This window comes from Emydura macquarii, unplaced genomic scaffold (genome assembly GCF_026122565.2).
Source record: "Emydura macquarii macquarii isolate MOO-44397 ecotype Brisbane River unplaced genomic scaffold, CSIRO-AGI_Emac_v2 contig_2422, whole genome shotgun sequence".
Lineage (NCBI taxonomy): Eukaryota > Metazoa > Chordata > Testudines > Chelidae > Emydura > Emydura macquarii.
Genome location: NW_027132559.1, coordinates 35,884,053 through 36,416,391, shown reverse-complemented (window position 1 = coordinate 36,416,391; position 532,339 = coordinate 35,884,053). Strand labels below are relative to the sequence as shown.

At 41.0% G+C, this 532,339-nt stretch overlaps 8 protein-coding genes and 1 long non-coding RNA gene across 24 annotated transcripts; 6 read left to right on the top strand and 3 right to left on the bottom strand.

Moving 5' to 3' along the window:
* The first annotated feature begins 67,762 nt into the window (after positions 1-67,762).
* LOC137162149 (uncharacterized) lies at positions 67,763-85,810 on the top strand. 2 transcript variants are annotated; one of them, XR_010922301.1, is made up of 3 exons: positions 67,763-67,925; positions 69,053-69,176; positions 85,541-85,810. It is a non-coding gene; the product is annotated as an uncharacterized lncRNA (long non-coding RNA). The 2 variants fall into 2 exon arrangements; XR_010922302.1 differs by lacking the exon at positions 67,763-67,925 and adding an exon at positions 67,974-68,123.
* Positions 85,811-88,320: 2,510 nt separating this feature from the next.
* FAM171A1 (family with sequence similarity 171 member A1) lies at positions 88,321-205,926 on the top strand. Of its 2 annotated transcripts, XM_067562283.1 has the most exons (8): positions 88,321-88,618; positions 151,476-151,703; positions 157,952-158,044; positions 165,503-165,661; positions 172,641-172,817; positions 199,949-200,065; positions 202,304-202,418; positions 203,064-205,926. In XM_067562283.1, the coding sequence occupies exons 1-8, from the start codon at positions 88,522-88,524 to the stop codon at positions 204,775-204,777; spliced, it is 2,700 nt and encodes an 899-aa protein (XP_067418384.1). In that variant the 5' UTR covers positions 88,321-88,521; the 3' UTR covers positions 204,778-205,926. The 2 variants fall into 2 exon arrangements, with proteins under 2 accessions (XP_067418384.1, XP_067418385.1); XM_067562284.1 differs by lacking the exons at positions 88,321-88,618; positions 151,476-151,703; positions 157,952-158,044 and adding an exon at positions 169,957-170,017 and having other exon boundaries at positions 165,509-165,661.
* Positions 205,927-226,966: 21,040 nt separating this feature from the next.
* Positions 226,967-282,818, top strand: NMT2 (N-myristoyltransferase 2). Of its 3 annotated transcripts, none has more exons than XM_067562276.1 (12): positions 226,967-227,132; positions 239,467-239,602; positions 251,184-251,328; positions 260,739-260,857; positions 260,950-261,041; positions 261,148-261,264; positions 262,099-262,269; positions 266,833-266,941; positions 270,141-270,341; positions 273,152-273,319; positions 280,837-280,974; positions 281,160-282,818. In XM_067562276.1, the coding sequence occupies exons 1-12, from the start codon at positions 227,023-227,025 to the stop codon at positions 281,178-281,180; spliced, it is 1,527 nt and encodes a 508-aa protein (XP_067418377.1). In that variant the 5' UTR covers positions 226,967-227,022; the 3' UTR covers positions 281,181-282,818. The 3 variants fall into 3 exon arrangements, with proteins under 3 accessions (XP_067418377.1, XP_067418379.1, XP_067418378.1); XM_067562277.1 differs by having other exon boundaries at positions 226,969-227,132; positions 270,141-270,311; XM_067562278.1 differs by lacking the exon at positions 262,099-262,269.
* A 1,500-nt stretch (positions 282,819-284,318) lies between these two features.
* Positions 284,319-291,660, bottom strand: RPP38 (ribonuclease P/MRP subunit p38). Of its 4 annotated transcripts, XM_067562280.1 has the most exons (6): positions 291,501-291,660; positions 290,684-290,754; positions 289,800-289,876; positions 289,339-289,401; positions 287,911-288,071; positions 284,319-285,393 (listed from the first exon to the last, which is right to left on the bottom strand). In XM_067562280.1, exons 5-6 carry the CDS (start codon positions 287,953-287,955, stop codon positions 284,512-284,514), a joined length of 927 nt encoding a protein of 308 aa, XP_067418381.1. In that variant the 5' UTR covers positions 287,956-288,071; positions 289,339-289,401; positions 289,800-289,876; positions 290,684-290,754; positions 291,501-291,660; the 3' UTR covers positions 284,319-284,511. The 4 variants fall into 4 exon arrangements, with proteins under 4 accessions (XP_067418381.1, XP_067418382.1, XP_067418383.1 ...); XM_067562281.1 differs by lacking the exon at positions 289,339-289,401; XM_067562282.1 differs by lacking the exons at positions 287,911-288,071; positions 289,339-289,401 and having other exon boundaries at positions 291,501-291,658.
* A 4,528-nt stretch (positions 291,661-296,188) lies between these two features.
* On the top strand, positions 296,189-310,138 carry ACBD7 (acyl-CoA binding domain containing 7). The gene is made up of 4 exons (XM_067562274.1): positions 296,189-296,321; positions 309,442-309,559; positions 309,697-309,759; positions 309,843-310,138. Exons 1-4 carry the CDS (start codon positions 296,310-296,312, stop codon positions 309,914-309,916), a joined length of 267 nt encoding a protein of 88 aa, XP_067418375.1. The 5' UTR covers positions 296,189-296,309; the 3' UTR covers positions 309,917-310,138.
* Positions 310,132-352,536, bottom strand: OLAH (oleoyl-ACP hydrolase). 3 transcript variants are annotated; one of them, XM_067562272.1, is made up of 7 exons: positions 352,349-352,536; positions 317,923-318,053; positions 316,065-316,203; positions 313,030-313,129; positions 311,735-311,904; positions 311,274-311,356; positions 310,132-311,027 (listed from the first exon to the last, which is right to left on the bottom strand). In XM_067562272.1, the coding sequence occupies exons 2-7, from the start codon at positions 318,050-318,052 to the stop codon at positions 310,894-310,896; spliced, it is 756 nt and encodes a 251-aa protein (XP_067418373.1). In that variant the 5' UTR covers position 318,053; positions 352,349-352,536; the 3' UTR covers positions 310,132-310,893. The 3 variants fall into 3 exon arrangements, with proteins under 3 accessions (XP_067418373.1, XP_067418372.1, XP_067418374.1); XM_067562271.1 differs by lacking the exon at positions 352,349-352,536 and adding an exon at positions 318,173-318,276; XM_067562273.1 differs by lacking the exons at positions 311,274-311,356; positions 352,349-352,536 and adding an exon at positions 318,173-318,276.
* A 608-nt stretch (positions 352,537-353,144) lies between these two features.
* On the top strand, positions 353,145-388,292 carry CROT (carnitine O-octanoyltransferase). 5 transcript variants are annotated; one of them, XM_067562266.1, is made up of 17 exons: positions 353,149-353,556; positions 355,360-355,483; positions 366,646-366,770; positions 369,732-369,913; positions 370,123-370,247; positions 372,680-372,788; positions 375,568-375,661; positions 375,752-375,877; positions 376,519-376,620; positions 377,271-377,354; positions 377,443-377,550; positions 377,826-377,956; positions 379,516-379,639; positions 384,785-384,863; positions 386,192-386,285; positions 386,456-386,575; positions 387,052-388,292. In XM_067562266.1, exons 2-17 carry the CDS (start codon positions 355,369-355,371, stop codon positions 387,170-387,172), a joined length of 1,839 nt encoding a protein of 612 aa, XP_067418367.1. In that variant the 5' UTR covers positions 353,149-353,556; positions 355,360-355,368; the 3' UTR covers positions 387,173-388,292. The 5 variants fall into 5 exon arrangements, with proteins under 5 accessions (XP_067418369.1, XP_067418370.1, XP_067418371.1 ...); XM_067562267.1 differs by having other exon boundaries at positions 353,149-353,788; XM_067562268.1 differs by lacking the exons at positions 384,785-384,863; positions 386,192-386,285; positions 386,456-386,575; positions 387,052-388,292 and adding an exon at positions 380,223-380,431 and having other exon boundaries at positions 353,145-353,556.
* Positions 388,293-393,267: 4,975 nt separating this feature from the next.
* Positions 393,268-394,544, top strand: LOC137162251 (uncharacterized protein F54H12.2-like). The gene is made up of 2 exons (XM_067561854.1): positions 393,268-393,966; positions 394,086-394,544. Exons 1-2 carry the CDS (start codon positions 393,268-393,270, stop codon positions 394,542-394,544), a joined length of 1,158 nt encoding a protein of 385 aa, XP_067417955.1.
* Positions 394,545-405,740: 11,196 nt separating this feature from the next.
* Positions 405,741-520,943, bottom strand: LOC137162440 (phosphatidylcholine translocator ABCB4-like). Of its 3 annotated transcripts, none has more exons than XM_067562263.1 (28): positions 520,915-520,943; positions 491,844-491,941; positions 488,942-488,996; positions 486,530-486,677; positions 481,758-481,806; positions 475,706-475,897; positions 474,563-474,734; positions 473,296-473,420; positions 470,674-470,845; positions 463,339-463,452; positions 459,087-459,197; positions 455,327-455,452; positions 454,934-455,137; positions 454,308-454,478; positions 452,320-452,481; positions 451,157-451,321; positions 449,838-449,984; positions 447,074-447,178; positions 444,701-444,778; positions 440,657-440,740; positions 439,515-439,718; positions 435,822-435,922; positions 434,738-434,878; positions 427,171-427,327; positions 425,934-426,131; positions 414,491-414,697; positions 411,891-412,037; positions 405,741-409,089 (listed from the first exon to the last, which is right to left on the bottom strand). In XM_067562263.1, the coding sequence occupies exons 2-28, from the start codon at positions 491,933-491,935 to the stop codon at positions 408,889-408,891; spliced, it is 3,828 nt and encodes a 1,275-aa protein (XP_067418364.1). In that variant the 5' UTR covers positions 491,936-491,941; positions 520,915-520,943; the 3' UTR covers positions 405,741-408,888. The 3 variants fall into 3 exon arrangements, with proteins under 3 accessions (XP_067418364.1, XP_067418365.1, XP_067418366.1); XM_067562264.1 differs by lacking the exon at positions 520,915-520,943 and adding an exon at positions 492,494-492,586; XM_067562265.1 differs by lacking the exons at positions 405,741-409,089; positions 411,891-412,037; positions 414,491-414,697; ... (4 more) ...; positions 439,515-439,718; positions 440,657-440,740 and adding an exon at positions 443,433-443,597.
* Positions 520,944-532,339: the final 11,396 nt, after the last annotated feature.

Sequence of the window (532,339 nt, the reverse complement as noted above, 5' to 3'; positions counted from 1 at the left end):
AAACTAGAATGTATCAGGTAGTATTGTTTTTCCAGAAGCAATCTTAAGATGACACCAGCAGAGAAGAATTCACAACACTATGGGGATTCACTGCAGCAATTTGAGGTTGGCTTCTTTCTTGCTATTTTTCAACAAATTCAGTTAGAGTGAAATTACTAAATCACCTTTGAATCCCAAATCTCTTCTTTTCAAGTGGGCATATGGTCTTCTTTACCCCATCTTCTATTCGAGGGTCTAAAAATGAATTAAGCCTCACCTCACCACTGTGCATTAGGCATATAGTAAGCATTCATATTTTACAAATGTGAAAAAGAAGCAAAATGACTTGCCTCCAGCTATCATAGTAAGCCTGTGGCAGAACACCAAGTAGAATTCAGATGTCCTGTCTCGCTCCTGTGCATTAAATATGAGACCAATCTTCCTCAGTGTTTCCAATCTGTAATAACAGATGAGCCAGGCCAGAGGAAATTCACAGACAGTTCATGAATTTTGCAGAGATTCATTTTTACATTTCTGAAGCATGTTACAATAGCCAGTGATAATTATGTGCACAGATCAAATGAACCTGATGTTACTCTTTCTTTAAAATTGGATTTGAGCAAAAATTAGCTCAGCAAATCAATAGGTTGGGACCATTGGCTATCAAAACTGGGCAGCAAGGTCTTATAGGAGAGACAAGCTTAGATCTGGACTCAGCCTTTGATTCCCTAGGCCTGTAAGAGGCTAGACATCTGCTGAGTCTCCACAGAGGGTGTGGCTTTGTCATAACCCCACAACACCTCTATCATGCAGCATGGTAGATTTCTAAAAAGAATCATTAAGCCATCTTTCACTGCCATTTAGTCCTACGTATTAGAAAAGACTGGAACATGGAGCAGTGAGCACCTCTCTCCATGCTAGATAGTGTGCCAGGAAAGTCACACTTTGACTGCAGGGCTGGCCCTAGATCAAATGGCACCTCAGGCGTGGAGCGTCTTCAGCACTCTTCTCTCCCTTTCCCGTCCCCCCCCCACCACACCCCCCATTTGTTAAACTTTTGAAAACCTTATTCTTATTGCATTTGTAGCCCATTTCACAACTTTGATGCATGCTTTGCATGCATGTTTTATCCCTGTCTCATAAGACGATAAATTTGTACAGTAGGATTTGTAAATCTGTATTTATTCATGCCATGTATAAGCAAATAAAAAAAATAATTTCCTCTAAGCTTATAGAAACTATTTGCATTTTAAGAATAACTGAAATGTACTAACATCAAGAAATTGAACTGTGCACCAACATTGTCACTAACAACAAAAACAGCATCCCGAGCCCGGCACCCCGAAAGCCTGGCACCCCAAGCAGTTGCCTGGGTTGCCTGCCCCTAAATCTGGTCCTGCTTGATTGAATACAGGAAGGAAAGAATCCATCCAACCGGGGAGGGTTAGGATTGAAAATTCAGATTGCCTAAAAGCAAGGACACTCCCCTGTCAACATCTGTTCTTCCAGAAGGGAAAGATGGCAGCCAAAGCCATTACTAGGCCACATCCCGTGGTACAAGTCTGGAGCCATGATTTTTGACTCCTCAGAGCTCCACTTCAATGAACTTGGATTTAATTCTTAAACATTCAAACAGGTTGCAGGGTGTTATGGTAACTATAAAAACAACAGCTGAGGCTTTTACAAAGAGAATAGAGAGGATAGTGCTCAGAGCCTCCGGGGCGGAAGCCAGAGACTCAGCGCATACAGATGTTATCACAGGATTGATCAGGGACAACAAAAGACTGAATGGGAAGATGGATGAATTGGAAATAAGGCCCGGATACAGCATCTGAGATTAAGCAGGGGTCCCAGAAGACAATGAGACTAATGATCTACTACAGTGTTTTTGACAGTGGCTGATTGATTTATTGCACTTACAAGGGTTGATGGAGGGCTCTTCTCTGGTAACAAGATACCCAAAAGGAAAAAATCTCTGCAGCTGCAATAGCCCCACGGAATGTTTATCTGTGAATCCCTATCATTCTGAAGTGAAAAGCCATCTTCACTTCTGGCTAACCTCCTTGGGTGAAGATATTAGGATGGAATTTGTGCCAGTTTGTGTTAAAAGCTGCTAGAGCAATGGGCCAATTTCTCTTTCAGAATGATCATAGCAGCATTTAACCAGACTGTTTACCAGCTTTTACTGAAGTAGCAGAGACTTTGGGCCTGCCAGGAAGCTGTTCAGAGATAACAGAAAGAATGTGTTGGCCCTGGCACCATTAATGAGGGAGATGAAAAGCTTCTTTCATTTCATTTTTATGTTGGCCATAAGATTTGTACATGCTACAGTCAGGAGAAGATATTATTTGGTACATGGTTAATTGCTTCCTGATCTACCTGCAGTGATTTTTTTTCCAAATCAATAGGTAATGCAGCAGCAGAAGTGTGGTCCACTGTGGAGACTGGATGGGGTTTTCAGATGTGCCTTAGAGTATGTCTACACTGCACTTAGACACCTGCAGCTGGCCCATACCAGCTGCCTTGGGCATGCAGGGCTCAAGCTAAGGGGCTGTTTAAATGTGGTGTAGATGTTCAGGGTCAAGCTTTGAGACCCTCCCACCTCGCAGAGTCCTAGAGCCAGGGCTCCAGTCCGAGCCTGAACATCTAGACAGCCCTTTGGCCTGATCCCCACAAGCTCGAGGCAGCTGGCACAGGCCAGCCATGGGTTTTTAATTGCAATGTAGCCATACCCTTCATGACATAGAAGCACAAGATCCATTGAAAATCAAGTGGATCAGAAAAATAACCATATAAATCAGGCAGCAAATCAAAACCAGTCAACATATGAGGCGTGATTCTCATTTACATGTGAGATAGAGGCCCTTTATACCACTCTGATGGTGTAAAGAGAACCTTAAGCAGATGGCTTTAATACACCCACTTTGCACATGCACATCTACCTTTAGGCCTCTTTACACTGACAGAGTGAGCAGCATGGCAAAGGGGCCTTTGTGTAACTGAGAATAGGCTCGCTAATTCTAATACATTGTTTTCAAATAAGTAAAAGACCACTTTCATGGTAATCATTATGTCCTTTCCTAACCCCTTCTGGGAGTCCCAATGAGCATCTACGCTTATCTTTTATTTTTAGAATTTATAATGTGTAACCACCATAGGTTCACTGAATAATGTGGGTAGCTTTCTTTAGGAATGTTTTAGTTGTGTTTACCTTTTACTAAGATTGTCTGTATGAAGAAAGACGGCAATACTGTTTTAGTTTTGAGATTCAGCAAACACAATTTTTAAATAGTCAGACTGGAGGGTTTCAGTACTCGGGAATTTTTTTTAACAGTGGAATTTAAAAGCTCTGTAGATGCAAAAATAGCAAAGGCAAGAGTGTCATTTTTTAAAATTATCTTTTCCCCCTTCCCGCCTATGGCATAGCTGTGGGTGAATGCAAAGCTTCAGGTGCTTTTCTAAACCTACAGAGGCTTCAGCATAACCAAACCCATTCTCCTCTGAGTTCTTGTCAAGGCCTCTCCAACCCACATCAAACTCTTTTTTTGCAAGATCTTCAGCAGGTAGCTGTCAGGAGCCAGGGCCTGCAGCAGAGCCAGTCATCAGGCAACCTAACGCGTGCAGCTGGCCTGAAGAGTTTTCCATTGGAAAAAGCAGTTTTGCTGAAATCAAATCATTTTGTGGGAATGTGTTGATTTCAGAGAATTTGATAGAAATGTGACAAAATAAATTATTTTGACGTTCTCATTTTGTTTTGATAATGTCTAAATGTGTTCTATTTTGGTAATATCAAAATGCTTTGTTTTAATTTTATCATTTCATGTCAACTGTGTTTATATTTATATTTTATAGAGCTATGTATATAAAATGTTTTGGCAATACTGAAAAAAAAACACTTCAATGTTTCTCAATCTAATTTTTTCAGAATTTTCATTTTGAGAAAAATTTCAACTTTATCCAATTTGGAACAAAAACAAATTCAGAAATGTCAACTTTTCCCACAGGATGGAAATTCTGTTTTCCACCAGCTCTGTGCTTTAACTGCATCCGAACAATTCCTCTGAACCTCTGCCATGAAATTCACAGCAGTTCTGAAGTTCCAGGCTGAACAGGATTTAAATGATGCTCCGACATTTTCCCTTCTTTCTTATGATATGAGAGACTATGGAAGTTACAACAGTCTGCCTTCTCCTCCTCTGAGATACAGGCTTATTTTGGAAGGGAAAGATGTATGTAATGAGCTCCAGAATTTAGACGTGCCGGGAGCATGAATCGCAGAGATCAGATTATAACTGAAGAGCGTGAAAATACTCTCCTGACTTTTTAAATTAGAAAAAGCCCTGCTCCCTTTTCTCTGCTGTTAATCATGTCACTACTCCTTTTCTATAATATATGTAATTGTGTCTATCATGAAAATGTGTTTGTTTAGCGATTTGGGAACACCTCTTGGAGGATCTGTGGGGAAATAATGGACACATATATCTATGGAGCAAATTCAGCTCTGATGTACGTAGTGGTATGGACAGCTACTCATGCCGGAGCTGAATTTGACCATGTGACTCATCTTTGACCTAGTAACTCACTGAACCTTGTCAAGTCATTTGATGAAATACCAGAAAGAACTCTAGAGGATGCAGTGTTGAATGGGACCCCAATGGCAGGGCAGTGGTAACAGAGAGATGGCTTGTTGTGCCCTGCAGTGCTCTTCATTTTAGCATATTCTGATGAACAAGTAATTCTTAAATCTGAAACTATAATACCGAGACATGCACCTCCCTGAATGGCTCTCATGCTGCTATGTCTCCCCATCTGACATGCCTCTGTCTATTGCTAGAACCTACCCTATGGTCTGCACCCTCTTCTGACCTTGTTTCTCCCTTGGTATCATCACTTCTTGCTACTCACATCTGTATTCCTCTTACATCATGCCCCTATGTCCAGAACTAGCACTCTGTATCTGTGAGCAGCTTGCAAATCCCTCTTCATTAATTAATATGTTAGGATTGTTGTATTCTTTGTCCCCTCCATTCTCTGGAGGGATTCCTTTGTCAGCTGTCATTGTGTTGTATGTTAATCGAAGACACCAGGAAAGGAAGACAGCCCTTGTGTTTATGGCTCTGTAGCAGGGTGCTGTGGTCTTCCTTGTGGCCTAGGCCCGAGGAAGGGTTGCAACACCCCTGCCGGGCAGAACAAGGCCTTACAGGTATTACCGCCCGGAAGCAGAGGGGCAGAGCCAAGGCAGGAAAGGGAACTATAAAAGGCCGGCCTAGCAGCTCAGTAGGAAGGAAGCTGCTGCCAAACGCAGATGTGTCTTCCCAGAGGCAGCAGTCTAGGCCTGACCCAGACCTTGCAGCTGTTTGGATCAACCACCCCGGCCGACCGGAGCCTCCAAGGACTGCCTAGGCTGCAGGGCCCTGGTGACTGGAGAGGGTCGCTGAGCCCTCGTAGCTGGGAAGAGCCACCCGAGACTACTGGGTGGGAAAAACCCCCTGAGGCTGGCCCTGACCTGGAAGATCTGCCCGACGTCGGGGACCCGCTGGAGCTGCCTGAGCTGGGGGTACCGGAGGAACCCCTGGGCTCCTGTGACCTGGAGGAGCTGCCCTCTGCTAACGACCCAGAGGAGTTTTCAGACCTGCCACCAGTCGACGGTGAGGGACTTGTGGGACTGCCACGCGCCATCACCCAAGCGATCCAGAGCGGGACTACTACCTACAGGTACCTGGAGACAGGGTGGGAGGGAGTGACCGAGGGACAGGGGCTAAACCCATCAGCGTGGTGCGGCTGGATCCCCGCTGATTCAGTGGCAAACTGCTTTGCCACTGATAGGGCCCTGGGCTGGGATGCAGTGGAGTCGGGGGGGTCTGTGTCCCCCTCTCCTTCCCTAACCACCCCGGGAGGGCTTGACATCCTCTGAGCTTGGCTAGCAGAGGATACCAAGCTCTACTGGCCCCACCTGCCTTCAAGGCCGGGGGGCTCCAGACTATTTTGCTGGCCCCGCCCACTGGAGGGCCAGGGGCTATTGACTGCCTCATCAGCCCTGCCCGGCTTGCGGGCCAGGGACTGTAAACTGCTTTGTCTGCCCTGCCCTGCCTGGCCGGGGGCACCAGACTGCTTTGCTAGCCCCACCTGTAGGAAGGCTGGGAGCATTAGGGTGCTATGGGAGGGCCAGAGGGCTACAGACTATGGAGAAAGCCCGCCCCGCCGGAAGCCAGGCCTAAAGACTGGTAACTGGCACTGCTTATTCCCCTAGATCAAGGTGCTGTGGCCTTCCTCAGAGCCTGGGCCCAAGGAAGGGTCACAACGCCCCCACTGGGCCATGCGGCCAGCCTACAGGCCCCTAGACTGAGGCCTTGTCTACACTCGCAGTTATGCTGGCAAAATTTTGTAACTCTGGTGTGTGAAAAAAAACCACATCTGAGCAATATAAGTTTTGCCATCATAAATGTGAGTATTGACAGTGTTATGTCAGCAGGAGACGCTCTCCACTGACATAGCAACCGCCACATGTTTAGGTGATTTTATTATGTTGGTGGGAGAGCTGGCTCCTGCTAACACAACGTGGCTATGCTCACGTTTATGCCGGCAATACATATATTGCTTGGGGAGTGTTTTTTTCACACCCCTGAACGACAAAGTTTTGCTGGCATTACCACAAGTGTAGACAATGCCTAAGACTCAGGAAAACTCGGTTCAATTCATGGTTCAGCCACAGACTTCCTGGATATCCCTGGGTAAAACACTTAATCTTTCAATTCTGCACCTAAAATCGGGGCCATATGAGATTAGATAAATAAATGGATGGATGGATAGATAGATAGATATTGTGTAGGTTACAAGTTCTTCAGAAACCATTTCTCTCATTTCTATAAAGTGCCAGCCAAGTTTATGGTGATGAATCAATACAATCTCTGAATGGACTATTATTGTATAATTTGTGTACCTGTAATACCAAGTAATCAAACTGCACCACTTTTTACCCTTCAGTCCAGAGTGCAATAAAACCTTATGGGGATGCTTTTTCAGCAACTTATTTTTGCTTCACTAATGGGGAACAGTTATTACTGATGGAAGGAATAAAGTAAAACTGCGCTAATGAAGAATTTAGCTCTGGGTATTGTGATTTAAGCTATTTCTTTTTTTTCGGCCTGCTGGAAAGGTCTGCTTATACCATTAGCTGCAATCTGCATCCCACTAAAGGCATATAATTCAAACTTTAAGAAACTGAAATGCCTTAAAAATAATAGTTTCCCAAGCTGTTGTGTATTGCAGTCCAAGTGGGATGGAGACATTGATATTTAATAACCCTCCTTTCAACTTCAGATCCATGGATCCCAAAGGGATCTGTCCATTTTTCTACTAAACATAGTTTATTGAGGAATTAGATATAATTTATGGAGTTTTTCAACAACACTGTTTTTGGGGAGGGGAGAGAATGTATCAGATTAGAAGTTGTATGGTCTTGCTTTTGCTGTATACCAAACCCTTCTCTTATGCTGGGGTGACTCTTTCTCCCTGTAACTCAAGGATGCACAAGCTAGAAAAGGAATGGAGTCAAGCAAAATACATACTTGAATCAGAGAATCAAAGAGAATTTTGATCAAGACACAAAGTAACATTTTAATATCAAGGCTATGGTATAAGCTGAACTAAGCCAGTCAATTCAATAGTTAAGAGCAAAAATTTTCAACATGACTCTGGACTTTGTTTGCCTCAATGTTTTTAAGAGGGTAAGTGCTCAGAGCCCTCTGAAAATCAGAAACATTTAGGTATCTCAAGTCGGGAACCCAAAATCACTAGTCACATCTGAAAATCTTGGACAAGACACATTCAGGCCTCATCTTATTTAGTTAAACCTATGCAGCACTGCTGAGATACTTCATAACATCATCTAAAATCTCTTCAGTACACACATTTAGTAGGATAAGTTTGAAATGGAGAGTGGATGTTAACACTAAATTTCCTTGTTTTGGCTGACTTATGTCACAGCTTTAAAGTTAAGCTGCAAAGCTTTTGTGAAAATTGTTTTCTCTCTCAGAACATGAACATCTTGATTTCATGCTCCTATGTTTCCCCTGCATGCACAAGCAACCAAAATACTCCAAAATATTAACACTTGTCTCAACTCCCTGTTCTAAGTGTTTGTCATCTGTCCTTCCCACTCCTATTGGGTTCCGGTTGTGCCCACCCACTGCTAAAGGCCCCTCCCCCAGCCTAAGGGGAGGAGTCACTGGGCCCAGGATTCAACTAATTGCAGTGGACAACTAGTGAGAAAACAGGAATGGGTGTGACGGTCAAAGGGTCAAACGGAGGGAACCGGAAGGGGACACCGAGCAGAGAACCCTGGACAGTGCCCATTTCTCCCCAGTGGTGTCTAGGGAGCGGATGCTGCCCAGAGGAACTCTGCCCGGATGCATGAGTGGTTGGAGGAGCAAAAATAGGCCCCACAGTCGCAGAGCACCTCTCAGCCAACCTCCTCTTCCTGGTGTTGCAGATGGCCACTTTGACCAGCACTAGGAGAAGGTTGACAAGAAGGTCCCGCGACTTTGTGGGCCACAGATGGGGTATGCATAAAGGAGCAGGTGAGGGGAAAAGTGCAGCCAGAACCTCAGCAGGAGGTTCTGGAAGAGCTGGAGCAGGGGCTGCAGCCTGGTGCACTCTAAATAGACATGCTCCTGGGTCACCCTCATGCTGCAGAAGGGGCAGGTGTTAGGATGATGGGTGAACCAAGCCAAGTACATGCCCGTGCTCACAGCTCTATGAAGGAGCTGCCAACTGATGTACCCAGCGGGGACATGGGGAATAGATGCTGGCCATCAGGGTTCCTCACCCTCCATAGGTGGTATAAGGTCACACCACTTGGTGTCAGGGCGGGCATGAGGGCGAGGAAATAGAGGGCGTGGAGCACAAGCGTGTATAGATGGGCCCGGGGTGCAGTTTGGAAACAAACCCGCTGCAAGTCTTGCAGATGGCTTGGTCTATGCAGAGGGGGCAGCCAAGGGAGCTCACGGGAATGTCATCAGTCCTTACTGGGGAAACATGGGATCCTGATCTCAGGTCTTGGCAATGAAGTATTATTATTATTTTATTTATATTGTGGTAATGCTGAGGGGCCCCCGTCAGGGGTCAAGGCCCCATTTGCTAGGTGCTGTACAAACACATAGCAAAACTAACTCTCTAAGTATAGATGAGCAACTACAGCTTAAGTACAACAAACAGGCAGGGGAAACACAAGGACATAATGCAATTATTATGAGAAGCATGCTGAGCAGTGCTCAGAGCACACCAGATTAATGGCACACTTGCCATTAATAAAGGGAGAACTGACTTTCAACTGTTTTCTTTAAAGATTACTCTAACAGCATGGCTTGTCCTTTAAGGGCTGGAGTTACCTAACCCTGAGTCACACATAGGAGAGCTCAGGGTGACTGCCGATAAAGAGCAACAGGAGGCTGCAAACGGGCTGGGCAGGACAGCCCTGACCCTGAAATCAAGAGAGTTGTGACGAGGAGCCCAGGGACCAGGAGAGCAGTGGATGGAAGTGGGGGTTCAGAGGCTAGTGCCAGAAGGCTAAGCTCCAGCTAGGAAGAGCTGGGAGAACAGATTGGGATAGAGGAAAAGCGCTGGCTGTGAAAGAAGACACCAAAGCTAAGTATGGACTGCTGGGTGGAAATGGGCTTTATTTTGGGCCCCTGAGAATTAAGAGCTGTTTCTGTTATTAAACCAGCCCTGGACAGGGTGGTGTTATCCCTGTGAAAGCCTGTGTGCATTTTAAGGGGCCTGCAAGAGGGAACTAAAAGGGGGGGCTGCATGCCTGCAAAGTGATCCCTGACCACAAAGGGGTGCTCAGTAAATCAGCCACCCTGCTACAATTACTATCTTGTAAAATCTCCATGTGATCAGTATTCTGTTATTCATTTCGGATCTTAGCTTTATAAAGATGTTTTCCTTTAGTATTTCTAGTTTGTTGTACATAGGTTAAAGTTTTCAGACTTCACTGCCTAAAGGTATGCCTCTCAATCCATATTAGCACACTTCAGTCGGTATCCTGCTTCAGAGATGCTGAGCGTTGCAATTCTGAAAATCAGCCACTTACTTAGGCACCTAACTATGCATGTAGGGGGCCTAACTTTAGGCAGTAAAATATAAAAATGTTTATGATGCTTTCAGATGGTTTTAATAATAGGCTGCCCAGAAAACAGACAAAAGCAAAAAAGAAAACAGTTCTGGCTTTGGTGTCTGCATGCTGACATGAGACATGGACCAGTCGCTGCTTACAGCATATGGACGTGCAGATTGTTCTTTTAAATGTGAATTATTCACTCAATAGTTTATAATGTCCTTTTAAAGTGAACTGCTGTACCCCACAGCTACGTGCACTGAATATTCCAAGTAGAGACTGTTTCACTTGCTAAGGTAATCCAGCTACACATCAACACTTCCTAAAATTGTAGTCCCAGACAGTGTTGGTCAAGTCAGGTAACTAGCCTCATTCCTCTAACTTTGTGCCTGGGACTTTCCAGCAGTGGCCTTCTATTTAGCTGATGAGTCATGAGCCTCATAGATCTCCTATTCTTCTTCCTGTCTTCTTCACAGTGACTAGCTGTGCGAGAGAAATGAGGCCTAATGAGGACATTTCTTCCAAAGCCACCTCACAGACTCTATTCTACCCGCAGGGTGAAACTAACCAGTTAACAAAGGGGTAATGAAGCAGTAGAACCAGAGGAGACGTGCAGCACCAGTGGCTGGTGTCTGCACAGCAGACATACGGGGACTCTGGGCATGACACAGCTGGGCTCCATGCTGGGCTCACATACTGTAGCACAGCCTAGAAGAGGTTTATGGGTCTCCAAAGAAGACATAGAGGCACAATCGCTTAGTCCATGATTATATGCATATTGAGTGGCTGAGAACTCCTCAAAGAGCATGTGCAGAGATTTCAGCCTTTATTCCAGCCCAGACAATGAAGCTGTGACTATGGAAAGGCTATGAAGCTATGCTGTGACCAGCCCAGAAGTTGACAATAGATTTCATTTCATCCCCACTTGTTCCCCACATAAAACACATTTAATTGCGGGGGGAGGGGGCGACAAATTTCACCCAGTGAGAAGGACTCTGTAGGAGTTTTGCACCTCTAAATATTTGAGCCTATGACGTGGATCATGACAGTCCAATAGTGTACACTGCCTTTTTCATTCTTTACATTCAGTACTTCTCACTTTGGTCTATACCCACCAAAAATCTTTTCCACCGTTTTATTCCTTGAAAGGAAAATAAACTTATAAAAAGAAAAACATGAAGGGTTACATCTGGATGGAGTTAAGCCTATGGCCCAAATAATATCTGGAATATATGTAATGCAGTAGTTTCTTTTATGCAGCCGTTTTGTTTTTTTCAGATAATTCAGTAATGTGCTGCTTATTTTCTGTAAATAGCAGCCCCATGCAAATTCCAGGGGTGAGTTTGCAACAATAATGCAGAAAAAATGCACTTTGTTTATTCCTGAGCCTACCTTTTCAGTTCTCCTAAACTTCACCTATGTGCTATTATGAGTATTTCCATCATCAGGAACATTGCACGGCTCAAAGCTAATTATAAGTAGCAGTAACAAAAGGAGTAAATGCTATAATTGCAGTTACTCAAATTATGCTATCTCTATATTCTATTGACTCCATTTTCAAAAGTGCTGAGCACCCACAAATCCCACTGAAGTCAATGGGAGCCACAGGTACTCAGCCCCTTTGAAAATCAGGCCCTGTGTAGCTAACCGAGGCTGTTCCTAAGGCACCTGTAATCATAATATCAAAGCACCATTAAAACCTTCTGTTTTCATTTGCCTGTAACTTCTGAAACAAAATCTCCTTTTAGTGGGGGCATTTTCTATGGTTGGAGTCAGCCCAGCTGTGATTTTTGGGGAAGGGAAGATACACTTTTGCATCTTAAAAAAGTGACAATATTTTTAAGGGCCAACTCTCCAATTCTATCCAATGCTGAGTAGCACTTTTGTGAGTAATCTCACTGTCGTCATAGTTTTTTCAATGGGAGTATATACATGAGTAAAAAGTAAATACTACTCTTTGTGTTACAGAATCAGGCTCTATGGCTTTTTTGCTCACCACTAACTCCAAAACATTTAGGGGAAATAACCTCTTCAGATTTGATCCACGGTCCTCCTCAGGCAACTGTCTTTTGCTAATTTTTGTTTCCGGGGGAGAGACTGTATATCTTCATTTTTATTTTTAGCTTCCCTTTTAAAAAAAAACTCTTCTTTGGTTTATATATTGATTAAGTTAGAGGATAAAACTTTTTCCCAAATACATCAACAGTCCCTCCTTTCTGGAAATAATGGGACAAAATTGAAGCCATTGACATTTACTTTAAACATGATAGTTCCTTATATATTACATATCCAGGTTACACCAGAAAATACATTCTCTTGCAACTCTGAATATATTAAACACTTGCAAATGTTTATGAATCGACTCCACTATAAATGTGCAAGCACTGGCTTATAATTACTTGTATGGAACAGGAAAGCATGGCCAGGAAAGAGGAAAAATAATCAGAGACAATAAAACCTGATGAGAATCTTCCATAGATAATATCTAGTGTATTTTTAATGTATAACATCCATCTTATTGTCTCCCTCCCACACTTCACTCCAAACTCAGTACAGAGTTCTGTGAAGAAGTCTCTTCTTGTTTTCTCTGAATCATTGGATAAAAGATTTCTCCTCTCTTTATCATGCACTGTCTCCTTCTTAGCTTCTGATTGAGGGGCATCATGCTTGTGTAAGGGGTCTATTAGACCCTTACTGAAACTTAGTGGGTCTTTTTGGTTGGCATCTCTTGAGGAAGCAGGACCCTGAAACAGACACAGCCCCCAGGGCCAGTGGAGAAAGGCCAACTCAGGTCAGCCTGATTGACAGGGAGGGCAGGCCAATGAGGGAGCCAGGAGGGGGTCCTCCAGGTGAGCTGCAGCTGCCTGCCTGGGCAAAGAGCGGGGCTGAGCTAAGGACAAGGCAGCCAGCGGCTAGGAGATGAGAGAAGAAGCCCAGGCCAGGGAGCTGAGCTGAGCAGATCTGAGCAGGGCCACAGCAGCAGAACCAGAGGAGCAGCCAGAGAGCTGAGCCAAACCGAACGGGGCCGGGGCTGGGAGCCGGGGCCGTCTGGAGCTGGGTACAGAGGCTAGAGAAGAAGCTCAGTGAGCCAAGCTGAGCTGACCCACAACAGTAGAACCAGAGGGGCCTGAGGAGCATCCCAGAGAGCTGAGCAGAGCTGAGCCGCACTGATGCAGAGTGGGACTGGAGCTGGGGCTGGAGCTGTCCGGAGCCAGGTGCGGTGAGCATCTGGGGAGAGCAATGCAGACCCTGGGCAGGGCCTGGCTGCAGGGAGATGTCACCAACCAAGAGGCCTTGGAGGAGATTGTGACCCAGACACAGGGGGGGCAGACACTGGGGAGAAGGGCCATGTGCCCTAGAGCCTGGGGGCGTGTGGCCACTGCTGGAGTATGTGTCTGACTCTCTGCATCCCTGCAGCGCAGCCAGGCAGGAGGCCTGTGACATGTGAGACACAGACTCTGAACGTCCCTCACACCCCAGAGACGCTGTGTGTGGTGCCGCGGGCCAGGGGGCAACCTTAAGTGTTTTCCTTTAACATTTCTCTTCTTTTATTTTTTTAATTGATTATTGTTTAGTAATTGTATCTGCTTTGAACTGTATGCATCGATCAGTGGGTCAGGGAAGCGTCCAGTGCAGAGAGCCTCCCGGAGTGGGGACACCTAAGCCCCTGTCCTAAGTGACCAAGACAAGATTGGGGGTCGAGTCTCCCAGGAATCCTGGACCCAGCCTTGTCGGGGTTACAGGGACCCCGCCCCACACAAGAGAGTGGAAGGGGAGCCCTCGAGGTCAGGCAGGCTTCTAGGTAAAGGAAGTGGGGACAAGGACTCAGATCCCTTTGCTAGTCAACTCCACCGGGGTAGTGTATGAGCCAGGAAAGTTCCCCACAATAGTGGGACCATTCCCTCACTTAAACTTGTAAAGAGTCTCTGAATGTCTAACTGCTATTTGCAGTGATCCTATAAGATTTACTTCATTCCTACATGGCAGGAAACTACTTTAAAGCAAACATATTGATTAAATACTGGAATTCTCTAGCCACTTCACCGCTGCTGTGTTCTGCTTATGTTTTGAAAGCAGTTTTCAGCAGAGCAGCTACTGGTATTCAAAATGCACAACATCTGCTGTGCATCTAGAGGCAGGTTTTCAAGAGTTCACATGCATTCATGTGTGTATGGTTTGTGTACACTCCAGCTCTGGCACACATACACAGTCCCTGACTCTCATGCCCATGAATGTATGTGTAGGCAAAATGGGGGGGTGCACAATACCACAGTGCAGTGCACCTTAGAAAAATCTACAATAAAGGCACATAGGACAGTGCTTGCTCACTTCCGAAAATCAGCTGCCCCCAAATGTACAGCTGTAGAAGAATTTGCATGATAATGCTGTAGGAGAGAAATAGTATGAGGTCATTAAACTAAAGACTGTATGGTATTTGTGATGTTTTGAAGATCCATTTAATAAGTGGTCCTGTCACCTCCTGCTTTGTAACTTTAAGTGCCTTAATGCTATGCTGCTGTGGTTCAGAGGCCTGACACCAGTAGCCCGCCTGCAAGCATACAGATCTCAACCCTGCCTTCCACCAATCTGGTTACTCCTCGCAGAGTGACCTCAACTGCACCATTTCGTCCCAAGTCTCCCCAAATTCAACTCCCCATGTTCTTAACTCTCAGACAGATGGACTTTTCCCCTCTGGTTCATCACCCCTAAATGAGTGAACCCTTCCCCCAGTTATCAATCACTTTTGCACACACGCTTTCCACACAGTTTGCACACCAGAGACCTGCTTGGGGTAAAAATAAACAAAGTTTATTTAACAGAAAAACCACAGATTCAAAGATGAACGAGTAAGGAGAAGCAAACACATACAAGTGATACAGAAAATAAACAATCTCTGGCTTTACACTTCTGTATTAGCTAAATTCCCTTTTCTAATACAAGTTACCTCTTGCGTCTAAACAGTTTCCCAGTGTGCCCTCTGTCCCAGAGAAGGTCCAGTGTTCCATGGACAGCACCCTACTTAGATGCTGGCCCTCAGTTTCTGAATGGCCTTCTCACTTCAAACTCTCTTCCCTTTTAACAGGGCTTTTGGGAGGTGGGGCTTGTTTCTTTTTCTTTCTCTCAGGCTATGGTAATTCATGGTTACACAGAGCAGGGGGGAGGGAGACTCCTTCCTTAGTTTTCCAAGACTGGGATTTTCTTTTCACTTGCAATGTCTTTCATTCACTGTAAAAGTCCACCATTAGAAAGGCAAGATGGGTGAGGTAATATCTTGTATTGGACTAACTTCTGTTGGTGAGAGAGAGAAGCTTTTGAGCTACACAGAGCTCTTCCACATTTCAAACAAGTGTAGAATGCATCATGAGGAAGAACATTCAGAGGAGTGAAAGAGAAAGGATAAATGTGGTGTGCTATGCAAATCAGGAAAGGCATATGAACATCCATAATTTTTGGACTTGTTAGTCAATCATGGAGGAAGGCACTAATTGTAATGGTAATTCTCATCCATCAAAGGCTCAGCAGCACTTAACCCCAGTTCAGTTCCCTTACTGTCCCTTACTCAGAGCTCCCGTCAGATTCTCTACCCTTCTCCACAACTGGAAGGTCTTGTGGGTTGAGGGGAAATTGCTTCTTTATTAATTTCTTAGCCAGAGAGAACATCATCTGCAGGTTCTTTAGTTCTCGTTTGCTCTAGAAGAACTCTTGGTCTTTTCCTAGTTTCTTCTTCAATGAACAAGGAACGCGAAATTGAAGGTTGGAAGTTGACGAGTGGTTTCTTCCAGTTCAAAATATACAAAATATTGCAGGTGACATCATGCTTCTGCAGGATGTCCATGTGTAAATGAGTTATACACATGCTACGTGTTATTACTATGTGTACAGAAGGATTTTATGGTATGGTTGAGACAGCTCAGCTTTTTCTGAAGGTGAGAATGGTCATGGAATTATTTGCCATGTCCAGAAGAAAACATATCACATGAGCAACACTGGTTTTGGGGGAGGGAGAAAAGGACTTTTGACAACGCCAGTCCCAAATGATCTTTTTTTTTTTTTCCCCCTATTTGATTTCATTGATTCTACTTTTGAAAATTTTGTTCTGATCAAAATAGCAGTTTGGGGGCACTCTCTTCTCTTCCTTTTTCTGTGTCTTAAGTACTCAAAGTCCCCAAAGCACTTAAGAGAACTTTCATCTCTTCCTTGCTCAACATTACAGATGAATTTTCAAAATGAAAACATAACTTGGAGCATTTCTTGCTCTTCCTCAGGCTGGAGGAAACTTCTTTGTAAACAAACACTTTTAAAAGTAATGTTTTGAGCTCTCCTGGTGCACTGGAGTCTGAAAAATATACTGCAGAGGTCAAAGTGTCATGAGTCCTCCTCATCCAGATGCCCTGCAAATTTTCTGCCTTGTGGAAGAGAGCCAGTTTGGCATTGCAAACCAGGAAAAGCTCATCATTCCAGCTGAGTTGAATCCAAGAGTTGCTACAGGTCTTTCACTCAGATCTGATTTGTGACACAAATGCAGCCTGGCGAGCCTGTGCACATGCTAATGTTTAGTGCGTGGCCTGGTGCTGATAACCCAGCAGATACACAGCAATAAATTAATATAGGGTAGAATTCACAGCACACTCTCCCCCTCAAAGACCTTCCTTCTTAAAGGAATGGAATAACATTGCAGGGCAGCTTTCGGTTGTGCTCATGGGTACCAGTGGCATAGCCCTGTTACATTACATACACTGCAGGACAACTAGCATGTTGCAGTCTCACTCTTTCTAATAAATGTCACTCTAGACATTAATTATCAATGGTAAATGTGTTGGGCGAATGGGGTTAGACAAGAAATAAAAAACAGGGAGAAGGCAAAAGAGAAATATACTCCCTGTACTGGCTTGTCATTAGTGGAACATCTGCATTATGTCTGTGTGTCCTAATGATCTCTGTCTAACCCCAGTGTGAGCCAATTAAGGTTGATAAATCATAAGGCTTTTTTGGTTTTAAAGATCCCAGATGCACTGCAAAAATGAGAATGGATGCTTTATCTCACCTTAGATCTGTTGAGTGCTGACACAAAAGCATAATCTTGAAAAGATACCAGAGTACCATAAAACACAAATAGGGCAGGTTTTTCCGCTTTTGTCTGGATTCCAATTCATATTCAAAACATTTTTCTTTTTTTTTTTAAATAAGGAGCCCCATTTTTAAGGGTTGTGTATATATATTCTTGACTGATGAACTCTTTTATGCATACAAGCTTGTTCATCCAATAAGTCTTTTCTTAAAAAAAAATAAAATCAAACTATAAATTACAAGATGATTTCATGGCAAAGGCTTAGGATGGTCAAAATCGTTCGTTAATGTTTATTCTTTTCTCCTCTAGAACATAGTCAAATAAAAGAATATGTATAAAGGCCTGCTCCAGTTACGTTTGTAATCTCGCATACAGACACACAATGGATGCAAACTACAGGTAAGATGCGCTGTGTATTGTTTATAAAGCTACAGATGACCGAATTATTCATAATGGACAGTCTGTCTGATAAGTCTGGGCCCCTGTCCTGTTCACAAACAGCCTGCCAGCTGACCATGATTTTCCTGGATTTGTTCATTATCTGGACTTATTCAAATCATTTGTCCAAACTAATAAAAGCCTGTGGATTTTCTGAGAACTGAGCATTATGAGCTAGATGCTGACCTGGACACGGCTTGGAGGAGCCACAAGGGAGGAACCAATTGACTGAGTCATGAATAGGGCTAAATTGAATCACAAGTCGGATTTTACTAATGTGTCACTAATGTTTACCCAACCCGCTCTATTTAAAACATATTGTTTTTTAGGGTTAGTTGGTGCTATTTAGAATCAGGCTTGAGTTGGAAGTAGTGCAGAGCCACCCCTCACTAGGGGGAGCAGCAGAGCTCAGAAAATGCCTCCAGACCCTTCCCAAGGTGCAGAGAGAATATGCGGATTGCTATGCCCCTTTCCGCTCTGTTGTTGAGGCATGATGGGGGCAAGCCCATGGCCCGGAGCATAGGGACTGCAATTCTACCCAGCCCTTACCTCAGTCACTCAGTGGTTAGACAGAAGTTCTTTACTATCTCTTTTCTTACCCCATGTAAAGGCTAGACAGCATCCAACCCTGAGTGAGTTGTTGACCATCAGTGGTCACTGCTTATATTCCCTAGCCTCACCACAGCCCAGGAAGAATTCTACGATGCCAGATCACCTGAGAATGATCTTGACAGTAGTATGTCTCCATGAGCAGAATGTGCTGCAGATGGCTTTGGTATTTACATACTATATTATTGACAGTTTTTACACAGGGAATTGCTACTGTGCAACTTCATTTTATCGAGAGTTACATAAACTAAACGAAATCACATCATCATAAAATAAAGACTGAAGCAGGTTGAGGCAGTTCACCACCCCTACAGGCCAACTTTTTGCCCCATTTGCCACCCCAAGTGCAACGCAATCCTAGGAAAACCACTGCTAGTGTATTTAAATGATCATTGGCTATTCTTAGGTGCTGTAAATCAGTCATAGACTCCTAGAAATGTAGGGCTAGAAGGGACATTAAAAGGCCATCTAGTCCTCCCCCTTTGCTGAGGCAGGATTAAGTACTATAGCTTTATGGCAGTTCCAGTGGAGCTCCAATGTAGTTCTACTGAAGCCATCAGTGGAACTATATCACCAGCTGAGGACCTGGCCCCTTACAGACTCTCTAAGCTCATTTTATTAGCAGAGGACCAATAAAATAATAAAGGTCTTTCTTGCTCTCTTGTGTGTTAAAATGTCCTCAAGGGAGTTGTTTTAAAAATCCCTCCCTCCCCATATTAGAAATATATGGCCCCAATTTGTCCTTTTGGGTGAAGAACTTTGGCAAAATCTTTGTGGGACTAGGAATGTGACATCAAAAGAACTGCAGTTCTTCTAAGAGTACTGCCAGCATTTTAAAAAAATCTGATTTGATGCAGTTTAGAGCTTCATTTGAGCAACTGCATTATTACAAAAGCAAGGAGAGAAGTTGAGGTAAAGCAGAGTCCTGACAATCAGTAGCTCTCGTATTTTCAGATGCATCTAACATTTCCTTCTCCTGTTGAACAGTCCTATTGAAGTCTTCCAGAAAGCCAAGTGCTGTCATGATATTCCAATATCTGACATTCAGATCCCATGGTCACCATGGTGCTGACCTATCCTCTTGCAAATCTGAGATGGAAAAGACCTGTTAGGTCATCTAGTCCATCTGCCTGCCAGTGTTTGCTATTTTTTTTTCTGATTTCCCATGTCTTAATTAAACTTGTCCTTGTTTCCTTCCTCCTTATCAGCCATATGTATCTCTTCAAACTGTTCCAAATCACTGCTCTCCTCCGCGGCATCATATCAGATAATAAAGTACATACTTCATCTCTTTCTCCTCTAGGACCTGAAATAAATCTCTCCCCCATCAGGATCTGAAATGCAGTAAATCATCATTGTCCCCCATCTGTTCCATTTTCTGTTGTGTGTGCTGTGCTTCCGTAAATGTTTTTGCTAACTAACTCTAGTAGTTGCCTTTCCCTCTCCTGTTCATGTGTTAAATTTCTACTGTTCCTATTTACAGGACTTTTTTCCCCCTCTCTTTAACAATCAGTAGCTATTAGGATCCCTATCTGGTTTCATTTCTGTGGAAGGCAGCAGCTATGGACTCTTTTGGCCTATATAAGTGTATGTTTTCTTTTTTTCCTAATCCTGCTCTTCCTTTTCTTTTTTTTCTTTGCTGCTTCTTTAGCCTTCCTTTTTATAATTGGCTTAATGCCTTTCTTCTTCCTCCTTGTTCTCCCTGTTAAATACTCTATCCATTTGTAATATCTTTATTATTCCCTGTAATACTTGTATTATTGCTCCTGATTTTCCTTTGTTTTCAACAAGCGTGCTCAAGAGGTATGTGCTGAATGAAGCTAATGAAGTAACAGCTCTCAGGAATCGTTGCTAGTGAGGATGGAACACTATTCCAAACAGGCAAGTCAAAAGATGAACCAAAGCACCTCCAGGTGCAAGGGCCTTGGGTCCCAGCATTATGTGGCACATCTAGTGAGTTTTCAGCTTCCTAAAGACATAAGCTTAGATCTCATTCAACGGATCTTAGGCCACTTATTGTGGCTTAGCCACAATATTTTTTAATATGCAATTTTCTTCGTGATTTGGATAATGGAGATGGGTCAGGTCTTAATTCATGTATATAATCAGAGATATATTATTATATCAGAGGTTGTGTCCTTAGTTTTAAGCAGCTAAAACTAACTTTTCCTAGTCACACCTTACACTTTAGAGCAAACATGGATTCCTGCGTATCTAATCCTCTCAGACACTGAGGGCTTTCGTTCTGCAACATTCAGACTTTGCTTGCCCAAGAATGCTGCAATGACTCTCAAAAATTATTGAGCTGCTCTTCGCTGTGCAAATATAGGGCTCCCTCAACCAGACTGCTTGTCCTGCCCATGCTTGTTTAGAATATAATCTGAGACTTTTGGGCCACAGCAAAGTCAGACTCTATTCAGAATCTTCTTAAGGAATAATCTTTTGTCAGAAAATGCTGATTCAACAAAGTCTTCATAGGATGAAGCACTTAGAAAACAATTAAATTGAAATGAAGTTATCAAAACAAAAGCCCTTTGACCTTATCAAAACAAAATGTTTCAATATTTACAAAGCAAGCCCATTTGGAATTTTCTCCTCCATGGGAAATTCAAAATTTTGACTTTTTTCGTTTTGATTCAGAATGAAAGGAAATTTTTGAAATGTTGGAAATTCCCAAGGAATGGAAGTTCCCACTTTCGACCAGCTCTAGTCACTGCAGATTCGCATCTCCAGTCCGGACTTCCTGTCATCTCCATAGACCTTGTCTATGTTTGAGGCTAAAGCTTACTGCTTTTCCCCCTGCTTACTACTACAGAAAGAAATAGCCACTAGTCCTTAGTTACCAAGGATCATACTTTTAAAACAAATCATTTTCTTGTGTCCTTTATTTTTATTTCCCTGAGGGAATATAGAAGAAGCAAATATTATCTACATGGACATTTTTGGTTTTCAGAGGCCACATGCACAAAGCTTCCCCCTGGGATTGTAACCTCTTCCCCTGTAAGCTCTCTGTAATATCTTGCATATCCTCCCTCTTGTTTTACTGTGGATCTTCCAAAACAAACACATCTGCAGAGCCATGAGATAGCCTTAGACTGTGAAGTCTAGGATCAGAAACCTTATTGCTTTTAGGCAAGAGGCAATGCTGCTGCACATGGGGCATTTGAGCTAATCTCTCTCAGGTGCTGCTCTTTTCTTCTCTACTCCCTCATAAACACTAAAACAATACTCACAACTACCCTCTTCATGGCTGGCTGTTTGTTTTCATGATCAAAGAACTTTCCCATGTATTAAAACGCCAGGAGGATGTAAGGTTTGTTGTGGAAAACTTTGTCCAAGAAATATGGCTTTGCATCTTGAAAGAAGTTGAATGTCTTGCAGAAGTTGTGGGAGGGTTGGTGATGTAAACAGCAGCAGCAACAAATCTTATGTCATTAAGACTCACTTGCATTTCTCTCTGAGCAACTGGAATTCCATTTCAGGAGTAGCTTCTGCTTAAATTAATATGTGGTTCTGAACTTTACAGCACAGAAAAATGTAGAAGTTTAAACCCATATGTATGACTGGGCATTTTGCATGAAAGAAACAACTCACTTTTTAGTGTCAAGGACAGTGATTCTTGATACATTTCACATGTGATGTTACTGTTCTTCTGTTCTGAAGCAATCTCTTCAAATCACCTTAAGTCTCATTTACTTAGCCCCTAGAGGATGCACATTTCAAGTGAAATAGGGCATACTATCATTGAGACAATTTGTTTAGAAAGCTTTGCTCTGATGAATTTGCTTTGAGAGATTTATTTTTTAAAAGATGAGTAAACAGGAACCACTGACACAGGGAAATCAATACCATTTGCACAAATGAGAGCTAGGAAGAGTATGGAAATCTATATATTTCAGCTAATAATGCCCTTTTTTTTTCTCTCTCTGTGCAGGGAAAGTTTAAGATAGGCCCTGATAGGCCCTGTGTCACATCAAACTATCCTCCAGCCAAATGCAAAGGTTGATACAGCTTCTTCTAGACTATCAAACCCTAAATGAGTGAGTGTCAATCATACAAAACGTGCTTTTTATTTAGCATCTATTCAGCACCAAACTATAATTCCCCATGTATCAAATTTTAATCTCCCATGAGTTGCTCTTAGATTACCCAGGGCCTGCCAATTACATAATTCTAGTAGGTCTAGGTTGCAACTACTCCAATTAAAGTTTGGATGCCTTATAAAATTCTGCATGGTTGGTTAATTCATTTTTTAAAAAGGAAAGAGTTTAGAAAACATAATTTGCTATTTTCAGATTCAGAAAATAATCACAGAATATTGGATAAAAGCCACATGGAGTATAATGTGTCCAGGTAGGGGCTGTTAAATGTATATGATTTGTGTCTTATTAAAAGTGACCTTTTTTGTATCTTTACTATATATAAGGAAGATCTTAAAGTAATTTTATTCCACTTTTTAATATTAGTTATATTAGGAATGTCAAGTCTTGTTCTCCCTGTCTTGCTGGATGTCTCACTTGGAGGCACCAGAGATGTGGATTGGGAGCTCTCTCAATCGTTAGTTGTGATGGGGAGAGGTTTGTTATTGAATTTTGAACAAAAGATCCCTTCTGTGATGGGTGTTCACCCCACACCAGCCCTGAAAGGGTTAAGGAAGCTGAGACAGGACCAGTTAGTGTCATAGGCCCCACATGAAAAGCTTAGACTGGAGAAGCAGCCCTGGACTGGAAGATGAAGCTCAGCTGAGCAGATGTGGACTGGGCTAGTATAAAGCCAGCAAGCTGGCAACAGAAGGGCTGCAATGAGGAAATCTGTAGTTCTTCTCCATGCATTAGAGGGAGATGGAAATACCTCAGGAAAAGAGAAGGATCCTGGGAGCCTGGCCCTGGTAGAAAGGCATACCTAGAAGAAAGAATGGTAGAGAAGTTAACCTGTGGAATGTACAGTAGGAAGCAGCCCATGGAGAGATCAGCAAGGTTGGAGGCTCACCGGACCTTGGCTGTGTGTTGTAGGGTCCTTGGGCTGGAATCTGGAGTAGTAGATAGGCCAAGGTTCCCCTACCAACCACTGACAGAGTAGCATTGCCTGGACAGCAGGTCCAGTGAGATTCTGAAGGGGAAGCCCCATATTGACCTAGCCAGATGGCCAAGTCATAAAAAGGAAGATGCAGCTAGTGGAGCAAGGGAGGGACTGTGGACAGAGAGAGAGGACAACCAGGGGAGAGATGCCAACAGGATGCACCAGACATGGAAGAGAGCTATTCCCCAGAGCAACCAGGAGGGGATACCACTTGTGGTGAGTGAATACCCTGTGCCATCTTCCTCTAACTAGTTATGTCTGTGTTAAAAAGAGGTCTGCAAAAACAAAGTTTTAAACATCCTGAATAAAAATCCTCTTGCTCTGTTATTCAGATTTCATTAGATTGGTATCTGATGTCAGTCCTACTAGTTCTCCAGTCATCCACAGAGTCTTCCAATAAAACAGAATAGACAAAATCTAATTTTCTAATGTAAAATTACAAATGGGGTGGGAGGAAATCGTGAGTGGGGAAACTTTCTGGCTTTCTTCAGAGGTCATAGAGAATTCAAAAAGGCAACAGTTATTTATCTTAGTATATTTTTGCAGGACAACTTTATGTATTCTTTGTTGGTGGGACTGTGGGTGGAAAAATGGAAAAGTTCTTGACCTGGAGATTCTAGTAGTTTTAAAATTATATACTTCTTGGTTTAATATGTCCCCATTTGTCTCTTCTATAACACTGAATGGGAAGTGATAAATGCCATTTTAACTAGAGACAGATGAATAACATAAGGGAAGATATCTTATTTCAAAAGCACAATAGTAATCACAATTGTATAAAGTTTATAGACTCACTTTAGGTCACACTGTTTTAAAAGCAGGGCCAGCACAGCTTATTTCTCAGATTATTTACAGCTCTCCATGTGTCACAACTTGCGCTTCAATTTACACACACACACACTCCTCAACACAGCTGAAAACAATCAGCAAAGCTGCCTGGAAAAATAAAAATGCTAAACCGTTTTATAGTAATCTGTTTTTACTAATCTCAATTTTACTGTAATCTTGCAAAGGTTCTGGAAAAAAGCATGAACTATAAAGTGTTTAAATATATATATTTATTTTAAAAATGCAAAACTAAACAGCAGCACTGGATGAAATTCACCCCATGTGAGGGGTCATCTTATGAGTTATCTACCACCACCAACATAAGGGAGTGTATCCCTGGAACTAGCCCAAATCGCGCTGAATTTCACACTCCGAAGTAAAATAATTATTTTTACACACGTGTACACATACCTGCTGCATTCGTAATGACAATACAGAGAAACTGTGAATGTGTGTGCAATTTTTTTCTGCCATAAATGCAGTAATGGCAGATAAACAAGAGCCTTTGCAAAAGTAAGATTCATAAAAAGTTTACCTCTTTTAGTTCTACATCGGAACAAACATGGTATGAAATTCTGCTCTCAGGTGCTAATTTGCATTTACAGTGCCTATGATCCAAGGATCTAGAAGCACTTCCCAGACACTGGACTAAATTAATCCTGCTGGCATGAAGTCTGCCCAGGTTTGGATGTGGTAACACACAGATCCCCAACTTCCCTTCCACCTTGAGTGCTCTGGTTTAAACTACACTGGGGACTGGACCTAAATACAAATAGCCTCATGATGGGGGAGCTGCACATGACCCTTTTGGGCCCACCGACAGGAATTCTGGGTCCCAGGGCAGAACCATCCTGCCCTGCCACTTACACCTCATCCACATTCTGCCCCAGGCCCCACCCCCTTCCCATTCACTGCTGCATCCCTCCCCCTACATAGCTCGATCTCCCTCCTCTCTTCCACACCTCCCCCAGGTGGCAAACGAGGGCTGGGAGGGGTGAGTGGGAGGAAGGAAGTGGGGAGCTGGTGAGCAGCGGCGGGGGAGGAGAGGAGGGATGCATGTGGTGAGTGATTGAGGATGGGGTTGAGCGGAGTGGGAGGATGCAGCTGCGAAAAGGCCAAACCGGGAAAGGGGGTGTGGAAGAGAGGATGGGAGCTGAGCGGGGAGGTGGGCTGGTGGGGAGGGACCCGGCAGTGAGTGGACCGAGCAGGGGTGGTCTGTGGGCAGGGGGCCATGAGTGAAAGAGGTGGAATGGGGGCAATTGCCCCCTTCACACACCTCCCCTGTCAGCGGGCCTGGCACCTTTGAACCACTGAGAAGCCCCAAACACATAGTGGGGAGAGCTGAAAGATTAGAATGGGGCCCATAGTGTATGTCTACACTGCAGTAAAAACCTGTAACACTGAGTCTCAGAGCCTGGGTCAATTGACTTGGCCTCATGGGGCTCAGGCTGTGGGACTGAAAATTGCAGTATAGCCATTCAGGATCCGGCTGCAGTTTTTAGCTCTGAGAGCCCATGTCAGCTAACCAAGCCAGCCACAGCCAAGCTGTGGAGTTTTTTTTACATTAAGGCCTGCTCAGAGCATGGCAAGGGGCAAGTATTTTTAATAAGCAAATGGCAAAGATAAATTTTAAAAATACGCCTAGAAGAGGTATATGGTTAAATACAAAAAAAGCAAGAGTTTAAAGTAAATTTTAACAACAAAGGGTAGAAATAAAAATAGACTGGTTAGATGCAAAAATATACAGGGGGGAAGAGGCAAAAGTTAAAATGACTTTTAAAATGTATTAGGCAAGTGTTAAATACCTTTTATTTCAATGAAAATAACAAGATGGGTGCCTGACCTCATTCTGACTGCTTTGCATCTAAGTTGTATCTTATTTTCCCCTTCCCTTGTATTTTATCTTTGGATTGTACTCTCTTAGAGGCCGATAGAAACACACAGGATGACCTATGTGTTTGTATAATAGCTAGCACACAGTGGGACCCAGTTCTGATTGGGACTACTAGGCGCTAATGCAACATAAATAATTCTGTAGTCATGACAGATAAGAAAGCAGACATAATGGTTTGGGTGCATTGTATAAAGACACTGTTCAAACCTGCTTGTCAAGAAAGAGATCTGAGTCACAGAGAGTTCTTATGTCTTGAATTACAAGGGGAAAGGGTAGTTGTTCAAAGCTGTTGCCCCTGAGGACAGGAAAACAAAGAAGAAGGTACCTGATGGACCCAGTGGCTGTAATCAGTTGGTGGTTTTTGGACAGCATCCACTTCCCAGAAATCTAAACTACAGTCCAAAAGCTGTGCACTTCCTGACACAAGAAGCTTATAAAGAGCTTGTGGGGGAAGGACAGGATAAGAGTGAGAGTCATGAGAATGTTACAAAAACAGAATGGAAATTCGGTGGAACAAGGCTCTCTTCTAGGGTGGTTAGAAATTGAAACAGAAGCTTTTAAGGGAAAAGTGCTGTTTGACTCCAGATTAATAAAATAGTGATATTTGTAGCCTTTTAAGGGAGGCACAAGTAGTGTTCTCTACTACAGCTTTATAAATTCTTTCTTGATATTAATGAGACAAAGTGAATGAGGTAATATCTTTTATTAGACCAACTTCCGTTGGTGGGAGAGACAAGGGTTCAAGCTTACACAGAGCTCTTTCTCAGGTCCTGATATGTCAGGGAGGGTGACTAGATGTACTGATTTTACAGGGAGAGTACTGATATTCATTGCTTTTTTATATATAAGTGCTATTGCCCCCCAATCTCCGTCCTGATTTTTCACACTTGGTAACTGGTCACCTTAATGTCAGGACTGTGAAGACAAACTGAGTAACCTTGCCTCTAAGTACTGTACTATAGCTCCCTCTACTGCTCAGCCAATGGGAAGAAAGACAGTCTCTTATTTACAGGAAAAGGACAACAATTCAAATCTTAGGTGCCCAAATGAAGTCAGTGGATGTCTTGAGTAGAGCAAGGCAAATTGGGGGACAGGTTGTTTACCAAAAAAAATTTCTGCAAAAAAATGCTGATTCAGTGACATTTTGTGAATCTATCAATTTTGCTAAATGATTTTGGCCAAGAAAACCTCTTTTGATTTTTTTTTCCAGATTTTTTTTAATGTTTTGTCATTTTCAAAATGAAAAGTTGTTTCAAATTGAAAGATAACTCTTCATTTTGAGGAATCCTTTAATTTTATTTTTAAATTAAAGTTAAAACTTGAAATTAAAATGAATTGTTTTGTTTGATTCAAATTGAAGTTTTTTAACTTCTCAGTTCACCAAAAATCTTTAAAAATCTTGGGGGGGTTTAATATTATTTTGGAATTGCCAGGGTACCCAAAAAATCCATTACTCACTGTTGGGTGCTTCACACCTTTCCAAATCAGGCCACTTGTTTAAGTGCTGAAATGTGGATTTATGCACCTAACTTTAACCAGATGGAAAACTTGAGCTATTTATTAAGCAACTAAACTATTTCATGTTGGTACAGCAAAAATGAACACAACCTTTAGAGAGCAATAAAGTGTGTTTATCTCTCTCAATTTTCCATATCAAGAATGAGGGAATACAGATTTCCTTCCTCTGTGCTCAGTCACCATGCTAAGGACAGAGAGAGCTGTATACTGTTATGATCATTCACTGGGTAACAGATATGCTACTCTTGATAGTGCCAGCACGTTTCACTGTCAACTGTCACTTGATTAATAGCCAGTTTGTACTCCACTTTCTTTCTCTGGTGAAGAATCAGGTTCAAAGTTATGAAAGATAATGGGCAATTTTTATTATTTTCCAACTATTACAAATACACTGTCAACTTAAATTTTTGGTTAAGCGTGGGTTTTTTTAAAGGTTTTTAAATGGAAAGTTACATTAATGAATACATTTTCCAACATAAAATTGTTCTTTGGAAAAACCATTGTGTAGATAAATAGGATAAAGTAGATAAATTGTGAAAATAGGCCTATTCATTCATAAAAGCACAACTTGATATTTAGGATAGGCTGATTTTCTGAAATTATCAGAAGTTAGTATTTCTGCCAGAACTATTCATTACAAGTCACAAAGAAATACAAGGGAAAAATAACGCCCCCCTGTGTGGGAGGAGGAGAGAGGGAGGGATAGCATGAGGCCTATGCACCGATTAAATTCCCCATAGCCTTATTTTGTGTACTCTCTGGCTGTATAAGTCTTGCTCTGGCCTTCTGCACAGAGTAAAGTTCACAGTGAAAAGTCAGACATTTAAGTTTGCCAGGTGTCTGTTTTTTTTGCCAGAAAGTCCGGTTGAAAAAGGGGCATGGCAGAGTCACTAAAAGTCTGGTTGCCTGCAGTAACCAGCCTCTGCCACTGGGGGGTGGGAAGAACAGCCCCTACTTCTGGACCTGGATGAGCACTCAGGAATGGCTCCGGTGGAGAGAGGTACCAGTGGCTCCCCTGTTCTGCCCTAGTCACCCCTCCATCCTGGTAGCACAGCTCCCCCACCCCCATCATGCCCCAGTCACTCACCCCCGGAGCATGGCTTTCCCTCAAACATCCTGCCAGTCACCCCGCAACCCTAGAGCCCTGCTTAGCTGCTAGGGGGAGGGAGATGGAGAAAGCAGTGAGCAATTTGGGGGGGGGGAAGAGATGATGTGAGGGCAGGGCCTCAAGGGAAGAGGCGGAGAAGGGGCTGGGGGGGCTCCGGCTCTCAGTGTCCATTTTTCACAAATTAGAAAGTTGGGCCACGCTACATTAGTTAGCATTTTGAAAAAACAAAAGTCTCTCCTTTGTCACCACTTTCATGAATCTGACCCAATATGGTGACAGTGGAAAATATAGACGACGTATAGAAAACCCTACATGTGATAAGCAACAAGATGCATGAGCGCACCAAGTGTGATTATCCAGATATTCGTCATCCTTCCACCAGGCACACACATCTTCCAGAAATAAATCTTTTCCTCTGGCTTTATAGCCTGTCTAAAGAAAAGAATTAGTCCCCTCAGAAAATAGCTAAATGTCTTGGGTATTTGGAACAATCAATATATTAAATCTGAACTTCACTGTAACCAACATTCACAGATCATCAAGTTCTGCCAAAGGCGGGGGATACATAGAAACATGGCATAGGAGTTGTCCACATGACAGTTCCTATCCAATATCCATATAGTAAAGTGCTTCTAAGTAAGGGTATCAGAAAGCACCTCAAACTCATTGGGAGGAAGAGTGCTCACGGCTCCCATTGACTTCAAAGAGTGTTTTGGCACTCAGCACCACACAGGATAGTTACCTATACCATTCTGACCTGCTGCATCCTGACTATCTTACAGAACAAATCTGCTTTGACTGGGCAGAGACTTTCTCTTGCTCTGTGTCTATACCACACTTAGCATAATGTAATATAGGGGTCTCAATATTGATTACGGCCTCTGAGCACCTATTTTGTGCTATAGTTAATGAGAGCTCAGTTTATCCATGAAAGTAATATTAAATATACTTACTTAATATTAAATGTTTACTATTAAAAACAGCAATTGATATGAATAAGCTGGTTTCTGACAGGCTGAAATTTTAAAATGAAGTTTGCCAGTAAATATCACCCTCATTGTCTGATGCAGATTTATTAGGTTTATGGTAGAAAAGACATTAACTTAATATGATAACCACATTAGCCACTGTTTTACGATGGAAACTATTGTTGCCATGGGTTACCTAAAGTGAACATAAAAGTTGACAAATCTGAGTCAGTCCATAAGGGCCAAATTGCAAGAAACTTGGGACAACTTCTTATATAGTGTTACTTCTTTTTTTACTGAGAATAAAGAAAATTGGCATAAGTAATAAGTTAGTTAATAAACTGGTGACTTTTCTAAATGAGAGCCAATGGCTTTCAGCTATTGCTCTCACCCCAAAAATCATATTTCCCTTGTGCAGATTTGTTTCATTAGTAATTATAAATAAGGATACAAAAATTAGCTTTGTGATTTAATTTAAATGCTGCTGTTCTCTTGCTAGTTCCCTCTAATGTTTATTGAATGTATTTACTGTAATTTTAGGCACATCTTAAAAATTAGTCAAGACAAAATTTTAGAAAGCTTTAAGAATGTGAACCACTGAGTAACAATATGGATAGCTTAAATATCAATATCCTCCCACTGGTCCTCCAAACTATGAACATTGACAAGTCATCTTTTTGCACTCCACAGCCAAAGTATAGAGAGCAGATCAACAGTAGAAGCTACAATCCAATACTTCTTTAGAAACCAGAAGTATTATTCAGAATTAAGGCTAAGATTTAGTCATGGGTATTTTTAGTAGAAGTCATGGACAGGACAAGGGGAATAAAAAATTCACATCCCATGACCAGTGTATAACTTTTACTGTAAATACCCCCTGATTAAATCTTAGCTGCTGCCAGGGGGCTGCTGCTCTGGGGAGCCCAGGGCCCAAGGGCTGGCCCCTGCTCCAGTGGTGGGGGCTGACTGCCCCTGGCCGCCCACTGCTTGGAGGCCCCTAGGGACCACTCTCCAACGGCCCTGACACTGCTGCCTCAGTAGCTGCTCAGGCCACCCCCAGGACCACTGCTGCCCTGGGGCTCCACGGAGTCAGCCGCTCCAGTGGCAGCCTGTGCAACTGACGCCGGGGGCTGCTCCAGCAGCAGCTGGTGTGGCCCTGAGGTCAGCCGCACTGGCCACTGATTCAGTGGAGGTCCCAGAAAGTCACGTAATTCGTGACTTCCGCAACCTCCATGACAGACTCGCAGCTTTATTCAGAATTAATGCAATGGGCACACCTGGGTAGCTGATGATGAAGTAGAGCATATGCTAAAGACAAACACCCAGACTGGAGAATTTCAGGAAGCTATCAAAAAATTGAAGTACTTCATGCTTTTGTTAATGGAGAGCATTCTAGTGCTACAGCTGTCATTAACAGAGCAGTTAGGGCATGAGTAATGCCTGCTTCTGTCATTGCACTGCCAATGTGCCAGCTATTACCTGCAGAAATGACATACAGGGATGAGAGTGGAGTCATAAATGGAAGTTTCTCAAATCAGAGGTGGCATTTCAGAGTACAGTCACCCACGGGTAACTTTTAACTCATTTGTTTTGTTTTTCACAGGGGAATTGAAGACAGACTGTTCAGCAGACATCATCAAGAAATCTTATCTACACACCTCTCTTAACATGCCTATTGTGGCACTTAGGTGCTATGGGGATACTAAAGGTACCTTGATTCTTATGCTCAATATCCAGGCCCATTTAATCCATGTCCACTCTGATGAGATGTGCAACGAAAAAGATACTAATACCAACTGATTTCACTTAAGCTTGTAAGCTGCTCTGCATTGCTAATGTTTTGTTAGTCATTCAAACCAGTGACCTAGGTTCCAGAACCTATTATAAATCTCTACACCATCCAGTTCCTGAAGTTATATATGTTTAATGCAATGAATGTTATGTGGTCCAAACATATCCTGGACAAAGGATAATCATAGGGTCACTAAAAATGATAGCAGAAAGCAGGTGTTGAGTGATGGGAAATAACATATTTGTTAAACAGTTAATTTGTATTTGTCTCTACAAAGGAAGAGGAGGGTGGTGGGTCTGCCCACATCAAGGATCACTTGTCCAGAGATGACAGTGCAGATAACAATATTAGTTCTAAAAATGTTAGATGCACTTAAAGTAGACAAAGCATCAGGTCCAGCTATTATACGTCCATTAAGCCATATGGCTTAAACTGCAGCAAGGGAGGTTTAGGTTGGACATTAGGAAAAACTTCCTAACTGTCAGGGTGGTTAATCACTGGAATAAATTGCCTAAGGAGGTTGTGGAACCTCCATCATTGGAGATTTTTAAGAGCAGATTAGACAAACACCTGTCAGGGATGGTCTTGATATTAGTTAGTCCTGCCATGAGTGCAGGGGACTGGACTAGATGACCTCTCGAGGTCTCTTCCAGCCCTATGATTCTATAATTAATCTTTAAAGGAATGAGACATCAGTGAACCCTTCACTGACATTAAGTTCACAAGATTCAGGGGAGATTCCTGAACATTAGAAAGAAGCAAACTTGACTGCAATACTTTTGAGTGTTGGGAGATAGAAACTATAAACTAGCAAATGCAATATTGTTTGCACAGAAACATGGACACTATTAAGTGATTTGATTGGAGAACACCTGATTAAAGTTAGTCAGAATAAGTTGCTGGAGTCCTTTAAAGATAGCACTACCATTGTGGATCAGGTACATACAACGGATGTACTATGCTGGGACCTTGATCCTGCAAGGTACACAGCAAGGAGTGCAAGATCGTTGTGCTCCAGCTCAAATGTCAATGGAGGTACAAGTAAGGGTAAGTGCTAGACCCAGTCATCTGCATTGGGTGGTAGTAAGCAGGTTGGTTCAAGAAAAATCGCTCTCCAATGAAAAACACAAAATTTGACATTTTCATTAAAAGTACGTTTTCATCTAAGTTTGTGGGGATCATAAAAAATGTCAAATAAAAACTTCATTTTCTTTTTCTTTGAAATTTTTCACAGCAAAATAAATATTTCCCAATCAACTCTAATACTAAGTCTCAAGCCTCTTTTGCATCTGGGTGAAAGTTACTCCTGTCTAGAGGCCAGCGCAAGATCTACACACCACTTTCATCCCACTTAAACCCTATCTGGAAAGTTTAAGTAAGCATTTAATGGTGCATATGCCCTCTGCACCCTCTCTGCGCAAGGAATTTCAGTCTCACTCTCAAGAGTGCTAGGTAAAATGTGGCTGCAGGTAGGTGGAGAATGGTTGTCTCTGAAGGGGGGTTAAGTGCGATCCTTAGCTCTAAGCTCCCTGCTTTGGCCTTATTGCTGCTACAAGGCAGGATTAACTTGCTCGCTGTGCACCTTATAATGCAGCTTTGTATTTCTTCTCCAGCTCATCCCTTTATACTCCGCATGTGCAGGATCCCTCATCTATTCCAAAAGACATTAAAGTTTCACATCAGAGATTAATGCCTCAAGTAAAGGGTCACAGTGGAATAGGAGAAAATACCATATCCTGGCATCACTAACATAATCCAAGCATAGCTGGTTTATGAGTAACATAAAACAATAATCTACAGACTGTAAACTAGGAGTCTGAAACAAAAGACTGCTATCAAGTGAAACAACTCCTTTGACTTTTATCCACCTTCCTGTGGTGTTCATGAGTTCCCTGCAATAAAACTCATCCTCTGTGCTGCAGTCTTCCTGTTGCAGTCCATGATCTCAGCTCTCTAGGCTATCTAGCCTTTTACACTTTTCCTGTGCTCTTAGTTTCCACTGCTGTTCCCTAATGTGCCCATTTCCATTTCCTCTTCAAATTCTAGCCTATCCCTACTCTGCTGAATATCCCACTCTTCTTTTCTAACAGCATGCCAACTTTGTTTTCTACCCTGATCCTAGCACCAGCAGGAGGTTGCTGGATGCCATCATTGCAGTGCAGCATGATCAAAGGACCGTCACTCCTCCAGTACTTTAGAGCAGCTGACTATGTTATCTACAGCAATAAAAGATGCTATATTTGAGGATCAAAGGGCAAGTTGCTTTTCTGGACACTTTCCACCTTTGTGCAGTCTGACTAAACTGGACCGGCTGCCAGCAAAGGAGGAGAACAATTTCCTGATGGAAATGTATTACTAATGTGTATTGAAAACTACTGGAAAATTACTTACTGCAGTATTACTAAAACATCACTTGCACTGGCATTAATTCTGCAATAGCTTTTCATAAGGTTTCCATTTTTACAGGCTAAGGCCAGATTCATCCCAGGTGTAACTCCAGTGGTGTCAGTGAAGTTATATGAGGGATACATTTGCCCCTAGGATTTCAGACTGTTAGTGTGTGGCCACTTCTATAGTCCATGTCACAATATGCCTGAAATCATGATGAGGAGAAGCACTTCATCAACATAGGGACTCTCAATTTATTTAAGACCAAAAACTCAAGCTCAGCCAGCCAGGAATTCAACAGCCAGGGAGTGTCCATCAAGAATGACATTCTTGAGCCAGCAAGTTTACCTTTGCTTGTGTCAGCCTCATTGTCCATCATGATGTAGTGTCCACAGAGAGAGGTGAATCCAGGCATAGGTAGGCCATAGCCCACTGAGGACTTCAAACATATGTGAAAGGACTTTGAAACAGATATAAAACTGGAAGGGAGGGCAGTGCAGAGCATGGACCATCAAAGTTACATGGAATTAATCTTCCTGCTATGTGGTTATAGCCGAAATATATTTCTGGTATTATATAAAGTGAAGAAAGTACAGTTTATGGATCCAATCTAGCTTGGTTAACTTTTAAAACCATGGTGCTGCTTCTAACACTACACTACCTCTTGAAATAACCTGAGGCTAGTTTAGAAGTTAACTCAGTTATTTGTCAATGAAAAAAGAACATTATTCACTTTTCATTAAGAGCTAAATTTCTGGAGCAGCATCATTAACAGTGCTGAAGTGAGTGAAATGTTAACTCTCTGCACTAGTTTCTAATGGGTTTTCGAAGGACATTTGTAATACTGTTCATCATTGATCCAACTTCTGTCTCCAGCCTAGTCTTCTACTTACATAGCTCATTGCATTTTATTCCATTATTGATGCTGATAGTTTTATATCTTTTGTGTAGGCAATGTTCAGACTGAGAAGTATGGACACAAAATACTTTTTTCTGTTTCAACTCTCAGGGAGCTAAATTCTTTCCATACAGACCATTTGACTTCAATTTTACCCTCGTATTAATGACATTTATTTACTTCATTAGAATTTTATGGGTCTAATTGAATGCAGAGTTTCAATCCAGAGTTTCAGAGGCTCTGGAATTAATTTTCTTTGGAAATAAGAGATATCTTACTTCCTTTGTATTTAAGCCAAACCTAAAGAATTTGTTCATTGGCAGTTTTTAGTAGTTAACTAAGACTAATACATTGGGTTTGTCTACAGTGTAAAGTGCAGAATTTCACTCCACTTCTGCATTATTGCTCTGGTTTGTGCCTGTGCTTAAATGATTGAAGTTAGGCATGAACTTAAGTATTTTGCTAAATGGGAACCCCAATGAAAGGTCAGAAAGCTACTGAAGAGAAATATGATGATTCTCTTTTGCAAAAAGTGAATAGAGAAAAGTGATAGACACTGGCACTGAGACAATCCAATATAGCCACAAGCTTGGAGGCATGTCCGCTACTGTAGTGGTCTATGGCTAGCTTGAAAGAAGCAGCATGGAATTTTCTAAAAGGGCAACACAATTTTTTTCTGTTCCCCATTTTAAGTGTCACTTTCCTCCTCTCTTGGGAAGAGGTTTTTTTGGTAAAGAAATCACTCCTGAGTCTGTGGTTGCATAGTCTTCATAGTCATCAGCAATACAATGTATTCTTCTCAACCAGTAAGAGATCTTAGTTATTAGGACTTTAAACATCATCTAGTCTTGGATCCCTAACATCTGCTTTCTGTCATGACACATGCAGGCTCTGATCATCCCCCTACTATGTCTGCATACAGATGGGTCATGGTTCCCTCTGTATGTGGATCTCTCCCATCCTGCTTGCAAGAGGAGGGTTAGCCACCTCTACAGCAACATTTCCCTCCCTCCTCCCCAGCAAATTCTCCACAGGTTGAGGATCTGTGCAGAGAAACGACAGACCCAGGTCAGGCTGGAGGAGATAGGTGAGTGGGACATCATCCTCACTCAGGGTGTACTATCTTTTCTATGGAGCCCACGCCCCCAAGGTCCTGGGGCTGCCTCATCCAGGGAAAATGTCTGGTAGCACAGTGCAATTGCAGCCACGCTGCTGGGGACCACAAGGTTTGCCCCAGGTCCAGCAGGTGGATGGGCCCATAGCTTATTTTGCAAAAGACTTTTTCCCCTCTTGCCACTCCATCCTGTTCCCCTTCCCAATCGGGGTGGCACTTCATAAGGAAATCAAAAGGTTTCCTGTCCTGGAAGAGACAAATATTGGCTAAGTTTGATCTCGGACCCTGGCCACGCTGTCTCAGTACAGCCGGAGAGACTTGGAGGCAAGCTGCTGGTTGTACGCAAGTTCATTTTCAAAGGTATTCCTAGTATGCCCACTGTTGGCTCCATATTTGGTATTGCTTCTCTCCCATCCCTTGTATATGCTCTCGGGTGGTTTCCTTTATCTGAATTTTACAAGGATGATGTATTATTGCTGTTTATGTTTTAATCATGTTCTCGTTATGTTGCAAAGCACCTTAAGTGTCTTGGCAAAGGGAGGGATTGTGTTTATAAATAAAGCTATTACAATCATTCCAATTTAAATTTTCTGTTGTATTTTTTATGTGACTTGAGCAAGACAATCGGAAAAGCATTCAAGGCCACACTTAATAAGAATCTTTTTAACTATAGTATCAACAAGGAATTGGTTGTTTACAGGCTGACTTTTATATTTAACTAAAGAATCTTTCAAGATTGCAGTTTTTTGCTTTTTGTTTTGTTTTTGTTTGTTTTCCCTGTGACTGGTTCTCAGATATCCTGGATTTCATTAAGCGTGTAGTAAATACATTTTAGAAGGGAGAGAAAATTATTTTAATTACAAGTAGGTTTTACTGAGCAGAAAATCTCTCATTTTCAGGTCCAGATTGCTAACCACATGTTTACCTGCCAATTGCTTCCAAAACTTTATACAAAATATTGTGCTGGTCCTGTATTCACTGAAGTCAATGGCAGAAAGAGTGATTAGGCCTGTTAAGTATGAAGTGCAGATGTTACAATCACACAACATTCCTCTGAGACCTTATGCTCTTGTTTGCTTCTGTTAATACATGAAATCACATAATAAGCAAGTGTTCTGATACTGTGGTGAGCATTACACCAGCTGTGGTTTATTTCACTGCTCCCAGCCCTCAGGACAGAAAAATAATTTTCTGAAGGTGAAATGAAGAAAAGTAGTACAAAAGTAGGAAAGATAGCATTCAGGTGAAGGCAGCCTATTCTTAGATTCATTCTTTTAATATTCTCTACAAAGACCATTGTAATTTCTACCCACCAGGATTATGTTCACAAAAGTCCAGTGAAACATTATATGTGAGAACTACTTTTCCATAGTGTCTAAACATACCACACATTCACAGACAGGCACAAAACTTCTCTGTACTGGCTTTTTTCTCTTGTACAACTCAGTGGCCTTCCTGGACACACACACTCTGGCAGTGATGGGCTCAAGAAGAAATAGAGAGGAAAATCAGCATGTTCTTTTTAGATTCTTTTTGTGTCCTATAGTGTGACTTAAAATCCCCACAAGGAACCATAACATCATCATGCATCATCTAACACGTCAGCCCTCTCCAACTTAATCCATCACCAGTGCCTTCCTTCTGAACAATTCTTCCCCCTATCTCTCATTTATCTGTCTGTTATAGGCTAATAGATTTTTTCTTTCCTCTGGTATTTTGTCAGCTAGGTGTTTCATGGTTCCCAGTACACATTAAGTCATTGCCTTAGTTGTTGGATGATACCTTACTGCTTCCTGCTTTGTGGGGTTCAGAGTTGTTCCTCAATACAGTGTGTCTCTGCCTTTTCCAGAAGGAAAGACTCATTTACTCACTGCTTTTTTTAGGGTTTCTTCTGCAGACATGACTTTCTTAGCTGGCTATATTACCAGTATTCGCAAAACAAATTTGCTTGGTGCAAAAGAAATGTTTCAAGAAAGTGTGTAACAATGTCAGAGATATAGGGCCTCTCACTGAAAGTTTTAATATATAATGCCATCTACGGAAGAGAAGACGGCACTATTTGCTAATTTGACTACACATAGCACCAGAGTCGCTGTAATTTTTTGGTGGGAAAGAGTTGTTTAAAATTTTGTGGGCAGGCTATTTTTGTTTGGTTGAGCCTGGTCTATATATTTGAGGAGTTTCCATCGCCTAGCCTATTTACCCTAACTTGTAGATTTTTTCCTGCTCACTGGACAACCGATTTTCCCCAAATCAGCCAGAAGATACTCACAACACAATTATCTCATGTGCACTCATTATTATAGGTCTCCCTCAGCTGCAACATATGTTCCCAAGGCAAAACATACATGTTTGGGGATGAATAGCTCAGTGGTGAGGTTCTTTGTGAACATGAAAGAAGTCATTTGCCTCAATAGTCTGGACAGCCATTCATGAGGCAACTGAATTGTTACGTTAAAACTTAGGACAGGTCCACCTATGTTGTAGTAATACAACACATTCTCATGTTCAGGATCCATGGCGGAGTCTAAAGATGGCCGGAATGTTTCTGACAGAACACTTTTTCCGTGAGAAACATTGATTCAGCCCCTATATCAATGTTCCATGGGAACATGCAGATTTCATCAAAATTTTCAATGGAACCTTAACATGCAGCCAACATTTTTATTAAAAATATGTATTTCACACTGTTATCCATGTCTTTATATGAAAAATGTTCCATAATTAAGTGATTAGTCATAACACTCTAAGGCACTGCATAAATAAGATGAGGGAGAAACTGCTGGTCTTTATTTATAAACAATGTCAAATATCTGTTTCCCTTGTAAATAAGCTTTAAAAATAAAAGCTATACATTCCTTTAAAAATCTTCATATTTTGGGTTTTATCTCCTAAACATGACTATGTCTGGTTAATATAAGCTTGCAGTCATAGTGTAGGGTAGATATAAATACAGACCAGAAAGCTCAGGAACTGGTGGATGAGCAACAGTGAGCAATAAAGAATTCAGTTACTGAAACATGACATTGTTTTGGAAATGTATGTAATAATTAGAGGACTGAACTGTACTAGATAAGCAGTAAGGTTGCAGGAAGAATTTTAACTACATAGGAAATTGCAGTTTTTCTTTTACAGTCTCTCTACGTTGGGGCTCCTTGCTTTGTTCCACAAAGCAATAAAAGATTTAAACAGGATTTTAATTAATATTTTTATTTAAATATGAAACATAAACCTAAAGAGCTTGAGTTTTACAGAGATGTATTGTAGCTGGAAGATGTGGAATCTAACCCACACAAACCACCTTCCTTTAAAAATTAAATTTCATCTTACAACTTCCTCCTTTTTGTTGACAAAACTGCAACCTGAGGACCGCAAACTGTGTTAAGATCCCAGCTGCGAGACTGGGTGGCCAAAGAGCACACTTTAGGAGAAGGTGCATTTGACACCTCTGAGATGATTTCCAGCTTCCTTATAAACCATTAGGGGATTGACACTGAAATGACTCTGAATCTCCAAAAGTGAAATTCACTTCACCTGCATGAAGTCATAGTCATTGAGCTTTATACAGCTAAAATGCAGTGGTGGGAGGTTTGAGGAGGCCAAATCCACCCTACAACTGTGGGATCAGGACAGGAGTTTCTGCGCAGTCCTCTTCCCTTCCTGCAGCTGCTACTTCTCCAAGTTATTTATTGGAATAGCAGCAGCAGCAGCAGCTCCTCTACACCACTTGCATGAAAAGCTAGGGCCTCTGTAAGCTCTTCCTGTCACCAGCCTACACCCAATTCAGCCCTCCCTGCTGGCCTGTGCAGGGCTGACACAAGGCCTTCCCCAGCACAGCTGTTTCTGGAGGCCTTTTCACTAAGCCTCACTGCCCCCCCTCAAACACACCCCAAGATGAACTGAATCATTTAAGCTCTAATCCCGCACCATGAAAGTCACTGAGAGCTTTGTCTTTGAGTTCAAAAGGTGTGAGATCAGGGCCTTAATTCCTAGGTCATGTCAATGACTGCCCTGTAATGGTAGCAAGAAAAACAGAGAGCCTGTGTAACATGCTTACATAGAGCCATAATCATGCTAACCAACATTTCCTGCAGTTTGGCAGTAGGAATCACCCACACAAAGACCTGAGATTTTAACAGAATTTATATTTTAGTGGTGCATATTTTTTCCATTATCAGGGGAATGTTATCAAATGCCAATGTTTTCAAAATACCAATGGCTAAATTTTAGGCCTCTCTACCTCAATGGGTTTTATAAATGTTGGATCAAGATTTTATTTTTAAAGGGTACATCTCTTTTTTAAAATGTCATATTCCATTTGTAAATTTTAAACATTTAAGTCTTAGTGAAGTCAGTGGCAAAAATCCCTCTGCCAGGGTTTTGCCCTTATTCAGGATGAGCAACTACATGCAAGAATAGGCCTATGCTGGTCCATTACATAATCTGACATTTTGGGATGTTTTGGGAATCTTCAACATTTTTGTAAGCAGAGACAATAATTGTAACAATTAAATGGTGCAAACTTAATGTGACATTAAAGCTGCATAAATTTTAAAAATCAGGAAATATTAAACCTAAGTTTCCAAGAGATACATTAACTCAGATACATAAACTCAGCTACATTGCACATAACTCATTATCTAGTCCTTTTTTCCTTGTTAAAGTCTGCTGGCTGTACTATTTTTAATGGTAAATAGAAGCTGTTTAAAATCCCAAATAATTCATCATAATAAATTTTAGGCTTAAAAATTAGACAGGTAAAGAGTTATAAAAATTTTCTTTTTTACTTACTAGATATGATCTAAATTCAAGATTTTCTGTTTTTTTTACCCAGCTACACCTGATGTGAGAAACATCTAAATCAATTTTAAGAGTACTGTCTCCTGTGCCAAACGTTAGTGACACCATCAGTTATTGCCAGAGAAATGATTAATCCTCAACTCTGGACTGGGCACTTAAAATATATCTCAGTCCTACTGTAACAGCTCTGTGATATTCTGGGTTTTCCTGGAACTCTTCATCACTAGGCCATTCACGTGCAGTTTAATAGAACACAAAAATCAGCTACCAAATTCAATATTATGAGGAATGTAGTGGACTTTTGCGCTCAGAAGAGCACTTCCTGCTTTGCTTCCCAAATACAATGTATGTCTCAAAGACAATTTATGTTCACTTTCTAGCTGGATTCTTGACATTTAAACCTTGCCATGACAGCCTCCAGAGAAAGCTGAAGCCGTTGACATTCAGCTCATTCATGAGTCCCTGGAATCTTTACAGAGAAAGCCAGGATTTTTTTCTTATGTATTAGATTTCAGTCTCAGGGCCTTGATTTCCTCTCATTTGGCCTAGTTTTCTACTTAGTTTTACTGCACAGATTTCTGTTAACTAGGAGTTTTCATAAAACGTTGGCCCCAAAATGTGGAAATTTGACGGCTTAATTCTTCAAACATCAGCACAAGAGTGCAATGTAGGCGAGCACACACATGCTTGCTATCACCCCAATAGCTAGCATCCATAGCCAGTGTTTTTTCCATTACAAACCCTATATTTGAAGGTTTAGAAGTGGTAACCTAAAAATTCACTTAGGTCCTGATCCAAACCTTTGGATGAGGCCTTTAGTACTGAACATTGGCACACAAATACAGTGTGCAACAGCAAACTTTTTTATATATATTAAATACTGAAATAAATCTTCGTGGTTTCTTTTAAAGAGAGAGAGCAAAAATAATCTCAGGTAACTTTTTAAAAAAGTTTTTAAATGCACATCTCTACTACATATTGCTGCCATTTGTAAAATGAGATTTTTGAAAGATAATTATTAGCCACTAATAACTGATGTTTGTCTTCAAGCCCAAAAATGTAAAAGGGACATAGTCCAGACTATGAATGATGGGAATATGTCAAAACTGATTAGCCCAAAATTTGAGCTGTGTATATCACTTGACTGCCCTGATTCTGAGAGGAAAGATGGTTCAGAGGATAGGCCCCATTTAGGCAGCCTGGGTTCAAGTCCCTGGTGTTTTTGTGTGCCTTTAACCAAGTCATTTACTGTCCGTCCCTCAATGGTACTTTCTATCTTAACGTTTTATGCTGCCACTCATAACCACAGTATCTAAGTGCCCTCCACATAAAATTAGTAGCAACTTTCCTACCTCACAGGGATGTTGTGAAGATAAATATACCAAAAATTGTGAGGCACTATGGTACTAGGGACTGAAAAGTCACTAAGATTGATGTATCTTCACACAGAACCCTTCCCAACTGTTGATGGGTGTGCAGTGTTTAGATCCAGGGTCCTAAATTTACTGTAATTACACTGTGTTCCAGTGCTCTTCACACAATGGGTAATAATTGTGCACCAATTTTATAGACATTTCTCTAGTACATATTACAAGAATATCAGTGCTGTAATGTGTTACTAGGCACAGTAGGATTATTTAAGAATGGAATTTTACCTTTACATCTGAATTTCTTGCCAGACCACTAATGGGGTTTATAGCTTAATTTTAAATATAAGTTAACACAGCAAAAGAATGGAAGGACAGATTTTCAGCATGTTGTGAATAGGTACCACATTGCAGAAATCTCAAATGAATTCATGATGAGATGTACCACAAGGGCTGAAATGCTTACAAACCATGGAGTGAGTTATAGGATCACTGTGAAGTAGTTTAGTCCCAATACTTAGTTTTTGTAAAGAAAAAATGTACAAGTCTAGTGTTTAGAAACGTTTTCCTTTCTTTTTTCTTTCTGAATTTCCATATCACTTAGTACTGTAGGTTGAACACCCATACTGTTCTTTCTAGGCATTTATAACATGCTCACCATAGTTGTACATGAACATGTTATGCATGAAAATGTAATGGTGTGGTAAAACTTTTTTCTTTTAAACTTCAATTTTAAAAAGTAGATAATACTTTAGGATGAAATTTTAAAGAGCATTTAGTAATTTAGGAACATACGTCCCATTGAAAGTGCATGAAACTTCAGCTCCTAAACCACATAGGAGCTTCTGCAAAATCACACCTATAATCCATAGATCACTAGCCACTTAAGGCCTCATCCTGCAGAAGTGGGCTAAACTCAGTGGCACTACACACACATGCAAGAATTCACCCAACTTGATTGATTCCATCAGGGCCTAAATCATCAGTCTGTTAAGATAATAAGGGATTGTTCATGTTAAAAAAATTAAAATAAAATAAAATGCAGGGAAACCTAGAGGGGTCCAAAATCACATGGCTGCCTTAAGCCTGAGCTCTGAGGTTATAGCAAAGAAATCTGTCTCCATTGACCTCACTAAACTTACAGAACTCGCCTCAAAAAAGCACAGAATTGCAGAGGATGTATTCTCCAAAAATAAAAAAAATCCAAAAATTTAACAAGATTTATAGGTTCCCAGAAAGGACCATTTTGATCATCTAATCTGACCTCCTGTACACCACAGAATATGGCACTCGCCAAAAATAATTCTTAGAGCATATCTTTTAGAAAAAATATATAATCTGGATTTAGAAATTGTCATTGATGGAGAATCCACCATGACTCTTAGTAAGATGTTCCAATGGTTAATTACACTCACAAAAACATATGTCTTATTTTGAGTCTGAATTTGTTTAGCTTCAGCTTCCAGCCATTGGATAGATTATCCTTTCTCTGAAAGATTGAAGAGCCAATTATTAAATATTTGTTTCCAGTGTTGGTACTTAGACTGTAACCAAGTCACCCCTTAACTTTCTCTTTGAGCTCCTTGAGTCTACGTAGCTTAACAATTTATCACTATAAGGCATGTTTTCATTTTCTTTAATCGTTCTCATGGCTCTTCTCTGAACTCTCTCCAGTTTATCAACATCCTTCTTGAACTGTGGGCACCCAACTGGATATAATAATCCAGCAGCACTCGCACCTGGGCCAAATAGAGAGGTAAAATAACCTCTTTACTTCTACTCAAAATTCCTGTGTTTATGCATCCAAGGATTGCATTTGCTATTTTGGCCACAACATCACACTAGAAGTTCATATTGAGCTGATAATCCCCACAACTCCCAAATTTTTTTCGAAGTCATTGCTTCCCAGGATAGAGCCCCCATCTTGTAAGTATGGTCTACATTCTTTGTTCCTAGAGGTATGCATTTAGCCATATTAAAATGTATAGTGTTTGCTTGTACCCAACTTACCAAGTGATCCAGATCACTCTTCATCAATGACCTGTCCTCTTCATTATTTACCACTTCCCCAATTTTTGTGTCATCTGCTAACTTTCAGTAATGATTTTGTTTTCTTCCAGGTCATTAATAAAAATATTAAATAGCATAGGGCAAGAAGCAATTCATGGATGATCTCACTAGGAACACACCCATTCAACAGATGAGTCCCCATTTACAATTATACTGTGAGACCTGTTAGCCATCTTTAATCCATATAATGTGTACCTGTGACAGGGTGTATAAACCCTGCACTGGTGATAAAGTGGTTAAACAGCAGCCATGGGCAAGGCTGGCCCTGCCCCTCCAGCGCTATCAGTCATGCTGGGGTGAAGTAAGGGCTTAAAAGCAGGAAGTTCTAGCCGTTGCCAAGATGCTCTGGGAGAGAACAGGCTGTGGCTCTACAGCTCTCAAGACAGACTCCTGGAAGCCCTCGGAAGAACTGCCCTCAGGAAGGCCAGTAACCTATCCTTTCTGTGCTTACAAGGAGATGACAAACTCTGCTATACCAGCCGGGTCAGATAGGTTTGGCAAACTGTTAGACGATTGGTACCGCTACCCTCTATCCCTTTTGGGATTAGGGAATCTGAGACTATACTAAAGGGACTAGGGGAGTGGGAGCGAGGAACCTTATCCCCTTCAACACAGTCGGACTATTTGATTCAATTTTGTATCACAGAGATGGCTGCTTAGGATGCCCCCGTCTGCCTAAGAATTGTTCAGTGTCCAGACAGTAGGGGGCACCTTTCAGCAGCCTGAGAACTGTAACAGTGCCATGTTTATTTTATATCTTTCTAGTTTTTAAATCAAAATATCATGAGGCACCAAGTCACATACCTTACAGGAGTCTATGTACATCAACCAAACTTGTACCTGTGAGGATCTGTGGATCCTGAACCTGGGCCTGTAGGCCACTGCCACATCCACAACACCACCTGACAGCTTCACTAGTGATTGAAGAATTGGGAGGCCTGGGGCCTTACGCTCCACTAAAAGTGGAGCCCACAGGGCCCTGAATGGTGGAGCTCTGGAGTCCCTGATTGAGCTGGGTATACTATTTAAACCAGAAAGACACAGGATACTGCTTCGATGCCAACCCTAGGTTCTGTGTCTTCCAACACAGCGCTGACCCTCAGCTTCGGCTCCTGTTTCCTGTCAGATCCTTGTTCCAACTTTTGGCTCTGGCATCTGGCTCCTGACTTCAGAACTATCCATTCATGTTCTGGTTCCTGAACATTGTGCTGACCACCAGGCCAGACTGTCCATGTCCAGGTGGCTGGTACCAGTCTTCACCAGCCCCTGACAGTAATCCCATCCGAAAAAGACAGTTAGTTTGAGAGAATCTGTGTTCGATAAACCCTTTCTGACTGGCATTAACCATATTACTTTCCTCTCATTCTTTATTAATCAAGTCCCATATCAGCCACTCCATTAGCTTGCTGGGGATCAATATCAGACTGACAGGCCTATAATCACCCAGAGTCATTACCTTTTAACCTTTTTAAAATATAGGACAACATTAACTTTCTTCCATTGTACAGGCACCTCCCTGGTGCTCCAAGACTTATTGAAAATCAACATTAATGTTCCAGCAAGCTCTGCAGCCAGCTTCTAAAATTCTTGGATGCAAGTTATTTGGACTTGCTGATTTTAAAATGTCCAACTTTAGTAGCTGCTGTTTAGCTCCTCCTGACACACTAATGGAATGGATAGTGTTAGCATATGATATGACTACATAAACTGCTTTTCCCAAATACAGAACAGAAATATTTATGAACATTTCTCCCTTTACTGCATTATTATGAATAATTCTACCATTTCCATCTAGTAATGGAGGGATTCGGTTTGTTAGGATTCTTTTTGTTCCTAATATGCTTAAACTCTTTCTTGTTGTCCTTAACTATGCTGGCCATAGATTTCTCCTTGTCTCCCTTTACTTCCCTTATTAATTTTCTACAATTTCTTGCTTTTAACTATTCATTTCTATCAACTTCCCCTTTTTTGCATTTGTTATATTTTTTATTTTTATAGCTGCCTTCATTTCCACTTTAAACCATGTTGTTTTTTTTAACCAGTATGGCCTTCTTCCTCAATTGTGGAATTGTGGCTTTTAGGAGATCTCATAAAGTTTTCTCACACATTTTCCTGATTTACATCCTTCCTCCTAGCTGATTTGGCTCATAAATTCTCAGCTTTGTGAAACTGGCCCTTTTAAAGGACCTAGTATATATATTACTGGTCTGGACTTTATTCTGCTTGCACTTTATAAATGCAATTAAGTCATGATCACTTGTATCTAAGTTACCATTAATTCTTACCTCTCCAATCAGTTTCTCTTTATCTGCAAAGATAAGTTCTAATACAGAATTCCTCCATCCTGAATGCAACACTTCTTGAGTTAGGAAATTGTCATTTATAAATGTTTAAAAATTCCTAGGATGTTTTAGTACTGGCATCATGAGACCTCTAGCATATGTCACTCAAATTGAAGTCCCCCGTGGTCATGCAACTTTTTTCCTACACATTATAGATAGGAGCCAAAGGAGGCAGTCAGCCTGTTCCCTAATGGGATTTGGTGGTCTGTAGTAGACTCCAACTATTACCGCATCTTGTGCTTTATCTATTAGGATGTTGATCCATAAGCATTCCAAGTCATTTTCTTTCGAGTTATCATTGATTCGGAAACTGGTAATGCCATTTTTGACAGAGTGCCACTCCCCTCTCTTCTTTTGCCCACTCAATCCTTCCTAAATAGGTTATAACCATTGACGCCAACATTCCCATCATAGAAATCATTTCACCAAGTTTCAGTAATACTAGCTAAATCAAATTTATCCTCAAATGAACAATTCCAGTTCCTCTTGTTTGTTACGAGGTGCCTAGCATTGGTGTACAGGCAATTCAATAATTTCTTCTCTTCATGTCCTTTGGTTCCTTGATTAATTTTGTTCTCAACATCTTGATTTTGTGCCAACTGAATGCTCCTAGCTTCCCTCTTTTTACCCTCCCTTTTTGTTATTAGTTTAATGCCCTCCTAACTATTCTAGTCAGCCTCACCCTGAGAAGACCGGGTGGCCTCCACCTCAGAAAAAGGGGAACCAAAATATACAGCTCCCTCTCCTTCTAGAAGATGGGCCAATGTCCTAAAAAACCAAAACCCTGCACCCTACCATTTATCTAGCCCACGATTCACTTCCAGAATCTTCTGCCTTGTATCTTTCTTCATTTAAGGGACAGGAAGGATCTCAAAGAAGATTGCATGGACATTCTTATTCCTCTTCAGCACTCTTCCAAGTTCCCTGAAATCATTTCCTATATGAGAGATCCCATAATGCAGTGTCTCTAATGCCAATATGATCGCTAATGGATCCTTTCCCATAGACTTCAAAAGCCTATCTAATTTAGAGTTACATCTTGTGTCTTGGCTCCAGAAAGGATGCACACCGTCCTGTTGTCCACTTGTCCCTTGCAGAATGTTCTTCTGATTCTTCCGAGTATTAAATCTCCAACAAGGATTGTCCTTGGATAGTTGGAGAACTCTTTGTATACAAGTTTGCTTTTCTTACAAGTTGGGATGAGCTGCCATCCACAGGTGTGTTCCATACATCTCTCTTTTCCCTTGGGCCAGCTGGATCTTGAGAGCTATTTTCCACAGTTTCCATGTTGAAGATCTGGTGTCAATTGGAAACTCCTAGCTGTCTGAATTCTGCCCTGTTCTCTCTCTGTTGGCCCCAGCCTGCCAATCCTTATCTATCTGCAGCCATGTAGAATGCTGCCATGAGGTCTTGCCTCTTGGTGGTTTCAAATACCATATCTCCCATCTGACTTCCTCTCTCTGACTCAGTGGTGGCCAGCTCCTTTCTTCTTTGAACCTGGAATACTGATGTTTCCTGAGCCTTGCTATCAAGGAACGACTCAGTTTCTGATTCTCAGTAGTATCTTTACTTGACCTTCTAATCCAAGAATCTTCCATTCCAGCACAGCCACCAACTTGTACTTTATACTCTGGAAGTCCCTTGTGGCTGCAGGCAGGAAAGAAAGCATGGAATATCCACTGTAGGTCACCATCACTGTTCCATCACTGGCCATCTTGAAATTGCACATAGAGCTGAACCGGGAAAGAAAGCTCTCACACTCCCTCTGAAACTCTCCTGTTATCTGCCTCAGTTTTCAGCTCTCAAGTTCACCTAGCAAGTGACTTTATACCAAGTCTTCTTGTATTGCAGAGCTGATCAAAGCTCCAAGAGGGAGCCTCACTAACATGAGGATTTTTTTCCAGCTCGCTGCAGGGAGAGACCTCTCAGACTCTAGGGGATGTTTACATTGCAATTAGACACCTATGGCTGGCACACGCCAGCTGACTCAGGCTTGCAGGGCTCAGGTTGCAGGGCTGTTTAACTGTGATGTAGATGTTCTGGTTGTGCTGCAGCCCAAGTTGTGGGACCTTCCCACCTCCTAGGGTTCTAGAACCTGGGCTCCAGCCTGACCAAGGAAGTCTACACTGCAGTTAAGTAGACCCACAGCTAGAGTCAGCTGGCATGAGCCAGCTGCACGTGTTAACTGTAGTGTAGACATACCCTAAGTGAACACATGGCAGCCAAATCAGGCAGAAATGCCAGTGCAGAAGAAAATCAACTGGCTACTGAAGTGGACATTTTGACGTTGATCTGAGTTTCAGGCCATGAGAGAAGATCTGACAACCAAGCTTCTAGTAGTTAAGAAGTTACTGACTTGGAAGAATGAGTCACTGGGCTAGAGACTGGTCTAGTAGAAGAGAGATGGAGCTGCAGAGCCACCAAGGCCACGCAACGGTTCATGCCATCAAACAGCTAAAAAATCTCAATTTCAAGTTTTTCAATAAACTAAATAGTTATTCTCAATGGCTCTTCCATTTAAAGTAACATCTTTGAATGTCAAAGGGCTGAAAATGTCATTAAAAGGAGAAAAGTCATGGCTGAGCTCTAAAAACCCACTCAGATTCTTCTACTTCAAGAAATGCAATCTTAGGAGGGACAATTTATGGGCATGAAAAGTAATTTGTTTCAGCAGACTTTTTTTGTTTCAACCAAAGAAAAGAAGAGGAGTGGAATAACATTTGCTAAATATGTATCTTTGCAGATTAAAGATCAATTTAATTATCAGGAGTGATGGTTTATTTTATTGAAGAGCACAATTGCTGGGTTATTAATAAGTGTGCTCAGTGTATGCTCCCAACCAAAAGCAAAAAAAAAAAAAAAACTTTTAAAAGTACTTCTGGAAAATACTGCCTGACTTTGCGGAAGGGGAAATTATACTTGGACGGCACTCCACTTGCACATTCATTCCTTAGGGGGACAGCTCTGACAAAGATAAGGTGTAGCAGTGACTTCTCTATGCCAACAAATCAGTCTTTCAGACTGGCAGAGAGAATTGCACCAGGAGATTGGGATTACACATTTTACACTCTCATCAATTATATACTAGAACAGATTTAATGTTAATCTCTAAATCCTTAATGAAGAAGACAAGATCTGCAAAAATTGACACCATTACATGGTGAGATCATGCCCCAGTGTAGGTAACATTTGATAGCTGCGTGGTGAGTCCCAAAGATCACTTTATTCAAAAGTTAACTGCTTGCTTCTCCAAGACAAAGATCAGGTTGCAGCAATTGAGGACATTGTTCAATGCTTTCAAATAAATGATTAAGACAATATAAAAAAAGACTTTTTCTGGAAGGCAGGTAAAGTATTATTTAGGAGCCAGTTGAGAAGTAGAGCTTCTTAGCTGAAAAAAAAGAGCTCAAGAAATAAATATAACTAGAACAGGAGCTACAAAGCAGAGATTGTATGACAAAAGAAATAAATGTGGTAAACTCTTAGTCTGAAAGCTTAAAGGGAGTCAAGAGCAATGTATTATTCCACTAGTTAAAAACAATCAGCAAAGGATAGTCACACACCCTAATGAAATATGTGCTGCTTGTTATAAAAATGCCTATGCCTCAGATAGTCCAAGCTCTGAAGTTATTCAAAAATATCTGGAAGTAACAGTCTTGCCAAAGATGAACAAAATTTATCAATAAACTTCAGGTAAAGAAGTTACAAAAGAAGACATGTTGGAGGCAATAGCTAGTATGAAAAAATGGTAAAACTCCAGAACGTGGTGGCTTTCCAGCTGAATTTTACAAAATATTTAAGGAGGTATATTAGGGGGTCCTTCAATGACATTCTGTTAGGGGAGGAAATTCCACAACTTAAGAAAAAAGCTACTTGTTGTTTTCCCTAAAGTTGGAAAAGACTTTAATTTATACAGCTCTCATAGGTTCATAGCACTGCTGAATTATGACAGATTTTAGCAAAAATACTAGCTAGCCAGTTGCAGTCCATGAGCTCAGTCCATATAAACCCAGATCAAACTTGATTCATTAAGGATAGACATTTGTCAGACAATATTCAAAGAGTACGTGGAAGCACCCATAATGCCAGATTTTTTTTTTTTAAATCAATGTCTTTTGTTATCTCTAGGTGCAGAGAAAGCTTGATAGAACACAATGGCACTTTGTTTCATGTCCTGTCCCATATGGAGATTGGCCTCCAATTCCTTAAATGAATAATTGCTCTTTACCCTACCCAAAAGCTGGTATGAGTTAATGGTGTTAAATTTCCCCTATTTGAATTACAGAGAGACTAGTCAGGGATGGCCTTTGGCTCCTTTTGCATTGGGCATGGAACATTTTGCACAGAGAATAAAGAATGATGACTCTATCACAGGAATAAAACTTGCAAGCCCACATCAGAAAATAGATTTATATGCGGAAAATGCAATATTATTTTTATCTAAACCAATTATTTCCCAAAAATTAGTATCTAAAGAAATCCATGACTGTGGGAAAGCATCTGGATTTAAAGAAAACTATGCCAAATCTTAAATGCTAGCTATAAATTTGCCAGACTCTGAGAAGTCATTCCTCCAGAAAACATTTGGGTATATATGGCCAGCCAATTCCCTAATATATCTGGGAATTCAAATCTCAAACAACCTAGAAGAGCTCTATGTTTTAAATGTCAAACAACTACTTCAGGAAATGGGAGAAAAAGATCTGGAGCACTGGGAGAAGTATGCAATTTCTTGGTTGGGAAGAATAGCAGCGGTCACAATGAACATTTTGCCAAGGATATCTTTCTTGTTTTAAAAATCTTCCTGTAATCATCCCAAATAAAACCCTAGCAGGAATACAGAGGATGTTAGAATTTATATGGAATAAGAAGAGACCAAGAGTGACTGCAGATACTTTGTAATTAAACAGGATGGATTAGCTGTTCCAAATATTCTGTGGTATTACAAATCAGACATCTTAAATCAGTAGTGGATTGGGGACTCTCTAACTCAACCAAACACTGGGTCTTTACTGAACAAAAAGAACTGTGGAAGTGTGAACATTGATGGGCTACTATGGATTAATAAATAATAATCATACCCTGCAGAAATTTATACACATCTTTTAACAAAAGTTTGGGATAGAACTGGAAATAAAATAAATTCTTGTCCCTCACCAATGACTCCCATTGCAAACAATCCAGATCATAACCCAAATCACAAAGCTTTAGAGATATGGGAAATTCATTGAATACAAATAATTGGCCAGTTATTCAGCAAACAAAGTTTTCTAACTTATTTAGAGATCAAAACTAACTTTAATTGGCCCATTCGCCCATGGTACTAGTACTTTTAAATTAGGCATTATGTCTGTCAACTTTCTAGAAAAGCTGTTTTATACAGAAAGCTAATTTTAGTAGAACTGATGTGTCTTGTCAGTTAGCAAACAAAACAATAACTAATTTCCATCAGTTTTTGCAGACAACTTTCTTAACAAAAAAGTTTATGTATGATGTGCTGGGCAAAGGACTTGGATAGGAAGATTCATAGAATTGTAGGACTAGAAGGGACCTTTCAAGGTCATCTAGTCTAGTCCCCTGCACTTATAGCAGGACCAAGCGTTATCTAGACCATCCCTGACTGGTGTTTGTCTAACCTGCTCTTAAAAATCTCCGATGATGGAGATTCCACAACCTCCTTAGGCAATTTATTCCAGTGCTTAACTATCCCAACAGGCAGTTTTTCCTAATGTCCAATCTAAACTGCCCTTGCTGCAATTTAAACCCATTGCTTCTTGTCCTATCCTCAGAGATTAAGGAGCATAATTTTTCTCCCTCCTCCTTGTAACAACCTTTTACATACTTGCAAACTGTTATCATGTCATCCCCCACCATCTTCTCTTCTCCAGCCTAAATAAACTCAGTTTTTTCAATCTTTCCTCATAGGTCATGTTTTCTAGACCTTGAATCATTTTTGTTGCTCTTCTCTGTACTCTCTCCAATTTGTCCACATCTTTCCAGAAATGTGGTGCCCAGAATTGGACACAATACTCTAATTGAAGCCTAATCAGTGCAGAGTAGAGCGGAATTACTTTTCATGTCTTGTTACAATACTCCTGCTAATTCATCCCAGAAAGATGTTTGGTTTTTTTGCAACAGGGTTACACTGTTAACTCATATTTAGCTTGTGATCCACTATGATCCCCAGATCCCTTTCTGCAGTACTCTTTCCTAGGGAGTCACTTACCATTTTGTATGTGTGCAACTGATTGTTCCTTCCTAAGTGTCCATATTGAATTTCATCCTATTTACTTCAGACCATTTCTTCAGTTTGTCCAGATCATTTTGAATTTTAATCTTATTCTCCAAAGCCGCAAACTTTGTAAGTGTACTCTCTATGCCATAATCTAAATAATTGATGAAGATATTGAACAGAACTGGACGCAGCACTGATCCCTGCAGGACCCCACTCAATATGCCCTTCCAACTTGAATGTGAACCAGTGATAACTACTCTCTTGGAACAATTTTCCAAACAGTTATGCACCCACTTTATAGTAGCTCCACCTAGGTTGTATTTCCCTAGTTTGTTTATGAGAAGGTCATGGGAGACAGTAGCAAAAGCCTTACTAAAGTCAAGATATACCACATCTACTGCTTCCCCCCATCTACAAAGCTTGTTACCCTGTCAAAGAAAGGTATCAGGTTGGTTTGACATGATTTGTTCTTGACAAATCCATGCTGACTGTTATTTATTACCTTATTATCTTCTAGGTGTTTGTAAATTGATTGCTTATTTGTTTGCACCATTATCTTTCCAGGTATTGAAGTTAAGTTAACTGGTCTGTAATTCCCCTGGTTGTCCTTATTTCCCTTTTAATAGATTGGCACTATATTTACTCTTTTCCAGTCCTCTGAAATCTCTTACATCTTACTAATCACTAATGGCTCAGATATCTCCTCAGTCAGCTCCTTGATTATTATTCCAGGATATCTTTCATTAAGCCCTAGTGGCTTGAAAACATCTAATTTGTCTAATTTTTAACTTATTCTTTCCCTATTCTAGCCTCATATCCTACCACATTTTCACTGGTATTCACTATGTTAGACGTCCAATCACTACAAACCTTTTCGGTGAAAACTGAAACAAAAATGTAATTTAGTACTTCTGCCATTTCCACATTTTCTGTTATTGTTTTTCCCCCTCATTGAGTAATCGGCCTACCCTGTCCTTTGTCTTCCTCTTGATTCTAATGTATTTGTAAAATGTTTTCTTATTACCCTTTATGTTTCTAGCTAGTTTAATCACATTTTGTGCCTTGGCCTTTCTAATTTTGTCCCTATATACTTAAGTTATTTGTTTATATTCATTCTTTGTAATTTGACCTACTTTCCACTTTTTGTAGGACTCATTTTTGTGTTTTGATTATCCCAGAAGAATGGGGTTTGATCTGAAAAAGCAGAACAGCAATCTCAGTCTCTAGCACAATTAAAGAAATTTTCTTTAAGATACTGTTTCAAAGGGACCTCACATCAGTCACATTAAGTACAGAGAGAATTTGGGCCAAAGATCTGGTGCGATGCTGTGATGCTGGTGTGATGGACTCAGTTAACCCCTGGAAGTGGTAAGAATAAAAATGTCCTGACCAATACAGTCATGTCAGCTGGTGGGGGGGGTGATTTTTTTTTTAATTGATGATGTTTTTATACTAGCAAAAGCCCTAGTGTAGACTCAGTTATAAAGATGCTTCTGCTGGTATAACTTATTTTGTTTGGTATAGTGGGTACAAGTTATACTGGAAGGAACCCTCTTAGGAAGGTTTGACGGTATAGTCATACCAGAAAACCTTTTCTAGCATAGACAAGCCCTAACAATTTCTTCACAGCAGAATGATCATGCATTTCTCTAATCTCAAAAGCACTTTATTGAAGTTTTAAAGTCCTATTAGATACTTCTTGGGAACAGAGCGATGAAGGCAGCCCAAAAGGCAGATGTTCCCAACTCTCTGAAGCACATTATTCTACTCCCAAAAGTAGAACTTCAAAAAACTGGCCCACACTGAATGTGCTTGAACTTAAACTGCAAATTCCAGTATCTCTTTTCTGAATCATCTACCCCTATCTTCTCTTTGTAAATAGGTGGTATATTTGTAGCCAGCAGAGAAGGAGATGTAGACACAGAGAAACTCATTTAAGCACAGCTAGCTACAGCAGAAATCTTTATTGTTCTGGCAGCAAAACTGAAAACAACACAAAGGTGAGGCTTTGCATTGGAGAGGGAGGAGTGCTCAAACAATTAAAGGCACGGGACATCACAATAGAATTAGTGGTAAAATAAAGATTTTAAAGGGGTGGGGGAGGCAGGGAATCAGATACATTTTCCTGTGTCCAGGTCCATAAACATCACACCGAAGTTTATTCCAAAAATAAAATCTAAAAATTGAAATTAGTTTTGGCGTGAAATTGAAGCCAAAGTAATGTCCAATATAATGTCCAATATAAAGAAGAACATTTATATTGTCTTCAAAATATTCCCAGTAGGACAGTATCCCATATAAATGAAACCATTAATTTCAGTAGAATGTCAAAGCACATCCAAAGACCAAAATAGGTGCTCCCTATCTTGGCAAGAAATAGGTATTGATAAAACCCTGAATGAAATAGAATAAAACAGATTTCCTTCTGCAAAGATCAGCCAGTGGTGATGTAAGACGTTCACAAAAGGGAGTGCTCTGATCTCACATTGATAACTAAAGTTTTCAAAATGGTTGAAATATTGGAACCCCTCCTATTCCCCCATCTCTCAGTTTTCACCAGAGATTTTAATTTCTAGATGCTCCCTACCCTTGCTGGCTCGGGTTATTGTGGTATAGAGGCAGACAATTTCGTTTGAGCCCCATTTCATACAGATCACTGAGTCTCAATCTGCACTGCATTACAGATGTCTGCCATAAGTTTATGCTTTGAAGAGTTCTAAAACATTTATTGCCTAAATATAAAATGGTTCAAAGTACTAGGAATATGTGGTTACAAAAAATAAGTTGCAGTTTGTTGTTTTACTCTGGGTCAGGCCAGCCCTTTAATACTGTATAGGTGAAGGAGCAGAAAAGATTAAATCATGTGGCTTACTATTAGGATATTGAATCAAGTTGTCTTGCCATTTTAGACAGTGTTTGAGACATTTTAGGTTATGTTCTGTTTCATACAAACCCCTGACTCTCTCTCTCTGCTTTGCATTATGGGTGTTTGTACTATCTGAAGTAATAAAGAATCCTATGCCATCAGCTAACAGAATCAGTGTTTGAAGTGTCACAGTAACTGTAGGTCTGGCATCATGCACTGAGTCAATAACACTTGGAATTCTAGGACACAATTGAGGTTTTAAATTTTTTCCCCTCTCTAGTCACAAACAATGGGCATTCTTCCATGATTGTTGGGAGCAATTTTATTTTATTAAGCATCAGAGAACCTGCTTGTGGATTATCTCCAATTCCTTTCCCTCAAAACCAAACCAAACACACATGCACAGAGGCCAGGCAGAGTAATAGGTAACGTGTAAGCCAGCTGGATGGGGAGCATAAAAGGAAAACCAGAAAATGTTTCTATGCTAAATTAAGGTATGTTTTTTAAATAACAATTTTTCCCCTTCATTTAGAAATCCTCTTAGACCAAATTATGCTGACTTTGGAAAAAAAATAGCACGACTTTCTATTTGTGTAAATACTTAAGCAGAAAAGATGCTTCACAGGGGAAAAAAGATTGCCATAGAAATCATAAATCTTTTAGAAACTTCTATATTATACAGTGGTTAGAATATTTTAATACCACCTGAGAATCTATAGGGCTCACTCTTCCTCCCTCCTGTTTCTCAAGCAAATTTCCCACCACTGTCAAAGTAAGGAATTTTTCATTCTTCATAATATTGCCGTCACTGAGCCACACTGTAGCAGTCCTATCTGTCCATGCAACCACAAAACTTTATATTAAGTAGTACTTGACAACTAAAGGATGCACATACGTCCCTCGAGTCCCACATCCTACTGACCAAGTGTATTACTCCCAGACATAATTAATTAATCATAATTAATCATACATCATTAATCCATATGGGAATCCCTCAATGCTAAAATCAGTCTATTCCCTGCAACAGACCCCTGGGGCAGGTTGCAGTGCAGTTTTCTCCAGAACCTTTATTCCTTCAACATTTTGCAGAGGGTGCCATCAGTGACACAGAAGTTTCAGCTCTGGGGAAACTCAGTGCCATCATTGGATCGATGAAATCCTCTTCCCAGCTGGAGCTGAAATCCGTTCTGTGAAACAGTGATTCCATCTCATTGAGCTGCTGCTCATCCTAGATCACTTGACACTCAGAATGGCTCAAGTCATCCTTCCACAGAAGGCAGCCAGGGCAGATTTTTCACAGGCAATATGGTTGTTATGTACTTCCTGAATAGATAGCAGGGAATGGATCCTGCCTGTTCTGAACATGGCAGTCACCAAATAATATCATAGCAAACAGTGAGGCAGAAAGAGTCAGATCACCATTAGTGGCCATTTTCAAATAATGCTTTAAAAGATTTTGTAGCCATGCAGCTAGGCACAAAACTCCTATGGTGTGGCTCTGAAACAGCAATATGTTCAGAAAACAAGAATTACCCTAACTTCCTCAGCAGGACAGCAGCCCATTCAAAAGAAACTGCTAATTTTAGGAGAATGTCAAAGTGCAGCTACTGAGTCTGATAAGCATTGTCCAGCTGCACAAAAGATAGGTCTTGATGAAATCCCTGTCTTGCCATCAGTGGGAGTAGGGACTACAGGCTCAGGCCTTATTATATGGTAGGTCTATAGCATGGGGGTTTCAATGTTTTTTAACTGTGAGAACAAAACCAGCCACTTTTTTCCCTTCTCTGACACCGTATCCCTTTGTGCCACTTCAGCCACACCCGCAAATGCCATCATACATAATACTGTGTTAATTTAGTTAACGTTTAGTGTGACATTTGTTGCCAAAATAAACTTTTGGATAAACTGCATGCATGTGATAATTTTATATTTTAAAATACATCAGTGTTTACATTATAGATTCTTATATATTCTTATTGAAATGTTCATGATTGCACTTTCCCCAATGCTATGCACTGCATGTCCCCACAGGTATTTACATTTAGAAGGTTTCCTTCACTTTCAGCTGGGCTAGAAATTATTTTTTCATAGGAATTGTTGTGATCCCATGAAAAAGCCAGTTTGCCTAAGGCTCAAGGCACCAAGATTGAGTCCCACTGAGCTATATGAATAATATACTTTTATTAAGGAAGAGCTGTCACAAACTATGGTTAAATTGCTTTTTTAATTATATTGGGTGATGAAACAACAATACTAAAGAACTTAACTACTCACCCAATTTTACTGGACAAAGTGCAATTAAGGAGATTAATTTTTGCCTTTAAAATTTGAATTTTATTCAGCCAGAGAAATACTTTCCCATTGACACTTTCATAGAATCAAATGAATCCCTTCTGGCCAGTCAGAGGTTAACTGTTGAATTCCTGTGTTTTAACAATATCCAGGTTTTTGATATTTGAAAATATTTAACTAAATTGATTTGGTTTTCTTTGTTCTTTTTACTAATTTATTTGTTTCTTTACAAAGCTGCACAAACTTTTGTAAGACAATACACAGGAACTCTGCTCAGACTGTTTTTATGGCTCTACATTTTCTCTATTCAGTCACATGAAGAAAGTGATATTAGTGCACCAGTTTGTTTTTTCTAATGACACAAGAGGGACAATATCAGGATGGATTTACATAGCCATTGCCCTAAAAAATGTCAAATTCTCAAGTTAAGCTTACTGACCAGTAAATTATTACCTTTCAAAGCCAAAATGAACAGCATGGGAATTCATCCTTATATTACATCTTTAAACAAACATTTCCTGTATTTTCTGTGGGGCAGAAAAAATTAGAGTGGAGAAAAAAATTGTGTTTTAAGTTACAGTAAGTGAACATTTATAAAAGTCTTACATGGGCATCTCTGGGCCACTAGCCTTGGGAAACTTTTCTTCTCAGTTCCAGTATCCAGTTCTAGCCGACACCATTGAGGGGCAGAAACCATCTAGAAACAGAATTGAGACACATGAAGATGATCCAAAAAATATCTGAAACATATGGAGTACATCTGCACTAGCAACTGTACTCATGTCCATGCTTATGTTTGTGCCATAACCCCCTTATTCTCCACACCTAAATTCCAGAAGCACATGTCTGAAGGCAAGTGGAGGGTGAGTAAACTAGTATGCCTAAGAGGTGTCAGTAAGTACACACCTTAGGCCAGGAGTGTCAAACTCGATGATGGTGATGGGCCAACTTCACATAAAGTCCAATTCGCAGGGGCCATGCAATGTCCTCCGACCAAAAAATTTGGGCCACTTTCCTCTTTTCAGCAGCAGGCTTCTCTTAAAGACTCTCTTAAAGTGGCAATGCCATCCGCACAGAAATCTCTTAAAATGGCCCTATGTTTGACACCCCTGCCTTAGGCAATGGCATGGCCCGGTACCCGACCCAGTTTGCGTTGTGGACAGAAGTCAGGGGCATGTACCAGGTTTTGAGTTTCAAGAGTCCTCCACTTCCATTATCCCAGTCCAATGAACCCTTTTCTTTCTGACCCTTACCCAGTCTATAAAGATCCCTGTCCCTGACGGTATTCACTGATAGCAGTGACCACATTAGAACAGCTTTCTGTTGCCCTCTTGTAATCAATACAGGTGAATACAGATCCTGCTCTGAGACAGCCACCTGGCCTACCAGCCACACTTGGAGTACACTGTTCTCAACAACTTCTCCTGGAGCATTAGGCAGATACATCTGTACCATGAAATTTCAGAGGCTGAAGAAGGCAGGCAGTTAGCAGACTCCAGCCCTGTGCCAGGAATGCATAAAGCACCTGATGCTTCTGTACCAGAGGGCAAAAGATTTCAGCGGTCACTCCACGAGGGTTTGTACATGCCCCTTCTACAAGGACCCTCACTGGGTGCTGTCAGGGGCTCCCAGTACAGAGGCTGAAGTGGCTCATGACCCTCTCCTCAACCCCACCTCATTGTCCGATGGGATGCTGATGACGGCTAGGGTGAGGAGGCAGCAGGGACCATAGAGGATGCCCCAGAGGACGAGGAGCATGTGATTCTTCACTTCTACATGGAGGAACTGGTTGAGGAAGCCCCCCTGACAAACATGAGGAGGACCCTGAACTGTGGCAGGAACCAGAACAAGATGCTGGTAAGTTATAATGGACCCTCTACCCTACCCTCCAATATCCCCTCATTCCTGATTTTAAGATCCAGGGCATTTGAAGTACTGTGCACTGACTTTTCCTCCATGAGTAATACGCCAGGCATTGTTCTGTCTGTATTTGAACTGCATTGCTAAAGCTCCAGCACTGTCATCCCCAAGCAAGCTATTGCTATAAATCTGTAATTTTATTGATTTCTGATGAACCCCTATTATGCATTCAGTAAAAGCTAGGTCTTAAAAACAGATTATTAATGAAAAATCATTGTGCCCCTATGTCTGTGCGTTTCTCGGACAACAGTAAGGCAGTAACATTCCCAGGGCCGTGCGGACCAGGGGAAGAGGAAGATTGGGTTAGAAAGGTCCTGTTTGGGGATGGGACAGTTGTAGAATACTTATAGTTGGTTGTCTAAAATTAGTAACAGCTGCCTTTTGTCCTTTGGAAGATTATACATTTTTCAGTGTGTTTCTCCCACCTCCCTGTTCTTACTGTCCTTTTACAAACAGGAGCCCCTCAGAATAGAAGGAGGGTTTGGGTGAAGGGGGGATTAGGTCTGGGAGGGGAATACCTTGGTTGTCTGAGGAAAAGTTAGTCACAGCAGTCCTCCTCCTTTGGAAGATTACAAAATTTTTACTCTGTCCCTGGTGTATGGCCTCTCCTGCCCCAAGCTAATCTGTACATGTTGGGGCAAACAGGAGTGTGAGAAGGATCCAGTTTGGTGGTGCAATGTCCCTTGGGAGTGGAGAGGCGAGGGCCTAGTGGTGCTGATCTGAAACTTCAGGAACCAAATAAAGTTGTGGTGTGTCTCTTTCTTTTCCTTTCCATTTCACTGTTGTTAGACGGGCAGAGGCAGGATGTTCTGATGATGCCAAGGAGTGTGGGGGGGAGGAGGTTGTGTTTGCATCTTCCTTTGCACAGAAAGTCTCTATGCTAGCTGACCATTATAGTCAATTTCCAGTCAGATTGTCTCCCAGTCCTGTAAGCATATTTCAGCAAATTTCTAGTATAGCAGAACTCCAGCCGGAGCTTGAGGTTCAACAGCAGGGCAAACTGCTTGGTTCACCTTCATAGCTCACCAAACACCTCCATTCAGCAATTTGTGGATAGATGACCTTTAGCAGAGACATCTCTTTGGCATGGATTTTGCCAGATCTCCTCCACAGTACTGGAATGGCACTTCTCTTTTCCATTCTACTACCTTGAAAACCACTATTTTCTCCAAATATTGACCAACCTTTAAAGAAGACATTGCAAATTGGTAACATAACTCCTGGAAAAAACTGCCTCCTCCCCCTCCACCTTGAGACACTATGAACATTTAAAATTTTTGAAAACATGAGAATTTGGGGGTTTTGTATTTGCATTTGTAACCATTAGTAGCCTCTGCTACTTCCTCATGGCTGCAAAAGTCTGAGAATCAAGGATAGTCTAACAGTTGCATTTCTGGAATGCTGAAAAGTATCAAAATTGTGGCCTTCTACCACAACATTACATTATGTGGGGAGATTCTGAGCTTCTTCGGAAGGAAAAAATATATATAATGCTACTCTTTTCTTGAAATTGGCAAGATCTTCGGCTCCCAAGAGGAAAAGAATTCTGCCAGGAAGGCAGAAGCAGTACCCTAGAGACAGGAGAGGCAGGTGGAGAAGGACCCTGGAAGAGCTGTTCATAGGGATGGGCAGGAGAAACCAGAAGTGGTTTGAGGATTGGGCTCTTCAGCAAGAAAAGACATTGATGAACTGGTTCATGGAGCAGGAGGCATGCCTTAGGGAATTGGGAGCAATCCCTAATGTGAGAGGCACATTGAACAGGTGACTGAATGAGTTTGGAGTCTGTACATGAAACACCATGACCTCCCTACTCCTCCTCCTCCTGCTGCTGCCAAGGGTGCTGCTAAGCCAGAAGAGCCTCTTTCAAGGAACCCACAAATGACTGGGAGGAGAACAGGGAGCCTGCAGGACTCCCACAACCTCACCCTTGACCAGCATCTGAAACCCCTCGCACAGGGACCCGCCTGAGCATCCAAGAGAAAAACAAAGAACCTGCGGGAGTCCCAGACCCCCACAAAGAGCCTGCCTCCCATACCACCCATAGGAGAAGTCCCCAGTTTTCCCCCAAGAGTGATTTTCCCCCCATCATTTCCTCCCTTGTCAGGAGGAAGGCAAAGAAACGGGTGCACAGACAGTAGCATTTGGCTGGTGTTCATGGTTGCATTCCCTTAATGTTTCAAAGATTTTTGGTTAACCTTTCATTTTAAAGGTATTTTAATTACACATTCCATCTAGTACTTTTCATAAATGTTATCGTTTCCTTGACCTGTGTCTGGCTCCTTCATCCTAAATACAATGAACTGAAGATGTTTTCACATTCAGGATTGAGCCCCATGATGCAGGGCACATGAAATTGAATGGTGTATAACTGTCTGGTGCCATGATACTATAAACACTTCTCTGTCTGTCCCTGTCCCACCATCCCCCAGGTTCAGAAATATCTGAAATCACAAGGCTACAGGGGAGGGATGGGGAAAGTGCCATTAGTGTTGCATGCTAACTGAAAGCACTTAGTTTTCAATGCAACAGCACTCTACAGCACAGGAAAGAGGTACATTATCATCTTTACGGCTTAATTCACATGCAGAAAATTGAAACACTATAGGCAATGACAGCATCTGCCACTATCCTGTGTGTAAATGGTCCTTTCTTCCCCTGTCCCCCCACCTTCCCTTTGAATGCCTTGAATAATGAACACAAAACCATGGCACAATGACCATATTACAACTCAGCCACCGCGCTCCACAGCACTAAGTTGAGAACCCAGTAGAGGTGCCCTGTTATAACTGTCTTTAATGTATGCATTGTCGCAGGAACAAACAGCCAATGACCTTTGGGGAGCAAAACCTTTCCAAATCTATGTAGCCCCACAAGTATGTGCCAATGTTCCTTTATGTGCATTGTCAGCAGCTGCACAGGGTGTGGTGTCCCTTGCACAAATTGAGTCATCCTCTTCCTCCCCACCCTGTCAAGACATGTGCTGATAGGGCATCCCTGATTTCCTTTGTCTGCTGGGAACCAGGCCCAATGTGCACATGGGTGGATCAAGCATGCACTCCACAATAATTCTGCAGCTACTGATCTTGTAATTTAATTCCCCTTTTCCAGAGTCATTGCTCTCAGAGTACAGTTTCATGAGATAAGTCAGGAATGGGTATGCAGGGTCCCCCAAAATTAATGTTGGAACAGACACCCCATACAGAACAATGTAGTTTCTGGGGAATAATGTCCCTTCTTCCTCTTTCAGGTACAATTCGGATCTTCTTAGCACTGTTAGAACTTGCAGGGCTGGAACCTGGGACTAAGGGGTCCTGGGCTTCTGATGCTGCTGCATCACCACAACAGGCTTAGGATGAGCCTCCATGGAAGGATCCTATGAGGCTGGGCATGGCAGAAAGTACCGTCCAGCAGGACTTGAGTGGCAGCACCTCACAGCCCACTGATTAGCTGGTACCAGTACTGAAACCCAGAAGCCATGAAGATGAGGAGCTGTTTGACCACCAACACTGATTGACTCCCTCCCTCACTCTACTCCAGCACCTGCTTGCAATAGACCATGGGTGGCCAAACTGCGGCTCATGAGCCGCATGCAGATTTTTTACAGTTAAAGTGCAGCTCGCAGAGCCCCTTTCTCCCACAACCCATTCTCCACTTACCGGGGTGGGAGGGCTTAGGGCTTCTGCCCTGCAACAGGGTGGTGGGGCTACGACCTTCTGCCCAGTGGGGAGGGGGGTCTCAGGGCTTCAGTCCAACGGGATGCTCCTGCTGGGGATCCGGGCTTCAATAGGATGCCCTATTGCAGGCATGGCCCACAGGCCTGAAGCCCTTTGACCCTCCCCACACCCCATAGGGCAGAATCCCCTAGCCCTGCCACAGGGCTGAAGCCCCGAGCTCCAGCAGGCGCGCCTCAGCTCTTGAACTTCTAAAGGTTGTCATATGCGGCTTGGAGGGTCAGTAAGCTTGGCCACCCCTGCACTCTGGTTTCCAACCCTGATTTGTCCTTGACTTTGGTGTTTGATTGCTGTCTGTAACATTGTGTCTGACCCTGATCTCCTGGTAACCTGACCCTGCCTACCACCCAGTTCACCCTCTGGCCTGTCTTGAACTCTGACTTTCCAATAACCTGACCCTGCCTGCCTCCTGATGCCTCATTCTCACTCTGCCCACTGACCCGTGTCAGACTCTGAATTCTTGGTATAAGACCCAGCCTAACTCCTGTTCTGTCCACTAGGTCTGACTGCCCACATCTCATTCATGACAAGCACCCTAGTGTGATGAACCTTTTCAGTGTTTCACGTTTGTACTCATAAATCTGCCTTGGTGGCCTTTGCAAATAGTAACCTTTCTGGTTCACACATTCGCTTGCCACTTGTGGTGGGCAATGTATTGGGATATAGGTGCTATTGATGGCCTCTGTAATTTGGAAACCCCATCCTTTCACATCCGCTGTTATTTCTGGAAATGTTTTTATGGCAACCACTCCTAGGTTGATCACAGTGTCAATTAACTCACAAACCTGCACAACCACAACCTCGACAGTGGACTTTTTAACTCCAAAGTGGATTGCAATAGGCCTATAGCTGTCTGGTGTTGGCATCTTCTACAGAGCACTAGCAACTCATATCTGGCCTAGCATGGCTTCCTGGAATTAAGTGTTCTGGCACCAGCGGTGGGGTGCAAGCACCTCACACAGCCCCATGAAGATATATTTCCTCATGTGGCAGTTCTGAAGCCAGTGCTAGTCATCCCAAGTTTCCAAAACTATGTGTTCCCACCACACCATGTTGGTTATCCTGAAGCGATGATCCACCCTAAGGCATCCCATGACAATAATGGCATTTACCATAGTTGTACCACGTGAGTTGAATGAATTGTCAGTTATTTTCAAGATCAGCCATTTTTGACATGTCAGAAAGTTCTGCCCAAATTCCACCCAGTATCTTGCTGCTCACCTACTCCACTGCATAACAATAAGGAGCAGGAGCAGAACAGTTCATCACCCCATTGCTCCATGCCCTCCACACAGTTTGGCAGGAAATAACAGTGAGGGGTGACATGATCAGGAACTGCCATCAGCAAATGAGGGATGTTCAGAACCCAAGGGTACTGCCCCTGAAATGATAGTGTTAACGTCACATAACCACAGCAGCAGCAGCATGGACATGGGTATATGCATGTACACAGCTTTATGCCTGTGTCCAGTACAGCACGTGGACACTCACCACAGCTATGTTCATGTACACAGACCAGTACTCAGGTATGTGCATCAATGTAGATATCACCAGTGGTGTAGACCATACATACATAAAGAGAGGGCATTATAATAGGCACAATGTGGGAGAGAGAGGAACTGCAACAAAAATACCTGAATATGAATGAAGACAATAATACAGAACAACCAATATATTAGTTCATACAGAAAGATACTGTCTGATGAGTACACTGGTGCTCCTAATGTAGGTCTCTTCCTCAGACGCCAATTTCTTAGCATCACAAGCTGAAACTAGGATGTAGTAGAAGATTCTTGCTCTCAGGTTCCCATACCCATTCTCAACTAAATGACTGATCCAAAAAGTTGATTTATGCTTTTTTTGGCCTCATTGATAGCCAGCTTTCATGTATGAGCCCAACTGGGATGACTGTCTTGGTTTTGTTTGTGTACATGCATACAATCCATATCGAGTATGGTTAATCGCTCTATATACCCATTACGTTCCTACACATCCAGCCAACTGAGTGGCATAGCTGAATCTTTTTCTTATCTCTCAGAAGTTGTGTAATTTATTCCATAATCAGAGATGGAAAGATATTCAATTGAAAAGCTGCCTGGAGGAAACTGTGATGGAGAGAAGTGAGTATCCTGGAACACACCCATACTGGAAACTTGTTATTCCTAAATCAAAACACCTGGTATCCAGAATTTGCATGCTGTTTTGTGAACAGAATGCTACTAAAGACCTGAAAATAGTACAGGAACATGATGATATTGTGGAAAGAATTCCCCAGCAACAATGAAATTCCATTCTTTGTAACATGCCCAATAGGACTCTGAAAAAAGGGTACACGCTAGGACAACCAAATGTCATGAAAACAAAGGCATGTCAAAGGCGTTCTCTGAGAATGCCCTAAAGTCCAACCATTATGAGATAAGAGGTAACCACTAGAACTGGTTTAACTTTACACAAAGATTCAGGTTCTTTCCATGGAGAAGTCCATCAATGGGAGCAGAAACTGTGGCACAATCCACACTTCACCAGGGGCTATGCACTGGCAGATGCAGCCTGTGGCAAGGCTGGCTGGGGAAGAAGCTGGAGAAGGATGGGTAGGCAATTGACCAGATTAGGCTCTCTACCAGCCGGTTTCCTCTAGCGTTAAAGTTTCAACAAATGTTTGTTTAATACATTAAAATATCTTAGACATCTAAAACTTTGGACATATTTATTGTTGTAACACCATTCTTAACTCAGCTCTCTATGCCCCAATCGTTCTTCATAGCTTAGAACTTTTAAGTACAAGCCATAGAACTCCACTATCCCAGAAAAAACTCTTCATACTGGTCTGTGAACAGCTAACATACCCGCTAACTGGAGATCAGCTCTGTCCTTGCTGTATGAACTAGATATCACAATATTTCATGTATTACCCTCACCAGATGGGCCACCGGAGACCCTTCTATTTCCTTCAACCCTCTACCCTATTCCCTTGTCCAGTGCTGGTCAGAGACCATTACACTTCAACATAGGCCGCAAAGAGCAACATTGTCCATAGTTGTTATGAATATATCAGGCACAGACCCCTAATATCATACAAACCTGTGGGAGATAATTCTAAAGTTTGGATATAGGCAGACAGGGGTGTAAATTTCCCTCATGCTCATGCATGAATCAGGGCTTGCAATACGGAGGGGTGAGCAGCCTCTGCATGGCTGCTGTTCTCTCTCTCACATAGATGGGGAGGTGTGGGTGAAGCCTTAGCTCCACTCCCACCCCCACCCCAAGGTGCCAACCAGTGCAGCTGAATCAGAGAAGAGGTGGAAATAAGCTGGAAAGTAACCAGGTTATAGTCATGTCTGTAGTTTGTCATCTGTAATTTGTTTCTAAACTGTTCACTTTCTGAATTAGTCGCTATTTGACACTGTCATTTCACTTTGTACGCTGAAAACAGCAAAAGTAAAAAGGTTTATTTTATTTTTCATGATTTAGAAAAAAGTGGGAGAAAAAAGGGAAGAACAAATAACGTTTCCTGATGCTCTAGAAAAGCCAAAGGAAATAATAGACAATTTTGCAGTTATCCAAAAGAAGTAGATATGAAGCATTTCTGACTTAATTTACTGGGTTTTTAAACACCAGAAATCTCCATGATGACTATTCACCATCAGTAAAAATAAAATAGAGACAGAAATCAAATGCTGATAAATATCTTGCCTCATTTAATTGAATCCTCTGAAAGTACACCACCACCATCTACTGATCAGTTAGCTGAACTACTAGTAGAGGCCCAAATTCAGGAAAGTGCTTACTTAGCGCTTGACTTCAGTGAAACTACTCACAGTCTTAAAGTTATGCAAATGTTTAAGTACCATCCTGCACTGGGCCAGATTTTGTCACGTTCAATGTGTTTAAAAAGAGTGGTTCAGGGTAGCTATAGAGAATAGCAATATGGTGTTTTTATGACTATGAAACTAGAAAACTTCACTGTTTAGTTTCAACAGATGAAGTTGAGCTATCCCAGGAAATTAATAGGTACAGGTTATTCAAATAACATTTCACATACACTTTCCAAGTTATTCAAAACTTGTGATAATAGCTTCTTTAAGAAAGAAAACCTGGTTAATATTATATCTAGAAGATTTTTAAAAATGGGGTTTCAATTATTAAGTAATACAAACCTGATCCAAAAAATTTTATGTGTAAAAACACTGAAAGAATTTAGCTGTTTGCGGTGAAGTGTGCCAACCCAGACTGAGTCAGTAGGGGTTAATGAGAGCCTGGGGGCTTAGTCAGCCTTGTCCTGCTACCTCTGCAGTATATTTCAAGCCTGGAGGAAGGAATTAAAAGAGCTGAATCAGGCTCAGCTGGGAGCTGATCAGAAGACAGTAGTTTGCTGACTGTCTGTGAGAGAAACAGGGCTGGAGCCAGGAAGCTGAGTTGGGCTACTGGCAGCTTCGGAGCGTCTCTGAAGGAAGATAGGGCTGCACCAGGAGCCCAAGGCAGTTTGAAGGAACGCTGGAGGAAGTAAGTCTGCCCAGTATTTTCTAGGCTGGTGGAGGGGCCTCCAAGGAGTAGCAAAGTGTCTGCTGAGTCAGGGACTGTCCTGCAGCAGAACCAGCGAGGTGACAGAAAGTGCTGAGAAGTCTGGCAGTGTCTTGGTAGAAGTGCTGATACACTGTGAGCCTGGGCAGCAGCTGTGGCAAAGACCCAAGATGTAGCAAGGTAGGAAGGGGTCCAGGGATGCAGTAAGGGGTCTGTGTAGTTGGGTGTTGGCTGCTTATTAAGGGGTCCCTGCACCAGAACCATGGGCTCCCCCTATCTGCCCCTTGAGGAAGGTGGAGCAGAAATCCCCTGACATGGGGTAAGGCCTTTGGAAACCCCTGATAGCAGAGGTAAGGATTAGTGAGTTTGGAGTTGGACTGAAGGCCAAGGTGAGGCCAACAGACTGTTCTTTGTTGGACTATTGGCTCACCCCAGAAAGGGAGGGCATACAAGTAGGCTTGGCAGGATTTGGTTTTAATGGATGACATGTTGGTAAATGCCGATTTCAGCTGACACACTGAAATTGATTGATTTTTTTTTTTTTTAAATCAGTTGGAAGCCATTGGCGTGCCTGCAGGACAGGTGTGGCCAGCCCTGAGGCAGTGTAGGATGTCCTCTGCACCTGTGCTGCCATGGGAAGGAGGGAGCGAGTGCTCATGTTCATGACAGCACACCTGCAGAGGGCTCCCCTCAGGGCCAGTGGGCACCTGATTCCCCGCAGACAGAGCCTGCATAGGGAGGCGGTGGTTGTTCTGGCGGGGCAGAGCAGAGACACCCGACCAGCACTGTGAGGAGGGAGATGGGACCTCTGGCTGCAGGAGAGTCCACCGCCTGCTGAATGGCTCTGTTGTCACGCAGGAACGGTTCAGCGGTGGGGTGGCCTCCTTGTGGCCAAAAGTTTGTCATCTTCCCTATGGTTCTGGCTGGGGTTCTCTGCTCCACCAGGCCAGGATGACGGCAGCCTCCCCCATGCCTTTTGCCCTGAATACCTGCTGTCAGCACTGCCCTTACCTTAACCTCATTGCTACTGCCCCCCCCCCCCCACTGTAAAAACATAAATAGTCCATTTTTATTAAGATTTTTTTCTCCTATTTTTGATTTCTGCCAAGCCTATCTACATGTGACAGCCCCCAGCTGGGGCACAGGAAGCAGGGCCAGAGTAGCTGTCAGCAGGGGTGCAAAAGGAGGAGGCCCTGTAATGTCATGTCCAGCCCCAAGAGGGTGTACCAGCTGGTGAGTCCCATATTTAACTTAATCATTTAAGTGTGTATAAGTAGGGCCCTACCAAATTCATGGTCCATTTTGGTAAATTTTATGGTCCTAGGATTTTAAAGATCTTAAATTTCATGGATTCAGATATTTAAATTGGAAATCCCATGGCGTTGTAACCATGGGAGGCCTAACCCAAAAGAGGGCTATTGTATGGGGGTCGCAATATTGCCACCCTTACTACTGCGCTGCTGCTGGCGGCAGTGCTGCCTTCAGAGCTGGGTGGCTGGAGAGCGGCAGCTGCTGGCCGGGAGACACTCTGAAGGCAGTGCCACTGCCTGCAATAACACAGAAGTAAGGGTGGCAATGCCATATCATGCCACCCTCACTTCTGCATTGCCACTGGTGGCAGCACTGCCTTCAGAGATGGGTTTCCAGCCAGCGGCCACAGAGCTTCCTGCAGCCGGGGGAGGTTCTTGGAGGTGGGTCTGACCCAACCTCATGAGCAGCCTGTGCAGTGGCAGAAGTAGTCCCGTCCCTCCTCAGCCTGGCTGGGACTAGCAGCTGGACCCTGGCACATGATAGGAGCCCCCAGCTGGGGTGCCCCCAGGCCAGGTGCTCCCCAGCTCTGGGCCCACCGTTCAGGGGCTAAAGGAGCCTTGGGCTAGCTGTTTGTGTGAGGGAATGACCATGTTCCCCCCTGACCACAGCACCCTGGGCGGTTGCCCACCTTTAAAGCCAGCCCTATCCCCCCAAAAAGTGACACCCCCCCATACCAGGACACCCTCACTTCTGCGCTGCTGCTGGCAGAGGCTCTGCCTTCAAAGTTGGGCACACGGCCAGGAGCCTCTGCTCTCCAGTTGCCCCATTCTAAAGACAGCACAGAAGTAAGGGTGGCAATACTGTGACAACCCCAACCCCCCATGATTGCCAGATTTCGTGGAGGAGACCTGATTTCAAGGTCCATGACACATTTTTCACAGCCGTGAATTTGGTAGGGCCCTGTGTATAAGACACAAGTATATGTAACTTAGTTCTATTTTCCTGTATGTGGGTAGGTGTTAGGAGGAGGGCTGAGCTGGCAGTTAGTGCTAATTACATTTTGTTGAGCTTAACTCTATTAATAGTAATTTTTCCTAGAAAGGCCATTTTCATAGATATAAGCGGCTAAGTGTATGCATGATGTAACTGTGTTTATTTAAATGGATTATTTTGGCCAGTAATCTTTATATAGTGGAATTGTTCAGGGTTTTTTACTTACATGTGAAATATTTAGATTAGATATTTTGGCTTTATATTTAGTGGAGAATTAATCTATCTATGCTTGCATTCATGGAAAATTATTGCGAGGAATGTTACAGATATTAAAATCTTAGCACTGCTCTGCTGACTCTTCCTATTTCTTGGAACCCTTTAAGGTCTTATTCTGCTCTCACTTGCACTGGAGCAACTCAGGATAACTCCAGTGAAGTTACACTAGTTTAAAACTGGTATTTTTACTGGAGAGATTAAAATTTTATTGGAGAGATTAAAATCAAGCCTGCTGGGTCTGATTTTGATTCTGTGTTGCTCTGTAGCCTGTACTGTCACTTTACACCAGAGTTACTCTGGATGTAAAAAGCTACTGAATCAAAATGGTAGCATTTTACACACACACTTTATACTAGTGTAAATGACTATCCAAGGTGCAACACAACAGGAATCAGGCCTGCAATCATCCTCTCCTATTCAGGTCTCCCCAGCCTCTTTTCATGCTGCCTTTTATGCATGTAATAGCTTCTCTGATCCCTGTATCTTTTCTCTATCTGTGCATGTATGTATTTTATAATATGCTAAGAAAAATATCGATTGGAACTGCATACTAGATTTCAAACCTCAACAATATATATGGACTAATCCTCCACTAGTATAAATTGACACAGTTCCATTGACGCTAATGAAGCTGTGCCATTTTATATCAGCACATCATTTTGGCTCTATTCACATGACTTGGTTAATTCATTTCTCTCCCCCAACTGTTCCTGTGCATTGTCTAACTTAGATTGTGAGCAGCTGGGGCCAGGGATTTAGTCATCTTTTATTTGCCTTTGAGTACCATGCACACCACTGGCACTGCTGATACAATAAATAATAACTTACTACCTTTTGAACAAAGAAGCGGACACATGACTGAGTGGGTTGTCTTGCCTTTGTATACAACCAGGAGAATTTACAAGTATTTCTCACAGGAGGGCTCTCTTATTGTGCCCTAAATTCAATAATGAAATCAAACTGAATAAAGACCACATACAGCAGTTTAAATCAACCTTGACCACTCCCTAGATTGTACCGAAAACATATGCAACATTTCACGAAAAAATAAGAACGGCCATATTGTATCAGACGAATGGTCCATCTAGCCCACTGTCTTCTGATAGTGAAGTGTCAGATGCTTGAACAGAATGAAAAGAAGACTGCAAGTTTTAGAGATCAATCCCCTGTTGTCCAGTCCCAGCTTTTGACAGCTGAAGGCTTAGGGACACTTGGAGCATGGGATTGTGTCCTTGATCATCTTGGCCAATAGCCATTGATGGACCTGTCCTCCATGAACCCAGTTATACTTTCAGCCTTCACAACATCCCCTGGCAATGAGTTCCACGGGTTGACTGTGTCATGTAAAGAAGTACTTCCATTTGTTTGTTTTAAATCTGGTGCCTATTAATTTCATTGGATGACCCTAATTCTTGTGTTACGTGCAAGAGTAAATAACACTTCCATATTCACTTTCAACACAACATTGATAATTTTAGAGATCTGTCATTTCCATCCTTAGTTGTCTTTTTTCTAAGATGAATAGTTCTACTCCTTTTAATCTCTTCTATAAAATCCATTTCATACCGCTAATTTTAATTGCCATTCTCTGTAGCTTTTCCAATTTTAATATATCTTTTTTGAGATGGAGTGAGCAAAACTCATATAGTATTCCAAGTGTGGGTATACCAAGGACTTACATAGTGGCATTATGGCACTTTCTGTTTTTATTATCCATCCCTTTCCTGATGGTTCCTAACATTGTTAAGCTTTTTTGACTGCTGCTGCACATTGAGTGGATGTTTTCAAAGACCTATCCACAATGACTCCAAGATCTCTTTCTTGAATGGCAACAGCTAATTTAGACCCCATCATTTTGTATGTATAGTTGGGATTATGTTTTTCAATGTGCATTACTTTGCATTTATCAACATTGAATTTCATCTGCCATTTGGCTGTGCAGTCACCCAGTTTGGTGATATCCCTTTGTAACTCTTCATAGTCAGCTTTGGACTTAACTATCTTGAGCAATTTTGTATCATCTGCAAATGTTGCCATCTCACTGTTCCTCCCCTTTTCTAGATCATTTATCAATATGTTGAACAGCACAGGTCCCAGAAGAGATCCTTGGGGGACACCACAATTTACCTCTCTCCATTGTTTAAAATGGACCCTTTATTCCTACCCCTTTTCTCCTTTATTTTAACCAGTTACCAATGCATGAGAGGATCTTCCCTCTTATCCCATGACAGCTTAGTTTGATTAATTTTATGAGGGACCTTGTTAAAGACTTTCTGAATGTCCAAGTACGGTATATGGACTGGATCACCATCGTCCATGTGTTTGCTGACAATCTCAAAGAATTCTGATAGATTGATGAGGCATGATTTCCCTTTACAAAAGTAGTGTTGGCTTCCCCCTCTCCCCCCCTCCCCCCCAACATATTGTGTTCATCTATGTGTCTGATGATTCTGTTTGTTTTTTTTTTTTTTATCATTTTAACCAATTTGCCTGATACTCAAGTTAGGCAATCCTAGCAATTACAGGCCAATAAGCCCTGGAGCCTTGTTTAAAAATTGGCATTACATTAACTACCTCCTCCAGTCATCTGGTATAGAGGCTGATTTTAAGTGATAGGTTACATACCACAGTTAGTAGTTCTGCAATTTCATATTGGAGTTCCTTCAAAACTCTTGGGGGGGATACCATCTAGTCCTAGTGACTTATTACTGATTGATTTATCAATTTGTTCCAAAACCACCTCTACAGACATCTCAACCTGGGACAGTTCCTCAGATTTGTCACCTAAAAAGTATGGCTGTCGTGTGGAGATCTCCCCCATATCCTTTAAAGTGAACACAATGCAAATAATTCATTTAGCTTCACCACCAGGGCTTTGTCTTCCATGAGTGCTCCTTTAGTGCCTTGATCGTCCAGTGGCCCCACTGACTGTTTGGCAGACTTCCTGCTTGTGATGTACTTACAAAAACTAACTTTTTTTATCTGTCTTCACTCTTTCTTGGCCTGCCTTATACTTGACTTAGCAGAGTTTCTATTCCTTTCTATTTTCTTCACTAGGATTTGACTTCCTATTGTTAAAGGATACCTTTTTGTCTCTAACTGTCTCTTTATTCTGGTGTTTTAGCAATGGTGGCATTTTTTTTGGTCCTCTGACTGTTTTATTAACTTTATTCTGTGTTCTTTCTTAGGTTCATATACATATATATAATCAAATACTTTGTTCAAGGCCAGAAGGGACCATGAGATCATCTGTCCTGTATAACACAGGAAATAGAATTTTACCCAGTTACCCGTTTTGTTTAAATACTTTCTCTGAATGAAGAGTTGTGGTAACTGGTTAATTCCTTACACAGAGCAAGTTTCTGAAGCATTCTACTAACTAATAATAGTATTCAATTATCTCTCTCTCTGTATATATTTTTTTTTTCTTAATTTAAATATTTTCCAGTTTCCTGGAGAAAATTTTTGTTTTATTCGTTTTGTACACTTAAATTTTTGTATACCCAACATGCGATACTTTGTGCCTGATTTTTTTTTCAGAGGTGCTGAAATTGTGCAACTTGAAGCTACAGCTCCTCAGCACCACTGAAAATCAGACAGTGTCTCAATCCATCCAGAGAAAAAACTAATGCACACAAAATTAGTGCAAACCCTGAAAATGTGGCTGTAGTTCCTTTGGGAGCTGACTGAGCCAGTATCATACTGACATAAGGTCCCTAGTAACCTCACTTTTACTAGCACCTCAGACTCCCCAGAGAAGTTTGACCAAGTTGCTTCAATTCATAAATACCTCTTGTCTGGTCCTGCTCCTCTCACAGTAGACAGCGTAACATTATAGTGCACACAAAATGAGTTCAAATCCTGCACAGGCTTCTAAAAAGCCATTAAAAATTAACCATGCTCAATTTGCTGTGGCATTCCTTATTGCCTTTTGTAAAACACATTGCGGTAAATTTATTTTTAGCTGGTAGATATGGTGAAAAACATAGTGTATTTGTCGAAAGCATGAAATTATCTGTATTTCAGCAGTTGTATCATAGCGGCACTGTAATCAGTTTGACAATGGCAAGTATTTTTGGCAAGGAGTCCATACTGGTTGCCACTCTTTCAAATAAACCAAAGAAAAATGGAAAAAGCTGATTCTCAAGTATGATCTGAAACAACTATATATATCCATGTCTTTTTAATTTCACATAAAGCAAAATTTCATTTCCTTTGGCATGTCTGAAACAAGCAGTGCAGATGTCAGGACTAGTTAGCAGTCAGTTACAGGTCCTGTTTTCATGCTTTGGTATAATAACTGTTCATGAATCATAATGCAATCTTACAATGAGAAGTCTCACAATACAAGAGAAACTCTGGCCATATCTGGATGTCTTATGCAAATGCAAGAATGAAACAGAGGAAAAAAGAAACAGGAGCAGAGGGCTGTGTCTGGATTTCTGATTAATTTAAAAGGGAATGTAATAGGAGCTATGCAAAACCTGACCTAATATGTTCCCAATGGCAAATACCTAAATATGTTTGCTAGGATGGTAATCAGCTTGTTGGTTGAATCTAGCATCACGGCAAGACTTTAGCCTCACTGTGCTCAGGAAAAATCAGCAACTGACAGTGAAGTACAGTGTTTATTGTCTAGAGAAAAGCAGTGTTGCCACCCATTCAGAAATTGTGACTCTGGGCAAAAAAAAATTTAAAAATGCATTTTGAGAAGTTTTCCTTCTGATTTCTTTGAATCTATAAGGGAAGCCTCTGCCTCCAGTTTGAGTGTGGTCATTCCAATATGAAAATCCAATCTTAAATGTACATGCAGACATCTCCCTAGTGCTAGCAGGAGAACTCAACTTACTCACTCCTGAACCCAGAGTAGAGAAGACTTCATTCTTTCCTTCTTCCATCATCCTCCTTCCCCATATTTTCAGCCTCTCTATGCCCAGTCTACTGCTCCCTTCGTATTTTTCCTTAATCTCTCCCTCATCTTTCTATTTTTCCCAGGTTTCCCTCTCTGCTTCCCCCACCTTTCCTTTTCTCTTCCCAGTCCCCATCAACACTTCAACCACATACACATTCCCATTTCCCTAATGTCTTCTCTGTGCTATATATGGAGAACAGGGGGCTGCCATCTTCACTGAGGGTACCCTTGCTTCTGAAAACAATGAGAGACAATGGCCATCTTTATATCCAGAACCTTTACTTCCACTTGAAAAGGCTGAAAAGCTACAATTATCTTAAGGGCAGGGGAGTAGCCTGGCTTTGGTCACATTAAAAGTAATTATAGAGGGCGGTGATTGTGAATAAGGACAGGCGTATATGAGAGAGAAACAGGCGATCATGAGCCACTTTTTTAAAAAACATCTTCACAAGGGTCACAGTGATAGCAAGAGAATTGACAATTCAGCAGAAGTATATATAAGCATGTGTGAGAGAATATAGCAGTTCCTTATTTGCAGCATCAATACATGGAAACTGCTCAGAAGCGGATTTTCTTGTATTATGTCATGTAGCAAGCTCTGGATGAACTTAGAACAACAAAAAAATCCCTTGAAAAATGCATCCACTTAATTGTGGTGGGAGTGGTACTGTTCAACGTTAGCTGATTTGAAAAACTGGACTCTAGAGAATGGAGAAATTTGTTGCACTGTAGTTGTCTAAGATATTACTCAACCATGACGGGACGTGTGAAGTAATCAGAGATTGAGCAGTCATGGGAGAGGAATGATATCAATAATTGCCTAACGACTTATTTCAAATAGTTATAAAATAAGAGACTCCAGAAAACTAATTCCAGAAGGAACAGATACTGTAACTGCTAATGGCTATATAACATGGTAAAACTAGCAGAAGAAATGTTTAACAAGTTCAGTTACAATACACCTTGTCAGAGACTCAGGTTGAAAGGTTTTATCTTCTGGCAGTGTCCTCTTCACAATGTGATTACATGGCCTTGTAAATTACCACATAATTGTAGATTGTTTAAGGTGCTGTGTTATTGTGCTTCAGAATCTAAGGTTTCATTTTTAAAAGATAAAGTCTGTAGACAAAAGGTGAACCAAGTGTAAACTGATGTAGTAAATCAGCAGACAGCTTGACAAAAGGCAAGGGAGAAGGATATAGGGTCATCTTCCTTTTCTACTGATGGAATCATCTGCCTTATGGCTAGACTGCTGCACCTAATAGAGGAAAGAAGCTGAGACAGGAAGGCAGAGGAGAGGAGGCTGCAGCATCAAAATGAAGTGACCAACTTGAGAGGCATGGACTAGGATTTTAGCAATTGACATCTCAAGGAATGGAAGGATTTTTAGTGCTATTATGAAGGATGAAGTAACAGGACTCAGACACCTACTTTCTGAATGTAGGTGTCTGAATAATGGGGAGCTATTAATGATGGAGGGAGGAATAGGAGAGGGTTCTGAAGGAAAGATCAGAAGTTCAGATTTCAACATTGTTGAGTTTGAGATGGGAGTGGGCCATTCAGGAAGAGCTGTCATAGGAACACTCAGAGATGGAAGGCGGAACAGAGGAAAGGAGAGGAAGGGCAGAGAGGTAGATATGGGAATGATTTGCATAAAGTGGTAGCTGAAATTGTGGGATCTGATGACGTGTCCCAGAACAGAGAAAAAGAGAACACAGAAGAATGCAGAAAGGTGAGCCGTGAAAGATGACCTGGTTAAAAATTTTCACGTTTTGAAATTTCAAAGACAATTTATTGGTGAAACTTCTTAGAAATTTCCCATGAACAATTTTTGCTAGCTTTTGTCCAGCTTATAATCCTTAAACTATTTTCAGAAATGCAAAATTTTACAAAGCTTTTTCATTAAACGTGTGATTTTTTTTCCTGCCTTTTTTGTTTTTCTGATCAGCTCTAATGATGAGGGAGTCATTAGTAGGAGAAACAGGAAAACGGAGTTGCAGATGTTCAGGAAGAATTAGATGGTGCAATCAATAGGGCTGGTAGCAGTTGACAGATCAAGCAGAATAGAAACCCTTAGACATAGTCAAGAGGACGTCACTAGTGACTTTAGGGAAGAAAGTTTCAGTAGAACAAAGAGGAAAGAACCCAGAGAGGATTGAAAAGACTTGGAGGACAGCAAGCAAAGTAGCAGTCATTGGGGTGAACTATAAAAGGGGGGTGAGATGATAAATGGTAGATTGCTGGGATGGTTCAAAGTAGTGTTTCTTTAAGGTAGGGATACAAGAGCTTGCTTGTATTCTGAGGGGGCAAGTCCTTTGTTTTGCAATCAAGTTATGGTTCATACTAAAATTTAGTTTTGAAAACCGACCAAGCTATTGGTTCCCAGTTGCCATCACTTATCAGGGTACAAGGTGAATTTGGTATCTTGTAGTCTTCCTTTGTAGCACTTTTAATCATGTAAAAAGTGCAAAAGCCTCATGGCAGCTCAGCCAACCACATGGGCCCACCATGGGTGATATCCAGCAGAGTTTGAATCTAATATTGTCTCTATGACATGTCATACCATTGCTCCTAGTCATCCCTCCCCACACTACTGCAATGGTCTCTGCTGTAAGGTTTTTAATATTGGATGTGATGTAAACAAGTAATGTGAAAGGAAAAAGAAATGCTGTTGGGCAACAGAGTGCAGTTTTTATGGTTATTTTCCTTGATGTTTCTGTAGTTTGCAATGGTCCATAATATTGATATGCACTATAAAAATAGGGTAAGACTCAAGATAAGACACCAGGTGACGCCACTATTTTGTTTTTCTTAAATCCCCAGCTCCTGGAGTCACATGACTAGATAAGACTCTCAGCTGTCATTTTAAAAAAAAAGTTTCTGCCCTCATGGTTACAGAAAAAAAACTTGAAAGCATGAACCCTAAAGGATCAAAAGCAAGAAGTGCAAACCACTTCCCCACCCTGAAATTTATAATTGAAAAAACCTATTGTTTTAGGGGCCTGATTTATGATTTTTGAATGTTTAGGTTGACAATGTGAAATTTTCAAGTATACAAAGACAGACTTTAAAAGTAGGACATGCTGAGTGTCTCATCTACAGCATAAAAGTACTCCAATTGGATGACTTGATTACAGTAAGAACTAGACTGGGAGTCAGCTGATTCTAAAATGACTCAAATGCAACACTGATACATGGAAATGATATTACCTGAAAAGGCCCATATAGGTGGAGGTGGGCAAAAATAAATAGGAATGAATAAGAATTAATTTAATTTATTAAAATAAAATTTTTGAATGCCACTACCTGAAAACTATGTTGAAACCATTTATGTTCAAAATAGGAATGTTTGTGATAGACCTAAACTAAAAGTGTTCATTTTAGACATCAAAGCATGTTTTGAATTTGCATCCACAAAACTCTTCAACAGAGAAGTAAATTTCATTCTTTTTCCAACTGTAGCAGTAGGCTGTTCTGGCATTTTTTTGGATAAGGCAGTTTTCACCTTTGTTTCACTGAAGAGGAAATCTCTCTAGGGCTCAGCCTGAATAACTAGAATGGACTCTGGGATACTCCATGTGGGGAGTATAAAGTCCTGCCAAGGTGGAAAGGGAGAGGAACTATTCCACAGCCACCTCTTCACACTAAGGTCCTAGCACCCCTTCTGAAGCGTGGACATGACAGAGATTCCACATAGTTGCAGAGAATTTTGCTTCACCTCCAGAACCCCCTGCAAGAGAGTGCCCAAGGAGTGCACACCTTTGTGAGGCTCCCCTAAAACCTTCCTCCTACCCCTTTTTGAGAAGTAGAAACACCCCTGTTCTACTGTATGTGAAACTCCACTATTGTGTAAGTGGGGGAAAGATTTTCTCTTGAATAAACTACAGCAGTGATTTTCAAACTGTTTTCCATGGACCTGTGGGGGTCTGCAGACTGCCTAAGATTTCCAAAAGAGTCTGCACCTCCATTTGAAATTTTGTAGAGGGTCTACAAATGAAAAAAAAAAGTTGAAAACCACTGAACTACAGAATGTGAGGGGCGTGGATGGGGGGTGGGTAGTGGTACCTCTCTAAAGATACCGCCTTCTCAGTAACTCAGCTTTTTTTTTTTTTTTTTTTTTAACTTATGTTTCTAGCTGTTATAGTTGCAAAGGAAAGCTTGAAAACATGAACTTGCTAACTGATGCAGCAATGATTACCTGAGCTGGAAGATAGGTAAAAACAATAGATGTGAGGGGTATGAACTGCCCCATTCCAGTATTAACTCTGAGGCCAATCATACCTAAATGTCAATGTTGTTGGCTATTTCTCCGCTCATCACAGCATGTAAGAAAGGAGAGGAATAATCGTATGATGAAGAGCTACACAGTCAATTGAGTGACTGCTCAGTTTGATGCCAGAGATGACTAGATTTATAATAATACCATTGCATTTTTTGACTCAGTCAAGAAGAAACTCCATTTGCCTACCACAGTCTGTGCATGTAAAAAAATTAGGAAGCTAGTTAAACAGAAATTAAAAGGTACAGTCATAAAAGTGAAATGCCTGCAAGCTGCATGGAAACTTTTCTAAAAACACCACAGTAGAGACTCAAATTAAATGTATATCACAAACTAAAAACCATGGTAAGAGGACCAAAAGAGTGCCACCATGGCTAAACAACAAAATAAAAGAAGCAGTTGGAGGCAACAAGGCATCCTTTAAAAATTGGAAGTTAAATTCTACTGAGGAAAATAGAAAGGAGAATAAATTCTGGAAGTCAAGTGTAAAAGTATAATTAAGCAGGCAAAAAAACAATTTGAAGAATAGCTTGCCAAAGACTCAAAAAGTAACAGCAAAAAAAATTGTAAGTACATCCGAAGCAGAAGCCAAACAATCACTGGGGCTGCTGGATGATCGAGGTGCTAAAGGAGCACTCAAGGAAGGCAAGGCCATTGCAGAGAAGCTAAATGAATTCTTTGCATCAGTCTTCACTGCAGCAGATGAAGGAGATCCCCACACCTGAGCCATTCTTTTTAGGTGACAAATCTGATGAACTGTTCCAGACTGAGATGTCAATAGAGGAGGTTTGGGAACAAATGTATAAATTAAACCATAATAAATCACCAGGCCCAGATGCTATTCCCCCCAAGAGTTCTGAAGGAACTCAAATATGAAATTGCAGAACTAACAACTCTGGTATGTAACCTATCACTTAAATCAGCTTCTGTACCAGATGACTGGAGGGTAACTAATGTGACACCAATTTTTAAAAGGTTCCTGAGGTGATCCTGGCATTTACAGGCTGGTAAGCCTAACATCGGTACCAGGCAAATTAGATGAGAATATAGTAAAGAACAGTAGTAAAGAACTATAGTAAAGTACAGACCAGAGATGAACACAATATGTTGAGGAAGAGTCAAAATGACTTTAAAGGGAAAATCATGCCGCACCAATCCATTAGAATTCTTTTGCGGGGTCAACGAATGTGAACCAGGGTGATTCAGTGGATATGGTGTACTTGGACTTTCATAAAGCTTTTAACAAGGTCTCTCACCAAACGCTCAGAAGCAAAGTAAGTAGTCGTGAGGTAAGAGAGGAGGTCTTTTCATGGATCCATAACTGGTTAAAAGACAAGAAACAGCATAGTGTAGCAAGGCGCTGTGGTCTTCCTTGCAGCCTGGGCCCGAGAAAGGGTCGCGACACCCCTGCTGGGCAGAACAGGACCCTACAGGCCAAATTGCCCGGCAAGAGAGAGGGGGAGCCAAGGCAGGAAAGAGAACTATAAAAGACCAGCCTAGCAGCTCAGTAGGGGGGGAAACTGCCGCCAGAGGCAGATGTGTCTTCCCAGAGGCTGCGGCCTAGGCCTGATCCAGACCCAGCAGCTGTTTGGAACAACCGCCCCACCAAGCGGAGCATGCAAAACCTGCCCGGATTGCCAGGCCCTAGCGACTGGACAGGGCCGCCGAGCCCTAGCAATTAGACAGGGCCGCCAAGCCCTAGTAGCTGGAACAAGCCACCTGAAATTCCTGGGTGGGAAATACCCCCTGAGATCGGCACTGACCTGGAGGAGCTGCCTGACACCGGGGAACCATGGGCACTGACTGAACCCTGTGGACTGGAGGAACCCCTGGGACTCTGTGTGACCTGGAGGAGCTGCCCTCCACTGATGACGCAGAGGGGTTCCCAGACCTGCCGCCGGTTGACGGTGAGGGACTTGTAGGACTGCCGCTTGCTTTCTACCCCAGTGACCCGGAGGGAGACTACATCCTGCAGGTACCCGGGGACAGTGTGCGAGGAAATGGCCCAGGGACAGCCAACTAGCAAGTGACTGAGTGAGGGGCTAAACACCATCAGCGTGTTGCAGCTGGAGCCCCGCTGACTCAGTGACAAACTGCCTTGCCACTGATAGGGCCCTGGGCTGGGACGCAGTGGAGTTAAGTGGGCCTGCGTCCTCCCTTCCCCCGCTTCCCTAACCACCCCGAGAGGGCTTGACATCCTCTGCGTATGGCTGGCAGAGGATACTGAGCTCTACTGGCCCCCCGCCTGCCTGCAAGGCTGGGGGCTCCAGACTATTTTACTAGCCCTGACTGTGGGAAGGCCGGAGGCTATAAGCTGCTTTGCCTGCCCCGCCCTGCCTGAGGGCCGGGGGCACCAGACAGCTTGCTAGCCCGCCCCGCTGGGGGCTGGGGCTAAAAACTTGTAAATGGGCACTGTTTATTCCCCTAAAGGAAGGTGCTGTGGCCTTCCTCGGAGCCTGGGCCTGAGGAAGGGTTGAGAAGCCCCGGCTGGACTGTGCCACCGGCTTACACATAGGAATAAATGGCCAACGTTCACATTGGAGAGACGTAAATATTGGTGTCCCCCAAGGTTCTGTAGTGGGACAGATGCTGTTCAACATACTCAGAAATGATCAGGAAAATGGGGTAAACAGTGAGGTGGCAAAATTTGCAGATGATACCCGATTACTCAAGATAATTTAAGTCCAAAACTGACTGTGAAGTGTTACATAAGGAACTCACCAAACTGGGTGACTGACCAACAAAATGGCAGATGAATTTCAGTATTGATAAATGCAAAGTAATACACACTGGAAAACATAATCCCAACTATACATACAAAATGATGGTCTAAATTAGCTATTACCACTCAATGATCTTGGAGTCATTGTGGCTAGTTCTCTGAAAGCATCCACTCAGTGTGCACTGCCAGTCCAAAAAGCTAACAATGTTAGGAAAGAGATAGATAATAAGACAGAAAATATAATAATGCCAATATATAAACTCATGAACCTTGAATACTGCATGCAGTTCTGGTCATCCCATCTCAAAAAGGATATATTGAAATTGGAAAAGATGTGAAAAAGGGCAACAAAGATGATTAAGGGAATGGAACAGTTTCAATATGAGGACAGAGTAAAAAGATGGGGACTTTTCATCTTGGAAAAGAGACAATTAAGAGGAGATATGATAAAAGTCTAGAAAACTATCTATGATGTGGAAAGAGTGAATAAGAAAGTGTTGTTTACTCCTTTACATAACATAAGAAACAGGGATTACCCAACAAAATTAATAGGCAGCAGCTTTAAACACCAAAGGGAATAATACTTCACACGATGCACGGTCAACCTGTGGAACTCATTGCTAGGAGATATTTTCAAGGCCAAAACTATAATGGGGTTCAAAAAAGAATTGGATAAGTTCAGGGAGGATAGGTTCATCAATGACTATTAGTCAAAATGGTCAGGGATGCAACCCCATGGTCTGGGTGGCCCTAGCTTCTGACTGCCAGAAGCTGGGAGTGGATGACAAGGGATAGATCACTCGATTATTGCCTGTTCTGTTCATTCCCTCTGAAGCACCTGGCAGTGGCCAATGAAGATCGAATACTGGGCTAGATGGACCATTGGCCATACTGTCAGGCCATTCTTAGGTTCTAACCCTAGTGAGGGGTACCTGAGGGCAGGAGAACCTAGACAGCATGTTCTTTGAAAATCTACTCAGAATTGCATTTCATTTCAGTGGGCTCACTGAAGATGTGGGCAGATCTTATTTTGTAGGTGGAGCTTAAAAGAATATCAACACAGACTTTTCCAGTTTGGTCTCCTGATGATGATATAAAGAAATACAATAAACCAAACAGTTTAAAAACAATAGCCAGAAAACAGACATTTACAGATTCCCTTTGTTTTTAATTATTTCATGAAGTTATGGTAAATGATGACAGCATTTCTGGGAAGATGCATTGCATATTTGCAGGGCTTTTCTTGGTAGATGAACAGGATTGTGTTTCTTGGGCTAAAAGCAAATGAAAAGCCATGATTTTCCCATCCCTTCATCAACACATTTGAATCTCCTTACTGCCATATCATCAATGCAAAATATTTTTTTCTTAACTCCAGTTAACTAACTTGAAGTAAAATTCTAGTGCAGACAAGGGAGGAGCTTCGTTTTTAATAGGATATACTAACTCATGTGAAAACTACACACCACATTGTTTTCATGCAGATTTTATCTCAAGCTAACTCAAGTTTGTTGATTCAAATTAAGAATATCTCTTGTCAGAGTGAAAACTGAGCTTTATAGTTAAGTTAGAGAGAGCACTGAAGGTTGCTATTTATACAGGGCAAACTTGATGGGAAAATCTAATTTTGTACAGACCTATTCACTTTATTAAAATTACTGTTATGTGAAAATGTCCTATTCAAAGAATTTTTTGTTTGTTTGAAAAAAAAAAAAGTACAGCAAGTCAGACTTTCATAAAGTTTTATGTCTGTAGGTTTTAGTAGGAAGTACCAGAAGTACCCTTGTTTGAACTATATAACTTATTCGTAACAGATTAGCAAATGAAATACAGCCAGAAGTTAGGTCTTGAAAGAGCTGTTTTATTTACAATTAATGAAGCAGAACAGTCTCCAACATAAGTTTGTTTTTTTTTGTTTTCACTGAAATATAATCTAAAGAAGAGCCCATATGATGGAACTTCCTATGCTTTTTATAGTATAAGTGCTGGACCATAACCAACGCAACATCATATGCTTTTCCAGGCTTATCTGTTATGTGGCTCCAAACATCTGATGGCAATAGTGCTAGTTGAAGATAATTAGCTGTCAATTCTCACTGTTTCTGTCTCATTAGGTTTCTCTCTACATGTTTTTATTTCTACAAGGACCAAAAAGAAAGCATGACTTTTGCCCAGTATTTTAAGTTGTGCTTGTGGGATTTTGCCTTATTCTTATTTATTAATAAAGGTGGCTACAAAAGTGTTCTTGATGTAATGCAGAAATAGGAAATTTGATTTCTTAGTTGTTACAGATAGCCAAACGTGCTAGACCAGAAGTGAAGTAGCACAGCTATATCATGACTTTTTTATTCATTGCTTAGATTTATAGCTGTAAATCACTGAAAATGGTGGTAGTTTCTTGGATGCATGAATTTAGCACCCTCTTTGATTACATTAAAATACTCTGTTATGGAAAGGATCTTTTACACAGCATTATTGGTGTTCTGAGAGCATTAAAGTGTCAGAATAATGCTATTGTGTATAGAAATATATAAAATCAATAATCTAACCATTGGACGTAGTTAGGAAAATATATTTTATTTTGCTCTAGCTTTCCTCACTGACAAAAGTATCTGCTGTATTAGTTTACCTCCATTGTCATCAGCTGAAAATTACTCCTGATTCTCATAGATGTAAAGGAGGGGAGAATCAAGCCCTCAAAATATATTATAAAGTAGTACTGTGTCACTGTCTCTTGACCATTATCTCTTCTCAAGAGCAAAACCCTTGAATGCAGGGGAACAGATAGTAAAACACTGTGTACCAAGTTTAGCATGATCTTTAGCATAATTCCATTGACTCTTGAAGATTCCTACTCAAGCTTTGTGCTCTATCTTAACTAGAAGTTGATGCAGGGATTACTGAGTGAAATTTGTTTTGTGTTACACCTGAGGTTAGAGTAGATTATCCTAACAATCTCTTTTTGCCTCAATCTATGAACTGGATTGTCTCCATGTATCTACTGCTACAGGGTTCCTTTTTTTTTTTTTAAACAGATCTATATTCCAGACTTTCAGGAGGGTGTGTATATGGGTTGGTGGGGAGAAGACTAGAGTCCTAATGCTGCTTAAATACTTAATATGCAACCTGTTTGTTTTTGTTAATCAAGTTTTCTTTATTACTAGGCTACACACGGATTGCACTGCAGAGAGCTGAATAATTTCAAGCAATTAACTTTTACCAATTTAGCACCAAACTCAAAATTGATTTTAATTAATTGAAGAAAAGACTCTTGAAGGGAAATTAGAAGTAATTGCATTGGAAAACTACTGTGAAAAGTTTCTGGAAGATAAGGTCTTCAGAAACATTCCAAAGAAGAACAGTCCCCAGTCTGTCTTACAAGGACAAGTAGTAACTGAACTGAAAAATTAAATACTGCTTTCTAAAAGTTATAATGTAATATATTGCATTTTATAGCACCTTTTTGTCTAAGCATAGTGTAAACAAGAAATTGAGCCTTACCACACCTCTGTGGGGTATTACAGATGTATAATCTTGCATATAGGTAAAACTGAACCAACTACTGTTAAAAGACTATCTCATGAGGCTGATGGTCCTCACTCAGGGGTTGGTTGGTCAGGTAGTGTGCTGTAGTGATCACAGGGCTATGACCCATGATCAGCTGGGGGATTGTTGGTAGGGGAGCCTGAGTTGTCCTCCCACCCCAACCAGGCTCTGACCCAGGGCCTTTTGAGGGCTATCAGTGCTCTGACAGTCAAGGCTGCTCTCTCTGGACTATTTCCTATTTCCCCATCCCCCTGCAATTGTCCCAAAGTCACTATTCAGGTAAAGGTAGTGTGAAGGGTGCCTGCTCACCACAAGGCACCTTCTAGTGGCAGCATTGTAGCCCTTTTCCTCAGACATCAACTCCTTCTCCCTGCATGGTATGCCCCCTGCTGGGCCAACTCAGTCCAAGGGCTTTCCCCTGCTGGGGTAGTCCAAACCAAAAAATAAAGGGGATTACCACTCTCTAGATGATATAAGAGGCAGATGCTTCCCTCTCCCGCTACCTCTGTGGCAAGTCCACCCTTCTTGCAGGGAGGAACCTTTGGGCAGTTGTCTGAGGGAGTGCTTTCTGCCCTTCCTCTACAGGAGTTGCAGGTCTGCTCTATTTCCTGGTCTGCCACCAAATGTAGGGTGACTATATTTTCCCAAAGGGAAAACAGGACACTGTGTGGTGCTGGCCTGAGCTACCCAGCTTTGCTGCCTGCCTGCACAGGGCTGGGCCAGCCCAAGCTGCCCAGCCTTGCACGTTTCTCCATGCTCCACTAGAGGTCGCACCCCACTTTTTTTGCAAAACTGGGCTTTTGTCTTGTTTTGCTTCTAACAACTGAACATCAGTTGGCAAAAGCAAATGGGACAAATGCCCAGTTTTGTGCAAAAAAAAAAAAAAAAAAAAAAAAAAAAAGTTGGAATGACCAGGACACAGTTTAATGAGGGGACTGTCCTGCCCAAAGCGGGATGTATGGTCACCATAACCAAATGAGCGGTTCCCCTGCCTTTTAACTCTTCCAGTTAGAGCATCTGCTATAGGTGTGGCAGGGTGTGGCCCTGAGTAGTTCCATAAACCTTTGTTGCCCAGTTTGGGATCTATACACCCCATCACAGAGACCTATATGTGGATGTGGTAGAAGCTCTCCTTCCCTAGCCAGGCTGTGCAAAGACCTCTTCTTGTAGTAGTCTGTCAACAGCAGGGAAGCAGGGCGCCAAAAAGGAGGTAGGTACAAGGAGATGTTAAGGTCAAGGTCTTTTACCCTCTCCACAGTGGCTCAGGGAGAAGGGCTGACACATAAGGGAAGCTCTTAACAATGGAGCAGATTGTGCACCCACTATCTGGAAGAAGCCTCAGGAGCGACTATGCCTGCCTGAGTTATAATTGCCTCAATGCTCCTCTTGCAGCTTCCTACACACGACAGTGATGAAATGCCACCAGCTAGCCCTTAAGTGACTTATCTGGGTCATAAAGCGAGTTTGTGGCAGAAGTGGGTACAGAATCAAGGCCTCCTGTCTCCAAGGCCTGTGCTTTAACCATTAGACGCTTCCTTTCATTAACAGTTGTAGGGTGATGTTTTTAGACAATTTCACACAAAGTTAAACCGAACAGATCTCGCCCGTCTGCCCCACAAACATAACAACACAAGTAAATGTGTCACACAGAAGTAGCAGGAGCAAAGTTGACTCCCACTGAGCCTTAAGGACACCCCCTTACTGGTGACGTGGATTACAAGAAGCCATTTAATGGCATTTTGTGTGACTCAACATACTTGACGCCTGCCCTTAGGTCATCACATTCTTGTTTTCCTGGTGGATTGCAGACGGGACTGAGGAAAGACCTACTGCATTGGCTCAGAGAGTTGCCAAGAGATAAGCATGATGAAGGATGCATTTTATATCTGGGTCCAAATCCAGTGAGTGAGCAGAGAGTGGGTGGCAGGTAAGCTCTGTTGCTCCGGGGGGTTGAGGGTGGGTGACAGGAGCAATGCACTGACTCCCAAGCAGTAATATGTCTCGGAGGAAGAACAGGGGCACCTAGGCAAATCTGGATTTCCTACCTGACGGACGCTTCTCCCCTGCCGCACAGGTTGCCCTAGGCTGCCTATCTCTAGCAGCGCCCAGCTCTGCGTTAGGCATCTCCCGCTTTTTGCGGGCTGGGGCGCTGCGGGGCTGGCTGCAGCGGGCCGGCCGGCAGGTGGAGCCCCCTCCCGGCTCCGCGAGGCTGCTGCTGAAGCGGGGCAGAAAGGGTTAAATAGCCCGGCTGCCTCAGCCTTTAGGGAGCCCTCGCGGCCACAAGAAATAAATAAAGAAAGAAGCAGCGCGCGCCTTCTCTCCCCCCACCCCCCGCCGCTTTGCGCGAGGCGCCGGCCAAGGGGACACAGCGGCTGGTCGCGGAAGCCGGGGCGCAGCAGCAGCGGCGGCGGGGCCGGGATGCGGCAGCGGCGAGCAGGGGGGGCAGCCCTCGCCGCAGCGAGAGGCAACATGGAGGGAGGCGCGGAGCGGGCCAGCCCCTGATGCGGCGGGGCGCTTTCTCCGCCTCCTCCGTCCGGGCAGCGGCGAGTCCCTTCCTCCTCCCCGGCGGCGGCGGCTGCAGCAACGGCGGCGGGTGGAAATGAGCAGGTCGGCGGCGGCGCTTCTCCTCTGCCTGCTGGGCTGCAACGTGTGGAAGGCGGTGACCAAAACCCTGGGGGCGCCCGGTGCCGCTCGAGGTGGGTGCGGGCCGGGCGGGCTTTGTGTCGCCGGGGGCCGCGTCGTGCTGGCGGCGGCGGCCAAGTTGGGGGGCGCTGCCCGGGCAGGCGCGGCCGGAGCCCCGCTCCCCCATCCGCGCTGGGGGCGTTGCCGCAGCGGCACCGCTCCTGGGGCTTTTGTTAGCTGCAGGGGAAGGGGTTGCTGGCCGACGTGCGCCTCCTGCCCCGGCTTGCGGGGCCCACTTGCTCCCTTTGCAGCGGGCCCCCCTGCGGGGGTCCTGCCTGGTGCTGGTTGCTGAGCACCCCCGCTTCCCTCCCCTCCCACCCCCACACACAGCGGTGATGGGCGGCCTCGTAAAACCTCGCTCGCCTGGTGCTGGCTGCCTTGCGCTCACCCGCTCCCTTGGCGAGTCCCGCTTGGGGCTGGTTGCGTTGTACCGCCCTCCCCCCACGCTGTTGCAGATACCGCTTGGCGCTGGTTACCGTGCACCCTCCCTCCTTTCTGCAGGTCCCGCTTGGTGTCTTCCTTTCTCCCTGTCCCTGCAGTGCATGCACGTCTGGCCGGGTGCTCCTTGCACCCCCTGGCAAGTCCCACGTGGGGCCGGTTGCGTTGACCTGGGCTTATGGATCCTGCTTGGTGGCCCACGCTGGAGGCCCTGGAGCAGCCCCCAAAAGTTTCCTGTCTCGTTCTGGCTGTATTCCGCGGGGGGAGCGTACTGCTGGCCTGTTGTTGCTGACTATCCTGTCCCTCCATCTGCGCCTTTTGTTTGGAGAGGTGGCCCAGTCCAGCTCCCCATCCTTACTGCTTGCCATAAAAGCAGCGTGCTCCTTGCAAGCAATGTGGCACTTCTGTTTGGGGATCTATTTTAAATCAGGAAAAATCAGCTTTAAGTGACTGGCACATCTTTCCCCCCAGCTGGTATCACAGCAATCTAATCCTAGACCTTAGAACCAATACCAACCCCTTCAAAGGAAAGCGGAGATCAGTGGGCAACTATTTCAGCATCTAAATCAACTTCTTGGTCCTTTTTATTTGATCTGAGCCCTTTCTAGCTGAGTGAGTAGGATTGCTCTGCAGTAATCCTGTAGTTACTTCCCTCATGTGATGTCCTTTCATCAGCAAAATGTGCCTGTACTGTACATGTGACACTGCTAAGGAGATACTGTAGGTGGGAGATACTCAATTGCAGATCAGTCATGTTTCCACACTGCATTTTTACCTTTTTTTTTTTTTTTTTGCAGTGGTGTTCTATTTCTCTTTATTCTGCATAGCTCAGAAAGGGATCCTGCAAATACATCTAGGTTGTCAGGAGCTCATAGATATGTTAAACAGCAGAAAATTTAGTTTGCTGATAAGAAATAGTTTCCTACAAGAGAATATATTGCAAACTGGTTAGTATTAGCCTGTTAGCTAACCTTGTAAAGAGGCTAAATATTAATGTCATTTCGTATGGGAGAGAGGTTTTATTTTTCCCTGTTGGGAGGGCAGGTTAATCATATCCTTCCATAATAACCAGGGTGGGAATGCAATACCTCAGGGATACAAATGTACCTCATTTCCTCCCACCTTCTCTGCCACCTTTTGTATGTCTTTTAAGGGTCAGTAGCCTGTAAGTGGCCTTTTTATATACAAACAAGAAAAATGACATTTAGATTCTTAAAAGTCATTCTGTTTGAATAATTTTTTTTGTTTTTTGTTTCCCAGTCATTTCTATAACATCCAATAAAATGCAAACCGTGGTTCTGTGGTCTTACACCAAGTGATCAACATTTTGGAATCTTGTGACAAAACCTACTGTGCTATAGAAGACCTTTTTCAAAAAGATTAGAAAAGGGGTAGAGGATTTGACTTTCAAGACTTTGAGATTTCTTAGTCCATATTAATTATCAACTATTCTTCTAAACTTTGCATTTGAGGCACTTGCAAAACATAGGACTTACTAAATTAGTTCACAAATATGTCAGCAAGAATATCATACATATCCTTTGAAGGTAACATTTGATAACATAATTTGATTTTATCTTGGTATATAATCAGTGTAGTGATATGGAGAATATTTACTGTATGTATGTCAACTCTGATATGTTGGTGAAATTACAGTGCAGTTTGACTATCTCTTCCTCACACATATTCCCTCCCCCCCCCCCCCCCTTCATTGTCAGCTCTTTGGAGAGTCAGCTCTTTCTAACTAATAGCAACTGGAAAAACTAATGTCTGTAGCAACAATAAGATGACTTGATTTTCTAAAATTTATTTTTATGTAAATCCTGGGGGGAATTTTAAAGACAGGGAGTTGGCCATTATATAGTATCTACCCTGACGACTGTCTTTAAATTTGATAGTTTGACCTTTTTACTGCTTGCAGCTATGTCATTTTTGAGTGAGCAGAGGACACTGATGTATGGTGAATAAAATGGTCAAATTTTGTCTTCAGTATTTGTAGGTTTACAAATTGTATTTATTGTAGGTATCAGTAGGTTTACTGATGTTCGGTAGACCGCTTTCTGGGCTTTCATTACTGTTTTTCAGTTTTTCCCTCTATCTAAGATATATATAAGAATGCTTTGGAAGATAGACATGTGGAGGTTCATTTTAATATTAAAAACCATTCAGTTTATCCCAGGTTAGTAGTGACCACAAGCCTTTTTGGAAGCTTATGAATTTGTGGTCATAGTCAAGTCTAGTTGACAGGTAGCTACATCCTGAAAATCACCATTGCAGTTGATACTAGTTGGAGACCTTTGTTAGTAGACTCAGAATTAAAGGCCAGTGTTTGAATGGTTATGAAGACTGAAGTTACCCCCCCCACCCCACTTCAGCACTTGTGTTGGTACTTCCAGGTCAAGGTTGAGGGATACTGATGTTGTCTTTGTGATTGTCCATTTTGATCTATTGTGTAGATGAGGTATGAGATCTAGGTAAAGGGAAGAGAATGGATTTGGAAAGGATTTGAGAGGACCAAAAATTGGATCGGGTTGGTGAAGAGAATGTAAAGTCTAGGAGGGGAAGCAAGAAAAACTTGGACAGTAAGCAACACTAGACAGTGGAATAATTTTTTAAAGGAAAATGGTGGACATCCCATCACCTGCAGTATTTAAATTGTGACTGGACAAAACACTAGATAATCTGACGAGAATAGCCCTTACTGACAAGGGTTGTACTAGAGGAGACTTGATTAGGTTCTTCCATATCCCTATAACCATAATGACTGAGTAGAATTTGAACTTTGTGCCATATGAATGTGGGTTATGGTTGGTGCCTCCGTTAAGGCGAGATTACAGCTCCAACAAATCTCATGATTTGATATTTTTCTTTCTTCCCGTCACCAGCTCTAACCCCAAATTTGAATGGCACCAAGTTCAAATTCTGGTCAGCCAAGTTGATTCCACAATTCTGTGAATATGAAAGGTATTGGTACTTCATTATTTTAACACCTCATTAAAAAGATTGGGTGACAATTGGCACTTGTTTGAGTTGCTTCAGTATGTCTGGCTCAGTATGTGTGAATGGATGGATGCAATGTTGCCTCTGAAGATGTGCTACTGAACCATAAGGATTAGAAAATATTTTAAGAAAAATAAATCCTCTGATTTCTGGAGTATACAGCAAAATCCGCACAGACCTCAGTTTTGTTTATTTTGTGAATCTTGAGGCTTGGTGTCCCTGGGATGAGGTCATTGTGAGCTCATGTAGATAAATTTAAGAATTAGTTGGATTATAAGTTTCCACCCTCTCTAAACTCTACTGCTTAAAATGGAATCTGTATTTCAAATGAGGACTTAGTTTCAGGTTGTAAATAAAACTATAAACATCAGCTAGTCCTATATTTGAACTTACCTTGAAAGAATACTAAACATCAGCCAGTGTCAAAAAGATCAACCAAACTACTTTGGCTGTGTTTGCATTGGAAATTATGTTGAAGAATCTAAATAAAACACAGGGCAAGTTCCTATCATGTGAACCAATGTCTTTTAAGTTTGGGAGGGTTGCCAGCTTTCTCAGTAATAATTCATTTAAGCATTGTAGGAAGGACAATGCAAATCTCTGGAGACTTTTAGCAAAATCTGTTTAATTTCTGCAAGAATTTTTATAATTAGTGTATCCTATTTTAACATGATGTGGGGTCATTCTGAAATACTAGGGTTTTGGTTTTTTTTAAGCTGAGATGCCATGGCTACTCTAGGATTATATTTTAGAGAAATCCTACACAATCTGTCATTGCACTGCAGGAGTCCAGCATGTTTTTATGTGACACTATAGATGCCTTTTTTAATTTTTAGGGTAGTAGCAAATGTCTCATTTATTCAGAATATTTCACTATGGTACTTGTTCAAAATCTGCAGCCTCATTGAAATGGCTTGTTGCAGTTAATGGAGGGAGCCTCAGGATGATTATTAGTTAGATGTTTCTAGTATGACAGTAAGGAAAGGTAGACAGACAAGGTGGGTGAGGTAATATATCGGACCTTCTTCTGTTGGTGAGAGAGAAGATTTTGAGCTACACAGAGCATACAGTAAGGAAAGGGTTAAAAGTGGGTGTTTAAGTGGCCTTAATTAGCCTTCACAATATCACCTCATTTGGATAAATGGACATGGGGGCTGGGGGGGGGGATTGACACTTTTGGTGCTATTCTTTGTTTTTGACTGGCTGCAGGCTTAGGCCTTGTTTTGCCAGCATCAGTGCTAGTGTAGCCTTTTGTTGCTCAAGGGTGTGAAAAACTACACCCCTGAGCAACCTAAGTTTTGCAGACATACGCGTTTGGGTGAACAGCGCCATGTTGGTGGGAGAGCTCTCTTCCACCAATAAAATGCAACTACACAAACACTCTTACAGCAAGATAGCTGTACCAATACCGCTGTGCTGCTGTAAATTTTAAATATAATGATGTCTAAAGGCTAGTCTACATTTGTTTACACATAAGGGCTAGGTATTTCATAAAGGCAACTACTTCATGAATGTAGTAAAGGCAGTTGAGAGAACCTGAATTCTTGGTTTTTTTGTGTGCCGTTTTCCCAAGCTGTCAATTTTAACCTAGACAATAGGTAATGTTAGTGTGAGAAGTGCAACTAAGGAGAGGAAACCTTTTTTGCAATGCAAATTTTGGCCTCCACATTTTCACCCTATGTACTCAATGAGCTACTAATTACTAAGATCCTTCAAACCCAAAGGTTTACCTTTGTGAGACTATTAGTGTAAGTAAGGGTACTCACATGTTATCCAGATAGAGTCCTGAATTACTCCCAGACCAAAATGTGTAACTTTTTTTTTTTTTTTAAACTAGTGTTAGCTAACCGATAAATTCCTAGTGCGGACAAGGCAGTTGCAGTTTTCACACAGGCTAAGGTAAATCTTAGGCTCGCCCTCGGAGTGTATTTCAACCTGCTAACATGTGAAAACTACAAACTTCATTGTCCATATTAAGATTTAATCAGTGGTAACTGCCACTAACAAGTGGCTTAAACCTCCCTCCCCCATACACCTTTTTTTTTCTACTAAGTGGTGAGACTAAAACAGTGATTCTCAACCAGGGGTACATGTACCTCTTGGGGTACGCAGAGGTCTTCCAGGGGGGTACATCAACTAATTTAGATATTCACCTAGTTTTACATCAGGCTACATGAAAAGCATTAGTGAAGTCAGTACAAACTAAAATTTTACACAGGCATTGACTTGTTTATACCCCTCTATATACAATACTTTGAAATGTAAGTACAATATTTATATTCCAATTGATTTATTTTATAATTATATGGTAAAAATGAGAAAGAAAGCAATTCTTTAGTAATAGTGTGCTGTGACACTTTTGTATTTTTGTCTGATTTTTGTAAGCAAGTAGTTTTTAAGTGAGGTGAAACTTGAGGTACACAAGCCACAGACTCCTGAAAGGGGTACAGTAGTCTGGAAAGGTTGAGAACCACTGGACTAGAACATGGTTCTTAGAATTTGTGGGACAAAGGACTGCTTTCTGTGCCAATTGCTGGCTAAGTGGATAGCTTTGAACGCCATCTAATTTACTAGAAAACACTTTGTTTATTTAATATGTTCCCAGTACAAGCAACTGTAGCATGTGTATGTCACCTTCCCTTGATCCCCAATACAAGGGTGTGTGTGTGTGTGTGTGTGTGTGTGTGTGTGTGTGTGTGTGTGTGTGTGTGTGTGTGTGTGTGTGTGTGTGTGTGTTGGAGAGAGCTTTGTGCTCATCATGTTTGTTGCAAAACTGACACATGCAGGACTTTTTGTGAAATTTCAAGGAGCCCTAAAAAACAATTACTCAGTTATACTGATGGTACTCTGGGAGAGTAGAATTAATCTAAATCCGTATGTACAGCTGAGAGCAATAGGCACTGTAAGCCAGTTTAACATAGTGTGTGGCCCAGAGGTTCAAGAACCAACATCACAAGCTTGCATTATGTGCATTAATTTCCATGGGTGTAGCTTTATGAAAATACCTCCTAGTGGTTGTTTAAAGGCACAACCAAACCTGTTGACAAAACCATCAGGAAACTCAACAGAAATTTACAGTAATAACTAATTAGACATTAAAGCAAAGGTAAAATTAGGAAAAATACACTACCTTCTCTAAATATTGCCCTTGAGCAACATCTCTCTCCCCCAAACCACCCTAAAAGAACAGTCTTGCAGTGTGTATATATCTTTCTAAAGTGATGCATATGGCCTCTGCAATTTCATATCTGTGTAGTAAGAAATCACAAATCCCACAAAATTTAGCTCTTTCGTGGTACTGTTTAATAAGACTCTGAACAGTCAGTACTGAGGTTTTGTCTTTCATGTAAAACAATTTGAAAGTGAGAAAACAAAGCACCCAAAATTTTACCAAAGTATTCTAGTCTATATAGATCATTGTATGAATTGAACATGTTTAACTTGAGGTTCAGATTATTACTTTTTAAAAGAAAATTGCATTAACTTCTTAAGTCTAACCTTTCCATTGTGAACTAAATGATCTTTTAAAATCCAAATCTTAAATAACTGAGAAATACTACTTGCATTTTCAGTATTTCTATCATTGTGGCTGATTTTTACATCATAAATGTTGCCATTTGTGGAGGATTAATTTCCCGTAGTCCTGATGTATGTCACTTCCTGACTTCAGGTACTAGGAAAAGCCAGTCTCTTTGAAAGCACAACCTCAGTACTCCTATTTGTTGGTACTTGCCATCCAGGTAACATCTGGTTTAACCATACATCTGTCGGACAACAGAAACCATTAGTGTTCTACATTAGTCTTGATTTAAAGTCTTTTACAAAAAAGCCAGCTTTTATAAGTGCAACCAAATCTAAACATACATTAAAACTGGTCTGAAAACAGTAAATTTCATGCTTTTCCTAGTCACTGAGTGTACAGAGTGAATTTCCTTCTATTTTGCTTGCTTTGATTTCTTAAAATCCTTCTGTCTCACTTCTCAAAAATGGGTCCCAGCAGATTCTTAATAAATTTTGTTGTTAGACAAAATTTAATTTTTTTATCAACCATACCTGACAAAAGTAAATGATTTTTGAATTTATGAAAAAATAGCATTTGATTAGACTTAGTTATGTAATATATGGCTTGATGTCAGTAGTTGAATTGCATGTACCACTTTTAGGAGAACCATCTTTAGTCTTATTGAAACCAAAGCATAAATATATAGGTACTTTTTTCATACAAAGTTGTAAGAATTTGAATGTTTTCTGATAACATACTTTGCTTTTAAAAGAGGACTGAAATCTTTGGTTTAAAAATATAAAACCTGATTTATATTTGACATGTCATGTCTAAGACTTAAAAAATACTGCCAAAATATATATACTATATTCCAACACAAGACTGCATTGTTCAATCCATATAAAATATCAATGTGGCATCTGGTTCAAACATGTCCATTTCAGTTCTTTAGCTAACTTGAAGAATCATTTTTTAAAAATCAGAAGAAAAGTTTCCTCTTCATTCTTTTACAATATGGTTCATAAAGTTGGCTGCCTTATTTAATTGCATGGGGCTTTTGGTGTATTTAAGCAGAACCTGCCTCTTTTATGTAGGTTGAGCATAAAGAACCTTTTAATCTGTATTTATTTTAACTACTCTATCTCCTTATTTTAAACATCACGTCAGCTGTGGTTGTCAGTACCATCTTATGAAGCCAGACCAGATGATGGGATCTTCTTATCTTGCATGAGAGCTTCCATGAACAACACTTACTCATGGTTCTCAGGCATCAGTGAGAGTAGGCACCTATGCATCAAGGAGAGCAAGAGGTTTTACTATTGCCAGGTCCGTGCTAGGAAATTAGGTCAGTATAACTTCGTTGCTCAGGGTGTGAAAAATCCACACCCCCTGAGCAATGCAATTAAATTGACACCCCTCCCTCCCCCCGAGTAGACCGCGCTAGATCAACAGAATAATTATTCCATCAACATAGCTACCGCCTCTTGGGTAGGTGGAATATGTATGCCAACAAGAAACGCCGTCCCATCAGTGTAGGTAGCATCTTCATTGAAGCGCTACAGTGGCACAGCTGCAGCATTTTAAGTGTAGACCTTCCTATAATAATGAGGCTGACATTAGTAATGTACTGATATGAATAATAATTAGCTGTGCGTACCATTATTTGTTCTATTCTTACTTAAATCATACAAAGCAGTCCACCCTCTTTATAACCAGGCTACATCTGTGCTGAACAATTAATGGGTCAGTCTAGCTTGGGGTGAGAGTTCCCACAGACAAGCCCTGTCCACATCATTGGGTCCTCACTGTTTCTGCAGTCACCAGTGTGTGTCTGGGATCTTAGCCCATGGTTCTTTGTGTGAGAAATGCTCTAGGATTCTTTCCCAAAGCACCTTTACACCCAGGTCAGAAGCTTGTAAGAGCCCAGGTTAACTGTGCAGAATAGACACATACCCAGATGTTAAAGTAAGGTGTGGTTTGGAGCACAAATTGTCCTCTGCTAACCGCAAAAGGAAACTCTCCCTGAGTTAGGTAAACAGTGAGGGCTCCCTCTTGTTTCAATTTACTTTACTCATAGTCAACAAGTAATAGAACCAGAACCTCTTTTATTTCAGATTTAATAGGTAAATGTGTATATTGAAATTGCATCAAGTATTTCTCAAATGATGATATGAATACTTTCTTGGCAATACAGAAACCATTGTGAATATAGCTAACTTTTGTATATTTAACTTCCTTGAAAAGAACTCATTGCATCAAGTTTACCCACCCTTTCCAATTTACACCTATATCCGAGATACCAGAACTAAGAACTGTTGAATGTTGGGCAAAATAACTTGTTAATCAGGATGCCGGACTTGTAACAATTTGTATATTTGTTTTGTGCCAAGTAGTTTTTGTTATGCAGCTGTAGTCAGTCAGGTTTTGCTAACATGATATTGCCGTCTGGCACTGTCTTTGTGAAGCTGGATATTCTGCCTAAAATACACTAAATACTAAAATATGAAGGGTCAAAGATGAGAAGGCTTTCTACAGCTCAGACTTGCAATTCACTAAGTTAAGTTACCCTACCTTGCCAAAGAGCCTTAACCAGGAGTATAATTTTTTTCTATGGCACTGTTTGCATGTCTAGTGGTTCCTTGTTTATTTATTGTTGGAACATTTCCCTCCCAAAGTACATAAATGTGAAGAAAGGCTTGGTGGAAACAAGGCAGGGATTTGTGGAGTTATTTGGGCTTCTCTAAATGGTTTGCATTCCTAGTTAACGAAATTGGTAGTTACACTGGATTTACTCCTTTGTACTGGTAAAACTACATCCATGCCAGGAGATTGCATCAATTTAACTAAATAAGTTCTCTGACAATTTAATTAAGTCATTGTGTGAACAGTTTCTTAGTAGTCTTCTCTATGTCCAAAAATCTCCCGAAATGTTTAAAGGAAACAATGCGTGTTGTAGAAGAAATGGAGAAGGAATCAGGAGGGCAATACTGAGCAGCATAGTATTAATCACTGCACCAGAATATAGTACTTTAACGCTCTGTGAATGAGGGACCAGGATTAATAAACTCATGCCTCTTGATGGTGCATGCCCATCCCTCCCTTTTAGTATTGTCTGCTCACCCAGATTATTTAATCTTCCTCCTTCCAGTCAGTTGCCTCAGGTACTGCACCTCAAAGTTGAGATCTCCTAAATTACTCTGTGATAAGAGGTGAGGGGGTCTCTTGGCTGTTTGCAGTGGCCCTGATATTCCTCAAAAAAGCTCTGAGTGCTACTGCTGTTGACTGACATGAGCAACACTTTGTACGGTGCACCAGTGTTGCTTGAGGTGGGTAGGAAAATAAAGGGTTCAGGAACTCTAGAGACACCAATGGTGCTGTAGGCTGTGAGGCAGATGATGGAAAGTAAACATAGCCACGCAGTAGAAAAAAAATGCTTTTATTCTTCACACTGTGTTCAGGGAAAAGGGGTGCCCAAACTCAAGATTGGTGTGGCAGTTCTCTTTGCTCTATTGCAAATTATTCCCCTGGCAAGTTATGAAACTACTGAGTGGAGTGGCACACTGTCCTGGACAAATCCTACACTGGTTTTAAAAGTTACTTGTAGTAATACTGATGACAGCCACTGTGAAGTAATGTGGCATACTTGCAGCTACCACTTCACTGTTAATGCCCAGCTGTTTTCATACCAGAACTTTTGTTTTGGTTTGAGTGAGTATCTGGGTTCAGTGCCTTCTATTCTCTGTGATTTGTAGGATCCCAAAGTAGGTTTAATGGGACCCAGAACATGGATATTTGAATCAAAAGACCTGTGGGTTTTTCCAGCAATTATAATTTTAAATTGCGGGAGGAGGGAAAAGGATTTAAGCCTTAAGGGGTGAGAAAAAGAGCTGCTGGAACAAAAATTGTATTAAGCAGTATGAACTATTGCAAAACTCAGTGCTTCAAATTGAGGGAGGTCTTTCAAAAGTATGTGGAAATTGGGTACCTAATTGCCATTCACAAAGTCAGTGGGTGCCTGACTGCCATTTGTACCTTTGAAATCTCCTTCCATCATGCTACACTAATTTCCATTAAAAGTTAGCTTTCACACAATGGTGTGCAAGAGTATGTGGTTTTTCCTTTCTTTAGGATACCACTCTGGAAAACATTGACTCATTAGTGGCAGTTACTGTGGTTGACTTATTCCAAGTAAATACTATTGTTAGGGATAAAGATAAAAAGAACAAAATAAAGTTGCTTTAAACTGGCTAGCTTTAGGCACTAAAGCTTCTAATGGAATAAATCCCAACTTCTACTTTTTGCTCCAAGCTATTAGTTTAGCCATAATTGGAACAGATTTAAGATATTATTTTTTTTAAAAGTAACAAATCAGACACTGAGCAAAGAGGATTTGAAATATTAAAGAGCCCTTCGAAAGCGACTACTAACTTTTCTAGATTATTGACTAGATAAGGACCTCCTCCAAGTCCCATCTGAAAACCCACCTGCTCCCTGCAGTTTACTCTCAGCAACATCCATGTGCAACTCTTTCTTAAATTTTTGTTAGATTGTGATTTCTCTGGGGTAAGGATATTGGTTTTGTCAAGAAATGTCACTTGTTAGATCTGATGTGTAATTAGTCTGTAAGAAAACAGTTTTGCATTATAACACTACTCAATGGTATGAATATTCTACGGCTTGCTTTGAGAAAGAAGGCATGGGCCATAGCATTTCTTCTGATATTTCTCATCCAAGGGACATTAGGAGTAGAAAACTTGCTTTTTTGAGGCCAAAATCCATTAGTAGAGAGGGGGTGGAGGCAATGTGACATCACCCACTTGCCCTTCTGCACAGTAAGGTTTCTGAGTTTTCAGAGGTTCCTACTTCGTGTCAGCATCTCTTGGGAAGCTTGAGAGTATTTTCATGAGTAAATTAATGCACACACTGAAGTGAGTGAACTACTGTGCACCTTCGGAAACTCCTCTGTGTGAGAAGGAGCAGGTGGTGTGAGCCAAGCAAAGGTGGGTCAGGTCATGGCAGCATATGTTTTTCAGGCTTTAGGGAGAGGAACGGGGAGCCTTTGCTGTACCATGGGTGGTGTGGTTCTGAGATAAATGAGGAAATCCTATGTCAACCGCTGCCCACTCTAAATGGGCAAACGCAACACCAGTCTTAGTGTGGTGGAAACTGCCAAGCCTCGAGTCCTTAGGTTGTTCTCTCCAACTAGATGTTTTTCTGCAGGACATGCAGTGCATGCCTAAAAGGTTTGTGAGAGGAGGGGAGTTTGAGACAAAATATGCTTTACAAGGTTGTAATGAAGCAGAGAAACTGCCAGCCAGCAGAGCAAGGGTTAAAGAGAGCCTTAGGGCCCAGCTACTCCCATCTCCCCCTCCCCCGCCCCCCCTCCCACTTCCCCCACCCGAATATCTGCAGCCAATGCTGGAAGCAGAAGAAAAAGAGAGCTTGGCTTAGTTTGGGGCTGACTGGAGAAGGACCAGGAGCTAACCGCCTCTTTAACTGAGGGGAAGGACTTGCCCTCCAAGGCAGATACCTGGGAGGAAGCACGATCTCCCCAGCCACAGAAAACTGTGGAGGAGATCTAGGAGCCTTCGGCACCGGAAGTGACTGAATGGGCATGGGGCTCGGCCTCACCAACTTGCAGTTGCCCTGCCCGCAAGAGCCTGGGACTGTGACAAGACGCTGCTCAAGACCCATGAGAGGACCCTATGGGAAAGCTGACCAGCCAACTAAATGGACTGTAGGGGTCATGATCCAAGCTGAACAGACACTCGTAGGAAGTAGCCCAGGGTAGCAGACTTAGATCCCAGCCAGGAGGGCAACCCTTGTTCAGGGATTGACAAACACAGGCCCTGGGCTGGGTCCCAATGGAAAGGGAGGTCCCAGGTTCCTCTGCCTTCCCCCAGCCTTAAAGACTGAGGCCTTGTAATCAAGCAGGGGGCCAAAAACCACATGTTCTAACTAGTAGGTCCACTGGTCCTCCAGGCCACATGTTACAAAGAAATATGCTCGCCCTGGGCACTAAGATGCCTAGTTATGGCTCTGCCCCAGAGCCTCCACCCCCAAACTATTTACTGGGTCACGACAGACCATAAACATTTACAAATGGGTTCTGAACCCTAAAAGGTTGAATACCACTGGACTAGATGGCCTCTCAAGGTCCCTTATAGCCCTACGCTTCTGATTTCATGTTGTTTCAGGGTTGAATTATTAATTTTATTCTATAAACAGCTAGAATCCCTAGGCAAGAACAAGGCCCTGTTGTGTTTTGCACATCAGTGATCACGTAGTATGAAACAGTCCCTCCCCTGAAGAGCTTGTTCTTTAATTAGACAAGATGGCCAAAACATGGGAGAAAGTACTATTATTTCCCTTTTATACATGAGAAATTAAGGCATGGAGATAGTGACATGTCAAGGTAAGATGTACAATATGTGGCAGACCTGGGAGTTGAACCCGATCACCTGATTCAATCCTGTGCGTTAACCACAAGCCCATCCTTCCTCTCTGCCATTCTTCATTTAATAACCAAGAGCCTTTTTAGTGGCATTGCCTAGATGCAGCCATCCCAATTACTTCCAAGGATGTTCTTGAGTACTACTATGCAGTTATGTTTATGGCTAATGAACACTCTTTGCCTCTTACCATTATTCTTAGTTTTATATACTGCATGTTTGGATGGGTAGATGGGCAAAGAGTGGAAGACAGAGCTGAAACCAGAATGTTCAGCTAGTAGGGGATAGAAGGCTGTACTTCTAGCTTTCCAGACAGGTTGAAAACAGGCAACTATCACCTTAATGATATGCCTATGCTCTATCAAGCCTGGAGTCTGAAAGTGTCAAACTGTCTCTGAACATTAGTGTTTCTGTTTACAAAAAAAAGTATTTACAATTGTTTTGACACTAATATAAAAAGTATGGTTTATGAATTTGTATATGTAGCTTTAAAAAAAATAGCTGGCAGATTGATAAAAGGCTGCCCGTATTTCTATGTAGGAAATTAAATTTTGGGTAGGTTCCAAGCTAAGAAGCTTTTTTTTCTTTTATTAGAGCAGGCATATCATTTTGACTTTATCTAGGTTTGTGGGGAGAGAAACAAATTTTCAAAAAAAATTTGTGTACACAATAGATATTTGAAATCTGTAGGTTCCTACAAACATTAGGATCTGTTTTCATGTTTTAAGCAGCATTGAGGGTAAAATCACTTGTTCAAGTCATGTTATATTGGTTGACCTTAGTGCGTCAATCCTTGCCAACAGTTACAAGCACAGAAATACCGTAGGCAATAACTGCTGTGTTTCACTTGTAGCAGTGTGAGGTAATAGTGGGTAAATGTTGACTTTAAATAGCCATCACTGTAGCTAACTGAACTCATGAATAATTTTGCTCCTTAGGTACCGATTACTAACATTATGCTTTTAGGGTTTTTTTAGTCCAGGGTCCTGGACTAAAAAAGGGTGCTGGAATAACTTTTATAATGGGGGGGTGAGAGACACTGAGCCAAACAGTAAACCCTGCATATGATGAAAACCGGGTCAAGCCAGGGGGTGCAGCAGCACGCCTAGTTTCAGCACCTGTGCATGGTCACATGTATAACTGTAAAGAACAGTTGGATTTCATAAGTTGCGTTTCTGTACCAAAGGGAGATACAATGTTATCTGAGGCCATACAACATGTAAAAGGGAAAAAAAATTAGAACAGTACAAATTGAAATACCTTAGGCTCGTGTTTGAAATAATAATTTTTTAAAAAATCTGCCATCTGTATGTCTTATCTTTTCACACTATATGTTCACATATAGGGTGAGTTTAGAAAGGCCTAGTAGAAAGGAGAAAAATAAAAACCAGGGCATCTTCTTGCAGTACACTCACAATTTAATAATTGACTTCAGTTTGGCAGGCTTCTGAGACAAAGCAGTGAGCCACTAGGATTAACTTTCTTGAATAGCACTGAAGAAATACAAGAATTTGCTTTCACCCAAACCCACCCTTCAATTCTCCACTTCCAATAAGAAACTGATAAGACCTAGATGTGAGAGTGTGTTTAAAAAAAAAAAAAAACCGGCAAAAAATATACATACAAATCATAAGCTTGCATGGCTTGTAGAAGCATTTTGGATGTGCCTAGCTGGTATCTCAGTTTTGCACCTGTGATGTATTATTGTCCACCATTTTTGCCTTAATTTTTTATGATGCTTCTATAGTATGCTTTTCTGAACTATGTACAATTTATACTAATGTATGTATTTTGATGAGGATCATGACCATTATTACAGTAATTTCATTTCTTATACTTGATACTTTAAATAGATATCTTAGGTCAAAATCTGTCCTCATACTCATCCAGCTATTCTAGTAACACCAAGATTTGACCTCTTTATGTTTTGCTGATCAGTTGCCATGTCAAAGAAGCGTTTGCTTGGAAACGTTCTATTTTTTTTTTCTTTCCTACGTATGGAAATATATTGAAATAAATCCTTGCTCCTATATACAAGCCATGTGAATGAACTGCACGAGAGTATGTAGGCTCTTTTTTAAGTAGTCTGTTATGGCCTTTTGTTAAGATTAAGTATACTGGTTTATATTTTTACAGTTTGTATGGTATATGAAGACTATTAGGATTCTTTATAAATTTGCAACTTTCTCAAACTTTGGTTTAAGTCTTGTACAGAAACATGCATCATTGTGGAGCTGCGTTTTTTTTTTTTTTTTTTTTTTGTTCTATTGCTTTATCCACATACAGTAACTGATTGCAGTTGACACTTGCACAAACATCGTTTATATTTGTTTTAAATTTGCCAATGAAGAGAAGCTGGCATTCAATGCATTCTTACATCTGCGTTAAAATCAGTACGATTCAGGAGCTAATAAAGTGACCCTAAAAATGAACATGATTTTAAAGCAAATACATGATCATAGAAATAAATGGAAGTCAGTTTTGCTTTCTACTAGATATCATGTGATCCAGTGCATATGCATTGTGAGCAAAAAAGGAAATTCAAGTTTCCAAGATTGTTACATATACACTGTTATTGTTGCATAGATGTAAGATGAGTTCATTAAAGCCACAATGTCTTGTAATAAGAGAATGCTTCTTTAACACCATATTCTGTTACCTCTATCCACATTGAATAATACCTCACTCTGCAAGTAATGCTACTGGAAATCAGTAGGCCTATTTGCACACTAAGATTCTGTTCATGGTCAGTAAGGGTGACAGAATGGGTCCTTTGTGTGTGTTGTACTGAAGATGCAGATCAGCTTAATCTGGAGCTAATGGGCTGCTGTTCACCTTGTCTTTGTCAGGTAGCACAAACCTCCAGTTTCTAATACGTGCTGTTTGGTGCGCTTTGGTAGTGTTCCACTGACCTCCCAGATCTCGTTTTGTTTGTCTTGCAGAAAGGCGCAGAAACCCCAAGTCAGAAATCTTTTTAAATATTCCTATTATGGCTGAATCTTCTGCGTCACTGACATTTAGACAGAAAATATTCCTCTTCCAGGCTATTGCAATAACCTGGATCTATAAACTGGGTTAACATTGCCATTCAACTCTGGTCTTGGCAGAACAGAGGGGTCTTAAGCAACGGCCTCACCTAGTCATGCAGATAAAAAGCTGGTTTTGGCCCCTGGAGGTGGTTCTGAGCATACTCTTCCCCAGGATATCCATGTAGCCCACTTAAACACAGAGCATGGTCAAGCCAGCCAATGCCCACTTACAGGTGGTAAGGGAGAGACTGGTGAGTGAGGTAATATCTTTTATTGGACTGACTTCCAGGAGACTCGGGATTCTGCTAAGGCTGGTTTTGGTTGGTTGGTTAACCCTGCTCCTTGTTTTAGTAGGGACACTTCTGGAGGCATTTATGCAGCATCGTACTCTTCAGCTTGCCTCCAACTAGCAGTGTAAGCTCTGGGCTATTTGCTACCCCAGATAAGATAAGGGAATACAAGCCTCTTCCCAGCCCACAGTAGCTCTTGCAGTAAACACTTAGCTGCTTTAGGCATTTGCTTCATTTACCAGTGTGGTAGTTGGCCCTGACAACTGCTAGTTCTGTCTCTCGTGCAGCCCCTATGGCTGTTATAGCTCCTGCTGCGTCACCGGCTCTGGTCACTTTATCCAACTATGCTTTGTCTTAACCATTCTTTTTCTTCCTTACTCTCAACCCCTAGCTGAAATGTAAAGGGTTAGAAGGACTTGAATGATGGCTACTTTCCTGAGGGAGACACTGACAATTAAGAACTATAAGTGGGATAAGACCGCTAGACTGCCTTCTTTAGTGCATAGAGAAGTATATCAGAATATGGGACAGTAGCTATTGTATTTACACAACTAGAAGGAATAGAAAACTTTTTATGGAAACTTGGTTTCTGTAGAAAACTTGTCTTGGTGACCTCCTATCATTAAGAACCACTGTTGTGTTGGTTTTGAGATGCTGTGTTCACGGGAAGTCCGTTTTAGACATCATGAGATCTAGTTGCTGTTTGTCATAAAGATGATGAATGACAACTCATCAATCCTGGATTGGTCTGTTGAGGTTCAGAAAACCAAATAACAGGTTCTGTTTCTTTTCTGTTCACATTTGTCACAACCTCTGTTTTTTTTTTAAAGTGACTTTAGGGCCTACATTTATTTCCGGTATCATCCAGATCCATATAAACAAGAAATAAGAATTCGGGTCTTTGCTGTCTTTGTAGAAAATTTAAAAACAAACATACAAAACTCAATTGTTTCACACTGGCTAAGTGCTCTAAGAACAAATGCATGATGTTGTGCTCTCAGTGCTTGAGGTAGGCAGGTGTTGGACTATACAGTGTACCAGCTGTTATTGTTCTGCTTTATTATTAATTATTGTATTGCAGAAGGGCCTAGAAGTCCAATCACAGACCATGGTTTCAGTGTGCTAGACGTTGGCTGGTTGCTCTGCTCTTTGTTAAGAGAAAGTAACAAAGTTCCTTAGCTGTGTAGCGCTTCAGAGATCAAGAATCTTGGAAATTTCACTTTGCTTTATGCACTGGGAAGCAGCAGGAGTGCAATGTTAAGGAGAAGCAACAAACGCAGAAAGTTCTGAGGTAGGAAAAATCAAGTAGAATGGTTGATTAAGTGGAACAACAAAAGGAAGGGAAAGGAGGGGGATGAGATCCCATGGAAATACAAGTAGTAGGAAAAGCTAAAGTGAATGGGAGGGAAGGAAGGACAAAGAGAGACATGGATGTTTTCCTGCTACTGAATGTTTATTCCAATCATGAAAGAAAAGGAGGGGAATAAATACACTGCTCACAATCCGCTCATTCACAATTGCTAATATATATAAGAGTAACTTGTTCAGGCCTGGTCAGTGTTCTGTACTACCAAGCAGGAGACCTAGGCTAGATTTCTCTTCATGGACTTTTGCAGCAGGACTGGGAGTGGGAGTGATGGACTTTTAGAGATAGAGTATTAAGTTTGTGGACATGGTAAGAGAGGACATTATTGTAACTTTTGAGGTAAGCAAGAGCACTCTTGGATTCTAAAGTGGGTCCCATCCACTTTATTGGGAGGGTGGATATAGTGACATTGATGCGGGGACTCTTCAGCCTCTAGAAGGCATGAGGAAGATCTCTGAGAAAGAATAGCTTTCTCCGGGACAGTAACTGAGTGCAGAATATCACATTAATCCTTACTAGATTCCTCTTGCTTATTAACTATGATATAGTTATGTTTTTTTTTAATCTTGTTTTTTTTTTTTTTCAGCAAGCTTTCGGAGAAAACTTTCTCATCACCACTCCCAAAGCAATCTTTCTTTTATTTAAAAAATAGATTTATAGTGACCTCAGCACAAAGTCTGTCCTTCACTTATTCTAATGCTGACTTCCTTGCCTCTGATTTTAGTGTGGCTGGCTTTCAGTATATCAATCACTCCTTGAGCTCCTCTAACAAGAAACTGGTGTCTCAAGCACTTGAGTCTCATCTCTCTAGCTGTTTCTTTTTTCCATCATTGTATGCAGAATTGTTGTAGCTGGTTTATGTTCCTTTTGTCCCTTTCACTGTGCCTCTAGGTTCTGTCCTTGACACTCTCTTCCACATATTTTCTCCCTCTGGGAAATCTCATTTCTATGTTCAGCTTTATGCATCACTTCCTTATAGGTCATGCTCAACTCCACATATTCTTTTAACTCTGATTTCTCTGCCAGTTGGGTTTCTGTCAGCTCCAGATATACCATAATTTTCTGCTATTGGAATGGTTCAAAGAATGAAGTTCTCCTTTGTCCTAACTATTATACTTATGCAGTGTGATCATGCTGCGGCATTCTTCTGCTTGGGAGTTTTTAAAAAGTGCAAGGGTGTAGATCTCCTGCATACACCACAAAATGACAAAAGCAAAGGAGTTCAAAGTAACATCTGCTATAGTGGCTTTAACTTGCAGCCTTGTGCCTTATTTCATGTTATGGGTGAAGAACAGTGTTGGCTCTAATTTTAAATATTTTAGACTACACCATGAAATGATAAAAAGGCCAAATGAAGTTGGACTTTTTTTTATTTGTTGCTTGATTGAAGTGTTAAGAATGATTGAAATGGTGAAAATCTAGCTGCTATTGTTGGTCTTTGTCTTGTGCCAAACTTGAACAGATGTGGATGTTTTTAATAAAAAGCCAGATATTTAATTTGAAGAACTATACAGGACATATGCAAAAGGATTTGCAGTTTGTGACTTTCGGTTGGTTTGTAGAATTATTTCCTTGAGGGTCTGTTATAGTCCTTGGAACACTTTATAACTTTCAGTAGAAGTCTCAAGTGTTGTGTATTAGCAAAAGAAATCTAAAGTTTATGTAATAATGTGCATTTATTTGACATTCTGAAAGTTATTGTAGGCACTAGCAGTAGCCTGCACTTGAAATCTTGAATTAGTTTTTTCCACTTCGTGGCTTAATGGTACAGGCTGCTTCTTTTTCTTTTCCTTGGAACCGGAGCAAGATGATTGTTAACTGTAGAATTTGGAAAGCAAATATTTACAAGCTAGATATGAAAAAGGGGCTTACTTTAATTTTCATTTTCTTTGTGTATAACTGTGGTCACTCACACTTAATTTTCTGAGTGAAATGGCAGGTACATATGTCTGCAGTCAGAATCTGTGGACAGAAGAAACAAAAACAAAACAAAAAAGAAATACGGTAGGTGAAATTTTTTGGCCTGTGTTATACAGGAGGTCAGACTAGATGATCATAATGGTCCATTCTGGCCTTAAAAAGTATGAATGTGTAACTGCAGAAATGATGGGAGAGACCTATAAAACATGCTTTTTAGAAACTTACTCTGTGTGTAGAGCCAAGTATGGTAAACTTAGTTGTGTAGCAGTCGGTAAGATGTTTATCACTTTGTTCAATCTACGCATGTGTTAAGGGCCCATTGCTGCAGCCCATACTCACATAAGTTTGAATTTGGGTCCTGAGAATAGCCCAGTAAAATTAAGCAGAATGTCTGTGTCTTTTGACCCTGGCTGATCAAGCCCTTCCTGTTCTATTACATGTACCTGTGTACATTAGGAAATGGAAAAGCCCCGGTCTCATAGCCATTCCTGGAGCTTTGCCTCCTACCTTCCCCTCTATCTGCTCCAGCTTTGCAAGCAGAGTCAATAGGGCAAAGTTAGAGGAAAAGCTGAGATACAGAATACCCTGAGGAGCTGATACGCTTTTTGCTGGCCCAGCAGCAGCTGGGAAGTGCATCCACTAGAAGTGAAGACTTTAAATAGGAATTATTTCTGGTAGTTGGCCAGAAAACTGGAGATGTGGCAGGGAGGGTTGGCAGCTGAGAAGAAGAGCCAAAGCCAGGCAGGCTTGTGCTGTATGTATGTGCAATCCCCTACAACAGTGGTTCTTAAGTTGTGTCAGACTGGACAGAGAGGCCCTTCTACAGATGTCATTAGGTCCTCTCTACAGGTCCTTCAATGCCTGATGTGCTTCATGGGGGGGCTACAGCGTCCCTTGAGGTGCTCTAGTTTGGTCTGGGTCTCTGTGACCAACTGACATGTACCTGGAAACTAGCGAGAGCACTGTCTGCAGCAAGGAGGTCTACAGAGGTCTTTTTTCTGGGGCTTCTCACAGAAATATGAACACCAAACATAAACAATTAAAAATACAAAACAAAAAAAGTCCACACTACCAGCCTGCAGCACTGACACATGCCAATGTCAAATAGGGTGTGTAGTTCATCAGCAAGAGTTTACTGAGAAGAGGCATCAGACTGTTATCCCATGCTTCCATGTTCAGTATGGGACAGTTCATTGCCATTTGCTGCCCCAGAGCTCTGAGTAAGAGAGGAGGTGCTTCCACAAAGAGGTAAGCTTGTTCCCCAATGTGAGAGCCAGCCAGGGTGTTTCTAATAGAGGACTTTGACTTTCCTAGAGAATTCATGTCCAAAGTCCTAGGTCTGTTCCCAGGGGGACTCTCATGAGCACAAACATCTCTAGGAAAAAGCTCTTCAAGTCTTAGGAGAAAATTTTCTGTTTCCCATTCTACAAGCCTGCTACTCTCCCTGCTGTCTCCAAGGCAATTCTGTCTGCTTCCTAAATACTGCTGTGACGCTTTGGAATCCTTTTCATGCACCATTGTGGCAATTACTTTGTTGCTATAAAAAGCCCACCTTTTACCGTGGGGGTGTTTGCCCTCAAGTATGTTTGACAGAAAATTTTAGACTAATTTTTGGAAGACGTGAGCTAGGCCCCAACTTCATTTCAGATGGTTCTATAATGGCTCTGTGTCCTGGAGGATTGGTGGCCTTTGCCAGGTACCACCTTCTGGGGATTTTCTTTCTGTTACTTTCTTGGCTGTGGACACTCCTTGGCTTCCTTTTCTCCTTGTTAGTCACCTTGGTGGCAGAAGAGCCCTATAGGTTTTGGCCCTGGAATGAGGAGTTTCATGTATACAGAAGCTCATCGCTACCCCTTTTAACAATGAGAAGCTGACCAGTGAATCTTCTGATTGGAATCTGCATGAGGAGAACTGCCCTGATGGAGCCAAAGAAATTCTGCTCCCTTCTCCTCCTCCTCCTTGGCAGAACTGTTCTGGTCCCTGCCAGTTTCTTTCAGACCCCAGGACAAGCCTCCATTCCAAAGATGTTGTTAAGTCAGGGCCCTCAGAAAAAGAGTCAAGAGTGTGAAGTCTTCCTTGCTGACTAAGGAATGCTTCCAGTACCAATGGGGGAGGTCTGAGGTTGTTGGATACTCTGTGAGCTCAGTGGGATATCTCGAGATCCTCCCATAGGAATGCAGACCTCTCTATCCCAGAAAAGAGGGAGCCTGTGTAAGGCCTGAAATACAATCTCTTGAACATCAGTGCACAATGAGTGGGGATAATTAATTATCTTAATTTTAATTATTGTTCCCTTAATTTTTCTTAGACTCCAACTTCATGCCTCTAATCTTGTATCCCAACACTAACTGAAAAGGTTTCATCCTCTCTCCAAAAAAAGGATTTCCCAAGTATCATTAATAAACACTATTGAAAAAGTCTCTCCAGTTTTGTTTTACTATTTTATCACAGACCCCTATTCAAACAGCAGCTCCAGAGTATTGCTTAGTTTTTATTCCTTGATGTACTGTCACGTCTCCCAGTCCATTGATGTCAAGCTAATTCCCTTCTCTTCAAAACCTTCTCAACCTGTGACTTCGTCATACTCTTCTGCATGCCTGGCTGCCCTCGCCAGAGTACTCATCCTAGGCCTTTATTTAAAAAAAAACAAAACAAAACAAAACAAAAACTAACAAGGTACCACAGTGGCAAATAAAAAAAAATGATCTGATTGAATTTCATTGTCATGGCTGTCTGTGCTCCCAGCAATGGAATCTTCACTGTGACAGATGTAAAATGAATTTAACAAGTTTAAAATTAACAGGATAAGTGCATCCAGTCACATCTGTCCCATTCACTTAATGTGTACATTAATGTTCTTGAAAGAAATGATTTCATGATGTAGTAAACTACTAATGTGGAAGAGCCACCATATACTGGTCAGGATTGCTGAACCGAGTTTTATTTCATGGGTTTAAAAATCCTTGTGAGCATTTTGTGTGCGTGCGCACGCGCTGTTTTCATAGACACTACTCCCTCTCCCATTTGCCTAATAAATGCCTTTACATATATTCAGATAGTACTTGTGTTTTGGCTTTAAGAACTGAACGGGAATTTAGGTGAGGGAGAATGTTAAACCTTTTTAACCCTTTCTCCTTTCCCCTCTGGGGCAGAGGGAAGATACAGAAGGTAGTTATGATGGGGATTACTTTTCTAGTTGCAATTTTTATTTTTACAATAGTTGGCTTTGGCAAAAGTGATTTGGGCCTTTCTATATGGCATATTAATATGGACCCCTCTCCCAAGAATTTCCTTAACTGATGCCTGCTGTTTACTGGTTGACAAGAAATTCAAGGCATTACATACTGTTTAAAAAAAAAAAAAAAGCCTGTTGTATAAAATGGCTAATGTGCAGTCTTTCACTAAGTAAAGCTTAAAATGACCAAGATGCTGACTTACTGTGCTGGTACTAGCAGTTTTTGACTATACTTGCATAAGGATCTTGATACACATTTGGCATCACAAAGACATTCCTGTATAAGCCATCACAGTGTAGCCTCTAAATGCATGTTAAATGTATTACCATTGGATTTTTTGACTAAATCCTTTATTCACAAAACTCATAAAGAAATTATCAGTGGACCTGGCTAAATATCATTTGAAAAATTATAGGTTCCCTGTTACACAAAGCAATTAAAATAGTGCTACGAGAAATAAACTAATGGAAATTAAACCGCAGAGAATCTAAATGCATATACTATTAATGTTCTGTCTAAACTGCTCTGTAGTTTAATTTCCTGTAGCTTTTTTTTAAGTAGTAGTTTTTTTGATTACCTTATACATACCATATGGACCAAAACATTACATAAGATAACCCAATATTTAAAACTAAACAAACAAACATCCTATAGAAGGAAGGGAATTGGAGGAGGGGAGCGGGATTTGGGGGGTCATGATATTGTTTCATTTGTAAAAAATAGTTTGTTTGCTTTTTTGGGTTCACATTTATATGCATTAAGGATTAACCTGTTAATGTTTCTTGATGGTTTTTTTTAGTTTAATTTTTATTCTCCTTTAATGTAAAGTGGTTTAACAAAATAATTATTCGTTCCTTGACTTTTTGCACTGAAATGAAATTAGTCACTGTATCTAAAACCTCAGTACACACGGAAAGCACATTATTATTGAGAGGAAGTAGACAGGGACCTATATTAAGAAGAGAATATTTTATATCCAGATTTTTACACTACTACTAAAGACATTGGCTATATTAGTCTAAATTAAAAAAAACAGGATGAATAATTTTTCATTTTCTTCAGTACTGGAAACACTTTATTCTGGAGGTTTACTTTAGTTTGTCATAGCTTACATATTTATTTATACTATTAAAGTTCTGAATGACAAATATAAACAAACAAAATTTAAACGTGAAATAGGTGACCCAGATATTCCAAGCTTCTTTATTGTTCTTATAGGACTGCGTGCAGTAAGAACAGAGGTGATTGTGCAGTATTTAGCTATGGACTGATAGCTCCACCAGTAGCTGGTGTAAATTTTAGAAATACTAGGTATCTTGTGTATTGGGTAAATATTACTTATTGAGTATATACATTAAATTCTTTATGGTAACAAAAGTGATCTGACCTGTCAGCAAAGCTCTTCTCCGGGATCTACTCCTTGATACCCTCAGTTCAAAAGAAGAAAGGCGGAGGACAGCTAGTACTGGATTTGAAGTCCTACAGTTCTGTGATTCATTTCCTGTGTTAAGTTACAGGTATTGCAGATGGTGTTTGCTCAGTATTGGTTGCATTCAGAGTAGAGCTATCAGATTAACTAGCCTCTATAGATTTAGGTTCTAGCCTATCACTCTCTCTCAAAGATTACTCAGATTTATTCTAGGACATCATTATTTTCTTTATGCTGCTTTGCTCTTTGACCTCATCTCTGCAATTCAAGATTTTATCTTGGGGTATGTCTGTACTGCAGCTGGTGGCATGCTTCTCAGCTTGGATAGACAGATGCACGCTAGCTTTGCTTGAATGAGCGCACTAAAAATAGCAGTGTAGCTTGGATTAGCATGGGCGGCAGCTCAGGTTTAGCTGCCTGACCACAAACCTGCCCAGGCCCCCTGGGTAAGTACTCAGGTGGCTAGGAGTCGCCACCCGGGCTATTTCTCGCTGCACTGTTTAGCATGCTAGCTTGAGCAGAACTATTGTGTGTCTGTGTCTGTCTTCCGAAGCTCAGAAGCACACTCCCAGCTCCAGTGTAAATGTAGCCTTAGATCAGGCTGTTCTAATATGACGTAGTGGGACTGGCCTTTGGAGAGCTGCAGAATGATCCTGTGAGCTCTGGCATCTGGCCCACCATTTTTAAGTTCACCTCTTATATTGTAAATAAAACTAATTTAACAAAATACCTTCTCCAGGCAGTTTATAAAGGATGTCCTAATACCCGGAGCTGGAGAACTCATCTGGCTTTTTGGACCCAATTCCTTTGGAATTGCTTTACCAGTTTCACTTGGATGGAACAACCACTTTTGTCAAACCAAATCTCAGAGAAAACAGTAGAGCAATTCCAGTAGAATGGAGTCCCAAGACCTGATGAGTTCTCCAGTTTCTAGATCTTAGGATATCCTTTTTAAAACTTGGCCTGTGTGCAAAGAAACTCTTGTCTCCTTCTATGGGTGTTACATTCAACTTTAGCCCAGTATGAATTTCCTACAAGGAGGCCTATCATTGGGCGTCTCAGTCAGACAATTTCCTCTTAGACTGCAGAGAACTTTGAAAAGAGGAGTGGGAGTCTCGCTGGATGGTGATCCTCTCTGATGTCATTTGACAGGGATGGATGGAATGGAAGGAGATGTCCTGTTTAGCAGCTCAGCTCTGTTTTTCTGCCTTGTTCAACTGTATTCTCTCTCACTAAGCAATGAAATTTTGTTCTGTTTTCCTTCTAGAACTTAGTTCAGTGATGATTATAATTGGTCCTCATCGAAATATACAACAGCCCCCCTGGCACTTGTCTGCCTTGCCTGTAGACATACAGCATAGCAAGCCCTGTGGAGGGGAGCTTTAATCCTAATGAAATGGGCAGTCATCTGTTGACTATCAAGATGATGCGCCTGACAGTTTTCAGTCAGCAGTTGAGTTGTCACAACCTGTGGAATAGACAGGTAAAGCTAAAACAATAGATGGAGTATGATGAAAGGGTGGATTTAAAAATAGACCATTCCTATCTAGCCAAGTGTATTCCAAATACTTCAACTTTATTTTTCAGGTTATGTGACATCTGAAATCATTCATGTCATCAGGCCCTCATCTGAATTCCATCAAAATATGATACATAAATTGTACAAGAATAAAGAATATGCAGAAATTTGTTTTTTGTGTGGCATATAAGGTTCATCTTTAGGAGCGATTTCCAAGAGAACATTTCTTTTATCCAGTGGAGAATTTTCCTAACAATCCTATTTATAAAATTCCTTTATCAAATGTGAGTTGTTGACAGAATGGTTCTCCATCTGTCACACCACAACATAAACGAGATGACAGATCTTTATCTGTTGCATTTCTAAATGCTTTTTACTTTGAGTATTTAAGATATTGTTTTGTATTTGTTCTTTGGTTGACATGCACAGCTACAACCCTTAATGTCTAAAGATGAACTGTAGAATCAGGCTTCAGGGTATAACCTCATTTGTTTTAAGGTTTAGGTAAGAATTACTGTGTTCTTGTCCCTCTCCCCTTTTAACCTTCCTGCATGTGTGATGTGCAAGTGGTTCTGTTTGTTTAATCACTTTTTTATCCCTTTCCCTTGAAACCTCAGGTTCAAGCCACTGCCAAAGGCAGGATACTGTACTAGATTAACTAATGGTCTGATCTGGTTTGGCAAATTCTAATTTACCATTCTTGCCTGGATGCTTTTTAAAAATGCAAGCCAAACCACTGTGAAATATTGCCGAGTCTCCTTTTCTACTAATTTGTACATTTTTGACTCAACCATAAATTAAATTAGGTCTGAAACAAAAGAATACAGCCCTAAGGAATGTTAATACAATGTTTTAAGTAGTCAGGTGAATAGCTTTAATTAAGTACAGTAGGTACAAACTAGGAGAATGCACTATGGTGAGAGCTCCACAAAAGATAATACAATGTATGGGATCATTGCTTCACATTCACTCCATATACATAGTTCAACAGTCCTGAACTGTGAAGTAATATGTGCTGCTATCATAAAAGAAACTGCCAGAAGGCACATCCTAATGGTTCAACATCATTTCCTGACTTTGATGTTTCCAGTCAAGACAGTGACTGAATTCTGTCACAGGGGTTCTATCAGGTGGACTGTGCCTACCCCTCTGGCTCTGTATAACCCTAAATTTGTATGCTTAAAATCCATTTCAAACACATGGGCAGAAACTAATGAATTAGTCAATTCTTTGCCATGCTTGCTGTTTGTTAAAGGGCACTGTACTTTGCTTTGTAGTAAACCTACAGTTAGCAAACTTATGTTGTCTTGAGAATTGCACATTCCCAATTAAAAAAAAAATTTATTCAACACCTCATGTGATCTATTTCTAATTATCCTTCCCTTCCACTATTTTACATTCATTTTTTGTCTTAATAGATTTACAAACACTGTGCTTCTCAGTCAGTTAAAAAGATGAACAGTTTAGGATAATCAGGGTATTATGGGAATAATTCATAGTCCATTTAGAGGTTTTTTTTCCCCTTAAAACATAACTCCAGTCATAAATTATCTCATGGGTAGTGATGTAAACTAAACATGGCTTCACACAGTAGCTTGAGAACAGCTCAAAGGAAGTTATGTTTTATCCATAATTATCAGAGCTAGAGCAGGGTATGGTTTAGTGGTCAAAGAATCAGGTTTGGAATAACAGTATTCTGGAACCACAAGCAGAGTGGAGATTCAGGCAGACCATATCTTCCTTTCATAAGCAAAGTTACTGCTGAAAAAGGGTTAATTTCACTACCTCTGACTTTAGTGCGTTGAACTGCCTTTCTCATTGTGAGGGCACGTTAGCTTGTAGGGTTTTTGCATCATTCCTAATGGTTATCAGTGATTAATCTGATAAGGATATGTCTTTTCATCGTGTTGCTCTTATTAACCTACCACTGAAAAGAATTTAGGATGTTGTCTGGTGTTTTGAGAAGCAAAAGTCCAGGTAGCTCATGTGGTAAAGAATCACCTGTTGGAATGGAATAGAGAGAAACCTGGTTGAAGGACACTAGGTATATGCAGGACACATTGAGGTCTAGCAGACTTTTCATGCAATGGACCGTTTTCAACTCTGATACAGCTAGCGTCATGGAGGTTAGTTTTATCACTTACATGTCTAGCCATACTGTTTCCATGTATCTACCTGAGTGCCTCTGTAAATGAGCAGCATTATAAGGAAACCCTTTTCCTATTGGTAACTGCACAGAATCTCTAACCCACAAATTACTGCAGTCTTGGTTTAGCTTTATGAACTTCACACAAATACTCCTGTGTTTTGGGCACAGGAGAGATATATATTGTAGATGTTACAATAGTTTTTAATCTTTCTCTTGAGTCTTTGGTTGCCTACATTTGTACTTGAGGTATAAAACTCTCTGGACCTTCGTGTGTGGTTTTAGGATCTAAAAAGTAGTTTGAGTTAAAGCTAGGAGGAATGCGTGGGATTCTCCTCTTCTCCCTGACCAAATAGGTTTGTTTTTTTGTAGTTAAACAGTAAGCAGTACACTTGGGTCTTGTTTGGACCTAAGAAGAGTGATGAAATTACAAGTTTTGAACAGAGAAGAAATGGATTTTTGTTAAACCTGAGATGAGAACAATGTTTAGATCTGTGTCAGTATCTCAACACGAACCTCTAGAGGGTTTGTCACTGTACATTTACATACATTAGGAGCAACTTTTTTCTAACTTTTCCCAACAGTCCAGAGCCTGGAAAAAGCAATAATCAGCATTCCAGAATCTGAGTTACAAAACTTTCTTGGTAACGTTACTTCCTGTAAGATTCGAGAGTAGATTAATAGAATCAAGAGTTACATCAGTTAGAAAAGCCAATGCCTAAGGAGTTTTAATAGTCCTGTGTAGTTTAACTGAAAGATTTTTTGATACCTATCCAAACATTAGTAGCTCTGGCTACATACGTCACATGGATAGAGATATGGAGTTGCTACAGGGATGCTAGATTGACTGTCTGAGCATCCCCTTTCTATTTTCTTACCCAGAGATTCATCAGGGAACAACATCTAAGACAATGTTTTTGCTTGACAGTAATCTTTGTAATTCGTACAGCACCTAGCACAGTGTGGCCCTGAATGAGATGCTACTACAATATCTATGTTAAATAATAACAATTCTGGTAGGATTGAGTGCAGGATCCTGTCCGTTACTAGATAGTGAGCTTAAAATGTTAATTGGGTTTTTATTAATTCGTTACAAACACCAGAAGGAGGGAAAAAATGATAAATTACATATTGATAAAACAAATTGGGATATACAAGAAATATACCCCCCCAAAACACAGAATAAGCCTGTATGTTTCAGTTACATGAATTAATTTAATCTGTATAGTTTTCCATTTGTACATGCCAAAGGAGGTTTCTGTTCACTGGAAAAGGAAGCACTGTACATTTCCCTTCCCTTCTCCCCACTTCTCTGTGGTGAGGGAGAGAGGATCATGGGAGTTACAGCAAGTGTGTGGAGAATCTTACTAAAAAAGAAACTATTTAGCCAAATGCAGACACCCCAAGCAAAGTCTGAAGGTAATTAGTGAAGAATATATTTTGCCAATTTTCTTTCAAAAAAATAAATAGCCTAACAGTCGCATGAAATTTATGACTTAAAGACAGAGCAATGCAGTTGGTAAGCTGTACTGAGTTTAAAGCAAACGTCTAATGCAAGGTCTGTATCCAAAAATTTCCATAAATATTTACAATAATTATGAAAGCACTAGTCATTAATAGCATGACTCTTAATCAGCTAACAGTCTTTTTTTTTTTTTTTTTTAAGCAGCAGTGAACTAAGCCAATTTAAGTTGGCTAAATTTGAAAGATTATGTGAAGTATTCAGAAAAATATGAACAGTTAAGTAATGAGAGTTTGGTTTATGTTGTTCCTGGCAATTAACTGGTGTTTATCACTTGAACATATTGCTTATGTAGTTATTGTATTGCACTGACTTGAGAGCAAATCTTAAGCTTTTCTTGAAAGTGAAGGTTGCACTGCTATTTAAGCTCTATTTGGACAATACTCATTTGTAACAAGCACACATTTAACTGAAACAGATTGAAAACAGGAGGACTCTTAGAGTAGAAGAATTTGTATTTTGAAAACTTGCCCACTACTATCCTTTGTTTCTGAAGTTATAGTAAACTAATGTAATCTTACAGCTCTAGCTAGCTTCTGCTGTTTTGTAGATAATAGATGTGATTTAAGGGAATATATTCCTTCTACTTGGTCCAAAGGTGTAAAAACTCAAGGTAAAAAGCATTTACCCTGAATAAACAAAATTTATATTGTGTTAAACTCAGTTGTAATTAGGGTGTGAAGTCAACAAATTTGCTGGAAAATAGTCTCATTGGAGAGGCATTGGTAATGACAGCACTTTAAAGAGAGATTGAAGCCAGTTTCCAATTTAGTGGCTTACTCATAAATTATATTAATATTGTCTACTAAGCATATAAGAAAAACAGATAGTTTTAAGCAAGTTTTCATCTTGCTTTAATGTTTCTTCAAGCCTTTTCTATGAGGCCCTCTTACTGGTGCTTTCTCTGAGACTTTTTCAGCAGGATTGGCATTTTCAAAACTAGGATCAGAAAAAAAATCTTGAATTACTTTATAATTTGAGGGTCAAGAATACTTTACTGCATGAATTTTTAGATGGTAAGTGGAACAGGTGGCACCTCTCCTAAGAAAAAAGGCTGATTACATCTTTAAAGATTGGCAGAGGCATGTGGATACAAGATAAGATCTTGCAGATTAAAATTTTAACACCGTATGCCTTTCAGGGTATAACTAAAAAGAGAAAGGAACATATAATGGAGAAGATTCCATATTTCATAGACAAACTTGTTTAGATCAGCCCATCTGTAGGTTGCCCTAATGAAGATTCCAAGCAAAGGTCAGCTCAAGGCAAGGTAGAATTGCAGAATCTCAAAGTTACATGCTGCAGGGAGCATTGCTTTACTTATTCTTACATTCAGGAATGTAACTGCATTTTATTGATTACCTGAAGAGATTTTTATACGGAATTGTTTCATAGTGTGTTTTTACTTATAACTATAGAAAGTATATCATTTCACCAATGTGCAACTTACCTGCGGAACCAAGATTGATAAAAGGCTTATTTATTGCATTGTTTAAGAACTCTACAATGCTCAGAGAAGTGGTGAGAAAAATACCAACGTGGGTTTAAAGACTGCTTTGTGAAATTGTTCTAAGCTGGCAAATAATGCTTTGCTTTCTTTGACATCTGTTAAATAACTGAATATAGCTAAATTCAGATCAGCCACAAGGGAATTCTGTTCTGTTCATCAGTTTCCCTTTTCTAAGCAAGCACTTTTGGAGGGGACTCTTTTTATAGAAGAACTCTTTTAAAGGATTACCACATTACTTATTTTGCAGCAGTTGCCTTTATGTGGATATATTGTGTCTTCAGTGGCCTAAAATGTAGGATTTTTATAATCTTAGACATGTATCTGAGTATTTTGTAAGACTAATTTTGTTTATAAAACGTAAAGAAGTCAGTTTAAGAATGGTGGGCTAGCTGCCGGGGACTGCCTACACCGCTGCTACTCTCTAAAAGCCAGTCCCCTGGAGTCTTATTAGAAGACCCTCTGAGGGGCTGTTGCAATTTGTGCAAAGCTGTACCAGCCCCAACAAACCTAAAATGTAGCCAAGGATCAGTATGGAGTAATCATTCTGCTCATGCCCCCTTTCCTGCAGCTGTGCCCTTTCATTCCTGCTGTAGGAGCAGCAAGTAGGGGGAGTGGTGTAAAAACACTGACTGGCTCTGTCGTTGGAAGGTTATTTGAGGTGGGAGGTGATCCTCCATGGACCAGTTAAACTAGTTCTAAGGTCAGCTTGCACTGATAGTGTGGCACAAAAGAGCCACACTACACTGGAGGACATATCCTACCTAAAGTGTGGTTTTTTGTATGTGCCATTTTCAACTACAAAAAAAATCAAGTGTTAATTTATACTAAACAAATATGCTTCACTCAAACTATAACTTTGAGAACCTTCTGAAATCCCAAATTATTTGGCAAACAAACCTATCCAAATTATGAGACCAAATGAGATAATAGTTTTGAACTCAAATAGCTTAAAATCATTATATATGCCTTCCTACTGAAGTTTAGAGCCCTGCACTAGCTCCATATGGTGAAGGGCTGGGACAAAAACTAAATGAACTGGAAATCATGATTTCTTGGCATAACTGCAAATAGTACAGTTCTCCCACATGCCTTCCCTTATTGTCTCTGAGTCAAATACTTCTGTCTAAGATCCCCTTGTTAGCCCACAGAACTACTCAGTGCCCCCTTTAACTCTCTTCTGTTTTAGAAAAGAACACTTATTTTAAAAAATCTTTCCTTCTTCTGAACTGTTTTCTCTGGCAATATTAATACATAAAAAATATTTTAAAAATGATAAACTCCCTTGCTCCAATTTGTCTCTCAAATGGCAATAAACCATGTATTGGTGTACATTACCAGGCTATCAGTAAATTCCTATGGTGGTTGAATGTACTCTGCCTTTAGCCTACTGCCTCACAAAGCACTTGGTGTGCAACAACGGACTATTAGTGCACATCCTGCTGTGGTTTACTGCTTAATTCTTCTCAGTGTAACCAAAGAGATACAGCCATAGCCACTCAAGAGTGAAACTGCCATTTCTAAAAGGCCACCCACTGCTTGAATGTGATACGTGACAGAATTCTACCAGCCTATTATCTATTTCACTGACTGCCAAGTTATTGACTGTAAAAGTTTTTAATGCAAAAGTGAAAACTATCAGTAATCTTGTAGACATGTCAGAAGCCACAAATCTGCTACTGATGATAAAGTAAACCGCAACTCAATGTATCAGTAATTCAGGCAATACCTTTTTCCATTTTCAGAGTAAAATGTCTTGCTTAACGCTGCTTGAGCAAGTCCCTGCATGCCTCCAACGCCATGTATTAAAGTCAACACAATGGATCTGAGCTGTGAGTCAATATAGTATCAGAATGCACAAAGGCTGTTCGTGCAGTTTTGTTATACGTATTGGTACTAAATTATTCTGTGATATACTAAGGGGTGTCCCCCTCATCTGTCACTTAGACAGACAGCCAATCCAGATGAAGAGCTTTCATGCCTAGGCATTTCCTCTCCTTGCCAGCAGGCAGTGTCTCCTAGTTATTTCTGCCTCGGTCTGCACCAGCAACCACCCATGTCATTGTGACCCATACAAATGTCATGATTTCTCTGGAGCAATGTGGAAGAAGAACAACTTCCTCACAAAACCAGCTGGATCAAGAATATCTTTTCTGTATCTCTTCTGCCCTTGTTTGCTGGATCATTATTTCCATTTGCCTACTCCTATCTGATAGGCTAGGGCCGTTGCTAGGGTCAGTAGTGACAGTGGACAGGTCTATTTGAAGAAGTATTTTTTAATGGTTTTATAGTAAATGTACTCCCAAAAAAACCTGTGATAGTGAGCTATAGAGGCCTTTACCCAAATTAAAAAACATAATCCAAAGGAAAGCTAGCAGTTGCTCCTTGCACACATTAGAAAATAACTTATCAAAATCAAGCCTAAATAGTACCCTTTTCATCTACAGAAAAATCAACTTTTCCGAGCCTGTCTCCCCCTAAAAGCCTGGGGAAAACAGATGGGCTTTGAAGTGTGGCTTGGGCTGAACTTCTCAGGCTGTTGGGGACAGTCGGGAGAGGAAGAGCAGGTTCCAAAACCGAAGCCCCCTCCCAGAGAGCGCCCTGGTGCTAAGACCCTTTTGCTTTTAGTAATATCAGAGGGTTCCATCTTGAGCACCCCCACTAAACACTGTTGCGCTGCTGTGGCAGCAAGGCAGTGGGAGAGAGATGGTCTTTCAGATAAGCCAGTCCCAAACCACAGAGAGATTTATAGGTGAACACTAATAGGTGGCTAGAGCAGAAAGCAGTATCTTTCCAATTTCCAGTCTCTTCCCCCACAAGGAATTTCCTCTCCTCATCAAATCACTCACCAAAAGGTATAAGCCTCTCAGGCCTGCCCTGCCCCCCTAGGAGGATCATCATAAACACCTCTCTCTGCTACTGTGGTTGAGCTTGGTGAATAAAGCTCCCCTGCAGGAGAAAAAACAAATCTCTTATCATGGATTCCACTCAGTTCATAAAAATATCAAGTCCATGTCAATCTCCCTGCCCCACATACTGAAAAATTGAGGTTCCCAAACTTCTTCAAGTGTGGATCACCTCTTAGGAGCTGTCCAGGAGACTCTATTTTCCTGTTCCCGGTCACTCTGATCTCCTTGCTTTCCATTTGCAATTCCAGTGTCTCTGACACTTACTTCTATAGAATTACTTTAATTTTGTACAGAAGAAGAAGTCAGGACTGAGCAGCTCGTGTTCTGTAAATACCAGGCATATACAGACCTTTTTAGAAGAACTATGATAAGCAGATTCACCCGCTCCCTCAAGCCTTAGGGATAATTGTTTCCCCTTCCCCTATTCATAAATAATCACCCATCTCTCTCCTATCTGAACTCTACCCCCTACTGGTCTGTATGCATGATGGGAGGGATTTAAGACTTGCACCCAACTAATTGTGTGGTGGGCAGAAGCCAATCTGAAATTGTGATGCTGTGGTGGCTCTAGGCCAAATCTCAGTGATGACTTTGACTTTATTTTGGTCTATGTATTCAGGCCTGCTGAGAGAGATTTGGGGCCGCCCTGGTACATGATGTTTCCTGGGGCCTCAACCCCTCTGATTTCACCCCAGTTACAGATAGACTGGGGACCCCTCTGAGCTCAGGGCACTGGTACAAATGACCCTTATCCTCTGTGAGGCTTTCTGGCTTAGGGGTGATCATTTATGATTATGAACATTGCAAAGTTACAACAAACCTTACATGGCATGTTTTGCAAGATAGCTTCGGAAAAGTTATGATTTACTGTATATGATGAGCTCATCTGTATGTGTGTATCATCTTTGTATTGTAAGCTATGGAATATGTATGATATTTCTGTATCTAAAACTTGTGCTGTGCTACTGGGTGACACCCCCAACAGGTTAGAATCAGCCCTGTCCAGCCTGATTGAGGGCCAATCAAGAGCCAACAGCTATACAATGAGTCCAGGGAGAGAAGCTGGGGGCTATGACATGGGGACTATGCCTATATGTCCTGGAGTGATCAGGACATGTAGGGACATGGCTGTGAACAGGGAACTCCAAGTGTTTTTTCATGCATATGTGCTGTGGGCTTGTTTGAAACAGGCCGCATGGCAAAAGGACGTGAAAGGCAGCTGCACCATTTTCATCTTGTCTTCATTTCTGCTTCGTACCTCTGGATCAACTACTCTACATCTGAAGCTGTGAAGCAAATGACTGAGACCCATCTAGTACTCCAGAGGGACTGTATAAGCCTGCAAACTCCACAATTCTGATAAGAATCTGAAATATGTGGACTTTGAAGTTATCTGTAGGTATCTAATTTCTTTGATCAAACAGCTGTTTTCATATTTGTTTCTTTCCTTTTATAACAAACCTTTAGTTTTAGATACTAAAGGATTGGCTGGCAGCATGGTATTTTGGGTAAGAACCAAACCTATATTGATCTGGTAATGTGGCTGACTCTTTGGGATGCAAGAACATTTTATACAGTGAGCAGAGTTTTAAATAACTTCTCACTTTACTGGATCTATTCGCTGATTGGGATCCAGAGACTGAAATGCAATAAAGGGGGCTGTGTATTTGTTTTTGGGGGCTTCTTGATAACCAGTGTGGGGGAATCAGGAGCACTGTTTGTGATTGGTTGGGGAAATTAACTTCAGTGTTAGCCACCAGTTTCGGGAGAATCTGCTCTCATTTTTGCAGCCTTCTCTGACCTTGGCATTTTCAGGTGCGCTACCCTAGGCACATACAGGTCACATGCTCCTTTTGATAGCCTTTATATATATATATATATATATATATATATATATATATATATATATATATATATATATATATATATATATATATATATAAGTAAGATTTAAGAGGCAATAATTGCTAAGAGTACTAACGTCACGAATACTGTCGGGCATGTATATGTTATGCATCCCCCTTGGTGACCAATCCACAGAGGATTTGAGCCTGTTACAACCCCTACAACCTGTACAGAGGCTGTACAGCCTTGAGCTGTAGAGACTTTAGCTGTGGAGATCCCTGGCTCATTCCTTGATATGAGCCACAATGACTACTGTGATCCATGCCCATGTCTAATAAAACAATTCACTGCTTCCTGTTGTACCATCCTGCCTGACAAAATTTGGCATCTGAATAAGACAGGGTATATAGAACACAATCAAAGTTTATTTCCAGATTTGTGGTTATTTTTGTCTTTGTTTTTAAGTAGCTACTGACCTGCCTGGGCATAGAATTCTAATTTTGAAGATTTTGTTATAGAGCACTGTAATTACTTTTATTAAATCAGGTGAATTAGGGAGAGCTTTTATTTGTATTTGGCATTGAATCTCCCTGAAAATGAAACAAACACATTTAAACTAAGTAAATAATATAAAGAATATCATCTCTATATCTCAAAAATCCTTTCTTTCTTTTGTAATGTGTGCCAGTTTCTAAATAAACTGACTTAACAGCTGCCTCGCATGCATTATAGTTTCCTTCAGAGATTTCATGAGCTTTAGTTAGAAATTTTCTGTGAAGGACAACACTTAAGGTATTTTTATTTAAGCACGTGTACAATGCTTGCAGCATCCAGGGCTGAAACTGTATATCTTTTAAAATCTTCCTTGGTGGCCTAAAAATCTGTCATTCACAACAAAATTATATCAGTGTTAACAGTGAAAAGCTAGTTAAACTTTAAAAAAGCTATTGTGAATATTTTTACACATGCAGGCCAACATTTTCAAAAATTGCTTACTCTTGGATTCCTAATGATGGACTTCTCGAAAGCAGCTTGGTGATTTAAGAGGAAAAGTCCCATTGACTTCAAACTGAAAATTGTATTGGCGGAGTATAGCGTCAGTGCTTTTCAATTTTCTTAACTTGCTGTAGTTCATTGTGTTAGAAGGTGATGTTGGCTGCAAATATAATGCTAGCTAGACTTATCAATTTTGTGTTTTAAGTTTGAGTGGTTCTCACAAAAGGAATGTTAATGAGGCCCTGGACTTGTCTTTGAGCTCAGATGAGCACCTTAAATGATAAACCTCTTAGTAGAAAATATGTATGTAAAAGTTGAAATTTTACTAACCATTAAGAAACTAATTAAAGGAAACAAGTATAAAACATGGTCTTTAGCAATTTGACTGTAAAAAGGGGAAAAGTAGAGAACTAGTAACATGTAAATTAAAAAACCTGATTTAAATGAAAAAATATTGTTTTAAATAAATATTTTAAATCATATTTTTGCATCCTGGGTCCATGAAAATGAAATGCTTAGGTGTAAGTAGAAGGTGATAAAGAAAATAGCGGAGATCTGTATCACTTCTGTACACCTAATGTTAAGCACAGCATTTTTAGACTAGCTGTACAATTTAAATGTTGCATTATAAAACAGAACAGCATTATACATCACTGATGTATTCCACAGAAACGCTTAGGCTTGCAGCTGCCAGCTATACTCCTTTGCCATATTACATAAATATGTTTAATTTGTTTTTCCATAAAACAGTTTATGGATCATCTTCTAGCTTGCACTCAGTTGCTTAACCCCCAGTTTGCTAAGATGTGCACAACAAAATTATAGTATTTGAATAGATATTTTTGGTATTATACCAATTTTATCCTACAGATTGCAGCAAATGTTCAAGAAACTGAAGTCTGCCACTAAGACTACAATTAAAACTGTCACATAAATCTATCTGCCTCAAGCTATGCTACCTGGCACACCTTTTTCCTCAAGCTTAAAATGTGCTGCCTTGAAATTTGTAGGTAATACTTTTATTTTGTTATGGGCCAGGCTGTGACCAGTGCTATGCACGTATGGGGTGGGGGCAATAAGGTACTTCCTTACTCCCCTGTGTAGCTACCATTCTAATCACAGTGTTGCAGAGCGTCTACTTCCTGTCCTTTGGTGGTGGCAGGAGCTATGCAGAGCCTTGACTTCTCTCCCCTCCTCTACTTATTAGCTATTGCAGCTGAGCTAACACGGAAGGGGAAGTAATCTGTACAAGGTAGGGGGCTAATTGAAACTCTTTCCCCTTTCATTTGCCCCTACTACAGCAAGGAGGAAGCTAGGGACCATTTAAAGACTAGGCAAACCCGGGAGCATATTATGACAGCTTTAAAAAGGGGGAAAAGGAGGAGTTGGAGAACTATAGACCAGTCAGCCTGATCTCAATACCTGGAAGCTACTAGATCAATGTATAAAACATTCCATTTGCAAATTCTTGGAGGATGAAAGGGTGGTCACTATCAGGTAGCATGGATTTACCAAGAATAAATCATGCCAAACCACCCTGATTTCCTTCTTAACAAGGTAACTGGTTTGGTGGTGAGGGCAGTGGTTCCCAAACTTTTCTCTGCTGTGGTACACCTTGATACCTTTAATTATTTTGTGGCACACCACCATATAGTCTCCAAATTAACTCATGAATATTCATGAGCCAATTCAGCACTTTTCAAGTAGTTTTTTAAAAAATTCCGCAGCACGCCAGTGGGGAAACACTGGTTAGCAGAATGTGGTGAACATAATGTACCTGGACTTTAGCAAGGCTTTTGACACAGTCCTACATGACATTCTCATAAGTAAGCTGGAGCAATGCAGGCTCGGTAGAACTACCATTAAGTGGATACACAATTGGTTAAACAACTGCAAACAAAGAATAACTATTAATGAAATAAAGTGAGATAGAAACGACATATCAAGTGGAGTTCCATGGAGATCTATTCTGGGTATGATGTTGTTTAACATCTTTATAATGACCTGAATGTAGGAATAAAGAGCATACTGGTCAAATCTGCAGCTGACAAAAGCCAGGGGCAGGGACGTGCCAAATTTTTAGAGGATAGAACTAAAATTCAAAGGGATCTTGATAAATTGGAGAACTGGGCTATAGATGATAAAATGAAATTGAACACAGACAAATGCAAGGTGCTACACTTAAGAAAGAAAAACCAAATGCACAAATACAGAATGGGGGAGAGGGAGGGAACTGGCTTGGCAGCAGCATTGCTGAGAAGGATCTGGGAGTTGTGGTGGATCACAACTTCAACATGAGTCAACAGTGCAATGCTGTTGCAAAAAAAAGCAAAAACAGTTTTGCGTTCCATTAACAGGCATAGCATAGAAGTCATGAGAGATGATAGTACCACTCTGCATGGTGCTGGTTAGGTCTCAGCTAGAGTACTGTGTCTGATTTTGGTCAACACTGTATAAAAAAGATGCAGAGAAATTGGAAAGGATCCAGAAGCCAGTGACAAAAATGATCAAAGGGATGGAAAGCAAGCCATATGAGCTAAGGCTGAAGGAACTGGGTATGTTTAGTTTGGAAAAGAGGCGATTAAGAGGGGGACATGATAGGTCTTCAAATACTTGAAAGGCTGCCATAAGAAAGATGGAGAAAAATTGTTCTGTCTTGCCACAGAGGGCAGGGGCAATGGGTTCAAATTACAGAGTAGCAGATTGAGATTAAATTTTAGGAAAATCTTCCTAACAGTAAGAACAATAGGACAATGGAACAAACTGCCTAGAGAAGTCATGGCATCTCCTTCACGAGAGGTTTTCAAAATGAGACAGGATAGCCATCTGTCCTGGATGGTTTAGACCAGTGGTTCCTAACCGTGACCCCATTTGGAGTCGTAATGATGAAAAATGGGGTCGCAGAGACGCTCGACAGCTCCCAGCCGGGAGCACTGGGCAACGTGGGGCTAAGATCCAGCCTGCTTGGGGCAGCAGTGGCACCAGCCCGCCCAAGTCACGGGCAGGCAGCCTCACTCCTCCCCTTTCGCTTTGTGTCCTCCCCGCCGCGGTGACGACACCCAGCAGTGCCCGGCGTGGGGCGGCAGCCCTGAAATGGGGGGAAGCACGGCTGGGGCTTCCATGAGAGATGGGAGTGTCAGTGCTGGTTGTGGGGCTGCTTAGGGCAGGAGAGCGGAGAGGGGATGTGGTCACAATGTTGTGGATGGGGCTTAAGTGAGATGAATGAGGATATTTACTGCAAGGCACTAAAGAGGTGCAGTGTGGCAAAACTTGCAGCCCAGGGGAAAAGGATTAAGGTGGCTTTAAGTCATTTTGTATTCTCCAGTGTCTGGGCTGATGTGGGAGCCAGAGCCACCCATAGCAAAACTGAGACAGCACCGAGGAACAGCCTACGTTACAGCAGTCTGTTGCTGGATACCTATACATAGCAGCAGTGCCCAAAATCTCTGCAGTGTGCCCCCTTCCTACACTTTTAAGTCTCAATTTAGCAACTGTGAAATCTAGGGTTGTTTAACAGTGTGACCGCAAAGTAAATATCCACAGTTAAAGCAAAAGTAATAAATGTCACATAAATGGATTTAATAGCTAATTTAGGCTTTGTATTCAATGTTGTATTTTTTATTTAAAAAGATGTTACAATGATTTTAAATGTTTTAAATGAAAAATATAAATACCATAAGCATTGCAATGCCCTGACTTGTCTGCTGGGATCACCAAAAATTTTCAGTGTTTAAATGGGGTCACGCTGAGCAAAAGGTTAGGAACCCCTGGCTTAGACACAACAAATTCTGTATCATGGCAGGGGGTTAGACTAGATAACCCTTGCAGTCCCTTCTAGCTCTGTGGTTCTATGATTCTGTGACACCATATGGTTACATGTGGAGAAGCACAAGTGCATACTGCCCATTACTTGGGTTTTGTGACTGACGAAGCCACAGTCTAGCCCTATGTAATCCAGGCCAACCACCTGAAATACTTACATTTTCTAATTTCTAATAATTACATTTCTCCAGGGAAGAAGGATACTGTGTAAAACTAAACACAGAATGAGCTAATCCCAAACCAGCCATTTTAACAAATAAAACTAGACAAAGAGGAGATAATGCCAAAGAAAAGAGCAGAAACGGGAGACACAATCATTAGATGTTCTGACCCAAGAAAGGCCTTTAGAGAGTTACTGCTGGGTGTACTCAGAGGGGGAGTTACTTAGATGAAGTCCATGAAATGAGTAGGCCTGATGCCTCTAGCCTGATCAAAGCAAAACCTTAGCAGAGAAACCTAGGACAGTAGAGATGGTTGTTCTTCTACCTAGATTAAGAACTTTCATTGTGTGAAAGCAGGAACCATTGGTTTATCAGCAACCAATGCCAATAGCAGAGCACCTGTGTTACCAAAGAAGGTGTTGCCTTCTGCAACTTTTGGATCAATTTATGGAGAAGCCCAATTTAAGAGCAAATTACAATAACCTAGCCTAGAGGGGATAAGCATATGGATGATCTACATATGGGAGAGGTGGCATAAAATGGAAGAGGCAATTGCTCTAATACAGAAAACCTAGTTTATTAAAGACCATCAGGGAGATAGAAGAGCAGCAGCTGGGTCCCTATGAAGTTTTCAGTCCAGTAAGCATAAAATCCCTCAGTTCTGCTCTTTTACTCATTCCGTAGCAGTGAATGTTGAGGATTCAACTTTTCTTCAAATACCCCATCCTCTTCTTGTTGCATGCTGCCGAGTCCAAGATGAAGGATGAGAGATGGGAATCAACCTGGTTAACTGCCACATCTATGTTGTCTGTCTCTGCTCTTTCTGTGATGGCACCCCTCTTTGGTTAGCCAGCTCTTCTTTTCTTCACTAGGAAAAAAAGGTTACTAACTTGAGGTAAAATCCGAGTGAAGACAAGGTAATTTGTCCAAATGAGTTAGCAAGCTGAGTTAAAGACAAGGCTCCCCAAATTGCCTTGTCTTCACTCGGATTTTACTCTGTGTTAGGTAACTCAAGTTAACACACCTTTTTTGCCTAGAGAGGATGCTCCCTCTGGGATATGCATACTGGGGGTATATCTACACTGCTGGGGCTGTGCTGGCACTGCAGGATCAATGCCGTGGGATCGATTGAGCGGGCAGTGGAGATCCGCTCAGTTGATCCCGGAAGTGCTCTCCAGTTGACACTGTAAAGGCTGCACCGAGTGGAGGGCATTTCCCATTGGCACAGTGCAGTGGAGACACCGCAATAAGTGAAAGTTAGTAAGTCGATGGGAGATAATGCAAGCTGCACTACGTAGCTTGCGTTATCTCCCATCGCCGGCAGTGTAGACCAGGCCTTAGACTAAAGAGAAGTGGTAGGGAAGGACACATAAGCATTTTCCTTTTCCTGAAACACCTAAACAAAAACATACCTGTGAGCAATCCCACTCATGTCACTTCATCAAGCTGCTTTTCTCTTAGAACAAACAAACAAGTGATTACGATAGTTAGATTAATGAAGGTAACCGAATAGGGGGAGTCCAATAGCTAGTGCTAACTGTTGCAAATGGGTGAAACCCAAAATGAACTAGGGCTGCACACACAAAGTGAGAATAAGATGATGTATAGAGGCTGCTGGAGCCTGTAACTTCCTTTATCTAAAAGTGGAAGTAGTGGCAGCCTCCCTAATCAGGTATGGTAGGTTCCCCATATATTAAGTGGCCCTCCCTGTGTTTCGAACTTTGGGCCAGTACTGCACTTCGAAGTACAAGTCAACATGTAGTTCAGAAGATGGAATTCTGTATAGTTAGGTAGATGCTAGAACACAGAGAGAATAAGAATATATACCATCTTTAGTGAACCATTAACATTGTTCATGGAACTTTAACTCTGGATTTGAAGATTTTCAAGCAGTTGTTTAATTATTCTAACATTAGAATGCTGTAGTTTAAAAAAACAAAACAAAAAAACAAGCAAACAAAAAAAGCCCCCAAACCCAAATTTACCAGAATTTTATTTTTTTTAAATGTTGTCTTTACAATTTTAACTCTCATCACAATTTTTGTTTCAGAACTTCAAAGTTATAACCCCTAAAGATCTGTAAAAACTTGATACAGATGGATTATATACAACTGTGTAAATACAGTCCCTACACTAGTCCTTTTATAAAGCTGCTCGAGGATTACCACTAAATATTTTTTCACTGTCTTGAATGTGAGCTTCTTAAATTTTGTGCAGTTTGACTTGTGGATTTCATTAACTCTGGATTTTATTGTTTCAGAAAAAAATGTATTTGATCATTTCAAAATTAAGCTACCATACGTTCCAGGAATAGTAAAAAGCATCACTCATTGAAGCTAACAGTATAAAATGAATATGAATTTTTAAATACCAGGCCTGTTTGGAGGTGAGGTGACAAGGAATGGTAGGAAATAGTTGGAAAAAAACCCCAGCTTTTTATTTTTTTAAATCTCATTTCCCAGTAGCTTTTGTGATGACCCTCTAAACTTTCCAAAACCTGTTCTCTGGTGTCAGATGAATACACATGGGAAATTTCAGATGAAATTTGTTTAGCATTTTTGCAAAGAGAAAGAGAAGTAGGAATTGTAGTTTTAAACTAAACAAGGAGAGACTGCTATATCTCCATAATTATTGTTTAAGCAAATAAAATGAACAAAAAGCGCTGCTCCTCTTTTGTAGTTTAGTACAATTGCAGTTACTGCATGGTTACAAAGTGAGGTTTGTAAACATATTGCTTCTGTTTCCAGGCGTTAACATCTAAGAGGGAAACTCTTGAATATCAATTCTGGTATTTTGGCATACAGCTTTGTAGTTCATAGCTGTGGCACTTAATAGTATTCCCAGGGTTATTTGAATTACTGCAGCAGTTCACCAGACCAGAGAAAGCAATTACAGTAGACCCTCGCCATAACGCCCTTTGCAATAGTGAACCTGGGGCTATAGCGAACGTGGCCCCTGGATCCCATCTTCAGCCCTGCCCGCTGTAGTGAGGGACTGAGCACTCCTCCAGCCCCGAGGCTCTGTCAGAGGCCTCAGAGCTCCTCCAGCCCCAGGGCTGCAAGATGGGCATGGGGGAGGTGACAGGTCCTCTGAGGCCGTGGCAAAGTGCCTGGGGCTGGAGGAGCTCTCCTTCGCCGCAGCTCTGGGGCTGGAGGACCACTGTCAGCTCCCCTCTCCCTTCTATAATGAACCCCCTGGTTTTTAATGAACAAATGGCTTGGATCCCCAGGGGTTCATTTAGTGATGGTATACTGTATTTTAAACTACAACTTCAAGATTAAAACCCACACAAGCTTACTGGGTGAGACTCTCACCCTGCTCTGGCCCTCTATGCTGTGTAAAAGACCTGGAGCGGCATAAACGGGCCTTAAAAACCCCCTATGGGGCAGAGGGAGGATTCCACTGGTGCACATGTGATGGGAGGCAGCCTTACAGTTTCACTGCTGATTTGATAAGGGTTTAACCGCCAGAAGATGAACTTCACTGTGCAAAGATTAAAACCTTTATTACATTCAATATTAAATAATGAAATTTTTGTGTTAAATTTGAATGGAATACTCATTATCTTCCTCCATCAAGCATGTTTTCTATTCACCTAAATGAGAGAATCCAACATAATTATCTTCTCTGTCACTGTATCTGAGTCCCAAGCTCAGCAGCACCAGTACCTGTTGTTTTGAGATTGGCTTGGATCCCATGACACTAGAATAAAAACTCTTGCTGCCAGGAAAGTTCTACTTTGCAAAAGCATTAGCATAATTGGACAGTAATTTTTAAGGCTGCTGGAGAGCACTACTCTCTCCATTATAAGCAATAGAAGGATAAATTAAAACGAGAAAAATAGGGACAAGAATGACTGATGGAAACAAAATAGCTGAAAATAAGTCGTAGGTAGGATGGGGAGAGATTGAATAAGACAAACAGAGTTAGCAAAAAGGAGAGAGGATGTGTTCTGTTGGCTGAAAAAAAATGGTGAAATAAAACTCTCCATATTGTGTTTCTTGCACTCCTATGTGATTTTCTTCAGATCTTGGGCCAAGTCTACATGGGAAAGTTGCACCCTTATTTTTCCAGGCAGAAACATTGGTGCAGGTTGAATCATTATTTTGGTACAACTACACTGATTCAGTTAGGCCATGTCTACAGTAGGTGTGCGTTGTCAATATACCATACCAGCAAACTCCTAACGTGAATGCAGCTTATACTTATAAAACTGTGCTTTTTGTGATGCAGCTTATTCTGCCACCCAAGAGAAACCACCTTTACCATTAAAAGCACAGTTTTGAAAGTATTGCTGTGTCTACATTAGCTGCTTTTTCCAGCATACCTATTTTGATCAGGGATCTTCACGCCTCTTCATACATCTGACAGACGTAACTCTGCCAGCAGAAGTCTGTAGACACAGCTTAAGTTCTTCCACTGGTGTCTCTTACTACATCAGTTTACGCCTGAAGTGCCCTATCTGGTTACCTGTGAGCACTTCACTGCTCCGGAGTCATCTGTACCAGATGTCCCTTTCTCTTGAAAAGGTGCTTGTGGATGCCCCAGGGCCTCTGTTTATAAAGCCCAGAACAAGTTCCCGGGGTGGACTTTGCACAGTAACAATAGGCAAGCAGGCACAGTCTATCATTAGTATTCCCTTAAATGAATAATTTTGAAGACTAAAGAGAGTGACTGACCAGTTGGATTATTAGATCAGTTGCTGCTGAAACTAATATAATAGCTTTCCTGTGAAATAACTTACCATATATTACTAAATGCATGCATATGTATATTTCAGACTGTATTTTGCTTTCATTTTGTTAAGGCTTTATGTGGGAAAAGATGGAAAACGGTATTTATCTTATTACTTAGGACATACATTTGTAAAAGAAGAAGAGTTGCCTTATTTTAATCTTGATGAGCCTTAATTCCACAAATTGGGAGCATGTAAACTATTTAATTTTTTAAATTAAATCTATAATAATAATACGGACAAACTGAAAATCAAATAAAAAATAACTTGTAGATGTCTTGTGTGCAAGAATAGATAAAACCTTGAATAGAAAAATAATTCATTATAAAAGAATAATGGCCTTGTAGGTATTTTAGAAAAATATACTAGGCAGTTTTATAAGGAAAGATCAGGTTTTTGTCTTATTTTGTTTTACATACTTACAAATTAAGGGCCTGGTTAGTACTTGTCCAGGAGGAGTATTTTTCAATGGAACTACTTGCATGAGGAAAGGTGGTAGCCCTCCAGGTTTACTGGGTTATTTTTTTTTTAAATATTGGCAGTTATGGTAGACCAATTTTGAGTAGTTTCTTTATATGGGTATAAAAGGAGACTTGCATGGCAAGCAACAAAGATACATAATATGTCAAGGTTTGAAACATACTTCCCCTTCCCCCTCAAGTTTTCTATTTGTATCTGAGAAACTCAAGATCTTTATTCCCCCCCCCAGCAAAATGCAGAAAAGAGTAGTAACATTAAAGAGTAAAGGCGAGTAAAGAATAAAGGCAACTTCACCTAAATTGTGTTTTAAAGTTGTGACACGGTGTGATGGGTTGTGCATAACCTGTCACATTAGTCAGGAAGGTTTTCACTGTGCCTCAGTGGGTCACAGCTGAGAGTGCCAAATGCAGGACAGACTTATGAGAAATAGGGCAGACATACTCCAAACTGCTGGTTATTCTATCAGTAGATTATACCAAGCCAGTAACAAAAGTGAACTTCTGTATCACCACACTGGTTAACAAGAAGTCAATAATGCAGACTCCATAGGCATTCCAGCCTTTGGCTCATCACCCAGACACCAGACTTTATGATGAGTAGTTCCTGAAAACCAATTTAATCAGATATAGGGTCCTTCTAATCCCAAGGGATCAGCCACTTAGCCAGGTCAATATATAAATCAGATTTACGCAATAATCACGCAGATGTCAATCCTTTAGTGACTAAAATCTAAAGGTTTCATAAGAAAAGAAGACGAGATTTATAAATGGTTAATAGATCATATACATACGAGTGATTTTTTCAGTGTTCATAGATCAGGATCATAGCAGTGATGGAATAAACTGCTAGCTTGCAAAAGTCTCTCTGGAATCATCTAAACAGATTGGGGGTCATCAGTTCTTGTTCAAAGCTTCCATGTTAGAAATCCAGTCCAGAGAAATGAAGTAGGAAATGAAGGCAAAACGGAGATGTCTCAGTTGCTCTTTTATATCCTTTGCCATGTGCATGGAAATTCACAGTCCCAACCAAAGCCCACAGCTCCTGTTTATGGAAAGTTACTGGCCCAGGATGGAATCCAGGCTCACATGAGCATATCACATGTCCTTACATATTCTACTGAATCACAGGGACTGGCCATTGGCCCCTGGGAGTCTGAGGCATCTGCATGAAGACCTACTGGTCCGGCTGAGTTTCTTCAATGGCCCATTGTTACAGTGAAGTGTCTTTAATGGGCCATCAACACATTCTGTAGCTATCTAGTACTGATTTAAATCCATCGGCTGGGTGTCACCCAGGAATACAACACAGGTTTCAAGTAAAAATACATAGTCAATATTCATTACTTCAGATACAGAAATGATACATGGATTTAACCAGGAAATTGTATAACAGTGGTAACAACAGTGATATAAATGGTCACCTTTCTTATATAAAGCATCCCAAGGGGCTAAGCAGCTATTCTGGGCCCAGGAAGCCCCACCCTGCCACATATACAAAGCACACATGGCTTGGAAGAGGTGCTGAAAAGGAGAGTAGGGTAGCAGACAATGGAGGCGAACTGACCTACACTGAGTTCCTGGGAAGAAGCTTCCCAGAGCACCTGGGGCCTGGCTATAGCAATGTGGATAAACGCAAAGGAAGAGACCTGGGATTCTCAGAAGGTCTAAGGCTTTATCTTTGATTTCCAGTTATTTAATGTCTTTTCTTTATCCATTGGGAAAGAGAACTGGTAGGAAATGATGCAGAGAGGCTGCATAGCACTTTGGTGGTGCAGGACTTAGCTGCTTACAGTGGGCCCCGGATTGGAACCTGGTGGAGAAGGTGAGACTGGGTTCCTCTACCAACCCCTAGGGGGCACCAAAGGCTGAAGCTGACCCTTGACATAGAGAGTCTATGGCAAAGAAGGCCCTTACAATTGAAGGGTCAAGACCCTAAGACCTCAACCCAGGGAAAGACCTTGAGACCCTCACCTAAGCTGGAGAGCTACTCCATTGCTGGATTCTTTATATACCACAAAAAGGGGTGGACATAAAACATGACCTGGTTGAAGGGTTGAGTCATGGAAGGGACAGATCACTGCCGGATTAGAGTTGCAGTCAACAGAAGCACCAGGAAAGATGAGGACCTGCTATGCCCTGCTGACCACTGGGTGGCGCCAGCAGTGAGCCCCTTAATGCATGGGATGATAAACTCTGGCAAACTTCTAAATATGTCTTCTCTTGTATTCTTCTTGTGCCTAGGTATAGCCTGTATCCTTTTTGCATAGTAAACTGCCCTCCCCTTTAGTCAAGTGTACATGGAGCACTGCTTTCTGATACCTGGAAACACCACGTAAATGTGTGTTTCACTTTGTCTGATGCCAGTTATTGACATCCCTGTATGCACGCCATTTCAGCTGTTTTGGAATCCTCCAAACCTATCCTGTGAATACAGCTCCCATTTTTGAGTTCAGTGTCTGCATGATTTAATTATTCAGAAACTCTCCCATTCCCTCCTTCCCCTTTTTAAAACAAAATTATATATGCATAATAAAGGATTTTCCAAACAAAACAGCTGTTTGTTTAATCCAATCCTTAAAGGTGCTAGCCTACAATATAGACTAATGTATTACAAAATGTGGGTGTCTTGCCTGCATCAGAAAAACAATCAAAAGATGGTAGTGTATTATAGATGTGTATGTTTCAGTTTATTAATGACTAATATATTTGTCTGTCAAGTTACAAATGCTTGTAATCCTTGATGACATATCCTTGCTCTAAATAGATGTGTTTTTGCAGTGCTGGTATAATAACAGAGGGCTGAGATGGGACACTATTCAGAATTCAGTACTCATTCAGAATCAAGGTCAAAACCTTCTTAAGGGGAATGGTTCATATGGTCATGATATAAATTTACTGCAGATCTTCACAGGGTAAGCAATAATCTCTCTTTTCATCACCACATGGTTTGTATAACAAGTTGGTAAATAGAATAGTCAAGTTATGTTGAGATCAGTGTGTAAAGAGAGCAAACAATGATCCCTGGCATTCATGCTGACACATAGGTGCTGTGGTAATGGGGAAATGACAAGTACCATAGATGGGGAGAATTGTAATGCTACCATTGGCTAATTAGGTATACTCCACTTTCAAGCTGTGGCAAAAGCAGCAATGTAAACTGGACTGGCGGCTTGACAGTACCCGCCTGTTAAACATGTTTGGAAACAGAAAAGTAGCTAGCAAGGAAGATGCATAGCAAAACGCAGCTATAACCACATGATTTCCATTAAGGTTTATGGAGCGCATGGAACACATGAGCCAATAAATTCAAATACATCGAATCCTGCTGAAAGTATATTGCTAAGTGGCTGCTATATAATATTACTTCATATCAGGATAGATAGAAATCAATTTTGAAAAAAAGATCAGATTTTAATTTTATTCTATTTTAAAATTTAATTTAGGTATGTGGGCAGCTTTCAAATCTGTCAAGCGTAAGATCAAAAGTTAAGATCACTATAAATTATTATAGTAATTTAAATAGAACAAGTTTTGTTTGCTGAATCAGTTGTCATGCACTGAATATTTAGGCAGTCATCACATTAGAAATTTACATGGTACAACAGCCTTCTTGAAAACATTAATTGAAAAATTAATTCAAATTGACTTGGATAAGAATGCTGCTGCAAGCAGTAGAAACTGGCTGAAGGAGCATACAAAGGATAATAACAAGTGGGCTATCTTTCAGACTGGAGAAGCTTTATAGTAGGATGCTATAGAAATCTGCATTGGTCCCGTCTTGTTTAACATTTTCATTAATTATCTGGAAGATGGGATAAACTGTAGGTTAATTAAATTTGCAAATGATTTTAAATAGGATAACAAACACTGATGATGGCAGAAATAACACTGAGGCCTGGAGATGTTGGAAGTGTTTGCAGGAAATAAGATCAGATTCAGTATAGACAAATTCAAGTGAATACGTGAGGAAAAACAATCAAAACACAGATATTGAATAGTAGGGAGACCTCAGAAAGAAGTAAAGGTAAATGACTCTGGAGTAATGGTGGATAGCAAATTAGATATGAGTTTGCAGTGTGATATGGCAACAAGAAAAGCTTAAGGTGGCTTAGGACGCTTATGTATTCAGCCCAGTTTGCAAGTATTGTATATGCCTTTGCATATGCTTACATGGCTCCAAGTCAAGCTCTGTCTCAGCCACTGTCATGAACACTGTAGCATCTATTATTTTTATAATAAGTATAATCGGACCACAGAGAAGCACAATCACTGCCATGATAGATAGAAGACTTAAGCAAATGCGGGTCATGCAAGTATAGCAAACCTCCACCCAACTGGAACCAACTAAAAATAAATATCCCATTCCTATTTATTTCAACTATAGACCTCAAAATATGGCTTGTCAAAGAAGGGAGAGAAAAATTGGTGCTGACTGTAAGCCAAAGTATATACGGAGATGTAGTTATGTGCTGATGAGTCTTAACCATAAGACCAAGAACTGGAGTGGGGCTTGGGAAATGTGAGTTCTGTTACCAACTCTGTCCCAGACTTCCTAGGTGACTTTGACTATTCCAATTAATCTTTCTGTGCTTCAGTTTTCCATCTGCCAAATGAGAGTAATGCCTCAGAGAGGGCTAGTGTGAGGGTAAATTCACTGCTCAGGTGCTTCAGTGATGGGAGCATGTAAGTGCCTAGATAGAGTTCAGATACCCAGAACCTGAGTCTGCACTGAACCTAGTCTGTACTGCAGCCTTGACTCATATATACAATTCTGTTGGCGTCAACGGGACTACTCAGCGTAAGGATTATAGAATCATGCTTGCTTCAGAGATCAAATCCCACTTTTGCTTTCAAAACTGGGCTTTACTGATGTCAGAAATTTGAAGTAAGGATTCAAAAATACTCTGGAATAAACAAAATTGATGCATACCTGCTTTCCCTGCCCTAGCATGTGTATCCAGGTTCAGTAAAATTGAGTAGTTTATAAATATCTCTTGTGTATTCTAATAGTCGTGTCTGTTGATTATTTAGCTTAATTGCAGCTTTGAGACTCCATTCCAAGAAAAATTAATATGTACAGCAGTGAATTCTTGAAGATGAAGGTTTTCAAATTAGGCTACTGGTGTATTACATGCCATTTTGGCCTAAAATCCTTGTGGGCTTTGCAGTTCGTCGGTGTGTTGTCTTTCTAGAAATATCTCATAGGTGATGTTGAAATATTTCATAGGTGATGTCATTCTAGAAGTATCTCATAAGTGATCATTTTAACATGAAGCAGTGAAGAATTAATGCTCAGCAGCTGAAAAATATCAGTGCATTAATTTTACTCTTGTATTGATCTCTCATCCATGTTTCAAAAGACTCCATTAGCAAAGAGCAAGTTTTTTTAAAACCAGGATTACTTTTTCATGTCTTGTATAGAACACATTACATGTGTGGCAAGCTACAGCCATCAAACGCTACTTCTCTCTACACTCTCTGACAGTATCTTCTTAACAGTGCAGGGTCTAAAATACAAGGATTGGAAATGAAATTACTGAGTGTCACACACAGTTCCTAAAAAGATCAAAGCCAGGGCTGTTAATGCAACTATTGCTATTCATAGGCATGCAAGTTTCAGGTTAATTATAAAAACTTGTTTTATCACTTAACATTAGGGCATCAGAGTCTCATCTAGGAATTATGCATACAGCTCTCTCATTTTTAAATTAAAGCAAATTCCTACCGTTTTTACAAATTAATTTGTGGTAGCATTCTAGGTTATAGCGTCTTGGGATTTGCAAATCCCCTTTTATACATGGAACAGTCAAGTGATGAATATTTTATTTTATCCCTCACTCACTCAAGTACATGGTTCTGCAGTAGCCAGGCTGTCACTGGAATTGGCATAGGAGTACTCTAGTTTACCTTCTACTCAATCTCCTTTTTGTATCTCTGATTAGAATACACATTTGCATATTGTTAATAGATAGACATGTTGGGCTAAATTAATGTATTTTTACTTTTGGTTTATGAAAAGTGCCCGGTTATTTCAGGGAGCATGTATGCAATTTAATACAACAGAATATTTGGGGGCAGGGGGGACTTCCACCATCGTAAGACAAAATTGCATTTACCTTTAGACAAACGCCTTAGAGACAGGCCTTGTACTGTACCCTAAACACCAACTCTGTCAGACTAGCGAAGGGGCTCAGTGTAGAGCATACATTGCAGGCAGTCATGAAGTTAGGCACTAATATTTATTTTGTCTTTGAGTTCCTGGGACTGGAGATGCTGCTAACAGATCCTCCCTTACCCAATATGTTCGGGCTTTGCAGACAAACTCTAGTGTGCTGCTGGGTGCATGCTCATGAAGCCAGGCTGCAGAAGTACAAGATAACCAAGTATATTTGCCTGCTAGCCTGGGAGCTTTGATGGAAAATCTTCCCAGCTCTGCCTCTCTTTCTTTTCTAAGGCTGGCCAGCTATTCATTTTATTACCTTTTTGTCTGCAAGGGACTTCTTTCACTCCTTTCCTTTAACCCAGGGGAGTCCAATTTATTTGGGAGGGAGGGAATACCTTGATCCAGTAGGGTGAACCAGGGTTCAAACACAGTATGTGAATCCTTGCTGGTTTGGTTTGGTTTGGTTTGATTTGATTGATTTGGGTTTTTTTGACATAAATTTCTTCAGATTAAGTGTCTTCTCTAAAAGACCTGGGTCTATTAATTACACAACTAGCCGCATCTTGTCCAGAGATATGGGGAGAGAAGGGGGGGAAGAGGAGGAGAAGGGGTTGGAAACCTTGTTACCCCAAACAAAGCTCACTGCATTTAGCACTATAAAAGGAGAGAGTTTTAAGTGCAAGGTCTCAGGAGAACTTTTCACTGGCTATAAAAGCCTGGCTGGCAAGCTGAATGGGTGAGTGAGTGCTCAGCAAACAGGTGCTTGTAGTTGCCTGGTTAATATCTTATGAGATAAGTTTAATGTATCAATTACCTAGTTTTAACCAGGAATTGTTTAGTTGGTTCTTTTGTTTTGGCTTGTTTGGCAATTTTGTTAATAAATTGTTTGTTTTGGCACTTGACGTTCTTATTTTTTGGAAGTTCTGTTCACTCATTGCCTTATAGGAGTGTTTTGGCAAGTCACTCTGAGGTTTGCTTTTGCTGTTTGATGTGCTCTTCACCTTGTAAAGTTAGCAGTTGAGAATTATAAAGAATTTGGCAACAGCGTGAGAGATCGTACAGATTCAGAAATCAGAAGAAGACCTTTCGAGCGAGGTCCTCTGCTACTGTAAATTGGCACATCTCCACTGAAGTCAATGCCAGTTTAGAACTAGATCAGGGTCTGGCCCATGTTTTAGCAATGATCTTGTGTATAGCTGCATTTCCTTCTTTCTTTTGGGCTTGGAATATTTCTTTTTCTATAAAATATTTCCCCCAGATAGATGAAAATCCTATTGTTCAAATGGGCCAAAAGTTAAAAAAAGAGGAAAGATACATGGATTTGTATCTCTGCCCAGTTGACATCAGTGGGACTTTGCACAGATGTAGGAGTGAGTCCATGTAGATCAGCTTGTAGGATTGGGGCCTTAATCAAATACAGAGAGATGATGCTTTACTGGCTCAAAGTTACAACTTCATTCCATCGATTTTTTTTTTTATTATTATTTTATTTTCAGTAGGCGTTCTTAGCACTTCTCAGGATCAGGCTCTTCTATATTCTATAAATTCTATATGCCATTATTTGCTCATATCAATAAAACACAACAATTTGCAGGTGGCTAGTTTGGAGACTACCCTGACTGCTCTCAGTTCTTGAGGAAGCTTGTATCTGATAAGGGAAAATCATAGTTCACGAAACATAGCCCAGAGCGGGTTCTTTAAATGAAGTTTAGAGTTAGTAAAAACTCTTTAATTAAAAAAAAAAATTAAAAAGGCAGATAGGATTTTAGATTTGAATGTCAGTGTTTTGATTTGGCTTTCCCAAATGATAACCATAGGGATACTGGTTTTCTTTAAATAACCGAGAATGAATTTAGTACGGGAAATTGAGAGTTATAGTTATGTGCCTGCTTTCATTCAAACTAGTAGTTTTTGGTTTGTCCTTGTTGTTGTAAAAATAAATAGGATATGATTGCGCGGGAGCACAAAGGAGTGTAACTGTAAGGAATGAGACGCTGGCTCGTGGTGTTTGCTTGAGTGCACAACTGTAGTAGCTTTGATCCTGTTTTATGGATTAATTCCATATCTTCTGCGCTACTAATTTTCTGGTTGTTATCTGTATTCTGGTTGTTATCTGTATGTTATCTGAATTCTTGAGTCCTAAATCATAAGATTTTCCACAGGTCTCTCTAACACCAATTATTATTTATAAGCAGAAACATTAACAACTGCCAGACTTGCCACCCATCAGTTTTCAAATCCATTTAAATGGGGGTCTGCAAAGTCTAAAACAAAAGCTCTCTTATTCTGTTGTTTTATGATGTGTAAAGAAGGCCTGAAAGGAATGTGGTTGTTTTTTAAAAGAGGGTGGATTGGCAAATTGGATCTCATTTATTTTTTCCTGGAAGATCTTAAGGATGACTGGAGAACCAGTAGGACTATGTCACCACACATATAGAAGAAGTGACACCTGAGTGCAGGAGACAGTAAGGGACTGTTAAAGTTTTAAAACTTTTTAAATTAACCCCTATTTTACTGACAAACAATTGAGTGAAAATATCTTTGCCAAAGCCCCTTCAATTAATGGCTGTGAATGCTCTCACTCCAATTCTCTAATCCTCAAGAGAGATCTCCAGCAAAATCCTGGGAGACAAGGCTTGAGGATGGATATTCCTGAAATGTGAAGATGTAAAAAAAAAAAAAAGTCTAAAAAAGATAGCAATGTTTTCTTTGAATATGCTAAGGAAAAGAGGGTAAAAACTCAATTTCAGCACTTGAACATGCCCCTTTTTGACTCGTGTTGGTGGATTGATTGATTGATTTTCTTTTGTCATTGCTGTGAGGGTGGCAGACCAGGTGCCATCTCATGTCAGGGCCCCACTGAACACTGACAAATACTATAGCTGGAAACCAGTCTGGGTGACCTGTACGTTTTTATTGTGAGGATAGATACGAGAGTTGTAAGAAAGTGTTTGGTGTTTAGACCTTATGAATAGCTTGTAGGATGCTGCATGTATTAGTTTCACTTACCTGTACCGTATGTTATAAAGCAATAGCAAATGTTACCCTCTGTAACTGGGTAACCCATTGAACAGGAAAGAAGCCTTCTCTAATGCAAATGCTGTCTTCCTACAGAAGATGTTAGGTTCTGCCCAGTGGGAAGGCCTTTGAAAGCAAATGAACCATTATGAGACATCAAAAGAACAAAGACTTTGTTAATTGCACTCCTCTCCCCCTCCCTAAAAAGAAGACCTTGGCATGAACTCATCCCATCAACTTGGGCCCTGGGCAGAAGGGGACAAAAATCCCTGACAAGGAGAAACTAGGTTATTTTTTGCTGCTTGTACTTTAAAGGCCAAGAATCACTAAGCATGAGGAAAAGACCTCTTCCCTCACAGCTGTTTTACCAGGATTAGTCCTAAAGGACACGCGGAGTTTGCTTATTATAGAATTTTCTATTATCTTTTGGAATTTATGGCTGTAACTCCATTTGTGTGTGTTACATTACCTGCTTTAACCTTCTAAATGTAAGCAGGGTCTGAATGAACTCTCCCCTGCCAAGCTAGCTGGGTTTCAGGACCAGACTGTATTTACATGAACACACTCACTTTGCCTAGGTGCCCAGCAGACAGAGTTGTGTTAACAAAGTGATCACCTTTGGCTGGTGTTGGGTTACAAATTGTTTTATAAATTCACTTCACTTGAATGCAGGGGTATTGAAATGTTGTTATCCTATTGTATGAGTAAAGGGCAGCAGAACTGTGCTCTGTCTGCCCTGGTTGAGGGGATCACCCTCAACTCAACTGAACTTGCTAAGCAAGGGGCTCAAATGCCAGAACCCTGTGAAAGGGAGAGGGTGTGGAGAGTGGTGTACCTGCGGGGAGGTGTGGCTCTGCCTAAGAGTCCTAGGCATGGTTCAACCTGCCTCTCCCTCTATCTTGTCAAAGACAGAGCTAATTAAGGCTACATTAGGAGTCTCTTGTTTTGTTAAGTGATCACTAGAGCTGAAATCACTTGTTGTGGGAAGGCGTTTTCTGCCTAGCCTGCTTCAGCAATGAAGTTCCCCCTCTTAGAGCTAAAAATCAGTGAGAGCTGGGAGGAACCTCAAGGAACTGACCAGCAGAGGTCACAGCAGAGAAGCAGGTGGCAGCAGAAGGTGATGGCTGGCAGGCAGCTGGTGGAGCAGCCGGATAGCAGGCCTTCTTTCCTAGGGTTACGAGATGAACTCTGCAGCTGCACCTCTGAACTCTGGGTCTGCCCTGACTAAGGACAACACCTCTGAGTGGGGTGCTGTGAGGGGAGGGGCACGTTAAAAAGAACTTCTGGTTGCTGGACTTAAGAAACTGAGGCAAATGGAAACTGTCCAATGTACCTCTGGGATGGGTGTTTTGCTTCTGGTTTTATGAATATGAATCCTGCTTGTGGCATTTTCCCCAGTTAATGTTGGGTTACTTTTCCCCTTTTATTAAGTTTATTTTCTAGACTCAGTCTCTGTGCTTGCAAGATGGGGAGAATTGCCTCTAGAAGCACCCGAGGGATGGTGTGTCATTGTCCTAGGTTACTGGGTGGGGGCCCAATCCGGTGTTGAAAGGAATCCCTAGATATTGAACCCAGCCCTTGTTGCTGCCAACTGAGACTGGCAGAAGGGTTACGTAAATAACTCTCATTTCTTTTTCCTCGTTAATAAATCTAGTTTATTACAGGATTGGCTACAAGTGTTACCTTTGGTGAGAGATTTATGGTACAGTTGACCTGGGGTTAGTGACTGGTTCTTTGGGACTGGGAGTAACCTGAATATTGTTGTGATTTTTGGTGTAAGGGACCATCTGTCACAAAGACTAGCTGGCCTGGGTGGCAAGACTGGAGTGCCCAAGGGGACTGTCTGTGAATCCATGGTAAGGCTTAACAGTGCTTTATGGGTGCACACTTGTTGTTTGGTTGGTGAAATCTAATTATAGTACATATAATCAGTTTGGGGTTTGTGCTCTGTTCCTGGACAGTCTGCCCTGAGGTTGGCACTCACACTTTTGAGCCACTCCAGACAGCATGACAATTGCATTCCATCTTTCATCTCCATTTTTATTATATAACTACATATATTACTTCCTCTGGCCCAGTGTTCAAAAGTCTTCATGGTGCTTTAGGTTGCTGTTTAAGGTATTTTCCTTGTACAGCTGCAAAATTTCCTCAGAGACCAGCAGAAACTATTGCTTATGAAGTTGCCAATTCAGCACAAGAAAATCAGCAGTAGGAGTTGCAGATAGTTCAGCATTTTGGTACTGCTATAATAGTTTATTATCACTGACACTGCCTTGATAGGCAAAAATAGTATATTTTTTAATCATATTAGCTCCCCGCTAGACTACACCCTGGCCAGCAAACTATCCCTTATTATGCTACCATGTGGCCAGCTAATATGGTTTGAAACATATTAGCTGGCATCTTAATGAGCATTAGGACTTTTCAATCATGGTAAGCTAACCTGAGTGAACTAACTTGGTTGAAAAACAGGCACTGTTACACACAGAAGTTGCACCAGTTTATCTTAAATTGGTTTAGAATCACACCGTAGGTAAAACCAGTACGACTTTCTCACATAGACAAGCCCACCCATCCTTTCTGCCCACCCAGAGAAAAAGGGAGGAGTATTATAGCAGGGTCTCATACTTGCTTTGGACTGTAATTGCAATGATACTGTGAACCTTAATTTTTCCCTCCCTTCCTCCAAGACTTTACCTATAGAATCAATAGACACTTTGTTGTCTGCTAGTTTTAATGAATGAACATATTTTATTTACAAAAATTTGCATGACACTAATATAGTTCTTCAGAAGACTGCTCCTGACTCTTCTTCAGTAATGTATATTCTCTGAGTACATCCCCCCTCCCCCCGCCTTTTTCCTGGCCCCCTGGCCCTGGACTCTGCGCTTCATCCAATTTTCCAACCACATTGGAGTCTTCCTTTGAGTCCCATGTGTGTTTAATTCTAACGTGGCTCTCTGCTGTGGTATTCTGGTGAAATCAAGAATAATGCATCCGCTACATCCTCTCTGTCTTTCTTCTTGATATTCCCAGCTGACAACTTTGCCAAACGTTTTAAGTACTGTATTCCTGAGTTCATACTGATTCTTCTAAAGCAGCTTTTACTAATTAAACACTTCTTTTTGGTGTATCTAAAAATTCACTCTAAAACCTCACTGTTAATTTGAGGTCAGACTGTCTGATCTAGAATTACTTACTTTCTTTATCCTTCTCTCTCCCCACCCTCCTTAAATCCCTCACTTCCCCTCTCTTCCTTAAATAAAACTTACTCCAGTATTTCAGTTCTGTCTATGATCTCTGTGCACCAGTTAGATTTCCTGTGACTTTTCTATTTCCATGGAGATGATTTTGCCACAGGGCCTCAATCATAACATCATTTTGTGTTTTGAGAGAGGGTTTTCTGCAGCAGTCTCTCTCCTGGTTGATGTTTGTAATCAGTCTATTGCTGTGGAAATTATTGTGATGCTGCAGGTTCAGCATTCGTGACTTCACTGCTGGATTAGATAAGACGCAAAAAGGAGCTGTGTGGGAGCGAAAACCCTAGTTTAAGTAGGTCTTTGACAGTTCACAATGTGTCAGTTAAGATAAACAAGGGAAAAGGAACTGAATGTGTTTGTTCAATCTACAAGGAATTTTATTTCCTCCAGTTAAAAAAAAAAAAATCTAATAATAAAAGCGGGAGGATAGATAAAATCAGGGTGGGTGATCTAGTGACATTAATTTGGAACAACATTTACGTCTCAGTGTATTTTCTTAAGTTCCCAGAAATTCAGCATGCATTGCTGTTCAGTGGCCTTTATTGTACCAGACTGGCAGCAGTATTCCTGAACTGTGGATGGTCAAATATAGCCCTCCTTACTGGAGAGTTACCTTGATATTTAGCTTTGTATGGGGGAAGAAATGGGTGAAGAAAATCTGAATGAGGTGTTCTGGAGGGGAGGAGAGGGTCCCGCACTCTCTTCTAAGAAAGAGGAAAAGATTTACATGTGGATATTTTTTATCACTGTCTTAATCACTTGTTCAATTCTAGTAGCCACCTCCGTTCTAAAAAATTTTAAATTTTGAGAAAAATTTCAATATGCCTGACTTTTTTTGTCAGTTTATGCGTCTGGTCTCCTCCCCTATTCCGTTCTAAAGCTCTTTTGGAACATTATTAGTTCTAGTTGTTTAGAACCATGCTTCTTATGTTACTGATGTTTCTTGTTACCCTAATGTTCAGCCAGCCCTGCTTCCTTGCTCTCCTTTTTTATGCATCCCTCGTTATCCTTTGCTGCACTTTTTCTTCTCCGTTGTTTTTGGGCAAGTCAGAAGGGAAGGAAATGCTAACAACTGGCCTGTCTTACTTCAGATCTAAGAACATTTATCTTTTGCTGATTTCAAAAATGAAAGTGCATTTTGCTCCTTGCCTTTCTACTTCTAAATACATGTAGAAAAGTAGCCTGTCTGTTGTAAGTTGGGACTCCTTATGAAGTATTTTGTGTCCGGTTAGACATCAGTGTCCGGGTGTACTGCAGTACATGTGTACGTACTTCTTTTTTTTTTTTTCCCCCAATATATGTTGGGATTTTTAACTAATAAATGTAAAATTGGGAACAAACCCATAATCTTTAATGACCAGAATATACTTCATGCTGATCTACTTTAAACTGGCACCCTTGGGTGCCACGTTACAAAACAAGATTTTTGTGGTGATGATGAATTAGAATGGATTTTTTGTTGAGGGCTGTCTGACACGTATCATTCTTGCACTTGTAAGTGCAGACCTTGGCTATGTCTACATGTCCCGCAGTTCAGACTACAGGGGTGTGAATTGCAGCAAGTACTAGTGTGTTGAATTCTGACTGTCCCACATGGACGCTGCTGGCACAAACTAAAAGGTATCTAGTATGCATTAATATGTTACGTTAATGCAAATTAGTTGTGACAGATATGGTAATTTCCTGTAGTATCCTTGGGAGACCTTATTGAATTAAGTTCAAGTGACTTTGGGGTCTGTTGTACTAAATGAATAGTTTATGTCTTGTATTATTGTGGGCAGCAATCATATGGCACTTCTCAAGAGGGGAGATATGACAGATGTGAGACCTCAGGATTCAAAGGAACAATGTGCCAGACAAGAATGGACTCTTGGCCAAAGTGCTAAGTGGTTTTTCTGGGTAATATCTAGGGAGTGGTTCATGTAAATTCCCCACTTCTGATTGTGCAAAAACCCAGCCTTTTGAAGCTATGCCTTGAGGAGCGGACCATTGTCTGCTGATCACCTGTTGTATGAGGCCTCTATCAAAGACCCAAGCTTTATAAAGGAAAGACTAAAGTATTCATGATTGTTCTAATTCTGAATCTGAGACAATTTTGAACTTGTAACCACGGGGAAAACCCCGTTGTGAGTTTTGAAGGACTGACTCCTACCACGGCCTGAGGTTGGAGTTGGGGTGACCTCTGGTAACCTTTTTTGCATGGATGTAGGTTCTTTTATCATTTTTAATATGTTTTGTTAGTGATGCTTTCACCTTGAGAATAAATGTGCTTACTCAGAAAGAGCTGTGTGATAACTTGTGACTGCAGCACTTTTGCTGTTCATAGCCTCTGGAGAGGAAGCAAAGTGCATCTGCTGGCCTCTTAGGTGGTCTGGCTTGCTGGGAATAACACAGTGTAGGCAGGGAACTGTGCAGCCTGGAAACCTCCAATTGGGAGGGAGAGAGATGCGGGTGTCCCCCAAAGAGAGGTGATGACTGAGGAACTGGGAGCCTAGAGTGGGTGCCATCGAGAGACCACAGAGGAGGAGCGCAGGTGCATTTACCTTAAATTGTGATTACTTAGGTACCTTTTAATTTGCTCCTGCAGGATCCACTTAGGGGAGTTACAGTGCAGTGCAGCACTCTAGTGTGTGCTGCAATTCACATCCCCATAATCCAAACTGCAGGGCCAAGTAGACAAGCCCCTTGGGTCTAAATGTCTGGAGGGACCCAATATTTTCTTGCTGATGCAGGGCCTATGAGGAGAGTTGCTGTTACCTGAAGGGTTTCCTTAGACGATGAAATCCTTCAGTAAGTTTTATACTGTGAAAATATATTTTTCACCTTCACTAGCATACTCAGTATCATTAACCACTGCATTTCACAGCAAAGACTTATTGGCCTCTTGGCTCTGTTACTTGCTGTTATGTCTTGCTGCTTCAGTGCCTGTATGTACCTAAATAGCTTAAAATCAATTTGAAATGGTTAATAGTACAAAATATTAATGTACACGAGAACTCAATCCCTCTTATTGTTTTATATACAAGAATTAATGTTTATTTATAAATATAATTTAAAGTGAAAACGAGGTCATGCTCTGTTCCTTTTGCAGCACATGAAGAAATTGGTTGCATTTGGAGCAAGAGCAACATGCTTGTCAGTGAGGAGTCTGGCTGAATTCCCATGAACAGGAAGCGGAGGGTTGCATCAGATTATCTCAGTGCTTTAGGGAATTGGGTATGTGGAGATGGGGGAGGGAGTGCAAGAGCAGCAGAATTGCCTGAAATGGGAGAGTGGGAGGGGACAGGTCAGGCTGATACTGGGGATTGGGAGTGAGGGGATAACAGATTGCAAAGGGGAAACCTGAATAATGGTTTAGCAAAAGGGTAGAACCACTGCTAGCACTGTTCTAAATGTAGGGCATGGCTGTTGACGATGGGAGCTGCTGCTACAGTGGTGCCTATTGGGGTGGGGTCAGTCGGGGACTATTGTAGGGAGAGGAAACTATCCTGGAAATACGGGAATTTGGTAGCACAAGCCACAAGGTATATCTGGCTTCTTATCCATCAAAAGCGATAGGGCGTAACACATATTTTAAAGGCACTTGCAAGAGTAGTTAGTTTCTGGAATAAGGACAAATTAAGCCCCCACTCCATTCCCAAGTATAATGCACCATTGTGGCAGTTTCTTTCTGAAGTTCTAGTATGCATAATGCTGTTCTGCCTTGGCTGTTACTTTTTGTGCTTGTACTGACTGGTTGTCTTCTGCCCAGATACCATTGTAATGGGTGCAGTATAATCACCTTGATAGTTTGTGCTAACAGCAGCGTAAAGATCAGGGAGCATGGGCAAATCTCCTGCAGTATGTGGCCAAACCCCTACCTATAAACGATGTATATGAAACATTGTGCCTGTACATGAGGTACTACTGGATTGCAGCTCTGGGGCGTTAACAAGCTCACTCTCTAGAGGGTAATGACCTAAAATAGAGAATTGTAGGTAGGAAAGATAGATAGTAATGTATACCTATGTGTCAGAGATTAGCATTGAGCCCTGTATCTCTTACTGTTAGCATCCTAGCTGGTTCTAACTACTATGTATAATAGAAGTTTTCCAAAGGATAATCATTGTGTTTGTCTGTCATTACAGAAGTGACGCTGAAGGTCCATGTAAGCGATGCCAGCACGCATCAGCCAGTAACTGAAGCCTTCATTGAGATTTTTACCGACCAGATTTCCATTGCCTCTGGAACCTCAGGAGCAGATGGCACTGCCTTCATCAAGTTTCAGTATAAACTGGGCAATCAGCTGATTGTTACTGCTACTAAACATGCTTATGTGCCAAATTCTGCACCATGGAAACCCACCAGATTGCCTGGTAAGAGATCTTTATTTTTGTTCTGAGGTAAGACTTTGCATCTAAAGGAAGTTACAGAATTGTGTCTGACTTACTTAATGCTCACCGTTGTAACCCTGGGTGATTGTGGGTAGAAAACTATTAGAGAGGCACACCAGCACCACTCATCAAGCCCTCTTTTTAAAAGTTGATCTTTCTAAGTCCTCTAAAATCGACACGCTTAGTCAGATTTATTTTTGAAATATGGTGTGCTTCAGGAGGGTGAATGGTGGCGTTAGTGACTCAAATGTGGAGTCATTTGAGCCAGGGGTTCCAGAGAGAGAAGCCCTGAAACAGCCATTTAAAAAAAAAATGTTTCTAGGTTGGGGTGGAACGGTTGGGTAGAGCTGGAGATCAAACTATTGATGAGATGCACGTCACAGTGTGGCACCCACTAAATCTTTGGGGGATCCAAATAGAGAAAAATATTTAAGAAAATGTTTTTTGGGTTTTTTTACACTGTGCAGTTGCCAAATACAGAAAAATGGCTAACAGGTTTCCATTCCTGCCATTTTTTATGCTTTAAAGCGCATCTCTTGTAGGTGCTCTAATATCCGAATGGCTAATCAGATTGCTTTGAAATTTGGTGTGCCTCATTGAGGGGCAGGTATCGTTAGTGACCATATTTGGGGTCAATTAATTGAAAGTTTCCCAAGTTACATGCCACCCAAGCCCAGTTTCCTTCTACTGCTTTGTACTGTTAAACTGAGGAGTAATCACTGGTGAAACACACATCTCCTTGAGTTTGATGATAGAAAACGCCCTTGATGGCTTTGTATTCACCCTTCTATTAAAATAACTCCAGATACATTAATCACAAGCCCCCATCTAAGACAAAAGGAGTTTTGCACTGAGTGACTGAAGGTTGCTACAATTCGTGAGTCATGCCATGTCTACACTATCACTTATGTCGGCAAAACTTATGTTGCGCAGGGGTGTGAAAAAAACACACCCGAGTGATATAAATTTTGCCTGCATAAGTAGCAGTGTGCACCACTGCTCAGTGAGATGGTTTTATTATGTTGATGAGAAAGCTCTCTTCTGTCATCATAAAGTAGATACTTTAAGATACAAGTAATCTTACAGCGGCATAGCTGCTTCGGTATGGCTAATGTAGACATGGCCTTAGGGGTGGCAGTTTGATTCTGGGGGGAGTGTGGCGGAAAAATTAGACGTGAATGATTCCTGGAAGGGGAGGAGCATTAGGGGGAAGAAGAGTTGGGGGAGAGGGGTTTGGGGCTGCAGCAAGGGGAAGGAGGGGTTATAGGGAGAAGCATAAATGGGGATGGATAGCATGGGAGGTGAGAGAGATTGGGGGCTCAGATGAGGGAGCCATGTCACATCCCAGCTCTGTCAATGCATCCCAGTCTTCCTACATCTGCACTCCACAGCTCTGCCAGGGCAGGCAACCCCCTCTCCTCCTATCCCCTCACTCCTCTGCCCCCCAACACCCCTCCCCTTGCCAGGAAGCAGTCACATGTCTAATTTTTTAATTCACATGGGGATTGGGGCACACTGGCAGAGCTGCAGGAAGTAGTGGGGTTGGGGCGCACTGGCAGAGTTGTGGGATGTGGTGGGGTTGGGGCGCACTGGCAGAGTTGTGGGATGTGGTGGGGTTGGGGCGCACTGGCAGAGTTGTGGGATGTGGTGGGGTTGGGGCGCACTGGCAGAGTTGTGGGTTGCAGGGAGGTTAGGAATGCAGTGGAAGAGTTGCGGGATGCGATGGAGTTGGGGTTGCAATGGCAGAGCTGCGGGATGCAGTGGGGGTGCGGTGCACAGGCAGAGCTAAGGGATGCCGTGAGGTTGGGATTGCATTGCAGAGCTGGGGAATGCGGTGGGGGTGGGGTGCACCGGCAGAAGTGTAGAGTTTGAAATTGACAGCGCCAGTATCTTGACCGTTGAGGGAAAAGAAATGTGTGTGCTGTCAGGATTGTCAACATATCGACTCTGGGCAATTCCTGGATCACAATGTTGCAGAAGTTTGTTGAAGATCAAAAAGTACACCATGGCTTAGGGATTGTTGACTGTGGGCTGATTTGGCTCAGTATATAAATTGTGGGACATGATTATGTACAACTACCTAAATGACGTCTTAATTCCTACCAACAATATATCTTTATTTTTCTTATTCAAAAGACTAGAAAATTCAATGGCAAAATACTACATTAATGCAGAGTTAAAGATGCTTGGGGATATGTTGTCCCCTTGCAGAATGCTAAACTCAGGAAAACTCAGACTTCTGAAAACCCGGGAATGCTCATGCAACCTTAACTCTGCCCTCTTTCAGCAGTGCTCCAATATACCCCGTTAACACACACAGCTTTACTCTGCCAACCCCACAGTTTGTTCCTCCCCCCAGCTTGAGAGCCCTAGCTCCAGCTTGAATTATAATGTCTACATGACTATTTTTAGCGCAAGTCCCGCTACCACAATTTTGTTTACTTGACCTGGGAGGCTTGCTCCTAGATGCAGTGTAGACATACCCAAAGAGGTTAAGTGACTTGCTCAAGGCCACAAAGTATGTCTATTGCAGATCTGGGACTCCAGATCCAGTTCTCCCAACTCCCAGTTGTGTATTTTAATTACTGTACTACAATATATTGCTTACATACCTCCGCTCAGCTGGTTCAAGTAAGATGAGCCTCTTCCCAAACTAGAAACTGCTTTGGTGGTTAACTTTTTGCGTAAACTCCTTTAGTTCTACCAATCACTGAAGTCTCAGCTTCTTTAGCGTTCTTCTTATATTTCCTCAAGACACAACTGACCTATCATTAGTGCATGCATTGGCAATAGGCACTTACATGTTTTTCATTTTTCTCTTCCCACTTCTGTTTCTTTGGAATAAAGTGTGCCCTTACATGGCATGTTTTCTTCTGATGTTGACCTTGAGGGAGGGCAATCAAATGTGATGCAGTTGTTTTGGTAAGCCATTTAAATCTGACAAGCAATAGCTGGGTATATACAAGTTTTATCAAGACTTTTTTTCTAGGTAACTGAAATAAGAGCACATTTTGGAAAAAGATTTATTTGGCCCTGGTCCTTCTCCCATTGAAGTCAATAAGCAATTTGCCATTGACTTCAGGGGGAGCAGGATCCATCCCTTTGTCTTCTTTACCTTGAATGTATTCCCTCTCCTGATTAAATGGCCACACAAAACATTGCAGCTAGATACATGTAATGCAGATTCAGAATGGCCAAGTTGAAAACTTTCTGTACTTTATTCCTTTTAGAGAGAACACCATTATTCAGTAGTTTAGGCCCAAACCTTTTGTGTAGGATTTTTTTAAATGACAAAACTGAATATTAAATGTTTGATTTTGTTTAAATTAAAAAGTGTTCTTTAAATTTAAACATTCATGTTGGTGTTTACAACATAAACATTGCAGCACTCTCCTAGTTCATGAGAACTAGAGTGTGAAGTGGACCAAAAACAGAAATGAAATTGGTCAGTTCAAGCTGAATGAAATACCAGAAATGAACAAGCAGCATATTTAGGCCCTAATCTTGCATCGAATTCTACACATGCAGAGCCCAGCATCCACATGGAGCTTAGTGTAGGACCACAGTTTTAGTGATTTCTAAATTAAATTCCTAAAACTTAATTAATAGTAATATCTGGTATATGGGATAGGATCTGCTGTGTGCTTTGCCCCACAGACCGGTATATCATTCCAGGCAGCATCAAATGTGTTAATCTTATATTGGGGGGAAAAGAGTCACTAGTAAAACAACACTGACAAGCTATGCAGCCACTGATCTAGTCATGCTGCCATAATATCTTAGGTGCAAGTGTCAGGGGTGGTGATGTTATTTTCATAATCTGGACACACAGTAACTTGGTCTAAATGTCAATCAAAATAATGACCACAAGAGCATAAGAATGGCCATATGGTTAAGACTAATGGTCCATCTAGCCCAGTATCCTGTCTTCCGACAGTGGCCAATGGCAGGTGCTTCAGAGGGAATGAATAGAACAGGTAATCATCAAGTGATCCATCCTGTCAGCCATAATAGGATTTCACCACTTAGTTAGTACTTCTGCTAAAATTACTTAACTGCAAGCTGCAGGAGAGAAAAGATGGGGAGTTGGGGGGGGGAACTCTTTAAAAAAATTGTTATGAACACGTCAACATTCCCTCTCTAATTAAAGCAGTTCATAAATTTAGACATTGTTTGAACTATTAATAAGTGAATAATAGAAAACACACTTGCCTATCCAGTGACTGTGCTAACTGCATATCAATCATTGTTTCTTAATGACTTTGGGAATTACCTTGAGTATGAAAGGTGCTGTGTAATCAAATACAGTATACATAAAAATAGATCTGTCTGTATGATGAGCCAGCTCTTTACACTTCAAAAATTCTATCGTGTTCTAATAAAACTCTCCTAAGAACACGGTAGGAGAGACTCAGATTACCCAAGGTAAAGGGTAGGTGTTGCCATTGATATGCGTCTTCACTTTGATTCCCCTAATGTCCCTAAACTACTTGATTTTTTCCTGGGCTGTTAATGTAAAAGAAATATGATTAGAATTTACATCTTGGAAAGGTTCAGGGCACTTCATTTGTCATGCTGAGAAATTATTATGCAAAAAGCCCAAGGGAAGTTCAAAGGTTATCTATGCACTGTGATGGAACAGACATTGGCACGTATTCTTGTATTCAGCTCTCTAGGGTGCTTGAATTACATTGACTTTCACTCCTACAAATTAAATCACTGGAGTAAGCGCAAACCGTTTTTGTAATTGTGTGGCTTTTATATTACCTGCTCTATAGTGATAGCTATTCTTCTATTGTGCCTGATGTGTAAATCCACATGCTGAATATTAAAAAGCAAGTTCTTATTATGGAATAGCTGCAATTTGAGTCATTCGATTTTATTCTGTGATTTCATCAATGCTCACATGAGCGAATGAGGAGTTAAGTTTGTTTTAAGCAGACACGGTCAGTATATTTCTCCTAATTTAAAAATATTTAATCTTTAAAAAGTATTTTGAGTTTTAAACAGAAATCTAGTGTATGAACTTTTGGTTGGTTACTACAAAGTCTTTACTGGTGCCGGGTAAAAGAAAATATTAATTCAGGGGGAAGATTTTCCAAAGGTCCTAAAAGTCAGTGGGCGCAATGCTCCTAAATCACTTAGGGGCTTTTGAAAAATCTCTTCCTCAGATTGTGGTAGCATCCAATATATTCTAGGCACTTTCCAAATGCAGATTAAGACACAATGCCTGGATCAAAGAACGTACTATCCATGAGGAATTCCTCCTTTCCCTCCTCCTGTCCCCTAAGACTCTGGAGTGGATGCAGAGCTGTTCCTTGCTGTTGCTACAGTCTCAGGGCTGAAGTATGCTCAATGACTGTTGCTCTACATATCCCTGGCTCTATATGCAGAGAAGATTTGGCATGCAGGTGCATGGTGTCCACCAACACAATTCCCCCAAGAAACCCTGGTGTGCTAAGGCAGATGAAGCCGTTGTTGCACAGAGGGGGCAGATCCATGGGAGCAGACTTTCTGCATCCTTCCCATTTTCTATACTGCATAGTAGAATCACACTGGTTCTGGTGCATAGAGGACCTTCTGTTCTGGACTGATGTTGGGTAGGCAGAATTAGTTCTGTAAAGAATCGGGAGTACTTTGCAAATAAATAAAAGGTTAAACTTTTGTGCTTACTAATGTTGATACAGACTCACCGCAATACTTTGCACTTTTATAGTGCATTTCATCTGAGCACCTCAAAATACATAATAGTTGAGCCTCACTACACCTCTCTGAGATAAGTAAAATCATTTTACAGAAAAATAGATTTAGGCACAGATGGATTCAGTGATTTGCCTAGGATTAAGTCACTGGTTGAGCTGAGAATAGAAGCCAAAAGTCCTGACTCTAAATTTTCTGTTTATACTCTTACCTACTCTCAAGTATGTTCAACTTTACAAGAGGCAGAAAGTGAAATACGCTGTTTGGATCAATAACATATTACTCTGTCAGCATAAATTAGTTGGTATGTAAGACACACCTCAGCTATTTTGTGTATACAAAATATTTGTTTTTCAGTCTTTCTATAGTGTTTTGGATTGACTGTCCTTCTAAGGGTAACAGAAGAAAATATGCTTGTATTCAAGAGAATTGTTAACAAAGATGATACCTAAATCCAAGATTCTATCTCGTTAATAAAGATGTTTTTAAGAATTAAAATATATCCCACTCAAACCACTTTTCTTCTACAGTGTTTTCTTCTCTGAGCCTTGGGCTTCTTCCTGAACGATCTGCTACTTTAATGGTCTATGATGACGTAGTCCAGATAGTCTCAGGATTTCAAGGTATGTTGATTTGTGGAATTTGGAATTGCAATGTAAACTATATTTAAAACACAGTGGATGAAATCCCGGCCCCACTGAAGTCAGTTGGCTAGGATTTCAGCCAGTGTGTTTAAGAGTTTCCCTGGGCAGCATAAAGCTGGCCCCAATCTATATCATGACTTTGTTAAATTATTTTATTGCAAAGTTCACCCTGTCTACATGTCAGTAACCTGATGGCAAACCAATTTGAACTGCAATGTATATAGAGGCTATGGTCCATCTCCAGGCATTACTACTATTTGAAATCTCGGAATTTCTTACCTTTTGGTATATTAAATAGAGCTAGAGATGGAAGTTCCAAAACCTTTATTGGCTTGTTGTTGTTCTGTCATCTAACATCATGGAACCATCTTTAGTTATAAAACTTCTGTGTACTCTTCAGTCTAAATGTTTCCTGCTTACTACTGTGATTACTATGGTTGGATTTAAAAAATAAAGTATGGAGTGTAGAGACTCCATTACATGACCAAAAAATGCAAACCAAAGTAGAGGCAATAATAGTCTGATGGACACAGTGTTGCGACTTCTGAATGTACAGCTGAATCGCAAAATTAATTCACCTAGCTTTGTATCTGTCACTCAAGTAGTGTAAATTAGTCCCAGGTCTAATTTCATTAGAATGAATTGATTTACTGAGGTTAGTCTGTTAATAAAGCTCTTACAGATGCTTTGATAACTTCTAAATTAAAGCCAGGGCCTCTGTATGCCTGTTGATTATCTTACCTGTGTATGCTGGTAAGAAACCATGCAGCAGTTTTTCATCTAATTTTTAAATATCCTCTTTTTGAATTATATCAGAAAGTTAATGAAAGACAATAGGTGTTACTTTCCTTTACTGCTCTGTAATCCTGTAAAATGAGCATGCTCTGAGGGAATATTAATACAATCAGGAATTCCTAACATCATTTTTTATGGGTAGAAACCAGACAAACACAATAGGCTTTTCATAAGTAAGAACACTAGATATGACCTAAGTGGAAGAATCACTAAACAGATTATATAGCCCTCTTTAACAGGGTTCCATCAGATATATAATAACCCAGCTATGATACATTTATTCTGCAGTTTGAGAGTCGATGTTATGAATTTAATTCATAAAAGAGATAGATGGAGAAGATGTTGAGCCCCAAGGGCCTCCATCAGACAAACCATGAAACACTGGTTACAGTGTTATTCTAATAGTGTGCTGGTATTAGAGATTCTCATTCTTCTGCAAGTTTGCTAACAAATCACAAGTCGTACAACAAAAACCTTTTCATGGAAAATTGAGGCTAAAGGCTTCTTTACAGCTTTGTTTGCTTTGCCTCTTCGAATTAAGATGGCTTGGTGAGAAACAGAAATGGAAACAGTACCTGTCACATCCATCTGGCTGCCCAGGGTTAGATTAGTCAGCCCTCTCCACTATCCTGGAATCAGAATGTGTGAACAAGAGGAAGAGAGACAGGAGGAAGAAGTATCCAAAATGCTATTAACTATGGAAGTTGTTTGATACCTGGACTCCCATTCTTGCAAAGTAAAAACTGCTTACAGGAGCTATGCTCTCTTTATCTTGGGAATACGCTCATATCCTTATTTTTCTATAAAAAGCAAGAGTGGACTCCTGTATTTCTGTTACTTTGAACCATAAATGAGGAACAACATAGGCATTCGATCAAGAGCTGGGGGGGTTGTCCTTAATCCCTACCCAAAACTCTTATGGCTTGATTCTTCTCTCACCTACACTGAAGTAAAACTGGTGTACTCATTTTACTTCAGAGGAATTAATCAGCTTTTCTCCCAATGTAAATATGGGATCTGAATTGAGCTTATTCAAACCACTGGGATTCTATACAGATTTGGAGCTCTGATACTTAGAGCATTGAGCAAAGAGAGAAAAGAGCCTACCCCGCACAAAAGTTACTAGTTGCCTTTGAATAATTAATAGGACAAAAAACTAATTATGCCTTTGAGAAGTTTGTTTTCAAGTTTGTATCCAACCTCATTCTCATGCTGAAGGTACAATCCACTGTTGTACTCTGGAAATAATTACACGGATGGAGTTTGCCAAGCACAGATTCTTCAAGGTTATGTAGAGAGATGCCATCTAAAAAATGTGCTAAAATATCAGTTTATCAACAAGCAGGGTTGAGTACTCAGTTTATGGGAGCTGTAGATATCTTCTCCTTCCACTAATCCATAACAGTAATTTCAGGCATTCTTTACAGTAGCTTCCCTACACTATTGCACTGTGCCAGCCATGCTTCAAAAGGTCATTTCATACAGACAGACATGCAAACAGCAGAGTGACTCCACCCTGCCTACCCTCCGTTGGATTACAGTTTGGCCTGGCATTCACACTAAGGGCCACCTTAAGCCATTTTGGAAGTGATGGTTGTAATCTGCGACAGCTGCCTCCGCCAGCAGACAGCCTTGATTTGCCAGTGAGATTGTCACCTGTGCACTGACAAACTGGCAGTTACCACAGGCGAGCCACAGTTAGTTTGTTGGTGCTGGGTGCTTGTAGGGGGTGAATTAGTAGAGTCCAGAGGTCATCTTTAGAGAGATTAGGGCAATGGGGCCCAGAAGGTAATTTTGTACTTCAATTTTTTTTTTTAAATGTCAAAACCAGACGCTTTCAGCAATGAAATCCATTGGAAATATCTGCTCCCAAAGATGACTGTTGTTGTTTGGTTGAACAATGCCCCGAATTAGCATCTGGCTTTCACATCTCTTTCTCTGATTTTTAGCCCCATCTGCCTCCCACAACAGTACTCCTCCCTAGCTATGATTGAAACCCAGCCCCCACCACCAAACTGCTCCCTGGCCTCTGCTAAGCTGGTTTATCAGACTGAGACTCTTCACTAGCTCAGTCTGCAGGAAGAGGAGCAGAACTAGGACTCCTCAGCTACCAGCTCTCCCCAGCCTCTTGTCACCACCATGTCCCCTGTTGGTTTTGGTGGGTAAGGGGGAAGATGGTTCCTGAGCGGCTGTGAGAAGTAAAGCTACCAGTGGTGCTCTGCGAGCTGGCAGCCTCCCTGCTGAGGTTTGTCGGTGAAGAGCATGCAGCCAACACATCTTCAGTGGAGAAGAAGTTACAGAGTCTGGGTTGGGGATAGATGTTAATGGGTGTGGGCGTGACTGGGGGAAGAGGCATTTCTGAGGAAGGGAGAATAGCATGTGGGGACATGATGAACTGTGAGGGGTGCAGCGAGGTGACTCTCAATGAAATAAGGAATTTTGCCAGCTGAAGGAGTTGCAAGCTCTGCCAGCTGACCAAGATGATAGCTATGAAAGTTGATGGCCCACTCTTGGTGCCAATGTGTTACGTCAACGCTGGCACTTGATCTACAGAGCCTCTTCAAAGATTGGGAGTAACTTGCATCCATTGCTGGTCCTCTGGACCATTGGCTGAAGTGCTTCTTGTGCCTAGAACCAAAGTGCAGTTCAGTTAGAGGCACAAGTTTTTCACCTTGATAAATTTCTCCAGTGTAGAGAAGGCCTTAGCAATACACATATCTTGCACTAATGACTTGTACCAACTCTCGCCATTAAAGAATTTCAAAGTGTCTTATTTACAAACATTAATGAATTAAGCCTCCTTGCATCTGAGAGGTATAGATAGGTAAATGTTACTATTCCCATTTTACAGATGGGGGGAAATGAGGCACAAATTGTTTAGGTGATTTACCCATGGTCACATAGCCAGTCTGTGATCAAGAACTCAGATTTCTTAGTCCTCTGGCTTAGCTACAAAACAAAGTTTGTATCAGCTGTATTATCTATAGTATTTGAGGAAACTGAGGTTCACTTTAAATGTTTTGTCCCTTTGTAAAAATATTTTCAGTAACAAGTTGGCAATACTCAGCTCTCACAGACTGTGGAATATCAAGTTTCCTTAAAAGACAATGTATTGCTCTCAATAAATTATTGTGCTAATAGGCTCAACAAGAATAACTTTGTTTTTTAATTCTTAATTACATGAATCTTCAGAAATATAATACTGGTACTTGGCAACTTGAATAATTAATCTTAATTACATCCATAGACATCAGCCTAAAATCCTACAATTTTACATTGAACTGTTACAGAGATAATCCTAATTCTGCTTTCTTTGTTGTTGTTTTGTTGTTGTGGAAGCTTATCCATATGGAACGTATGCACGCACAAAGCAGTGCAGGCAGAGATTGTTGAATGTTTGAACAGATCTGTCCCTGAGGTACAGCAACTATTATATTGCACAGCACTGGGGAGATAAGTTTTTTCCTTGAGTTCAGTGAAGTTAATGTTTTTAGTCTGTAATGTTGCTGTTTTCCATTTATGCCTGGAAACCGCCTGAGAGAGATTCTTTCCTGTTTCAGAAATGTAGTGTTTAATTGCTGTATTAACCATTTAAGGATAGTATTAGTTTTAAGAGAGTAGTACAATTATTTCAAAAATATTCCAGTGATTAAGAACACTTATTTTATACAGCATTACAGCTTTCCTTGCAAGATTACTAACAGCAACTTTTGAAATGCTCCTTTTAAAAAAAAAAAAGTTCAATACACTCATGTTGGACAAATAAAATTTTGTGCATGTGATTAGAGTTTACCTCCGAGGCAGATGAAATGAAAGCTAAACTGTTTGGATCCATCTGTGTACAGATGCTTCAGTCTTTGTCCAGTGACAAAGCTTGTATTGTATGAATTTCTGTGTTCTGTTGTAACAATAATTCATGTATGGAAACCAATTTAAGAAAACTGAGAAAAGGGACTAGTCTCCTGGTTAGTGACTTAAGCAACTGTAAAAATAAGGAGCCTGATTCACCACCTGTACATCAATTATCCTGAGAAGTAATTCCATTGACTGCAGTGAAGTGACATATGTAAAACTGGTGGTACAAGATGGTGGAACCAGCCCATCCATACCACAGTTTGGGCATCTTGGAACCACACAGTCATAATTTACAGTCAGAGCAGAGCACTGTTTGCCTCTTGATCCTGTATCATTTAGGGAGCATCCTCTGAGGACTGAAAAAGAGCTCTTGGGAATAGAGTAGCTTTTGTCTTCAACAGCTGTTTTAAATCTCCATTTGCATGTTGTCTTAAAGCTTGCAGACGGGGCCTTGCTGTGTGCTGCAAAACAGCGTGAATGGTGAGAATCCATTGAAAGAGGCAATTGGTTTCCTAAACTGGATGTTTAAAGGAATTAAAATATAAAATACTATGTGGAGTTGTCTTAAATCTTGATGCATTAGAAAACCTGCAGTTCATATGTACTGATTTTGAACTAATGCAAATCAGTGGTTAATAATGCACATGATGGGATAACAGAACAAAAGTGAAATCTTAAACACACAGTCCAAGTAATCTAGTTTTATATGGGCAATGACTTAAGGATCTGGAGAAAACCATTTTCTCCCAACTCTAGGCAAGTAAGTTGGGCTTGTGTAGTAACTGTAGCTCTTCCTTGCCCGAGGCCTGGAGTGCAAGGGCCAAAGGATCTATGTACATTCTTCACCTAGTTTGTCTCCTCACTGCAGCATTGTGCAGTGGCCTGTGCAGGGCTGACGCATACACACATGTTCTCCTCCATCAGCAGTGTCCAAAAATAGTACTTATGCAAGATTTAAGTGGTATGGAGGTGTTGCACTAGAATCATAGAAATGTAGAGCTGGAAGGGATCTCGAGAGGTCAAGTCCAGCCCCCTGCACTGAGGCAGGCCAATTAAACCTAGACCCGGGGTAATCAATAGGCAGACCACGGGCCAAATCTGGACCACCAGACACTTTTGAATGGACCCCAAAATGTTTTTTACTTATTATGATCATTATTATTATTTTTTATTATTTTCTTTGGAGTCTAGACCTTGACTATACCTTGACCAAGAAATTTGGATCTTGACAAAAAATAATTGACTACTTCTGGCCTAGACCATCCCTGACAAGTTTGTCCAGTCAGTTCTTAAAAAACTCCAATGATGGGGATTCCACAACCTTCCTTGGAAGCCTGCCCTTACAGTTAGAAAGTTTTTCCTAATATCTAACCTAAATCTCCCATGCTGTAGATTAAGCCAATTACTTCTTGTCCTACCTTCAGTGGACATGGAGAACAACTGATCACCCTCCTCTTTATAACAGCCCTTAACATATTTAAGGTCTGTTATCAGATCCCCACTTAGCCTTCTTTTCATAAGACTAAATATGCCCCAGTTTTTTTAACCTTTCCTCATATTTTCTAAATCTTTAATATTTTTTTTTTTTTTTGCTCTCCTCTGGCTCTCCACATCACTGGTCAGCTTCAGCCTCAGTGAACGTTGATGTTTTAACTAATAAATCATTGGTTAAGCAGCTTGACCTTTTTGGGGTGTGAGGGGACAACTTTTTATAAAATCACCCAGTTTACAGACTCTTTTCTCCAAAAAGAATGGTGACTTACTGCCTGCAGGGCTGCCCATGGCTATAGGCGTCCCACATCCAACATATCCTCTGTTAGTTAGTCACAACTACACACATTTTAAACTCTCCTTCCATGCAGGGTTGCTTGGGCATATTTGGGTAGGAAGGATGAATGGGAGCTTGGATCAAATGTTTATCAGAAATCGAGGGCCATTCCTGATATTGAAGAACTGAGTAGCGTCTAAAGCTTGATGAAGATTCTTCATTTGAATTTTGTCTATTTGTTCAGTGACTCTCTATCTTTTCTGACAAGCCTCTTACAGATTAGTACCTCAAATGATAGGTATGTAATCCATTGGCATGTATTTTCTTAGTCTCTGCCTTCAGTTTTGCCCAAATTGTTTTTAGTGAAGCTATCCCATATTACATTTACTTTTGTTATGTACAGTATAATCCTGGATTTTTTTGCTTAAATTCTATTTAGCAGTGTTTTGTGCAATGATTTAAATAATAATTTTCTCACTGTACATACAGTGAGGTGATGACTAGACAAACCTTGTAATCAAAACAAAGTAGGAATTATGGAACAAATTAATTGTAACTACCTATTAAACTATTGCCTTGAAGACTTTAGGTGAAGTTAACGTTTGTTTCAAGTGAAATAACAAGACATTAAGCATAGATAGTAAATTGCAAACTTTCCTTAGATTTTACATGCGTTATCTCTACATTTAGATTTAGTTTTATCGGCATCCATTATTGTAGGTGTGCATGAAAACTTAAAGTAAGACTGGGAAAAAATTTCAAAAACCTCTAAGGTATTTAGCATCTTTGTACATTTTACCTTGCAACACTTTGTGACAAAATATCGCCCATTGCAAACTAAATTTAAAAATGCTGTGCTGTCTTCACCTTCATAGTAGCTCATTGTTCCATCCGTCGGTCATGGAAGATTTTAATTTGTAACGGAAATTTTAAATGCACTTTTAAAGGGCTGTTCAGTATAAATATAAGCTCCTAAACAATCTACAATCCTTGGATAAAGTCACCTTTCATTTTCACAGGTGCACGGATTCAACCACGAGTTCATTTTCAAAGAAGAGCCCTGAAGTTGCCTGAGAACACCAGCTACAGTGATCTGACAGCATTTCTAACTGCAGCCAGTTCACCTTGGGAAGTGGACAGTTTTCCTTATTTACAAGGATTAGATGGAAATGGAACTGGTAATTTTGAATATCTTTGTTTTTGTTCTGAGTTGATATTTGTTGGAGTGTAGTTTTGGGTTGTTTTTTTTAACCCAGCTCTTTGTCATCCTCTCCCCACTTCTCCCTCCCCACAACATATCTTTTTAATTGTGATAATATAGGCTCAGCTGTCTGATCAAAGTACTGTTCCTAAAAAGCAGTAGTTCACATGACAAAATTTTTGTGCAACTGACACTAATAGTTCCCCTTATTGGCAATTTTTAGATACAAGCCATGGGTTGAATCAGCATGGAGACTGAATGTCCTTCTTACCCCTTATATATGGGGGTTGTTGCAGGATGACAACTAAGGCTCATGGACCTTAGTGGGCTGTAAAGCTTTCTTATGTTGCACCTGCATTTGAGAACTGGCATGTCAGTTTGGGTATCTTTTACAAATGCTACATTTATCTTCAATTAAAAAATTGAGAGATGTGGCGTGGGTTAAAGATTTAACCTTCCAGATGCTGCAGCATTAGTCATGTCTAATTATTACTATGCCTGGCAATCTATAAAATGCCCACATTCTAAGGATTTAATATTATACAGCATTGTACTGTGCCAACAAAGAGTTGTTTCAGTAATCTTGTTAAATGCAGAGTAATTTTGGATCCTGCTTTGGCCAAAAGTGTTCAGATTCTTTTGAAACAAAGAAGAAAGCTGTGAAGGACTTGTAGTAGAAACAACCCCCACTGGACTTTGAACTTTGAATTATTTTGTTTACATTCTTACATCTTGGGCTTGCAGCAGGTGAGGCATTTTAACTCTTCCAATTTAGTCTTCTCAGGATGCACTTATTTCTGCTAGTTAATTTAGGTTGTTTCAAATATTTGCTCAAGCATGTAAGGTGTATGTTAGTGGATCTTGTGGATTTCTTTCCAGAGAAAATGGTGTGATCTTCTTCCTCCTCTTGGTTTGCTTTTCCTTCCCCTCTTATAACTTTCCTCATTCTCCTGTCACAGATGCAGAGGTTTCTTGCCTGCTCTCCTTCCTTGACCCCTTCAGTTGCCTCAGTGATCTTGTCCCAGCCCATCTCCAGGTCTCTCTCAAACCCACTCTCCTCTCCTTCTTTACTCTTTTCCATACCTCTCACTCTCTTCTCCCATCACAGGATCAAGCATGCTGTAGTCTCTCCCATCCTAAATCCACTTGTGACCTCACTTGCCTCTTCAACCACTGCCCCATCACCTTTCTCCCTTTCGCCTGTAAGCTAATTGAACACGCTGTCTACAATCACTGTATGGAGTTCCTCTGCTCCAGTTCCAGCTTAGACCCTCTCCAAATCAGCTTCTGCCCCTGGCATTACACTGAAAATATTCTCACCAAAGTCTATAATGACCTCTTCCTAGCCAAAGCCCAGAACCAATATTTCATCGTCTCCTCTTTGATCTGTCACTGCCTTTGACGCAGTTGACCATGCTCCTTGTCTTGAAATCTTGCTCTCTCTTGGCTTCTGTGTCTCTGTCCTCTCTGGTTCTTCTTCTACCCCTCCTCACTCCTTCAGCATGTCCTTTGGATGATCTTCCTTATCCCCCTCCAACTTTCTTGATTCAGACCTCTCTGTAGATCCTTTCATCCAGGATACATCTAAACCTTGCAGATTCTTTCTGCATATCATCTGTAAGATATGGCCTTTCCTATCCATCCACACAGCTAAAACTCACATCCAGGCTCTCACCATTTCATTTGTCGATTAGTGCAACATCCTTCTTGCATTGACAAATGCAATCTTGCCCTGCTCATATCCATTCAGAATGCAAAGATCATTTTCCTAGCCAGACACTTGTCATTCCTCTCTTTATATCTGTCCTCTGGCTCCCTCTTCTCTATCGCATCAAACTTAAGCTGTTTGTTTTCACAATCAAGACACTTGATGGCCTATCCCCAACCTACTGATCAGCTCTCGTTCACTATCAAAATGTCAACTTCTACCTCTGATCAGCCCATGATGGCAGCCTACATTGCCTACTTGTTAAATTTCAAACAAGCATCTTTGTGCTCTCTCATGCTGCCCCTCATGCTTGGGAAGAGCTCCCAATAAATATCTGCAAAGCTATCCCATTAACCTCCTTCACATTCCTTCTTAAAACTCTTCTTTGCGATGATGCCTACAAAAAACTGGGCAATTGTTAGGATTCTGGTGCACTGAGACCACTGCCTGTCACGCTGACTAGTATTGTCTTACTGTTTCCTTGTACTCTTGTACTCTCTCAATGGTCTGACTGCATCCATCTGTTGTCTCTTGTATTAGACTTGAAGTTATGTGAAGTAAAGACTGTCTTTTTGTTCTGCCTGTACAGCACATAGCATAATGGGGTCATAGTCCAATACCAGGGATTCTAGGCATGATGGTAATACAGATGATTTATTAAAAATAATAATAAAAAGGGGGTTGTTGTATGAACACTACTTTCCAGGAATGTAAAGTACCTGTAATAGTCTCCACAGGCAGTAAAGTAGCCCCACTGAGTGAGAAGACACAGGTAGAGTAAATTCTTTAGACTCCCTGCTGTGTGTTGAGTTGGACGTGGCTCTGTGGCTGCATACTTAATATACCCCTCCTCCATATGCCACACACTTGTCCTTGCACACATAGACCTTCTACTCAGAGAAACATCTGTGGTTGAAGAGAAGAAAGCTGTATTTGGCCCGTATTAACCAGCATGCAAAAGTATCTGTCTCACTTTAGAAGAAGAAAACTGAAAGGATAAGGGACTTAAATACAGAATTACAGTGCAAGCAAGTTGCCCTCTACTTATACTTCTGCTTCTCTAGGAAAAATGTTAGACTATAAAACCTTAGGCTTAGATAGACTACCTCGTTATTTAGAGCTCACCAAGTATAATCTTTGTCAGAAGACCCTTCTTCTAGTAGCTGTTTAATATAAGATGAGACCACCGGCTAGTGGCAATTGTTGAATTTTTTTGTGTGTGCCTGTTTGAGAAAGAGGAACAAAAATGGCATCTGCAAATTATTTATAATTTTTACTTTCCTGAGTAACAAACCAGTAACTTGCATGGGAGGAAGGGATTTGTATTGAAAAGAGTTTGCTCTCTTTGTCTGTGTCTCTGCTAAATTTCTGTCATGTTTAACTGTGTACAGGGAACTCAGGTGCATTACGATCAGGTCCTCCCATTGTTTAAATGGGTTATCCCTAATGGCTAGTGTTGTAACTATTGTATTAAACTAGAAACTATTCCCTTTGACTCCAACAGACCTTTCAGAAGAGTTCTAACAGTGTACAGTTAGGAGCAATACAATTAAAACCTAATACATTAATTAGCCTATTCTAAACATCAAAATATGCAAGTAATGATAAGCCTGTTGTATCTTGGCTAATTACTTGTATTAGTAGCATATTGTGGAGCACAAGGCTGGTTTATAAATAAACACCACAAAAACCTCTGTATTCTACACTAATAGACCAAAACCCTATTGGAAGCAATAATGTCACTTCAGCATGGGGCTATTACTGTAAAATATTGGCTTATTTATAAATAGTGAATTCAGAGTCACTAAAACCATGTATTTTCCTCAGATTTTTCTAGATTCTTTTAGAGGTCACCAGGTATCAAATAAACATAAACAGACATTCATTGCAGTCACTCCTATTTAATCTGTTCATATACTTAGCAGCCCTCCAGCATCTGACTGTTTCACAAGCATTCAGTTAACTTAGCATCACAACACAAGAGCCAGAAACTTAATTTTTAAATGAAAGTTTAGATTCTGTGGAAATTGATGTCCTACGCCTTTCTTATTAGCCAGTGGATTTTAGAAATCTGCTTGCCTTCTTAGAATGTAAGTTCTTCAGTCTGGGACTGCTGAACATAGTATCAGGAGGAGTTGTGTTGCCTCAAATAGAATTGAGGCAAAGAAAGTTCCACCAGAACTCTCTTCTTTTTCGACTAATCATTGATTTTCCATTTATAGGTAATTATAAGGAAAAATAAAAGCAAAATTCAAAACAAGTAATAGTCAAGTAAAATGTAATACATAATTTAATTTCAGATATTAATATAGGGTTTTATAAACATTTAGGTGATAGCCTGCTTCATTAGGTATTTGAATATGAAAAAACTGACTAGGTCATGATCTCCTTTGGCAATGGGAAGTTATTTCTTTGTCAAATGTTGACCACTCATGTCAGCTCGAGAAGTATTGCATTCTATGCTAATACTAATAACATATGTTGTCATTGTAAATTAAAATACTCTGATATGGTTTCTCATAAATGTAACTGCCGCTCAATAAAACCCAGTCTCTATTTTACAGCAAGATCCCTGCCAAGGGAAAATTTGCATAGTCGACTCTTGGATTTCGACAAACAGCTCACGTAAATACACTTTTCTTGACAAAATTATCTGTAGTACACAATCCCTCTACTGTTGTGTTTAAGGTTCAGAACAGATGATTTAGGAGAATGGTAGTGGCATGTGTGGCCCTGTGTCTTGAGGTCACGGGTTTTTATATGGTCAAGGTCAGTAGTGATTAAAGTCATTGCTGTTGTGTTTCAATGTAAAATGAGTTGGTGTTCTGAGTCCAGTTACTAATGGGCAATACCCCATGACAGAAACTACCATTGAGGTTGGCACCTTTAACAAAGCTGATTAGAGAGGCCAGAGTATGAACCAGCAGGTAGAAAGAAAGAAACAACCCACTCCCCTTCTTCGGGTTTTCCTTCAAGGGCAAGTTGAAACCTCTATGCATTGTACAATTTCCCTGAGCTCATCTGCAAAGCCCCTACCTTGTTCTCATTTAAGTCCCTCTTTCAGACCTACTTCTGCCATGCTGCTTACTGTAAATCAAGGTGACCTTATATATAATTTGCCTATTATTGTTCCTTTTCCTCTAAGCTCTGTCTACTTGTCAGGCCATAGATTGTTAGTTTCAAAGCAAGGACAAGGCCTAGCACATAATTGGTGCTACAGTAAATAAGATTCCAGGAACCTCAATCTACCTGTCCATGGCAGAGACTGCTCCCGGGGCCCCAGCGAGATTCAAAATGATGACCCTTGGTTTCTGAGACCAGTGCTCTAACTATGTGCTATGGACCCAGACCCTAGGTCTTTTCAGCCTAGCGAGGAGGTTGGTCAAGGCGGAGCCCAAAATATTTAAGTCAGTGTGGAGCAATGGAAGCAGCTACAAGTGCGGTTGAGAGCTATTTTTTCCCCTCAGAATATCATCAGGTCAATCATAACTGGAATTTGCAGTCTGTTACTGTCCAATTAAGTCTCAGCCATTTTGACTTTACGAATTGCACCCATGCAGTGTACAGCTACAGCAAGGCATGCATCTATGTCATGCCAAGGATCTTAGACCATTATGACATAATTCAACCAACACCACCCTTACTCTACAGCTAACTTGCATACAATAGTGTCATTGTTTGTATGAGGGAGACTGCATAGATAGTGGATTACTTGCCCCAGTTGCCACCTGTACAAATCAATACAAATCTCCCAGAACAATGTCCCTAGATACAAATCCACACAATACCACAACCAGCATACACAATAACCCCAAATGCACACATTCTGCAGCGCACACCCCTTTCACCAACTGCACAAATCCACACAATGCAACCCACACACAAATCAACACAGCTACCCACACAACACCACAACATGCACATACAGTAACTCCAAACAACTCTGAGGCTTAAAATACCTGTAAAGTCAGTGTGAAATGTTGGAAGCAGCTACCAGCGTGGCTGAGAGCTGTTTTTGTTTAGAATGTCACCAGGTTCAGTCATCACTGGGATTCATGGTCCATGGTTCATACAGTCCAGTTTGTAATTTTTCAGCCATTTTTGGCTTTTTAACACACGACGTTTTGAGTTACAGCTGGGCAATAGCACAGGCTTTCAGGTACTAGTAAATAACAAAAAAAGAACATCTCACATCCTCAGAGTTCAGTCTGGCATCTTTCATAAGTGCTGTGTTTACTTTTTTTGTTTTGTTTTGGTAAGGCCTTGACTTTGGTTGGTTGAATTTGTCTGTAAGAATAATGGTGTTGAATAAAAGGCCATCCTTGAAGTCTTGTTGACTTTTAGGAGTCGTTGTAAAAATCTTGTATGCCTACCTGTATGCCCTGGCTGTACTGAATCTTTTTCCTAACAGATACCGGAATTGTAATACCACCCATTGTCTAGAGAGATCCCATTTCATGCCTTAGATTAGTAGGTGATCATGTCTATGCTCTGACAGTCTCTAGGTTTAGAACCTGTTTCCTTAGATCTCAGTTGATCTCATACCTCTCTGATTTTTAAACAATACCTTAGAACTTTTATTTTCCAAGGGTACTGCCATCTGTACACTCCTTTCTTTTTCTTTATTAGCTGTTTTCCACTTTCTGCTCTATGATCATAGAAGAATGGGTTTATAGTATTTTAAAACCTCAAATAAATGTTGCTTAATACCTTGGTGGGTGGTCATTTTTGAACATAAACTAATGATTACTGTTTCTAGTAAATTGTCTTAATATACATGGAGCTAAGAAAATTATTATTACAAATCATAAAAATGTATATGGTTTGCTCTTAATTTCAGTGATGAAGCAAAGCAAAAGCACTCTTGAATTCTAAAACAATAGTTAAGATTGTTCTCTTTTATACTGTTGCAAATTTTGGCCATTAGTGCGTTAAATTATAGTCTATATGCATTTGCACTATTTGGCCACTATGCTTGTGCAAATCTTCTTAAAGAAGAATGGAAAGAAGAAAATATATTTAACAAAAAATATAAAATACTTCATGCAGATTAAAGCTTTCCTAGATTATAAGGAGGAAAATTAAGAAATGTAAATGTCAGTTTTCTGGCAATATATAACAGGTTAGTTTTAATTTCACCTTCCCTTGATAACAGATGCACTGGTCAAATAATATAACGTATAATAATACAAATATATAACTTTGAATATTGAAATGATATTCATACCGTTATTCTTTCACTTGATAGGAAATAGCACCAGGTATGACCTCACCCCGGTCACTGCAGTCAGTGTTCATTTGCTCAACAGTGATGGAACTCCAATCCCAGTGAATGGCCCCATCTATGTAACAGTGCCTCTGCCAACAAACAGCAACCTGAAGCACAATGGCCATGTTCCAGCATGGAGGTTTGACCAAAAATTTGGTAAGCAACATTTTGTAGTGATTCTGCAATCCTTTTCATTTCTCTGAAGCTTGCTTCTTACTGTTTTCCATTTAATGTCCCTTTTAGAGGGTATAAAAATCTGTTTTATTGCTGTGTCTAAAAGTAGAAGATAATTTGTATTAATAAAGCTACATGATTAGACATTAAAAGCTAAACACTTATGTGCATGTGTATTGTTTCTGTTTACAACTTTTTTGTCTTTAAACTTTGTCAATATTCCTTTGCAAATATTCCAGTATTCAGTGTTTTGAATAAAAATGTAACCTGCTTTTAAAAGTTAACAATGTAGATTTCAGCATCTTGAAAGGGTTTTGTACATCTAGATTAACAAAAATCAACTGTGAGCAAGTGAGAGTCACTGAACACTTTGAAAGGACAAGAAATGTCATGAACATACACTGTCAAATAAAATGCACTGAATTATCTCTGTTGCTCTGTGAAATTCGCCCCTTGACAGAAAGTCGGCAGAAGGCATATACATTATGCAAGCTATATTTAAGACTTAAACCCTTATAGTTTGAAGTGGTGCATGTGCCTCATGCTGGCCCTTTGCACAGGGATGAATTATTGAATTATTGACCTTGAATTATTTAATTGGCTCCTGAAGGTTGTATCTGATTGAGGAGTAATTTCAGAAGCAGATGGAAGAGGGAAAAAGTAAAGTAGAGATTAGAAAACAAAAAGAGAAGTGGGAATTCAGAAGAATGGATTTCTGGAGAGAGAGAAATTGTTTAGGTGCCCATGGCAGGTGAGAGATTTGGTCTAAATTATGATATTTTGCAGAAGCTTTCAGAAGTAGAAGAACTAGTATGAAACCATTTTTTCCTCAGATGAGCATTTTGCTTATCTGCCTGCATTAACTGAAGGTGAGTCTTGGATTTTCAAGTGACATTCCTAATAGAAAAAAACCTGTAGCATTTATTAGAGGATTTATTTAGGAATAACTCTGAACAACCTGTAGAATTGAACAAAGAATTATATGCCTTGTGTAGAATCTTCAGATCCATACCAAGAATGTACTGGAGAAGGCTTTGGGATTTTTCCATAAGGTGTGGAAGAGCTAGAGTTTTCTGTTTATGCCCAAGTAATTTGAAAATCCTTCTCTGAACTCCTACTTACTTGATCTGCTTTTTATGACACAGTTAGCAGTGGGTTCACTCATTCAAGTTCTTCCTGAAACTGATTTTGATTTGTGATTCTAGAAACTGTTCTGTTTTTCACTTGTTCAAAAGAAGAATGGGAAGACTGACTCATTCACTTTCCACACAAGAAGCCGTCCATCCGTAATCCTTCCTGTCTGCTGCATTATAACTATAGCATGGCTCACTGGTAGTTACTGTAAAAGATTCTGATTTTAATTTTAAGGTGCTTCCTGATTTGTGACTAAATTTCCATGTCCCATTAGGGGGGCAGCAAAAGCTCTCTTTGTTTTTCACTGTTACATATGAAGGGCTAGAGGCCTAAAAAACTGGGTGACTGGCCAACAAAATGGCAGATGAAATTTAATGTTGATAAATGCAAAGTAGTGAACATTGGAAAACATAATTCGAACTATACATACAAAATGATGGGGTCTAAATTAGCTGTTACCACTCAAGAAAGATCTTGGAGTCATTGTGGATAGTGCTCTGAAAACATTGGCTTAGTATGCAGCGGCAGTCAAAAAAGTGAATAAAATGTTATGAACCACTAGGAAAGGGATAGATAATAAGACAGAAAATGTCATAATGCCACTACATAAATGCATGGTATGCCCACACCTTGAATACTGCATGCAGTTCTGGTTGTCTTGTCTCAAAAACAATGTGTTCAAATTGGAAAAAGTACAGAGAAGGGCAACAAAAAATGAATAAGGATATGGAACAGCTTCCATATGAGGAAATAATAAAAAAGACAGACTGTTCATCTTGGAAAAGAAATGACTAAGAGGGGATATGGTAGACATCTATAAAATCATGAATGGTGTGGAGAAAGTAAATGTGGAAGTGTTATTTACCTCTTCACCTAACACAAGAACCAAGAGTCATCCAATGAAATTAGTAGGCAGCAGGTTTAAAACAAACAGAAGGAAATATTTCTTCACACTGTGCACAGTCAACCTCTGGAACTCATTGCCAGGGGATGTTATCAAGGCCAAAAGTATAACTGGGTTCAAACAAGAATTATATAAATTCATGAAGGATATCAGTGGTTTTTAGCCAATATGGTCAGAGACAGAACCCCATGCTCTGGGTATCCCTACATCTCTGACTGCCAGAAGCTGGGACTGGACAACACAGGCAATGACTCACTTGATAATTGCCCTATTCTGGTCATTCCCTCTGAAACATCTGGCACCGGCCACTGATGGAAGACAGGATACTGGGCTAGATGGATTGTTGGTCTGACCCAGTGTGGCCATTCTTATGTTCAGCTGTTTCCAGTATGCACTGAATGTAACTGAATGTGGGTAACTGGTGCCACAGAAAGGGACTGTTTGAGCTCTCTCAATCCTTTGGCTGGTTCTGTATTGGCTGCCAATTGCCATAAATGTCCCATTAGGTTAGCAGAGTACAGGGATGATGTACAGATCATAAGAAAAGTGCTCCTGCACTGATGGTCATTCAGAACAGTCAGGCAATTTCAAGTCCTACTCCATCTCTCTAACTGGCAGGGGCTGAAAGTGGTACAGGAGGGTCGTGAGATCATTTGGGTTGTGAGGACAAGGACCAGCGTACACAACCCCACCACTTCTGCCTGAATAGGAACATCATTTAATAGACTCAAGAAAGGAGTCTTGGGCCAAGAGTATGATGGCCAAGAACACTGGGAACACAATTCTTACTTTAGTTATATGCATGTAAATCCTATTGAAATCAAGGACTCGCAGGGTTGCCAGTCAGGAGTGAAATCAGTGTAGAATCTCAGTTGTCTGTTTATGTATAAAGAGAGAAAAACGTAGCAATTTTCAGGATTCTGACAGGACCAAGGAAGATCTTAGAAGAAAAAGGGCAAGACAATTTTGATGATGAATTTCTTCCAAATATCCCTTACTTTCAAAAATCATAAATGTTCATTATAATATATATCTGCAATATTAAATAAAAGTAACTCCCAGTGTTGTGTGAGATTCAAAAGAAAGACGCCTACAATCCCTAGAAATACCAAATACTGACTGGTCAACACAGCAAGATGATGGATTTGCATTTTAGCATATCTTTAGAACGCATGACTTCATAATATTAATGCACCTGTGCCTGCTATTCCCAGTACTGATAGCTATTGAAGAGTATAGTACAATCATGAAAATAAAGTGGGATTAATTAATTTAGACAAAACTTCTCAAGGGCATAATTAGTTGCTGTTTATTTTATTAATTATTCAAAGGTACTGCTGAGTTAATTTGCTTGATGTGTCATGCCTTCAAAGTAGTATGTTTGTTTTGTAATGAAACATGGTATTTGAAACAGTATGAAATAGATAAGCAGATTGTTCTAGTGACTATCAGAATGATTTTTCTGCCTTCCCATTCCACCAGTATCATGAGAACAGCTTTCACTGAAATATGCTCTGTTTTCCCCCTAATCCCTCTACCAGGTAGAGCTTGTGATAATGAAAATGCAGACTGCCCATGGCAAACAAACTAAAAACCTGTCAATTTTGGCCATTGAGATATGTAAAGAGTCATCTCTCCAGTCTGTAGAAGCCATGAAAATCCCTGTGTTTCTAGTCTAGAAGCCACTGGGTTTGTGTTAGGACAACGTTTTCTCAGCAAAATTTATTGAATCCAGCACAAAAACTAAGACTTGCCCTAGTAAATTTTCACTGTTCTTTTCTATTGAGAATGTCCTGAAAAGGACCATTAAATTATTGTATCATGTCATGGAGCATGTGGACCCCATCACCCCAGAAGGGAGCAAGGTGGGGCGTCTCGGGGCAGTGGGGCCTAGCGGTCTGCCTCTAACGGCCCCCAAGGCTCTGAGCCAGTGACGATCCTCACTGTGGCCAAAGTCAGTGGCAACCGTTATGCTCAGGGCCAGGCAGCCTAGTGGCCAGTGGAGCAGAATTGGGGGAGACCTGCCACCTGGTTGGCAGCCAGGTTACAGGGGCCCTAGATCCTTCCTGCTCTGCCAGGGCCAGGGCCATACTAGTTACTTGGGGTGGTCACTGCGACAGCAGGGTCTGGCCAAAACTTACCCTCTCTTCAAGAGCCATTAAGTAGCCTGCCCCCAGGTCACTTCCTACCCCAATTCTTGAAGCCTCCATCTCAGTGTCCATAGGGTCCCCAGCTCCTGCAGCGGGTGTAGTGGCCTGTGGGACAGCTGCAGGGCCTTCTAGCTCCCAGGCTGGAGCTTCCACCATGCATCTTCCCTGCTCAGAGTCCCACTCCAAGTGAGCTGGGCAACTCCACTTTATAGTGCTGCAGCAGTTGGAGCATGCCCAGCAGGGCCATGGGGACATGGCCTCTGCTTCCAGGAGTATTGGCTTAACCCCTTCATCTCCAGTGTGCAGCAAGTACAGCCTATCACATCTGGTAATATATTAAATAATTTTCATCTCTGACATTTACCCCAATTTCCAAATCAAAGGATGAAAATAATTTGCTACTGAAAATCTAAAGAGATTCCATAACACTGCTGAAAGAGCTGAGCTCCTGAAACTAAAGACGAACAAAAATCCATCTAATGAATTTAAAGTGTCAGATCCTGGCCCTCACAACAACTCCTTTGCATGGCTGTGGTGATGCAAAGGGGCTGTCAAGTCAGCTCACTTGGCCAGCTGAGGATTCCCCCAGCATGAGGGAAAACCTGGATGGCAAAGAGCCAGTTGAGCCTGCTGTACGCCACCTGCCTTTGCAGCCTCACGCACGACTAGAGGAAAGGGATGTCAGAGAATGCTGCTGTGCGCCGAGATCTACCGATAGTTTAACAGCCCCTTGGGGGTCAATGCAGCTGGCAAAAGTTAGGGCAGGTTTGAGGCCACTAGTGGGGATGGGCCCAAAGAGGTCCTTAGCCTGTATTAGGACTGGAAAGTTGCAGAGAGGTCTTAGAGCCATCTTTATTCCCTCAGCCCAGAGGCACAGAGCAGACCTTGGCCTCAGCTGAGGAGTGAGCCTGAAGTATTTGTGCCAGATCTGTAACCCCGCTTCCAATTGCTTTGTGCTTGTACATTTCTACCTGGGGAATCTCTTCGTTGTGTAGTGATCTGTACATCATCCCACCACCAGCTTTACTGTGCTCCAGCAATACCCTGCTAGCCTAATGGCACATCTGTGGCATTAGGCAGCCGACACAGAACCAGCCAAAGGGCTGGGGGGCTCAAACACCCCTTTTGTGGCACCAGTTACTCCCATTCGGTTGCATCCAGTGCATACTGGACACAGTTGAGACCCTCCTTCCAGATGATGTCATGGTATCGTTTCACACTGAGGATATCCCAGTAATTGAGAAGAGACAAGTAATAGTAATGGGGGATTCAATTGTTATAAATATAGGTAATTGGATTTATGGCGACCAGGAGAACCGCATGATAAATTGCCTAGCGGGTGCAAAGGTTGCAGATCTCATGAGACATCTAGACAGGCTTATGTGCAATTCCAGGGAGGAGCCGTTTGTCATGGTCCATGTAGGTAAAACGTCATAGGGAAAGTTAGGAGAGAGGTCCTGGAAGCCAAATTTAGGCTCCTAGGTAACAAACAGATTAAAGTCCAGGATCTCCCTGGTTGCATTCTCTGAAAAGCTTCCAGTTCCACGCACAGGGCCAGAAAGACAAGCAGAACTGTAGGGGACCACTGGATGATCGAGGTGCTAAAAGGAGCACTCAAGGAAGACAAACCCATTGAGAAAAAGCTAAATGAATTTTTTCGCATCTGTCTTTACTGCAGAGGATGCAAAGGCGGTCACCACACCTGAGGCATTCTTAGTTGACAAATATGAGGAACTGTCTAGATTGAGATGACCATAGAGGAGGTTTTGGAATAAATTGATTAATTAAACTGTATAAGTCACCACGACCAGATGTGTACACCGAAGAGTTCTGAAGGAGCTCAAATATGAAATTGCAGAACTACTAACTATGGTATGTAACTTATCGCTTAAATCAGCCTCTGTACCAGATGACTGGAGGGTAGCTAATTATTTTAAAAGGCTCCCAAGGCAATCCTGGCAGTTACAGGCCAGTAAGCCTAACTTCAGTACCAGGGAAATTGGTTGAAGCTATAGTAAAGTACGGATTATCAGACATATAGATGAACACCAATACGTTGAGGAAGAGTCAACACCTTACACACCTTTTGTAAAGGGAAATCATGCCTCACCAATCTATTAAAGTTCTTTGATGGTGTCAACAAGCATGTGGACAAGGATGATGCAGTTGATTTAGTGGACTTGGACTTTCAGAAAGCCTTTGACAAGTTGCCTCATGAAATTCTCTTAAGCAAACTAAGCAGTCATGAGATAAGAAGGAAGGTCTTCTGATGGATCAGTAACTGATTGAAAGGTAGGAAACAACGGCTAAGAATAAAGGATTGGTTTCACAATGAAGAGAGGTAAATAGCAAGGATCTGTACTGGGACCAGTGCTTTCAACATATTCATAAATGGTCTGGAAAAACGGGTAAACACTGAGGTGGAAAAACTTACAGATAACACAGAATTACTCAGGGTAATTAAGTCCAAAGCTAACTGAGAAGTATTACAAATGAATCTCATTAAACTGGGTGACTAGACAACCAAATGGCCGATGAAATTCAGTATTTATAAGTGCAAAGTGGTGCACGTTGGAAAACATAATCCCAACTATACATACAAAATGATGGGGTCTAAATTAGCTGTTACCACTCAAGAAAGAGATCTTGGAGTCATTGTGGATAGTTCTCTGAAAACAGCTGCTCAATGTGCAATGCAAGTCAAAAAAGTTAACAGAATGTTATGAACTATTAGGAAAGGGATAGATAATAAGACAGAAAATATAATAGTGCCACATAAATGCATGGTACACCCACACCTTGAATACTGCATGTAGTTCTGGTTGCCCCATCTCAAAAAAGATATATTACAATAGGAAAGGGTACAGAGAAGGGGTGATATGAGGTATAGAGCAACTTCTGTAAAAGGAGAGATTAAAAAGACTGGGACTGTTCATCTTAGAAAAGAGACGACTAAAGGGAGATATAATAGAAGTCTATAAAATCATGAATGGTATGGAGAAAGTGAATAGGGGTGTGTTACAAGATCTAGAGGTCACCCAATGACATGATTAGACAGCAGGTTAAAAACAAACAAAAGGAAGTACTTGTTCACACAACACACAGTCAATCTATGGTACGCATTTGCCAGGGGATGTTGAGGCGGCCCAGAAGTCTAACTGGGTTTATGGAGGATTGGTCTATCGATGCCTATTAGTTGGGATGGTTAGGGAGACAACCCCATACTCCAGGTGTCCCTAAACCACCAACTGCCAGAAGCTGGAACTGGATGACGGGATGGATCACTTGAAATTGACCTGTTCCATCCATTTCCTCTGAAGTATCTGGCATTGGCCACTGTCAGACAACAGGATACTATGTTATATGGACCATCAGTTTGACACGATATGGCCATTCTTATGTTCTTACCATATGACTGGCTTATGCTTCACTTTAAGGTTCTTGGTTTTTACTTGTTCGTCTTCGAGTGCTTGCTCATGTCCATTCCACTATAGGTATGTGCACGCCTCTGTGCACAGTTACCCAGAACTTTTTTCCCCTTAGCAGATTCCGTAGGGCCGGCTCTGGTGCCCCTTGGAGCCCCGCACACATGCCATGGTATATGAAGTGCTGCCGGTCCTGCGCCCCCTCAGTTCCTTCTTTCCGCCCGTGACAGTTGCTGGAACTAGCTTTACTCTCAGCAAGTACTATTCCCCTTGTTTGGACTTGTTTGATTTTCTAAGTTAGCTTTATTTAGTTAAGTAGTTAAGTGTTGTTAAGAGTAGTTAGAGATAAGACAAGTCCCTGTGGGGACTTCGAGCGGCTGGGCTATGCCCTGGTCGCCGGGCTTCAAGCCGTGTGCTTCCTGCGGAAGGCCTTCCCCACGACTGCTGCCTTAAGTGTTTGGGGGAAGCCTACAGAAAAGAGACGTGCAAGATCTGCAGGGCTTTGAAACCGAGGACTCAAAAGGACTGAGAAATCCGGTTGAAAGCCCTGTTGATGGAGACAGCGCTCTGCCCGGCATCTGAGCCGACCTGCTCCGCCTCGGTACCAAGCGTGACCTTGGTACAGAGCGCACCGTCAGCACCGCCCTAAACTTGGCATCATGCAACATCGCCGGCACTGAAGAGGAAGAAGCAGCACGCGGACTGCGGACACTCCCGCAGTAGTCACTCCAGGTCGGCGTCGTCGAGCTGACCTGCCCCGGCACAGGATGTGGAGTCTCCCTCTCGGTGGCGACATCGCTCCCTGGCACTAGAAGCAGCGCACGCCAGGAGGCAGCACCGGTCGAGGTCTGCCAGGCAGTGCTCGAACAGCTCCCGTTCCAGATCCCCGGCACCAAGGAGTTCGCCCGCACCGAGGCGGCGCAGGAACCCGGTCGCCAGAGTCCAGCTAGGCACCAAGGAGTTTGGGGCGGCGCCGACCTTGGTCACCGAAGGTGTCTGCAGGGCCACAAGGCAAGTGGCACCAGAAATCATCGGTATCAAGATGACGCTCCGGTACCTCTAGCTCTTCGGAGCGCATCCCTGTTTGTCGGCACCACTCGCGGCGACGGAGGCAGTCCTCATCATCCTCCCAGTCGGAGGGTGCCCAGGACCGAGGACAAACACGGCACCACTGGTCCAGGGCCTCTGACCACGACGATGGCTCAGGGTCTCCCAGGGGGACAGTCGTCGGTACAGCTCACGCCCCCCACAAAGCGTCACAGCCTGTGGCGCAGTCAGTCCCGGGTTGGCCCCAGGGACAATGGCCGCAACAATGACCTTATTGGGCCCCATGGGTATCAATCCAGGGCCCCAATCCATTATGTCTTTGGGGTGCAGTCCCTACAGCACAGGAGAAGGCCCATAGACACCACTCCTCGGATGAGGAGTCGGACCCCCTGGAGGGAACCTCAGAGAGTACAACCCTTCGTCAGAAGGGGGCGCACCCGCAGCCTGCACCTCTGCAGTCCTCTTCCTCCTCACCTGATGAGGCAGTCTTCCAGGACCATTCAGTGCCACTGGAGGATTTCAGGACGCACCAGGAGCTGCTTAAGAGGGTGGCCTCCAATTTGGGGCTGGAGGTGAAGGAGTTAAAAGAGGCCGAAGATAGCCTCTTTAATGTGCTGGCGGCAGTTGCCCCAGCGCGAGTGGCCCTCCCAGTCCACGAAAGGGTCCTTAAGATTGTAAAGGCCCTGTGGCAAACCCCCTCCTCAGTCGCCCCTACTGGCCAAGAAGAAATATTACGTCCCGGCTGAGGGTTTTGAATATTTGTTCACGCACCCCGCCCCGGGAACCCTGGTAGTAGATGCGGCTAACCAGCAAGACAGGCAAGGTCAGCCAAGGTCAACTCCCAAGAACAAGGACAGTAAGAAGCTGGATTTATCTGGGAGAAAGATTTATTCCACAGCAAGCTTGCAGTGCAGGATTGCCAACCATCAGGCCCTCCTGGGCGGATATAATTTCAACCTGTGGGACTCCCTCAGGCAGTTTGCTGAAGCCCTGCCCCAGGACCAGGCTGCAGACTTTAGCGCTATCATGGAGGAAGGAACCTCTGTAGCTAGGGCAGCACTCCAGATGTCCTGTGACGCTGCTGACTCCATAGCCTCCACCATCTGTATGAGAAGGTGCTCATGGCTGCAATCCTCGGGCCTGTCCCAGGAGGTGCAGCAGTCTATTCAGGACCTCCCCTTTGATTGGTCGGCCCATTTCTCCGATCAGACCAATGCAAAGCTGCACGGTCTGAAGGACTCCAGGGCCACGCTTTGCTCCCTGGGCCTTTACACGCCCCCGTTTTCCAGGCGTCAGTCATGTCCCCACGTGCAGCAGCAGCCAAGGCCTCCGTCCAGGCCTTTCCAACCCTATAGGAATAGGGATAGGAATAGAGGGTTCAGAAGAAAAAATCAGCTCCCTAGCTCATCCTCAACTCCCCAGCAGGGGCCCCCCAGGAGGTCGGGCAACCAAGGAAGACAATTTTGATGGTGTGCCCAAGGGTGGCGCCCCGACTGCTCTCCTGGATCTGCCCTGCCCTTTCCTAAACAGGTTAAGGCCCTTCTGTCCTGAATGGGCAAAAATCACTTCGGACCATTGGGTCCTTGGGATAGTCTTGGGAGGCTATGCCCTACAGTTTACTTCTACTCCCCCCAACACCCCTCTCCTCCGTTCCTCTTCAGGAACCCCTCTCACGAGCAACTCCTCTTGCAGGAGATGGACACCCTCCTTAACATAGGAGCGGTGGTTATGGTCCCTCAAGGAAGAAGGGGGAAGGGGTTCTATTTGAGGTACTTCCTCATTCCCAAGGCAAAGGGGGGTCTGAGACCCACCTTAGACCTGCGTCGTCTAAACAAATATGTCAAATGACTCAGGTTTCGCATGGTCTCCCTAGGCTCTATCATCCCTTCTCTGGATCCAGGAGACTGGTATGCCGCCCTCGATCTCAGGGACGCATATTTTCATGTGCCTATCCTCCCCAGCCACAGGTGTTTTCTCAGTTTCACAGTGACTGGCTCCCACTACCAGTTTACAGCCCTGCCCTTTGGCATATTTTCGGCTTCAGGGGTGTTTACCAAGTGCATGATGGTAGTGGCTGCCCACCTGAGACGAAAGGGTGTGCAAATTTTTCCTTACCTAGACGATTGGCTGATCAGGGACAGGTCCAGGTCGCAAGTGCAGGAAAGCGTGAACCTCACTTGCTCCATGTGCAGCAGGCTGGGACTACTCTTAAACGAGCAGAAGTCCACACTAACCCCAGTGCAACGAATAGAGTTCATTGGGGCTACCCTGGACGCTTTCCAGGCCAGAGCCTTCCTGCTTCAGCCACGTTTCAAGGCAAAGGTCTCTATCATCTTTCAGCTGCACTGATGCCCCACGACAACAGCCAGGCACTGCCTACAGCTGTTAGGCCACATGGCGGCCTGCATGTATGTAGTGAGACTAGCTCACCTGAGGCTCAGACCGCTTCAGGCATGGTTGGCCTCGGTATATGTTCTGAGCAGACACTCACTGGACCGGGTGGTCACAGTTCCCCCGCCCATCCTAGCCTCCCTAAACTGGTGGCGGACTCCCAGGGCAGTGATGAAGGATGTTCCGTTCAGGGAGCTGGTCCCGTTGGTCAACCTAATTTCCGACGCTTCGGACGTAGGATGGGGAGCCCACATCAGCGTCAACCTAGGCACTCAGGGGCTCTGGTCGAGGGAGGAGAGTTGCTTGCACATCAGCATGAAGGAGCTGAGGGCCATTCACCTAGCGTGCAAGGTGTTCATCCGATTCCTGACAGGCAGAGTGGCACAGGTGCTGACGGACAACACCACAGCCATGTTTTACATAAACAGACAAGGGGGAGCGCGCTCCTCAGCCCTCTGCGAGGAAGCTATCCATTTGTGGGACTTTGCTGTGAGGCACGATTTCCACTTGACTGCCTCTCACCTCCCAGGAGTGAGGAACGACGAGGCAGATCGCCTCAGCGGGTCGTTTCTACCCCGCCACGACTGGTCATTGCACCCAGAGGTGGTGGCTATGATCTTCCAGAAGTGGGGCATTCCCCAACTGAACCTATTCGTGTCGGCCTGGAACACAAAGTGTTTGAGGTTCTGCTCACTCCAGAGTCGCGAGACTGGGTCGATTTCCAACGCGTTCCTCATGAACTGGACGGGAACACTCATGTATGTGTTTCCGCCCATTCCGCTCCTGCCCAAGGTTCTGCTGAAAATAAAGAGGGACAGGGCAGATTTGATACTCATCGCCCCGGCCTGGCTCAGACAGCATTGGTTTAGCATGCTGCTGGACCTTTCGATCGCCCCACCCCTGGAGCTCCCGAGACGGCACGACCTTCTGTCTCAGGGCCACGGTCGCCTGTTCCACCAGGACCTGGACTCCCTGCACCTCATGGCCTGGAGGCTCTGTGGCTGACGGAGGGAGAAAGAGCCTGCTCAGTGCAGGTCCAACAAGTCCTGCTTGGCAGCAGGAAACCTACACAGGTCGTGTATCGGGCTAAGTGAGACGGTTTACCTGTTGGGTGGAGTCCGCCCAGCCTCTCGCCTATACAGGTGATCCTGGAGTACCTGCTCCAGCTAAAGCTCCAGGATCTGGCGCTGGCCTCGTTGAAGGTTCACCTGGCGGCCATTTTGGCCTGCCATCAGCCGTTGGAGGGGAGATCGCTGTTCTCCCATCCCATGTCGGTCAGGTTCCTCAAGGAGGTGGAGAGGCTTTATCCGCAGGTCCATGACCCCGGTGCCTCCCTGGGATCTCAACCTGGTCCTCTCAAGACTCACGGGGGCCCCCTTTGAACCCATGGCTTCATGCCCCCTACTTATCCTTTCATGGAAGGTTGCCTTCCTGGTGGCCATTACCTCAGCTAGGAGGGTCTCCGAGATTAGGGCCTTGACCTCGGAGCCTCCTTTCACAGTATTTTATAAGGATAAGGTGCAGTGGAGGCCGCATCCAGCCTTCCTGCCCAAGGTGGTTTCCCAATTTCATTGTAATCAAGATATTTTTCTCCCGGTGTTTTTCCCAAACCACACGGTTCGGAGGAGGAGAGATGGAATTCGCTGGACATGAGGCGAGCAGTGGTCTTCTACATGAAGCATACAAAGCCTTTCCGGAAATCGACGCAGCTCTTCGACGCAGTGGCCGACTGGATGAAAGGCTCACCTGTCTCCACTCAGCACATCTCCTCGTGGATTTCATCATGCATCAAGTTCTGCTACGAGCAGGCAAAGGTGCCGCTTCCGGGAACTGTCACGGTGCACTCAACCAGAGCTCAAGCCTTACCTACAGCCTTCCTGGAGAGAGTGCCTCTGCAGGACATCTGCAGAGCCGCCACCTGGTTATCGGTGCATACCTTCATGTCCCACTACGCCATCGTCCAGCAGGCGAGAGAGGGTGCGGGATTCGGCAGAGCGGTGCTGAGGGCATCTCACCGGTAACTTCAACCTACCTCCAAAGTATTGCTTGTTAGTCACCTATAGTGGAATGGACGTAAGCAAGCACTCGAAGAAGAAAACAAGGTTACTTACCAGTAACTGATGTTCTTTGAGATGTGTTGCTCATGTCCATTCCACAACCCATCCCCTGTCCCCACTGCTGGAGTCGGCAGAAAGAAGGGACTGAGGGGGCGTAGGACCGGTAGCACCTCATATACCGTGGCATGTGCGCAGGGCTCCAGGGGGCGCCGGAGCCGGCCCTACGGGATCTGCTAAGGGGAAAAAAGTTCCGGGTAACCGTGCACGGAGGCATGCACACACCTATAGTGGAATGGACATGAGCAACACATCTTGAAGAACATCAGTTACTGGTAAGTAACCTTGTTTTTCACTGAGGAATCCTTAGGATCCATCAATTACATATCAAGTACTAAGTCCTGTTCTTTGTGTGATGTGAATGTGCGTTGGTTTTAAATGTGTTTGGTGTCTAATTTTTCAGAGTAGTGTTAATGCATAACTAGATATCCCAGAGTGTATAACCTAGAGATCAGGATTTATCCCTCATGAAGGTTTTGATACATCCAATTAACACCTTAACCCCAAAGAGTTACATGTGGCTTGTCTTGGATGTGATGGCAAAGGATTCAGGGGCGAAGAGGTTAAAACTTTTTACTTTTTCCCCTAGTAAAATATTTATGTTCTCTTTCATGCACTAATGTTTAAATGAAACTGAATGTAGCTCGGTGTACTGTTTCAGTATATTTCCTTTTTCCTGAACACTTAACATACATCTCGGACATAACCTTGTTGTTTTTAACTTACCAGCTTCTGTGCAGAGAGCAGAACACATTCCCCAATGAATGAAAACTCAACCAGGCATTTATGCAAAAGATAGGAATGTGAAAGGAAGAAAAGTATCTTGGGGATCTCTTTATGGTTTTCCAAAAAAAAAAAAAAAATGTTTTATACACTGGTACAGCACTTAGTCAGTGTTTTCTGACTGCGTATGATCCTGCTAGGTGCCTATCTGTATCTTCATATGCCTAAATATCTTTGAAAATCTGGCCCCAATTAAATCATTTGCAAAACTCCCATTGATTTCAATGGGTCAGGGTTTTATCCTGTGTGTGTCTTGGTTTCTCATCCCTATAATGAAGATAACACTTCCTATCCTCAAATGGGTGTTGTGCTGATAATACATTAATGCACAGATACCGAGGTCATGAGTGCCATAGAAAAGCTTGTTAAATATAAAATTGAAGTATGCTTTTATTTGTTTTTATTAGGTAAAGTAATTCTCATTAGTTATTTACCATGAACACTGTCACATGCTGAGGAGGATTCCAGAGTGTTGAAGAATTAAAACAGTTTATTGTAGATTCCAGTGCCTGGTACACCGCAAATTATTCCAAAGCAATTCACTGGTAAAAGCTCCTGATTTAAACCTCTTATGGGGGTCTAAGTGATTCAGCTGGAGTGAAAGAAGACTTGCCTTTTTAAATTAATATATATACAATTTCCTTTTGCTGTGAAACCAGTTGCCTTCCAACTGTCAGGCCAATGACACTGTCCACCTATGGTCTTATGTATTTGTTGGCAGGTTTATTTACAGTGATGGTGACCAACCAGATATCACTACAAAAAGTTGTTACTGAGACTGTGGTGGAGGCAAGGAGAGGGGACAGGCTGACTGCTGGGTCCAGCTGTCTATGCACACTTGCCAGCTTTTGGTGTGATAAGTGTCTGGGGGAGGAATGACTGGGGGTCATCTGGTGAAGCATAGGTCCTGGGGGAACATTTTAGAAAATATCTCAAGCATTAAGAAAGAAATCCAGAATTTTTTTATGGTAAAGTATATTATTTGTGGGATGGATAATTTACAGGTTTCTGGAAAGTCTCTTGATTTTATATGAATGCTCTCTAAGGGTATGTCTACATAGCAAAAAAAAAAAAAAAAGAAAAAAACCCGCAGCTGACCTATACCAGCTGACTCGGGCTTGCAGGGCCCACCTACAGGGTTCTTTCATTGCTGTGTAGACTTCTGAGCTCAGCTTGAGCTCATAGACCCTCCCATCTCACAGGGTTCTAGAGTCCGAGCCCGGAAGTCTGCACAGCAGGGGAAGAGCCTTGTGAGCTGAGTTGGCTGGCACAGAGCCAGGCGCAGATGTCTAGTTGCTGTGTAGACATACCCTAAGTTAAGGATAATTGGAATGCAAAAGATAATTACTGCTACATACAGTGGTTTACTTACTATGGGATTTCACACACTTTGGTCCTGCAGCATCCCAACAAAATCCACTGAATACTGTGTATGTGATTATAATATAGTCTACTTATTATAACTATTTGTATTATAATAGTGCTCAAAGGCCCTAGCCAGGATCAGAGTCCCATTGTGCTGGGCACTGCAAAGACACACACAGAAAGGCATGTTCCCTGCCCCAGTAGCTTACAAAGTAAGTCAATCTGTATAACTAGATCCAAAATTTGTACTACTGTATCACCAGAAACTATCAGGTTAGCTGAGCATGTGGAAATCCTTTTGCAAATTGTGAAGAGGAAATCAGCCTCTACAAAGTTCACAGCTTACACTCTGTATTGCTTTTGTGTTTTACAAGCTCTTTGACAACTTGATTTTGACTTTGTTTTTAATCTTAAAACTGTCAAGGTTAAATTCCTCTTTTTAAAGATTAAATACACTAAGGAATACAGTTTAACTGCTTTCAAAGAATTCTGTTCTTTCTGTGTGTTGCCATAGAAATGGCAGTTACCAAAAACAGCTTTTTATCGTGTATGAAGCCTACATAATATAATAGATGCAAATATAATTGCAGAGTAGTAGACAGATCTCAGCTTTGGGGAGGGAGAGAAGCTCTTCTGCTCATGCTTCACATGTTTAGCTCTCTGAGAGAGCTAGCATAATCCCTTTGGAGGAGTGTAATTAAGAACATGGGTCACAGGCAGTTGTGGTTATGTTTTATTAACACACATTGTGTGTTTTATTGTGTTTTCTAAAGTAGAATATAGCTTTCAAAACTAGAAGGGATACGAAAGAGTTTTTTCCCCCTCCTTCTCTCCCTTATGTACCATATGTATTGCTTGAACAACAGTGACAGGGATTTTGTGGCATAGCAAATGAGTCAGAAGCATGAATGTTATAGTGATATGTGACGAATGAGAAAAAAGATAGACAAGGAACAAAGTTGATGCTAAAATATATTAATATGCCCAAACAATATATTGTTAAAGTTGGTCAACACATATTATACCTAATGCAAAACTACAAAAGCAAGGAAATAAACTTAAGACCTGGAACATCATATACACTGTACTCCTCCATACAGCGATACTGATTTCACTGATGCCCAACCACAATACACTGCAGCCAATACATGGCAATATTAGCTCTGCCCCTCTGAGGGAAACTGAAAGTCTGGCATCCTATCCCCTAGTTACCTCCCAACACAAACCCTGTGTAGTAGAGAGGGGAGGTAGGCATTAGGATTTGTGAAGGGGAGAGGGGATGTGTTGGGAATAGGGAATTTATGCTGCCTGGAACTGTTGCGGGGAGCTGTTTGAGACTGCTGAGGGTGGGGAAGGGCATGGAGCTTAGTAGGGAGGCTCCCTATGAGCAGAAAGGGGTGGTTCTGGGGAGGTGTTGGTGGTAAAGCTAGAGGCTACTGTGAAAGGGTCTTAGAGTAACAGGACAGGCTTCCTTTCTGACATTGGGTAACTGTCAGCTAATTAATAATTCTAAGTGAAATGTAGGAGTCACCCTTGCTAATGGTACTACAAACTCCTGATCCTGAAACTACTTAATGTCTGCAACTCGCACTGACATCAAATGGAGTTTGAGGTACTAATCAGATCTTAATGTGCTTCTGCCTCGGTTTCCAAATTTGTAAAATAGAGATAATGCTTGCCTACCTCAGAGGTGTTGTGGGAGGCTGAATTAATTAAATGGTATAAAGTGCTTTGAGGTCTTTGGATGGGAGGAGTTAGAGTTGCAGGGTTTTATTTATTTACTTAATATTGTTTGTTTAACAATAAATTAAATAATTGTATTATTTATTAAATAAGTCAATAATGTGATAAAGCAAATGTTAAAGGACATATCTTTCATATAAACCCAGAATCAGATGGGGAAGGCAGGTGCAAGCTTTCCCATTTGAAATATAATTACTACTTTATATATAATAGAGATTTTCTCTAATAAGCCTTTTCTTTCTGTGATTCTGGGGGAAAAAGAAATGATGGAAATAACTTTTGTGTACAATCTGCCCCTCCACTGTCTCAGATGCTATTAAAATTACTGAATAAAGAAAAATGGCATATGCTTTTGTTAAATATTAGACAGGTAATTTTATTCAGCTTCTCCCTTATATAATTAAATTAAGACAAAAGTAACAAAGGAAAACTGCGGCGCTCTATTCAGACTTCAGTCATACATTGAACAATAACATTTTGTGGAGATGTTTTCTGGCAGAAATAGTTTAGATTCCATGTAAATAAAATGTGTATTTTTCTGATAGTCAGTTTGAAACGCACCAAATTGGTTTCTCTTTGCCAAATAATGATGACGTTACTAAAATAATGGCAGGATTTAACTGCACTACTCCACATGGGAGAAGGCCATGTAACAAATGCTGTCAGAGTGGAAGGTATTATTGAAGGTATGATCTCAGAGCATGGACATTCAATTGTTGATGTTGCCTAGCAACTTCAAAAACAATATTGTAATATTAACTTATTCCTAAGAATTGCTAAACTCCTGTGTATTTGTGGCAAAAAAAGGAAAACATAGCATTTCTGTATTATAGCATTGGCACTTGCTATGTTATATTGATTGTCAAGCAGGAATTTTCCAAGTCTGTATTTTCATGGCTCATAGCTTTTCCTAAAAAAATTCTTCCTGTTAGACTAAAATTTTTTATGCTGGGTGTAGCGTAATGATTTTTGCTGCCAGTTTTAAGAAAATTCAGTAAACAATTTTTTGGTTATCAGAATGAAAAGTGGCAGTTACGCACTTGGAGAAAATTGGGGCTTTTTTAACTCAGAAGAATGTAAAGGTTAATTTCATAAACTTGCCGAGAACTTAATTCTCAGTGAGACCAAGTGCATTTTGAAATGTCTGAAGAAATTAGCTTTAGAAATAATCATGTTAGCTATATTTGAATATCATGTACAGTACACAGTTAATAGTTTAACGTCCTATCCCATTCTCTCTAACACGTACATTTATTTTTGGATCCTATATCATGTATACAGTGCCATCCTGACATCACAGCCACTGTAGAAGAAATCAGTAGCTGAATGAAAACTAATTCTTATTCAGAAATGTGTATTTATACAACTAGGATATTGTGTGGTAATTAAAAATCATCCCCATTTTATTTCAAAGACACTGTCCAGTGAGGATAATATTAGGCATAAAAAGTAAGTCAATATAGCAGGCTTAATTTGATTTCTGGTTAATTAAACGATCCATTTTATTTGTTCATACCCACAGGAAACCAATCATTTGCATTGTAAGTAGCAGAACTTTGATCCTTTTGTTTTGATTCTCTTACTTTGATTGTTTTCAGAAGATCTGGTTGGATAATTCTATTACTGGTCATTAAAAAAATTGCTAATTAATTCATAGGGAGTGCTTCCTGTAGGAAGGTCATGTAGAAAAGTAAATAATGAGAAAAATGGGTTTCTTTGAGAAGGAAATAATCCTTATTCTTCAGATTGAGGGTAGAAAAGAGGAAGTCCTAGATAAAAATGTAACACTAACTACATTAAAACTAAATGCTTGTGTAGTTTGGACATTACTTTTGGCATTGGAGAGTGCTACTTTGCTGCATACAAGCTGTAGTTTGAGCCTTGTGAAATTCTTCTTCTATATCATTTTTCATTTTATTTTTTGGGAATTTTGTGTTGTTTTGTTTTAGCCCTTAAAATGTTGTTTGATTTTTTTAATTACATCTAGATTAATAAAATACCTCAAATGACCATATAGAAATAAGAACAGTTATAAATTCCAGTCTATCTATATTAAATCATTTTATTAAGAATTATTCCATGGTATTGAAAGGTGTTAGGAATTAAAAGCAGGCATAGAACAGTATCTCTTAAATATCTCCTTCCTCAAGTGAACCCAACCCCCCAATAATCCCCCTCCCGAAGGGGTGGAAAGCCTGGGGAGGGTCAGGATGTGCCCCAGGAGGGAGAGGGGTTGCATGAAAATGGAGGGGTGACCAGGTCAAAACTGAGCAGCGCTGGAATCCCATGCATTGGGTTGCAATGCTCATAGCTGAGAGCTAGGCCTGGCCTGTGGGGTCAGGAGCTGCTGCTGAGGCGTGAGTTTTTTGTTTTGTCATTTTTTATGTTCTCTTTTGGGTTTATTTTTTGTTATTTCACCTTTAAGAAATACGTGGGGTTCTAGGAGTGATAGCGTACTCCTGTGACAGTCACATGCCTGGTTGTTTCGATCAGCGATAGGAAGAAAACTTGATCAATGTAAGTAAGAATAGGGGTGTAACTTGGGACACGATGAAATGGTCAGATTAGAAAGCGTAACACAATATAACCAGAATTAAAAATTCTCCATTACAGCTGAGTTCAATTTCAAATGTTGCCATGCAGCTCCCATTGAAGTCAAAGATGCATGCACAGCTAAGAGTGGAACTTGTCTCCTCTATTCTTGACTCATACTAAGAGTTGCATGCATACACCTCTGAGCAGAAGGCCTTGCGGGCAGCTCTGCCTATATGTGGCCATGATCCTGCATTGTTGAAGCCATTGACTTCAATGGAAGCATAAGCAAGCCTTCTGTAATTGTGAGCATGTGTGCATGAATGAGTGCACGCAGACTATGGAGGGGCTTAGATTGGCTTCTGTTTCATTCTGAATGCATCTAAAATAATAGGGTTTGGGTTTTTTTGAAAAACAAATCAATATTGTGTGCACCGCTACCCTGTAGAAGCAGAGCCAGCCTTAAGGTCCAGACCCTGCCTACACTTATGTGACTAGTGCCTTTGAAGTCGCAGGTGAAGATTAGCCATGCAAATAGGTGGTTACAGGATGAAGCCCACATTTTGTCTGGGATAAGTGAGCACATTTCCCAAAATCCAAGTAATGCATGCAGTGTAGTGTCATGTTTTCTACCTAATAGAATTTATTTCTGCTGCTCTGTTGAAGTTTTCAACCAGCTTCTGACATTATTAAGGGTCCAGGGTTCTCTTTGGCCATCACTCGATATTCAGTTTGAGCTTTTTTCTGATATGTCATTTATATTTAAAAATTGTATTAAAATATTTAGGTGTGTTTTGCTCTTTAGGTTATTACTTACTTTAGTTATTTACATTAAGTGACGCATTTAAAAAGACGGTCCCCTTTACCTTTAAAAGAAAAATTATTTTTTGTATTTATTGCCTAATACAGTTCTCTTTATTTAGAGAGTGAGCACCATTGATTAATATGAAATCTTGGTGAGGGAAGAGTTACAAGAAAACTATAACATTCCCTCTAACTGCTCATTTGAGCCAACATGCCGCTCCCTTGACTTTAATCCTGGATCAGCATGTTGGCTCCATGAAGCAACAATGGGGAGAAAAGACACAGAGAAATGTAAAATTAATTTATAAGCAAGAATTGTCTTTCTATATGGAAGTTTCCCATGAAGCACCACCTGGTCTTTATAGATTTATGGCAATGGTGAATTGACCGAAACAATACACTACTCACAAACTATATAAAACTTACAGATTCTGCTTGAAAGATGCACACAGGCATTGTGAAATATTCCTAATGAGCTGTAGGATCAGAGTCTTAAAAATTGCCAACTTCTTTTTATCCAACACATTCTCATCTATCTATTATATGCATACTAGCAGCTTATAAGTAAGTATAGCACTTCATCCAAAGCTGTCGGTGGTGTGGATGATTTGTGATTGTCTTCTTTGCTCTGTTGTTTTGTGAGGGGAGGAGGAAGTTGGATTCAGTGAACTAGCTTTTCATAGCCCTCACTCAGCTAGAGAGGAAACCACTCCCCTCTCCTCCCTTAAAATTCTGCTTGGCCTTGCTAGGGTTGCAATTCTGGCTGCAAAGGGGAAAGCAGGGGCTTCTGGCCCAATATCCATGGGGCAGGAAAAGGGAGGAGCCCTGTCTCTGTTGCGCTCCAACTCCCTGTTCGCATGCTAGAGCATCTAACTGGGCACACTGAAGAGAGTAAACTGAGATGAAGTAATTTATTCCCCATCCCATCCCCATGCAAGGAAGAGGGAGCATGGGGCCGGGATGGTGACTAAATCTCTATGCTGCTCCTGGTCCAGCGCAGCTATGACCAACTCTTACCCAGGCAGAATGAAAAACTGAAATGTAGAATAATGAGATTATTTTCTTTGGGTTTATATGCCAGCATTTGTTTTGAAAGGCAGTGACTGTTTGAAGGAATAAATTGACATACTCATACACATTGCTGAGCTCTAGAAAAAAAACATTGGGCATCAGTATGGACATCACAAGGAAAACTACTGTTCGGTGTGCAGTAGCAGATAAAAAGCAAACAATGTTGGCTGTATAAGGAATGGAATAGAAACTGATACTGAAAATATTATAATGCAGTTACATACATCGATGGTGCACCCTTGCCTGGAATACTGTGTACACCTGTGGCCAGCTTATCACAAGAAAAAAAATACCAAACGAAGCACAGGTGCAATCTGCTGTTGCTGCAATGGAAGATGGAGTTCCTCACTCTTTGGCCACCACTTGGGGGAGAAACTCAAATTTATCAAATATCTATTGGTGAGGAATGACAGATAATAAAAGATGAGACCTTTAACACAGTCTTGAAGCAGGGAGGAGCACACACTGGGCTTTCCATCCAGGTTGTCAACCAAGGCCCTGGGGACCATCCTTGGCATTGGCATGAGGCAATATATTTCATTCTCTGAGGATAGAGTGAGCTCCATTAAAAAGTCAGCATTTTCCAGCTGTCACCACATAGTGGTATCTGAACTACCAAAGTTTTCTCTGTATTTTAAAATGGATATAAGTGTGTAACTGTTGTCCAGTGGTGACCCGTACCATGTACCTGGTACATTACTAGAGCTTTGACTCTCTCTTAAAAAAGAGAGGGAACACCAGCTTTTTATGTTGCTCTTTTATGTTGCGCTGACCAGTTAGGGTTCTGGCTGATAGCCAGTAGTTAGCAAAAACAAGTGGGCGAGCTAACCGAGCAGAGGACAGGCAAGAAGGCTGGCTAGCCTTATGCTGTGTACACCCTTTTGTTCACTTTCTCTGCAAGTACAAAGCTTCCTTTTGTTGGTAAAATGTGGGCAATCTTGTTCTGCTGGAATGAAAACTCAGCTCTGCTCAGTGATAAGAGTGAAGTCTCTGCTAACTTCTTGATCACTGCACTATGCAGGCATATAATAAGCAGAAGAGCTTTTAAAGAGGCATTACAAGGATGCTGTTTGTTCCAGAGCAGTGTGAGTAAGGCTAACTGGACACAAGTTTCCTCCAGTGAATAACTGCAATAATGACTCTGCCATAAACACGGATTTGGCTGCGGATATAAAATTCCTCATTCTCTGTAGTTATCCAGTTTTGATGTGATGAGGGGTTCATGTATAAACTTAAAGATTCCGATTCTCAGAAGTCACAACTGAAGTCAGTGAGAAACGCAGGTCTCAGCACCTAGATTTTTTTAACTCTTTGACTCCTCTTAAACTTGCCTTGTTGCAGAAATTGAAATAAGTGGTATTTTAAAGAATTTCTTGAGCAGTCAGTCCTAGTGATTTTTGAATCACAAAGCTTGCATCACATTTTTGCCTGTGTGAAAAATATTTTAAAATAGACTTTTATGAGAAAGGAGGACACTACATTCTGCCTTAGTTTGTCTCTCAAGCCTGCTCCACTTTTCCTCTGAAGTCTTACATATTCCCCTTCCTGAAAGCCTCTCTGCCTTACCCTTTAACTTGATCTGAAGCAATCATAAATTAATTTGTTAATGTCCAAATGTCTCCCACGTCTAACATGTAACCTATAAAATACCAAAGATATCAGCCTTGCTACAAGGTAGGGTGTGTGTGTGTGGGGGCGGGAGGGGGGGTAGGTAGGGGTAGGTATTGAGACTCTCTCTGTAAAAAAAAGCTTGGCTTGCAGAATAAGTCCACTCACCACCTCCCTCCCCCCACCCCCCCGCAGATTGATTCCTGTTTTCTATCTGCCCTTTTGGACCTCCGGCAAACTCTACAAATTCTCTTTTACGTAGTTGTACTTTTAATAGTTGGTATCTTCTTACTTATTTTGCATTTAGCATCATGTCTTTGAAACAGGTTTTGTTATCAAGGCTGACCCTGCTGAGAATAGTAGAAAATTGGGGTTTCACTTGTGAGCAATGTTCTTGCTGACTGTCATTTCAGTCACAGACAGCAGTCACTGTACCAAAAGTTAATGGAACAAGGACATTCCCTGTGAGATTGTTGGCTATGTTCTCAACATCTACCTGAAACTTTGTTTGTGACCTTGGGCAAGTCATTTCAATGTCTCTCTGCCTCTGATAATACTCCCCTACTTCATAGGGTTGTTCTGTAGATAAATGTATTACTATAGATGAGGTGCTCAGATTACAAAGTTCTTGCTGATGTTGTGTGAAATGACAAATTATACCTATTGACCTACCTTACAATGTAAAAAATACTAATTTCCTCTCCACATCACACCCATATTGAATGTGATTACTGGTTACATGTTCAAACAGGCTTCAAATGCCAAGTTGGTATATGTCGATGGTTTTCACCTATATGTAGCAGTCTCTCAAATATTATGTGTAATGCAAAAAACTTGTACTGTATCAACACAAGCTCTATTATGAGATAAAAATGACTGTTTACAAGGTGTAGAAGTTTCCCTGTAGGGGCAGCGCTGGGGACTCCCCCTCTGAGTCAATCTCAGAGGGAGGCCCCACCTCCCGGCGCCTACGGTTTCAGGAAGTCCGAATCAAGGGGGTCGCCCCTTTTTGGGGGAATAGTCTCTCGCCCCGCGAGCATGCAGTCAGTCTAGGATCGGGCCTGCTGTCAGGGACGGGCCAGCAGCGGGAAACAGTCTCCAGCCCTCAGACCGGGTGAGGAAGCAGTCTTTTGCCTAGCCCTCGGGAGGGCAGTTAAGCAAACCCAGGTAGGCTTGAGCCCTTGGTAGGGCGAGCAACAGTCTAAAGCCTGGCCCTTTGTCCGGGCAGGCAGACAAACACGCGTAGGCTCGAGCCGCAGTCCAAGGCCTGGCCCTTTGGCAGGGCAGAGGAACAGCAGTCTCTGGTCTTTAGCAGGGGGAGTCAGTAGTCTATGGACTGCCGGTCTGGGAGGGCAGGCAGACGCATACGCACATGCTCGAGCACTTAGCAGGGGGAGCAGCAGTCTGTGGCCCGGCCCTTAGGCAGGGCAGGGAAGTAAGGGACAGGCTCTGGCGCTAGCCAACATCCACCCCAGGTTAGGGTGAGGAAAGGAGGGGAGGACGACACAGGCCCACCCATCTCCATTGCCTCCCAGCCCAGGGCCCTGTCAGTGATGGGGTGTCCTTTCACTGGGTTGGCGGGGCTCCAGCCGAAATGTGCCGACTCACTGCGCCGCAGCTCAGCCGCACCACAGTCGGCTTCCCTGAGTTCCTTCCTCCTACCCTATGTTTAAGTACCTGGGCTTCGTCGCCTTCCTCTGGGTTGCTGGGTTCGAGGGCATGCAGGAGTCCCGCGAATCCTTCCCCGTCAATCAGCAGCAGCTCCGGAAACTGCACAGGGTCCTCTGCAAAGGGCAGTTCCTCCAAGTCCTAAGGCCCCCAGACAGTGGGTAGCACTGGCAGGTTCTCTGGGTCCCAGGAAGTGGGCAGCGCCGGCAGGTTCTCGGGGTCCCTGGCAGCGGGCAGCTCGGGTAGGCCTTTCTCCGAGTCCCAGGCAGCTCGGGCAGGCTTTCCTCCAGGTTCCAGGCAGCAGGCAGCTCCTCCGGATCGGCAGGGCCCCACGCCGTGGGTAGGTCCAACCGCTTCCCCTCTATGTGGGCCTCTGGTATGGCCCTAGGCTCAAGCCCCAAGGTGTCCTTTTCCCTTGGCCACTGGGGCCTGATTGAGCTAGGAGGTCTGGGTTTTAAAGGCCTGGCCCCGCCCACCTGCTTCCGGTCAGGTGGTGTCCTTCTGGGCTCAAACCCCCAGGGTGGGTTTGGCTCTCCCTCTGAGTCAGTCTCAGAGGGAGGCTACACCGCCTGGCTACACAAGGATTTAATTATGTAGGAGAAATCTCAGGTCAAAAATAAATGAATATTCAAAAATGTCTTTAAAAGAAGCCATTCATCTTACACTTCTATGATTTGCTCATGTGGATAATTTAAGAACTATGGTAGAAATCATCAGGATCTTGAAGTTAATTTTGTGGTATTACATGCAGCTAATAAAATCTCTTAAATGTATTTTACAATCATTTTCAAATTTTCACCTTTTCTCTTCCACCACTTCATCCTCTAATTCATTAGTGAAATCATAAAAAGGACTTTGTTTCAGCCCAGAAACACTGAAGACCATTTGAGGGGAGGGTTAGTCAGAATACAATATATAGTTCTCTTCAAAATGTGTTAGGTAACTTCAGTATTTCAGCTCCCCCTTTGTAGCAGAAATTTGTAACTGTTCTTTGAGAATGGGAAGATGTTTATCCACTGAAGTATATGAGATACTGTGTCTTGTATGGCACCCACAGGTGGAAGTAAAACAGAAGTGCTAGATCAAGATAAATTTGAACATGTCTTTTGGAAGTCTTACTCATCAAAGAGGCATTCTAAAATAACAGCAAAACTCAAAGCTTCTGTATGGGCTGAAAAGGTTTCTTTCTAAGGAATACACCTGCACCACCATGCAGAGCAATTTTCTCTACTTGCAATATACCTTTAAAATCCTGAAAACGTCCTGTTTCAATTTTTTAATTTTCAGTTGCGTGAAGCACAGTAATCCAGTGTGTCATTCAGGGAAAATGGAGTAGTCTACTAGCATTATTAAGGTGCTGTGCTGGTTTAGAAATGAAATCAATTTTTAGTAGGCCCCAGCGTCAGGGTCTTTAATATATAACAAAATGCAAATAATTATCTAATTTTAAAGCTTTTTCCTAAAACTATAGTTTGCAATGCACTGTATCTTTTGAAAATAGAAGCACCATTTTTTTAAAGTCAGTAAGTACTATGCATAGTTCAGGATGAAAACCTGACCAACTTAATTTCCTGTGGATTCTCAACACCTGTTTAAAATATTTATACACCATTTCCCTTGAAAAGCATGTTTTAAAAATATCAGTTGTTACCTAGTAAACGCTAGTCACAAATCTACATGCATTTCGACTGATCCTCTGATGATGATGATGCTGAAACAGAGCTGAACGCCAAATAGTTTCTTCTCTGTTGGAAACACAGAAGCTAACAAATCAAAAGTTTTCTATATGAAAAAACAAATCATTTGAAGGGAAATAAAAATGTTTAGTCTTCTAAATGGTGATTGCAAGTAAGGAAGATGGGGATGTAGTGTGCCGAATACATATGTGCATATATGTATATCCATATTCCTTAGAACGAAATCTTTGCAGCCAAAATAGACACTTGGAGATATTTGCTGTAATTCTACAATGCCTCTTTGAACAGTGAGAATTCCAAAGAGGGCTTTATAAATCTAAAACATTATATCTGAAGTTGCTGTGTGGTAGCTTCAGGAATAACCTCCTCAAACAAAGGGAATCTGGGATGGCAACCACTAGTTCCCATATCCATTTTAGAATCTTTAATAGCTTACCTTTATTTTAAATAGTTTCTTTTTTAATATAAAGCTTCTCAAATGACTTCTGATGGAAAGTCTCAAAAATGATTGTCAAAGAAGTATGCGTTAAAGACCTCCATATCCTTAGAGTGATACGTGACTTATAGTGCTTACTGATAAGTTTTAAGGTGAAAGTTATTATTTATTTTTTTCACCAGTATATATTGGTTTCATATTAAAAAATAAGATGCCCTATTTTGAATCTTGTATTTTACAGGGACATGGTTGAAGAGCAGTTTAGGGCTTGTACAACAAGAAGGAAATCAGCTGACGTGGACATACATTGCCCCACAGTTGGGTTATTGGGTTGCAGCCATGTCTCCTACTAACCCAGGTAATATTGAATTGAAATGTATTAATATTTCCATTAATAAATATTAAGTATTCATATATAACATTTATATTTTTCAGGATGACCTCATCTGAGATGCCACTTCTTGATCAATAATGGATTATTAGAAAACAGAAATCTGAAAGTAATGGGTTAAAATCTTTTGGGGTGAGGGGAGGAGCCCCAGTAATAAAAAAATCACTTATATATGAAACTTTTGAATGAAGTATTCCTTGCACCGGTGTCACTTGTGTCACCAATATCTGGTAAATTCATTGCTAGACAGTGAGGGGAGTAATGATATCAATGTACTTGTGAGTTCCAACAATTACTAAAACATGTGTTATGAAGTTTCTGAAATTAGGGTGGAATTTGGCGTTAAATAAGCAAAATACCAGATTCTGTACTGGTCGACTGTCCTGTGTAGATTGTCTTTGGTTGGCACTCAGGAAGCTATTTAAATAACATAGAAATCAATGTGAACTAGCTGTGATGTGTACCTATATTCCTGTTGAGATTATTAACAATGTGGTTTGATGTTTTTTTTCCCTGTGGCCAGCTCTCTTGTTCCAGTTCCCCTGCTTCAACTAAACAGAGGCTTATTTGTTTAAACCAAACAAAAACCACCTCCTCGGAGAGGCTTCATTCATTAGGTTTTGATAAACTCAGAACAAAGGTAGTGTGATGAAAATACCTTGACCTGACTACACAAACAAACCAAACTATATATAACACATAAACAAAGCAACCTACTGTGTAGGAGATAGTTCTTAGGTTTGCCCAAGTAGATTCCACCAAGCTTCCTCAGTATATGGAGAAAGATTCCCTCTGGCAGCTTTCTTTCCTTAAACGATTTATTTAAGTTTATGCCACAAAAAAAATAAAATTGCTGAAAGATGCAGTTGACCCAGTGCTGAACTTTAGTTACGCGTGTGGACAAGGACAAAGTGTAGTTTCAGTTCAAAATAATCTTGTAAAATGACTTGTACTTTAAAAAATATGGGGCAGATATTTTGCTTGTGAGACTTCCTTGTCTCTGACTTTAATGGAGTTATACCAGTCATGAATTTGGCCCCATTTGTCTAAAATATTTCACCTTATCAGGAGTTTTGTTTGTCCTTGTATTTCTTCCTTTAGGACAGAGATTCTGCTTTTACTCTGACTTTCCTTCCTTTTTAAGACTAAAGTCAAGGTTTCTCAAACTTTGTCACTGTGGGAACCACACTTTAATTGAGATTCTCATGGGCCATCTCACCTCCTATTCACATACCATCTTGTAGCAACTAAAGCAATAGATTACATGGAAAAGTAACATTAGGAAAGAATGAATGTATTTTTAGCTCTCTTTAATGCAATATGTGTTTTCCTTTTATTTATTTTTTTTAGAACAGATTAATCACTCTTTCTATTTTGTTCTTCATTTCATCTCCCCATCCCTTCTTTGTTCTCTGTTTCACATCTGGAAACAAGGAGGTTCAGCACCGTTTTCCCAGCCAGGTCTCCAAGGACCACCCACAATGGCTCTTGGAGCACAAGTGGTTCATAGACCACAGTTTAAAAACTTCTAGGTTAGATCCTTAACATTGTTCAAACAAACAGGTAAAATTCTGTTCAGTCACAGTACATACCCATGTAACTCTGTCAGTGGGAGTTGCGCCTCTCTATGGTGAAAACAGAATTTGGCTTTGTATTTCAAACTGTGTGAAGGATCTGACAAGCCAATGGGATTACACATACATAACTGGGAGTGGAAATTGTAGGTGTGTCTCTTTCTTTGTGAGTAAAGAGTTTATCAACAGCTCTTAAAATCTTGAGAGTTTTCACTCTACTGCATTTAGTGCCTGGCTTTCAGGGGTGCTTAAAACCCATAGTTCTGTGGCATGCATTCCACTGGCTGAAGACACTGCAGTGGCTTCTGCACTTCAGCTGTGGGAGGTTGGGGCACTATGGTATTGATGGAGCCAGGAAGCCATGCTTAGCATGGCATGTTGTTCTTGTAGCCAGGTGGATTTCCACAGAACAAACTGCTTGGAGTGGTTGCCAGCAGACCCATCAGTCAGTCTCTTCACATCTTTCTCAGATATGACATGAGCAGGCTCAGCAGATGGGGAGCAAATTAATGGCAGTTTTGGTCACTTAGCGTCCTGACTGCATGGAAGAAGGTGTCATGACTGTCATTTAACTTGCCTCTCTTTGTTTAAAGGTTGTCACAAGTCCAAACTCTATTTTCTGGCCTTCTAGGTCCCATTGTAACACAGGACATTACTACCTATCACACGATGTTCCTTTTGGCAATTCTAGGAGGGATGGCTCTCATACTTGTGGTTTTGCTGTGTCTTCTTTTGTATTATTGCAGGTAAAGTTTACCACTTTGGTCATTCAGTTTGCATATAGAATGTAAACATCCCTGCTCACAGAATACTGATATGATGCACAATTTTCTGTTGAAAAAAATTTACATTTTAAAAAAAACAAGAAATAAGTACTTCACTGGACCTGAAAAGGAAAGAAACAATGAGATAAAAGTCCTTTCTTGTGTTAGTGGTTGCATATAGTGCAAGTTTTATTCCCCATGTTTGTTAGGAAAGGAGTTATATGAATCATGGTACCATTATAACTTACAAATAAATTTTCTGTGGAAGATATTTTAGTACCTTAGATCAAAGAGAAGCTGTGTATATCTTGAGCCATAACTCTGTATTGGGTCAGTTTTCAACAATACCTATTCTAAAATGATTAGTAAACCTTTGTCAGTGAATACATGCTATTGGCTCTCATTAGGTTTTCCTGTTCCAAACACTTGCACAGTTTAAAATTAAGTGTTCAGGGTGTTTCCCTAATGCTTGCTTAATTCACACTGATTCCTTTTTAATTTAACTTTGCTAACGAGCGTTGAACTTTTAATCATTGCTTAAAAATCCCGTTATTTCACACCTGCTGATCTTATTTATGTACAACAGTCATACACATATGTAACTCTTTTTGTTATGGCATACTACAGGAGGACGTGTTTGAAACCACGTCAGCACCATAAGAAACTGCAGCTTTCCACAGCATTGGATGGTTCTAAGAAGGATCAATCAACCTCCATGTCCCACATCAATTTAATATTTTCTCGACGAGAGTCAGAATTTCCTGGTGGGATGTCTGTTGCTAGCCATGGGCACACTGAAAACTCAGGTACCAAGGAGTTAATCAGTGCTGTTCACATGGAGATGGTATCTTCTAGTGGAGAAGCAGATTTGCACACTCCTATGCTCAAACATTCGTACAGTACCTCACAGGAATTTAGCTCCCGAGAGGAACTGCTTTCTCATAAGGAGAAAGACAAGAGCAGAATCTCCTTGGAGAACCTGACTCCTAGTGGGACTTTAAGAAAAGACTACCATAAATCAGTGGATACTTTTCCTTTAAAATCAAGAAATTCTATGGAAACATCAGAAGGATATAAGTCCCCTCTCAAAGAAGATTACAGGAGAAGTTACAATGCTATGCTGTCTCAACCTTTATTTGAAAAACAAGAGCGAGAGATTCAAGCATCCATAAACCATATTTCTTCAGGAAGTAAATACAATATTCAGGAACAAATGTACCCCTCTCCTTCAGCCCCTGAAAAAGAACTGCTAGATTGCAGACCTACTGAATGTATGATGTCTCGTTCTGTCGATCATCTTGAACGACCTACATCTTTTCCTCGACCAGGTCAGTTGATCTGTTGCAATTCTGTTGACCAAGTTAATGACAGTGTTTACAGAAAAGTATTGCCTACATTGGTCATCCCAGGTCATTACATGAAGTTACCAGGAGAACATCCTTATGTTAGCCAACCGCTGGTTGTCCCAGCAGACCAGCAGATTGATATTGAAAGACTTCAGGCTGAGCTTTCTAACCCTCATGCACAGCTTTTTCCACATCCTCAGCAACAGATACAACCCCAACAGTTATCATCACAAGCAATATCTCAGCAACATTTGCAAGATGCAGGTGCAAGTGAATGGAGTCCACAAAATGCTTCTATGTCAGAGTCCATATCCATTCCTGCCTCACTTAATGATGCGTCTCTGGCTCAAATGAATAGTGAAGTGCAGCTCCTTACGGAAAAAGCTCTGATGGAGCTGGGAGGTGTAAAGCCATTGCCTCATCCTCGGGCATGGTTTGTTTCTCTAGATGGACGTTCAAATGCTCATGTTAGACATTCATACATTGATCTCCAACGAGCTGGAAGGAATGGAAGTAATGATGCCAGTTTGGATTCTGGTGTTGATATGAATGAACCAAAATCTGCCCGAAGGGGAAGAGGAGAGCATTTGTACCTGCAACAGACTCACCAGCCACTTCAGGAGAACCATCAAAGAGAGCAGAAAGTTTCAGATAGCACAGCTTACACACAGCTTGTGTATTTGGATGATATGGACCAAAGTAGCAGTGAATGTGGAACAGCAATTTGCAGCCCTGAGGACAGTACCCTAAGAAGCCTATTGGATGGGGCTAGCAGGAGAAGTGGTGTCCAGTTGCCCAGCCTGCAGGAGGAAACAATAAAAAGAACTGTAGAAACCACACCAGACCCAGTAACTAGTCCTGAACATGGAACATCTGTCCATGATGAAGATGAAGATGATGATGATGATGATGATGAAGATGACCAAGGAGAAGATAAAAAGAGTCCTTGGCAAAAACGAGAGGAAAGACCACTGATGGCTTTCAATATAAAATGAGCTATTGCAAATCCACCTTTCAGTGGAATATGAAATTGCCAAATATTCTTTCTGTGGAAGTGCTTAATTGTTTGTGGAGGAGAAAAGGAAAATCTGTGGTGGGCAACATTGAAAGAACTTTAAATGCATTACTGTGTAAATGTTAGAAAAGAATTAAAATCATTACTCTGAAAAGTGATTTAATGGATGCCTCCGGTGAGACAGCTGTAAGAAGAGTGTGATTGGTATTCCATTTACTTGATGTTAGTCATCAAGGATGTTGAAAATAATGACAAATTGTTTTGGCAGGTTTATGACCTCAAATCTCCTTTGAACAGGAGCAGGTGAAACTTTGTTTTCTTAAGCCAATTTTATCATGATAATGCTACTGAAAGGATATCTTAAATACAAGAATTTGACACTTGGTGTCTAAAGTTATGCATTATCTCAAAGGAAGGCTATGCATTGCTGCTTTTTAGTAATATTTTGCTTATACTATGCTTTTCTTATTTTTACAAGTTGGTTGTAAACATTTTATGTCTTTATTATAATCTGTTCAGCAATTTGTTTTAATGTAAAGCTGCAGGAAACCTGAGTAACTTCCCTTGGTATTGGAGCCTTTTTATGAAACCAAACTGAATTTTGTGTCAGCGGCGAGCCCTCCATTTCTGGTCTCATTAACTCCAAGTGCCTTTTTTACAGTAACAATGAACAGTCCCTTCTTTTTCTAATTCCTTTTATTTGACCTATTTGGATTTTATAAATTTCTGAAATTATACCTTTTATTTTAAATTGCATGCCACCAAGTGTCTCATTTGTGCTGAGCCTTTCTCATTTCAATACAGTGTATTCTCTAGTTTTCATGTGTACTGTGGATTCTGTTTAGCTAAGGTAGACTAGAGGACGTTTTAAAGGCCCCGATGAAACCAAGAAGATCGTTTCATTAACTGTATATGTGGTTACTTTCCTCTGGAATCCAATGAACTAATCTAACCCATATAACATGGACTATGGACCGAGCAAGTGGACTGAATGTGCTTTAAATTTTTTGGAAAAAAAAAAAAATTATGTACTATCCAAAAGTGCCAGAATTGCTCTTCTGTGCTTTCTCTTTACAGAGCTGCTTGGTTATCCAAAAATTAAAATTGAAAATAAACTTCAAAAAATTAACTTTGTGGGGGGTTTTCTCTGTCAGGAGTCTTTGTGTTGTTTAGTATGCAAAACAATTTTGGTTTGCTTTTTGTAGTGCAAAATTCATTCTATGTGATTAATTAATTAAATTATATTTTCTTCTGAAAATCTCTAATTATTAATTTTCCACACATTTAGGCCCCCCCATTCAGGAAAGCATCCCTATCCAGAAAAACACTTAAGCATGTGCTTAGGTCTCACTAAAAGCATTGGGGTGAAATCCTGCCAATTTCCCCCTTGGCCTTTAGCATGTTTTTAAAGTTATATGTGTTTACCTGCTTTTCTGAATTGGATCCTAAGTGTAGCGGTAAAGAAAAGAAAGTACACATCTCCACTTTTGTGGATTTCTTCCACTACATTTAGTTTATCGTATGTATTTAGTTCAATCATTTCCAGTAGCATTAGCAGCAACTCTTCGTAAAGTAGTTACGCATTATGTAATCTCTTGAGGCCTTTAGAGAAACTTTTCTATATTAAATATTTCACATTGCATGCTTTTTTTTTAATGCTTCAAGCCTGAAGATGAATTATAATATACTGTATCATAAATCCAAACTACTTTTTGTACTGTAAATTGAATAATTATAGCACTCTATAAGTGCCAAGTTTTTATTATTAATAATCACATTTCAGGCCCATCCTGTTGCTTTTGAAGTTAGTGGGAGTTTTGCCACTGACTTCAAGGGAAGCACTGACTTCAAGGGAAGCAAGATTGCAATATATTGTGTGGCTAGGTTATCACAGTTTTAGGAATAAGTCTGTTTAAATTAGTGGGCATTTATCGGATTTCTAAAGCCACTGGTAACATCTTTATGATAAATTTGACAGCTATATAAAATAAATTGTGATTAAACCTAGATTGAATTTACCAGAATTGCTATGGTAATTATTTTTTAGGTAGGGGTCCTCTAAAAACTTCATAAAAAAAAATTTTTTTTTTTTTTTTAAGTACATGGGTATTTAAATTTAATTTTTTAAAAACTTCTTTTCAAAAAAATCCATTACATTATCTTGTAAAGACAAGGACAAGCATTACTAAACTAAATTGCAGCAGTATATTTCTAAAATGACTTTAAATTTGTGCTGCTTTTACCTTTAAGGGGAAAGCATATTGATGGTTGACAGTTTGCTCATAATAATGTACTGTGTATATAAGCGAAGTAACCCATGCTGAATATTTGCAGTTGCAGACCTCTTTAAAAATAGGGATTTTAATACTATGATCACTCGTGGTAATCTAATATTTTTATTCTCAGAATATGTAGTATATGCAATGTGAGTCTTGTTAAATCTGAGATGTCTGAATGATATGGGTGAAATTAGAAAAGAATAATACAAATCAGATGACAGGTAGGGTTCTTGGAAACTGGCTGATTTGTCATGGAATTACCACTATAAAAATTAATGCTTCCCATAATTTCACAGCCACAGACACTAACCCTATGCTGATTTTCTTTAATTCTCAAAACCACGCTAACCCAGATTTTGTAAAATGTGAAGAAGTCATTTGCTTATATTTTGCAGCTGCAGTGATATAGAGATTAAAAATCCTAAAATCTGTAGAACAAGGTTGAAATTCAAGAATATGACTTGACATCAACAGATTTAAGTAACTCTAGTCCATGTAGCAGATGACTCAGAAGATTAGTGTAAAGTTGTGATTTTTTTCATTACAAAGGGGATAGCAATGGCAAAAGGTGCAAAAGTAATGAAAACACAGAATAATCTAAAAATATTATGAGCATTATTTTGCATCCAATATAACTATTTGTATTATTGTACAGACATCAAAGTATCTTGAATGTAGGAAGCTGATGGGTGCATAAAGATGGCAATTCCTCAGTTTTATATATACATGACATATAATATAACCTAGTGTAGGATCAAGGAAACCTCATGACTATGCTGGGAATTAATGTTCTCACTGAGTGTGCACTGATCTGGTTGTTTGCCCATAAATTCCCACTCTCTTAGCATTCTGATACCCAGCTCTCAAACTTTATTAAATTGTTCATAAAGTACTTGGCCATCTTCTGATGACAATAATGATGATTATTTCTTTGTATTACAATAGTGCCTGGGAGCCCTAATCATGGACCGGGCCCCCTTCATTCTAGGTGCGGTAGAAACACAAAACCAAAGACAATCTCTGCCCAAGGACCTTATAGTCCATGTCTGACACATGTTCTAGAAGTACGAGATATTCTGGTAGCAAGTGCAATTGATTTGCAAAAATAAATAACTAAAAAAGTAGTTGAGACAAAGCCAGGACCCTCTTTAGCAGAGCAGTGACAGAATTAACCAATGTTGGAGAGTGAGTCAAGCAAGTGACATTTTAAAATAGTCTTGGCCAGGTTTTCTTTCTTAAGGAGTCCTCCTAAATTTTCTCCCACCTTTACTTTCTTCTTTTTATTTATCCTCCAAGGCCCTATGTCACATGCATCCATATTTCTGAACCAGAATGTACAGATTTCACCATTCAAGATAATGGAGATGGAGAGTGAACCCTTTCCCCATGTAAATAGGCCAGGTATTATTATTCACTGTTTCCTTAGGACTGGTGCAGTCCCTGTTGGAACCGAAGGATGAGATTTTATAACCAGCCAATATTCACTTTAACAATGTAGGCAACTCCCCTTCTTCCATGGCAGCTCATTATTGTCTGTAGAGATAAAACTAAACATTGTTATAACATAGTCCCAATTAAACCCCATAAACAGGCACTAGCCTTGACTGAGTTGGCCAGGTAGGTAGTTTTGAGACCATCCTTAGACATGTTTGAATGAGGAAAAGAATGTAATCTTGCTTCTCTAAAAGAAAGTACAATAGATTGGTAATCCTGAGTCAGTGCTTCTGTTGGAGGATCAAAAGTATCCACAAACTACTCTAAAAAATAAAGTTGGATGCCTGCCACCTAGTGGCAAACTGTTCTATCTCCTAGTGAGACTGAGCTATCACTCAGTATTAGACAGCATTTTTGGAAAAAATTTAGGAGATGAACAAATATAGGCTCAAAAACATATATAAACCCTGCAAAACTGTCCTTTAAAGCAGCAGATATTTAATAGAAACCCTGTCAAAAATGGTTGTTGACAGCCAATCCAAGCACAGAACTACTGTCACTTAAAGTGATTCCTGCTGAATACAATAACCGGGACACAATCCAACCTGCTCACTTTCCCTTTCCACCACTTTTCATTTTAATCACTAACAGCATTTTAATGAGTTAAAGTGAATTTTTCTGCACTTTCCCCTCTCAGCTCATTACCATCATCCTGCTTTAAATTGTCAGCTTTCTTTTCCTTCAGTAAATATCTACTTTTTCCAGACTCAGTTTAGAAAAAACATTATAACCTCTATTCTTTTCCTGTTCTGTTGCCTGCTGCCAATTTAAACTGACATGTTAAACACCAACCAATTCATATCATTCATGGTCTTGTCACCTCAGAGCTGCAAAGCCTTAGGAATTGTTTGAACCTGGCACTTGGCTAAAGACAAGTGCTAATGTAAGAATAAAGAAGTGGTTAGATTCTTTTATTTCACACTAGTAATTCTGACCTAGAAACTGGCATCGGGGGCATCATTTTTAGTTAACAGTGATAATAGGATGGGAGTCCAGTTTTCTTTGGCAATGACCTTCAGTTATCCACCTAAGACAAGATTATTATCTTGTAAAATGCAGCATCTGCTCTATTATCCCTTAAGTGGTGTGATTTCTTTTAGACATAGTGCCTGCTAGTATGTTTAGTCACTAAATATCCCCAGTCTGCCTTGAAAATTTACACAATCAGGGAAATAGAATTTCATAGAATCATAGAAATGGTGGGATGGAATTAACCTCCATAATAAATGCAATTGTAAATGAATTTCTTTGTTATGAGTTTATCTTTCTAATTATGGTAGAGAGATTGTATGTAAGGAAAAGTAGCTGCACAAAGAGTCGTGACTTAGACCCTGGTTGAGGGGTGATAATGTCAGTAGAGCACCATAAAGGTGGGATATGGTACTCAAAAGTCTGTGGATGTAAAGTTCTTTCTTCCAAAATGATTACCCAGTCCTGACCCATGAGATGTTCAGCACCTTGGCAGATCAAAGCTGGAGGAAACTATTTGACAGGGCTCATTTTTAATAATTGTTTTTAAATGGTTTATATTAATAATACAGATGTACACAGTGCTTTAAAATAAGGCACCTTCTGTCACAGTTCCCAAGCTAGCTGCACCTTTGTCCCCTCTCTAGTCTCTCTGAGTACATCCACACAGTTGACAGGACCTGCTTGTCTCGGGGTGGAATCCTGTGATTCTTCTACAGTTAGACTGGGCCCTGGATTACAGTACTCTGTGTACCAAGCATGTTTGCTCAGCAAGTCTTCCTTTCAGCAGCTGTGACCTGTAGTGAATACAGTGACCCAAAACAGCCTCTTCAAAACAAAGTTTTGTTTAATCTAAATGGTAGGAATAATTGATTAGTATTGAAGTGAAGGCATCTGAGGAAAGAAACCAGAAGCATCAGCAGATCTGGATAAGACTCCTAAAAGAGTTGGTGAAGAGACCTTTTGACCTGCTGATGTTCATTTTTAATAAATCTTGGAATACCAGAGAAATTCCAGAAGACTAGAAGTGTGCCAGTGTTGTGACAATATTAAAAATGGGCAAGCAGGATGACCGAGGTAACTATAGGCTGGTGTCAATCCTGGGCAAAATAGCAGAAAAGCTGATATGGAATTCAATTGATAAAGAATTAAAGGAAAGGAAAACAATACCACTCAGCATGGTTTTATGGAAAATAGGTTTTGTCAGACAAACCTAATTTTTTTATGAGATTACAAGTTTGATTGGCAAAGGTAACTGTAGATGTAATATGTTTAGACTTTTGTAAGGGGTTTGACTTAATACTACAGGACGCTTTGATTAAAAAGTTAGCATTATGAAATGTCAAATATATATTAAATTAAGAACTAACTGACAGTTTTCAAAAAGTAGTTCTCAATGGGGAATCATCATCGAATAGATGTTTCTAGTGAGGCACCACAGGGATTCGTACCAAGCCTGACGCTATTCAACATTTTAATCTATGATCTGAAAGTAAATATAAAATCACTACTGATAAAATTGGTGGATGACCCAAAGATTATTGGAGTGGTAAATAACAATGAGCACAGGGCCATTATATAGTTATATCTGGATCATTTGGTAAAACGAGTCCATTCAAACAAAACGTTTTTAAATATAGCCAAATGCAAAATTATACATCTAAGAACAAGGAATGCAGACCATACCTACAGAATGGGTGACTGTATCCTGCAAAGCAGTGACTCTGTAAAGGATTTAGGAATCTTGTGGACAGCAACTCAGAATGAGCTCCCAGTGCAATGCTGTACAAATAGGGCTGATACGATCCTTGGCTATATAAATGGGAGTAGTGAGTAGGAGTAGGAAGATGATTTTACCTTTGTATGCAGCATTGGTGAGATAGGTATTGAAATACTGCATTACAGGTATGGTTTCCATGTTTTTAAAAGGATGTTGAAAAATTGGAGAGGATGCAGAAAAGAACAACAAAAATGATTCAAGGGCTGCAGAAATGACTTGCGGTGAAATGATTTACAATTTCACTTATCAAAAAAGATCAGTTGGCTACAAGGTGTAAGTAGCGGAGAAAAACATAGGGTACTAAAAGCACCCTAATCTAGCAGAGAAAAGCATAACAGGAACCAATGGCTGGAAGCTGAAGCCAAACAAATTCAAATAGGAAATAAGATATTTTTAACCGTGATGGTGCTTAACCACTGAAACAAACTACCAAGGGAAGTGGCGGAGTCTCCATCTCTGGGTGTCTTCAAATCAAGACTGGATGCTTTTCTGGAAGTTATGCTTTAGTCAAACACAAGCTGTTGGATTCCATACAGCAGTAATTGGGTGAAATTAAATGGCCTATAATATATAGAAGAGGCCACACAAGATGATCAACATAAGAATGGCCATACTGGGTCAGATCAATGGTCCATCTAAGCTAGTATCCTGTTTTCGGACAGTGGCCAAAGCCTGATGCTTCAGAGTGAATGAACAGAACAGGGCAATTATCAGTGATCTATCCCCTGTTGCCCAGTCCCATCTTCTGGCAGTCAGAGGCTTAGGGACACCCAGAGCATGGGGTTGCATCCCTGACCATCTTGGCTAGTAGCCATTGATGGACCTATCCTCCATGAATTTATCTAATTATTTTTTTAATCCAGTTATACTTTTGGTTTTCACAACATCCCCTGGCAATGAGTTCCACAGGCTCACTGTGCATTTTGTGAAGAAGCACAGTAAACCTGTTTTAAACCTCTTGCCTATTAATTTCAGTGGATGACCTGTGGTTCCTGTGTTAGGTGAAGGGGTAAATAAAACATCCGTATTCACTTTCTTCACATATTGCACATTGTTATAGACCTCTATCAGATCCCCCTTAGTTTTCTCTTTTCCAGGATGAACAGTTCAAGCTTTTTAATCTCTCCTCATATGGAAGCTGTTCCATACCTCAGAACATTTTTGTTGCCCTTCTCTGTAGCTTTTCCGATTCTAATGTATCCTTTTGGGGTTGGGGTGACTGGAACTGCATGCACTATTCAAGGTGTGGGTGTACCATGAGCATTTTGATATTTACTGTCTTATTATCTATCCCTTTCCTAATAGTTCCTAACAGTCTTTTAGCTTTTTTGCATACTGCTGCACATTGAGCAGATGTTTTCAGAGAATTATGCATGACTACAAAATCTCCTTTAGTGGTAACAACTAATTTAGACACCATGTATGTATAGTTGGGATTGTTTTCCAATGTGCGTTAGTTTGCATTTATGAACATTAAATTTCATCTCCCATTTTGTTCCTAGTCACGCAGTTTGGTGAGATACCTTTGTGACTTTTGCAGTCTGCTTTGGACTTAACTATCTTGAGTAGTTTTATATTCTCTGCAAACTTGCCACCTCACTGTTTACCCCTTTTCCCACATCATTTTTCAATATGTTGAACAGTAGTGGTCCCAGTACAGACTCTTGAGGGACATCACTATTTACCTCTATCCATTCTGAAAACTGATAATTTATTCCTACCCTTTGTTTCCTACCTTTTAACCAGTTATTGATCCAGGAGAGGACCTTCCCTCTTCTCCCATGAAGGCTTACTTTGCTTAAAAGCCTTTGGTGAGGGACCTTGTCAAAGACTTTCTGAAAGTCCAAGTACACTATGATCACTCTTTTCCACATGCTTGCTGACCTCCTTAATGAATTCTAATAGATTGGTGAGGCATGATTTCCTTTTACAAACACCATGTTGACTCTTTCCCCACAAATGAAGAACATCTATGTGTCTGATAATTCTGTTCTTTATCATACTTTCAATCAATTTGCCTGGTACTGAAGTTAGGCTTACTGACCTCTAATTGCCAGGATTGCCTTGGGAGCCTTTTTTAAAAATTGGAATAACATTAGCTATCCTCCGGTCAATATGGTACAAAGTCTGATTTAAGTGATAGGTTACATATCACAAGTGTTAGTTCTCCAGTTTCATATTTGAGTTCCTTCAGAACTCTTGAGTGAATACTATCTGGTCCTGGTGACTTATTACTGTTTAATTTATCCGTTTGTTCCAAAACGTCTTCTATCGACACCTCAATCTGGGACAGTTCCTCAGATTTTTCACCTAAAAAACAATACGACTCAGGTGTGGGAATCTCTCTCACATGTTCTGCAGTGAATACAATGCAAAGAATTAATTTAACTTCTTTGCACCAACCTTTTCCTCCTTAAATGCTCCTTTAGCCCCTTGATTGTCCAGTGGCCCTACTGATTGTTAGGCAGGCTTCCTGCTTCTGATGTACTCAAATAATTTTTTTGCTGTTTGGTTTTTGTGTCTTTTGCTAGTTGCTCTTCAAATTGTTTTTTGGTCTGCCTAATTATACTTTTACATTTGCCTTCCAGAGTTTATGTTCCTTTCTAGTTTCCTCTACCAGCCTCACTATTCTATTGTTTAGCTCCAATGGCAGTTTTTGGTCCTATTCTATTTTTTTATTTATTGGAGTATACATTTAATTTTAGCCTCTTTTATGGTGTTTTTAAAAAGTATTCATGCAGCTTTTAGGTATTTCACCCTTGTGACTGTTCTTTTTAATTTCTGTTTAACTAGCTTCCTCATTTTTGTGGAGTTCCCCTTTTTGAAGTTAAATGCCACTGTGGTGAGCTTCTTTAGTATTTCTTCGCCTTCCCACCCCTCCCCCCCATGTGAAATTTAATTACATTATGGTCACTATTTCTGAGCAGTTCAGCTATATTCATCTCTTGGAGCAGATCTTGTGTGCTACTTAGGACTAAATCAAGATATGCCTCTCCCCTTTTGGGTTCCAGGACTAGCTACTCCAAGAACCAGTCAATCGTGTCTAGAAATTTTATTCCTGCATCTTGTCCTGAGGTGACATGTATCTTAGTCATTATGGAGATAGTTGAAATCCCCATTATTAATGAGTTTTCTGTTTGTATAGTCTCTCTAATCTCCCTAAGCATTTCATAGTCACCATCACCATCCTGGTCAGTAGTATATTCATACTTCTATACTTTTATTATTCCAGCATGGAATTTCTATCCATAGAGATTCTATGGTACTGTTTGATTCATTTAAGATTTTTGCTATAATTGACTCTATGCTTTCTTTCACATACAATGTCACTCCTCCACCAGCATGACCTACGCTGTCATTCCTGTCTATTTTGTACCCTGGTATTACCATGTCCGGTTGATTATCATCATTCTGCCAAGTTTCCATGATGCCCATTATATCAATATCTTCATTTAATACCAAACTCTAAAGTTCACCCATTTACTGGTCCCCTCTGGCCTTATACTCTATGAATTTATGAAAGATCTATCATCATACAGCAGTTAAGAGCTTTGGCATGAGTATCTAAGATAGCTAAAAGGCCTTCCTCAGCAGCCAAGGAACTAAATCTGTGTTGCTCACAGCTGTCTGCACGTGTTATTGCATCCCAGGAAAGTTCAGAGTTGTTATGACAAATTAAGTCACTTTACATTGTAAGTTTTTAAGGAACAACTTTTTTTTTAACTGCTTTTGATGTTTTATTGTGGGTTGGAGCAGCCATGTAGGCTCCTTAAGAGGTTGCACTCCCTGTCAATTGCTGGTTAATAAGATGCTTTTTGGAGTGCAAGTTCCCTTTTGTGTTCTTTTTTTAACCATACTGCTGCACTCTGGGTGGGAAGACATCTGTAACTGTGCTAGCCGCAAAACATGAGGGCTAAGCTGCAACTGGTTTAAAGTGGTGTAGCACTGAAACTGCTTGCGGCTTGACTGAAATATATTATGTGATCTGTTTGTTTGCGGGACCTTGTGCTGATCCTAGCAGCCTGCTAGGCAAGGCTGAGAGTTTCTTAACAAGGCTTTGATCCCCAAGCCCTTTAGCACCCATCAACCCTTAACCAGGGGGTGGGGCTACTGAGGGAGAACCAGGGTTTATAAAGCCTACTCCTACGTGACCAGCGGAACTAGTGAACAGGAGCAGCTTATGGGAGTTTTGCGAGGAAATTTAGAGGGAAAGCAGGGAGGTAGATACACTTCATTAACCCTGGATAAAAAACAAACAACAGTAGAAGAAAGAGCTGCAGCAGTAAAAAGAGAATACAGGCAGAAGTCCAGCAACAGAGTGGAGGTTATCCAGTTTATTGCACTGAATGCAACATGTATGATTACCTTCCCTATGGGCGGGTGGTGTGTGTGCGCATTCAGTGCAAGGAGCTCCTGGCCCTCAGAGACCGTATATGGTCTTTGGAGACCAGGATGGCTGAACTGGAGGAGCTAAGGGAGACACAGAAATACATAGATGAGACTTTTAGAGACACAATAGAACAGTCCCACCCCGGTATGACAGCCTCTGCACTGTTGAGGAGGATAGGAAAGGAGAACATCAAACTGGAGAGGAGGGAAATGATCCCAAACTTGGGACCCTCCTTCCAGATGATGTCATGGTATCCTCTTGCACTGAGGATACCTCTCTGGGAAAGGGAATGCCAGTTATTAGGAAGAGACAAGTAATAGTAATGAGGGACTCGATGATAGATAGCTGGGTTTGTGATGACCAGGAGAACCACGTGGTGACTTGCTTGCCTGCTGGGTGCAAAGGTTGCAGATCTCTCGAGACATCTAGACAGACTTATGTGTAGTGCTGCAGAGGAGGCAGTGGTGTGATACATGTAGGTTCCAGCGACATTGGGAAGGATAGGAGAGAGGTCCTGGAGGCCAAATTTAGGCTGCTAGGTAAGAGATTGAAGTTCAGGACCTCCACGGTAGCATTCTCTGAAATGCTTCCAGTTCCATACTCAGGGCCAGTTAGACAGTCAGAATTGCAAGGTCTCAATGCGTGGATGAGACGATGGTGTAGGTAGGAGCAGTTTAGGTTTATTAGGAACTGGAGAACATTTTGGGAAAGGGGGAGCCTATACAGGAAGGATGGGCTCCACCTAAACTAAAATGGAACTGGATAGCTGGCACGTAAAATTAAAAAGGTCATAGAGTAGTTTTTTAACTAACAGCTGGGGAAAAGCCAACAGATGTGGAGGAGCACGTGGTTCAGACAGAGACATCCCTTAGGGAAGGATCTATTAATGGAGATTGTCTATATCCTAGTAAGGAGGAGAGGATGGAAGAAGATAAAATATGGGTAGGATCTGATGAGAAACAGTCACATGAAAGTCCCATTCAGTTACATCACCTAATGGCAGACAGCTAAAAAGTGACAATTTTTAAGTGCTTATTTACAAATGTTAGATGTCTAAATACTAAGATGGGTGAACTTGAGTGCCTCATATTAAATGAGGATATTGATATAATTGGCATCACAGAAACTTGGTGGAATGAGGATAATCAATGGGACACAGTAATATCAGGGTACAAAATATATCGGAAGGACAGAATAGGTTGTACTGGTGGGGGAGTGGCACTATATGTGAATGAAAGTGTAGAGTCAAATGAAGTAAAAATCTTGAATGAACCAAACTGTGCCATAGAATGTCTATGGATAGTAATTCCATGCTTGAATAATAATAAGATAGCAGTAGGGATATACTGCCGACCACCTGAGCAGGATGGAGATAGTGACTATGATATGCTTAGGGAGATTAGAGAGGCTATAAAAATAAAAAACTCAATCATAATGGAGGATTTCAACTATCCCCATATTGACTGGGAACATGTCACTTCAGGACAGGATGCAGAGATAAAGTTTCTTGACACCTTCAATGACTGGTTCTTGGAGCAGCTAATCCTTGAACCCACAAGAGGAGAAGCAGTTCTTGATTTAGTCGTAAGTGGAGTACAGGGTCTGGTTTAAGAGGTGAATATAACTGAACCACTTGGGTAATAGCGACCATAACATAATAAAATGTAATGTCCCGAGGGGTACCAAATCAGCCCATCACGGTAGCATTTAATTTCAGAGGGGACCTACACAAAAATGGGGATGTTAACCAGAAATTAAAAGGTACACTGCCAAAAGTTAAATCCCTGCAAGGTATCTGGAAGCTTTTTAAAGACACCATAATAGAGGCTCAATTTAAATGTATACCGCAAATTAAAAACCATAGTAAGAGGACCAAAAAAGTGCCACCATGGCTAGAACAAAGTAAAAGAATCAGTTGAAGGCAAAAAGGCATCCTTTAAAAGTAGAAGTTAAATCCTATTGAGGAAAATGGAAAGGAGCATAAACTCTGGCAAGTGAAGTGTAAAAATATAATTTGAAAGGTCAAAAAAGAATTTAAAGAACAGCTAGCAAAAGACTAAAAAGTAACAACAAAAACATTTTTCAAGTACATCAGAAGCAGGAATCTTGCTAAACAACCAGTGAGGACACTGGATGATCAAGTTGCTAAAAGAGCACTTAAGGAAGATACGGATATTGCAGAAAAACTAAATGAATTCTTTGCATCGGTCTTCATGGCTGAGGATGTGAGGGAGATTCCCAAACCTGTGCCATTCTTTTTAGGTGACAAATATGAGGAACTGTCCCAGATTGAGGTTCATTAGAGGAGGTTTTTGTAACAAATTGATAAATTAAACAGTAATAAGTCACCAGGATCAGATACTACTATCCACCCAAGAGTTCTGAAGGAACTCAAATGTGAAATTGCAGAACTACTAACTGTGGTATGTAAACTATCATTAAATCAGCTTCTGTACCAGTTGACTGGATGATAGCTAATGTGACTCCAAATTTTTAAAAAAGGCTCCAGAGGCAATCCTGGCAATTACAGGCTGGTAAGCCTAACTTCAGTACCAAGCAAATTGGTTGAAACTATAGTAAAGAATGGAATTATCAGATACAGACAAATACAGTTTGCTGGGGAAGAGTGGGAAATCATGCCTCACCAATCTACTATAATTCTTTGAAGGGGTCCACACGCGTATGGATAAAGGTGAGCCTGTGGATATAGTGTACTTAGATTTTCAGAAAGCCTTTGATAAGGTCCCTCACCAAAGGCTCTTAAGCAAAGTAAGCAGTCATGGGATAAGAGGGAAGGTTCTCTCCTGGATCAGTAACAGGTTAAAAGGTAGGAAACAAAGGGCAAGAATAAATGGTCAGTTTTCAGAATAGAGAGAGGTAAAAAGAGGCGTCCCTCAAGGGTCTCTACTGGGACCACTAGTGTTCAACATATTTATAAATGATCTGGAAAAAAGGGTAAACAGTGAGGTGGCAAAATTTGCAAATGATACAAAACTACTTAAGATAGTTAAGACCAAAGCAGACTGCGAAGAGTTACAAAGAGATGTCACAAAACTGGGTGACTGGGCAACAAAATGCAGATGAAATTCAATGTTGATAAAAACAAAGTAATACACTCTAGAAAACATAATCCCAACTATCCATATAAATGATGGGGTCTAAATTAGCTGAAAGAAATTAGAAAGAGATCTTGGAGTCATTGTGGATAGTTCTCTGAAAACATCCACTCAATGTGCAGTGGCAGTCCAAAAAAACTAACAGAATGTTGGGAATCATTAGGAAAGGGATAGGTAATGAAACAGAAAATATTGTATTGCCTCTTTGTAAATCCATGGCCCACTCATAACTTGAATACTGCATGCAGATTTGGTCGTCCCATCTGAAAAAAAGATATATTGGAACTGGAAAAGGCGCAGAAAAGAACAACAAAAATTATTATGGGTATGGAAAAGCTTCCATAAGAGGAGAGATTAATAAGACTGGAACTTTTCAGCTTAGAAAAGGGACAACTAAGTGGGAGATATGATAGAGGTCTATAAAATCATGACTGATGTGGAGAAAGTAAATAAGGAACTGTTATTTACTCCTTCTCATAACACAAGAACTAGGGATTACCAAATGAAATTAATAGGCAGCAGGTTTAAAATTAACAAAAGGAAGTATTTCTTCATACAGTGCACAGTCAACCTGTGGAACTCCTTGCCAGAGGATGTTGTGAAGACCAAGATTAAAATGGGGTTAAAAAAAGAATTAGGTAAGTTCATGGAGGATATGTCCATCAATGACTATTAGCCAGGATAGGCAGGGATGGCTGTTTGCCAGAGGTTGGGATGACGGGATAGATCACTTGATTACCTATTCTATTTGTTCCCTTTGAAGCACCTGGCATTGGCCACTTTTGGAAGACAGGATATTGGGCTAGATGGACCATTGGTCTGATCTTGTATGGTCGTTCTTATGTTTTTATGTTCATTGAAGTTAATGGAGCCAATTTACACAAGATGAAAATCCTGCATGATCAGAAAGCATCAGTGAGGACAAGAAATGTACCATAGACTATTCTGCCCAACTTCACGTTTGCTAAGGTAAATGTATCTGTCATCATGCTGTTCCTTCTAACCTCCCGCTCTGAAGAACAGTGATTAAACCCAGCCAGAGTATCTGATTCCTCCTCAATTGTGTGTTTTTAGAAGAGACCTGCCTATATTATATGCAAAAGTCACAGATTCATCAAACACAAAATTCAGTCCATAGCTGCAGAATTTCCTTAGTTCAGCCTTACAGCTGCCAAATCTGGACCAGAGTTTGGGCCATGCCTCTCAGAAGATAAGTTAGAGAACCCCAGGGCAGCTTCCACACAGCTACTCTGCAGACTAGAATAGCGATAGCACAAAGCACTGGAGCCGCACTCCCTCCTGATCTCCTCTCCAGCATGGCCCTATGCTAGGTACTGCAAGAGAAAACAGCATAGGGATTCATCCCAGCTTCTTTATGAACCCTGTATGCTTCTGGAGTGGCATGTGGGGTCTGACTCTAGGCCTCCTGTCTGTACAATCCCCAATGTTCTAGCTAAGGACCTACATAGCTGTAGTATTTATCTGCACTCCAGTTTTCTATGTAAAGTGGAGAAAAACATGTGGAAGAATGGAAAAATCAGATGATATAGAAGATGGTTAAAACCAGTCTCTTTAACAAATGACTCACTCACAGTTCTTCACTTCCTACACCCATCATTAGTAAACATAACAAATAAAATTGGTCTATTACTAACCACTAAGTCAACTTCTCTACACTCTGAGATGCAGCTGTTTACTACAACCCTGCCTCCTGTTTTTAATGAGTTTTTAAACTCAGAATGCAGCTTTGTCCTTTATTCTGTACTTATTTTCCTTTCTCTCTCATACAGGATCTTTTTAAAAATACAAATAAATAATGTTAAGAAGATCACCTCCGTATATTGTCTGACTTTTCCAAAAATACTAACAGGTTTGTGATGCACATTTCCCTCTTACAGCAGCAGTGATGGTTTGACCAAGCGTTAATCACACACTCCATCAGTTTTGCTGGAATTGAGGTTAGGCCACCTGTCAATAATTCCCTGTATCTCTCTCAGTTCCTTTTTAGAAGATGAGCATCACATTAACAACTTCCCCATCTACAGGAATAGTTGCTTTTTCTAAAGATATATTCCTTATCCTTGTTAATATCTCTGCTATTTCACATTTTATTGTCTTTAGAAGCCTTGGGTGAATATTTTCCAGTCCTGGTGCTTTACTACACTTGAATTTCTCCAGTTGTTCCATAGGACTTACCAGATGAAGAAATGGACAATACCAAAACTATTAAGTGTAACTTCCTGCAAATGTAGGAAGTAGTCTCCCATAGGAGATAATAGTAGAATTTACTGTGATTGATACTCTATTTGATCACAAGTGTACTAAAGCTACATTTCATTTTTCCATTAAAAATGCCTTTAGAACATACATTTTCTCATTATCCTCATGGGAGATGGAAAATATCAATGTCAAAGAAAAAAAACACCCCACACACCTTCTCTGCTACTTCACTTTCCTCCTCTTTAATTGCCCTCCTAGCAGCCTGGAATGAGCTATAGTCACACATTACGGTTTTACCATCCTGCATCTGTTCCTACAGCAAAATTAAGAGTTGCCAACAAAGCAAGGACATAGTGCACACATTTATACAACAGTGAAAGAATCATGGAATATAGGACTGGAAAGGACCTTGAGAGGTCATCTAGTCCAATCCCCTGCACTAGGGCAAGACCAAATCTAGACCATCCTTGATAGGTGTTTGTCTAACCTGCTCTTAAATATCTCCAATGATGGAGATTCCATAACCTCTCTAGGCCATTTATTATAGTACTTAACTACCCTGACAGGCAGTTTTTCCTAATGTCCAACCTAAACCACCCTTACTGCAATTTAAGAGCTTCTTGTCTTACTCTCGGGTTAAGGAGAACATTTTTTCTCCCTCCTAGTAACAAACAACTTTTTACATAGTTGAAAACTGTTAGCATGTCTCCACTCAGCCTTCTCCAGACTAAACAAACTCAATTTTTTCAATCTACCCTCATAGGTCATGTTTTCTAGACTTTTAATACTTTTTGTTGTTCTTCTCTGGTCTTTCTCCAATTTGTCCACATTTTTTCAGAAATGTGGCACCCAGAACTGGACACAATACTCTAATTGAGGCTTAATCCATGCAGAATAGAGCAGAATTACTTCTCATGTCTTGCTTACAACACTCCTGCAATACATCCCAAAATGATGTTTGCTTTTTTTGCAACAGTGTTACACTGTTGACTCATAATTAGCTTGTGATCCACTATGACCCCCCAAATTCCTTTCTGCAGTACTCTTTCCTAGAAAGTAATTTCCCATTTTATATGTATGCAACTCATTGTTCCTACCTAAGTGGAGTACTTTGCATTTGTCCTTATTGAATTTCATCCTATTTTCTTCAGACCATTTCTCCAGTTTGGCCAGATCATTCTGAATTTTAATCCTATCCTCCAGCATTCAGAGATTCTTTTTCTCAGCTCCTCCCTTCAGAGATTTTTTAGATGGATCGTTTTCTAGGAATGGAGTCAAAAGGTGAAGAAGCCTTAACCAAGTCAAAATTTTGAATCAGAATAATTCATTAAGGAACATGTAACTCAAAATCAGTTTGGTTTGATGAGTTTGCTTCAGACGTTACAGAAACATTTATCTTCATTTTTAGAGCAAGTTTGGCAATTTTCCAGCACACCAATTTTCTAAGACAAGATTTTTATAATGAAAGCTGCTTCCATCCTTACTACTACTTCTTAATAATATTACTACTTCAGCTGTACTTTGAGGCTTATTTCAGTAGTGTTTGTAAAGTGTTTTGAGAACCTCAGACGCAAGGTGCTATAGAATTTCAAAATACTATATAATGTATTGTTAAAAACAGGCAAAAATGATACTCATGGGAGGGCCTTCTGGCCAGAGTACCCATGGAAAATGGCACCCTCTGCAGGAGGAAGAGAGGCTCTGCCAGACGCCTTTGGGAGCACAGACTGGAGACAAGGGCCCTCTCTCTTGCTATCCAAAGCCCCACCAGAACCATTGACCCCCATCACACATACACTCTTTTTCTACCTAGGCGAAACAGAGGAGCTATCAGAGGACAATGTTATAAAGAGGAGCGTGATAAATTGTTCTCCTTATTCACTAAGCATAGGACAAGAAGTAATGGGCTTAAATTGCAACCAGGGAGATTTAGGTTAGACATTAGGAAAACTTCCTAACTATAAGGCTAGTTAAGCACTGGAACAAATTACCGAGGGAGGTTGTGGAATCTCTGTCAGTGGAGGTTTTTAAGAACAGGTTAGATATACACCTGTCAGGGATGGTCTAGATAATACTTAGTCCTGCCTCAGTGCAATGCACTGGACTAGGTAACATTTTGAGGTCCCTCCATTTCTGCGATTGTGTAAGGCAACTGGCAACATTGCAAAACCTGAGCATTCAAAAATCATGAGTCAGGCTCCCCCAAATTATGAAAATCATGAAATTTAAAACAATTAATAAACCAAGTTTTGTATATGCTTTCTGAACCTTTAGAGTGCACTTGCTTCTCATTTTCAAACTTTTCTCTACAACCACTAGGATCAGAAGCTTTTTAAAAAAATGAAATCTGAGATTCTCATATAATCATATGAATCCAGGAGCTGGGGATTTCTGAAATACATCAACTATTGTAAAAGTTGGCAACACTGAGTTGGAGAGAAGTAGGGATGGTGAAGTGCCAAGTTCCTTTCAGAAGCAATTTGGCGTTTTTAAGAAAGCTGCAGTTTGTGATAATAAAATAAACAGAATTATCATAGTAATTTGCAATTCTAGAGCAGCCAATTTTGAAATCAATGGAAGTTAGGTGCCTAAATTGCTTTGATGATCTGGACCTTAGCATTTGTAATATAGTGTTTTAGCTGTTCCTAGTGCTTTACAAATATGTATTATTTAATCAATCCTCATAATATCCTGGAAGTAGGGTAGGTCTGGTAGCAAGACGGGAAGCCCAGGCAGAGATGCTAAGTGGCTTGCCTAAAGCCACATAGTGACTCAGTGACAGATGAGATTAAAATCTAGGTCTCAGACTCCTTGTCCTATGTTCTAACGACTAGCTTGTGCTTTCTATCATACACCCCCCACTTTCTGATGTAAAAAAACAACAAACCCATTTACTATAATAACAACAATTAATAATAGGAAGGAAGTTGAACATGGCCATGGGGTTGAAAGCTCTTGCAAAGTCTTTAGAGGAAAAAAGGGACAAAAGGCTTAAATGGCTTAAAGACTCTAACATTTAATAAACACCAAACATATTCCATATTGGGTAGGGCAATGGTGTTTAAGGCTTTTTCCATGCTACTTGCTCTTAGAACTCCTTTTCATATTGAAAAGCTACATTGCATAAATAACCCCAAATAGCTTATGTTTCCCCCTTTCTTCATGGACCATGGGAAGGACAAGATTGTCTACATTGCCCTCAACATGCTCATAACACTTGTAGTTCTGCATTAAAGTAATTGTAACTATAATTAAATCTCATGCTTCAGAGCTTCCTCTGGTCACCTACAGGGGTCAGAAAGGAATATTTTCCTTGATGCACAGTTGGCCAGATATATTCTTTCCCCCTCTCTTCATCTTCCTCTGAAGCTTCAGAGATTTGCTACAGTTGAAGACAGGGACACTGTATGGGGTGGACCAATGCTCTGAGGGGGTATAGAGAATTCTCTTCCCAGATGCTTGACTGAGGTGCCCTGATTACCATAGTTTGGGTCATAAAGAAATTTTCCCTGAAGTTAGAGTGGAAGGGACCTTGGAGGGGTTCCTCTATAGCATGGGGGTCACCTGCTAGGATCGTTTTGGGCATACAAATTTCCTGCTATTTCCCTAATGAATTCTTAAGCCTTGAATGCTGTTTGCAGTTCTGGTCACCTCATCTCAAAAGAATTGGACAATGTGCAGAAAGGGTAACAGAAATGATTAGGAGTATGGAACAGCTTCCATATGAGGAGAGATGAAAAAGACAGACTGTTCAGCTAAGAAAAGAGAAGACTAAGGGAGGATATGAAGAAAGAGACTAGGGAAGAGTTATTTATGTCTTCACCTAACACAAGAACTAGGGGACACCCAATAAATTAATAGGCAGCAGGTTTAAAGCAACCAAAAGGAAGTACTTCTTCAGACAATGCACAGACAACCTGTGGAATTCATTGCCAGGGATGTTCTGAAGGCCAAAAGTATAACTAGGCTCAAAAAAGAATTAGATAAGTTCATGAAAGATAGGTCCTTCAGTGGCTATTAGCCAGCAAGGATGCAACCCCATGCTCTGGGTGTCTCTAAACTGCCGACTGACAGAAGGGGTGATCACTTAAAATTGCTCTGTTCTGTTCATTCTGTCTGAAGCATCTGGCACTGGCTGTTGTCAAAGACAGGATATTGGGCTAGATGGACCATTGTTCTGACCCAGTATGGCCAGTCTTATGTTCTTCAGGGCACCTTGAGCTCCCTGGTTCTTTGTTACTGGCACACAACAGTTTAGCCCTGCTCTACACTGAAATTTAAATTGACCTAGTTATGTTGCTCAGGAATGTGAAAAATTCACACCCAAATGCTGTGGTTAAGTCAACCTATCCCCTGGTGTAGACATGGCTAGACTGACAGAAGAATCTGTCCATTGACCTAGTGACTGTCACTCAGAGATGTAGATTACCAGCATTAATGGAAAAAACATTTCCATCAATGTAGGAAGCATCTAAAATACACTACAGCAGAATAGCCCATAGTGAAGACATGCCCTTAGTCTCTTGAGGACTGTAATGCTTTAGTCTAACTAAAGACTTTGGCCTTAGTATAGGGATATCTGGGTTGATATTATTAAAACAGAACTATACAATTCATGAGCCACGCTCTGATAGCACTAAGCTGTACCAGAGGGTGTATCATTCAGACATTGGGGCACTTCTTGGGTGGCTGTAGGCAGCAAGACCCCAATCCTGCTGTGACTCTAGGAGCTCTTAATGTCCACTGGCATAAGGTACACTGTCTCTCATCAGAACCAACCAACTCATTACATCCAACAATCTTGCCATGGTATTTATCTAAAAGGTATTGTGTAAGGTATCATATGAAACCTAATAACATGCTGGTTATTAATATCATTGCCAAATACATATGTTAACTTTATATGTGAAGTTTAGAACGCTCTATGATGTTTCTAGAACACATTTACAACCAAACAGCTTAACCTAGGTAAAAGTGATAAAACAGGTCTGCCCTAGACTAAGGAATGTGGATTTCTAGAAAGCTAACAGGTTGGAGTGTTTTACTGTCTCTGCAGAGGCACCCAACTTTACACTTTTTCTGTGGGGATCCTGTAAGAGAGACTGGTCCTGCAAAGGCACCGCTTGACAAAGCCCTGGCTGGGATGATTTAGTTGGCATTGGTCCTGCTTTGAGCAGGGGGTTCAACTAGATGACCTCCTGGGATCCCTTCCAACCCTAATATTCTATGATTCTATACAGTAAGACAATTTGGGGGCAAATGCAGGGCTAGAAGCCTGCAAGGAGTAACCAGAGTGGGCAAAGCCAGGGTGAGGCTGTGGGCTCCTGGCAGGCCATTGGGGTCTGTGCACTGGACCCAAGCTGCACAAGGCACACTATGATGACCCAACCCCTTACTGGCCTAGGTGAACCCAAAACGTCACACCAATAAGCTCCAGAGGGGCAGAAGGCTGCCGGTGCCTTAGTTTGCTGTAGGCCTGAGACCCAGGCTGACCTGAGCATCGAGCCGTACATTTCAAACAGCCAGAGCAGCCCCTTTAGTGCACCGGAGGCAGGCCAGAGGGCAAGCTCCAGATCCGGCTTCCAGACGCTCCCAGCAGTGTGGAGGTGTTTGGTGCAGGCCCCAGCTCGGGTCAGCGTGTCCCGGACGCGGGGTGAATTCCAGCTCTAGCCGGCAAGGGCCTGTGTCCAGCTCCGGCCCCTCTCCGAGGGTTGCGGCGGGGGGGCTGAGCCGGGTGCATCAGTTCTTTGGCAAGTGGCACCAACCGTGCGGGATCCATGAGCCGGCGGGGCTCGTGCGGCCATCACCTGCCGGCCGAGGGGCGGGGGCGGCAGACGGCCCGCGGGCTCGGCGCTCCCCGAGCAGGGGGAGGACAGCAGCTAGAGGGAGCTCCTCCTGGCCGCTTCTGCCTGTGCGCCCCGGTTCCTTTCATAGGCTTCCAGTTCCAGTCCCTGCGCCCCGCCCTTCTTCCCCCGTGATGGCGGAGGACAGCGAGTCTGCGGCCAGCCAGCAGAGCCTGGAGCTGGATGACCAGGACACCTGCGGCATCGACGGCGACAATGAGGAGGAGGCCGAGCACGCCAAGGGGTAGGCGGCAGCGGGCAGCCAGCGTGGCTGAGCCGGCGCGTCCGGCTCCGGGCGCGGGGCTGAGGTGAAGCGCTGGCCTCTCTCCAGCCCGGCCCCTCGCTGCAGCGGGGCCCGGGGGCGCTCGGGTAGGGGCAGCGGCCCAGGTGCAGCGAGGGGCCCTGAGGCGCGTCCCGCCGGCCGGGCTGGAGCAGCGCAGGGTGGCGGTTGTGCCGGGAGGGAGGAGCGGGAAGGCAGCCACTGCTAGCCCCGCGCCTCCGTGTAGCCTGAAGCGGCCCAGCGGCGGGGCCTGCCTGTAGGGGGCGGCGGCGTGGGGCGGGGAGGTGTCAGCGAGCGGCTGTCAGCAGGCAGGATCCGCGCTGCGGGGCCTCCACGGAGGTGACAGGCATCGCTGCCTCCCGGCTCCGCGCCGCTCCCGCCTGGCTCTGCCCTGCTGGGCGATGCTTGCTGCAGCGCCCGCCTGCCTGCGAGCCTGGCTGGGGGAGCCGAGCGCCCACCCCCCATCAGTTTCCTCCGAGGCCGGCCCTGGCCTTCTGCGGGCATCGCGGCCACCCGGCTGAGCCCCTTGGCGGGAGATTGACCCGGTTCCTGCGCGAGGCACGAAGGGGATGTGCTTGGCGACCGTCCTGTTTGCAGCGTCTCCTGAGTTAGGTGAGGTGCAGTATTTGTCTGTGTGTAAACACAAGACTAGCTCAGGCGACTCGAGCGAGATGCCCTTGTTTCCAGCAGGAGGTGGCCTTGAGTTGAAGGGTGTAGCCGGCAGAATGTCTCTGAAGAAGCACATTGTCCCTAGGATAACTCGGGGAACAAGGTCAAATACTGGCAAATCCGTACATAAGCGCCATCCCCATTAAAAAATCAACTTTAACCCGCCCTGCATAGTGGGATGTGAGATACCACAAATATTTCCTCATACATAGAATAGCCCTGTGAAAGAAAGGGGTAAAAGTTGGCATTTTAATGACTTCCAATTTAGGAAGGATAGTGTCTATTGCAGGGATGCTGGAACAGTTTTTATAGCGAGGGTGCTGAGAGCCATTGAACCGAACTGTAAACTCAGTATATAATGGAAACCACTTTAAGCCAGAGGGTGCAGAAGCACCCCCTATTTCCAGCATCTATGCTAGTCTATTGTGATTTTACTTACCATGATTTTTCTACTTAGTGCCTCTAGAAAACTCTTCTAATTCACTGATGACATGTGTCCCTATTTTCTCCCACCTGTTTTTGTTTATAGCATTCAAATGAATGGCAAATATACAAATTTCCTGAATGATCAGGATAGATTCTGTGGAGCAAATATGAAGATATTTTCAGGACACTTGCATTATCCATCTCGGCCCTGTCATTCACTAAATGAAAATAATCCGTCAAGTCAACACCACCAACTGTCCAAAAAGAAATGTCCTCTATAAATCCACTTGCAATTGGAATAGGGCATGAGTTTTGTCTCAAGACATTTATACTGCAAATATATTTTAATAGCAGTCATTTCTCCTTATTATCACTTTCTAAAAATTCCTCTTACTGTAGATTAGACTTTGTCTCCAGTTTTTGGATGAGAAACAAGACAGTCAGTCTTCTTATATACAGTCCTGATCTCGCAAAGGGATCCAAATGTGCGCTTTCCTTACACCTGCTCAGTCTCATTGACTTCGGTGGGGGCATAAAGGGCCTCCCGAGGATCTCGCTGTAGGATTGGGGCACTGGGGGGAAACATTTTAAGAGTTAATTACATTCAAATTTACATTCTCATCATTTGGATTAGAAATATGTTGGCAAAGGGAAAATACTGTTGCAATTAGGAGTGGCCCGGTGACCTAAAATAGAAATAGGTTAGCTTAGAAAACCACTATACAAATATCTTCTAAGTCATTAATTTCTTAGTCATTTGATAGGCAGCATTTCCACAGGTGTTTTATAATTGAGAATGTAGAATATTTGTATGCTGTTCGTTGTCTACTGCCCATGGGACTGGCTTGGAAACAAATCTGCTCTGCACCTTAAGTGTGATGTAAAAAATCTTTAACATTTAGCAAGACCGACTTCAGTTTTTCTTGTATTGCAACTTCCTCAGCATATTCATGCCATGCATATTAAAATAGCTGTGTCAAAAATAATCATAGTAATATACATTTGGAATATTAAAAAAGGGAAGAAATTGTGCTGGACCTACTTAGAATTTAAATTCTGTTTGTTTGAAAGAAAATTCCAGCATTTCATAATTTCTAAATACATGAAATTAATACTACTGAAAATATAGTATGATTATACGTTATTGTCAACAATGGGTCACAATGACATTCCAGGCCAGTTCAATAGCCTAATAATGGTTGTCTAGAATGCATGCTTGGTAACTTAACTATTTGTGGTCCAATTTCTCTTCTGTTTTTATTGCTTTTCCTTGCTTGATCTGTGTCTGCCCTATAATAGAAGTCCAGTTTTCCAAGCCATTCATCTGGGCTTCTTCATAAGCATAGTGAGCGCAAAAAGCAGTGTTTAAATAAGAGCAATGGTACAAATAATTGCACTTTCCTACATGTTGATTCATAATTTGCAACAGTAGTTGCAAAGCAAGGTGTCTGCAGTCCTTAAGTAAGAAATAACATGGCCATGGGCTGTACAAGATTCTTTCTGCCATCTGTTAAGTATTTTGATGAGTTCTCTACATAAGCTGGTTTTTAATGGGTGAGCAATAATGAAAAATAGGATACTTTCAGATACTAGAAAGTTTAACAAAATGAGTGGCTAGATCACTCCAGTATAAAAAAAACCTGAGTGATGGGTGTTGTTAGTTTCGTAGGACTTAAAGTATATAAAGTCAGGTATGAAATTTCAGAATTACTGCTGTGTTTTCTCATCATTTTTGGCATGATATATTCTATTACTTGGAAATTTTCTGTAACATTTTGTCAGCCGAGGTACTCAATCAAATTCCAACAGATATTGCATTGAAAAGCCATATCAGAAACTACTAGTTGAAAACCATGGGTGCAATTTGTAAAGTCATGTACGTGAAAAATGTGAAAATGGCTGAGAACTTAAAAATTGGAGAGTAACAGACTGTGAATTCCAGTGATGGTTAAACCTGGTGATACAAGCATAGTTGAGAGCTCTGTTTAGAGAAACGGTTTCCTTCACTTCCGCAATTCAACAGATACTCTTGGCCTCAGAGTGATGTTTGGGGGTGGTTGTGTGGGCGGTTGTGTTGATTTGTGTATGGGTTGTGTAGTTCTGGGAGTTTTATGTAGGTGGCAAATGAAGGGTGTGTGTTGTTGTGAGGGACTGCATGTGTTTGGAGTTACTGTGTGTGTTGCAAAAACGAGAGTTCTGTGGCACTTTAAAGGCTAACAAATTTAATTTTTGTAGGCATAAGCTTTCGTGAGACTCAGCTCACTTCATCAGATGCAGAGGTAGAATGATACAGTAAATAGGAAACATAGATATACAAGTGCATAGAGAACAATGGGGGAGGTGGATGGAAGATGGGTACTTGAGGGCTAATGACAGTCATTGAGTAGGAGGTGAGAATGGGTGAGCAAAGCAATTACCTCTTGTAATGAGAGAGCCATTCCAAATCTCTGTTTAAACCCAGTTTGAATGTGTCAAGTTTGCAGATCATTTCTAACTCAGCAGTTTCTCTTTGAAGTCTGTTTTTGGAGTTTTTTTGGAGAAGTACAGTGACTTTCAGGTCAGTGACAGTGTGCCCTGGGAGATTAAAGTGTTCTCCCACTGGTTTATGGATGTTATTATTTTTTATGTCTGATTTGTGTCCATTTATCCTTTTGCGTAGTGATAGTCCAGTTTGGCCAATGTACATTGCAGAGGGGAGTTGCTGGCACATGATGGAATATATATCATTAGTGGATGTAGAGGTGAATGAGTCCCTTATGGTGTGATTGATGTGGTTAGGACCAGTGATGTTGTCACTAGAGTCGATGTGTGATGTGTGGGCAGAGCTGGCAACGGGGTTTGTTGCAGGGATAGGTTCCTGGGTTGGACTTTTTGTAGGGTGTATGGTTGCTGGTGAGTATTTGCTTCAGGTTGGGGGGCTGTCTGTAAGCTAGGATGGGTGTGTGCTGGTTGTGCTGTTGAATGAGTGGTTTTGAGGAATTGTGGCAGTTAGGCCAAGTCATCCATCATCTCTACAGTCTCCCTCATACAACCAATGACATTATTGCATGCAAATTAGCTGTAGAATAAGGGTGTTGGTGGGTTGAGTGATCTCTAATATCACAAAGGTCTAGGATTCCTGGCATGGCATAGCTATATGCCTTACTGTCACATGGGTGTAATTTGTAAGTCAAAATGGCTGAGAACTTAAAAACTGGACAGTAACATATCATGAATCTCAGTGATGATTGAACCTGGTGATATTCTGAACAAAAAGAGCTAATACCCATTCTTGTGGCTGTTTCCATCATATCACACTGACTATACAGAATTTATAGGATTCAGAGTGACAATCCTGGAATCTTATTATCCAGATCAGTGGTTCCCAGCCTTTTCTCTGCCGTGGCACACCTTGATACCTTTTGTTACTTTGACCACCCCACCATGTAGTCTCCAAATGAACTCATGAATATTCATGAGCCAATCCAGAACTCTTCAAGTAGTTTTTCAAAACATTCCGTGGTACACCTGCTCAGAGCTGATGGCGCATCAGTGTGTCATGGCACACCAATTGGGAAACACTGATCTAGATCAACGGTTCCCAATCTGTAGTCTGCGGACCCCTGGTGGTCCATGAGGCTACTACAGGGGGTCTGTGGAAAAGAAAAATAACAACATCCTCGCCAAGGAAATGTACAATTTCAAATTCATAATTTCATATAGTTTCTAAAAACCTACTACTGTAATTTATTTTTCAACTAGTAGCGTGAGGTGGTCTGTGAAATGTTTGGAGGTTGAGAAGGGGTCTGCACACTCGAAAAGGTTGGGGACCACTGATCTAGATTTCAGCAAAATATAACAGTATTTTAGCATTCTGCTCTAGAACTGGGAAATTCAACATCCCCATACAAATTCCCTCCTCTCCCTCCTACTGTGATGTTTTTGCTTTTGATGTTACTCTAAAATTTGCTTTGAGATTTCAGATTAGTTCCTATTGTACAGATGTGCTATGGAGTATTTACAAGCTACCTGGGTGCTTTAAAATATGGTCATGTCAAGTGTCTTGCTGAGTTTGGAATAGTCTGCATTACTGGTACTGAATATTTAATCTTATTCTGTCTCAGACTTCACTTTTCTTATAGGAGGGGTATTGTTTATCATGTGTCAGTCTTTGGTGTGATTGCTATGTAAAATAAATCACTTCTTCAAACTGTAGCTTGACATTTAAAATTGGGTCATATGCTGTTGACCATAAATAGTGCTGTGACAGAGTGAAGACGGGGTTTTTGTTTTTTGGGGTTTTTTTTAATATGCTGTGGACAGCAGAAGGCAGGATGAGTCTTCAATAGAAAATAATACAGGACTCTCAGGGATGCAAGTATCTGCTCTACACATCTGGTCTCATTTTTCAGGACACAAGATTATGTATGTTATGTGACTCTCACGTGCTAGTCTCCTTTTTCTCCCATCTATGCAATTTGTTCCTGTTAGTTTGCTGTTTGCTGCACTCTGTTCCACTTCCTAGGAAAGGACTGTTTACAAAACAGCTTCATTAGAAAATGTAGTTTAAAATGGGATTAAATAAATTAACTCGGTTTTTAAATACACAGTTTACTTGACCCCTCCCCCTCATTGCCCTTTTTCTGTGAGGCCTTTCAGTCTATTCTCAATGGCTCTTTGCATAGGAATTCTGAGAGAGAGGGCACAGACAGAGAATTTTCAATAGACAGGTTCAGAAAGATTGTAAACATCCATATGAAATGCTCCTATGAGGTTTTTTAAAAACACTGTAATAGAATACTAAGATATAACATTGCTCAATGGCAGTTTTATAAACATGTTTTTTCTCTAAGAATTTTTAAAAAATAATATTTAAAGACATGTGTATCTCAAAGTTCTGTTTTAATCTGGAGCTTGGCATACAAAGTCTGAGTCCTGGAGTGCATTCTTAAAATGGGAATTGCAGTGGAAAGGGGTAGAAGAAACACATTAGTTTAACTGTCTGTATGACACTTCTGGTTTATTGCTAAGATGTAATTTTTGAAGAAAGTAGTACATTTCCAAACATTAAAATTCATGGAAATGAAATCAGTTAACCCAAAAACGTTCACCTCGCTACTGTTGTGTTAACAGTAAAATTCAAAGGACCTTAAATCAAGGCTTTCTGATTCAAATATTTTCTCTCTTGAAATGGTTATGGTCTAAAGGGAGAGGGGAAACTCCCAGGATCTTAATATTGATTTTTTTTTAAATATAGAAACTGAGCCAAATATATCCCTAGGGTGTAAATATTATAACTCCAGAATTCTGTGAAATCAAATCCATTTACATCAGATATGAATTTGATCTTATATCACAGAATTAATTTAAAGAAATCTTTGTGGTCCCCTAAAAACAGTGCTTTTGTACACTGCTATTAACTGATGCAGAGCTAAAAAACACCGTTTGGAAGAACGGTACAGGTCAAGGCATCGGCAGCCAAAATGACCATAAACATCTGAAAGACAGGCTTGTTTCTGAAGTACAGAAATTTTTAACTTAAATTTACAGGTAGTGGCAATTTTTAATAGCGATGTTGGTATTTGAAAAAGCTAGTTTTGTTGAGGGGATATTGGGTATTCAGCAATACAATTTAAAATGTGCTTTGGGAAAGATGTTAAGATCCATTCAAATACGAGAAAAAACAGCAATTGCCTGTCTGGGGATAATATCCAATACTTTGCACTTCTGTGGCCTCTTCTATTGGAGAATATGAAAATTTTGCACAGATTTTCCTGAATTAAGCTTCTCAACAGCCATCTAAGGAAACTAGGTATTCACATTTCTCAGAGGATGGAACAGAATCTGAGAAAGGCTAAGGCCCACCCTTAAAAAAATGTGCATGCACTTTCTCATGCTCCTGCAAAACAGCAGATGTGAATGCACAAGTAGGAAGGAATGCGTGGGCGAAATCACAAATTTACATGTATAACTGTTATAGATGTTTGTAAAAATGTGGGCCTAAATAACTTACCCAAGGTCACACAATGAGTCTGTTTCTGTGGCAAACTTAGTCTACTTTGGGGCAGAGCCAGGTCTCTTGACACTCTGCTTTTACCTTAACTAAGGCCTGATCTACACACACTTTTTGTAAAAGTATAAATATTTTAATTAAGGATTCCATTTTTTTAACTGATATGCTAGTACATTTTCCTGTGTGGTTCAGTTAAAGGTGTGCTGTACCAGAATTGCTTATTCCTCTTCCTGTGTGGGCATACCCTTTATATCTATATAGTTGTATTCACACAGTTGTACCTCTTTAACTATGCAAGTATAGTATAGAAGGGCAGCTGGGTCAAATTTCACTGCCATTGTGATTACGCAGCTGAAGCAATGCTCTGATGGCAGCTGTACAGGTTTAGCATGGGACCACTGCTTAAAAGTGGTCAGGGGCATGGAACGTTAAGCAAGTGCAAAAACCTTGGGGGGAGAGGAGTTTGCCCCCCTCAACTCCTCCTAATTGGTGACCCTATTGAATGGGTGCAGAATCAAGCCCTAAGAGACTACAAAAACTAGATAGTTAACCATGGTATGTAAATAAACAACTGTTCAGGTACAAATATGTTGTGTATGTGGCATGCCCTTTGAACTTCTACCTTATAGGATATATATGCCCGCATGTAGCTACTATAGTATGAATGTGACTTATGTGCTGGACTTGCTGAGGAAAGACTAATACTCTCTCGACGCCCAGCCCACTTACAGTTCAGTAGTTTGAAGAGACCTAGAAATATTGAAGGTAGAGGCTTGTTTGTCATTGCTTTTGCTCTCAGCTCTGCATAGTCATTGTTTCTAACTTGTGTTAGACAAGCCTCCAGAGTCAATAGATGTCCCTGACCACTTCTGGATCTTTCTGCTGCAAACATGCCTGAAGAAAAGTGAGATGAAGGACAAACAGATCTGTCTTTTAAAATGTTTTATGGTCTGTGAAATGTAACGGTAATGAAAGGCCGATAGAAGCAGCTGACTCTACAGAGCATCCCTGCTTCTGAACATTTCTGTTGTCTGGACATCATATCAAAGAGAGAAAAATATTTCTTTTGTAACAAACATTGTGAACATTCTAAATTTAGAAGTTGTGAACCAAAATTGGGGTTTGGGAAGAGGCATACTTTAAAAATGGTAGCAGAGGGGTTATTCAAACAAAATATTTTAGCACTTTTAAAGTTGCTGATCTGCTTTATTTTCCCCTCAGCTGAAAAACAGAAGTAGTCGAAAACAGAAATATGGGTCTGAACACCACCAAAAATGTAAACTAGTGTTCTCAACAATCATCTTTTCATATAAAGTCACACATGCTTAAGAAGGAAAAAAAAGCAACCCTGTGCAACCTGGTAAGAATGTTAGTAAGACCTGGCAAAGCTCCATTCTTTCCCTATCATTGCCCAACTGACATTTTTGAAGCGCAGTCATATCATTATTTAACTAAACCAAATAAAACATTGACCTTTTAATCATATTAACGGGCAAAATTCCACCCTGGTGTAAGTGGGAGTAGCTCCCAATGAAAAATATGTCAATTGCACCAACTTATCCTAGAGCTGAATTGGGCCCAATGTATGGTGGAAGTGCATGTTATAAGAACAATGTTTGTAGTCCCTCATACCAGAGCTATATTCATGGGTAATGCCACATTTGCAGTTCAGCTAAAGGACAAACTAGCATTATTCTTCTGTCATCACTAAGGTACTGTGGGAAAAGGCTAAGTTTAGTGGAAAAGCTCAAATCAACAGAAACAGTATTTAGTTAGGTATGTTTCCTAACATAAACAATATAGAAAATAACTGTTAATTTTGTTTAAAACTATAAGACACTCAAATGTTTTGCTTTTGCCATGGATTATGAAGTTCTTGGAACATTAGGTCTGCTTGCACACATTTTAACTCATAGCTATAACCTCTGTGTGGACCTTTGGGCCTGTTCTTTGTTTAAAGCATACGTGCACCAACAACTTAGCACCCAGGCCTACTAAATAATTTTAAGTGTGATTCTTTTAAACAAATGTATCTATTAACTGTCTAAGCTGCTGCAGCTCATTAGCATGATTCAAGAACTAAAATTCTCTCTGTGCCTCCTTATGCAGGTCAAACTGCTGCTGCTGCTTTGAGTAGATACAGCCGTGTATTCCACTTAGGTGTGTGCACACCCAGTGCTCTGGAGATGGAGAATTTTGCCTCGCAGTACCATACAGGGGCAGTGCTCGTGCCTTGTGGCCTTAGTGCCTTGACCCTCTTCAGTTTCTTCTTACCACCTGTGACTGGAGTCAGAGCTCTGTGTGGTCTTAATGTCACAACCTTCCACTGTTTTAGTGTCTTTTTCCTAGTTGTATTAGTTAGTAGTACCCTTAGTGTTAGTTAGGTTAGTGTTAGTTATACTTAGTTAAGTATTTCCCTGTGATGCCCTCACTGAGGTTTAAACATTGTATGTCATGTCGGGGAGCAATCCCCTACAGTGATCCCCACACTCAGTGCTTGCTGTGCTTGGCGAGGCCCACATCAAGGAGCAGTGTTTGATCTGTAGATAGTTCATGAAATGGACTCAGGTGGCTAGGGATCCTCACCTAAAGCAGCACCTGTTCGAACAGGCGATGTGGCCTGCTTCAACACTGAGGCCCTCGTCGGTCAGAGGTTACCCTCGGGTTCCAAGAATGCGGCTGCCTTGCACTACAGAGCAGGCGCCTCTCCTAAGCAATAAAGGTCTGTTCCCAGTTGAGTGTGCTGAGGAAAAAGTCACATAAGACCAGTTGAGATTGCTCCAGGGCTCGTGGGGGACTATGCATCAAGACTGCATATGAAACAGCTTCAGCTACACCTTCTTTATGGGTGCAAGCTCATTTTATGAGAGTGTGAGCTACATCAATAGCATTCTTAAGTGATATCTCAATATAAGATATTTGCATGGTCGTCAATACATATGTTTACAAACCGTTATGCCATTACTGCAGCATCCAGAGCAGATGCAAACTTTGGGAAGGCAGTTCTTGTTTAAATGGACTTTAAATGGACTGTAGGTACTGCTTGTGAATTGCCTAAATGGAATACACAGCTTCATCTACTCAAAGAAGAAATAACGGTTACTTACTGTAACTGTGGTTCTTCAAGACGTGATGCAGACGTATTCCAAAAACCGCCCTCTGTCCCTTCTGCATTGGTGTCTAGTCTCTAGGCTTTTGGTGTGAAGGGACTGAGGGGGGTTTGGGGTGGAGCAGCCTTATATAACCAGGGAAGGGGCTATGATCACGAGACACAAGCACTGCTCTTCTACGGGTACTGCTAGGCAAAATTCTCCAGCTCTGGTGTGCTGGATGTGCGCAAACTTAAGAGGAATACACATCTGCATCACATCTCAAAGAACCACAGTTACAGTCAGTAACTGTTTCTTTTGCAGAGCTCAAGGAAACATTCCACCTTCTCTCCTCTCCCCCTTTCTCCCAGCTCCCCATGTCTATGTCTGTCAAGATAGTTGTTGGGACCTGATCCATAGAGGTACTGAGCACCATCCTCATGTTTCTTCCTTCTCCTGTTTCAACTTCCATTGAACTCCAGTGGAGTTGCAGGGTTCAGCACCTCTCAGGATTGACCTTTCATACAAGGATGGATTTAGAGGACAAAGATATTACCATGCAGATGAGTGTTTACAGTGACTGGTTAGTACTTGCTTAAATACAGGCTTTCAGTCTTCAATTTGGTCATTTGGAGCTTTCTCAGGCCCTGGGGATGTGAGTATTGACCAGTGAAGCAATTGCTAAGAGTATAACCTTTAAACTGAGAGTGCAGTAAAGACAATCATGGATTTTACAGATATAGTTTTCATAAGGATTCATGATGGTTGCAACCCAATATGCTAATCCACTCGTTCCCATGACTTGACTTTGGCAGAATAGCCAAGTGGTCTTTTTTATATGCTGCCAATGTCCCTCACAGTCAAAGCTGTTTCTCATGTAGAATTAAAATACACAGTCTTTCTATTGTCCAGAGCAATAAAGCATCTAATATCTACCGTGGAGCCCATCATATACATATGGTTTTAGGTGGCTGTTAACTTCTCTTGGAGAGCATTCAGTTTGTGTTCTAGGGTCTTCCTCTTTCTATCTTGTCATTTTGTGTTTTCCTCTTTGTCTAATGACTATTACTACTATCCAATGGTGCGCTCTCCCACAATGTCTACAGGCTCTATTCTTGTATTTGGTCATTTGTTAATTGACTGCTCTCTTTACTTAAGGGGAAAAAGGGTTCAAGGTGTTACCAGCTAAAATGCGTTGGAGTCATAAGTGTAGGGTGCAGCTAGTGGAGGTTTTATGGGTTTTCCTTTAAATTTGATCCAGTAATTCTAATTGATAGCAACTCTTCTTTTACTCAGTGAGATTTGAGCAAGGTATATATCGTATGTTAAAAACAAAGTTCCCTGAAAAATTGCACAGAGTGTTTTCTGGTTGGATCCTTCTCTCTAATTCATTCTTTCCAAATTCTTTTGTCTCTGCAGAGTGAATATGAGTGGATAGCCAATGGACCATTGATAAGCATCAAGAGTATCTGAGAACATGGGGGAAGATTTTCAAAAGCATTTCTGGTATTTAGGAACACAAATCCCATTGACTTTCAATGGAGTCTGTGCTTCTAAATCCCAAAGGCACTTTTGAAAATCCCATCCATGATTCCTTGCTGGAAATATCAGAAATGTTCATTTTATGTTTGTGGTTATAGTGTTTCTAGTCCAGTGCAGAGTTACATTCTGAAACTTAAATGATTACTTTTGCAGACATACCAAAGGCAAGTTTGAGTTCTAGTGCATTACAGTATTTTATTTCTCTTCCTCATTAAAGTCTCCTGCCCATTTCTTTCTGCGAAATGGCTCCTGCTAAATAAAATAATTCAGAGAGACATTAAAAGTTCTGCATTTTATGTAGAAACTGTCACTTCATGTTTCTGCTAAATAAAACTCTGGAGGATGGCATTGCCTCTTGTATGGTGCCCAAATGCCCTGTAAATTACATGAATGGAAAGCGAATGATCAAGTTAACATAGAGAACCTTTCTGCAATTTACTGCTTTGTCTGGCCTGATTTATTTTTCCCCTTGTGCCACGTCTAACTGTAGAGATGGTGGTTTTCAAAACTTTACTTTCATGTATTTTAAACTTCGTGATATTGGGTTTTCTCATTTCACTTTCTCTGAATTTCCTGACAGAAGTCCTGGAGGAGATTTGGGAGCTAAGAAGAAGAAAAAGAAACAGAAGAGGAAAAAGGAGAAACCAAACTCTGGCGGCACCAAGTCAGATTCTGCATCTGACTCCCAGGAGATTAAAATTCAACAGCCTTCAAAAGTGAGAGCCTTGTTTTATTTTAACTTTTGTGGTTTCCTGTGAAAGTGGGTAATGCTGCCTTATCACTTAGTTGAATCAGGCATGGTTAGTTTGGATTATTATCATGATTACAAACAAAAGGACAAGAAACTATGTGAGATGGTAAGTACAGTAGTGGCAGTCTTTATAAGGCTGGCTCCGGTATGCTGGTGCTTACCATGGTGATATGTTCTGTGGAAGAAGGAGGTGATAGCTTTTTCAGGCAGTTAACCTTCAGATTGGTGGTGGCCTTGTAGCAGAGAATTTTAATCTGCAACTTGTAATGTTTCTATAGCATATTTTGTGTTTGATAAATTTGCCTCTAGGTTAGCCTGATTCTAACTTGTCCTGATGTATGTCCAGTTTCTCGAACAGTACAATGCCATCTGGTAGTGGATTTCAGTAGCAATGAGGCATGTCCATGCTGACTGCTGCACTTTGAATTAGATCTGTCTTCAGCAACTGCTGCTCCCATTTTATTTTTGAGGGAAAATGCCATAGGAAGCTTTTGTGTCATGGGCATCCACAGTTTGATAATGCAGGCCTCGGTTGGGCAAACAGGCAGCCAGCAGCCTTGAACTCCACTCCTAATTGGCATAAAATAGAGCCAGTTGCATCTGTCCTCTTTAGTACTGAGCTAGTCTATGGAGGCTCCAGATCCACCATGTGATGGTCCATTTTCACCTAATAGGCCCCTGCTCTAAATCAAAATGTCCCATCACACAGTGGGACATGTAGCCTCCACAGGCTCTGTGTTAAATATGATGTTGGCTGTGAGGCATGTTTGGGCTGTGGACCATGCTTTGACCACTTTATTCTAAGTAAAAGGGGAAAAACATGACTTTCTAAAATATGTAGCTTTAGTCATAAGAATTCCAAGTGATACAACTCTAGAAACATTATCCTGAGGAGTAACCTTCAGAGCATGATTGTATGTAAGTTCACAGACCATCACTTGTGCCAGAGTAGGTAGGTTGTCTCATCTGATTAATCCAAAGAAACTCATCCTCATGCCGTTGGTCCCCCATGTAAGATTTGTTAAGTGTAATAGTAGCATCAGTTTATTTCAGGGGGGAAATTGTGTTCTGTTTTGCTGGCATGCTGATATATTATGTATTGTCCACTCTCTAGGGCTTTTTCAATGTCACCTCCAGTGCTGTATGTGTGTTGCTTTTGTGCTAGGTTACATTTTTAAATATGTAGCAAGAACATATAGTATCACCAAGAACAATCACCTTTTAGTCTCCTTATGCTCTTTGATTTTTTTTTTCTTTAAAGAATGTCGGCTGTTTGGCATGATTCTGCACTATAATATGATGACTAATTACAACGATTATAGACAATAGACAGTAAACAGATTTGAGATTAGTTGCTTATAGTAAGGTCAGCTAAAAAGATATTAGAATTTTTACTGCCTTTCTGAAGTAAAGATGTAGTTACTATTATGTTTTGAACTGTGTATTTTACAATACATAAAGTTTTAAAACTAAGCAAAAATTGTTCTTGACCACAGAATTAACTGAGAGATTTAACACTTTGTAATAAAATGATATGGGGGAAGTAATCTGATTAAAAACAGGGATTGTGAGCTGTCATGGAGACTATAGCCCATGCATCAGAATTCATTAGTTAACTATAAAGTAAAGATTCTGTAAATTCACTAATCTTGGCAGCCTCACTTCTAGGATGTTAAGAAGTAGTTGGCCTTTGACCTCATGTTACATAGCTCCTGTCTACCTTTCTAGAGAAACTAACTCTCTAATCAGAACAGCCAGATACTAGGTCTCTATCTAGTCTGTAGCACCATGTTTCACAAATTGGTTTATATCAGTAGCAAGTACAGTTAAGCCCTGTGTATGCTGGCCAGGGAAAGTGGATAATTGCCCTTCTGTCAAGAATTATATTTACTCGCTATTCACCGTGGTGGAGGCGAGCACGTACTGCAGCCAGGCCAGTCTCCTCAGAGACCAGGTAGGGGTGAGGGAGGGGGAGGGCATCAAAGCCCTCAGTCAAGGAGCATAATGGAGGGGCTGCAGCATGACTTTGTCCTTCTTCTGCTCCTCCTGAAGCTCCACAAGCCTCTGCAGCATGTCTGCCTGGTCCCGCATGATTCGCAGCATCTCCTGCGTGGTACTGCGATCATGCTCCATCAATTCTCTGCGAGTCTCCCTGTCCATGTCCATATTCCGGGACAAGGTGAGCCGTCATGCTCTTTGCTTTGTCTCTGCGGCTGCTGAAGCGTTCATGAGCTTGCAAAACATGTCATCTCTTGGTTTTTTTTTTTCCTCTTTCTAATCTGTGATAGTCTTTCCACAGCATTTCTTGAGGGTGGGGCCAAGGCGGAGGTGTCTACAGAATTAAAAAAAAAAAAACAAGGTAGCCCCTGTTAGCATAGTGAAGAAAATGATACAACTGCAACACTGTAGACAATAATCGCCATGCAGTGCACAGGGCAAACACAGAGCCTCGTTCCATTCCTGATGTCCCAGAAGGGTCTGCACGCTGTGCCCTTACAAAGAGGCTCTGAGGACAGCGTGGTGGGCGGCGGGATCTCTGCCGGTATTTTAAACCCTCACAGAGAGGAACTGCGGAGAGCGTGGGCGGGAGGGAAGGAAGTCTCTGCAAGTATTTTAAACATGCGCAGTGTGCCCGTACAGAGAGACACTACGGACAGTTGGTGGGGGGAGTCTCTGCTGGTATTTTAAACCCTTACAGGGAGGAACTGCAGAGAGCGTGGGAGGGGGGTGGGAGGGTGGAAGTCTCTGCTTAAACCAAAGATTTGCTGGATTCAGCGGGGTACCAGCAGTGTTCTACCATGATGCAGGCTCCCTTGATTGCAGCAAAGTATCCTACCATGGAGGGAGGAACAAGGCAGCCCTCCCTTGAAAACTTTTGCGAAGGATAACAGATTATATACATGAAAGTTGCTGTGAGATATCAACTGATATTAAACGTAGCATTTCTCATCACATAAAGAAACTGTTCCCTGGGTAACCCCCCCCAGTACAGTCACCGAAATGCCTGAAATCCCCTTCGTGCCCGCCCCACCCAATGTAAAAGGACAGAACTGCTAAGAAGAAAAAAAACCTCACCAGATGTGCCTTCCCTGGGATCATTAGTGCTGTCCTGTGTGGTGCTAGACTGCTCTGGGGTCAGGAATATGTCCTGACTTTCAGGGAGAACGGACAACACGCTGTCATACACCCTGCTCTCCTCAGCTGCCTCCTCCTCATCGTCCACGGATTCCTTATCATTGTCCATGGACTGTGACCTAGCAGAGGTATCGATGCTGCAGGGTGGCACCGTGGTGGGATCGCCACTGAGAATTGCTTGCACCTCATCGTAGAAGCGGCATGTTTTGGGCAAGGAGCCAGAATGGCTGTTAGCTTCCCTGGCTTTCTGATATGATTGACGCAGCTCCTTGATCTTCACGCAGCACTGCTGAGCGTCCCTCTTGTGTCCCTTCTCCAGCATGTCCTGGGATATCTTCCCATAAATGTCCAGATTCCTTTTGCTAGCTCTGAACTGAGCCAGAACGGACTCGTCACCCCACAGCCCGATGAACTCTAAGACCTCTGGGTCGACTCCATGCTGGAGCACGTTTGGGCTTTGCAGTAGCCATGCGGAGAACAGTGACAAAAGCTCTCTCCACGTTGGCAGCACAGGAAATGAAAATTCAAATCTTCCCGGGGCTTGAGGGGAGGGGACATTTCCTGATAGCATGACCACAGAGCATCAGAGCACGACTGTCCATAGCGGTCAAAACGGGGCATTGTGGGATACCTCCTGGAGGCCAATAAATTCGATTGAAGTGAAGTTGTGTCTACACTGATACTGGCGCTACGCCACTTGCAGAGGTGGTCTTATTAAGTTGATTTTTGAGGCGACTTAATTCGAATTAACAGTGGTGCCAGCGTAGATGCAGGTATACATAGGTCGATGTAAGTGACTTTACGTCGACCTACGTCGCCAGTGTAGACCAGCCCAGTAACTCAGTCATAGGTTAGGGGTCTATTACAAGCGTGGGTGGATTAGTTTCTGTGGTCTGTGTTGTGCTGGAGGTCAGACTAGATGATCATAGTGGTTCTTTCTGACCTTAAGGTCTATGTGTCTAAGTTTTATAAAATTATACTGTGACTTTTAGCATTTGTTTCATTCTTAAGTGAAGGGAATTTGCAGGTATTTTAGCTCAGATGGACATTGTACCTTTCCTCTAAGGCAAACGTACAAGATCATCTGAGAGTGCTGTTGGATCTAGGTGAGGATGGGGAGTTGAAGGTGGATGATGAGGTGGGACAGTGATGTAAGCAGTTTCAGCATCAGGCGGTCAAAGGAATATAAGACTGAGTCTTCTGTGACTTTTTTTTCCTCTTTTGACTGACACATTTGACCTTTTGAACTTTGATGCTGGTGGGTTCCCAATCGTAATATGTTGTACACTTAGGCTGGCCATATGGCATTTAGATGCCCAACTCACACTGGCTTTCTATAGAAGTTGGGTGCTTAACTCTTGAAAATTTCAGCCTAAAAATAAACGTGAATAAGCTTTGTATGTCATGCACGTTCTTGAATTCAGTACATTCTTTATATATAGAATAATACATACCAGAGCATGTGGTCATAATAGAACTACTGACCTCAGTCATGTAATTAGGCTGAAGACCATTTCTAATCTGAGAAGTACCATTATTTTAGAACCTGTCTCTCATATTTTTTCATGTATAGAAAGGTACAGTTGTCATTTCTGACTTAGAAAAAAGTTTAGGCTAAATAATCGAGTCAGATGTTTGATGTCCCACAATCGCAGCGGAATAAACTGCGGCTAGCCAGATTTCTCCTTCCATTCTGCCTGTTTTGTAAATCAATTTATAAATATTCCAGTGAACCGTAAAACTTTAAAGGACCAGAAATATGGATGGCTGCAATTTTAATATACTACTTAAAAATTGCAGATTAGCATGCAGGCTGTCCTCTTAAACTATCAAAGGCTACAACATAATTTGTTATCCACGCACTCTAGGGCACCCTACCTTTTCCCAGTCGATAGGGCTGTAGGTGTAATTCAGTTAATTTAGGCACCCACACCCTTTCCCATCCTTTCCCAGTTTGTAGGACTCCAGGTGAAAGTCCTGGAGTACCTTTTACCCAATTCATAGGGCTTGGGGTGAAACTCACCTGGTTATTTCAAGTACCTGCACCCTTTCCCAATTCGTAGGGCTCCATGTGTATTCTACTGCAAGTTTGTAGGACCTTTTATTAGTGAGAGCGCCTTACGCAGTAATATCCTTAACTAGGGAAGTACATTGTATTTTAAAAAGGCAACTGTTTAAACAATCAAAATTATATCAGTTAACCGTTTAGCCGATATATCGTTTTGTGTCCCCCCCACGCCTCCCCTCAGCTCCTGGGTAGTGCCCCCAGCCTGGCTCTGCGGGCCTCGGCCTCTCTGGGCAGCTGCAGCAGTGCAGCCGGCTCTGCCATGACCTGAGAACCTGCACAGCTGTGCCCACCCTCCCCCACCAGCGGGTCCGGGACCAGGTATTGGGCAGCGGCTGCAAGAGCAGGAGCCTGCGCGCACCCAACTCTGTGGAGGATCCCCATCTTGGACCCAAGGCCATGGACTTGGGTCCCCAGTGTTCTGCAGCGGGGCACTCCACAGTACCTGCACCAGCACCTGTACCGGGGCCATCAGCATGTAGACCGAGAGCCTGCGCTGCCGGTTAACTGATAAGCATTAGTCTGAATGGTAAGACTAATATTTATCAGTTAACCATTTAATATTTTACATCCCTATCCTTAATCTCTATTTATTAACAATTACCAAACATAATACACATGCTAAGCATACAGTGCTATGCTCATCAATCCTGATCAGGCGGGTCCCTTCTTTTCCTCCTCCTCATGCTGCTGTTGTCTCTCCTAATATTGCTGCTACTACGTAGCCAAAAAAACAAGGCTTCAGACCTTACAAATCTACATTTAAAAATTAGAGCTCAGGGTGAAACTAGTAAAAACAAAACAACCCCTCTCCTGCTCCTTCCCCGCAACCCTATAGTATTAGTTTTTTGCAACCTGAAGTTTACATAGGAAGTGCTCTATCTCCCTTTTGACTCTCCCTGTGCCTGCCTTTGCTGATCTCATGAGCAAACAGGGTATTGAAATTTACAGGAATCCTTTTCTGCTTGGCATTTGTATTTGTGAATACAAAGACGGATACAGCCAAGGGGAACTTGAAGACAGACTAATGTTACTGAGCTACAAGCATGGACCATGTCTTTTAAGAACAAATAATATAAATATTATTATTAAATATTATTATTAATTAAAAATTATTAAATATTATTAATATTAAAGTAGCAATTCTGAATAGGTTTAATCAGTACAATCTAGATGAAGTATGACAGAAGCAAAGACAGTGCTGCCAGTTTTTCCCAAAATCAGAAAATTCTTTTCTGGTTCTGTCACGTGATGAGAATTAAGTTTCTGATTTCTGAATCTGATCTTGCATTACTACTTAAGTGAAGCTCCGACTGGTTTTAGTTGGGGATATGCCTAAGTAAAATGTGTGGCAGATCTGGCAATATTTTATTTCACACTCTTCGGGTATGTCTGTATTGCAAAGAAAACCCGAAGCACCAAGTCTCAGACCCAGGCATAATTTTTGTGGCTCTTTTCTTCACTCTTTCCAATTTTTCAACATCCTTTTTAAAATATGGGCACCAGAACTATTTGCAGTTTTGCATTATCAGTCTCACCAGTGCTGTAAAAAGAGGTAATATAACCTCCCTTATCCCTACTCACTATTCCCTGTTTATAGACCCAAGGATTGCATTAGCCCTTTTTGTACAGCATTGCATTGGGAGCATAAGTTGCCTGTCCACTGTGACCTCTAAATCCTTTTCAGAGTCACAGTTTTCTACGATACAGCCCCCCATTCCATAGGTTTGGCTAATTTTCCTTGTTCCTAGATGTATAACTTTGCATTTGGCTATATTCATAGATTTCAAGGCCAGAAGGGACCATTATGATCATGTAGTCTGACCTCCTGTGTAACACAAGGCTAAAGAACTCCCTGAAAATAATTCCTATTAAAATTAAAAATGCATTTTGTTTGAATGGGCCCAGTTTACAGAGCGAACTGGAACACTTGGTCTGACTGCCCTATATACTCATAATTATTTACCACTACACCAATCTGTGCATCATCCACAAATATTAATCAGCAGTGATTTTTGTATTTAGTTCCAGATCATTGATGAAAATGTTGAATAGGAAGGTGTAAAACCCCTGTAACAAGATAATTAAGCAATAACATGCCTTTGGGATGAGTTTCTTCCTAACCCCAGGCGGTTAGTGATTGGGTTATATCTTGACGTTTGAGTCTATCTGTTTCTGAAAACATTTTTGAATGCTCTGGTCTCTCACGTGTAGTCTGACTTAATTCTGTAAACATCTATGTAATGTGGAAATAGCTTGTTTAATATCTTATTGGCACATATACATACAGGAAAGGGCATGTTTGCATGAAACTCAAATTTCAAACTCTGTGCATTGACAAAATATTGTCATCAAAAAAGGTTCCACCCGGGAACTTTTATACAGCAGAGACCGTTTACGTCCCAGCTTTTGCTGTCTAGGCATATATGTAGCAGTCAGTACACAGTTCACCTTGCTTTCTGAAATCCCATCTCTGCATTTTTCCTCTCTAGTCTACAAATGGTATGTCTGCCCTTGCACTCTGTGTTCATTGCAGGCTACAATGTGAAATTAACTTAAATATTTGGTAGTCTTTTATTTTGCAGCCTGCAGTATATGCGAACACAAAGGAACAAAAGCAGCAGGAGAAAATGTAGAACACAGACAAGGAGCGTGGCAAAAGACCGTCTTTTTTTGGCCAATAGACAAATGAAGAGTCACAAAGAACTAATATATGTGTGAGCAAAGGCAAAAAACAAAAATACCTGTTTTGAGGTATAAACTTAATTGTATAGTGTATATATTCTGTAAGGATAATTCCATTCCGTAGTCCACCTCTTTGTTCTGTCTTCACTTGCTATGCAAAATTGGATATAGTCTCTTTGCTGTAAGTAAGCCCTGTCCATGTTCTAGTTCAGAATGGTCTGTGTCCACAATCTATCTGTCTTAAAGTATTATCAATGTTTGTTCTAATCACAGACATTTCCACAGCTGTTTTCTGTGTTTTAAAATGTCAAACTTGAGGATAATGGCATTTAAACAACTGTTTAAATAGATAGTAGTATTTAATTAGATGATGGAACACCTTAAATTGAATAGTCAGGGAGCTGAACTAATGCTGTCTTGTGGTAGCCCTCTTCCAAATTTGGCCCATTTACTCCATCAGTGACAGGTGACTACTTGGATTGTGGATGATGCATAAACTGCCCCCCTGGTAACAGTTTCACCAAAAAGAAGCCTTTTAGTTTTAAGATCAAAAGGAAATGTGATATCAATATGCTTTAAAATGTCACTGATTCCCTATTCTTTTCAGCTTTAGTCCCTCATCTGTTCACCATATTTGCTCATGTAACAGAATGACTCTCCTTCTCCACAACTCCTCCAGTGGCATAAAGGAGGACTCTAGGCACTGACAAAGCCTCATTTTATGCAAAACAGGCCACCAGCTCCCTGTATACATCAGATAAATTTCCCTTGGATCACATAACATTGTACATTTTGCTGTAGTCTTTCAGTCTTTGTGCCATTCCTTCAGAGGCTTTAGGCAGTCCTTCTTAACTTTAGTGTTTCACTCTAAATTGGGAAAGCAGATATTGCTTTCCAGTTTCTTCAGAAAATTTTCCTCCTCTGTTTGGAAAAAGAAAAAAAAAATCAAAAACAAATTTCATACCATATACCTATCTCTGAATTTGTTGCAAGGAGTGAAGAACCCTACTTTCTGGAAAAGAAGGTCCATGATCCATTGACTAGTCATAGTTAATGTCAGAATGATACACATACCTTTTGCCTGTCTTTTCTATATTATGTGGACAGATCCCTTATTTATATCTGTCATTTCTTACTGGCATAGAAACAGAATGATATTGTGAGCCCCTTGTCACAGGCTGGTTGGCCTTTCAAGGAGAGTTGGGCTCAGCCTTGCTTGTGACTTAGCAGTTAACCCCACCTGATCCTGATCTGGTGGCTCAGTTACAGTTAGTGGCCCCCAGCTCTGAAAGGGTCAGAGAGGACTACATAAAGAGGGATGAGAATTCCCTGAAAGAGGGAACCCAGAAGAGAGGAGCATGGGGAACCCCCTTTCTCTGGGAAGGGCTTAGTGAAGACAGGCTGGAGAAAACCGGGTTAGGTTCCTGTGGGAGGCCTTGAGATAGGAGTTGTAAAAAGCAGGGAAGACTCTGAAAGAAGCTGCCACAATGCCCAGGGAGGGGAGACAGAGGGGAATTAGAATTAGGGAAGAAAAGACCATGGAGGCAGTGCTCAGCCAGAGGAGCAGAGAAAGAAGTCATCAGTCCCTAGGAGTAGGGATGAAGAACAGGGAACTTCAGTGTCTCCTGAGAGGGGCAGGAGGATCTTTTACTTGGATAATGGTGTAGATTCTGTAGTTGGACTTTTGTTACCACAAAAAGGGACAGAACTGAACTTAAGAGATCATCTGGCAGAGAGAGCTAGGCCACAGAAGACATGTATAGAGAGAGGCCTTTGCAAGACTAAAAAATGATCAACAGGGTGCTCTAGAGATAGGCACCCCTGGCATACAATGCCACATTCTGACACCAGAGGGGTGATACAGAGGGGTGATACAGAGGGGTGAGTGGAATTGCTGACACGGCTAAAATAAAAAACATCTAAAATACTAATACTGACACTTCAAAATTAATATTTGATTAGTTGGTATACTGGTAATCGCTAAAAATCTCTATACTTCCTTCGAAACCTTCATGCTAGGCCAATGGGAACTAGATATATTGATTTTTAGTTCAGAAACTGACTCATGTCACTATGATTTGGATCAGGAAATAGGCTGTTTTTTCTTGCTGTAACAAAGTGTTGACATAACTGGATGAATCAAAGCCCATAAGTAAATAAATGTTCAGGCACTGTCCTCTCAGGCCAGAAAACAGGTTTATTAGTATGTTTATAGTATTGTTTTCATTGGGAAATCTTGCAATACTTTAGTTAACTAGAGAAAATGCATAATATTTAGAGAATAAAAATATATATTAAATGATAAAACATACAGGCTTCTTTGAAGTTGAAAGTTCTTAAATTACATTCAATAGGTTTTTCTTTGAGATGGATGGGATTGAAGCCTGCTGTTTGTCCATATGGGACTCTGTTTTATTATTTGTAGCTTATGGTGTTTTCTCTAGCTGAGTCCTAGAAAGGAAAGGAAAGAATGAAAGAATGACAGATTAATATGGAACTGAGAAGCAGGGAATTTGTGTATTCAACAGTTGGGATAGAATACTTTTAAATAATATATGTAATATAATCTAGTCTAAAGAATGTATCTGTTGCCTTGAAGAAAATCTAGGGTGAATCCTGGCCCGCTGAAGTTGATGGCAAAACTCCCAAATTTGCTCCAGGATGGGACTTTCTTAAGAAAAACAAAAATAGAAATGTCCAGTCAGATTTAGAACTCACTGTGAATATCACTGGTTTTTGCAGTCTGTACACACTACACAGGCAAAATTTTCATTGAAGCTGTGAGTGCTCAGCATCTCTAAAATGAGGGTTTAAGTGACTAACTTTAGCCACCAAAGTTAGGAAAGGTTAGCCATAGGTTTTAGGCTGTTTGGGTGGGTAGATGGTTCTGTAAAAGTCTCTCTCCTCTATAAGTAGAATTTTAGTTTATTTTATCTTTACTCATAAATGCTCCCATTAGTTTGAAGCTTTGCTAACTTCTGCAAAACCGTGTTAGCTGTAGCATTTGGCAGAATGGACTTATAAAGTGCATTTTCTGTACTCTGAAAAGTAAAGCAAGTTAAAATTAAAAAAAAAAAAATCTGATAGAACCTCAGTAAACATTGAAATAGGTAGCAATATAGCATAACAGAAATATGGAATAGTGCTGACTTTTTAAAGTGATGTTTTACAGTATGTATATTAAATATATAGATGGACTTTAAATGCCCTTACTAATAACGCCTTAGATTGTTAAAACTGAAGGAATTTTAAAAGTCAGCTTTGCTTTTAATTGTTTACTCTCTGTTACCATTTGAACTTTGTTCAGATGGAGCAGTGGAAAAAAGAATGCTTAGTTTATCACTGTGATTTTCATACAGTAGTGTAATGCTGCAATATTTGTGTTACAAACACTGCAAATTCATTATTAAATGTAAACAAAGCGTTTTGAGGAATTTTAAAAATAATTACACTACTTTTAAAACAATGGAAGTTTATAAAACTGTTTTTCCCCCCAACAAAACTTACATGTTGAGATTAAGCTACCTGGCAGTGCTTTACGTAAGGTGGGGGCAAATATACAAAATACTATCAAAAGATTGTTGAAGCAAGTGACGTGTATGTACTTTTTCAGTGTATAGGTAGTAAACAAGCCTCTCCCCCTAATTGTCTCTCTGTACAGAATCCAGCCATTCCAATGCAGAAGCTGCAAGATATTCAGAGAGCTATGGAGCTGCTCTCTGCATGCCAGGGACCAGCAAAGAACATTGATGAGGCGACCAAACGTAAATACCAGTTTTGGGATACGCAACCTGTACCCAAACTTAGTAAGTTTAATTGGGCCTATGCATAAATTGACCTTAACAATAGCTAAAAGGAGTATGTTGAAATTTTACTAAGAGTACTGTAAAATAGATACAAAGTTGGACTGGTTAAATATATTCTTTACCAAAAAGTATTAGGATTCAGTAGTCACTTCTGCTTTTTTGCAGCCATCTGAAATTACTAATAAACTACTGATGTGGGTGATTTTAAAAAAAAGGTGTTTCTTATATGAAAATAGGAAATGTGCTATTTTAACGATCCCACTTGGGCTAACACTGAGGTTTGAACCTGAGAACTACAGGGCAGAAAGGTCTTTACCAGTTTAGTGAAAAGAATAACTTTATTAGTTGGTAGCAGCAGCAGCAGACTTTTAAACCATTATGAACCAGGTATCAGAGAGAAACAAAGACCCATAATTGGGCTGGTGTGGGATATGCTATTTTTACATAAATTGGGGCTACACATCTCTCCCATGCATTACTATTTTTGTTTCTATTTGTTCACCTGCTTCCGCCACGACAAACAATTCTCATCTGTAGTCCATCCTGTCTACAACTACATTTCCTTTCCTCATGGTTTTGGAGGCAGTTTGGCTGAATACTTCTTTAAACTGACCCAGGGTCTGTCTCCTGCACAGCTGTTGCCTATCTCCAATCAACCCGCACTTGCTGTCTCTGTGGGAGAGCACTGTTGCTTACTCCTCTGCCCTTGGGGGAAAGCCCTGTTTCATTAGCCTGCTGTTAGGTAATAGTGCTTATTCCAGGGACTCTTCAGTGCCAGGGAAGCTTGGGGACCTTGCAAGTGAAGCAGTCCCCACCATCACTTTCAGCAGTGGTTTTCAGTGACCTAACTGCAACCGCCATTTTCCTGCTCCTGAGCCTGGTTCCCCACTGCAGTGCTCTTGAGGGATTGAACTGTACCAGCTCAGCACCTCTCCAGCCAGATCCTCTCAATGCAGCAGTGCAGTAAGTTAATGTCACCAGTCCTGTTTGCCAGGCTCCTACAGGCATGGAGTGGAAGCCCAGCAGAAAGGTTAGTGCCTGAGGTAGGAAGTGTCTTTCTCTAACTCCTATGCCACAAGTTAAATGAGTTCTCACACACTATAGTCCCTAACCCCCAATAGTTCATTATTTCAATAGCCTTTTTATTTTGGCTGGTACTTTTCTGAAGGGCACCATTCAGAGACGTCTCTTAAAATTATTACTTATTGTAACACTTTGAGGTAAACGATTATATCACCACTGTCCTGCAACTCTGGGTGCCTTAAATGCTATGCTGCCGTGGTTCAGAGTCCTGACACCAACAGCAAGCCTCAAAAGCATGCAGGTCACACCCTGGCTTCTGCCACCCAGTTACTTTTTGCAGAGTGAGCCCACCACCCTTCTAGTCCCAAATTTCTCTAAATCTGTCTGCCAAATGGACATTCTGCTGAATTTCCCAGTAACAGCAGCTTATTCATTTAAAGGGGGGTTTGAAAAACACTCTTATTTCAGTCACAGCACTGAACTGGTTTATAGCAAAGGTATAACAAGTTTATTTAACAAAAGGATCAAGAATAAGTAGTAAAGATAGAAAGGATTACAAGCAAACAAAAGTAAAAAATACACTTCTAAGACTAACATTTAATTTCAGCAACTTACAATCTTTGTCCGAGCAGGTTTCGCTCCTATGTTCAGTTTCTGGAGACTTCAGCCCCCTTGGCTGAAGGGTCCAGTGTTCTATAATTTCAAAAGCTCAAGTTCTTTGAATCCCCCAAGTGCTGGACAACTATGGGATTCTCTCTCCTTTCTTTTTATAGTCCAGTAAATCTTTAAAATATATTCTTTGAAAAGTAAGCTCAGACAAAACGTCTCCATTGTTGATGCCATGCTGTCTTCCCAATGTTCATTGACCCTCCTTCAAGACGCAGGAAACTTTCTGGGGAGTATAGTCTCTATTCTCCTGTTGATTCATATGTAAATGGAGCTGCCATTGTTTTGATTCCACACTGCTTAATTTATGCTGAAAACGGATAGATAGCCACCTTCCCTCCTGTCTGGGTTGAGAATCTGTTTCTCCTTGTGTTTGGTCATGGACTTTAAAGCATAGTATCAGTGAGTGTCTATAATTGTTCATGTAGTATAAATGCATACATTTCACAATGCTGTTAATCACCAGTGTGTCACAGGCTTTCATAAAAGACCTTACTCACTACACTTTTATGATGCAGTAATATTATATACCATCAACTTATTATTTGATGTTCAGATGCCCTGTCTTTATTGTTAGGAAGCTCTCTACTCCACTTGCTAGTTTGATGGCTTTGCTTACCTTTTATGTAAATATACCTTCATTGTCTCTGCCTGATGACCAGGCTGGTGAGACAAGGAAGTACATAACACTTTGTCTGGGGCAGACTGGGCTTATGCATTGCTTGTCAAATGCATTTTAAGAACGTAATTCTATCACATGTTTATAACTCTTTGTTCACACCCGCTAAATACATCACACAAATATATTAATGTTGTTAGTTTTCCAGTGATATACTGCAGGCACCTTTTGGGACTATATCATGACAACAATGTGTTAGGTGTAGTGAGTATGCCGGGCCTGACAAGAGTTACTGATACAGAGTAGTGAAACCAGTGGGCCTCTCTGTCACACTTATATTACAGAACCACCCAGAAATGTGCTAGGTGCAGTACAGAACATGCAGAAGGAACACACAGGCACTGACCCAAAGAACGCACAGACTAAAAGGACTCAAACATTTGAATCTTTAATCTAGCACCATGTGTGAATTCAGAGGCCTGACCCTAAGAAAGATGGGAGACCTTTGTTCTTTGGGATAAAATCCCTCTCATAAACATAAACAGGATTTTTTAGACTTCTTAGACTGAACGATCCTCCTTCCCAAACAGAGTTTTTAGGCTCACTTGTCACGGACAGTAATCCAGGGAGGCCACCTCGCAGCTGGAGAAAGAACCAAGCCTCTCCTCTTTGCTGTCACAACCAGGAAAAATTCTTCCCACAGAAACTAGAAAAGCCAGGAAGCCACATCACCATCCTCTGAGATTCCCACTCCTCCATGGGGCCACCTCTGGCATGCCAGGGGTGCCCCATCCCTTGTGGAGGGCAAAATCTCCCAGAAACACAGGCTCAGGAAGATATTTTAAACTCCAATAAGATGGGTGTTTTAAATTGACCTGGCCCACTCTATCATAGAGATTAAAGAAATTGTTTGCCCTCAGACTGAGGGTATGTCTACACTGTAGATAGAAGCTGATTTACTTTAAATTGACTTTCACCTGCCAAATTTTAGAAGTTGTAGGAGCGTGATCACACCACGCTTCTTGCGCCAGGCTCTTGCATCCCCACTCGCCACACTTGGGTCGACATTCAAAGCAGTGCACCGTGGGTAGCTATCCCACAGTGCAACTAGCCGCAGAGGCTTTTGGGAAGCTTGTCATCCTCCCATGATACAACATGCTCCCTCCTCCTCCCTTCTTGCCCCAAACAAACTGCAAATGCGTTTTTGCGCTGCTTTTTTTCTATGCCGTGCGTACACCGTTGCTGGAGAGACATGGAGCCTGCTCTGCTCTGCACTATCATTATGACCATCACAAATACTTCATGGCTTATCCTGCAGTATTTTCAAAGGCGAGAGAGGAGCCACAGCATGGAAAATAGCGATGTTACTGAGGCTGCCCTGCCACAAGCCATAGAACGGAACAATTCCTGTTTGCTGCAGGCTGTCACGCATTATCTTCAGTCTGTGGAGCACCAGTTCTGGTCCTGGGAAACAAGCACAAATTGGTGGGATCGCATCGTTATGAAGGTGTGGGATGATGAACAGTGGCTGCAGAACTTTCGTATGCAAAAGGCTACTTTCGTTGAACTTTGCATGGAGCTCTCCCCAGCCCTGAAGCGCATGAATACTCGCTTGAGACCAGCTCTGACAGTGGAGAAGCAAGTAGCCATCGTTCTGTGGAAGCTGGCAACCCCAGACTGTTACTGGTCAGTTGGGAATCAATTCGGAGTCGGTAAATCCACCATTGGAACTGCTGTGATGCAAGTGTGCAGGGCCATCAAAAAGCTTCTGCTAAGAAGGGTTGTGACTTTGGGAAATGTGCTGGATATAGTGGATGGGTTTGCCGCAATGGGGTTCCTAAACTGTGAGAACTATCCTAGCACCTGACCACCTTGCCACAGAGTACATAAACTGAAAGGGATACTTCTCAATGGTGTTTCAGGCCCTTGTGAATCACAGGGGACGTTTCACCGACATCAGTGTCGGGTGGTCTGGATAGGTGCATGACGCGCACATCTTTAGGAACTCAAGTCTGTTTAATAAGATGCAGGCAGGCACTTTCTTCCCTGACCAAAAAAATAAACATCGGTGATGTGGAAATGCCAATAGTGATCCTGGGGGATCCTGCCTACCTCTTTCTCCCTTGGCTAATGAAGCCCTACATTGAGCACCTGGACAGCGAGAAGGAGCGTTTCAATAACAGGTTCAGCAAGTGCAGAATGGTGGTGGAATGTGCATTTGGCCGTTTAAAAGCCAGATGGAGATGTCAGCTTACTAGGCTTGAAATCAGTGAAAAGAACATCCCATCAGTTATATCTATGTGCTGTGTGCTCCATAATTTGTGTGAAACAAAGGGGGAAAAATTCCCCCAGGGTTGGGTCGTGGAGGCAGATAGGCTGGCTGCAAATTTTGAGCAGCCAGATTCCAGCACTACACTCAGAGCCAACCACAGAGCGCTTCGGCTTCTGGAAGAATTGAAAAACTGGTTTTGCAATGAACTGCAGTAATGTATGTCTGTGCTGTGCCTTTATTTCCCATCCCTGACCCTTGCTCCAGCAACCCCCGCCCCTTTTCTTCCCACCCAAACTATGAATGAATAAAGACAGATGTTTTTAATGCTACAAAGTTTTATTTGTGACACGTTTTAATGGGGGAAAGGAGGATAACTTAACATTTTAAAGTGTTACTGTGCAAGCAGCTGTGGTTGAGTGCAGTTCTTAAAGGGGCCGTGGCGTTCTTCTACACTCCTCCACTGGTGTGGAGTGAAGTGCAGCATGTACTGCACCCTGCTCAGTCTCCTCCTAGACCACTTGTGGGTGGGGGCTGATAACAAAGTGGTAGGTGGCAGAGCGTTTTGGAGGGGCTGCAGAGGGAGTCTGTCCTGCCACTGCTCTTCCTGGAGCTCTACCAGACATCTCAGCATGTCGGACTGATCCCTCATAATATGCAACATCTCCTGTTCCGCGTCACACTCCTGCTCCTGTGCAGATCTTCTGTGTTCCATATCCATGTCCAGTTTTTCAGACAAGGACATTCTCCAGACCCTGAGCTCTGTGTCAGCAGCCGTGGAGGCATTCATTAGTTCGCTGAACATGTCATCCCATGGATTTTTTTTCCCGCTTCCTAATCTGGGAAAGACTTTCATCTGGAGTTTAGCAAGGGAGGCCGAAGGCTGAGGTGTCTGCAATAAGATAAGCAAAGCACAAAGTTGCCATTGTTAGCCGACCCAAAGTAGTAAAATAAATGTTACAATATAAAAAGTTCTCCCCTTCATGTTCACAAGGCTAAGCCAGACCCGCATTCCATTCTGTACATCTTGGAAGGTTTGGACTGGCATTACAGAAATGGTAGGGAAGGGGTCCTTGCATCTGTTTTAGAGAGGCTTCATTAGCACTAAAATCCACAATCCACACTTGAGGAAGGAGTGGGATCACCGGGCTCCCCTGTAACATGCTAAAGACTGGTTTGGGAGGAGGTGGACAGAACAGATTAGAGGACACTGTGGGTGAATCGTAGTGGCAGAAAACATAGGGCAACCAGTGTCCCAACCCATAATGCCCATTGCAACAATACTAGGACTAGGAATAGTCTTGGAGAGGCGTCCAAGGACCCCATCCATGGCAGAGAAATAAAACAGAGTGACTGTATAGGTCAGGTACTTTAAACTTGCATCATCTTCCCTAGGTGACCATCTGTGATATCAGTCTCCTGAGGGTAACACAGGCAGAAAGGGAAGATTTGCTGCAAGCATCAGGGTACAGGCCCAGCCCTTATGCTGCTATGCTGTGTTCCACAATGATGCCTGTTCATTTAATAGCAGAGTGGCGGGGAGAAGTATCCTACCATGGCGGAAGAAATAAGGCTGCCCTCCCCAGAAACCTTCTACAAAGGTTAAAAGATTACCTACATGAAAGTTTCCTTGAGATATCCACAGAGGATTCTCGGAGCATACCTCTGCACATAAATAGTCTGTTTCGGGAGTAATCCTCCATAGAAGTTTGCCACCACCCAGTAAGACCCTTCCTTCAAAAACATAAATTCCTTTTAAGAAGCTGGACTGGGGACATAACTGCAAAAAAAAAGATTTGCCACACACGTTCACCAGATGTGCCTTCCCCTACATCTTGATCAGTCCCGTTGTCTTGTGGCTGGACTGCTCTAGAGTAACGAACAGGTCCTGGCTCTCAGGGAGAATGGATACCCCACTCTCCTGCACCCTGCTCTCCTCATCCTCCTTGTCCACAGAGTCCTCCTTATTTGTCCTGCACTGGGATTCTTCAGAGATATCTATGCTGTGTGATGGCATAGTGGTGACACACCACTGAGAATTGCATGCAGTTCCTCATAAAAGCAGCATGTTTTGGGCAAGGAGCCAGAAGAGCTGTTAGCTTCCCTAGTTTTCTGATAAGCCTGCCTCAGCTCTTTGATCTTAACATGGCACTGCTGCGCATCCCTGTTGTGCCCCTTCTCCAACATGCCACGAGATATCTTCTCGTATATATCTAAATTTCTTTTGTTGGCTCAGAGCTGAGCCAGGACAGACTCTTCGCCCCACAGACTGAAAAGATCCAAGACCTCTGGTCAATTCCAAGTTGGAGTGCGTTTGAGCCGTGCAATTGCCATGAGCGGTTCAGTTACAAAGCTCTCTCCACGCTGTCTAAACCGGAAATGGAAATTCAAAATTTCCCAGGGCTTGAAGGGAAGAGCTATTTCCTGTTTATGTGGCCACATTACAGCAGAGCGTGAATGTCTAGAGCGGTCACAACAGGGCATTATGGGATACCTCCTGGAGGCCAATTGCGTCGATTTACGTTGCGCTCTGCCTACACTGATGCAAATTTGACCCATGGAATTCGAATTCAGCACTATGCTACTTGCAGAGGTGGTTTTATTAGGTCGACTTTTAAATCGACAGAACTTAGCGCCAGTGGAGACGCATGTTCTATGGGGACCTCCATTGCCAGTGTAGACCAGGCCTAAGAAAAACTCACTCAAGATGAAGCATCATAACACCCGAGTCCCTGGAGAAAATAGTCTCCTCTGGATGGACTCACGCTGATCACAAACACCCAACTAGCAGAACATCATTGCACTAGAGCAAAGCTGACAAACTCTTTTCTGTCCTCAAGTTCAACTTCTGCTTTTTGGTGCTTAGTCCAGATGTTGTCAGCAACAAAAGTTTTACTGTTAAGAAAACAAGGCTTCCTTTTTTAAAAAGGCTTTGAATTTGTCTCCTATAGCTTCTGAGCCTCCTGGCCCCAATAATGTCAGCCCATCATGGTCTTCTCAAGTTGTGCACTCCAAAAGTGGGAAGTTTGGGAGCGATTCAGAAAAGGTGAAGAAATACGCAGAAACTCTTTTATTTATGGTTATACATGTGATAGTGCAAAATTCACTTCAATTTCCCAGTTAACCCAATAGCCTGCGTAGGGTGCTGGATATAGACTCCATCTCCAAAGGCAGTTGTTAAAGTGCTGTTTGATGGCTCCAAACTGTTTGGAGAGTTCCTTGTAAGGCTCTCCAGTGTTCTTGAGAACTTAACAAGATAATGCCACAACATTGCTTCTCGAGGAACTCTAAATCCATCTTTTGGAATTTTAGCTATCTTTTCAGAACACCTCAAACTACTTGTTCTTTCACCCTACATGAGGCACTGGAATGTGTTTTGCTAGCCAGCAGTCAGTGAGGCCATACTTTGAATGGCCCTTCAGCACCAGCTCAGATATGAGAGCTTGCTGGCTGTGTCATTCATCAGCCTAGGTGGAAGATGAGAAAAATGTCTGGGCCGCTACCAACCAATTGACTGTAGGAGTGATTCCAAAGGGCTGCTTAATAGAAATAGGATTTGTAGAATTTGAGTGGTCTTTGACTATTCTGTTAAGCAGCCTGTCTGAATCACTTCTAGATCCTATTTATGAAAAGTGGAAATGGCCTAGACCTTTACATTTTTCAGCTTCCTCCTGAGTGAGTGGGCTGGGAAGGAAGCCCTTTCTCCAGTATGTTGAAGATTATGACTTCAGATGGAAACATTAGTCTTTGTGCCTCAAGAAATAGCTGCAGGGATCTCTGTTCATAAACTTCAGAGTTCTCCCTACTTGTACTAAGACAAGACTGTCAGCAGTAGTTCCTATATGGTAGTTTACCATGGTGAATCAAGGCTACCATTTTGTAGCAATGGCATTTGGAAGGTTAACTATACCCAGAGTCTTAATGGAGCTGCTGGTGATTCTGGCCTTCCAACCTGGTCGCCACACAATGCCAATTTATTACTATTGGGCAATCTCTTCACAGAAGCTCTTTCTGCAAAAGAAGCAGCCTAGTACACCCTACTGGCCATTCAGGTGTATTAATGAGAACTAAGATTGCAATTGACTGATACACATGCTGCTATATAATTTTGCAAACATGATTAACATGTTATATTATAATGTTGTTCAGCTTTGGAAGCCTCTCCTGGGGCTGGCTGGCTGATGTGCAATAGCTGTTCAAAAGAGGAAGAGTGGCTCCTGTTTATATTTTATAAAATATCTTCAGCCTAGCTGCCTCTGAAGTTATGAAGACAGACAAGATTACACAGCAGCGAGTCCAGAACAATAGGTGTAACCACAATTTTAATTTAGAATTTACAAATGAAAGTTTTCTGTTTTCACTGTCAGCCATTCTGTCAAATTCCCTGATCCTGCAAACACTGATGCATGTGAGTAGTGCCACTGGGTTCATATGAGTCAATGTTTGCAAAATACAGGGCCATAGCTTATGAATCTCACTGTTGAACTGCAGAACTCTGCCTCCGACATGGTTTTCAGTGCTTGACTAAGGGTTACAGATGTACTGATAATTTGCTATTCAGTTGTACTCTGTTATGAAAAGTTAAGATATAAACTGCAGTAGAATAGCACTGAGCCTCTGTACAATAGTTCTGCGGAAGCAATAGCTGACTTGAGTGTGTTGTAAAACAGAGAAATAATGTAAACAAACAAAAGCTTATTTTTAATATTTTTTTAAAAGCTTCAGATTCTGATTTCATGATTGTAAATTACGCCTTATGTGAAGTGATTTTAAAAAAATTAGTTTTCAAATTAGCTAGTAAAATAACTTTTTTCCCCTCCCTTTCAATAACAGATGAAATTATAACTTCTCATGGTGCAATTGAACCAGATAAGGACAATGTCCGTCTAGAGCCATACTCTTTGCCACAGGGTTTTATGTGGGACACTTTGGACCTGAGCAATGCTGAAGTTGTAAGTAAAACCATGTGAACACACACAGTCCTTGATGAAACATTCTGGCTGACATGTGAGATAAATTTCTTCCTTTTTTGATGTGTTTTCAGCTAAAGGAACTGTACACATTATTAAATGAGAATTACGTAGAAGATGATGATAACATGTTTAGGTTTGACTACTCACCTGAGTTTCTCATGTGGTGAGTAGCAAGTTCCATGTATTGCTTCAGTTGGATTGCAAATAAGGATGTTTTGATCATATTCTTTTGGGCACTAATCTGTAATTATTTCTGCCACTGATTCTAGGGCACTACGTCCTCCAGGCTGGCTACCCCAGTGGCACTGTGGAGTTAGAGTATCTTCAAACAAAAAATTGGTAGGGTTCATAAGCGCCATCCCTGCACACATTCGGATTTATGACAGGTAAATATAAATAGATACAAAAAATAAAAACAAATAATAAATCTTGAACTGTCTTGCATGGTGGGGATTATCTGACTGAAGAGTTGAGTGCTAGGCTGTGTTGACAGTAAAGGCAGAAGAAATCTAACACAGCTCTGAAATATTTCAAAAGGCTTTTGGATGTTTACAATTAAAACTAATGACAAACAAATGTCCACCTGGGAAACATTCTGCTGAAGGAAGGTGTGGAGATCTGGTTGGTGTTTTCTGGCCTATAGAAAAGTGTAAAGAGGATGTTCAGTCAGATTTTTCAGAGCTTTCTGTGTAAGGCTGGAGCACTGGAATAATAAACTAGTGATCATGAACTGATGAGCCTTTTGATATTTCTTTCCTTCTGCTTTGATGATAACTTTCCAGGCCCTTAAATCCAACTGTAGTTGGTCTTGGTACAGAACCGAAGGGTATTATGGGCAAATTTTCCAACCTAGGCATCCTGCGAGATGAAGTTACAGAATGTTAACATTTGTAGTGTACTTTGAGGATGCAACTTAAGGCAGCCAGGTTAAAAATTTAGATCTGTATTCTTAAAAGTATGTGTAGACTTCAAAACCTTGTAAAATACAAAGAGCGTACACCAATATTGGATAAGAAATCCCAATGATGCATCAGCGCCCTTTGTTAGATAATTGAGTCTTTCTGTTGCAGACTTTAAAATGAACGTTATTTATGTTTTTAAGAAGCTATATTATATAATCTGAATTTCTACTATCAACATGGAAAATAAAACTATATAAATAAGACTATACTATGCTTTAGTGGGTTTTATAACCTTTTTGTTATTTAAATTGCTTTTAGTGTGAAGAAAATGGTAGAAATCAATTTTCTTTGTGTCCATAAGAAATTGAGATCTAAACGAGTAGCACCTGTACTGATTCGGGAAATAACCAGAAGAGTAAACCTGGAAGGGATTTTTCAGGCAGTTTACACTGCAGGAGTGGTACTCCCCAAGCCTGTGGCCACATGCAGGTAACCTAGGTGGTGTTCATAGTAACATTGGTCCCAAGAATTATCATTTTAAAGAGGATGCCTTGTCACTTTTCACAAACTAGCTGATAAAAAAAATTCATTTTTCTGCTGTAAATTTCTGGTAAACATTGTGGACGTGATTCTAACCCAGAGGACATGACCAACTTCTTTGCGGTGCTTTGGACAAAGACACTTCTTGGAATGAAATCTAGTCCTGTTTTAACCTATTTGGGGCCCTGCCAGCACTACGATAGGAACTGTAGTAGTAATGATAGGGTTGTATACTTCTGTACATAAATTTTTCAAGTGACCTATTTCTGGGGTGACCATATGTCCCGTTTTGGCCAGGACAGTCCCTTTTTTAAGCCCTGTCCTGGCCATCCTGACTTTTTTGACAAAAGTGGGCTCAGGCCAGCACTACACGGTATCCCATTTTTCCTTTGGGAAATATGGTGACCCTATCTATTTCCCGAGTGGGACACTATACCCCGTGGCCTGATTGCTCACCAAAGATAACAAGAGTTTCTGGGAACAATATAGTATTACTTTTTAAACACCTTCCCTTAGGGTCTCCTCTCTGGAGAAAGGGAGGTTTGTTATGCATCTTATAATGATGGAAAAACTAAACTGTCAGAAAAGTTTGTATTAAGTTCAGTAACTTTGTTTGCATGGAGTGGATTCAATATTGCTTATGCTGCCAGATGTAAATCCCTGTAGGGTTGACTAAATCCTTAATCCTTCTGGTAGATAACTAAGCCCTGTAGCTCTTTGAATCTTTTGGATTAAATCTTAAAAACTGAAATCCTGTTTGCAGTTTGTGGACATCAGAGATCCCCTAAGACTTTATTGGGGAAGTGTAGGTATAGGTTTGCTATCGTTGGCCAGAATTTTCCTTCCTCTGATGCTGGATATCCAAGGATGTTTTATCACAGAGATAGCTGGCAGGAAAAGGACTCCAGAAAAAACTACTTACGCAGACTAGCAGAGGGTCTTCAAGTGCTTGCTCATGTTGATTCCAAGTAGGTGTGTGCGCACTGTGTGCATAGTTGTCAGAAGGTTTTTCCCCAAGTGGTATCCGTAGAGTCACCCTGGAGTCATGCCTTCATGGTGCTGTATATAGGGCCCTGACGACCCCCTGCCTCTTCAGTTCCCTCTTACTGCCTGTGATGGTCACTGGAACATCCATCTTCTTTTGCTCTGCAGGCGTCTTCCTAGTGGTTGTTTCAACTGATACCTGTAGATAGTCAAATAGTTTGAGTTAGTTGGTAGTTTAGTTAGTTAGGACCCCACTTATCCTTCCCCGGGGCCGGAGCATGCCTTATTCTCCTGGCTTTAAAAGCCCATGCACAGGAGTGATCCCCATACCACTTGTCTAAAGTGTCTCAGGAAAACCCATCAGAGGGATCACTGTAAGATCTGCAGGAAATTCTACCCAAAGACAAAGAAGGAGAGGAGTCAGAGATTGAAGTTCATCCTAATGCTCTCTGGCCACACTCAGTGCTGAGCCCAGCCAAGCTGACACCTAACACACCAGCATACATAAGAGAGACTGTGCCGAGGAAGTACTCTGTGTCTAGAGACCCTAGGCACTGTCACAGATTACTGGTACCAAGGGACATCTCAGGGATACAGCACTGTTTACAATCCCCTAAACTGTGTAAGAAGCACAGGAAGACGGATGGGGGCACTTGCCAACATCCAAAAAAATAGCATGTAAGGGCTCGAGCAGAGTGCAACCGGCATCAGGTCACTCAAGTGCCATTCCCTCAGCCATCGAGTCCGGTGCCTTTGGAATCCCTGCCCAGGGGACCTACAGCTCCCCTTCATGCCAGAGACTTTTGAAGCAGCCAGGGAACTGATAAAGAGCATGGGGCTGCCATCCCCTCCAAGGTGTGAGCATGCTCTGGACATCATACAACTGGTGCTGAAAAAGCACCCGGTGCCATCCAGGGGAAAGCAAGCTATGATGCCATGGTTGCCATCTCCCTGGCACCGCTCTCCGGCACCATCAGGGACCCCACTGTCCTAGTCCCTGCAAAGCGAGTTGTTGGGCTCCGACTCTGAAGCAGAGTCCTACTCCTCTCGAAGAAGCTGGCACCAGTCAGAGAGGTTGTTCAGCCCTTTCCCATGCTTTGGCTGCCACAGTGGCAAATTCCAGCTCCGTGGCCTTTTTGGACTCCTGGGGCATTCCCCAGGCTCAGGAGTCGCAATCTGGACAGTTGCTATCACTCGCCTCCCGAAGCAGACATCACCCACCTCAATCAGGTGACGTGCTACCACATGGTACTGAAACTGGCACCGAATATGATGCTAAGTCCAGTACCAAGCACAATGTTGATCCTGTCATCAAGTTTGAGGAACCATTGCCACGGGACCCTCTGGGAGCAGAAGGTCAAGAGACTGCTCCCATCGGAGCGTCATCTTCTTTGTCCCCAGATGAAGTAGTAGTGGGTTCCTCAGCAGCACTAGTTGTAGATGATAACAGGGGTCATCAGGAGTTCTTGAAGAGGATGGTGCAGAATATGGGGCGCCAGATTAAGGAAATCTCTGATAACGCAGACCCTGTGGTAGACATTCTAGCCCCTGTCGGCCCACCCAGGGTAGCACTGCTACTGAGAAAGACCATTTGTGACCCAATGAAGTCACTATGGCAGAATCCTGCTTCTATGCTCCCAACTACAAAGAGAGTAAAGAGAAAATATTTTGCACCCCCAAGGACCACAAATGCCTGTATACTAATCCCTCACCAGGGTCACTCGTAGTTGCAACAGCCAATGAGTGTGAGAGGCAATGTCAACAAGGCCCCATATCAAAGACAAAGGATGCTAAAAAATTGGATCTCTTTGGCAGAAAGATGTATTCTACTGGGGGGTCCAACTCCATATCGCAAACCAGCAGGTGGTTTTGAGTAGATACAATTTTAAATCTTGGGGGGGTCTATGTCAAAGTTCTCAGAGCTTATACCATCAGACTCCAGGACAGAGTTCATAGCTCTAACAGAAGGCAAGACAGTTGCAAAGGCCTCGCTTCAACTGGTGCTGGATGTGGCAGATGCTGCAGCTCATTCATGTCATTGGCGGTAGCAATGTGTCGGAGCTACAAGCTTTCGGTCTCCTGCATGAGGTCCAGCAATCGATCCAGGACCTTCCCTTTGAGGGTCTGGCACTGTTCTCCGAGCAGACGGATTCAAAACTGCACAGCCTTAAGGACTCTTGGACTACTTTAAAGTCCTTAAGCATCCACACGCCAGCACCGCAGAGGAGGCATTTCAAACCTCAGCCCCTACCTAGGTTCTACAAATCCCAACTGAGGCAGAAGTATAATTGTAAGAGGGGCAGGAAATACAAGAGGAGACCCTCTCAGCCTTCTAGCAGCCAAGGCTCTGGACCGGCGAGACAATCCTCCAGTTCTAAACAGAACTTTTGAAGGTGCACCCGAGGGCAGGGTACCAATCCAGGACTCAGAACTTTCACCCCTATTTTTTTCGGACCGGCTATCCCACTTCTACTGTGCGTGGGCCCAGATCACATCCGATTGCTGGGTGCTATGCACGGTAGAACTGGGATACCCCCATCCTTCTTCCCACCCTTCTGGTATCATCACAAAGACTCTCTTCATGGATCACGTCATGTATCAGGACTTGTTATGACTTGACAAAGATACCGGTCCTAGTGCTGACAGCTCATTCCACAAGGGCACAGGCATCCTCGGCAGCATTCCTCACTCAGAGCCTGATCCAAGACATTTGTAGAGCCACAACGCACACCTTCGTGGCACACTATGCTATTACACAGCAAGCCAGAGACGATGCTGCTTTTGGTAAAGCAGTACTGCAATCCACAGATCATTGTACTCCGACCCCTCCTCCTATGAATCTGCTTGGGAGTAACCTACTTGGAATCAACATGAGAGAACACTCAAAGAGGAAAAAACAGTTACTAACCTTCCATAACTGTTGTTCTTTGAGATGTGTTGCTCACGTCCATTCCATGATCCATCCGCCTACCGTTCTGTCAGAGCCAGACGGCAAGGAACTGAAGAACTGGGGGGTTGGCAGGGCCCTATATATATGGCGCCATAAAGGCATGACTCCAGAGGCTCCAGAGCTGACCCTATGGATACCACTAGGGGAAAAGCCTTCCGGCGACTGTGCACATGGTGTACCCACACCTACTTGGAATGAACATGAGCAACACATCTCAAAGAACAATAGTTACAGAAGGTTAGTAACTGTTTGTTTTTTGTGAAGACAGCCAAGCCTATGACAAGGGTGAAGTACAGTTGCCATGGTTACTAATCTCAGTATTAAAAATGTTGTGTGTGGATACAAACTACGTTGATAGCCAACCATACCATGTTCATTAACAAGTTTCCAAGTTGTAGTATAGACACTTTATTGACCTGTGTAGCTACTGCTCAAGACCCCTGTAGATAGCAGAACAGGATTGCTCCTTAAATGCAGTTGTTTAATTTTGGGAGGCAGGGATTGGATGAAATACATATAATACATATATTTTTAAAATTAGTAATTATATTAACATCTATTTTAAATTGTATTTCCAGGTACTGGCATCGATCACTGAACCCCAGAAAATTGGTAGAGGTGAAATTTTCACATTTGAGTAGAAATATGACTTTACAAAGAACAATGAAGCTCTACAGACTTCCCGATGTAAGCAATGTATCTGCCTAGAGAACCCTCACAGTTATTGTGGGGCCCAAAATACCCTTCCATCTGTCTCTGACAAGGCAAGCTTTTCATTTTGGAAGGGAAGCGTTCATAGCATGTGAAAACATATTTGTTGGTTGGGAAGGGGATTCTAAGAGTGTAGATAAGTTTATTTAGAAATACCAGAGACCTTAAACAAATCACAAAAACCTCCAACTGAACTTCAATTCAATCTCATTCAACCAGAAACTGAAGAAACACACTTTTTTTGTACAGTTAATTTCTCATCCAATTAAGGTATCACTTCCAATGGAGTAGGAAATTCACAGTTTATGGCCTAAATTTCTTACAAAGAAGGCATCTTAAAATTTTTATAAGACAATGCTGAGACACATTTCAACCCAGTTTGCCAGAGAATGTTTTCTCCACACAGTGAGCTGCCTCAGCAAATTGTGGCTCAGAAAATGCTATGTACTGTGTGTCTTTTATCCAAAAAAAAAAAAAAAAAAAAGTCCATCTTCCCTTCCTCCAAGTTTTTCCATAATGACTTATCTGCCTTTGGACAGCCATGTCAACCATTCTTACCTAGTCTGACATCACAAGCGCTCATTACTTGTATAGCGTCAACACTGTACTAGGTGCTCCCCTGCACAGCCCAGTCCATTGTTTTTGTCTCAGTACATACTGGTACCAGTGTGATCCACTTCTCATGCTGCAGACATACACACTCTCACTTGTATGCAGTGCAGTAGTTGGCAGAGCCTAAAAATGAATAACCAAATTAATTTATTTTTAGGCCCAAAGAACTAAGTTGAACTTTAATCAAATTTTGAAATAATTTAAATCCTAAAAATCTAGTAAATACCATCAAACCCTATATTTGAATTAACTCTGTTCTATGTCTCAAAAAGACAACAGAGAAAATTTGCCATCTCTACCCACTACTATTTATAGCACAAAGTTCATAAATGAATGGGATTTATTAGAAAACATACAACTCTGATTTTAACCAATCCTTGCTAATTCATAAATTACAGACTACAACAGAAGAAAAATAAAGTATGGGGAAAAAATAAATGCACTGCACCAGCCCTAGAAAAACAGTTCAGGAGAGATTAGGACATGTATGCAGCACTGTACACAGACAATAACTTCCAAGTAAAATTTACAAAGCACCTAAGTGCCATTTTCAAAAGTGACAGAGGCACTTAGGAGCCTATGTCTCACAGAAAGACAAGAGAACTTAAGCTCCTTTGTACCTAAGGGTATGTCTACGCTATAATTGGACACGTGATTGCAGCTCAGGTAGGCCTAGCATTAGCTTTAATCTAGCTAACGCAGCTAAAATTAATGGTGAAGATGTGGTGGCCTGGACTAGTACAGTTTAGCAACACAACTCTGATATTTTTTGCCATCTACCCTGAAGATCTGTTTGAAATAATATAAGAATATTGTGATTATAGTTTTTTTTTTTTTAAATCACTATAAATAAACCTTCTTGGGTATTTTCCACTTTCCAAGTATACAGTCACTTAATAGAGGACTTTTAAGAAAAACTTAAACTGATGGAAAAGTATACCAAAAGGAACATGCTTTGCCAGTCTGTTATTTCAGGTATTTGTTTTCAAACCTTCTTCTGTTTCATCCTGCCTAGAGATCAAAATCCTAGGCTAGGACTGCCACTTGAGTTGGGATACACTCAGAGCAGCTTGCGGGGAAGAAGGCAAGTGACTTTAAGCCAGTAACTGTGTTCCATAGTCCTGGAGTTGGCCGTGTGTTGGACTAGTCCCCAGCATATGTTCAGACAGCTTCAAGCTATTCTGGCAGCGAAGGATTTCTGGGATATAAGGATGCCCCCAAGCCAGGCTTCCAACCCTGCAGGTGCACTCCCTATATGGGGTTGAAAGAGGAGAGTTCTGGGGAATATGGGCAGCTGCAGTAGTTCCACCTTCCACAACGGGCATCCTACTAAGCCAGCTTTCTGACTGCTTTGCTGGAATTGGATAAAGCAATCAGCCAGCCTGAAAATTGGGGCCCCCATGTATTTGACATTGCCACGAAAATGACTGTTACAAATTCAGTATATGACTTCATTGAATGATGAAGCAGGTGTAGGCTGTGAAAGAGAATGACCCTTTGTTAACAAAGAAATATTCTGGATAATTAACAAAAGTTATTGGGGAAAATAAGATTCAGTTGCTTTCCTCATATCTAAACATTAATTACAATACACAATAGAACCTCAGAGTTATGAACACCTCGGAAATGGAGGTTGTTCGTAACTCTGAACAAAACATTATGGTTGTTCTTTCAAAAATTTACAACTGAATATTGACTTAATACAGCTTAATACTTTATTATGCGGAAGAAAAATGCTGCTTTCTTTTTATTTTCAAGTAGTTTATGTTTAACACAGCACTGTACTGTATTTGCGCTTTTTTTTGTCTCTGCTGCTCCCTGATTGCATACTTCCAGTTTCAAATGAGGTGTGTGGTTGAGTGGTCAGTTCGTAAGTCTGGTGTTTGTTACTCTGAGGTTCTGCTTTATTAGAAATACTTTTTCTTCATTGTCTAATGTCTCTCTGTGAAATATCTTATTTTCTAAAATAGACTGTAGCTTTCTAATTCTAGGATGGCCTTAATTTATATGAGAAGGGCTTTCTCATGAGTAGGTTATGTAGGCATAGAATATTTATCTAACAAGCTAGTTTGGAGGGGTAGAAGTAGCTAGACATTTTCATGTTAAATGTTTGCTGACCAAATATAAACATAAATGAGAGAGTGCTTTTTAGTTGGTATCCAGCATATTTTTGTCTTCTGGTCAGTTTCAGATAATCAGGGTTTTTCTGGGACCTAAATAATTTAGAAGAAAAGAAATAATGATCAAACTAAAGAACGGAACACAAAATGTGTGAAGTTTAGGCTACTGGCAATGGTGTCTGATTCTCTGGAGAAATGAAGTAGTACTAGTAATGGTATGTAAAGATTGAAGTGTCCCAGACTGTCCCAGTAATTAGAAGGTAGGGAATACTGATTGAAGGCAGTTTTTAAAATGGCATAATGAATTAGAAGGCTAGAGTAAAATAGGCTAATAATTAATATTCTATAGCAAATGGAGTACATTCTGTAACCTACTTTCACATCTTTTGTAAATAAATTCCTCCTTTCAACATCTTAATGTTTTTTCTTTTTATTATATCAAGGCCACAAAGACTTCAGGTTTGAGACCAATGGAACAAAAAGATATTAAACCAGTTCAAGAATTAATCAACAGTTACTTGAAGCAATTTAATCTTGTTCCTGTAATGGATGAAGAAGAGGTAGCCCACTGGTTCCTGCCTCAAGATCATATTATAGATACGTTTGTGGTCGAGGTAAAAACATTGGTTGACAATGTAAATGAGGTATATGTAAACTCCACCCCTGCCTCCCCAGTAATATTACACAAGTAATTCAGTGTAAGGCTATATTGACATTAAGGTTCTGATGGCATTAAGATAACTACCATGAGAAACAAGAGAGCTTTCTAGTGTATTAAGAGCCATTATCTATACTTAACCTTGCATCATAGCGTTTTGGAGCTTGACATCACACTTTTTCAGTTTTGTTCTGTATATTGAACAGAGAACAGTAAACATTATTGTATATTCTAATCACATAATAAGAAATCACTTAATTTGGAGTGTGTGTGGACTTCAGTGGTAATGTAACAGGTTGTTTAAATAAGAATTTTAAAACTGAAAGTGATCATCATCTTGGATATCCTCCTCGAGAGTGATGAAGTACTCATGGAGGTGATTTCAATTTTTAAAAATCCTGTTTGTTTGTGTTTATTTGTTTTTCATCACCCCTTCTGAGAAAAAGACAATTTGATCATAAGTATTAATATTCAAATCTGCTTTTCCAGAAAGAAATAAGCTGCTAAAATGACTGAGATGAGGAAATGGGGATCTGATTGGGGTCTTATGTCATTCCTTCAGCTGTCAAATAGGAATTCCACAGCAGGCCAGCACAAAATTTAAATACTGCTTAACTGATGTCAGGTGCACCTATTCACGTGGAAAGTTCCAGTACCTGATAAATCTGCTTCAGATGTAATCTGATACTCATTTTAATATTAAATTCACACCTCTCGGTGCTATTATCTGTTGGTAAAATTTTCAAAAGGGCCCATGTTGCTTAGGAGCCTGAGTCCCATTGAAAGCCAGTGGGATTTAGACTTGTAAGTGATAGAGCTACTTTTGAAAATGTTAACCTGTCTAGTTGCAGGCTGAACAAGATGAAAAACTCATCTGCCTACACCCCTGACCTGTGATCTCTCCATATCTGGCCAACTAAACAGGATTGGGTTAGTATTTGGATTGGCGACCTCCAAGGCACAGCAAAAGTAGGTGGTGGTGATTGGTGAAGTGGAGTACGCTATGCTCTTTCCTTTGAGTCCATATTGAACCTGTCCCTGATGATGATGATCGTGGGATGCTATATTGCCAGGAGTGTTTCTTTTAGAAACCTAACCATCAAAGATCCCACAGAATTTTTCTTAAAACTAAGATTGTGAGGCTCCAAGTTATGAACAAATTCAGTCTTTGTAAACTTTGCCTAAATTCCCCTTTCCATTTCAGCTGAGTAAGCTATTCTTCACTACCTGTTCTAAACTATTCTATAGTATTGCTTAGTAACAGTTGCAGATTTTTATCATGGTTGTTGGGTTAAAATAGTCACTATATTAAATTTGTTTGTTAGTGTTTAGAAATCTTTTTACGATGAAAGAAACTACAGAAAAGTTAGATTGTAATTCCATTTTAAGAAGATTGCCTTCACAGCACAAATGGCCAAAAGCTTTGTTTGAATTAAAATAAAAGTTTTGGTACTAAAGGCCATAGAAAAATGAAGGGGGAGACCTTAATAAAGCTCATCATCACTGAATTAACATTTCTAGCATCCCTAATGATGAACTTGCAGCATCATTGGTAGTGTTTTCTTAAGGTGCTTGGTTAATTCATCTCTGTGATACAGAGCTCAGCATATAAGAAGATAGTTATTTTCCAGATATGATGGATTCCATTTTTGGCTTATTAATGTGATAGAAGTCAAATACTTTGTGTAGGAATGTAGAAAGTATCCTTCATTGAACCAAGTGTGATGGTCCACAACTGGTAGGAACCAACCATTTAAAAAAATAACAAAAAAAACCAATTTCTGGATCCTCCTTGCTTTAATTTCTTGACACAATCGAGATAAAATGAGAATGTGAAAAGCAGAAATTCTGCATTTTTGTGTACCTAATACATATTTATATACTCGACTCCAATGTATCCATAGGGTTATAATATTGAAATAGATTATAGTTTTATTGTGGTTTACTGAGTATTGGAGACATCCCTGTATTTGACATTTGAACTTTACAGCAGAGGTCCTTATTTAAAAAAAAAAAAAAAAAAAGACATCTCTCTTATCACAGTTCAAGTACCCTTTTGAGCTACTATCTTGCAGTTTGCTAAACTCATTCATTGTGAATCACTAGAGCTGATCTAGATATGCTACATATTTCCCACAAAAAAATGCAGTCAAAAAGCAAAAAATTTCCTTTTTCAAAGAGTTGGAAAAATTTTGAGAAAAGAAGACTGAGGGGGAACCTGATAAGTCTTCACACATGTTAAGCGCTGTTACAAAAGAGGACAGTGATCAATTGTTCTCCCTGTCCGCTGAAGGTAGGACAAGAAGTAATTGTCTTTATTTGCAGCAGATGATATTTAGATTAGATATTATAAAAACGTTCTAACTATAAGGGTAGTTAACTATTAGAACAGATTACCGATGGATGGATTGTGGGATCCCCATCACTGAAGGTTTTTAAACACAAGTTAGACAAACACCTGTCAGGGATGGTCTAGTATACTAGGTCCTGCCTCAGCATGGGGGGATGGATTTGATGATCTCTTAAGCTCCCCTCCAGCCCCACCTTTCTGTTTATTAAATTAAGATGTTCTGAGGGCACCAATTCTGTGCGTCTGATTTTTACCAAGAGAATTTTTGAAGTTGTGATGAATACGCTGTAGGGACCAATGCCGATAGCCATGCCCACCTGCATGGTAGGCTTCTGGCAGCCAGCATTTGTACCTTCCCAAAACATCTGCTGTGCAGGGTGGTGGCTAAAACTGTAACTAATTAATTACAAATTGATTCTTCATTAGATGATCTTTTTCTTCCCCAGAGCTCAAATGGTATTTTAACCGATTTCCTGAGTTTTTACACATTACCTTCAACGGTTATGCACCACCCTGTTCATAAAAGCCTCAAAGCTGCCTATTCCTTCTACAATATTCATACAGAGACTCCTCTCTTGGACCTAATGAATGATGCACTCATTATAGCTAAATTGGTAAGTAGCTTATTTTCCCTGTCTACTTTTCTCAGAAAAGTAGGGTAATTTAAAAAAAAAAAAAAAGGCAGTATTTAATGTGTAACATACCATTTTCTTTTACACTATAAAAGGATTTGTAATGCACCTGCAGAACAAAAAAAATCTGTACTAGCTTTTCTCTCCACTTTGAGCAGCACTAGAGAGTGAAAAAAAATTCCCATAAACCTGCACTTGTGGGAGGGACTCGCCTTATTGTTAAAAAATATATTTTGAACAATGTTCTGTTACCAATAAGGTTCAAAGCAAGTGGTTTATTACCCTGTTTGGTAACATGATAACTGAAACACAAGGTTTGAGTCTGCTTTGAGTTGCTAGAGCTGTTCAGAGCATCTGGAGTATACTGTGAATCTGGCCCTCAGTGTCCAAATTAACAGTAAGCAGTGGATATCCAGTGTTAGAAGAAATAATTAAATAATTAAAATGGTGACTCATTTATGGGTTTGGACGACTTACCAAGATTTGCGGAAATAAATTAATTTGGTTTAGTAAAATGGCAGGGTTTAGTTTGTGTTGGGAGTTTAATTGAAATTACAGTTAGTAATTAACTGTTTTGTCTTTTAAAGCTACGTGAATGGTATTGTATATTAAAGTAAAGAAAAGGTGTAAAGCATTTTTAAATAATATATTTTCAAATTCTAATTTTTAAAAACACTTTCTCACACAGAACAACATTAATGACATAGTTTGGGAAAATGGAGAAGACACTACAAATGAAGGGTTCAGAATTAAATTTAATGTATTCTCATGGGTTCAATGCCACCTACCACTAAAACTACTAGACACTTTCATATTCTGCCATGCATTACCCTTGTAAAATGTTTGTGTAAATGATGGTTATAGGTATATGGTGATGTGTATCTACAGAATCAATACCTCACATATTTATTTTCATTTTAAAAAAAGATGAACAATTCAGAAGTAATATAGAGTACAAATCAGCCCTGTGAACTGAAATGAATGTGTAGTATTTTCGCTCTTCTTCAGTGCATGAAGTTTTGAGAATATAACAAAATAAGGTTGGCTAAGATGAAGAGTGAAATGGAAATTCAGAAGATCTTATATATAGCTTTTCAAAGAACAGATGGTCTGTTTTTAATTAGTGCCCTCTTCAAATTGCTGACAGCAAAATAAAGGGGGGGAAAAAGCTGTAGATAAGTATTGAGCACTATATGGTATGTTCATTTGTAGAGTCTGATAATAAATTTCCTTGAAACAGGCAAATATTTCTTTCTGCTGTGAATCCAGTAACATATTTGATTAACAAAATCTGTAAACTTGTTTTACTTTTGTAAATTATTCTTATTCAGAGAAATACTTAGTACCTAGTTAAAATAAATTGTTATACAGATTTATATGCAAGTGGAGTACCGTTAGTACTTGATGCGATGACTGAGGTCTCCGGTATGTACAAGTTACTTAATATTCTTCGAGTGCTTGCTTATGTCCATTCCACTATAGGTGTGTGCACGCCTCCGTGCATGGTTACCCGGAACCTTTTTCCCCTTAGCAGATCCCGTAGGGCTGGCTCCGGCGCCCCCTGGAGTCCCGCGCACATGCTGTGGTATATGAGGCGCTGTCGACCCTATGCCCCCTCAGTTCCTTCTTTCCGCCCGTGACGGTTGCTGGAACTAGCCTTGCTTGCAGCAAGTACTATTCCTCTTCTTTGGACTTGTTTTTTCTGTGTTTAGTTTTAGTTAGTTAAGTGTAGTTAGAGATAAGGCAGTCCCAGCTGGGATGTCTTGCGGCCAGGGCATGCCCCAGTCGCTGGCCTTCAAGCCATGTACCTCCTGCGGGAAGGCCTTCCCACCCCCACGACAGCTGTCTTAAGTGCTTGGGGGAAGCCCACAGAAAGGATAAGTGCAAAATCTGCAAGGGTTTCAAACCGAGGACTCAAAAAGACAGAGAAATCCAGTGAAGTCCTGCTGATGGAGGCAACTGAGCCAATGTCCGGCGTCTGAGCCCACCCGCTCCACCTCAGTACTGAGTGTGGCATCAGTACAGAGCGCGCCGTCAGCACCATGCAGCTTCACTGGTACTGAAGAGGAAGCAGCGCACAGAGGGCGGACACTCCCCTGTGCCGTCGGTACGGGCAGGGTCAAGTACCTAGATGCACCGATCTTGGACTGTAGAGACCCTTTCTCTGGTGCCTGCCTCTCTGGCTAGGGAGCCTCCCCCAACTCCTGAGAGTGGGAGAGTGCCCCTGCTGATGCTGGAGGCTTTTTAGGCGGCAAGAGCCTTGTTGGCCTTGCCTACGCCCTGCCCTCCGCCGAGGGAGAAGGGGCCGGTGTCACGGGGGAAACCTGTGTTGGGTCCCCCTGAATGGTGATGGAGATCCCTGGTACGGGGAGAAAGATCTCCCTCTGGATGGTCACCTATGGTAGAGCAGAGCTGCTCCCCTAGTAGTCGCTCCAGGTCGGTGTCGTGGAGCCGACCTGCACTGACACGGGACATGGAGTCTCCTTCTCGGCTCCGATGTCGATCCCCGGCACCGGAGGCAGTGCAAGCCAGGAGGTGGCACTGGTTGAGGTCTGCCAGGCGGCATTTGGACAGCTCCCGTTCCCGATCTCCAGCACCCAGGAGTTCGCTGGCATCCAGTCGATGCAGAACCCAGTTGTTGTCGTCGGAGGACCTGGCACCGATGAGTTTGCCTCTGCACAGGCAGCACAGAACCCAGTCATCGGAGTTGGGCTCGGTACCGAGGAGCTCGAGATGGCGACGAACTCGGTCACCAAAGGCTGCTAAGGAGCCGCAGGGCAAGCAGAGCCAGAAATAGGCAATGCTGAGGCGGCGGTCCGGTACTTCTAGATCTTCGGAGCATGACCCCGCTTGTCGGCACCGTGTGCGGCAACGGAGGCAGTCCTCATCGTCCTCCAGGTCGGAGGCGTCAAGGGGACGTTCTCCAGCACAGAGAAGTGCCCATGACCCGGGACAGACACGGTATCACAGATCCAGGGCCTTGGACTCTGATGCTGCTTCAGGGTCTCCCCGGGGGGGGCAGTCGTCGAGTGAGTCGCCGCCCCCATAAGGAGCCAGACCCTCTGGCGCAGTTAGCCCCCGGATGGCCCCAAGGACAGTGGCCACCCCAATAGCCTTACTGGGCCCCATGGGGTCTCCAGGTGGGACCTCGGCCCCAACCATTAAATCTTTGGGGGTGTAGTCTGTGCCTCTGGTACAGGAGAAGGCCCATCAGCATCATTCCTCGGATGAGGAGTCAGACCCCCAGGAGGGAACCTCAGCGGGTACAATCTTTTGCCAGGAGGTGGCACACCTGCAGGCTGCACCACTGCAATCCTCCTCCTCCTCACCGGACAAGGCAGTCTCCCAGGACCACTCTGCGCCACTGGATGATGTCAGGGCACACCAGGAGCTGCTCAAGAGGGCTGGAGCCCTCAACTTGGGGCTGGAGGTGGTGGAACTAAAAGAAGCCGCAAATAGCCTCTTTAATGTGCTGGCGGCAGCTGCCCCAGCTCGAGTGGCCCTCCCAGTCCATGAAGGGATCCTTAAAATTGTGCAGGCCCTGTGGCAAACCCCTTCCTCGGTCGCCCCGACGTCAAAGGCAGCTGAGAAGAAATATTACGTCCCGGCCAAGAGGTTTGAGTATTTGTTCACACACCCTGCCCCTGGGACCCTGGTAGTAGATGCTGTGAACCAGCGGGATAGGCAGGGTCAACCAGGGTCAACTCCCAAGAACAAGGACAATAAGAAGCTGGACTTGTTTGGGGAAAAAGATCTATTCAACGGCAAGCCTTCAGTTTAGAATTGCCAACCAGCAGGCTCTCCTGGGCACATATGATTTCAACCTGTGGGACTCTCTCTCAGATGTTTTGCTGAGGTCCTGCCCCACGACCAGGCCATAGACTTAAATACTATTGTGGAGGAGGATACTGCGGTAGCTAGAGCAGCGCTCCAGACGTCCTGAGATGCTGCTGACTCAGTGGGCAGGGCTGTAGCCTCTGCCATTTCTATGCAAAGATGCTTGTGGCTGCAATCCTCGGGGCTGCCCCAGGAGGTTCAGCAATCCATCCAGGACCTTCCCTTTGATGGGTCGGCCTTATTTTCAGACCAGACTGATGCGAAGCTGCACAGTCTGAAGGACTCTGGGGCCACGCTTCGCTCCCTGGGCCTCTACACGCCCCAGTTTTCTAGGCATCACTCACGCCCCAGGTGCAGCAGCAGCCAAGGTCTCAGCCCAGACCTTTCCAATCCCTAGGCAACGGGACAGAAATAAGGGGTTTAGGAGAAGGAATCAGCCCCTAGCTCATCCTCAGCCCCCAGCAAGGGCCCCCCAGGAGGTCGGGCAAATTATTTCGAAGAAGAAAACAAGGTTACTTACCAGTAACTGATGTTCTTCGAGATGCTCATGTCCATTCCACAACCCACCCCCCCGTCCCTGCTGCCGGAGTTGGCAGAAAGAAGGGACTGAGGGGGCGTAGGGTTGGCAGTGCCTCATATACCACGGCATGTGCACGTGGCTCCAAGGAGCGCCAGAGCTGGCCCTACAAGATCTGCTAAGGGGAAAAAAGTTCCCGGTAACCATGCACAGAGGCGTATATATACCTGTAATGGGCATGAGCAACACATCTTAAAGAACAGCAATTACTGGTAAGTAACCTTGTTTTTTACTTTGTGTATATAAATCAGAAACAACTCACAAAGACAGATTAATGTTAATAGAAGGACTAACTATGTATCATGACCATTCTATTATTTTTAATCATATGAGATATATTGTATCTTGATCATGGTCTTGATGGATTTATTAAACTAAACAGGATTGGGCTGAGTTGGAACTTGCATAGGAGATACCCAGGAGACACAGGAAGTAGCGTTTATGATTCAAGTCAATAATGTAAGTCCCAGCATACTACTGGAATTTCAGGGTCATATTTTCAAAGGTATTTAGGCACCTGAGGATGGAGCTAGATACCTAGCATGACTTTCAAAAGCATCTAAGTGTCCAAATGCCTTCAAGAGTTGGTGCCTGGGCAATTTTGAAAATCCCAGTAGGTGTTTCTTTGCATCTTTAGGTGCCTAAATACCTTTACAAATCTGGTCCTCAGTGTTTCAGATAAGGGGGCGGAGAGGGAATGTAAAATATATTCGAAACACAACCTAATTACAAACAAAAATCACCCTTAAATAAAAGAGGAAAACAGGAAGCTGCCCTTTTGGCAATAGTTTGGGGTAATTTGTGGTACAGAAGTGCAGCTCTTTATGAGATTTTCAAAGTTGTAAGTTCTGTGCTAGTTTAACAGTGGTTTTAATATGAATATATATATTCACATAGGCCAGGAGTTTCAACCTTGGATATGGAAAGTTCAATACCTATATCTATATTTAGGCACCTTAAACAAGTGGGGTCAGACTTTTCAGACATGCTGAGCACCTTCAGCTTCTATTGAAGGCTTAAATCAACAAAGATATACTGGACCATACATAATTCTAATAAAAATTGTGCTTCAGGAATGAAGAATTTACAAGTTGCTACGTGTGTATCTAAATTACAATTAGACTGCAGCATAGGATATATAGTTAAGGTTGTATGTGCAGATTTAACAGTGTCATTTCCTGACTTTTGAGTGCTTAACTATGCATCTTTAATGTTCTTTTCACTTAGTTTTGATGGAACTTCTGCAGGAGAGAGGCTCTCTACTGCTAATTTTGGAGTAGTTCAGCTTTTACTTCCCCAGATGCATAGATGCAGAGGCCTTACCTCCTTATTTGTGCACTTTCTGTACATTTTTTTACAGCACATCTTCCTTAGGCGCATATGTATACATGGCATGAACTTCTTTAGTAGCATATCATGTGAGAAATCTCTGAGCAAAAATTTAGTTTGCATATATGATGTGACTTTTTTTTAAAAAATGAGTCATAACTTGGTCAAAACAAAAATATTTGTCAGCTTTATGCTATCTGCTATTCCAGCACTAGATCTGGGTTTTTTTAAACCACTTTTTCTTTATAATGGAGAAAGTATTTTTTTCAGTCTCCTCTTGCTCAAGCAGCTGAACATTGTTGTTGCGGTTACTGATGATTTATATTACAGTTTTGCCAAAAAGTTCCAGTTGGGGCTGTCCTGTCCTGTACAGGCCCACAAAAGTTTACAGTATAAGCCACTATCTTGCAATTGATTGTGCACAAGTGGTGTGCTGTGCCAACACTAGGGTCATCAGATCGCAAGTTTGAAAAATCAGGACAGAGGGTGGAGGATAATAGGCGCCTATATAAGACAAAACCCTGAATATCAGGACTGTCCCTATAAAATCGGGACATCTGGTCACCCTAGCCCACACAGAGGGAACCCTAGTGAATTCAGTGGAGCATCACAGAAGTGGAGCAAGTGGTGTGACAAATTACAATATCACAGACAAAGGCTCCTAGGCACTATAGCAGTGTTTCTCAATTATATTTCCTCCCCCCGGAACCCTTGCCCAGCCATTCCAGACCCTCCGCCGAAAAGTCCAAACTATCTACCCCTTTTTGGTGGTGCGGTGAAGACAGCTTTCGGCGGTGGGCTATCTGAGCCGTTTTCGGCACCACGATCAGCTGTTCGGCGGCGCGCTAACAGCTGATCGGTGGCCCCATCAGCTGTTCGGCGGCGCGATAGCAGCTGATCAGCGGCTCGCTGACAGCTGTTCGGCGGCGCGCGATTTAGGTTTATTTCAGCAGCGCGGTTCCGCTTTTTTGTGGAACCCTTCGACTTGTCCCGCGGAACCCCAGGGTTCCACAGAACACTATTTGAGAAACACTGCACTACAGTAACACATATAATAATAGTGAGTGAATTTAACAGAGTGGAAGGGGATTGGGGGTGTGTGTAAAGGCCAGTGTTACAGTAGAAACTCATAAAACTACTCAAGTTCTGTGGCATCTTGATGGTAAAGAGACTTCTGTAATGGTAGTGGATTTGAGGAAAGGGAGGGAGGGAACAGAGGACAAATGAGGGGGAGAGAGGCACATGCAATGAAGACAGAAGATCTAGTTCTTGCATCACCTTTAGGAAGGGACCAAACTTGAAAAAATTAATCCTGAAAATATAAAAATGTATAAAACAGGTTAGGATTGATATGTTATGCAGCCAGTCAACTATAGCAGTTAGTACTGTGCCTGTTCAAATGCAGTTTACTGTAGACTAAACTAAGATCAATCTCAGTGACTGTGCAAAGAAACAAACATATAACATTGAAACCGCATTAGGATTATTTTGGTGTTTCACCCCTCAGTGTCACCTGACAGTGTCCTACCTCCTAGAGATATTACCTTCAATCTAAATTCCTGTGCAATATGCAGACTGCATTACTTTCTATTGGAAAATCTGCTATCCTGCATGCATATCGGACTGCAAGATCAAATCCCATGTCTGTTTATTGAAAATGGTTAGATTCTTGGGTACATTTTTATCCATTATGTGCATATATAAAGTGTCATTTGAAAATTAAAATAAAATTTCAAAAATGTTTTGATATTGGCAGAAAGGATTTGATGTGTTCAATGCACTAGACTTGATGGAAAACAAAACATTCCTGGAAAAACTCAAGTTTGGGATAGGTGATGGCAACTTGCAGTATTATTTGTACAACTGGAGATGTCCTGGCATGGAATCCGAAAAGGTAAGAGAGAAGAGAGCATCTGTGCAGTTAAAAAAAAAAAAAAAATTCACCTAGGAATGTCAAAGCAGACACAACTTTTAAATAAAAAAATGTAAATTGAACATCTAAGTTTCAGAATTAAGTGCGAAAAGCCAGTATTTGTTGCCGTACTTGCCCTAACTACTGCATTTTTCTTCTTCCTTTAGGTTGGCCTTGTATTACAATAAGGAGGACACTTGTGTTTCTAGAACTTTGAAGTTATTTGGGTTGATTTAATCTACATAACAGTTCTTGGAACAGCATTGTTCAAGAGGAGTAAAAGCACAACCTCAGTGAAATTGAAATAATCCATCAAATCTAAAATAATGAAGAAATCCATATCTGACCTATTTTACACATTTTCAGATAGAATGGAAAGTTCATGAAACTTTTATTGTCCATAAAAAGAATCAAAGCACATTCATTTAATTTTCAAAGCTTAGCTCGCACCTTGATAAAAAGAAGGGGTTTTTTTTTCCACTCTGTATAAAAGACTTTTATACAAACTGAACTGCAGTGGTGGATTAGGGTACGAAAATATTTGCTATTATGTGAATGAACTGCTGCATTTCTATTTATTAAGTGGTGGTGTATGTTTGTCAGTGTAACAGAATGAAGGATCCAAACTGAGTACCTTTGCTTATTTAATTCACATGGATATCATCATTTGGGGGAAAATAATGGAATATGATACAGTTGTAGCTATTATGAAAGTCTTGGATGTTTTTGTAATTGGAGCAGTATGACAATGTGCTGGTTTGACTAGTGCATTTGTTTCTCCGTAAGCAACGCTGCCAAATCAATAAAAATACAGATTTGTACTTTGATCTTCAATAGATCAGTGGATTGATTCAATTGTATTGCACTGTTCAGTGCAGATATTATCTTTGTTGCCAGAATGATTATAAATTACTGTACTTAGTTATAGCTGTGGCACAAAACCTTAGTTTTTCCTCAGTGGATCAACATCTGCCTGTGTCTAAAACTAAATTTTAGTAGTGCTATCAAAATATCTATAGTTTTGAATGTTTTCAATGCTTCTGCAAAATTGCACATATTCCTTTATCTACTTTTGAAGTCTGTAATTCTAACAAAAAATATCTTATGTAAATAAGTATTCATAAATTGTTACTAGTGGTGGTTTTATCCTGAATTTGGAACAAAAGATTTGACTATATATATATATTGCCAGTAATCAAGAGCGATAGATGCTTCTCTCTATCCCCTGGAAAGACTGGCCTTAACTTAAATGCAACAACCTGATTATTTCCCCATGACTAGTCTGCAACCAGAAGCATTTGGTATACATTCCGTGATGTCAGACTTGTATCTTAAATTGTGATAGCAATTTTTAGTTTAGTTATGCTGCAGTCACATGAGCAGCAAGAAAATCTACACTAGCAAACTGTTCTAGCTGAAAGTGCCAAATTGTGGTGAAGGCTACATGCTGTGCAGCTATTTTGGACATTACTTGAATATTGTGTGAAATGTTTATGAATAAACCTGGCTTTAACACCCCATAATCCTAAATGTGAGAGCAAATTTTGCTCAACTTTAGGAGCTGTGTCTGAAATTAGCAGTATTGATAGACATTTAGTTGTGCTTCTTTCGCACTGGACTTATCACATTGTGTATGGCAGCTTATCTCACGTCATTCTTTTATAAAGCAGAGGGCCTCCACCCCCTATGTACAGGGGCAACAGGCTCTCAGGCTTTGTCTCGACTAGGCTTTAAAGGCATGTTAGGTAAATATGTTCTAATGCCTACTAATACATACTTAATTGAGTGTGCAAAGTGCAGTCTGTGCTTTTAATATGTGCTTAGCTGGTCAAGTTAAAGCATATACTGCCCTTGTCTACATTAGACTTTGAAAGGTAGTACATTCCAACACCCCATGCTTAAGCTTCCAATTATCTATACCAGGATTTAATTGCCCACTTCTGCAGTTAAAGCTAAAATGGTTTGTATCTTAAAAGTCAGTGCAGGCCTATTGCTAACCAGAAAAACACAAGGCTGTCTCTACATGGGTACACCCAGAAATGTTATGACAAATCAACTTAACCTTATGTTGATGTGCCTCAGTTAAAGTGTCTTAACCACTCATATGGATGCTCTTACACAAGAATAGAGCGGCCTTAGTTACTGTAGTTTAATTCTCTGCCAAAGACTGAGGATTAAACCAGTGGTTCCTAAACTTTTTACTCATGTGACCCCGCAACTACACTGTCCTTTTTGCACCCCACCTTTATATCTATGAACTCTCAGCCCCAACACGGCAACCCTAAAGCCCACCTAGGTCCACAGGAGGCAGCAGGAGAGGTTGGAGAATTGAGCTCACATTGCACTCATCCCACACTGGCAGCTCCTGTTCTGGAGGAGGCGGCTGTGCCTAGCTCCCTGCTGTGGGTATTGCAATTAAATGCATGGGAGTGCATCACCCCTTAGGTTTTCCTCCTCCCCCGCAGTGTGACAGACGGGTGGCCAGGCCAATTTTGAGCAAATGGGGCTCGCAGCACAAGTTTGGCAGCTAAGCAAATTTGAGTGGCACTGCATTGTGGCACACAATTCCTGCAAAATAACGGGTGTGCTCTCTCATTACATTCTCCTGCTTACTACAGCAGTTTCTTAAAGTGCATCTCCCTTTAAGAGTTAAATATCATACCATTTTCAGCTTCTTGGAAGGATTACAACTCTTTTCTGCCACTTTACATATAACAAAATATATCTGAACTTAATGAAAATAGTTTCCAAACTCTCTTTTTGTGAAATAATTTTGACACTTAACTTCATCTCTCTATTACATAGATCCAGTGAGAGAATGTCATGGTTTACATATAGCAATCTTTTTTTAAATGCATTTTTTCTGTAACAGAAGTATTTAATTTTTCATATTCAGCAAGACTAATATTTCCTTTAGCATATCAGAGACCAAATATATCTGGGATCCAATTTAGCATGCCTCTCTTGACCAAAACAGTGTCCAGTAGAGCAGAGTGTTAACATTAACAAACAGCCTGTATGCATGCTACCACTTACAGATGTTTGCTTGAAACATCTTATAGATGACCAGCTTTTTAAAAAAAAGTTCATAGCAGCCTGGATACGTGTTTGAATAAACTTTCAATTTTGATATTCATTTGTTTGAATAGTTAAATTTAATTTGAGTTTTGTTCTCACTATATTCATTCCCTAAAACAGAAAAAAACTTGATGCTTTTCATGAATAGTTCTAGAATGTGCATTTGCTATCACACACCTTTCTTTCAGCCCAGGCTCTCTCAACATTAATTAAGCATGTCTCTGCTTAAGTAGTTAACACTTACACAATTTTACAGGCTGTATGCTTTAATAGCCACACAAAACAAATCTCATAAGTGAATACAAAGTATTAGGAGAGTTCATTTTCTTTACATCTGAAGCCATAACATTTAAAAGCATCTAACAGCTTACATGAAGCACTTTCCAATACGGCATAAAAATCACTTCACTCCCACTGTTATAGTACCTGTACTAAAGAATGTTATTTTGAAGCAGCTTTTTTATTTTTCGGGGGTTTCCGTATCTTCTTTGGATTTGGAACAAGCTTTTTAATTCTGAGAGCTTGTAAAGTTACATTTGAAGAATCCAACTTATTGCTTTCAGTACACTTCCGCTTATGGCTTGGGGAGAACTGCTCTATTGATGTCTCCATAAGCTCGGCATCTTGAATTTCCAAAGGATTAGTATATGCTTGCACCATAGGTTGCTCAGTTCCATGGTGAATCCAGGGCACATCCAATTTAGGTATCCGTGGAGTTATAGCTTCTACTACTTCAGTAAAAGTGTCAGAATTATTTTTAAAACCCAGTGCTAGAACAGATGTTAAGCCAAGAATAGGTGCTATGCTTTCACTAAGACGGGGAACCTGGCCAGCTGGGATAGCTCGACTTGCACTCAGCTGAATAAGGTGCATGGTGATCATAATAGGCTTTGCAGATTTACACACCAGCACTAGAACTAGTTCATGTTTTTCCAAAGCTCTAGTAACCTCATTAATGCCAATAGCAAGCTGTTTCCTGATATTTAAGTCAGTCCACCCTTGTTTTTGTTGAATATGATCTGTTTCCTTCTCCTTGGGAAATTCACTACAACCACTATCACATTTTTCTTTAATTTGCCTTTTTGAAGTAGAACGCTTTTTCCTCCTTGGAGTCTCAATCTTTTTAAGACCAATGTGTTTTATCCTTTCTTCCAGGGTCTGAAGTATAAAGTGCATATCATCTCCTTCTAAGGTATTCCACTTGATATCATAGGGGTTATTTAAAGATGTTTTTACAGTAATTTTTTTTGCTTTACGGACTGATCCACCCCTTGCTTGAGCTACAGGCATCTTGATGCTTTCCTCTGTGTTCTGACACCTCACCTATGAAAAAGAGAAAATTAGTTAATATTTTAAAGACATCCAAGATGAACAGTCTATAAAAAGCACCTCTCTTGGGTGTACAATAGTCAAACTCTTCTTATTGCAACAGATTTGTGCTTCTCAGTACCATTCCTAACTTTTGAAGATATTTATTGCCCAGTTCACATTAGCTCAGTACCACTGTTTTTTTGTTTTTTTTTAAAAAACTCTTTACAAGAAGCACATTCAGAAGTCACCCAATGAAATTAATAGGCAGGAAGTTTAAAACAAACAAAAGGAAGTGCTTCTGTACACAATGTACAGTCAACCTGTGGAACTCATTGCCAGGGGATGTTGTTAAGACCAAAAGTATAACGAGGTTCAAAAAAGAACTAGCTAAGTTCATGGAGGACAGCTCCATCAATGGCTATTAGCCAAGATGATCATGGATGCAACTCGTCCTCTGAGTGTCCCTAGCCTCTGACTGCCAGAAGCTGGGAGTGAATGACAGAGGATGATTGCCTGTTCTGTTCATTCCCTCTGAAGTACCTGGCACTGGCCATTGTTGGAAGACAGGGGACTGGACTTGACCTCTCAAGGTCCCTTCCAGTCCTATGATTAGACTTCAGTAATTATTTGGTAACGTAACACCTGCTCCATTCATTAATGAAAAAGCAACAGGTCAACTCATGCCAAAAAGTGATGCCTCAAACTGCACAGAGGCTGCTAGAGGTTCTACAGATTAAAAATCTAAAAGTCAAAGCAAAGTATAGAAGTTGTAGGAAACAAATACATTTAATTTTTACTGCTGAACATCTGCATTTTGGAATCGCTTCAGAGAACAATGATCTGAACCTATTTCAGCTGTAGCTATTGAATTCATGAAGTATATTTTTTACTTTGATTAGCAGTTCTCAGTGTTTCCCCTATTGTGTGATTCACATTAGTAAGTGTTCTTGTTTAGAGGCATTTAGAAGACACAATTTAAAAAAAACCCAAAACACTAATTCTTAGACATTAGTAAGGAAAGACAGATATTTTACTGTGGGCCCCCATGGGAACCCACATTTGACCTACAATAGCAGCATATGTTATTCCACACATGGTATTGTGACATCTAAAGTAAAGGAGCTTAGGTTTCAAATCAGAAGGGTTGGGACCTGTCATTCTCAGGGGAAGCTCCACGATTACAGAACTCCCTCTAAAGAACAGACCAAGCACAATCTTAACCACATTTAAAGAATAAATTTACCTAGATATTTCCCAAATAACCATTTCATAAATTACCCTGGTCCTGTCAACATAGGCAAAAAGGTATGGGTTTTAATCAAGTTAGCTCAACTTGCTTGAAATCCCTCTTTAACACCACAAAGACACCTTTAAGATCATTTGTACTGCTCATGTGCCTAGGCTTCCACCTAGACCACAACACAACCAGTTCAAATGATCTTACAATCACCCTGACATCCACTGGAAGAGCAATACAGCAGAGCACAGACAATCCAGGAAGTTTTTGGAGAGTGTTGCAGACAACTTCCTGGTGCAAGTGCTGGAGCAACCAACTAGGGGCTGTGCTCCTCTTGACCTGCTGCTCACAAACGGAAGATTTAGCAGGGGAAGTAGAAGTGGGTGGTAACCTAGGCAGCAGTGATGATGAGATGGTAGAGTTCAGGATCCTGACAAAAGGAACAAAGGAGGAGAACAGCAGGATACGGACCATGGACTTCAGAAAAACAGACTTTGACTCCCTCAGGGAGCTGATGGGCAGGATTCCTTGGGAGGCTAATATGAGGGGGAAAGGAATCCAAGAGAACTGGCTGTATTTTAAAGAAACCTTATTAGGGCACAGGAACAAACCATCCCGATGTGCAGAAAGAATAGCAAATATGGTAGGCACCCAGCTTGGCTTGACAAAGAAGTCTTTGGTGAGCTTAAACACAAAAAAGAAGCTTACAAGAAGTGGAAGCTTGGTCAGATGACGAGGGAGGATTATAAAATTATTGCTTGAACATGCAGGAATGAAATCAGGGAGGCCAAAGCACAATTTGAGTTGCAGCTAGCAAGGGAAGAGAAAGGGAACAAGAAGGGTTTCTACAAGTGTGTCACCAACAAGAGGAAGATTAGGGAAAGTGTGGGCCCCTTACAGAATGGGGGAGGCAACCCAGTGACAGAAGATATGGAGCAAGCTGAGGTACTCAATGCCTTTTTTGCCTGTCTTCCCAGACAAGGTCAGCTCCCAGACTACTGCACAGGGGAACACAGAATGGGGAGGAGGTGAACATCCCTCAGTGCTGAAGGAACAGGTTCAGGACTATTTAGAAAGATTGAACATACACAAGTCCATGGGGCAAGATGCAATGCATCCAGGGGGTGCTAAGGGAGTTGGCTGATGTGATTTCAAAGCCATTGGCTATTATCTCTGAAAGCTCGTGGCAACTGGGAGAGGTCCCTGAGGATTGGAAAAAAGGCAAATATACTACCCATCTTCAAAAAAGGGAAGAAAGAGGATCCAGGGAACTAGAGACCAGCCAGCCTCACCTCAATCCCTGGAAAAGTCATGGAGTAGGTCCTCAAGGAATCCATTTTAAGGCACTTGGAAGAGAGGAAGGTGATCAGGAACAGTCAACATGGATTCACCAAGGGCAAGTCATGCCTGACCAACCCGATTGCCTTCTATGAAGAAGTGACTGGCTCTGTGGCTGTGGGGAAAGCAGTGGACGTGATATACCTTGACTTTAGCAAAGCTTTTGATAATCTACCACAGTATTCTTATCAGCAAGTTAAGGAAGTATAGGTTGAATGAACGGACTATAAAATAGATAGAGAGGTGGCTAGATCATCGGGCTCACGGGTAGTGATCAATGGCTCCATATCTAGGTGGCAGCCGGTAACAAGCAGAGTGCCCCAGGGGTCGGTCCTGAGGCCAGTTTTGTTCAACATCTTCATTAATGATCTGGAGGATGGGTAGATTGCACCCTCAGCAAGTTTGCAGATGACACTAAGCTAGGGGGAGTGGTAGATACCCTGGAAGGTAGGGATACGATACAGAGTGACCTAGACAAATTGGAGGATTGGGCCAAAAGAAATCTGATGAAGTTCAACAAGGACAAGTGCAGAGTCCTGCATTTAGGATGAAAGAATCCCATGCACAGCTACAGACTGGAGACCGATGAGCTAGGCAGCAGTTCTGCAGAAAAGGACCTGGGGGTTACAGTGGATAAGAAACTGGATATGAGTGAGCAGTGTGCCCTGCCTGTCAAGAAGGCTAATAGCATATTGTGCTGCATTAGTAGAAGCATTGCCAGCAGATTGAGGGAAGTGATTATTCCCCTCTATTTGGCATTGGTGAGGCCGCATTTGGAGTATTGTGTCCAGTTTTGGGCCCCCTACTATAAAAAGGATGTGGACAAGTTGGAGAGAGTCCAGTGGAGGGCAACAAAAATGATTTGGGGGCTGGAGCACAAGATTTATGAGGAGAGGCTGAGGGAAGTAGGCTTGTTTAGTCTGTAAAGGAGAAGAATGGGGGGGGATTTGATAGCAGCCTTTAACTACCTGAAAGGGGGTTCCAGGGAGAATGGAGCTAGGCTGTTCTCAATTATAGTAGATGACAGAGCAAGGAGCAATTGTCTCAAGTTACAGTGGGGGAGGTCTAGGTTGGATATTAGGGAAATGTTTTTCACTAGGAAGGTGGTGAAGCACTGGAATGGGTTAGCTAGGGAGGTGGTGGAATCTCCATCTTTAGAGGTTTTTAAGATGTGGCTTGACAAAGCCCTGGGCTGGGATGATTTAGCTGAGATTAGTCCTGCTTTGAACTGGGGGTTGGACTAGATGACCTCTGAGGTCCCTTCCAACTTCTAATCTTCTATGATTCTACAGTAGTTTTTCCAAATCAAGCTGTGTCTACAGAAACATTTGAGAGGGTAGGGGTGTCTTCACTGAGTACAGCTAACTTGATTGAAAAAATACCTCTTCTGCTCATGTAGACAGGGATAATGACGCTGCTCCCCAGGAAATCAACTACCATTACCACTATAAATCAGAAGACATAAAATAAATATAAAGTTCATACTGACTATGGCAGTGGAGTTTTTCCTTTTAGAAGTCATTTGATATCTTTAATTTTGTATTCAACCCAGACACTATAGTTACACATTGTTTAGAAATGGTTATATTTATTATTTGAATATTTATTCAGCTGCATAGCTCTTTGACAAAATAGGTACTGTAGGGTCATTTTTTAGTAGCATATCATTGATCAGATAGCTTAATTTGCAAGATGTCTCATAACAGGAGCGACCCAAAGGCAGAAGTAACTAAAAGACAGAAAGTATATACTACTGCTAGAGAGGCTGAATGTGTGTACCCTGGGCACAGCCTAAGAGGAAAAATGACAGCCTATGATGGTGAGGGGCAAAAAGAGAATGTACCTTTTGGATTTCCTTCATCTGAAGACTTTGAATGAGAGAGCCTCTGGCATATGCTTCCCCTTTATACTGGACAAACACTAAGAAAGAAGACATCAGTAGAGGGGCACACAAAAAGTAGTAGGACAAAAAAAAACAAGATTAGCCAGGTTCAGATCTGTATGGAAGGGGCTTCACTCCATGAGATTTGATTTCTCTTCTCTCCGTCCCAAATAATCAGATTAAGGGAGGATGGTAAAATTAATTTAGAAATAGGAAATAATGTAGTGAGCCAAATAAGTATGAAATGGCATTTTTTAAACACTTCAAACATTCACAAAACCAAAAGTAAAGCTACAAAAAAGTTTGAAGAAGAGAAATATAAAACTTCAATTAATTATACGAAGTACACAATTGTTACAGAACAGCATATTGTTTCCTACGAGTTCTCCACATTGTGTACTTTGTACCACAATTTTATAATAATAAATGTGCATTGTTTTTGTTCAGGTCTCATTTAATATTAGGTCCATGGTCCAAGATCATCCTACATGTTAAAAAGATGAGTATTTTAAAAGTATGTACATAAACAGGACTTAAAAATACACTTGTGAGCAGGAAGCCTTCCCTGGAGCGTGGGGGTTATGGCTAAGTCTTCAATTTCTCAAGAACTGTTTAAGACAAGTTTCCAGCTAGTATGCTTGCAAAGGTAACATCACAAACATGAACTAAATATAACATCTGCGGAAAGACATCTTCAACACTACTGCTGTTGCTTATAGCTTTGCCTAACAGTGTTACAGTGAAATTAGCAGGTTATCTAGTCAGTTTTGAGGCGCTTTCTGGGAAATTTGTTGACAACAGTTAAGCTGTCAGTAATCACACATCACTATAGCTTTTACATTTACCTCTGACTAGTAGATTTAGTTCTCCAAACAGTAAATTTTGGAAGCCCAACAGATAGCTCAGAACATCACCCCTAAAAATAATGGTAAACTGTGATTATGGCAAAATATCAATATTTAGCCTTGCTTATCTGCTCCTCATGGGACTAATGTTCAAAACCTGCCACTTCTCTATTCAGAAACTAAGAGCAACATCCAAACCCCAATTCCAGTGACAGAGCTGGAACCACGTGGCAGGACCCCAACCCCATCTCAGCCAGAGCCCCTCACTCCCTCCCTCCCTCACCCCCCACCTGAGCCAGAACCCCCACCCTTCTCATCCCAAATCCCCTCCCCTCCCCCACCTTACCCAGAAACTCCCACGCCTCCCCCACCCAGAGGAGCCGGAACAATTTGTGCAGTGCCGCTGCTGAGAGCCACTGAAGCACCAACTGCCAACCCCGGATATGCTAGAAACCACGTCAAGCCAGGGGTGCGGCAGTACCCCCAGTTCCAAGCCCTATGCCCCCCGCCCCTCCGCCCAAACCCCCTCCCTAGCCAGAAACCCACCACCCGAGCGAGGACCCATCCCCCCTCCACAAAAGCCAGAAACCCCAACCAACGCCCTCCTCCCCCGGCCGCCTTCCCCTCATACCGGGCCCGGGCCCGGGCCCAGACCCCCGCCACCGCCCCGGAACCTGGACCGAACCCTCCCCTCAGACGCTGCCCGATCCAGCCTCCAACGCCCGCTGCCCGCCCCAGCGTCGCTCGCCGGCCGCCCGACACCGCTCCGGCCCCGCGCTCAGGCCCGGGGACAACGGACACCACGAGAGAGACTCGCCTGTCGCCTCCCACCCGCGGGCTGCGGCGCGCCCGGCTGACGGGCTCGCTGGTCCCCGGCAGCGCCAGCAGCAGGCCGCGGTGCGTCCGCAACGGGACGCCAGGGGGCGCTGCGAGAGCGGCCGCGCGCGTCGTTGCCGCCCGGCCCCGTAAGTAACCCCGCCCCAGCCCAGGCGGGCCTAGCAGGCGCGCTCCGGCTCCGCGCGCCCAGGTCAGACCCTCCCCCCACGTGCGCGGGAGCCCAGCCCAGCCCTGCCTCGGATCGAACAGGCCAGTCCCTCCCTTCCCCCTCCTACGTGCGCGGGAAACCAGCTCCCAGCAGGCCAGCCCCAGCCTTGCCCATCCCAGTGCCGCACCCCCCTCGCCCCAGCAGGCCGGATCTCCACCCCACCTTGCCTGTGGTGACTAAGGGCAAAGTGCACGGCATGTCCCCAGCGTGGCTGCGATGCCCAGCCCAGCTTATCTTCATCAGGCCCCTTCCCCCAGCTCTGTGCCTTCCGCCCTAGCAGGGCCTCGCTCCGCCTGCTTGGCAGGACCCTGCCACCCAGTCCCAGCTGGCCAGAACCCCCAAGTGCTCCAACAGCCCCAGGCCTGCCTCCCTTTTCCCATGTGCTGGGCCCAGGCTCCATCTGCACCTGTCAGGCACCCTCAGCACTTACAGACCCTGGGCCTGTCCACAAGCAGCTGCAGCACCTCACCTCACATGCCCCCAGGGATGCTGGAACGATGTGTATAGTGGGGGTGCTGAGAGCCATTGAACCAAACAGGAAACCCTGCATATAATGGAAACCACTTCAAGCCACCTAGTTCTAGCACATAGTCTGCCCCCATGTGCTTTGTAGACCCTATCCCCCCAACAGCATCCCATGTACTCTTTAGGCGCCACTGCCAGTATGTCAGACCCTTGTCACATAGGTACTGCATGCAGGCCTGCCCTCTTCCCCTGCTGTCAGACTGACCTACCCTTCACAGCCATCTGCAGATGGCTCAGCTCTAACACACTAGATTGCTTCCATCCATGTATTGTACAGGGTCTTTCTCCTGCTCTCTCCCCCAGCCCCCATCCGTCACCCCTATTTTTCTCATGTGCCATTTCATCCTCATTGACTCAACCCCTGCTTGCCTCAGCATTATCAGATCACCTGCCATGTCCTCAGCAGGCTTTGTCCCCACCCCTTAGAATCATAGAACCAGGGGGCTAGAAGGGGCCACAAGGGTCATCTCATCTCATCTAACCCCCTGCCAAGATGCAAGATTTGTTGCGTCAGCCCCTAAATGTGAGATTTCCATGTCCTGCATTATAGATGTGATGTAACTGGTAGTTTTTTAAATGTTGGATTTAGGGTGATTGTTAATCATTATTCATGTTATAATTTAAAGTTGGTGCACTCATTGATGGAGGGTGGTTGCACACCAGTCTGATTAATTGGGGGAAGGAGTTGGTTGAAGGAGGAGAACATGGGCAAGAGCTGGTGTGGGGAGGATGAGAGTAGGAATCAGGAGGGTGAGGGTGGGCAGGAGCCAAAAGGGGAAGGAAATGGAGAGTGGTGGGAACTGGGAAGGGAACAGAAGGGGACAGGGAGAGGCTGGAGGGGAATAGGAGCACAGTCCTTTCCAGCACTTGGAATAGAACTCATTAGTGTTAACCTTGCTGTCTGGTAACTAGCTGGGAAAACTCCTAGCAAAAAAACTCTCTCATCCTCTTGTGGTGGCAGGGCCACATAGAAAATAACAGCCTTCTACTAGTACCAGTTACTTCCTTCATGGGGAGCAGAGGTGGAACAAAGAGAGGTGGGGAAGACAGGGTACAGAGGCAACATACTAGAAGACGGGCAGAACTGGAAAGGTGGAAGAGAAAGACAAAGAAGGGTTTATAATTACTAAACCACAGTGCCCTCGAGAGCTTGGACTAGAACCTAGGGCTTCTGAGTCTCAACAGTGCTCTGCTGTCAGAAAATAGCCATGAAACCCATTGACAAAATGTGTGTCACATTGCTCCAGTGGCTGGTGTAATGGCCAACTGCTCTTACCAGTTTCTCCATTAGCTAAAATGGAAGAAGCCTGTCCTGTGGATGTAAAAGTTTGAGCCCTGCTGATAACCTATGCTGGGGGTCAGTACGATTCCACATAATGGATATTTTTTGTTTGCTCTTTTAAAAATCTAGGAAATTACACACACACATACACACAAACTATGTTAAAAGATAATTAAGATTGCAGAGTAAAGCACTCGGAAGTTAGGAAATACTAGCAGTAAGGTTGCTTTTGCCACTGTTATCCAGCCTCTTTGTGCAAACGCATTATGACATAATCTTTAATTTCATCATCATACACTGTTTTTTCCCCAGATCCCTTTTCCTCCTTGAGTTCACAGGCTCTGCCTACCCTGGGGATGAATCATATTTGTGTAGTGAATGAGGCTGTTGGCTGTAGAAGTCTGCGTCATTGCAGAAGTTGAAAAGTGTTTTAGCAAATCAGGCAAGGGACTGCAGGAAGAGAATGTAGTACTCTGTGATCAGTCAAGCTCAGATCCACAAAGGTATTTAGACTCCTATCTTCCATTGATTTCAGTGGTAGTTCAGAGCCTAAATACCGTTGTGGATGTTGGCCTCAGTGCTTAAGGAGCTTCCTAAAGTTTCTGGTTTATTCAGTGTCTGGTTCCAGCTGGCTGTGCTTCATAACAACCCACACAGACTCTGAGAAACTCAGCCCTTAAAAGTATAATCCCAAATATCACATCTTCCTCTCCAACCCAAAATTTAAGAACAATAACACTTTTTAAAAAACAATGTTAGTATAACACACAATTCCAAATAATCAGACTTGATAACATCTTCAGTTGGCTCCTCAGGAACATTAGCACGATTGCCATCAGGTGGTGACAAGTCCACTTGCTATGGATGTTCCATGTTCTGGGGCTCTGTAGTCTCAAGTCTTGCCCTGCTGAGACTCTCCTGTCCTTTCTCTCCTGCCTTAGTGCCTTTCTGTGCTTTGGATAAGGTGTCACCTATCTCTCCTCAGTATGTGTCCATCTAGGCTAGGGTGACCACCTCATACAAGCATAGAGTAGCTTCTTGGGACACCAATCCTGTTCGTGAGCATCCTTTTCCATCACAGAGACACACAGCATTTTCATGATGTGGTGGCAGCTCCCGTGGCCCCATTTCATACTGATTTTTTTTATTTTGTTTTATCTGTCTCTCTTATAATATTTTGGATTCTCAATCATGTTTCAGTGTCCACCATCCATAAGCTTCATTCTGGACTGGGTGACTTCCATTGCCTGGAAAATTCTAAATGCTTTGTCAAGGGTTAATTCTGGATCTTCCATTAGTCTCTCTCTGGGTTTTTTTGTTCCATTCACAATCTGGTCTCTTATTAGAGACTGTTAGCCCCCCAAAATTTCAAGATTAGTTCTTCAGCCTCAGATCAGTCAGAGACTGGTCTATAGTTTCACCTTCCTTTTGTACCCTGGGATTATAAACATCTTTCATGTGTCTCATTCTCACATGCAGTGCAGTATTCCTGAAATTTCTGTACTACAGTTTCATAGTTAGAGGTTCTGCCTGAGTTAACTGAAAACTATTAAAGGACATCAGGTGCTTCCGAACCAGCCCGTCAAGAATAAGGCAATCTTCTAAATGTTTTCTATTTTGCTGGCACCCATTGCTAACAGATACAGAGTGAAGTGCTCTCTAAACTTCCTCCAATTGTCTTTCACATTCCCAGAGAGTTTCAGCTCTGGTGGAGCTGAAAAAAATAGTACATGATCACATAAAAATCTAGATAAAAATGGCCTTTAAAATACAGGCCCAGCCCTGTGAGGTGCTGAGGATCCTGACTTCAGTGGGAGCTGAGGGTGCTTAGGACCTTTCAGGATATGTGCAGCATCTTGCAGGCTCAGACTCTTAAAAGCATCATGGAGAATGACTATCTGGAAGTGCTGGGGTGAGCAAAACATTGAAAATGAAGCCCTGGCACTCTCAGTATATTGATTGCTGTGTAAGGCTTGTATTTATGATTTATCTGTGGTAGCATCAATGATGCCCTAAGTGTTTTCCAGACCCTGAAGATGGGATAATGGGATAATTGCAAGCCCTGAGAATCTCACAGTCTAAGGACAGACAAGCAGGTGGACGGAGGTTAGGTTAAGGATGATGCTTCAGGGGTACCCAGGTTGTGAGGCACCTCCCCAACACCTGCTCTTAGCACAAGGAAGTCCTGTCTGTGCCTGCTGTCGATCAGCTCCCTGAAACCACCAGCCGCTGGCAACACAAGCACTAAACTTCCAGGCCTCCACAGGCCTCCGCTCTCTTTGTGTAAGTTAGCAATAGCACCTCCTAGTCCTCTGAGCATCCCTTGGGAGTTGTTCCACTGAACATTCACAGAACTCTCCAATTTGCTACTCCCAAAGGAATAGTCCACACCTGTTTGCAAGATATATTGCCATTGTCTCCTCTGGGCATCCATGGGACTTGTTAGAGTGCAACCTTTGAAGGGGACACAAAGCACGACTAGTAATTAGCAGCTGCTCTCTGCATCCAGCTCCTTCTGTGACCAAGCTGTTTTAGCTTTGCTGTTCTGACAGTCTCAGCTTAGCACACAGAAGCCAAGCGGCTGCTGAGGGAGAAGCCTTGAGAGCTGATGTCATTTCAATTCTGGTCCAATGAGGAAAGCGAAGTGCAGCCTCTTTTGTGTGGCCTGGGACTATAACTGGAGCTGCAGGGCAGTACTGAGGGGTTTGAGCACATAAGCGCTGTATCTCTGCTCTGGGTGAAGCTAATTAGTTGCTGTTGCTATCATCATCATCATGACTCTTCAGGTAAGAGGGGAGTCTTCTTCTACGTGAGGCAAAAAGCAGCTCAGAGGAGGGGAGCAAGGGATAAGGATAGGGATGTATTGTAACATCCATGGGCAATGCCCAGCAACACAATTTTTTGATAGCGCAAGGATTATCATTGCATAATCTGGGATGTTTTGCAGTGCAGCAAATAACTTTTTTTTAGTGTATGATGCTTAATTGGTGCATGAATTTTTGCAGGGAGCAAAGGGTTGCTTATTTTGAATCTGTTATTCTTTGGTTCATGTAATTTTCTGGGGAGTGGATCCGCACCTGCTTGGAAAGATGCATGCATTTTGATTGGGTACATGCATTGTTTTTCTTTGTGTGTGTGTGTGTGTGTGTGTGTGTGTGATTGTAGCTGCACTGTTATTGGGTATCTGCCTTTGAGAAGATGCATGCATTATTTTTTCAGGGTCAGATTAATTAATTCATTTAGATTTATACAAAAATAAAAAGAGGCACCTTTCCCAGGATTTAGGTTATCGGTACATACATTTGTGAGTCCATGAATAATTTTTGAGGGGCTTGTGAATGGTAGATGCTGTATTTGGGGTGCATGCATTATTTTCTGGGGGTTTGTGTTTTGAAGACTGCATACATTTTGCTGGCAAAGTTCAACTGTGTATGTGGAGTGCCAGAGAAACCAGCTGCCTCCTCTCTGCATCAGATTTGAAGTGTTGCCCATGCTGCTGGGTTTCAGCCCTCGATCCTTGCAGCAGGGTGCAAACAGCACTTTACTTTTCTTGCCCATGTTCTGAGTAATTTAGCCAGTTTTCTCCACATTAAAGCCATCACATTAAAGCTTGGCTTTTTATTCTCTCTCCCATTTTTCAGATTTGTAGCCTGCCTGTTCCATTGCCCTGTTCTCTGAGGGGTTGGTGCATGTTTTGTGCAGGGATGAGCAGTGTGGTGTGTGAATGATGCTTCCAGGAGGGAGGTGGTGGCAGCTCCCTCCTAATTCATGAGTGACCCAGATTTTGGGACTCCGGGAGTATATTTGCCAGGAACTCTGCAGAGTCGTTCCAGAGAGGATGTTAACCTCCTGTGAGGTAGCTTCATCTCCACAGGGGCACAGAGGTTTTGTGTGTGTCACTTTACAGACAAACTCAGACCCTCCTCAAAGGGGCAGGGAACAGAACAGCCACATCCCATCTCTCGCTCCAACTTTTGTTCAAACCAGGTTTTGTTCAATGTAGGGATGTAAAAATTAGTTTAATTAAAAATTGGTTTAAACTTTCTAAAAAGAGAACATTTAAATGGTTAAATGCTGGGGTAGGGGGAGCCGTGCTGGGCTCAGCTCCTGTGTGCAGTAATAGAAAACAGGCAATTGATAAAGTCATGGTCAGTGTAGTTTTATGATACAAGAAGTGATTCTGAACAATGACAATCAATGTCAAAATACAATATGTTTTATTTCTACCCAGTTTCGTGGACATTTTGATTTACGGGTTTACGGACAGTGTTAAAATTGTACATTTTTGAACTGATGGTCCAGCTGCTCTTACTAGCAGGGAGCCAGCTCAAGTAATTACATCCCTTCTCCCCCACACACGAGCTCCCCACTTCCCCCTCCCCCATCAGAGAGAGCTGAGCCCAGCTGTGGCTAAGCCCTACCCCATTCTATGCAAACTGGCCAACAAGAAGTGCGGAGCCCAGCTGTGGCTACCCCCGCTGGGCTCTGAGCCTCCCCCCCAGCAAGAGCTGCCGCTCCCCTCCCCCCAGTTTAAACATTAATCAGCTGTTTAAAACCTTTAGACAGCTGATTACTGTTTAAATGGTTAATTTTTACATCCCTAGTTCAATGGCCAGTCGGGTCTTAAGTTTGTTTTTCTACTTTTGAATTCACTCCTGAAGGTGCAAATTTGGAGAGTCTTTTGTTGTAGACTTTTGTCAGTGTTGAGATTTTAAAAACAAACAACAAACCTGAGGTTTGCTGGGGTAAAACATTGCACATTTATTACATGATAAACCACCTCCATAAAAAAACACCCCTCACGGCTGGGAACCATTTTAGCTCAGCATTTAAACAGCAGTAATACAATGTGAAAAAACCTGAATCATGTCCATTGAAATCTTGGTTTACAATCTGCATCCATATCTATAATCTCAGAATCAAGTTGGAGAGGAGTGGCAAGAGATTGAGGGCGCTACACAGTAGCTAAAAACTCAGTTTTGCAAACTGCAGAAACAGCATAAATGGAGGAGAGTAACTAAATCCTTTCAGGCATTTTGCTTTACCCTGAAGAAGCCATTTACGCTTATGTTTCTCTTCCATTTCATTTACATGGTGGTGATGCGATAGTAATTTGTACATTCAAGTATAGCAAATGGGTGTGTGTGTGTGTGTGTGTGGTTTTAAATGTGTATAAAGGTTGTTTATGGTAGAAAATTCTACTGCTTTTAATTTGAAGAGTCAGAAGGCGTTTCAGTCATTACATGATTAAAAATAAACTGCATTTTTAAGGGACACTTAATATTTTTAGATTCAAAGTGTACCTGTTTTACAAGAAACTAAATCCTATGCAACATTCCATGAACAGTGACTCATGTAGGGGCTGGGGTGCTCAAGAGCTCAACAATGTGTGTTTATATTAAGCTTACCTGTTTTATGCAGGTTAAATCGTCCCTTCTATTCTGTTGTTATTGCAGAGGAATGCATACATCATGATATACTATTCCTGTAATATCTACTTTTATACTTGCATATGCCTCCCAGGAAACTAGGATTGTATGCAGTATAAAATCATTTAGAGGCATATTAACTTAATAGCCTCCTTCCACAAATTAATTTTTGATGTTCCATCTCCTCTAGCAAATCTGATACCAAGCACAATCTCACTGCATTGTGAGGGCCTGATCCAAAGCCCATTCAAGTTAATGACACTGATGGGTGTGGTATAAGAACCTAGATAGAACATTTTCATTTTGTTTGTCCTACTAACCAACTATGGCAATTCAGCTGATTGTGTTATCATTGGTGTGTTTGTTTGTCTGGTCTGTAACAGTTGTATAAATGCTATTTTTATTTTTAAGTGCTTGGATGGTGCTCACAGGTGTGTAATGGGGGACATATAAATATAATCTGAGAGTTTTATCCCAATGCTTTGTATCCCATATATATTTGTGTCTGGGGGGTAGTTTTTGTTTTTGGGTGCATGTTTTTTTTAAACAGACTTTGATCCTTAACAGGAATACACTTGATGTTTAGGCCCTCGGATTTACTCCCTTAAAGACAGGTAAATTTCCTGGGTATGTCTTTTTGAACATTTTGGCCTAAATATCTAAGCTTAGCTGCTCACAGGTAGGCTCCTTGATTTTTTCAGAACTGCTGACTATGCATAGTTCCCATTTATTTCTGGCCTTATTTTAGAACGAGTTATATGGTGGTTGCATTGCTACAATTTTTTTACATTGGTCATGTAATGTATAAATGTTAATGTTTTTTAAAAATATATTTAGTATTGGTGTATTTGCTTTGTAGGAATAATGCTTAGTTACATGTGTGCAAAACTCTTTTTATGAATCCTGAAAAACTGCATTACATAAAGTCTGATGCTGCAATGTGCAGAAAACCTCTTGGGCATGTCCCACTTACTCTCAAACAGCAGGTATTCGGCAGTGTGGCCTAACTGATAGCACAATGGACTGGGCCAGAGCATCTTGTGAGCAATATAATATAAACAGTGATTATGGCTAATAACTAGTACACTCTTTTATGTGATAGATTTTCCCATCCTTAACATTTAAGGAAGATGCAGGATAGGACAGGACCATCAGTTCAATCAAAAGATGAAGTTGAGGGGGTTTTTTCTCCCCCATTTTTTTTATGGAAGGAGACTATCAAACATGTCACTTCTGGATAAAGAAAAGATGATTTATTTATCTCATCAGTGCGCCAAATTTGAAATCAGGTGTGTGTTTTGATGACATCAGGAACAAGCAATTGTGGACTATGAGTAGCTTGCACATTAACCTAGCAGTGGATCCCAAGGACAAGTACTCTTACAGTCTGTGCTGCAAGCTTTTTGAAGTTCTGCCAGCTATCTAGGACATTGCACAGCCTAAGCACTTAAAAAGAAAGAGTTAGTTCAATTGTGCTTTGTTGTACCATTCCTTGCCTCTAATTACTTAAACTGCTGATCAGCAGCTTCAGTTTTCAAAGAAAAACTAAATAACACAATCTCTGGCCTTTACCCACTGTAAATGCTGTGAAACAGCTGGGCCATGGTTAAAATAAATAAATAAAGAAGACTATCTTCATCCCTGGCAAAACTCCAATGACTTCACAAAGGATGGATTTGTTCAGTGGTGCCAATTGTTAAAATCTAGTCAGTGAGTATGAAATTTTTGAAGTCTTAGCACTTGGTGACCAGACCTATAATCTAAAGATTTCTTTTGTCCTTTCTTTGCTTAAATTCAGTATAGATTATTATTACCTGATTAAATCTTGCTTCAACAATGAATACTGGTTTCATTTTAACATGGACAAATAAGAGGGATCTTAGAAACTATGTAGATGAAATGATTTTTGCATTATGTAGCAAATACTACAGCCATTTGTCCTGATCTAATATGGTAAACTGCCTTAAAATACATTTAAAACTTGTCAGTGATTAGTGCATGTACCTCAATGGCATCATGGGATTAAAATTTGTACAGTGATTTGAATGAGTAACGTGCTGTATAATATATTAGTATTTAGTTTAAATAAGGCAAGGTATTAAATGACTGGAGTTGCTCCCAGCTGGACTTTGAAACTTGCATTCTATAGCATCTTATAAAACTCGTGAATGCTACTACTTTTACTGTTTTCCCCCCTTCATTTCAGATGACACTACATGAGTCATTGGTATGGTACCTGACCCTATTAATAACATCACAGGGAAATTCAGCAAGAATCAGTTTGGCAATGCTGGATTAAAGAATTTTGGGGCACTGAGTAATATGGGAATTGGGGGCTCCTTCCTCCCTATCATGACAGCAGGGTGGGTGGGCCAAGTCTGAAGAGCACTGCAACTCCACATGCCAGGTTGCAACACCACTCATTCACATGTGGGCCAGCCACTCCTCCATCATGAAGGAGGGGGGCAGGGTCAAACCTGAGTGGTGCTATGACCCCATGTGCTAAGTCACAGTCCCACCCACCCAAATCGAGTTCTGTGCAAGTGCACCAAGTGCATATTGATTAATCGGATCCTGCATACTGGGACTTTGTGTAATAAAGAATAGTCAAATTACTAGACTCCTAGTTAAACTAAACTGTTTTAAAAAAAACAAAAAAAATTCCCAAAATCCCATAGGTGCTGTCCAGATGTATAGGGAGATTAGCGCTTTAAAATAATCTGTATGTTTTCAGATTCCAGACAAATCTTCTCTTTCTGTTAGTGATGCGATGGCTTTTAAACTGCAAAACCACCTGCCACATACAGAGCAGAGGTTCTTCCTTATTTCACCCTTTGGTCACAGGCTGAAATCTCTCTCTCTATATAGGTAACCTCTAAATTCAGGCTAGATTCAGGCACACTACAGTGCCACCATCCATTATCCAAATGTCCATGATGGAAACCTCCCTCTAACCTGTTCACCATTCCAATATGGGTCATATTTCCTCCCTCCAAATATAGATCAAATTTGTGCTAAGCTACACTACACATTGTGGCTCCATATCTTCACAATGTGCTTCATACACCTTCCTAATACAGCCCTGGTATAGGCCTCATGGGTTATGCTGGCTATTCAACAACCACCACTCTTCTCATTTATTCATATATGTGCAACAGAGCAGATGTAAGTTTCGTTCATGAGGCAGCTGGTGGGGGCGGGGGGAGGTCTCTCCCCAATTGGTCAGTAGAGGATGGGCAATGATAAGGTTAGTCATGGAAAGATAACTGAGAATTTATTCAGTTTTATTTAATGTATTAAGTCTGTGTCTATTTTAATTAGGTGTGGGTTGAGATTTTATTGTAATTGATACTAAATTATACTAAATTATTAAGATGCTAATGTAGCTTCCATAGTTAAATAGTAACTTTAATGAGACCTCAGAGGCATCACCCACTAATTCCACCAGTATGACCGTGTGTAGAATCTAACAGAACTTGTACTTTGTCTTCAAAGGAAAGCAACGGAAATACAGCCTGTAATCCACATGAAAGCTACATTTGAGACCCTACAAAGGGTCCATGGAGCATGTAACTAGTTTGATCCCACTTATTACAAATTGTGCACTCAAATTACAGGATTCATAGCAATGTAGATTATAACTTTCACCTGTAGTCCTGATAAAAGTTTTGAGCTCATCTTGGCTGCAGTTCAGAATTGAGGCCTTCATTGTGTTTTAAAAAAAAAAAAACCAAAACCCAAATGCCTGACAAAAACTTGGGAGGAAAATCCTTCATGAAGTATTCAAGAATTCTACTCCTTCAACAGAGGGCTGAGAAAAGCTTGCACTTTTCTAGTCTTTCAGCAAAACAAATAATCATACTTGGTGTTTCTAAACAACCGTCTCTCCAAAAAGACCACCCACCTTTGACGAGCAATGTTCATACCTGCTTTATACCTCATAAACAAACAAACAAAAAATGTCCATTTTCCCCTCTTTGCAAGTCACTTTTAATCTTAATCAAGCCATATTCAACTTAGAGCAGTTTTGTGGTTAATTTAACTCCCTCTAGAACACTGAATTTACAGTGTTCAATTAACAATCAGAGTATACTGAAAAGCAAAAAATATTTAGCTTTGAAATTGAGAAAAGATCCCATGGTATAATTGTTTTAACACTAGGAATACAGGTTTCCTATGTGTTCTTGGTCCTGATGTGGCTGTATTTGGAGACATAATTTTTGATGGGCCCAAGTTAAGTATAGCATACTGTGCTATCTTATTTTTCTAAGAAAACCATGTACTTTCCCTTCACCACAACTTATGCACAGTTCCCTGCCTACATTGTGCGTTCCCTAGCAAGCCAGATTGCCTAAACAGGCCAGCAACTGCACCTTGTTTTCTCTCCAAAGACTATGAACAGTTGTAATTGCCTTCAGTTATACATTACCACATAGTTCTTTATAAGCAAGGACATTTATTCTTAAAGTGAAAGCATTACAGAGAAAACATATTTAAAATATTAAAAGTACATACATGTATACTAATAAACTTCCCAGAGATCACCTCCAGCTCCAACAAGGACTTTAGTAGGAGTCAGTCCTTCAAATTCCACAAGGTGTTTTTTTGTGGTTACAGGTTTATAATAGCCACAACGCAGAACTAGCACCCTCATGAATAGGTTAGTCTTGCCTTTATAGAGCTTAGACCTTTGATCTTGAGACAACAGGCGATCAGCAGACTGTGATCCTATACTCAGGGCATAGTTTCAAAAGGCTGGGTTTTTGCATTCATATTCCCCTAGCAAATCCCCAGGCAAACCACTTGACACTGTTTGTTCCAAAAGTCCACTCTTGTCTGGTACATTATTCAATACAGTCCTTTGAAGTTCATAACACTTCCAAGGCTTCACATCCCATCTCCTCCCTAGAGAGCGGTTACATACAGTCCTAGCCCACAATAATACATAACCTTTGCATTTAGTACCCTGGCCTCCAAAGACACTTTTAATTCAATAAAAGTTTTCCAAGGATATTGCAGGAAATTGCTGGAACATTCACACTGTGTCCAATTAACACACTTCAAAGTTGCAAGCAAACTAGTGGCAACTGGAGCTAGTTAATCCTTAACATTGAAGTTGGGACAGAAAGAAGTCAGTTATTACGTTTAAAAAAATCCAATTATTGTTGCTGTATCTAAAATAGAAATGTTTTCAATTTTAACCATAGTGAATGTTTGCTATGTCTGTTACTATACAGCTGGTTCTGAAGTGTGTTGGTGGAGGGGTGCTCTAGAAACCCCTGCTGGTTTATTGACAGTCCTAAGCTTCTTATTGAACTAAAAGATTATTTGTTAACATTCTGCACTATTGCCATTAATTTCCCTGCTTAATACCAAGGAAGATACCCTCTGAAGAAGTCTCTCTTAACTGCTTTTTAAAGAGATGTGGCCTGTTATGAAGGAGGCAAGACCTAAATGATCATAATGATCCCTTCTGCCCTTAAAAATCTATTTATTGCAATGTAAAGAGACACTCAGTGTGAGATTTCTTTTTAACTACTATTTCAACAGAATTAATTTCTCTGTTAGCACACACATTAAATAGTACATCATGAATTTTAAAAGCATTACTTTGAAACAACAATTGTAAGGACCAAAGAGCAGCACAAACATATAAGCTGGGTTCACCACTTCCTTCTTCTCTGTGCAAATATGCATCTCCTACCTCTTCTGTTTCAGTTTTGCTGCTGCTTTTACTGGCAAATGTCCTTTTGTGGCGCTTGTGGAAGAGTGTGCATATGAGTTCTTCCAGGGCAGTGAATGCAAGTGATGCAGATGGGCATCAATGAGTCATTGAAACGGACAGTACAAAGTGCTGTCAAATACACATAATAGACAGGCTGTAAAAAGCAATTGTTTTTTTTAATTGCTTCCTGTTGTAGCAATCTCATGGATTACTTGTAACAATAGCAAGTAAGAAGCATCAGATGAAAATATTTTTTCAAGTTAAGTGTCCTTTTAACTATTAGGATACATTTAAATAGTTTCATAGCAGTATGAATACACCAACCAAAACGGCAACCAGTGATTTAAATGCATGTATTAGTTAGCGTGTAAAGTAGTGTATATATAAAAATAAATTTTCCTTAGTGAGATAAATGTGAATTTAAGTAGTCAAATCATCATGTAACTGTGACCTTACACACCTCTGTAGTCACACATTACACATTATTGTAATAATATTTGCAAAATGTGACTTGAGGTATCATTTCAAAACTAATGACCACATTGATCATTTATGTTCTTGTGTAATATATGTACAAATGTCTATAAAAAGTTATGAACATAAAATGAAATTATGACTAAAATGTGTTTACCAGAGAAGTCTGGGAACTGGTTAAACTGGTTTTCTCAAAGACAAAGGACAGCTGTCGTCAAAGTCACATGTCCAGTGGCCATTCTTTGGCAAAGAACTAGGGTGGAGGTCAGGAACAGACTGATCTGCATTTTAGCAAAAAGCATGGAACCTCTTTCACCACGAGACTCCATGTCTCCTTCCTCACAGCTGGAATGAACTTTATCTAGGGGTAACCCTCAGGAAAATGCATTTCAAAGAGTGGGCTATAAAAGTAAGGGGCAGAACTACCCACATTCATCTCTTTTTCACCTAAGAAAACAAATGAATCAGCCCTTTGACTTTGATGGAGAGCCTGACCTGGGAATTTGGTCAGCCATGTTGCTGGGAACATGTGGTAAGGATGTTACCTTGAACCAAGCATAGCTTGTTAAGTTTCAGCTACTAGAAAATTTTTCTTTATTTTTCTTGTAACCATTTCTGACTTTAGCATCTTCTACTTGAACTCACTTAAAAATTTCTCTCTGGATTAGATTTTAAAACTCCAATGTTGTGTTGAAAAGAAACTGTTTGGCAACTCCAATTAAAGTAACAAATTGTGCAATATTGACGCTTCTTACAAGAGCAACAAACCTTGTTTCGTCTGCTTGGTCCAGGACAGGGCTGGACGTTTCAGAACATACGTTTTGCGGAGAGTTTGGACTCACCTTACCAGTGGTTAACCAAGGCAGGTGGAGATCAGTAGAAGTCTGTGGTGCTGCAGGCAGGTTCCTGAATCCAAAGCGCTAGACCAGGGTTGGCTAAGACATAGACATTAAGTCCATGCTTGTTGCTGCCTGTGGGCGTCGGAGGCAGAGAGTTATAGTGGCAAGGCATTGTAAGGCGCTCAGGATTACTGGGTAAAATGTGACACCAACTCTTTACCATTCTGGATTGCACCCCAGAACGTCACAGTAATGTAGTGGTGGCAGGCTATGGGAGAGTTTGTTTCGGTTCCAAACATATATCCGGGACTTCCGACTTAACACCTAAAATCTCTGCCTCCTGGCCAGTCTTTGGAGATTTTTCTTTTTTAGGCAGACATCTGTTTGGAAACTTTAATTGCTATTATATAGATAAAAAAATAAGAATGGCCATTTTGGGTCAGACCAATGGTTCACCTAGCCCAGTATCCTGTCTTCTGACATCAGCCAGTGCCAGATGTTTCAGAGGGACTTAACAGAACATGGCAATTACTAGGAGATCCATTCTGGCAGTTGCAAGTTAGAGATACCCAGATCATGTATTGTGTCCCTGACCATCTTGGCTAATAGCCATTGATGAATTTAATTCTTTTTTAACCAGCTATGCTTTTTGGCCTTCACAACATCCCGTGGCAACAAGTTCCACAGGTTGACTGTGCGTTGGGTGAAGAAGCACTTCCTTATGCTTGTTTTTAAACCTCCTGCTTATTAATTTCATCAGGTGACCCCCAGTTCATGTGTTATGTGAAGGGGTAAATAACACTTCCCTATTCACTTTCTCCATACCATTCCTATTTTTTTAGATCTCTCTCGTATTTCCTTCCCCTCCATGCTTAGTCATCTCTCTTCTAAGATGAACAGTTCCAATCTTTTTAATTCCTTCTTGTATAGAAGCTGTCCATACGGTGGTTCAGCAGAAGCTATCAGCAAGTCTATTGTATCCATTTTCTTGTACTTTTAAAATTATGGTAGAATGTTCAACCAGTGCTAAGGGCTTGAGGATTAGATGTCAAAAAAAACCTTTTATTGGAGATTTGTTTCCAAGTGTCTAAATTTTAGAAGTAAATTAAATTCAGTGTCCCAGTCTAATCCCTACTGGGTATGAAACCATAATTTTTCAAACCAGAAGTTTGCACAACTACACACTACAGGGTTAAAACCGCATCTCTGACAGCTCCTGCCTATGACCAAGTCAAAATGAGGATTTTTCCAGTATCCTGGCCAGCTTCTTCCACATCCACTTGGCATTGTCCTTCCCCAATCACCTTGTTTTACTACCATTCACATCTATAGTCAGTACAGTTCCTGGGCTTGGCCACCCAAATGTTTTTTCTTCTAGCTAAAAAAGTAGAAACCCCTAAAATAATAAAAGATACTAACAGCAAGGCCATGCTACCCGGTGTCCATCAGTGCTTGGGTGCAGCCTGAGCTCTGGGACCCTCCCACCTCGCAGGGGTCCTAGAGCCTGGGCTCCAACCCAAGCCCAAACATCTACACTGTAATTAAACAACTCCTTGGCTTGAGCCCCGTGACGTCGAGTCAGCTGGCACAGGCCAGCCATGGGTTTTTAATTGCAGTTGTCTCACCCAGTTTCCAGATTCCTCAACAGTCTTCTAGGTCCCAGTTGAGATGATCTCTGCCCTCTTGAAGTCCATCTATCCAGAAATCCATTGCCAGAAAAAATCAAAGTTCTTTCCACCTCAGCAAGCAGCAATTAACTCACTAGGTGGAAAGGGGCCAGGCATCTGTGGATAAATACGGCCCTGTAGCTACCTAACTGTCCTTGCATACTTTTACATGATGTTGCTGGCTGAATGTGCTAGCATCAGCTGATGCATTGTTAAGTTGATGAGTGCTCAGTTTTATGATCCCATGATGGCTCTTTTGAATGGAAAGAATGGTACAAGAATGCAGCCTCTCATTAATTTTTTTCTATTTCCCTACCGCTCATCTTTAGACACAGTAATCTATGTTTCTTTTACTCCTTGTTCGTAGGGGGACTGCAGTACAGAACACTTAAGTCGGTGACAGTAAAACCACAAAACATCTGATGTTGCTTCTTCTTTGTTTATTTCTAGGGCCTGGTCCAGCCAGTACAGTCACTTGCCCAGGATAGTTTCAGGATTAAGACAAATACATTCTAGGCTGTGTTCTAAAATATGGGGGGGCTGACTTCTCCCATTGTGTGGGAAGTTCTCACCTGAGTAATAAGAGCTGCCAACCACTATGGAGAGGGCCAGCTAGGGGAGCACATAATTCTTCAACCTGATGACTGCATCCTGCTTGGATGGAATGATAGGCAACTCCACAGTCCCTGCTGATGAGACCAAGCTATGGAAGTCCAAATTGACAGCTAAAGGAACAATGTGTGACTTTACTCAATACACAGCATATTATAGCACAACCTTGGAGGGAATGCATTTTAGTTTACAAATATTAAACACATGTATAACATACATCCTGCCCACCGTGTTTTACTATGTCATTCTTGCAAATATAGCAAACTTTGGATGGAACTTTCCAAAAGAATGCATGCAGTTATGTAGAGAGTTGTATACACTGGCTTTACAAATGATTGAAACTAGCAGATTGTGCAAAGGACTGGAAGCTCTGAGGTCACAGAAAGACCTGTAGGTGCTTTTGGAATCAGGAGCAGGGAAAAGGTTATGAACTCTGCACTAAAGACTTCACAGGGACTAGTAAAGTAGGGGCAGATAGCTCAGTGTGGGTAAGGTGTAAAGAACCTTTCAGACCCAAATCGCCTCCTTTGTGTCTGCAATAGGTAGCTACAGTGAGTCCTTGCACTTCTGGAGTATAACGGTGATGCATCAGTTAGACTGTTGCATTAGATCCCCATATACAGTTTCATCACCACTGCCATGCATGCGCACACGGTTGCCCTGGCAGCAGAGAATTGAAAGCAAAGTGGGAGTGTACTCAGTATCTTTTCAAAGGGCATTACAGCCCCAGGAACTGCTTCTGGGATGTAGTCCCTCTGCATCCCTGCCCTCAACTCAGACTCTGGGTGTGAAGAGTATAGTTCATAGAATTTTATAAGCAGCTTGCATGATCATACCTATGACATTTCATGATACCAATCAGACTTTATATGGTCCCAGTTGTTTAGCTGTAAAACTATGTATTCTCTTTTGGGAGGAAGGAATTGACTTATTTTAACAGTGTTGATTTATCAGCCAAGTTAGCCAAATTTCTGGCCAACTACAATTTGATTAAAACCCTTTCATAGGAAAGTATCGAGAGAGATTTACCTTTAAGCATCACTGATGACAAGGAAGCAGTTAGTGAATTTATGAGGATGCTATAAAGCCTAAAGCACACAACATAGGGGATAAAATGTCTATCATTCCATTGTTTGATTTTTTTCCTCCCTTCTCTTCAGGACGATTTTGACCATGCTGCAGAAGATGTAAAAAAATTAAAAACTAGGCCAAGTGATGACGAACTGAAGGAACTATATGGACTCTACAAACAGTCTACTGTTGGAGACATTGATACTGGTACTGTCTCTGTGTGTGTGTGTAAAAACTCCCCCATCACCCACACACATTTAATTCTGTAAATTTAATAAGACTAAACAATCTTTAGGTAAAATGATATAAGAACAATCCACAAATGTACGCATTTCTTTTGGCAGAGTGTGCAGGAATACTAGATTTGAAAGCCAAAGCCAAATGGGAAGCATGGAACCTTAAAAAAGGTGTTTTTACTATTATGTTTACTCTAATCCATTTTCTAGAACACCAAACAAGGAAAGGTAATGACTGCTACTTTCCTTTGCAGGTTTATCAAAGGAGGATGCCATGACCGCTTATATTTCTAAAGCAAGAGAGATGATAGAAAAATATGGGATCTAGACCACTCCACAGTAATGTCCATAAATAATTAATTAACTCTTCAGTAGCTATTGAACTAACTGTTTTGAGGAAAAAATGCAATACTAACGTTTTCATGTTTAGTTTGGCACTAAGATTTACCAACATGAGCTATTTACCTCTAAGGGAGTATTTACACATGCACTGTACTTCTTAAGACACTAACTGTACTTATTTTAAATAAACTTTTACCTACAAGATTTATTTGGGGTTTTAAACTGTCTCTTATTTCCCCTTTTTTGAGGTGGTAGAAAGATCACATTCCTCCTCCTATCCAGCCAAAGTCAATTCTGAAGACAAAACTACTTACCTGTCTTTTTTCCCAAAAGAGGTAATAGGATACAGAGGGATTTAAGAAGAAAGGAAAAAAAAAGAGTAGTTTTTAAGATAGTGGAGTCAGGCTAGTGAGGTCACAAAAAGTGCAGATTTAAAAGAAATGTTACTTACTTCCTTGATCCAATACTGGATAAAAAAATATTTGCACAAATCTCTGTCTTCTGTTAGTCATAGAAATGCTGATGTAGAAAAATTATATTGTAAATGGAAATAACCAGAAAGCTTATTTTTCCTGAGACATCTGTTGGTCCAATTAAGCTATGGTAAAGCAGTGTATCATAGCGGGAAGCCACTGAAGCCCGACATACTACCTTTGCAATGCTTTCAGCCTGCCATCAACCCACCAGTCCCAAACTCTAACCACCACAGGGAAGCAAATTAATGTGCTGGCTGTTTATTTTTAAGAATCAGAATTTTCCTGAGTATTGTCATAATTATATCCTGGAGAAACCTTTGGCCATTAGATACACCAGTATTAATACAGCAACCGTTAGCCCCATTGCTACAGAAAGTTGCTTACCTTGCCATTGTGGTAGTAGTATAATTGTATAGAAAAGGTTCCTTATTATTTACTGCTTTGGATTAATCTTTGACCCTTCCCGCAACAAACTAAAGACCAATATTCAGAAATCAGCATTTTCCATACATTTTGTCATGTGATCTATTATGAAAATTTCATTAGCAGGGTCCATCAGATAAAAGTGGCCTCCAGGGAGCTTGTGAATGGTGCAATGTCCACTTGTTACATCCTTCCATGCTGAAAGAGAATTAAATATGCAAAGCATGAGAGAAATATCAGTGTGTGTAATTGTTTTACATAATTTGTTCCAAGATTATTGAATTTTTTCTAATTCCCGATGAACCGTTCTGGCTCATATACTGCAAGAGTCCTTCATAAATCCATGTCAGTTAAAATAAGATTGTGGACTAAGCTGCTCATTAACTGATCTGGTGCAACGGAAGTATAGCTAAATATTAGAGGTAAAGAACAGTAGTTAGTTACCTTCTAAATAATGTATAAAATCTTCAGACCCACCAAAGCATGTAAGGTCACAAGTGAGACCACCTCTTTTTGGTTCCTCACAGCTGTGAATATAAAGGAGAGCTTTGTAATATTTGAATCTTCCCCTTTCACACACAAAACATCTTTCTCTTCCCCTCTAAAAGATAATAAAATGCTTCGCCAATCTACTCTTTGATACAGAATGCAAGCTGCTATTTACTTACTATAAGTGGGATGGAGAAGAACTGAAGAAAGAGTTGTTCTACCCGTTAAGATTCTAGGCTGGATCTTTAAAATGCAATTGTTTTTATTACACAAATGCTTTTATCATGGAAACAAAGATTCAGGGACAAAAGGGGGAGATCCTTGTGTGATAGATCTCAGTACAGGTGAATGTTCTATTTTAGACGAAGAACGAATAGTTCTAGTCTCAGAATGTATGGTAAAACTGTACTACTTACAGAAAGGACTGAAGAATTTCAAGATCTGCTCTCACTGCAGGAAGGAATAGTTTCGTAATATTTTTTTTATGCAGACGCTCAAGCGGAGTACCTTCAAGAGAATGCAGCCATTTGAGAATTTCTTCTTCATCTTTGTCTTTTAACAGGTAGCCAGAAAAACAATATTTTGCCTGAAAGCATCATACAAAATGTATTAGGTATTTCATAAAATACACTGTAACAATTGTCCCTAAAAGATTTAACTCTTAGGAAAGAATCTTAGAAAACAGTTAACATGTAGCGTTTTCCCCTCCTCCGATAGCAGAATAATATAACGGCTGCATTATGACTTAGTGGTGGTTGGTTTCAAAAGTAATAATCTTTATAGAGGTGATAGACTTGGAGTAAAAAAAAGGTTGTCCTAAGACTTCTATAGAACACGCTGGACTGGTTATTCAATGGGTAATAACAAAAGGCACTGATAAAGCTTTGTGTCTGTCTCTTGCTGCTAGACTATAGTTTCTGAAAATGTAGCTTGTGAGGGAGGCAGAAGCACATTCAGGAGCTAGGCCTCTACAGAAATATGAAGGCCATTTAATTTTTGGTATGAATTTTTTATTCAGAATGCTGAAACCAAACTAGCAATATAATATCTTTATCAGAAAGTGAAGCATAACTGTGGACATAAATTCAGGTGCAGGTACTTGAGGGACCCAAGAGTGCAGAAATCTTGGAGGAAACATTGCTTCCATGGAGGGAGGAGATCGCATCCAAAAACACTGTTTCTAAATGGTCCTGAAGGAGAAGCAGTAGATGTTGCATGAGAAGCAGCAGCCTGGGGAAAATGGCCAAGTCTCTGCTGGTCTTCCGAGAAGAGTGGCAGAACCACCAGGAACTCAGGAGAGTTGAGGAAAGAGGCAAAGCCACCAAAGAACGGGGTTGGGAATTAAGGTACCACGGACTGAGCAGGAGTTCAGAAGAGGATGCTATGTGTTAGGATGGTCATTTTCGATGATGTACCATTTCTGGGAGGAAGGGTACTGTGGGTTTTGTCTGAATGCCTATATAAACAGTAAGCACATCACCATAATAGATCATGGGAGATGCTCTAACAAACTCAAATTAAGCTTCCCATAGATAATGGCATACATATGCATGAATCCTCATGTGCATTGGTTGTCTTTTCTCTATAGACTGTACTAAACTCTGCATACTAGTCCACTACACTTTAGAAGGCCAAAGCAACTACTTCATACATGATGCTTATACAGCTAAATACTATTTTATTTCACATTATCAAAGATAATACCACTTACATATGGGCCATCTGCAGCTGATATAAAAAGATGCACTGGTTTAAGTCCATATTTTTCTTTCAAGTGTACGGCAACGGCAAAACTAACATAAGATCCAAAACTGCATTGAAAAGAGAAACCAAGTTAATCTAACTAAAAGCATATCCTGCAGGACACATTTAAACACAGTTAGAATCCCTACTCAGTTACTATAGTAAACATTCCTTGAAACCTAAATGGTACATGGGTGTAGGGTATGTTATATTTCTGTAATTATTAGAAGTAAATAGTTTTTAAAACAACAATTTAAAAAGTTATGATGCTAGTCAATTCACATATAGAAATGAAATCAGATTGTAGATCAGACCTAATACAGCATTTTTGCTTCTTTCACTGTTCTACTTTGCTTACAGGATGAGTGACTATTCTGAGTATTCCTTGAAATCTAAGTAACCTTCAAAATCCATTTGCTCTTCCATTATTAGGGTAAGCAGCAATATTACTCTTAGGAGTAAACAATCATAATCTAAGTAATGATTACTACACAATACACTCATTTAGAAGGCATCTGTACCTAAAAGGTTCTGACCCTCACCAATATACATAAACAAGAAGAATTTAAAATTAAAATAAATAACAGAGAAAGGATGGTCCAGGGGTTAGGGCATTAGCTTAGGCTGAGTGCAACTCCCTGCTCTGCTATAGGCTTCTTTCGTGACCTTGACCAAGTCATTTAGTCTCTCTGTGCATTTATTCCAGCTCTATAAAATGGGAATAGTAGCACTTCGCTGACTCACAGGGGTGTTGTAAGGTTGAATACAGTAAAGATTATGAGGTGCTACAATGATGGGGGCCATATAAATACCAGAGATAGACCGATCATGGCCATAACCAAAGAGATCTCAGAACTGGCATAACTTGTCCCCCCACAGCAATGCCGCTGATGTACATGTAGCGTGGCAAGCATTCTAACGACAGGTTGTCGACTGAAAGTACTCTACTTCCATGGAACTGTGCCGATGGACACCAACAGAGGATCTGACCTTCCGGGCGAGACAGTGAGCAGTTCCAATTCTGCTAGTTTCAAATGTCACTCTTGGAGATAAGGCCATACACAGTGCAACACAGAATGCTCATTTATTAGTGAAGACTTTATGTTATACAGAGCTTATGCCTGTCAAAGCATGTAAACGGTCATGATGCCTTGCTGTATAGTAGCTGACAGTTGTCTTTCAAGGATATCCCAAAGCAGTGCTTTGCAGTAAAACACAGAGGTGTGGATTACTCTGGAGAGATTTCCATTCAGAACAGACATGAACTTCCAATATATTCCAAAGGAAACTGGAAAAAGTCACTTTTGACATCCACCACAATATGGGTCTCCATATTCCACTTACGGTCATAACTGACTGCCCAATCATGAATCAGTTCAGTAAATCCCAGTAAGAAAGAAGAGAGCTACCGAGAAATCAATATGCTCCAGAAGTTTTACACTTTCCAGAAGCAGGTCAGTGTTACCTGCACTAAGCCTCATCCACCTGTCCCACATCCATCCTTGCAAACTCAGCAAGGCAGGAAAGGAACTACTTTGTTGGGGGAAGACAGTAACGTAGATCTGGGCATACTGCAGATAGCTCAGGTTGGGTATCATATCAGTTCTCTGAGTGGCTCCACTTATACATTGAACAACAAAGATGACAAATGATCACCACCAGAATCCAAATAGGAGTGACTTCAGGGTAGGTACGTAATCACCCAAGCCCTCAACTGCAAGTAGATCTGCTCTGGAACAATCCTCCTCTTCTATTCCATGCAGTAGGATAAACAGCTCCCTGCGGTTGATGGATTCAGAAGTACGCAGTAGATTTTTCTGTTGGTAACATTAGACTGTCTCACAGAAAAGATAGACACCACATACTGCGTGGCTATCCCACAGTCCAAACTGGATTGGTATATATCAAATAGTCTCCTTCCTACTACTTCTGAAGAACACCTAGTTCAGCAACCCTTCCTTATCAAAAAAGGGAGCTCAGAGTCTAGGTAATAAGTAAGCAGGGTTCTTAGTCTCAACATCAGGATATTGAACAAATACATAATGGAGAATAATTGGCTAGATGGTAGTATTCCAAAGAAAGGTCTGGGGGTTATAGTGGATTACAAATTGAATATGAGCCAACAATGTGATGTAGTTGCAAAAAGGCTAATATCCTTCTGTAGTACATTAATAGGAATGTTATAACTACGACATGTCCCACTGTATTTATCACTGGTGGGGCCTCAGTTGGAGTATTGTGCCCAGTTCTCAGCATCATACTTTAAGAAAGATGTGGATAAATTGGACAGTTCAGAGGAAAGAAACAGAGGAAATAAAAGGTTTATAAAACCTGACCAGTGAGGAAAGATTAAAAAACCAGGGCATGTTTTGTCTTGAGAAAAGAAGACTGACGGGGGACCTGATAACAGTCTTCAAATATGTTAAGGGCTGTTATAATGACAGTGATCAATTGTTCTTTATGTCTACAGAAGGTACGACAAGAAGTAATTGACTTCATCTGCAGCAAGAGAGATTTAAGTTAGATTTTGGGAAAACTTTTAAACTATCAGGGTAGTTGAATAGGCTTCCAAGGGAGGTTGTGGAATCCATGTAATTGAAGGTTTTTAACAACAGTTAGACAAACACCTGTCAGGGATGGTCTAGTTACACTTGGTCTTGTCTCAGCACAGAGAGCTGGACTAGATGACCCCTCCTGATGTCCCTTTCAGCCCTACATTTCCATTATTCTATAGCCTGGTCTACACCCAAAACTTAGGTCAACCTAGCTACATCACTCACGAATGTGAAAAATTGGTGGATTTGCTACCACAGTGGAAAAACCCCTTTTGTAGCTTTAGTAAGTGTCTACAGCTGTGCCGGTGTAAAACTTGTAGTGCAGACTTATCCTATGATTCTGTTTAAGCCAGTCCAGCACTTGGTTGGGGAAAGGAACTAAGTAACTATCCAGCCATAGATTTTAGCCTCCTTTGCCAGATATTTTAAAATATTTTTTTTTTTTTACCTGTGACCAAAAAATGCAAAAGGTTTCTCTTGCAAGTCTTGAAGCAAAACTTGAGAAATTTCATTAGCAATAGTTTCCATGTCTTTTGCAAGAGGTTCATTAACACGAGATTCTCTTCCAGGAAGCGTTATAGAGTATACTAGAGGGGAAAATAAAATATAGTAATTTCAGGTCACTCTAAAATTCATCCTTTTAGATTAAACAGAAATTAATCACATTCTTTATTTATTCCGCAGAAAGCAAATGTTAACAACTAGTTACATAAAGAAAAGTTTTTATTTAACTTTTTACATTAGTGGTCATAACGATTAAGTGAAATTTTAACCCCATCGTTGAAAAGTAAAGGACAGCAGGGGCTTCACTCAAGAGCTTGGTATTATTATTTTTTTATTCCCAACTTTTTACTGTCCAGTCTATTTAAATTGCAATATCTTTGGGGCAGGGACTGTCTCTTACTAGGGTTCTTGACAGCACATGGGCACATGGGCACCTGATCTTAGTTGGGGCTTCTAGCTATTATTGTAATAGAAATAATAATCAACATTTTAGTTGATGAATGACTAGTATGAATGTTGTTTATAAAATACCTTCTCGCTAGAATCCTAAGCTCTATTGGGAACTTTTCCCCACACACTTTATTGCAATCTTTTCTCTTTGCAGGCTTTTCGCTTATTACCCAGAGTAGAACTTGGAATCATGGTATTTACTGACATGATTGTACGCCCCTTTCAGAAACATGGTCTTCAAAACATTGGCCCTGGATTTTTACCTCACTGTTGTTTAGGGCAACTGAACAATGGGATAGTTTGTAAAAATGTTACTGTTTTTTCATTCTTTTTCAAAGAATGTGACCTTCAAAATTCTCACACACCCAGAAGAAAAAAGTACTGTATTTAAAACAAGCCAACACATAATACAATAGGTAGCAGGGCAAAAATATAGAGTCAGACCTGTTATAATTTTTTGAGCAAATTAAGACAGTTCTGAAAGTGCACAGTGCTCTCTGAATTTTACTTAACAGTAGCCGCAATTGTTCCGAGGTCCCCTCTCCCAGTAGCTTTTCTGGAAGTATTTCCGTCTGAACAGAAGACTTTTTTTTACTTCAAGAAAAATGGGATGTGACTTGCACAGCAATTCAGTGGAGGTATTCAGAGTTTAGAGGACTGGTTTTATTTCAATGCTAATGCTCTCGTTTAATGCCAGATTATTCTCTTTTCTTTGTGAAAGGTCTAGAATATAGCCATGGCTTCTCCCCTTCAAACAGTGCAAGTATGAACCTTTTCCAGTGCTGATACAACGTGATAGCCATGGGAATTACTTCACTCTGTAACTAAATGCCATTTTATTGTTAAAAAGCCATTGTGTGACTTTGGTAGAATCATGCACAGAAATGTAACAAACTGCAATTCATTCTGCGCAAGAAAAGGGTTTTGCCAGCATACTGAAATGTATTCTTAAATGTTCCTTTTTGAGCCTTTTGCTGCATGTACATTTTTAAAAAATATAACAAAACATGTTACTGTATTGCTGACCCATTTAACCGATCTGTTTCTGAAAGAGTCAAGTCTGCTTTAGCATTGAGAAAGAAATTTAATTGAAGTTGGATATATTCGTGTATTTTATCCAGGCACCTGACACCTGATTCGGGGTGGCATGGGAGTTGAGGGAACTCATCAATGGAGGTATTAAGCATCTTGCAGCGGGGAGCCATGGTCAGAACATTATTAGCAAGATAACTCAGCTCTCTTTAAAAGTGCTGAGTATATTCTGTTTAGATCTGACTACTTTGCATGTTAGTATCCTGTCTCGATGGCCCATCTTTATTAAATTCTACTTGTCATACACGAAAATTACTGACCTTCTATTGAGCTGTCAAAGTGTTTGCCCCATCGTGCAAAATAGGAAGCTCCACTTCCAGTCCAGGGAAAGCAAATCAGCCTACAAAGCGCAGCAGGCCTTCTGTATAGACAAGCAATAACCTTCTCCATTCTTGAGGAAAACAAAAAGAAATTGCATTAATTTGTTCTATTTTTTTTAATTGAAGAGTGTGGTTTTAGATTTCATTTACTTCAAAACAGGCCTATACTTTTTATTGTCAAAACTGTTACCTGTTATGTCATATCATCTGCCCGTTAAAAAAAAAAAAAGAGTCCTTTTATTTTTTGAAAAAAATCCCAGCAGACTGGTCCTAAAGCATCAACTTGTGTTGTTCCTCTCCCTTTGAAAGTAATGGCATTTGGCAAGGGAATTACAGAAAGGATGTAGAGAGACTGGAAAAGATCCAGAGACGAGGAACAAAGATGATGAAAGGAAAGGATGATGAAAGATGATGAAAGCCGATTGAGCAAAGGCTGAAGGAACTGGGTATGTTTAGTTCGGAAAAAAGAAAATTAAAGGGGGATATGATAACAGTCATCAAATACTTGAAAAGCTGCCATAAAAAAGATAGAGAAAAGTTGTTCTCTTTTGCCACAGAGAGCAGGACAAGAGGCAATAGTTTCAAACTACAGCATAACAGATTAGGATTAAATCTCAGGAGAAATTTACTAACTGTAAGAACAGTAGGAGAATGGAACAGACTGCCTAGAGAGGTTATGAAAGCTTCTTCACTGGAGGTTTTCAAAAGGAGGCTAGTTAGCCATCTCTCATTTAATAACTATAGTAAGTGACAACAATTGTTTGTTTATTTCCCTACCTTATGGAAAGGGAAAGCAAGCACATTCATCTCCTCCTCCATGCACACCTGGACACCTCACTTTCATCCTCCAATCCCCGCTTCAAAATTCACTTCTTTGCCCTGTAATTCTACCATTAATCTCTGTTTGGGTGGCCTCTGTTGTCACTCCTACACTTTTTTAACTTTTATATTGCAGTAGCTCCTAAAACATTCAACCAGATAAAGTCCCATTGTGCTGGCCATTGCACACACACATAATAAATGACAATCCGTGCCCCAAAGACCTTACATCTGATTGTTACAAATATGTAATAAATAAGCACAAAAATCAATCTAAACACTTTTCCCCGTCTTCTGGTTTTCTCACCTCACTGCCAACATAGTGATTTATAAGGACTTTACTTCTCTGTTGTTCTAGACTTCTGCCATCTTTTAAACCAAACTGTTATACATAGCATTCCCTATTCCAGCATAAATGTTTCATTGATTCAGACACTTCCAGTGATTAAAGGCTTAGTATTTCACAAGAGCACAGGAATTCCTGAGTTCCCACTTCAGCTATGCCACTGACTTGCTGTGTGGTTTTTGGACAAGTCACTTGTCCTATCTGTGCCTATTCCTCCATCTGTGAAATAGAGCTATTATTACTACCTCACAATAGGTTTCTGAGGTTTAAATAATGATTTGCTCCTTTCATCTAAAGATCTGTAAATTCTTTACAAAGGTGGATACACAAGTCAGTGGCAGTGTGATGAGTAAGACCAAAGCCTCCTGGTCATCTACCTCTTTATTGCTATTATTCTAAGCTATGGAAGCTATTGTATTAAATAATAACAGTGCTTTCTCACTATTTTTTTAAGCTCTCAGTATTTTGCATTGAGCCACTCTGCTATGCAGTAAATCCACATCAGCATGATTTACTTCCATCCTGTCTGGGGTGTCAACCAGACAGCACAATTTGAAATACAGATTTATCAAACATATCCATTTATGAACTAATGATCAGTCTCAGTTAAGTAAAGAAAGGCGTTCCTAGTTCCTCCTATCCTTCTCCCAACAAGCAGTAGGATCACACTTTGAGATCTGCAATTTGGGAGGTCATTAGTGTAATCTGACTCCGGAATGACTGGCAGCATACTGTGATAGAATCCTAGTTAGCTGATATGTGCTGCACTGGTGCTAGTTCTACTGAAGTACATAAGGCTTCAGTTAAAGTAACCAGAGACATAGGCCTCTAGAGAAATCCAAGGATAGTAGATTGTCTATCAAAACCATTTCCATACACATCATGCTTGGGTTTTACTAACTGTAATGTTCGTGGGGGGTTTTTTAAACCCCTTTTTAATTTGCTGTAGTAAACCTAATATGTTAACTCTGTATGTCTGAATGAGTGAGATTGAGAGAGAGAGTGTGCACGTCTGTCTTTTTTTCAAAGGAATATAAAAGAAATGCACCTTATTTATGTACACACTTCCGCCATCAGATCGATCTATCTTGATCGATTGAGCGGAAGTGAAGACCCGCTCAATTGATCTGGAAAGTCGATCTATTAAAACCACCTCCGGAAAAAGTATAGCGCTGCGTTGACAGGAACATATCGGTGCAGAGTAGTGAGGACGGTGCGCAAAATGGAAGTTACGAAGTTGACGGGAGTTACGCATGCTACTCTATGTAGCTTGCATATCTCCTGTTGACTGCCGCCAAATTCTCAGGTAAGTGTAGACCAGGCCTTACAGAATACACCCAACAAGTGGTTGCTACTGAGCACACAGGGAATGCAGTGCACAACTGTCACGCTGGCTGGATTGGGGGGGGGACAGGGGAATCATTTATTGTGTTGTTTAACATCAATATGTCAAAATCATAGTAATTCATGTGAGATATGCTGTGTCAGGTACTGTTAGAAATAATGTGCCAAGTAAGATGATGATGTTTATGTTCATGTGTTATATGTGTAATGGAAGTTATGGATATGTTTGATATATCTGTATTTCAAATTGTGCTGTGTCTGGGTGACACCCCAGACAGGATGGCTGCAGCACTAGCCTGTTTAATGGCCCATTAAGGAAATTGACAGGTACAATGGGCCCAGGGAGATAAGCCAGGGATATACCTGATGAGTCACCAGGACTTACTCATGTGACTCTGGATTCCATTTTGTTCCTGTAAAATTCCACAAGCAGCATGGCAAAGACCAAAGAACATAAAAGGCAGTTGCCCGAGATCCATTTTGTCTTTCAGTCTTCACCTACCTCTGGATCAACTTATTTACAACTGAACTGAACTGAACTGAAGCTATGAAACAAAGGACTGAGACCCATCCAGGTACTGGATTATACAAGCCTGCAAGATTATAAACCTACAAGAGGGATTATACAAGCCTGCAAACTCCACAATTCTACTAGAAACCTGATATATATGGACTTTCAAACCAATTGTATGTGTTTGATTGCTTTAATCCTTAAACATTTCTCTTATAGTTTGTTTCTTTCTTTTTATAATAAACCTTTAGTTTTATTTACTGGAGGAGAGGGCTCATCAAAGACAGATAGAGATGAAGGCTGCTGAGGAAAGGGTTCATTAAAGACAGATGGAAGCGGCCAGAATCCAGCTCCAGATCCAGGAAGGGAAAAAGGGTCTGCCGCCGCCATCTGAGAATTCCTCACTTCTCACCATCAAAGATCTGGAAAGGATCTGTCCCATTTACAGAGATAATGAGGATATTGAGGAGTTTTTGTCTACTTTTGAAAGACTCTCTGATATTCATCAGGTGCCTGATGAGAGAAGAATGCCTGTTCTCCTCACCAAATTGACTGGAAGAGTCAGGAAGGTATTTAATGAAATGGAGTTAGAGGATGCATTTGATTATGTAAAGTTTAAAGAAGTTGTATTGCAAATGTTTAAAATTACTCCCGCGTCTTATAGGCTGAAATTTAGAAATATTACGCTGTCTGATAATGTTACCTATGTTGAAATTGATCATAAACTGCTTGGATATATGAAAAAGTGGATTGAGGGGGCAAAGGTTTGTAATAATTATAGCAGAGCTATTGATTTATTTGCTAAAGAACAGCTCCTGGAAATAGCACCCCACCATAGCAGGGCAGCTGTGCTTGATAAAAACCCTGATACCATTTTGGAAGCTGCACGAATTGCTGATGCTTTCATGGACTCTAGAACCATGAGAGGCATAAGCCTCAAGGGAAAAGCAACCTCTATTCATCACAGGCTAAAAGGGAGGATGGTTTCAGGAATAAGACTAGCCCCAACTTGGCAAGGAAGTCACTCACCAGTGCTGGGAGAATCTGCTCTCCTTTTACAGCCTGCCCTGACCTTGGCATTTTCAGGTGGCTACCCTAGTCTTGAAGATTTAAATAGGTCTGCCTCTCTGCTGTGCTGATTAGATGTCATTCTGTGTGTAACTATCACTACTGAAGATCAGTTCACATAGGGTGAAAAATTAGCCCCTACACAATAGGACTTGCACAACTCTTAAATCCCATTTAAACTGTAAAATGAGAGTTTGAATGGGACTTAAATGTTTCATAGACCTTGTTCTGCCCCCCCTGAAATTCACCCACAAGAGATCGCAGGTTGCTGTGGATGGAGAAGAGGATCCTCCTAAAAAGACATGCTTTTACACTCTATACAGATGCCAGGGGAAAGCAGTTCTTGTGAGGTCACAAGCATCAGAGCTTCATTTTCACAACCTGGCATGCATGTCACAGCTGGCTGCTCTAAAGAAATGCCAGTTGATTTTGCACTAGTGCCTAGGAAAAAGCAAGCAGTCAAGACCCTTTGTCTTTTAAAATAAACACATGGGAAGAGACAAATCTTTGTCTATATAACAATATTGTTCTTCAGCACCCACACGGAGTTTGAGTAATGCTGGTCACCTGACACACCTCCTGTATGTAGGATGAGGATGTAGGATGAGGCAGCCGCTTGTGTTTGTTTGTAAAGATTTGATTGTCATACTATGTAATTCTGTCACTGCCTTTTATGCAGAGAACCCAGCTATCAACTATGTTTCTACAACACACATTGTAGAAACACACACACTGGTAGTGAGGAAAAATCTTGGTGATGGCACCAGGCCACACCCCCTTAACGAGGAAAATACAAGAAGACATTTTGAGGGGTGGAATATTCTCACTCATCTCTTTGGAAGTTCCACTCTATAGGAGTTTGAAAGGAAGTTTAGATGTTGTAAATTATTTATAGAAGAGCAACCTAACAAAACCACAGTGCACTTCCTGCACACTTGGCTAGCATGCTCCAACTCCAAGGAGGAAGAGTCAGGAGGATTGTGACCTGGATCACCCCAGGAAAACGAGGCTTCCAGGTGTGAGGCAACAGCATCCCCCACGAGGCAGGAAGGGGTGTTGATGGAGGAGAATGAGGAGGACTGTCTTCACTTTTGATGACTGTCTCATCAAAGTAAAAAGGCTGTCTCCCACCCAAGGAGTTTCTGCATCGAAGGTCCTCTCCTCCTTAGTAGCCCCAAAGGAACTCAGAAAGAACAGCAGCCAGATTCCCTCTGAAGACACAGAATGCTGCAGGTGGGGTCCTGCTTTATGTTCTCTCTCTTCAGGAGGTCTACACTGCTTCCCATGGTGCCATGCCTGCTGTTGCTGCTGAGGGGCAGTTTCCTTCAGCAGGGCCTGGAGCTAGATAAGTGCAAGGGAGCGCACAGGACAAAGGTACCCTTTTTCCAGAGGATCTCATCTCAGTTGCCTCTCATAGAAGTGGTGACAGGAGAGGTCTTTTCCGTGGAGACACCATTGTGGAGAGTGGGTCTTTCCACCCCTTTTCATCCTTTTCCTTCTTTATCTTTCCTTCAACTCTTTCTTGTTTCCTCCAGTTCCCACATTCCCCTTTCTCCATCTCTCCATGTCAGTCTTTCTTCTTTTATTTTCTCCTCAGCTCTGTCCCTCTCTCTTACCATATTTCCTCTTCCACTCACAAACCACTCAAACAAAACTGTAAGATGGCTGCTACCTTCTTCCTCTTTGCCAGAGACAGCATTTGTATGGTCACTAAAGAAATGTCCACTCCAGGCCCAAAATTATTTCTCACAAACATTTGGATTTAAGCTTTGTTCCTATTAATGTTTATCAACAGTGAATAATAAAGAGGTTATAACATCGCAGACTAAAATTCAATTTCTAATCTGTTGAAATCTTCCTGGCTAATGCTTTTCACTATCAATACAATTCAATATAGATAGGGCCAGATTCTCCATGGTGTTGCACCATGTGCACCTTATACAGATATTTATATTTGCATCGAGTGCACCCAAATCAGCATGGTGGCATTTTATATCCACTTCCAACAGATGTGAATGACTACACAAGATACAAGATAGTGGAAAATCTGCCCAGAGTGTGACAGAAGGCCGCAGTTATCTTGACTTTCACGTATGTTTAAACCGACAAGATTATTAATTCTTTCCCATTAACATTTATGAGGATGGGCCACCTCAACAGGAACCAGAAAAAGGCAAAGCCAAGAGAATGTATAACAAATAAAATATTAACTGGGAGGCAGGAAGGTGCACACTGCTGCAGTAGACTGCAGGATAGCTACTGTAGAGCTAACTACTGAAAGAGAGCATGCTGGGAAAGTCCCCTGTGATCTTACTGCATTAACTGTACATACCTGCACATTTGGTATTGTTTATTCTATTTTCATATACAGAAATCAGAGTATTTGCTGCCTCCTTCAGCCCCTCAACTGATTGCCCCTCTCAATCATCACCTTCTGAAAGAGACACTATTTCAACCTCCCCCCTCCCCCCCCAACTGATCACATACCCCCACAACTGTGCCTGCTCCCTGAGGGAAACTCCTCATTTCACCCCTAATGATCAGTCAGGCCCCTCTCCTCTACACAAAATGAAACATACCTCTTCTTCCAAGTGACTGAAGTTGTGCCATCCCTTGCACAAAGTTTAAACATGATTAAGACACCATGTTAGTCAGAGTCCTTCAGCTATCTTACCATTGCAATACTAGCAACTTCAGCTAAATCTTCCAGTCCTGAGCTTTCATCCTGCTCTCTGCCCAATCAATTCACAGATTTGCCAACCCTCCACTTTCCCCTTAACCCAATAATAAATACCTTAATGAGCAAGATGACTTAAAGTGCCTGTACACAGCAGCCTAAGAGTTTCCTTTATTTTTCGTGTGGTGTAGCACGAAACAGCAACAAGGCCAGAGGTGTGCTGACAAGCAGTTAGAGCAAGATCAGCCTATCCAGAAAGAGATAGAGATGGTGCTCAGGTGGCACAGCACCTGGCTTTAAGTCCTCTCTAGGTATAGGGGAGGAGCCAGAATGCTCACAAATGGCACTGCAAATGAAAATGGAACAAGGGGTGGAAATGCAGAGCATCCTCAAATAGCAAACAAATGGGAGTACCCCACATAACATGAAGCATGTGACAGGGATATGCAGGGACCTGAATCATGCTCAGTCTCAATCCAAGCCATTTTAAAAGTGCACACGACACACACAAAGCTAATAATATAGAAGAACGTCACATGATTTAACTAAAATAATATCTTTACTTAACAGATCGGTTACAAATATATAACCTAGATGCTGACAGAGTGCAATAAAGAAAACTAGCAGTAACGACCTAAGTTTATATGTAATAATTTCATATTCTTCAGTATGGGATGTGGCTAGTGGCAGTAGTACAAGGGGCCTACCATCAATCAAACGTATATCCTGACCTCCTGTTACCAGAAGTCCTGCCTCATCCGCCTCTGTCACCGAAAGTCCCACACCATCTGGTCACATGACTTCCGGCCCCGCCCCAGGAGGCCCTGCCCCCTTGACCCTTAAACCCCACCCTTCACCAGAAGTCCCCGCCCAGCCGGTCACCTGACATCCGGCGTCTTTACTGCGAGTCAATTTAATTTTCATGTCCACGCCGTTCAACAAATGTTTTACTTGAAAAAACAGGTCTCTGTGCAGATGGCCCAGCAGCTCTATCGTCCTGCTCTGGGCCGTCAGATTTGCCCTCCTGATAAACCCTAGATTCTTGCCATCCAGCACCGTTTCTTCATGTTGTCCGGGGGTGTCTTTGAAAGACAGGCCAGCAGAAAATTGCGTGGCGAGGGTGTCGTCGCTGTAATTGAGCACTGCTTCTATAAAGGCCCTGTAAGGGTAACTGTTGTTGCTTTGACTTATGAGGCGGTCTCCCAGCGTGACATCTATCTGGCTGAAAATAGACCCCATGGGGTAATTCACCAGGCCCACTGTCGCATCCCGGGCGAGGGCGGTTCCATCTCCGTTTACGATCTTGCAACAGAGGTACAGAAGTGTGTTGTTTAAATCTATATAATTGATGCCGTTCCTGGCTGTAAAGAAGTCGAGGGGGGACGCCTCTGTAATGGCCGATAGCGGTGGCACCTTGATGTAGATGCTTTTCTCGATGCTGGTCTGGGTGGGGGCTATTTGGAACAAGTCTAGTTTGGAGTTGGCGCACTCTTCAGACCCGCAGTAAACGAAAGCCATGTTGATTAAAATATGTCTTTTTTACCAGGTGTCGTGTGTTTCCTACGCTTTCCCTTGGTCTTTGGCTTATGGCCTGTGCCACGCGCCACAGCCTCTCTTTTAAAGGGCTTTGGTGGACCCATGCATCGCGGGTATGACACGTTCCTCTTTCTCTTTCTCCTTTTAATGTACATCAGTCCCGACCCCTCCTGCGCAGGCAGTTTCCCAACCTTCTCCAGAACAGCCCAGGAGACGTTGCCTACCACGTCTCTAGCTATGTTTTGAGTGGTGTTTTTGACGTGGGGTTTAATAATCTCTAGCCCCCTCCTCAAAAGCGGTACGGCTTTTCTGAAGAGGCTACGGAATATTCCGCCCACTCCAGCACCGTACATCACAGGGGGCCCCGTGGTAAACAGGAAGGGCATATCCAACCTGGGCTCTGTAATAGTTGCTGTAGACGGTGGGGTCGCCGTAACTTTTTAGGATCACCATAATGTTTTTTAGAAGCCTCGCTCTCTCCGGGGACGCAGGTGTAGTTTGACAATCACCTTGCTGGAGCGAAATAAGATGTGTCTGTTCTGGTCTGTCTTTATTTCAATGGTGATGGTGTCGATGTGGTGTTTATTGACAGGGACGTAATGCGGTTTATCGTAGGTGATGGTGACAAACTCATTGTTTGTTCCTCATATGGGAACGCAGCGTAACAGTGGAACGGAAAAGTCCCCCACAAATTGGTGTTCCACGATGTCCGTGTACAAATACAAAGGGTTGAAACCCCCTGAGATGTCTGCCGAGAAGGGAATTTTATGAACACGGCTCTTGGAGTACAAACCCAGAATATTAGCTAACTCTCCGACCATGGAAAACGTATAAGCAGCATCAGCGGTCTTAAGTGTAATTTTTCTATGCACAAGATTATAGTTCATGACCACCTCAGGTTCCCTGGGTTGATGAGCCACAGTGCTGTTCATATGGTCCATTAATTCGGGCATAGACGAGTAATAACTTCGTCGCAGGACGAAATTCCATTTCTTATCTCCAAAGGTGATTTAAAAAGGTGTGTCTTCGTTGATGTTGTTCCAGCTGTGCGGGTACTGTATTTCCACTAACCCGACCTCCCAGGCACCCAGAAGATCAAAGGGTTTAATTAGCTGTACGGTAAAATTCGAGTTGGTGTTTTGGGGAAAAACCCCAAAGCTGGCATTGCTGGGCAAAGTGACGTAAAAACCCCCATCGCTCATTTTCTTCCTCCTCTCTTTACAGGCGTAATCATTTTCTTCTGCATCTAAACGTCACAGAGTTGAGAAGATTCCACCCAGCTGTTAAACTGCGCGGGCCACCCCCACCATTTCACCAACAGCTGCTTTTTTTCCCCCTTTTCTTTTCTCTGCTAGAACTTTTTCAATCCCGTAAACCTTGTCCCATTTGGGGTTCACTTTTGTAATTCTTTGGGGTAAAAAGATCCAGCAACTGTCTCCCCTGCGTAATCTTTTAATCGGTATACAGGTCTCTGTCCCCTCGTTAAAGCTTCAGCCACTATGAATATCTCATCGGTAAACTTTTGTTCATAACCTTTTTCAAAAGCTCCTTTGGTTTTAGATAGTCTCACGTGATCACCCTCTCTAAAAGTGGCAACAACCGGTTTTACTTCTAAACCGTCTCCGTATACCGTTTTCCACACCTTCAGAGAATTTGAGGGGTTAACATCAACGGATCTGGCATGTATGGTTCTGTGAAAGCTCCGGTTATAACTCTTTATAAACTCGGGTAATGTGTCAATGTAGCGAAAGGTATTGCAGGACGTAAAATATCTCCACATCCTAGATTTTAAAGTTCTGTTAAATCACTCCACAACCCCCGCTTTAATTTCGTTATTAGTAACAAAATGGCAAACGCCGTGCTGCTTTAACAACCCTCTTAAAGGTTTGTTTAAAAATTCTTTTCCCTGATCGGTTTGTAATTTCTGAGGCACGCGACCTTCGCTGAAAATAGCTTTAAAGGCCTCTGCCACTTTGCCACCCGTCTTGTTTTTGAGGCTTAAGGCCCAGGCACATTTGGATAGAATATCTATCACTGTTAAGATGTACTTAAAACCGCTGCTGTTTTTGGCAAACCTTTGCATATCCACCAAATCTGCTTGCCATTGCGCATCCACGTCTGAAACAACCGTCTTGTTTCTTTTCAAACATATTTGAACCGGCTTGTGTAAAGTGTAAGCGTCCTGGTCCGAAAGCCAGGCTTTTATTGCTCCCTTGCTCAAAGTTTTACTATGCTTTTTGGCCGCTTGAAAAACAGAGTTCACCCCTCCAAAGCTCCCAATTTCCCAGGGGTGTAATAGATTTGTTTTAAAAGAGCCGCCCGCGTTGACATGGTTGTCACGCGTAACACCTGTTTACTAACACAAGTATGAAAAAACACGGTCACGCTGACAAATTTAAACGATTTTTATTCACTGCCTGGTTTAACACGCCCTTTTACAGTGTTCCACTTTGCTGCTTCCCTCTCAGATCGGTGTTTCACACACGAGCAAAAACAGCTGACGCATGATTGATTTACTCCCACAGGGCTACCGATGTGTAGGTTCTCAAAGGCCCATAGAAAGGCATCGTCAACCTGTCGAGAGATTTTCAGAAAAAACCAGCTGTAAGTCTCCACGGCTTGGCTTCTGTTTTTGTTTTTAGATCTACACGACCCAGATCGGTTACTAACCCCATCACGCTTCCCATCCATGCTCGTTCCTTTATCTGCGACTCGTTTCTTCCTTCAGCTTATCCCGCCGGCGACTTCATGGGGACGGATAACATAAGGCCGTCAGGCTTGTCGGGCTTCGGGTTCCGGTGTGTCGAACAAAGGCTGAGCCAAAGGGCTATCCTCCTCAGAACTGTCACTAATGTAGCGCTTTCTACACCTGAGGGCCAAGACCTTAGGAGCCAAAACTAATTCTGAAGGCCTCACGGGAGTGGTGAAGGCGTCCATGTTCTCCTCTTGGTGTTTTTTCCATGAGATGTGACCCCGTGGTCTCAAAAACGAGACGCTTTAAAGGCCCCAAGACTTCCGGGGGCGGCGCTGCCGCCTGACCAACCCCATTGGTGCACCTTTCCCTTCTGGGACAGCCTAAGCCTGCTCTGATTGGGGGAGGGGGCGCCCCGCTCCTCCCCATGCCCTTTCTGGGCCAATCCCGCTCTCGGCGTGAAACGCACGCCGATTGGCAGAGGGGATGCACCGCCTGCTTCTGGTCATGTGGCTATCTGGGGTCCAATCCCTGCTCTTGGGGCGAAACCCTCTCCCATTGGTGGGGAGCAGGCGGGGGGCGTTCTCGGAGGGTCACACCACCAACTTCCGGTTAGGTGCCCATCTTGACCAGGAAGTCATAACCCGAGGAGGGACCGGATGTTGGGTGACCAGCTGGGCGGGACTTCTGATGATGGGTGGGGCTTAAGGCTCAGGGGGCGGGGCCTAAGGATAAAGGAGGTGGGACCTCCTGGGCGGGGCCGAAAGTCAGTTGACCGGATGGTGCGGGACTTCCGGTGACAGAGGCAGATGAGGTGGGACTTCCGGTAACAGGAAGACACGGTCTACGTTTGATTGATGGTAGACCCCTTGTTCTACTAGTGGTCAACTGCTAATCAGCACCTCAGAAATACAAGTTGCTGTTACAACTCCATTTCTGTTACTGATTTTATAATATTTTTTCTTTTCAGTGTAGCTATGTAAGAAATAAATGAAGATGACAAAGAAGAAGAATTTAAGTGCAAGGACATTTAAAAGTAATGGTCAAAATGGTAAAGCCTGTGTGGATTTTGATGCTTAACTTTAGGCATCCAAGTTTACCTATTTTAATCAATATCTGTTTTGTTTGTTTTAAAATGTGTAAGAGTTTTTACATTATTCTTCCTACACTTCTCTCCACCACTCCTAGGAAATTCAATGTTCCGTGGACTTTAGGAACATGCACATTATTGAAAACCCCAGTCAACAAGCAAAGTTGATATCCACAAGAGAGCCCCACTGCTGCCTGCTAGACCTGTATCAGACCAGCAGAAGCAAAACCAAGAAGGTGATTATATTAAAGCCTCTTATGCCATTTCTACCAACTATTTCAGTTTCCCTGTAGACAGGAGCGGGAATGGATAAACTTCGGCAGTGCCTGCAAATACACTGCAAATGTTGGTCTCAAATAGCTCATACACAGAAAGTTGGGAGTGAAGTTTCCAAGGGGTGAGATTTAGAGTGCTTTTATTTTGGATAAAAATAGTAGGGAATCCATTAACCACACCTATCTTCTGTAGGCGTATGCTCCAAGGGAGTATGAATTGGCTAACTAATCCCAATTTGAACAATTATGCCAGATGCCTGCATATTGGAAACTTAGACAATCAGACACCTCCTTTGATAACGTGTATTTTATAATATATTTAGATAATTTGAAAATACTTATACCTTAATGTTGGTTTCTACCCAGGGACCTGACAAATTATAAAATCTGGCCCATAATTTAAGTGTTCTTAAACCTACAACCAATATAAATGTTTCCCTAATGTAAAACAATGAAAATCGTTATGGTCAAACAAACACTGAAACAGCACCAAGAACCTGAAAGTGAAACTTCCCATAAATTCTGGCTTAATTGAGTTTCATTTTCCAAGCTGAGAGAAATGCAAAAAGCAAACAACGATCATATTGAGAAATAGCTGAATTTTTAACATTGATTCTTTTAACAGTGATTCTCATGTAAGGTGTAACATAGGCATGACAGCTCTTTACATATAATCTGTAAATTGACAGTGGCTCTAACTTCATATGGTGTAGATGCCAAGTTTTGTGCAGTTCCATGCTCACAGATGAAAGTCACAAGTGCAGCCCATCTACAGTGACCAAAAGGTGTTGCAAAGGTTATCAGTATGAAGGTCTGTTTATCCAGGCTTATGTGCTGTGACGGAATGAACCTCTGTATTCACACCCTACACACTACTGTAATAATCGTTGTACAAAATATGCCTTGTAAAATATCATTTAAAAGCTAGTAACTTGCTGGTCAATTTTATCATAGTAAAATATATGTAGCAGCATTGTATATAACGTTATAAAATTCCCCTGTATGATGTTATTAGCACATGTCCTAAACCTCACTGCCCTGCCCAGGCAGAAGTCATCACACAAGTCTGTCCTGAACAAAGGACTGTGTGTTTGCCTTAATTTGCACTTAAACAGTAAACAGAGTCATCAAGCCAAAAGGGGGAAGGGAAAAAAAAGGGGGGGGGAACCTGCATGCGAGCATTGTAGCCTATAGGACTAGCATGCTTGCTTGCATATACGTATAGATATATCTTTCCTTATAGATTTAAGTATTGTTGTTTCATTATAATAGAGTCATAGATTCATATTAAAGTATTATAGCTGTAATGCAAGGTACCTTACAGGCCACATCCTGTATGAAAGCTAAGGCAGTTAGCGTACATATGTTAGGGACCTTTGGTCCACATAAGTAATGATGAGTTAAAGGATAAGATATATATGGTTATAACCCTAGATAAGTCAGGAGGCATCAAAATAGGGGGGCTGTCTCAGGTTATGCCCCAAATAAACTTTCCAGATATACCACAGAACCCACAAAAGGGCTAGAAATAAAAAAGGTGAGATAAGTGAACCGTCTGGAAAGGATATGGATATGTCATTAATATGCACAAACCTGCCAGCCTATAGAATAAGTGTACCCTAATAATTTGGGGGTGAAGAATCCAAGTTTGGACTTAGAAGGAGGACCCATATTGCTCAGGGTATAAGAAGGGGCAAACCAGGTTACTTGGGGCGATCGTCAGCTACTCCTTCTTGAAGCTTCTTTCAGTTAATGTGTTAAAATTTTTATTCTTTGTATATACTTAGTATTATTTTAGTGTTAGTCTTATAGCTCTTAGCTCTCCAGCATTGCCTAGCTTTCCACCCTTCTACTCAAGAATTGAGAAACCGGATGTCTCTCTCAGCCAGATCATCAGGGAAGAATGTGAGTATATTAATCCAAACATATCGTAGAAACATATATATCACGAGTCTCTAAAATAAGACTGTAATCCTATCCATTACCCATTTGATTATTCATTTTCTTTTAATCAGTCATTTGTCTATCATGTTATGTTATTTTAATAAAAAGCTGATAAAATTATACAAATTTGGCTATCAGTGTGAGCATTCCTGTTGTGCACCCCGGGATCCCTACAAAACTCTTCTGGAGTCTGATTCAGGGACAAGAACCTCATTATCTTCTGATCAGATCAATTGGTGAGCCTATAACCCCATTCAAATTACTAAATACCCAAAATCAGGCTACAGCATACACAGGTGAAAGAACCCAGGAGAAGGCATTCTTCCACACCAGACAAAGTCTCCTTGTTCTCACCTGGAAATGCTTTTCAAAAGGGGAACTGAAGCTACAAAAAGGAGGGGAAAACACCCCAAGTTACCTCTTCCCTCTCCCCCCCTTCCTCCAGTCCATCTCCCTCTTAGTATCTGAGAAGACAAAAGAAATATTGTTAAACTTTAGGGGTCAATAATGTGTTGAAGGATGCGGTAAGGACTTTACTTGGAATCAAGCATAGTTTGTTAAGCTTGGCACTAGGAAAAGTTTTATCTTTATTTTTCTCATTTCTGATTTTTATGCCTCATTACTTGTAATCACTTAGAACCTAACTTTTTCTATTCATTAATCAAAATCAATCCAGTGTTGTGAATGGTTTCAGTAACTTCATATATGGTGGTAAACTGTTGTGTATTGTTCCCCTAGAAAGACAGATTTAATGTATCTGGATTGTTCAGGAAAGTGCTGGACAGTGCAGAACATACATATTTGGGGAACAATTTAGGATTGGGACTGTGTTGGGGTCACCCTGTAAATGGTAACCAAGGCTGCTAGAAGCCAGAGTGTTTCTAGTGTATGCTAATAGGCTGATGGATTCAGAGCTGCTGGGCCAGAGCTGTGGCTTTACATAGTTAGAGGTGTGATTTTTTTCATGCTCCTAAATGACATACTAGCAAAACGTTTTAAGTTTAGACCTGGGCTGGGCTGGGCTTACCTTACCATACCTTACTTTACCACATCTTACTCCTTTTTCCTTTCCTTTTCTTAGTAAGCTTCTATTCTTCCTAGCTGTGAAGATAACATCACTTAATTCACATTTGCAAGGTTATCTTCTCATGTGTAAAAGGTCATGCCCACCTTGTAGCGCTACATTTTGGCCCAGTGTGGCGCTGCTGAGGCCTGTCTCAGTTTCCCCTTCAGTGGGGCAACAGTGTTCACTTAACACCTGACTCCACCAAAAATTTCTCCTCCAAATGGAAACAATCTGCTAAATCCCAAAAACTGGCTAACCACTGGGTCAAAAAGGAATAACAGTATGTAAACTAGTGATTCCACTGATTATGTCTTTGTACAAGTTTGTTCAGTGATCAACACAGCCGGGCTTTGATCTTGATTGGGACTTCTGGGCTCTATAGCTGTTTATTTTTTAATTTACACATTGGGAAAAGGATGCAACCCTGATGCGGATGTGGTCCCATGATCTGGGTCCAATCTCTGAATAAGTAAAAACAACATGACTGTGTGTAAACAAGAGTTTTAAATAAATATATATAACCTAGGAAAAATGGGGTCATAGCAAGAGTGTTTGTTGCAACCCCTGCCAGATTCTCTGAATCTGCGAATCCTGCTGAACGCTACCATGTAACCAAAGAATATGTCCATGCCTGCAGACTGACACAGTCATTAGCATAACTGACTGCCTGTACGTGAAGGTGGACACAGCCATCAATGTCATTCAAAAGGCTCCTCATCAGGATTGGCACTGACAATAATATCAGCAAATGTCAAAGGGCTCTCGGGTGTCAAACAGGACTTTATAGCCAAAATGTGCACTGACTTTAACTGTCGGGTGTTACGCCTCCAGGAGACACGCAATGAGACTAATAACTGCCCCGAGTACTCAGAATGAATTTGGCCATCAAGAGACCACACGAGCACTGCCATTTTCGGCAAACCTGATCTTGTCATCAACACATCTATGACCAGTAATAATGACACTGAAGTCCTAACTGTAGACATTGGTGGCATTTCCACTATGGCTACTGCCATGCAAACAATTAAAGTTCACTAGCCCACTGTCACATTCCGAGGTGCAATCCAGAGAAGTGAGGGGTTGTGTCACCATCTGCCAGGTGCCTCACAATGCTTTGCTAGTGTAGCTTCCAACTAAGACTGCTCACAAACAGCCTACCAGCATGCAGGTCAGATCCTGAGTGTTCGTGTATAGCCACAGCTCTGCCCCAGCATCCTGTCAGCAACACTTCAGTCACACTCCAGCTTCCACCAGCCTTGGTTACTACTTGTAGGGTGACCCCAACACTCTCCCAGTCTCCAATTTTCCCAAAAACATGCGTTCTGCACTGCCCAGCTCTCTTCTGGCTAAATTAATAAATAAAACAAGTTTATTAACAAAAGCAGATAGAATTTGAAGTGAATTCAGGTATAAGACATAAAGTTAGAAACGTTTACCAGCAAATAAAAGTGAAAACACGCATCTAAAAGAACCAAAACTTGCTTAAGTTTTAGACAAGACTTTGTTTAAGACAGCCTTTCTCACCATAGTCTTCCAGCAAGATGGTGACTCACCTTATTCTTTGGTCAGGATCTCTCCCAGAGACCCAAGGTGCTGGTGCCTTTGTTTTCTTAGGTGAAAGAGAGGAAATTTGGGGTTCTCTGCCCCTTTTTTTTATAGTCAAATCAACCTTTGAAGTAGATTCTTCTGAGCGTTACCCTTCAAAGTAAAGTTTATTCAAGCACTTAAGGCAACATGGAGTCTGGTAGTGAAAGAGGCTCCATGATCTCCTCCTCCCTCAGTTTTTTTGAAATGCCAATTTGCTCTGTCTTCTGCCATCTTCTCCCCCTGCTGTCCTGCTTAGCATGTTTACTACTTATATGTAAGTTGAGCTGTGACACTGGCAGACCAGGTGCCAGCTCATGCCAAGGTCCCTAGGTCACACTGAACACTGACAAATGCATAGTTGGAAACCAATCTGGCTCACCTGTGTGTTAGCACTGATAAAATAGATGATATGTTTATAAGAACATGTTTAGTGTTTAAACTTTATTAAATGCTTGTAGGATGCTGCATATATTAATCTTACTTATAACATCTGTACCCCATGTTATAAAGTTATATTAAGTTTTTGCATTGTTAACCTCTTTAATTGTGTATAAGTCACCAAACAGGAAAGGAACATTAATTAATGCAGAAATTAATTAATCTGGCTTCCTACAGAAAGTGTTCAATCCTGCCCCCCAAGAAGGCCTACTGAAACCAAATGAGCCGTTGTGAAACATCAAAGAACAAAGCCTTTTTGATTGCTCCCCCACAAGCATGAAAAAGAGACTTGTCCCATAAACTTGAACTCTGGAGGAAGAAAATACAAATTCCTGACAAGGAACTGTATCTCTATGTTGCTTGAACTCTAAGGAGTGAAGATTTCTCAACATAAGCAAGAGTTCCCCAGTGCTTAGCCTGGGTTAGCCTTAAAGGACATACAGAGTTTGCACATTTCAGATGCTTCTATTACTCTTTGGAACCTAAGACTGTAACTCATTTGTGTGTGTTATGTTACCTGCTTTTAACCTTGTAACTAACTCTCATCTCTTTTCTTACTTAATAAATCTTTAGTTAGTTTATTATATGATTGGCTACAAGCATCGTCTCTGGTGTGAGAGCTGAGGTATAACTGACCCAGGATAAGTGACTGATCCTTTGGGACTGGGAGTAATCTGAATATTGCTGTGATTTTTGGTGTAAGGGACCATCTGTCACAAGGGCAAACTTGCCTTGGTGGCAAGATAGATCAGAGTACCCAAGGGGACTGTCTGTGACTCCACGTTAAGGCTGTAGTAGCGCCTGAGGCACTGCTACACCAAATACTTCACCAAGTATTCACCAATACTTTGCTGGTGAAATCTAAGTATAGAACTCACAACCAGTTTGGGGTTTGTGCCCTGTTTCTTAACAGTCTGCCCTGAGGTTGGTACTCATGCTCTACACAACGTGATATAAGGAAAACACACACTCCTTTGCTTCGGATAGACCTGTTTAACAACTTTTGCCTAGGCAGGGCTGTGTGGTTTTGAACATGTGCTAATAACATCACACAGGTGGATTTCATAACTTTACATAGAATACATTTCCCCATGATGTTATTGACCAATAAGATATTAGTTTTCAAATGATATCTCACCAGGGAGATTTTGTACAAAGATTATTACAATAGTGTGCAGGGTGTGAATACAGGGTGCTTTTGATCACACCGACATAACCTTGAACATGACAAAATACCAGTGATCATCAGTGACTTTAACAGTCACAGCATCAAATGGGGCTATAACGTAACTAATGAAAATAAATGAACTAGTTGAATTGTGGGCAGATGCATACCACTTGATCTTAATTCACGATCCTAAGATCTCAGTTCTTTCAACAGGAGCAGATGGAAACGGGATTATAACCCTGATCGGGCATTTGTCAGCAATAACATAGCTGTTCATTTAACAAACTTAATTTGGGTTCAAGTCCATGTTTGCAGCCATAATGGCAAACAATAGCATTCTGGCACTGCTTTAATTTTAAGAAAGCGAATGAAAGAGATTCATCAATGACTTTGAAGCCGTTGTAAAACAGATCAAATCAATACAAGAAAATTACGACCAGTGTGTCAATGCAGTGCACACTGTCTCGAAGAAGTATATTCCGCAAGGCTGCAGAACAAATTATGTGCCAGGACTAACATCTGAGTTATTGGATTGGGATGCAAAATACAATCAGAAGTTCAAAGCAGACCATTCATTGAAGATACCATTACCTCCAGAAAAGAATTGGTCTCTGCACTAATGGAGGAAAAACAGAAGTCATGGAAGAATCTCACTGCAAGCATGAACGTGACCCACAGCAGTAGGAGAGCATGGATAATTAACTGAAAGTTTAACAGCATCCAAAGAAAGGCATAGCAACACTATAATGTTTCTGCAGATGAGGTTGCACACCAATTCCTAGAAAACGGCAGGGCACCCGACAAACAAACCAAGGTATGTCTTACACATCTAGAAGACCAGGAGACATACAATTTTGGGGCACAGCATACAATGACCAAATGAACTTCTGGAATTAACACCTTTGAGAATGTCAAATCTACCGGTCTAGATGACATTTGTATTGAACAAATCAAACACTTCGGATGAGCAATAAAGACCTGGTTACTCAAGTTGATAAACACATGCTCAGTGACATACAAAGTACTCATGTCCTGGTGACGAGCATGTGTTTGTGGCACTTCTGGGGAACAATATAACAGTGTCAAAGAACTTCAGGCCTATATCATGACTATGTCACCTCTACAAACTATGAACATCTTATCCTTAACTACCTACCACCACTCATTGAAAAGCACCCTAAGCCCAGAGCAAATTGGATTCCATTCAGGCAGGTCATGCACCGATCATGTGCTGAACATCACTCAATACATCCATGATGGTTTTGAAAAGGTATGGTAACAAGGTATTGTTTGTCAACCTGTCAGCAGCATATGAATAGTGAATCACTGAAGTCTTCTCACTTGTAAGATTGTACAATCTCTAAAAATGGCCTAGCACAAGGCAGCCTATTTTCACCAATACTCTTCATCATCTACATGAATGATCAACCAATCGATCTTGGCACAAGAAATTTTATCTATGCCGATGACTTGTGCGTCACTGCTCAAGCCAAGAATTTTGCCCAGATCAACATCAGTGGTGTCTGGGCTCTCTGTTTATTGCACCAAGAACCAATTGCGCACCAACCCTGCCAAAACACAAGTGATTCTCCTCTGTCTTTGGAATCATGAGGCCAATAGACAATTCAACATCATCTGGAATGAGACAGCAAATGTCCATTGCTGGAATCCTGTCTCCCTGGGAGTGATGCTAGATCACACACACTGCTTCAAGGTACATACAGAGAAGGCAAAAGAAAAAGTTAGCACATGGAACAGCAGACTCAGGAAGCTTGTGAATTCAAAGTGGGAAACCAACCGAGCAACACTAAGAGCCACCACACTTTGCTATTCAACAGCCAAATATGCACGTCTGTGGGAAAGATCGGTTCATGCTAAGAATCTGGACCCTATGCTGAATGACAGCTGCCATCATAGGACATCTAAAACCAACAAATAGAAACAGTCTTTATGTACTTGCTAAAATCACTCCACCAAATACCAGGAGAGTGGTCACAAGCAAAATGGAATGATTATGACAGGTTGAAGATACCAGCCATCTGCTATATGGCCACACTGCAGCAGTCAACTGCCTGAAATTGCAAAAAAGCTTACTAGCTGCAACAGAACTGTTTAAAAAAATCACCAACGGCTACACGCTGGTAATATGGTGCACATGGCTGAATATACTCAACGAGGACATCAAAATGCACTTCAGTAGGGCCAAATGCCTTCCTGCAGGCACAGAGATGATTTGGTCAACTTAGAGATGTTTAAATTGCCTCCAAACAAGAGTTGGCAGGTCAAATGTCAAAATGCAGAAGTGGTCCAATGACCCAGATGTATGTGACCATGGTAAAACACAAACCATGGAACATCTGATGGTCTGCTGGCTCCTAGAGGAACCATGCACCATGGAAGATCTTGCCAGAGCTCTTCATATCATGTGCCCAACACTGGAAAATCACTGGATTGCGGTGGAAGGCCATGAGAAGATGACCTGGGTAAATAATTTAATCTTTCATTTTATTTGTTATTGTTACATTTATATTAACATTCATGTTATCCCAGAATTTACACAATTTTCCCTGCTAAAAAAGCAGTGATTGACATCAATCCATAAACTTATACATGCCCTTAAACTGTACTGTTGTAAATATAGTATTATTAACCCCAGATTTTAAGAGATCATGAGTCAGGTTCCCAAAATCGTGTAACTGGGTTAAAATAATTAAATTTTTGTTAAAAGTAATAAATTTGGGTTCTTTTTATTTGGCTTCTTGTTTTTGAATCTTTATGCTATGCTGATGTCACATTTCTAAACTTTTCTCTGCAACCATAAAGACTAGAAAATTACTTTTTTTAAATGAAAGCTAAGATTTTCACATAATGACCTAATTCCAGGAGCTGGGACTTTAAGAAAAACAACAAATATAGTGAGACTTGTGATAAAAATCACATGAATTAGCAACACTGAACTATAAGTATACAGACTGGAGAAGTATATTACATTAACAATTTAAACACACTTATAAACCTCACGGGCAAATTTTTCGTGTTGGAGCTGTGCTTGGTGTACCTGAAGCATGGGAATAAAAGTGGTTTTATACCTAATCCTGTGGCTGTCTGAGTTAGCCGCCAGGGTAATTTAGAGTGGCAGGCTGCTGTAAATTATGCCAGTTGTAATAGCCTCTTAGAGATCACAATGCTGGCTGGAGAATAACTGCAGCACAGCATGCTCTGGTCATTCCTCTCCCACTGTCAATACTCACCAATGTTCCTCTGATTCCAGCAGAGGGAAGGCAGGAGGGGATGGTGGAGAGCAAGATACACCAACTTTATATCAGTTAAAGTTTTTGCTACAGCAGGAGATTCTTCAGTTTCTTGTTTAGGGCAACTTTATGTCCCTTTTGCATCACCAGGGTGGCACAAAAGGGATTTAAGACAGACTAGGAAATGTCCTCATTCTTAAAAAGAAAAAATGGAATTTATATTGTAATCTACTATAAATGGTTTGTAAACAATAGCTAGCATGCTGTTTACACAGACTTTTCACAATTAAGAGTGTAGTCCATGGGTCATAGTGGCAATACATATCAATTGCTACCACAACTAAAAAGTGGGTGCAACTGTTCCAGGGTGCGCATCTGGATCTTTCCATAAACTAGGACTAAACAATCCACGAGGATTATTTAACAGTTTTTGATGGGGCAGTTATACTTCACTGATGCTTATGTACCATAACCTATTTTGGCACGTAAGACAAACATATGCAGATCTGTGAAGTACAGCAACAGGGAAGTCCATAATTTTTCAGCTTACTAAATCAGACTTGCTACCAAATAAGGTCTATTTCAAGTATCATCCTTGTTGCTTGACAAACATTTGCCTGTCATACTATTGTTAAACACACTAGATTAGATTGGAATTCACTGCTGTGTGTTGCAAAATAGTATTTGCTTTGTCTTCAGCACTGAGGTACAAAGGTACAGACTGATCTTGCTGTTCATTGTTTACTATTCTAACAAATCAATGGACCTTTGGAACTTCGTGGCTGCAACTATTCTACATACCAAGGCCACTTATTCACAGTGATAGAGGAGATAAAACTCAAATCCTCTTGCTCCAAAAATCATTGGCTTCTGCCTCTTGAGGTAGTGTAAGTTCTGATTTCATCAAATGAAGGGCAGTTCCTCCACCCCCACCCTGCACAAGACTGTAAAATCTTTGGGTATATTCCTTTAAAATATGTTTGTTTAGCACACACCTCAATGGACCCTTGATCCTAACTGGAGCCTCTGGGTACTACCGTTATATAAATAATAAAAATAGCAGCAAGTTGGTCATTACAATACTAAGTAATGGCAATTTTAAATGGATGTGTGCTACACTGATTTATAGCATACAGAATTTCCAATGTTCCTGTCCACTCCAGATAGATAAAGCTTTGCAAACTTTAGAGAGCAAAACATTGTTGTAAACACTAACAAACAATAGCATCTGCTTTAGTAAGTCTCTATACATACAACTTATGTGACATAATACTGTAGTGCCTACCACTCAGAAAATGCCAGATATAGTATGGGGCGGGGCAGGGCAGGGTGGCGCAGGGCAGGAGAGAGGTCTCTGCAGATCTGACTTACTGAATTTATATTAATTTTCCTGGAAGAAACCCTCAATTATTAAATAACCCTTAATTTAGGTTCACTTTTCCAGTGATTTTATTTCAGGAAAGAGTCACCCCAAAATCCCACAATATAGGTACTTCTGGTTCTTAAGGATACACTTTGGTCTCAAATGTAGCAACCTGCATGGAACTTGGAGGAGGAGCACAGAAAGAAGGGAAGAGTTTGAGGAAGGCACCAAGAAATCTGTCCATATGCACGTGGCTTGAATGCTGCACCTCTGTAAATTGTTCTCTTAATAAAGAGCTATTTTAGTTTTACAAGCATAGTGTCTTCACCCAACATTTGGAAACGGAAACATGGTGGCTGTTGTCAATCTTGAGACACCCACAACAAGAAAAAGAATGTGATTAATGAGAAAACAAAGCTCCAACTAGAAATAGAGCAAAACAGGGGGCATAAAGGGACTCAGACCACTGGGAAATTTGGATTTACAGACAAAAGACCTTGCACAGAAGCAGCAGAAGCAAAAACTGATTCTGTATATAGAGCAGACTATAAAGATAAAGATAAAACAACGAAGGTAAAGCTTCTATATGATGTCACTGGGGAAAAAGGATGAGAAGTGAGTGAGATGCTACTGCCAGGAACAATGTCCACAACACTGGAACAGCGAATCAAGGTATTTGAAGAGTACTGTGACACTAGACAGAATGAGACTGGAGAGAGATACTGGGTTTGTTTTTTAACCTGAAATCAAGAAACAGAATAGGGATCAGACATTTATATCACTCATCTGGCATCTACATGTAACTTTGGAGACATAAATGACTTACTAATTAGAGACAGAATAGTTTGTAGAGCATGTGATTCCAGCTAACAAGTGAGTTCATTGAAAGAAACACATCTAACCCTAGAGAAATGCCTCCAAATAGCAAGGGCAGCTGAACTGTCCAGGGAAAGAATCAAAACAATGACTGACACTAGTGCAGAACAAGTACTCAGTTTCAAGCTAAAGGAACCCAGGAAGCAGGACAGACACAGACCAACTGAGAATGCAGACACCCTGGTCTGATGTGTATACCTTGAAAAACAGCACAGGAGGCAGAAAGAAAAGTGGCAACTGTGCAAGAGCCATGGGAAACAAAACCACTTTATGTCCTAATGCCAAAGTTACCCTAATAAGAAAAAATAAGTAGCACGTGCAGTGATTGAGGATGTAGAGATTTCCAATGAACAGGAGGATGACTTCAGTGTGACTTTATCAGAAGTCGCCTTCCAGCCAGTCAACTGCCATATTTATAACAATGCTATTAGATCAATGACTAGTTCAATTCCAGCTGGCTTGCAGAGCCAGTTTCAGTGTGATCTCAGCTACACTGGTAAGGATCGACACTGGACTGGAGAAATGTGACCAAGGGCTGGTGATTTACAATAAAACCATTCTGGGGACTAGTGGGGAAATGCAGGCTGTTGATAAGAAACCCAGGAAACAAGAGATATTATCTCTGAGAGTTTATAATAGCTGACTCACAGGGGTACCATCCACTACTGTGCAAGGTGGTAGTGCAAGACCACAATATCCTCAACATGGGAGAGGAAGAACAGTCATCACGGGCTCTGTCCAGCATGCTAACATGCTAATAAGGCCATATTTCAAGAAAATAGGTGCTTAGAGGCCAAGTTGAATAGACCCCTCCATGTGCAGCCACGTGACAACTGAAACACAGAGTTCCATTAACCCTAATGGAGCCACTAAAGAAAGAACTGGCAACTTGCAAATTAGAAGCATCATTACACCTGCTAAAACTAGCACACAGTGAATCAGCAGCCTCGAAGTGGTAAGAAAACTGGTAAACATTTCTGCATTGATCTACTTAATCAAGCATGGCAAAAGCGTTACTACCCATTTACCAATGATTGAGGACTTACTATCTATCAGTCAATACAGGGCAAAAGTGTTCACTGTTGTGACAAAGAATGAATTTTGGCATATTGAGTTAGCTGAGCCATCCAGCTACCTGACAACCTATGCCACATTTTGGCAAGTATTGCTGGGTATGAATGCCTATGGGCATTATCCCTGCTCCAGAGGTGATCCAGTGTAAACTAAACCGGGCACTAGAGGAAAAGGAAATGATAAGGAAGAGGTGATCCATAACCAAGCTGAACCATACTAAGCTGAAGCAACTCCTAAACAGGTGCCAGAAGTGGGATATTAGGCTGAATGCTGACAAGCTGAAGCTAAGGAGAACTGAGGTCACCTACATCAGACATCTGTTTACCTCTGAGGAATTCTGGCCATATCCCAAGAAATTGAAAGCCATTAAAAAGATGAACAGATCAAAAGATTTGAAGGGTGTCCAGTAATTTATAGGAATGGCCAACTATCCTTCCAGATTCTGCAGACACCTAGTAGAAGACTGAGTAATAATTGTCTCAAGGGTTCACAATGATGCAGCCTGGGAATGGACACTGACCCAAGAAATGAAAGCATAAAGAAAATCATAAATGAGGCACTGGTCCTAAAGTACTACAATCCTATGATGCAGAATTTTAGTGTGATGCCTCAGATGCAAACCTAGGAGCAGCAGTGATGTAAATCAGCAGCCCCATAGCATTTGCTAGTAGAATCTTGACAGGCACAGAAAGGGGAAATGCTTAGTTAAAAGAGGAGTAACTGACTGTGCTGTTTGGACTGGAACGATTCCATCAGTTCACTTCTGGGTGCAGGGTGGATGTGCAGTATAATCACAAGCCTTTAGAAGGCATCATGAAGAAACCACTGCTGAGTGCACCCAACTGACTATAAAACATGCAATCAGTATAAGACACATGGCTCTGCAGAACAGGAGAGTCTCTCCACCTGCTTCAAGGTGCCTTCACATCTCTGTTGGAAGGCACCAGACAGTCCAACTGAACTAGATGGAACACTCAGGCAGTAAAACAATTCATACTCCAGAGTTGGCCAGACTTCTAGGAACAGGAGGTTACCTCCTACCACCACGTGAGAGATGAGCTGTGTGTGAAGGATGGGATTTTGTTTAAAGTGGACTGAGCAGGAATCCCCATAGATTTAAGAGCGGACATCATGAGACAGATACATGCTTCAGACCTAGATATAGAGGCATTTCTGAGATGAGCCAGAGAGTGTATCTCCTGGCCAGGCATGAATGCCCAATTGAGAGAATACATTGAACAGTGTGAAGTATGTAAAGGTTATAGTGATTGACAACAGAAGACTCTGCAGCCCCATGAAATCCCAACCCCAACTTGGGAAAAGGTCAGTACACACCTGTTAACTGTCAATAACAGGAACATGGTCATAATGGATTACTACTCCAATTTCTGGGAAGTGGAATATCTGGAGGATAGTGTGATCAGGAAACAGAAGGCATTTTGCAAAGTCTAGCATACCTGACATGATTTGCTCAGACAATGGGCCACAGTATACTGCAACAAAAGTCAAATGATCCCACACCAAATGGGAACTAGAATACAAGACTTCTTCTCCTGGGTGCCCCCAATGCAATGGGAACACAGAGGCAGCAGTAAAGACAGCAAAGAGACTGATGGCAAAGGCAAAACAGACACACAAGGCAATGGCAAAAGGCAATAGTCCAAGCTACCGTAGGACACAGGTCGTAGGAAGTAGCTACAGACTGAGGACAGCAGTGGACAAAACCAAAGATAACTGTGGAACAGCAGCAGGAAGATGGCTCACAGCCAGAATCCAGAGGACATAGAGCCTCAGCCATCAGCAGGCCTGACATAGGAGAGTCAGAAGAAATAAGGTATATGAGCAATACAGAAGACCAACAGGATGCCATCCAACTCAATGAACTCAGCAACAAGGTGGAAGTAAGTCCCCCACCAACAGCAATAACAAAGAAGAAATGGGAAACTGGTTTGAAGACCAGCACACTTGAAGGACTATGAGGCCTAACAGGCCACAATGGGCTGGCAGTAAAAGCCCTGTTGCTACGGTGGGCTACATACTAGCAACCCGTGGCCTGCACAAGTCAGCAAATGCCAGAACAGAAGAACCAACAACAACAAAAATTGTTAAAAGGAAAGATGTAGAACTTGGAAGGGAGAGCACCAGTTGCAGGAAGGAAGAGTATGAAGGTGACACCAGGAAGTCAATCTGTATGTACGTCTTGAATGCTAGCTGCAGTTGCAGCTAAGGTTACCACTTTTGAAATGCAAAATAAAATCAGCACCCCTCCCTGCAAGGCAAGCCCACAGCACGAAGACACCCTGAGCACGAAGGAGGTTGATTCTGGCAAGAGTCACTAAGATCAGAGACCGCCTAGACTACAACCGGGGGCACTGGGTGGACCTTCAAGCGCTGAGTCAGCAGATGGGGACCTCCACCCTTCGAACCCCTCCAGTGTGTACTTCAGGAAGTGAGGGGAGCTTTGTTGCCCGCCTCTTGGGCCTACCACAAGCGGGTCCTGAGGGAGGCTGCTCCCCGCCCACCCCTCACTCCAGGCCCTCTGGATCTTTTCATTGGACCCCCACCCCGCGAGCCCACCTGGCCGCCCCCTCCACACACCCCAACCCAGCTGCGAGATCTGCAGCTAGTTCATTTCTGAGCTGCACCACAGGCACATCTGTACACGCTCATGCTCCACTCTTCATTTCCTCACCCTCGTGTCCCATTGTGATACTAAATGGCGGGACCGTTTGCCACCTGTCACGGGTGAGGAAGCCCAGAGGACCAGTCTGTATTCCACCTTTGTTTCATGGCCCATCAGGGATATTAGCTGGCGGCTCCTGCATGGAGCTGTGAGCACTGGCATGTGAGCACTGGCACGGTTCATCCCTTGTCCCAATACCAGTCCCTTCTGTGCCGAGGGAGATCCTGGTGCATGTGTATCTGGAGTGCATTAGGCTGCAGACCCTATTCCAGATCCTCCAGAACCTCCTCCCAAGGTTCTGTCTGCACTTCTCCCTACACCTCATCTTATATGCACACGCCAGCTGTGGCCCCACAAAGTCACAGGGCTGTGACCTGTCTGTGCCTAGGGTAGCCACCTGAAAATGCCAAGCTCAGGGCAGGCTGCAAAAGGAGAGCAGATTCTCCCAACACTGGTGGGTGACACTGAAGTCAGACTTTCCAACCAGCCACAAACAATGCTTCTGATTCCCCACACCAGTTATCAAGAAGCCAAAATAAAAATATACACAGCCCCCTTTACTGCATTTCAGTCTCTGGCTCCCAATCGGCCACTAGGTCCAGTAAAGAGATCAGTTATTTAAGAGTCTATGCTCTTTACCAAAAAGGTTTCTCCTGGCCCCAAAGAGTCAGCCACAGTATCAGATCAATGTAAGTTTGGATCTTACCCAAAATATCACACTGCCAGCCAATCCTTTAGTAACTAAAACTAAAGGTTTATTATAAAAAGAAAGAAACAAACTATAAGAGAAGTGTTAAATAATTAAAGTAATCACATACATACAAATGATTGGAAAGTCCATATATATCAGGTTTCCAGTAGAAATGTGGAGTTTGCAGGCATGTATAGTCCCTCTGGTGTACATCCAGTACCTGGATGGGTCTCAGTCCTTTGTTTCAGAGCTTAAGTTCAGTTCAGTTGTAAATGAGTTGATTCAGAGGTAGGTGAAGACTGCCTGAAGACTGAAGACAAAATGGATGTGGTGCAGATGCCTTTTATGTCTTTTGGCCTTTGCCATGCTGCTTGTGGAAATTTACAGGAATAAGATGGAGTCCAGGGTCACATGAGTAAGTCCTGGTGACTCATCAGGTATATCCCTGGCTTCTCCCCCTGGGCCCATTGTACCTGTGAGTTTCCTTAATGGACCATTAAGCAGGCTAGTGCTGCAGCCATCCTGTCTGGGGTGTCGCCCAGACACAGCACAAGTTGAAATACAGATATATCAAACATATCCATAACTTCCATTACACATATAACACATGAACATAAACATCATCATCTTACTTAGCACATTATAGCCTTTCTAACAGTACCTGACCCAGCATATCTCGTATGAATTATTATGATTTTGACATATTGATGTTAAACAACATAATAAATGACCCCCTCAAGCCAGCCAGCATTACAAGGACCTCCTCGTCAACCTTCTCCTCGTGTTGGCCAACATGGCCATCTATAACAACAGGGAGAGGATGTTGGCTAAGGAGGTGCTTTGTTACTGTGGGGCCTATTTCTGTTCCTCCATCTGGTCATGCATCTGGGCGGAGTTCCTCTAGGCCGTGTCCACTGACTCCTTACATACTTTTGAGGCGTAGTGGGTGCTGTCTAGAGTTCTCTGCTCAGTGAACCCTTCAAGTTCCCCCCGTTTAACCCTTTGACCTTCACACCTGTTCCTGTTCTCATTTGTTGTCCCTGCATTCAGTTGAGTCCTGGGCTCAGTAGCTCCTCCCCTTAAGCTGGGAGAGGGTTTTTTAGCCCAGAATATCCAGGAACCCAAATAGGACCATCCCCTTTGAAGGCTACTAGGGGCTAAGTGCTCCTTCCCCACTCTTTGCAAGGCTTAACTGAGAGTGGTGGTGGGTTGCAAGTACCTCCTCTTCTGACACCCACTGTTACTACACTCCCCTTACCTGTTACCCCAATGCCTGCATATACCCTTCCCATACTTCCCTGTCATTGCTCACGTCTCTAACAAGGCTAGCAGGTAACAGGAATTAGGAAGTAGAATGAGGGAAATAGAGAGAACAGGAATAGAATCATAGAGGCAAGAGATACAATGGGGAGAAATGAAGTCTCATGTTGTGCCCTTCATATCAGAGGATAGCACTTATTTTAGAGGCTTGTGACCCAGACAGCAGCATTTGAAAGGTGGAGGTTAGGGTCAATGTAATTTAAATGGTAAAGGAAAGTCCTACTTGCTTACCACTGATAATTCAGGCAGTTTATGAATGTTACTCACAATCAGAAAGGGATTAATACCAGTAAATCGTCAGCCTAATCAGTCTCTTTCAGACAATCCAACCTTGTGAAATTGTCTTCAGTTTTTCAGAGAAGTTGTTCAAGTGAGGGGTGAGAGCATGGGACTATACCACCCAAGAAATAGGTGGTGCAAGAGCAGCAAGGTGGACAAGCGGAGTAGGGCAACCAGACAAGGAAATAAGGAAGGAAGCAACATCTTATTAAAAACAACGAGAGTTCTGTGGCACTTTAAAGACTAACAAATTTAATTTCAGCAGGCATAAGCTTTCGTGGGCTTCAGCCCACTTTCTCAGATGCAGTTTGTATGAAAGCCCATGAAAGCTTATGCCTGCTGAAATTAAATTTGTTAGTCTTTAAAGTGCTACAGAACTCTCGTTGTTTTTGCTGTATACAGACTATCATGGCTACCCCTCTGGAACATCTTATTAGTTGCCTAAGCTATGCCTAATTGCACCAATATTACCCTACCTTTTAGTATTTCATAATCATTTGCCCCTAATAAGGGAAGGGGTTGACTGGTGGGCAAGGACTGAATTTAGGAGAGTTAAAATCAGTGGGTGGACAAGGTTTGGAATAAGACAGTGAGTTAGAGGCCAAGAATCGGTGGGACAACATGAGAAAATTGCCAGCAGTAAAAATAGAGCAAACCAAATAGAAAACACTAAAGGGTAAGGTATATTGACACAGTCAGGCATGGTTTACCAAACTATAATAGGTTACGTGTTGCTTCCTAATCCTTTCCTCTGTCTGTATATTATTTTCTCAGATTGTAAGGCCCTCATGCAGGGACCTGTCAAAGTCTATGTCCCTAGTGTACTTTGGGGCACAGTGTGAACAAATAAAGAAATGAATGAATAAATAAATAAATATCAAAGAACATGAATAAGCTTAAAATCCTCCTCCCAAACTTTTAATTTAAAGATCAGGTTGGGACAGAGGCTGTTCAAATGATTTAATTATCTTTCAGTTGCCACAATAGTCTCTGTTTTCACCTAAATTGGCTTATATTTCCTGTATAGGAAGACATCTCTTATCTAGTGTGGGCTACAACAGATTTCCCCCCCACCCATTTTGTTACAATATTGTCAGTCATATTTAATTTTCTAGTTCGTTGTCATACAAAATTTTTCTCTCACCCTTCCAGAGACTTGGCTTTGTTTGCTTTCAGCTGACAATTAGATCAGTATATGGGTGTAGTCTTTTTTCTTCAGGATGAAATCATGGGCCTGATTCCAGATGGAGCTGATGAAGCTGGTAGCTTCTTATATCCACTTGTCTACTTGTGAGGGATCTTGTCACAAGGTCCTTGAGCTGGTAGCTTCTTATATCCACTTGTCTACTTGTGAGAGACCATGTCAAAGGTTTTCTGAAAGTCTAGGTACACTATATTCACTGGCTCACTCTTGTCCACATGCTTGTTGACCCACTCAAAGAATTGTAGTAGATTGGTGAGACATGATTTCCCTTTACAAAAACCATGTTGACTTTTTCCCAACAAATTGTATTCATCTATGAGTGTGATAATTCTGTTCTTTACTATAGTTTCAACCAATTTGCCTTGTACTAAAATTAAGCTTACTAGCCTATAATTGCCAGGCTCACCTCTGGATCCTTTTTAAAAAATTGGCATCACATTAGCTATCCTCCAGTCATCTGGTACAGAAGCTGATTTAATGATAGGTTACATACCAGTTAGTAGTTCTGCAATTTCACATTTGAGTTTCTTCAGAACTCTTGGGTAAATACCATCTGGTCCTGGTATTACTGTTTAGTATGTGAATTTGTTCCAAAACCTCCTCTAATGACACCTCAATCTGGGACAGTTCCTCAGATTTTTCACCTAAAAGGAATGGCTCGGGTTTGGGCATCTCCTTCACATCCTCAACCATGAAAACAAATGCAAAGAATTCATTTAGTTTCTCCGCTATAGTCTTATCTTCTTTGAGTGCTTCTTTAGCATCTCGATCATCCACTGGACCCACTGGTTGTTTAGCAGGCTTCCCTGCTTCTAATGTACTTAAAAATGTTTTTGCTGTTACTTTTTTAGTCTTAGGCTACCTGTTCTTCAAATTCCTTTTTGGCCATCCTATTTAACTCCTTGCCCTGGTTCACCCCCAACATTCCTTCTCTTCCATTTCTCCTTCCCTCACTAATATCCTCTCATCCTTCTTCTTTGTGACTGACACTTAGGTTTCTTGATTAGCCTCCATCTTTAACTCCTCTAACCTATCCACTAATGGCTGTTCATCTCCCTCAACCTCACTCTCATTCCCTCCTTTTCCACCCCTCACTGTCTTCTGGCTTCTTGCCCTTACAATACAAGCATGCTCTGGTGTCCCCTCTCATCAGGCACTAGTATCTTGACCCCACACACCTCTCTAAATACCACCCCATCTTTACTTTTCCCTTAACCTCAAAATTTATTCAATGCACCTTTTATATATATCCCTCAGGTTTCTCTTCACCAACTTGATCCCTTTCTTCCAGTCCTTTTGCTCCACTAAAACAACTCTTATGAAAGTTTCTAACAACCTCTCTCTAGCGAAATATCAGGCTCTTTATTGATCATCCTCTTCTTTATAACAGCCCTTAGCATATTTGAAGACTGCTATCAGGTCTCCTCTCAGTCTTCTCTTCTCAAAACTAAATGTCACAATCTTGGGGCAATGGCACCTTTTAATGTCTTAAAATCAAGAGTGAATGACATTCTACAAGATATATTTTAGACAAACACAATTTATTACTGGACTCGCTACAGGAGTAACTGGATGAAATTCTATGATGTTATACAGGAGGTCAGACTAGAATTAATAATCCCTTTTGGCCTGAAAAATCTTTGATACCATTACTGACTCTTCTACACACAGACACCTTTATCAAAGTTCCCCCCTCCATGTGGTTGTTTGCTGCAGTAATTGGTTGTGTCAGGATTACAGACCATAAAACTTCCTTATGGAGAGGCAGAAAGCACCAAATTATGCAGAAATTCTATGAAGAAACTTCCATTCTGTGTAAAACAGGGTCTTATCATACAAATCCTTCGGAATGCTTAAATATAGAGGTCACCAGTGATCAGCACAAACAGCAGCAGCAACAATTGTTTAATTAATTAAAATAATTTCATTATAATAAATATCACCTTCTTCACTTATTTTACAATTTCAGAGTCACAATGAACAAGTAAAATGGATTATATCAATTAAGTACAGTGAATTTATATATCTTACTCATTATACATGTGGTTAAGTCTAACCACAGAAAGACTCAAAAATTTGACCATTGTCTATTTCCATCAGAGATTTCTGTGCATGTCAGCACATAAGTTGAAAGAAAACAAAATGCATTTTTGGTGGATGCATCTCAAAGTAGTGACCTGCATCTTCTCAAACGCCATTTGCTGACTATTCAAACAAAATTGAAATGTCCCTATCCTGGAAAAATCCTTAACCTGCCCTATCTGCAGCACTTTTCCCTGTAACTTGAATATGGTATTAATATTTAAAATATTTCAAATATGGATCAGTTCAATGGAAATCATCAAAATTATTTGCCTACAGTAGAGTTATTAAAGCACAGGTGCTGTCATTATGGATACAAAGATGTTGGGATAACAGGCAAATCTAGGAACCATTTTGTAAGTTTCTACTGAGTGTTGGCATTTTTGTAATGGAATTTTGGAATTAAAAGGTAAAGGAGGTGGACATATTCTAGCCACAGATACACTTTAATGGAATTTGGAGAACTGTATCAAGTCACATTGCTTCTGTAGGAGTCTCACAGCAATACTAAAGCTGGTTAACACTAGCTGGTTAACTAATTGTACTTTGTAGGAATAGAGTAGTTTTCCTTTAAATAGTTTGTGAGCACTTTATTGGTTTTCACTGTTTTCTCTATTTTAGGAGACATCTGAAACTATTCAGAGCAGTAGTATGCATTAAACTAGGCTTTATGTTGGTGTATAATAATTAATAAACATGATTATTTGGGAGCCAACTATGCAGAGAGTGTCAATTTATTTAATAATTAATTAATTAATACATAATTTATTTAATAATTAAATAATAATTTATTTAATAAAGTTCCCATAGATTTCTTCATTTGTAGCTATCATATAATTTCTATGACACTATTACACCTGGCTTTGCAACAACTTGATTGAATATCTGTTGATTTTTACATGAATATTTCATATTAATGTTAACAAAGAAAACAACATAAAAATGAGGGCAATATATTTGAGAGACCAAAATAAAGGTTCACTTGTGTGGCTAACATATCCTCCTCTCTTCACAATGAATTAAAGGTTGCAGTGACCTCTCACTTTGGGAGACTCAATACATACTTTGCCACTTATAGCCAGTCAAAACCCAGCTCCTTATTCAAATCCTGTGTACAAGATGGAAGTGGGGTGAGGCTGTAACACGTGACAGCATATTACTCAATAACAAAGCTTCAGATCAGCAAGTCCCGGCGCTTTCAGAACAGTGGAATGGTTGCAGGGAAATATCGCTTGGGGAAAAGCCCAGACTTATTTTGTTGTAGAGTGACGTGAAACCCAGCTCTTTATTTAATTATTTAATTAACAAATAATTAATTAGCGAGATAAGGTGGGTGAGGTAACATATTTTACAGGCCCAACTGCTGTTGAGCTTTTAAGCCACACGTAGTTTTTCTTTAGGTCAGACACAGCTACAACTACACTGCACACAACTCATTAGTCATTTACATTTTTATCATATTCAATTGCATTAATCTGATGACATTTCTAAAACTTTAATCTTACCTTGAGATATTTTAAATAAATTTGGCCTTTGAATAAGGAGTGGAGTATAAGGAACCAACTGCAGCTTCCTTCTCTTGGCCATGGTCTTCGCACAGCGACCAGGGATCTGAAGGAGGGCCACCATCCCGCTGGGGGGAGCGGGGCATGGGGGTGTGCGTGGGTCTGTCAGGGGGGGTCCCCTGGGGTGAGCGGGGTATGGGGGTGTGCGTGGGTCTGTGGGGGGGGTCCCCTGGGGTGAGCGGGGCATGGGGGTGTGGGTGGGTCTGTGAGGAGGGTTCCCCTGGGGTGAGCGGGGCCAGGTTGTAGGAGGCTCCCCACGGGATCGGCGGCCATGTGTGTGCGGGGGTCCCCGTGGGTGAACAAGGCTGGAAGCCTTGGGGGAAGTCTGCACGGGGGGCCGCTGGGGCGGGGCCCAGCCCCGGAGAGGCAGCCCCGTCTGGCTATGCACGAGTCACAGGCCGAGGCACAGGGAAGTTACATTCGCTCCCCTCCGCCCGTTAGCGCGGCGCGGCGCGGCCCGGGCCGGCCTCTTCCTTGTCCCCTCCCCCGCCGGCGCTGGACACGGGCGCGGCCCGAGCCCAGTCTCGGAGCTGTACGAGGCCTCGGCGCTGGTAGCGCTCTATCCGGACATCGCCCGGACCGATCCGCGCCGCCGCGCTGGGGACGGTCGGGCGGCGACGGTTAGGTGAGCTCGGCGGCGGGCGCGCGCTGGGCCTGGGGCGGGATGATCCCCTGGCCCGGGGCCTTCGGCGCGAGCCCGGGCTGCGCCCTCGCTCGCTGATTCCACCGGCTCGGTCCGGCCTGCCTCGAGCCGGGGGGTGAAGGGTCGCTGCGGCTGGGGGACTAGGCCAGACCCCCCCCCCTCCGGGCACGGCTGCCCTCTGCTGCGCGGGATGCGCCCCGGGGAAGGAGCTTAGGTGGGTGCCCGAAAAGCCAGGGCTAGGCGAGCTGTCTGCACTTACTTCCCCGTCACCGCAGTGCCCCCACCCCCAGGGCCAGGGGGACCAATGTACCCCCCCGTCCGACCTCCTGCGTGCCCCCGGCGCAGATCTCCTAGAACCTCCCCCCCCCCCCAACATGCCTTGATCTCCCCCCACCTTGCCCCTAGCTGCCCCCGATAACTGCACCAGGCCACTGACCCAGCGCTGGGCGGACGGGGGAGCTCAGCCTAGCTATGCAGGAGGAACAGAAAGAAAATGTTTGGTGACCCGACTAAACTGACTCAGGAGGTGACAAGAAGCGCCAATGCCCCCTGCCACCGAGAGATGGGAAAGCCGAAGTCGGTCTGCCCACCCGCCCTTCAGTTCCCAAGCTAGGCTGAGGCACGCAGCTGAGTGGGATGCAGACCAATACATGGAGCAGGCCAAACAGATGCAATAAGAAGTGCCCATCTAACACTATGGGGGCATCTCTCCCTTCAATGAACGTCCAAATGAGAGGGAGTCTGTGTTTCTCCTGGGGCAGGGTCTGTGTGAAGCAGTCTTCACTCCACCCCCACTATCCCCAGAGAAGGTGGAGGGGCCGCACTTGCTGGAAGGCTGCGGTGCCCACCAAGCCCCAGTTGTCCCAGAGCTTGCGAATTGGGAGAGGGCAGGCTTGTCTGCACTTAAAAGACTGCAACTGCACTGCTGTAGCATTTCAGTGAAGACATTATCTGTGCCGCATAGGTAATTCCTTTCCCCTAGAAGCAGTAGGTCAGTGGGAGAAACCCTCCTGTTGACATAGCGCTGTTTATGCTGGGAGCTAGGTTGGTTAAACTGCATCACTCGGGTGTGGAACCTGTGTGACCTAGTTATACCAGTATAACTTTATAGTGTAGACCAAGCCTAAGTGTGATGTAATAATAAAGGAATTACAGTAGTACAAAGGTTATAACAGAGAGATTTGTTATGTACACATTTTTAAAACAATATAGTTTTAAAAAATATATATATAAAAATGTTATGGATGGGGTCTTGACTGTTAACTGCAAAAATCAATATCTGACTATAAACAGACATGAATTATGAACACACAGGGTAAATGCTAGATGCTTTCCATTTTTCCTGAAATACATCTTTAGCCTCTAAAATTTTACTACTTATATATTTACATATTTCATTACTGGACACCTAGTGGACAATTCAATACCCCTGAAAGCAGAACAACAGGGCCCTCCACTTGAGTTACTGGACTGGAATCAGAGTAAATAGCCTCTAAGTAATAAGTTCCCCATATTGTTTTGGGCATCCCTCCCCCCACTCTGAGGGTTCTGCCAACAAGAGACGTTTCTGGCCCTGGATCACTGCATTGTTTGTTTTCTCTATTAGATATGGCCTGCCTTAGCACAAGGGGCTGGGCTTGATGACCTCTCTAGATCCCTACATTTCTGTGGTTCTGTTTTTTACAATATAAGAGGCAAAGATCCAAGTAAAATAAGATAAAAGTGGAGTGGGGATATGTAAGCATTCTATCTAATTCTGGTTTCATAATTACTATTTTGCATCAGATCCACATCATGGAAAACCAAGTGTTTGAATCCTCTGAAGAGAGAACGTTCCAGTACCAGAGTTCTCTTCCTTCACTGCCAGTTCCTGCTCTTGATGAATCTTTAAAGAAATACCTCGATGCAGGTATAGCTGTTATAATCACTTAATAAACTTTTCTCTTTTAGAGACGTCCAAAAATTGTTGGAAATAGGAGTTTGGTTGCTTGTGGCTGCCTTTGTTTGTCCAGTGTTCCCGTGTAAATGAAGATTTCAAGCAACTATTCACATTTTTAAATACAATTTTTTATTACTCTTCTTTATACAGCTCCAAAAGTCTGCTTGGGTCTTTTGAGAAATCTGAGTTGGCAAGGCTCCTGCCCTAAAGAATGTTACCATCTAATAAACAAAATATCACAAAGGAAAAGGTGATGGGCAACACAACTGTGAATGAGTTCTCCTTTTGTTTTATGCCAATTGGAATTGGCAAATTTGTAAATCATAGGCCTCTATCAAGTCAGATGCTCTATTGTAGTAAATAGGACAGAGATACAGGAATGAGCTGTCTATACGTGATTTCTTTCTGAATAATTCTGTCCTTCTTCCTTAAATCACTCCCAGAATTCTGAGACTTCTGAATCTCTGCAGTTACTGTAATTTCTCCCTCTAGCCCTCTAGTAATGGAAAAACTTCATCAGAGTAACAACCTAGGAAGTGGGGCTCTTGTGGTCACACCCAGCCAGAAACAAACATGCCATAATTCCTAGATCCAGAGAGGTATTAAGCGCTGTGGCACTGAACATTGCAAAGCCTAACTTTTAGACACCTAAAAAAATCACAGGAACAACAGTGTGATTCACAGAGCAAGCGTTAAGTGGGCAGGCTCCCTATAAAACGAATTGAGAGAGATAGGCACCTTGGAATGGGATCCAGAGGAGTATGTCCAATGACCCTCCCCTCCCAGGAAATAGGTGCCTCTCTGTAGCTTAGACTTAAGCACCTAACTCTGCTTATGATCCACAGCTGGGAACCCCTCTCTTCAAGTTAGAGGTCTTAGGTGTCTCAGCCATTTCTTGAGAATGAGTTAGGCACCTGCCTCCCTCCACCTAAAATGGTTGGAGGAGGAGATGTTGCTGCTACCCACTTTATAACTTTTAGCCCCGTGGTCAGAGTACCTGGGATGTCGGTGACCCAAGTGGTTCATTTCTCCTCTGCTTGGTGGGGAGAGAGGATTTGAAGAGGGATCCCCCACGCTTCTCAGAAGAGTGCTCTGAACACTTAGCTTTGATATATTCTGGTATGGGTCTCCCCCAATCTCTCCGGTTGAAGCTGTTCCACTTTGGATAAATAAATTAACCATCGGGCGACAGAGAGAGAATGACACTCTATCCGGGCGATTAGGGCACCCACTTTGGAGGAGGGAGACTCAGAGTCCAATTCCTCTGCTCCAGTCACTCTTTCATTATTTATATACAGTGGAACAGCTACAAAATAATTAGAGCAGTTGGAGCAGGGAGGACTGGACCCTGGGTCTTCCATCACCCAAGCAGGCACTCTAACCACCAGGCTAGAGTCATTCATTCTCTCTCCCTCACCCCCATGACTCTATGTATTTATCCAAAGTGAAACAGCTTCAACAGGAGACAGTCAGAGAGATCCATATCAATATCCCATAGCTCAGTGGTTAGAGCACTCTCCTGAGAAGTGTGGGCGGCATCTCTGTTTGAATGGACAATTGAACCCTTATCCCCAGTGAACACCATATCCAGTGGGCTAAAAGTTATAAGGTGGTTGGCAGTGGCCACCACCTCCTCCTTTGGTGGCTGGATTTGGAACGGGACCTGATCCGGTAGGCATCCTCTGAGCACACCTACTGGGCTGGGGCCCATGGATGAGATAGGCAGAGGAGAGCCCGTCCCCACCCATCTCCCTCCCGGTTTGTAGATTGTTCTGGGGCTTGGGCAGGAGATTGGTATCCACATGCCTAGAGTGAGGCAGCAGTGCATGTGCCCAGAGGCAGAAACTTAGGCATCTACAGAACTTTTAGAGCAGAAATGTAGGCATTGAGCGTGTTTAGGCAGTAGCTGAACAAGGGTTTTGTGGTGTGCAATGAGGCCTAAAACTCGGACTTAGGCCTCCATGTGCCTTTGTGGATGTGTGCCCAAATCCCCAAACTCACTTTGCATCCAATTCTGCTCCTATTGAAATCAATGGAAAAGTCCCAGCTGGCTTTAGTGGTTGCAGGATCTTGCCTTTTATGGATGTCTTCCCTGCATTGTTAGCTTAAAGTAAGAGTTTTGCCCCTAACCTGACAACTGTCCACACACACACAAGTCTCTATCTCAAGTTAAGCAGTGCTTTAAGCTCAAGCTTGCTAGCCTGCTGGGGTATGTTTATGTTGCGATGTAAACCTAAGTCTTTGGGACCCAGGCTTGTGGACTTGTTTCCAAGCCTGTGCTTGAGTGTCCATGCTGCATTGTAACCTTGGTTTTACAATTGCTGGACCTGTGTCTCTCAGCCAAGCTAACACATCCATACTGACAGGGCTTGGACCCAAGTCACAGCAGGACTCAGAATCTGACCCAGTCCCGTAGCAGGGTCCTGAGACCTGAACCAGATTGATTTGTGGGTGGATGGAAAGTGGGGCTTGAGTGAGAACCTGGGCTTAGTATACAGTGTAAAGACACTCACAGGGTTGTCTACACTGCAATAAAACATCTGTGGCTAGCCCATGTCACCTTACTGAGGCTCATCCTCTCTTTTCATGGAGTCCAGAGCCTGGGCTCCAGCCTGAGCCTGAACCTCTATGCTGCAATTTTATAGCCCTGCAAGCTTGAGTCAGCTGACATGGGGTAGCCACAGGTGTTTTATGGCAGTATAAATGTACTCTCAGAAGCTGGGCTGAAGCTAATGCTCTAGCTTATAAAGCAGTGGGAATGCAGCCACTCAAATTACAACTCATCAGCTGCTAATCAAATCACTCTATGTGGCTCAAATGTTTTGCAGTGTGGTCACCCTCACTTGAGCTAGAGTGCAGTAACTTGAGTGTACTAACTCAAGCTGACTGTTGCAGTGAAGATAAGCCATATGTTGCTACAGTTAATGGAGGTTATTTCTACACTACAAATGCTACAGCGGCACAGTTGCAGTTTACACCACTGTATGTTGGCACTACAGCAGTGAAAGGTTTTGTCCATTGCTGCAGTAAATCTACCCCATCGAGAGGTGGGTATCTAGGTTGACAGATTTCTTTCATCGATTTAGCTTAGTCTACAGTGGGGGTTAGGTCAGCTTAACTACATCACACAGAGTGTGACATTTTTCACAGCCCTGAGCAATGTAGCTAGGTTGACCTAAGGTTTAGGTATAGAGGAGGTCTAAGGCTATTATGTCAGTCTTTTTGACGCAGTGATCAATTAATAGATATATTGTATGTATTAAAAAAAAGTGAAGTATCACAAACATTTATTTGTATCACCCAAAACTCCCAACTTTATTTTCTCCCTGTAATGCGGATAACTAGAATTAAGAGTGTGACCCGTCCATACCTAGGGTAGCCACCTGAAAATGCCAAAGTCAGGGCAGGCCGCAAAAGGAGAGCAGATTCTCTCAGCACTGGTGGGTGACACTGAAGTAAGACTTCCTAACCAGCCACAAACAATGCTTCTGATTCCCCACGCTGGTTATCAAGAAGCTAAACATAGGCTTACATAGTCCCTCTGGCATACATCCAGTACCTGAATGGGTCTCAGTCCTTTGATTCACAGCTTCAGTTGTAGATGAATTGATGCAGAGGAATGAAGACTAAATAGTCCATGTGCAGAGTTCATTCAAATTCTCCCATGAGAATTAGCAGTGTGATTCCAGGCTGATGCTGAGATCTCAATCTTGCGATCCAAACTTTCCCTGACAAGCTTGGACAGATTTGAGATAAAAGAATCAGTCTGCTAAAGTCTTTTATAGATCCGTGCAGGCTGACCAATACTTTCTTGACAGCAGGTATCTTCTTGAACAATTAATAGATGATTACTTGGGACTCTGAAGTACCATCTCCCATGTCCTGAGCACACTGGTAACTAGATACATTAGCATAAGGTAATTGGCCATTTACAACCATTCACATATATTTACTACTTAAACTTCAAAGAGAAATACAAACAATAGTATTGTTACATTCAAAATTCCACCTAAATGTTCATATGTTCCTTTTGAAATCTTAATCTATAGAACAGTGACAGACAGGAAAACAGTTTATTTACATTGCTAACCTCTAACAAGAGATACGTAAATAACATCAAATAACTACCAACCATACATTTGCATATCAAAGCTCTAGTCTACTAATAAGGGATGACCCTCACTATCATTGTATTTTTCTATAATATATATTGAATGGTCAAAGAGTTGGGCTATGCAACTTGCAAAGTTACTTGACTTTTTTGGGCCTAGCATCACAAAGAGTGTGTTATGATTGTGGACAGATTGCAACATAGAGTTATACACTAAAACTGAATTTGTAAATCAAACTTGCCTATCCAAATTAATAAACCACCCCTGAATGAAGTGAAGCTCTCTCAGCGAGTTTATACACTTTTGCTCTTGAACTCCACATGCAGCCCAGCATTTAACTTGACAGGTTTCAGTGTTATCAATGTTATTAGTTCAACTGTTTACCATCACACCCACTCACCCACATAAATCCCACAAGGTCAAATAACAGGTATATTATCAGTCTAGTATGATAAGACTTTGAGGGAAAGATGCTACTTAAGATCCTGATTCTGCAATGAACTTCATGCAGGTATAGTTGATGGGTCCATTTGTGTAGTGTTCCTTTCTGTGCTTGATTTGCAGAAGATGTCTGTTACAGCTCTCAGCTTGCAATCCTGGCTCTTTAGCTCAACTGTAGAGACGTGTTTTCAGCTCTAGAAGCAGGGTGGATTTAAAAAAAAAATCTTTTTAAATGGAAAAAAAAAAGTTATTTAAATTGTATTTTTTTACTTAATTTTTTCTTTTTAAAAATAAACCTGTTTGTTTAAAATGAAATTTGAATGTAATGCAAAATATGTTAAGGCCTAAACTTATTATAACCTCTTAAAACATTTTAAATAAAAATATATGCTGAATCCATAACTCTCCATTAAAAACTTTGAGTTAAGGGCTGCTTTTTTATATAAAGAAAGAATCAGAGGAAAAACATCCAACTTTTGAGGTCAAGCTTTATGAATATGGTATGTGCTGCATTAAGGGTTTGTTTTCTTTAATAATAATAATATATTTTATGCTGTGTTGTGTGTTTAATTAAATTCCGGTTACCCTCTTTCTTAATGCAGCTTTACACAAATCATGAGCAAAATGTTATCTAGTAAATAAGTAATCTATCATTCCCCATTTTCTAACATACTAAAAACATACAATTTATAAGAATCTGAAAATATTAAGCTTCAATAAATGTATATAGTTCATAGTGTACCTTCCTAGGTACCAAATCTAGTGTAAATACTATATTTACTTGTAAATCAACAAGTTTAATGGTTACATTCTCACTGATTGATCTATCTTTCTTTAAAAAATAACTGAAGTACAAATGGAAAGTTGCTTAAAATCAATTATTCAAATTTAGACTTTCCACATGGTGATTTAAATCAGTCTGTCCTGTCCGGAAGTTCCCTATTCAATGTCTGGTATGTTGACTAAGAAGACAGCTGTCACACAGGCTACCTTGCCTGTACAGAGCCCCACTGAAGTCAATACAAAATGTAACAAAAAAAATTTTAGATTTGTAAATTGCACTTTCACAATAAAGAGACTGCACTACAATACTTGTATGAGGTGAACTGAAAATTACTATTGTTTTCTTTTTTACAGTGCAAATATTTATCAATGATTATATAAAGTGAGTACTGTACATTTTGTATTCTGTGTTGTAATTGAAGTCAATATATTTGAAAATGTAAAAAACATCCAAAAATATTTAAATAAATGGTATTCTGTTGCTTAACAGGTCAATTAAAACTGCGATTAATTGCGACTTTTTTTTAATCTCACAATTGATAGCGATTAATTTTAAAAAAACGTTTGACAGCCCTAGTTAAAACATCTTGACTTCAAATTTATTAGAAACTATGCTGGATTAAGTCTTAAATCTGAGTAGCCACATTGACATTTTTAGTTAACAAAATGATGCTGGTGTAAAAAAATGTGGTGTTGGATTATACAAGGAATCGGTGGCCTTATCAAATGCAAATATGTTCTTAAATGGTTATAAAATAAAAGTTAAATGATTTTTCTGTCTAGAATTCCATGTGTCTGGGTATGTCATGTATACTCATCACTAAACGAGGGGAAAAAGGAGCTATAATCTTAGTAAACAAGAAGTTATGCTGGTAACACTATAAGAAATATATATATTTACATGTAACAGCAAAGGCTCATGGTTAGTCAAATGGGACACCTAAGGCTTGGGTAGTGTAGAAATCTAGTTTCTATGAAAAACTTTGGCCAGGCTGTATTAATGAAAAGTCACCTTAGATGCAGGAATGATTACTAGTGAGAGAGCAGTTGCTACATTGGTGTTCTGTCAGATCCCCTACTACTCAGTACAAATTCCAAGATACCCAAAATATAATTGAGAAATATAATTCAGCAACCCATAGAAATAGATGTTTGGAGAAAGACTCCATTAGACCAAAATCTTGCCTTCTACTCCCAAACAGGTATTGACTTTTTTTCCTGCTGCTAAGAACATAGTATAAAATTCAGTCTATTTACCCAAATAGATAAGTGCCAACAGACTATTCACCAGTATTCTGTGCTCCAGAATAACTTGTTCCCCAGACTATGAAGAATGAGCAATATGCTCATGTGTTATTTCTGAAAACATCAAATGACAAACCAGATAAAGGACTATACTGTATAAAATATAAGTGAGGATGTTACACTTCTGGTGTGGAAAAGCCTATAAAACAAATATAAAAGGTTTTATGTAAAGGTATAATAATCTTTGCCACAGACACATCGTAAATTTGAAAGCACACACAAAAAAAATTTAAAAAAAATTGGGAGACCAAATTATACAGAATCGAAAAAGAATGTCAGAATTTAAAAAATATATTGGACTCATGGAATATTACAAGTGGACTTAGTGTTTTTAAAGAGCCACTATAGCTATATTTATATTAAACACGTCTTATGAACATAAAAGTAAACTTGGAAGAGTACTGGTCAATATAAATGCTCATACAATATCAAGGATAATACATCGTACTTACAAAAACAGCAGCTATGCTCATTTCAAAGTATTGTGTTACTAAATCAGGATAACAGTATTTGTCATTCACTTTGCATTCACTTCCCTTGGGTGTAAAGGGCTACAAAAGGTGCAAAATATTGGTGAAGCAGGCCTATAGATTTTAACCAAGCAGGTTTTGTGATGAGCAGGAAACCATCAAAAACCTAAAAGAGGTTATCTAATTTGATTAATTATAAAGACTACTTATGGCTGCTGAGAGCATTTTCAGTGGCATACTGTGGCTCTTTATGCTGCTTACCAGAGGAAGGATGGTTTTGTATCAGGGTGAGACTCAGGAGATCAGGGTTCAATATCTGGCTCTACCACAGTCTTTCTATGTGATTTTGGGCAAATCACTTAGGCCTGGATCCACAACTCTTTGTTGCAGTGCCTAACTTTTAGACATCTTGAAAGACACTGGAAACCACAAAGCATGAGTTAGGCAGCTTAGGTCCCTATACAATGCGTATGGAGAGAGGCGCCTAAGAATGAGATCCAAAAAAGCTAGCAAGTTAGGCAGGAAGATGTCTTAAGGTCCCGCCCCTCTCACAGAGTTAGGCACCTAAATCTAGGCTGCAGGGAGGTGCTTGTCTCTGCTCGTGATCCACAGCCATCAGTTCATAAGCAGTTTCTTGCAACAAATGCCATAGGAGGAGGAGGAGCAGCAGCAGCAGCCTCCCTTTATAACATTAGCCCAGTGGCTGGAGTACTCACCTGAGTGTGGAGAGACCCAGATTCAGTTTCCTCTCTGCCGGAGGGGAAGACAGGATTAGAACAGAGGTCTCTCATCTCTCAGGAGTATGCTCCAACCACTAGACTAGGGGTGGCCAATTTGCTCAGACAAATGCATGCTCCGGAGAAGAGGGGGAGTGAAATTGACGAGCTGCCACAGAAATTGACAGATCAGTGCAAACTGTACAACTGTCCTGAGGGGTAGAGAGATGAGGGAGAGTGAAATTGATGCGCTGCCTAAGGGCAAGGTAACTGCGGCTCTTTGTCTCTCACTGGTTGGCCACCCCTGCACTAGACTATAGGATTTTCTGATGTGGAGGGGGGGGTCCCACAATCTCTTCTGGTGAAGCTCTTCCACTTTGGGTAAATAAAGAATGATTGGAGCTGAGGATCATATCTGGGTCTCCCATCTCAGGTGAGTGCCCTAATCACCAGGTTGTAGAGTCATTCTGACTCTCTCTTTGACCCAATGGCTATGTAAGCATTTATCCAAGGTGGGAGAGCTTCAACAGCAGACATCTGAGAGAGCCCTATCCCAGAATATCCTATATCCTAGTGGTTAGGGCACTATCCTGAGAAGTGGGAGACTCCTGTCCAAATCCTTTCTCCCTGTCAGTCAGAGGGGGGAATTAACCCTGGTCTTGCATCCCAGGTTGAGTGCTCTAACCAGTAGGCTAAAACTTATAAGAGGGTGTACCTCAATTTTGATTGGTTTGCTCTCAGCACACCTACTGGACTGGGCCCAACAGGTGGGAGGAACACCTATCTTCTCCTACGTTGAGGTTGACTCGGGGGCTTAGGCATCTGTATGCCTAGAGTGAGATGGTAGTGTTTGTGCCCAGAAGCAGAAATGTGGGCACTAGGGGACTTTTATAGCAAAAACACAGGTGCTGAGTGAGGTTAGGTGGCAGCAGAGCAGAGGTTCTGTAGATCACAGTGACACTAAAACTGGCACTTATGTGCCTAAATCTCTTTATGGATCTGGGCCTTAATCTCTCTGTGCCTTAGTTCCTCTTCTGTCAAATGAGAACAACATGGGTACTTTTCTTTATTCTGTCTTGGAGTGGCTTAAAGAGGCCATGCTATAACAAAGAATCTGTTTCTCAGTGTTTTGGATTATGTACCCTAAATGGAAAAGCCCTGGTTCTTTCATGGTACAGCAAAACATGGGTGTCTGTTTTGAAAATGAAAAAGTGTTACAGTTTCCAAAAGTATTGCTCATCTGAAACAGGTGGGAATCCTAGAAAAACATACGTATAGTTGTCAGGTGTTATGGTTCATAAACAGCCACTTTTATACCAACAAGGGTTGTATTGAAATTCATGAATTAAAATAAAAAGTATTTCTCTCTTATCTATATTGAGCCTTAGTCTTAGACTAGTCTGAGTGGCAATTTTTTGGTAAATTTTCTCAGTGAAGACAAGGCTTTAGATAATGTACAATAGAGGTACACTATGTGAGAATGGGAAAAGTGACAGTTTAAAAAAAGGTCTGAAGCAGTCATTAAAATTACAAATAATACCATAACCTAGAGTTTGCCATTCACAGAAACTTTACTTCCTGTATTGTATGTATCCTTATTTATAAAATGTAGCATAAACAGTGCACAAATGGCATAACCAGAAGAATCCTTTTTTCATTTGCTGTGGGAGTATACTCTAATATAAACGTTCCGGTATTGAGTGTTAACTTGTATTATGATAGCACCCCACACTGTATTAGATGATGCCCAAACATGTAGCAAGATAGTTCCTGCCCAAACACCTTAGGAAAGGCAATCATTTCTCTATTGCCACAGATTACTTTTATGGTAACCTCACTGGCCAGCAGTATGACTTCTAGTTGGGATAGCATCATATTCCACTAGCTTCTACAGGACAGATGCTTTCTAGTTTTATCAAGACATGGATGCCTACATGGAGGTCTAGGTTGGACATTAGGAAAAAGTTTTTTACTAGGAGGGTGGTGAAGCACTGGAATGGGTTACCTAGGGAGGTGGTGGAATCTCCATCCTTAGAGGTTTTTAAGCTGCGGCTTGACAAAGCCCTGGTTGGGATGATATAGCAGAGGTTAGTCCTGCTTTGAGCAGGGGGTTGGACTAGATGACCTCCTGAGGTCCCTTCCAACTCTAATATTCTATGATTCTATGATTCTATGCCATTGGGATGTTACCAAACCGAGGTTTTATTTTATGTTACTTCTCTGAACTGGATTAGAGATGCACATCCACAGGTCCAGTAGCTAGTAGCTGAGGACTGATACTGTATTTTTACTTTCTTAACTCCAAATCCTACTCTTAACACCCACAATTTATTGATTATTTGTATTACTGTAGTGGCCAGGACCCTATTGTGCCAGACGCTGTACAAACACAGAACAAAAAAGATGGCCCCTCTCCCAGAGAGCTCACCATCTAAATATAAGAGACTATAGAGGATATAATACAGATGGAGTACAAGAAAACAGTGAAACAGTATTGGTCAGCATGATAGGCAGTGGTTTCAGCATACGGGCACCCTACCCTTTGTCAAGTTTTTGTAGGCATCATGCAAAGGAGAGCCTGAAGGAAAAATCTGAAGCAGGATAATGAGATAACTTGGCAGATATTTACAGGGAGCTTCTCCAAAGTGTGAGCAGCAGCATGGGAGAAAATACTAAGCTGCTTGTCTGAAAATTTAATAAGTGGGCAACAGAGGTTGGCATCATTGGAATTGGAGGTAAGTATCTTTCTAGAAAGTGAATGAGAGATGAAAGGTCGGGTGAGGTTAGACCATGAAGTGTCTTCAAAGTGAAGACAAGTAGCTTATGTCTGATGCAGTAGTGTGATAGATGTGTCTTTCTCAACCATGTGGATTCACCCAGTGTATTCAGCTGGTACTGTACCTACAAACAAAGTAGAGACAAGTTTAGTTAGTGAACAAGTTCCATGGAAGCCTGCGGAGTCACAGAACTCCATAATATCTGCCATCGTAGGCCTTAACTACTTCTGACTGCAGTCTCTTATTTGATTTAATCTCTTATTAGATACTGCAGGCCTTTTGCATCTACTTGTATCCACTGACTTGACAGCAGTGAAAGTCTTATTTAATGTACAGTTTTGAAACGTATTTTTACATTAAGATTTCCTAGTATATGTTCTCACCTTTTTAAAATACCATATTTTTCTTCCAACAAAGACCTATATATTTATTCATTTTAAAAATTTCTCTTGGGTACTGTCAGCTTCCAGGTCTGCATGGGGGGAGTTGATATGAATCGGTATTTATTTATATTTTCCTTTTTTACAGTAAAGCCATTCCTAAATCACAAAGAATATCAAAGAACTGAGGACATAGTTAAAAAGTTTGAACATGGAATTGGAAAAGTGTTGCATCATAAATTACTGGAAAGGGCTAAAGTGAAGAAGAATTGGGTAAGTTTTGAATTATGATTTTTTAAGATTGTAAAATATTTCCTATGAGTCTCTCATACGTCCTGATACATCTAGTTTTCTGAAGTATAAGACATCAGTATCTTTGCAGAGAACAGTCAGAAAATGAGTTAGTTAGGGCCTGATCTTGTGAAGTGCTGAACTTTAGGCCCAGCCCTTCCTTATTCATGTTACATAACCTTATGTGAATAGGGTTATTTACAAAAGTAATGTTTCAGGGTCAGGCCCAGACTTTGAGTATGAAACCTAATACTAGTGTTTATTGACGGAGCAAAGACTACATATTTTAATAGTTAAACAAGCTGGAAGAGGAATCTATAAAAAATTAGTGTTTTGTTGAACACTTTTATATTTATGAATTGTTAGAGGCCAGTTTTATTACTCACTTTGTTTACTGCGCCAGCCCTAACAAAATCATATACATAAATAAGATTACAGCAAATAAGAACTTGGATTTAACTCGGTTATCCTGAGGTATCATATTCTGCCATCATGTTCACAATATTGAACAAGCTGAAGATGACTCATTATTTGTATTGTGATTTTGTTCAAAAACCCAATGTGCTTGATGCTGAAGAACTCAGACAACACAGAGTAAACTTTTCAAAAGCAGCTAGGTGACTGAGGCTCCTAAGTCCTATTGACTTGCAATGATTCTTAAGGCTTGTTTACATGGTTAGTTACTGCATGGCAAGCCATGGTGTGAATCTATAGTATACCACCTTTCTACACAGAAATATCCTGTGTGAACACTTTGCAGTGAAAGTCCTGAAGTACATGACAAGCTGATGTGCTGTAGATTCACACCCTGGCTTGCTGCACAGTAACTTGTGTAGACAACCCCTTACATCCCTAATTGTCTAAGTCATTTTTGAAAGTGGAACTTAGGAGCCTAAGTCATTTAGAAACTTCTGAAAATTTTCCTACGGTCTGTGCCCTAGGGAGCATACAGTCTAGTCTCTTTTCTTCTCTAAAGAGCAATAAGACATTTGATGGCAATCTGAAGTCAGGTAGCCTGGGAAAAAAGAAAGAAAAAATGAACTACTTGTACATTTCAAACAGTCTTTGGTATTCATGAGATCTTCATTAATCCCAACAGAACTATATTTAGATTATCTCAGAGCAGGTATTCTGAAGAATTTTTATGGTGTGGAACACCTCTTAATAAAGAAATCATATTTTGGACCATTTCCCCCATCACTAATAATCACACAGACCACCTCTCCTCCCACTCACAATTCATAAATTATAAAACCAGAAGGGAGCTAGTCTGACTTCCTGCATAACACGGGCAATAGAACTTTCCTGAATTACTTCCTGTTTGAACTAGAGCATGTCTTTTAGAAAAATATCCAGTCTTGATTTAAAAATGCCAGTGATGGAGAATCCATCAGTATTGTTGGTAAGTTGTCCTAATTGTTAGTTACCTGCACTGTTAAAAATGTGCGCTATATTTCCATTCTGAATTAGTCTAGCTTCATCTTTCAGCCAGTGGATTTTTTTTATGCCTTTCTCTGCTAGATTGAAGAGCCCATGATAAAATTTTTGTTCCCTGTGTAGCTACTAATAAATGGTTACCCCCTTATCCTTCTTTTTGTTAAGATAAACAGAGTACGTTCCTTGAATCTTTCACTGTAGGGCATGCTTTCCAGTCCTTTAATCATTCTTGTGGCTCTTCTTTGAGCCCTCTCCAATTTATCAACATCCTTCTTGAAGTGTGGACACTAGAACAGGACACAGTATTCCAGTAGCAGTCGTACCTGTTACAAATACAGAGGTAATATAAACTTTCCTACTCACTGTTCCCCTGTTTGTTCATTCATTGCATTAGCCCTTTAGGCCACAGCATCACACTGGGAGTTCATGTTCAGCTGTTTACGCACTGTGACCCACATTTTCAGAGTCACTGTTTCCCAGGATACAGTCCCCAGTCCTGCAAGCAAAGTCTATATTTTTTGTTCCTAGAGGTATACATTTACATTTGGCCTTATTAAAATGCACATTGTTTGCTTGTGCCCAGCTTACCAAGTGATCCACATTGCTCTGTTATCAGTGAATGCCCTCTGCATTATTTACCATACCCCCAATCTTTCGGTCATCTGCAAACTGTTTTCTTCCTAGTCATTGGTAAAAATGTTAAATAGTGTAGGGCCAAGAACTGATCTCTGACAGACCCCACTAGAAACACACTTGCTCAATGATTATTGGCCATTTACAATTATATGTTGAGAGCTAGATAGAAAAGGAGACCAATTGCTGTTGGTGAGAGGGACAAGCTTTCAAGCTTACACAGAGCTCTTTTCAGTTTTTCTTGAGACCTGTCAGTTAGCCAGGTTTTAATCCATATTATTTGTGCCATGTTAATTTTGCATCGTTCTAGTTTTTTTAAATCAAAATATTGTGGATTACCAAATAAAATATTTTACAGAAGTCTATTACATTAACATTTAGCTTTGTCAACTAAACTTGTAATCTCATCAGAAAATAGTATCTCTGACGACTGCAACAGTCAACCACTACAGCTGGTTACAAAAAATAATTTATATTAAGAAAGAAATGTAACATAGTACCTCGAAATGCAATGTAGCGTCTCAGTACTATCAGCAAGTGCTTTGTGGATCACAGTGGTCTGCTTTTCACAGTTCAGGAACTGTTTTAGAGTATTAAAAAGTAACAAAAAATTAGACAGGTACTATACAACAATCAATTGATTATTATAGAGCAGTGGTTCTCAACCTATTTGCCATTGTGGGCCACATATGCAGTTCTCTGTGCTATTTGGGCTTCATCCACACAATATATATCCTACCTGTATGGCTCTAAGGATGTCACATGGGCCACAGCTGTGTGCTGATTATGCTGCAAGTGACTCATGGGTTGAGAACCATTGTTACAGAACTATGCCTAAAATACATTGTGATACTAATCTCTGTTCCTTTTCAGTTGGAAGAATGGTGGCTGAATGTGGCTTATCTTGATGCTCGCATACCAACACAAATATATTATAACTTTGGAGGCCCAGGCCCTTATCTTGAACACTATTGGCCACCGAAAGAAGGAACTCAGATAGAAAGAGGATGCATAGCTATATGGCATACCTTGAAATACTGGGAACTAATAAGAACGTAAGACATTTTTAAAAAATGTAATTGCTTCTAAATATCAGTGTACTGTGCATACTTACAGTCATGAACGATATGGACCAAGTTCTTTCTTGATGTAACTCCACTGTACTCAGGGATGAATTTGGCCATATTTGATTTGTTGATGTAATTTTCACCTCATGCATAAAGTTAATTGAAACCTATGCTTTTGTATATTCTGTTTACTGCAGGGAAAAAGTGATTGTGCATAGATATGGAAATATGCCTCTGGACATGAGCCAGTTTCGAATGATATTCTGCACTTGCAAGATTCCAGGAATTCCTAGAGATTCTTTAAGCAACTACTTTAGGACTGGTAAACAAATGCAACTTTCTGATAACTGATTTTATGTTACAGGACTAAAGTATGGCCATGTTAATCATAAAACAAACACTATATTTTTGTCTGTTTTAAAAACCTGCTGTAGTTGAAGAGTATTTTCATTAGCTATACATTGGTTTTACGGGATAGCTAGTCTATGCACTCTGTACATTCCACAGCTGAGGTGATGCTTCTGTTGGATCTTCTAAACTGGTACTTATCTTTATAATTGGGTCGGATACAGACAAAGATAAAGGGGTCAGGTCAGATACAAATAAAGGGTCAGAGCATCTAGTCAGGTTCAGAAATGAAATAATTTACTTTCGCCCTCATGCCCCTTTTGATACAGTGTTTAGTGTTTCCTTCTTGCTGTTGAATGAAAGGAGTTATTTCAAATTATTTGTTTGTAGCTTAATCACACTTACATATGCCAATAGTAAATATGCATGCCCTGTATTGTAAAATTACAATATGGAGTTGTAATTCCTTCCATATCCCTGTCTCCATAATCCCCTTTTCAGAAACATGCTCCCCTTATGTTCTGATGCCCCCACCCATCCATCCTTCTCAGCTTCTCATCCAACCCTCTCGTCTGTCTTGTTAGAAGTCCACCTCCCCCAGCACCCCGTGTAATCTATCCCTCTAAACTCCTAGGGCTTGTGTGGGACCTACAAGCGTAAGAGCCAGGGGAAGACTGGGGATGGGGGTCACCTAATAAGCTTTGTAAAGATTGGAGATTCCCTGACAAATCTCATAAGGCTCAGCAAGATGTTGATGCACTTATCTCAGTACAGCTACACTCCTGTATATCTCCTAAGGTTCTCAGGGGCGGAACTCCGTCCTATAGACTTTAGGAGGTGTGCATTAGTGAGGTGTCTCTCCTCCAGATCTCAGGAAGTCAAAAGGAAGCAGGGAATGCCTTCCCCATGCTCCTTCTCTCCCCAGTCCCTTGTTAGGACTGTAACAAATTTTTGTATATGGAATTTGTTTAATTTTTAAATAAAAGTTAAGGTTTCAGGCACATATCAGTGACTTGAGGGTGCATGACCTTTCAAGAACATTGGTTTAAAAAACAAACATAGCAGAAAACCTAAACATTAGAAACTTAGGCAATGTAAAATTATGGTTTCATTTCTCAAACAAAGCACCCAAAAAACCTCAGCTGTGCCCCTGCAAAGATGCAAGTCTAGCATCTCCCTTCTTGGCATGTAGTGTATTTCAGATGTTCAGGACAGCACCAGGTTTTTGTAAGTTTTCATACATGTGCTAATTTATTCCCCCACTAATTTTTGCTCTTTTCATATAAGTGCTGTAATTGCATGATTTATGTAGCTGAGATTTACATGTAAAGTCATTCTAAAGGGAGAATGATTTCCTTAATTTTGTTATTTATCTAAATCAGGACTTTATGAATTTCTTTGTGTACTTTTTAATATGATCATGAAAAAGGATGTAAAGCAACACAATTACTATATGAAAAAGATTAAGGCATTTTTGTGGACATTCATTAAATGAAGCTCTATGGATATAATAGTATACATTTCTAATTTTTCCAAGGCAGGGCTATGGCGCAGAGTAAAGATTGTTTGGGGGCCTTGTTTGAGAAGTGCAACATTAACTCTGTGTTTCTTGAATTTCTAACTTTTTTTTGTCTTAATATTCTTGAACTTGGACAAACCTTAACTTCGTTAATAAATTTTTGTGTGTGGCATAACTAATAAGATTGTATAGGCATTTCTGGGCAAGACTTCCAGTGGTGAGTGAAACAACTGCATCTATGCATAGTGCTAAACATTCATGTATCAGTGCACAAATGCCCAGATTTGCATATGCAAATTGGGTACTAGCTGACCCATTTGTGCATTAACTCCTGATTTGCATATAGAAAATCTTGTAGCATGTGTTGTCAAGTGTTTTGGCAGCATGATTATCTTTGCAGCCACTTGCTATGCCCACCTTCTGGAACTTGGCCCAGTGTCATCTTTTCTTTCATCAGTATGTGGGTGGTTTTGCATGTAGCATTTCTGCTCCCTGCTGTACGAATAGCTTCCCCGCTTATAAATTTGTTAAAGTTACAAACATAATGGTAAACATTGGTGTGGTTATTAATAATCAAGGTTACCTGCATCTATGGATTTTGTCTGTCAGATAATCTTGCAAATGCAGCCTTTGAGACTTATTTCCAAACTGCAGAAAAAGTATAGAATTGCTCTTTGAAAGTAGATGACCATTTTGGTTTTGGTTGCCGTTTTTAAACATACAAAGGTCTTAAATGTTAAAGGCCAAAATAATGTGCTGTATTTGTACACATGCATTTTTGTAACTAGTCACTTAAGTGTCTATAACTTGTCTCCCTTCTCCCTCACTCACATTATAACTTAATCCAAAAAGTGTTGTGTTTCATGTTTCTTTTATCTTCATTTCAGAGAGCGAAGGAGAATGCCCTTCCCACTTAATAGTCCTGTGTCGAGGTCGAGTGTTTGCTTTTGATGCTGTACATGAAGGTCATATACTGAGCCCCCCAGAGATTTTCAGGTTTTCTAACTACTTCATATTAATTGAGCCTGCCCAGATCAGAATGTCTTTCTCTAGCTACCCAACAAAATACATTGGGCTTGTTTGCAAAAGAGCAGTACTCCATGAAAGTCCAGATTATACAAAATTGCAATACTTAACATGTCAGGATGCTGGTCTCCCATTGTGTTACTTGTAATCTAGAAGGTGCCCATTTTTCACATAGAAATGTGATTTTTCAGGCCAAGTAAATCCCTTTAAACATTTTCTGTTGAAGTTTGGAAGGATTGGAATTTTCCCTCCATTATTACATTTTGATAGTCTATGCAAATAAGTAACTTTTGCTGAACAGCTTATACATTTTAAGTGTTTGGGAAGGGGAATGAAATCTTATAATAGGCATGCAACATGAGCCTGCACTTAGTACTGCAAAATATAATAAGGCATCTGGAACAATGAGCAAATGTAGGAAGCTAAAAGTATTCCATGAAAGTGTTTAGGTAGCAAATATCAATTACATGTTGGGGTTCATGGCATGAAACTGTGTCAGGATTATCTGTGACATCTTTTTTTGAGAACCAATCCATGTGGCAATGAAATATTCCTCATAATCATTAACAAAAAGCCGAGCAAGCAAAACCCAGTACCATACTTTCCCTCTGCTCCCTCTTGATTACATTTTAAACATAACCAAAGCTGTGCACGTGATGTCATGTCTTGGCAATGATATATTGGCTAGATTTGCTGCCGCTGAACTGAGCAAAGGCAGGGTTGAGCCATAACGTAAACTGGCTGGTAACTTGTTCAGTGGCCTTTTCTGCCTGGTGGGGATCACTGTAACACAGCAGCACTCCAGCCATATTTCTTACTCCTACACCAGAGCCAGGAAAATCTGGCCTGGTTTTTGGACTTTTGTTTCACTAAGCGAGTGCAAAGGAGTTGTACTGGGGAGGAGGGGAAGTGGAGAGAGAGAGAGAGAAAGAGAAAGAGTCTGGCCCCATATATTGTAGACCTCAATGTTAGAGTACCCTGCTAGCTATTTATGATCTGTCACAACAGTTGATCTCTCTCCAAGGAGCTGCCATATGTATTCTTCCCCTTAGCACATGAAATTTCTGAATTTTCTCAATAATAATTATTGATTACTACTATTATGATCACTACACACTTCCCAGAAGTGTTTTGAATAATCAGAAAAGCAGGTGAAGATGCTAACTTTCCAGACTGGCAATATTATTTAGACTGTACACATGCTGGTTTATCCTACAGGCCAAATTCTGCTGGTGTAGATCTAGAGTAACTCCTCTCAAGTCAATCCAAGCCATTCCTGGGTCCTTATCCAAGTCACTACTGGCCAGATTTAAAGTTCTATATCTAGAAACAAAGTATGTAGACCATACTTACAGGTTGAGGGATTCTGTCCTGGAAAGTGGTGATTCTGAAAAAATTCAGAGTCACAGTGCATAACATGAGCTGCCAGTGTGATGCTAAGGCCAAAAGGGTTAATATGATCCTTGGATGTACGAATAGAGAGATTATATTTGGCATCGGTGTGACTGTTGCTGGAATACTATGTCCAGGTCTGGAGTCCACAGTTCAAAAAGGATGTGGATGATAAATTGGAGAGGTTTCAGAAAAGAGACTAAAGAATGATTAAAAGATTGGAAAACGTGCCTTAAAGGGGTAGACTCTAAGAGCTCAATCTATTTAGATTAACAAAGAGAAAGTTGAAGAGGGACTTCATCACAGACTATAAGTACCTACATGTGGAACAAAAATTGATAATGGGCTCTTTAACCTAGAGACAAATGACTGCAAGCTAAACCTATACAAATTCAGACTAGAAACAAGGCACAAGTTTTTAATAGTGAGGGTAATTAACTATTGGAACAACTTACTGAGAGTTGTAGTGGATCAAGCAAACACTAAAGAAAGGAACAAATAGAAATCAAGTTCCTAATGTGAAATGCCAGACACAGATTAGTTCAATGCTACCTCCGGGTACTGCAGTTCGGATTCACCTTCCTTGCTATGTATGAGTGCATCTGTATGAAAGTTTAAATATTGATCGGTATTAGTGTTTAATAGATGGAAGTGCCAAATAATAGTAAATACCAATAGCATCTGAATTCTTAAAAATTCAGAGAGATTTTTTTAAAAGGGGTAACAAGGTAGACAGAACACTGATTACAGTATGTGCAGAGTCATGTTAACAGGCAAAACTGTCAGAGTACAATGCTTTGAATGAACAGTTTTTTGAAGTGCTGATGCAAGCAAAGGTTAAGAGAAACATTGTTACATTGTTTAAGGTTGGAGCATAATTCAATCTCAGCTGGCTGGGATGGAGTACAGCTACTTCCCTCTTATGATACTCAGGCCTTGCATGGATTGGAGATTTGCCCTTATTCCAGCTATTGGTAGCTAGTCATCAATATAACTGCATCAGTGCAAAATGCTAGTGTGGATATGGAAAGTGTGACTTGCACCAGTAGAGATGTTCCATGTTTGAAACTGGTTGAGTGTTACTGGTGCAAGTTGTGGTTTTCCTTGTCTAAAATACGGGTTTGTATTGGTGCAGCAGTCCCCTGAGGCTGAAATCAGGGCAAGTCACCAGTGCAGATAAGGCCTTAAACTATCATGTGCCCTAAGGGATGACACACTTCTTGAAAGTTCACTTAATCTGATGATTAGATATGGAATAAGAAATATTAACCAGACTCCTTGTTTATTAAAGTGAACAACTTTAATCCAGTCTCAGTGTCTTCGTTCTATTTTACTAATTTTAAAAATCTTCTTAAAGGCAACTTGCATACATCCAAAAGAGGTGCCATAATGAACCTGATGGACCAGGGCTGGCGGCCTTAACAAGTGGGGAAAGAACCCAGTGGGCAGAGGTTGGAAAATTTCAGTGGTCTTTCAGAAAAATGTTGATTGACTGGATTTGCAATATTTCAATTATCTAACCACTTTTTCGTTGTCTTTAGATCCGTGAATATTTAACTAATCTCGATCCAAAGAACTTATCTCTACTGGAAAAAATTCAGAGCAGTTTGTTTGTGATCTCCTTGGATGATTCCAGTCCCAATGGAACCCCTGAGGATTATACTCCAGTAATTACAGATTTCAAAATAATTTTACTCCTCTCTTTAAGCAACTTTTGTTTGTGCATCTATTTGATTTAGATATAACCGTGTATGTAATTTGTTTGTATAAAATATTCTGGAAAGCCAGCTTAACCATTTGCCTGAAGATTTCCTTAGCGGTCTAGCAGCTCTTACACCATTGTGTCCTGGCCCCTCTAGCACAGGAAAATAGGCTTGGCCAGGATTCATTACCTCCTGTTGAAGGCCAAGACTGGACCAGTACCTGCCAAATCTAGGATCCTTGAGGTTTAAATGTGGTGTAAATCTACCTTCACACTCTTTCCACCCCCCAGATTCCACAGGATCTGGCGCTTTATTTTTAAACTCCAAACATCAGGCTTGTACACACAGATTTTCTTCAGATGGATAGATATGTTCCATTTTTGGCACGTCTGCTGTCATGGAGAGAGCCGCCTTAGTTGTGGCTCATCTAAAAGTAACTTGGGGCAGGGACTGTGTCTTGTCCAGTTCAGTAAGTAATAGCTGCTTTCAAGTGTTGGAGGTTGGTACTAATTAAAAAAGGATCCAGATTCTTCCAGTGTAATGTGACAGGACTCTGGCTCATGATCAAATGTTTCTAAACCCCACAATATTAATTCTTGATTTAGATCACCAAGTTGTCTCTAACAGGAGATCCAACCATACGCTGGGGAGACAAATCCTACAACTGCATAATATTTTCCAATGGAACATTTGGTTCAAACTGTGATGTAAGTAAAATACGATTCCCTTTTTACTAGCAGATTTGCAGTGGGCTACTTTGTCAGTTTTTCCCCTTCCACAATTGAATATTTTTCCTTTTAGTGCAATTTCACTTATAGGGCATCTTATCTGGCAAACATCCGAAGGCAGGTGCTGTACACTTCTAAAGAAGAGATTATGCAGTGTATATGTAGACTAAAACAAGATTTTAGATGTCAAAATCTTACTTTCAGAAATATTTTAATGAGGGAGTTTCTTAAATTTGATCAGTAGGGAGTTCCAAAGAGAAGAGAAATATCATGCAAAAAAATTGTAAGTTATTAACGTTGTTATTTGCTTGTAGTGCCTAAAACATGCTAAGCACTGCTCTGAAACTCAGGAAGACATTGTTTCTGCCCAGATTTGTGCTTTACCCTGGTGCCATATTGTGCCAGTCTATCTGACTGCAGAGCAGTCAAGAGAATGGATGGATACTGTATGAGGCTCTATCTGTACAAGTAGAATGGCTAGAAATGTAATCTCTTAATGAGACCACTGAATTCTACATCACAAAGGAAAAGTTTCACCATAATTAAGAAGGAATGGGGGTGGAAAAAAAGGAGGCTCCATCAATTTTTAGCTATGCAACCATCATACTATACTGTCTCATGTGTTCTAGCATACTCCTTTTGATGCCATGGTGTTGGTAGTCCTGTGCTCTTATCTTGATCAGAAGATTATTGAAAATGAGGGAAGATGGAAGGTATATATCCATTAAGTTTCCATCTTTATTAATTAACATTTCCTCTCTTATGGATATTGATTCCTCTTTTATTTAAAAAACAAAACAGGGATCGGATAAAGTGCGGAACATCCCATGGCCAGAAGAACTTATTTTCACATTGAACCGGAAAGTCCTAAATGACATTGGACGTGCTAAAGAACAGTATTCTCAACAGGTGGAGTTTCTCTGTCTTTCTTAGTGACCACTGAGGCTTTAATTTTTTCTAGACATTTGTAGCTGACCTTTCTCCATGCAAGAGACTACTGGGACAAGATTTAACCCTGATATAGCTCTACTGATCCCAGGGGAGTAAACGGGTAAACACTGCGGTAAACCTGATCCATTGTTTTGTGAGGTGAATGCACAGTTCATTATATTTGAACTGAAGTAGGTTTTGACTGGAGCAGTTCTTGAATTATCCTGTGGTAATGTAAGTTCTTTATTTGTCAGGTATCTGACTTGCAGCTAGTGAATTATGCCTTTACGTCCTTTGGCAAAACACTGACCAAGAAGAAGGGACTTCATCCTGATACATTTGTTCAGCTTGCCCTCCAGCTGGCCTATTATAAACTTCATGGACAGTAAGAAAAGTTTGTTACCCAGGCTAGCACTTAAATGTATAGTTGAACAAACTGATAAAACTGGACAAATACAAAGGGCTTTGCATCCCATTGTATGTCTTGCTGCAGTCATAGAAAAATGAAGAAATAAGTCATTATAATGTTTTATTTAGTTATATAGGACCTGATCCTCTATCACTGAAGTCAGTGGGACTTCTGCCATTGACTTCAAAAGGTGGAGGAGCAAGTCCCTTATATCACAGTGTGGTAGGTGCTATACTACATGTACTGTTATATGGAGGGCAGCCAGCCAGACCTTTATTAACATTCCATAAAACATACATGTGGGCTGTACTGGGTAAATGATAAGGCAAGGACATTCCCCACAATGATCTATATTTATTACACTTCACTAATTGAGAGACAAGGTGGGTGAGGTGATATCTTTTATTGGACCAATTTCTGTTGGTGAGACATAAGCTTTCAGACTCAGACAGGTTTCTTCTTCTGGTCTATGTAAGCTTGAAAGCTTCTCTCTCTCACCAACAGAAGTTGGTCCAGTAAAAGATATTACCTCGCCCTCCTTGTCTCTCCAATATCCTGGGACCAACACAGCATACCTCATTAATTGGTCACTCCTATACAAGGGGATTTGGCCCAGGTGCAGATGAAAGCCTCATCTGTAGCCTATAAATAAACATCATCCTGTAATGATAGAGATCTTTCTTCCAAATCTCAACCCTGTAAAAAGCCTTAGCAGGATCACTATTGTAATCCTAACCTCATCATCAACAAAGGCTACCTGTAAAAGTTATAGCAGCATAATGAAAAGAAGGTGAACAACCAAGTTCCTGTCCTTGAAAACTGGGCAGGTGGCTGAGGAAAGTTTTATTTTGTAATCCCAGCCAGGAGTTATTGGAGACTCTCTCTTTGATGGTGACTATGTCCCTCCTCTACCCTTGCCTTTACTAACATCCAGTTAGCATTTAAAATTGTTTAAATGTGAGTCAACACAAAGCTGGCAAATAGTTGCCTGATGGTGTCATCTGCAGGAAGACCACATTCTTTACACAGGTCATTGAACACTGGGTTATATTAATTGCCCAACAAAAATAATTGGATAAGAACCCTTCTTAAACTTGTTTGTAGATGCGCTTTGTTACTAGTGGATCCCCCAATCTGTGGGTCTTGTGAGAGTCAAAATTCTTCTCTACCTTAACCTTGATGGAAGAATACATAGGAAATTGAAGCTTGCCTATTTTGCACTCATCTACAGATGGGCGAATGGTAGCCTTAGAATTTGGGGAGGGAAAAAAAAAAAAAAAAGCTCTTGAAATAGTCCAAAGATTTTATGGCTTTATAAAGGCACCTGAATTTTCTCAATCTTAATTTGGCTCTTGAAAACTCTTATGCTTGAGTAGTCTGTATTATATTTCAGACACTTAGAAGAAAATGAGTGGCTTACGCTTGCTTGTAAGTGAATGTAATGAATAGAATATCTTTTTATGACATTTTTTCTTTAGAGAGGAGAAAGGATTTGTTATTGTAGTGAGACACACTGTCCTAATTTTTCTTCTTAGCCCAGGCTGCTGTTATGAAACTGCTATGACCAGGCGTTTCTACCACGGACGCACAGAAACTATGAGACCATGTACGGTGGAAGCGGTGGAGTGGTGCAAATCCATGCTGGATCCATCTTGCAGTGTAAGTGCTGCAAATCTGCTTTAGCTGTAATGTATTTTAAAAAATCTGCCACCTGATCTACTTTAGATAAGAGAATATGCCATTAATTGTGTCAGTAACTGGAGAAGTCATCTTCAACTAGGGTTATTAAAGTGTAGGTGTTATCCCAGGGCTGGCTCTCAGCATATTGCTATCTTTGGTGAACTGCAGTATATGACTCTGCTCTTTTTTAATTGTCATTTTTATTTTTGTTTTTAACTCTACCTTACGTTGTACGCTCCCCATACATACACCTTCCCCCTTCCAATTCCTTTCTAACAACATACAAAAGTTCATTTGCTTTGATTTTTTTTGAAGCGTGGTCAGTGCTGTGCCAGTGGCAGACCAATTGCTATGAGGCATGGAGTCTGGGAGGCGTATGCTCATGTCTGTATGTGTGAAATCTGCATGGGGAAGTTGCTGACAGGAAGACTGATTTTAAAGTCTAAGAGCCTTTTCATTTCCTGAATACTTGGCTGGGGAGCTGACCTCTTTCTCCTTCCCCATCCCCAAGCTTCAAAATGTTTAACTTACCAGCAGAACCTGCCCTTCTCTCTCTCCCCAGGCGATGGCTGCTGCTGAAAGCTTCTTCCCCTGCTTTTCCCACTGCACCTGTCTGGGAGCCTGAGGAGATGGGCAGGGGAAGGATCTTGCAGTACATGTTTACATATCTTCTTAGAGAAAATCCAAAGCTTCTGTGCATGTTCTTCATCTTGGATACTGGGCTTACACAGCAGTATGCTACCAAACCAGGTCTGATTGATGTTTTGCCTTACTCTCTTTATTTATTCTCTCCTCTTCACTTCACTGGCTTCTTATTAATTTGTGCACTGCTGCTTTAAAACTCTCACATTTAATACCATCACTCAAATCTGTCTTCCCCTAGTATACTTATCTTCCTCCCTGCTTTTCTGTTTGCTGTCTTCATTTATCTTCTTACTGTCAGTCTCATATAGCCAATTAATATTGAACATTGTTGTTTCTAGCACTGATCCCTTAGGCTTTATCTTCCTCTCTATTTTTCTAATTCCCTTCATCATTTAAAATTTCATCCCAGCTGCTGTCCCTTTCATTTCTTAATGTTGTTGCTTCTGATGAACTCTATAGGACTTGAAGCACATGCTTTATCTGCTTTGCTGAATAGGGTGTGCTTAAGTAGGTGCTTAAAAGTTAGGTATGTGCTTAAGAGCTTTGCAAAAACAGGGCCTGGCTGTCTCATCTCTTTTCTTTTCCTTTTAAGCTTAATAGTTTGTTCTTGCTAAGAACCCACTAGTTAGATTGTTTCAGTTTGTGTTCTTCTGTTACCATTATCCACCATTTTTCATCAAAGGTTCTTCATAAATAAATAGATGGAATGTAGTCTAGGAGCAGGAGCAGATCTTGGGCTTAGTGTCTGGGGCAGTTTGCTGACAACTGTGTCATCTCTAACCTATATTTCTGCTTACATTGGCAGAGAATAGGCTAACTAATAGGACTTATCTCTCTTGAAAATCTATGGTTAAATATAATCACCAAACTCTTATACTTTTAAAACCATGATGGTGGGCAACAACACTCCTGGACAAACAAACAAACCTATCACCATGCAGAGGAAGGAGAAGGAGCATGATCAATAAAAAATAGCTTCCTGACCCTGACCAAGGCTGGCTGGCTTAAACCTATCCTTACACTTATTATCCAACCCATGAGAAGTGCAATAAGAAAAAGAAATGGAGGGGGGGTAAAAAAAATAACATGTACTTACCAACTCAGTGACAGAAAGCTACAGCAGCCATTTGCAAAATAACCCCTTCAGAGCTACAGCTGTTTTCCTCCACCAAATTTAAAAGGCCAGGTCCAGAAAATGCATGCTGGGGAAACAGTTCTTACAAATGGGCAACTCTGCATTAGAGAGAACAAATAAAGACCAGAGAATTCTAGTTGGAGTACTTACCACAACAATTAGACAAAGTGTTTAAAGTGTTTTTGCAATACTCAATAAATCACATTGTCAAAAGCTTTCAGAAAGTCCTAGTATATTGACCCAAATTTCTCATCTGTCTAAACCAATTGTTGTTAGAAAAGTAATTGAATTAGTCTGAAGTTATTCTCCTCTCATAAATCCATGCAGTCTCACTCCTTCTCAACTGTACCCATCCTCAGAGTATGGCGAATTGGGGCAACTGCCCCGGACCCTGCGCTTTGGGGGTCCCCATGCTGGTCCCTCGGTCCCACAAGCCCACGTGTTCTGGGGGGCAGCTGCCCATGTGCTGCCCGGTCCCAGCTCCCAGCTAAGAAAAGGGTGGCAGCCGCCTACATGTCCGCCTCCTCCTCTTCCCCGCCGGGTCCCAGCTGAGAGGTGGGCAGCAGTTGGCAGCCCCAGCTCACATCCCGGGCAGGCAGGAGGCAGCCACCAGCGTCCCACCAGGTTATAGCTTCCAGCTGGGAGGCAGGCGGCAGCCATCAATGTCCCAGCTGGTAGCCCAGCAGCAGCCTTCTGTGCCCCGTGAATCAGGCTCAAAGCCGGGTGACAGCCGCCTGCGATTTGCCAGAATCCCAGGATTCCAGCCTGGTGGCAGCCTCCTATGCCCCATGAGCTGGGCTCACAGCTGGGTGGAAGCCTCCTGTGCCTCAGCTTGAAGCCGGGTGGCAGCTGCCTGTGGCTTGTCTGCGTCCTGGGGTCCCAGCCCAGCAGTAGTCTCCTCTGCCCTGGGCCCCACACCCACCTAGGGACGGCCCTGACTGTACTTTTCCAAATGAATTTTTAAAGTATTATTTCCAGCTTTTCTTTATATAGTTGTTAAATGTCCTGCTCTGTCATTTTCAGCCTCTTTCCTAGAACTCTATCTTACAAATATTTGAGCTATAAATTAGCTGTTTTTCAGTCACATGGCACTTGTCTTATATCAGAAGACTTCCTAAAAAATAACTGAATAGTTCCAGTTCCTTGATTTACCCCTAATTTCATATCATCCACAAAAGTAACCCTCATTTTACATGACAGCTAAATAGTGTTTCCACTGTTTAAATAAACTCCTTTTTTCCCTAGTTTGTCCTCATTAGTACTCACAAATATATCAGTCATGGATGCATTGCCAATATTCTGCTGATGGAAATAAATCATTATTTTTCAATAACCAGGTTATCCGTGCTTTGCTCTGTGTTAATGAGCCCATTGGTTCTCTTATTTTTCTGTCCTCTGATATAATTTGATAATGTTCCTTCTTAAAACACTTGTAAAACCTCTAGCTATTTGTTCTTACTCCTCTTTGTTTTTCTTTCAAAGTACATTCCTTCTACTAATGCTGTTGTCTTTTGCCCCCTGTATTTTATTACATTTTTGTATTTGCTCATTATTAACCAAAACATCTTAGGCCTGGATTCTGCAATCTGACCCTCCATTGAAGTTAACAGAACGTTGACTGGGCAGATTGAGTTGGGACCTACCAGTGATCCAGCCTATTTGAGAAGCCTTAATAATGTAATTAAGATGATGATTTCCCCAGTGCTCATCCATTTAAAAGCTCAATCTTCTCTTCTTCTAATCTCTTTCACTCAGCTTTATGGCAGCTCTTTTCAGTGTCTCACTAACCTGGACAGAGGCATCTCTGGGCTAGATTCACAAGGGGGACTAGAGCATTGCAATACACATCACTCCATTATGTGCCAGTCTGTGCTTGAGATTCACAGCTAGGAACCCTCTTCTGGAGTTAGATACCTACACCATATCAGCCCTTTCTGAAGAACAGGTGCCCTCCCATGCCCAATGGTTAAAGCACTACCCAGGATGTGGATTTGAATCCCTGCTCTGTCTGACTTGGAGCACAGACTTGAACCCAGTTTTCCTGCCTCCTAGATGAGTACCTGTCACACTGGGCTATGGCTCTCTGTTACCTACTGAAGCTATTCCACTTTGTATGAAAGACTTAAATATTCAGTGGAGCAGAGACTGGAACCTGGACCCACCAGGCTGTAGAATCATTCTGTCTCTCAGGCCCAGTGGTAATGGAACAGCTTCAACAGCAGAAATTGAGAGCAACCACCTCCCAGTGGTTAGGGCACTCACATGGGAAAACTGGGTTCAAAGCCCTGTTCTGAATTAGTTAGAGTTGGGATTTGAACCCAAGTTTCCCATGTGCTGAATGAGTACGTTAACTATGGGGTGAACGTGGGGCATCATCATTGCCATTTGTTCAGCTTTGGTACGTGTGCTTTAAGGTGGTCTCAAGAGCATGCTTATGGAATTGGGCCCGTGGACGAGATGGGCAGGGCCATACAGAGGTGTTGGGAGCCCAAGGCAAAATCTGAAACTGAAGGCTCCCCCCCTTCCAAAAACATAACCAGTGGTGGTTGTGAGGAGTTGGAGACTAAGCATTTACCTTGCAGTGGCAACTTGGCTCCTGTCCCACAGATGGGTCTGGCTCCACCCTCCAGGCATTGCAGCCTGGTGCATGAGTCACAGCACCATTCAGGTTTGGCCAGGCTATCCCTCCATCATGAGGACTTTACCAGCAGAAACTTAGATGCTTATTGATTAGGTGGCAGCTGAACAATGGTTTTCTGAATGCTAGTGGCCTGACACTTTTGATGCTTAAGTCCCCCTTGTGCGTCTAGCTGCTACATGTGTTTAAATTTAAGAGCAATGAAGTGTGACACTTCACTATTTCCATATGGCTTTCTCTTTTCATTTCTGCAACTTCCACATGCAGTTTCATGCCTGTGGAAATGCAATCGTGTGCTACTGTCTGATGTTTTTCAAATAAAGGTGAGTGTAGAAAGCCACTGTACATAATCTCTTTAGTTTAAAGTGACCATTTTCCATTCCTTCAGTTTCTGTCATTAGTTGGGAAAAAAAGAGAGGGAAAGAGCATAAGATTTAGAAAACACTTCTGCACAGAAGATGACTGGCTAAGACCGAGGAAACAAATTATTAAGAATTCATTATGCAAGAAACAGGGTTCAGGAAAAAAATAGATCACAAGGAATTTGAGGAAACGAGAGACATAAGGCACAAATGTAGTTTTTCCATGCTCCTAAATGTTTGTCTCTTCTTAAGCTCTAAAGCTTGTAGAAGGAAGGAACTTGCTTATCTGTGTCTCTTGGTGTAATATTCAACTGGTTTGGTTTTGTTTTTCTTATTTAACACAGTCTCATAAACGGAAGCAACAGATGCTAAAGGCATTTGCAAAGCACAACAAGATGATGAAAGAGTGCGAGAATGGAAAAGGTATTTTCTTTCTAACCACTAATTTTCTCTTATATCTGAAAAAGGAGTTTTACTTCATGCTAATGTGATTTCTTTGGCTTCCTACTAGGTCAGGCTGGATAATCTCAAACTACCCAGGGGAAATGAAATATAATGAATTTCTGTTGAGGGCCCTTGCCTTCTTATATCCCTAGGCATTCCTTCTAGCTTATGTCCTCTCTTCTCTTATTGCCTCTCTTCTCTCTGCAGGTGAGAGTGGTGCACTGGGGTTGGAAAGCAAGGGGCCTAACCTTGTCCCTTGGGGCTTAAATGACTCTAGACCCTTGGGGCTAGACCCACAAAAGGACAGCACCTAACTGCCACTTAGATGCCTAAATCCAAAATTTAGATGCTCAAAACCCAGCTCAGCTGCTGCCTAACCCTGTAGGTGCCTAAGTTCTCTGGCAAATTCCACTGGATGCCTAAAAATCCACTGCTGGGCATGCACACATGCCTAAATCCTGATGCATCAGCCTGCTTAACACCTAAGCCCCGGTGGGATCCTCAAACTATCTGTATCCCCAGACTAGCTCACCTGTATTGCCCGATACAGTACACACTCAGATGCCACCTTAGAGCATGGCCATCAGCTCAATCCCCACACAAAAGAGCAGGAGCTGGTGGTGCTAGCCCCGGGTTAGGTACGGGGTTTAGGCAACTCTCCTCACCATTTCCAACTGGCTAGCTTAAGTGGCTACATGCTCAGCAGCAATAATTTTTAGCCAGGCACCGGGCCTAAAAAGCCACACAGACTTTGTAGCAGGAACCCAAAGTAGATTTCTGAGGTGTGTGCAGCACATTAGTTTCTGCTTAGTCTGAAATATCCATCATCCTTTCTAGACACAACCTTTCAATAGCCAAGTTTAAGGGATCTTGATAGTCTTTTCATCCTGTATGGTGAACTCAAGTAGAGAGCTGTGCCCTTCAAAGCATCCATTGCTAGATGGATGAAGGGAATGTCAGAACAGGACATGTGAGGAAAAGCATGTCTGTGCCCTTGATCATTTGGTCCCATTCCAAGAGGATTTTGGTTGCTCCTAGCATGAAAGGGGAGATGTTTCTCACTGGGGCTAGAGGGGGCTAATTCTGAGATAGTCTCTTTGTATTTTATCTCCATTGTAAGCTGAATACAAAGGCCTCTTTGGACACCACGTTTTGGAGATGGCATCAGTGTGCTGCAGTCTGATTCCTCTTTCTTTTTAGGGCTTTCCCATAATCTGTTCTGGGTCTGGCATTTGAAATTCCTACTGTCCAGATCAGGAAGAACTGGAAATTTCTCTCAGTGATGAGATTTCTTGTTTTTTTGACAGGATTTGACCGTCATCTTCTGGGTCTCCTTCTCATAGCAAAAGAGGAAGGACTCCCTGTGCCAGAACTCTTCACAGACCCTGCTTTCACTATAAGGTCATTATTAGTCTTCTATATGCAAATCAAACCCCTTGACATTGATGGGTTTATCACATTTGTCTTCAGCTTGTCAATCTCTTGATCCCAAGAGTAAAATAATTTGTATTTCATAGCTCCACTTTTTAATACTAATTTAAATCAAACTGTTTGCTTTTTTTACTTCACAGTGGGGGAGGTGGAAATTTTGTGCTTTCAACTAGTCTGGTTGGCTACACTAAAATCGGTGGAGCTGTGGTCCCCATGATACATCATGGCTATGGCTTTTTCTATAGAATCAGAGATGACAGGTAAGGATATATTCTCACCTTCTTGGGCCTGGCATCACTCGGAACAAAACTGTAAAGCTGTTATCTGAATTTCTTCCCTATTATTATGATACCCAATTATATCAATGTCATAAAGGTAAAGGCAATTCACAACTAGAAGGAGGGAAGGAGAGAGAATATCCATAATCTTAAAGCTAGTTACGGTAAAGGAAGATTCTGGATAACACTTTCAAATGTAAGTGACTAAAATTAGGTATCTAAATCCATTTAGGCACCTAAACCACCATGATCTGATATTCAGAATTGCTGAGTAGCTACATCTCCTACTGAAGTCAATGGGAGCTCTGGATGCTTAGCTTCTTTGAAAATCAAGACAACAGACACCCAGATTTCAAAATTTGAGCCAATAATTTTACATTTTGTGACAGTTTTGGTGAGGGGGTAGGGGGCCTTAATGTTTACGATCTAAAATAATTTGTTAACCTTTATACTGACAGGATTGTTGTGGCCTGCACTTCCTGGAAATCATGCCCAGAGACCGATGCCGAAATGCTGTGTAAGAACTTTTTCCAGTCTCTTCAGGACATGATACAGCTAACGGCCACAGCCCAGCTGTAGAGTTGATAGTAATGTTATAGTGCCTTCACATATTGTGCATTATTGTATCTAGCACTTGGTGAATGAAATGCTAGTCAAGAGGGGTGATGAACTCTATGTAAAACACTTAATGATAGTTCAGGATAGACAATAAGCTGAACTAATGCAAAACCTATCCTTTTTTTATGGGATTTACTGCAGCAACAATGCAAGTTTATTTTAAGAATAATATATCCATTTGCACCAACAATGCAAACTATGGGAAATGATCAGCATAGAACTATGCAATATTAAATTATGCCTCAACAATGCAAATGTATCAGGCTATCGTGATCTTTGGAAAATGGAGAATTTATGATGGCTTGTTTTTTCTAACCTTCCTAATGGTAGCTGATAGAGTATGTTATAATCCAATGAAGTTTATTTTAATGGTGCACTTACTCTGTGCTTCAGAGCCACCGTTCCAGTGCTAATACGTTGTGTTTTCTAAATGGACATCAGTGACAATTTTTATGAATTTTTATTTGTGAAAGAATCAAGGTGAAATATTAGAATAATAGACTGTCTTCAAGTTGTATGTTATTTTTATTACTTGCTATCTTCCATTTTCACCATTGGGATGATTTCAAATCACAGGCTTATTCATGAATAGGGAGTTTCTCAGGTGAAGGGTAAGATCACTATAGTTTGAAGATACTTTTAAATTCAGATGGCTCCTTTTTTAAATAAAGAAAGGAAACTGGGGTGCTACTTGCAAGTTTCCAAGGGCTGACATGCTTGTGATGAAATAACTACAAATATCACTGCTGCGCCACAGAAATAAAGTGTACATTTAAAGCTGGCGCTAAGTATAGTTTGATAAGATTCTCAGGATTTTAAGCTTTCTTTGGATTTTAAAGAAGACTTTTGTTTGATAAACTTTGTAATTTCTTCTCTTAGAAATAAAACAATCCAAAAAACTTGTTTCATATTGGTTGTTTGGTTTATAGATATACTGCTTAATATATAGCAACCAAACTTTCTAAAAGGGGAGTTCTTAGAGGGCTTGTTCATGTCCATTCCATTATAGGGGTGTGCACTCATCCGTGCATGGTTACCGGAACTTTTTTCCCCTTAGCAGACCCCGGAGGGCTGGCTTCAGCATTCCCTGGAACCCCATGCATATGCCGCGGTATATGAGGCACTGCCGGCCCTACGCCTCCTCAATTCCTTCTTTCCACCTGTTACGGTTGCTGGAACTGCCTTTGTTTGCATTGCGAGTGCTCAGTTCCTCTTGTTTTCAATAGTAATTGCTTGTGCTAATTAGGTAGATATGTTAAGTACTGTTGATTGTGGTGGGTAGTCCCGGCTGGGACTTTGCTGGGAGCGGGGTATGCCCTGGTCACTGGGCTTCAAACCATGTGCCTCCTGCAGGAAAGCTTTCCCGCTAAGTGACCCCCACGATAGATGCCTGAAGTGCCTGGGGGAAGCCCATTGTAAGGAGAAGTACAAAGTCTGCAAGGCTTTCAGACCCTGGACTCAGAAAGACAGAGAAATGCGCCTGAAAGCCTTGCTCATGGAGGCAGCACTTTGACCGGCCTCTGAGCCGGTCCTCTCCGCCTTGGTACCGAGCGTGGCATCAGTGAGTGCACCATTGGTACCGGTCCTGCTTCGGCACCAGGCCGCATCTCCGGTACAGCAGAGGCAGAAGCAGCACTGGAGCGTGGACACTCCTCCGCACCGTCTAAGCAGGCGGGGTCGAGCACTGGACCACAGCAGAGCTGGACTGTGGAGACCACTCGCCAGATCCAGCGTCTCCAGCCAGGGAGCTACTCTGACTCCTGAGATTGGGGGGCCCCTCTGCATCTACTGGCGCCGCCGACACCAAAGGCCTTTCAGGTGGCAAGAGTGTTGCTGGCCTTGCCCAGGCCACCCGCACCCCTATCTCCAGCAAGAGAGAAGGGTCCGACATCACAGGGGAAGCCCATGCTGGGACCCCCTAAGTGGCTCAGGAGATCATCAGTGTGGGGAGGAAGATCTTCATCAGTGCGGGGAGGAAGATCTCCATCAGGCCCGTTGCCTACAGTGAAGCAGTCAGCATGGCACCGTTCCCCTAGAAGTCGCTCCAGGTTGCAGTTGCTGAAGCACCCTATATTGATGCAGGGAATGAAGTTGCCCTCCTGATGCTGGTCATGATCTCCGGCACTGGTCGAAGTTCACCCCAGGAGGCAGCACTGGTCAGGGTTGCCCACGGGGCACTGTTCCCACTCTCCAGCCCCAAAGAGTTCGCCTGCACCAAGGCAGCGTCGAACCCGGTTGCCAGAGACTGACTCAGCCCCGAGGAGTTCGCCTGCACTGAGGCGGTGCTGAACCCGATTGCCGGAGACTGACTTGGCACCAAGAGACAAGCAGCGCCGCAAGTCCTCAGTACCTAGATGACACTCCAGACATTCCAGTCCATCAAGTCCCCGGGCATGTAGTCAATGCCACCAGTGCCGGAGAAGCGCCGTTATTCGCCCTCGGAGGATGATTCGGACCCACAGATATTGCTTTCTGTGGGGACCTCTCGTCAGAGGGAAGGGGTGCCACCTCCTGTTGCGCCCCTCCAATCCTCCTCCTTCTCCTCCCCGGGTCTCCCAGGATCACTCAGCGCCCCTGAATGATTTTAGGGCACACCAGGAGCTGGGTGGCTTCCAACTTGGGCCTGGAGGTAGAGGAGCTAAAAGAGGCATCGGACAGTTTGTTTAACATCCTGGCAGCGGTTGCCCCAGCTCAGATAGCCCTACCAGTACATGAAGGGGTTCTGAAAATGGTGAAGGCCTTGTGGCAGACTCCTTCATCGGTGGCCCCGACATGTAAAGGGATCGAGAAAAAATATTATGTCCCGGGCAGGGGGTTTGATTACCTGTTTACCCACCCCTTCCGGGGGACCCCGGTGGTAGATGTGGCCAACCAGAGAGGTAGACTGGGGCAGCCCAGTTCTACACCGAAAAATAAAGATAATAAAAAGCTAGACCTGTTCGGGAGAAAGATTTATTCAACGACAAGCCTATAGTTTAGGACTGCCAATCAGTTGGCTCTCCTGGGCAGGTACAATTTTAACCTCTGGGACTCACTGAAATGCTTTGTGGACACTCTGCCCCAGGACCAGGTGCTGGACTTTAACACCATTGTGAAAGAAGGTACCACAGTGGTTAGAGCAGTGCTCCAGGCATCCTTGGATGCGGCTGATTTGGCAGGCAGAGCCATAGCCTCCGCCGTCTGCATGTGCAGGTGCTCATGGCTCCAATCCTCGGGGCTGTCGCAGGAGCTCCAACTCCATCCAGGACCTCCCCTTTGATGGGTCTGCCTTGTTCTCAGACCAGACTGATGCGTCCGTGCCCATGGAAGAAGGCGGATTGCGGGAGGCGCCGGCGGGGCAGGCCGAAGGAAGAAACGAGCCGCAGGTAAAGGACCGAGCAGGGTTGGGGGGGGTGTGGTGGGGGGAGTGGGGGTTAGTAACCGAGCCGGTACTGTAAATCTAAAAAGCCAAAGCCAAGCCGTAGAGACTTACAGCTATTTCTTTTTTTGAAAAATCTCTCGACAGGTTGACGATGCCTTTTTACAGGCCTTTGAGAACATACACATCGATAGTCCTGAGGGAGTAAATCAACCATGCGTCAGCTGTTTTTGCACGTGTGTTACACCAATCTGAGAGGGAAGCAGCTGTAAAAAGGGGGGTGTGTTAAACCAGGCTGTTAATAAAGATTGTCAGCATAACTGTGTCTTTTCATACTTGTGTTACGCGCGACAGCCATGTCAACGAAGGCGGCTCTTTTAAAGCAAATATATTACACCCCTGGGGAAATTGGGAGCTTTGGAGGGGTGAACTCTCTTTTTCAAGTGGCCAAAAAGCATAGTAAAACTTTGAGCAGGGGTGCGGTAAAAGCCTGGCTTTCGGACCAGGATGCTTACGCTTTACACAAACCGGCCCAAATACGTTTTAAAAGAAACAAGACGGTCGTTTCCGACGTGGACGCGCAGTGGCAAGCAGATTTGGTGGATATGCAAAAGTTTGCCAAACACAACAGCGGTTTTAAGTACATCTTAATAGTGATAGACATTTTATCCAAATACGAATGGGCCTTAGGCCTCAAAAAGAAGACTGGTGGCGAAGTGGCCGAGGCCTTTAAAGCTATTTTTAGCCAAGGGCGCGTGCCTCAGAAATTACAAACCGATCAGGGAAAAGAATTTTTAAACAAACCTTTAAGCAGGTTGTTAAAGCAGCACGGCGTTTGCCATTTTGTTACTAATAACGAAGTCAAAACTGGGGTTGTGGAGCGATTTAACAGAACTTTAAAATCTAGGAAGTGGAGATATTTTACCTACCGCAACACCTTTCGCTACATCGAAGCGTTACCCGAGTTTATAAAGAGTTAAAACCGGAGCTTTCACAGAACCATACGTGCCAGACCCGTCAACGTGAACCCCTCAAATTCTCTGAAAGTATGGAAAACGGTATACGGAGACGGTTTAGAAGTAAAACCAGTTGTTGCCACTTTTAGAAAGGGCGATCACATGAGACTATCTAAAACCAAAGGTGCTTTTGAAAAAGGTTATGAACAAACGTTTACCGATGAGATATTCATAGTGGCTGAAGCCTTAACGAGGGGACAGAGGCTCGTATATCGATTAAAAGATTATGCGGGTGAGGCAGTTGTTGGATCTTTTTACCCTGAAGAATTACAAAAAGTGAACCCCAAACGGGACAGGGTTTACAGGATTGAAAAAGTTCTAGCGGTGAATGGAAAAAGGAGAAAAAAGCAGCTGTTGGTGAAATGGTTGGGGTGGCCCACGAAGTTTAACAGCTGGGTGGAAGCTTCTCAACTCTGCGATGTTTAGACACCTGTAAAAGAGTGGGAGGGGGGAAAGAAAATGAGCGATGGAGGCTTTTACGTTACTTTACCTAGCAACGGCAGCTCTGGGGTTTTTCCCCAAAACACCAACTCGAACTTTACTGTACAACTAATTAAACCCTTGGATCTCCCGGGGGCCTGGGAGGTCGGGTTAGTGGAAATACAGTACCCACACAGCTGGAACAACATCAACGAAGACACGCCTTTCGAAATCACCTATGGAGATAAAAAATGGAATTTCGTCCTACGACGAGGTTATTACTCGTCCATGCCCGAATTACTGGAACATATGAACAGCACTGTGGCTAGTCAACCAGGGGCACCCAAGATGGTCCTGAACTGTGACCCCATGCGTAGAAAAGTTAGACTTAAGGCCGTTGATGAAGCTTATACGTTTTCCACGGTTGGAGAGTTGGCTAATATTCTGGGTTTGTACCCCAAGAGCCGTGTTAATAAAATCCTTTTCTCGGCAGACATCACAGGGGGTTTTAACTCTTTATATTTGTACACGGACATCGTGGAACATCAGTTTGTGGGGGACTTTTCCGTTCCACTGTTACGCTGCGTGCCCGTCCGAGGAACAAACAACGAGTTTGTCACCATCACCTATGATAAACCACACTACGTCCCTGTCAGTAAACACCACATCGACACCATCACCATTGAAATAAAGACAGACCAGAACAAATACGTCTCATTTCGCTCTGGTAAGGTGATCGTCAAACTGCACCTGCGTCCCTGGAGAGAGCGAGGCTTCTAAAAAACAAAACAAAACATTATGGTAATCCTAAAAAATTATGGCAACCCTGTCGTCTACAGCAACTATTACAAAGCCCAGGCTGGATACGCCCTTCCCGGTTATCACAGGTCCCCCGTGATGTACGGTGCAGGAGTGGGTGGAATATTCCGTAGCCTCTTCAGAAAAGCTGTACCGCTTTTGAGGAAGGGGCTAGAGATCATTAAACCCCACGTCAAAACCGCCGCTCAAAACATAGCTAGAGACGTGGTAGGCAACGTCACCCGGGCTGTTCTGGAGAAGGTGGGGAACCCTCCCGAGCAGGAGGGGTCGGGATTGTTGTACATTAAAAGGAGAAAGAGGAGCGCTTCACACCAACGATGCACGGGACCCCCGAAGCCCTTTAAAAGAAAGGCCGTGACGCAAGGGGGCCGTCATAAGCGAAAGACCAAGGGAAAGCGTAGGAGACGCCCATCACCTGGTAAAAAAGACATATTTTAATCACCATGGCTTTCGTTCACTGTGGGTCTGATGAATGTGCCAAATCCGAACTAGACTTGTTCCAAATAGCCCCCACCCAGACCAGCATCGAGAAAAGCATCTACATCGAGGTGCCACCGCTATCGGCCATTACGGAGGCATCCCCCCTCGACTTCTTTATAGCTGGGAACGGCATAGATTATATGAATTTAAACAACACGCTTCTGTACCTCTGTTGCAAGATCGTAAAAGGAGATGGAACCGCCCTCGCCCGGGACGCCGCGGTGGGTCTGGTGAATTATCCCGTGGCGTCCATTTTCAGCCAGCTGGATGTCACGGTGGGAGTCTGCCTCATAAGTCAAAGCAACAACTGTTACCCTTACAGGGCCTTTACAGAAGCCGTGCTCAATTACAGCAACGACACTCTCGCCACGCAATTTTCCGCCGGCCTGTTTTTTAAAGATACCCCCGGACAACACGAAGACGTGGCACGGGGCGGCGAGAATCTAGGGTTTGTCAAGAGGGCAAATCTGACAGCCCAGAGCAGGGCGATAGAGCTGTTGGGCCATCTGCACAGCGACCTGTTTTTTCAAGAAAAACTTTTGTTGAACGGCGTGGACGTGAAAATTAAACTGACACGCAGTAAAGATGCCTTCTGTTTGATGGGGGATGCGGCCGAAGGCTATAAGCTGCGCATCGTCTCAGCATCCCTTTTTGTGAAGAAAGTACGGGTGGCCCCAGGCGTCCGTTTGGGGCACGCTGAGGCCCTGCTTACCGCTAATGCTAAATACCCTGTGGACCGTGTGGGAATGAAAGTGTTTAGCATCCCCTGTTTTTGGGACAGCTGCCCAAAACGCTTGTTCTGGGGTTTGTGGATAACGACGCCTTCAGTGGTAATTACGCTAAAAACCCCTTTCACTTTAAACATTACGATATTAATTTTGTGGCCTTGTATGTGGATGGTGAACAGATACCCACCAAGCCTTTGCAACCGGACTTTGTGGCCGGGCGCTGTGTGAGGGAGTACATGAATCTGGTACAGACAGCCGGTAAACACATGAAAGATCGCGCGCTGCTCATCGACCGTGTGGAATTTGCACAGGGTTACACACTGTTTGCCTTTGACCTGTCTCCTGACCAGGAGTGCACCGACCACTATTCCCTGATTAAAACCGGGAACCTGAGAGCAGAAATACGTTTTGCGAAGGCTTTGACGGCCACCGTCAATATGATCGTGTATGGGGTTTTTGACAACGTCATAGAGATAAATCAGAGAAGAAACGTTCTGTTTGACTACATGTGAACACGGACACCGTGCAGCTTTTGCGTGTCTTATCAGCGGACCCTGACACGAAAGAGGGTTTCTTAGATGTGTTCCCTAGCGATTGGCTCCCCGGCGGCAGGCTGTCTCGGAGACCCCTGGGTTTGGTGGTCAACACGCATCCACACAACCAACCGGGTGAACACTGGCTCGCCTTGTACCTGGCGGAGCGTGACCGCGGAGAGTTTTTTGACTCATACGGACACCCCCCGGACAGCGTGTTGTTTCCTAGAAGCATCATGAAATTTTTAAACAAAAATGCCTCCGACATCGCGTTTCACACTAGACAATTACAAGACCCCCGTTCTGTCGCCTGTGGCTACAACTGCGTGGTTTTTTTACACCACCGTAGCAAGGGTTTACCTTTTGACCAGATTTTAAAATTATATTCTAACGATGTAGTGCAAAACGACCGGATGGTGGTGAATTTTGTAAGAAATATAAAAAGTAAATTCTTGGGCAAGCCCGGGCATGCCCAAAACATGTTTCAACATGCCCAGACATGTGTATCTTGTAATGACTTTTATAGTCGTGTTTCTTAATAAAGCGCCCCTAGCGAGGGGTTTTTAAAAAAATAAAATGATGTTTGGTTTTTTTTAAAAAAGCACACATAGATATTAAATTGTAAAAAATACATGCTTTTTTATTTAAAGCAAAAATACACCATTTAGAGCATGAAAAAAAAAACATTACACACTGAGCCATTCAGAGCTTTTAGCCAGTTTTTGTTTTTTATGAGGCAAAAAAGGTTTCTGATTAACCACGGCTGCAGTTTTCAGGCGTTCCAAAAGACCCCTGTTGGTCACGTTGCCCATGATGGAAGATGGCACATTTAGCTCCGCCATGACCCTCATCAACGTGTCCCACCCTTTTCATGCAACTTTCTCGCGCCGTCTAACAATTCTGCATCTGTAGGTTTTTGCGGGTCAGACATGACGGCCAAGAGCCCGCCCGCAAAACACAAATTGGGACCGGTGTAAGCCAGGTCCACTAAACACTGTCTCTTTTTATGGATGATTTGACTGTTGAGGATAGAATTTAAAACCCTATGGGCGCCCCGCCCATGTTTCTCACAACCGTCACAACGAGGCGTAGAGTCCCGTCAACGTGAACCTCTATGTTGCTCTGCAACAGTTTAGAGGCCTGATTTAAGAAATCCTCAGCAGACAGGCCATCCCTATTTCTTCTGACCGAAAGCAAATGATTGTTTAAAGTACAACCGTCTAAACGTAACTGAACGTAATTGTCCGGGCCTAGCCTGACGTTAATATCATCGAGAACCAACTGTATCCCCCTGTGCACGGCTTCAATGACCTGCTCAGCTGAATTGATTCGCTCAAGATTGACAAAACGAAATTCCTCATTATACACCGAACCCCTAAATCTAGGTAATTCCCTTTGCCAGCTTCTCACCCGCTCCATATACACATCGGGGTTTGGGTCATTTGGTGGTTCCTCTACAAGGTCATCTTCTACGTCAGGCTCCAAGGGAGCAGCTGGGGACCCACCCAGAGAGCCGGTTTCCACCTCCCCGTTCTCAGACGCTCCAGTTTGAAAATCTTCGCTAGGGGGCATTTCTTTTTTTTTTTTCCTTCTCATCACCTTTATAGCCTTTTTTAAAATTTTTGCAATAACCCTGGACTGTAACTTTTTGGCAGCCGTCCGTCTATCCCTCAAACGGTGTCCCCCTTTTTGGTTACACTTCAACAGTCGGGTACCACTTATCGTGACTACCTGTGCAGCTTCAGAACCACCCTCTGGAAAACTGAAATATTTTTCAGTGTATTTATTAAGAGCTTTTGCATTATTTACAGGGTTTCTGGAAAATACAGCGCCCATCAGCTCTCTGAACGAAGTGTGATATTCGCCCATTTCCTCTCTCATTGAAGTCAATTGCGCTCTGTATGAAGCGTCACGGGCGTCCGAGTGCGCTCTGTATGAAGCGTCACGGGCGTCCGAGTGCGCTCTGAATGAAGCGGCACGGGCGTCCGAGTGCGCTCTGAATGAAGCATCATATTTTCCCCATAGTTCTTTAGAATAACTAAGAACTGCATCAGACATATCGAGGCGGGGGCCTGGTTTGCAATATTTCTCCAACACCCCAGCCTCGTAGGAGCTTTCAGCCCTTGGTTTTTGATTCACAACCCCTAGAGCGAGTGCTCCGGGTTTGTGAATGCGTGTGTTTTCATTCACAGCTGTCTCAGGGCTTGGTGTGGTGTCGTCCGCTGAGAAACTGGAGGTGTGGTGGTGTTTTTTACCAGAGTCCTTTGGCTTGACATATCTGAGCTCGGGACTTTCCTGTTGCTTCATTTGTGCGCCTTTGCTGTTTTGATCCGACCTTGGAGAAAATTTCTGGTTCTTTGGAACTTCAGCTACAACAGCGTCAGGAAAGCAGGCCTTGCCTAATGAGGAAAACAAAATGTTCCAATTTAGCATCAAATATAACATTTTATTAGAAAATGTAACTGTACCACACCGGCTACATAAAATTAAAAAATAAATATATATATATATTTACTGGACTTCATCTCTCTGTCAGGCTCTGACAGTGGTGAATCTTCCTCTTTTCTTTTTCTTTTTCTTTTAAGGCCTAAAGTTTTTTCAGGTTTTGACCGTACTATAAAGAAAAAAAGAAAAAAAATATTATAAAATAGTTTAACCTTTCATACTATTACAGCTAATATGGCTTTTACCCTAGGTTCCCCAAAACCAAAATATGCAATAAATCCCCCCCCAACCATAACTATCTTTTTAAACATATGCTCAGAGTAAAAATCCTCCAAAATACTTTTTGCACATCTTTATCTCTAAACCCACAACAACTCAAAATACTTTTAAAAATACCTTTAAAAAAAATCCACAAGTATCTCTACCCCCACCCTGTGGTAAGACTAATTCCTGCAAGCAGCTTTAACCCCCAAAATACTTTTTTTTCAAGAACAAGCCCTTGCACAAAATAAACCAACTTTTTAAAACACATTACCCCTTAAGGTAGCTCAATGGTAAAACACATGCTTTGCATGCATGAGATCATGGGTTCAATCTCCAGTTTGTCCTGCTCTGAGCAGGAGGAGGGGGGGGGTTGCGCTACATAATCTCCTGAGGTCCCTTCCAATTCTATGTGTTCACACTAAAAACCCTCCCAAATACTTTTCAAAAAACACACTGCTTAACTTAGCTCACAAAATAAACCAACTTTTTAAAACACATTGCCATGTGATCAGACTAAACATCCTCCAGTCAAGAAACATAAATAAACCAGCTTTTTTTTTAAAAAAAAACACCACCACAATACCACGTGCTTAGAGTAAAAATCCTCCAGTCAAGAACTAGCCCTCAAGAAACATAAAATCAACCAGCTTTTTAAAAATAAAGCACAATTTACCTTCTACCACAGGATACAAGCAAGCTGGAACATTTGTATCTGCATCTTTTAAATGAAAGACAGGCATAATTTGAGTTAGTATGATACCCTGCAATCTATTAAACCCTCCCCACCAATTATATAGTTAAAATAGAGGGCTTTACCTCCCTCTGATGAAAGGGTGCTTGAAGGGGTGGATTCCATAATCAATAGATCACACTGCAATAAATACACCTATCATTCTTAGTAAGAATAGCATGAACAACAAAAAAAGCAACATTATATAATATATGTTAGAATAATCAAACATGCTACCTTTATTGCTTGCTCTTTCCACCTCCACGCCTGAGGGGAGGTTTGCAAGGAAAAGCGGGTGGGGTTACTTTACACGACTTTTATCCATAACAGTATGTAAATGTACACATTACCATTAGCACCCCAGAGACCCTTATTTGGTTACAAAACACCTATAAAATGAATATTAATAACTACAAATGCATACAATTACACCCTCCCACTGTTTATTTCTTAAAGGATTACCATTCACCTATAAATTTTCCACTGACATTGTTTTTAAAAACAAGACCTTCCAGTGGTGGGAAAATATATAATACTTCCCCCCCCCCCCCCCCTTCAGAAGTTATCTGGAAGGAAAAAATAACAAACTTGAAGGACGATTTACAATATCGCTTCCTAGTATTTAGGCATGGCTACTTGTCCAGCAGTTTCAATAGTGGGAACTTGCACAGGAATGCCATAACCTATCCCCTTCAGAGGTTATCTGAAGAAATAACAAACTCTAAGGAAGATTCACAAAAACAAAGCTTCCTGTTATCTAGGCATGGCTACTTGTCCAGCCGTTTAAATAGTGTCTGTTAGGAAAATTATTTTAAAAATCTAAGGTTGGTTTTTTTATATCATTCTGAGTCTTTCAAAGTCCAGTTAGCAAGGTGATTTAGTCACTATATCCCTTTTTTGTAACATGCTCTGCTGGGTATTTTTTAATTTTCTTGTAGGGGCCTTCTTATAGTATTAAACAATAATGGCCATACATAAAAGCCCTCCCCCCCTTAATGTTACTGTCTAACTGCAGACAGCAAATAGCAATGAATGGCTTGGGTGTTTTTTTTTTTAAATTAAAATGGTTGTACCACAGTCATAGCTTTTAAAATGTTATTACAACAAATGTTTTTCAAAATATAAAAGGTATGTGATTTTTTATTTTGGTTGTTGTTAATATACTATTTTTAAATCTGTCATGACCCACCAATTCCTGAGGCTTTTATTTTAAAATGTTCACTATCATATGGGTGGGATGGTAAATCAGACCCGTGCCTCAAACATTCCTGGTTTCTTTGTTTTTTTTCCTCTCCCCACAGGCTTCTACTACAAACATTACAGCTTTTCGCTGTCAATAGACAAAGACACAATAGTTGGTTCTCACAAAAACCTTTTTTTATTAATTTTTTAAAAAACATGCTGCCACTTTGAAACATTTATTATGTACATATAAGGCCCACAAAGGTCATCTTACAGAAACACAGATAGTCACAAACCCCTTTTCAATACTTTTATTTACAGCTAGCAAGCCTGCTATTGTGTATAGAGCCTGTCACCATTCTCTAACTTAATCCTTTTGGATTTATTACAAAAAGCCTGCCTTCTAAGTAAGACTCTGTAACTTTTTGTGCGGACCAAACGGTTCATATAACGCTCTAAACAGGCATCCTCCGGTTTGGTCATTTCTTTAAGAACACCACATGGGTCTTGACCAAATTGTACAGCCTTTACCAACTCCACCCCCTTATCTAAATGTTCTGCAGTTAAGCAGAGACACTCTAGAATATAACTTATGCCTATAATAGAATTCAACAGACTTTAAAAACATAGTTCAGCACACAGGTCCCGAAGCTTGCAGTTTATATCCTCTGAAGCCCAAGTCACGCAGTCGTGGTCCCTTTGGCCTGGAGCTTCTATGACACAACCCTCACAATCTTCAAAAAGTTTTTCACTAAGACAGTAATTCATGGTAACAGAAACAGCAACACGTGCAATAGCCCGCATGACTTTTTTACGCTGACGCTGTGGCACTGGCTCAGCCAGTTCCATGCCGAGATGCCTCTTAAATGCCAAATGCCCATCATCCCCTTCAATGATTTCTTTCGGTGTTGAGCAGAAACAGGCAGGGTCTGGTTCATCTGTGCTGTCTGATGCAATGTTGTTTGTGGTCACCTGTTGAGAGATTTTTCAGGAAAAGACATAGCTGTAAGTCTCTACGGCTTGGCTTTGGTTTTTTAGATTTACAGTACCCGACTCGGTTACTAACCCCCCACCAACCCTGCTCGGTCCTTTACCTGCGGCTCGTTTCTTCCTTCGGCCTGCCCCGCCGGCGCCTTCCGCAGTTCGTCTTCCTCCAGGGGCACGGTCAGTGTGAGGCCTTCAGGCTCGTCGGGCGTCTCCGGCGTGTTGAACAAAGGTTGGGGCACAGGGGTGTACTCCTCAGAACTGTCGCTAAGGTAGCGCTTTCTACGCCTGGGGGCCAAAACCAGAGGAGCCAAAACAAAATCCGGAGGCCTCACGGGGGTGGCGAAGGCATCCACGTCCCCCTCTTCCAGGCATCGTCGACCTGTCGAGAGATTTTTCAAAAAAAGAAATAGCTGTAACTCTCTACGGCTTGGCTTTGGCTTTTTAGATTTACAGTACCCGGCTCGGTTACTAACCCCCACTCCCCCCACCACACACACACACCCCCCCCACCAACCCTGCTCGGTCCTTTACCTGCGGCTCGTTTCTTCCTTCGGCCTGCCCCGCCGGCGCCTCCCGCAATCCGCCTTCTTCCATGGGCACGGACAGCGTGAGGCCGTCAGGCTCGTCGGGTGTCTCCGGCGTGTCGAACAAAGGCTGGGCCACAGGGCTGTCCTCCTCGGAACTGTCGCTAAGGTGGTGATTTCTAAGCCTGGGGGCCAAGAACTGAGGAGCCAAAACAATTTTCGAAGGCCTCACGGGGGTGGTGAAGGCGTCCATGTTCCCCTCTCGGCATTTTTTTCCACGAGCTGTGAACCACGCTGTCTCGAAAACGAGATGCTTTAAATGCCCCAAAACTTCCGGGGGCTGCGCCGCTGCCGTCCGAACATCCCCATTGGTGCACCTTTCCCTTCTGGGACGGCCTAAGCCCGCTCCGCTTGGGGGATAGGGACGCCACGCTCCTCCCCCAGCCCTTTCTGGGCCAATCCCAGCTCTTGGCACAAATTCAAACACCCCAACCCCCGCTCTTGGCGTGTAATGCACACCGCCCGCTTCCGGTCAGGTGCCCCTCTGGGGCCAATCCCGCTCTCGGAGGATAACCCTCTCCCATTGGTCCATCTTGACCAGGAGGTCATAACCCGAGGAGGGACCGGATGTCAGGTGACCAGGTGGGGTGGGGACTCGGGGGTGAGGCCTAAAGGTCAGGGGGCGTGGTCTCGGTGGGGCGGGGCCGGAAGTCGGGAGCCAGATTGAGGCGGAAATTCCGGTAACAGAGGTGGGTAAGATGGGCCTTCTGGTCATGTGGACCCTTGACTGACAGTGTACCCCTAATACTAGTTGGGCCAAATCTTTGTCACAATGCTGCCAGACCAGTGGTGTGCTGAACTCAGGTTTCCTCAGAATGGTCATCATACGCCTGGCTTGACATGGGTGAGTCCTCATTTCTTGGGCGACTGCATTAGAAAGGTAAATGGATCAACAGCTGAAAACAGAATGTCTGTGCTAACTGAGATAGGTACTATCGTAAGCTAAGAGACACAGTGTCTAGGACTCGCTAAGGTAAGGAGAGGGGACATCCAAGGAACCATTTACAAAGAACAAGATGATAATAATAGAGAAGTTAAGGCAGGAACATAAAGATGAGCTAAAGAATAGCTCATGCATGGACAGAGCATGCTGTACAGAGATTGATTTCTACAAAGTAACCAAGCCAATCCCAAAACGTGTGATGCAATGTATAGTAAATGCAATGGGACATGTAAAGGTATATAAAGGAAGATGGTTTCTGTGTAACTTTGGATCTGTGAGGTACCCTGCAACCACCCCCAGCATTTGAGTCTGATCAACTCAGCAGAGCCTTGATGAATGCCAAATAAAGATATGAGTGATGAAATTTGAAGTTGAACTGAATGTTTGGGAAGCTGAGTGGTAAGAGGTTTCAGAGAAAATTCCAACAGGTAGGACTAAATGTCTCCTGGCTGCGGGAGAAGCAGACCACCACAAGACTAGAACAGCTGTCATAGGGGGGACTAAAGGAGGACAGAATGCTTTGTCATGCCAAGCCACCAGGTAGTGTGCTGGATACTGAGTCACATGCTTACATCAGTTGAATAAGAAAGGCACCAGTGTCGGTCTTGAATATTTGTATTATAGATCAAACATCTCCCAATTCTTGGTATTTTTTTGTAAATTTTGGTATTTGTGATGGTATCCAGAATTCCCTACCCCCCCAGGGTACCACCTGGAACTGGGGTACCACTAAGCCCTCTCTCTGACCAACCTGGGTTCCCTCTCACACTGTGATGCTGTGGCAAGCCACAAACCTCTGGCAGGTGCTGCACTTACACAGCCATCCACAGGCAGGGACCACACCTATCTTAATTAGAATGCTTTCCCCAGCCTCTCATGAATGACCCGACAATAGAGAATCTTCAGCCAGCTCCACAGTCCAGGACCCTAAGAATGTACTGTCTTGACCTGGTCAAAAGCCTGACTGGTGAAGTTTATTATCCAGTCTGCCTTTCCCTCAAAGTGGAGGAGACATGCACCAGTTTTTGTTAACTTGAGCTAATATTTTCCAAACACTTCAAGCAATACGCACTGTTTTAGATAAAATATAAAACAGTTTTATTAATTACAGAAAAATAGATTTTAAGTGATTATATGAAATAAGTGTACAGATCAAAGTAGGCTTCCTAAGAAATAAAAGTTAATAGAACTCAGATTATGATTTTACCAAGACTGGAATCTCCTCCCCCAGTTCCAAGTCTTTGTCTTCCAGGTGTTGAGCCGTGGGGGGAGTCAGAACAAGTCATAATGTCACTTCCCTTCTTTTATAGTAGTTTCCATCTTGCTGGACCAATGGTGCTTGTGACCAGGGGGTCATCCTCATTGGTCAGTCAGTATTTCATTGTGTACATGCTTTCTTGGTGAAATTCCACTGTAAACAATCCTTGTTAGGGAAATCTATTCTTGACTGGTGAGAGAGAGCCATTAACACTGTCTGTATTGTTATGCCTGTTTGTCATAGTTTCCTGCCTTGCAACATGTTTTGGTAGCATTTTCAGCAATATTTTATAACTTCACATACTATAGTAGCACATACAATCCAACAAGGTATTCAGTAGATCAAGACTTTTAAAATAATACCACACAAGACATACCTTGTACAGAACATATCCTAATTACATGACATTGGTGACTATGGAGTTCTGGGGTGTTCTTTCAGACACAGAGTGTCACAGTATTACAGTTTGGAAATGCTCTCTGAAGCCAGATTTAGGCACCAACACAGAAATGTTTTTTGGGTGAACTACCCCTAACACAGGAGTTGGTATGAAAGGTCAGTACCTAGAGTCCTAGAATTGGCAGACCTTCACTCTAAAAGAAAACCAATATCAGGTAAGACAAAATTATCCTTTTTCCAGTGGGTATGCTTTCTTACCAGATGGCTAATTAAAGCACAGGAGTACATTCAGTTGTGTTTTCTTTTTGAAACCAAAGAGAAGGGGGAAAGAGTTTGGACAATGCCTGTTATCATTTCACTTTTCATCTTTTTTTCCCTATCTCTAGCTTCTCTTCTCCTGGTTTTTTTTGTTTTTTTTTTGGCATCCCCTATTTCTTTGGAAGTTAATAGGCTATGGCATCTCAGTGACTAGCCTGTAAGACATCTGGACTTTGCAGCAATTACTTTGTGTCATCTTATCAAGTATTAGAGTTTCTTAAGACTTTCCTCTTCTCCTGTTCCTATTAATTCTATCCCATGTCTGACTAGAGTACTCAATCCTAGTCTAAGCATCTCCATATTGAATGGCAGAAGATACCTGACTGTTGAGAATCAGGCTGTTTTGAAGTTCAAACTAACTGTTATATATGTGTGACCCTTCCGTGCCCAGGGTAGCCACCTGAAAATGCAGGGGTCAGGGCAGGCTGCAAAAGGAGAGCAGATTCTCTCAGCACTGGTGGGTGACACTGAAGTCAGGCTTCCCAACCAGCTACAAACTGTGCTTCTGACTTCCCACACTGGTTATTAAGAAGCCCAAGATACAAATACACACAGTCCCCTTTACTGCATTTCAGTCTCCGGCTCCCAATCAGCCACTAGGTCCACTTGTAATTAGTTACCTTATGAAAAGTCACCAACACATTTTCCCCATGTGGCATATGTCTTTAAATTGCCACATGGTGGCCTCATTTGATAGGCAATGCCCAACCTGAACTCTATTTTCTTTTAGTAACCTCCTTTTTAAGTTTTCCTAACAGATGTCAGGTTTAAATCTTAAACACAGTTCTTCCTATCAACCAGGTGCAGGATATGCATATAATCTTTCAGTAATTCTCTTAAATTATCTTTTTTTTTTTTTTTTTGCTAAACAGAATATAATCAATTTGTAGTCCTTATGGGCAGAGGTGCCATGCACATTAAAAGCAGTACTCACTATCACTAACTGCTCTCATAAATTTTGTACTATGATAAGCAAACCTATTTTAAAATGTCCTCTAACTAATGTTTATGATGGAAATTAGATTAAAGGCCATTCTTCTTATAACTTCTCTCCCTAACTTGATCTAATTTATCATAAGCAAGTAAAAAGTTAAAGAAGATAAAAGTAAAAAAATTGCAGCTACAATTATTAAAAATGAAAATGAAAAAATATTTTAAAAATTAATATTGGTTATACATATTATTTATTGTAGACAAGATTTTTGGCAGGCTGGTCGGGGTTTAGGATGCTAACCTAGGATTTGAATGACTATGATCCAATTCCGCAACAATCTTCTTGTGGGACACTGAGTAAGTCATATAGGCCCAGCTCATCAAAAGTTTTTAAGTATCCAATTGCCACTGTAATTAATGGGAGCTGAATACATTTGATGATCTGGGCCTTAGTCTCTCCACGCCTCAGTTCTCCATCTGTAAAATGGAGATAATAGCATTCCCTTACTTTACAGGCGAGTTATGAAGATAAATATATTAAAGAATGTGAGATGCAAAGATACTACCATATGTGATGTGGCTGTGAAGAAAGCTAATGCTGTCCTAGGATGTGTCAGGTGAGGTATTTCCAATAGAGTTAGGAAGGTTTTGTACCATTATGTAATGCGCTGGTTAGACCTCAATTGGAATACTGTGTGCAGTTCTGATCTCCCATGTTTAAGAAAGATGAATTCAAACTGGAACAGGTGCAGAGAAGGGCTACTAGGATGATTTGAGGAATGGAAAACAGGCCTTATGAGAGGAGACTCATGAACGAAAGGAGACTTATGAGAGACTCAAAGCAGACTTGTTCAGCTCAGCTAAAAGAAGGCTGAGGGGATATATGATTTCTCTATAAATACATCAGAGGGATAAATACCAGGGAGGGAGAGGAATTATCTAAATTCAGTACCAATGTGGACACAAGAACAAATGAATATAAATTAGTCATCAGGAAATTTAGATTTGAAGTTAGACGAAGGATTCTAGTCATCAGAGGAGTGAAGTTCTGGAACAGCCTTCCCAAGGAAGCAATGGGGGCAAAAACCTAACTGGCTTCAAGACTGAGCTTGCTAAGTTTATGGGGGGGTGATATGATGGGACAGCCTATTTTGGCAATTGACTGATCTTTGACTACTAGCAGTAAATATGCCCAATGGCCCATGAAGGTGTTAGATAGGGTGGGTTCTGAGTTACTACAGAGAATACTTTCCCAGGTGTCTGGCTTGTGAGTCTTGCCCACATGCTCAGAGTTTGGCTGATCACCATATTTAGGGTCAGAAAGGAATTTTCCCCCAGGGCAGATTGGCAGAAGCCCTGCGGTTTTTTCGCCTTTCTTTGCAGCATGGAGCATGGGTCACTTGTTGGTGGATTTTCTGTATGTTGAAGTCTTTAAACCATGATTTGAGGACTTCAATAACTCAGTCTATTCAGCTTTAGAGCGGATGGCAACATTCATATATTGTATATAGCACTTGCTGAATGAAATGTTAGTGATGAGGATTGGTTAAATTCTATGTATAACCCTTAATGACAGTTCAGCATGAACCCTTAATTGAACTAATGCAAAACCTGTCCATTTTTATTGGATTTACTGCAGCAAAAATGCAAATTTATTTTAAGAATAATACATCCATTTGCACTAACACTGCAAAGTATGGGAAATTATCAGCATAGAACTGTGTAATATTAAACTGTAATTCAACAACACAAATATATCAGACTACTATAATTTTGGAAAATGGAGAAAATTTGTGATGGGTTTTTTATAACCTTCCTAATGATAGCTGATAGAGTACATTGTAATTGAATGATATTTGTTTATTTCAGTGGATTTATTTACTTACTTTAGTGGATATTTACTTATTCTGCACCTGAGAGTAACTGTTCCAGTGCTAATAGGATTTGCTGTTTTCAAAATGGATATTGGTAAGAGTTTTTTAATTTTCATTTGTGAAAGAACCAGTGTGAACAAGCAGCATCTTAAAGTTATAAAGAATTCTTATTACCAGCTATCTTCTATTTTCATCATTGGGATTATTTCAAATCGAGGGCTTATTCATGAATATTGAGTTGCTCAGGTGAAAGATGAGGTTGCTACAATTTAAAAATATATTTTTAAATTCAGAATGTTCTTTTTCTCAAAATAAAGAGAGGAAGCTAGAATGTTACTTGCAGACTTCCAAGGGATGACATATTTGTGATGAATTAACTACAAACATCCTTGCTGCTTCACAGAAATAAAATGTACACTTAAAGCTGTCACTAAGTATAAATTCTGATAAGTTTCTTAGGAACTGAAAATTTCTTTGTATTTTAAAGAAGACTTTTGTTTGATGAACTTGGGCATTTCCTCACACAAATAAAGCCTCTTTCATGTTGGTTGATTGGTTTTAAAGATACTTTGCTTTATGCATAGCAACCAAACTTTCTAAAAGGGGGAGATCTTGTGTCCAGATGATGAAACTAACTTAGCAAATAGTCTAAAATCACCACTGTTTATCCTTCTTAGAAGTGTGGGAGCTCCCGCAGAGGTCAGGGATTATTATTAGTAGCAGTAGTGGTATAAAAGCATCTGGAGTCTGCAACTGTGATCAAAATCCCATTGTGCTAGGTACCATACAATAGTGGGGCAGTAGTACCATTATAGTGAAAGTTGAGACTAGCTTACTATTTAAACAGCTGATTTTTCTTATCGCTCTACACTAAACAGTTAGGGAATATCAACACTTCAAGTGCTACAGTGGCACAGCTGAAGTGCCACTATAATGTAGGTTCTTGCTATAGTATTGGAAGGGGTTTTTCCAGTGCTGTAGTAAATCCACCACTTTAATAGGCGGCAGCAAGGTTAATGGAAGAATTCTCCTGTCAACCAACCAATGTCTACACCAGAGCTTACGTCAGCTTAACACTGTTTCTAAAGGGTGCAACGTAACTAGGTTAACCTAAATTTTATGTGTAGACGAGGCCATAGTAAGAGTCTGCCTGCTTTGACGAGTTTACAATCAATCAAAACAAAGGGTTTGAGTGGAAACAGAGGCACAGAAAAGTTAAATGTCTTGCCCAAGGTCACCCAGCAAATCTGTGGTCAGGCACAAGATAGAAACCATGTCCTTCTTATTCCTAGTTCAGTACCCTATCAATTAGATCACACTGATATGCTTATACATGTGTGTTGTATGCATGCAGATACTGTGATTACTAGAATGCTAGCTGTGCCAGATTAGGGAGTTCTTGGTCAAATTATCAACTCTGTTTTGTGAACCCATTTTGTGATTGTAACTCTTGTGGTGACCATCATTCTGTATTGCAGCCTCCCTGTTCTGTTAAGACATCCAGGTACTGTTGAAAACCAGTCTAATCTTGACAGTCTATTCTAGACATTGTGTGCTCATGCTAGGGTCTGGGACACCTCAGAGAGACTGAACAATGAAGGGGCCATCCAGGGTGATCAGTGTTGAATGACTCTTCCCTACTAGAACAATGGGTTTTCTAACAGCAAGGCCATTGACTGAATGTCTATGCAGGTGCTGGAGTGGTGGGAAAGCTGGAGCTAGGAACCACCCAGCCCAAGCACATGCATGTAACTTTCTTGTGCTTTAAGAATAAAGTGGCTGTGGTTAAGAAATTGCTTTGCTAAGCCCTTGTTCATTGCTTTGCTGCCATGTGGTCCCTGAAGGGTATAACTAGAAAACCAGAGCTAGGTAGACTCGCAGGGAACCTCTCAAAACTACTAGTCTTGGGAGAGCTGGGGCACTGGTTCTTGGGTCTAGGTGGCCAGATTGCAGGGTCTCCCTACTCAAGAAGGGTGACACATAACAGGGTCTCTACCTGGCAGTGTGCCTGAGAGATCACTGTTCCTAGCTCTGGATCAGTCACTACTCAAGGAGGCTTAGAAACGCATGGGATTTAAAGGTTGGATCCATTCACAACAAACTTTTGTCCATCCAGAAGGAAATGGGGCCAGGTGGTGACAACAGGTTAAGACAGTGACAGAACCAGTAATAGAACTCTTAGTGGCTAGAGCTGCAGGCCTAAGTGTTTAGATTATGAAATAACTGACGACATTGGTATATGTCTAGCTCAGTGTTTCTCGGATTTCTAGGGTTTAACAGAACCTCTTCTCTTTACAGGCTTTCTTGAAAAAGGTCTAAAACTGATTGGTAATATTGTCATTTGCAAAGTATTGAAACAAATGCATAATCACACTTCAGAAATATGGCACTGACCATAATTCACATTTAAAAAGGTCCAGCGTGAACATTAACTAGAGAATAGTAGATGCCTTTTTCAGCCAAGAGTTGTTGATGTGTTCCTTGTTCTACGATCCTTCCATTCTGGATTACCACTATCTTGTCAGCATTCTGCACGGTGGACAAGCGATGAGCTATTACAATACAGGTGCGACCTTCTCTTGCTTTATCCAATGCTTCTTGGACAACCTGTTCAATTACCAAAACAGAATATACTTACTAAATAAGTTAAAAATGTAATACAGAGAAACCCCTTCCAGCTGTCAGTAAGTGAAGTATCTAATCTGATATCTTTTAATTTAAATTGTAAAGTACCAGTGAGAGAGGTGAAGCTGGATAGTAATAGTTGAATATCTAGCTTCCTGGTTTAAATCTAACTTGTGTTGATGAGTGAGAGTTGTTAATATTGATGAATGTTTGGATGCCTATTTGAACTAAGGTGGTGGATATTATCAAGAGAGCTGCTAAAGGACCTGACCACATCACCAAAATCATCACAGCTGGCAACCTGGCATCTCAGAAGAAAGACTAAGTATTGTATAGGCACAGAGCTGGTTCCTTTTAGGCAGTTTTAAGAAGTAGTGGAATGCCTGTATTGTCATTTTTCTAAGGAAGTTGTTCCGTATTTCACAAGCACTAAGTTCACTTTAAAACCACAGAGAAACCTGCCTTGACAGCAAAATATTTTTTAAGTGACAGCTGAAATTCTCACATAATCACATGATTCCAGGAGCTGGGACTGTAAGAACAAGAACAAATACTGAGAGACTCGCAATAAAATTGCGAGCGTTGGCAACATGTGTCTTTTCTGACACACATAATATGAAACATTTTTAATGCTGGGTTTATTATGCAGACAGCAGGTGGGGATAGCACAAATTTACACACCTCTGCCACTGTACTTGAGGCATGACTTGCAACACCTCTTCTATTTTAGTCCCAGGGATTGAGCAGTGTACCCAACTGTGTTGCATCTCAGATGGAAAAAATGATTTAAATAGGGTTAAAGAATCATTAAGAGTCACAACTGAAAATGTAGGGCTTGTCTACATGAGAAAATTTACTGGCATTATTATACTGGTGTAATTATACCATTATAGTTATGCCAGTATAACTCCTTGTGTGGACATTCTTACTCTGGAATAAGAGTGCCTTTTTCCAGTTTAACTAGAAAGACTCCCAAAGCAACTGCCAGAGACATTCCTAATACTTTTTCAAGATTGGATTTTTTTTTTTTTTTTTTTTTTTTTTAAGTAAAATTAAGAAAAAAATTCATCCCCAGTTAAAACTCTGGAATTGTGTGTGCTTTGAGCACAGAATAGAAAAGTCTGTGTTATGCTTATACTCAGTGTGGCTTAACAAAGCATTTAACATTTACAGGACTCTGTCTTTCACCTTCATGAAGAATGAAGGTGAGTAACTCAGTGCTGCCAACTCTCAACTTCATGGCAAGTCTTGTGATAAGTATTTTTCTTAAAGCCTCAACTCCTGGAGAAAAGTGATTATGTGAGGACTTCAGCTTTAATTTTTTTTAAAAAAAAAGGAACTCTCTGGGCTTTCATGGTTGCAGGGAAAAGCTTGAAATGCCACCCAAGTACACCCTTAAGGCACAAAAACAAGAAAGCAAATAAAAAGATCCTGGAATTAAAAATAATGAAATTTAAAATTAAGCCAATCTCAGGGGATGTCTGACCCATGATTTTTGAATACTTGGGGTTGGCAATAATGGTAACTTTTTAATTGTAAACTGTTTAATTGTACTTCATTTGTAGCATGTTGCACTGTGTTGGTCAAGTTGTATTTATGGTCCACCACCATTTAAATATGTCAGGGACTATAACTAGCAGATTTTTTTTCTTGGAGATTTGAATGGCAGCCATGAGGTTCTTTCTTTGCAGAAATAACCACATGGGGAAGAATGGTAAAAGAAAGCAAAGAGTACAGTAAAAAAAATAAAATTGACAAAACCAAGACTTAAAATTAGAGACTGTTTCCCAGAAATATTTCTCAGCGCTGCCAAGTCTCCCAGATAATACAGGTGACTCCTGATTTCTGGCATCCTCCCCCAAGATCCAGAGCAGCTGTTTGAACCTGCTGACTCAATTCTGAGAGCTATTACTCTATGGTTAGAATTCTGGATGACTCCAACCATAAAGATGTTTTTTACAGTATTGTCTCTAACCAGCCTACTGCCAAAGAGATACACAGAGAGGGGCATTGTGTAGTGTGTCACTCTAGCTGTTCTTCTGTGTGGGAGAAGAGTTGGGGATGATGCTCTAAGGCTCAGCTCTATGGTTGGAGGAGAGTTGTGTGCTGATGAGAGTGTTGCTCTAGATGCGGCCTCTGTTCCAGAAGGCCTGCCCTAACTGGAGTGAGAGCAGAGACATGCCAGAATCTGAGGGGAGAGTGAGATTTAGCTAAGGGATTTAGGGAAGAGAGAGGAATAAGGGGGACCTAGCCTTTAAGTTCTTCTGACATCAATAGGCAACAGAAAAGTAATTGAAGACAGTTTCATAGCAAGACATTTGGGTAAGAGTAACCTAGAGTGAGACAGTTGCTGTCATTTATACAAATGAGGTAATGCCTCAGTATATATGCATCACATTGCATCACAGAACAAGGAGCAACAGTCTCAAGTTGCAGTTGGGGAGGTCTAGGTTGGACATTAGGAAAAAGTTTTTCACTAGGAGGGTGGTGAAGCACTGGAATGGGTTACCTAGGGAGGTGGTGGAATCTCCATCTTTAGAGGTTTTTAAGCTGAGGCTTGACAAAGCCCTGGCTGGGATGATATAGCTGAGGTTAGTCCTGCTTTGAGCGGGGGTTGGACTAGATGACCTCCTGAGGTCCCTTCCAACTCTATGATTCTATAAAGTTCCAGATTTCCACACTTTGTACTTTAATAGGCATTTATGGAAATCACAGTAGTAATTGCAATTGTTGTATTAACAGCCATGGTTTTAGATTTCCCTCTATGTACACAAACATGATACCTTTTCACTTTCTACATCTAGAGCAGATGTGGCTTCATCCAGTAGCAGAATTTGAGGATGACGTACAAGAGCTCGAGCAATAGCAATGCGCTGCTTCTGACCACCAGAGAGCTGAGTTCCTTTGTCTCCCACACGGGTTTCATATTTCTAAATATAATAAATACAAGTTTAGAAGGTGTAACCAGCCAGCAATTTAGTCTGGATTTGGACTTAAGTCAGAGTCCAATAGAGCTTGCACTTTCTACTCTTGGCTATTTTATTTAATCGTTTCTTTGAAAGCAGATGACCACAATTATTGAAGGCCACAAACATCTGTCTATCTTAGGTACTTATATAACCTCCATTACCATACTATCTGAATGCCGCAATCTTTAATGCATTTATCCTCACAACGCTCCTGTGAAGTAGAAAAGTGTATTATCCCAATTTTAAAGATAGAAACTGAGGCACAGAGAGTCTCACACAGGTGTCTGCGTCAGGTCAAGGAATTAAACTACACCTCTATGGTCTCCCAAGTCCTAGGCTAGCATCCTAACCTCTAGACCATCTTTCCCCTCATGAGTTCATCTTGAAGGGAAAATCATAACTTAAAAAAAAAAAAAGAGAATGTTATGGTTTTAGGCTAAATTATGTACGTTTCTAATTGACAATCACATTTTACTTGGGGCATCCAATAATGTTAGCTTTTAAAATACACACATAGTTTATTAATGAATTGGTAGGTGCTTCCTCAAAGCCTCCACTGGCTTTTGTTTGTCACGCTATAAGGATTGCATATAAATCTGTTGCATAGACAAACACTACAGTTTTTGTTGTAGGAGATTAGGTTTTATATGTAAGAAACGAGCAAACAGAGCCAAAACTCCTGGCCATTGTTCTGATTTTTGTAGAGCACCCTGTTTTCAGGATTAAGACAACTAAATTATTAAAATATTTAATGAAAAAATTTGGGCTATATCTTCCACTGATGAAAACTGGTATATGTCCATTGACTTCAGTGGATCAAATGCATCAATTCACACCGCAGAATTACCAGAATTTACTCCACCAGCCTTCCCTTTTGGTAATCCTAGCAGCTGATGATGTGCACAGAAAGGAATAACACTGTACCTTGAAACACTCTAAGACATTACAGAGCAGATAAACTATTACGTTTTGGCCACCTTAAGATTAATTAACAAACATGCAATCAAATCAGTTGTAAAATCCTTTCCCTTCTAGTTGTTATTTGTATTGTGGAAAAGCCTAAAGACCCCAATCGGAATTTAGCTCCACCAATCTAAGCACGATCACATTCTTTATATCTCATGACTTACAACCTAATTAAAGATGAGATGCAGCAAGGAAGTGTTGCAACTGGAGGGAAAGGGGAGTGAGACAGGGTAAAGATAAGATCATGTGTTTCTTTATGTCAGCTGTGTGCATGGCTTGATGGTTCTGAGTCAGACTTTTTTTTTTTTTTTTTTTTTTTTTTAATTAGGACATTTTTAAAAATGATGATACAACCATAACTCCTCAGTCCCTGAACATTTTATCTCCCCATCCCATCTTCACTTGCATCCCTGGCCTCCCTGCCTGTTCATTCATTCATTTATTTCCTCCATTCTATACAGAGTATCCTAAACCACCCCTCTATCAAGCATTATTTATTAAAGTTGTTTGTTTTTAACAGAAGCTATTCCCACAAATGATGTGGGGGCTCTCTCCCCTGGGGGTCACTGCCCTAGCTGGAGGTGAGCAAACACCCCAATGTCAGTGTGTTCTGAGGCTCTGCAAATGCTGCTGGGGAGCCTGGGAATGGTCCCTGTGGGAAATGTCACAGCAACACTGAGAGATGTTGTTTCTCTGGCTGATGGAGGAGGGTTATGAATGTAGATTAGACCTTGGTTCATGCAGTCCATACTGATACAAACTCTGGTTGTAAGCCAGGATAGTGTGGGATACATGGTACATCTTGCTGTGAAGGTCAGCTTAATTTAAAGTATCAGCAGAAAAATGTCACGAGACATCATATGTTACAAGATTTCATTACTCGACTATAGGAAATTGCAGATCTCCTAGGGAGAGAAATTTTTTGCAATGTAATCTCAAAGTGCAAATATTGTGCTTGCACTTTGTTTCCTTTTAATGTATAAGGAAGACCTGCCTGTTTTTTTGTTTTAAATCTTAGAATTATCAGACACATCAAGTCTCCCTGTCTTGCCAGGTTTAGCTGGAGGACCCCTAGGATGACTCAGTTTTGACTGGCAATGTTCTCAGCCCCTAACACAGTCTTTAACAAAGATAATTTCTACCAAATGTTTTAAATAAATAGGTGCTAACAAAACAAAACCAAAATATTTTAAATAGTCTTTAATAAAAGTACTTCTCTCTCAATCAGGTTTCACATGCTTGGTTTCATAAACCTTCGAATTCTAATGGAGTCTTCCAGAAAAAAAAATGTTGTAGAGAAGATTTGAATTTCTAACGTAATAGACAGGCATGGAAAAAATAAACCCTTGTAGGGCCCTTTACATCCCAGAGAAACAAAAGTTGTGCCCTTTTTATTTTTCTTTATAAGTCATCTTTCATTTTGAGAAAGAAAAAAAGGTTGAACTTACATTTGGTAGAGAGTCAATAAAGGAATGTATGTTGGCTGCTCTTGCTGCATTTACAATCTCTTCAGCTGACACCTCCCTACTGTTATCTCCATATGCAATGTTCTCAGCAATACTGCAGTCAAACAGGATCGGCTCTTGTGAGACGATACCAATCTGAGCTCTAAGCCATTGGATATTTAATGCCTTTGCATTTTGGCCATCCAGCAGCTAAAAAGCAAGAATACTTAAATGTCAGAGACAGGGAAGCTTTGTCATATCAACTTTTCCATTCTGTATAGCAGATATCAACGATTCTTTGCAAAATACTTTATACAGTGATTTTGGTGACTTCAGTTTACTTGTAAGAAAATATCAAAGGAGGTGATTCAAACATCTACTCTCACATCTTTAGACTAGCTTCCTAACCTTGAGCCTTATTCCTTTTAACATTGCTTTGTGTATCACTTTAATTTTTATAAATATGTACAAACTGCAGAATTAAGTAAAATCTTAAATTTTGTATACAAGGGAATGTTTTACTGGTATAAGTTAAGCTTTGAATTTAATTTGCTACAATTATACTGGTATAACAGGCAAGACTTTCCAAGGTAGTCAAGTCCTTAGATTGTGAATGATTTGGGGCAGGATGCTTTATAAATAATGGCCAGAATGAAGAAGTTTCCCTTCAAACCCAGGATTATAATCATCCTTGTTAGATGTAGACTTAGATACCTGGAAAGATACTGGAACAAATTATTAAACCATCAATTTATAAGCACCTAGAGGATAATGGTGTTCTCATAGACTCAGACTCTAAGGTCAGAAGGGACCAATATGATCATCTTGTCTGACCTCCTGCACAATGCAGGCCACAGAACCTCAACCACACAGTCCTGTAATAAAACCTATAACCTGACTGAGTTATTAAAGTCCTCAAATAATGGTTTAAAGACTTCAAGGTACAGAGAATCCACCAGCAAGTGAGCCGTGCCCCATGCTACAGAGGAAGGTGAAAAACCCCCAGAGCCTTTGCCAGTCTGCCCTGTGGGAAAATTCCTTCCCAACCCCAAATATGGCAAATCAGTTAAACCCTGAGCATATGGGCAAGGCTCACCAGCCAGACACCCAAGAAAAAATTATCTGTAATAACTTAGAACCCACCCCATCTAACATCCCTTCACAGGCCATTGGCATATCTACCTGCAGTAATGAAAGATCAGTCAATTGCCAAAATAAGCTGTCCCATCATACCATCTACTCCATAAATTTATCAAGCTCAGTTTTCAAGCTAGCTAGGTTTTTTGTCCCCACTGCTCCCCTTGAAAGGCTATTCCAGAACTTCACTCCTCTAATGGTTAGAAACCTGTGTCTAATTTCAAGTCTAAACTTCCTGATGGCCAGTTTATATTCATTAGTTCTGTATCCACTTTAGCACTGAACTTAAATAATTCATCTCCCTTCCTGTTATTTATCCCTCTAATGTATTTATAAAGTGCATTCTTATCTCCCCTCAACCTTCTTTTGGTTAGGCTAAACAAGCCAAGGTCTTTGAGTCTCCTTTCATAAGGCAAGTTTTCCATTCCACGGATCATCATAGTAGCCCTTCTCTGCATCTGTTCCAGTCTGAATTAATCTTTCTTAAACATGGGGGACCAGAACTGTACACAATATTACAGATGAGGTTTCACCAGTGCCTTGTATAACTGCTAACACCTCCCTATCTCTACTGGAAATACCTCACCTGATGCATCCAGGGACCACATTAGCTTTTTTCACGTCCACATCACATTGGCAGCTCATAGTCATCCTGTGATCAACCAATACACCCAGGTCCTTCTCCTCCTCTGTCATTTCCAATTGATGTGTCCTCAGCTTATAGCAGAAATTCTTATTATTAGTCCTTAAATGCATGACCTTGCACTTTCCACTATTAAATTTCATTCTATTTCTATTACTCCAGTTTACAAGGTCATTCAGATCTTCCTGTATGATATCCCGATCCTTTTCTGTATTGGCAATACCTCCCAACTGTGTGTCATCCACAAACTTTATTAGCACATTCCCATTTTTTGTGCCAAGGTCAGTAATAAAAAAGTTAAATGAGACTGGTCCCAAGACTGATCCCTGAGGAACTCCACTAGTAACCTCCCTGCAGTCTGACAGTTCACCTTTCAGTATGACCCATTGTAGTCTCCCCTTTAACCAGTTCCTTATCCACCTTTCAATTTTCATATTAATCCCCATCTTTTCCAATTTAACTAATAATTCCCCATGTGAAACTGTATCAAATGCCTTACTGAAATCTAGGTAAATTAGATCCACTGCATTCCCTTTCTCTAAAAAATCTGTTATCTTCTCAAAAAAAGGGAGATCAGGTTGGTCTGGCACGATCTACCTTTTGTAAAGCCGTGTTGTATTTTATCCCAATTACTGGTAAGCTTGATGTCCTTAACTACTTTCTCTTTTAAAATTTTTTCCAAGACCTTGCATACTACTGAGGTCAAACTAAGAGGCCTATAGTTACCCAGTGGTTGCCTCCTATCAGCCATTGAAGCCTCGGAGGCCATAAAGTATTTACCCACCCTGCCCTGCCAGAAGGGCCAGAGCTATAGCCTGTTTGTTTCCCTGACCAGGGCTAGAGACCATTTACTCGTTCTGCCCAGGGCTATAGATTGTCTGCCCTGCCTAGGGCCATGGACTGCTGACTCACCCTGCCTTGGGCTGGAGTCAGCTTACTCGCCCTGCCCTACTAGAGGGCTTGGGCCATAAACCGCTGAGTTGCCCTCCATAGGGCTAAAGACTGCTTTGCTTGTCCCACCCTGCTTCAGGGCTGAGCCCAGAGACTCCTCTCCTGCCCACTCTGCCAGAAGGCCCAGGCTGGAAAGCATTTCAGTGCCGGTGAGCAGCAGAAGAGACCGGGATCCCGGTCCACCTGCTAATTCCCCCCAGCCAGTTTTCTGCCACACAGGACCCCCGGAGTGAGGGGGCGTGGCCTTCCTCCCAGACGGACAGGGAGGGACAGCCTGCCACCTTACAAACTACTGAGGTCAAACTAACAAGCCTGTAGTTACCTGGATCACTTTTTTTCCCTTTCTTAAAAATAGGAACTATGTTAGCAATTCTCCAGTCATATGGTACAGTCCCTGAGTTTACAGATTCATTAAAAACCCTTGCTAATGGGCTTGCAATTTCATGTGCTAATTCCTTTAATATTCTTGGATAGAGATTATCGGGCCCCCCTGATTTAGTCCCATTAAGCTGTTTGAGTTTGGCTTGTACCTTGGATGTGGTAATTTCTACCTCCATAGCCTCATTCCCATTAGCCACCCTACCACTATCCCCAAGCTCATCATTAGCCTCATTAAAAATGGAGGCAAAGTATTTGTTTAGATATTCGGCCATGCCTAGATTATCCTTAACCTCCACCCCATCCTCAGTGCTTAGTGGTTCCACTTCTTCTTTCTTTGTTTTCTTCCTATTTATAAGGCTATAGAACCTTTTACTATTGGTTTTAATTCCCTTTGCATGGTCCAATTCTACTTGGCTTTTGGCCTTTCTCACTTTATCTCTACATGTTCTGACCTCCAAGAGGTAGCTTTTCTTGCTGATCCTTCCCATCTTCCACTCCTTGGAGGCTTTTTGCTTTCTCTTAATCACCTGTCTGAGATGCTTACTCATCCAGCTTGGTCTACAACTTTTGCCTATGAATTTTTCCCTCCCTCCTTGGGATGCAGGCTTCAGGTAGTTCCTGCAACTTTTACTTGAAGTAATTCCAAGCCTCCTCCACTTTTAGATCCATGAATTCTTCAGTCCAGTCCACTTCCCCAACTAATTCCCTTAATTTTGTTACAGTTACCCTTTTTGAAGTCAAAAACCCTAGTCACAGATCTATTTTTTTATCCTTCCATAGAGTTTGAACTGAATTAACTTATGATAGCTTGAACCAAGGTTGTCCCCTACAATCAGTTCTTCTATGAGATCTTCATTACTCACCAATACCAAATCTAAAATGGCATCCCTTCTTGTTGGTTCAGTAACAATTTGGTGAAGTAATCTGTCAGATATCACATCCAGGAAAATCTGTGCCCTATAGTTACTACTAGCACTTATCCTCTAGTCTATATCTGGAAAGTTAAAGTTTCCCATACTCACACAGTTCCCAGTAGTATTTACTTCATTAAAAGCCTTAAAAAGGTCTCTCTCTACGTCCAAATCAGATCCTGGTGGTTTGTAGCACACCCCAAGCACTATTGCAGGGGAAACCCTAGTAGTTTTCTTCCCCACTGTGATTTTTACCCAGACGGACTCTGTCTTATCAATTCCATCACTTCTAATTTCTTTACAGTCTACCTCATCATTGATATACAATGCTACTCCACCACCTTTGCCTTTATATCTGTCTTTCCTAAACAGCACATACCCTTCAATACTCGTACACCAGTTGTGACTACTATTCCATCATGTTTCTGTTATCCCTATATCATCTGGTTTCACTTCCTCTACCAGTAGCTCTAGTTCCTCCATTTTGTTACCCAAGCTGCTCGCACTGATATACAAACATCTTAGTTTTTTGCTGTTTGGCTTCGCTCACGTTCCTTACCTGATTTGGAACAGTTATTCTACTGCCAATATTGCCTATTAGACTGCATACACTATCCTTCCTCTTAACATCCATTCTGTTCCCCACTGCTGTGTCCTTTCTTACTTCATTTTCCTCCTTCTCAATGCTAAAATCAGGTGTGGAGATTACCTGGGCATCTCCCACAATTCCCTAGTTTAAAACTTTCTTAATCAGTTGTGCCAGTCTCCATCCTAGAAGTGCATTTCCCTCCCTACTCAGGTGAAGTCCATCCCAAGAGAACAGTCCTCTGTCCACCAATGCCTCCCAGTGTCCATACATCCCAAAGCCCTCCTTATAGCACCATTGCCTGAGCCATCTGTTGATCATCATAATCTTGTCACGCCTTTGTTGTCCTCCTCTAGATCACCTGAGCCTTGATTTCCTTAAGAGTCTTCCACAGCCTGGCATAGTGTCCTTTGATACATTTCAGTGAGAATCTAGCGATATCATTTGTACCCACATGAAGGACAATCAGTGGATTCTTTCCCATGCCTTTTAGGATCCTCTTCAGCCTCATAGTCCACATCCTGTATCTTAGCACCCAGCAGACAGCATACCCTTCTGTTCTCTGGATCAGCTCTGGTTACAGGCCTGTCTGTTTCTCTCAGCAGGAAGTCCCCAATCACGTAGACCTGACTTTTCCTGGTCATGGTGCTATTCTCTGGCCTATCCCTTGTTCTTTCTGGCTGCAAGTCATCTCGTCTACTATTCTCCTTTGCAATCCTCTGCCACCATTCCTGTATCTTCCTGGGGCTCTTATTTGGTGGTATCTCCACTGGCTCATCCACACTTTGTATAGGATTAGCTGCTCTTCTGTTCTTCCTCTTTGCCCTCCCCCCTTCACTTGATATGCCCCTTCCTCATTTTCCAGCTGCACAAACCTGTTTTTGAACTCTCTCCTTCACTAGCCTGTCTTTTCCTCTGCCAGGTTCTTTCAGTCACATGCTTCCACTGGACACTTTCCTCACCCAGAATTCTCCCATCAGAGTTCATTGCTCCTGCTTCCATCTGCAGGTCTGGGTTTTTCCCTTCAGCCTCCTCATTCCTTTGCTCCATCATCTGCCCCTTCTAAACTCAATCAATCAGAGTTTCCACCTGCAGCTCTAACCCTCAACTCTTCTCTTCCATCAGCTCTATAAAGTAGCACTTTATACAAACCACGCTCTTTTGAGGTACCCCCTCCAGGATCATGAACATCCCGCAGCTTCCACATCCAGTCATCTTCACTATTTCTTCCACTGCTTGAGTGACTACCACTACCACTTCTGCACCTGTCATAGCCTTTCCCCCCTACTTCCTGTCAGAGAGAGGGACACAAAAACCAAACAAAAACAAAGACACACAACTCCACAGAATTCACCTACTGCCCCTAAAGCCCATTCAAACTCCCCTGTTTTCAACTCTGTTTGCTGGTCAGCTGTGCCACTGCCTGATTGAATGGCTGCCTTTATAAGCCCCCTAATGAGGGAAGCCCTGGCCTCTAATTAGGGTCAGCTGATCTTAGTACACCACCCTGTACCAACTCCTGCAAACTGAAGAAAAATAAAACAAAACAAAAACAGACACACAACTCCACAAAACTCACCCACTGCCCCTACGGCCCACTCAAACTCCCGTTTTCAGCTCTGTTTGTCTGAGTTATAAAGAATAGTCAGCATGAATTTGTCAAAACAAATCATGGCAAATCAATCTAATTTCTTTCTTTGACAGGGTTACTGGCCTAAGGGATAGGGGGAAGTAGTAGATGTGATGTATCTTGATTTTAGTAAGGCTTCTGACACAGTCCCATATTCTTATAAGAAAACTAGGGAAATGTGGTCTAGATGAAATTACTATAAAGTGGGCACACAACTGGTTGAAAGACTGTATTCAAAGAGTAGTTACAAATGGTATCACTGTCAAACGGGGAGGGCATACCTATTGGATCTGGTACTAGTCAATATTTTCACCAATGACTTGGATGATGGAGTGGAGAGCATGCTTAAACTTGTGGATGACAATAAGCTGGAGGGGTTGTAAGCACCTTGGAGGACAGAATTAGAATTCCATATGACTGACAAATTAGGAGAATTGATCTGAAATCAACAAGATGAAATTCTATAAAGTGCAAAGTACTATATTTAAGGAAAAAAATAAAATGCACAAATATGAAGTGGGGAATAACTGGACATGTGAGAGTATAACTGAAAAGGATCTGTGGGTTCTTGAAGGTCACAAATTGAATATGAGTCAACATCGGGATGCAGTTGTGTAAAAGACTAATATTCTGGAATTTACTAACAGGAGTGTAATATGTAAAACACAGGAGGTAACTGTTCTGCTCTACTTGGCACTGGTGAGGCCACAAGTGGAGTGCTGTGTCCAATTCTGAGCACCACACTTTAGGAAAGATTTGGACAAATTGGAGAGAGTCCAGCAGAAAGTAACAAAAATGATAAAAAATTTAGAAAACCTGATCTGTGAGGAAAGGTTAAATAAAGGAAGCATGTTTAGTCTTCAGAAAAGAAGGGGGACCTGATATATCTTCAGATATGGCAAGGGCAGTTATAAAGAGGATGATGATCAATTGTTCTCCATGTCTGCTGAAGGTGGGATAAGTAAAGGGCTTAATCTGAAGTAAGAAATTTAGGTTAGATATTAGGAAAAACATCCTTATTATAAAGGTAATTAAGCTCCAATAGTTTTCCAGGGGTGGTTGTGGAATCCACATTACCAGAAGTTTTAAAGAACAAGTTGAACATTTGTCAGGGATTGGCTAGGTTTACTTGGTCCTGCCACAGCACTGGGGACTGGACTTGACGACCTCTCTAGGTCTCTTCCAGCACTACATTTCTATGATTAGGGCTGGCCAGAAAACCAGAATTCCAGTTTGCAGAACACTTTGTGGTTCCAGCATTTGCTTCCAATGCAGAACAAGAGCAAGCAAGAGACCTTAGAATAGTTAATAACCCAGTTGTGAGGGCACTCATCTGGTATGTGGGAGACTCATGTTCCCGTCCCTGTTCTGCCTGATTTAGACAAGACACTTGAACTAATATCTCTGACATCTCAGATGAGTGCCCCAATGACTGAGGTGTTGGGGCTTCGGGAACTCCCTCACTCTTATTTGGACCAGAAATTCTATCCTCGACATGAGAAACATTTTGTTGGAAAGTTTTTGACCCCTCCATTTTGTATTACCCCTTAAGGCTACCAGCAGATATCTAAGATGCTCTTTATTATGAGCTACATAAAAGTTCCAAGAAAAATGTGTATCCTTTCAAGTAAAATCTCTGAACTTGTTAAAATTCCAGAGTACAATGGTAGCAAACAATATTCTTCTTTGTGTGTTCTCTGCATAATCCCATTCTTGGGATGCACAGACTGGATGCAGCCAGAATGCTATTAACAGCTTCTATTAGCAGTGCCAGTTAGGGCACTCCTCTCTCCTTCACTCCCCTGAAGAAAAGACCATCAGATCTGATAATGCCAACCCAATCACATACTATAAGTGTTACAGTGCAAATTGAAATCAGATGCACATTTTCGAGGATACGATATTATTGCAATACTCACCTGACAAGAGACCGAGACTAAGTACTGAATGTGAGGAATCTTCTGAGTCAACACCCCCATGATCTAACACTCCAATTGGCTTACCACTTCCCAGTTTTCAGATCCCTGCATCACCTGCCCCTCCTTTCGCAGGGATCTTTCCCATGAGAAATTATTAGAGTGGAAATACAAGCTCTACTGTATGCAAGGGCTGTAGAAGTACCACTATTAATTCACAGATACAAAGGGTTTTACTCCCATTTCTTTCTAATCCCAATAAAGAATGGAGGTCGCAGACCAATTTTAGATCTCAGAGGTCCAAACTGATACATCAGGAGGTTTCAATTCAGAATTTTCTCTCTGGTGCCAATCATTCCCTCCCTATCTTCTCTGGATTGGTTCATTGCTCTTGAACTCAAGGACACATATTTCTATATTTCCATAAAACCATCTCACTGCAAATATCTACTATTATGTTCTGGGTTCAGACCATTTCTAATACAAAATCTTACCCTTTGGCCTCTTCTAGGGTTTTTTCCTTCCTTGAGTTAAACGATAGGCTGCTAAAGGCTCTGTCAGAAAAGTAATTAGTAACAGCCATTCAGATGACTTGTTCCCTGTTTGAAACTGTAGGTCTGCTTATAAACAAACAGAAGTTTTTTCTGATTCCATGTTGAAGGATACCCTTCATTTGGGCAATCCTTGACTCCATGAAGAAAAGGGCATTCCTTCCGGAACAGAGGTTTTTTAAACTAAACCACCACTATACTGAAACTACTTCTACAACTCTCTCAGAGGGTAATGTACTTTCTGATGTGATTAGGCCTTATGGCATTCATAACACATGTGGCTTAATATTCCAAATTTTTTCAACCTTCAGGGATTTCCAGACATAGATTTTGTTTGTCACCAAATTCAATACAAAATGTTCCTCTTTTTGCTCAAGAGTAAGCTTGGACAGTGTATCATTGATGGGTGCATTTCTCACTGGGAAATGGCGTTGATGAGTACATTTCCCCTATTCCCTCTAATCCTCAAAGTTTCTTTGAAAGAAAATAAAAGAAGATTTGGCCAGGATAATTTTAGTTGCTCCAGCATGGCTGCGGCAATAGTTACTACACAGAATTACTTCATTTATCCACTGGCAAAGACAAGATGCTCCTTCTATCGACAGACTTACTATCCAGAGAGGGGAGGGTTTCCACCCAGATCATCAATCATTACATCCAACAGTGTGGGCAATAGGACTTCAACAGATTCAGAAAGATCATGCTCTGAGGTGCAACAAGTTCTTATTAATGCTCAAAAAGTATTTACCAGGAGAAGCTACAATTATAAATGGAAAAGATTTGTTATCTGGCAACTGATTGGGATGTTGATTCAGTCTCAGTTCCTATACAACTTGTTTTTGAATACTTGCACTTAAAAAAAAAAAAAAGTCTCTCTCTCCTCTATTAAAATCCATTTAGCAGCAATAGCAGCATTCCATACTCAGATTAATGGAAAAAATCCATTTCCTCACACAAGTTGGTGAAAAGTTTAAAAGGTTTATTGAATTTGTATCCTCTGGTATGGGATGCAGCCCCTCCATATAATTTAAACTTAGTTTTAACACAATTTATGTTTCCCCCCATTTGAACCTCAAGCAAACTGTTCTTTGATTCATCTATCTATACATATAGCCTTCATTTCGCTAGAAGAATCAGTGAGAGATATGCATTGATGGCAGAACCCCAATATACTAATTTGCAAAAAGATAAAGTGGTTTTTTGAGCACACCCTAAATTCTTTCCCAAGGTGGTTTCAGAGTTTCATATTAAAGTATTAATTTACCTGTATTTTTTCCCCTATATCTCATACAAGTAAAGGGGAATCTAGAGTTCACTCCTTGAATATGACAAGAGCAGTCTTGTATTACTTGAACAGAACTTATTTAACTCGTATGCTGGTACTTCTAAGGGTTGGGCCATTTCAGCGTATTGGCTGTCCAGATGGGTCAGACTGTATATTGAAGTGTTATAATGGAGCTTCACTTTCTCCTCCTGTTTCTCTTAAAGCCCATTCTACTAGAGTTGTTGCTGCATCTGCAATATTCACGAAACAGTCTTCTTATTGAGATATTCAAGGCTGATATGTGGAATTCATTTCACACTTTTACAAGACATTTATGTTTTGGATGTGGCAACAGGATCGGGTGCAGAGTTTGGCAGAGTGGTGCTTCAACTGCTATTTAATTAGGACTCCACACCCTGCTTCCAGTTTACAGTACTGCTTGCGAAACTATCCCAAGAGTGGGAATATGCGGAGGACACTTGAAGAGAAAATTAAGCTTATTTACTTGTACCCAGAGTTCTTCAAGATGGATTCTGCATATTCACATTCCTCACCAACCTTCCCTGCCTCTGTGGAGTCCTTTTTTTAGGGTTAATTGGTGTTCTGCTTTTGTATTTAAAGGAAACTGAGGCAGCAATGCGTGCCACTCCCCTTTTTATAACCATGCTTTCAGGAGACACTCAAATTCTGAAGGAAAAGGAAAGAGTGAGGTGCCCTAACTGGCACTGCTACTAAAAGATTCCATCACCTTGGCTGCATCCAGTCAGTGCATTCCAAGAGTGGGAATATGCAGAGTCCATCTCAAAGAACTCTGGTCACAAGTAACTAACTTTCATTTGCTAGGTCATAAAAATTGACATGGAAGTGCTTTTTAAATGTTCATTATGTAGGGGGAAGGTTTTATATGCACTTTACCTACATTCCAAAACTAGATTATTGTAAGCATTTAGGAAGCATTCATCACTATGGTATCTGGATGCATCTTAAATTGCATAAATTTGGTCTCCAACATTAAAAGTAAGGAGCAAAGATGCCATACTTCTCTGCTGCTCATAGTTTTAAGATACAGGAGGGAAGGGGGATTTAGATTAGTACAATATATAAAAGTGTATCTGTCTCTAATACATTTTTATGGGTTTATAATAATTAGCCATCTTAGGACCCCATCAACATCCCATTGAATTTAGCAGAAGTCTTTTCACTGACTTTAGTATGTTCTGGATGAGGCTCCTGTAGCAATTTTCATCCATGAATCATATCCCCTTAACTCTAAATGACAGAGGAAGTGTGAAAGAAATATGCATTCTGCCTACCTTTTCTATGGTTATACACAGAACCCTAAAATTCATTAGTGCCTCCACTTGATCTTCACAAAGGATACAAAAATATCAAAAGTACCGATTACGTTCTATTATATTAAGAAGAATAACATAACTTACTTATCATTTAACCAGGTGCTCACAAGGCATCACTTACCATTTCTCCATCAAGAGGATCATAGAATCTCTCAAGCAGTTGAACAACAGTGCTCTTTCCACAGCCACTGCTGCCTACAAGTGCCAGGGTCTGTCCCTTTTCTACCTTAATATTCAAGCCTTGAAGCACTTGGACATCTGGTCGAGATGGATAGTTAAACATCACTTCTTTGAATGTTATATTGCCACCAAATCCTTCCTATAATTGAAATGGTGACATCTGATCAATTTTTAGGAAAATTCTGACAGATCACAAAACAATATACAGAGAACTAGAATCATCCTGTTCCTATTGATTTCAATGGGACTTTTGCCATTAACTTCAATACAGGCCCTTTTTGTGACATTTAAAAAATTAACACAGTGTAAAACTATTTTGAAGATACTAAGATTCTGCTTCACACCAGTTTTAACATAAAGCCAAATTTTCAAAAATGAATGTAATTTTCAGTTACCAGTTTTGTCCAACACTTTCTGCAAATCAGGCCCGTTTAAGAGTCTCAAGTTTAGCATTGAATATCAATAGCTACGTTGTATATTGTGTACCAAAGCAGTCCTGCGTTAGAGCTTTTTTCAAATTAAATTATTGTACAATTATCATTACCATATATGCACGCATATGCTTACTGTCAAACTTAGGATTCCTGGTCAGAGTTAACTGCATTTTCTTACACTTTGTTGTTGTTATTTAAAAATAGAAATGTTGGTCAGTTGGTAAATTCCTTGGAGCAAAGTCCTGCCATCTGTGTGTGCAATACCATGCACATCTGAATTTTATAAGTAATATACTGAACTACTATCTTCTTGTCTGCCACTTTGAGTGATGCCCCCCTAGATTCACCTACCTCTTGGTTCCTATAATATTTATTATCAGCATCTTGCATATAAATTGAATCCCAAAACACTTTACAAGGTTAATATAGGGTTATATTATATTTCCAAGCTCCATGTATGGATCTGCTTCTCCTGCATAGAAAGGGAATTGGCTGCCTCCTCTGCAGTGTTCCCATTTTCCCTGGACCTTGTAGACGGCTCTCCACAAAGAAATGTTAGGAAGGAGCAGACAGAAGGTAGTCAAGAAGCAGAATCTGTCTCACATAGATTTTGGATGAAACACAGTATTAATGGCCCCAAGGATCAGTTAAACACCTAACTTGTGGGTGGGAGGAAAAAAATCTCAGTGTTGACATTAGTTAGTGTAGTAGGCAATATTGTCTATTACACAATGATCAACTTACAGGCTTCAGTCCTTCATCACTGTAACTGTCTATTAAGGGGTCTCTTTCAAACAGCATGAACAGATGTGCTGCTGATATCTTGGCTTTGGCATAGTCTGGAGTAAATGAACTGGTCTGTCCTAGTGCCATTGCACCAAATACAATTGCTGAAAAAACCCTGTGAGAACAAGATGAAAGAGAGGATAAATAATATCAAATAATGAGGGCTTGGAGGCCTGAGTGAAGACTATTGGGAGGAGAGTTAATAAATAAAATAGTTGTTAAATAACATTGTAACGAGTAGCTTTGTACTATGACTAAATGCGTCCACTTTTAATAAAGTGAGAAACAAGTTTCCATACTCAGTGTTTCGTTTATTTATTAATGCAATCTCTAAGTTTTGGCACGATCCCAAATTTTAGCCGCAGAGAGACAGGTAAAGACTTAATGAGATCTTGGATATTGGGAAGAAGGAAAAAGGAGCATCTCCAGAAGCAACTAAACCAGGGACTGCTGCATACAGGTGAGTGCGTAAAATGGGGCTAAACTAGAGCTACCCCTCCCCACTAGCACTCTGCCCCTGGATCTAAAACTGTGCAGAGGAGTCCACCCGGCCACACGAAAAACGGGAGGGAGGAACCAGTCAGAGATTCCAGCCAGTAAGAGCCGCTGGAGTAGTTTTGACTGGACTGTCTCTGCCCTGTGCTGATTGGCTGTCTGCTCCAACTCTTTTCATCTCAGCTTCACTCCAGAGCTCTCCCCTTTGCCCACTTCTACCCTGCTCTGGCCCCTCACCCTCTCTCTTCCTTCACTTTTCTTTCCATTTAGCTGATTACCTCCTAATTCACCCTCTCCCCCCTGCAAAAAAATTGTAGAATTCACATGATGTTACTGCCATTATACTGTTCATTGTGTCTCATGTTCTACTCCTTCCCCCACCCTCTCTCACTTACCTATTTAGACTAAGTTTTTTGGGCAAAGACTGTCTGCTACTATGTTCATATAATGCCAGAAGAATGGGACCTCATTCTTGGTTGGCTCCTAGGCACTACCATAATAAATGTGATTAATAATTAAAAATTAATAATTGGTGCTATTTGGTATATGTCAGTGTGTAAGAGGGATTAACTTTCAACAGTGGTTAACCAATTAGCCCAGCCACAGTGCTGTTGTAAAAGGATGTTGTGGACACATAATTGTAAATTATATTCTAATACACGGCTGTAGTAATGATATGAAGTCTATTAATTAGCTGACTTTTTAAAAATTATTTTTCTACTAAGTTTAGAAAGATAACATGTTAATAATCATCCACCTCCAGGGGTAAAATCCTGGTCCAACTGCTGTCTCTGGCAAACCTCCCATTGGATTTCACCCAATTGATGTGGATTCAATTAGTGGCTCTACCACAGATCTCCTAGGTGACTATGGTGAAGTCACTTAGACTCTGATCTTACATGAGTGCAGCTGTGTGGGGTGTGCTGTGCTAGAGGGGGGAGTACCTGAGAGACCAGGTGTGTGACTGGTGCAAGTACAGCTGACTGTGGGTGGGTGCTTGTGACTGGTGCAGTTACAGGCACCATTTTGGCAGTTGGGGGTTTGTCTGTTTGAGTGATTGATTGGATCCAGGTGGGGTTAATTGCGGGGGCGGGGCTTTGAGGGGTAAGTGCAGGGGCGGGGCAACTGCCCCAGCCTTATAAAAGGCAGCCAGCTGTGAACCAGCCTTGCGGTGAACAGAGGGGCGGCTAACAGAAGGAGAAGGAGGGAGTTTGCCTGGGAGTTCGCCTGCGGAGAGAGCCCACTGCAGGTTTTCGCCTTACAGGCATTGCTGAGCAGGAAATTGAGCATCTGAGGAGGCTCTCAGAGCAGAGATATGGAGATGGAGCGATCCGTTGTTGTCACCTGCACTGGGTGTGCTATGTTTGTCTTCCTCCCACAGGATAGAGATGACTTCATCTGTACCAAGTGCAGGCTGGTTTCCTTATTGGAAGAGAAGGTTAAAGGACTAGAGGCCCAAATGTCAACCCTGCGGTGCACTACAGAAAACAATGTCTTTCTCCATCAGGCACAGGCAGAGCTTAAGGAAGATTCAGAGAACGCCCGGCAGGCGAAAATGAAGAACGGGGAAGGAAATTGGCAGCATGTGACCTCCCGAAGAAAGAGAACCCATGTGCCAACCATGCAGATAGAAGTAAGGAATCGTTTTCATCCTCTCTGCACAAGTACTACGGCAGAAAATGATTTGGAGGACCCTTCAGAGGAAATGGATCATCAGGAGACCCGTTTGATCAGAAGGCAAGAGATGCATTCTCCTAGGGATGGGGGTTCCGCGACCACCATTCCAAAAAGGAAGAGAAGGGTGATGGTGGTCGGGGACTCCCTCCTAAGGGGGACGGAGTCATCCATCTGCCGTCCGGACCGGGAAACTAGAGAAGTGTGCTGCTTGCCTGGAGCTCGGATTAGGGATGTGACGGAGAGACTGCCAAAACTTATCAAGTCCTCAGACCGCTACCCCTTCCTGCTTCTCCATGTGGGCACCAATGACACTGCCAAGAATGATCTTGAGCGGATCACTGCGGACTATGTGGCTCTGGGAAAAGAGATAAAGGAGTTTGAAGCGCAGGTGGTGTTCTCGTCCATCCTCCCTGTTCAAGGAAAAGGCCCAGGTAGGGACTGTTGCATTGGGGAAGTAAATGCGTGGTTACGCAGGTGGTGTCGAAGGGAGGGCTTTGGATTCTTCGATCATGGAATGCTGTTCCAGGAAGAAGGATTACTAGGAAGGGACGGGATTCATCTAACGAAGACAGGGAAGAGTATCTTCGCAGAAAGGCTGGCTAACCTAGTGAGGAGGGCTTTAAACTAGTTTCGACGGGGGACGGGGACCTAAGCCCTAAGGTAAGTGGGGAAGAGGGACGCCACAAGGAAGCAGAAGGAGGAGGGTGCAGCAGGGGAGGCCTCCCGATTCATACTGTGAAAGTAGGCCAGTCGGCTACTTATCTCAAGTGCCTGTACACAAATGCAAGAAGTCTGGGAAACAAGCAGGAAGAACTGGAAGTCCTGGCACAGTCAAGAAACTACGACATGATTGGAATAACTGAGACTTGGTGGAATAACTCTCATGATTGGAGCGCGGTCATGGATGGGTATAAACTGTTCAGGAAGGACAGGCAGGGGCGAAAGGGGGGAGGAGTTGCACTGTATGTAAGAGAGCACTATGACTGCTCTGTGCTCCAGTATGAAGCTGGAGATAAGTCAGTTGAGTGTCTCTGGGTTAAGCTTAGAAGCAAGAACAATAAGAGTGATGTCCTGGTGGGTGTCTGTTACAGACCACCAGACCAGGAGGACGAGGTAGATGAGACTTTCTTTACTCAACTAGGGAAAGTTTCCAGTTCACAGGGCCTGATTCTCATGGGAGACTTCAATCACCCTGACATCTGCTGGAAGAGCAATACAGCAGAGCACAAACAATCCAGGAAGTTTTTGGAGAGTGTTGCAGACAATTTCCTGGTGCAAGTGCTGGAGCAACCAACTAGGGGCCGTGCTTTTCTTGACCTGCTGCTCACAAATAGGGAAGATTTGGTAGGGGAAGTAGAAGTGGGTGGCAACCTAGGCAGCAGTGACCATGAGATGGTCGAGTTCAGGATCCTGACAAAAGGAAGAAAGGAGAGCAGCGGGATACGGACCATGGACTTCAGAAAAGCGGACTTTGACTCCCTCAGGGAACTGATGGGCAGGATTCACTGGGAGGCTAATATGAGGGGGAAAGGAACCCAAGAGAGCTGGCTGTTTTTTAAAGAGACCTTATTGAGGGCACAAGAGCAAACCATCCCGATGTGCAGAAAGAATAGCAAATATGGTAGGCGTCCAGCTTGGCTTAACAAAGATGTCCTTGGCGAACTTAAACACAAAAAAGAAGCTTACAAGAAGTGGAAGCTTGGTCAGATGACTAGGGAGGATTATATAAACACTGCTCGAACGTGCAGGAATGAAATCAGGAAGGCCAAAGCACAATTGGAGTTGCAGCTAGCAAGGGACGTGAAGGGGAACAAGAAGGGTTTCTACAGGCATGTTGCCAACAAGAGGAAGATTAGAGAAAGTGTGGGCCCCTTAGAGAATGAGGGAGGCGACCTAGTGACGGAGGATGTGGAGAAAGCTGAGGTACTCAATGTCTTTTTTGCCTCTGTCTTCACAGACAAGATCAGCTCTCAGACTGCTGCATTGGGTGGTACAGAATGGGAAGGAGGCGAACATCCCGCAGTGCTGAAGGAACGGGTCCAAGACTATTTAGAAGGATTGGACATTCACAAGTCCATGGGGCCGGATGCAATGCACCCGAGGGTGCTGAGAGAGTTGGCTGAGGTGATTTCAGAGCCATTGGCTATTATCTTTGAAAGCTCGTGGGAACAGGGGGAGGTCCCTGACGACTGGAAAAAAGCAAATATAGTGCCCATCTTCAAAAAGGGAGTAAAGAGGATCCGGGGAACTACAGACCGGTCAGCCTCACCTCAATCCCTGGAAAAATCATGGAGCAGGTCCTTAAGGAATCCATTTTAAGGCACTTGGAGGAGAGGAAGGTGATCAGGAACAGTCAACATGGATTCACTAAGGGAAAGTCATGCCTGACCAACCTGATTGCTTTCTATGATGAGGTGACTGGCTCTGTGGATGTAGGGAAGGCGGTGGATGTGATATACCTTGACTTTAGCAAAGCTTTTGATACTGTCTCACACAGTATTCTTATCAGCAAGTTAAAGAAGTATGGGTTGGATGAATGGACTATAAAATGGATAGAGAACTGGCTAGAGCATAGGGCTCAACGAGTAGTGATCAATGGCTCCATGTCTAGCTGGCAACCGGTCACAAGCGGAGTGCCCCAGGGGTCGGTCCTGGGGCCGATTTTGTTCAACATCTTTATTAATGATCTGGAGGATGGGGTAGATTGCACCCTCAGCAAGTTTGCGGACGACACTAAGCTGGGGGGAGTGGTAGATACCCTGGAGAGTAGGGATAGGATACAGAGTGACCTAAACAAACTGGAGGATTGGGCCAAAAGAAATCTAATGAGGTTCAACAAGGACAAGTGCACAGTCCTCCACTTAGGAAGGAAGAATCCCATGCACAGCTATAGACTGGGGACCAACGAGCTGGGCAGCAGCTCTGCAGAAAAGGACCTGGGGGTAACGGTGGATAAAAAGCTGGATATGAGTCAGCAGTGTGCCCTGGTTGTCAAGAAGGCTAATGGCATATTGGGCTGCATTAGGAGGGGCATTGCCAGCAGGTCACGGGAAGTGATTATTCCCCTCTATTCGGCATTGGTGAGGCCGCATTTAGAATATTGGGTCCAGTTTTGGGCCCCTCACTACAAAAAGGATGTGGACAAGTTGGAGAGAGTGCAGCGGAGGGCAACCAAAATGATTAGGGGGCTGGAGCACAGGACTTATGAGGAGAGGCTGAGGGAACTCGGCTTGTTTAGTCTGCAAAAGAGAAGAGTGAGGGGGGATTTGATAGCGGCCTTTAACTACCTGAAAGGGGGTTCCAGGGAGGATGGGGCTAGGCTGTTCTCGGTGGTGGCAGATGACCGAACAAGGAGCAACGGTCTCAAGTTACAGGGCGGGAGGTCTAAGTTGGACATTAGGAAAAAGTTTTTTACTAGGAGGGTGGTGAAGCACTGGAATGAGTTACCTAGGGAGGTGGTGGAATCTCCATCCTTAGAGGTTTTTAAGGTGAGGCTTGACAAAGCCCTGGTTGGGATGATATAGCTGAGGTTAATCCTGCTTTGAGCAGGGGGTTGGACTAGATGACCTCCTGAGGTCCCTTCCAACTCTAATATTCTATGATTCTATGTAGGTATGCGCTGCTGCAGCCAAGAGTAGGCATTTGCAGAATCAACACCATGTAAGCTCTCAGTACCCTACCGGTAAAACTGGGATACGAATAACACTTTCTTCCCATGTTTTTTTGTCTTTTCTATTTAGGTTACAAATACTCTGACAGAGACTCTAGCTAGCCATGTGTTTGTACAGCACTTAGCACAATAGGGCTACAATCTCATTTGGGGTCTGTAGGAACTATATTAACAGAAAGGTTAACTATCAAAGCCAAGATAGCAAATTATAGCATGTTAAATATTGGCCATAATTTCAGAATACCTCCTCCACTATTTCTACATAATCCTTCCTTAAAAACCAGTACACTACATTTGAGACAAGACACATTGAGAGCTCTACTAGCTTCTAACAGCATTCCATATATAATTAAATAAAGACCTTAGTTGACATGCATACTAGGAGCATTGCAACTTGGGAAGATAACGCAAATCACTTATTGATCTTAATTCAAGATGTAGGCCAGTGCTGCAGGTCAGTATGTAGACAAACAGTGGTCTATGTATTATTCTTCTAGTCCTCCTGGTTCTACTTTCATAAGGTTATCATCCCCCAAACAGAAAGCTGTCATCTCTAACAGACTTGTTCTGTCAATCTCTCATCAGGCAAAATCTAGTCACGTCTCCCTAATGGTGAAAAACACCTAAATGAAAAAATGGAACATTTATCCAAAATTATTTAGCATGTATTTTAGGGGAGATTTTGATTTCTGGTGAATACAACGGACACAAAATTCACAGGAAACCTATGACTATCTTATTCACTAAAGGTGTTTGATAGCATGTGAAATTTCTGTACTCTGATCATTTTTATTATTATTTGTATTACTGTAGCATCTATGGACCCTAGTCATGGACCAGGGCCCCATTGCACTAGGCACTGTACAAACAGAACAAAAAGATGGTCCCTGCCCTCAGAGCTTACCATCTAAGTATAAAACAAGAGACAACTACTTGATACAAGCAGATAGGGGAGTAAAAGAAAACAATGAGACAAAATTAGTCAGCAAAAAAGGCAGGGGCTTTGGCTCACCAACGGAATAACTTGCTGACTGCATGATATCCTGGTACAATGAGCTTCTGAATTCTAATACAATGAGCTTCTAATTCAACTTCTGAAAAAAATCTTTCAGACAGAAAAAGAATAGAGAGGGAAATCCTAAAACCAGTGCCTATCTGAAGTAGTCAGGCTGAAGTGTCCTCTGCAGTTCCTTATACGTTTCAAGACCAGAGCGAAGAGGGAGGGAAACGGAGGATCTGTGTAACAGCAGTGAATCCTTCTGGCCTTGCTCCCTTCCACTCCTTCCCATACCCTGTCCCAGTCTAGTCCCTTAGAGCAGAGTGTAGGGAATGCACATTCTCTCTACAACTCGGTCCCCCAAAATCCAACTGATTCTGTTTTAAGGGGAAGCTTATCAGCCAGGGCAGCAGGGAAAGGATTTACACCATAGATCTCAATTCTGTCCTTATTTACCCCCGTACAGCCCTAATGACTTAAGTAGAATTGAATAGGTGTAACTAAAGGCAGATATTGGGATTCAAATATGAGTTGTTCTAGAGCTAATACATTTGACTGGTGGTGGAATGATAAAGGAAGAATTTACCTGTTTTCTCTTGGATACCCCAGAGATCCATGAGCCCTCTAACAATATACAAATCTCCTCCCTTGTATGGACAAAAATAAATGGGGGAAAAGATACGTACAAAAACACTCCTTTAAACTGCATGTGTCCATTTGCCACTAGATAGGCACCAAACCGAAAACATCCAGCATAGGTAAAATACATAATTGCTTGTGAGAGGCCAAAAGTAACTCCAAATATATGTGCCTTCTTCACTGAATTTCTGTAACAAAGAATGAACATTGTCATGTAATATATCCATAATTGTATTTTACTTGTAGTTTTAATGTCTGAGAAGGTGCTGAGTGCCCTTAGCTTCCCTTGACTTCAGTGAGAATTGTAGGTGCTCAGTACTTTGGGATGAGGTCATTCCCCAATCTCATGAATAAATCTAAAGGTGGGAGTAGGGGAAGAAATCACTATACCTGTGATCCCAAACACAGCTGACAGTCTGAAAACTATTCTATTAAAATTATTTTATAATCCATGGTAGGATTACACCTGAAGAAAATCATTAACAAGTCCTGATTCTGCAGGAGCAAGACTAATCCCAGTAGAGCAATAGACAGTTCTTTGTTTTGCCTTGAGCCCCAACCAAAGCTTTATGTCAACCATGATATGATGCTTTATATTGCCTGTATTGTTAGTCTGATGAAATAGCTGAACTGTGCAGTGGTCTACTATTGAAGCTACTATGCAGTTTTGGAACTTGCTCCTTCAGTCCTTAGGAAAGCAGAATTCCATGGGCTTTAATGAGAGTTTTGCCTGAGTATACAATGCAGAAGTGCACACATACAAACAAAAACAGAACTCCTGGTTGCAAGAATTGCTAAATGAAATGTTCAATTTCCAGAAAATAGTTTCAATAGAAGTAAAACAGATGAAGGACATACCAGGTACTGCAATAGCAGATGACAATAATATCAGAGAGTGTAGAAAAAAATTCTAATGTAATCAAAGAACGAGAAATAACTATGGTTGCTGTTGCTTGTGTTTGTTTGAAGCAAAAGATATTGCATATTTTTATTGTTAGAACTGGGTTTGATGTAGGAGAATTTTGTGATATACCAGCAGAGAATAAATTGTTTTAGTCTATTAGTGAAAATGTACAATCAATTCTAAAACAAAAAGTAAATTTGATTCTTTAAAAAGTTTATATTTATTACCTGTATGGTCCTTGCAAATTTTGTCCATACATAAACTCAAATTTTCTTTCCTGAGTCAAAGTAACAACAGTTCGAATATTTTCTATGGCTTCAGTAGCAATCTGTAATAGAGAGCACATGCTCATTAATAGAAAAATAAGATCCTACTGCAATTTTTAATTCTGACCTGGTTTAAAAAAAAAAAAAAAAAAAAAAAAAAAGCTTAGGATAAATGCTTTAAAAATCATAGAACTAAATTTTCAATACTGACTAGTGAGTATGAGTGCTCACTTTTAGATGGCCTGATTTTCAGAAAGTGGATGTTCAGAATTTTATGAAAAAAATCAACCCTCTTTAAGGTATCCCAAATTGGATAACCAAAATTACTAGTCACTTTCAAAAAATTAGGGAAAGATTTTCAAAGGCACAAATGGCAGTTTGGCACCTAAGTCCAATTAATAAATACAACAGGGTGAGATTTTCTTAAGTGGCTACGGGACTTAGGCACCCAACGTCTATTGAAAGGTAATGGGACTCGGCTGCTTAGCCCCCTAGATGCTTTTAAAAATCCCATCAAGAGCCTATAGTTTATTAAGGGAAATTACTTTTCGCTATTTCATATGAGCAAGACTTCTTATAATCAAAAGTCAAAGTATAGGTCATAATAATAGTTAATTTTAAATTTAGTTAAGCTTTTTTTCCCCTCACATCCTGCTGTGAACATAGATTCTGATACAAGATGGCCTGGAAACAAAAGTAGCAGAAATATTCAGAATTAGGAAAGAAAGTAACAAACAGGAAAGGGAAGCAGTGAGTTAAAAGTCAAATAGCTGAGGGTAGAACTCAGCAACTAATTTGGCTCTGTATTTCCAGCGCTCCTGCTTCTTCCACAGTTATTCCTGGACTCTGAAGCAAACTGCAATTATTTGGATGTGTGATTAATTAAAAATAATATTATGCAGAGGAAAACTAATTTAATAAAACAAAACCTGTAATTTCTGAATAACCAGTGAGGCTGGTTTAAATTGCTTCTCTATTATGCACTCATGTAAGCAAAAGAACATTTCCTTTATAATTAACTTTATTTGTAATTAAATATGTATAATTGCTCAGTCATCAAGTTACTTTATTTTAATGGTGACAAATGCTTAGTAACCCATTGAAGACTTCAAGGATCATAAATCATAGGCCTCCTACACTAAACAAAAGATAACTGAAATGAGTATTTAACTTTCATCCTTCATCTGGATAAGACAATAGGAGTTAAAAGCTAGTTTAACAGGCACATTATTCCCTCATTAGTGTCTTTTTTTCTAAACAAAAGCAGAATAATTGCCTACATCAACTAGACATAAGAATATGCAGTGACAAAACTGTTTAACATTAAGAGCTAGACACTGAGGCTATGTTCAGATTGACGGTGGCAAAGTCGCCACCGCCAGATCGATCTTCCTTGATCGATTGAGCGGTCAGTGAGACCTGCTCAATTGATCAGGAACTGACTGAGGAAGTCCACCCCCTCAAGCAGTGTAGCGCTGAGCCAACGGGAATGCTGTTCCTGTCGGCTCAGCAAGGTGAGAACAGCGCGCAGAAGGGAAGCAGAACAGTTGACGCCCGTTGACTGCCGCTGAAGGGCAGTTCTGCTCTGAAAAGTCACTCTAAAATGATACTAATGGGGCTTCATGTTTGTCTTTCAAGGACTCCAGATCAAATCTGCTCTGCTTACAAGTAAAAAATATATATATTTTTTCTAACTGCCAATCCAGTAAACTCATCTTTGATTCTGAGTTTTTCTGTTTATGCATTATCACCAGTAACCCTGACTCAGCTGAGGTGTATTGTAGTTGTAGTGAAGGCGCAGTTGAAATACACACCTCTATATGCCTCAAGGTCAAGAATCTCCAATTAGAACAATTAACAATTCTGCACAAGGCAGAAAATAACGTAACAGATTTGTCTACTGGCTGTGCATACAGCTCTGTTGTGAACAAGGGAAAAATTAGGTGAAAGCCACACATGGCTAAGAAATTAATGGTTAAAACATAGTTCACATGAACCCCAAGCCTATGTTTTATCACTACCACTCACTTGTGTGACGTTGGGTAAATTGCCTTAATTCTCTGCCAGTTTCCTCACCTGTACAATGGTGATAATAGCTATTTACCTCAAAGGGGCATTGTAAGACTTAATGTGTTAGTTCGTAAAGTTCTTGTAAAGCCTCAGAAGGAGGTTGCTATAGAAGTGCAAAGTATTATTATTTATGGTAAATACAAGACAGTTAGCAGGGATGACTTGAATCCTCTCAGCTATTTATTAAAATGTCTCTGGGGGAGATTAACAGATGAATACCCTTAACAAGTCTCAAGGGCGCAATATTCCAGGATACATGAACTGACCTTGCCGAGAAACTGCTCCAGAGAAATCCTGTGTCAGCTGAAGGTAAAAGTGAATTTATCCTTTTGTTTACATGAAAAAGCCTACAGGAAACTTTGGGGAACCCATAAGAAAATTTTCTGGTTGGCTTGGAAGGAAGGAACTCCCTTCTGAGCAGCTTTCTACATGTTATGAAGCAAGGAAAGAGAGAAACTATGAACAAGACTTATGATGTCCAGAGCCTTTAGCTGACGCCATCTCCTTCTCAACTCTACGTGACCACAGTAGGATGGTAGGAAGGGGAGCATAGAAAAGGCAAGTGATACCTAGGCTATGAAACATGCTAAGTTACATGTTGACACTGATTGAAGTGCTCACAAAAGGGTATATCTACACTTTGAGCCGCTCAAGGAAACCTATTAACACTAGCTCTGAGCTAGCGCACTAAAAATAGAATGTAGCACAGCGGTGCCAATGGCAGCAAGGGTTAGCTGCCTCACGTGCATGCCCATCACAGACACATGGCATGTACCCGGGGTGGCTAGCCCCTCCCACTGCTCATGCTGCTATGGCTACATTCTATTTTTAGCATTTTGTTCAATCAAATCTAGCACAAATATGTTTCCTCAAGCTGGTAATCACACCCCCAACTTAAAGTGTAGGCATACTCAGAGCTATCCTTTGGATGCCAAGTTAGGACCCTCAAACTTGTCAGAGGTTAGGAACAGGGAAGTGATAGAAAACTGCCCTGCTCCTACAGGAGATTTGGCAGGAAGTGAATCCCACTTCTTTCAACTTTTCCTTTCAACAATTTCTTTAAACTCTTCCTTCAATTCTTTCTTTTCCATCCAGGAAAGGAAAGACAGAAAAAGACTAAGGAATTGGTGGGCAGTTACCATGTCACTATCATGCATTCTTGCTTCTTGGATGGTGAAGATGTACATACAGTTTCAGACAGATAGAGGTAAGGTGGAAGAAAAGGGAGATGTGGGGCAAACTGAAGAGAGATGAAACAAAAAAGCAAAAACAATGCTAGAAAAGAAAGAAGGGAAGGACAAAAAAAAAAGAAAAAAAAAAAAAAAGAAAAGAAAGAAGAGGTATGTGCTCTTAAGAGCTTAGCATATTCTGGGTGTTACCACAATGCAAATAATATCAATCAATAATAGATGTTTTCAGTTTTGATCTCCATATTTAGCAGATACATCAACATGTGAAAAAAACAAAACACAATAATGCAATTTCCCTAAGAAAAAAATATATTCTTGATCAATTACTACGCCCTGTTAAACAGGACTGTACAGAAAAAAAATAAAAAGAAAGATGAACTTCATTTGAACCCACCTTTCCTGCAACTTCCAGTTCTTGTTTATCCTTTTTTGCATGTCCAGACAACATTTTCATTTCAATTATTCCTGCTATGGCAATGACTGGAACAATGACTAAAATCAAAAGGGTCAACTGCCAGCCATAGACCAATGATATAATAACTCCAGTTCCAAGGTTAGCTATGTTTTGGGCAATTAAAGCCAGTCTGGCACCTGTTGCCTGAAACAATAAAGCCCAAATAAAACAACTGTATTCCATAATTTTGCATAAAGCAGCAACATGAAATTAGACATGAAAAATACTTTTGAACTTGACCATCTCTGGAAACCAGGATTATTCCCCAGAGTATTATCTAGTATAGTTCTACCTGTCTCGAAAATTGGAGTTTCTGCATATCCTTTGGAAGATCACTCCACTGTCTAGATTGCCTACTCCTGTTATCTTCTGCTGCTGAGCTCTCTCCCCCCCTCCCCCCATTTTCCATATGATCACTGCAGATTCTAAATTGTGATTTATAGGCTCCACTAAAAAAGCTAAACAGGGAGTTTATAAATCTCATATTTTTGCATTTACAAATATAACTTAAAATCTGCCAGGAACATGCTGGAACATGCAATTGCCTAACTGACAGAGGAGGAATTTGAGCTAACCAAATTTTCATCACTTAGACCCCAATACAGCAAAACACTTAAGCATGTGCTTACCTTTTAAGCATGTGAGTAAACCAATTGAAGTCACTGACTATTAAAATCCTTAAACTTAAGCACAAGCTTAAATACTTTGTTGGACTGGAACTTTAGATTCTATGGCCATAGGTGCTACATACACACCTAATGAGATTAGATAGACAACTTTAAATAGACAGACTCCTTGAGTATATAAATTCATAGTTAATTGGATTCATAGTAGAGATAACAGCATTGAACCGTAATAAGATTATAAGCACAACTAGTGTACTGAATATTATAATGTAAATATATGTTACGTTCTCTATCTTTATAAAATACATTGGTGTGATATCCAAAACCTTTCGATAAATAATAATTTTCAATTGACACCAAATTTAGGATTGTCATGAAACAAATGAAATACATAGTGCAACATTACTGTATGCCAACCCAAATATGAAAAATGTGAAAACCATCTATATTACTTACTCCTTTCACTTGTGAGGCATCATTAGCAAGTCTTGTAGTTAATGCCCCAGTGCTGTTTTTAGGGTCATCAAACCAGCTGATGTCCTACAAAATGACATGAAATATATTTACTAGAATCTGAAAAACTGTAGTTTACTTTCCATAAACCACAAAATAAAACAAATGAAAAATTAGGGCTGCATAAGATAATTGAAATCAATTGAGGTTATAAGAGGACATTGCATGTGCATGGAGTTTCGGTTCTTTAGATTTAATCAGTTTCTGAGCCCTGTTTGTGTAATAAACATGCCAGAGTACAAAGTATTATATAACTCAAGCAGGGGCTTGCACAAGGGGGAAAACAAACAGGGGCACTTGCTTATAATTGGGGAGGAGGACACAGAGCTCCTCTACTCCTCTGGGGCCCAGCAGGGAGGGCATGCACAGAGCACCTCTGCAGCCCTGGTGGGGGCACAAAATATGCCCCCTCCAAAAGCACTGGCATTTAAATTCCTGCACATGCCCCTGAACTCAAGATGAGCAAATTAATTGAATCTGTATATTCCAGTAATTTTCATTAACATCAACAGAATTGCGTTTTCTTGTGCTAACTGCAATTTCAGCAGGTGTTATCTATGTAAATGGATTGCACATAGTTTATTTTTGGTAATTAGGAAAATTAGAAAATTAATATTAGGAAGTTTGCCACTTTGATGAGTATAGTCTCACTGACTCACTGACTGTAAAGACTATTAAAAAATTAACTCTGATTAATGTGGCATTTCTTCTCTGATGTAGCTAAAACAGGTCTGTTAGGTATTTTACAGTATAACAAACTCCTATGAAGTCTACAAAACATCGGATGAGTCTGCCCTGAAAAGTCTCTGAATTTTGAATGCTGTTGGCAAATCTTTCTGGAGTCTGAAAGAACATCTGTAAAATATCTATGCAGGGTTGGAAAAATTATTAACACCCCTGTACCAAAACTTGAAAACAATATCCTACTACATTCTGCAGAAATGTAGGCCCAAAGCTTGATTCTGTTATATTGATTCTATGTGAAATACCCTTATTCTTTTGGTATGTGACAAACCACCACAGCAGTTTCTGTGAAGCTTTGCATTTTGGGTATGTAGGGTGATCTGTTTACTATTAATAAGTTTGTTTAAAACCACCATCTGTTTGTCCAAAACTAATATCTGGTCATTGATTATCCTGTTTGTAAAGTTACCAAAAATCATTCTGTGAAACTGTTGCTATTATTGAAATACACGTGTTTTAAGATCACTGCTTAAAATAACATCAGTAAATGTTCTGAAACAAAAAGATTCAATATTAAATGAGGATGTTTTATAATAATAGTAAATGTTTTAAATAAAATAAAAAATTTTCTAAAAAAACACTTGCCTGTTCCAGTTACAATTTTTAAATAAATATTAAAAAATTAAAATATAAATAAATAAATAAATAAATAAATAAATGTGTATGTTAAACCAAAAAGTAACAAAAAAGGCGCTGAAGATTGCCCACCCTAATGACCCTGAAATCCACCTCAAAAAACAAAACCAAAATAAACTATAATGAACAACAGCAATGGTCATCCTTGCAAAACATGGGCAGTTAATAATCACATGAAAATGCAAAATGCAGCATAACAAAGCAAAACCTATAAAATGGCATAAAAGCTTATCCCTATAAAAGGGGACAGAAACATGAGGACTTTGGGTTTGGTTCTACAATCATCCTCCAGGAGCATCGGTGTGCACTGGCAGACCCCTGCTCCCTCCCTCGTGTCTTAGCCATCTGGCCAGTGGGCTAACACGAGCAACAAAGGCTGGCAACTATACTTCATCTTTGTAGAACCGCGCACATGCATGTGCGTGCCTGCGTGTGTGTGACAGAAAGTGTGCAGGCAATTGCTTTTTGAAATCTTTGTATTCACAATAAACGTGGCATATTGCCTTGTCCCCCTGAATAAGATCATGCTGTTTATTTTATAATTATAACATTTTGGTGGAGAAGAGCTAATTAATCATACTCTCTTATATCTCTGAAGCAATATGGGTTAATATGTTTAGGGTATTAATTAGGTAAAGCACTTTGAAGGTGGTAGCTCTTGAGTTAAATGAAAAAATATACTATAATGCAACATTAAGGTGACTTATTTAAACACCAGAAAAGTCAGAAAATGTAAAAGTTAAAGTTTTACAATAACATTATTTCATCCACATTACATATTAATTAATTGAAAATATAAATTCCTGGTCCTGAATCCACTTGAAGCACATGCCTAACTTTAGTTATATGAGTTGCATCCTTTGCTAGATGTGGCCTATTTGTGTAAAGATTAGAGTTGGAAGAAATTTTTCAGTTGAATAGTAAATTCACCAAAAAGTGCAGCTATAATACAGGTAACTAACCAGGGTTTTTTTGAGGGTGATGGATGCTATTCACTAATACAAGTCAAATTCAGTCAATAGTTGCAGTTGAATAAATAACAGGGGGAGGAGAGGGAATGAAAATGTCAAAACAAACCATTCATTTTGAAACAATGTTTGAAAGGTTTCCTTCAACTTGAATGAAAATTCAGTTTTGGCCAGAAAAATCAATTATTCATTCAGCTCTACTAATAATGTGGATGAGCTAAAATTACTGTGAGAAGCTTAACTTTTACATTTCCTGATTTTTTTTGTTTTAAAGTACAGAAGTCTTTTCTTGTATAGAACAAATATTGACTTTACATTGATTCTTTGTTTTTTTGTTTTAAAGAAAATAAAGTGAAAACAAGATAAAAAATAAACTGCCTATGCAAGATAGCAATTTAAAATGGTCCCAGCTTGGCCTTGAAGTTCACAGCACATTCAGATGAGTGGGGTGCTGTGGAAGAGAGCTTGTTGAAGTGACTGGGATGAGGATGAGATGGAGTTCTCTCTAGTTGGAGATATACTTCTTCAAGGCTAGGCTTAAAGGGAAGCAAATATCAGAAAAAGTAATAGATAAGGGTAGCATCAACAGAAAAAGATATTTAGGTCCAAACCTTTGAGCAGATGCATCAGAGTAGGGAGAGTGTACAGGCAATCCCTTACCTCCAGTACATCAGTGTTCAAAGAAGTCACAAAGTTCCAGGCAGGGCCTTCTGAACACAAAGGGTGCAACTAGCAGAGCCACACACAGAAATGGGGCTGGCATGACAGATAAAAGGCATGGACAAGGTCCTTCTCCTCCCTGCTCATTGGCTAGCAAGTGGAGGCTGATGTAGTGGGAGTGCATGCTTCCCGTTTCTAAAAGGTGCTGCAAGTCCTTTTGCTGAGTTTGCTGTTGCCAGCATCTCCAGACAGCATTAGGTCTCCTGCTATTTTATGGACTGTTTGAGGACTTCTGTAATATGGGAGTTCCATGGATTGTTACACTTCTTGGGCCTAACTTTTAAGAAGACCTTGACTCAGTCTCCACTTTTGTGAGTACAGTCGGTTAGACGTGTAAATTTTATCATCATTTGTGGCAGTAATTAATTATGAATCCCATTATGTAGGTGCAGTTATCTGGAGGTGCAAAACATTGTACTTAGAACAAGAGTCCGAATTTCAGAATCAGGCTCCTAGAGTGCACACTATGCTCTGAGTAGAGTGACCAGATGTCCTGATTTTATAGGGACAGTCCTGTTATATGGGGCTTTGTCTTATATAGGTACATATTATCCCCCTCCCCCTGTCCTGATTTTTCACAGTTGCTGTCTGGTAATTCTAGCTCCAAGTCATACAGATAGGCCATGTCAACACTCAAAAGTTACTCTGATTTAACTAAGTAAGCCAACCCACTTGTGTAGACACTCTTAAACTGATTCAGAAGTGCCTGATTTTAGCTTAAGTCATATGAATACAAGCCTTTCTAAAACTGATTTGAGTGTCTATATAAGGGGATTGCACTTAATTATCTAAATCAACTTCTCAAACTGATTTAAATAAATCATAGTATGACTGGTAATTAAACTTGAAGGTATTTATATGACAGCTAAACAAACAAGCATATAAAAACTCTGGAAAACTAAATACATTTTAATCTTACCTGTCTAAGCATTGCTTTAAATGCCATGAATCGAAGCCTCATTGTAAGGATCTCTCCAGCTTTGCCAAATGTGAAACCCTTTGGGAAGAAACAGAGTGGTTATTATATAATTACAACTATTTGGTCATGATCAGATAAATACAGTCATATGCAAAAACACATTTTATAGATTGCACAATATTTTACTCTGAATAATAAAAAAACATTTAAAAGACAGAGTTAGTACTTGTGAGGGGCAGCAGATTTATAGCACAGAAATTTAAGTCCCTTATTCCTAAATAAAAAGTGTACAGCACAGGCAAATTTCCCCACGTTACTCGACTAATGTGCTTCAATTTCCTGTCATAACTACATGGGTCATATTCAAACCAATGACTTCAAGGTAAAAGACTCAGGGTGAAATCCTGCCCATTGAAGTCAATGGGCAAAGTTCCCATCAACTTCAGTGGAGTCAGGATTTAACTCTCAGTGTCCCAATACAAAACACTTAAGCCATCCAGTCCTAATACATCAACAGTGCTTGGTAATCAGCTAAACTTATTTTTAGTCACAGGCATGAATCACTGTAATGCCATAGGAAGTAGGTGATAAATGAGACCATCATGACAATGAAAATGATGGGGAAACATGTTATTGCCATTTTTTTGTCATGACAACTTTTGTCAGTAGTGTTGTCATAATTTAGCTTATTACCATACTTTCTACAACTGCAGCTGCGAAACATCTCAGAAACTACTGCAAATATTTGTTCTCAGAATCTACTGAAAACATTTCTACAGCTGAAAAATTTTATAGTATTTCAATATAAAACATGGACACAAATATATATCTGTAGCTCTATATAATATAAAGAAAAATTACTATAGCACTTTTATAGTGAACAAATATTTATTTTTCTCTTAAGTCTTAATTGTTGGAACCTATACAATAATGAAGTCAATGAATTACCACAATAATGTGACTTAAAAAAAAAAGGATAACTGGACACATTTAAATGTGCATCTTAGAACGCATGCTATATAAACAACTTATAAAATGAATACATCTTTGTATTAATTTCTTTTCACTAGTTTGGGGATGCCATATCACAACCACCTCTGCCATACATTTAATTTATAAAATCATTCCCAAATATATAAAAAGAATAATTTCTATTGCATATCAAACCTATTGTAAATACACACATATAGTTAAATTTTCAAGACTCAGGCTCTATGCTACATCGATATATAAAAAGAGACATTTTTATAAGCCAAATGGGTAATTGCACCAACAGATACCTGCTTGTGCATGCAAGTGTGTGTTTTATAAACACACACCCCAACATGTGTGCACATACTGTGCAGGTGAAACTTTTGCCCTTACTCTATTTAAAAAAAAAATCTAAATTAAAAGGCCAAATTTCAAAATTCTCTCTCTTAATTTATATCCATATAATTTCTGCTGTGGTTGCATTCAGATACTCCAATCAGGATTGGGGACCTATTATGCTAGGCACTGCACAAATACCAAGGAAGAGAGAGTCCCTATCCCAAAAAGAGTTTACAGTCTAAGGCCCTACACATTCGAGTTGTTCTTTGTGGGAAGCCCCCTGAATACAACTCCACTGACTTCAATTAGAGCTCCATGTGGGCACACATGTCCACCTATGCCATCCATATTAAAGGACCAGGGACTAAGAAAGTGAACAACATAGGAATGGTGTGATTTTCAGGGGAGAAATATGTACACTTTGTATATACATTTGTCATGGCAGCCTCAGAGCAGCTGGGAAAATAAAAACTGAGAAGCACACAGGCCAGCAGGTCAGAGAAAGAAGGTTCTGCCACTAAGCTGATGAGAAAGTGCCTCAGAATGACAAAGACCCAAAGAAGGGATGACCAGAGCCACAGGCTGCAGAAGCCTACAGAACCAAGGGAAGAAAGAAGGAGCTGCAGGGAGAATTGTGGAGGACTGATTCTGCCTGTGTGGGTTAAAGGCTGTGAGCCAGAACCTAGTGGAGTGGGTGGGCCTGGGTTCCCCTACCTATCCCTTAAGAGCAAAAAGGGGGTTCCAAGCCCCTTGAGGGCAAGGGCCAGATAACCCCCACCAAACATAAACAGAAGCCCGATGGGACAGAAATTAATATCCTTGCCTCCAGAACAGGACTATAAAGACTCAGATAAGAAAGGCAGATTGACCACCCCACTGATCTGAGCGGACTTGCATAGTGCCCTGTCTGACCAAAGGGGGGCTGCTGACACTTAGTACTAGAAGTGTACTATCAATTATTTTTCTCCCTTGTTATGTGATTCAAATACACTGAAAGCTTAATATCTTTCAATCTAGTTTCTAAAACAACAATTATAGTAAAGGTAAAATAATAAAACCTACCTGAAGAAAAAAAGTAACAAAAGAAATGATCCCAAGTGCTAAAAATAGCAGTGAATACATATTGCTCTTGTTTCTTACAATGGTCTTGTCTGTTTCTGCAAAAATCTATTAAAGAGAATTCAGATTTCATTTTATTTAATTAAATTATGTACAAATCTTCCCATATTACATTGCTGATAATGTTAACAAGGATAAACAACTGTAGAATTTGAATGATTTTTTCAGTTCTCCTGTGTTAATAATGACTTAAATATATATATATATATATATATAAAAAACGGGATTAAGTGGTACGTAAACCACGTTTGGGCCGTTTGCACAGTGCTGAATTTCACCCTACATGCACTTCTTGTGGCTTAGACAAAAACTTAGAAATCATCTTTTCTTTTTTTATGTGACAGTTCCAGACACTTATTAAGCTCAGTGAATTAAAAATATGAGTTAATTCTGAACAATACCTTAAGCATTATCTTTTCAAGCCCCACTGGTACCTTATGGAAAACTATTAACACTGTTTTTAAATATAGTTCTGCTTACGTATCATGTATTGTCTGCATTTTTTGCCTTTTAAAAAAATGATTTAAGATAGATGAATGTAAGCAGGTTCTATATTGCTCAGATTTTACTTGCTTCTACTACACATTCCTCCCTTGAAATCATAATACTCTTTTTGTAACACTTATCTCAACAGCAGCAATCAGATGTCAACAAAGAGGAATATGACATCCAGTGAGGAATAAGAAATACATGAACTACATTGCATCCAACGAAGTGGGTTTCTGCCCAAAAAAGCTGATGCCCAAATAAATTGGTTAGTCTTTAAGGTGACACAGGACTCTCGCTGATGAACTACTGGTTCATCCATGTGCCATGAGGATTAAAAATACAAAGAAATAGAAAAACAGAAAATATAGAATAAGTCAGCTGGATTGTTTAAAAAAAAAAAAAAAGTTCCAAGAGCACTGATGGCTTTAAAATTGAATAAACAAAAAATATACGTTTTTCAAACACCTTTTTATTTTCAAAAATAAAGAACATACCCAAAAAAGAAAGCAATTTTAGGGTAGTTAGGATAGATTAAACAAGTATAAGTTATTGCGAACAGGGTTGGTATTTGTGGTTTGGAATTGAGATGTACAATGATGAGCGCAACGCACTTGTGAGGATGATGAGGTAAAATTCATTCCAGAGTATATGGCCAGCACAAGCACTTGACTACTCAGGCTTTATACAGATTAAATGAGTATCACTGAAGGACAGCAAATTCACACCCTCAAATAGTCATAATTTGGAGGCCAATAACCCTAACGTGCATTAAGACTCATCTGCTCTTGGCTTTCCTGAGCAGAATCTGGATAGATCAGTACACTGTGCGCTTTTATTATCATCATCATTTATGTGCCTAGTCCCAAGACATTGGCCAGTATTTAAATGTTGGTCTTTAGTAAAGCAATAGGCCTGTATGATCCCCAGCAGATGGGTTTGCCATGTTTGCAGAGTAATGAAATGTAATGTTTCTAAAAGCGTGTCTTCTGAAAAGTTATGAATTTCTAGCAATGGACATCTGAGGTCATCATTAAATCTTTTATAAAGAACTAGAGGGGGCCTGTTTGCATTTTGCTGTTGAGTCAAGTAATGTATTACTCCTGCCATTATCTCATTTTTCTAATAACTGTGAATCTACCTCAGGTCAGAAATTCTTTCATATTTATTCAGACAAGCTCCAGTTTGCCACACTTTATCACTCATGCCTGAGTGACATCATTTAGAATACAATTATTTAAATTTCTTATCAAGGGCCAGAAACTGAAAATACTCATTGGGTTTAGCTTACTGAAAAACAAAGAATTTTCTTTAAAAAAAAAAACCAAAAAAAAAAACCAATGCTTTGCAAAGGAAAGTCCTTTAGTTATATTTCTTCAATTATTTCCTCCTCCCTGATGACAGACTCTTTACAACATTGCATTGACACAGAAATATGTTGGAAGAACAGGATTGAAATAGATCTGTCATCTTTCATCAGGGATATCTCCTATTACTATCTGTATCAAAGGCTGAAGGATGACACAGGTACAGAACTCTTTTTTCCCCAAAAGGCAGCTACCATCAGATAAAACCTTACACATCAGTGGAATAGGACATGACATGTCACTTGATTTCTTTTTTTGGCCTAGACATTGTAAAAGAGCCTGGTTTCTGACATCTTTATTTTCTGGTACTATAAACTCAAGTGGCTAGTGATTCAGTTACCCACTGTACAATTGCTCCTTCTATGCAGAAGGGTTTCCCTTGTTCTGCTCATTCACATAATGCAATTTTTTTTGTTTCGTTTTATTTCTGGACACTTCTCTTTCTGGGCCAGATTATGATTCAGCCTGTACAGATGCACAAGAGAGAGATAGAGGTAATGGTGCATCATAGCTGAGCCTCATCCCACAATGGACCTAGTTGGAGATAAGATGGGAAACACATGTTGCATCTTTGCAGTGTGTATTCCCCAGAAGAAATTCTGGGTGAGTCTACTAGAATCCCTCCTGAAGCATCCTCTGCACCAATGGCACCTTTCCCCATCACCTACTCCTGAACTTCCCAATGCAGGACTCTTGTGTTAAGGCACAATCTTGATATTGGTGTGTCAACACCGTCACCAAGTAAAAATTATAAAAATTCTCAGTTTAGTGTAAAGAAACTTAAGCGCAGGTGGGAATTAAAGTCAAAGTTAAAAGTGGTGATATAGTTTATTGCATATTTTATTTGAACTTACCCCTATAATTTCAGAAAATATTATTGCAAATGCAGGTTGTAAAGCTCCATTGATAATTGCAGATAAAGTTCCAACTACAAAGAAAGGCCATTCAGTTTTGTTCAGCTTCATAATTTTCAGAAATGAAACTGGAGGCACATTTTCATCCTGGAATATATGGATCTTATTAGAACAATTATATAATGTTGTACAACATGTAACATCGAACAAACATGTAACATCAACAGGCGGAAAAAAGGCATGTGGATAGTCAATTACCTACTCCTAGCTACTAGCGCTGGGTACCCAAACCTATCTGCTTTTTTAATAACACAACTCATTAATTATCTGCAGTAATTTTGTCTGTTACTCCGTACACATTAGTAATACCTGAAATAAGAGACAGAAAAAGATGAATGTGTTATTAGAAAAAGTCCATATTAATTCTGACAATCACATTTTGAACTTTATCCTACAGGGATTTCACACAAAATTCCTATAGTCTTCAGTGAGGTTGAATCAATAAAAAGTACAGGGTTAGGACAACTTTATTTGTCTTGGACAGTGCATTTAATGGCATTTGGTGGATCTGACTAGATTGATTATGAACAATTTGTATTTATTATCCGCAAATAGATCATCATTTTTACTAAATGTATTTGTTATGCAAACAAGTCAGCTTACAGATGGTTAAATGTTCATAGCTAGTATTAATTCAATTATGTGATATTCAGAATTTACTAGTTGAGCTGTGTGAATGATTTCATGGTTTTGTTTCTGCTCCATGACTGGATGATACAATATAATCTATACAGACTGCTTCAAGTAATTCTGATTCATAATTTTAACCAATTTCTTTTTATGATTAAATGAATCTGAGCTATGGACCTAAAATCCTTTCCATAAACTTTTATACAAAACAAAACCCCAGTTTGTTTGCATGAATGTTCATGGTTAGCATTATGGTTATGAATATGACCAGATCAAAATGTGATTCAGAATTTACATACTTTGCCATTCCAGTATTCATTCAGGTCTCACAGTACTTCTGCACACTAACTCATTAAAAAGCATCTTTTTATCAAATTATGAGATTTTGGTCCACTCTTTCTATGCCACGTTTACACATCATATTCACATTTAATGTTATTTTCCCTTAAGCAAGAGCCTCCCTCTTCTCCTATCCCAGACTGAGTAAGCTCTCTGTAAACTTAACATTTTCTTATGCATTAGGAGGGAGAATCACTTCTTTCTGAACATTTACTGTCCTGCTAAGGAACCAAAGGATACTGGATGCAGTGTAGTAAAAAAAAAAAAAAAATTCAAGCAAAGACACTTACAGCCTGAACAGTCTTCACATCCAGGCCATCATCCTGTATTTCTGGCTTTTTGATGCTTTTCCGAGTTGATCGCTTTCTCAATCCATTTCTTATCGATGCTTTCACGGTCACTTTGGAGGTGTTTTCAGCTTCTTCTTCTTCTGACTGAACTTCGGTTCCTATTGTCTGAAATGGGGTACAAAATCATGCTAAGAAAATAATTTATAAATATATTACCTTGAACTTCCAAATGATAAACTCAAGAGTAGTTAAAATGACTGTTAACTAAATGGAATAATAATCAGGTCTGGGACATATATGATACTTTAGTGGTTATAAAACAGTTTGACTGTATTTCTGAAGATCTTGACTGTACTCATAGCCTGATTCTGCCATCCTTATTCATGCTGAGTAGAATCTAACTCCTCAAGAATGCAATAAGACAACTTGTGGAATAAAGTACTATTTATTGAGCTTGTTTCTTGTTTAAATTGAGTCCCATTACACTGTTCTCTTGATGTAAAGGAGACTTAAAATGAGTGTAAACCAGTTATATCCATATTAAGACCCATTTCCATTATCAGAGTGGTGTAGAAGAGCCTTAATGTAAATAAGAATCAGGCTCATTGTGAGTAAAGTTGGCAGAAATGAGTTATCAGTGGGCATACTACCAAATACTGAAGAAGGGAAGCAAAGTTTCCCAACTAGTGCAGAACTCTGAAAATTCTGGACTTACAAGATAGAGAGGATGATGAAGATAGACCAAATTTGAAAAATAAATTTTGGGAGCCAGATTCACCAGAGGCATTAGTAAGTTGAAAAGGTGGTTATGCATCCCCAAAGGATTCAGAGTACTGATCAGAGCTAGAACTGGACACAATTTGCCTTTACTTTTTCTCATTTAATTTTTGTTATTTCTAATCCAATATTATTCTTAAGACTTTTACCCTCAAAATTTCCTTACTCCATAATTTCCATTTCTTTGCATTGATCCTGTGCATTTTATTTTCTGAGCTTTTGCAGTTATGCAATTTAATATTCTTTTGTCTCAAGCAACACTTCCTACTCTTTCCTCTACAGTTTCATTGTTGATAAAATGTTGTGATGTTGGGACTCTGACAAAATCAAATATGATAAAATCAGCAGCACAAAACATGATGACACTTAGAAGATAGGAAAACCACCTGCATGTTAACAAGTTTGCAGTAAATTCCATTCATTTTCATCAGTTCATGATGGGTCCCTTGTTCTGTGATGACTCCATCTTCAAAAGCAGCAATAAGATCTGCGTTTCGGATGGTGGACAAGCGATGAGCTATTACAATGGTGGTGCGGCCTTCCCTGGCCTAGAAAAGGCACAACAATAGATTTAATAATAACTATATGTATGTATAGATTTTTCACCTTCACTGTAGAGCCAGCTGAAATATTTTGACTTAAATTTTCCCATTGTAAATTGTGAAAAGGTCAATTACAACAAAAAAATTCAATTTTTTGATTAAGTGAACTGAAACAAAAAAATTAATTTAAAATATTTTAAAAATGAAATGTTTTTTTTGTTTCAAAGTGTAGGTCAGAAGCGAACAATATTGTTTCAACATTTTAAAGTATTGTTTTTGATTTAAAATATCTGAAATTTCTGTATCAATATAGCCAATTCAAAACTTTTTTGGAATTTTGATATTTCAACTTTTTGTTCCAACTTGAAATAGAAAATAATTTTGAAATGTTGAGTTTTCCTGGGAAAGGGAAAAACTGCATTTTCCTAAAAGCTTGACTTCAAAACACTTTACAAACATTAATTAATTGAATTCTAAAGCCCTGATTTTTCAAACAATACTCAGGGTAAGTAGAAGCTACACTAGTAACTTCACTGAAGTTAAAAGGCTAACATTTTCTCTATAAAGTTACTTCAGTTACACACCTGATTCTGGAGTCTTATTATTCTCAGAAGTGATCTATCAAATGCCAGAGTTAACTAGTTTAAAAACCAGATGAGAGAAGGCTGTAAATGTAAATTTTAACACTAAATTCTGGAATAAACTGATACAAACATCTTACAGCCCAGCTAGAGACTCTAGGCTATGTGTATTTCAGTTTTAAAATCTTCATTGAATACAGTATACTTCCAGTTTGACTGTTTATTGGACTGCAAAATATTGCCAAGAGGCACCTGGTGTGACTGCCAACGGGCTGGGTGTGCATATACCTAATTCAAATCACCACATAGACATAGGCATGCGCACAGGGTGTGCTGGGTGTGCCCAGGCATATCCTAATGCAGGGTGTCAAACATACTGCCCTTTTATGATGCATCCTGCAGCGCCATCTGCTGCCGAAAGAGAGGAGGGCGCGTGATTTTTCGGCAGACGGCAAGACAGGAGGAAGAAGGAGCTGTGAGATTTTGCCGTGATCTGCCATCGAAATATCGTTCCTCATGATATTTCGCGGTGGAGACTAGGACGCGGTGAGAATTCCGCCAGCAAGTAATTCAAATGTGGCCTGCTGGTGGAATTAAGTTTGCAATGAAATTCCCTGGGTGCACACCCTAATGAAAATGTGCACACCCTAATGAAATATGCTGCGCACGCCTATGCACATAGACAGATGTTTCCTAGCGTCCCCTGTGGCAGACACACCAGAAAGGTGATGGAACATCATTTCTGAAGTGAGTACTGTACATACAGTCATGCTTACCCATAAGATAATATGCATACTTATGTAATGAGACAGAGGATAGAGAAAGAAAACTCAAAGATGTGGTTGCTATTGGTCGAGTAATAAAGTTGTACTATATTGTAAACATGGGCACCCGTACAATACAGACAACAAAGAATACAGGATAAGTGAAGATCCATATAGACAGCTGCCTTAAACAATTAGGGTAAAATTTTCAAAAGTGCCTAAGTGATTAAGTAAATGTAACCCTTAGTGAAGCCATTTAGCTAACTATATTACTGGTAAGTTGACATTTCAAATTGTGTTTTTAAATGTGTTTTTTTTAAAAACATTTCTGTTTAACTTCAGATCAATGGGCAAATACATATAAATTATATATCAATTAAAATTTGCCTTAGAAAGTTTAGCTATTTCTCACACCTGTTTACACAAAATTTGAAAAGTTTAAAGATTAAAACAAAAACTATGAACTTAGGTCTAAAGCTGTACAGACCTTATCCAGTGCTGTTTGTACAACTGATTCACTTTCAGTATCCAAAGCTGAAGTTGCCTCATCGAGAAGAAGAATCTTGGGATTGCGAACCAGAGCTCGTGCAATAGCTATTCTCTGTTTCTGACCTCCACTCAGTTGTGCCCCTCTTTCTCCAACCAGGGTTTCAAACTTCTACAAGGTTTTAAAGACAGGTTTCCAGAACGGTCAATTATTTTAACCCATAATACCAATAAAAGACAGTGTAAAATTGCAGATTGAGCACATCTCTATGCCCACAAAATCCTTTCCTTTTACCAAAGCACAGCCAAGCAGACTGAAAGATATGCAGATCATATGATTTTATCTTCCTATTTTTTGTGTTTGCAGGATTCTAATATTTTTCAGTCCTAATCATCTCTGCAAAGTGCTCATCAAGCCATGGCTTGCAGATTTAAAATTACTTTGATTCTACCGTCTTTCTAGGAAGATGTGAAAAAGTACTGGCGAGGTTGGAATGCTATGTTGGAATTGACAATTATGGGTTTAACTTGCTCTAACTTCTGAGTTATGGAAACTCTTCTTAAGAAGCTATTTGGTATTAGAAGGTTTGAGAGAGAAGAATTTGACAGCAGAGTTGACTTGCTTACATCAGGCAGTTTCATGATAAAGTCATAGGCATTAGCTTCCTTGACTGCTTTTTCAATCTCTTCCATAGTGACATCTTCACGGCCATAGCGGATGTTTTCTGCAATAGTAGTAGCAAATAGCACAGGCTCCTGATTCACCACACCAATAATCTCTCTCAGATATCTTAGATTTAGGTTCTTAATATCCTGCCCATCAAGAGTAATCTAAATGTAAAGAAAATAAAAACATGCATATAAGTGTCCCAATCAAGGATATAAACTCCATCAAGATTACCACCTGTATTATTTAGGAAAACATTTGTATTTTGCCAGCTGATCATCATCAATCAGGCCACTCAAAGCATTACAGTAATTTGATGTATAAAAGCAATCTGCTCAGTTCAGGTGTCTTACCATGCCCTTCTCTGGATCATAAAATCTCTGGATCAGTTGAACAGTTGTACTTTTCCCACAACCGCTGCTACCAACCAGGGCTACTGTCTGGCCACAATTAACCTTCAGATTCAAGCCTTTCAATACCTAAATAAAATAACAGTAAAAAGGTTAACAAAAAAACACAATGTGTCACCACATAAATATAGAGAAAATCCAGTGACTTCAGTGGAATTTCTCCAAATTTTCAACAGAATTTGGTTCAGCGTCAGTACATTGCACAATATAGTTGCTATTTACATCATGGCTCAATTTACATTTTCTACTGAAACATTGTCAAATATATGTATTACATTCTATCTTTATGCAGTAGCATCCCCATTTATTAGCCACACCCTTTTCACGAACATTTACCTTGCAATCTGGAGGAAGAACTAATTGCAATAGAACCCATATATGGTGAACTTGGACATAGCAAAACACGTTTACTTAGTTGTGGAGCAAAAACCTTTTTACTTGCTTTGAATTCCCTTCAATTGTACTCATGCATATGGGAATTTTTACACTTTTTTGCCACTGTTTATACTGACAAAACTGATAGCCATAATTTACCACTGATGGTGAATTATGACTATGAAAGCTGGTAGTGTAGATGTGGCCAAAGTCTTGACTCACACTAGGGAAATTTTGCAATAATATCTTACCATTACTAACATTGCTCTTCTAGTGATAGTAATGTTGGGAGCCATTATGTAGCTGGGATGCTAGCATTTTATGTACAATGTTGATTAGACCTGTTCTGAACATGTTTAGATAATACAGTGCTAAAATGCCAGCAGCTCTTCTACAGTAGGGCTACCATCTTTGCTGTCACTGGTGGATCTCAACAAGTGTTCTCAACGGTGGCCAATCTTTGAAAATGCCCCTAATGTAGATAAAGCCTTAGTTTATGACACCAGTAGGGGACTTTACAGAAAAATACTTATCAACGGAGAGATTACATTTTTTTGGTAGCATTCCCTATGCGGACATGATCTTTGAATGGAGCTTTTTGACTTTAGTGAAGTTTCATGTCACTATGAACAGGTCTCCTTGTACTAATCCTCTGTGAGTGCAGCATTTCACAACTAAAGTTGGTGTGCATCTCTTCTCTCCACTGGTTGAGTAGACAAGAGGAGATGCCATTAATCTCTGTGGTGGAAGAGGAAAAGAAGAATCCCTTTCTCCTGGCGTCCAGTTTTATAGCACTGCCTTACTCCTGACTGGAAATAGAATTATGCCCTACACAGAAGGGCCTTTGTAGCTGTCAGCATTACCTACAGCTTCAGGGAATGAAGAGAGCCCTTGGATACATATGTTGAGATGGAAAGATGGGGATCTGCTACTTAGGCATTTTCACATTACAATGAAAAACAATTTTAGTCACTTTTTGGGGCGTTGGGCGGGGGGAGAATAGAAGCTAATGGCACTTAAATTATAAGAGGGCTCCATTGTAATACCACAGGGAGGAAGTAATTAAATTTAACAGAAACTGCCATTACATAATGAAGATATATTATTTTTAAACAAATGTTGTTTCCACACAAATATCAGTGATCATATAAAAATGTCTCGTACTAAATCAGCTTCAGCCAATTCACAGTCATTCTATACTAGGCGCAAATTCTATGCTTCTTAGTTGTGCAAAACTCCCATTGAGTTCTGTCACAGAATTAATGTATATTGGGATGTTTCTTGCTCCTGGGTTAGGAGGAGAGAGATAGGGTAGGGACATATTCCCCTTAAAACATGCTTTTACTAGTATGTCTCTTGTTTCAGACAAATGTGGGAACAGACAAGGGGACTCTTATTTCAGTAATAATTCCAGACTACTGCAGTGATAATCATTTTGCTACTAAGTTAAAGAGTGTCTTAAGTTGCTAGTATTTATGCGATAACAACTCAGGTGAAGTGAAAGGCTAAGTACAGATGAAAATGAATAGTCTATATATTGAAACAGTCTGTATATCCTAGCCTAAACCTCTGAGTTACATCTCAAGGCTAGAAAAAAATCTTAATCTGGCAAGACCTTGCATGGAAAGTTGTTACATTCAAAAAAGCAAGTGCACATGGAGGATAGCAATGGGTACAAGAAAGATTAATAACTAGAAGTGTGTCAAAATCTATGGTAATGAATGGAAAGATTCCTATGGTCTTCAATGGGCTCTGGGATCAGGCCTTCTGTCCTCCACTGAAATAAAAAAAAATCTAAAACCCCCTGCATGCAGCTTCTTTCACTCACAACTGTGCAAGATATAAAAGGAGTGCAGCATGGAAGAGAAAGGGCATGTCTGAGGAGGTAGGTTAGATGCAATCTTCATTATGCTAGCAGGGTGCTTTGCTATACACTCCCCTCTTTGGCCTTATTCTTCTTGGTAGGAAGAGGTAACTTGGCGGTCATGTAGCAGAGTATTAATGCAGTATTAGGCCATGTGTCTTCTTAGGAATGCTTAGCTGGTATAGGTGTACTACAGCAACGGAGTGCTGCTAGGGTAGATACAGCTGCACTTTGTACCAATATAGTAAAACCAAACCCCAGGTGAGAAACAAGTGGTATTGGTGAAAGTGCAATTTTAATAGTATAACTGCATCTACACTATGGACGTCTGCTGGCATGGCTATATTAGTAGGGATCACACTTCTGAACAGCTATGACTGACAGAGGTATACCAACAGACATGTACTGTAGACCTGGAATTAGACTTCCCTGCATTCTCTGTCCTGCTCATAAGTTTTTACTTGGCTATTATTCAGGCTATATTCTGCGTCTGTAGGATCTAGTGGTGGGATGATCTCTGGAATAGAAGGAAAAAAACCCCAAATCCCTTGTATTAGCATACACACTGGTGTAAACCTTAGACACCAGAGACCTGAACCAGATTCCAATGAGGTCCTTGTGAGTCTTTCAATGATTTCAATGGGAGCTGGACTGAACAATAGCTAACTTATTTTGAATTCTTGAGAGATTGGCATGCAAAAGTCTTTTTTCAGCACTATTGGCTAAAAATGAAACCTCTCTCTCCTCTGCTTGCCCACCCTGCCTAAACAAAATGGGGACAGATTCCCTTTGCTGGATAGTTATCTGCCTTCAAAGTAGAAAAACAAGCAAGTTCATGCTGCAGGAAACTCTTAACAAATGTATCCTCAAAAATAATTTAAGCCTTTTCCATATATATTTAATTGCATTAAGTTTATGACTTTTTGTGAGAGACCTCAAAAAAACAATCCTTTCCTCTGGCAAAAAAGCTTTCGCATTGTATATGCAGCAAATGGTCTACTGGTTCTATTATCCTGTCTTGGCTGAGTCCAAGCCTTTATGGTATTTGTTCATCTGTTAACAGACTTGTGCCACGGATACTTTTGGAGTTGACTGTATCACCATTCTTACTGGGCTAAAATAAACACAGTCTGTTGATATAAACTACATTGACATTTGAGATTGTAGTTAGGGTTTATAATAGCAACAGATCCTTTAACTTTTACTGCAAAGCTACTCTGGGTCTGTTTTTACTGGGAAAACTAGGTGATTTTTTTAACTGAAGTTAGCTAATCCAACGAAAAATCCAAGTGAAGACAAGGCAGTTTGTAGTTTTCACCCAAGTTAGCAGTACAAGTTGAAGAGGGAGGCTTTCGCTGACTCCAGCTTTTGAAAATAAAAGTTTGTTTATAGTGACACTTTCCTGTCACTAAAATGATCAAGTTATCTTTAACTTAGAATATATTTCAGCTTCATTTGCAATACCTTTACATCTTGCCTAGATGGATAATAGAAGTAAACATTGTGGAATTCCAAATTCCCTCTTATGTGGTCCGGTTTGTAGCCAGCCTCTGAAAAACTGTCAATTTGAGGTTCCTAGGTAGAACAAAATGCCAAACAGAAATGAAAAGAAAAGAGTAAATTTGATCATGTTTCCTAATGACAATCCCAACACATTATGTCAGCTGCTAAAGTCTTAGAAGGTAACATAATTATGTAGTGACATTATGTGCAATTTTTTGGTGGTTTGCATGAAATCAACAATTACACAGGTAAGTCTTAAAACCCATGTCACCAGTATTACCTGTTTTGTCTTTTCATTACTCTACTACACCGTTTCTCAATTTTATTCCCCCACCCGGAACCCTTGCGCGCCCATGCCATGCCCTCCACTGAAAAGTGGAGAAAATCTTCCTCTTTTCGGCGGCGTGCGAACAGCCGTTTTCAGCGACGCGGTTCCGCTTCTTCGCAGAACCCTTCAACACAGCCATTTGAGAAACACTGCTCTACTATGTATCTACATATGCAATAGGTGGAACAGTACCTTTTTTTTTAAAAAAAGAAGGAATAAAAATTTGTTTGAATTTAGTAGACAGCATTGGAGTCTGAGTTCCTCTATTTATCCACAGAACAGTTGCATTACAAGCTTTATCACCTTGCCTCACCAATGCGGCATGACCCTGACCTGCATGGATCACCTCCTGGAGGGATCATAGGGAAGCTCAGCCTCCAAGCTCATACAAATCTTTGGCCTGTCTATTGAGAGTGTCAACAGGAATATCAATCAGTGCCAGTTTTGCTAGGTAGTTTTGTGTTGTGGGCATCAGCCTACAGAACACTGGACAGAGACAATGAACTGCATTTCACATAGACCACTAAACAGCTAGATGGAATTAAGTTTTGGTTATTGCTATGGTTACTTAGAAAGGAAAGGCTGTATATCCTATTATAAATCTCTTGAACCATCCAGTCCCACTAAACATTTGTTTTATAAAATACTAGCATTCAGTAACAAAAGGTATATATTGACTGTATTAATTTTTTTAAAATCTAATTTTAAAAATATACCTTTTAAATCTGTTTTTCCTTTGTTCTCTGCTTAGTCACCCAACCACTAACGGAACTCCTCCAAAGGCATGTGAGAGGACATGGTGCTCTGGTTAATCAGAATATGATATTTTATCTTTTTTAAGCCCCAATTCTGCAAAATGTCAGTACATGGAACTTCCATCAACTTTTAAATGAAGTCAGTGAGAGTTCCAAGTTTTGAAGGCTTGCAGAATCTAGCCTTAGGCCTTGTGTACTGTAGTCTTCTGAGAAAACACCATTGCACCAACACTAGTGCAGCTCCACTAACTGTAACTATGTAAGCAATGTTAGCATAAGGAAACCAGAGTTTTTAATCACCATTATTTCTAATACTATCCCGAGCAAGTCTGGAAGATTTAGTCATAAAAACCATCAGCAAGCACCTAGGCCTACACTAGTTCTCCAACCATTGCTACAACTGGTACAGCAAGAATTAGAAATTTTAGAAAAAATAGGTTAGTGTAAACACAGCAACTGATTGATAAATACACCACCCATAATGTCATTGCTTACATATCCCTACCTGTTTATAAGAAAACACATAAACCGTTTCACATTTTGGACATAAAGGCAGATGTTAAACTGGCAAATCACTGGAAATAAACCAGGGATAAATTCTAGGGCTGTCAATTAATCGCAGTTAACTCAAGCAATTAACTCAAAACAAATTAGCTTAATAAAAAAAAATTAATCACAATTAATCAGTTTTAATTGCACTGTTAAACAATAATAGAATATCAATTTAAATGTATTATAAATATTTTGGATGTTTTTCTACATTTTCAAATATATTGATTTCAATTACAACACAGAATACAAACTGTACAGTGCTCACTTTATATTTTTTATAACAAATATTTGCACTGTAAAAAAGAAAAAAAAATAGTATTTTTCAATTCACCTCATACAAGTACTGTAGTGCAATCTCTTTATTATGAAAGTGCAATTTACAAATGTAGAATTTTTTTGTTACATAACTGCACTCAAATAAAACCCCAAACCAAAGTAAAACTTTAGAACCTACAAATCCACTCAGTCCTACTTCTTGTTCAGCCAACTGCTAAGAGAAATAGTTTACATTTATGGGAGATAATGCTGACCACTTCTTATTTACAGTGCCATCTGAAAGTAAGACAAGGCCTGGGTGGATGCAGTCCTGCGCACACTCCACCCCCGCTCAGGGCCCAAGCATAATTTTTTCAGGCCCAGTATAAAATTATAACATGGGCCCCCTCCCACATACCAACCACAATCCTCATCCCATACATACAATCTCATGATCCATGAAAAAAGTTTGAATTCTGAAATTACTGTTACATATTCTACATTTCTGAAAAATGCTCCCCTATGCACAAGGAACTCTGGGACCGGTAGTTCTTGATCTTGATATGATAGACCATGCCACAGAGAGAAGCACAAATCTCTCAGTCTCAAACTACAAGTGCCAGCTTAACTGGACAAGCACACACTCTCTCCTAGAGAAGGGCCTGGGCTGGGCCAGTAGGCCCAGCAACTCACTGTTCAGAACGTTGCTTCAGACTGCTCTAACACTGCTTCTGATTGGCTCCAGCAAAGCTCACAAGATCTGGACAATAGATACAGGGAAATAAGTTTCTATAAATATCCTCAGGCATGATCTACAATTTAGCCTCAATTTTTTCCTCATGGTAATGGGGGTTGCAGCCTGGGCTGGGCCCCCCAGCGCCTCCAGGCCCCAGTAAAGTGTACCCTTTCCCCCCACATGTGGGGGCCCTGCCCCCGCTCCTCCCCATGTTCCACCCCTTCCCTTGCTCACCTGTGTTCCTCCCCCCAGTGCTCAGCGTCACTGTGCGCTGCTCGCCATGTCTCTCCTTTCCCACCTCCCCCTTCGACCTCCTTGCCACTGGGTCCCTCCTCTCTGCCATTGCTCATCGTGTGTCCCTCCCCTGACTGCCTCCCCACCATGTCCCTCCTCCCCGCTCAGCCCTCCTGCTGGGGAGGGAGGAGGGAGAGGTGGCGGGGAGGCAGAGTGGGGAAAGAGGGGTATGGAAGAGAGGAAGGGGGCTGAACGGGTGGGAGAAGGAGCGATGTGGCAAACAGCAAGCAACAGGGCCAAGCGGGGGTAGGGGGAAGGGAGGGACGTGGCAGCAAGTGGGCCGAGTGGGGCAGAGGAGGTGGCAGGCAGGGCCTGAGGTGGAGTGAGAGATGGCTGGGGCTGTGGGTGGAAGAAACGGAATGGAGAGCTAGCATCTCTGAGGGGAAGCTTCACCCACCACCCATTGTTGTAAATCTCAGCAATCCCTTTCATGGAGGGGCAGGGGAAGCATTGATTGGTCTGCCCTGGGGCCCGGAATTGCTGTTGGTGGGCCTAGTTATGTAACAAAGAAAATTTCTACATTTGTAAGTTGCACTTCCATGATAGATCGATTGCATTACGGCACTTGTATGAGGTGAACTGAAAAATACTATTTCTTTTGTTTATCTTTTTTACAGTGCAAACATTTGTTATCAGAAATAATATAAAGTGAGCACTGTACACTTTGTATTCTGTGTTGTAATTGAAATCAATATATTTGAAAATGTAGAAAACATTCAAAAATATTTAAATAAATGGTATTCTATTATTGTTTACCAGTGCAATTTAAACTGCAATTAATCAAGACTATATTTTTAAATCTCATAATTAATCATGATTAATATTTTTAATCATTTGAAAGCCCTAATTCAGACCTTTAAATTATGAATACCTAAAAATATATAATCACACAAAAAACTAAGCTTAGACTCATGAGATCCATTATCATTTTTATCCCTCTTTTTTGTTTAGACTTTTTTTACTGAAAGTATTTGATTATGCAAGATTATGCACAAGCACTTTTTGGGTTTGATTTTCAATTTAGCTTTAATCTGGCCTCCTTTTTGACCCTGCAATGTAGAGAGTAGAAATAATTGCAGGTACAAGTCTGCACTCACAATTATTCATGGGCACACATGAATGCCATTTAATATCTAAATATATTATCGCCATACCATGAAATCAAATTTAAATTACATCAAAATGCACTCACAATTGTTTGTTCCTGCTAATCACAGGGCCAGAAAGGGAGCCCTGGCTTTAAAAATCTGACTGTCTATGTTTTCAAATGATAGTAATAGCAAAGATACTTACATTGTCTATGATATTAAAGATTGCATAGGCAGCTCCCCTTGCATTAGCGAACGCCTCCATACTTGGTGCAGTCTGTCCAACACTAAAAGCTCCAATTAATATAGCAAAAAAGACCTGAAGGGAAAAAATTACAAGAACTACCAGGTTATCCAGTCAGAACTCTAATGTGATAACTACATTTATTCATGAATATCTGCTAATAATGCTCCAAAAGTTTTCATGTTTGTTATACAAGTTCATCATGTCTAGATTCAAAAAAGGAAAGAAAGGAAGAGCAGCTACTAAGGCAAAAGTTAAAGGTTTAGAGGAAGAAAAGGGACTGTAAGAGTCATTTGGGAATCACATTCCTTCATGAGATGACCCCAAGATGGATATTGCTTAGACTCAGGTGCTGATGGTTGGAACAAATTAGTGATGGTTTCAGGGGTTGGGTTAAACCCCGTATAGACATAAGCAAACAAGTCTATACATAACAAATGGAACAACCTACCTTTAGGGACTAAAATATTTAGCAGTAAAAAAGATTTTTGATGTTCATTGCCTTTTTGACCAAAACAAAAATTTTCATGGAAAATTTTCATTTGTCAAAAATTTTCCATTTTTTGAAAAGAATAGAAACTGAAACTTTCAAAAATGCTTTTCAGAAATAGAAAAAAATCAACCCTTTGCCACTCAAGTTTATTGTTTTATAGTAAGAGATTGAGTAACATGTGGGCTGTGTGTGTGTGTGTGTGTGTGTGTCTGGAGTTATTGTATGTGCTGGTTGTGTTATGTTGGGCAGATCTATCTCCAGGCACATAGCACTAAGAAACAGTAAACTGATGACTTGAGTGAGTGCAGGGGTTGTGCTGGGAGAGTTGTGTTGATTGGTGAGAGAGCTGAGCCTGGGGAGTTTGTATTTTGTTGCACAAGTGACACATCAACCCCTGAAGAACACTGGTTCCACCATCTGTGCAGTCTTCTTCTTACAACTCATTACAACCAATAAAATTGTTGAATGCAAATTAGCTGTAGGGCAAGGGTAGTAATTGGTTGAGTTACTTCAAATATCACATACCATTTTTGTGTGTACGTGTTATGCTTATAAAATAAACAGCAGGATTTTATTCAGGGGGACAAGGCAATATGCCATGTTTATTGTGAATACAAAGATATTTAAAAAGCAATTGCCCACACACACACACACACACACACACACACACACACACACACACACACACACACACACACACACACACACACACACACACACACACACACACACACACACACACACACACACACACACACTATAAAAGATGAAGTGTAGTTACCAGCCTCAATTGCTTGCTTTGTGGTAGCAGTGCCTATTCAGCTTGTGCCCCATAGTGAGGAAATATAGAGCTGTGCTGGTGAACCGCCCTAGTCAGTTCCTTCTCTACTGTCAAGTCCTGCAGAGGAAATTCTGAAGCAGAGGGGGAAAATGGTTGGTAGTGGCACACCCATAGGGAAACTACTTGAAGAACGAGAGGTTACTTAACCTGGTGCAGTAACTAGAGTTCTTCAAGATGTGTCCCCCTATGGGTGCGCCACTACCTACCCGCTTTCCTTTCTGCTTCAGAGTTTCCTCTGCAGGACTTCAGGTGACTCCCGAGCAATATCCCCACATGGAGGAGGTTGCTTCAGAAAAGAATCCAGCACTGAAGAAATAACTGCTTTGTCAACTACCACATCTGATCTAGAGGCACAAACCAAAGCACGGTGCTTGGAAAAAGTATGTACTGAAGTCCAGGTTGCAGCTCTTGAGGAATGCCACAGATGTTGACTATGACCTTATAGAATGAACTAACACTCTAGAAGAGGATTGAATATTGATAGAGTCATAACATGAGATAACACATTTAGAGATTCACCTTGAGAATCTTTGGATGGAGACTATGGAACCTTTAGATCTATCTGTCCACAAACAAAACAGACTGGGAGACTTTCAAAAGGGTTTGATTCTGTTTAGATAGAAGGCTAACATCCTTCTGACATCCAAAACATGGGAGGCAGCTTCCTGCCTGGAGTGATGTGATTTTGGAGGGAAAAAACAGTAAATGGATGGTTTGGGTAAGATGAAACTCAGAGGACACTTTGGGTAGAAATTTAGGATGTGGCCGTAATGAAACCTTTTCCTTGAAGAATACTGTGAAGAGGGAGTGAGAAAATCTGCCATTAAAGCTCCAATTCTCTGACCCTTTGGCAGAAGTGATGACCATCAAGAAAATTGTTTTTATGGAGAGGTGGAATAGTAAATATGTAGCTAATGATTCAAAAGGGTGTATCCTAAGGTCATTAAAGACAAAGTTCAAGTCCCATACTGAGGTAGGTTATCTAACCTGTGGATAAAGATTCATCAGACCTTTAAAAAAAGTCTTAAGTTTGTGGAGCAGGCAAAAAACAAACCAAAAACCAAAACCTTCCACAGATGAGTGAAAGGCTGTTATAGCTGTCATGTGAACCTTGATAGAACTCAGAGTGAGACCTGATCTTTTTAATTCTAACAGGAAGTCCAGGATAGTGAAAAGAGAAGATTGAACAGTTGAGACTTGCCAGTGGATGCATAGGTGAAATCTTTTTCATTTCTGAAGGTAAGTATTTCTAGTAAATATCTTTCTGATGTTTAACCAGACCTGTTGTATTTCTGTTGAACAGGAAGTCTCTAACCTTGAGAACCACATAGGAACCATGCTTGAAGTTGCAGAATTCCACATTGGGGTGAAGTGTCCAACTGGCATCTTGAAACAACATGTGGTGACCGATTGGAAGTTTCAATGGCAGACAAGAAGTGAACCGAATCAGGTAAGGATACCAAACTTGTCTTAGCCAAGTCAATGAAGTCAAAATGATCTTGTTCTGTTTGATCTTATTGAACTTTGAAGAACAGTGGCAACAGTCAGTAAGCATAAAGAAGACCCTCATCCATGAAATAAGGAAGGCATCCCCCAGTCACTGAAGATTGAGTTCACCCCTCGAACAAAACTTCTTGTACTTTGTGTGGGCAGCAGTGACAAAAAAAAATCCACATCTGGAAACCCCAGGTTAGAAATATGCTTTGCAGGACTCATGAATCCAACTCTGAGTTGTAACTCTCAGAAAAGTGTCTGCTCAGGTGGTTAAGCTGTGGTGTTCTGTATGCCCGGGAGAGAAAAGTTTGAAATGGCTATATGGTTGGCTATGCACCAATTCCAGAGCTTCATTGTCTCAGCAGAGACGGGGCGCATGTGCCTCCCTGATGACTCATGGAAACATGCAGGCTACATTGTCATAATCTTAACAGATTTGGCACTAATGAGAGGAAGGAAATGGGAACAAGCTTTTCTGATTGCTGCTAACTCCACAATATATCCAGAAGACTTTATTGGGGAGACCATTTGCCATGGATTGGATGTGGTCCCAGATGCACTCCCCATCACAAGAGGGATGCATCTGAAGTCAGAGGAACTTAAAAGAAGAGGACTCCCATATAGACTTTGTAGAGGTTCTTTCATTAGTTGAGTGAGTCCAGAACCTGGTGGAGAATAGAACTCTGTTTGTTGAGGCTGTGTATGCTGGATCATGAAGATGCACACTGCCATATGGCCCAACAGCTGGAAAACAATTCCATGCTGAAGTCTGAGGGCTCAGGAATAACTTTTCAACTGAGAATATCAGGGCACTTCTGGTCTTTGCTATATGGAGTAGCCTTTGTATTATGCTGCTTTCCATGTTTATTAACTGCATCTACAATCAAGAAATTCGGTGACAGATGTGAAAATAAAAATTCCAAATCCTTGGCTGGGACATAATATTTCTTGTTGATATACTTGCAAGTCAGGAGTGCTGTAACAGGAGTTTGCCAGATGGTCCTGGCCAGAACTAAAAGAGCCTTGTTAATTGAGAGTGCCATACATTAAAGCTGAGGTCTGTAAAATGTCCAGGAGTTTATGGTGGGAGTCCTGGCCTTGCTCAAGAGAAATCTGAAGTGCATGCATGATCCGCCTCATCAACTGCTGGAATTGCCTGAAATCATCGGTCATAGAAGATAGTGGAGGCATTTCAGCCTCATCCAGTGATGACAAGGAAATATTTATCTGAGGTGTTACCTCCTTATCAAGTCTTGCCTCTTATTCTTCAAAAGGTGTCCTCTATTATTTCTGGCTGGTAAGGAGGGAGTGAAGGTATGGGAGAATGAGAATGTCTACGGTCCCTGAGGGAGGAAAGCAAGGCCCTCAGAAATTGTTGATGGTATAGAGTCCAAAGATCACAATAAGACCACTGAGGTGGAGGTAGCCATTGTTGGTCACCCCAGGTAGTTGGAGGTCAAGGTCGCCTCTCTTCCCTTCTCTCCACATGCAGAGAAAAAGAATATCCCATTGAGTAAACAGGAGAGTTGCCAGTCCTGTGGTACCAGAGGAACAATGGAGGTCGAAACTGGTACTGAGGTGGGTACCTGGCTAGTGTGTGCTGTAAGGTGAGCCTGTGCAAGCTTAGACTCAGATGGAGCAGTCAGGGTGGTGAAGTAGATACTGAGGGAACTGAGCAGCCAGATGATACTGATCTCTGTCATAAAATGTTTGCTAACATCGCTGTGACTAGTGTAGCAGAGGAGGTTTTCAATATCAGGTCCTTTCTGGAAGAGGCACGGCTTTTAGAAGACTTAGATACCTTCATGTTACCAGATGCACTTGGAGCCTCAGTAACATTCCTCCTGGGGTCTCTGCTGACTGAGACCGCTTTAGAGAGATCTCCTCTTAATGGTATTTGTCAACTTGAAACGCAAGGCTATGATATGGCAGGTACAGACATAGACCTCTCATCCCCTGAAGTTTTCTGTGACCTCAAGAAGGACGGGATAGTGGTTGTCTTATCTCTAGCTTTCAGTGACCAGGACCTGGTGGTCAATGGGGTAGCAACAGTCTTACCCCAAGCACTTAAGACAGAGTCCAATGCTAACTAGGAAGCATTCCTAGTAAGAAGAACATTTAAAGCCTGGGGATCCCAGCATACCTGAGAAATAAGAGTACAAAATTAACCCCTGAAAAGAGGAAAACACAAACAAAGGGGGAAAACAACACCAAACTAACTATACAGAGTTAATTAACTACTATCTAAGAAATACGGTAAAGTGGACATGCTTGATGCTATAGCTCAGGCCAAAGACCGTTGAGAAGAAACTGTGGGCAGTTCACCCATGCAGCCCTATATATCCCCACTTGAGGCCAGGAGGACATGTAGGGCATATGTGTGGGCTGAATGGGCATTGCTACCAAAAATCTCCAATCAAAGGTGGAAGAGGCGCATGCCAAAATGTTGCACACATAGGGACACAACTTGAAGATATTCTTCTACCCTAGGCTTGATGATCTCTATTTTCTAAACAAATCACAAGCACCCCCACCCTCACTCACTCATATTATGATTGAAGACAAAAAATCCAAGCACAAAGAAGAAAAAAATATGAGAAAAATTAATAAATTAAGCTATTTACCTCTTACCAAGTCAAAAAGAGAAAAGAATTTTCTCTCTGCACTATGTGAAGAAATCCTGCCCCAGAATTTGGAAAGCGGATAGAAAATAGAAACTAAAATCTTCCATGCACCTAGTCCATGAATGCATACCCTTTCATGGTATGGATGCTTGTCTGTGCAAGTGAGAGCAGTGGATGATGTGCAAGATCTCCCAGCCTGATACTTATTTGCTATGGCTTGATTTAGAACCTGGATTAGTGTGGAAACAGCATGTAGACCTGGAGTGGTAATCTCATGTTAGGAAGGAGAAGGATGGGGAATTATTGAATATTTTTTATCTGATGAACTGAATTCCCATGAGATTTAGAATTGGATTGTGAAACATGCCATCACCCTCTGTTTATTCTGATAACAGGAGATTGAATTTTTCCTCATGCTGCCCCACCACTTTGTGTCAACCCCACCAGACCTGGATTAACCAATGTATACTCAGTGCACTTGCACAGAACCCTCATTTTATGGAAATCCCAACCACTAGGGGAAAAAAAAAAAAAAACATAAAAAACCACCACTGTGAGCGGCCCTGCCATTCCATGAACCAAATCATACTACTATTCACCCAAGTTTGGCCCAGACATCCTCCATCATGACTGGGGGGAGCCAATGCCAAACCTAAGCCATGCACGGCTGTGTGACTGCAGGGCAGGTGAGACGAGCAAGTGGAGCTGGACCCTAAATGAGCTGGGGGTGGGGCTGATGAACAACCAGGAAAGTCCTGGGGGTGATGAATGAGGCCTGAGTGTGAGTTGTTGGTGAGCTATGGAGTGAGTGAGGAGTGTTGGAGGCTGAAGGGTTGTGGGGTGAGGAGTTGGGGGCCAGTGGTGTTGGGAGCTGTCATGCTGGGATGAAAGGGAGATGTTGGGAGCTGTGGCCAGTGGTAGTGAGGAGTTGGGGGCGGTAGTGAGCAGGAGGTATGTCAGGGCTGCTGGGATGTGCCTGGTGATTATCAGGCTAAGTGGGGGCTTGTGAAGGGTTGTTGGGGGATATGTGGGATGGTAGGGACATTCAGGAGTCTGTGTGCAGTGGGGTGTGTATGAGACAGGGATGCTTTGCTGTCTGGTTCATAGAAGGGAGGGGGGAGCCCAATTTCCATAGTGGACACGGCTCCAAAATTCTTTAATCCAGGCCTGAATCCCATCCTGGAGGGATTACCTCAAAGTGAGATGATAGTTCAGTCTCCATATTCATTAAATTCTTAGCCCCTCGATTCCAACCTCCAGCAAGGTTACAAGTTAAATGCCAACTAGGATGATGATTTTAATGATGTGAACATTTGTCCATTAGGAACTGACCTGACGTATATTGGCTATAATAAAGTTGTGACACACAGGAGTGCTAGTAAGAAACTGGTCCTCATTTCCTGGCTCTACTCACATGACATAGGTGGAGGTTACGAAAGGTTATACCACTGTCATGTAGCATGGGCCTCTGACTCCAGTAACTGGAAACAACAATTTTTGATCATTCATTACTGACCTGGTCTGAATTAAAATTAGTGATTTACAGGTGAAAGGATTATTATGTTGTTATCAATCCTATGAGACATCCAACGTCCCCAAAGTGGTAGTTTGATAATTACATTTTGTTTTACTTAGCATGAATGAAAAATGAGATTCAACAGACCAAATTCAGTGTCGATGTACAGCCTAGTTAACCTCATTGACGTCAATAGAGTTGAAGTGGGGGGGGGGGGGTGTTACTGAGTGCAGACTCTCACCCATTCTGTTTAAACTCAAACGAGTTCACAACATGTTTGTTTGTTTTTTTTTAAATTAAAATTGTTCATCTAGTTAGGTACACTCACCGTGAGGACTTTTCCAACAGTATAATCATCAGATAGTACCAAAGTGGCTCCATACCAGAATGCCAATGCATATGATGCATATATCAGTAAGAAAGCAATACCCATAGAAATGTTGGCTGTGATAGCCTTCTTGATTCCAATGTTTTTGGCATCTTCTAAATTTTTGTGATATCTGCAAGAAAAATCACATGTTGGGAATTAAAAAAAAATAGCATATTACATTTCTTTTTTTCACTACACCTATCAATAATTTTTAAGGTGCGTGCAATATTTTAATAAACAAATAATCAGATATATCAAAAAATACATTACAAGAACATTGATGAGTGAACTAAAAGCTAACTACCCTTACTGGAACAGGTTTGTTAGTATTCCTTACACAATATTTTTCTGTTAGTTAATTTAATGACCATTCCTGCGTTCTTGGCTGGACTGGCTTACTAACAGCAGCCAATTGTAAGAAAAAAAATAGGATAGGCTAGAGAGAATGGACATCCATTAATTTCACTATATGATAAGAGTTTATACCTTTATTCAGATACACTAGTCTCTTCTTTCTACCTTAGCTAAACTGTATCTAGTTTCCTGAAAGCCAGCCCTTCTTTCCTAGATTAAAAAAGAAAAAATAATAAATTGTCTCTTAAACAGACACACTATGCTGGCACACTATGCAGTGTTGAGACAAAAAGACATATTCAGAGTTAGCAGTGCTATTCCCTATTAGAAACTGAGATAAATCTGATGGTTGGACGGAATCCTTATGTGTACATAGATATCCCCAAGGTCCCAAATAAGTGGGAAGAGAGTGGGAAACCTTCAAGAGCTTGCATTCATCTTGCCCGTGAAAGATAGGTACTGTAATTCCTAATACAGACTGGAAATATTACAGACTGGAAAAACAATTGTCTCATAATAAACTGCCAGGCTATTTTAAAAAAATTACATAGTAATTTATTCATCATATTTTTCATTTGAAATGGCTTTAAATCACATGCTAAAAGCATGAAATAGAAATAGTCCAGCAAAGGAGCTCCCAGCACCCACCCATGCATTTGCCCTTTTGTCTCCCCACAATCTTCCACAAATTTATTGTGTAACTTGTGTAACTACAGGCCTGACAGGAGGCCAAGAGATTCAGAGCCCTAAATGTAGGTGGCACCATTTTTCAGAGCTGACTCATAATTTTAAAAAATCTGTCTACATGCTTATATGGTTTTGTCACCAAAATACCTGGACATCTCACACACATTAAAAATGTACAATCACAACACCCCTGTAGGATATTACATAGAGTGTAAGGGGGTGTGGTTGCTATGCAGCAGCCTCTGCTGGCTGAGAATGCTGCTGCTGGTGCTCCCTGCCTCAGTTGCCTTCCGTAAGGTGGCAGCTTTCTCTTCAGCTTTCCACATATAGGTCATTGCTGGAGATGTGCTTTGGACCTCTGGCCACCCTACAAACAAACATAACCCTTTCCAGGGTAACAAAAGTCCAACTGAAGAGTCCCAACAAACAAAGAGGTTCTTCTACTCTCCAGGGACTTCTCTTCAGCCTGCCCTCTGAGAACTTTTTCAGTCACTTTCAGGGCTACCTGAGAGTCTTTTCCCCTATTCCAGTACAGATCACTTTGCCCCTAGGATGGTTTTCCATGGAGTACCGTTCTTAGCCCCTTCCTGGGCTCAGTTTCCTCCCTTTCCTTCCCTTTCTGCCTGCCTATAGTTCCACACCCCAGACTGATCTCTCTCAGCCCTTTTATGAGGCCCAGGTGTCCATTAAGCTATCACTTGACCACCTTAGTCCTGTCCCCTCAGGCTCAGAAGCAGCAAATTAATTATGGCATTGGGGGGAAAGGAGGTCTGGCCCTATTGCGCTTTAAAGGGACCAGTCACCCTATGACAAATGGAACTGAGGTACAAGCAAATTAAGTGACTTGCTCCAGGGCAGACAGCAGCAGAGGCTGGAAGAAGATACTCTGTGGATGAGTAAGAGAAGAGCACTGATGAGGTGCGCTCACATACTACAGTTATGTGCAGTAGTATATGATCCCAAGGAAGCTACTGAGATGAGCTGGATGGCCAGATTTTTTGTCTATAATGGTCATCTTTAGATAAAAGGCCAGGACAAATGGCATGAATGCTGTTCCATAATACAATTAAAATAAATAAACCTAAATTAATGGAACCATCAAGATGTGTACATACGATGGCTTATTGAGTAACCACATGATCTTAGTGTTACCCTTGTCTTTTCTTTCCCCGTTCCCCTTTTTTTCTGTTTATGATTCTCACATTTTGTGTGATATTGAAATTAGATTGTACAATCTTTGGGGTAGGGACCATGTCTCTGTTTTGTGAGGCTCTGGAAAAATAAGTAATCATTATTTACCTTAAAATAAAACCTATAAAAGAGAACATCCTTATTAGACAACTTCCTGGCTTAATTACTCCCAAATGCACTTAAGAACAACAGATCTCTACCTTTATTTGAAGATCAATTCCATCAAGGAACCAGTTTTGTTAGCACCCCAGTTTAGACAGACTTTCAGCAGTAAAGATACAAGAAAAATTCAAAACATACAAAGTGAGAGTTTTAAAATTAGCTGATGAAAGGAAACATTTTTCTGACCTTTTGATTTCTTTTTTCTGTCCTCCAAAAGCTATCACAGTTCGAATTGCTGCCAGAACTTCCTCTGCAACAGCTCCTGCTTTTGCATATGCAGTTAGTTCTTTGTCAGTGAATGCAGACAGTATCTGTACAAAAGACAAAATATTTTAACCCTATTGTTCAAAGAAAAATGGAATGAGTTTGATCATGTTATTTATACCTTTTCAGCATATTTTCCTCATTTCAAAAAATGGATTATAATCCCATTTACCAGAAAAGAAGACTTTTGTTTAAGTACCATAGAATAGGCCAGACTACTCAATATAAGAAATTAAGAATACATCAGTTATATAAAAATTAAATTTTAGTGTTAGCTCTATCAAAAACTGAGACCTAGATTTTCTGCTATGGTGGGCTTTCACTCAGTGCAGAGGTGTATGTGTTTGTGACTGTTCGTGAACTGGTTATGGCTCCCTGATTCCCAGGGCATATCTTCACCACTCTGATCCCAGATATTTATGCCAATTGGCTACAGTCCATAAGGGGCTATATACCAGCTCGGAACAGCTGGACTGGACTAGATGACCTATCAAGGTCCCTTCCAGTCTTACATTTCTGTGATCCTATGCTCCCCACACACTCGCTAGGTGACAGGGAAAGCCAAAGCAGAACCCTACCTATACTTTGATCATTTTACTTTCCATATGTATCCAAAGATTGGGATTTTCAAAAGAGCCAAAGGGATCAAGGTACTCAACTACCATTGAAATTCAATAGCAGTTAGGGACCTAACTCCCATGGGCTCCTTTGAAAATCCCAGCAAAAAGCAATACCAATTCTGGAAAGAGAATCTATTTTTGAGACTAAGGTTTGGTCTAAAAGTTTTTGTATCAGTATAAACATTTCTGTCAGGTGTGTGAGTTTTTACCAATATAGTTATACTGGTACAGCCTCTACTTTGGACACAGTTATATGGTTATAAAGGTATCTTATAGTGGTATGGCTTCTTCCCTTTCCCATACGGGAATAAGCTATACCAATATAAGCATCTATACATCAGTAAAATTGTGTCCACACTAGGGGTGTTGTATCACTTTAACTATACCAGTATAGGTAAAGTGGTACAACTTGTGTGTGTAGCCAAGCCTAAAGCTCTGCTCTTTTAACTTCCTTAAGGTATTAAATATACTATGACTCTTAGTGAGGAAATTAAGCGGGCTCACTCATTTGAAACAGGGCACTTCAGTGTAGTTTTACATCTCAGTGAAAATTCACAGTTTTCACCCACCTTTGCCCAGAGAGCAGCTGAGAGTCCCAGGACAGGACTGACTGCCAGTATTACAAGGGTTAATTTCCATCCTTTTGTGAAACCAACTATAAATCCTGTGAGAAATGTAGCTACTGCCTGAAAAAGCATTCCAATTTTGTCACCAATTCCGTCATTAATTTTGGAGACATCACTAAAAAACAAAATTACAATCAAACAGTTGAGGAAAGTATGGAAAACACAAAAAGCTTTTCTATTGATGCAGTACAAGTTGTCAATTCTGTCACATTTGCTAAAAGCTCTAAGCTGCAGCTTAACTCAGATAGAACACACTTGTATCCACACCTAATGTAGGTCAACAATATTTCATGCAATGGTAACACACATGGAAGGAGGCCAGGGAAGAAAATCCTGTAGGCTCAGAGAGATTTTCTGGAACTTTACATGCAAGTCTTGAGGATTCACTTGAGGCACATGGACAACTGTGTGGAGGCTCACACTGGCTGTAGGGTCTCTAAATTCCTCTTTCCAATCTTTGTCAACAGCTGCCTCTAAGACATCTCTCCCCAGGAGAAAATATAATGCAACTTTGGAAAACTGGACATTCCCTATGGAAAATGTAATGTAACCTTTTTCAAATGACCTCCGACACGGCTAAGGGTCATCCCTAGACTCTGCCCATGCTGGACCCAACCTATCCACTCCTTATAATTTCCTACATGCATATACTGGATTCATTTGAAAGCTCTCTGGTGGGTCCCAGGAAAGACAGGGCAGTGCCTTTCATGTGGCAAGAGGAAAGTGACTGGGAGGTGAGGTTGCCTGACACTTTGCCTGAATCACTCAGCATCTTGTTAACTCAAGCCCTCAATGTGCATGGAAACTGAACTATATTTTTCCTCCTTGGTGATGATACCTCAGGATAGGATTTAGTTACCCTAGCAGTGTGATGATGCTGTGACTTCCCTGTTCTGTGGTAAACAGAAAGAATCCAGTCTCCAGGGCTTGCTTGGTGGCACATTTCACCAGGTAGACAGTAAATTCGCTAGATTTTTGTATAAGGTTTTTGAAGACATTTTATCATAGCTCACAGATATGTTTAATAAAATAAAGAAATACTGTTATGAATGGAATATCACAACTGATATTTAAAAATATACTTACTCTATAAGTCGAGTGTTGAGTTCTCCAACATCATTCACATCAAACCACCCAATCTCCTGTCGAATTATTGAATGAAAAAATTGTTGTCTGATTTTCTTAATTTGCCGGCCAGCTGCCAGTGTCCAAAATGCAACTTGCATGTAGGCTGCAAAGAGAACACCAGCTCCTATTCCAGAATAAGTGTATGCATATCTGAAAGGAACAAAATTGCAGAGATCCTTTAAATTGGATTCTTTTTCACCCCAAACAAATCCTTTAGGCACAGATTTTAACTTCAATACTTTATATACACAATTAAACTAATATGGAATGTTTTTGGACACCATCTACATTTATTCTCTCTTCAGTGTTGGGAATATTTTTCAGTAGGTCCTTTTAGAACCATATTTCAGATTTCATAACTGTCCACTTAAATGTGTACCCTCCACAAGTTAGATAAAAAAGTACAGGTTTTCAGCTAAGAACGGATATCTCAGAGACCACTGGCTTATGGTAGAAAACCTAGAGTACACTTTACTGTGGAAATACTGCTAATAATGAAGAAAGGTTAGGGGTGGAATTTGAAAATCTGATTCTAAATCTAATTAAGCAGCAAGGATAACATAACTGAAATTATATTTAATGTTTGACTGCCATCATCCTTTACTAGTTATACAATATTTCATTTACTCTTCAGTGAGAGGACTTAGAAATAATTTAATGTTAAAATGAGTGTATATTCCTGGAAAAAAGAAATCTCCTCTCTAGAACTAATTCAGTTAAATCAAAATGGTGCTCCACACAAACAGGACCAAAAAAAAAAAAAAAAAAATCATAATATAAACTTTTTATATTATTATAAAGTATAGTTGAACCGCAGCATTACGAACACCTCAGAATGGAAGTTGTTTGTAACTCTGAAAGGTTCGTAACTCTGAACAAAACGTTATGGCTGTTCTTTCAAAAGTTATAACTGAACATTCACTTTATACAGCTTTGAAACCTTACTATGTAGAACAAAAATGCTGCTTTTAACCATCTTTATTTAAGTGAAACAAGCACAGAAACAGTTTCCTTCCCTTGTCAAATCGTTTAAAAAAACCTTTCCCTTTATTTTTTTAGTAGTTCAGGTTTAACACAGTACTCTACTGTGCTGTACAGTATTTGCTTTTTTTGGGGTCTCTGCTGCTGTGCTGCCTGATTGCGTACTTCCAATTCCAAATGAGGTTTGTGGTTGACTGGTCAGTTCATAACTCTGGTGTTTATTTTCTGAGGTTCTATTGTAGATGCCAATAAATTCCTTATGTGGAATTCCATTTTATGATGATAATTTAAAGTTCAGCAAATTCCTCTGGCTCATATTTATATTCATAACATGTATTTTACTTTTAATTTTATTCAATATTATGCCATGGGCCATAGCCTTAACACAATAGGAAATTACCTCAACTTTCTTTGCATGATGCACATGCCAAGTTTCATTTCCAGACCATTAAATTTACGTAAAGATGAATAATTATAAAATAAAGATAAAGCGCCATTTGGATCCTCCCCCACCTATAGATATTTAAATTGTGTGCATTGTTGCTTTAAAACTGTAGCTGGAATTAGAAGACAAACAGGAGAGGGCTTGGGAAAACTGTAAACAGAAGCTCTGCAGAGACATACAGAAAGAGAGACTAGCTTTAGTGGTAAATCTGTTTTCCATATTCTAATAAAGTCCTTTGTCCCACCTTAGAAGAAAGCGACTGATTTTTTTCCCCATTGTCACATGACACAACTCAGTTTACTTTGAGATTTCATAATTTATAAACTTAATCATATCTAAACAGAAATGTAAAAATAGGTTAATGACTAACTTAAAGCTGAGTTATTAGCTAAATGTTGACCTTAAACACTGTAAAATATCTACAAAGAATCTGTATGGAGTGTTGTAGCATGGTTGGTCCCAGAATATTAAGAACCGAAGAAAAGTTCTGTAATCTGAAAAGTTTATTGCTCTCACCAACAGAAGTTGGTCCAATAAAAGATATTACCTCTCCCACCTTGTCTCTCTATAAAGAATCTGTAAATTTGGGGAAAACTGGAGTTCTGCTTTAAAATTCAACAGCAAGTATTACAGGATTTGTTTTATGACAAACCATAATCAAATAAATTCAATTATGTATGAAATTCCTTATTGATCAAGTTTGTTTTTGTAAAATCATTGGTGAAAGTTTATTATACACTGCACTGTGAGAATTAACTATTCAACAACAAATGTTCTGAATAATTGCTGAATTTTAGATATAACTATTATTTGAGTAAGAAACATAATCAGTGTGCATTTTTAGAACCCAGTTCCTAAATTCATCCATGTAATTTTTTTGTTAATTCCTGTACTTGTGAATTATTTTTAATGTATAACAGGAATTAGAATTTAACATCATAATCTCTGATGATAAATTGCTTTCAGGGGCAAGCCTAGACATGCCAGTTATTCAGTATAAAACCCCTTCCTTTCAGGTATGCACATATGTGAGTCCTGTTCTGTTGAGAAATGTATTCTAAAGTAGGTAGGGCCACAATCTTCAGGTCCCTGGGATAAGGGTTGCACCTGTAAAGGAGGGAGAAAAAAGAAGCTGTGGTTTTTGAAAGAGAAAGACAAGGAGAAGAGGAAATTGGAAAGGGAAAAAGAGAAGGAGAACCTGCAAAGAGTAGGGGGAGGAGAAAGAAAAGAAAATGAGAGATGGATGGAAAGAGAAGGAATAAAAGAACATAGAAACATAGGAATTGCTATACTGACTCAAACCAGTGGTCCATCTATTTCCACATCCTATTGCTGATCGCAATAAGGTTCAAGAACCTTATAATGGATAATTATGGAATGACCTGTGCATAGGGAAATATAATCTTACCATCCATTATTTAGTGGTTTTCTTATGAAGTATAGGATTCCTATACGACTTCCTATATGAATCCTGAAGTATAGGAAATTCAATCCTTACTTTATTTTTATCCTATCTGAATTGTAAATTGTCATGACCTGCCCCTTCCTGGATACACACCTTGTTCACAGCACTGGTGTCTGAGTCGCTACTATAGCCCTTTTACCACTCTAATTTTCTGCTCAGGACATTTGCCTATAAATATTGGACAATCCTGGCTGTTTTTCTTAACTATTTAGAGGACTTTCCATAGCTCTTCAAAACCCTCCAACTTCTGGATTTTAAAAGCACTAAACTTTTATTTAATCAGATTAAACAGCCTCATCTTATAACAGCCCGACAGTGCTTCCCTTCCTGATCACAGTCTAGCTCCCTGACTCCCTCTGTGATCCTGCTCCCTCTTTCCTCAGGACCCAATGTACAACCCTTCAAATTCAGCCTCCCAAAATTCCAAACGAGCAGTCTGGGTTGAGCTTCCATCTAGGAATTCCAGAGATTCTGCATCTCTGTGCACCCAGTGGCATATGTTCATTTTGGTCTTCAGCCCACAAGATACTGCATCATTCAATTTTACTGAACATTTATCCTATAAAAACATCTCATATCAAACAATTTCAAGTTAACATAGTCCCTTCTCCATGTATGTGCACAGGGTAATTTAATCCTATCACTTGTTATTTAGTAGTTTCCTTATGCCCTAAAGCATAGGATTTTCAATCCCTATTTTAGTTTTACCTATCTGATCTGTAAAGGTGGATATTCTCAGTACCCATGCAAACATCTAGTCTTTTGCTGAATCCTAAGATCTTGGCCCCAATGATATCTTTTGGTAATGATTTCCAACTGGCATCAAATAAAAAAGTATTTCCTTTTATCAGTTTTAAATTTGGGGCCTTTTAATTTCATTGGATGTTCCCTTGTTCTTGTATTATAAGAAAGGGTAAATAGGAGTTCCTAATTTACCTTCTCTATACCATTAATTATTTTGTATATCTGTATCATGTCTATGCTTAATCATTTCCTCTTTCAAGTAAATAGTCCCAGCCTTTTCAGGCTCTCATATATGGAAGTTCTTCTATGCATGTAATATTTGTTGTTAACCAACAAAATGGAAATGAAATAAAAGCACCACCAAGCAGAACTTTAAATTCAGCAAAATTTTTCTGTTTACTTATCTGTGCTTATCCAGGGTATATTTCAGGAGTAGCTCCCAGGATGTGATTTATTATAATTACAAAAATTGCATTGGTGGATCTTTTGGTTTATAATTTTTTTGGAGTAAAAGAATGGGGGAAAAAGATCACTTGCCCAGAGAACTTTTAGAACTATGGCTGGCCCTGACCTACATGCTCTGGTTCTCTGAGCTACAGTGATAGATTGTATTTCTTTGTTAGACCTTGACCCAGACTTCACTGAAGTCAGTGGGTGTCTTTCCATTGACTTCAATGGGCTTTGGATCAGGACCCTCACTGGTTTTAAAGAAACAAAGAGAAATACGATTAACTATTGAGAACATTTTTTGGGTTCCTTCATGAGAATTAGCACTTAGTCGCTGTTACTACTGTAAGAAATAATAGTTTCAGGGAATCCCTTCTACTGGTAAACTAGCTCCCTACTGTAGCAATAAGTATCTAGGTACTAAAGTGATTAGTACTCTATAAATCCCTAAATTAGATATTGTATATAAACCTTCCACATTATGGATGCTATTTATTACCTGAAAAGAAGTTTTCTACTTGGCAGTCTTGACTATCTTAAATACTTCTAGCATTGACATTATCTTTGCAATCCCCTAGCATGTCTGGAACACGCTTGCAGAATCATTTGACAGGCCTCATCTTATCTCGATTTTCAATTAGCATTTTAGGTGAGTTTATAAAACAGAAAGTATATATAAAATATTTCTTTCACTGGCACAATGGCATTGGAATGGGCCACAACATCCTCAGCAGAGCATTCTGACCTTGATTTAACATCCAAACTCTATCCCTTTCTGGAATTCAGCATTGTTGATAATTCAAACACATATGCTTAAATTTCGTCTCTGACTGCCCCTAGTGTTTCCCTCCAGTAACTCCTCTGTCCTACCTCCCTAGTAGCCTGCAGTTAACAAGCTACATTTGCTACAAAGAGTCAGCAGTTTTATGTAGGAGTCTATCACATGCAAAAAGGGCCTGGGAAAAAGAAGAGTTCTGTCACCTTATTATGAACATAAATAAGTGAAAATAAGAAGGAACAATCATGGAGGTCAAAATCCACTGTCTTCATCCCGTTAGTAGGATCTCTTATGTACCATTATTTTAATTTTTTTACACCAGAAGACGAAGAATGATTTGAAAGCTGCTGCTTAATCATCAGAGCTTGTGAAGCTTTACATTCCATTAGAAAGCATTTCTCTGCTAAGATGTTTGGATATAACACAATTAACTTTTGAATGATGCATCCGATCAGTTGCAAACATGGAATTTTCTAGGTGTCAATGGACAGAATCCTATCGCTTCTGATGAAAATCAGAAAGCCAGGAGGGAGAAACTGGATAGGCAGTGAAGGATCAGGGGGTGCACAGAGCCCTTTGCATCTGGTTAGCAGAGATAGCAACTTCAGCTCTCTCTCTCATCGTCTATAGAGTAACTAGATCAAAGAACAAGTGGATGGAAGCCTTTAACATATTCCAGTTGATAATAGTTCTCATTTTAGCTCTGCTAATCCTCCCAATAAAGTTTTAAAATATTGACACCCTGAAAGAGAAAGAAAAGAGGAGAGAAAGGAGAAAGAAGGAGAATAAGAATGGGGGAGAGGGAATGGGGAGCAGAGAGAGCCTCCTGGTATAAGGAAGGGGATGGGCGACTTGCAGGGAGTCCCTAAAGTATAAGGGGATGAGAGGGTGTGGTGAAGGGGCAGGAATGGAGGAATGCAAGGAGCTCTGGGTGTGCCCGCCCAATGCACTTAGCCAGCACAAGCAACAAAGTGTGTGACCCACTAGTTGTATATAGCACTTTAACTGACATATATTTAATTCATCAGCTAATTGTTTGTTTCTTAGGTTTAAACATAAAATTACCTTTAGGGAAAGACTAGTTGACTAGAGACTCGACCACCACATAAAAGAAAGGCAACGCTGAAGATAATTAACAATTCCTAATTACCTGGTCATTTGTTCCTCCAGGTTCCCAAAAGGATTTAAAGAAATGTTCCCTTAAAGAAAAACATAAGAAATTGTTGTTAAATACATATACAAAAGCACATTTTTAATAACTTTGCTGTATAAACACCTAATCTTTCAAAGGTGCTGAGCAAATCCTGAGATGTACAAAGTACCCTAGGCTCCCATTGACTTCAAGGGGACTTGAAGGTGTACAACAAATTGCAAGATTAGGTTTTAAGGCCAAAAGTGCAGGCTTGCATTTATAGTGCAATAGTGGCAATTACAATATAAAGCTAAATTTTGCTGTCACTTATTCTAGAATTACACAAGTCTAACTGAGATCAGAATTTTGCCTATAACATTCAGTGTGGAATGTACACTTACTTTAGGAGTATTATTAATACATTGTATTTATGTAGCTCCTTTTATCCAGAAGTACCTTAAATCACTTTACAAATGTAGGTCCCTATGTTGCCATTAGATTTGAGTGTAGACCTGTCAGCATATATGAGAGCATAGTAATGGCAGTTAGAGCTATTCTCTGATTTGTTAGATGACTAAGTTTTTATTCAACTAACTATCGTTAATTAAGGATGAGAAATCCATGTCGTTGCTAATGCATGTTTCTGGGAAGCAAGTGATCTGAACCATTCTCTTGGCTTCACCATGTGACTTGTTTGGTGACCTTTGTTTAACATTGTTTGTTTAACTTTGCCTCACTTTTCCCATTTCCAATATGCAACATCTATCCTTGAGAGTGTTGTTTAAGCCTTTATTAATTAACATTTGTAAAGCACTTTGAGATGCTTGGATTGATATTTTCTTTTCATCGCACTATTACAATTATGACTGAAATTAGTTTTATTGCAGCCTTTATTATAATTATTAAATAAGCATTGCCAATGTGCTTATTTTGTTAAATGTATATCTTAAAGATAATGAATTGTGTGTAAGTAGTTTATGACATAAGATCCCAAATAAAGACTGTTACAAGATTTGTTTTCAACAATAATTAGTTAAAAGGTTGAAAGCATCTACTGAGAAAGATATAATGGTTTGAAGCTCTGACACAGACCAGTAAATATAAATCTTTTCCCCTGTAATTTGAAGAATTTCTTTTCATTCTGGGTAGATCATGATGCTGGTGAGGAAAGCAAAGGAGAATATTTTGGAAAATGATCAACAATGAATGCACACTCACTAGGTACACAAGAATACAAAGTGTAATATAGGCTTTTACATGGGTGTGTTTGCTACTGCATAACTTTAAGACAAGATTCTAGAAGAGGAAAGGAACAAAGTTAATGAGCAGATATGTCTCCTTCAGACAGTGCCTTATGTTATTTTTAAACTGTAGGGCCTTAGCAGTAGAAAGCCTATCAGGAAATGAAGTTGCAGTGGTGCAAAGTGACTATTGTCACTGTTGTACCAAGGAAACTCTAGGAGGCCAGCACAGGTTTTAAAAAAAAAAGTGGTACTGGCTCAGGAAAGAAGCAATACCAGGTCTGCCAGAGAGCAAACTGATTCAGTACATTCCCTCAGCATCCTCTGCTGATGGGTTATAAACTAATGTTTACATTAGGGCTGTCAATCATGGTTAACTCAAGCGATTAACTCAAAACAAATTAACACGATTTAAAAAATTAATCACAATTAATTGCAGTTTTAATCACATCGTTAAACAACAACAGAATACTAATTTAAATGTATTATAAATATTGTTGGATGTTTTTCTACATTTTAAAATATATTGATTTCAATAACAATGCAGAATACAAAGTGTCCAGTGCTCATTTTATATTATTTTTATTAGTTATCAAGCAAAACCTGTCATCAGCATGGAAACACGTCCTTTAGAATGGTGGTTGAAGCATGAAGGGGCATACGAAGGTTTAGTATATCTAGCACATAAATATCTTGCTTGTCTTAGTTTGTCTTAGTGCCTGGCTGAACAAGAAGTAGGACTGAGTGGACTTGTAGGCTCTAAAGTTTTACACTGATTTGTTTTTGAGTGCAGTTATGCAACAAAAAATATTCTACATTTGTAAGTTGCACTTTCATGATAAAAAGAGATTGCACTACAGTACTTGTATGAGGTGAACTGAAAAATAAGGTTTCTTTTACCTTTTTTACAGTGCAAATATTTGTAATAAAAATATAAAAGTGAGCACTATACACTTTGCATTCTGTATTGTAATTGAAATCAATATATTTGAAAATGTAGAAAACATCCAAAAATATTTAAAATGGTATTCTATTATTGTTTAACAGTGTATTTAAACCTGCGATTGATCACTATTAATTTTCTTAAATTGTTCGACAGCCCCAGTTTACACCCTTCTAAATAGAAGGCAGAAATAGCAACAGCTCAATATTAATATCCCGTAGGATGAAGCTAGTGCAGGGATGCATAATTTTACATCTCTCTGCCCCAGCAATAGCGAAACATGTAAGGGTCTGGGGCATAAATAGTGAGGCCTAGCAGTGACAGCTGGTTGGTTTCCATATGTCAAAGATGGCCACAAGACAGTAGACAGTGAGTGGGGATTCAAGAATCACCAGAGCCAAGCTCAATAAGCCAAAGTCAGACTGGGGTTGGAGACCAGAAATAGTACCAGGCTAGAATCAGGAGACAAGAGTCAGAGTCAGACTGGGCTACAGATACTAGAGGGTAGAAAGCAAGGTGTGGTCAGGAGTCACAGCAGACTAGAAGTCTGTGATTGCCCAAACAACTTCTTGGGTCACCCTCCAGGGGTAAATAGTGTGCTTGGCCAATCAGAGGGCTGCAGGGTACTGTCATTGTGGATCCTTTGTTCAGTACTTCCTGCAGTGCCTAATCTCCACATTGTTCCCTGGATGTGGCTTTGTATGCTCTCTCAGCACAAATGTGGGGTGTCAGCTATCCCCGGTTCTAGTCCCACAGATCTTACAAGCCACCTCTTACACTTTCGTGAGCTGTGAGCTTTTGGTTGAAATTGCAACACAGAAAGTAGAAATAAGAACATTCAGCCCTCTGTGCCTTAGCTATCTGTCTGTAAAGGAAGAAGAATGGTTTTGAACAAAATCATGGAAAAGAGAACATAGGTTTTTGGAGAAGTTCAGGAAATTCTAAGTGCTGGTAAAGTCAGTAGTCTAGCTACCAAACTGGAAAGAAGTGAAGCCTTGGTGAAATAACTGAAAATTTTCAGAAAGACTGGAAGGGATTCTTAGTACATCTCTCTCAATAAAAAAAATTGATAAGGTCTAACTGGGGCTAGCAGGAGGAGATTATATGTTTTTAGCTGAATCTTCTAAACCAGTGACTCTCAACCATTCCAGACCACTGTACCTCTCTTTCAGGAGTGATTGGTCTTGAGGACCCCCAAGTTTCACCTCATTTAAAATCTACTTGTTCATGAAATCAGACATAATACAAAACTGTCACAGCACACTATTACTGAAAAATTGCTTAATTCTCATTTTTACCATATAATTACAAAATAAATCAATAAAAGAGTATAAATATTGTATTTACAGGTAAGTATATAGTATGTAGAGCAGTATGAACAAGTCATTTTCTGTATGAAATTTTCATTTGTACTGATTTCACTAGTGCTTTTTATTTAGCCTATTGTAAAACTAGACAAATATTTAGATGAACTGATGTACCCCCTGGAAGACCTCTGCATGCCTCCTGGGGGAACGTGTACCTCTCTTCTAAAGGACTCTGGTCAGAGGGACAAGAAAGGATACATAGAAGAAATAGATGGGGAAAAAACCAAGCATCTGTCAATTTCTCTCCCTTAGACCAGTATAAAAGGCATTTTTCTGTTCTTATAAGAAGTACAATCATTACTGGAGAGAAGGATCCCCCTCCTTTATCTCCTGAAAATCTCTCATTATATGAATATGAATGGACTTTAGGCTCAGTACTTCATATTTCATATTTAGGTGTGGTCCCTGTAATCAGTTTATTTTATTCCAGGGAAAAATACCTATATAGTTAAACCAGAGAACTTCTTTTTCTAACAAAGTTATTAGGCATGTGTTAGGGATTCAGATTTTCTTTGTCCCTGAAAATAAGATGGCAGGAGTTCACATATGGAGAATTGGACCTTATATTGTAAAGTCTTTGGGGCAGGACTTTGTCCTTTTGTTTGTCTATGATACCATGAAAATTTACTTTTTAATATTAAAATATTTATATTTAATAAAGTAACAGCATTTATTGGTATGGGTATCATCCTTACCTTGTTTGCCATTACTGGGTAAGGCTTTAATAAACACATGATTAAAGCATGTATTAATATCTCTCTAATTATCGTGACTTTCAAATTGCCTCTTATTTTTGAGGTATTGTATATGTATTTTGCCTGTTCTTTTTCCATATACTTCATCTCACAAATTCACATTCATCCACCTTTATCTTCCTCAATCCCACATTCAACATCACAGGACATTCCATTTCTGTGATGTTTCAAAGGAGGTACCAGCTCTGCAAAAATCAGTATAACAGTTAATGGGTGCTTTACCCACTAACTGGCTAATTGAGGAAATTTACTTCAACAGAAGCATGGAAACAAGATACAAAATTAAACTCTGGTATATCTACTCTGTAATAAATGTACTACAGATGAATTTGGCTCAGCCATTAGGAGCAAGCTGACTCCTTTGGAGTCATTACCCAGAGGATAAGCTGCCATTCCATCCAATATTTATTGTAATGCAGACAATTGTTCTCTCCATAAAAGCTGTATTTTAATATCACCAACTAAAAAGTAGGACAGTTCTTACCTGGATAAGATATGTTTCCTGGAGTGACAAAGCTATCTGTCATATCGCCAAAGACTATCATCATGAGTGGGAGACCTGCTCCATGAAGGATTGCCATGGCAGTGCCTAGCACCATTAGTAACTTATCCAACCAATCAGAGTAGCGAAACTGAAAATGGGAACACTTTCATGTGAAAAGACACTCATTGCTGAAAATGTCTCTAATTTCATGCATTAAAAAGGGCTAACACAACATTAGGGATGCACTTAAGATAACAAAAAGTCAGGAAAGCTTAAGGCTTGTATACATAGAGTGGAATGATATAAAAACTGTATCAGATTAAAATTTAAATGGATGCAAATAATTTAAATTTATAGAAATAAACCATACTGATATAAGCATCTTTATACTGGTATAACTGTGTCCATACTAGGGGGTTTAACACTTCAGCTATACCAGTTTCTAAACCAATATAATTAAAGCAGTATAAAAACCATGTATAGATCATCTCTTACTAATTTTACCATGTGAAGTCCTCTTGAGATACTTGCAATACAAATTTCAATGTGACAGTAAAAAAAAAAAAAAAAAAAAAAAAGTGTTTCCTGATTTATTATAGACATTATCCAAAAGACACTGAGTTCAGTTGACTTTGGGTCAGGCCCTACATGTAATAAGAGCACTAGGTCTGATTCTCCATTCTACTCCACTTCACAAACAACACAGGAGTCATTGGTTTTGTACTGATGTAAAACTGGTGTAATAAAGTAAAGAAACAGCCCATTGTTCTTTTAACATCTTGGGCTGGAGCTTCATTATTATATATTGGATATATTATATTAGTATGCATCATCCAATTAAAAACAAGATGTCTAGTGAGATCTTGTGCAGCTAGAATAATACTGAATAATATTAAGTAGTGTCTACTTCACAGAACGTTTTCTATTTAGAATAGTGTGATTCTTGTTACAGAGACAATTTGCCCTTAGATTCCCACTGAAATCAACAGAAGTTAGACCTCGAGGGCAAAATTTGGCCCACCTTTTGCAATGTAAAGAGAAACATCATCTCTAGGTATTTGAGCTATCCGTTCAATTTAGCTACCTTGTTACAAGAAATTAAAAAGTTATACCGAATGCAGGAGCTGACACAAACTCACAAAAACCATCAAAGCCAGAGCGACGGTATAAGAGTCCTTTTATCCAAAAGCCACTAATTAGGGATAATCTTACTTCATTTTTTTGGTTTTAATCTTAATATTGCAACTCGTACAAAGTAGAAGGGAGATCATAGAAAAGTTGTAGTTGCTTGTAGATCCTCATAAGCCATTTATTGAATATTAATGCAATAATGTTGTGGACTTTTCTGTGAATCTCATAAGTGCCAACATTTGTTACCCTTTGGAAGAGGAGCCTAAACAGTAGTAATTAAGAATAACATACCACAAAACATTCCTAATATACCTAAGTACAAAAGAATGGGTTAATCCTTTCTGGAGTCACCAGTGTAAAAATCTCTCTATCATTAAGGGGTTGTCTATACTTATGCCAGGTGTATACTAGAAAAAGTTTACTGGTATAGCTATACTGGCAAACCCTCCTACTGTAAACACAGCTTATATTGGCAAAAAAGTGCTTTTGTTGGTATAGTTTATACCAGTACTCCAAGCGCAATAAGATATACCAGCAAACACGCCTTTATGCCAGTATAACTGCAGTTACGGTATGACTTTTACGGATATAGAAATATCACAAAATCACACCCCTAACTGACATTACTATACTGGTAAAAGTTTGTAGTGTAGGCCAGTCCTCAAAAGTTTTGCCACTAACTGTATCAGTATACAGCTGCAAAAAACAAAAACAAAAAAAAAACCCTACCCCTCATATGAACACAATTTACTGGTATAAAAACACTTACACTGGTATAGCTTTTTCTATTTCAGGAACTAAAATAAGCTATACTAATATAAGGCACATTTATACTGGTATAACTGCATCTACGCTAGTGCTTTTACTAATATAACTATGTTGGTAAAGTATCATACCCCTAACTAACATAGTAATACAGGAAAAACTTTTAAGGCCAGGTCTACACTACAAACTTTTGCAGTGTAACTATGTTGGTCAGGGGTGTGAAGAGTTGTGATCCCTGATTAACTCAGCGCTGCTAGCAAAATCTCCTTGGTAGATGTAGTTATACCAGTAAAATTGCATTTTTGCCAATATAGTTTACTTTAGTTGCGGGATGAGGGGAGGGATGTGTGTGGAATAAGCTCTACAGGCAAAAACACAGTTTGGCTGGTATAAACTGTGTCCACACTGGCATACCAGAAATGTAGACCAACCCTTATTAGTTAGAATTGAAACATTACAAAAATCATTTCAAGTATATTATTAAAAACTTGAATATATACATAGCATGTATCTTACCATTGTTAGGGGGCTGACCATTTTCAGTTGCTTTGGCTTCTTCTTGTCCACATTGCTGAATGATTGCATGATTGTTTTAATATATTGTAAAAGAGAAAATATTTAACTGCAAGGCTAACATTTAAAATATTAATACAGTTAAATCTGAACAAAATTAAACAAGAATGTAAAATATAAAAACATAAAATGAAGCTAATTTGCAGATTATTCTCAGTATATTTCTGTAAATATTGTCTGCAGTGTATTTAAGAAACCTCCAAATGTATTAAAGAATATCACCATGGTACTTCTCCAAAAATTCATCTGAAAGGAAATTAACATTTTGGTCAATCTATTAGATTACAGAAACTCACTAATAGTAGCTCCTGGTAATCTTTTGAAATAGATTGACCAGTCTACGTATTTTGATTTCTAAATAGATCCCTACTTTTGGCAAATGTGGATTTCCAAGTTGACCCAAAGGCCAGACTATTGTACAGATCAAAAAAGATTTTTAGGCCCCAGTCCACAAACTGATCCATACAGAAGAATCTTTATGCCTGTATGGAGCCCCATTCACTTCAGGGTGACTGTTGGTATAAGGGTCTTCCTGCATAGATCAGCTTACAGGAGTTGAGTCCTGGTTTCCAAGAAAGCAAGGTGTTGAGTAGAATCTGTTACCAGGGAAAGAAGACTATAAGGGGGAAATATTAAAAAAAAAAAGGGGGGGGGGATGGCGGGGAGGAGTGTAAGCTATTGTGATGGTCACATATCTAGTACAACCTGCTGGAAAAATATACAGACACAAACACAGAAAAAAAACAGCACAATTTGCAGGGAAGTTTCCCTCTCAAGATCCCTTCCTACACTTCTATGATTTTACCTGGAGTTATTTCACTTTTAACATTTTTGCAACACACTGGGGTCCATGGGGCATTATACAGGTCATTCACCCCAGAAACTCCAGCTGTAGTTACATCATGCAACAAAGTGAAAAATCTTTAAAATTTAGCCCCAATTGTACAATCGGACCTGTACAGTCCATACTGACAGAATGCTAAAACACCAGAAGCTGCCACAGCTTTGTCTACAATAGCACTCCCACTAGAGTGCAGCTGAACTGATGGTAGCACCAGCAGGAATTATTTTGGTAAAATTCCTTAGTGTGGCTTTATTACAGTATTATAGTGTTATAATAATGACGTGATATGGTCACAAATCACAGTAGCAAGGTCCATATCCAAAATAAATAGTTGCAGCTTCCTGGACAGATGTAATAAAAGAAAGCTGTTTTGATCACTGCACAAGTATGATCATCGAACAGCAGCTGCAAATCAAGCAGTACCCCAGAGCTCATGAACTCTAGCAACAAGTGGTAGGCACACCCCTCAATTAAAGCCTCACCATATCTTCCCCTTTAATAAATACTTCCAAAAATTAGAAAAATGTGGATAGTCATTAAGCACCAAGATCTATTTAATATCCAGTTGAAAATATGACAAATAGTTCCAGCTTTATACCACTTTGTATTAGTTTGCCTTTTCGTGAGGGCTGGTCTACGCTAGAAAGTAGGTCAGCTTAACTACATCATTCAGGACTGTGAAAAATTTCACACCCTGTATGATATAATTAAGCTGACCTAAGCCCCAAGACACTGGTAGGTCGACCGAAGAATTCTTCCATCAACCTACCTACTGCCTCTTGGAGAGGTGGATTTATTATGGTGATAGAAAGACCCCTTTCATTTCTGTAGTAAGTGTCTGAGTTACATCAAGTTCCAATACAGATTCAACTGAGAATGTTAGTAGTTGTTGCCTTTTTTACAGCAGGAAACAGAGTATAAAATAATCCATTGTTGTAAGCAGTGTAGTTTTAGCTGTGTAGGTCCCAGGATATTAGAAAAACAAGGTGAGTGAGCTACATTTCCCAGACCTGAAAAAAAGGCTCTGTGTGGCTCAAAAGTTTGTCTTGCTCGCCATCAGAAGTTGGCTCAAAAAAGATATTACCTCACCCACCTTGTCTCTAAAAATCATCTGTCAAGGACAAAACTAGTGTGAGAAAATTTTAGCTGACAATAAACTAGTATCTTCATACCTTGTGGGTACCATATAACCAGAACTGTAACAATTTTTTTCTCTCAGTGTAATTGACTTGTTAGAATGTATGACTCAGTAAATACCAATGATAATAAATGGCCAGATACGCATTTTCAGAACTCAAGGAGAGCAACAAAATACTCTGAAACTTTAGGAGCTGTTTGCATCAATATAGAGAAGAAATGTGCTTCCTTAGTATGAAATAGAAGGAAGATGAACTCCAATGATAGGATTCTTTCTCCTTGTATGGTCAGTGATCCATTTTAGAGTTCTCCATCAAAGGAGGCAAGAAATTTTGCTGAAAAAAATCCCACACTTTGCTTTTGTAACATATAAATGAGTCTAATGGACTTCGGCTGCAAAGGCAGAAAGTCAAACTATTTATGGATTTTGCAGGAGAGCTAAAAGCTTAGGGCTGCCCAGGAAGGTCCAGGTGAAAGATCAAATATTGCTGATTTTTCCCCACTGACATTGGCAGTGGTGACCCTAGGTTTCATGTGGCACTTAGCAAAGTAACACTTGCAAATACTCATATCAGGCCCACCTGTGACAAAGCACTTCTTTCTGTCCACCTTAATCTTGTGACATGAAACCTTCTGATTGTTAGAATCTCCACTCAGGCTGTACTCAACCCCCCACCTCTGACATATTTATGAGGATTCATGTCTTCTGGTGACCCTGTTATGTGGCATGAGAAGCCATGAGTTGAGGCATTGTGCGATTTTCTAAATAGGGAAGGGAACAGAACTTACAGAATCCATTTCTGCCACAGTCTATCTGAAATGTTAACAGGCTAAAAATATTTTAAAATAGATTAAAATATTTACCATTTGCTTTTGGAATCACAATCCTGGTCTGGTACAGCAGCATCACCAGTTCTTCCATTTGCATCAGGCCTTCTTTCATTTTCAGACCCCATGTTAATCTATTTAGGAAATGAAGCATCTCAGAAAATTTAGTTATAAATCAAACACTTAATTGAGAGAACATACAGCCATCAAGCTGAGGACAAATATGTTGATGTCATTTTATTTGAAATCAGCATTATAGTCTGCCTTCAGTTTTTAAGCTTTTTAAATCTTCAGACCCCACGTTAATATATTTAGGAAATTAAGCAGCTAGGAAAATTTAATTATAAGCTAGCATTTAACTGAGAGAACATACAGCTATTAAGATGAGGACACATATCTAGGTGACATTTAATTTGAAATCAGGATATTCTGTCTTCAGTTTTTCAGCAAAACTCTCCATGGTAATCAATATATGTATGTATGTACACATGCATTTGCATCTATACAATCCTTCTGAGTCTCATTTCAAAGCATTTATTTTCCTGTAATTTATCATCGTTAAAGCAAACAGCAATATGATATGTTTACTTAACGGAGCCTGCAGTTACTCTGGATTTTTACTCTTTTTTACATATTGTTGAATTTTGTTAAATAATTCCGGTATAAAATTAAATGTCTTGACTTACCAGGAGAATTGTTCTTAGTTTCCCTTTCTTCTCCCTTTCTGGAAGGCTATACAGCAATTGACAAGTCTACTGTGACACGCGATAGGGCTGGACTTTACTACGTTAAACTGTAATGATGAAAAAGCTTTCAGTAGTGATGTTTGCCAGCCTTTGCCACTCCCTTTGGACCTTGCCTAGCCTCAGGAAGTTAATGTGTATGTGCTTTTAACTCTGCCTTCCCATAGGAGAATGTTTAATAAAGTCTTGAATGAACTACTAGGTTATTCTACTACTAGGTCACTACTAGGTCACTCCTATAAACAGCTCTGAAAAGTCCCCTAATATCCCACCCCAGGGAAAATCCCTGCTATTTACTGGGGACTTTATTAGCCTATTAAATCTCAGGATTGCTTCCCCATTGTATTGGGGATGGTGCAGAATAGCACTGCTTCAAGAGATGCTCCAGGAGAAATTCCTCCTTAGTGGGAGCCTGCACCGTGGTCGGTAGGAGAGCCAGGACTAGTACCCTATTTCCTCTCTACCCCCATTAGGGTGTTTTGCACCAGAAGGCACAATTCTTTTGCGTTAAGGAGCATATCCTCCTTGACCCGAGTACTCACACAACAGAACAGCATGGTCTGGTCCAAATGAGGGAGTCTAGTGGAAATATTGGTGGGATATTGGATCACACAGCTAAATCACATAATCTAGTTTAATTCACAATATATTGTCTGCTCCAGTTTGCTCATCTCAAAGCCTAGTATGATGAATCTGGATAATCATAGCATCCTGGCTGCTTTCATTTCAGGGTTTGATTTGTTACTTCAACAGCTCTGTGACCCATCCGTGCCTAGGGTAGCCACCTGAAAATGCCAAGGTCAGGGCAGACTGCAAAAGGAAGGCAGATTCTCCCAGTACTGGTGGGTGACACTGAAATCAGACTTCCCAACCAGCCACAAACAGTGCTTCTGATTCCCCACATTGGTTATCAAGAAGCCAAGATAAAAATATACACAGTCCCCTTTACTGCATTTCAGTCTCTGGCTCCCAAATCAGCCACTAGGTCCAGTAAAGAGACCAGTTATTTAAAACTCTGTGCTCTTTACCAAAAAGATTTCTCCTGACCCCAAAGGGTCAGCCACATACCAGATCAATATAAGTTTAGATTTTACCCAAAATACCATGCTGCCAGCCAATCCTTTAGTAACTAAAACTAAAGGTTTATTATAAAAGGAAAGAAAAACTATAAGAGAAATGTTAAATGATTAAAGCAATTAGATACATACAATGATTTGAAAGTCCATATATATCAGGTTTCTAGTAGAATTGTGAAGTTTGCAGGCTTGTATAGTCCCACTGGTGTATATCTAGTAGCTGGATGGGTCTCAGTCCTTTGTTTCACAGCTTCAGTTGTAGATGAGTTGATCCAAAGGTAGGTGAAGACTGACTGAAGACTGACAACTAAATGGATGTGGTGCAGCTGTCTTTTATGTCCCTTGGCCTTTGCCATGCTGCTTGTGGAAATTTACAGGAATAAGATGGAGTCCAGGGTCACATGAGTAAGTCCTGGTCAGTCATCAGGTATATCCCCGGCTTCTCCCCCTGGGCTCATTGTACCTGTGAGTTTCCTTAATGGGCCATTAAGCAGGCTAGTGCTGCAGCCATCCTGTCTGGGGTGTCACCCAAAACACAGCAAAAGTTGAAAAACAGATATATCAAACATATCCGTAACTTCCAATACACATATAACACGTGAACATAAACACTATCATCTTGCTTAGCAAATTATAGCCTTTCTGACGGTATCTGACATGGCATATTTCATATGAATTATTGATTTTGACATATTGATGTTAAATATCATCATAAATGGTCCCCCTAATCCAGCCAGCATCACAAGCTTTACAACTGCTTAGGAGATATGTGACTTTCTAGTCTCCAGCTATGAAAGGACTTTTTCGGAGAGAAGTATTTACCTCAAGGTTTCCTAAAATTAATGAGTATTATGTATGGACTTGAGTGTTAAAAAGAAATCCTTACAAAATCAGTTAGGTTTAAAATTCTAGACTTTGAAATGTCTTATCTTGCAACTTGGAAAGACAACATATACAACTGAATTTGTACTTTTGGAGTAAAAGACTAAGGCCATCCCTATACTTCAAATTTTGGTTGACACAAGTTAGCCATCACGGTTAGCATATTGCTCATTCACGTGCATACTTGGCTGCTTACATCATTGCTGCACGCACTTACCAGGAGTGATTGTGTTGATCCACAGTGCAGTGCACCCTGGGTAGTTATCTCCATGTGCCACTCACCAGTGGACTGAGCAATGCCTTCAGGGAAAATTTCACAGGACATTGTGGGGTGGAAATGAGTTATGCAGGGTTGATTAGGACAAGGGGTCAAGTTGTCATTATACAATTTTCTCCATCCCATATTACCATCTGTATTTCATAATTGTCACACTTTTTTCAAGTCCCACAAACCCATGTGGCACTTTTCACAGTCACCGTTTGTGACAGAAGCATAGAAATCACAGAGCTCTGCATTATTGTCAGGAACATTGCAAACATTGCAGAGCCACTGAAAGTACTGGAACAACGGGGGACATGACAGGTTTCTAAGAGATATAGCGAAAAACAATTCAGGGTTGTTGGTGCCTGGCCCAGCCTCAAGTTAGCAGGACAAAGTTATCAACTTTTCATTGTTTTACTTGTACAAGGAGAAGTAGTGGTACAACAAATGATGGAGAAAGTTGCATGATGGAAACTTGACCCCTAGCTCTTAGCCCCCACTGTCCAACTCCTGCATGCCCGAGAATCCATTACAAAAATTTCCCAAAAGGCATTGAATCAGAGGGTGGCACATGCCACACTGGAATACCTACTCACGTTGCACCACGCTTCGTATTGACACAATCACTTCTGATAAGTACATGCAGCACCAATGTGACATACTAACTGCGGCAGCATATATAGTGTAGACTTGGCCTAAGGAATCAACTTAAGCTAAATCAATGCAAGTCACTTTTAACTAAAATAAGAGTGGGGAATTACACGATTTAACTGAATTATATACTAAACCAATTGAATTAAATCCATACAAATTGTGTGTGTAGATGGGGCCTAAGAGCTAGATTGCACTATTTAGGCACAGCCCATAGTAAAACATATTGTGAAATCACATAACTCCAAGGGAAGTACCAGAAGGCTTTGTGCTTCCATGTGCCTTCTGTGTGTGCAGGGCCAGAGACTAGGCTGAGAGTACCATGTAATTGTAACCCTTCTGCCAGACCAAGTCGGCAGCAGCAAGGGCCGGGTTCTATATCTAGGGGTCCGGGTAAATGATGCAACACCAAACTGGATCCAAAGCCCATGCAAATAATGTGCCCCCCTTTACTCAGACACTCAGACCTTGCTTACATCATTACTACCCCTTGCGTGGCTAGCCAGTCCTGCTGCCTCGAATGTAGTGGGGGAACCAAACTATGGATGTGCAGATAAATAGTGAGAGAAAAGTTCTGCTCTCCCTGGAGTACAGGCAACACAATTCTGCCTGGCACTTTCAGGGAGAGAATCTCTCTTTGTCTATAAACCATTTGTCTCATCTGGGTCATATTTTTAAAGGAAGTTTCCAAGGATGACTTTGTAAGACACCTTTCCTGGCATTGCTTCAGTGCTCAATTTGTGCTAGGGCTTGCCAGGACTTGCAGCATCAGTTATGGATGTAAAAAAAAATTGCTTGAGTCCCGGCACCTCTTTCAATACAAAATTAAGCACTGCATTGGTTACACAGTTATTAGCCATGCTCCCATTATTATTTAACTGCCCAGATCTAAACAAAAACTGTGGGACTAATCCTTGTGTTTCCACCAAGCTTTGCCCCTTCATCTTTGTGTTCCCCCATTTCCCAAACTGGGAGAGAGTTTTCTGCAAGTCCTCTGCCAGTTCAGGTGGGGTTTCTTCTTGCCCTCTCCTCTAGCCCTTAGCTGTGCCCTATTCAGCTCAGATTGAGGTCTAGCTCCAAACCACATCTCAAGGATTTGTATCAGGTCTGGATAACTCAGTCTCTTTTCTGGGGATAAGTTCTTCAGCACCATCAGAGCTGGGCCACCCATGTCGGCTGCTAATAAACCCCTTTCTATACCTCTTCCCTGCTATTCATTTGAGCTATAATATTAAATTGAGCCAAATAAGCTTCCCAGTGAGTTTTGCCCTCAAAGACTGAGGGCTTTTGTATTATCTTAGCTGAAAAAGCCCAACTTCTCCCATCTGGGCCTTAGTGGGTTACAAACAGGGTAGAAACTATTGTAAATGTCTGGTCTTCCTCAAGTCCTTTGGATGGCTCAATTCTTCATTCAGACAGCTGCCTTTCACTGAGATCATTTGTTCTCCTCCTGGAGCTGAATTTTCAGCTCCTTAAGTCTTTGCTGCAGCTCATGTCTGTTAGTAAGTTCCAAGTTGGCTAAAGTTTGTCTGATCTCCATGTCTTCATAGAAAAAAATTCTGGTCTATGGCAGTCTGTGGTCTATTGCTAGTCACTTTTTTGATGTGTCTTGTCATTCCAGCCTGGGAACTTTGCAGTTGGGCTTCCCAATCTGCCTGAACACTCTGTAATTGTTGCAACAGACGTGATCTTCAAAAAAGGGAGGAAAGAGGATCCGGGGAACTACAGACCGGTCAGCCTCACCTCAATCCCTGGAAAGATCATGGAGCAGGTCCTTAAGGAATCCATTTTAAGGCACTTGGAAGAGAGGAAGGTGATCAGGAACAGTCAACACGGATTCACCAAGGGAAAGTCATGCCTGACCAACCTGATTGCTTTCTATGATGAGGTGACTGGCTCTGTGGATGTGGGGAAGGCGGTGGATGTGATATACCTTGACTTTAGCAAAGCTTTTGATACGGTTTCTCACAGTATTCTTATCAGCAAGTTAAAGAAGTATGGGTTGGATGAATGGACTATAAAATGGATAGAGAACTGGCTAGAGCATAGGGCTCAACGAGTAGTGATCAATGGCTCCATGTCTAGCTGGCAACCGGTCACAAGCGGAGTTCCCCAGGGGTCGGTCCTGGGGCCGGTTTTGTTCAACATCTTTATTAATGATCTGGAGGATGGGGTAGATTGCACCCTCAGCAAGTTTGCGGACGACACTAAGCTGGGGGGAGTGGTAGATACCCTGCAAGGTAGGGATAGGATACAGAGTGACCTAAACAAACTGGAGGATTGGGCCAAAAGAAATCTAATGAGGTTCAACAAAGAAAAGTGCAGAGTCCTCCACTTAGGAAGAAAGAATCCCATGCACAGCTATAGACTGGGGACCGACGAGCTGGGCAGCAGCTCTGCAGAAAAGGACCTGGGGGTAACAGTGGATAAAAAGCTGGATATGAGTCAGCAGTGTGCCCTGGTTGGCAAGAAGGCCAATGGCATATTGGGCTGCATTAGGAGGGGCATTGCTAGCAGGTCACGGGAAGTGATTATTCCCCTCTATTCGGCATTGGTGAGGCCGCATTTAGAATATTGTGTCCAGTTTTGGGCCCCCCAATACAAAAAGGATGTGGACAAGTTGGAGAGAGTCCAGCGGAGGGCAACAAAAATGATTAGGGGGCTGGAGCACAGGACTTATGAGGAGAGGCTGAGGGAACTGGGCTTGTTTAGTCTGCAAAAGAGAAGAGTGAGGGGGGATTTGATAGCGGCCTTTAACTACCTGAAAGGGGGTTCTAGGGAGGATGGGGCTAGGCTGTTCTCGGTGGTGGCAGATGACAGAACAAGGAGCAACGGTCTCAAGTTGCAGGGCGGGAGGTCTAGGTTGGACATTAGGAAAAAGTTTTTTACTAGGAGCGTGGTGAAGCACTGGAATGGGTTACCTAGGGAGGTGGTGGAATCTCCATCCTTAGAGGTTTTTAAGCTGCGGCTTGACAAAGCCCTGGTTGGGATGATATAGCAGAGGTTAGTCCTGCTTTGAGCAGGGGGTTGGACTAGATGACCTCCTGAGGTCCCTTCCAATTCTAATATTCTATGATTCTATGATTCTATGACCTCTCCCTTCAAGGCAACTCTCTGACTTTTCTGAGAATTTTCCAGATGCCTCCCCATTCCTGTTTCAGGTCTTGTTTTAAATCCCGCTGGCTGTTTTTTTTATTTCTCCAAGCACATACATTATATGTTCCATCTTGGTTCAACAGGAATACCAGCTCACAATCGCTCTCCATGGAAACTGGATCCTGATCCTAACACCCCTCTTCCAAGCAGCTAGTCAACGTTCAGGGGCCTGGGGATAGTTGGAAGTAGAAATTGATGGAATTTGGTACTTTGATGTAATCTTGTTTGTTTATTTACAAGGAGTCCTGTGTGATCCTAGCAGGCAAACCATACTTCATGCTACAGAGGAAGATGAACCTTCCTCCCCACTCCCCAGCCCCCGCTTCTCAACCCGAAATATGGCTGAAACCCCCCTTCACAATCCAAAATATCATGACCTTATGTGTGGGAGAAAGACATACCAGCAAGGCATCTAGAAAGAGCATTGGTTCATCCCAACCTGTCCCATTTGCAGCTACGGCTAATCTCTGATGCTTCAGAGGAAGGGTGGACAGAGTACTTCAAGCCTATCTAAAGGCCTGAAGGATAAGAATTGATTATAGTTATCTTAATGCAGAGCTGCAGATGTTATGAGCATGTAAAGGGCAATACAGGCAATCCTGTTCCTCCTATGGTACTTGAAATAAGGGATGAACAGGGGGAATTCACAGATTCCAAGGCCAGACCAGACCACTACAACCATCTGTTCTCTCTCACTCTCTATACACACAGGCCATAGAATTTCTTCCAGAGGCTTGATTAAAACATATCTTTTAAAAAGCTCTCTCCTCCCCTATCTTCCTGATTGTAGCTACATGCTATTTGGCAATATACTAAGACTAATCTCCTTAGAATAGGACCATCTGTTATCACAAGTGTGTAGAGAACCTAGCACAATAAAAACCCAATCCCTGACTAGGGCCTCTAGGCACTATCTCACTACAAATAATGATATTATGAAATAACACAAATAATTCTGGAAAGAAATTGGAATTCTTAGTTAGTACTAATATCACTATTTATATAGTGCAGTGAATATGCATAGTGCTGTAGAATGGATAAAATTTGCCAAACATTAAGGAAGAAAACTTGACCTGGAAAGAGTTATGGCAGTACCATGCATGATTTTCCAGGTGATGCCAATATAAACAAAGGAATAGTTAAGCAAGAGGACACTTTCATTCAAGATTGATCAGCTATAAAGCACTAGTTTCAGAGGTTTCAAAATTCATCATAAAACTCAATCCAGGTTGAAAATTAATGTACACGTTATTCCCACAGAATTTTTTCTTCGCAAAATGTATCAATTGTCTGTCTGTTGTTTGACCTGAAGGAGTTTTAAAAAAAATGTATGGTTCCACTGGATTTATGCAAGCAATTACAACACTTAAATCTTAACAAACTGACAGGTGACTGTGAAGGCATGTGACCTTTAAACAAGTGAACTGACACACCTGGGAGGAGAAAAAAAAAGGAGAACAAATGAATTGATCTGATCCTTCCTCTGTCCATCAGATCAATTCACTTATATAGACTTCTGGTTAGATTCTTACAAGGCAAATTATTTAGAAGACATGATATCATGTTACCTGTCATTAAGTACATCTCTGTGTTTAAAGTGTAAAAAATCCAAACCTTTAAAATACAAAGCCTCTGACCAGAGTGAAAATGAATTTAGACCAGATGGTTGTTTTTTTTAAGACAAAAAAACCAAACAAACAAAAATTAAAAACCAGTATATATACTGACTACAATCCTACAAAAAGTCATAGTGTTGGATTGTATATAGGCCTTAATCTAGCCTGAAGTCAGTGGAACTACTCACATACATACAATTATGTGCTTAAGTGCTTTGCTGCATAGGATCTTTAAAGCTAGATCCAAATCCCACTGAAGTCAATGAGAGACTTTTCATTGACTTCAATGGGAATAGGATCAGGCCCAAAGACTGGGATGGCTCCTACACATTCAACTCATTTCCAAAAAATGGATCATCATGGTTCACAGTCACAGTGATTTACAGTTACCTTAATTCTTAGAATTAATTTGTTCATAGGTGGAAAAGGTAGATTTTGCTTCAAGTTTTAGATAGTCTGTTTAATCCAGACTGCCTGGATTAAAGGAGTTGAAAGTTTCTCACAGCATTCCATTATTTCATTGTAATACTTTCTCTTTTCTTTAGTACAACCATAATTAAACTAGTGAAATACAATAAAACTATATTAGACTATATATAGAATATCAATTAAGATAGAAGTTTCTACTAACGGCACTTAATAGCAGAGCCATAAAGAAAACTGAAGACCCCCATTCTAAATGATTGAGCCTAGTACTGGAGACTGACCCATTTAAACTAAGGTATTTGATATATAACTTTGGCACAATAGGATGTGTTATGTTGTGGCTGTGCAGAAGGCTAAGAATACATTCTTTTCTTTCACCACAGTAGATTTACTTCACGTTTTAGATAGTCTGCTTAATCCAGACTGTCTCTTCATCTTCCCTACTAGAGTTTCAGAATGTAATACTCACTGAAATCTTGAGAGAACTTTGTCTCACGACTTCTGCTTTGGAGCCATGTCCTTCCTAGCTGGTGCAGGCCAGTGAGGAAGTACTGGGTCCTTTGCTTGCGGAGATTGTCAAAACCTCTCATAGAACAGGAAGGCTGACTATTGCTTTGAAGTAAGCATTAGTGCTGCCTTTCCCTCAATAAATTATCACTTGCAATCTGTCCAGTTGTTTTCCAGGATTACATCTTGCCTTTATGAGTAAGATTGTGGAAAAGGTTGTGGCAAGACCACCCTCACAGTGTCTGCATGACGTTGATCTCCTTCTTAATTTGGGTATAGACATGACTTTGGCACAGAGACCACATTCATCGGAACATAAGAATGGCCATATTGGGTCAGACCAATGGTTCATCTAGCCCAGTATCCTGTCTTCCAACAGTGGTCAATGCCAGATACTTCAGAGGGAATGAACAGAACAGGTAATTATCAAGTGATCCATTCCCTGTCACCCATTCCCAGCTTCTGGCAAACAGAGGCTAGGGACATTTCAGAGCATGTTTTTTTCGTTCCTGACCATCCTGGCTAACAGCCGTTGATGGATCTACCTTTCATGAATTTATTTAGTAGTTTTTTTTTTTTTTTTTTTAAAGCCTGTTATGGTCTTGGCCTTCACAACATCCTCTGGCAAAGAGTTCCACAGATTGATGGTATGTTGTGTAAAGAAATACTTCTATTTGTTCATTTTAAACTTGCTTCCTATTAATTTCATTTTGATCCCTAATTCTTGTTATGAGGAGTAAATAACACTTCCTTATTTACTTTCTCCACACCAGTCATGATTGTATAGAGTTTTATCATATCCATTCTTAGTTGTCACTTTTCCAAGCTGAAAAGTCCCAGTTTTATTAAAAACTCTCCTCGTATGGGAGCTGTTCCATACCCTTAATCATTTTTGTTACTCTTTTCTGTACCTTTTCTAATTCCAATATATCGTTTTTGAGATGGGGCAACCAGATGTCCATATAATATTCAAGATGTGGGCATGCCATGGATTTGTAAAGAGGCAATAGGATATTTTCTGTCTTATTATTTATCCCTTTCCTAACAATTCTCAACATTCTGTTAGCTTTTTTTTTTTTTTTTTTGGACTGCCACTGCACATTGTATGGATGTTTTCAGAGCACTATCCATAATGACTCCAAGATCTCTTTCTTGAGTCGTAACAGCTAATTTAGACCCCATCATTTGAACGTATAGCTGGGATTATGTTTTCCAGTGTGCATTGCTTTGCATTTATCAACACTGAATTTCATCTGCCATTTTGTTACCCAGTCATTCAGTTTTGTGAGATCCTTTTGTAACTCTTTGCAATCTGTTTTGGACTTATCTTGAGTAGTTTTGTATCATCTGCAAATTTTTCAACCTCACTGTTTATCCCTTTTTCCAGATCATTTATGAATATGTTGAACTGGACTGGTCACAGTAGAGACCCCTGGAGGACACAACTGTTTACCTCCCTCCATTCTGAAAACTGACCATTTATTCCTATTCTTTGGTTCCTGTCTTTTAATCAGTTACTGATCCAGGAGAGGACCTTCCTTCTTATCCCATGACAGCTCACTTTGCTTGAGAGCCTTTGGTGAGGGACCTTGTCAAAGGGTTTCTGAAAATCTAAGTACACTATATCCACTGAATCAGCCTTGTCTAAATGCTTGTTGATTCCTTCAAAGAATTCTAGTAGAGTGGTGAGGCATGATTTCCATTTACAAAAACAATGTTAACTCTTCCACAACAAATCGTGTTAGTCTACATGGCTGATAATTCTCTTTTTTACTATAATTGCAACCAATTTGCTGGTACTGAAGTTAGGCTTACTGGCTTGTAATTGCCAGGATTGCCTCTGGAGCCTTTTAAAAAAATTGGCATCACATTAACTATCCTCCAGATATCTGATACAGAAGCTGATTTAAATGATATATTACATACCACAGTTAGTAGTTCTGCAGTTTCACATCTGAGTTCCTGCAGAACTCTTGGGTAATATGGTCTGGTCCTGGTGACTTATTGTTTATCAGTTTGTTCCAAAACCTCCTTTAATGACCTAAACCTCCTTTAATGACCAAAAACATCCTCAATCTGTGACAGTTCCTCAGATTTGTCACCTAAAAAGAATGGCGCAGGTTTTGGAATCTCTCTCACATCCTCAGGCATGAAGACTGTTGCAAAAAATTCATTTAGTTTCTCCACAATGGCCATATCATCCTTGAAAGCTTCTTTAGCAGCTTGATCATCCAGTGGCCTCACTGGTTGTTTAGCAAGCTTCCTGCTTCGGATGTACTTAAAATATGTTTTGCCATTACTTTTTGAGTCTTTGGCTAGCTGTTCTTCATATTCTTTTTTGGCTTTCCTAATTATATTTTTACACTGCACTCGCCTGAGTTTATGCTCCTTTCTATTTTCCTCAACAGGATTTAACTTCCACTTTTAAAGGATGCCTTTTTGCCTCCAACTGCTTCTTTTACTTTGTTGTTTAGCCACAATGGCACTTTTTTGGTCCTCTATGTTTTGTAATTTGGGGTATTCATTTAAATTGAGCCTTTCTTATGATGTCTTTAAAAAGTCTCCGTGCAGCTTGCAGGGATTTCACTTTTGGCACTGTACATTTTAATTTCTGTTTAACTAATGTCCTCATTTTTGTGTTGTTCCCCTTTCTGAAATTAAATGCTACCATGGTGGGCTGCTTTGGTATCCCTCCCCCTCCCCACACACAGGGATGTTAAGTTTTATTATGTTATGGTCATTATTGCCAAGTGGTTCAGCTACATTCACCTATGGACCAGATCCTGTGCTCTACTTAGGACTAAATCAAGAACTGCCTCTTATTTTGTAGGTTCCAGGACTAATTGCTCCAAAAAGCAGTCATTTAAAAAGTGTCAAGAAACTTTCTCTCTGCATTCCATCCTGAGGTGACATGTACCCAGCCCCTATGGGGATAGTTGAAATCCCCCATTCTTACTGATTTTTTTATTTTTATAGCTTCTCTAATCTCCCTGAGCATTTCAGTTATTACCACCATCCTAGCTAGTAGTAGATCTCTATTGCTATATTCTTATTATTCAATCAGGGAATTAATATCCATGGAGAGTCTATGGTACAGTTTGGTTCATTTAAGATTTTTACTTCATTTGACTCTATGCTGTTTTTCACATATAGTGCCACACCCCCACCACTACCATCTATTCTATCCTTCTGATATATTTTGTACCCTAGTATTACAATGTCCCATTGATTATCCTCATTCCATCATCAACTTCTTGTGATGCCTATTATATCAATATCCTCCTTTAATATGAGCCACTCAAGTTCACCCATCTTAGTATTTAGACTTCTAGCATTTGTATATAAGCATTTTAAAATTGTCACTTTTTAGCTGTCTGCCATTATGTGATGTAACTGAATGGGACTCTTTCAGATGGCTCTCTCATCACATCCTACCCATATTTTGTCATCCTCGCCTCCTTACTAGGATATAGAGAATCTCCATTAATAGAACCTCCCCTAAGGGAGGGTCCAAACCATGTACTCCTCTGCACCTGTCAGCACACCGTTTATTGCACTAGTCTATGATCTCCTGGTGATAGATGAAGATCAGGTGTCCATGCTGGTATTATTAGATCTATCAGCTGCCTTCAATATTGCTGAGCAGGAGATGTGGCTGGACCTTGAGGATGGTGGGAGTGGATGAAGCTGTTCTTCAGTAACTTCATTCTTTTCTCTTGAAGAGATCTTAATGGGTAATTGAGGACAATTGTTCCTCTTCCTGAAAGAGCTTTCATGTTGGGGTACCACAGGGTGCCATTCTATTACCCCTCTTGCTCAATATCTACATGGAGCCATTGGGGGGTTAGTAAGAATGCATGGTGATGTGGTTTCAGTATGTTTATGATGACATTCAACTGTATGTGTGAAATCCTGGCTCCCCTGAAGTCAATATGGACACAATTTCACCCTGGCTCCAGTTCTTCCAACTTGGACAACGTGGTTCAGCATCTCAGACAGTGACTAGTTTAAACGGGGGCATGGATGAGAATGAGCTGGCTGAAACTCAGTCCAGACAAGAGTGAAGTGAGGATGGGGGGCTAGGGAAATCAGTCACAGATGACGGAGATAGCATCACTCCTTGTGATAAATGACTTTTGCAGAATGCCGGCAAGGTCATTCAATTTCATGGGAGGGATGAAGTGGAAAGGAGAAAGATGGCTGAATTGAGATGCTGTTTCTGTCTGAATATTTGCTTTAATGCTGTTGGGATTATTCTTAGGGTGTACATTTTACTGAAACTGGCCTGAAACCTGACTGTGCACTCCTCTGCTATTCTCAGCCTCAGGTTTGACTGTGCTCGGACCCTTAGTAGTGACTGTTTTTGTTGGGGTCCTGACAGACAATGTAAGGGTAATTCTCAGCTGGCCAGAATATGACCACTTTCTGCTGTCTGCCTATGGTACTACATGCTTAAGCTCAACCACAAGATATGGACCTGATCCGGGAATCACTGGCCAAAATTCTATGCCCTGTGTAATGCAGAAGGGCACACTAAATGATCATAGTAGTCCTTCTGGCTTTCAAAATCTTTATCTATGAATGTATTAGAATGGAGAATCCTCCCTGCAAATTATGCCTTAGCTTCCAGCCTATGAAGGGTGAACAAAAGTAAAAAGTTGAAAAATTGTCATATAGTGTAATGTAGGAGTTAAAAATAGGTTTAATTATAGGTGTGCTTAGGCTACCCTTGTTTTTAGAAGTGTTTCTTTAAATGTTCATCCAATAAGTACTAAAAAAGTCTGTCATCCTAGAATAAGGGAACATGCTTAAGTGATTTACATCTTTCTAGGATTTAAATCAGGAAAGACAGCAGGTACTATTAATAGACATGTAGCCTATAGCATGTTTTAGAGAAATACCTACAAACTCTGAAATGATCTCTCAAACATTTGTTATTTTTATGGTAACTTTTTTCATAAAATGTATGTTGGAAAAAACACTAACTAAAGTTCTAGAGGGGTAGCTCTGTTGTTGTTTTGCTGAAAACAGACTAAGAGTTCTATGGCACCTTACAAAGTGGGTTTCTGCCCATAAAAGCTTATGCCCAAATAAATTTGTTAGTCTATAAGGTGCCACAGACCTAACTAAAGTGATTCTTTTCAGTATGAATTGTAAGAAATTATTCTCATTAAACCAGATAGAAGAATAAATTTTCTTTCCAGATGAACACACCAAAAAAATTTTTTTCCTAGTTAATGAAAAATGTTAGGTTACAGAGTAAAATTTATCTTTTGTATATTGTTTCTGCGGTGAATTCAATAATGAACTTCCGTGAACTCAATTCATTTGATAAGAAGTTTATGATGGTGCTAAAATATGGCACATCAAACTTTGACCTTGAAGGTAATAAAATAAAAAAATATTCAGACTGCCGTCTCTTCAGCACGTACTGTAAAACAGTATAAATGTTAGTCAGACAACTAGTGTACAAAAGAAGTCTTATGGTGTATAAAAGTAAACTTCTCAGCTTTTACCTATTAACACTGAGTTTCAAAGTTAGATTTCTTATCCTTTTATAATAGCTTCCAAGGCACTGACTCATTTAATATACATGGGGAATTCCTATTCTACCTAAGAAGTTAGGGTTTGATATAAAGCGAATGAAAATCAATGGAAGGCTTTTCAGTGATTTTGATGGGCATTGGATTAGGTCCTTATTCTCTTGTGTGCAAATCTATTTTCCTAGCTACCTATTCTTATTATTAGTCAAGGTGTCATCACAATTGCCACCATTGATTCTCATTATCAAAACTAACTTGCAAAAAGAAATCTGATGGGCTGGAACTTAACTTTCAAGAAAATAAATCTTTAAAACGAGATTTCAAAACTATACAAATATTATAAAGTACAAAAATAGGAGTTTCAGGTGCTCTCTTTTCTCACACCCTATTTATAAATATACAAATGATGCTTAGGATGGAATTTGCTCATAATTGATCTTGTCTGTCCTGATGCTTGAAAGAACAGAAAAAAAAATCACATTACATCTTCTTTCCTTTATAATGAAATTACTAAACTATGCATCCTCAGGGTACAGTTTAAGAATTTAACGTCAAAATTTATTTTATTAAAAGGGTTATGATGGAATACCAATAATGAAAATGGTGTTGCTTTCTGCACAGATTGAAAACCATTATCCTTACAAAACCAAGAGGAATTAACTTTTTTCCCCCAGGGGGATGAATTTAAATACTACTTTTCCTTATAATATTTTCTGTTAATGAAAGTATGCCTGGTTAGACAACATACTTACCTTCTTTTGTATTGTTATTGTGGTAAACTCAATGAACTCCAGTATGAAATTAATAATGGTACTTAAGTTGTACAACAAACTTTGGTTTTGGATGTAGTAAACATATTCAGACATCTCTTTTTACCACATACCTGACAAAAAACAAACAAACCAAAAACAGCCTACTATTGTAAGGTAAAAAGTGTAGTATAAGAGATACTGTGACAGAATACACCCCTGTATTCACACCCTACACACTATTGTAGTAATCTTTATACAAAGTGTGCCTTGTAAGGCATCATTTGAAAACTCAATTTGCTGGTCAGTATTGTCCTTGTCAAATGTGTGGCAACAATGTATGTGTAGTTATAAGATTCCCCTTTATGATGTTATTAAAACATTTCAAATCCCTCAGTCTTGCCCAGGCAGAAGTCAGGTCTTTCCTAAACAAAGGAAGGAATGTGTGGTCTCCTTAATTTGCATTTAAGCAGTAACCAGAGTCATCAAGCAGGAAGGGAAAATGGGTGAAAACACAAGCAGGGAATATCCTTCCCCAGACTGTCTCTTATTTCTCAGCTGGAAATGTTTTTGAAGATGGGGACTGAAGCCATAAAAAAGGTGGGGGGAGGAGGGGGACACAAACACCCCAAAGGACTCTCCCTGCCCACCTCATTCTCTGCATCTGAGAAGAAAAAAAGCAAAACAGCCATTGGTCTCTGGGGAAGGAATTCTGACCTGAGAATTTGGGCAGTAATCTGCTGGAGCACATGGGGAGAGAAGATAAAATGCTTACCACTATCACCATTTCTGACTTTTATACCTCATTACTTATACTCAACATTTCTTTAAAGTCAAACTTGTCTTACATATCTAAGATAAGATATAGTGTCTAGATAACTATTTAAGGTAATAAAATGGCATATCCTCTTAAAGTATGGACTTTAATATAGTTTTTACTATCTAGGAGAGAACAGGGCAGTGCAGGACATACATTTCTAGGGGAAGATCTGGGATTTGGGGGGTGGGGGGAGGGATGTTGGGGTCATCCTGCTGTATAACCAAAGCTGGTAAGAGCCCAGGTGTAGCTGGCAGGCTGCAGGTACACACAGATGCTCAGAGTGTGGTTTGCATGCTGGAAGACTGTTTGTGGTTGGCCCAGATGGGAGTTACTTCAGCAAAGCATTGTAAGGCACCCAAGCTTGCAGGGCAGGTTAACAGCACCCCACTCGTCTGAATTGTACCCTGGTATGTCACAGATACCCAGTGCATGCGTATAGAAGTCAGTTGCTCAGTTTCTGCCTGCTAATATTGGATTCCAAAATTACATTTCATATCTTATTTCCAAGGTTTATAAGGCACTGAATCACTCAAGATCTTGGACACTGATGCGCACAGATTGACCTCTTCACTCACAAGGAGTCCCACAGACTGCAACAAAGCCGTTCATAGGCACAAGGGCGGAGCAGCTTAGAATAGGAGTATGTTGATGTTTCGCTATCTACACAGGTCAATTCATTTACATGGAAATCTTGTCTAAGTTACCTACTTTTATTATAAGTTATGATTTCATCACAATTTCCATCATAACTCCCATTATCAGAACTACTCTTTAAAAAGAAATGACGGACTGAACTTAATTTGCAAGAAACTTACTTTTTAAACAAAAAACCCTTTTCAAAATTATATACAGTGTGAGGAAAAACGGATTTTTAAAATGTGTATAGAGAGGCATTTATACAAACAATTTCTGGGATGGACTGGCCAGTAACTGATTTATTGTCCTGTTGCTGAAAATTAGGAGCAAAGTCATTACATTTTTGTAAACTTTATTACTGAGTGACTAAGCTGCATAACATCAGGCTGATGTACTAGGTAAAATGTCAATAAATGAAGTAATTGTATAATGATAAATAGCACAACATAGCTATTCCTGTAGTGGTTTTCAGGTTTATATTATTTATGACAATATTGTATTTTATGAGGTTTATCACATTAATTCAAAACAAATGTTCTTTAAGGTAAATTAAAGCACATCAGCTTAATCACCAGAAACCCTCAACTACACATCTCTGTTCAGTCACAGCCAGACCATCATAGTTTCGTGGAACAGCCTGACGTCTAGTATTAGGCTTAGTTGCCATCTCTCTCCAAGGCTCACTTTCAGGGAACCATACCAACTACCCAGTGGCAACAAGTGATTCTCTTCCCAGATAGAACCCTATCCAGTTGTTTCAAAGCTGATTTCCATCCGTCTCCCAGCTTGCACTCCCCAGTTCTCTCTCAAAACTCAGTCACTTCAGAGGAGTTCTTGCTCCCTTATGCGCCAGTCACATTGGGTCTTATTCACAGTTGCTGCCTTTGCTGCTGCAGTTGTAGCCAGTCAATAGACATTCTCCTGTTGTTGCTTTGATTTTTTTCAAAATATATTGGATACATGGCTCAGGGCCACCTCCATCTGGAGTAACTTCAAAACAAAAGTCCACAAGTAGTCTCATGTCCATCCGAAACATTAGATAATAAGGAGAGAATCCAGAAGTACTGATTATGCTATTAGTACAATTACAAGCATTTATTGTTGTAAAATGGATTGGCTCCATTTATGCTTTTGTATCAGGCTGAGAGTCCCAAGCATGTTCAAAAACATCCTATTGAAACATTCTGTATCGTCAAGAAGACCCACAGCCAGAAAGGTCCAGGATTTACCACCAGCAGTCAAAGATCAGTCAATTGCGAAGCTAGGCTGCTTCATCATACCATCCCCTCCATAAATTTAATCAAGCTCAGCTTTAAAACACGCTAGGTTTTTTGCCCCCACCGCTCCTCTTGGAAGGCTATTCCTTTATTCCTCTGATAGTTAGAAACCTGCATCTAATTTCAAGTCTAAATTTACCGATGGCTAGTTTATATCCATTAGTTCCTGTGTCCACATTGGTGCTGAACTTAAATAATTCCTCTCCTTCTCTGGAATTTATCCCTCTGATGCATTTATAGAGAGCAATCTTATCACCCCTCAACCTTCTTTTGGTTAGGCTAAATAAGCCAAGCTCTTTGAGTCTCCTCTCATAAGGCAGGTTTTCCATTCCACAGATCATCCTAGTAGCCCTTCTCTGCACCTGTTCCAGTTTGAATTCATCTTTCTTAAACGTGGGCAACCAGAACTGCACACAGTATTCCAGATGAGGTTTCACCAGTGCCTTGTAAAACTGCTAACACCTCCCTATCTGTACTGGAAATACCTCGCCTGATGCATCCATTGACTGCATTAGCTTTTTTCATGGCCACATCACATTGGCGGCTCATAGTCATTCAGTGATCAACCAATATGCCCAGGTCCTTCTCCTCCTCTGTCACTTCCAACTGCTGTGTCCTCAGCTTATAGCAGAAATTCTTGTTATTAGTTCCTATATGCATGACTTTGCACTTTCCACTATTAAATTTCATCCTATTTCTATTACTCCAGTTTACAAGGTCATTCAGATCTTTCTGTATGATATCCTGATCCTTCTCTGTATTGGCAATTCCTCCCAACTTTGTGTCATCAACAAACTTTCTTAACACATTCCCACTTTTTGTGCTAAGGTCAGTAATAAAAAGGTTAAATAAGATTGGTCCCAAGATCGATCCCTGAGAAACTCCACTAGAAACCTCCCTCCAGCCTGACAGTTCACCTTTCAATATGACCTGTTGTAGTCTCCCCTTTAACCACTTACTTATCCACCTTTCAATTTCACATTAATTCCCCATCTTTTCCAATTTAACTAATAATTCCCCATGTGGAACCATATGAAATGCCTTACTGCAATCTAGGTAAATTAGATCCACTGCATTTCCTTTTTTTTTTTTAAATATAAAATCAGTTCTCTCAAAGGAGGAGATCATTTTGGTCTGGCACAATTTACCTTTTGTAAAGCCATGTTGTATTTTATCCCAATTACTGTTAAGCTCAATGTCCTTAACTACTTTCTCTTTCAAATTTTTTTCCAAGACCTTGCATACTACAGAGGTCAGACTAAGAGGCCTATAGTTACCCAGTGGTTGCCTCCTACCAGTCAGTGAAGCCTTGGAGGACATTGTTATACTTCTAAAATAACCAGCAGGATCTTATTCAGGGGATAAGGCAGTATACCGTGTTTATTATGAATACAGGAAAGAGAAACATTTCAAAAGAAAACAATTGCCCCCCCCCACACACACACACACACACACTTCTGCAAAAGGGATATGATTACCAGTCCCTTGTTGCCCATGCTGAATCACTGGCCAGGTAGTTCAGGCACAAGATTGGAGCCAGGCCCTTGTCGGTCACAACACGATACTCCTTGGGGTATGCAGAACGAGCCCAAAGTCCAGGTTATTCTTCCTATTTTTATATTAATCCATCCCATTTGGGTCTATGGATCCTGTCATGTCAGATAGTTTCCTTGTTTGATGTAATCGATTACATTTGAAGTTGTAAGTGTGACAGCTCTCTCATTATTCCTGTTTCACACTTCGTCCTTGGGTATTAACCCTGGAAGACAGAGGTGTTATCTTGATCTTCGGCCATCTGGGTCATAAAAGTTCTTTAAACAAACATCTTATCTTCTTTCCCTCCTGCCTTCGAAGGCTGAGAACATTGCCTCAGCAATTATTTTCTTGTCATCTCATCTCAACACTCAAACTGCATTCACTCCTCATTCATACTTACTAAAAATCATTACATTCTTATTCCATTTCATTGACGACATCCATGTCTTTACCTTATTCATTAACTTAATAAAATCCTTATACCTACACCAATTTTACTAACACCATTTTACTAAAAAGAAATACAAGAAACCTTATTTATCCCCTTATTGCCCCATGATTTATACATCAACCACATTCCTGATACGCATTGAGATAGTGTACAAGTGAAGGAAAATGCCCAATCAGATTTCAGGACATTCCCAAACAATCACTTATAGATGGCTACAAGCTGGGTCCCAATGTGTCATAAATGTTAAATCACAGAATGTTTAGGCAGAATGGAACATTTCAGTTAATTAACATAGTGGAGCCTGGGGTGGCATGAACGAACAATCAACGTGTTCGGAACATCCTTATCTATAATACCTAGTTTTGTTCTCTCTCTCAGTGCAAGGATTAACCCTTAAGCTTCACATAGTATCCATAGTTCAGGCCTGCTTCAGTTCAGGCCTATATTACAGTATCACAGCGCTGGGGCCTACACCATAAAGTATTTACCTGCCCCGCCCTGCCAGAAGGGTCAGGGCTAGAGCCTGTTTGTTTGCCCTGACCAGGGCTAGAGACCATTTACTCACTCTGCCCAGGGCTATAATGGTTTGTTTGCCCTCTAGGGCCATGGACTGCTGACTCACCCTACCTTGGGCTGGAGCCACCTTACTCGCCCTGCCCTACTAGAGGGCTTGGGACATAAACCGCTGAATTGCCCTCCACAGGGCTAGAGACTGCTTTGCTTGTCCCACCCTGCTTCAGGGCCAGGCCCAGAGACTCCTCCCCTGCCCACCCTGCCATAGGGGCCAGGCTGGGAAGCATTTCAGTGCAAGGAGAGTGGCAGAAGAGACCGGGATCCCAGCCCACCTGCTAATTCCCCCCAGCCAGTTTTCTGTCCACACAGGAGCGCCAGAGAGAGAGGGAGTGTGGCCTTCCTCCCAGACGGACAGGGAGGGACCATCTGCCACCTTACAAATTATTGAGGTCAAACTAACAAGCCTGTAGTTACCTGGATCACTTTTTTACCCTTTCTTAAAAATAGGAACTATGTTAGCAATTCTCCAGTCATATGGTACAGTCCCCGAGTTTACAGTTTTATTAAAAACCCTTGCTAATGGGCTTGCAATTTCATGTGCTAATTCCTTTAATATTCTTGGATGGAGATTATCCAGCCCCCCGATTTAGTCCCATTAAGCTGTTTGAGTTTGGCTTGTACCTTGGATGTGGTAATTTCTACCTCTACATCCTCATTCCCATTAGCCACCCTACCACTGTCTCCAAGCTCATCATTAGCCTCATTAAAAATGGAGGCAAAGTATTTGTTTAGATATTCAGCCATGCCTAGATTATCCTTAACCTCCACCCCAGCCTCAGTGCTTAGTGGTTCCACTTCTTTTTGTTTTCTTCCTATTTATAAGGCTATAGAACCTTTTACTATTGGTTTTAATTCCCTTTGCATGGTCCAATTCTACTTGGCTTTTGGCCTTTCTCACTTTATCTCTACATGTTCTGACCTCCAAGAGGTAGCTTTCCTTGCTGATCCTTCCCATCTTCCACTCCTTGTAGGCTTTCTGCTTTCTCTTAATCACTTGTCTGAGATGCTTGCTCATTCAGCTTGTCTACAACTCTTGCCTATGAATTTTTTCCCCTTCCTGGGGATGCAGGCTTCAGGTAGTTCCTGCAACTTTGACTTGAAGTAATTCCAAGTCTCCTCCACCTTTAGATCCAGGAGTTCTTCAGTCCAGTCCACTTCCCCCACTGATTCCCTTAATTTTTTTTAAAGTTAGCCCTTTTGAAGTCAGACCCTAGTCTCAGATTTATTTATTTTTTTTATCCTTCCATTATAGTTTGAACTGAATTAGCTTATGGTTGCTCAAACCAAGGTTGTCCCCTATAACCAGTTCTTCTATGAGATCTTCACTACTCACCAATACCAAATCTAAAATGGCATCCCCTCTAATGATGCTAGACTAACTAATACAGGCAACTCATCTCCCTCTATCTGGATATTCTTTGTAGAGGACTACGCCAAATCCTTACTATCATTAATGGGTAGTAGTTAATTTTAAAAAAAAAAAAAAAAAAAAAAAACCACACTCATCAGTGAAAGCCAACACAGGCGCATCTGTCAGTGCATCTATTAACATCCAAAAAGCATTCTCACAATCTAGAGTTCTCGGCGTTTGTAGTAGTTGGCATCTGGATGCAGAGCCTGACCATTACCTTTGGGAGAAATACTCCTTGGTGAGCTCATTTAAGGGTTGACAAAGGGTAGAAAATCCTTGTACAAATCATCTAGAATATCTGCAGAACCCTAAGAAACTCTGCAATTCTTTCCAAGTTTTGAGCATTGGCCATGCCCTCAGGACTTCCAGCTTGTCTGGATCTATGGTAACTCCATCTCGAGAAACCATATGCCCTACGTACTTTTTCCTGACAGAATTAGCATTTTTCTAGAGAGTTTCAACCCTTGTTCCCGCAGGCAAACACTTTCAACCAGGGTTCTTCATGCTTTTGTGAAGTGCAGTTGAACACTGTAAGGTCATCCATGTCACCAACTGTCTGCTCCATTAATCTCTGGAACATGGTCTGGCCCCCAGACATTCCCTGGGGAATTCGTGGAATCCACATGAATAGACAGTCTGTCTTTTCTATATCAGCTGGTCCCATAGGTATCTGATAGCATCCACTTCTCAGATCCAATATAGAAAACCAACAACTTCTTGTTAAGCAGTTTAAGGAATCTTCTACTCCTGCAGTGGTATACTGGTCATGGATAGTACATCTATTCAAAGTCTGATAATACATGCACGTGGCCAGAAAAAAAAGAGGGAAAAATACACAACTGGGGAGGCATAAGGTCTAGAATTCCTGATTTCTGCGGTCTTCAACTCCTGGATAAGTTTCTGAACATTTTCAACATCAGCAAGTGCTAGCCTCCTGGTTCTTACACAGAGGTCCATTATCATTCAGCCAAACATGACGTTCAGCTACACTAGCACAATCCACATCCCACTCACAAGTGAAAAACACCTGGGTTCTTTGCTCTAGTTTCCATTTCAATCTCTTTTCACACTGGAGGAATCAGAGAATTCACAAAGTTCAACTTCTCTGGGTCCAATATAGGTATGATCTTCCTACTTGAGGCAGCATGGGCCACTGTTGCAGCTGAGTATTCTTGTGCTAACACAATTCCCAAAGGGATAGTGGTTGGGTGCTCAGTTTCATTAGCCATGGACAGTTTTACTGACATTTTTTGTATGAGATGAGGTTTTGGCTATACCTTTCTTTACCATCAGTCTGCCCAGCAGTGCATCTGTATCCTGGGCTTCAACCAGGATTAACTGATTGGTGGCCTTCTGCTCCCCTTAAGCAATTCTGTCCATTAGACAGGTTATCCTAGCAGGAATAGTAACTAGAGGCTCATATCTTAGTTTGACCGTTCCCACCTGGCCTCCAAGTCCATTGTGGTCTTGCTCTCCTTCTTTAGCTTGATATGCTTCCAAACATAATGCATGGATCTTCAAACTTTGGTCCAACAAACTCTTTGCATTGCTGAGCCAAGGCTCCAAACATGGCTGTATTTATTCCTACAATGAAAAAGCTTCTGGTTCAGATAGCTAGTGGATGGACAGATCAGAGCAAGTGTGTATCTTTCTCCATTCCAGCCACATCCTTTGGGAATTTTAATTTCCACTAGCACAAAGCCCACATAAGGGTACTGGTCATCTCCTAACCCCCATGTGGCTAACCAGCTTAGGAGTTCTAGGGGCAGATGGGTCAGATATTAGTGACCTGAGAGCCACTATGAAGAACAGCTGTATATTCTAGTCCCTCACTAGTCATTCCAACCTCAGACTTTGATCCACAGTCCTCCAGGAAAGCCTGGTGTAGTTGGAGGTAAAGACAACCGTCACATATTTGAGTTGGGGGAGGAAAGGTGGTTATGGGACCTATGGTGCTTCTTACCTGGTCCTGCTAAAGTTTCCCCACTGTCTTGACACAGAGGGTCTTAAATCATTCTTCAACTCTCCTGGGGTTTACAGAATTCAGATCTCCTCAGAGGTAGTGCCCATCCTGTCCCTACTTCTAATAGAAACATGTGGGTTCCAAAGGCAGGGGTTGTGCCAGGGAATAGTGCAGGGAAATCAGGTATCACTTTCTTGGCTCCTGCCTCTGGTACAGTTGTCCATCTCATTTTTGCTGTGAGAACTGAGTAAAAGGTACACTTTATTTACAAGAGGAAATATAGAGGAAGCTGAATGGCTACATCACTAACATCATGCAACCCACAAGTAACATTGCTCCATGAGTCCAGTTTACTCCATACTAGTGGGCTCCGTAATGTTGAGGAACCCACGTAGTTTGTCATTGCAGGCCTGAAGGTACTTGTGTGGTGAGGTGATGTGTGCTGATTTGCCCAAAGGGCTAATCTTGCTGTAGCAGTGGACGCATTAGTGGAAAAAGTCCTCACAACATAGAAACACCGAGGAGGCCTCCAAAGTCCAGGTGCTCTTTCTCTGACTAGGTCAGCAAACCTCTTTTAGGTCAAAATAGGCAACCCTTCAGGCAGAGGCAGACTAACAGGAGATCATCCACACTTCCTCAGGCAGACCTAGCCTTCTTTCATCCCCCCCGCTCCCTCCAGTTGGCTAAGTCAGCATCTATCTCCTAGGATTTGCCCAATCACAAGGCTTAACACCTCCCACTCTCCTTTATTTGTGAGGTGAGCACACTAGTCTTCATTTCTCATCTACCTGGCAACAAGTGTGGCTCCCTTTTTCATCAGGCACATTAACCTGGTTTACACTAATGTAATCACATCTCTGCTCTGCAACTGTATGACTTGTGGGCAAGATTTTTAAATTATACTTGAGTGCCTAAAATGAGGTACCTAAATCCCTAGTCTGGCACCTAAATCACTGACCTGATTTTTAGAGGTGCTTGAACTCTGACAATCAGACCACTTGGTACCCATGTTTGAAAATTATTGAAATTAACCCCTGTAACACTAGGGATAATGCTTACTTCAGAGTGTTCTGGGGCTTAATAGTTGCAAAGCTGCTTAGAGATCCTTGAATGAAGGACTCTGGATGAAACCCTGCTCGCAAACTCTAATTGACTGCAAAGAAGCCAGGATTTTACCCTCCGTTACAAGTATTTTTATCCTTTTGTGACAGGAGGCTAAACACATACAAAACATTTAATTAGTAATCTATTTATGGAAACTTTTATAGAGATGATGCAGGGACATCTAGTTTCTATAACTTTATCAAGCAAGCTACACAACAGATTAAGGCAATTTCACCTTGAATACCGATTTTTGTTTGAACTCTGCCCTCACATTTGACTTTTTTTTTTTTTTTTTTTTTTTAAATGAAATGACTGGTTAAGAATTTCAAGGTAAGTGTTAAATTCATGAGCACTAAATGAAGTGTCAGAATGACATCCCTGGATAATTAAGTCTTCTAGCTTCAGAACATGCAGTAGCAGTGCAAGCTTCTCTACTCTGCACCAAAAATTCACATCAGCCCTATGATGAGGAACCATCACTAGGATTGAGAAGATGGACAACTCCTTCTCCTTCTCCTTCCTGAACAACTAAGTATAATTTTATTTAGGTCTGAGAGTCAGTTCAAGACCATCCAAAACACTTTAAATCTCCTAACCCTTGAAGTTGCATGAAGGGGGCCATGGAAGAAACAGCTGCACAGGGAGCTCTGCACACTGCACCAGAAGTCAGCTAGGGAAGGGACTACAGATCCAGTGGTCCTAACACAAGTGGCATGGAGAAGTTACAGTTTGTTACTCTTATTAATACTGAGATAATGCATAGGAGCCCCAGTGACAGAGAAGGACCCCATTGTGCTAGGGTATATGAATGAGTAATAAAAGCACAGTCCATGTTCAAACTGAAGGAGCAGCTGGAGTGTTTGTGGGAATGCATTACAGTCCCCTATTCTGGCCCCAAGTTAATCATAGCAATTCCAAAAGTCACTCGTTCATTTGAAACACTGACATACTTCGTTCCAGAAGCTGTCACTTATTTCTTCTACAGTGGGGAGCTGAAAGTGCTCTCTGTTGTGGAGCTTTGAGAGCTTTTGGGTATAGGTATATTCTCAGACTTGTTTTTCCTTTAGACACCTTGGGCTATACCCAGTGAACTGGTATATTCATCAGGCATTAGTTTCCATGAACATAGTCTGTACCTGCAAATGGAAGTTTCTTAGGTGGCATAATAACTGGGGTTATCTCAAGGTTTGAATACATGTACGTGTCCTTATTGCAACCAATTTTTTTCAAACATATAATTAAATTATTCTAGTAATGTATTTTTAATTAGGTCATAAAACATCCATTGTAGACTTAGCCTTAACATTTTTTAGGAACTAAAGTTTGTGTTGAACTCCCACAGCCACATTTCTTTATAATTTTAGAGTGAAACCCTGGTCCTGCTGAAATCAACAGCAAAACGGTCTTAAATGGGGCCAAGATTTCCATCTCAATTCTTCAGCTGATACTCCACATACTGAAAATTCTCCACTGAAAGTTAAATTTTATGTTCTTATGTTTATAGTGGTATACCGGCCTGAGCTTTTGTAAAAATTTATGAGAAATGATTCATTTATTTCCAAAGTTACCTTCCGATAACCATTCCAACTAATGCTCAGGTTTGAAATGGGTTCTGAAGACAAAGGAATCCTCAGACAGGCACCACTGAAACTACAGTGACAGATGATTGTGAATTGGAGAACAATAGATAAGCTATATTATCTAGTATATGTTATACTATTTGCATCCCTTTTCCTCAGAAATAAACTTATGAAATCCTGTTAATGCTTTAAAAACATTTTCAAACTATTTTCAGTCTGACTCTGCTTGGATCCATTGGGCAAGAGAAAGTCTATTGAAGAATGTTCTGCTTGTATCCTTCCAATTGCTCTGACTCAGGTGTAGTGTGGGGGGGGGGGGGGAGTGGAATATGAGAGAAGGCTCACTCTCTATGGTAAAGAGCAAAGTGGCAATGTCCACTGTCTTGTATTAAATAACCAAAACAGACATAATTGTGGGGTTAGGGTTAAATGTTAAGTTTGATAATGAAATCAGCTCCAACTACAATAAGGTTGCATTTCCATCATTTGTCTGAGGTGCTATTTGCTTTGCATATTTTTTCAAAATGTTTCCTTCCATTGCCTGATCAAATGAGGCCACCATGTGGCAATTTAAAGACATGATCACAAAGGGAAAATGGGTTGGTGGCTTTTCATAAGATAAGCCTTTACAAAACAGAATGATAGATCAATAAATTAAACTATTAGTGCAAATCCCTGGGTTTTAGTCTAAGAAAGAAAATATCAAGTTTTCACTTGCTATTACCTTGATTTTATGCAAGTTAAGGAATAGTGATTGGGGCTGTACCACTAAAATAGCTTTTAGAAATATATAGCATGCTGGTAGCGAATGTTTATGATGGAACTTAGAGAAGTGATAAAAAGTGACCTTTAAACTATCCACTTTGGTCTCATTTATCATAATAGAGTTTAAAAAACAGATGTATTCCAGACTCAATTCTTATTGAGTGTACACTACTTACTATAGACAAGATTTTTTGGCAGGATGATCAGTGGCTAGGATGCTAACTTGGAACTTGAGAGATCCAATTCCTTCCTATCACAGACTTCCTGTGTAATAATGAGGAAATCACTTAGTATCTCCATGCCTCAGTTCTCAATCAGTAAAATGGGGATAATAGCACTTCCCTACCACAGAGGTGTTGTGAGGATAAATACATTAAAGAGTGTGAGCTGCTAAGATACTGCAGTTATGGGTCTAACGTAGATTTTTTTTTTTTTTTTTTTTTTTAAAGAGTGCCTAAAGTTAGACTCCTAAATACAGAATGGGCAGCTAAGACAAAACTGGTGTCCTGCAGGTAGATTCTTATGCTAAATAAGCAGGTCAATTTTGATTTTTAATCTTTTCTGTATTAGAAATTCACAGAAATGTTTTCTGCAGCAGTACAGTGAGCACAGATTTTTTTCCATTACCATATGGATATGAATCCTTCTTACAGTGTCTAAGCATAGCATTCAAGAACTGTCAGCAAGAAAATGCTTCAGTCAGTTCATCATACTGCAAGCTTTACATAAATATTTCTTCTCCGGATTTCCAGGAGCAAGCAGGGGAAGATGGCTGCCTAGACTTGGAGCTTCTGCTCAGCCCCACTAAAAATCCATCAACATCCACTATGATAAGATGACCATTTTTAATCTCTCGGTAGTTCATCCTGCTCTTCAACATCTTAGTAGCAGACGGATCCAGTTTTGGACCCTCTATGCCAGAACAATGTAAATTATACCAATATAGATATGTAGTACAGACCAGATTTAAGAGCTACTTGAAATTCTTTCCTTACACCCTGATACAGAGATGCATATAAAAAAAGTCTACTACTCCCTAGCCCACAGACCATCAGGCTAGGGGTGTTTATATTAAAATTCTTAAAATACAATGTGAAAGAACCTAACCTTAAAAAACATGAGAAAAAGGAAGCCTGATCAGGAAAGGGCATAAAATAACATTTCTCTGCTACAGCTGGGACAAAGCTGGAAAAAGAGCACTGTTCAACAAAGCAAGGAAACTAGTTGAAGAAAGAGGACTGACCTATTTTGTAGCCTTCCTGGCTATTTTTAAGATCAAGTAGAATAGCCAACTTCTTAGCTTCTCCAAACCCAAAGAAGTAAAAAGCTACATTTTTTTTTCATATAATACAGACAAACTTACATTGCTATAGGACCTACCTTTACTATTGAAATTTATGGTAACTTGGTAAGATTGGTAACTGAATAGAAGCATCCTAAAGCTGGCTCACAGCTCTGCACTTTGTAAGCATCCCCATATGGACCAAATTAGCAGATGATTGATTAGGCCTGGGTGATTAACCAGTTAAAAAGGGGATTCAACTCATCAGTTGGGGACTGTTAAATGGGATGCAGGAAAGGCAAGGAAAGCTCTGGAAGGAAGGGCAATGAACCTCAGGGTCTCAGAGAGCTGAGATCTTTCTCCTTCCCCCACCAGTCTATGGGGGAAATGATGGAGCTTGAGAAAAGCTTTGTGTTGATGGGCCATGAAACTGCATAAGATATAAATGAAGTACACCCAAGGATGAACATATGTAATAGTGTGTGAGGACTGCTTGTAAAGAGGAATCCAGGCTGAAGGAGCCCACTCTGATAGTCCTGCCTGGTTGTCTCTCCTGTCCTCACATGCTTTTTTTTTTTTTTTTTTTTCTCCTGCTGTTGAGACTCTATCTTGAGCCTGAGGACAGATACTAAAACTTGTTAGCCTTTCCCTTGTTGGGGAAGCCTTAATGGCGTGGTCTAGGCACCCTAGGGATTTCCCCCTATCAGATGGAGCTGCTGCTGCACAAATGGAGTGACTCTATCTTCATGACCTGACCCTGTATATGTGTGCATGTTTTTGCTATGAACCCTGTTGTTGCAGCTCAGATCCCCAGGGATTCTGAAATCCATGTCTCTTTTTTTTTTTTTCTTCATTATTTCCTCTGTCAGTTTCTACTATGCTTGCTTATTTATTTTCCTGCTAAGTATTTAAAGCCAGGAAGAATCATTGGACATTTACCATCTCGGATCAACAAACCACCTCCTATTAAGCAAGAACTCTGAGCAGCCTGGCTCCAGAGGAGTCTACCCTGCAGGTGACTGATTTGCTTTACAAACTGCGGATGGTCCGCTCTCAGTCCGGAAATAGTTATGGGGTTATTTTTTCTTCATTGGTTTTGTGATTTGAGAGAGAGGGGGATTTGCTGTTTTGTTCCCTTACTTATAGTAACTTTAAGAACAACATACTGGTAATGTATTCAGTTCAGTTTAGATTGCATATGGTAAACATTAGGGGATATACCCTGTGATGAGGACATTTCAATTTGTATGGGCCTTTACACTTAGATTTTAGATTCACTTGTCTATAGGAGGTGATGGGGCTGTTTCTTACCCCTCATTTTTCTAGCAGATTCTCAAATAGATCTTTCCTGTAGGATTTTGACATCTGGTGCACAGTTGTATGTGTATTTTAGCCTGGAAACCTTATTTACAATGCAATCAAGGATGTTCATCCCATCCCCACCATACTTATTCCTGCTTTCTGCAGGTGGACAGTTGGGAAGTCATTTATTCTGCATTCAGCTTGGGGCAGGAGGGGAGTGTACATTTGGGCTGCTGCTCTCTAATCTGATCTTTTATCCCCCTCTGGCTCAAGAGTGTTGCTTTCTCACACCCTTGTCTTTTCTTACAATACTCCATTCTACCTCCTCTCTACTTTCTCTTACCCAATTAGCACTTATCCTGTTGCCACTCATTTTCTCTTTTCCCTCTTCTCCATCTAAACTCCTTTTGAACTCTTCTAGGTACCCATTACCTTGTCTACTCACCCTAACTATATCTATGGATTACAGTGGGCACAGCATGAAATATTTGTTGGGATGCTTCCTCCTGTGAGTTTCTACCATTAACTTACTTACACGTGTTTCTTGGAACATAAAAGGATTTGGTAACCATACAAAAAGGGAAAAAAATTGTATCTCACTTAAAGTTGAAACCTCCAGAAAACCCACCTCATTGATTCTGAGGCTTAAAAGCTTTCAAAAGCCTGGATTAGAGATGGTGGTTTTAGTAATTACTTGGCCAACTTTAGGGTTGTGTCAATTCTGTTAAATAAAAAAATGGAACACACAAATCCTGTCAACTACTAAAGACACAGACTCCTAATTGTTAAAATTAATATCTCCAATATTACATATACTCTTATAAATTTCGATGCTCCCAACAAAGATAATCCTTCCTTTTTCAATTATTTTCAAAAGTCATTGAAAATCTAATTATAGTGGGGGACTTCAGTGAAGTGCTAGACCTGCCTTTGGATAGACTGAGCAGACACCACAGATTGTCAAGATCAAGGAATTGTATTTGAAGGACAGAGGGAAGCTGCACCTTTTTCTCACCCCTGCATTCCATATATTCATGTAATGATTATTTTCTGATAATAGGTGGTTTGGTGAGCTCTGTTATTAATAACAAAATAAAAGCAATTATGATTTCTGATCACACACTGGTGGTATTGCAGCTCTCATCTTCTGGAAAAACTAGGGACTATGAAAAGATGGAGGTTAAACTCCTCTATACTACTAGATACATAATTGTAAAAGCATGTGGAGGAAGAAATAAAATTTTTCTTTAAGACCAATGACAACCTCTTGGTTACTGAGCAATCTTGTGGGATGTTTTCAAGGCATGCTTAGGGGCAAGATAATATCCTACTCCTCCCATAAAAAGAGAGCCAAGCAGGCTGACCTGAAGAATTCAATGGAAGGGCTCAAGGAGGCAGACTTCAGCTATGCTGAGTCCCCTGTTCATATAAACTCTGAGAGGTTACCAATCTCAGATATGAAATTAATAAAATCTCAGTGCAGGCTGAATTTACTTTATTTAGACTAAAACTGACCTACTAGGAATCTGGCAACAATGCTGGGAAATTATCACCACATGACAACAAGAGTTCTGTGGCACCTTAAAGACTAACAAATTTATTTGGGCATAAGCTTTCGTGGGCAGAAGTGGAAACTTCAGTTAGGTAGGCATATATACACATGCAAGGATGGGTGAGTTACATCACAGTGAGGAGGGCAAGTGTTAATGAAGTAATTCAACCAGGGTGGATGAATCCCATTCACAACAGTTGATGAGAAGGTGTGAATGCCAAAAGAGGGAACATTATTTTTTGTAGTAGGCTAGTCACTGCCAGTCTCTATTCAGACCTAGTCTGATAGTGTTAAGTTTGCATATGAGTTCCAGCTCTGCAGTTTCACGCTGAAGTTTCTTTGATATTTTTTTGTTGAAGTATGGCAACTTTCAAGTCTGTTATTAAGTGTCCAGGGAGATTGAAGTGCTCTCCTGGTATTTGGATGTTACCATTCTTGATGTCTGATTTGTGTCCATTTATTCTTTGGCCAAACTGGACTGTGTCTACGCAACTGTGCATGGCAGAGGGGTATTGCTGGCACATGATGGCATATATCACATTAGTAGATATGCAGGTGAACGAGCTCCTGATGGTGTGGTTGATGTGGTTAGGACCTGTGATGGTGTCACTTGAGTAGATATGTAGGCAGAGTAGGCAACAGGGTTTGTTGCAAGGATATATTTTTGGGTTATTGTTTCTGTTGTATGTTGTGCAGTTGCTGGTGAGTATTTTCTTCAGGGGCTGTTTGTAAATGAGGACTGGCCTGCCTCCTAAGGTTTGTGAGAGTGAGGGTATTACCACAACTTCACTAAAAGTAAAATCCCCTCAATTGGCTGTACTCACATCCAGATACTCACAGATCATAAAAGTACTAATGACCAATTCTTCAAATTTTATAAATTCTTGTATTTAAAGAAAGAGCCCCTTGATGATCAGTTACTTAAGGAATACACCCAAACTCAGCAATTGCCTCAACTAACAGAACAACAACAAATTTGGCTTTATTACCCATTAAATACCTTTGAAATTATGGCTGCCCTAGGCAATATGAAATCAAGTAAGGGCCCAGGCCTAGAAAGATTTCCAGCTGAATATTATGCGCAACTCAAAGACACCCTGGCTCCCAGATTGGCTGAACTATATACTGAAGCTTTTGGTAGAGGCACTTTGCCCTCTTTAATGAATAAAGCTGACAGATGCTCAAGAATGTACTAGCTGTTAAACAATATCCTTAATCAACTGTTAATCAACATACTGTCTAAAATTCTAGATGGACAATTAGAAAAAATAATAAGGAACATAATACACCTGGACCAGGTGAGTTTTATACAAAAGAGACATCAGATGAACAACATTTATCAATTTATCACTGTGCTGTCCTACTATCAATTCCCCTCAAAACTGATTGATTGCTGTTCTGTTGCTGGATGTGGAAAAAGCTTTTGACAGAGTTAATTGGAGATATTTGTTCCTCATTCTACAAAAATTTGGATTTGGTCCTCCTCCCATTTCCTGGATTAGACTTTTATACTCCAATATTAGCTCCCTCATTGTACCTAAAAACTACATTTTCCTTCCTTCCCATCTCAACCATGTTACTAGACAGGACTGTTCCCTGCCCCCCCCCCCCCCCCCCCCCCCGTGTTTGATTAGGCCTTAGAGCTGCTGGCATACAAATTAAAGTGTATCAGGAGATATAGGATATAAAATAGGATCCTGAGAGAGAAAAATATGCTTGTATGCTGATGATATACTTTTATTCAGCACATATTCCCTTCAGACTATCCCCACCATAGTACAAACTATTGAATTGTTTGGGAAAATCTCCAGGGCACAAAATCAATTGGCACAAGTCAGAGGCTTTTTATCTCTAGAGGGATCATAACGTTGCCATCTTAGATGATAATTTTCTCTGGCAGCAAGCAGAAATCGGGTATATGAGAGTCCTCTTTCCAAGGAACACAAAAGATAGTTAAAATTAATTTCGGTCTTTTTCTCTCTGATAACTTTGGATTTATATAGCTATCAGCCCCCTCAACCAACCTTTTGTGAAACAGTTAATATATTAGAGACTAATGTCCCATTGTGTCTTCTATTTGTTCTTAGCTCCTTGCCAGTTTATATTCCCCCTCTGTGGTTTTTTTTTCAGAATTAACATTTTAAAGACCTTCTTAGAGGATGTGAGCAACAAACCCAGATGATCCTTTGAAAAAACATAGCTGCTTATTCAGTCATGAAGCTTTGGTCTGTTCAGCATTAGGCTTTACTATATATCCTCAATCTTGAACTAAGTGACACAATAATTGACCCCCTGACACCCAGATCCCCAGCCTGGCTGTATGTGGAGGAAGAAATTGTAGCCCCACTACCACTAGCATCAGTCCTAAACTCAGACTTCTATCGCTACCTAGAAAGAAATCTTACAATTTTGGCTGCTAGGAAAGCCTGGTATTTGGTTACTTCTAAGTTTAAATGTCATCCCTTAATACAGTCAGAAATGTCAATTTGGTAGTAATTCCAAAAATGTAATTGTCCAGAGTCCCCTTCTATGACCTGACTGGATTTTAAGAAGGATTTTGAGCATAAAGCAAATAACTGAAAATTATACTTTCAAGTTCTTTCCCAAAGGATTGCATTACCTTAAACCAGGTGTCTGGCTGGTAGGTCTTGCTCACATACTCTAACTGTTGCCATATTCAGGGTTGGGAAGGAATTTTCCCCTGAGTCAGATTGGCAGAGATCCTGGAGGTTTTTCGCCTTCCTCTGCAGCATGGAGGCATGGGTCACCTGCAGGTTTAAACAAGTGTAAATGGTGGATTCTCTGTAACTTGAAGTCTTTAAGTCATCATTTGAGGACTTCAGTAACTTGAACAGAGGTTAGAGGACTATTACAGGAGTGGGTGGCTGAGGTTCTATGGCTGCAACATGCAGGTCAGACTAGACAACCACAATTGTCCCTTCTGACCTTAAAGTCTGTGAACTTAAAAATATTCTCCAACACCAGTTTTAGCCAGATGTCCTTTCAGCACTGGACACCCGCCTAATTGTTGAAGCATTCTGAAATTGTTACACTGTCTACGTAGGCTGTGGACCTGCCTGTATTCCCAACTATCAGGCAAACTGGTAACCTCTAGTGACAATGTTAGAAGGAAATGGGAACAGGGGTGCTCAACTACCATTACCAATATTCAGTGGAATCAGATTTGTTCCAATATACCACAGTTTACTAGATTTGGGATTAAGATTAATCCATCAGAAAATTGTTTGGAGGATGTCCTGGACTCCTTATAGATTTTTCAGGTGTTGCAATGCAGAAGGTGCTAACTTATACCACAATATATGGGATTGTTCTGTGATCCATCTTTTCTGGGCAGATCTAAACATTCAGGCCAATTACTTTCTGTCCACCAAGATGCAACTGCAGGGTGGCCATGTTGTATCTGGCCTAACCAATTTGTCTTGGAAACTGAAATCCTTTGGATGATGTCTAATTCTACAATGGTGGAAGTTCCAAATGTGCCCAACTATCAGAGAAAGGCATTTTGACTTGGACAGACTAGTGGCAATGGAACTAATGGAATTTTGTAAAAGAAACAAGCAAGATAAATTTATGGATATACGATCCCTATTTTGGAAGTATCTGAATAATCCAATTAAATTGCTTAGGGGTAAACTGCCTTCTCTCTGTCCTATCATTCCTCTTCTACTTTCCTTTCAGACTTCTGTTTGGTCCCTTTCTCACTTTCAATACTCTTCATTTCTCTCTTTTTTTCTGAAAGGGAATAACTTTGGTGATCAGTTTATGATCTTACTTTGCACTGAACCCCAAACTGGGACTTAATAATTATAACCATCATTACATAATTGTACAGGCAGATCTCTTTAACTAATCAAAGACTGTTTTTGTTATATTACTTGTTACCCTTAATAATGAAGATGTATGGTCTTACCTACCTTGTTGTAAAATCTGATATTGACTCTTTACTCCAGGTTTGATACCTTTTGTAATTTTGTTCTCTTTGTCATCTGTGTTTAAAAGGAGCAATAATGAATAAAACACAAACATTTTATATATTTCTTCTCCATTCCTTTTAAGCAAACAATTTCAAACTGCACTTTGCAATTGTAAATGTTGAGCACTTTCAGATTTAATTTTTAATCTTCCCTTCACTTGAGCAGTTTTATATGGTTCATATTTAACAGCTAGTTTGAACTTCAAATTACTGGCCTGATTCTCAAAAGTCAGGTTAGGCAGACACTATGTATCTTTTTTCATTCAATCTGGAGATTCTTAAACTAGGACTGAGTTTTGTAGTCAGATGTCTACAGGAAGAGAGTTAACAGGTATAGGGAAGGAGAACAGGAGAGAAGAAATTCTAATATATGAGATGGACCAAAGTCATTGAGACTTCTGGATTTTGCACCACTGAGGGACCACATCAGTGGCTCTGTGCATGTGGGGAAAGCGGTGGACATGATATACCTTGACTTTAGCAAAGCTTTTGATATGGTCTCTTACAGTATTCTTATCAGAAAGTTAAGGAAGTATGGGTTGGATGAATGGACTATAAAATGGATAGAGAACTGGCTAGAGCATAGGGCTCAACAAGTAGTGATCAAGGGCTCCATGTCTAGCTGGCAGCCGGTCACAAGCGGAGTGCTCCAGGGGTCGGTCCTGGGGCCAGTTTTGTTCAACCTCTTCATCAATGATCTGGAGGATGGGGTAGATTGCACCCTCAGCAAGTTTGCAGATGACACTAAGCTAGGGGGAGTGGTAGATACCCTGGAAGATAGGGATAGGATACAGAAGGACCTAGACAAACTGGAGGATTGGGCCAAAAGAAATCTGTTGAGGTTCAACAAGGACAAGTGCAGAGTCCTCCACTTAGGAAGGAAGAATCTCATGCACAGCTACAGACTGGGGACCGACGAGCTAGGCAGCAGTTCTGCTGAAAAGGACTTGGGGGTAACAGTGGATAAGAAGCTGGATATGAGTCAGCAGTGTGCCCTGGTTGCCAAGAAGGCTAATAGCATATTGGGCTGCATTAGTAGAAGCATTGCCAGCAGATCACGGGAAGTGATCATTCCCCTCTGTTCGGCATTGGTGATGCCGCATTTGCAGTATTGTGTCCAGTTTTGGGTCCCCCACTACAACAAGGATGTGGAGAAGTTAGAGAGAGTACAGCGGAGGGCAACAAAAATGATTAGGGGGCTGGAGCACAAGACTTATGAGTGGAGGCTGAAGGAACTAGGCTTGTTCAGTCTACAGAAGAGAAGAATGAGGGGGGATTTGATAGCAGTCTTTAACTACCTGAAAGGGGGTTTCAGGGAGGATGGAGCTAGGCTGTTCTCAGTGGTGGTAGATGACAGAACAAGGAGCAACGGTCTCAAGTTGCAGTGGGGAGGTCTAGGTTGGACATGAGGAAAAAGTATTTCACTAGTAGGGTGGTGAAGCACTGGAATGGGTTACCTAGGAAGGTGGTGGAATCTCCATCTTTAGAGGTTTTTAAGCTTGACAAAACCCTCGCTGGGATTATTTAGTCACACAGTGCAGCACCATTTCTGGATTCAGGAAACCAGCATCAATTGGTAGGAAAGGATTGCTCTGCAGACCTGAGATGACCAGCAGTGGCAACAGAATTTTAGCACCGACAACTTTTTCTGAGATTTGTACTGAACACCCTCTAGAGCTGCAATGTACCAATATACAGACTCCCATACCTACTGAGAAACAGGTCACCATCAACATCTAAAAGCCGGCCATCGTTGATTGTTACCAGTCCTTGGCTAATCAATTCAACATGGGAATCTGGATTGTTGGGGCCATTGTCATGCGGGTGATTGTTGCTATGCAGAAAGTACTGATGCACCAGGTTATAAAGCTTGGTAAATGGCTTTGCTTGCATGGCAAGTCCCAAATTTTATTCTGGCAATTGATGGCCCCCATGTGCCTATCACTTGCATCCCAGTTCAGACCTTAGAGGTTAAACAGAAAGGGGGATTTCTCCATGGTGTTCAAAGGTCTGGTTGATCACTGTGGCAGGTTCACAAACATAAATGCAGGGTGATCTGTAGTAGGATCTTTTGGATATCTGATTGCCATAATGAAAAATTTGCCTCCTGGATTACTATGGACATGCTTGGTGTAGAAATTGCTCTGATCATCCTGGGAGATTCAACTTTTCCTATGCTTCCCTGGCTAATGAAGCCATTTACAGGGCACTTGAATAGAAAGAATTGTTTTGCTATTACCTCAGCAGTTGCAGAATGACACTGGAATGTGCATTTTGGCTGTTTGAAAGTGAGGTGGTGCTGTCTTGTGGCTAAATTAGAGGCTGCAGAATGATACTTGCCTAGGATTACAGCTTCATGTAGTATTTTGCACAGTGTTTGTGAGAGTAAGAGAAAAAGTCTTAATAATGCGCAAGTGCATAAGGTACAGAGACTTGCTCAGCGATATGAGTAGCTAACAAGGCATCTACCACCAGGACAATCCTTTGAGATGCCTTTTGTTCCCTCTTTGTGGATCATACCCGAAAACATGCAGCTGTATACCAAGTTGTCATCGGTTGGGGGTGCAAAGTTTTGAGGGGAAGGATTTCATTTTGAGCATTGAAGTTGATATTATGGGTGGTAGAAATCTCATGTTATGGTATTCTTTATTTTATGTTATATATATGCTTTTATACTTTTGTAAAAACCTATGGGGCTGTTGTTAACTTGAAAATTGGTGGGTGTTATGTGTATTGTGCACTGCAGGTGCTTTCTGACTTTAATGTTTTTTATTGCACAAGTTATGCCAGGAAATAACAGAAAATAAAACTTAGAAAATATTACAAACTTTGCTCATAGTGATGAAAATAACACAAAACACAGTTTTAAAATGAAAAAGTGTGACATCCATATATAGTGTGGTGGAAGGAGTAGCACACAGCAATGTGCGGGGGGGACTCCTATTTACAGATGGGCATAGGTCTTGCCTCTGCTTCTAGTCCTTCTGCCTCCTGGGGTTGTATATTGGGGCTCAAAGGTCCCCTATGTGTTGGAGGGCTCAAATGTGCTGTTGTTCTTGGTGCCCTGTGCTAGTGCTGGGGAAGGGAATGGCCTCAGGGGCAAGGCTATGGAGCTGTAGTAGAGAACACTGTTTGTGTTCCAAGTACCCTGTATTATCCAGGGCCTGTAGAACATGGCTGGGTCCTTATTGAGGGTGCTGCATTGCCTGCTGTCCTGACAGCAGCATGTGCTCCAGCAAAGTGTTCTGCCTGTTCACTGCCTCCCGGAGCTGCTTCTGTATGTCCTTGTTTCCCTCCGCTGCATCTTTGGTTATGACAATGCTGTTCCAGGCCAGCTCAATGATGTCTGTGAATAATTGTCTATCTTTCTCCCCCCCAGAAATCAAAAACACCCTTCATAGCTTGGTAGTTTTCCATTTTTATTGTGCATCTATAAGAAGGACTCTAACCTCTTTTCTTTAGACCTCCATTTCTTCCCCTTCAGGTTGGCAAGCTGCTCAGTTATTGATAAAGGCCCTGTCCTTGAGGGTCAGTGCAGGTACCATGGCAGAGGAAGTAGAGGAAAAAAAACCAAGTAGTTTTGTTCATATTAGCACTTTTTCCATAGAAGAATAACATTTTTAATCCTCTATTTGTGAATTCCAACTCTGAGAATCAACCCAGTCTTCCAAAGATGGTCAGTGCTGTGTAGATGGGGGCTAGATTAGGATGTTGGAATTTGTATTCCCTGTTTTGGAATTTACAGCTAATGCCTGTGTCCTTCTAGTACTTGGATAGCAGTGGGTTGTTTCTGAGTAAGGAAGTGCATTCCCTAGCTTGGAATTTGCAGTTTCTGCTATGCCTTGATGATACTAGCATGGGTGTGGGCTGTTCCTGATTGGGGAAGAGGAGTGAGATGGGAAACAGAGGGGTTACCAGAAGGTATCAGGGGGTAGATAGTAATCCCCTCTGCATTCCATCTAGGCTGTTCTGACTCTCAATGATATTACACAGATGCAGGTGACTAGAAGGCAGAGAAGGCGCTTGTTCAAAAAGGCAAAGGGCAGACCAAAGAGAGATACTGTGATGTTAATGACCAAAATGATCCACTCCAGACATGCTGCAGGAGTGGAAGAGATCATGAGCTGTGCTAAGGGCCGTGACCATGCTGCTGTGTCACTGAATGTCCGGAGTAAAACTGAGCAATTTCTCAGACTTAGATTCTGCTTAATCCCCCCATGCAGAAAGTGCAGAGAAAAACAAATCAGATTTTGCACTGATTGTTTGAAACCCTAGCTTCTGCCAGTCTTTTTCTATGAAAGAAATAAGCCTGTGAAAAGCTTCCTTGGTCTACTTGATTCCAATAATAATGAAAATGGTATTTGATATACCTCAATCGCCTTAAGAGCTTACAGCTATGCAATCCCTGACCTAACTTTTTCCTGTACAAAATCCTGTTTGTAATGCTGTTATAGGGTTATATATCTCAGTCAGGAGCATTAGCTTAATTAGCTGTACAAGCATTCAGTGTCAATGCCTAAACATACCTCATAGAGTTGTAGGACTGGAAGAGATCTCGAGAGGTCATCTAGTCCAGTTCTCTGCATTCATGGCAGGTGTTTGTCTAACCTGCTCTTAAAAATCTCAAATAATGGAGTTTCCACAACCTCCCTAGGCAAATTATTCCAGTGCTTAA

Bases quoted from the DNA above. Each gene is read 5' to 3' on its own strand.
- ACBD7 (XM_067562274.1), top strand. The intron at 309,560-309,696 runs GTACTGTCTCTG...TTCTTTTGGCAG, and splicing joins TGTTGGAGACATTGATACTG to AGTGTGCAGGAATACTAGAT. The intron at 309,760-309,842 runs GTGTTTTTACTA...TTTCCTTTGCAG, and splicing joins AGCATGGAACCTTAAAAAAG to GTTTATCAAAGGAGGATGCC.
- FAM171A1 (XM_067562283.1), top strand. From the start codon at position 88,522: ATGAGCAGGTCGGCGGCGGCGCTTCTCCTCTGCCTGCTGGGCTGCAAC. The intron at 158,045-165,502 runs GTATGTTGATTT...TCATTTTCACAG, and splicing joins GATAGTCTCAGGATTTCAAG to GTGCACGGATTCAACCACGA. The intron at 165,662-172,640 runs GTAATTTTGAAT...TTCACTTGATAG, and splicing joins ATTAGATGGAAATGGAACTG to GAAATAGCACCAGGTATGAC.
- NMT2 (XM_067562276.1), top strand. From the start codon at position 227,023: ATGGCGGAGGACAGCGAGTCTGCGGCCAGCCAGCAGAGCCTGGAGCTG. The intron at 260,858-260,949 runs GTAAGTAAAACC...ATGTGTTTTCAG, and splicing joins ACCTGAGCAATGCTGAAGTT to CTAAAGGAACTGTACACATT. The intron at 261,265-262,098 runs GTAAATATAAAT...AATTGCTTTTAG, and splicing joins CACATTCGGATTTATGACAG to TGTGAAGAAAATGGTAGAAA.
- OLAH (XM_067562272.1), bottom strand. From the start codon at position 318,052: ATGGAGAAGGTTATTGCTTGTCTATACAGAAGGCCTGCTGCGCTTTGT. The intron at 316,204-317,922 runs GTCAGTAATTTT...TTTCCCCTCTAG, and splicing joins CTTTGACAGCTCAATAGAAG to TATACTCTATAACGCTTCCT. The intron at 313,130-316,064 runs GTAAAAAAAAAA...TTTTCAATGCAG, and splicing joins TTTGCATTTTTTGGTCACAG to TTTTGGATCTTATGTTAGTT.
- RPP38 (XM_067562279.1), bottom strand. From the start codon at position 289,892: ATGTCTTCTTTCTTAGTGTTTGTCCAGTATAAAGGGGAAGCATATGCC. The intron at 285,394-289,799 runs GTACATTCTCTT...TCTTTTTCATAG, and splicing joins AGATGAAGGAAATCCAAAAG to GTGAGGTGTCAGAACACAGA.
- LOC137162440 (XM_067562263.1), bottom strand. From the start codon at position 491,935: ATGGGGTCTGAAAATGAAAGAAGGCCTGATGCAAATGGAAGAACTGGT. The intron at 455,453-459,086 runs GTATTGCAAATG...TATTTTATTTAG, and splicing joins CATCTAGGCAAGATGTAAAG to GTATTGAAAGGCTTGAATCT. The intron at 427,328-434,737 runs GTACGTATCTTT...TTGTTCTCACAG, and splicing joins CAGTTTAAAGGAGTGTTTTT to GGTTTTTTCAGCAATTGTAT.
- CROT (XM_067562266.1), top strand. From the start codon at position 355,369: ATGGAAAACCAAGTGTTTGAATCCTCTGAAGAGAGAACGTTCCAGTAC. The intron at 372,789-375,567 runs GTTTTCTAACTA...ATCTTCTTAAAG, and splicing joins AGCCCCCCAGAGATTTTCAG to GCAACTTGCATACATCCAAA. The intron at 384,864-386,191 runs GTATTTTCTTTC...TTTTTTTGACAG, and splicing joins AGAGTGCGAGAATGGAAAAG to GATTTGACCGTCATCTTCTG.
- LOC137162251 (XM_067561854.1), top strand. From the start codon at position 393,268: ATGGCTTTCGTTCACTGTGGGTCTGATGAATGTGCCAAATCCGAACTA. The intron at 393,967-394,085 runs GTACGGGTGGCC...TTTTTGGGACAG, and splicing joins CATCCCTTTTTGTGAAGAAA to CTGCCCAAAACGCTTGTTCT.